Raw genomic sequence first — 576,716 nt, 5'->3', positions numbered from 1 at the left:
AGTTTACTTAGTAAAAGCAATTCTAATGGCTATGAGACAATATGAACAACAAGAAAATATTCATAATTTAAGTTGGTGGTTGACTAATAAGCAAAGGTAAATTTATTTTTATTTAATTGAAATAATTTTAAGTTCACAGTGTTGAAATGGTGAAAGGGAACTAGCTATGTTCAAAATGTTTTTAAGGAAATTTGTGTATCAAATATAGCCCAGAGGGGAAAAAAAGTGAATTATCGTAAAGCCAACATCTATGTGACTGTCATTTCAATAAGTGGATCATAAACTGCTCCTTGGTTGCCTTTCTATCTTCTCTCTGTCCTGAGTTCTACCTCATCTCCAAAGGGATCATTGTCCTGACATTTGTTTCAATCAGTCCTTGGGCATATGACATCTTTACCATCTAATCATGGCTGTTCTTTTAATTTTGTACAAACAGAAACATATGGTTTGTGTTTTATCATGCCTGACCGCTCCCATTCACATTTTACTTGTGAGATCCTTCTGCTATTTTGGGAAGATATGGCTCACACATATCAGGTACTCCATAGTAATCCATATATGAATGTGTGTAATTAAGTCATCTATTATAATAATAATGGAAGGTACATTCATGGAGGGAATACTCACTACACAGCATCCAAACTGACTGCTACTCTAATTATCATTTTAAAAGAGACTCCCATTCATGCCATTCCCCTCATTAAATATTTCATTTAATTTAGTCATAGATATGATCTTCTCTTCTGTTTTATTTGAAATAACACCTAAACTTAGTTTATGATTTTCACATTTGTATCGCCTTAATCTAGTCTTCCAACCATATGATATCCCCTCCCACTATGTGCATGTATACTCCAGTGCAGTAGCACCACATTATTGCAGTGGTTGTAGACTTTCTACTGCTCTTTGTGTTTAGCTCATGTTATTTCTCCTGCCAGAGTATATTATTTGGTGGTAGAATCCTAATCATCATTCTTAACAGCTTAATGCCAACTCTCCCGTGAGCATGGGTCCTAAGTCCATCTCAGACATGCAAACAGAATGTGCTGCAGAGCTGATCCTCCCATCCTTATGGTCCAGCATGAATCCCTGCCTTAGAAGTGTAACATGCTAACTCATTCCCCAAACGTACCTCTACCTTCATACCTTTATATTTTGGCTCATAATAAAGTCTTTACCTAAATAAAGCCAACACATGCCATAGAGATCTTTGATGATTCCTTTTCTTTTCTTTTTTTTTTTCCCCACAAGATACATGTAGATACATTACCTCCCTGTCCTCCTATTACACCAACTCAATTATGGTGGATTCCACTTGTATTTATTTTCCAAATTGTTGGTCATGTGTTTTTCTTCCTGGAGGCAGAGATCACTCTTATTTGTCCTCTGAGGCCCAGATTTTAAACAATAATTGTTGCACACAGTATGTGGCAATTAATAGGTGGTTGATAAAAGGATAAGTGAATAAATGAATGCAGAAATGCATATACAGTATCCCTGTTTCACTAGTTATGAGATAGTTTTCCACAAGTGGATTCAGAAATTCCGTTTATATAATGGACCCAAAGTTCAGATCATCACATTTTTATATTTCATGATAGTAGGGAAAAAAAAATGACAGGAATTAATAAAAGCCAGGCACTATTCCAAAAGCTCATTTAGCCAGTATTTTTCTCTGGCTTCCACCAAAGTGTGACTAACAAATAGGATGATACTTTATTCTCTTCATTTGGGTTTTGCTTATTAACCTACAGTGGAGGTTTTATTGCGCTGCGAAGTTATTGAAAGCACTCATCTCTAAACATTAGTGGACATAAGAATCAACTGAGAAAATTGTTAATATTGTAGATTTATGACCCTAAAGTATTTGGTCTACTAGGGAAGTGTTGCAGTCCAGTACTGAGCATTTCTTTAAAATCCCTTATGTAATTCTACTTCCAGGGATTCTACTATTATAATTAAAAATTATCCAGTTTCCATGTAGTTACTGGCCTAGAAATAAAGCAAACTATTATGTGCAAATGAGAAAATGAAATAATCAGTTGCTGGGTTCTGGAAAACTGAATCAAAGAGTTGTATGTGTTGTTACATGTACTTGACATGGGGAGGTGACTAAATGAAACTCTGTATTTCAATATCTGATAGCAACCAAAGGGACATAAGCACCAGGCAGCAGTGCCAGTGGAAAGAAATTTGTCAATTGCCTTAGAAACCAATTAAATATTGTTTAAGAAAAACAGCAAGTCAGAGAGTGACAAACTTAAATTAAGAACATATATTATCTTGAAAGATATTTCTCTGGGCCAAAATGTACCCCAACCCCCACAATTTCTTTAAGAATTCTTTTCTTCCTATCTGCCTTCTATTTGTCTATAAGAATAACACCTAACTAAGATCATAATCTGGCAACTATGCCATGACATATGGTGAATTTCAATTGTTTATGTGGAATCGATGGATAAAATATGGAGAGATTTTGATTGACTCATATGAATTTATTAATTTATCTCAGAAACATCGCCCAGCCAAATAAACAAATAACTTGGCACTTGAAAATGTCTTCTGATACATGTTTAGTGGGGTGTGTTCTTGTTTTTAACAGATAGCCTCTCACATTCCTGACTTTGTTGCATTCATTTGGTTGGAACAAAACACACACATAAGTTTGCAAAAATGGGGTGACTTATGCCACCCTCTCTCCTAGGAAGAGGTGCATCATGTTCTTGAAACTATAAGCATTAGTATGGAATGGAATTTTTAAAGCTTTTTATAGTGTTACATTCCAACTATACCTGCCATTTTTGTATTAAGAGCGCATGCCCTACATTTGGAAAGAGTGGCATGTTAAAGTACGGGCCCAGCCTTCATGCTGTCTATGTGAAGTTGTTAGAATATTCTGGCTCTTTGAATACACTAAGTCAGCCAGCCAAGATGGAAACATTAATTGGAATATATGGGTGCATTCTGATTTTTATGGTATATCCTTAGAGATGACATGATTGGCCAAGAAAGCATACTTAGGATTCATATGTTTTAATTAGGAAATAAGACTCTCCATGGAGCTCGTTTCTGGCTCAGTTTATTATTTGAGTTCTTGAAAACTCTAATAATTAGCATATAGAGATGCTAAGCATTTTAATCTGGGGCACTTTTGATGGACTTTCAGTGATTCATCATAAATTATATGCAAAACGACACCAAGAGATGAAAACAGGGTTTTGTGGCCAGGTTACAATTTATCAGTATAGATAGTGAAGTTCTAATATTAGTGAAAAAAATAACGTTTTTTTTCATTTCCACTATTAGTTATTAACCTGAAAGGGACATAAAGACTGGATTGTCATTCTCTTTTCTCCAAGTCAGTGTAAATATACTTACAAAAACTAAAAGATAGGGCATGTTTTTTAAATTTATTTTTTTCTTGATTTGGGGTACTAAATTATATTTTTTCAACAGCAATGGAAAACAAAAGGCTAAGAGGGCAAGAGAGACAATGTGGGACTGACTATCCAACAGAAATACTCATCTGAGAATTTTAGACAAGCACAAAATCCATGGGAATGTCATAGAATGATTTTGGTTGAACTATTACTATAATGGGTTTATTGTTCAGTTGCCAAATGTATCTATTTTAAATCTGAAATTTTTTTATTATTTATTTATTTTTTTATTGGTTGTTCAAAACATTACATAGTTCTTGATATATCATATTTCACACTTTGATTCAAGTGGGTTATTAACTCCCATTTTTTAACACCAAATTTTCACTGGTCTTAACTTAGTTATCATGTCTGTACTAGCATAGAAACAGCATGGACCCTACTTTATGGTGTAATGCTGAGTTTTTTTTTTTCTTTTTTTAAATGAGGGATATTTTGAAAGATGAGACTTATTTCTGTATTGTGTCGGTCGACTCATTTCTGTACTGAAATGCTCTTTATTCCCCTTTATGTCTCTGCCCTTCTATAGAAAAGGATTGATGTAGGTGATAAACCTGACCTACTTCCTAGATACAAAGCTATGTCTGTTGCTCGCTTGCTAAAGAGTTTGATCTCTGATGAGCTAATCAAGGCTTACACTGTCACCCCAATAGGGCATGCGTGGAGCCATAAAATTGTTCTGCCCTGTATGTGTAAATTGGAATAAAAAGTATTAGCACACTGTCAGCACAAATGCATCTAGTGCTATTTTTCTTGAAGAAACCAATCTCTTTCTAAGACATGGGACAAACATTAAGAGTGGGATACCTAAAATACCATTTTACATCCAAACTTTTTTTGTAGGAAAATATATTCAGGCATCATCAGCACCTACAAGTAATAATAACAGGAAAGCATATGTATACACACACACACACACACACACACACACACACACACATATATACATATGTAGTTTTCATAAACAGGCACCATTTAGTATACAGCCTGCAGCTTAAAGAAAGAAAAAGCAATTCTTTAATTGGCTTTTTTTTTTATAGATGGCACACATCCCCTCTTAAACAGGATGAAGCTCCCCATGCAAGTGTTTTAAAATTATTTTTCTTTCTTAGTACATGAAATACTAGTGGACTAACTGCAATGTTGGCTAGCCTGGATCCTGAACCCCAATCAAAATTAATCATGCTGTGTGGAATTTGGTGACAGGCATTTGAATGCCACATGGAAAATGGCAGCATCTGCTTAATATTGTGTGCCCGCTCAACATCCGTGTGTGAAAGCATGGAGATAGGAGCGCTTTTGGCCTGAAAGTGAATTCAGTATCTGTGTGATTAGGTACTAAGGGAAAAATATGCTTTGAAACTGAAATGGTTGGAAAATTGTTAAATTGTTATTAAATTATAAAATTGTTACAGTGAGAAATGTTGAGTGCAATCCCTAACTGTGGGTCTATTGGTTATTAATACTGAACATATATTTGTCTCATATTCTTATTTATCGTGACTTTTAGACAGTAAGCTACTGTTCATTAGGCAAGATTCAGCTAATTACTAAGGATGAGGTGCCAGACTATTAACAAGAAAATAATTAATACTAACCTATTCTACCCTTCCATCCTCTAATCTTAAATAAATAAGTGTCTGAATTGTATCCTGGTCAATGAATTAAATGTTAATGTTAAGACCAGAAACAAAAGGGGATTAGTAATCTGTCACATAAACTTAGTTAACTAAGAAATATGTACCTTCACTACTCAGAGTTTTCCTGTAATTCAGCATAGGAATTTCCAAAATTTTATTTGCTTTGCTAAAACATACAGCAAAAACCAGGAGCTTATGTGAAAAAAATGAGTTTAGGAGAATAAAAATTTTATCATTCACATTAATTTATGATTGTTATCATTGAGAGTAAAAATAGAGAATCAAGTAAAATGGTAGCACATTTCTATGCATATAAAATGGTTAAGAAATAACAACTCTTTTGTCAAGGGAAGAAATGCAAAATCTATAAACTGTTCCAGACTGGTAAAGTTGTGGTCTAACAGGACACATTTTCATAGATATGAAAAAAGGCATGGGACTTTACCTTTAAAAAGTCCTAAGTTTAACTGTGAAACTGAATTCGGCAGCTTGAGGCTTTTAATTGGTGCAAGGGAAGTTACAGATGTCAGAAGGAAATCTATAGCTCTAAATGAGCACAGGTGAGGGCCCTAAAAGGTGCAGTGGACTTTGGTAGCTCATTGATGTTGGGAAGCTGTGCGTTTTGTATATTTCCTTGCAGCTTGGGTCAGTAGAAGGTGCACTTCTCTGTGTCCACCTAGCATTTTGCTCAGATAAAATTATGGATGACTAAATATGATTTAAATCATGCCCAAATTATTCCCTAGTCCGCCAGTTGCAATGAACCATATTTGAATCATCAAATGTTACAGCATCGCTTAAAGGCCTAGATTCCTTATATCATAAACCTAGCCTATCCTGTCAAAATGCTAATATCCATAGAATAAATTCAATCAAGAACATTATTCCTTATGCTGAAAAGCTTAACTAGGCAAAGCGTTTTTTTGAATGTTCTCTTTTTGACTTTCTCATGCCCAATATTGTGGACTTTTGTGTGAAGAACAAAAATATTTGTCAAAATATTTATAAACTGACTCTCTAAAACTATACTGCTAAAAATAATCAAGTAGAATTTATAATGGAATGACTATTTTTAGTGTTTTTCAGTACATCAATGTTGTACAAAATAGGGGAGTTCATTTTGACCTAATCATACACAATCATACATGCATGGAATGTAATTTACTCTGTTTCAGATTCTGGTACTTATTTCCCTGCTCTCCCCATCCTCCCTGTTCCCCTTTCTCTACTAACAGTGGACTTCTATTTACTTATAATTGGTGCTTTATAGATATATGTAAAGGGGGCATTTTAATTATGTGGCTGCTCTGGGCCAGGAACTGAGTGTATTGTATCATCTGCTGCTCACTCTAGGCCTCGACATTTGTTCTGTTTGTATTCCCACTTTCTAGGGTTGGAAACTCTACCTTGAAGTGGGAACATAATTTCTTCAAGGTCATGTAGTTCCTACCTGGAAGCCTGATTATTTTAGTATTTAGACCCAGGTTCTTCACATCACTCATTTACGTTTACATTCTTGGCAGAGAGGTTCAAGAGTGGGCACCTCCAGCCTTGACCCATACATTTTCACAGGAGAATATCATCCTCCTTGTTGTCTGTATCTTTCTGTAGCATTTAGTTTGTCTTCTCAGAAAACTTGAGAACACATACTGAGATTCAGTTCACTCATTCCATCCATGACTTCTAAGTCAATTCCACCAATAGCAGATAGAATATATACAGAATAAACTGTGTCTTCAATGAACACATTACAGACTTGTTTCTTACCATTTTTTTTCCTAATCAACATAGTATGACAACCATTTTCATAGTACATACAGTATATCAACTATTATAAGTGATCTAGTGTTGATGTGAAGCCCACAGAAGGATGTGGATAGACTGCAGAATGTGCCAATGCTGTGCTATTTTATATAAGGGACTTGAGGATCTGCAGACTTCAGCATCTGCAGTGGGTTCCTGCATTAATCGCCCACAGATGCCAAGAAAACAACTATTCCCTATTTGTCAAGGGAAGAACTGCAAAATCTATAAACTGCTCCAGACTGGTAAAGTTGTGGTCTAACAGGACACATTTTCTTAATATCCATCCACTTAAGAAGCTGATAAAAACTATAAACTTTCTTTTCTGATGCAATAGATTCTTGATTAAAGCCACTTAAAGTGGCTTTAAGTCCACCCATTTCTTTCTTTCCTCCAACAGTGTCATCCTCAAGTGCTCTCTTGTCAAGTGTTGAAAGGTAAAAGGAAGGAGGAGAGAAAAAGCAGGGGGTGAGGAGACATTGTTCCCCTACTGGGACTTATCTGCTACCCTTGGGTGGCTCACTTCCAGCCGGTCAGTCTTTTGCTCTTCACAAAGCGTCCTTCTCCGATTGTTCCAGCCTTTGCTCTACTCCATCAAGTACCACTTAGGAAAACATAGAAGGGGCCCAGAAGCTGGGTGTAGGTCTCTATAGATGTTTATCTAGGGTTGGCAGACTTGAAAGACACAGGACATACAGTTATATCTGAATTTCATGTAAAGATAAATTTGTGAATTTGAAATTTAAGGAGTTAGGTGCCCCCTACTTTTAATTGCACCCCTTCCTTTGTAAACCATGTACTGCTAGAGGCAGGTGTTATCACGAGCCCCACTGATGGCTTTCCTTTCAGTATTATGTTTTGTGACAAGCCATTGTTGTCATTACAAAATTTACAAAAAGAATCAGTAAAATGTTTTGCTTCAGCTTCTGTCCAGGAAGGAGCCACATCCTTCAATGGATGCATCCTGAAGTGTCACCTGCTTTCTAGAGTAGAAGAAGGCCATGTGTCATAGGCTTTTATTTCCTTTTCTCCAACATAAAATAGATTCAAATCAATCTCTCTCTCTCTCTCTCTCTCTGTCTCTCTCTCTCTCTCTCTCATACACACATCACACATGAACACACACACATTTATAAACTCTCATTTACATGCACAAAGTACAATTCCATATTATTTGACTCTTCTATGTTTCCATTTTCTAAGCAGCACATTCTTTCTGGTATTTTCCTGAATAAAGGAAAAGCAAAACCTCAACATGTGGCAATCAAGATAGGTGAAAATTTTTAAATGAGCTCAGATTTAGCTAACTAAGCCTGTTTTACCTAAATATCTCTTTTTGAGACTTTTCAAACTTGGTCTTCCAAAAAATATGCATTGCATAATGAACTCTAGAGAACCAGTTCTTCCTCCTTGGCATTTATTCATGTCATAAAGCCCACAAAGCTATCTTTAATTATTACTGTATAGGATATCCCGTTATCTTTAATTATCACTACCGAATGGTTGCAAAATCAAATATTGCTGGCAATCAAGAGTCATTATACAATGGCATGATTGCATCTGTTCATATTAACAGATAAGCACAGAAAATCAAAACAGTGTCTGATTTAACCACTAAAACTGTCTGAACAAAATATTGTATCTAGCGCTCTTAATATCTTGCAGTGACTTTGATCTGATTAAAGTCCAAAGAAACATAACCACAGATGCAAATGTTCTGGTGTTTCTGAAATTAATATTGCTGAATTTCACTGGACTGAATTGCTGGAATCCTAGTGAAGCAGAAGTGATTATAGGCACAGTACAAACTTATGATAGGAGGATATCTAAATCTCTGAGGCCGCAGGTGCAGGATTATAGCAAAACCCCACTGAAACATTCACTGTTCTGTCTAAATACCCCAGTACAAAATTAATTAGGCAGTTGATCACATAATAAAGCTATGATGGATGATCTAATGGAAACTAGCATCTCAGAGTCAATAACGAACTTGATTCTCTTATTAGATACAGCTGATTTTCAGTTCTGCCATTTACAAGATTGTGTGCATAATAGAAGATGAAAAAAGAGGGGGGCTCTATTTTGAAAATGAGAACTCAGTTACAGTATTTATCTCTGTTGGAAACTATAATATGTAAGCAATGTAGAATTTGTGGATAGACATATCTGCAAGTAATTCTCTAAGATATTTGGCTGAAAGGCACATCAAAGAACAGGGAAATAATGAGACAGGCTCCAGCTGTTGGATTCCTACAGCTTTTGATTTGTGCTCTACTAGAAACTCCAGGTTTTGATCCTGTGTTGATTATTTCTATGGTACTGAAGTTGATTTGTGCATTATTTAAAAACAGACAGGAGGCAGCAAACAAAGAAGAGTTTGCAAACTACATCTTAAAGGACATATTGTTTCTGTCTTGTCATTTCTTGCATTCCATTTTGGGGCTCCCTTGATGTGCATGGGTACAGGGTGGGGCGAGACACAGATTAAGCATGGAGAAAGTACAGAACAGAGCTAATCAAGGTTTTTTTGTTTTGTTTTGTTTTGTTTTAAATCAGGGTAAAATTGTACCTAAAATGACCATGGGATCCTGGAACTAGAGAATATAAGATTGCCACATATTTCGTACTGATTTTCAATTTTGTGGAACTATGGAGAGGATGAGGACAGATGCCCACCTTGAAATAAGGAATATGTACTCAAGATAGGAACCTTATACTTAAAATTTTTAGTCCTCAACCCCCAGCATCTCTTTCTCTGACCTATGACAGTCCATTTATCAGAGATGATTACTAAATGTTTCCTTAACACATGTTGCATTTATTAAATACGAAATACTGAAAATTTGCAAATTCAGTAGTATGGCTTTCTAAGGAACTTTGTCAAAATGCTTTGTTGATGTTGTTCTGATGATTTTAGAGTAATAAAGGTCAATCAGGAGCCCATGGTTTCTGATACTTCTTGAGTTGTTGATGAAGTATTATTATCCCTCAAATGATACCAGAAAGCATTGTTTTTTTTTTGTTTTTTTTTTTTTTTTATCTAGCGTTTCTTTTGGTGGAGTCTAAAATTATGCAAGGTTTAGGGGTTTGTGGAGTCTCTGATCATGAGAAAAAAAAACAGGTGGAAAATGGATTTTTGTGCTTATTGTTTACGAACTTTCCCTGTTTTTCATTCTCTGTCTCCCTCCTCCTCGTTTTCTAATCTTGTCACTTTGTATGTCTACACAAGAACACATACACTAAGAAATGGAAACAACAATTGAAACAGCTATTTACTGGTTCAGCCAGAAAATTTATTTAAATGTTATTTTTTTTCTAGGAAACACTACTGACCAGCTTACTGACTCAGGTATCAGTGATCAATGCATGATTCTCAGAATCTCTTGGAGACCAGTTTGATACAGTATTGACCTAACCTTCTCCTTATCAGCAATGACTTTCTCCCTTTCATTTGTTCCTTGATGCTTAGGTGGTCAATATATGATAATTCCTTAGTAAAATATAATATGAGCATTATAACCAAGATTTCTATGTTCATGGTCATAAGTCATGAATATTTTAGGAGTCCCAGACATACTTGGATCTATGAAATGCTAAAACCTCTAAGACAGATTTTTTTATTTAAAATATTTCTATATGGGGGCTAGGGTTGTGGCTCAGTGGTAGCACACTTTGCCTGGCATGTGTGAGGCACGGGGTGAGATTCTCAGCTCTGCATATAAATAAAATAAAAGTCTTAAAAAATACTTCTATGTGTATAAAGACATGAATTGGTGTGGGTATACTATGTATACAAACAGATATGAAAAATTGGAGCTCTATGTATGTAGTAAGAATTGTAATGCATTCCGCTGTTACATATAAATAAAAATTAATTAAGAAATAAAAAATAAATGCTTCTATATGGAGTTATTACCAATAAAATAATGTTGTCTTTGTCTTTGGCAAAAATTTGAAATACATCATATGAATTCTGGAACATTGAAGGAGATGCTAAAGTAGTATGAGATTTAAGGGAAAAACAAGTTTCAAAAAGGTGCATTTCCAAAAGGTAGTTGTGAATGCTGATTAGTATATATTAAGATGACCTGAAAAAATAAGACAGATGAGTTGAGAAACCTATGTGAATCTAAGAAAGAGAAATACATTTGAAAATTTCACAAAAAGCAATATAGCAATTTTTCTTAATGAATGAATCTACTCTCATTAATCAGTACAACATGTATCTAGAATTTTTTTTAAATTTAAATAAATATCTAGGAAGTGTGTGTGTATGTGTGTGTGTGTGTGTATATATATATATATATATATATATATATATATATATATATATGGCATCTAAGTTCCTGCGATAAAGGAGGAAAACAACCAATGATATTTATGTACATATATGTGTGTATAATATATATTAATATTTATAAATTATATATTATGTTAGTATTATGATATATAATATATACATATATGTGTAATATGTATTATATGATATATAATATTAATATATATAATGTTAACATATAATACATATACACACATACTTCCTTGGTAATTATTTATTCACATGTATATACACATGTGTCTGTATGTATATGTATAAAATGATGTTATTCAGTGAAAAGAAAATATGCGATGATGTGAAGTGGGCCATCTCCAAGAGAGGAAACATCCAGGAACAAAATGATTTTCGAGAAAAAATTTAAAAAGCAGAATTGAAAAAGAAAACTATTCTCTGCATATTTCCTAGGATGTGTATATATTCATGTACATGCATATGTGTGTGTGTACTCACAAGCATAGGAAAGAACTATTAAGCAGGCTGGGTTATTTGCCATAATAAATCTTCAAATTTCAGGGGCTTAACATAACAAAGGTTTGTACCAGATTTGCATCATATTCTAAATGCAGGTTGGCAGGAGCTGTTTCCAATAGTCACCCAATATTTCAGTCTGTTATAATCTCCAAAAACATTTTCTAGACACATTATTTGAACACACGGCCTCCAAGTTTCCTGAAGTAAAGAAGGGGACCTATCAAGATGTTCATGAGAATCAAAATAAATTTTGAGATAACATCTTTCTAAATGCCCAGGAGAAATAAAATTAAGAAAACAAATGATTTGAAGCAATATATATTTGTCTCTGTTCCCTCCTACACACTGAGCTTTGAACAAAAATTGGATTATTATGTTTTACAGCTTTTACTTGAATTAATGAGTTATAAATATATGTTTTAAATGTGTATAGAATGTTTCATCATGTAAATATTCTATGCTTTATATAATGAGTTCCTTATTTTTTTTTGGACAGTAAAATTCCTGAGGTTAAGTGCAGCAGGAAATTAATGGTTAAGAGTGAAGCTTTTTGTGTCAGAAATATGTGACTGAACCTTTGACCTTTCTCCCTACCAGCTAAACAACTTGCAGGTAGATTTAATTGCCTATGAAACACAGCCCCTGATAGATACCTCCTTTACTACCTCAAGGACAAAATTAGATAACACAAAGTACTTAGTATGCAGCTTACTACTGAAAGTGTAAGCCCAGAATAAATGATAATATCTCTATGTGTTTGATGGTGGCTTATTTTGTAATTGTTGTCTCCTTACCTCACTATCCTCAGTCTGAAGTACCTCTTATTGAATGGGACTCCTGTATAAACAAAAGCATAGTATATGGAGGCTGAGAAATTGTCTCCTAATACAGTCCTTATGAGGCTTACAGGAAATGTGGCCATAATATAATCCTGAACATAATGGCCATTTATATCACTAATGCAGGCCAAGTAGTTTTTTGGATTAGTTCATATTTGGAAGGAACCTCAGTGGTTTCCAAAGTATGGAAACTACTATGTGCACACTGTGCTATACACCTCTCTACTGGTGGAGAACATATACTACCACCTGGAACTTTAAAAGAGACAAACTCTGAATTGCAAAGCCCTGTCTGTAAAGATGTTCCCCATAAATGTGTTTATCATATGTATCACAGTTGAAGAGGAATTAAATTTTAGAATAGCTCTAAACAGGATATGATATAGGTATTTAAAAGGAAAAGGGTGGCTTGTATCTTATCCATTGATTTGGAAAGATTTCCACAATGTGGTACATGGCCTTACATGTTTCATTTCTGTTTGGTTCCCGTTTTCTTCCTTACTGCATCCTATTTCATATTTTGAATATTGCCGATTTTATTTCCTGTATGTCCTTATCAACATTCATTATGAAATGTCTGTGCTCCTTTTAGACATTCTAATAGCTTTGTAGTTTTCTCATTGTCATTTGAATATGTATTTCCTTAATAAATAATTACATTAAACATATACTTAAATGCCTATCAGCTCACTTATTTTCCTTATTGACATGTCTGTGCAAATCTTTCCTCCCCACTATTATTAGTTTTTTTTATGGCTGAGTTTTGAAATTTCTTTATATATTTTTGATTATAAATCACTGATCAAACATACACTTGGCAAATATTTTCTCTCAGGATGAAATTTGTCTTTGCATTCTTCTAGCGGTGTCTCTTGAGAGGACATATTTGTTTGTAATTGTTGAAGTATAATTTATGTATCATTTTATGAATCACGTTTTTGATAGCATATCCAAGAGATACTTGCCCAAAGCCATAAAAAATTAGAAAATAAAAATCTCCATAAAGTTTGGGTTTTTTTGCTACAATTTTATAATTTTAGATGTAACATTTATGTCTGTGATGCTTCTGGAGTTAGTTTTTAGGTATAGTGTGAGGCGTGAATTGGAAGTTCATTTTGGTATATAGTTTGTCCATAGGGTGCCGAATCACTTGTTGGAGATTTTTCTGTCACTAAGTTGTTTTAATTCCTTTTTAAACAAGCAATTCTATTGCTTAAGAGTTAGATGTGCACCATTTATCTACATTTTTAATGCTAATTATACCTTGCCTCTGTTCTGAAGTTTTATTATTTTAAAATTCTGGATTGCTTTTATTTTTTTTTTTATTTTGGGATTTGGTTTGGTTAATGTAGACCTTTTGCCTTTTCTATGAATTTTAAAATGAGTTCTTGAGTTTTTATAAGAAAACCTCGGTGATACATTATTTGACAGGGTATTATGGACTCTATGAATGGATTCAGGAAGGATTGATGTTTTAACAATAATCAATACTCAATAGAAATGGAGAGACTGATATTCTTACTTTGTCTTATAGGCAGAGAGCAGTTTTTCATCATTATCATCATTTAACCATAGGTTTTTCATAGATACATTTTTCAAGATGAAATATTGCAGTAGTTCTAATTTGCTCTGCATTGTTATTAGGAATACACTTTTAGTACTATTTTGATGCGTCCGCGGAGATGTTCCTATGGTTTAATTATTTTCCTTTAATAATCTGAATCACATTGATTGACATAAACTGTTAAAGCAAACTTATTCATCAGTTAAATCCTACTTGGTCATGACATATATCCTTTTAATAAGAATTTGGTTTTGATTTTCTAAAGTTTCATTTAGAATTTTCACATTTATGGTTATTAATGCTGATGGTAATATTTGTTTAGTGTGGGTATAAAATAATGACGGCTTAACAAGTGAGTTTGGAAATATTTTCTCCTTCATAATTTTCTAGAAGAGTTCATGTAGAATTTGTTATTCTTTTCCTGAAATGTTTTTCATAACTAATCATTGAAGTTTTGAGGTTGGAGACACAGTGCAAAGATCTACTTTTTCCTAAGGAACCCTGATACTTTGTACCTTTCAAGCAAGCAATTTATCCTGTTGATCAAAATTTTCAAATTTATTGTCATATTCCTTTAATATTCTATAAAACTGGGAATGTGTATTGTTGTCAACTGTTTCAGTCATTATTGGTAAGTTTTTCTTTTTTATTCTGACAACTCTTCATAGCAGTTTATCAAGTTTATTGATCATATAAAAGAACCATCTTCTGTTTTCATCACTGAACTCCTCTATTACTGTTTTCCATTTCACTAGTTTTGCCTTTATATTTTATTCTTTATATTTATATTTATACATATTTATATTTATTTTTTTCTGCTCTGTTGGAGCTTAATTTTTTCTCCTTTTCCTAATTTCTTAAGTAGAAGTTGAGGTCATTTTTTGAAGACCATTCATTTCTTAAGATGTATTTATTGTTATGATTTGTAACCCAAAATTAATTTGCTTTTATTTTTATTTAACCCCAAATACTTTCAATTTCATATATATATATACATATATATATATATGTATGTATGTATATATATATATATGAAACTATGTATTTTATAAATATAAAACATATGTATATGCATATACACACACGTGTGTGTGTGTGTGTGTGTGTGTATATATATATATATATATATATGCATGCTTTGACCCATAGATGATGTAAAATATATTATTTACTTCCCAAATATTTGAAGAATACCTGAAATGTCTGTTATTTTTCCTTAGTTTCATTAGAGCATTATTTATATCATTCAAATATTTTTAAATTTAGTAAATTTAATTTATCTTGACAAATATTCCATGTATACTTGAAAATGTGTATTCCACTATAGTTGCATGGAGTATTTAAAAAATGTCTTGTTAATTGCTAGTGTTTTCAAATTTTTTTTCCTGATTTATTTTACTGAACATGAAGAGAGCCATATTGAAATCTTTGATTATAATCAAAGTTTGGATTAGTGGATTCATACTTAATGTACTCTTCATTTGTCTTCACATTTTGAAGTTTTGTTGTTAGTATGTAAAAAATTGTAATAAAGTGCTGATGATTGACAATTTATCATTTCAAGAAATAACCCATTTTCTTACCAGTAATATTCTTTGCTCTAAACTATAATATAACCATCCTTTCCTGCTTTCTTCAGACTAGCATTAACAATGTGCAACTTTACCGTCCTTAGTCTTCATATTTGTGTATTTCTGTAGCTGTATCTTTAGATATAAAGGGCTTTCCTTGTATGTGGCCTATTGCTGGGCCTTGCTATTGTTTACAATCCTGCCTTACACTCTCATCCTTCTACCTGGGGCATTAAACCTTTTACAATATGTGTATTCATTGTGATGGTCAAGGGATTAGGTTTAAGCCTATCATCAGTCAACTTACTATTTTTTCCAAACTTTATTGAGGTAAAATTGAAGTACAATAAAATGCACATATTAGAAGTATACAACTTGATCAATCAACATGAAATGGCACACTTATAAATATCTCAAAGGTCAAGGAGGAATGCCTAAGAAAAGTAAATTAAAAGTCTTTGAACTAAGTGATAATAATCTTAAAATATCAGGATCTCTGGGATGAAACAGTACTCAGATGAACATTTATAACTTAAAGTACTTGTATCAGAAAGAAGCTAGAATAACAATCAAGTTTTTTTTGAAATTACGTAGTAGGAATAAAAAAGTAAGAGTAGGAGCAGAAATATATGAAATAGAGAGGAAATAATATAGTTAAAATTTTATAAAAAGTAAGTTTAATTAAGAAAAAAGCAAGAACATAAAAATTTACATAATGGGAATGGAGCTATCAAAATAACCCTACTGATGCTAAAAATATATTAAGATAATAGTACAATTGTATGCCAACATATGTGATAGCTTACACATGGTCTGTATTACAGAAGGATCCACGTGCTGCTGAGAAGAAAGTGTATTAAGTCATTTATGGATGAAATATTCTATATATGTCTGTTAAGTCTAAATTACCAATTGTATTTTTTTTCTTCTATAGCTTCTTTATTTTGTTTGGGGGATCTATCCAGTGGCGAGAGAAGCATGTTAAAGTTACCCAGTATTATTATGTTGTGGTCTATTTGAGTCTTGAAATTAAAAAGGGTTTACTTGATGTACATAAATGCTCCATTGGCTGGGGCATAAATATTTATAATTGTTATGTCTTGTTAATGTATATTTTTCTTAAGTACTATGAAATGTTTTTTTTTTTTGTCCTTTCTGGTTAACTTTGGATTAAAATCTACTTCATCTGATAAGAGGACAGAAACCCCTGCTTTTTTTTACACAGTCCATATGATTGTGTAAAAAACTTCTTTTGCATCAAGTTACCTTCAGTCTGTAGATGTCTATTCCTATGAGGGGAGTTTCTTAGAGACAGCATATTGTTGGGTCTTGTTTTTTAATCCAGTCTTCCACTCTTGTCTTTTAATTAATGAGTTAGGCTATTAATGTTCAAGGTTATTATTCAGATATGATATGTATTCCCAGTCAAATTAAAATTAAAAGTAGTTGAAGGTTTTAATTTGAATTAGTACTCTTTAAATTGATTATTACTTTAGTTTAGTTTTGCCCTTTGCTAGTTTTTACTTTTTTTTTTTTTCCGTTTCATCTTCATGGAATATTTTGTTGAGAAAATTCTGTAGTGTAGGCTTTCTAGTTGTAAAATCTTTTAACTTTTGCTTATCATTTTCAAATCTGAAGCTTAATTTTGTTGGATACAGGATTCTTAGTTAGTATCCATTTTCTTTCAGAGCTTGCTATATGTTATTCCAGGACCTCCTGGCTTTGATGGTATGGGTTGAGAAATCAGCTGAGATCCAAATTGGTTTCCCCTTATATATAATCTGATATTTTTCCTCTCACAGCCTTTAAAATTCTACCCTTATTTTGTATGTTAGGTATTTTCATTACAATGTGCCTTGGTGTGGGTCTGTTGTAATACTGTACATTTGGGGTCTTTGAAGCCTCTCATATTTAATTTTCTATTTCATTCTTTAGGTTTGGTAAATTTTCTGATATTATGTCATTGAAAAGATTGTGCATTCCTTTGATTTGTATCTCTGTGCCTTTATCTATCCCAATAGCTCTTGGTCATTTTATCTTATCCCATAATTCTTGTACATTCTATTCATGGTTTCTTCTCCATAGGCAAATCTATTTTCAAGATAACATATTTTGTTTTCATTGCCTGAGGTTCTGTCTTCCAAGTGATCTAGTCTGTTGGTGATGCTTTCCATTGAATTTTTAATTTGGTTTATAATTTTCTTCATTTCAAAAATTTCTGCTTTTTTTCCCAGAATGTCTGCCTCTTTATTGAAGTGATCTTTCACATTCTGTATTTTGTCTCTAATTTAATTTCTTACAAATTGGATTCTATTATTAGAATATCTTGGTTTGTTTGAGGCATTTTGGTCCCTTGTTCTTTCATATTGTTTGTGTAACTACCCATCTAACAGTATGGAATCTTAGTAGAGTTTCTACCCTGTGGACTTATAATGTCCTTGAAAGTTTCCAGTAGTTCATTGTTTAGGGGAACACAAATAATAACAACAACCAATGCAAACAATATATATTATTAAAACAAATAGCTTCTACTAAGGTGTCTACAATGTTAATTATCGCAATAAACAGAAATGATAGATCAGTTATTACAAGTTTGCAAAAGGGTTTATAATTCAAATGGTTGGATAGAGAGAGAACATAGTGATAAAGGATGGGGTGTTGATGAGGGAGGAGGAGAAAAGAAGAAGTAAAGAATTAAAAGAAGAGTGAAAGAGAGAGCAATAGAGATTGGCTGTTAGCAGAAGAACCAAGAGAATCAAGGGGAACAGGTAGGAAAAATATATGTAAAGTAAAAATTTAAAAAAATAAAAGAATACAAACAAAAGTAAAATATACTAATCAAATATCCTAGTTCACAAAAACTAATCCATGAAAAAATAACTGAGTTCAAAAATGCTAGAAATGAGGAAAAAATATGAATATATGTCCATGTACCACTAAGATCACAATTAAACAGAGAAAAAGAAAACAAGAAACAAGATTTTTATGAAAAGTTAAAGAGTTCTTTCCGTTGGTGTTCAAAAGATTCTGTTTCTGTTCTCAGCAGTTCTAAATGGGGTAATCTGGAGCCTGATGCTACACGCCCTGGATTGCTAGAGTGAGAGAGGTAATCCTATAATCAGAATTCCTGGAGGCAGAGTTTAGGCTTCAGTAGGCTTCAGGATCTTTGTTGAATGCAAATTGGTTTAGAGATTTTAAACTAGCATACCCCCAATGCCCAGTATTTTCTGGTCCATGCTTGAAGACTCTACCCCAGGGATCTCTCCTGGGTTCCCCTCCTGTGTGTGGACTCAAGTTCATTCTGTAAACAATGTCTCCTGCCCCCACCCTTCCAAGTTCCCAGCTAGATGCATCTTTCTCAGCAATAAAATTGGAGGGGTGGGGTGGAGCTAGGGGAGCTTCCATAACCAGTTGTCCCCTATGTAGACCTCTCTCCATATTTGATTTTTTTTTCTGGTTACATAAGCACATTCTATATTATGCAGTATGTTTTCCTAGGCCCATATTTTGGGCCAAACTTGGTGCCAGGAATCAGAACCCTCAGCTGCGAGTCCCTGTGCAGTGGCTGCAAAGTGGTTCCTTCCTTAGCCCTCCATAAGCCACCTGAAGAGATGGCAGCTTCTTTCCCTATACTTGGTATTGTGCATCACCACTCTCAGATTTGCAGGACAATGTCCTTGATCTCTAGACACTCCATACTCAGATACACTCTGGTCCTCCCCAAAGTATTTGTTCTTTTAACTCCCTTATCCCTCCACTATACTCACGAGAGACCATTCTGACTGGTGCTTCCATCACGGCTGTGCCAGTGGCTGTGCCAATGGGGATTTTTTTCTTCTTTTATTATATCCAAACTCCTGAGTCCCTGATCAGCTTTGAATGTCCAGTGTTAAAATCCTGTAAAGTCTCCCCACATTTTTTTTTCATTCACCCACCTAGCTGAGAAGCTGCCTATCTGCTTTCTTTGTTTCACTCCACGAAGCAGCCAGGAAACCGACCTTCTCTATTCTGCCATCTTGTATTGATTCTGTATTTACTTTTTGTTTGTCTTATCTAGTTTGTGTTTTTAGTTTTTTCCTGTCCATTATTGAATTAGTTGAGTATATTTTATAATTCAAATGTATTTCCTTTGTTCTTCTAGCCACAACTCTTGTTAATTTAGTTTATATTTTATATGTGCCAAAAATAAATTATTTCAATATTAATGTCTGAAAATCTTTCTTTTGCTTTCATCTCAAATGCTATTTTCTCTAGATGTAGAATTCCAGATTATTGGGATTATTATTATTATTATTATTATTAATTTATTATTAATAAATTATTATTTTTTGAGAGTACTTGAAAAATATTGCTCCATTGCCTTTTTGTATTCACTTTTCTTCCAACAGGAAATGTGCTGTCATCCTTATTTGTGTTCCTCAATAATATGTTAAGGATTTAAGATTTTTTAAATTATTGGTTTTAATAATTTGTTTATTATGCACCTTTGCTATATTTTTCTTCATACTGCTCGTAGTTTGGTGGTTAATTTTGCTTTGTGGCCCTTAGAATTTATAGTTCTTATCAAATTTGGAAAAACTAGGGTCATTATATTTCAAATGTGGTATTTAAAATATTTTAGATGTACATGGACACAATATCTCTACTTTTATTTATTTAAATATTTATTCACTTTTATGTGGTGCTGAGGATTGAACCCAGGGCCTCATGTGTACCAGGCAAGCACTACAATCCCAGCCCTCATATACATTTTTCCTCCAGTTCCCTTTCACGTATATCAGGACACTTGGAGTTGTCTGGCAGGTTCCTTATGTTCTTCATGATTTTTAAAGAAAGTTTTTCTACTTTCCCATTTCATTTTAGTTTTCTTACTGTGTCATCAAGTTCTCCTCCATTACTTTTGTAATGCATACACTGACATGGAGCTCATCCAGTAAATATTTTACAATATGTGTTATAGTTTTCACATCTAAGATTTAAGTTGTCCCCTTTTTATATCTTCTATGTCTCCACCTGTTTTTTTAAACATATGAAACATAATCTTCATTACTGTTTCAAAACTCTTGTATGCAAAATGTAACATCGGAGTCAGTTTGAGGTCCCTTCAGTTCATTAATATAGCTCCTTTTCATGGGCAATATTAAAAAGCTTATTTTTATACTTTTTCATTTTATGTTTCTTTTTTTTTTCCATTTTCTTTTTTTCAGCAGTTTTTGTTTGGGAGGTAGATATGACATTGGCCTTGTTGCTACTAACTGTGGTTGTATTCCTGTGCAGATTATCAGGCATTGTTCTAAGAAGCAGTTATTTTTTAATCACCTAAAGATCCTTGAGGATTTTGGCATGTAGATTCACTAATTGGTCAGAGCATTGCTCAGCATTCTGGTGACTGTTCTCTGATCTTGTGGAGAGACCCTTGTTTTGTCTTCTCTTCTTCTTCATGAATAATGGAAAGATACTCCTCAAGGCCGTGGTGGTGACTGTCCAGATGATCCTTCTGCAGCCTCAGGCAGTTTCCTCACATGCATTGGCTGCTCAGCTCCCACCTAATACTCAGCAGGAACTCCTGGAAGACCTTTTGGGTTCTCTTTGTGCACAGCCCTTCACTCCTTGATTCTGTGTCCTGCAAAGTCTTATGCTGTTCTTGACTCTCCCAGAGTTTCAATCCTGTCCCTCACTTCAGAGCCTCCTTTCAGGTTTGCTTGAATTTCCTCTCCTGGTGCTCTTAGGAACTTTTCAAGGCAATCAGTGTGGGGAGTCATAAACTTGCCTCTGGTTTCCCATCTGTCAGAGACTACTAACTAAAAACTGAAAAACCAGTAGCTTAAAATTACTTTATATATTTTGTCAATTCTTTTAACTCTTTCAGCAGGAATCACAAGTCCAGTCTTTGTTACCCCATCTGACTTAGAAATGAGAGTCCAATTGATTTATTTTCCACTGTACCATGAACTATAAGAATATTCTGGCAAAAATATAATAAGGACTAATCTAGCAAAAGTTCCCCTTCAGTATCAGACTTCTCATAAATAATCATTCTTTTCTGTGTATTCCTTAAGAACATTTTCTACACGTTTTTATGTACACCTCTTTGTGTAGAATTATGGACACCGTGTGTGCATTTCTGAAACAAATGGTACCAAAAGACAAAAGATTCAAAAGAAGCGACCCTGGTGACATCTTGGTCTGGATTTTGACCTTCCAAAGAAAATGCATGTCTCTTATTTAAAACAAAAGAAGACAAACAAATAGAACATCATACTTACATATTGTTTGAAAAATATGTGTTTATTTTACCTAATGATATGAGGGACATTACTACTTCTGTAAATGAAATCATAACTCACTTTTCAGAAATTTCTTCCAACTGTCACACAACATTACTGAAACTGATTCTTTTTAGTCATTCCCACACTGATGGGGATGTGGTCGGGTTCCACTTTTCTCTCCAAAAGCAAGAATGCCATGAGCATCCTTGAACATGCATCTTGTGCCCTTATAAAACAATTTTTTTCTGACACAACATCTGCAGGTAGACTACTTAAGTTAAGGGGTGAATGCTTTTTAAAATTTGATAGAGAAGTTCAAGCTCCCAGATCCTTTTTTAAAAAAAAATAATCATATATATCTCACAGAACCTCATCTCTGTGTTGAGCTCTTGTCATCATATACTCTAGAAAATTTTAATGAGAAAAATGTAAAATATTTTCATACTACTTATTTTTTTCTATTTAATGGTGTTAAGGTCATATTTTTGTATCTCTTTCCTGTGAATCACCTCTTAATATCTATTTATTCTTTTTTTTCATAAAGCAATGTATTTCCTTATTGACTTGTGAGTGTGTGTGTGGTGTGCTGTTATAAACTTTGTCATCAGCAAGTGCCCATTTGTAGAGGGGAAAGTATCTTAAGCTGACTGATGTTCCTGTACAATCAGCCCACTCCCCACAATGGCAGGTTCCCTGGACCTCACTCACCATCTCCTAGGCAGTAGAGAGAACTGGCCATTACTTGGTTGCAGGCATATGTACACTTCAGGCTTTATTTTCTTACTTAAATCCTTATGATAAACTTGAATAAAAAAGTGGATGTGGGGTTTTTTTGCATGTATATATTAGATGAACATGAGATACTATGGCTTATCTGACGACAGAGTGAGTATAAGTGCCATTTCATGGATACTTAGTGGAGATTGGAAACGTGCTAGGGGTGACAAGTTCTAGAAATCTAATTATATATTTTTCATTTGCAAATGGCAGAGGTATAACAGTAGAGCACTGTATACAATTTGAATAGAAATATATTAATCTGAGAGATCCAACATGGCGGCGGGCGCGGAGAGATCAAGTCTCTGACCTCTTCAGCTGCTTTGGCATAGGGAGTCGTAAACCGTCTAAATGCTGTTTGCTCAGGATCACTAGGCAATGCTGAGCTAACGTGGATCTGGGGCGAACAGTCTGGGCCTCTCAGAACACACACGAGTCCGGATCAGCTGAATTCAAGCTCCCGTTCTCCTGCTTCTCGCAGACAAACTGCTATTACTCAGCACTAAACGATCCCGCGGAAACAACTGGTCGGCCCTTCTGAACCTACGGAGGTTAATGCCAACCAAGCCTTCATAGGCAGTGGCCACAGGATTGAAACGGGGCTTGGGAGAGCCAGTCAGGACCCACCCGTTGCATTGGTCACCCAGCAGAGGGAATGAACTGTCACCATTTGCATGGGATACCACCATGGCAGAGGACTGACGTCATCAGACTGCGGCGGAGGAGATAACTTCATTGAAACCAGTGGCCACAGGTGTGTAACCCCTTAGCCTTCCCTCTCCACACAGTGGGGAAACCTTAAGGGCCCCTCCCAGCTCTCCCGTGAGCTCGATAGCCAGACCGAGGGAATCAGGAGTGGTGCGGGACCCGCAGCATTTACTCCCGGCTACCGCTCCCACCTGTGCTGACAACTGAGGTCTCTTGCACCAGCTACTGGGGGCGTGGCTACTGGAGGGCAAGCAAAATGGGCTGAGGGTTCTCAGCCCCAAGCTCTACAAACTTAAGTTCTGAGGGAATGGCAGACCTGGGAGCAGCAGACCTGGCATGTAGCCAGTATTGTGGTGAGGGTCACTGGTGAGTGGGGCCTGGATTGAGGAAAAGTGGGGAAGTGACTAGACGCAAGAGAAGGCCCTAGGCACTCAGGATTGGAAACCCGCCCAGTCTGGGAGGAGGAGCTTCTGCACAATGATTGGTTCCCGCATATGGAGAGGAGAAGCTTGGCCCGGTGGAAACAGCTCCACCTACTGGAAAAGAAGTTAATCAAACTCTTTAAGACTGTATTTATTATTATTTTTTTTTAATTTGTTTTTTTTTTTTCCATTTTCATTTTTTCTGTTGTTTTTAAAATTTTTTTTTAATTTTTTATTATTTTTTAAATTATTTTTTCTTTTTTTCTTTTCTATTTTTTTCTTTTGTCTTTTTATTTCTTTTCAATTTCCTTATTCCCCCTTCCTTGAATTCTACCTGCTTACTCTCATTCTCTTTAGTGACTTTTTCCCTTCCCGTTCTAATACCTTTCCTCCCAAGCATCAAATAAATTTATAGGAGTAACAGTAACTCAGTAGTCAAACAGAACAAGAAGTAACATGAGCACCATTAAAAAGCAAGGAAGAAAAGGAGTACAAACAATGCAGGACAGCCTAAATATTCAGGAGGACCTAGAGGCATCAGAAAAATGGTCAAATAAAGAACTCAAGGAATACCTTAGACAGATGGAATGGAACCTTAAAGAGGATATGAGACAGCAAATTCAAACAGTGAAAGAACACATTGAAAATGAATTACAAAAACAGATAAAAGAAGAAGTTAAGCATCTTTATCAGGAGATAGAGATTATTAAAAAAATCAAACAATAATTCTAGAAATGAAGGAAACTATAAACCAAATAAAAATCTCAAATGAGAGTATCACTAACAGAGTGGAGCAAGTAGAAACCAGAACGTCAGATAATGAAGACAAAATATATCATCTTGAAAAGAGTCTAGCGAACTCAGAAAGGCTGGTAAAAAATCATGAGAAAAACATCCAAGAGATATGGGATAACATAAAAAAAAACTTAAGGGTCATCGGGATAGAGGAAGGTATAGAGGTTCAAACCAAGGGAATGAGCAACCTGCTGGATAAAATAATTATAGAAAACTTTCCAGAAATAAAAAAGGAAACGGATATACAAATTTTAGATGCATACAGGACACCGAGCATACAAAATCACAGTAGACCAATGCCAAGACACATTGTTATGAAGATATCCAATATACAGAACAAAGAGAAAATATTAAAAGCTACAAGAGAAAGGAGGCAGATTACATTCAGGGGTAAACCAATAAGGTTAAAAACGGATTTTTCATCACAGACTCTGAAAGCGAGAAGATCCTGGAACAACATATTCAAACACTGAAGGACAATGGATGCCAACCAAGAATTTTGTATCCAGCAAAATTAAGCTTCAGGTACGACAATGAAATAAAAATCTTTCATGATAAACAAAAGTTAAAAGAATTTGCAGCCAGAAAACCAGCATTGCAAAGCATCTTGAGCAAAACTCTACACGAGGAAGAAATGAAAAACAATAACCAAAACCATCAGTGGAAAGTGCCTCGGTAAAGACAGAGGGCGAGGGGAAAGATAATTTTGGAGAAACAAACGAAATTTAAAAAAAAGATAAATAATCAAACATGGCTGGAAGTACAAACCATATATCAATAGTAACTCTAAATGTTAATGGCTTAAACTCTCCAATAAAGCGACATAGGCTGGTAACATGGATTAAAAAAAAAACAAATCCAACAATATGCTGCCTCCAGGAGACACATCTGATTAAAGGCTGAAGGTAAAATGTTGGGAAAAAATATACTACACACACGATCCTCGTAAGCATGCAGGGTGGCCATTCTCATATCGAATAAAATCGACTTCAAGACTAAGTTAATCAATGGGATAAGGAAGGACATTATATACTGTTAAAGGGAACCATTCACCAACAAGACATAACAATTATCAATATTTATGCACCAAATAATGGTGCTGCAACGTTCATAAAACAAATTCTCCTCAAGTTCAAGAATCAAATAAACCACAACACAATAATTATGGGCGACTTCACCACACCTCTCTCACCATTGGACATATCCTCCAAACAAAAGTTGAATAAAGAAACTATAGAACTCAATATCACAATCAATAACCTAGACTTAACTGACATATATAGAATATATCAACCATCATCAAGTGGATATACTTTTTTCTCAGCAGCACATGGATCCTTCTCAAAAATAGAGCATATATTATCCCATAGGGCAACCCTCAGTAAATATAAAGGGGTGGAGATAATACCATGCATTTTATCTGATCATAATGGAATGAAACTGGAAATCAATGATAAAAGAAGGAAGGAAAAATCCTTCATCACATGGAAAATGAACAATATGTTACTGAATGATCAATGGGTTACAGAAGACATAAAGGAGGAAATCAAGAACTTCTTAGAGATAAATGAAAATACAGACACAAAATATCGAAATCTATGGGATACAATGAAAGCAGTTTTAAGAGGGAAATTCATCGCTTGGAGGTCATTCCTCAAAAAAAGAAAAAAAAAACCAAATAAATGAGCTCACACTTCATCTCAAAGCCCTAGAAAAGGAAGAGCAAAACAGCAGCAAATGTAGCAGAAGGCAAGAAATAATTATGTATTATATAATAATAATTAAAATCAGAGCGGAAATCAACGAAATTGAAACAAAAGAAACTATTGAAAAAATTAACAAAACTAAAAGTTGGTTCTTCAAAAAAATAAATAAGATCAACAGACCCTTAGCCATGGTAACGAAGAGAAGAAGAGAGAGAACTCAAATTAATAACATACGGGAGGAAAGAGGCAACATCACAACAGATACTACATAAATACAGAAGATAATTAGGAATTATTTTGAAAACCTATACTTCAATAAAATAGAATATAGTGAAGACGTCCATAAATTTCTTAAGTCATATGATTTGCCCAGACTGAGTCAGGAGGATACACACAATTTGAACAGACCAATATCAATGGATGAAATAGAAGAAGAAATCAAAAGACTACCAACCAAGAAAAGCCCAGGACCGGATGGGTATACACCGGAGTTTTACAAAACCTTTAAAGAAGAATTAATACCAATACTTTTCAAGTTATTTCAGGAAATAGAAAAAGAGGAAGCTCTTCCAAATTCATTCTATGAGGCCAACATCACCCTGATTCTGAAACCAGACATAGACACCTCAAAGAAAGAAAACTACAGACCAATATCTCTAATGAACCTAGATGCAAAAATCATCATTAAAATTCTGGCAAATCGGATACAAAAACACATCAAAAAAATTATGCACTATGATCAAGTAGGATTCATCCCTGGGCTGCAAGGATGGTTCAATATACAGAAATCAATAAATGTTATTCACCACATCAATAGACTTAAAGATAAGAACCATATGATCATCTCCATAGATGCAGAAAAAGCATTTGACAAAGTACAACATCCCTTTATGTTCAAAACATTAGAAAAACTAGGGATAACAGGAACTTACCTCAACATTGTAAAAGCTATCTATGCTAAGCCTCAGGCTAGCATCATTCTGAATGGAGAAAAATTGAAGGCATTCCCTCTAAAATCTGGAACAAGACAGGGATGCCCTCTATCACCATTTCTATTCAATATAGTTCTCGAAACACTGGCCAGAGCAATTAGACAGACCAAAGAAATTAAAGGCATAAAAATAGGAAAAGAAGAACTTAAATTATCACTATATGCGGACGACATGATTCTATACCTAGAAGACCAAAAAAGGTCTACAAAAAAACTACTAGAACTAATAAATGAATTCAGCAAAGTGGCAGGATATAAAATCAACACGCATAAATCAAAGGCATTTCTGTATATCAGCGACAAAACTTCTGAAACGGAAATGAGGAAAAACACCCCATTCACAATATCCTCAAAAAAAATAAAATACTTGGGAATCAACCTAACAAAAGAGATGAAAGATTTATACAATGAAAACTACAGAACCCTAAAGAGAGAAATAGAAGAAGATCTTAGAAGATGGAAATAATACCCTGTTCATGGATAGGTAGAACTAACATCATCAAAATGGTGATATTACCAAAAGTTCTCTATAGGTTTAATGCAATGCCAATCAAAATCCCAACAGCATTTCTTGTAGAAATAGATAAATAGATAAAGGGCCAGGAAAGCTCTGACACAGATTAGCCAGAGCGCCTCAGACCCAAACCGGAAGTTGCCCAGTCACGTGTGAGATTGGCTCTCCACAACAACTATCTTATATTTGATAAAGGGGCTAAAAGCATGCAATGGAGGAAGGATAACATCTTCAACAAATGGTGCTGGGAAAACTGGAAATGCATATGCAACAAAATGAAACTGAATCCCCTCCTCTGGCCATGCACAAAAGTTAACTCAAAATGGATCAAGGAGCTTGATATCAAATCAGAGACTCTGTGTCTGATAGAAGAAAAAGTTGGCTTCAATCTACATATTGTGGGGTCGGGCTCCAAATTCCTTAATAGGACACCCATAGAACAAGAGTTAATAACAAGAATCAACAAATGGGACTTACTTAAACTAAAAAGTTTTTTCTCAGCAAGAGAAACAATATGAGAGGTAAATAGGAAGCCTACATCATGGGAACAAATTTTTAGTCCTCACACTTCAGATAGAGCCCTAATATCCAGAGTATACAAAGAACTCAAAAAATTAGACAATAAGATAACAAATAACCCAATCAACAAATGGGCCAAGGACCTGAACAGACACTTCTCAGAGGAGCACATACAATCAATCAACAAGTACATGAAAAAATGCTCACCATCTCTAGCAGTCAGAGAAATGCAAATCAAAACCACCCTAAGATACCATCTCACTCCATTAAGATTGACAGCCACTATGAAGTCAAACAACAACAAGTGCTGGCGAGGATGTGGAGAAAAGGGTACACTTGTACATTGCTTGTGGGACTGCAAATTGGTGCGGCCAATTTGGAAAGCAGTATGGAGATTCCTGGGAAAGCTGGGAATGGAACCACCATTTGACCCAGCTATTGCCCTTCTCGGACTATTCCATGAAGACCTTAAAAGAGCATACTACAGGGATACTGCCACATGGATGTTCATAGCAGCACAATTCACAATAGCTAGACTGTGGAACCAACCCAGATGCCCTTCAATAGATGAATGGATTAAAAAATGTGGCATTTATACACAATGGAGTACTGCGCATCACTAAAAAATGACAAAATCATGGAATTTGCAGGGAAATGGATGGCTCTAGAGCAGATTATGCTAAGTGAAGCTAGCCAATCCCTAAAAAACAAATGCCAAATGTCTTCTTTGATATAATGAGAGCAACTAAGAACAGAACAGGGAGGAAGAGCTGGAGGAAAAGATTAACATTAAACAGAGACATGAGGTGGGAGGGAAAGGGAGAGAAAAGGGAAATTGCATGGAAATGAAGGGAGACCCTCATTGTTATACAAAATTACATATAAGAGGTTGTGAGGGGAATGGGAAAATAAACAAGGAGAGAAATGAATTACAGTAGATGGGGTAGAGAGAGAAGATGGGAAGGGAGTGGAGGAGGGATAGTAGAGGATAGGAAAGGCAGCAGAATACAACAGTTACTAATATGGCATTATGTAAAAATGTGGATGTGTAACTCATGTGATTCTGCAATCTGTATTTGGGGTAAAAATGGGAGTTCATAACCCACTTGAATGTAATGTATGAAATATGATTTGTAAAGAGCTTTGTAATGTTTTGAACAACCAATAAAAAAAGAAAAAGAAAAAAAAGAAATATATTAATCTGTTGTCCGTCTATGTTAATTTACCAAGGAAGTTGTACAAATATGTATGCATATTTCTTCCTTCTTAACTACAACCACCAAGAGTGAATTTACAAAGTTGTCCTCAGAAAGATTGATACAAATGTTACCATATGAGTAAAAACTTTACACTTTTGGATGGTCTCAGTGGTTGTATGGTCATAAAGGGATATTATCTTAGTAGGTTAGAATTGGTAAGGTGTATGCTATAGGGTTTATTTTAGTTTCCATTCTTAGTTGCCATATGTAGTTCTGCACGGGTCTACTTTGATGTCAAATCTGCCTTTTCCTGGGAGAGCTCAGGGTCCCTGAGGTCAAGCCTGTGCCTTGTTGATCTTTGGTTCTTTGCACTAGAACACAGTGTCTGGCACAGAGCGAGCTTTTTATAAAGTGATTAAAATAATGAAATATATGGGAGGTATGCCCACCCATTAAAAAATTTCCAGAGCAATGTCCATCACTTATATATGTATTTTGTGTCTCCCACAATGAATATTCCATAAATGTTAATTGACAATTAACTAAAGCTAATGATTTTTTTTCTTCAAAGTCATAAATGGAGGTAAATTGTATTCATCAGCTATTACTACACAATAAATGGCCCCAGAGTTCAATGATTTAAAACAACCATTTATTCTCCTTATTTGTATGTAAGAATGGATTTGGTTCAGGGTGTCTGCTGAGTTCAAATATGCCAGGACCAGAGTCTTAGATAGGACAGGTTCTTTTTAGGAAGATTGCACATATATAAGAGAGAAGTGTACACACACACACACATACACACACACACACACACACATTTCAGGCCCATTGGCCACAGCAAGTCACATGACTCAGCCCCATCTCTAGGTGAAAGTGTATAGTCTGTTGGCAGTGGGAAGGACTGCAGAGTTACTGGGAAAAGGCTGTAGGTTCTTGCAGCAGTAAATAATGAAATCAATAATTCAATTTACCATTATTCGTACTGACCAAGCAAGTAAGAGAAACTTGAGAAACACCAACAGCAAAATTTTGATTAAGTCCTTAAAGTAATGTGGTAGGAGTCTGAAGCAAAATGTAAGGCGATTTTTATTTAATCACAGCCTCCTTCCACTCTTCCCACAAATGGGGGATAATGAGTATTACAGTCATTTCTGCAGTAATCAACTGTGGTATCCCAAACAGAAGATTATAACTTCAGCTGGAATTGAGCAGCAGGACAGTTGGAGGCTTAAAAACAACAACAACAACAACAAAAAAAATGTCTCATTTAGACTCAAGTGATACTTTGCAATAAAGAGAGAGGGTAGGGGCAGGGAAATTAAGAAATTAGCCACATGAGCATAATTGTGTCACAACAGAAGACTGGACTTGTCATTAGATGAAGCACTAGAGAGAATCTGAATTTCAGAAAATGATATATGAGGTAAATATGACTGAGCCTGACCAGTAAACACTTAAAGACTCATATGGCAAAATGAGAAGGTTGTGATTCTGTGATGTTAAAATAGACAAAAATTCCTTTTTTAAATTTTTGTTTCACAGTAGGACAGTTTGGGTATGCCTTCCTTTCATTAATTTTTTAAGCCTATGGCATGAATGATGCATAAAAATGTTGAAATAATTGCTCTAGCATTTTAGTTGTTGAGAATCAGAAATGCACCATTCACGGACAGGTTCTGTGTTCCTCTTTAGGTGCGTGGATGGGTAAGTCTCATCCCCTCTTGACAGCCAAAGAGCTCTGAAGGCAGAGGCAATTGCTAGGTTTAAATGTGGATCAGAGAGCAAAGTGGGGATATAAACTCATACATAAACAGAACACTCTGTATTCTACTTAAAGGTAAAAATAATAAGGAAAAAATGCCTCATGAAGTAGCAATCCTATTGCAATTGCTGAACCTTTCTCTGCAACTTTCCTGTGTTTTTCAAGCAATTTTCTTTATTTTCCCTCATATGAAATGACACAGACCTGCAATTTCTCACCCCTTTTGTTCCAATTGTGTGTCATTTTCTAGTGGCTCAGGCATTTACTATATAAATGTGTGTATACATATGTATATCCACACATGGAGTGAAAACATGAACATTGTCTTGACAAAGTACTCTTTATAGTATCTTTCACAGAAGAGACAATAGGTATGATGTTTAAAATACAATTTTAAAGCAAGTATTAAAAACAAAGGTGTACCAAATATATATCACAAGAGAAAATATTCCTCAGTATCCCCCTCTTATCCAAAGGTAAAATGAGTACAAAAATAAAATTAAATTTGTAAAAAGCAATGAATGTGAATAGGACCACATTCTCAAATGACTCTTCCAGCTTTTCAGGTCAAGAACACATTATATGTGTTCTATTTGTAGTGGAAATCAGATGCATATCCAAGTACTGGAGACTACAGAATCTAAGCTGTAATACTTTCCTGAAAATTCTGTTCGTGACTACAAAGACCTTTGGAGTCATACTGGTGCCAGAAGGAATCCTCTGTTGACTGCTTTTCTAGTATCATGTAGACATAATTTATACACTTCTTTTCTCTGCTTATCTTTATGTATATAAACTCAGAGATTTCAATATGTGGGTGTAGATACAGATCTTTAGATTGACCCAGGAATTACTAAACTCAGCTGCAAATTACTAAATTCTGGCTAAATCATTCATGTATGCCACCAAGGGTAATCTTTGACCTTGACCTAATGAAGTTCAGCCTGCCCTTCTTACTGGTTCTTTCTGTCACTTATCTGATCATCATTCATTCAAATCTGAGTTTAGTAAATATTTAGCAGACCAGGTATTTGGAGACATGCTGGGGATTATAATGTGAGCTAAAGTTGAGAAAGTCAGTCTCAAGTAGAAAATGGTCATGTATATAGTTTATAAAATGTTAAGGAAAATACCACATGAGACATGGGAACAGGGCACTGTGGAAACAGCATAAAGCTATTAGCTTTGCCTATACTTGTTCAGAAAGATGGAAGATCCATCACTTTTGATGGGTCTTGAAAAGTAAGCAGGAATCTACCAAGTACATAGTACTCTACATACAACAGGCTTATATGTAAACTCATTCTATAAACCCAATAAATCCATTCTAAATAAAAAAAATACCCTAAATTGAAAATGCATTGCATGCACATGACTGCAGACCATTATTTCTTAGCAACCCAGTATCTTTTGGGTGCAGGTTTTTTCCTCTTCTGAATAGAAGGCTGATGGTGAGCTGTGGCTCAATGTCACTGTCTAGCACCATAAAAGAGCATTCCATGTCCTGTCATCTTGCTAGCTCAGGAAATATCAAAATTAAACGCTTTTTTTTCTGAATGAATATTGCTTTTACACTGTGGTAAAAATCGAAAAATTATATCATCAAATATTAGGGAAAGTCTGTACTGATAAGAGGAGGGGGCTAAGTTAAGAGCAGTAAACCTGTACAAAGTCTTGGGTCACTGCACCCTGTTGTCCTTTGGTGGGTGACCTGTAGCCCTGGTGTGATTTAAAACACTACCAGGGGGCAATTACTTGCATTTTACTTGGAGCAGTCTACCCGGTCCATGCCCTAGATAATGTTGTTAAATGAATTAAATAACATACAACAATCTGAACTGAAATTTTCTTTTGAGTTTTTGCTTCTCATACTATTAAGAAGACAGTTGTTATTGTTTTTAATACAGTTATTTCCATCTTTATTTTGGTCAATTTGCAATCACTTGGAAAGTTTTATAATTGATATAAGTTGTGACATCCTCAACTATCTACCAATAAACAATATTGATAAACCTGTTGATTTGGCTTTGATTGAACCCCATGTTGTTGTATAACCTGAGGAGAAGGTGGTGGAAAAGAGTAAATTCCTTCATGTTGTTAAAAAGGCAAATTTAATGAATTATTTTATTGTACCCTTTTTGGGATATGTGTGATATTTTGATACCTGCTTGCCATGGATACTAGTCAAATCAGGGTAGTTAATGTTTCTATCTCCTTATTGAAACTTTGTGTTTAGAGCCTTTTAGTTCCTCTCCTCTAGTTATTTATATTTTTTTTGAGGAAACAATGATAGAGGAGATTTCCTAATATCCTTTTAAAGTATGACTTGTCAGTTACTCAATTACTGAGGAATTCTTTTAAATCTTTTTCACTATTTCTCCTATGTTCTACATTCTATTATGTTTCCATTAAGAGTATAGAAGTAGAGAGCTATAGCTGTCATTCTTTTTTCCAGTTGTTTTGGTTGATGCTCCAAAGAAACAGGAAACTACCCATGTGCTTCTGTTGACTTTCTGGTTATTAGTAACTTCTGTGGCCCAAGAACAAAATTACCATGAAATATATCTTGAATGGGCAGAAAAATTTACCCTAAATTATACTGTGTCATTTTTGTTTGTTAATTTTGCCTTTCTGCTAAATACCATCTCCCTCCTTATACTTAGAATAGGCACCTCTTCCTGACATTTTAATCTTCCATTTCTGTAACACATACATTGCATTCATCTAATATTTTTGAGGTTCTGTCATTTTGAGTTGCAACATTTTACCTGTCTGAAACTGTGAGACCTATCTTTTAACCAGACTTCCAGTTCTGGCCTTTCTTGGCCAGTTCTGTCCATTGGATAGCAGAAATAGGTAAGAACATTGCAAATTAAAATTTATTGTATTTTGGAGTAATCTTAATTGGCACTGAGAAGCCTGATTCATTCATTGCCCCCTCTGTGACCTTAATGAAGATCATCATGGCAGAGGTCTATCATGGTGTCACCACTTCATCCTTGACATCTTTCTAATGGATCCCTTCCTACTGGAACATTTATGTTTACTCAAGCATGTATTGCTTTCCAATAGTGTACCTCAAAGCCACAGCTAAAGATCACCATCTCCTTCCCACCAGGGTGGCCTGCAAGTCCAAGTATCAACATGTCTTTTTTTCTTCCTCTTTTTCTAATTTATTTTTTGCATACCTACAATTTCCGTAGACTGTAATGTTTGCTCATGTTTAATAATTTTAAAAATTATACGTATATTCAAATTCAGATTTGAGTGTTTTCTATGGAATATTTCCTGGAATAGTTCATTGTTCCAAATTTGCTGTAGTACCTACTTCTGTCTCTCAACATGTTGTTTTCACTTTTCAGCATACCTAAGCCATGGTTGTCTCTTATGCTGACAATCTTTTTTCATTGATGGTGCCTATTTCACGCCTATGGACAATGAAGTTTGTGATCCATGTTATACATTTATTTATAGCAAAAAGAAAAATAAAATTGATTTTTATAAAACTGAGGCCAAAGAGTTCACTATTTTTTCCTAATTTCTCATTACACGATATGCAGTATTTTAATTCATTTTAGTTTCTTTCTTTTGTTATTAGAATCTCCAGAACTTAAATATGTACCACAATCAGCTAGAATTCTTTTTTTAATATTTATTTTTTAGCTGTAGTTGAACACACTATCTTTTTTATTTATTTATTTTTATGTGGTGCTGAGGATCAAACCCAGGGCCTCGCACCTGCCAGCGCGAGCTCTCTACTGCTAAGCCACATTCCCAGCCCCTCAGTAGAGTTCCCGATAGAGATTATTGAGCCTTGTCCTCAAATTTTTAATTTTCTAGTTCTGGAATGAGGCTAGAGTTTTTGGATTTCTAACAAATATACAGTTGATGCTGGTTGAGGGGCCACATTTTGAGAACCACTGTGCTGTGACATGCTTTTCAGTTTTGTCTTCTCATATTCATTGCAGTTATTTACTCTTCCTTCCCCTCAAGCTTTCTGTGAATTCCAAATAATCATGAGCTTCAAAGAATACTACAAAATAAATACAAAGTGTGTCTCCATCACTAGAACTTGAGCTCTATGAAAGTTGGGGCATGGCTGCCTTATTTAATTTTCTTATCCCTGATATAACTTCCTTCAAAACTTTTGTTGAATAAAATTATAAAAGGTAAATTGGAGGGCTTCATAAACTTAGGTGAAATGAGACAGCATGCGGAAATACAGACCTGGACTCTCACAATCAATTTTAATTCAAGAAAATAATTCCTATGGAATGTTCATGCTCTGCAGATTTATCTGGTAGCTTAGTTACATTTGTATTAAGAATGCAAAAGGAAGCAGTGCATCATTCACTGATAGTGCTTATTGTAATAGTTCCTCCTCTGGATAGAAAGAGTTTCCACACAAACATTCCAAGGAGTGTAATCACTATCCAGAGACTGAATCGTTTGCCCTGACAGTTGGAAAATGACTCTATGCGCTGACAGCCCCACAGGATGGAGACTGCAACAGCTCTGCTACCACTGTGTAATGATGCTAAGCTTAATTGACTGCACCCGTAAATAGGGGAGAAAGTGAGAGTGTGCAATCGGTACCACACTTACATTCTGACGTGGGACCAACTTCCAGGCCTCCCAGAGAATCTGTAATATAACTGATTGATTATTTGTATTTCAATTTTTTTCTTGTCCATACCAACCCAACCGAATAGTATCCCTTGCTTGCTTTGCCTTAAACCTTATATTCTGGTTGTATTTAGACACTTCCCTTTTATTTTCCTTTGTAGCTTTAAAAAGTTACCCTTTTCTCTGATTTTAATAAATTTGTATTGTTTTCAATAGATACAGAGTAAGTGTGCACTTTTATGGGACACAGTGAGGCATTTCCATATGATGCACAGTATGTAATGATCAGATGAGGGTAATTGCAAATCTATCATCTCAGATACATATTATATCTTTGTGTTTGTAAGATTCAATATCTTCCCTAGTGTCTCTTTTCAGAATTTCAATTGTTACCAACCCTAGTTAACCTTCTGTGCTGTAGAATATTGTTAAATTTGTCCCTATTCAATGACACCTCTGTACCCATTAACCATCTTCCCAGTTATTCTTATTCTTCTGTTTTCACCTCTTTGTTCAGGAGATCTTCCACAACCATGATTTTGATGTCATTCAAATAATACTATTTTCCAATTTCTATCATTCATTCATACCTTTCTTCTGAGAGAGAGGCTTGTAGATAACCTGCATCCTTGACAACTCTACTTTAAGATTTTTCAGGTATCTGAAACTTAAAGTGTTCACATTCTTTCTTTGGGTTTTCACTTCGCACTCTATTAATATCTAACATTGTTTCTACCACTTCTTATAATAATCCACAAATACATCCTGATTTTCATCTCTCAACTTTCTATTCAACCCCAGCTTCCCCACTCATCCATCAGTCTTATGCATGATCACCTCTCTTCTGGACTATCATAACATCCTCTTAATCTGTCTTTGCACTTGCCCTCTTTAGCTATTTCATGGCTTTAGCCTCAAACTCAGCCAAGTAGCTGCCATTCATGTACACATATACATACATATACATTCATCTGTATGTATTTTTTTTCTTTGCTTAAAACATTTTAGTAACTTCTCATCAAACTTGCAAGAAAATCTGAGAAAACAAAATAAAACAACCTGCACAAATTTTAATGTGATTAACAAATCCAGCTAAAGTGTCCCATCTGGCCATTATGATTCTGTGCTGTTCTTCTCCCAATTCAGGGCAATACACCATAGTGACATTTTTTAAGTCCTTCAGATTCTTTTCTATCTCTGGATATTTTCTTCTGCCCTTAGTCATCTGCTTGAAATGCTGTTCTCTCTGCTCTTCATCCTGAAAATTCCTATTCACCTGCCACTCTCAATTTAAATATCCTATCTTCAAGGAGGAGACCTTCCCTAATCCTCAATCTAAATTAAATTCTGCTGGTATACCCTCAGAGCATTTATCTGTTTCTTTGGTGCACTTACTGTGATTTGTAATCCCACTTTTATATGATCTTTATTTTATGTTGTCTCCTTATATACTATAAGCCTTATAAATGGTTCAGTCTTGATGGGTTTTCTTTCTTTTTTAAATCAATGTATTGGCAGAACATATCTCAGTACCTAATCGATGTTAAAGTTTTGGTAAATGCCTATTATGTAAAAAGCTTTGCTTTCAGTTCTTATTGTATCTTACTCCTCTTAATTCCCATCTTCCTTTTTTATTTTCCTGTCTTTCTTCTTTCCCTTCTGCCTTCCTCCCTTTTCCTTTCTGGGTTTCTTCCACATGAACATGACCTGACAAGTAAACCTCAAAATTCCCTCTACTTATTTAAAATGCAGTACTTTATCAGATGAGGAAACCCATTTAAGCTGGGTACTGTGGCATATACCTATAATCCCAGAAGCTCAGGAGGCTGAGGCAAGAGGATCAGGAATTCAGAGCCAGCCTTAGCAATTGCAAGGAGCTCGGTAACTCAGTGAGAACCTGTTTCTTAAAAACAAACAAACAAACAAACAAAAACCCACAAAATAGGGCTGGGAATATTGCTCAGTAGTTGAGTTCAATCCCCAGTATTAAAAAAAAAAAGAAAACCAATTCAATTAATTCACATGGAGGAATATATGTTCAATACCAGATTAATATGTTCCTTCATTTGACTACCCACCTTCTTTTCTTTTTAAATTTGCCTTGAGCTGTATAAATGTAGATGATTTGGAAGAGAGATTCTTCTTTAATGACCAAGAGATATAATTCTGCTTTAAAATATTCAGGGCTAACTATACTGATTCATTCTTTCATTCATTCATTTATTTGATCCATTATTTATTGAGATCCTACTGTATATTATGTACTTTTATAATTTAAATCCTTGTTCTCCCCCCACCCCCGACTTACTTGCTGAGTTATCTTAACAAATTCATACCTCAATTACCTTATCTCCTACAATCCTACAATGAATAAAAATAGTGACTAACAGATATTATGAGAAGTAAATGCATTATTCTGTGACAAGTGAGTAGCATATAACACGCTCCATCTAGGTGTTAGTTAGTGGCATGTTTAACATTACCATGGCTTAATCATCATCTTCTCAGGCATTGGGTTATGCCATGTTGTACAAATAAGGTTGATGACTCACATGGCTTATTCTCTACTCCAGGGCAAACTGTGGCTTTTTGACCAAATATGGCCTGTTGTCCACTTTTGGAATTAAAATTTACCTTTACACAGCTGGCCCGTTGCCTTGCATTTCATCTCCAACTGCTTTTGTGCTGAAAATTCATAACTGAGTGGTTACTACAGAGGCTGTATGCCCTCCCAAATGAAAAATGCTATTCTCTTCTTTTCAGAAAATGTTGTCTCATTCCAACTATCATGTAGGTGGAAACACTTTCTATAGGAGTAAGCCCAGGCTGTAGAAATACCTCTGTAGTCAGGGAAATCTGGATTGATAATTTGTCAGTTATTTTCCCTAAACATCAGTTTTCTTGATTAAAAAACCAGTTCCACATCCCAGTGTGTTCTAATAGGGTTAAATAATAAAATATATATAAAGTGCCTGAAATTCTTAGTGCACAATTTTTTTTCCTGTCCCTTTTGGAGAATAAAGGGATTATTTTATATTGATATTATAAGCATTAATATTTATTACAACTGTACAGAGACATGAAACCAGTTTAGATCAGAAGTCAGTGCAATCATGGTCTATAATGAAATAAGATTCTGTAGAAGAGAAGTACAGTTTGATTGCAGTAAATGCAAAGAGAGGATACAAGCTTAGCTTACCCACTTTTTATCATAGTGTTATTTGTATTTTACCATCTTAGTCTTGGTTTAACTTGTCATAGTTAAGCTATAGGTTTAAACCCTTTGCATGCTAATGATTTTCCACTTCTAATTAGGTTTCCAAGGTGCTTCTAGTACAAAAATCAAGCAACACTATTGTGCAAATTAAATTACTTAGAAAGGCGAGCAATCTCGCTTTTAGAAGAGGAAAATATTTTGTTGTGTTTTTATAAGGTGCCTCCTTAATAATAGCTTAAAACAATAAATCTATGAAGATTTGTTTTTTTCACAGTAGTTAACCAGTCAGTAATGTTGCCTACAAGATTCCAATTTTTAAAAAATGACCTTTTAAAGATGCCATATAAAATTAAATTTTAATGAGTGATAATAAATGGTGATACTTTTCACAGGAGGGAACACAAAGCTTGCCTAGAGCCCTTGCTTCATGCCATCCACTCTAACGTGCTATTATTGTGTCTTCCCTTTCATTATTTTCAAGGGAAGATGGTGGGAACACAGCAACTTTGAAGAACCCAAAACAGTTTTCATATTGTGCTTACTAAAGGCGATCTTCCTCACTGGATAATTAGGCAGATGGACCTCCATTGCTTTAGTGATGATTCTTTTGTAGAATGCTGCTTTGTCTCTCCACAATGACAGCTTAAGATATTAAGCACTCCTTTGATTATGTGGCTGATTGAAAAAATAAATCTTCATGATTAGGCTCAAAAAAAGTTGTTGCACCAGATGGGCACTCTACAGCAGTTCTGTAGCAAGCCTAGAAAGGTCTCCACACTGGTCAGTTTTCGGGTGGAAAACATTTGGCAACCAGTCACACTGAGCCTAGAAAGAAAAGGCACAGGGAGGAAGGAGAGAGGAATTGCATTGTATCATGTCACCTGCGGACAGATTGATGGCTTCCTCAGTGGTCACTGGAGCTACCCAGCAGATCTTTTATTAACCTTTGGGTTGCTTGGGTTCACAATTTATCAGAAATGCACAATAATCCCAGAAAGGATAATTATTAATTTGTTATTTTTAGTTGAAATTTAATATATTTTGACATTTTCTATTTTGTTAGGATGATTCCTTCCCCACCCATTTTATCCTGAGCATCCTCTGAGCAGAGCTGAGCAATTTAGCTTCATTGGAAACAAACTATACATCTGTTTATGAAATATATAAGTACTGAAAGACTGGGAGTTTTAGAAATCCGTTTGAATGTCATCACTTGATATTTTTGTCCCGGGTGCATAGGGCGTCTCGTGTCAACATAAGACAACACCTGCTAAAGATTTAGAGTTAGGTCCCTTTTGAAGATAGCTGGCCAGGGGGTGGGGTTGTGGCTCAGTGGTATAATACTCGCTTAGCATGTGCCAGGCTCTGGGTTGGGTCCTCAGCACCACATAAAAATGAACAAATAAAATAAAAAAGCTATTGTGTCCAACTACAACTAAAAAATAAATATTAAAAAAATATAGCTGGCCAGGATGGTAAGGAATGTAAAAATGGAAGCACATTCCCGTAAGGGCTGGAGGGGATGCCTGGTTTCCAGAAGCTGTTTCCAAGACAGTCAACTTGTGTCACACTGGGTGGGAGGGTGACTAAGCTCCTCACCCTCCATTTCAAAATAATTAGAAAACTGAATTTCGCAAGAAACGGGAGGTGAATTCTCACTTTCCTCACCAAGGGTCTGGGGATGAAATGACACCTTTAATTACAAAGGATTGTTGGTACCACACTGGTAACAAGCTGCTATAAATGAAAAGTCTAATTGCCTCAGAATACAGTATTTCATATAAATGTGTTTTTGTCGTGAGCACATTTGTGGATACAGCATACATCATTTTCCCTGTCAGCTCAGATAGAAGGAAGTGGATGTGACCACTTGTTTTACTGCTGTTTTATTGTCTGTTTTGCTCCATGTCTGAAGAGTTAGGTGTCTTTGCCAGCATTAACCTGCTATTCTAATAGCAGCGGGAACACCACGAGGGTGCTCAGCTCTGACTTAAATAAAATTGCAATTAGAAAAATGGTGAGCCTCCAGTTGTTAACAAGCTGCAATCTTTACTTATTTTTTCAGAGTTCTATGAAACTGCATTAGATATCAAACAATTTTTCTGATTTATAACTTTTGAAAAGTATGTCAGACAAATAGAATACATTTCTCAGACACACATGCACAGATTCTTAAAATTAACTCTCTGTGATCTGAGAACTCTCGGAGCTCTTTCTCCTGTACACCCCTCTCCTTCCCTTTATTTTGCAAGATGAGAATGTATGCTCAATGTTTGAAATCCCCAGTATCCATTTTGTGTAGTACATATTGAATTTGGCTGTCTGATTGTTTCTTCTAAATTAAGGTAGACACATTTAGAGATGAGACAATTAAGGAAAAAAGAGTAAATGGAGGAGGGGAGGATTGACCTAAGAAAAATCATAGGAAAGAGAAAATTGATTCGCCTGTTCTCCTTCCCAGTGTAGTCAAAGAATGTTTAAATTCCAAAATGAAATATAGATCCAAATACTACATTTAACTCGAAATCTAAAGACAGATGGGTTCTGAAGAAAAAGGGAGCAATCTAGGTTTCCTGAACAGATGTGTCCTGGTCTACTTTGGTCTACAACTGGTAAAGTGGATGGTTAATGATAGCAAACATTAGAACAATTTTCAACAACTTGTCAGAGATTAAGAGAAAAAAAAAAGCAAAGCTGCCATTGAACAGCTAATTTGTATCATATTCTGGATTAAATTACATAACTGGATTAAATTATATAACTCTTTTTGCCTTTTCTCTCTTTAGAAATGATGAGTGAATGAAAACAGGAGGTACCAGTAAGGAGGACAGGGTGAGTCATATCAAATTCATCTCTTACTTTTGAAGTGTTTAGAATATATTGTATGAAACCTATTCAAGAATTCTTGGGGGCTTGTGTCTCAGATAAATCAGACACATTGCATCTTTCAGGGGGAAATGGAATGTTTGCTGTAGCTGGATTGCACAGAAATAAACCACTTGTCCCTGACATTTTGAAACTCGTGTTTTCTGCATGCCAACCACCACACTGTCCTATGTTGTTGAAGTGGATCATGGCCAAAGTGGCCAGAGAGAGATGCTTGGGGTGAATTCCTGTTTGATAATTTTGACTCTCTCTTCTCTATGTACTTGTTATTATTTTAAATCCATTATGGCAAAGGTTTTACTTAAAATCACAGGGCAGTAGCTGCTAGGCATCTGAATGTGACCCATATTTAAGTTGAAGAGGGAAAGATCCTACTTTGGAGTTAATACAACGTGTGTCTCTAGTTTTAGCATTGCTTAGTTACTGCTTTTTCTGTGAAGTTTAAATGTATTTGAATTTGGGAAACAATGAAATATTTGCGCACTAGCCAATCATGTGAAATGAGAAGGCATGGTATTCTGAAAGATGATTTTGCACTTCCACAGTGAACCTCGATTCTGAGTGTGTGTAAGATTTTCACACTCACCATCTGCAAATAGCATGCGGACAAAGAGTTTCGGGAAGTTTCCTAAAGTTACTGATTATAAAAAAACCAACAGAGTCAAAATGTCTAACATTTTTATGAGTATTACAAATAACAAAGAACTCCTTTAAAAGGAAAGGGGGAGAAAAGAGAAAAAAAAAAGAAAAGAGGGGGAAAAGAAGGACAAAAGAATTAAAGGAAGCTAAGAAGAGAAGGAGGAGGGGAATGAAAGAAAGCAGGTTTCTGTAGTAAGCTCAGTTTTTTTCCTGCTTGGGTAGAATTTACATTTGTGCAGTATGTAAGTCTTTTCAGGACGCTCTCACAAAATATTAGAAACTGGGTGGTGTGGAAGCAAGAGAAAAGTGTTCCTCACAGTTCTGGGGGCTGCCAAGTTCAATCCAAGGTGCTGGCAGATTCTGTGTCTGTGAAAGTCTTTCCTCTTCACAGAGGGTGCTCCTGCTCGCTGTGTCTTTGCATGGGCCTGATGGGACAAGGAAGGACCTTGTTTATAAGGATACTAACCCCTTTCCTGAGGGCTCTGTCCTCATAACCAAATTAAACATGCCCCATCCCCACTCAGGTGCCAAGCTCTGCCTCCAGGACCATCATCACCTTGGGGATTTGGTTTCAACAAATAAATCTGAGGAAGGGGGATATAAACCTCAGCTGCAGCAGAAAGTTTAAATTCCAGTGAAGTTCAAAACAGTGTTAAATATTTGTTTTTCATAGTTTATGCCTTATTGAATCTTGCCAGTTCATTACTTATGTGAGCCCTAAAGATTTTGGACAATAGCAATTATACAAATATAAAATTCTGAACCAAACGATGGAAACTTTTTCAGCTTCAAAAAATTTAGTTACACAAGAACTTTTGGGCTTTTCTTTAAAAATCTGAAGAAAGAGAGAATAAGGGTGGCACTACAGTAGTATTTGTTACGTCTCGCTAGTGGGTAGAGGGTATCTGGTATAGCAATATTTCTGTTTTTCTGTATTTTTGGAACATTTATTAATTAAAAAATAATGTTTCAGAGTGTTTTTCTAAGGACCTCTACATATTTACAAAAGTGGGTCTGAACTTTTTGCTCTTTCGTGTCACAGCTGATTGAGAATGAGTGAAATTAATCATGCTCTGTCTACTCCATTATCTTCATTAAAATGAGGATTGTTAATAGATATGAAAATGGCAGGAGAATATCATGGTTAGTCACCCTGTAGTAGTAACAATAGAGAAATTCATCTGTGCTATAACTTCTCCGATTTCTTCTCTCTCTCCTTCAGAGTACTGCATGCTTTAGATATGCAGGTGAGCAATCAGGGGAGATGGAGGTCTCTGTTTCCAGAGCTCTTTTATAAAAAGTTGTTACCACGCAGTGGAGGTTAACTATGAGAGGGTATATTTGGAATATCAGAAAGTAGTTCATGGGAACCTACCCTAGAAGATGACTGCTTGGTGTCTTTGAGGAGAAAAGAGCACTATTCATAATGCACAGAATGTGGTTTCTGAGATTGTCAAGTTTTGCCATATATGTCCTGAAATAGGGATCTGATAAATGGATCTCACTGTTGGATTGTTGGATGAGACCACACCTGAAGAGGGGGGAATCCGAAATATTTCAGATTTGTAGTAAGAAAAAGAACTGACTTAAATACCATTTTCACTAGTTTTATAAAACAACAAAACTTTTAACTGTGGCTCAGGATGCTGAGGCAGGAGTATAGCAAGTTCAAAGCCAGGTCCTGAGAAACCTGTCTCAAAAATAAAATAAAATAAATAAAAAAGGCCTGGGACATGGCTCAGTAGTTCATAATTTCTGGATTAAATCCACAGAGCCAAAAACAATTTTAAGAAAAGGAAGAAAAGGGAAGGGGAAGGGAGGGCTGGGAAGGGAAGGGAAACCTTCAACTAATATGTATGGCAGGTTTCCTGAACTGGTAGGCCCCATATCAATCTGGTCCATCGACCTTTTTATATTGGAGAGATTTTTTTTTTTTACATAAATCCTAGAGTTGGAGCTTTTCTTGGAATAAATAGTAATTCTAACAACATTAACCACACCTTTTCTAATGGTGCCAATACCATGAAACTAAGGAGCAGCAGACGTCTTTGGAAATGGTAGGAGTCCTCAGGTTCCCCAGTGCCCATCATCTTTAATATCTTCTTCTTACCTCTTTCACTCATCTACATAAACTCCTGGGGCAGTGAGTTGTACACATCATACAGATGCCAGATGGGACTCTTTCAGATACCAGCTGTCCCCTACATTCCAGAAAACATTGATATGATCCAATCACAATTCCCTAATCTGTGAAATACCAGTTTTCAATGAGATTTCTGAAAATCCCTGATGCAATCTAGGTTTTTATGATGGTGTTTTCATGAAGTATCTGAATTTTACCCTGGTGATACAAACATGAAACTTGTCTCCTTTATGAACATTCACAAATCAGCTCACATATAAAAATGGTCATCAGAAAAGCCATGGTAGCATATTAGGCACTTCATCTCAAAAAGTGTTGCTTGTTCTTAGACTTCAGAGTATTCCCAAAACTTTATTGCTATCATCAGGAGATTCTCCCTTGTTTCCCCAACCACAGAAGTTGTACCTATCCTCTATTTCTCTCTGAGACTCACATTTTCCCCTTTTGTTCCCATGCAAAAGAAAACAGACACATGCTTTTTCTTTAGACCCTTTTTGCCCAGGTAAATATGTCTTGCCTTTCCTTGCCATCAGCCCTGGAGAGTCTCATCTGTTTCCAACCAATGTTATTCTGCTGAATTTGTTGTTGTTGTTGTTGTTGCCCTCTAACTCCATGAGTTCATTATATAATTACTGCTGGAAGCAGTTTTTAAGAGGATATGTGTATTTTTTTTCTCCTTATCACATCGATAACAAAGTCCACAGCTTGGCTTTTCTAAGTTACCAGTTACACATGTACAGTTTGTGAGTGGCCAGCATCACAGGTGATGAGATTTGCAGAAAGGTTTGAATCTCCACTGTTTTAATCAGCATTTTCATCACTGTGACCCAGAGACCTGACAAGAGCCATTAAAGTGGCACAAGTTTATTTGGCACTCATGGTTTCAAAGGTCTCAGTCCATAGATGGCCAACTTCATTGCCTTGGGCCCTAAGGTGAGGCAGAACAACCTGGCAGAAGGATGTGGAGGAGAAAAGCATGGCAAACAAGAAGTAGAGGGAGAGCTTGGTTCATCAGGGACAAAATATAAACATCAAAAGCATACTCTCAGTGACTTACCTCCTCCAGCCTCACCCTACCTACCTCAGGTTACTACCCACTTAATTGCTATCAGGGAATTAATTCACTAACTAGGTTCTGACTCTCACTATCCAATCATTTCCAGTCAGAACCTTTTGGCATGGTCTCCCAAATGAGTGTTGGGGGGATGCCTCACATCTAACCATGGCACTTGCTGAAGGGTCCTGCAGAGGGAGGAGCTGAGTTCATGCTGTAAAGCAAACCCAGCATGCAACAGGTCATGACCACATGCCGGAAGCCACCAGTGGCTCTTCTCTGCCTGTGGTGTCTGTGGAGAGGAAAATCACAGGACATCTAAGGAAGATGTAAATCTTAAGAGAATATTATACAAGAGAAATTTTTTGAAGCCTCAGGAGTTACAGAAATGGATGCTAGACCTAAATATTTTAGCTTGTGACATTTTAAAGATAGTTTCTTATTCTGTCTTTGAAGTAATGATTGAAGTTCTTAATCTCTTATGTCTAAAACTGTCCAGTTTTTCCAAGAGTAGAAGCAGACTCTGTACAGGAAGATATTTGTGCATAGCCAAGGCATTTTATATTGGTGAATTTTGGCAGAATCTTTTGTCTGATCTAGCTAAAAGCATGTGGGCTCTGTCTTTTTCAAACCTCACATGATGGGAGGCTTGCCCATTTAGACCCACTTCAATCTCCGCAGTATTCAGCTAGGAGCTAAAATAATGAAATATGTTCCATTTGCATCTCCCTATACAACAAAACAATCCAGCCAGATTGTAAATTAAGTAATATATTATAAATTATGTAGCATGGAATGCCAAAATGAGACATAGCCACCACAAGCAATTAACCTGGTATAAACAGTAACTGTGTCTACAATATTAATTCAGAAACTTTTGGGGACAGAGTGGGGAGAAAGATATATATATATATATATATATATATATATATATATATATATATATATCTTTATATATATATATAAAGATTTTATATATTAAAATATATATATTTTAAAATTTATTTTTAGTTGTAAGTGGACAAAATACCTTTATTTATTATTTTGATGTGATGCTGAGGTTGGAACCCAGTGCCTCACACATGCTAGGTGAGCACTCTACCACTGAGCTACCACCCCAGCCCAAGAGAAAGAGATTTCTAAGGGACGTTTTAATGTTAGAAATTAGTGTGACAAACCTTGTCATCCTAATGCATAAGGACATTTAAATTATACTTTGCAGGAATGGTGGTTTCCTAAAGGTTTAATACAGCTTCTGAATTAAATATCATTGTAAAATATCATACATATATATATATATATATATATATATATATATATATAATGGCTGATTTTTTTATATGCCCTCACAAATTAGCAAGTGGAAAGAGAAATCCTCCTGTAAACCTACAAATCTCCTAGAAAATTTATTAGCAATAACAAAACCATGGGGAGCTTGTAATGTTCACTGTAGCTCACGTTGATACATTCCTCCTTTTCTTCTTCCCTCCCCATTTCTTTCATCTTTATCTTCAAAATTCCCTGATTAATGTTCATTCCATCCTAAAGAAACAAACAAATATAACTTGCTGACATATACTGGTATTTTTCTGTTTTACATTTGGAGATAATCGTCATCTCCCATAGAAGTATTTTGCTTTGCTAACTTGGCATTTTGTTGGAATGTGGATACAGGAAATGTGCTGTTTTCACACTCACCTGGAATGAATGAATACATAGCTGACTTTTACAAATTGGAAGTTATTTTCGGTTATTACAATGTCTGATATGTCTAGCATAAAACATTTACCTATGAGCCTTTGCCCTGTTTTACAGTATCTTATAACAGAATATATGCAAATCTAGAGTCTAAGAAATTTTCTAATAGTTGATACTATGGATTGATTGATTAATTTCCAGATTTATTGACACAACTTTTTAATTCTGATAATTCCATGCCCAATGCAACCATCTGGTTTGATCTCTGTACGTTTTTATTATTATGCAAGTATTTCAGTAGTCTTCCCTCTCTAATTGTTGACTTTCAGATTATTCTTTTTTTTTAATTTTTTACTATTTATTTTTTAGTTTTTTTGGCGGACACAACATCTTTGTTGGTATGTGGTGCTGAGGATCGAACCCGGGCCGCACGCATGCCAGGCGAGCACGCTACCGCTTGAGCCATATCAGATTATTCTTAAGCTTGTTTTGTAGGCATAGAAAATGTATCAATGAGTGACAAGTTCTAATATATGGTCAAACTTTTTTGAACTTCTACTTCTTGTACCTATTTAAAAAGAAATAGAAACAAAGATTTAATTTCACACTAATTTTAACTTGGCTAAAGGTACTTCTTTGCACTAGATTTTTTTTTTCTCTTTAACTTTTGAGTCCAAGGGAAACAATGTTTACAACTATAACTGAAACCTGTTTTTGAGGAATTTGGAGAAAAGTAAGAGGATGAATTTATTGAAATTCCGCCTTACAGTAATTTTCCTGATACACTATCAAGAGGCATATATAATTTATATGCTGGAGCCTTGCTAATCCAGTACTCTAAGGATGCTTGCTACAAGACGGAGACATATTCAGAGGAAGCTCCTTCCAATATCTTGTATAATATACCCTATAGACGGAGCCCAACAGAGAATATCCTTCTGCTAGTTTTTCTATTTAAAAGATTTTGTAATGCAGGAACTCCAATGTAGTCCGAACTCCCCTTTTTTTTTCTATTAATAAAATATCACTGCTTTCGGCCACGGAGCTCCTAGTCATTGTTAAATCCAGCTGGTATCATGTTATGGATTGATTGATTAATTTCCAGATTTATTGACACAGCTTTTTAATTCTTAAATGTGTTTTTAAATTTTAAATTTTTTTTATTGATTATTTAAAGCATTACATAGCTCATGATATATCATCTTTCATACATTTGACTCAAATTGTGTTTTGAACTCCCATTTTCACCCCAAATACAGATTGCAGAATCACATCTGTTACATATTCACATTTTTACATAATGCCATATTAGTGACTGTTGTATTCTGCTACCTTTCCTATCCCCTACTACCCCCCCTCCCCTCCCCTCCCCTCCCATCTTCCCTCTCTACCTCCCCTGCTGTTGTTCAATTCTCTCCCTTTTTTTCCCTCCCCCTTGCCCCTCATGACCTCTTATAATTTTATGTATCATTGAAGGTCTCCTACCATTTCTGTATGCTTTCCCTTTTCTCTCCGTTTCTCTCCCCCCATTCGTCTTTGTTTACTGTAGTCTTTTCCTCATGCTCTTCCTTCCTGTTCTGTTCTTAGTTGCTCTCTTTATATCAAAGCAGATATTTGGCATTTGTTTTTTAGGGCTTGGCTAGCTTCGCTTAGCATAATCTGCTCTAATGCCATCCATTTCCCTGCAAATTCTATGATTTTATCATTTCTTAGTGCTGCCTAATACTCCATTATGTATAGATGCCACATTTTTTTTATCCATTCATCTATTGAGGGGCATCTAGGTTGGTTCCACAGTATAGCTATTGTGAATTGTGCCGCTATAATCATTGATGCAGCCGTATCCCTATAGTGCGCTCTTTTAAGGTCCTCAGGGAATAGTCCGAGAAGTGCGATAGCTGGGTCAAATGGTGGATCCATTCCCAGCTTTCCCAGGAATCTCCATACTGCTTTCCAAATTGGCCTCACCATTTTGCAGCCCCACCAGCAGTGTACAAGTGTACCCTTTTCCCCACATCCCTGTCAACACTTTTTGTTGTTTGACTTCATAATGGCTGCCAATCTTACTGGAGTGAGATGGTATCTTAGGGTGGTTTTGATTTGCATTTCTCTGATTGCTAGAGATGGTGAGCATTTTTTCATGTACTTGTTGATTGATTGTATGTGCTCCTCTGAGAAGTGTCTGTTCAGGTCCTTGGCCCATTTGTTGATTGGGTTATTTGTTATCTTATTGTTTAATTTTTTAAGTTCTTTGTACATTCTGGATATTAGGGCTCTATCTGAGGTGTGGGGGGTAAAAATTTGTTCCCAGGATGTAGGCTCTCTATTTACCTCTTTTATTGTTTCTCTTGCTGAGAAAAAACTTTTTAGTTTAAGTAAGTCCCATTTGTTTATTCTTGTTATTAACTCTTGGGCTATGGGTGTCTTATTAAGGGATTTGGAGCCCAACCCCACAATATGTAGATCGTAGCCAACTTTTTCTTCTATCAGACGCAGTGTCTCTGATTTGATATCTAGCTCCCTGATCCATTTTGAGTTAATTTTTGTGGATGGCGAGAGAAAGGGATTCAATTTCATTTTGTTGCATATGGATTTCCAATTTTCCCAGCACCATTTGTTGAAGACGCTATCCTTCCTCCATTGCATGCTTTTAGCCCCTTTATCAAATATAAGATAGTTGTAACTTTGTGGATTAGTCTCTGTGTCCTCTATTCTGTACCATTGGTCCACCTGCCTGTTTTGGTACCAGTGCCATGCTGTTTTTGTTACTATTGCTTTGTAGTACAGTTTGACCTCTGGTATCGCTATACCTCCAGATTCACACTTCCTGCTTAGAATTGCTTTTGCTATTCTGGGTCTTTTGTTTTTCCATATGAATTTCATGATTGCTTTATCTATTTCTACAAGAAATGCCGTTGGGATTTTGAATCGCATCGCATTAAACCTGTAGAGAACTTTGGGTAATATCGCCATTTTGATGATGTTAGTTCTGCCTATCCATGAACAGGGTACATTTTTCTATCTTCTGAGATCTTCTTCTATCTCTCTCTTTAGGGTTCTGTAGTTTTCATTGTATAAGTCTTTCACCTCTTTTGTTACGTTGATTCCCAAGTATCTTATTTTCTTTGAGGATATTGTGAATGGAGTGGTTTTCCTTATTTCCATTTCAGAGGTTTTGTTGCTGATATACAGGAATGCCTTTGATTTATGCGTGTTGATTTTATAACCTGCCACTTTGCTGAATTCATTTATTAACTCTAGCAGCTTCTTTGTAGACTCTTTTGGGTCTGTTAAGTACATTATCATGTCATCCGCAAATAGCGATAATTTAATTTCTTCTTTTCCTATTTTTATGCCTTTAATTTCTTTTGTCTGTCTAATTGCTCTGGCTAGTACTTCGAGAACTAACTTGAATAGAAGTGGTGATAGAGGGCATCCCTGTCTTGTTTCGGATTTTAGAGGGAATGCCTTCTGTTTTTCTCCATTTAGGATGATGCTAGCCTGAGGTTTAGCATATATAGCTTTTACAATGTTGAGGTAAGTTCCTGTTATCCCTAGTTTTTCTAGTGTTTTGAACATAAAGGGATGCTGTACTTTGTCAAATGCTTTTTCTGCATCCATCGAGATGATCATATGGTTCTTGTCTTTAAGTCTATTGATGTGGTGAATAGCATTTATTGATTTCCGTATATTGAACCAGCCTTGCATCCCAGGAATGAATCCTACTTGATCATGGTGCACAAGTTTTCTGATATGTTTTTGTATTTGATTCGCCAGAATTTTATTGAGAATTTTTGCATCCAAGTTCATTAGAGATATTGGTCTGTAGTTTTCATTCTTTGAAGTATCTTTGTCTGGTTTTGGGATCAAAGTGATGTTGGCCTTATAGAATGAATTTGGAAGAGCTCCTTCTTTTTCTATTTCTTGAAATAGCTTGAGAAGTATTGGTATTAATTCTTCTTTGAAGGTTTTGTAGAGCTCCGCTGTATACCCATCCGGTCCAGGGCTTTTCTTGGTTGGTAGTCTTTTGATGGCTTCTTCTATTTCTTCCTTTGTTATTGGTCTGTTTAAATTGTGTGTGTCTTCCTGTCTCAATCTGGGCAAATCATATGCCTTAAGAAATTTATCGATATCTTCACTATCTTCTATTTTATTGGAATATAGGGTTTCAAAATACTTTCTAATTATCTTCTGTATTTCTGTAGTGTCTGTTGTGATATTGCCTTTTTCATCCCGTATGTTAGTAATTTGAGTTCTCTCTCTTCTTCTTTTCGTTAGCATGGCTAAGGGCTTGTCTATCTTATTTATTTTTTCAAAGAACCAACTTTTAGTTTTATCAATTTTTTCAATGGTTTCTTTTGTTTCAATTTCGTTGATTTCTGCTCTAATTTTAATTATTTCTTGTCTTCTACTACATTTGCTGTTGTTTTGCTCTTCCTTTTCTAGGTTTTTGAGGTGTTGTGTGAGTTCATTTATTTGTTGTTTTTTTCTTTTTTTGAGGTAAGAACTCCAAGAAATGAATTTCCCTCTTAAAACTGCTTTCATTGTGTCCCATAGATTCCGGTATGTTGTGTCTGTATTATCATTTGACTCTAAGAATTTTTTCATCTCCTCCTTTATGTCTTCTATAACCCATTGATCATTCAATAACATATTGTTCATTTTCCATGTGATGTAGGATTTTTCCTTCCTTCTTTTATCATTGATTTCCAATTTCATTCCATTAGGATCAGATATGGTGCATGGTATTATCTCCACGCCTTTATATTTACTAAGAGTTGCCTTATGGCATAATATATGGTCTATCTTTGAGTAGGATCCATGTGCTGCTGAGAAGAACTTGTATCCACTTGATGATGGTTGATATATTCTATATATGTCGGTTAAGTCTAGGTTATTGATTGTGCTGTTGAGTTCTATAGTTTCTTTATTCAGTTTTTGTCTAGAGGATCTGTCTAATGGCGAGAGCGGTGTGTTGAAGTCACCCATAATTATTGTGTTGTGGTCTATTTGACTCTTGAACTTGAGGAGAGTTTGTTTTATGAACGTTGCAGCTCCCTTGTTTGGTGCATACAAATTGATGATTGTTATGTCTTGTTGGTGGATGGTTCCTTTTAACAGTATATAGTGTCTTTCTTTATCCTTCTTGATTAACTTAGGTTTGAAGTTGATTTTATTCGATATGAGTATGGCCACTCCTGCTTGCTTCCGAGGGCCATGTGAGTGGTATGATTTTTCCCAACCTTTTACCTTCAGCCTTTGTATGTCTTTTCCTATCATATGAGTCTCCTGAAGGCAGCATATTGTTGGATTTGTTTTTTTGATCCAGGTTACTAGCCTATGTCTCTTGATTGGTGAGTTTAGGCCATTAACATTTAAGGTTACAATTGAGATATGATTTGTACTTCCAGTCATGCTTCTTTCTTTATTTATTTTAGTTTGGCTAGTTTTACTTTTTGGTTACTTTCCTCCCCCTTTACTGAGATACCTCCTGCTGTTAGTTTTGGGCACTATTTTTCAATTCCTCTTCTTGTAATGTTTTGCTCAAAATGCTTTGCAGAGCTGGTTTTCTTGCTGTGAATTCTTTTAGCTTTTGGTTATCGTGAAAGATTTTAATTTCATTGTCAAATTTGAAGCTCAATTTTGCTGGATACAGTAGTCTTGGTTGGAATCCATTATTTTTCAGCGTTTGAAATACATTGTTCCAGGATCTTCTCGCTTTCAAAGTCTGTGATGAGAAATCATTCGTTAACCTAATTGGTTTACCCCTGAATGTAATCTGCCTCTTTTCTCTTGTAGCTTTTAATATTCTGTCCTTGTTCTGTACGTTGGCTATCTTCATAATTATATGTCTTGGAGTTGGTCTATTATGGTTTTGAATGTTTGGGGTCCTGTAGGCTTCCAGGATTTGGCAATCCATTCCATCTTTCATCTCTGGGAAGTTTTCTAGAATTATTTCATTTAATATGCTGTCCATTCCTTTGGTTTGAATCTCTGTGCCTTCTTCTATCCCTATGACTCTCAAATTTGATTTTTTTATGACATCCCATATCTCTTGAATAGATTGCTCGTGGGAATTAAGCATCTTTTCTGTGTTGACTATATTCTTTTCAAGTTGATAAACCTTGTCTTCATTATCTGATGTTCTGACTTCTACTTGATCAAGTCTATTTGTAATATTCTCGTTTGAGTGTTTAATTTGGTTTATAGTTTCCTGCAATTCTAGGATTATTGTTTGATTCTTTTTAAGATCTCTATCTCCTGGTAGAGCTCGTTCTTTGCCATTTGAATTTGTTTGTTTAATTCATTTTCAAAATATACTTTCATTTCTTGGACTTGCTGTCTCATGTCTTCTCTAATATTCCTTTCCATTCGAGTTAGGTATGCCTTGAGTTCTTTCCCTATCCCTGTTTCTGATGTTTCTATGTCCTCCTGTAGAATTGAGTTGTCTTGCATTGTTTGTAATCCTTTTTTCCCTTGTTTTCTCATGTTGTCCACGTTACTTTCCAGCTCTATTTGATTGTCGTGTTTCTGCTCTCTTCTATAGATTTGTTGTGTTTCTGTATTACTCTGATGTCTCTCCTTTGTGTTGTTAAACTATGCCTGCTAACGTGGATTCCGCTGGGAAGGAATTCCGACGTCCGAGCTCCAGTGACGACACTACTCTGCTATGACGGGCCCCAGTCTCCTTGCCGGGGTGTCCTAATGGGGGGGGGGGTGTGACTGGACTGTCTTTGTTTGGTTTCAGCTCCCGGTCGCAGCAGGCGGGCGGTCTCCAGCCGCCCAGTATCACAGGCCGCGGGCAGGTGATCAGTCGCCAGCGGGCGGGCGTTCTCCTACCACCCAGTTACGCGGGCAGTGGGTGAACTGTCGCCGGCGGGCCTGCAGTTTACAGCCGCCCAGTCGCGAGGACCTTGCCTCTAGTCCCCTGGTTTCTCCTGCTAGTCTTGGTTTCTCCTGCTAGACCAGATCTCCCCTGAGTGATGGTTCTCGGCAGTTCAAACTGTACACTGGGCCTGCCGTTTGTTGGGTGTGGAGGGTGGCTATTGGGAACCCCGGCACTCTATTGTTTTGTTTCCCTTCTGGGGGATAGAACTGTACCGCTTCCTTCCCCGTCTGAAATCCCGTACTCAGCCCGGGGGTTAGTGCGGGCTTGGCTGGCGGGATTCCACTGTGTTGCAGCCACTTATCTCCCTGCTTACTAGTTAGTCCCTTCTCTGCGGCGCCACGCCTTCTGTAGCCGCGGGGCAGGCCGCGCGAATCAGACAGCCTGGATCTCCAGGGTCACACAGTTGGCTCTTGGGTTCCCCGGCACTCTATGGTTTTGATTTTTTCTGCTTGCCCCTCCCCCAGTGCTGGGTAGACAGGTTTTGTTTTGGCTGCTGATGGGAGGGGGGGGGTTGAAGGTCAGGTGCCTCTAGTTTCCCCTTGGTCTTTATGCGGGCTCACTCTGATGCTCCCTCCCCCGGAAAGTCTAGGAGAGATTTTATGCGAAATCCCCCTATGTATGGGGGCTGAGCTGAGTGACACACACCTGTTTTGTTGTTGCAATCTGTCGAAGAGTGGTGGTGGATACTTCAGCTCTCCAAGATGGTGGCCGCTGATTGCCTTAGTGGAGTGTCCCTTGTGGGGGATGGGTCTGTACCGCTTCCTTCCCCGTCTGAAATCCCGTACTTAGCCCGGGGGTCAGTGCGGGCTTGGCTGGCGGGATTCCACCATGTTGTCGCAGCCACTTATCTCCCTGCTTACTAGTTAGTCCCTTCTCTGCGGCGCCACGCCTTCTGTAGCCGCGGGGCAGGCTGGGCGAATCAGACAGCCTGGATCTCCGGGGTCACACAGTTGGCTTTTGGGATCCCCGGCACTCTATGGTTTTGATTTTTTTTTCTGCTTGCCCCTCCCCCAGCGCTGGCTAGACAGGTTTTGTTTTGGCTGCTGATGGGGGGGGGGGGTTGAAGGTCAGGTGCCTCTAGTTTCCCCTTAGTCTTTATGCAGGCTCACTCTGATGCTCCCTCCCCCGGAAAGTCTAGGAGAGATTTTATACAAAATCCCCCTATGTATGGGGGCTGAGCTGAGTGACACACACCTGTTTTGTTGTTGCAATCTGTCGGAGAGTGGCGGTGGATACTTCAGCTCTCCAAGATGGTGGCCGCTGATTGCCTTAGTGGAGTGTCCCTTGTGGGGGATGGGACTGTACCGCTTCCTTCCCCGTCTGAAATCCTGAAAAAATTTTAAATTTTTAAATGTGATTTTATAGAAAACACATATCCAAATGCTGTACTTAATTAGAATTTATTAATTAAATAAAGTTCTCAATATTGTTTTAGTTATAAAAGGAAGAACTTAAACAATTTACTTATGTCTTTAAATCACATAAGACACACGAATATGAATTTTTCAATATAGGAAATGGTAAATAATAATTATCTATTAATTTATATAGGTCCCTTGTATTTCTTCTTAAGGTAAGTGATAAAAGTTTCTCTTCAAATTAAACATCTCTCCAAGATAGTGTTTTTGGATATAGGAAGCTCTTTAAAAATTGTAGGCATACATCTGACCTATTAAAAAAAATTGAATGTTGCACCTTTTTTCAGAAAATTGTTTCATTATTAAAGAGTTTCATGAAACATCCCTTCCAAGGCGTTCAGAATTTCACTAATAACAACGAACATCCTGAGAAGGATTACAGAGAACATTCAATGCCATTATAAATCACAATAATAGTTGCATTAAAAAATTAAGAGAACATTGTCTGGAAACGATGCACACTACAGGAATTCTTCCCTACTCAGTTTCCGAGAAGTGAATTGCCATTAGTTACTGTAGAGTTACAGGACATTAAAGACTAACAAATATGATACTGTCTTACACTATTGTAAAGGGTTACCTATGTCTTGATTTGGTAAATAATGTACAACTTTACTGAATTCTGGCCCCAATAGGATAAGAAACCTGTTTTGCAATATTTCTATCATCTTAGTTAATGATTGTTACTCAAGGGAAGTCAGCATTGAAAGATAAAACAGAACAATAAAAGATATTTGTGATTGTTTTGTTCCCATTTTGCCACCACATGGAAAATGAAATGACAGTGTTAATCCTAGGAATAACTAAGGTTCATGCTAGAAATTATGTTGTACGATAGCATTGCATTTCTTTGGTCACAGAAAGGGCCATTGTGGCTCATTGCCTTCTCATGTGATACTTTCTAGTTTTGAACTGAGATTTCTAATGCATAGAAAAGAAGGAGTGTATCAACAAATTGTCAGGACGTGACAATCAAAAACATCTCAGAATAGTTGAGATCAATAAACTATTTTATTTTTGAATCATGAAAACATGGCCATCTTTCAGGGTCCTACAATTATAAAGGTAATAGCCTATCACTTTTCTTACCAGCTGATATCAAGTTCACAGTAGATGACAAATACTCATCAATTTAAAACTAGCAGAGGAAGGAGGGTCAAATCAGGAAATTTTTTAAAAATTTCACTTGTGCGTCTTACTATAAAATTCACATTCTGTTTTTGCTTGTTTCCATCAAACTTGTCTTAAATATGTATGAAACAAAGGCAATTTAAAATTTTTACTAATGTCTTTTTGACATGCACTGAGCTATATAACATATTTTAAAGTCTTAGTAAAGTGATGTTCTAAATAAAAGTTCTATTTTTTTTCATTTTAAAAATAGTTGCCTATGGTTGAAATATCCTGGAGTTTTTCATGCAATAGTTCACACTTGAGCACAAAAGAAATCACTTTCAGAAAACAAGGTAAAAACAAGAGTTAGTATGCTTAGTGAAGGAGAAGTCAAGTGGACCTCAAGAATAGTCTCTGAATTACAATGATAGAATATAGGGAGAAGAGTACAAACCACCATCTTTATGAGACTGAATGAACTCTGTCACTCAACAAATATGAGTTTTGTACAAATTACATGCCCCAGACAGTGTAGTCTTAGCAAGATGCTTGCCATCAAAACTCATAGCAAGCAATAGCCCCGTTGTTGCAAGTAGGTTATTCTTAATATATTCGTCTCTCTATTCATGAGCACCATTAAGCAGAAAAGGGAGCTAAGCACTGATAGGTTATACTATGAATGCCCACAGGGAGTCAAGTGACAGCAAGAAGAATACTCATAAATTAGCCAGAAATTGAGATGAATGCTGAACTGTAATGTGGCCACATGGAACATGGTATGCAGCATCTTTAGCATCTTTAGGATGAAATTAATAAAGGTTTTGTATAAAGAGAATAATGTAGATAGTAGGTTATTCAACCATGTACTATGATGTCAGAACCTCCTTCTCATTTTTAAGATTGGTCTAATCTGACATAATATTTAAATTGAAACTCCACTGGTGTCTCAATATTATTCTCAGTTATTATGTAGAGACAGATAGGCTATATTGGTCTTTAAAACCACATTATACTGATGCTGATAAATGTTAAATTCTAAAGGACATTTTTGGTGATGAGGAAAAGATTTCAATCTGCTATCCAAAGTCAAGCTACCAAATTTAAATTAATCGTGGCAAGCCTAGTACATGGGGCATGTACCTCCCCTTGAACCTGAATACATATTCAAAAGTATCTGTGCAGGCGATGGGAACAGTATTTATTTAAAAAAGGAAAAAGACAGAACTAAAATATGTTGAAGTAATCAATGGCTGTAAAATAACATAAAGAAACTGAATAGATTTGTCAGCGTGTCTGTCACAAATGAATTACAATTGTGATAAAGAAATAAAGGTAAAAAGAAATTTCTCTGGGGAAAAGAACCATGCAAAATAAAAGCATTAGTGTGACATACAGTTTACAGAACCTCTCTTTGTGGAGATGAAAGTTTATGTTTGTTGACAGTACTACAGGAACATGTCACACAATGTAAAAATGATCATGCCATAACCACTTCTTTGCTGATGGCTCAATTTTACATGCAGTGATCTCCATTAGATGGAATTCAACATGCATTTCTATCTACTGACATGAGATAGAGTAGGTGCTTGCATGCATGGCTGGAATCATCTGAGAGCGATACACTTTCTACCATGAAGTATTTTAGGCCATAACACTACAAGGACCAGCTCTGTTGCTTCCTTATTAGAATGACTTCAGGAAAAAAAAAATGCACAGCAATTGAATTACTTACATTTTGTTTTAGAGATGTCATTTATATCAAGTTGTGGAGACTGACACAGACTTCCTACATTCTCAGAAAATTGAGGCCAACTGGAAAAATGTAGAATTATATTATTACTAGCAGGAATTGTGGGGGCGATGGCTGCAGCATGCATTTATAGCGTATTTATTAAGTGAGGAGTGCTTCGTGTGTTCTACTTCCTTTAATTACCTAATATTTATAGTGCATAGGTACACTTATACCTTTTATTTTGCAGATGACAAAAAGAAAGCTTCAGCTAAACATATAAATCAATCAATACCCAGTGAAAATCAGCTAAGAACTAGAGCCCAGTGTCACAGGCTGGCTGGTTGTCATGAAGGTAGCAAGTTGTCATGTGTCAATGATGTCAGACATTCAGGTGTGACTCGGGTGGTCCTTGCAAGTTTGTCACTTTTCTTAGATTTTGTATTTTACATAAATTTGCAAAGAGAGAGCAGAGAGAGCTTCAAGCCTGAAATTTATTTTATCATCACTGTGATAACAGTGATACAGATTTATTTGTTGGCGTTTTCTTTTAGGTTAGTTTCCTGATCACATACATTAATGCTGCTGGAGTATCTTGGAGGGTCAAGTTCTGGTCAATCTTAAGAAGTGGCAAAAGTTTTTTTCTACTCTGTACTCTTTTTATGTTTTTTGATTTATATCACCATCCTATTAGAGCCTGTTTCAATATATATATATAGACTCCTATTTTCAGGAATATTTACAAACCCTTAGGTAAATGTTTGGGCAGCAATATTCTGACAAATGTTTAACAACCAGGTCTTGAAAAAGAATATGCATATATATGCATACATAAGTTTTGTATGAATATTATATTGTGTGAGCCTTAAGGAACAAATAATAATAAAATATGCAATACTTCTTATTGTAAATTGCACATGGCCCATTGAATTCCTGAACATCTTCTTGATATTTGTCAAACTCTAGTATCTGTAGCCAACTTACTGGTTGCAATTGATTGATTAGAGTAGTGGTTCTGACAGACATGGATTCTGATTTTTATTTGCATTAGTAGGTTAAAAAAAGCTAACTTGTTTGCTAAATTCAATAAATAAGAAGTTATTTGATTTTTTTTACATACCAATACATTTCTTCAATTTTGCTTGTACTGTTGATAATATCAAGGCTATAGATGTGACAAGCTTTGAGAATTGTGTGCATTATTAACATTTTCTCCTTTATAAATTGTTATGGTTTGGATATAAAGTGTCCTCATAAAGCTCCTGTGTTAATACAGGAATATTCATACGTGAAATGATTGGCTTGTGAGAGTCCTAACCTAAGCAGTCCATCCTAGTTTGAATGGAATAAGTGGTGGTCACTCTAGGCAGGTGGGGCATGGCTAGAGGAGGTGGGTCAATGGGGGTGTGTTGTGGAAGGGTTCATCTTCACCAGGTCTGCTTCCTTCCCTCTGTCTACAATGTGAACACTAAGCTCAATTCAGTCAGAAGCTTTAGAAATGAAGTCCTTTCACCCATGAATATGTTGATGCGCACAATGATGATGCTTCATCTTATGGAGTGGAAAAAAGTTTGTAACTATTATATGACATTGTAAGTTAGCTTTGAGTTTTATATGAGAAGTGCCAGAAATTAAAATAATGTCCTTAGCCTCAGAGGTACACTGTCCAGCTCTCCTGACATGGATGCAAGCCTGAGGAGAAACACTTTTCAGGATTGCTAACGAGTCATATGACAGCCTGTTTCAAAGCTCTCTCATAGTCATTGCCACAAGCCCCAGGTGCCGAGGATTACCTGAAAACAACAGAACTTAGAAAAATCAAAGAATGCTTCTTCTCCTGAGCCTTTAGAGACAGTGCAGAAACAAGATGACATCAGATTTCTGAACCCCAGAATTTGTGGTAACTTTGTAGAACATTGTCCTGGTTGTGCTCAGAAAAATAAAACAGAAGTGTTGAGCTTTGAGGATTTATTACCTTTGTTTTTCATATAATTAATTTCATTGCCAGTTTACACAGTTTAATTTTTAATGATGGCTGTGTTGAACAAGTTCACAGAATTCCTAAAAATTGAACAAACCCGTGAGTCAAATAGCTCATCCCTCTTAAACTGCAAAGGCAAGGCTGTATTCTCTTCCAGTGTCAGGAAGAGAGTCTGAGACCAGGTTTCCTTTAGACTTCCAAGTTTCCAAAAAAAAAAAAAAAAAACCTGTTTTGTTAAAGAAGGATATAGCAGTAAGAAATTAATGGAGCAAACAATAGCCAGGTTTTCTGTAAAGGCTTTGTTTTAGATGTGTTTTTTTTTTTCTGAAAAGAAGTGAAAGCCTGAGTTACTGTCATAAGGGATGGGATTTGGATTGATCCCTACCTGCTCATGTTGACTGGCCTTCTCATGGAATCCTGTTTCAGTCAAGGCCAGCTCAGGTATTATGCGGGACTGAACCATAGGTGTGAATATCACATAGCCCTGTCTTGGACTCTACAGTGCAGACACCAAAGAAATGAAGTTGAATCTGGTCTTGGTGTTAATTTACAAATAAAAAAAGAGTTAGAAATTAGGAAAATTAATTATCCAATGCTTAATTATCTTGTGTATTTCCAAAGGGTAATTTAATCCCAAACTATGGGTATGTAGTAAATCTAGGTAGCATAGTTGTCTTAAATGCCTATGTAAACTTTTAGTTATGGTAGTACTTTGCATTGGAATCATTCCTTCCTCTGACAGAAGAATGCACATTGTTTGTCACTACATTCAGCATGAAGAGTGAACTGTACTCATTTAGCAATGGGAAAACTTGTTTACTAATAGATTCATGTCAACTGTAAGTGCACATTAAACATGAAGGTCCAGTGAAGAAAGATCAAAGTTCTTTCTTACTAATTAAATGAAAGATGCAAGCCCTTTCTCTACCCCTTTATCCCTTTCTATTTCGTATGGAGGGAAATTGATGTTTGCTGACAGACACTGTAAAACTGCTTGGAAGTTAGATTCTGGTTTCCTGTTGACAGACCAGTTTCTAACTCCTCAAGGGCAAGAGTGCTATTTTATATTCCGCCTGTAAGCATTGGTGGGGGGCAGGTTGATTCGTAGGTTATCTCCTTGCAGGAAAGTCCTTTGATATAGTAAGCAATTGGACCTTTGTCCCTTTTCTCCACTTTCCTGTTTAACCAATGATGTATTGAGTTCATTATCATCATCCAGGTTATTCTCCTGTCTCAGTTTGGACATTTACTAAAACACTCCTTGGGTTGCATAAACATTATCTAGAACAGAGACAGCACTGACTTCACAATGAGGAAGTCCTCCCTCCCTGACAATGGGTTTAGCATGTTATTCTTCCACTGTTCACTCATAGCAAAATCACAACCAAGAATACCAAGCCCAATTTAGTTAGAAACTTTAGAAATGAAGTCATATCACCTGTGAATATGTTCATGCCCAGAATGACGACGACACTTCATCTCACGGAGTGGAAAAAAAGTGTGTTAGTAATATCTGACATTTTAAGTTAGCTTAGTGTTGAGCATGAAAGTGCTGGAAACCAAAACAATGTCCTCAGCTTCAGAGCGTCAATCGCCTGACGTGGAGAGCAAGGCTGAAAGTGAGGCTGAGAAGGCAGTTTTCAGGATTGCTAATGAGTCATCCCATAGCCGGTCTCAAAGGTTACTAAATAAAACAAACAGAAAGCCTGCTTGAATTTTTTTTCTATTTTCTAACCCAAAATAGGAATAAGAGTGCTGGTAATGTTTTTATCATGGGTAGTTTCTGGTATTGTGTTTTATAGACTGAAATCTAATAATGGTATTCATGTAAGAGCATCAAATTGGTTCTCTTGTTTTAATTTCCATTAATCCATTAAATTCCAGAACCCTTAGGAATAAATAACGGAGAAATTATACACAGACACAAAACACACATATTTCCACCCTTGCCCAGAGATACATTTTAATCAACTATCCTCTGCTCATGTCTGGAGTGTGTTATCCATACAGTGTGCTGGGCGTGACTTCTGGCTCTTTCCTATTGTTTGCAGCCATGTGGAGTGAGCTCAGAGGAAGGAAAACAGTAACTTGGTAAAGCTTATACTGATGTTCTTTGGCAGGATAAGTCCCCCTTTAGCAGAAGAGGCCATCATCAATATAGGGTGAAGATTCTTAGAAAATAATGTATGAGTTCCTACAGCTTGAATATTGAAATAGCCATGGCCCTTGAGCAAACCACTCTTTGGTTCTATGTTCAAATTAGATTCAGGTTGCACCATGCTCACAGGTATTCATTCAAGAGAAATGAAAACACATGTCCACAAAAGCCTTGAGGAAGAATATTCATTGCAGCTTTATTCAGAAGAGCTCCTACCTGGAAACAGCCCCTATATCTTATATAACAAGAATAGGATGAATGAAATATAGTACATGTACACAGGGGAGTACCGCTTGGTATAAAAAGGAAAAAGTACATGCACCGCCATGACCAAATAATTGAGATAAACAGCAGCTCAACTTGCTTCACAGTTTCAAATGGTTTCAGAAGGCTTGAGTCTATTATCACTGTTTCTGTTGCTTTGAACCTGAGATGGACCATCATGGCAGCAGTGCATGGTGAAGAAGATCTCAGCTCACGAGACAGGAAAGTAAAAGAAACAAGAAGGGGCTTGGGTCCCCTCCAAGGCATGCCCAGATGACCTAACTTCTTAGCATTTGTCCCTGCCTCCTAAGTGTTCCACCTCCTCCAATAGCACCACAGACAGGGGCCAAACTTGCACCACTGAGTCCCTTGGGGACATTTAAGATACAAGCAATAGCACTGCATTAAAATAAAAGATATCATGTTGAGGGAAAGAATCCAAATGGGGTGGTGTATTCTGTTCATCCAGTTCTATGGAATTGAGAACAAGCAAGCAATTCAGTGGTGATGGAAATCTAAAGAGTGGTTGCTTTGAATGAAGGGAGAGAACCCCCTGTGAAGGGGTATGGCAGGCCTGTATGTTTGTGGGGAATGCTGTCTGTCTTGATAGGTGAGTAGATAACTGAGTGTGTATGTATTTGTTTAAACTGAGTCATATTCTTAAGGTCTGTGCATTCACTCTGTGTAAATCATACCTTAGTAAAAAGTGACTGGGTATGGTAGAGGAAGTAATGACTCATTAACAGACTTTGTGTACATAATAAAATCACATTCTTGAATTCTGTTAATTATTCAAAATACAATCTCTAACTACTAAGTTATTTTATTTGGTAGTTAAGACAGCATGGATGGAAGGACTATGGGAAGATGGCAGAATAGGAAAAACCAACAATCTGGCTCTCACCTATACAACTACATTGGCAGAATTTATCTGATCTAAATGTTTTGGAACTCTGAAATTTATTGAAGGCATGCAACTTCCAGGAAAAGGCTTGAATAGTGAATGGAAGTTAATGTTAGTCACTTACATCTCTTAGCACAGTCACAACTACCCAACTACCTAAAACCCCCCATCATAGCTTACACATAGCTTGCTGGGTCAGGATGGGCAAACAGGATCTGATGTTACCTGTTTTAGAAATCTGTGTCCTGTTTATCGATTACTTCTTCCATTCAAAGAAGTGTAAACATTATTGAAATCTACTTGCCCACTGATGGAAATGGGTTTTAGAGAATTGAAAGGTCCAGTGACTCTTTACCTATTTTAGAAGGCAGGAATATTTTCAAGATTAGTTACTCAAAATCAATTTTATACATGGAAAAATGAGGATGTAACTCCATACATCGGAGAAGGCACAGACTCAGTAAGTCCCTAAGAGAAATTTGAGTTCACATCTCAAAATGATGTTCAGCACATAGAAAGACTAAAAAAAAAAACACAATAAACTAAATGAAAATTAAAAGAACAGCAAACATGAGAGAAAGGGAAGAATCTATTGTCCAGTTATCACAATATTAGTTGAAAATGTCCAGTTGACAAGAAAAATATCATAAGACATCCAAAGGCACAGGATGGCATGACTGATTCAAAGGAGAAAAAGAAACCAACTGAAAGTCCTGGGAACAATGGGAGGGTGGGTCTACTACATAATGACTTAAAATCAAGGACTTAAAGGTGGTCAAAGAAGGCACGAAGAGACATGAGAAATGACGTATGAGAAAAATGGAACTATTAACAAAGGGAGAGGAAACCTGGAAATGAAAGAAAAACAAATTCTGAAGCTAAGAAATTAAAAAAATAATGAAGTTTATATAAACTAATTCAAAGTTAATTTGAGTGAGCAGGCAGAAGAATGAATAAGTGAATTTGGAGACAGGACCATGGAAATGCCAAGTCTGATAAAGAAAAAAGAAAAAAAAAAAAAACCAGACCCCAAGGGACACAAGGAACACCATCACATGTTTACGTTACACTTCCTGGAAATCCCAGAAGGAAAAGAGAAAAACGGGTTAGGAAACTACTTGTAGAAGTAATCACTGACATTTCCAAAATTTAATGAACAGCAACAATAATAACATGGATAAAGCTAACCAAACCCAAGCAGTATGAACCCACAGATTGACCACACATGATAATCTAATTATGGAAAACTAAACAGGAAGAAAGGGTTTGGAAAACAGTAATCTTAACAATAATAATTATGATGATAATAATAATATATTCATATCCAAGGAATACCTAATAAGAGTATCAGTAGATTTCTCATCAAATATATTTGAAGTGCTAAAAAAATAAAAGAATGTGAATCAAAAATTGTATATCCTGCAAAACTGTTCTTTAAATGTGAGAAAGAAATTAACACATTTCTACATAAAAAAAGAGCTGGGGGACATTTTTACCACTAGACCCTGCCCTGAATGAAATGCCATAGAAGTCCTGCTGGTTGCAATGAAAGGACACTAGATAGTAACTTGAAGCCTTAGGAAGAAATAAAGATCCAGTAAAATTAAATCCACATGCAATTGTCAAACTAGCATGATTTAGCAATGCTGTCTATTTCACCTTTTATTTTCTATGTGATTGAAAATCTATAATTTTTTTAAATGATTGGACTAAAGGCTAACACTGTGATACCTTGGTTTTTAACTCCATATTTTGTTTTCTATATAATTTAAGGGGACTGATGTATTTTAAAAAATACTTAATATATGTTTTTGGACACAGAGAATAAAGATGTAATTATGTGACACCCACAACTGAGAAGAATGGAGACAGAGATATTAAAAGACCAGAGTTTTTTATATGTTGTTTAAGTTAAGCTCTTATAAATTCAAGCTCTAGTGTTACAACTTTTGGATGTTAAATGAAATCCCCATGGTAACCACAATGACAGTAGCTAAAGAATATACACAAAAGAAAATGAGAAGGGAATTTAAATATCTCACTACAAAGAACATCATCCATACACAAAAGAAGACAGTAATGCAGGAAATCAGGAACAAAAAAGCTATAAGGCATATAGGAAAAATGTAACAAAATAACAGAAGTCTCTCCTCTTCAGTAATTACTTTAAATGTGAATGGATTAAACACTCCAATCAAAAGACAGTTTGCCAGAAAAGGTTTTTTAAAGTGATCCAACTATATGCTGTCTAGGAGAGATTCACTTTAGATTCAACCACACACATAGAATGAAACTGAAATGATAGAAAGCAATATTTGCTTTAAATAGCAACCAAAAGAGATCAGGAGTGGCTATAGTAATATCAAACAAACTACACCTTAAATCAAAAGTGATTACAAGAATCAAGGAGCATTATAACTTAATAAAATTTAAGTACAACAGGAAGATATAACAATTATACTTGTGTGCCTAATAAAATACCATCAAAATAAATAGAAGGAAACAGGGGATTTGAAGAATATAATAAACCACTAGATATAACACACACACACACACACACACACACACACACACACACACCTCTCTGCTGAAACAGACTACACACATATATATTCTTCTCAAGTGCACATGGGCATTTTCCAAGATACCTTGAACATTTGAACACAGATTAAGACTCAATAGATTTAAGAAAATTGATATCATACAAGGTACTATCTCTTCCTCCCTAGTGGGATAGAGTTAGAAATCTCTAACAGAAAGAATACTGAAAATCCTTAATGTGTGAAATTAAAAAGCATGATCCCATACAAAATTATGGGTCGAATAAAAATCACAAGGTGAATTGTAAAATATGTAAAAGTCAAATGAAAACAAAATACAACATATTAAAAATTGGGGACCCAGCAAAACAATGTACATGTAAAATTTATAGCAAGTAAATGTTCACATTAAAAAATAAGAGAGATCTAAAATCCAACAACCTAACTTTATAACTCAGGGAATTAGATTAAAAATAAATAAATAAAACCTGAACCAAAAACTAGGAGCAGTAAGAAAACAAGAGATAAACTCAATAGACAATTGAAAAATACTAGAGGAAATCCAATTTTTAAAAAGTTGGGTCTATGTACACATCAATAAAGTTGACAATTCATTAGATAGATGGACTAATTAAAAAAAAAAAAACTTAGATTATAAAAGTCTGCCACAGTCCGGCTGCAGCAAAATAACCTGGGGGTGACAAGGAACTTGTGTACATTTATACAGCAGGAGTGGGAGCCATTTATTGTAGGACAGGAGGGGTATATACACATTCCACACAGCTTATTTTAATTAACATAAACTAGATACAGCAGTCAACCAATCAGGAATCTCCACACTTAATGGCTCCCTGGCGTGGCTCCCTGGCGTTACTTCTCAAACTACTCCCTCTGGCAAAATGCCAGGCGCCATCCTGACTTGTTTACAGACCCTAACAAAAGTCAAGAATACAACAGAACATAACTACCATTTCTTCAGAAATACAAAAACTTGTAAGAACTGTGATTGACAATGAGGGATAACCTAGGTAAAGTTCATAGGGTCTTAGAAATACTAAATCCACCAACACTAGGCCATGAATACACTTACTGAAAAATGAGTAGAGAACACTGAGTTAGTAATCACAAATCTCCTGGAACTCATAGGTCCACCAATAAATTGTACCAAACATAAAGAAAAACCAAAGTACTTCTCAATTTTTTTTTTCCAAAAGCATTGAAAAGAAGGGACCAACCTAAACTCACTGCCCAGATTCCAAAGCCAGACAAAGATAAAGAAAATTAGAACACAATGTGTTTTATGAATATTGGTTCAAGGATTTTTGGACCAATGTTTATAAAAAGTTTATATACCATAATTGGCTGAATTTATCCTTAAAATACAGGGTAGAAAACATTTTTTAAAAAGGCTTATACAGAAAATGCATAGCAAGCATCATACTAATCAGGAAAAGCTGAATGCTTTTTCTCTAAGATCAGATATAAGGGAAGGATGCTCACTTAAACCACTTCTATTTAACATAATACTAGAAGTATTATCCAGAGCAATTATACAAGGGGAAAAAAGCTGCCCAAATTAGAAAAGGAATAAGTAAAATTATCTCTGTTCTCAAATATGCTTTTATATGTATGAAACCCTAAAGATTTCATAAAACAAGTATTAGAACTAACAAAAATTTAACAAATAGTGCATTTTCTGCCACTACAACAGAGCCATATGGACAGAGTGGATTATAAACTCGAGAAATACATTTGTCTCATAGTTCTAGAGACTGGGAAGTCCAACCTGGAGGGTCTGTATTAATTGAAGTCCTTCTTGCTTCATGATAACAGGATGGAAGGCATCACTTGGTGAAAGAACACTTGGAAGAGAGAAAAAGGAGCCTCACTCTTTATCCAGAGCTAAACCACTCCTGACATACCTAATTAACTATAATAGCTTTAATCTATCCATGAAGATGGATACCCCATGACCTATTCTTTTTTAAAGATACTTATTCTCAATACTATTACAGTGTAAATTAAATTTCAACATACATTTTGAAGGGTCAAACATTCAAACCATAGTAGTAGACTCTCTGAGTACAAATCAACATGCAATTATCAGTTGCATCTCTAATATGCTAAAATTCAAAAAGGAAATCAGGAAACTAACTCCATTTATAATAGCATCAAAATATTTAGAACTTATCCAAGGATTTGAAGGATTTGTATGTAAAAACCAACGCATTGCTGAAAGAAACTTTAAGAGACATAAATGCAAACATATCCCATATCTGTAGATTGAAATAGTTATATTTGTTCAGATGTTATCCAAGGAATATACAGATTAAAGCAATCTCTATAAAAATCACATTTTTTTTATAAATAGGAAAAAAAGTTCCAAAATTTACTTGGAATCTCAGAGGCTAAATAGATAAAAAATCTTGGTAAAGAAAAACAGCCAGAGGACTCATACTTCCAGATTTGAAAATTTGCTATAAGCCTACAGAAACCAGAACAGTATGATACTGACATTAAGATATACATATAGAAAGATATGGATAGAATAAAAGCACATGAAAATATGCTCAGCATCATTTATTATTAGAAAAATGGAAATTAACACTCTAATGAAATATCACTTCACACCTGTAATATGTCTACTGTTAATACACACTGAGAAAATGAGAACTATTAGGGAAGGCATGGAGAATCCAAAACTCAGGCACACTCTTACAGGAGTATAAAATCAGACAATGTGTGGAAAACACTGTCAGTTCCTGAAGAAAATTAAAAATAGAGTTACTGAGTATCCCACCAATTCTACTTTTGAGTATAGACCCCAAAGAATTGAAAGCAGAATCTTGGGTTTTTCATATATCCCTGTGGATATAAATGTTGTTCACAATAGATAAAATGTGGATGCAACATGTGTCCACCATATGATGAGTGGAGAAGCCAAATATGTTGCATCCATATTATGGATTATTACTGAATTGTAAAAGAGAAGAAAATTGTGACAGTGATGGTCATTGAGGACATTATGGCATGTGAAATGAGTCAGTCAGAAGAAGAAAATTACCCTATGAGTCCACTAATATGAGTTACTAAGAATAGTCAAAATCCTATAGACAGAAAGAGAATCATGAAGGTAGGACTGGTGAGATGCAGGAGTTGGAAGTATTGTATATAGCTGTAGAGTTTCAGTTTTGCAGTTTTGCAGACAAATGGTGGTGATGGTTGCAGCTGAATCACATACTAAAAATGGTTAAAACAGGAACTTTTATCTTTTATGTATTTTACAAAAAAAATGAAAAAAGTAGACATGGATGTTATATTTATTTACATAAAATAAAACAGGTCTTTGAGGAACCAGAGGAATTGCTATGTTATTCAGCAGAATTAGAGCTCATATTAGCATTCTTAGATCTCTGACACTCAATTTAATCTAGACTGAATCTACTAAAATGAATACATCCCAGTTACAAGCAAGAGATAGTAACCTATAATGGTTCTATTTCTTTTGACTCAAGCCATACCTTTTCTTAGTTAAAACCGTGAGAACAGATGTAGCAGTGTCTAAAAAGGTTAATTTAATTTATATTCTGCTCAAAGGGTGTACATTAATTTAATGACTGAAAAGGTTTTGTTAAGTAAAAGTATGCAAAATTCCCTGAGCTAAGCTATTGAATGATTTCACCAACAAAGTTCAGTGGATTAGTGGATTCTACCAATTTATTTCCTGCCTTTGGGGCAGAATACCATTTTTTTGATAACTTGAATCAAAATCCTACATGTATGCAGTTTTTTAAAGTTTCTTTTCTTTTTCCTTCTTTTTGTTTAATTTTAGCTTTCCATTTAAGGTCTAACACTAAGTCAGATATTTTCCTCAGTAGGAGTTGGTTCAGTGTGTGTCTATAATAAGAGAGACACACTGAAATGTAGAGCAGATCATGGTGGCACATGCCTTTAGTTCTTGGTATTTGGGGGACAAATCCAAGAAGATCACATGTTTGAGGCCAGCCTGGGCAGCAGAGCAAGAACCTGTCAGAGAGAGAGAGAGAGAGAGAGAGAGAGAGAGAGAGAGAGAGAGAGAGAAAGAGAAATAGGTAAATAATGAAATAGTGACTTTCCCATAATATGGGATGCAACCCTTTGGGGAATTCATGCAGGATCTGTCCAAGGAATGCATCCTCAAATATTTTTTTTTTAATTTTTAATTTTTTTCTGTTGTTGGTGGACCTTTATTTTACTCATTTATTTACATGTGATGCTGAGAATAGAACCCAGGGCTGTACACATGTGAGGCAAGCACTCTTAACACTGAACCACAATCCCAGCCCTCGAATGAAATTCTTAAAGATATATTCTGATAAATAGTATAGGAAGAACATAAATGTCTTATTGCACAGCAGTAAATAAGTACAAACCCTGGCCCAAGAATGAGGATATGTAAATGCAGCATTTTATTTGTATGAAAAGTTAACTTCTAGAATGTTGATCAAAGATGTTCAGCTAAAACAAAATCTCAGTAAAGAAAAAATACAACCCACTTTAACTATCTTTTTGTCACATATGCTATCATTTGAATTGCTTCTTAAAGAGCTGTTTCGTAGTTGAGATATGTTGATGGCAAACCATTCAAATGATTGTCATGTTTTCAGTATGTGATTTTCTATTTTTAAAAACAAACATGTTGAATATTTTGTATGTATTAGGGCATCTGGTAAATCCTTTTCAAAAATATTATCTCATTTTCTTCTTACAATTGCCCAACAAGTATAGTAAAGTTATTATCCCAATATCTCATATAATAATATTAAGGCTTTAAAAAAAGTGTCACTCACTGAAAGTTAAGCAGATGACAAGCTGAAGGAACAGCATTTATACCTAAGCAGTTTGATTGCAGAACATTCTTCCTGAAGTACTATTTTATACTATCCCCTGGGCAGAAACCTTATCCATAAATAGAAAAGCAGGAGACATTTCCTGGGAGATTCCCTCCTGTCACTCCTCTTTTAAAAGGAGGACAAGTCACCAGTTACCATATTTCATTCTGACTCTAAAACACACCAAGCATCATATTTTCCTGGTCAGGAGTTGTTTTGGTGTGTGTGTATAACAAGGGACAGGAACACAGGTTTCAGAGGATTGCAGCAGGACAGACACATGTACCCAGAGAAAGTGCTATGGAGAAGCATGTGGCACAACTTGGCTTACTCTTCATTGGCCATTCCAGGATAGGCAGAACCACCTCATTAAGTGATTGACAGATGAAGTGAAGGAAGTAATTAATGGCTTATATAAGAGCAACAAAGTCCAGAGGTCATGTGCGACTGGATTGATTGGCTCTCTTAAAGCTTTCTCTGTCTCCCTGAAATTCCTCTGGCAATGCCCCTTTCTGTAGGGTTATCTCTTCCAGCTGGTGGTAAGACAGCCATGGCATTTCTAAGCTTTATGGTCAGGACTCAAAGTATACAGAAGAAGGGAGAGAGGACAGTATGGGAAGTGGCCAGAGATGGAGAAGGAAAGCAAGAATCCAGAGCCACACAGTCTCTCTTGCCATTTCCTTGGGCTAAATTTGATCCTGGGATGAGCACATTGCTGCCAAAATAAGAAAATTCAGAAAGTGAATGCAGCACTTTTCCTAGATTCATCTTGGCTATGGGACGCTGTCTACCTCATCTGTCATGGTTCTAGGAGTGGGAGTGGAAGGAGGAGGTTCTAGTCACAGGCATCTTCTCCAATTCGATTCAGCTTCAGTCCAACGCACTGAGGGGACTCTTGGGTTAGATTTTTCTCTTTTATTTTTCATGATAAACTAAACATTTTGGCGATATCTGTATTTAGACATTATTGCACATCTAAAAGACCCCACATCTTCACATCAGGACATTCCAAGGGCCACAGCAGCATCCTGTTGAGATTGTGGTCTAAAATGGGGTGGGATTGGGAGTGGAGATATGGCTCAGTTGGTAGAGAGTTTGCATCGCATGCACAAGGCCCTGAGTTCAATGTATAGCACTGCAAACAAACAAACAAAAACAAATAACTAACTAAATAAATAAATAAAATTGGGTGGAATTAAACCCAGAATGACTGAGAACCATGGAACATCAGGTGTTTGGTACATGGGATTATGTGGGAGGGATTCTAAACAAAGCTAGAGATGTGAAGCAAGGGTCAATACTTGGGAAAACAGCCAGGAAAATAAAAAAAGCACAGAAGAAATGAAAACTGGTGTGAACTGATAGCATCACCAAGGATATCTCCTCAGTAGTTCCAGGATCTTTGAAAGCAGCCTACTTTTAGCCTCTCTAAAGGAATCATGCTGAACTTTATGTGCAATCTGTAAAAGTTCTGCAGAAACTGAAATAAATTTCTGTGCCTTAATCATCATCCCAAATCAGTTTAACAGTCCTCTGTTCCAGTGACCCAATCACTAACACTCTTCTTCAAACCTTCCTTCTACCAGCTATGCATCTCTTACTATCTGCCAAGCAAGGTCCTAAAATTCATGAGTGTATCTTGAGAAGAGATTAGCTTTATCATTTTACAGATGACAGCACATGAGCTCAGAAAGGCCAAGTGGGCTTCCTGTGGTCAGAGGCCTAGGAAGTGAGAGGGCCAGGCTTTCATTCCAAATCTTCTGGACTTCAAAATGCAGGTATGTCCCCCATAGTCCCAATAGGCAGTAAATGAGCACAATCCCATGCTGTCATGTGAGATGAACTCACATCAGCACATCCAAGAGGTCTACATTCTGGGGGAAGAAGAAAAAATACACACACACACACACACACACACACACAGAGCTGGGTAAACTTAATGGTTTTATTTCAGTTGAGACACCTCCTGTGCATGCATGTACACCTCACACCTTGCCCATCTTTATTCCAGCGGTATTTAACTTGGCTCTGTTTCTCTACTCCCAGGTTAATATGTTAACTATGTACTTGAGGATATTTATGGAGGGTTTGGTACTCGCTAAAACCCAGTCTTCCATTTCTTCATGTCACATATCCCTGCCCCTTGCTGCTCAGGACTTGTGGACCTCTTCCTACCTGCTGTTTTACTTCCTACATTCAATTAATCTATAAATGGGAATGTTATTAAGTATCAAGAGTCAAGAACATGATCTTAGTTGTAGGGGATTTAGAATTAATGGTGAAAAGTAAGTAAAATAGCTTGCTGGTTTGTTAGTTTTTCATTGATTCCCTTTTAGTGTGTGGTTACGATCTTGGAGCATGTTAGTGACCACCTTTCCTCTTACTGTGTACTTTCTGTGGAGAGATCAGATTTAGTGGTTTCTCCTTGCATCTCCAGCACATCTCCCTCATCTCCAGCACTCAGCATGGTATCTCACCCCTCAAAGATTCTGAACATGGACTTGGTGATGTGTTATGTTGCAGAGTATGTAGGCTGATTCTTAAAAGTTGAAAATACCAACTGTGTGATTTTGTCCTTAAGCACACACTGTATTTTGAAATCTATTCCAAGAACATACAGATTTCTTTTTTTTTTTTTTTATAATCTTTGGACTTTGTCAGGGGGTGAAATAATACCATGGAAACTCTTGCCATTTTGGTGTGGAGAAGAATGTCTCCTCCTGCTGAGACACCATCTCAGAATTTTTAGTGAGAGCACAGTACAGCACCTGAGCTGGGCTCTCAACACGTGGCTCTTGGTGACTTAGCCTCTTTCACAGTCAAGTTCAAGTCAGTCTCTGGCTTAGAAAGTAAAGCTTATCTTTTCATGAAACGGTTTATAGCTTATCTAAAAGCTGCATTAAGGTGTTTATTAAATCATGTCACATACAAACCAAAGATAAGAAAGCACAATTGTCAAAAAAATAAAATACTTCAGGAATATAAGAAACTTAAAGCCTCTTACTAGGAGATGAAGAGTCCCTATGAATTCATTAGAAAATATTTATTAATTGTCTACCAGGTTTGAAGTATTAAAGAAGTAAAGGATAAGCAAAGTCTTTTTCAAGAGTGAATGAATGCTGAACAGGGTGGCACAGCCCTATAATCCCAGAAGTTAGGGAGGCCAAGACAGAAGGATCATAAGTTCAAAGCCAGCCTCAGCAATTTAGTGAAGTCCTAAGCATAGAAAAACTCTGTCTCAAAATTTACAAAAATAAAATTAAAAGGACTGAGGATATGTCTCAGTGATTAAGCACCCCTGAGTACCAATATGCAATCCCTAGTGCCAAAACAAAAACAAAGTGTATAAGACCTGGCTGCTAGAGGATTTAGTGCAATTCTTAGTATTGACCAACTTTCATATTTTTTTTTTTTGTTTTTTAGTAAAAACTAAATCACTGCTCTCTACTAAAGGAAGTTAATTCATTTGTCTTAAATCAGAACTATTCCTTGCAGCACAAATACTATAAAATCAACTGAGAAACCTAGCTTCCAGTCTCTTTAGTGGATGGTAGTACACTCCTCACACCACTCAGCTTTTGCCGTTGACAGCACCATCTTGGCTGGAGTTCCAGAAGGCAGGTTCCAGAAGCATTGTAGAGGCCTGAGAGTGGGGTGACCCGGGAATCCACACTCCTGACATAATGACTCTACATGACGTTGATTACGTCACACATATCCTTTCTACTGAAATGGAAGGCTGTCACTCAAGTGTCCATTTTGCCCCTCGCTTGGTCTAGATGAGTCCAAGCCTGTTCCACAATTGCTCCTCCAGTTGCAAGCCAGGAGAAGATGAAGTCAGCCTTGGGGAGACTTGAGGCAGCAGGGAAAGAAAAGTCTGGCAAAGGCTGCTTCATTGAGGAGACTAATAGTGTTCAAAGAGGGTGGGGAACCCAGGAGTTGAGGTTCCCAGGGAGAAGAGGAAGTGAGCAGGATAGTGTCTTCCACCTTTTACCTTTTTCAGAGAGAATGTCCCTTGAATTTCTCCTCAGACTCAGAAATAGAGCAACTTGTTTGATTGGGGAGATATTTAGAATATTACTTGCTAGGAATGGCCGTATGTGTGTGTGTCTGTGTGTGTGTGTGTGATGTATGTAGGCTGGCGTGAGCATGCTCTCACACATGCGTGTTAAGCATTCTGAAGTGGGCCTCATGGACTACTCCAGGGAATGAGCACGGATGCCAGAATTTGTTTTGGCTTTGAAATTGAACAGAACAGACTCAGCTTATCCACCTCTTAAGCTCTGTGACTTGAGACCAGTTATCACTAGGAGTATAAGTTTCCCATCTGTATAAAACTGCAATAATAACATCAATGCTTTGGTGGTGTTACCAGTTACTACAGCACCTGGCACAAAACCAAGTTCAGTACAGAGCCGCTCCTTCCTTCTGCTTGCTTACAGTTCTGCCTCCTCTGGCCCTTTCGAGGTCAGAGTTACACCCATGGACTTAGCCCTCTGCAGACCTTCGGACTGGACTTACTGTTGGCAGATGAAGGAGCCACTGCAATATTTTGTCAGCTTGCTTATCAGTGGTGCCAATGGTACTCCTAACTCCCTCACCAGTAGCTGAGTTTATCTTCTTCCTTTACATTGTCAAACCCCAAACCTCTCCTGTCTTTTTTTTTTTCTCCATTCTTGTGTTTGTTTTGATGCTTTCCTCCAGGGCTAGTGTATTAAATAGTTAAAAAGACAATTATGAGACTTTAGAATCCCCTACACCTGAGATAAGATCCCTGAATTCTCATTTCCTTTTTTCCCAGATAGCTTATTTTTCATGCCTAGAAATTGAGAACATGGCTTTCTCTGCTTCTTGCCTAGTGCCATGAACTTCCCATGGTCGGTCACTCCCCTTTGTTGGCTGCCTTTAGGACCTGCTGAGCTACAATCTGATCCACCCTTAATTTGAACAGGGAACTTTTATACAGACTATTTGAGGAAAGGAAATCATCTATGCCTTACGAATGTTATTACACAAGGCAATTCGTGACAAGGACACGTGGTCTAACTTTAAAAGTCTTTAACTCGGCTCCGTCCCTCACCATGTGCATCCCTCTCTGCACTAAGTCGTGCTGTTTCCACATAGAAGTCTTTTAAATTCTTGGTCCTCTTTCCATTTCACTTGCTGCTTCATTTCGAGCTCTTTTTCCCTCACATCTGGACCATCACAAAACCTACTCCCTGGGCTATCTGCCGACAATCACTCTTCTTGATTTTCTACTAGATTTATCTTTCTCAAATCCAGATATGATCCTGTTATCCTCTGGCCATCTCTTGTAGAACAAAACGTTTCCATGCACAGAATTGAGGGTCCCTGAACACGTGCTTTTATCAAGGCTCTCGTTTGAGCCCCTGACTTTCTCATGTGGTCTTGTGCATTTCTCCCTCAACACACCGTACGGTATCTTTCCCTTGTGCTTTCTCCCTGCTCCGTCTGGAATGCCTTTCTCCACCATGAATGCTTAGGGAAATCCCACCCATTCTCTGTGCCACTGCACTATTTTCAAATTGCACATGTGCTTATTTTATCCCAGGGGATTAGTATCTCAGTGGCTCTATAAACCACGAAGGCTAAAGATTTATGGCCCTAAATGGGAATGACTGGGAAAGATAGCACATTACACCTTGTACTCAAAGGCTACTTTACTCTTGCCCTACCTACCTAGACCCAAGAAGCCATCCCCACTTCCATTGAAGCTCTACCTTCAATGTACCCAACACATGCAGTGATGTTTCAGACACCTTGTAAATACATGCCAGGCCCCAAAGAGATTCACTCTGGCTATCTGACAGCTCCAATTCATTCCTCAGTTCTTAGCAAGACTTGCCTTTATCTTGAGAAGCTTCTCCTAACCCTTACTGCTTTCCACCTGTTACCTTTCCCAGAGAGAATGTCCATTTAATTTCTCCTCAGACTGAGAAATGGATCCACTTGTTTGATTGGGGAGATATTTAGAATATTACTTGCCAGGAATGGCCGTGTGTGTGTGTGTGTGTGTGTGTGTGTGTGTGTGTGTGTATGCACCAACCAGGTGCCCAGTGCCCTGCTGCCCCTAATTTATATCTCTCTGTTACTGGACTTAGTTGCCTGTCAATCTCTCTTTCTTTCCTCTCTCTGTCTGTCTCTCTCATAAGATCATCTTTTTTTAAAGGGAGGTACTACATCTTGTTTGTACGTCTGCTTCTAGAGATTAGCATGGCAGCTAGATTTTAACAGGTACTTAATACATATTAGAACATAAATGGAAAATATGTTCTACGAAATCATCTTTATCTTCTTAGGTACATTTAACCGATCCATTCTTCAAGTTTCATAGCATCTAAATATCAAGGACTTCCAGTCAGCCTTCCTTAGTTCATATTACTGATCTCACACTTATAAGTGAATAGTTTGTAGTCCTCAGTTTCCTCATTCCTGAATAATCTGTATCTATGAAGTAAACAGATTATATCACACAGTGATTGGTGCATAGAAAAATGGACCCACATTGTCATCATTTAGCAAGCCTGAGGTCTTGTAAGTTCTGCTCTTGGTGAGAAACGAGTAGTACTTATTTTCTTATGAACTTGTGATTGATTTTAGATACCTGGATCTGCCAAGTTATGATGACTTATGATCTGGTACCAGTTATCTTCCCTTCTCTATTTTCAGAACCTAGAATACTGCCTGTTTACAGATTGCATACATACTGTTAAAAAAAATGAAAAACTGATACAAAAATAAAAGAGTAGCAATGAGTCTAGGTGCAATTGAATCATAAATAGTGCTGAGCACATGCTGAAGACCACTAGAAAACTGAACCTGACCTAACAGACACTACAACTTGACTCTAAGTGAAATATTGACTCTCTGTGAAGATACATAGTACAGAGGGAATGTAAGAGGTATGTAAAGAAAAGTCAGACTCTGAATTTCAGATACTTACAGTGACCAGGAGAAGGATTTCATTGTGTCGAGTTATGGTCAAGGAGTCATGAGACTGTGTCTATTGGTTTTGCAATGTGAGAACTATTATGACTTCAAACTGAGCTCTTGGATCACATGCAAAATTTATTGCTGTAAAGCTTTGACTGAGCCTGTGACTTGAAGAGTCTGTGCGGCTCTGCTTGGCGGCTCAGAAGCACTCTTGTCAGCCCTTGGGGATGAATTTGTACATCCTTAGTCAGGAGACCTATATCGTCTGCCAAAACAAGATTTCCTAGGTTTACTTCTAAATATAGCTTTAGTTTGGGTAATTTGCTATAATCAATTTTGAAGAACATTTAAACTCAATTTAATGTTTATTTTCTTTGCCAATTCTTGGAGCCTGCATATATGATGACTCTCATTCAAACTAGAAGATTATACACCTATTAAATATGTACATGCAAGTAAAATCACTGTACATCATATAAGCACAATTTTAACTCTGGAAGATGTATTGCTTTCACTGATGCATTTATTCATTTGCTGAGGGTGGTTTTTTTTTTGGAGTATGCATGTATTAAATATAACATTTAGAGAGATTCACTTTGAAAATTCCTTAATTTCCTAACAAAATAGTGCAATTATGAAAATTTCACTAATCTTATATTTACCATTGCCGGTACATTTTATACTCAGTTTTGAGATTTGCAGTAGCTTTATGAGGGCCATATTTATTTATGAAATTGTGCACCCATTGTGTGTTTACTGATATAGGACTGTAATTATTTTATGTTTGCCAATAGTCTTATATTTAGTAAATTGGACAAAGGTAACTTGCTGGGAGAAAATAGAAATACCATTTGCAAAGGACTTCTTTCTCATCAGCTATCTTTGGCAATGAGAAGATGTGATCAGGACTGCAAAGTTAAGACAGAGCCACCTCATTTAGAGCAGACAAGGTGAAGACTTGTTTTTTTTTTTAAGAGAGAGAGTGAGAGAGAGAGAGAGAGAGAGAGAGAGAGAGAGAGAGAGAGAGAGAAATTTTTTTTAATATTTATTTTTTAGTTATCGGCGGATACAACATCTTTGTTTGTGTGTGGTGCTGAGGATCGAACCTGGGCCACACGCATGCCAGGCGAGCACTCTACCACTTGAGCCACATCCCCAGCCCAAGGCGAAGACTTGTTCTAGTAGGGCTCAGAAGTGGTCAGTAGAAGACGAACGTGGAAATGGTGGAGTTAGGCTAGTCTCCAAGGTTTAAGGAACAGGATGAGTAAAAGTCATGCTTATAGGCACCTGAGTCAAATTTTGGCATCTTAAAACAAACAGGGTACAAAGAGAACAATTGGTTGGGAACACATGCTAGGACAAAGAACAAGATACAATTATAAAGTCAAGCATTATGGTTGCAAACTAGAGAGAAGGCAAGATATAGTATATTTTTGTTTGTTTATTTTAAATCAGTATTAAAAGTCAAACTATTAACAGTTATTTTTAATTAAATGTATACCACCAAATGAACATATTTGGCTTCTCTTAAATCATAAGTTCTTAAAGATACTATGTGAGCAGTTCCTGAACCTAAGCTATCAGTATTTCTAGGCATGAACATGAATTCAAGTTTGCTGGAACATCCTTTTCTTTACCAATTCATCTGACATCATTATTAACTGTATTCTTTTTGTATTTTCAAATTGTTCTGACTGGAAGAATGAATTCGTCACTGTCCTCTAAGATGAGATATACCCTATCCCATGGTGCTTCCAGTAGCCAGTAAACTTGAAATACTAGCATTAAATACTGTGTTTCTAGAAGTGTTCAAGTTCACCACTGCTTTTCTCAACCAACAACGAGAAATCATAAAGTGGAAAGAGAGCAAAAGATATAACCATTCTAATGACTGAAGAATCATAGGTCAATAGGAGCAGGTTGAGACCTAGAATGAAAAGTGCATCTCAAGCCCCAGTGGGAATTATGAGGTACACACTGCTAGAAGAACCTCAAAAGAACGCTCTAAATTGTACTATTGGGTGAGTCCCAAAAGAGAGAGAGAGGGAAGTGGGAACCACAGACCACCATTGGCTTGTACATCTTCACTTTGATTATACACTTGTCTTTAAAAATTATTTTAAGGAGGATATTATACATTTTAAAAAATGATCTCTAGCTGGTCTTGAAAAACTGGAAGATCTGGCTAATGTGGACTCATATTATCAAAATGCCAACTGAGGACAGGGCTTGCAAGGACCTGAGCCACTTTAGAGGGGCACACATTCTTCCCACTGCTGCAGTATAAATGTGATGATTCATGAATTTATTGTCCCTGCCTGGCTGCAGGGGTGCTGAGTTTTCTCTGGGTTTCTCTGAGGAGAGTCAGGCAGCAATCCAATGTATCTATTGTCCCTGTATAGACACAAATGAAATTTTTAAAACCTGATTGAGATGAAGGGTTGGGGTTGCCGGTTAAAAAAAGGTGCTTTTGAGTCCCACCCTTTTAAACCAGCTTGTGTTCCATACCATATTATTAGAAATGTACTTTGAATTGACAGATCATAATTGTGATTAATTATGGTGTACAATGTGATGCTTTGATCAATGTCCACATTAGAGGAAGATCCAATCAAGCTGATTAACATATGCATCGCCTCACTGCTTTTGGTAGTATAGGTGATACATGAGCCATAAGTGGGAGTAACAGTCATAAAATTATTTTAAAATAGCTATGGCTTTCCTATATTTGATCTGAGGAAATACTGTGACATGAAATTTCCTCTTACGTTTCTCACAGCAATGCTCAGGGGTATATTCTATGATTTCTCCTACTAGATAGAGAAGAAATTCAGGTTTAATGTTAGAACCAACTTGAAAACCCAAGCCGTTAGCCATTGTGCTTATAGGAGTTTCTGTCTGAAGTAAAACCCTGGAGTGATCCACACAGCCTGGAATCTCTTCCTTGTAGCTTTGTTTGTTTGTTTGTTTGTTTATTAAGCAGAACTTAGGTGCAATGTTTTCTCCAGTCCTCTGAACAGTTTTGGTATACTGCAGCTGTGTTTGGTAATATTCCTGGCCACAAGCAAGCTGAACCTTGAGGCTATCTGCATCTTCCTACCTAAAACACTCCAGAAATTACCCATTGTTCTTTTCTGGCAGAAGCCAATGGCAGTGGAGTGAAATTCATTAATTGCTCTTCAACTTCCAATGATTCACCTCTGTGCAGTTTGTCCTGGATCACTCCCATTTGGGGTCTCACTATGATTTCCTTTAACTTGGCATCACATCCTGTGTTAATATGTAGCCCACATTAAGCTCCATGCTTTTCTATGCACCTCATGCTCACTTTTACAAAATTAATAACATTGTTACCTGCACTCTGGGTTATAAGACCGTGATTGTGTATGTGCCCTGTAAGTAAATGTAATAGCATTTACTACCCACTTCCCTGACACTTCATGAAATTAAATGGCCCACAGCTTCTATGATACAGAAGAATTGAAACATCATATTTGTTTTTTTTTCCAGTTAATGATAATTTTCTTCAGGATATATGCAATTTGAGGAAATATTTCAGCAAGAGTTAGAGATAATACTATATTCTTTGCTCAGGGAAATGATTTAAGTTTCTAACTCATACCATTTTCTTCCATATTTGACTTCGGGGTTGTGTCCCAGATCCCCTCCCATACTGCTCTATTCAGCATTAAGCTCCACTCTTTTGGAGGCTGACTTGGACTCTAGGTAGAGCCTGACTGCAGAGTTCCACACCCCTTGTTCAGACTTTGCTTCTACAATGGACATATCATCTAAGCCTGTCTTCTCAGAGTGGTAGGGAAATTTTAGTCAATTTGGGAAATGAAATAAGTCTTTATTTTTTTTTTTTGCAAGTTGTGGTTTAAGAATATAATCTATGAAACAGGAACATTCATTGCTGATCATATAGAGAGCCATTGTGAATACATGAGTTTTTTTCATGGAGGAACACAACATTCAAAGATGAAGTGAGCATCTTGGTTGAGCCATAAGTGAAATTGTTATTGCCATTATATTACTTTTGGGTATATGATTTCATAAATTCCTTTTAAAAACTTACTGATACAGGGGATGGGGTTGTGGACCAGTGATAGAGTGCTTGCCTTGCACAGGTAAAGCACTGGGTTCCATCCTTAGCACCACATAAAAATAAACAAATAACAATAAAGGTATTGTGTACAACTACAACTAAAAGATATTTTTTAAAAAAGACCTAACTGATGCAGCTTTTGAAAGTTAAAGGAGGGGTCATTAGAGTTAATGACAATACTGGGTGGCAATGAGAGATTATAATAAGCACAAAATCAGATATAGTCCCAACAATAGTTTTTGGTTCTGTTTGCCATCCGTTTTATAATTCCAGTAAGTTCTATAATAAACTTAGTGTTTGTAGAATATTTTGGATTCCAGAATATTTCTTGTGTTCAAAGAAGAAAAATAAAATTAAGATTTCATTTGGGACTTGTAGTTTCTGAATTTTATTGTAGGAAAGAATTACTTGGCATGTTTGCTAAAAACACACATAGCTTGAATTTTTCTCAGATCTCTGAAGGAGATGTCCTGTATATCTCCAAGAGTAGAAAGTGATTCTGAGATGCATAAAAGAGAGTTCAGACAACTCTCTGCTAACCTTACTGTAACACATAAGGATTTATTTATGATACTGAATTAGAAGATTGGATTATAAGATCTTTATTAGAAGATTGGAATTCTCATTGCAGTTTGTGGTCCAGTACTACAACTTCATAATGAAGGCATTAGACAGATTTTTTCCTCTGTTGTATTCATGTAAAGAGCTAGCCAAGAAGGTGTTCAATAAATATATGTCAATTAAGCTAAGATTTTCTTCAAGTGAGGATATTCCAGCTATCACAAAATTGACCTGAGAAAAAGTGTTTACATACAAATGTTATATGAAATTCATTTGACATTGAAGAGTTCTTCAATGACATTGTAATATACCCAATTTTAATTATCTTAGTTTTTTTGTAAACAACTTCGAATTAGTCAAAACCCCTTGACAAGGAAGCATAGGAGGACTTGGAGATACAACCCAGCATATGGAAAATCAGTATTTAAGTCATGTAAAAATTTACTTTTGACTCGTTTTCTATATCTTTTTTTTTACATTTAAATAAAGACTAAACCAGTAAACCAGTTAATAATTTTCTCAAAAAAAGGAGTTTATATGTAATTATTAAAAAGATATACAGGTTGAGTATAATGGTTCACACCTGTAATGCCAGAGGCTTGGGAGGCTGAAACAGGAGAATCACAAGTTCTAAGCCCACCTCAGCAACTTAGCGGTACCTAAGAAACTTAGTGAAACCCTGTATTAAAATAAAAATTAAAAGGGGCTGGGAATGTGGCTCAGTGGTAAAGTGCCCCTGGGTGAAATCCTCAGTACCACCTCTAAAAAAAAGAACATGCAGGAGAAACTGATTCATGTTTCTGACTACAGAAAACATATTGCAACTGTATAGTTATGAACTATACAAAGTTGCCCACATTTCACATGTGCTTAAGCTATTGTGTATAAAACTCTGGCATGGTTTCCATTTATACCTATATTCAATAGGTGGAAATTAGATAATTTAAGTATCATATAGATAGATGTACTGTTCTATAGGTAAAACTTCACCTTACATACAAGGAGAGAATGAAGACTAATATTGTAGATCTGTCCCTCTCCTTAAAAATCAGAAACATTTTAACATATTCTTTATACTAAAGATATATTTAGAATAACTATTGAGAAATCATTACCTATTAAAATAAATTTTAATAGGACATTAATCACAATTATATAGTGGTCAATTTGAATACATATATACACACAAATATGTAACTACATGATACGTATGATATATGTTTGTGTCTACTCACCCTCCAAAACAAATTAGTAAATAGAAGATGAGATTTGAAAACTTCTACCAGTGTCATATATGAGAAGGTAGCAATTCATCTCCCCTCTTTATGGTGCAGAGATAAAGAAGACCTTAAATCAATCCATAAAGTGTCTGAGAAGGAGAAAATTCAGCTTTGCAAGTAATCAAGTGATTAGATTGTCTTTTCCCACTACATCATCCGTTTTGGAACAGAAATAAGGCGAGATTAACATTCCCTCTCACATACACATACATATAGCAACTGACTATGGTATATCTACTGCAATTACTATACACATTGACTTTCTAGCAAAATTTTGAAAGCAAATGGACCCAGAAAATTGTTAGAAACTTGCATCTGACTCAGAGCCATGTCTCACTTTTAAGGGACCCAAGACCCCAAACTTCTGCCTTGCATTTATGGTGGTCGTGAATTACAACTGACTTGAAATAATATTTTTCTAGGCATCTTGTAATAATATTCTGAAGGGGAAAAGATGGAATAGGTCATTATTCAGACCAATTTATTCCTAAATGATGTATCAAAAGAATTACCACTGAGCGATTACTCATTCTCAGCCAAGATGGGCAGCACTTGGAATACAGGTTGACAAGAAAGCCTGAAGTGACATTTGTGCCCTGCCAATGCCACCGTCATTGCACAGTGCTCCTTTCTCATTTTCTTACAGCAGTCATGGAGGCTGAGCAAAAAGAATAAATGACTTGAAAGAAATGAAAAAATATGTTGTCACAGTACCAATGCGGGCACAGGATGCATAAGACAAATATTAATGTATTCATCTTGTGGGTGCCGTGAAAAGGAAGCTGATTCCAAAGATTTGAGACATCGTTAGGAGATTAAAGCAAGATAAAGCCAAAATAGCTGAGAAGTATACTAGGAAAAAGGAGATAATTTTGTAAAAGGAGAGATTGTATCCAAGCTAACCTCCAGGCCCCATTGTACATGAAGAACAACTTTTGGATTCGTGATCAGCTAGAAACACAGGTTCAAATCCCAACTGGGTTGAGGCAACACTTGCTTCCTGCCAAGTCAGATAAAGTGATTTTGGCATGGTATATGGGCCTTTTGGGAAAGACCTTAAAACCCCATCTGTTCTATTTATTTTAAAGATCCCACTGCAGTTTTTAAAAGAGTAGGCATTTATTCTGAAGCAAATTTGAGGCATCATGTGAGACCTCCAGTCTGATAGCCACAGCCCTGGGGACATTCACATCATAACATTGACAAATAATATTCAATACCCTGCCACCAGCACCTCCATCACCTCAGCATGCTTGACAATTAGAAAATCATCAAAAATGAACAAATGGGAAAAGAAGAGACTAGGCCCTCTCAGATATAAGAAGATCGGATCAAAAATAAAAAGCAAACCTAAGACAACTCCTATGGTTTATGTGTCTCATTTTGTTTTATTTATAAAGCTCAACCTGTTAACCAGACTTCAATTAATGGGAAGAAAGGGAACTTTAAAAGACTAAATGTGAACACTTCTTGGGTGAGTCATCAACCGCCTCACTTCCTCTACGGAGGGAGGTAGATGGTGGTGAATACATGCTTTCATCCAAACGGAGCTTTAAGCTTCGAGGTGCAATGGCACTTATAGGACACGCTAATAATGGCTATGGCTTTTCATGACATCTCTTTGGTACGCTTCAGCATGACCTTGTCAAAGTTAAAAGCTCATAAAATTCCTATTTACTTTTTATGGCATTACAATTCTGCATAACAGTGCTTAAAACAAAAACACAGTATAATTATATTGTCAATCAAGCAGCTAAGAAAGGCATTTTCCACCAGCCTCATACCTAGCAAACTGTAAATAATTTATAAAACCAGAAGTCATGACTAAGTGGCAGTGTTTGGGGGCTAGTTAAGCACTTGTCATAGTGCTGGGGTTTAAGAGAGCTGGGCAAAAAAAAAAAAAAAAAGAGTGCTTGTTTACTTTTATCCTCTGAGTGCAAAAAAATTGTCATTTGTGCTTTTCATCTTTCCATTTGGGCCCTAATAAAAATATCAAATTGTCAATAGAAATTTGAACAGGTGTACGGTGAGAGGAATAATGATGTTTTATTCATATGCATTTCCAGCCCATTTAACTTCATCCAACAAACAACAAAAAATATTTTCTTCATTACCTCCAATTAATGTAAATGTCAAATGTGTTGAATATATTATCACACTGATAATTTGTTGTGTTGATTGATTTGTAGAATGTTTTGGATTAAAGTAACAATTTTTCTTACTTGACTCACAATTGCATGTTGTTATCTGCCACCTCTGGATTATGTAAATAACAAATTTGTTTCCATTAGATCTAACGCTAATTCTGGTAAACAAGATTTTCAAAGTGTCAGTGATTTTTAAGATTTCCAGTTCCCTCAGTATCATCAATTATTTTATTAATTGTTAACTAGAATTTATCAGCCCAGGAAAAAAAAAATGTACATCTTTGTGCGAATGACCAGATATATATTCATTGTAGGAGTCTACAATTTAAAAAGCACCAGCAGAATAAAATACAAAAGATAAAATTCTAGCTTCCACATTCCTCTTCTGTACTTCAAAGTCTATTTAAACCTCATAACATACTACTTAATGATTAATATATATGTTGGGAATCTTCTCTGAAGTTGCTTTTATTTTATTTTTTTAACTGTTCCATTCATTATTTGATATTATTAACATGTTTAGAGTAAAAAAATTTGTGGTCCATTTTCCAAAGGGAAGATCAATGATAGATTTAATTCATTTTCAGTATAATAATGGAGAAATATTTTAAGTTAAATATCAATATCTTTTATGTCCACATTTAAAGTTAAAGATAAGTGGAAAATGTGGGCAGTTTTCTTCATGACTCAGGAGGAAAATCGAGTATGTGTGTGCTTTTTAATATCTTTCCATTATCTGGCTATTCCAATTAACCTGTCTTTGTCAAGTGGGAAATAAAAGAGGACTTGAGGGTCTCTAAATAGATATGAGCAGAGCAAAGTAGTATATCTTGATTCTGTCAATCTGAGGAGAGGTTTGGCCTCTCTGTGTCTTGGTTCTCTGTTCTGTGAAATGGGGACATTATTATTTATTATGCAGCATTCATGAGAATACTAAATATTGGCCAACATTTAGCAGACTGTATTACCCACGGCACGTGGCCAACAATTTCTTTTTATATGTATCATCTGTTCCCTTCATCATGTCATCTCTCATGTGTGTATATAAAGTAAATGGCACTCTGTATATTCTACAGAAATGTGATATTTTTTAATGCATTATCAGGATGGGAATGTAGCTCAGTGGAAGAACATTGTGAGGCCATGTGTTTGATCCCTAGCATGCGCCCGCATGCGCGCACCGCCCCCTCCCCCAAAAAACAACAACAACAACAACACTGAAACACTCTGTTATATGCAGCTTATTTGTGAGTTAAATTCCCTAAATGGGTAGCCAACATCCCATTTATTTCTCAAGTGCCCAGCTTAATTTTTAATCTGAGCTCGCAGATTAAATTTGAACCCAGTGAACACTGGTTTTGCTCCACCCTCCCTCATGGTGCAGGTATGAGTTCCCAGAAGGCTGCATAGACCTTTGGGGTGACACAGGCTCGTGTGTGATGGTGGTAGGGTCACCAGTGATATAGGTAGGGTCTTCCTCCTCTGAGGACTGCTGTACGTGTGTGACTGCCCTGATCCCTGCATTGCTGTCCAGCCTGAGTCAGCTAGTGGTTCATCCCCAAGGGTTCTTCTGGATCTTAGCATGTCAGTGTGGGTCTTCATCACACCAGACAGTGGAGGACAGTGCAGCTCAATGTCTCCCTGTGTCTCAGCATTCTATGTCAGTCCTCTTGGTTGTCTACCTGTGAAGCGAGACGCAGGTTCCCTCCGATTTCAGGTCTCACAAACTGGTTACTTAGGGCATCCTCCACAGCTGAAGGCATGTTGTAGTAACAAATATATAAGCTAATCAACAAATAATAATAAAAGGTTTACTTTGGTTCAGAGTTTTGGAAGTTCAGATCCATGATCAGGCAGACCCATGGCTTCAAGTCTTCTGATGTGAGTGACAGATGGGAGTGATGGGGAGCACCTAGCAGAGCAGAACATTCAAATCAGTGGCCCAGGAACAGAAGAAAGAGGAACACCCCCTTCAAGGCAAGGCTTCCTGCTAGACTCCACCTTTGAAGGTCCCACCACTCCCCAACAGAGCCTTGTTGAAGACTAGGCCTTTAACACAGGGAGCTTTGGGGGGTACTTATTCAATCCATAATCGATCTCCTTTTCTCTGGAGTCTATATCCATTTTCTCTTAGTATCCCCCACTTTCTGCCTTTTCCCTCTAACTCTGGGATGTATCCTGACTGTGTTGTTTCTGCTCTCATTTCATCTCAGTCTCCTGAGGTCTAGGATTCTGAGAGTCCAAAGCCAGGGTTTTCCTCTCAGCTGTCCTCCACTTCCTGAAGTATACTTATGTCTCTTGAAGTAATGCCCCAAACCACCTAGCAGGTGAAAAGGGGGAATGTTCTCACTGTGTGAAGAAACAGGGGTGGGAACATACATATCAAAAGGTATCTGGCTTTGGAAATACTCCAACTGTAAAAGCGTAAGAGGCAATTGAAAGTGCACAATGAAGTCAGGAAAGGAAGAATTGGAGACTGAAAGAGGAATCCTTTCTACAGCAGTGTAGAAAAGAACAGAACCTCCTGGAGATATGATATTGCACATCACAGTGTCATGGGGTCAGGTGTGACAACAGCTGCCATTTACTTTTCATAAATACCATCCAATTTGAAGACTGGATTCTAAAAGCATAAGAAAGTTTCTAGGTTCCATTGAATAAAAATAAACACTTTTGGAAGCATATAAGTGCCCACTAGCCTTACCATTTAATATTGGCATGCATATCCTAAGTCATATCTGTGGAAGCCCTTTTACTCAAAAACTTGCAGTTCAGTGAGGCTAAAGTTTAAGAGAAGGGCTACGTAAGTGGCAAAACCCCAAAGCTGGGCTAGCAGGAAATTCCCACATCAAAGGCAGGACATTTGCTAACAGGAGTGGTAGCTCTCATGACAGGGCAGCAGCATCAGAATTTCTGTGTAAATGCCTTTTGTCATTGGTGTGACTATACAAGTCTGGTCAAATTTCATGTGTCACTGACATAGTCAATCAGGAAAGCATTGTGAACACTTAGAACCCTGACAAACAGCAATTCTTTAGCAAAATTATTCTCAGGCTTTTTAGAAACAAGGACCAAAGTCATCACACTAGTAAACAGTGTGACATTAGAATATCAGAAAATGAGATTTGTCTCTGGTCCATATCCGGAGGTAGGAGATGAATTAAGTGATTAAAGTATATGTTAAAAACAGCAACAATGAACAAACCTGTACATGTGTCCATGTGTGCACACACATACACTCAATTGTATGCAGATAATGGACATAGAGTTCATGTCTTGTGCTTCTTGAAATAGCATCTTAATAGTACTTTATGTTTTTTTCCTACATTGCAGCCTATTATCTTGTTGCTCATTAATCCAGGCAGGCATATGGAGGCATCCAAGGAAATGGATGGGCTGCCATATATAATTTCTGTCTTCTCTCTTCGGAAAATCTCGTGCACCAAAGCTCGCTTACTGCAAGAGATCTCAAAATAGTCACAGACCCTGAGAGAACAAGCAATTCCTTATAACCCTGAAATGAAAATGGCGTCAATAATCGGTAGAGTTTAAAAACAGCAACCACAAGCAATTTTGTCATGGAAAAGTAAAAAAGAATAAAAGTTGTCCCAAAAATGAAGGAGCAACAAATGTCTCCTCATCAGTGCCCAGGTTTGGGGAGGAACTAGAGGCTGAACTGGAAAAAGACTCCTTCTTCAAGTTTTCTGTGACAGCCAATCAAATGGAAATATGCAAATTCAGAGGCAGTGATATCAGTGAGATAGCCTACAGTTGAGACTTTGCATTATATAGCATTAGAGTTGAAGTGCAGTTTAAAGACATGCTGAAGAAATCAATATTATGTTCACAACTTTAAGCCAGCCCTTCAGTGGGCTCTTGATACCAACTCTAAGATTGGCAGACCCTGGAGGCTCCTCACTGGAGGGCCATTCTGCCAACTCCAGAAACATTTTAGAAAAAAATCAGGAATTTACCTTCTACCTCCAAATTAATAGTGTTAGAAATTTGGGGTAAGATAAAATGGCCTCAGAAGCTCGTACTCTACCACAACTTATTCATTAGGCCTTGGTTTAAATAATCTATTTATTACTAATTTTAGAGTAGTCAAAATTTCCACTGAAGAAAATCAGATTGATTAGGAAATTTTTGAACAGGACAGCTAAGATAAGATTTTTTAAAATGATCAGAAAGTGTATCTAATAAGAAATATGATAATAATGAGCAAGCTAGTTCTCGGCAAATTATATTTGCTCATGAAGAGATTTGGGAATTATTTTTTTAACTTGCATACCATGATAAATATTTTATGAAAAGTGATTACATGCAAGTATGAGAAGTCAACCATGTACTGAAGAGGTTCTGTAGTTTTTTAATAATGTAATACTTTGCTTAATAAAGATGATAATGTTTAATTGTATATTGATCCTTAATTTTTTTTATATTGCTCAATTTTTCCATCAGCAAAAAGACAGTAGCCACATAGTCTGTGCTTAGCACTCTGCTAGAGTTTGTAGTGAGATCCAAATTTTAAAAAAAGAAGAAGATGATTACTCCTTTTTGAGTTATTTGCAATAGAGTTTAAAAAGCAAGGATGGGAGGAAAACCATCAATCTGTATATATACAAAGTCATTGACTGTATGGTATTGCAGAGAGAACATAACTTTGAAAAGCAAAAATTCTACTGCTTAAATGCTATAATGAAAATATTTAGAAAGTTTATTCTTGAAGGAAGTTAATCAAATCTCCACAGAGGTGTAGGAACCTTTATAAAAGAAGAGATATAAAGCCCCCAAGCACTCATTAAAAATCATACTTTGTGGGATAGGGGTGTGGTTCAGGGTTAAGGCCCTTGATTTGCATGAGAGAGGCCCAAGTCCACACATACACACAAATAATATTTTGTAATACATATGATAAGGCAGCCCTAATTACTAGTTAAGCTGTCAATATGCTTCTCCACATTGTTTTGCCATGGGAAGAGGGGAGACCAATATAAAATGGCAAAATTATACACATTTACTTGGTTCAATATATAAGAAGAGAAATAATGAACATAAAGTAGAAAAATGCTAAACGTTTTCTCATAGATCTACCAACAAGATTTTGTATTGATTTATTTTAAAATGGCAAAACAAATCTAGAAACCAACAGGGCTTCCAGCATCAGGAGCTATGGGAGACAGGAAAAGAAGCATTTCCAAGAACCTGGTGTGGGTGGAGCTGGGTGCTGGTGGGGACCTTCCTAGGCAACAGGAGTGTGATCAGTGTTTGTGTCCTTTAAAATACTTTGCATCTAAATGTGTTTTAAAAAATAAAACTTAACACTTATTCAGGCCTGCTATTTTGTCTAACCCAGAGCTCTACAGGATCTACGGTTTAGTCCACATAGAGTGGGGATTGTTGTGTCTAACCGGAAACTCATGGGTAGAAGATGTAATTTTCCAGTATCTAGAGCCTTTGAACAGCAAAAGGAATAGAAACACAGAGAGTGGTATGAAGTTTGTTCTCCTGCTTGGGTCCTAAGAACAAAATAGGAACCACATTAAAAAGCAGTTTTCGTTAGACCCAGAAGGAACCATTACCCAGTAGTAGTGAGGAAACACACGATGAAGGTAATTCCACTCAAGACTCGGGTCTTTTTACAGAAACCTATAACCCAGAATGGTAGAGTGAGCATTTTGGTCCTTTTAGCTGGGCACACAAAGCTCTCTGGTCCTGTGGCAATGTAAGACACCCCTGCCATTCTCTGCTTGTCACAGCAGCATGCCTGTGGAGATGAGATGCCATCTATCATGAGAGGTACATAGGGGCAAAGGGTTCACTTGACACCTAGTGGGAGTACATCTTTAGGACTCTGAAGCACCCAGGTAAACCCAACGAGAAGAGAACTTTGCAAGAGCTGAGGACAAAGACCAAGTGACATGTCATCTACCCCTTTATTCCTAATTATTGAATACATGTGATGTTTGTGTCACTGTTTTAGGAAATACAGTAAATGTAATGAACAAGAAAGACATTATTCATTGACAGCATACTGAGGCTGCAAATGAATAAATAAATGGCAAAAATCAATTTAAATATTGCCAAAATAAGAAGTCAAGAAGAGACCCTGAATTCTCAGATATGGAGTGCAGGTGCCATGGATTCCTGTGGAAAATAATACTTAAATTGGGATCTAAAATCTGAATAGAAGTAGGTGAGTTGAAGCTAGGGAGAGGGGAGTTCCATACCAGGGGACTAGTGTAGGCAGACTCTTAAGGCTGGAACCAATGCTCCCAAGGAATCAAAAACTGAGTTAAATGGCTGGAGTTTGCGGGATCAGTAAGGGGAAGAATACAGATTGCAAAGGAATTTGAGTTTAGACTTGATCTTGAAAGCAGTGGAGAGTGGTTAAAGAGCTTCTCCTGGGCTGGGGATGTGGCTCAAGCGGTAGCCTGCTCACCTGGCATGCGTGCGGCCTGGGGTTCGATCCTCAGCACCACATACAAACAAAGATGTTGTGTCCGCCGAAAACTAAAAAATAAATATTAAAAATTCTCTCTCTCTCTCTCTCTCTCTTAAAAAATTATAAAAAAAGGGCTTCTCCTGCGTTATATTTGCCCTTTAGAGAGATCATTCTGATCATCATATGGAAAACAGATTTATGGGATAAGAGTCTCAAGGGATTTAGGCTCTGGTGAAATAGGGGGCTCTCTGATTATCCTGGACCTAGAAAGGAATCCTGAACTAGAATGACAACAGATACATAAGGAATAGGGAGTTGATATGAGAAACACTTAAAGACTCATTTAGGAAAGACAGGTGCTTGATTGAATTTGAACAATAAGAGTTCATAAACAGAACCCATATTGGCTTGGAGGGAAAAGGGTAGGTCCTATGATCCTGGACTCTGGTCCCTGGGGTGGGAAGATGAGGTCTGAGTCAGAACTGCAGATAGAGCCTCTAGGGCTATCTCTTTGCAGATTCCAGTGCTCCACCCTTGCCTGGCTTTGCTTAACAGTTTTCCCAGTGCCCTGTCATTTTTTAATGCTTTCTAATCTCTCTGATATCTACATATTGGAATGCATCAGGGAAAAGTCCAAGGGCCACTCTTCTTTTCTTTCTAAATTTATTCCCAAATAATCCATCTATTCCCAGGGCTTCAAATATCCTCTACAAAGTTGTGTATCTTGGGTACCAATCTCTGAAGTGAGCAAACTGAGGGCCTCCTTCCATCCTCACCTGTTGATTATGATCCCATTGAACCAGTTCCCCTCTGTGTGGGACAGATCTTGTCTCTGTACTTCTTCTGTGCGCTCGGGACACCAGGGTGATTTCCACACTGAATTGAGGGATCAGGTAGTCCGCAGGTTTGCAATGTGGCGGTGGCTGAACCAGGGTGGTAGAAAGGTAAATAGTGAGATGTTGTTAGGTTACGAATATAGTTTGATTTTTTTTAAATTTCTGCTTCAAAGTATTTATTTACATGGTGGTTTTGATTTAATGCTTTTGTCAGATATTTTTAGAGCCAACTACCTTATCCTCTGAGTAGGACCTGTCCATAATGTTTCATTTTACCCCAACATTTTATTTTTTTAAATGTGATTTTTAAAAATGTTTTATTTGTTCTTTTTAGATATACATGACAGGAGAATGTATTTTTACATATTATACATACAAGGAGTACAACTTAGTCTACTAGGGTCCCATACTTGTGGTTGAATATGATGTGGCAGTATAGTGGTCATGTATTCATACATAAACATATGAAAGTTATGTTCAATTCATTCCACTGTCTTTCCTATTCCCATCCCCCTCTCATTTTTCATTCTCCCTTATTTAATCCAATAAAATTATATTCTTTCTTACCCCCATTTACTGTGTGTTAACATCTGCAATATCAGAGAGATATTTGGCTTTTTTTTGGGGGGGCGATTGGTTTATATCACTTAGCATGATTTCTCCAATTCCATCCATTTCCACAAAATGCCATAATTTCATTCATCTTTATGACTGAGTAATAGTCCACTATGCATATATACCATATTTTCTTTATCCATTCAACTGTTGAAAGGCATGTAGTTACCCCAATGTTTTATATCTCCTTTACCTAATCTTTTTCTTTCTCTTATCAGTTTTTATGCTTTAACATTTTACCCATACCATGCTGGCTGTATTGTCCCTAGAGTGTGATCCTGATGAGGGGTTTTGTTTTCTCCTTTATTCCCTACTCATCCTTGTGTGTATCATAGTGCCTGGCACAAAACATAGTAATTGTTCAGTACATGTTCCTGGAATGACTGAATTACTTAATTCCAAATATTTTTAATGAAGGAATAGGTTCTAGGAAGAGTGTTATATGCATATTATCACTACCAGGAGCTCATTTCCCAAGTATGGCTGGACCATTTTGAGAAATGTACTAAGACATTTTAATACCAAGGCACTTCTAAAATGGTTCAATGAAAACTAGTAACACATAGTAATATTCGCTATTCTCAAAGGAATCTGGAATAAAAATAGTCAAAATTAAAAAGGAACCTTTCTAGGTAATTGAATTACTTTCCCCCTAACACAGATGGATTTCTGTATCTTTAGAAAATAGGTATGGAAACTCTTGTCTCAGAGCAAAATAACTGCTAAGAGAAAATAAAATATTCCCCAGTTCATGAAATGATGCTATTATTTCCCATCCACAAGACTCCATTTCTCTCTGTAGCAATTCAGCAAAGAGTGTCATGACAGAAGTACTGCCCCTGACCTGTGGTACAGAGATTTGTTGTATTCCTAGGACTTTGTTTAATGAAGCAGAGATTTTACTACTTACAAATGTCAAGAAATTAGACTTAGTCCAGAGAAAATAAAACCATTGAGGTGAAACTTCATTGACAGTCACATCAAGGAAATACTGAGAATTTGCCCTCAACTTTTTTTTTTCCCCCCCAGGGTTATCCATTGTGCTGAGAGAAATAAGAATATATGGAAAGAGCAGATTGTGTCAAAAATGTTTTATTTTCTCATTTTCAATTAATAAAACACGTGGTCATGAGGAAATACTTAATTGCAAATTAAGTACATTGGGCTTACGAAGAAAACATATTTGAGTGCTCCTTGGGTGGTTTCTATTTTCCATGTAGTGCACATATAATGAGTCTCAGTTGTTTTCTGTTACACCCTATCATTTTCCAGTGGTTCATAAATTATACAATACTCTGCTTAATCTTCTACACCTTCTCTTGCTTCTCCTCTGTTTACACATTCTGAGTATATGTCAGCCAATATCAGCATTTTGATTATAAACAGAATGAAACTTCTTCCAAAGTCGGTTAGCATATAGAGCAACATATTTTGTAATATTTTTCTCTTGGGTTTTTATTTATTTATTTATTTGTATTTGCTCTTCACAAATCCGTAAGCGGTATAACATTTCTTTCTGCTATTTCATGAACTTGGCATTTTTAACTAGCAGGGGATTAGCTTTCTGTGTGTTCATGAAGCATTAAAGCTTTGCTGAACAAAACAGCTCCTTCTGACCTCTGCTAGAAAAATGGAATATATCTTTAAGCATGCTCTTTTTATTAATGGATTTTCACATTTGTAATTCTTTCCCCAAATCTCATCTCGTGGCTCATGCTGGTGGCCTTGCCTGTATGACAGCATCTAAAAAAATAAAATAAAATCATTATTTCTGTGCTATAAATTTTAATGAAATTTGGGGTCACAATTCAATTATGCCATGCTTGGTTAATTAGTAACTAGTTAGATTTGTTAGTTTATACAATGTGAAGTCACTAGGGCCAGGCCAACTTAGAGGTAAAATGTAATAAGAATGTGTGTTTCACGTTCTTCCCTAACGATGAAGAAATATTAAGATTGCCATTTCCTACATCTAAAGCATTTTATGAGGAACCAACATAATATTTTATGAAAAACCAACATAATATTTGTTTAAGTATTTTTAAATATTTAATATTTGTGAATTAACTGAAATATTAGGATAGTTGCTTAGACTGGTGAATATATAAGTATTATATTGTGTATTCATATCATAGAAAAAGCAAAATGCTGACACATGATACCAAATGTAAGAACCTCAAAAATGTCATGGTACAGGGAAGAAGTCAGACGCAAATGGCCATATTACATGTGTCAATTGATATGAAATGATAAGAAAAGGCAAATCATTGGAACTTAGAGAAGATCAGGGGTGTGCCTCAGTATGGGAATGGAAACTAACTGTCACTAGGCTGGAGTATCTTACTGGAGTGACAAAAATATTAGAAAATTGGGTCATAGCAATGGTTACAAAAACTCAGAAGCTTACTATGAATCTTTAAATAGTACAGTTAAATGCATAGTTTTATACTTTGTAAATTATGAGTCAATGAAGTCAGAAATATAGATGCAGAGGTCTGTGTACTGTCACCTAATGCATAGTGCTTGTTTGGGTTTGGTCTCCTTTTTCCATGTCAATCACATCCTGAAATCGAATCCCCAAATATCAGATGGTAAAGGGCCTTTAAAAATATATGGAACTAATGGTAAGTGCTAGACCATTTATCCTCCCTCAAGACAGCAAAACCAAATACACAAAAGAGTGCTCACAGTTCTCCAAGATCATTTTGTTTCAAAAACCTGTTATACTGTTGCATAAATATTATTCTTGTTTTTTCCATGCCAATGAATACAAGAAATAGTCCCATTGATATATTTTCATAGTATTTCTCTAAAATCTGATTTGCAGTTACCTTCATAAAAGCACGCCAATGTCTTCATCTCTTATAAAATACCAATGAATAAATACATACACTTCATACATTCATATAAATGACACCAGTAAAATCTCCCTTGTTGTTTTATGTATATTAGTGGAATTTTATGATTTCATGAAAATGAAGAGGTTGTGGAGGCTGCATTCAAGATTTGGATAATCACATAAATATTTGAAGGATTTTGGTTTTAGCCATTCTCAAAATATGTTTCAACACTTAGTATATAGAATTGTCTTTTTATAAGTTATCTTTGCTATATCAGTAGATATTTGGAATTTTTTTCTGTGCCTATTATTGAGTATGAGTTTTATTCTTGGGTTTATTTTATTTTATTTTTTTGTACTGGGAATTGAACTAGAGGGGGGCACTCAACCCTGAGCCACATCTCCACATCCCCAGCCCTATTTTGTATTTTATTTAGAGACAGGGTCTCACTGAGTTGCTTAGCTTCTCACCATTGCTGAGGCTGGCTTTGAACTCACAATCCTCCTTCCTCAGCTTCCAGAGTCACTTAGATTACAGGCGTGAACCACTGCACCCTACTCATTGGTTTATTTTCTGTTTACTTTTTTGTGTTTATGTAAAGATCTGAATATTTATATGCATCCACAATGGGCTTCCTTTGAATACTTTATTTTAAAATTAATTTTTTGATATGAATGGTGGTTTGATGATAATACTTCTAGCCATGGATAATGAAAGCTATCTTGTGTCCAAGGTATTTATACAGGTGACATTGGCCTCTTGCACTCTAATCAATAACTTGCAGAGGTCCCCATTTCCAAAATTAAAGTGCTTGGTATCAGGGTTGGATGTGCCAAATGTAGATAGCATCTGAAAAATCTTTCAGTTTGACAAATCATTCACTAGACAAAAAAACACAAGTACTAAAACAGCTCAGTGCTCTTGAATGTCAAAGGTAGGAAATTTCTAATCTGTGAGCTGTGGTGGCCATGAATATCAAAGGCCTATAGACTCAGGTATACATTGTTAGGAGGCGGAGTCTGGAAAGCCAATAAGCCCTTTGCAGGAGGACAGCCATCACCTGGGTCTGAGCTGAGCTGTGTGGACACCATGCCCAGCATGCTATGATCTCCATTTCCCAGGGGAGCTTAGAGTTTGTGAAAATGTTACAAGTGTTAAATGTTGTCAGTGAGTTCAAGAATTTTAAAACATTGTACATGGCAAACAAAATTTGCCTGAGGACTTGGTCTTTAGTTGCCAGCCCCGTATTTCTGCCTTCAGATGACTGATCCACTTGTGTGTTGACATGAGCCTTCTCATTAGGGCACCTGCTACAGGTCTACCTCCAGCCCACATTACACCCTGGCTATTGCCTTCCCCTGACTGGTCTTTTTGCCTAAAGCAACTTCATCTCCCCGTTTCTCTTAGTTTTCTATGACATCTTGACTTTGCATTTATGGTTCTCCTCCATGATAGTGTTTTTCTCTTTATTAATGCAATTTGTGTACAATTACTTAAATGACTCTGGAAAATAATTCCTAGCTATTCCTTGAAGACAGTGTCTTCCTGTCCTCATTTTCCATTCATGACTCAGCAATTGACAGATAGATGACTCTCAGATTCTATGTGAATGAATGAGTGAATTAATGACTGTGTTTAAAAACATCAGATTTACCTCCTAATTTTGCTACTGATCTGTTAGGTGATCATAGACATGTCACTTCCAATTCTGGGGCTTCAATTTCCTCACCTGTATAATGAATACAATGCATTGGATTCCTCTTGAGATCTTTAATATTGTCGTTTGATGATAGGAAGATAGTGGATGATTAATAATAGTGCTAATAATACCAGCAGTAAATGAATAATGTCTATTCAACAATAGATGCTATGTGCAAGTGACTTCACCACAATATCTCATTTAATCTTCCCAAACTTTTGTAAGATATGCATTACTTTTGTTCCTCTGTATTAATAACACTATTATACTTATATAGGGATATTTGTTTTGCTTCAAGTCATCAAACTAGAAATGACAAAGTCACGTTACGTTATGCCGCTTATTTCTTCTCAGAGCTGTGTGAATCAGAGTAACTGAACTTAACCTGTGTTTCATCTTCAGTTACCGCAAGTGGCAGGGTAGTCATTTTCTGTTTGGTTGAACATAGCTGCATCTCTCCTACACTAAGGCAAATAGAAGCCTGGTACTTAGGGTGTCGTCCTGGGACCAGCACCATCAGTTCCACCTAGGAGCTTGTTAGAAATGCAGAGTCGTTATCCAGACTTGTGAATCAGAATCTGCATTTTAACAAATGCCCCAGGTGACACCCCTGCACACCTGGGGCATTTGTTTTTGATTTTGATTGAGAAGTAGTACTGGCATACAGGAAACTTCATTCCTGGTTCTTCCTAATCCTGTCAACAAGGAGAAAGAAGTGTCTACAGGAAAAGAAGTGCAGAATAAGAGCATATACAAAGTACTGTTAGTAGTGTGACGATAAATTCGAGAGATTATGTCTTCACAGTGTTTGAGTCCACATTTAAGAGAACCCTGCAATGCCCACCGATGCCTGTCTTAGTGGTTTGGGTGGCTATAACAAAATACCAGAAACTAGGAAACTTATAAATAGCAGAGGTTTATTTCTCATAGTTCTAGAGGGTGGAAAGTCTCTGATCAAAGAACTGGCAGATTGGGTGAGGGTTCTCTTCCTTGTATGTGGTGCCTTTTTTCTCTGTCCATACATGATAGGAGGGCAAGGCCATACTAATGAGACCCCTGCCCATATAACCCAACCTCCATTTCAGGCCCCATCTCTCATCATTGAAGGGGGTTAGGATTTCCACATATGATGTTTGGGGAGACAGAAACATACCAACCCTAATTGTGCCCATTTTGTCTTCACTTGGTACTCTATCTCTTGCTCTCTTTTTAAATTTTGTATTCATTACTTAGGTTAAATTATCTATATATTTATTTACTTTTTCTCTCCCCTCCCCTCTCTATTTTTTGGTGTTGAGGATTAAAACCAGGGCCTCAAACATGGCAGGCAAGTCCTCTACCACTGAGTTACAGTCTCAACCCTTTTTATTTTATTTTCAGGCAGGGTCTCACTAAACTGCCCAGGCTGGGCTTGAGTTTACAATCCTCCTGTCTCAGCCTCCAAAATAGGTGGTATTATAGGCATGCACTGTCCTGTTTCTTGATAAAAAATTTATTTGTCCAATTGTTGGCAATTATTTTTGAGGCTAGCATGCCTATTTTACTGAACGTTTCACTTTCACACTGAGAGAGTAACTGAAGTTGTGTTCTTTTCAGAGACTTTAATTACAGATAGCACAAAGAATCGGGCCATCTGAAAGGAAATCTTCTGGAAGTTTTGTTGTCCTTTTCTCTGTAGACACTTGTGTACCCTACACCAGTTCTAAATTACGATAACAAAAGGTCTTCAGTGGAAGTCATTGCTAATAATTGCCTCTGTCAAGCATGAGCAGAGACTTTCTTGAGTGGCAAGAGGACAGGCAGAGTTGGGACCTCACTCTGCTCCTTAAGGCAGAGCAGTGACTATAATGTGAACTCTAAGACATTATTTCTTTTCAGTGACCAGAGTCTTCCTGTTCTTGATATGAAAAAAAAATGATGTCAGGCCAGATGGATAGAACGATGGGGTGTGTATCTCCTCTGACTTACACATAGTTGAGAGGAAGGGGATCCTGCTTTAGCCTTCATCTGCTCTTGGCTAGTTCAGTGCATAGAAAGTCACTCATTATAATCACTCTTTTGTAACTGTACACCCTTTAGAAACATTTCAGTATTAGACAAGGATCTGTTTTTCCTAAGAGGGAGGGACAGTTGCTTCTCCTAAGGGAACTGATTCATTCTATGGAAGTCACAGTTTTGGAGAGAGTACAGTTGACCTCTTTTTCAACATTCATCTCATCCGAGCAGCTGAGGAGGCCAAGAGAGGAGGATTGTGAGTTCAAAGTCAGCCTCAACAAGGTGCTAAGCAGCTCAGTGAGACCCTGTCTCTAAATAAAATACAAAATAGGGCTGGGGATGTGGCTCAGTGGTTGAGTGCCCTTCATTTCAATCCTGGATACCAAAAAAAAAAAAAAGAAAGAAAAGAAAAAAGAAAAAATATATACACACACAGATCTACAATTCATTTCTCTTTTCATTTTGCCTTATCAATGAAAAATAAGAAAGGACAAATCAAAACCACATTACAACATTATGAGATTGGCTTAAAAAATAAAGCATCGATCCTGACATTGTACACACCTGTAATCTTCATTCCAGATACTCAGGAAACTGAGGCAGGAGGATGGTGAGTTCAAGCCCTGTCAACATACCAAGATCAGCTGAACAAATTTAGGCCTAAAAGCCACTACAATTTTTGTGCATTATAATCGATTAAAAACACCAGTAAGAATTTCTCCAGAGCTGACCATTGGAAGAACATAAATTATTTCTTATGTGTAGTTACTCATGCATTTTTAGAGGTAGGGAAGGTTATTAAGAATTTACATGCAGATATGTAAGACCGTAGAAAGAAGGGAAGATTCAGAGCTAAGCTCAGCTGTGCCAAGTATTGATCCTGCCATTAGATTTCCCTGTTTACAAGAGTACTTGGTATATAATAAGTCAGTACGTTTGACATTCCAACTCCCTTTTCTTCAAAGTTCTTTGTTCTTCCAAACCAGTGATAGTTTTATTGGTGAGCTCTACAAGACTCACTCATTTGTGTTTCTTGATAAAAAAATTATGTGCCCAATTGTTGGCAATTATTTTTGAGGCTAGTATGCCTATTTTACTGAACGTTTTTATTGGTGGGCTCTACAAGACTCACTGATTTCTGTTTCTTGATAAAACAGAAATTTTTCTGTTTCTACCTTGGCCATTTTCCTTCATTAGCATGGTAGCAGTTTAAGAGACACATGTTTGCAAAATGAGTGTTTTAAAGTAAGTACTTATTACACACAAAAGCCTTCTCACCCAGCATGGTCAATTCTGGATATTTGTACATTTACTGTGAGTTCCTGTCTTTTGTTGATTACTCCAAGGTGATTCTTCCTGAATAATAATATTCTTGTCTGTTCCAGAAAATAGTCCTTTTTTATCCTTGATAGAATTTTTAAGTTTTTTTTTTTTTTTTTTTTAAGTTTATACCTTTACCAGGAGCATCCCTTTGCTAAGAAAAATACAGATGTGTGGAATCTGGGTACACATCATGTAATAAACATTTTTCTTTTCTACTATGCATTCATGTACATGTACATTTTATAGGGGCATCGGAACATCTGGGCTGACATGAATTCAATGTCTGGGTCCTCATCAAATTTCTATGTTGAAACCCTAATCCCCAAGATAATGTTTTGACTTGATCTTTTTGGAAGGTGATGGAGTCCTGAAGGTAGAACCCTTATGGATGGGATTTGCCCATTATAAAAGTGGCCCAAGAGACATCCTACTTCCATTCTTCCCCATGAGGACACAGGGAGAACTTAGTGCTCTGCAAACCAGGGAAAGGAATGAGTTAGAGATGGGCCATATTGGAATCCTGATTTTGGACTGTTTACCCTCCTTGATCAATTTCTCTTCTTTGTTTTTCTAAGGTGCCACCCACTTTGTGACGTTTTGTTACATCAGCCTGAAGGAACTGAGACACACACTTACATACTTACTGTCCCTGTTGGCTGTGTCCATCTGGCCATCTCAATTTTTTCCCTAAATTTTACCCTGCCCTTCAAGTTGGTGCATACAGTAGAAACCAACCATTTAAATGAAGAAACTCTCATTCTCAAGGGTTCTATGCCTTAAAATAGGGTGTTTGTTTCTGAAATTTTCTCCTTTCATGGCATTTTAGTGGTTTGGCATCCTGTATATTGACTTTCTGTTATTTTTTATTTTTTTGTAAGTGTAGAGTGAAAAATAACTCCAATTTTTAAGAAAACTTACAAAACTCCTATAACTGCTTCAAAGGAACTGCATCTAATCAACTCCAACAATTTTGTCTTTCTCGCGTTTTTACCAATAAAACCCGACATTCAGAAATTCACAGTCATAACTGTGTTTGGGTTGCTGATGTTGATAGGTCTTGTTTAAAATAAGATTATAAAAGCAGAAAGAAGTGCAATTGCAGGGCTATTCATCCTAAGTGTCTGATGATGACCGCATTCCTATTTCTTCTCAAGGAAGATACACATCTGTCCATGTCTACCAATCTTTGGGGGAAGTCAAGGCAGGAGCTTATCTTTATCTCTCTGCTTTGCTTTCCACAAGAAGCAAATTTAATCATTCATCTGTTCATTAATATTTTTGTTGCTACTTAGTGTAAGTCTGTGTGGTAGCTTCGGGAGGAAGTCTCTAAAGATTGCCCAACCATAATAATGAAATTTGTTTCAGTTCACTATATCTGATAGTAGGCACACTTTCTGGTCACCAAACTGTGTCCTACCTCTGATATAAAACAGATGAATGTTTTATAGGAGTTTAGCACAGATATTAAAATAGAAACAACATAGAACTCAGATACCAGCAACTGAATAGAGTGCTCTGTTGGTGATAACAATTAAGCACACAGAAAAGTAGCTATTAATTCTTTCTAAACATGGAAGATAGGTGAGGACTAAGTGAGTAGGGACTCCATGGACATTTTGGGAATTCAATTGGAACTTAAAGGTAGAAGATAATGGCAATTTGGGGGGTGACATTCCAGATGGGGCAGTTTGTACTGAAGCACATAGCCGAAAGAATACAAGAGGTGTTCAGTTGAATAGTTCCAACAGGCCTTTAAGCCTAAATAAAAGGTTGAGGAAGTGGGACAGTGATACTAGGTAATTTGGAAAAAAAGCCTGGACTTTGGGTGGAATCTAATAAAGCTTTTGTCAGGTATTCTGTTGAAAGCAGGGACAAATTCAAGTCAAGACGCCTTATGATCTAACACTGACACACAACTCTAAGTGACAGAGGTAGTTCATGTAGATAGCTCTAGAAGGGAAAGAGAAGAAATTGTGACGTGGTTTTAGTGCAGAACAGATCACGGATAAAATTTTCATATTTATTCTGACATTGGTAGCTATGAATATTGAAATAATCAAATCCGTAGGCATCAATCTATAATCACATCTAAACATCACATCTCCAGTGTGACTGAAAATTTGAGGTTACCTCCGCAATCCTGCATTTAATCTACAGAGGAAGACAAGAAAGCTCTGCTGACTCTGGGTCTTATTTTCTAATATTTTCCTAAGTAGTCACCCTCAACAGCTTAGTAATACTATGCTTAGGCATTTTTCTTATGACTGAGACAGAGTAGAAAGACCTTTGTGATTTGTATGTGTGGAAATGTCTCAGGCATTCCAAATGTTTTCCTTTATCTGTCACTGGAAACAATAAACCCCTTCTCTTCATGCTAGTGTGATCATTTTTATTTACCATTGAGAGAGATATGATATGAAAAATTTTCTCATCCTTTCCCTTATTTTGGAAGAGGTGATAAGTAATAATGATTCCTGTATATTTTAAAGCTGATGCTATTTTGCTTTTATTTTGTTATTGACCCTGTCCAAAGTGCTGAATCTCATATGAAGAGGCTCATCTCTTTATTTCTTTCTTTCTTTTTTTTTTCTTTCTTTCTTTTTTTTTTTAGGTACTGGGAATTCAAGTCAGGAGCATTCAACCACTGAGTCACATCCCCAGCCCTATTTTGCATTTTATTTAGAGACAGGGTCTCACTGAGTTGCTTAGTGCCTCTTCATTGCTGAGGCTGGCTTTCAATTCACTGTCCTCCTGCCTCAGCCTCCCAAGCCGCTGGGATTACAAGTATGCACCACCACAACCAGCTGTTCCTCTCATTTTACTGATAAAATAAGGGACATTTATTGACTTTCTAACATCACACAGTGCACAAGAGGCAAATCAAGAATCAGAGAACAAATCTGTCTGATTCAACCATAGATTTAATTTTCTTGTTAAGAGAAGTGTCTGAGCCCTATCCTACATAGTTTGCTTTATCATTTAAGGCCTTCTTTATCACATGTGACATACATTTGGGAGTTAAAGGTGACTTCAGTATTTACGGCATAATTTTTAAAGGAATTTCACCATGAATCTTCATGGTTTATTTTTGTCACTCAAGTCTTTCTGCAAATAAATTTAAATAAGTTATGAAAACTATCATTCACTTTGGTATTAGCCGAGGATATTGTCATAAGAGGAAGGAGAGAGTGGCACTCTATGATGTTATATTTCAAAATGTTTTAGGAGATTAAAAGTCTTCCATCTTAATACCACTCTTCAGTTTATAGATTCACCAATCTGTAACCCTAACTCACTTGAAATTGTGCATGTGGGCTCATATATCAAAGTTTACTATTTGATGACTTTGATAAGTTATTTGACTTTCTAAATGATAATAGCCAAATGATAATAGGGAATGTTACACATATCGGTGTCTTATATTCTGATCAGTAGTAGCATTCTCTGAGGAACCTAAAGTTGGAGATGTGAAATTTTAAGAAACATGGAACCAGCTTGTTTTCTCCCTTGTGTATTTTGTGAATCTGCCAAAGACAACTGCTATCTACCAGGTGAAGTGAGCCCCATCATCCTCAGTAGGCACAGAGTCATTTAGAATAACTTTGAAATGGATGTTTAATGAAGTTCATATATCTAAGACCTATTTTATTCCATTTTTGTCATTATAACATGAATGTACTACCAATAATAATGATAAAATACTTCCAAATGGGACTATTCTAGAATGAATATAATTTTGATTTTATAAAGCTTTGGGGAGTTGTATTTTGATTATTCAAGCTTCATATTAATTACAGTCAATCTAATTTTTTTTTGTACTGTGGATTTAACTCAGGAGTACTTTACCAGTGAACTACATCCCGAGCCCTTTTTATGGTTTGAGACAGGGTCTCTATAAGTTGATTTGGGCCTTGATAAGTGGTAGAGTCTGACTTTGAACTCATAATCCTCCTGCTTCAGTCTCCCAAGTTACTGAGATTACAGGTGTGCACCAGGATGCCTGTCTAAATACAATCTTAACCATCCATTCCATGTGTACTTACTAGGTTCTCAGTACCAGGCACTGTGAAAAGTTCCATGAACAAAAAAAGTTAGAGACCTCCTCAAGTTTAGAACTTACTAGAAGCGAATGGAAAACTATACCATTTAGTAATCTGATAATGAAATATTTAAAGGGAATTCAGGATGATGAAGGAATCTACTTTACATGAGAGGATGGGAGAAAGACATTGTAAGGAAGTGACTTTGAAATTCAGAAAGGGAAAGTTTCTGAGATGTGAAGACCAAGAACACACTCAGTTTAGGTGATGTAATACTTACTCGTGGCTGTATAACAAAGTATTTCAAAGCTTTTTGGCTTGAAGCAGTATAAACCTATCACTCAAGGTTTCTGCAGGTCTTAAATCCAGGCAGTCTTGCTGGGTGCGACAGGCTCAGAGTTTCTCGGCAGGTTGCAGCTATACTGTTGGTCTGGGTTGTTGGCTGAAGGCTGACCTGGGCCCCATGATTCCTACTTACTGATATTCACGTTCATTTTTAGTTCTCTTCCCTGGAGTCCAGTCTAGAATAGTGGTATGCTTCCAATGAGTTGAGTAGTAGTGATGGGGTATCCTTTCTGTAACAGGTTATGGAAAGACTGAATGTTCTTTCTCCTAGACTCTGAGAAAGCCAGCTGCCCTGCTGTGAGCTGCCCTGAGCAGAGGGCCCCATGTCCAAGCATTGATGGGGGTCTGTGGCCAAAGGACACCCAAGCACTGAGGTCATCAGGGAGAGCTGTGGGGCTTATCACAGCCAGAAAAAAACAGGGTCCAAAGGTCTTGAGTCAGGAAGCAGCTCAGAGTGCTCTAGGGATGGTTTTAGGCCACTGTAGCTGAAAAGCAGAGAAGGGAAATGAGGATATTCAATTAGCAGTTCTTGGAAACCAAATAATTTAGGGGTCTATAGGTAATGGGAGGGAGTTGCAAGAGTTAAATGAAGAATATCTTCTAGAAAATTCTTTCTTTACATGAATGTGTTTGGGGATTTAGTTTTTTCAACATGAATAAGGGAGTGTTGAACACATCCACTCTCCTGCTCTCCATGAACTAGGCAGCCGCGTAACCCTGAGTCCCTACACACACACACACACACACACACACACACACACACACACACACATCTAGCGACGGCGAGAGGACCATGAATTATGCATGCGACATTTCTCAAATTCTCACAGTTTTCACTGGAGCCTGCATTTCAGCATTGATTGCAAACGGTCCATGAATCCATCCAAAGCCAGAAATGCTGAACAAAAGCTGCTGTTGCCTGAGACAACCCTCGCCCTTAAGCATGTTAGGATGTAAATTGTGTTTCTAGGAAATTTTACAGGGGAGTTTAAAAAAAAAAAAAAACTTGTCCTTGCAAACCAAATGTTTCACATAATTTAAAGTGTCTTGTGATTTTTTTTCCAAGAATATTGTTTGTAACACCATTGCCAAGATGAATTTTAATGTACCATTGGAGCACGCGTTCACTGGATCCTGTAATTCATGGTATTGTTCTTTGTGTTGTCAATGCTTTCTGTGAGGGAAGAAGCTTTTTAGGAAATCATTCTACTTCCCTAAATTCGGAGATGGTTGCACATAGATAAATCACCAGGTTTAGAGATTTGATAGTTGGAGATATGTTGGGGGAGAAGTGTCAGAGAAATTGGAAGAATATTCATTTGTGGGGAAATAAAGAAAAAAGCAATAACCCCTGTAACAAATATTTTGGAAGTCATCCTCCTTCTTCTTCTTCTTCTTCTTCTTCTTCTTCTTCTTCTTCTTCTTCTTCTTATTATTATTATTATTATTATTATTTTAGGGGGAGGTATACCAGGCATCATTAAACTCAGGGGCACTTTACCACTGAGCCACATCCCAAGCCCTATTATATATTTTATTTAGAGACAGGCTCTCACTGAGTTTCTTAGCACCTCAATGTTGCTGAGTCTGGCTTTGAACTGGCGATCCTCCTGCCTCAGCCTCCCAAGCCACTGAGATTACAGGCATGCACCACCATACCCAGCTGTAGTATTATTTTTTTTTGGGGGGGGTAACCTTTGATTTTATTCTATTGTCTAAGTTACAGTATTTTATTGTATAGATTGGTTGATGATAGTACTTTGCTTGGATGTCTGACCAGGCATCCATGGACAAGATGAGGGTAAGGTTATAGCAATATCATGGGCACAGGACAGTTACGACTTAGTTTTAACTAGGAACGTCATTTTGGATCATGAATCTTTATTTTGTTCAGCATTAGCGTCTCAAACACTAATTAGTTATTTTTATGTGTCATGGCAACCATTAACAAAGAGCTGATTGAAGAACAAGAAATATGTATTGAATTATTTCCCCAAATCCCCTTTTTCAGTAATTGTTTTTCCTTTAAAGAGAACATTATCGTTCTCACAGATGGTTGAAGTGATGTATTGTGGGAAGTTGAACATACTTGGCTTTTTTCCTGAATTTTCTACTTAGTAACTAAGGCCGCTCACCCCAGAAGTATTATCTAACTCTTCCCCAGACGCCCTCTTAATCAACAGCAGTAGGATTCACAGTTGGAAAACTCTTTTTTTATGGTCCCCAAACACCATTTTACTTTCTTTTTATCGGTGTTTTAAATATTTGTAACATTATAGGCAAACAGGCCATAAAGAATATTCATTTTGAAATCGGGGGTCGAATTCAGACCAGGTTCCCTGGTAATCTTCTAAACGTTTAATGCTGTGAACAGTTTGTGGGATCGTTCTTAGCTGTGGATGTGAATTGATAGAACCTTCCAGGAGCACTATCTTGCTATAAGTGTCAGCCTTTTCCATTTGTAGACTTTATCTGTTATTTCAACTCCTAATATCTAATTCTAAAAAAGATTAAAGCACAAAAATAAATATAGAAATATCTACTGTAGTGTTGTTTATATTGATGAAGAATTAAACTGTATGTTCATGTAGGACTGATAACATCCATAGTAATACAAGCAATACAAATATTATCATTAATGACATGTCACCTTTTTTGAGCTTTTACTAGTTGTCAGTAACACAGTAAGTACTTAATTTTCTCTGCAACCTAATAATATAGTTACCATAATTATCCTCATTCTTTAGACAAAGATGCTAGCTGAGCTGTAGAGGTGGAAAAATACTAGCTAGCGTTGCATAGCCAGTAAGAGGCCAATTTGAACACATATTTTGAATTCATGTTACAAAGTCATTAAGAGAAAGATAGGCTTGACATTTATGTACTAGCATGAATGATAGTTAAGGATGAAAAGCAGAGAGTAGAGCAATATGTTTAGTATTATCACATTTATGGAATAAATTTATTTGCATATGGGTCATAAACAAAAGGATATCCAACCAATCTCATGGAAGTCAGAGAGTATTTATGTATTGGTGGACTCTATCACTTATCTTTAGTGATGGCAGCCAATCACAGTCCCCAGCTGGCTGCCATATTGTACAAAGATGCAATAGAATTTAGCCACCCAGAAAGAAGCAGGATAGGTACAGAGTAAGAAGCAGGATTGGGTCCGTAGCAACACTGTGATTCCAAATTATTTTAGACCATCATATCTGCATTTTGACCAAATCTCTTTTACTATAACTCTATTATTTGGTATAGTTTTTGCTGCTCCAAAAGTCATTATTGACCTTGGGAATTCCCAGTTTTCTCCATTGTGGATGCACTTTTAGTGTATTGATCATGGTTGGTTTTTGTTTTGTTTTGTTTTGTTTTGTTTTGTGTGTGTGTGTGTGTGTTTTGCCAATGTTTTCATTTCACCTATGTGAATTTTAAAGATTTGTATTGCAATGTGAGTAAGAATAATGTGCAAGATATAATCATTATCTAAATATTCTAACTCAGTTGTCAAAAGTTAGCTGGCAAAAAATAAAAATTGGCAGAGAGAGGGGTACGATGATGCTTGTGGATGGTTTATGATGTTCTGTTCACTTGACCCATTATTGTTTCTTGACTAGTAACTGCCAATCAAAGACAAGACTCGTAGTTGTCTCATTATCCCAGTCATGATTCCTAGTGGTTGACAACAATTTTGTTGGTTTTATTTGTAAGTGATTGGTCATAGGCAGCAAGAGATCATTTAAAGTGTTTTAGTACCAAAATGTCTGACTGTACTGAATGCAATTTCTCAGACATGTATGCACACATGTACATACATGAAGTACATGTGTGCACATATAAGTGTAGACACACACAGTCCCCAAGTGATATTACTCCAAACTGAGCTAAGGATCATACCAGGAAGATAATAGGTTTCCCGGTGCTGTCTGGAATCCACTAGCTCTTATGTGAACACCCATCCCAGGGCCATTGCACATGATTTTCCATGTGGTACACTCTCCTCAGTCCTTTACCTTATTAGTATGATTAATCCTTCTGTATCAGCACCACCATTCCTTTATCAAGGAGTTCTTCTCTGGCCTGAAAATTGGATTAATATCCATTCAAAGAGTTGGATTTCCTCCTAAGTATCTGAACTAGTCCAGGCTAATAAAATCCTCAGACTATTTTCAGAAGCTCAGATTCCATTTTTTTTTTCCTTAAGATAACTTTTGGGGGGTAGCTATCAAAACGGTGAGGTTTTAACTTGTTTACTAAAACTAACGTGAAACAGGCAGCAGTATTTATCATAAAACATATGAAATTCTCCATAATTTCCAAAATCAATATCAACACAGCCTCAATGGGCACATAGAGGATCGCTGTATTCCAGTCTCCCAAGACATTTCCCTCTACTACTTTGGGTATAAATTGTCTTTTTATCAAGGAGTGAAAGAGAGAAAACAAAACAAAACAAAAACAGCAATGTCTAGGAGAAAAAGAAAGATCCATCACATTTTCTTAGTAAATTATTATTAAGGAAGATAAGTAAATATGTTTTTCAGGCCCTGCTGTAATATTTTAAATTAATCTCAGTCCTGAAGAAGGGGACAATAGCCCAATTCTTATATTTTGAAAATTATATTTAAATTTTAAATTATATTGAAATTGTATTTAAAGATACTTCTCAAGATTTCAAGACAGATTTGTTTTTGCCTCTCAGGTGGTATATATAATATCATTGCCAAAATTCCATTTGCTTTGGTTATTTCCTCAAAACAATTTACCATATTATATACTGCCCTTTAAACTGTGTGTTTTTCATTTGCTTAAATAGCATTCTTGCACTGGGCACTCTCGGTGCACACCTGTAATAATCCCAGTGATTCAGGAGGCTGAGTTAGGAGGATCACAATTTCAAAGCCAGCCTCACCAACTCAGTGAGGCCTTGTAACAAAAAAAAAAAAAAATTAAAAAGACTGGGGATATAACTTAGTGATAATGTGGTTGCCCTGGGCTCAATCCTCAAGACTCAAAAAAAAAAAATCTTAAAAGATACTTTTGATATTTCCTCACTTGACTTCAGAAAGGAAATTAGGCTGTTAGATGATTCCTGGATTCATTTGTATAATCACACATGTTTCTCATATTTCTAAATTCCTCTCTATGTCACATTGTGCTCTGCTCTTCAAGCAAAGAAGAAGTGGTACAGATAGTCAGCTGGAGAAAAAATTAAAATAATAATGAAACTAGAACTTGAAAAGAGCTGTAGTATCATAACCCTAATGCTTTGAGGATTGGAGATAAAATATATTTGACTGAGCAGCTTGGCAAAACTGACAGAAGAGGTAGCATCTAATGTGGATTGTGATGGATGAATATTTTTTCGCCCCTCTCACACTCACCACAGTGCCTTTGCACGTGCTTTTCCTGTATTACACCCTCCTCAGTCTTTTACCTTTTTAGTATGACTTGTCCTTCATGTATCAGCACCACCATTCTTTCATCAAAGAGGTCATTTCTGCTCTGCAAAATGGATTATCTTTCCATTCATTGAAAGAATTCTCCCATTTTGCAATTATACAAATGGTGTAGGATTATTTCACTAGTGCCTGTTTTATTCTACACTATGAGCTCCAGGAAAGCAGACCCTCATCTTACATATACAGCTTCTGGCAGAGACCCTAACAAATAGTAAAAGTTCAGTAAATATTAGTCAAATGACTGACTGAATGAAATTTGCTAATGCTCAGTCTCTTCGTTCACCCAATGGTTTAATATCTACCTGATCTCTGATGAATTATGAAATATGCCATTTTAAAATATTGCATTTTTTAAACATAGAGCACTGTTGTCATTACTATCTGACTAATATTAGCTCAATATTCAGCCTCATTTTGCACATCTTTGAAAATTCACCAGTGTGAAGAATCTATTTATTTTATGTTCATCTCTCTCTAGGATTAGCAAATTAAGATCACTTGCCCTCTTAGTTGTGGTTTATATCCTTAGGATTTCTTTATGATATTTTTAATAATCCTACTTCTTTATTATCATCAGAGTGCACAGAGGTAAATTATAGCTCAGGGAAATTATAGTAGGATTTCCTATAAGTATAAAAATCCACAGAATTATCAGCACTATTTTTCTCTCAAACCTCAAAATATAACATCAAGTTTGTTCTCACAAATTCATTGCAAATACATGAAACTTATAAGATATATATATATATATATATATTATTCCTGGTTATTTTCAAATGTATTGTAATATCTCTACATTTCTTCAGTAAATAATCATCGATCATGTGCCACCTACAAGAGCACATTTAAGGCATGTAGTAATTTGTACTGTACCTTATAAAACAGGTTAAAGTGACTTATAGTTCCTTATAGGAATTTCCCTTCTTTTTACATATAATGGGTAGAAAATCATTTGCCTCCTAAATGTATAATCAGTCAGGTTTATGCCATTGTGAATGCTTGATCTCACTTCCACTGTTAACCTTCGTTCAGAACCATTGTATATATAAACTTGTTCTCTCTCCTTTCAGCCCCTTTTTCCTTTTTCTTGCAATAAAAAAAAAACAAAAAAAAATGGATTTCAATTCAGACATTTCTAACTACCCTCATTTACATTTCCGAACTAGAATGTTCTCCTGCCTTCACACATTCGGGGATTTTATACCAGCCTGACAGTTTTTAATTTGATCTTGTTTTGCAGGTCATGAATTCAATTTCTAAATGCTTTACCATTTTTCGTTTTCTCAAATAGACTAATGTTCCATCCATCAAATGTTATCTCCTTATCTCCAGAGTTGTGTTTTTTTTTTTCCATTCTCCCTGATCCAAGGTCATTGTTTTGTAAAATCTGTTTTTTACTAATTAAATCTGACATCATTTGATAATATCAATGGACTTAAACAGCATATAGATTCATTGCCACCCAGAGTTGGAAGCTGTTTGATATGTTATCTACAATAACAAACAAATCATCTCTATTATTTTTAATATTTTTTAAATAAATTATTCAAACACTTAAACTGATCTCTTAGTCAAATCTGATCTCTCTGGCTCCCATCAGCGAGAATAAGACTGATCACCTCTTAAAACGGTGTGTGCAAATTTTATTAATTATACATCCTTTAGACTGGAATGTGCTGAATACAGCTTCTTAGGAACCGTCTCTGCTTTGTTACTGTGAAACCTGAGTTTTAAAGGGAAACAAAAGTAGCTTAAAAGCATGTGGATTCAACTAGCATAAATTTTATTGAAAGACCTCACCTCACTTTACAAAAAAAAAAAGCTAAATAAAAAATTCAATATTTATTGATAAAAATAGGCATAATGAGTAAATATGATCAAATAGTGAGAAAGACCTAGATGTCTCCCCACCAGGGCATCCGGGGAGGCTCATGGGGGGATTAAGGCCCATTTTCTGCTAGACATTTATGTGCTGAGAAAATTAAAAATGCAAACGGCAAGGAGATGTCCTTGACTGTGTAAAAGTTCCATCAAACATAATGAATTTGAAGATACCCAAGAATAATTATAATATTATTAATAAAGAAATAAAGCTCCATTTTTTTATTTAAATGGGAGAGTCCGATGGTAGTTATTAGAACTGATAACCAAATCTCGTAGATATTAGGAGGTACTTAATATGCATCGTCTCGTGCCACCTTCTTTCTTTCAGACGAGTCCCAACTTTATGTCCACAAGGGCATTTAATCAGATGACAATATATTACTCTTGGAACCTCATAAGTTTGCTTTATATTAAAGGCTGAGTTGTGCTATGTGTCTGTGTTCTCAGGGAAGAGCCCGTCAGCCTCCCATACTCAGAACCTATCCCCTTGGTGTGTTCTTTCTCAGGGCCTACCCAAGGGAGCTGCTACCTTTGCCATTTGCAAACTCAGATCTGCTCACTCTCCGTCTGTGGTGGAAGGGGAGAAGGCATCAGTGAGAATGTGTTGGTGAGTTTGGATGCCAGGGAGCTTGACCTCTGATACTTCTGAACCACAGCCTGGTGTTCATTCCTGCTTGTGCTTTTGATTGGGTGACAAGGAAAACTGAAACTGAGAATATCAATCAGAGACAGCTGACAATCCACTAGGGTGTGTTTGGAGAAAGCACTGATCCAAAGTCAACAGACTTTCTTTCCTATTCTGGCTCCAATACTAAGGGGCTCTGTGGCCATAAGCAAGGTACTCAACTCTTTGGAATTTCTGTTTCTTCATCTCAAAGGAAGGGTCATGAGTTTTTTTTCATGCTGTCCACAAGTGGATTGCTCTTAACAATCAAATAAAAAGCTACATTGGAGGCATCTTATTTACAATTTAATGTGCTAATCCTAATGGAATCCTGGTACATAAAGGTTATGAAAAGGAGCCACAGAAAACTGGATTTCAGTTCTCCCACAGCCCCTGGAAGGAGGCAGCTAAGACATTTCATCCTGCTGCTTGATTACTTTTCTAACTGTAACTTTAGAAGTCCTCAGATATCTGACCTATAAACTGGGGTTCTAATAACATCTGTTTATGAAGAATATTCAGCTGGTTAAGTGGCATAAGGGATGCAAACCACTTAGCAAATCGTAGGACACATCGTGCCCAATAGAGAGTTGCTGCTGATGCTTGTGCTCTTGTTATTAAATTTATTGAAGGATTTCATTTTGCTCCCTCTGAGACACATTTTTCTTATTGGCTATAAGCTTGGCACAGGACATTGCAATTTTACAACCAGCAAAGGCACATATAAGAGGTTGGAACATCTAGGGCTCAAGAAAGACTAGACCTTGACAGCATGTAGTCTCAAAAATCAATCAGTGAGAGAGAGAGAAAGCAAGATAGAGAAAGCACTGCTGTTAGCAGGGGCCCACAAATGACACCCTGTGGGCCACATCCCACCCCACCAGTTTCCCCTTCTGTAAATAAAGCTTTATTGGAGCACAACCGCAGCGCTCAGTTCTATCTTGTCCCTGGCTACCTTCATGCTAGCCTTCAGGATTTGCAACAGAGACCTTGTGTCCTGCAAAATGAAAGCATTTGTTGCCTGGCCCATAACCAAAAAAAAGTTTGCAAATCTCCAAAGCCTTGCCAGATAGAGGCAAGGAATTCCTTAAGGAGGACACAGCACCAGAAATCAAGGAATAAGTATCAGTTAAAAAGTGACACCCACATCATTCAGGAATACCTAAGTGCATTCAAGCAACAATGAGACTTTGAAATGTATTTTTAAGCAGAGAATCTCAAAAAATTTTACTAGCATGTGAGTGACCCTCTAGCAAGCCTGGCTCAGGGTACACAGATGGATAATAGAGCTGTGTGCAGTTGAAGTTTGGAAAGGAGGCTCAAAACTCAGAAAGGACATTGTGGGCTAGTACTGTCTGCCAGCCCCGGGCATCCTTGATGCCTCTTCTGAAAATGTCTAAATCTCAACCTGTGAAAGTCTAACAAGACATTCATAAATCGTAAAGGAGAGGTGTACCTTGAGAATTAAGTTTTATAATGCTTAATCATACTTCACCTTTAAAATACTCCATGATGATACCACTCAGTATTTAAAAAATGAACTTTTATTTTTTTCTCTGTTCATTTTTGTCACAAACACAGAGTTGATCTGCTTAAAGTTTCTCTTCCTGTGATATAAACCAATAACTGTCATCTTTCTCTCAATTGTACCAAATTTACATGACATATCATTTTTAAGACTCTTAAAGGCCAAACGCAATAAAGCATTCAAATGATGACACAAATATTTTTTGCACAAACACAAAAGAAGATCCTATTGAAGCTGGTTAAGGGTACACACACTCAGGGTTTGCTGCAAATATTCACTGTTAACTGATGTGTAGAAGAGCAAATCCATTGTCCATAAATATCAAGGAGTGTTCATGGATAGCAAGTGAAAGTGTTGATTTTTCTGAATTGAAATTCACTTTTTAAATTTGATGAGACCCTGTGCAAGATTTTTGCTTGTTTTCAGGTATGTGGAAGAAAGTTAAGTGCAAGTTAATACGATCTCACAGATAATTGAGCTTAACAGTACAATTGTTACATTTGGGTTAGATGCTGGGGACATTCTTGATTCTCCATGAGCAGAGAGATAAGGATAAATGTTGGACAATACATCTTTGATGCCATCTAATCTATTTTTTGTGATCCTTCAGAAATCTTCTATCTAGAGACTGTTACATGAAAACTTTAGGCTTACATTTTTATCTTTGCTTTTCTCAAATTGATTGAATTAACTATGCATTTTTTTTTTTTTTTTGCTCATCTGATTTTGGATTTTGGAGTCAAGCCTAATTGTTTTCATCCCTAATAACACATTTCTTTTAAATAGCTGTTGCTTATGAAGTTTGCTAGTTATGTTATATTGGAGAGGGGGTGAGAGGATATATTCTGTAATTTCTCTTCAGTGCTATTTGATTTGATTTCATCATCCAATCCCCAAGGCTAGTGTTTTTAAACATGCATAGACAATATATTGGCTGGATTTGTATAATCTTCTCACTTGATTGATGGCTTATATTGTCACAAATGCTGGTTTCTAGATTTCCCTTTGAGCCTGTTAAAGTCTTAGAAAGTGTTCTGGAGATCAAAGAGGAAAACATAGTTCTTAAAAAGTCTCCTGGATCCACTATCGCCAGCACTATGCATTAAGAAGGCTGCAGAGGAATGCCAAGAATCAGAGCTGCAGGGAGGATTGTGGAGTGACTCTTTCCCACCTCCAGAATCAAAGGGCACCTTGGGATCATCTCTGAACAGCAGTCTGGGCTGGTGTCCAATACTGTCGACTCCCAGTTAGACACAGCTGCAGAATCTCCTCAAATAATAAAACTTCTGTGCCAGTGTATTTTTTTTACAGAAAATAAAACAAATATGATTATATCTATTAAAAGCCATGCTTATTTTTTGAACCAATTTGATGAGAAATTCTAGCTGTGATGGCTTCAGGCAGGTGTACTCTCTCAGAAGATAGATGAGCAGGTTGAGCCGGATGTGATGCACAGAAGCTAGTCGACTGCTGAAATGTGCATTCCAGCATGGCCACCAGGAGCCACCAGCCAGGCTAAGCCTGCACAGAAGAGGAGGAGAGAGGCTAATTATGACTTGACTTTAATTAAATCTCTGGGGCCAAACCGAGTCAGAAGAGGAACAAAGAATCTTTAACAGAGGTCAAGTTGAATTTGACCTTCCTGTTAGACCCATTGCTGAACCACAATTGCCTTTGTTATCAGATGGAGAAAACCTTGGGAGCAGAAAGCCAAGGCACTGGCCCCACTCAAACAGCCAGGAAAAGGTAAATTCAGATTCTGAGCCTGGATTTGTCTGCTTCTAAAGACAACCTTGATCCACTAGACCCTCTTGGTGCTGTGAAGAAAAGAGTTAAGTGTGGCCACCTGGGTTCGAATCCTTCCTCTTTTTCACAGTCTCCCGACCCTCTGCGGGTTACTTAGCCTCATTGTACCTCAACTTTCTCTTCTGTGAAATGGGGGAAAATGATAAATCCTAGCGTTTTCTTAGGATTAGCGTGTGTGAATCACCAGGTACCTGCTGCTCAGGTGTGTGCTGTTACCTCGATAGCCAATTTCTTCACCAATTCTAATGTTCTTTTCCTCAGAAAGAAAAATATCAAAGAGGAAAATCTGCATAAATTTATGAATAATCACAATGTTCAGAGTTCTCTGGGTGTATAGTGAGAATAATGCAAACAGATATTTCTAAATACTTGTGTGTTTATATCAATTTATAAAATCAAGAATTAATTTTAGAAATAGTAATTCCACTTAGACTATGCTCCATTTTCTTTCCTCCAAATGAATGCAAAAATCTACATTAGAATGGCGTTCAGTGTTTGAAGAAATGAAACTATTCAGAAGTTTACATAGGGAAGCAATTTGCTTGGGTTGAATAAGGTAATACACAGTATGTGAAACCTTTTCTCTGTAAGTGCTGCTTTTAATTAGGAATGGAGCTCTGAAAGAAATCCTAGTTATTATATCCACAAACTGAACATGGGCAACTACTTTAATTGGAACAGAAAGAACCAAAATGCAGAAGATTTATCAAGGAAAGTTTTTTTTTAAGTATAGTTCATAGAAAACAGCATTTTGTGTTCTTTTTCTTTACCCCAGCACAGAGATTGGAGTAATCCCCTTGTCAGAGGAGATGGATGGCATACATTCAAGGTTCTGCAAGGCATTAAGTAGTTGTTGCCATATCAAACAACTATCTCTTATTATTAATATGGAATAAAATCAACATTTGCCTCCTGATTACCTTAGTTGGAAAATATATATACATATATATGTAAAAAATTTTCCATTCCTACTTCTACTTTCTTTCCTTGCACTTCTCGGTATTCCTTGCAGTTCTTGCTCTATTTGGGATTTTTTCCTCTTCTTTTCATCAATTTCTCTTAGACTTGATACATTAACCTGAGAAACCTTGACTTCTCTTTTCCTTCTTTTGGCCATTTTCTTGAGGGAAAGGACATGTTTCTGTATATATTAGTCTTTCTTCTTTGGTATAACAAAATACCTGTGGTTGGTTACTTCATAAAAGAAAGAGGTTTATTTATCTCACACTTTTGGAGATCTAAGAGCCTGTTGCTGACCTCTCCTCAACTCCAATGAGACCCTCATGGCAAATGATACCACAGTTTCAGGATCATGTCTAGAAGGGATCACATGAGGAGACTGGGAGACAGAGATCAAAAAGGGGTCAGTCTTGCGCTTTTATAACAATTTGTTCTCATGAGAATGACCAAGTCACTCAGTGAGACTAGCATCTGTCAGTTCCCCCAGTGACTATTACCTTGCACGAGGCCCCACCTATTAAAGCCCTCTCCACTTCTCAGCATCACTACATGGAAAACCAAGGCTTCAGCATGTGAACTTTGGAAAGCTAACTGCATCTAAACTATAACACTGTCATTCTACCAGAAGTGGGTTTGTTCAATAGAAGCAATTTGCATTTTTCCAAAAGCCAACATCTGGATGAAAGTCAGAGGTGATTCTGGTGAAAGACAGTCTGCAGGGGGCTGCGCTGAGCACACCCTTGCCCTCACATCAGCTAAGCTTGGCGTCCTGGGCTTTACAGGACCACAAAGCTGATCTCATCAGCATCCCTCCATCAGGCACCTCCAGGGTGTGAGTCCAAATTGGCATAAGGCAAGAACTGAGCAATAGTCTACAAGTTGAAGAATATGGTCTGATAACCATTAAGTCAACTGCCCAGGCCTGTGTCACCTAGGAAGATCCAAGGCCAGGGGAATCAAACCCTCCTTGCTGAGCCCATCTGGTAACCAGTGACATTCCCTAAAACACTCTGAAGTAGTGGAGTTGGTGATGGGAGTACAAGTACTTGCTGCGTCTATTGTGGGCGTGGAGTTCCATTGCGTACTTACCATATGCCAGGTACTCTTCTCTGAGTCCTCCACGCATCCTCATGTCTTTCTGATTGAAAGGAACCGTCACTACCTACAGTCCACAAAGAAGAAACAGATGCAAAGAGAAATGATGCGATTCTCCTGAGTTCACACAGCACTGCACATGAGTGCAGAAAATCTCATAGACTTTGTTCTTACTCCAGAAGCAAGGCTGCATCCCTGCTCCCCACTGTCCTGTGTGGTGTTTTGCAGATTTGCTCAGTGTGGGGTGAAAATGCTGGGGTGTGGAGATCTCCATCACTGCATCCCAGTGACTCCAGCCTTCACATTCTTAACTGCCCTGTCATAAATCTGTTTAGAACTGGAATGTTTTGGAGTGTTGTGGGTGGAGGCGCGATGCGCTGGGTAGGAGGGTGTCAGGACCCAGGTAGACAAAGCCTATGCTTCAGAGGACCTGAACTTCACCTGCCGGCAGCTGATAGCTTACATAGGGCTCACTTCTGTGCCCTTAGCTTTTTGTCACTTTCCATATTCACTAAGCAAATTTCTGATCTTTATTTAAGAAGGGAATTTTCTCTTGAGAAAGAATGTGCTGACCATTTACTTTGAATATTGGTCCCCATGGCCATTCAATTTCCCATTATCCATTATTTAATTGACTTGTTGGTACGGATTAATTATGTGTTTGGGGTAGCTTGAACAGTTGTTATTTTTTTTTCTTTCTGTTCCTTCCACAAAGGAAACATCTTTGGATGAAGTGATGATTAAAAGCACAGATCTGTTGAAGCAACATACACATTGCAAATATTTTTAAGTATCATATTTGTGGCCCTGCAGTTATTACCTTGCAGCTTATTAAATGCTCTCACATATGTGTCATTTATCTGGGTGATGCTCTTGTGAATATTTGTGTCAATGGAAGCTAGCAGTAGAGCACCAGGATGGACCACATCTCTTTTTATTTACCAGGAGCTCCCAAGGAGTATCTCTGGCCATGGTAAAACAGTAAGCTCTTGATAAATATTGGTTGAATAGTTGAATGCTCTTGTCTGAGTCTCACCAGAAGTCTGGGATGAAGGCAGCATTATGACTTTGGTTTTTTACAGACTTGCAAACTAGAGCAGAGTAAAGTTAGGTCACTTGACCATGATTTAGGGTAACTGACCAATTACTACTTCCATATTTCAGTTCTTAGTTATTGATTTTGCACTATAATTAAAAATCAGGAATGTTTTATGAATATTCAGTCTTATACAATTTCTTGGGTATATTCTTTGTTGTTGTTGTTGTTGTTGTTGTTGTTTTTGTGGTGCTGGGGATTAGAACCCAGGGCCTTGTGCATTCAAGGCAAGCATTCTACCAACTTAGCTATATCCACAGCCCATTTTTTAAAATATATTTTTTAGTTGTTGATGGACCTTTATTTTATTCATTTATTTGTATTCAGTGCTGAGAATCAAACCTAGTGCCTCACACTCTACCATTGAGCTGTGACCCCAGCCCTTCTGGGGTATATTCTTATAAAAATACATAAAATATGGTATTGTAAGTATTAAAGCAAGAACAGGGACTTGTAGCTGACTTGAGCCACTAAGTGGTCCTGGAACCCAACCTTCCTGGGCTTCATGTTTTACCTGCCCCTGATGGAGCTTGCTTTTCCTTTGTTAATAGTTGATGGTTAAGGTCCTGTCTGACTCTAAAAGAAATGTTAATAAATATTTTTTTAAGAACTCTTGCATGAGATCTCTTCTTGGAGTATTAAGAGTCTCCTCTATCCTAATTCCTTAACTAGAGGCAGGAAGTTGGTCACAGAATAATCATCAAACCATGATTCTCAGGGGCTGGACCTTTCAGTGGCCACTCTGCTAAGTAACTTTAGCAGGTAGTCAGGTACAGACATGTGAAAGTTGTGGACTGAAGGTAGGAAGAGCAGATCCAGGGGACAGAACCACATCAGTGCAAGTCCATGGAGGGTGTAGGATGAGGCACCTTCAGAGAACTGGGGAGGGCAGTGGAGGGGCCCGCTGCAAGCTCTTGTCATCTGAAGTGGGGAGTGAGGTGGGGGAGCCACTGGAAGAAAGGTTTGGATTCAATCTTAGATAGCCTTCAAAACTGATGAAGCCCATTTGAACTTTAGAGAGTAGGCTCTGGAAAGTAGGAGACTTTTTGTCCGGAGGCAGTATGGAAGGCAAACCTCAAGACATCTCTAAGATAGAATAACTTAGCCTGAAGGTACGATATGCTCAGGTATGAGATTGGAGAATATCTTTAAAAATAAAGAAATGAGAATATCTTGAAAAATCAAAATCCATCTTAATTGTCGACAGAGGATAATGACACTGAAATCAGGGTCAGCAAACCTTGTCCCTGTGCCTAGCACAGCTGTTGCCTCTGTGTCACCTGCAGCTCTTTTCCAGCTCCTGGCCTTTCTTTTTTTTAAATTTTTATTTTTTTTTATTGGTTGTTCACAACATTACAAAGCTCTTGACATATCATATTTCATACATTAGATTGAAGTGGGTTATGAACCCCCAATTTTACCTCAAATGCAGATTGCAGAATCACGTCGGTTACACATCCACAATTTTACATAATGCCCTATTAGTAATTGTTGTATTCTGCTACCTTTCCTATCCCCTACTATCCCCCCTCCCCTCCCCTCCCATCTTCTCTCTCTACCCCATCTACTGTAATTCATTTCTCTCCTTGTTTATTTTCCCATTCCCCTCACAACCTCTTATATGTAATTTTGTATAGCAATGAGGGTCTCCCTTCATTTCCATGCAATTTCCCTTTTCTCTCCCTTTCCCTCCCATCTCATGTCTCTGTTTAATGTTAATCTTTTCTTCCTGCTCTTCCTCCCTGCTCTGTTCATAGTTGCTCTCATTATATCAAAGACATTTGGTATTTGTTTTTTAGGGATTGGCTAGCTTCACTAAGCATAATCTGCTCTAGTGCCATCCATTTCCCTGCAAATTCTATGATTTTGTCATTTTTTATTGCTGCGTAGTACTCCATTGTGTATAGATGCCACATTTTTTTATCCATTCATCTATTGAAGGGCATCTGGGTTGGTTCCACAGTCTAGCTATTGTGAATTGTGCTGCTATGAACATCAATGTGGCAGTATCCCTTTAGCATGCTCTTTTAAGGTCTTCAGGGAATTCATCTAGTGCTTTGTGAATACCTTAAAGTGCTAGCCTGTGTCTCCATCTTTACTCTGTGTGTGGTTTCATCTGTTTTTATTCCTTTATTCCTCATTGTGCTTATGATTTTCCAAATCCACATACTAGACTTAAACTTTTCCCTAAACTTCAGACCCTGTAAATCAAGAATCTGCCTGTATGTTGAACAGGATGTTCGAATTCAGCATATCTAAATAAGGGAGCTGAACTTGTCTCCATATGCCCCCTCTGCCCTAACCTGTACCTCTCCCAGCTTTGCCTGAGAGAGAAAAAAATATATCCACATTCATTTAGTTACTCAGATCAGAAACCTAATCGTCAATATGGATTCTTCCTTTCCCCCTGCACCCGAAATTCAATTCCTCAGCAGTTTCTTAACTATAAAATATATCATGAGTTGAAAAAATAAAATAGAATTTATCATCTGAGGAATATGCAACAACAGAGGTATCAGGGTTAGGGGAGAATTTTAATCTCATGAGCTATCACATAAAAAAATAAAAAGTCAATAGAGGAAACCCCATATATGTGGACGATATTTATAATAATGTTAGGTGATGAGGAATCATTGATCTCGAAAGATGAGTACATGCATTAGGATCTTGAAATATCATTGCCCAGTAAAATAAGTCAGAGTTTCTCATAGGGTTCATTTTAGATCTGGGGCAGGAAATATATTAGCTAAGCCAGGGGTCTTTTGTGATTTCAGATACCAAGGAAGTTATCAAAGATGACTTCAGAACATTGTCACCATAGAGACACTGAAGAATACTTGCCCAAAGATGAACCCTTATTAACTACACTGGAGGAAAAATCCAAGTACATGAAAATACAACAAATCTAATATAAATCCTGGAGTGTGAAATATTTTTTTCTGATCAATTAACTCCTCTGTTTTCTCCCTGCAGAAGGAGAAGAGAAGGCAGGGAATATTCCCTGTGCATATGCTGTCCTCCCCAAAGTGGATTATTGACTCCTGCATCACCTTTCCTTTTAAACCTCCATATTTATTTATTTTAGATTTATGTGGAGGAAACCTCACATTTTTGGCCTCCACATCAGCTGACAGATATGTGGAGTCATATAAGTACTACCGTAGTCTAGACAATCAACAGTTCCATGGAGACACATAGGTTTGCTTGAGATGGCGCTCCTTGCCAGGCCTAGCTATCCCTTTCATAAAGAGTCATGTAAGCAGAATCATCTGCTAGGTAGCACTTTACGTCTGGACTGTTTCTCATAGCACAGTTCCTTTGAATTGTTCCTAGTTGTATGCATCAATCATTTCTTCTTTGTTAATGCAGAATTACATTTTGTGGATACGCCCCATTTTGCTTGTCTGATCACTAATTCTAGATTATTTGAATCATTTTTCAGTATGAGTGACTATGAGTAACTCCACTGCAGTGTCCACTCACTGATTTCATTGTAATTATCTTTTATCTCCCTTTGGCAAATATCAAGGGGAGGGATTGCTGGATCATAATATATTTAACTTTGTAAAATATTGTCAAACTTCTTTGTAAAGTGACTAAACAATGATCATATTAAAAAAAGACTATTATCTTTAGAAGGTGGTAGAGAAAAAATTGTTAGCACCAAAAAGTAGTAAAAAAATATAAAACATTCAGCTCAATTTTCCTATAGGAACAATACTATTGCCTAAATAAATACTATATGGGAAAAAGTATCTCTATATAGGACTGTTTTATGAGAAATGACAAAATTAAAATATCACCCTTTTCTAACCTCTTAATTAATTTAGCTACTAGGAAGGGGAGACAATCAGAGGTAATGTACTTCCTAACAGGAGTACAATAATACCAGTAATCTTGCTGCAGGATGAAATCCAAATCAGATAATGTTTGGGTCTAGTTACAACTTTCAGGAAAACAGAGGACAGAAAAACACAAGCTGTAGATTAAAAGAGACTTAAAAGATACATCAACTTTTAGAAGCAATGAATCTCACCTGACAAACAAGGATGCACACTAGATGATGTAATTGTAAATAATAACCACAAGAGAAACAAACACAAAGGACAGAAGTAGGACTGCTTATTTGGTTTGTTTGTTCATTTATTTATTTTGGTACCAGGAATTGAACCCAGGGGTGCTTACCCACTGAGCCTCATCCCCAGCCCTTTCTACTTTTTATTTTGAGACAGGATCTCACTAAGCTGCTTAGGGCCTTGCCAAATTGTTGAGGCTAGCTTTGAACTCAAGATCCTCCTGCCTCTGCCTCCTGGGCTCCTTAGATTACAGGTGTGCACCACCATGCCCAGCTTATTTGGAGGAGGAGAAAACAAATGCATGATATAGTGAATGTGGAGGGTTTTTGGAGTGGCTTGTCAAGTTCTCATTCTTCTTCTGGGTAGTGATTATAAGGGTATTCACCTTCTAATAACTTATGAAGCTATACAACCGTTTTGCAGGATGTTGTGTATCTATGATTTATTTTACGAAAGAATGGTTAAAACAAACCCAAAGAATACTGCCTCCAGTCCTGCTCACTCCTCGTGGTCCAGTGCCTGACTCTTTCTAGAAGCCCCACTGCAGCCTCCTGATGGTCTCCTTGCCCTTCTCTCCTCCACTGGGGTCCACTCTCCATGCTGCAGTCTGAGACTCCTCTTAAGGTTGGATCAAATGGTACAACTCTGCTTCTAAGCCCACCAGTGGTTCCCACTGAGAAGCAGCCCTGGGAGGAGAAGCTCTCAGCCCCTTCCAAAGTCCTATAATGAGACTGCAGCTGCACCTGTGTCCTGGGCCCGACTCTCCACTCATCTCCTCCTTTCCTCCTTTTTTCCCATACCTCAGGGCCTGCTCCTTGCTTTCCTACCCATCTCTCCAGATCTCTCATCGTATCTTGTTCTTCATTATTTCAATTCCCCAAGGAGGCTTTCCTAAGGACCTAGTATCCTCTCTTCTTACCCTCTCTCCCATTCTCTCATCTCCTAGTTTTGTTTTGTTTTCATGTGATTCATAGCCCTTATTAGATTCTATTTGAAATTACTTAGTGGACTTACAATCAGTATGTTCTACTATCTGTCTCTTCCTATCAGAAGATTCTTACTGGAATATAAAATTCCTAAAAGCTACCTTAATAATAAAACAGCCCAACATAAACTAGGAATCCAAATTTTTTAAAAAAAATTTGATTCTTTTAGGTTTCACATGACAATAGAATACACTGTAACATTAATTATAAAAGCTCCCTGTTCTCTTCCTCCTTCTCTACTGATCTTTCTGCTATTTACTTACAGGGTTTTTTTTAAATTAGTTTATTGTGGATGTACATGATGGTGCAATGCATTATGGTGTATTCATATATGTAAATTCAAAAGTTCGGTCAGATTCATTCCACTGTCTTTTCCCTATTCTATTCCTACCCCCTTTCCTTCATTCTCTTTTTTCTATTCCCCTGAGATTTCTTATATTCCTTTTATAACCCAACCCCCTTATTTTGGATCAGCTTCTGCAAACTAGAGACAGCATTAAAACTTTGACTTTTGGGGATTGGTTTGTTTCACTTGGCATGAGAGTCTCCAGTTCCATCCATTTACTGGAAAATGCCATCAAGTCATTCTTCCTCATGGCTAACTAACTCTACTGTGTATATATGTACCACATTTTCTTTATCCATTCCTCTGTTAAAGGGCACCTGTTAAAGAACCTCCACAGCTTGGCTGGTGTGAATTGTGCTGCTGTAAACATTGGTGGGGCTACATCATTGTAGTTTGCTGATTTTAAATCCTCTGGATATATTTCAAGGAATGGGATAACTGGGTCAAATGGTGGTTCCATTTTGAGTTTTCTGAGGAATCTCCATTCTGCCTTCCAGAATTGCACTAATTTGCAATTAATGAATATACCTTTTCAATGTGTGAGTGATCCTTTTTTCCCCAAATCCTCACCAACATTAATTGTTACTTGTATTCTTGATACTTGCCATTCTGACAGGAGTGAGATGGAATCTCAGTGCAGTTTTAATTTGCATTTTTCCAATTGCTACAGATAAGTATACTGATTAATATCCAGTCCTAGCTCCACCCTGCTACTCTCCTGCTACAACAGAACTGGCTACCCTGAACAGCTGTGCCTGTATTGCACAAGGCCCCCAACTCCCCCGTGAGGATGACAGCAGGACTTCCCAGGTGGACAAGCACATCGCCACAGCCTTCCCTCTACTAGTGTCCTTTCATTTTAGTCAACCGACACAGCTGCCCTCTTTGGGGGTTTTGGAATTGTTTGGTTTTGTAAATGAAAATTCCCCTATTTCCAATTGAAACCAAAGATACTAGAACTCAGACACTAAAATGCCTTTGGCTTGGAAAACAGGGTGGAAGCCACAGGTTGAAAGTGCACAGGAAGACCCCAACAGTGCTGGGGAATGAGAGAGTGGGATGGTTGGAGATCCCAAGCCTTTTCTGAAAATAGCCATCAGATAATGGAGCCTTCTGGATCCCTCTTGGTGAAGCAGGAGAAAAAAATAAAGAGCTGGAGAAACAATAATTAGGAATGCAGAGGAGGGGTCCTTAGAAATGCAGAGGTACTTGAAGTGAGCATGTATTTCAAGCATGTTCAGAGGTGCAGGTGCTTGGCAAGGAAGCTATTTCAAGAAGAACCCAGTTGAACTGTTCAGGTCTGCCCAGAGCCTGAGGAGGATAAAGCCTCAAAAGAACAGTTTAGCACTGAAATTTAGGAAGACCTGAGTGACCTGAGAATTCAGTTTCCAAGGCAAAGGGAAAAGGTGGCAAATTGAGAATGAAGACAAAGTGTTAGCTATTTTGTTCATAATATATCAAATGATTTTCTTCAAAAAGCCATTAAAAAAGTAAAAAGAAAAAAATTAGATGGTCAGGTACCACATCAAATAAATCATGAGTTAGTTGTTTGTGTATCAATAAATGAATAAAATAGATCAAAGAAATTGAGTAAAAGACCCCAAGAACAATAATGCTGGCTTGGATGTTGGTAGAGCAGGGTTTTCTTGGGAACCATGTGTGCTGTCCAGCTAATTATTGGCAACAAACATGTGCAAGTGATCAGTAGAGATTTGGGGAAAGACAGAAGCATTAGCTGAAACCCACATTAAAACAAATACTTTCTCAAAATTAGTTCAGAATCTACTTTGCGCATGTATTTCAAGCTCCAGCAATTAGTTGTTTTATTTGCAAATAAAGCACTTTCTACAAAGCACATTTCCATCTACATAACAAAGCTCAATAAAGTGTTTTATTCCCTGCTGGCCACTATTACAGTTCTATTTTTTAATCAGCAGATGTTCACTTATTTCTAACTAGGTATAAACATGGCATTGAATGATATCATTGTGGTTCATAGTTGTGTGCCTTGCTTATCTGAGGTTTAACACCCTTCTCTTTTCTCTTCTGAGATGTAAACAGCATGCAAAGTATTGAAGTGCAGAACATTTGGTTTAAGGTGGATACATTTGTTTGCATAATGGATTGAAACTTAGACAAGGAGAAGTGAAGCTCACAACCCCACCAAGAGAAATCTGCTCTTCATTGTGGAGACATCTCCAGGGACTTGCCATTCCTATAAACTCTTTCTTGCTCTGAAATATGAATATGGTCTAGTGCATTGAAAAGAAAATTTTCTATAATGCAGATATGAAAATCAAATGCAAAATTTAGGATAAACACATCAAAGAAAATAGATGTCTGCTTTTATCTCTTGGTATAAGAAAACACTTCAAAGAAAATCAAACTTCTCTCTTTTCATTTCATTGCATAAGGTTTCCATGGATGACTTAGACACATATTTTCAACCGTTTGCACATGATGCAAGACATTTGATGGACAATTGAGTCAGAAAACCTTCCCTTCATATGTACACATTCTGGACCTAGCTTCTTTGGATACTATTGTTTTTATTTCATCCTGCTGCCTTGTCCATGTTTCCATAAATTCCTGTACTATATGTAATGTTTGAAAATATGTCTAAGCCAATACATTCTTGGATAAAGTGATTCCTATACAAGATCAGGATCATATCCCTATCTCAAGCCTATGCTATTTTTTCTTCTTAATGTAATCATTCTTCACATATGCAGTAACAACTACCTGGTTATGTATAATGCATTATTTTTTTATAAATAATGTGTTGATTGAATAAAATGACATATTCACTATAAGAGAAAACAAACCTTTTTCCTTCTATGCTCTTAAACTCACCATTCAAATGTGTGGGGCTCTTTCCTCCATGAATCTTATAATTCAATTTAATTCTGATGCTCTCCACCTGGAGATAATGTCAGATCCCATAGGTTGAGGACTCTGTCCCACAAGATCATCCCAACTTAATCCCATAGGAGGATATCACCTTGCTTCTAACCCATTGGCTACAAACCAAGGTCCCCACAACATCCTCTTTGGGCTAGATTAATTGATAGAAGGGCACAAAAATTGGGAAAATACATTTACTGGTTTGTTTTAAAGGATGTTACCATGTATATAGATAAACAGCCAGGTGAAGAGATGCATAGGGCAAGGTGCCAGGTAGGTGGACAGAGCTTCATGTCCTCTGAGTGCTGTGCCTCCTAAACCTTGCCCAGGGTTTTCATAGAGCTTTACCTCCAGCCTGCCTGCCCCTTCCCAGAGGGTGGTAGCTGGGGCTGAAAGTACCTATCACCCATGGGAATTTGGTCTTTCTGGTGACTGGCCCAACCTAAGACTACTTGAAGTCCCATGTAAGCCATCTCGTTAGAATAATATAAAGTGTTAGGAGAGGGGAGCACCAGGAGGGACAAGTCATTTCTTCACTCAGGAAATTCCAAAGGCACTTTAAAGCTCAATGTGGGTAACCAGGAACAATGACCAAGTCTATTTCATAGTATGCCTTACTTACCAATATCTTCTTTTAGATATGGTGATATGGTGGTAATGTTTTCAAGGTGTTATCATAAGCTTTGGAGTTTCTCAAAGCTGGGTATCTATAGTTCTTATTTAGCAAACACCTTTGAAGTGCTGGACACTATTCAGAGTGCTTCACAATTAAGTAATTTAACCTCCATAGACATCTGATGAGAAAGATCCCATGAGCATCCCCTCTTCACAGGCTAGGAACAGGCAGCACAGACCTCCTAAATAATGTGTCCATAATAAATGGTTGGGCTGAGTATGGAAATCCAGGCAGTTGACTCTCTTAACTACTATGCCAGTCCTAAGAGTGCTTGGAAGCCCTTGTCTAAAGGCGCCACCTGTGATTCTGCTCTAGAACTTTTATGCCTTGCTGTACCTGTACTTATTTGACAAGAACACTCAGTATTGCTAAACTGATAGAGCTATTTTACATATTGAATTTTCAAAGGGAAATATGAGCTTAGGTAATCTTCCAGTCTTAATTCCCTGGACTCTAAATTGCATCAGACACATGCATTTATTTTACCCACAGGAGGGGTAGGAGACTTATTACATGCTTCCCTTTGGTTGAATATGAAATTCCAATGTTTTTCTTCACATAGACTGGTCCTTTATGAAAATGCAAACTCCCCTCTTAGGTGTGAAGTAACACATTATTACTGTATCATCACTGAGATTAGGGTAAGTGAAGAATTAGAAAACAAGCTTTCAGAGTAGACTTTGGATTATTGAGTGTAGGTGTAGCAAATACCTAAGAAGGTGGTGGGAGAAAAGGGGCTGCCATCAGACATGGAGCAACCAGCCTAGGAGGGTGCTGCAGATGGCTCTGGCTTCTGGTCTGGTCTGAGGTTGGCTGTGTTGCTGATGACATGGGAATGGGGTTATTTAACCCTTATTGGTAGCTTCTGGTATCATTTGCTTTTAGAATCAGTGTCTCTGAATGACATTTCCTGTTTGAGTCACTCTTTTCTAGATTTTTTTTGCTCATGAATTTTATGTCAACACTTTAGGCAAATGGGATGTAAAATAGCCCCCATTTGGAGATGTCTTACAGTATTGATCATGCTTGGGCTATGCATATGTAGTGAGGAAGTTAAAAACCTTCCCATCCTATCAAATGCTATTGACCCAGCCAGGAGAAGGGATTGAACACAGTGACTCTGACTCCAATTCTTTGCATTTAGCACTTCTATGAAATGGCAAGTGAAAGAAATGAAATCTAACTACTCAAGCATTTCTATTTGAGCAGGTTCAAAGCCAGAGTTGATTGTGAAGTTTGACAGCTATAGTGTTTCTCACCTAAAGTAATTAGCAGTAACAGTACCTAAAAGCTAAAGCTCTTGAAAAAGGAGCCGTCATGCTGCTTTGTATAGCTACCTTCAGCCAGTTTTAAACTAGTTCCATTTCAGCCTCTGTTAAATTTTTGGTGCACTGCTGTAGAAGAAAGAGTCTAATTGTTCCAGTCACTATAATTTGAAATAATCAACTCCAATGTTACATCATAGTTCTTGCAATACCAACGAGGAAGAAGGACATTTGTAACATTACAGTAAATAAAATATTGCACCACCAAATTGAAGGCGCTCTCCCCCACCCCTGGAGTATTAATGTCTGGCTCTGGTTTTGAAAGGCAATGTTACCTTGCTCCAGCATGTTTCGAAGTCTTTTTCACTGCAGCGAATAAAGAGAAGAAATTAAATAGCATTTAGTCATCCCAGAGGTCAAAAGGAATATTATAATTCCAGAAAACTTCACTTTTGCAGCTAAAACCCGTCATTGTTGGCAAAGTTGGCAGCTTTACCAGGGAGAACAATTTTTGAGACTGAATTATAGCACTGAACATGCATTAAACACAACGGGTTTGCTATTGTCAAATTATTTATGCCACTTGTGAATTTTAGCAGTTTGACCATAACGAGCAAATATCCAAGATTTTTATAAAAGAAAAGATTCAGCAATACTGAAACTATTCTCTGGCATCTTATAACTCAAACCCAAAATTTCAATGGAGTCAGAAAAAAGCATATTAATGATGGAGAATCAGAAAAACACATTGTACTTGGGGCGTTTTTCTGAATGTTAGGACAGAATGCAGAGTACCACAGTATCACGGGAAGACTATTATCTTTCTGATGGACAAAGAGCAAGGGTTAAAACCAGTGTATTATAACTGCATAATCAAATTCTCAGTCTCTCTGTGGCTCATCCATGAAATGGGGATAAAATAATTACCAGACTCATGTTTCATTACACAAATCACAGCAGGAAAGGCCCATCAAAAGTTCAGCACAGTATCAGATTCTGATATACAACATAATAAATGTCATCTATGATTGTACTGTTACTATAGTCATAATTATTACCAGAGATTTTAAGGTAATTTGGAGAATTTAGTTTTACTGGATAAATCTGATAAATTGAGCACTGTGGCTAAGAATGCAATAGAGGTTATAATTCTCTTTCAAAGTCATAGCCAGGTGCATGTCTTTAATTTGATGGAATATTACCCAATTTACTATAATGCTACAATGATGTCACCCCAAAGCCAATTCTGTTACATTATAATGACTAGGAAAATTAGACCTTTTTCAATACTGTAGTACCAGCTACAAAAGTTTGTATTTATGCATAGCCCGCAACTAGATTATAATTGGTAGCCTGTCTTGATATTAGCTGTGGCCGTTTGACTGAGTTCTGGCAAATGAAATGTGGTTGCAAGCGGCATATGCCATTTAGGCTTGATGCTAAAAAATCTCTTCTCCATCCTGAGCTCTGTCTCCTTTTCCATCTGCTAGTTGGAAGTTAACACCCATTCACATACTCAAGATAGCTCCTAGGTCCTGGGTGCTACATGAGCAGAGCTTCTCTCCTCGAGTAAACAACAAACACGTCAGCAGTTGGAATTCATGCTAGAAAGTCACGTTGCTTTATGCATAATGCCACCAAGTTTTGAGGGCTTATTTATTAGAGGAGCTAGTAGTCTGCAAACCACATGGAAACCACAATACAAGGTTGGAAGGCAGCTCAGTTGTAGAGAGCTTGTGGAGCATGTGTGAGATCCTGAATTTGATGCCCAGCTCTACAAAAAAAAAAAAAAAAAAAAAAAAAAAAAATCATAATACACAGTTTTTTTTAATTGTGTTTTTGAAAACTAGAAAGATGAAAGTGATTGATTTAGTGAATTAGAAAAAGTAAAACACTAAGGGAAAATTGTTCTTGATGTGGAATTCCTAATTATTAGGAGTGTCAATAGTAATAAGAGGAGTGTACATATTTTGAAACACACAGGGTCTTAATCTGACATCCCCAAATTTCTAAAAAAAAAAAAAACACTTCATCTATCCAGACAGGGTAGTCATCAGGAAAGAGGAACAGAGCCAATGGGAATTTTGAAAATGATATCAAAGGGAGATACCAGAGATCATTGAATGCAGTCTTGGAAATAAACCAGGCCACAGTCAAGCAAAAAGGAAATGAAGTGATGGATTGCTATAATATTTGGGTCTAAAACAGTGATAGGTACAAAGGGAGCAGGGCATGTAAAAAATGAGATGATTATTTCAATTAAAACAGAATACTGCATGAAGAAAGCACATTGTGAAATACTGCTCCATTGTGATTAGTATTTTGCATAAGAAATGTAATATAAAAAATTTTAAAATCCTGTCTTACAAAATTCTTATAGTGGTTGGGAAGAAGGGGTGTGTGTGTGTGTGTGTGTGTGTGTGTGTGTGTGTGTGTGTGGAGAGAGAGAGAGAGAGGAGAGGGAGTGAGAGCGATCATTAAAAAGGGCAGATCCTTATTTTCCAATATGGTGGGGGGTGTTTAGAAAATACCTGCAATTCAAAAATTATGGCTAAGGCCATGACAATGTATTATAGAAATGAGAAGAAGAAAATTACTTACCCCATGAGAAAATAGGTTAAGCATGGATATTGATTGTCTGTTGGAAGTAAGCATCAGAGACAGGTTAGGGTGGAAGAGAGAAGGCTTACAGAATAGGTGAACGTTTGGCATTATGTACACATAAATATCACTTAAGAATCAAATGTATTTTAAGATATGGACTGATATATCAGTGCCTCAATTAGACTGTTATTACTCTCCACTTTGCTCTGAGTACCTTAAGCTTAAGTCTCAGCTTACATTGCTTAGTCTATCCATTAGATTACTCAATAGCCAAACCACCTTTTAACCACTCCTGCACAAACAGCTGGCAGGCTCTATTTCCATCTCTCATGTACATCTGGAAAACCATTTTCCATTTCCTCTTTGATGATGGGCTTTTCCTGTGCCATCTACAGCTTCTCCAACCTGAACCACCACAATATCTGTCCATCATTCGTTCACAGCCCACCTGCCAGTCTTCCTGTCCACTCTTCTTGTTCCTTCAAATCTATTCTCCACATGTAAGCCCAGAGTGGGCTTTAAACACACAGCCACAGGTCCAGTTTGCCATATTATTAAAATATCTTATTGATTGACTTCTTTGGTCTCTTCTGGGATGACCATCACACTCTCCTTACCCTTCATTGCAGCTGCACAAATTTCTTTTACATTCTTCAAAACTGCTGTAGTCCAGCTGCAGCAAAATAACCAGGGGGTGATGAACAACTTGTGTACATTGATACAGCAGGAGTGGGAGCCGTTTATTGTAGGACAGGAGCGGTATTTATACATTCCACACAGCTTATCTAATTAACATAAACAGTCAACCAATAAGGAATCTCCACACTTAATGGCTCACTGGGGTTACTTCACAAACCACTCCCTCTGGCAAAATGCCAGGCACCATCCAGACTTGTTTACAGACTCTAACATTTACCAGATGCCATCCTGACTTATTTACAGACTCTAACACAAAACCATTTTCTTTCTTGGATGAGCCCCTTCTTTAGGGGTCAGCTTAAAATACCTCTACCTGTACTGCCCTGCAAGCAATGGCTGGAGCACCAGTCACAACCTGCAAGCTTTGGGTCATGATATTATTACAGGCTTTCCCTGGAGAATGTGAGCTCAGTGCCTCTCCTGCTCCCCTTAATCCTGATAGTGCCTAGCACTGAGCTGGCCTTTAGTAAGCAGGAAGGCATAAAGTACTTGAACTAATGCATGAATGGAAAGGCATTATTGTGTGGCTAAGATCCTTGTCAAGAAAATTTAATTAACTGTCAATAAATGGAGTAAGCAAAGACTGAAATAATAAGGTGCCTTATATTTAAATCTTTTCTCTAGATAATATTTAAAACTGAGGAAAACATAGGGACACTCTTATTTTAAAATGTTATATTTGAAATAGAGGTATTTGTTGTCCTTAACCAAACATGGATTCCAGATGCCTACTTATTTTCTAAACTTGGATTTAAACTGTGTGCCCTGGTTCAGGTCTGGTATTCAGAAGCGAAGGACTATGCCCCTTCAAGCCTCATCCTGTGTGTCTCAGACTCTTGGCATTCTTTTCCCAGCATCTGGCCTGTTTCTCTTCACCTGTGTTTTCCATCTCTCACGTCACTGAACTGGCTGTATGGTGGAGTTACCTGTGAGTCTTCCACAATGCAGATTCTCTTGTCTACTCAGAATTACAGAATTTCTTGAGAACAGGCTAGGCCATTAGTAATTTATAAAAACTCCATAGGGAACTGCAACACTTAGCCAGTTTAGGAACTATTCAACTAAATTGTGAAATAATACAACTAAGACTCGATATTTTTGTTGTTGTTGTTTTTTGTGCGTGTGACCTAGGAACTGTTCTTAGTAGGTTACATTCCTCACTAAAATACTATGAGGATGTGTTGGTCAGCTCTTCATGGCTGTGACAAAACACCTATAAAAAATAAGTTAAAGAAGAAAAGAATAATTTTGGATTATGGTTTCCAAGGTTATGGTCCAATGGTCAGCAGGTTTCATATTTTCTGGGCTGTTGGTAGCAGACGGATGTGGCAAAGCAGACCTCCTCAGTTTATGATGATCAGAAAACAGAGAGCAAGAAGGGGCCTTTCTGATTGCAGTATAGTTCCAAAGGGCATGCCCCCAAAGATTCATTCCCTTCTTCAAGATCCTACCTCCCAGAGGTACCACCACGTGCTGGTGGTTCATTCAACTTATTTATCCTTCCTTGGATTAATGCATTATGACATCAGAGTCTTCATAATCCAATCACTCCCCCAATCCTCCAACTTTGAACACTGTTGTACTGGAGACCAAGTCTTTATACATAAGCCTTTGGGGGACATTTTAAATCTAAACCGTAACAGAGAGATATCATAATATTCCTAACATATAAAATATTATGTACTATCCTGATTTACAGATGAGACTCAGAGAAGTTAAGTAAGTTATTCAAAGTCACGCAGCTTAACACTGATAACAACATGATGCAAACCCACCTTTCTGATTGCAGAGTTGAGCAGGGAGTATTGACTACTCTGTGGTGCTCTGCTCTGCTCTGCTTGTCTCACAGAGCTCTCCTCATTCCTCTTTATGTCTTCACAGTCTACTGGATCAACTAGACCTTTGTAAATGTTGACACTGATCATCATGAATTATGTTAATCAATGACTCTTCTTCTAATAGCATTTGAATTTCTAACTATAGGATGAAAGCTTATAATTTTCTATTAATAGAACTCCATACTTGATGGATATGTTGATAAATCAATGTTATATATAAAGAAGACCTTCAGGAGTCCTGCATTCATAATGTAGGAGTCATCACTTGCACCAAGGATTCCTAAATTGAGCTGATTGGAGTATTATAAAAAAAAATTAAAAAGAGACCTGATCTGCCAAGTGAAAAACTGTAAGAGCATGACTCGGCAACTAGAGTTTCACTACTTTTCTTTTTCTTTCTTTCTTTCTTTTTTTTTTTAACACACTATGTATTTGGAATGCATCCCTAGGTATTCTGATGCTAAGTTAGGTTGAGAATTGCATGATGTGTGTAGAGTGTCAGGGTGATCTTTGAGATCCCTTTGTCATGTTTCTCATTAATAGCAAGAATAGCAATCATATTCATATAACAATGATTTCTAATTACAGATCATCAATACACACTACCAAAAAGACCTGTGCCTAAGTGTGGGATTAACTAAAGCACAAGGACATGTTCAGGCTTCAAAAGGAACAAACATTATTAGAGTAAAAATTTTGCATGGAGGTGTGTCTTTCTAGAAGGATTTCTCAATGCTTTTAAAGTAATCTTGGAAATGAAGTTTTGGAGGTACTTAATAAGGAGAGAGTGCAGTAAAATTTATTTCTAATTTTGTCTCATCACACATTGGTTGCCAACTTAAAAGCTACAACCTGGAAATTTAGAATGTCATCCTGCCTTGTTTTGTTCTTTCTAGGACTGACCTTTGCTTTATTCAAATATCATTTTGTCTGTAAATATGAAAATGAGTGGCTGGCCACTCAGTGTTGTGAAATATGAGAAACACTTTCAAGGATTTCCAGGCTTTGACAGGAGCTCTTATTGTGCACAGTTAATGTCTTGAAAACATTTTGCTATCGACAGCCTTGCTTGCCATAATTAGGCAAGTAAGAGAGTCTCTCATGAAGCTGTAGCAATCAGGTATTATGCTTTCATCTCAAATAACCTCAAATATTAAATGTTCATAGAGTAGGATTTTAAAAGGGTCTCTGCATCTTAAGGTCCATTTAGGCTATCGTGGAATTACCTAAACCCAGCATGTGCCAAAATATTTTTGCATCCTTAGGTAATAAAATTGTGAACTCCTGTGGCTGCGGGGGAATCTGAGACATGATCTTGTCTCATGCTCCCTAGTCTGGCTTTTGATATGGAGGACACTTACCCCATCTCAGACATTTTGGCATTATTATCTACCTACTGTGGTACTTAACCTCTCCACCAGGAAATATTTTTACATATGTGAAATACACTGTTTTCCTTTCCCTGGATCTAGTGGGGTAAAAAAGGCTGCTTTTAAGTTTGAGGTCTCAGACAGCACAGTGGGTCTTGAGATATGTCCCTTGCTTTGGAATGTGGCTGCTGTTCCATGCTTTGACTCCTAGCAGGAAACTCAGAACCATCACACGTGGTTATCAAATTTATGCTCTGCGCAAAAAAAGCAAGTAGAAAAGTGTTCCTGGTGTGGAATTTGTGTGCACCTGGGTCTCATGACATAGGCTCAGCACCACCTTGCATGTTAAAAAAAAAAGTAGCTAGAAGTGTGACATCCTCTTGTCATAAAACCTACACAAACTTTGGAGACTTTTGCTTGTTTGAGAAATTCTAATTGCACAGATTTGGAGCCCAGGAATTTTTTTTTCCCAATAAATACTCTAGGTCACTCCCATGCAAGCAGCCCAAATTCATACATTCTGAAAATCTACATGGGTGGCTTATCTTCAGTGGACTAGGACAAGTTTTTCCCTTTAAGCTGTTTTCAGGGAGATTGGGGGCTTTGGTTTATTGTCAGAAGACAGGGGAAGTCTTGAAGTCTTCAGAGAAATTGACCAGCATCCAGCAACAATTATATAACTTTTGTCACTACATAGCTGCACTGCAAGTCCGCATATTTTAAATTTTCATATTAGGCATTCCACACATGCTTTCTTTAATTAAAAAATGCTTAGTAGGAACCCACTCTGCATAAAACATAATATATGAGAGACACAAAGATGACCCAGTCACATAAGGTCCTTAAGATATGCACACATATATCTACAAATTAAGGTATAAAATACTACATTTCATAGAATTTGCAATCCTTCAGAGATTAGAGGAGAGAAGATAATACCATTAATGTTATTGTCACATAAAACATGCTTTTATACTCTCTGTAGAAGCATAGGCAGGATTCAAAGATACTAATAACTGGACTTAAAAAACTATCTTCATTGGATAATATATTTTATCATTTCTTTGCTTTTAGTTGTTAAAACAGTCCCGAGAATTTAAGTCTATTGACCATTGCTTTTCCTGCGCACTATAGATAATTATGAATTTGAGAGTTCCATTTGAGAAATGTAGCAGATATAAATAGGAACATAGATTCAAATGAAAATTCCATACAAAGTGGGTAGGCTTGGGAACCTCTAGCTTTCAATTTAGATGTTTGTTCCAATATTGATTTTGTATTGCAATGCTAGAAATAAATTCTGATTTAGAGCTGACAGCATAATGCTTTAAATATATTAGATTGGTTTAGCCCTGACAGTTTATTTATTTTTTAGTTGTTTTAGTTGTATAACAATATTGCTTAGGGTGTAATCTTCTTAGACTACCAACATTTAAATGCAGAATGGAGAGCAGGCTGATTGTTGACCCTCAGGCACAAAGATAGGAAATCTCATCATCAGATTATTTTCTGGCTTATAACCATGTAAGAGGATACCTGAATCTCTTACCAACACAATTGTTGCTCTTGTCTCATGAGAGTATGAGTAAATTAATCCTTTCACAACTGTAGAGAGTAAATGGGGATATTTTCTTACCTAACCGCAGGATTAGACACATACATGGAAGATGAAACTGGTATGGGTAAGAATGGTATGTTTTGAGGTACCAAGAAACACACTTTTCAAATGCTGAGCTACATTTGAGTTTCTTATTCATAAAATGGAAATAGTAGCAGGGGTTTCCTGATGGATTTTTGAAAGGATAAGGAATATCTATTGCTCAGTAGAGTGCCTGTCTTGCACACAATGTGTACTTCAACTTACTACACTAGATATTTATTGAGAATACACGATGTGGCATGAATACAGTTGTAGGTTAAAGGAGAAGACAGTTTAACAAATTAGAATCCTGGATCTTCTAGTCCTTATATTATTGCAGGGAACATGAACAGGGAAATAAATTCAGAAAGTGCCCTAAACAGGTAACTTATGTTTTGTTTCAATTGGCAACTGGCAAACAAGCCTCTTTATTCTGAGTCACTACAGATTTAGAGCTCCCTTTTTATGAGACAAGATAGCATTCATTACCTGTTGTTTTTTTTTTTAAGGAAATGTTAGAATAACATTTGTTGCACTCATTCCTCTTTTCCCTTCTGTAGTCTAGCATTAACTATTTAAAAGGTATGATGTGACAGAAAAAAAGACTAACTAGAATATCATAATTACCTCTATCCATGGAGAATTAAATCGACTTAGTCGAGAAAAAAGAACATTATATTAATCTGGGGTTGGTTAGGATCACAATCTAGGAAAACACGTATTCAAGCAGTCTGGAAAATCAATCTTGCTCCAGGTATTACAAAATGTGGGCATATTCATATCTTCAAGCCTGAGAGGGGTCTGAAATTACATCACCCCTTAATCTGGAATTATGATTGGTGCAGGCAGAAGTTGAGCTGTCTTCTAAGAAAAGGATTGGATGTGGTCTCAATCTTCGGGTAGTATGGGGAAAGGAGTCCTTGTTCAGAGAGTCAGGCGAGGTTATCAGTTTTTAAAATGTCAACTAAGAATTGGAGGAGATGGGTGTGTCTACCTCAGTTCCAAAGTTCAGCCTGGGATGCGTCTGAGAACTTACTAACAGTAGATTTCAGATTCCACTTTAAGTGTCCAGAGCGAGTGCTACTCCAGTTTGATTGTTTTTTTTTTCCTTGACACCTCTAACCTCATTCTGGTCCAGATTCCATTTAAATGATACCTGGGTGAAAACACTTAGCTCCCCTAGGTTTTAGCTTCTTTGGCTTTTTTTTTTTTTTTTCATTAGAGAAGGGCTTTTATTTCTTTTTAAAAATTATCGAACAAGTATTTGTTGAATGCCTTTTCTATGTCAGACATTATTCTAGAAGGTGAGAAATCACTGGGACAATAAATAATTATTCTTTATCAGGGAGGTGGAAGAGCACCAGAGAGCAGAGCTGACTAAGCCAGGGGCAGTGAAGTGGTGATGGAGCAGGACAAGGCTACTGGACAGGGGTTGTCAGGAAAGGCTTCCTTGAGATGATGGTAGAGCAGGAGAGACTGGAAGGAAGTGAAGAAACAAGTGCTGGAAGAACTTTCCAGGCAAAGGGGCCAGATAGACAGGGAGCCTGGTTACTGTTGAAACTCTGGAGTGAGTTTCCTCTAAATAACATGGGAATAATCTGGAGATTTCAGTGGAGCAGTAAGATGAGTGTTGAGCAGCATTATTAGTGCAGGTTGGAAAGATGACCACAGAACTGGACTGGATATGTTTTTTTCCTGACCATTTATAGAGCACATGCATCTTTTTAACAATAGAAATGATACTATAAATCCTTCCTGGTAAAAGGCATACATTTCTGTACACAGAAAAGTATGTCTAGGCACAGTGTTTCAAAAACTTTCTACTTTTTTGACCACTTTTGTTAATACTTAAAAAAAATAACGGTAATAGATATTTCAGAGGAAAATACTAGAATGAGGCCGCACATTAGAACTTAATGCTTTAGACTACTTGGAAAGCTGAGGGAAAATAAACTCATAATCATTTTAAAGAAGAGTCAACCTGGCATTGCAATATAAATAGAGACCAATTTAGGCAAGAGACATAAGGAGAAATCTGGAAATCTCTTTCAAGATGTGATAATTTATCCATGTGTGAATATCATTGCATGTAAAAAGCTTCACTGGATGGAAGGCTTAATGCTGTTTGCCCAAGGTTAGAAACTATGGAATCAAATTAGATGAAGCTCCTAATGCAGCTACCCAGCAGTCCTAAATACAAATGTTATTGGCAAGAGCCTTAGCAATTTTGACTTTTAACTTGTGATCATCAGACAACATGATATTTTTACCTTGCTTTAGGATTTCAGAATTTTTAGCACTGTTATTGTTATTCTTACAGGGAGATTAAGCCTACCCAGCAGTTATGTTGTTCTGAAAATTATTCTGTCTCTTTAAAAGGATTGACATTGTGAATTGTGAAGCTCTGCTTTGTTTTCAAAAACAAATGAACACATTTCCCATTTAAATAGTGGTCTTCACTGTCTGCCCTTTGAATAAATGCTGGGAAAGTGTCTGATGTGCATGTATTTATCTTACAGCTTGACAAATGGAATTAATGCCAAAGTGTTAAGCCATTACTGTGTAGGGGAATAGAGGTCTTACAAATACATTTGCTATTTCACTTTCTCTGCATGTTCTATGCATTGAAGCCTGGGTTAATGATATCCTCAGAAATTGTGTGGTCTGTTGAATGGTAATAGTGGTAAAATATTTTGGACACAGCATCCAAAAAGTAACTCTATTTGGTGATAAATCAACCATGTCGGAAGGTAAGGATTGGAGGCAGGGATTGGTAGGGGGTGGAGACCCAAAAGAAAGAACCAATTAATACCCCTAAATTCTGGAAGCAGAGATGGAGCCTACACCCACCAGCCAGTAGAAATATCAGTTACTGTCTCAGAGGATTTCTCTTTGTGTATGCAAGTGCATAGGTGACCTTTGGTTCATGCCACCCATGGTGGCTAAGAGCCATCCCAATCTGTCCTTAGAACCACCACAGACATAGCAGAGGTGTGCCTTGTCCTCACTTAGGAAATTCAAACTTCACATTCTTGGAGGAAGAAAATGAAATGAGTAAAACATCTCCTTAGTCCTTCTCAGCCCCCTCCACTCCCTCCTCCTCATCTATTCATCTCATCTTTCCTTCCTTCCATTTCAAAATAGACTCGGGGATATGAAAACCTAAGGGCAAAACAAAATCAAAGTACTCATTAATTCTTTGCTTTTTTACCCAAAGCCCAGGTCCTCAAGATGTAAAGAAGTTTCAAGGATAATTCTGACAATCAGTGATGTTTTCCTTAACTGACCTTGTTAAACTGAGAGCTAGCGTTTGTTTGTGTTGTTGTTTTTAATCATAATATTCTGTTTCCTGAGGGCAGAGACTCCATCATGTTCATCTCTGCGTCCTCATGAGACCTAGATGAATGCTTTGGGCAAAGTCGATGTATTTTAACTGCTTCAGTTGTATTCTATCAGGCAGGTTCTCCTGTGAGCCTTTAAAGAAATTTTAGTCAGCTATGCATCTAAGACTACAGATGAAAGGCTTCCTGTATGCTTTGTATTTAAAATGACTCTTTTTTCCTTCATGAACAAAACAGAGTTATCCCTGAACTTGTTTTTAAATTGAAACACTAGAATGATTAAAGTTTGGTATTATTTACCTATCAAAAGTTATTTTCTACTGAATATCCTTCCTTAAAAATATTCAAATTTTCTAAAGCCACGGTGCTAGATAATCTAAATCCATAGGACACAAAGTAGCAATTTTATTTGATGCTGACATATTCTCTTTAGGTTTTCCTCTGAAGAAAGTCTATGAGAAATCCACTGAGCTTAAAGGAAAAAAAAAAAAGAAAGAAAGGAAGAAAAAAACCCCGTCTATTTCTCATATCTAGTGAGCCTCTCTTGGTTGGGAATTTAGCATGAACAAAGGAATTTGTGATATCTTATATGCCCCATGTACTAATCTAACATTCGTCTGTGATATCACTCATAATTACTATATATTTAAATCTCAGTTTGGAATTCAGGTGTCAGAGGAGAAATAGTACTGGGAAAGTCTTCATTAACAGTTATGAGCTGCTGTAAAACTTACAGAGTTAAAATATCCCTTGAAATAGACATTAGAGACCTGAAAAGGGGCAATGTAAAATTGATCAAAATCCTATAGTTCAAATGCAGCTTTCTCTACCATCAAAAAAAAAAGTCTTTAGATTGAAATGGTTTAGGTTTATTTTATACATGAACTCTTAAAATCAGACAGTCAGTCTGTCCTTCAGTGAAAATTTACATAGATAGATAAATACATATACAGTATACATGGAAAAATGGATTTAATAGATCAGGAAAACACTGTAGAAATAAAGTAACTCCCAGTAACCTCATCCCTTGGAGTGGGGGGCAATGATAGAGACCCATTGACAGCAAAGGTTAATCAAGATTCTGGGGGCCATCTCCTATGTAGCAGCTGACAAGCTTTCACTAGGGAAGGAGTGGGGACTTCAGGAGATTCTGAAGAACAAACCCACTAGGAGCCAGATGGCAGGGAGGAAGAGAGGCCAGAGCCCACTGGGGTGAATGAACTTCAGTATGGACAGAGGTCTGTGTCTCTTCCTGAAATGGTACCAATCTTACTCCCCCCAGAAATCTTTCTGGCCAGAACCACATAGCACTTAGCAGCGGCATTACCTATCATTGTAATTGTGAATTCCCGCACTTGAGAACTTAATAGATCATTAGTTTTCCCATCAGAAAGTCCATACTTTAAAATTCTACTTTGCCCCTGTGCATTTGTTATACATCCATACCCAAATTGTGAATAATGTATTCCAGTTATTATGTTGGCTTCAGGTATCAAAGCATTTACTCTGATAATTTTCATTATTTACAGTTTCTATCATTCCAATATCTTGGGGAATAAAAATAATACAGTATATTTATCTTAAAGGGGTTTTTGTTGTTTGGTTTTGATTGACTGTTTTTACCTATGAGACTTCAATCACTATGTTGAAGCAGATGGTCTTGTTTTTTTTTTTTCATTTATTGCTAAATAGGAACTATTTTGGAGGTAATTATTTTGGACTAATAGAAAGCTGATTTGCTTCATACAGGACCCTGCAATCACTGTGATTATGTTGATAACCATATAACCATATAGATGTTGGAGCATGCCTGAACCAGAAAGGAAAAATATCACCACTCAATACAAGAATGCATCATTATTGTAACTAAGCCGAATTAATTGGAGAAATAGAGGCATGAAAGGAGAATTTTCTAGGCACCTATTAAGAAGAAAGATTATTCTTTTTTAAAGAAAAAGAATAGAGAGAGAGAGAATTTTTTAATATTTTTTAGTTCTCGGCGGACACAACATCTTTGTCTGTATGTGGTGCTGAGGATCGAACCCGGGCCGCAAGTATGCCAGGCAAGCGCACTACCGCTTGAGCCACATCCCCAGCCCCGAAAGATTATTCTTAAAGTTTGTTTGGGGGTCTTGGGTTTGTCTGTAAAGCCCAAGAATAAAAAATTCTGATGACTTCTGCTTTGCTACTCTGTGCTGGGTTCCTCAGCTATGGTTTCTTCATTAGGTGAGGAGTGCTAACAGTAGTGCCTAGGTCTTTTTCTTCCCATTGCCTGTTTTCCCGGACTTTTCTCTGAAGATAAATGTCTAACACATCACACAGTCACCAACAAAATATCTTATTATCTGCAAAGCCAGTCTCCAAAGTAAATAAAACACCACCCAAATCCACACTGTCAGCAGCTTATCAAAAAGCATTTCCGTGTTGTTGGTCCTGTTTTCCTGTATTCCGTGTTTAGAAAGGATCGTTTTGTATTTGAAAGAGCAAATGAACACCAGGATGGCAATTGATCGTCCCCAGCACATCCCTGCTGGCTATGCATCCCCCTCATTTTCCAATAGGGCAGCAAGGGCTCTGAATTTTCGTTCTTAGCTCAGATCCCCCAGGATTGAGTATGGCAAGAAGCTGACAAACAGTTGTTACCCAGGGCTCTGGCCATCAAAGGCAGGGCTGCTGGTGGGACAGCATCTGCCTCTCTTGCTCGTTTCCTGATCCTCGGAATAAATTGATTACTTTGATCCTTAAAGCAGTAAATCTGACACTTCTCAGCAATACTAAATTCACTTCCTCTCCATTTGGAATGGAGGCATGTTTATAGCAGTTGTCAGCCTCTCAGAATAACAAATTCAACATGGATGGTGGGATTGTCACCCCTGGCTGTCCTGCCCATATCAGTGGCATGGGGACATGTGCATATTTAACAGGAGACCTTTTAGTGGTGAGAGCAGCACGTCACAGCCAAATACATTTATTATAACATTAAACGACTAAAACTGTTTATTCTGTGAACATAATGGTTTTCTGTGTCTTCAGTTCATCTTAATCTGTTTTAGTGCCCAGCTTCTCTCGAAAACCTCTTTTGAATGCAGAGTTATTCATTTCAGAGAATAGCTGTAAGAGGAAGAAGAATAAAACAAAATTAGCAGTTGATCAAGAGTACTTTAGGCTGCTACCCTTTCCATTAACGATTTGATTTGATGTGAGTGCAATGCTTTTCCTGATACATTATGATAGAATAACCCTGACAGAAAGTAAAACCAAAGAAAACTAAGACTTGATCTAAGATACAGCAGCCTGCCACCCTCTCTATTAGCATTTTAATTTGATGGGAACTGTGTGGTGTCTTAGTCTCAGTTCCCAGGAAAGGCTTTCTCATTTAAAAGTGCCTTATCCTTATCAAGTCATCCTGAGCTTTTTTAGAATTTATTTATTTATTTTTTAAAGATTACCTCCACTGCCTTCCTGGTGGCAATGGAAGGTGTTTATCAGGCGCTGCTTTGTAGCAGGGATCCATGGTCGTCTTTTGATGACAAATTCCAAGTCTTCATCAGGACTGAAGTATGCCCTTGCAAAATATGTATGTGTATTCCTCCCGTTGTACCTGTGTCGGAGTGGCCTCCTGCAAAGACAACTGAGTCAAGAGTTACAATTTTATATTTTGCATTAAATTATCTGTCTTAAAAATAAATAGAACTTTAAAAATTCAATTCTTAAGGAGACGGATTCATTCATCATTAACCTAAGGCCCCACATTAGCTGTCCATTATTGGGCTAAAAACAAATAAAAGGCACTGGATCGCTAAATTCAGGTCTGCTGCACACACCTGAGAACGAAACTGAGTCCCCCTTTTAATCCTGCCCCTGCAAGTTCATTGCTGTCCACCCCTGAGGGTCTTCCCAGAACGGCTCTGTGTGGCAAGGTATTCTCAGATGCTTGGGTTTAAGAAAGCGACTTTCATGTAATCCTTTCTGTACATGTTTTCTTTTGTTTCCTGTGCTTTTGGGGTCTTGTCCAAAAAATATAAATAAATAAATAAATAAATCCTTGTCCATTCCAGTATCCTGAAGCTTTTCTCTTTTGTTTTCTCCTGGAAGTGTGTTGTTGGAGTTTTTGTTTCTGGTCTCACATTTAAGGCTTTGATCCTTTAGGTCCATGAGAAAGCAATGGTTTTCTTCTTCTGAAATCTTACATTTTGTTCTCATGTTAAATTCATCAGTTATCAACCCAAAGCACACTATATGAGTCCCCCTCAAGCCCCTTAATGATGTCAGAATCTTCCACAAAGATCATTTCTGGAGTTTTCCTTTATTTGTACTTCTCAGAATTCATAGATAGTCCATGCATTTTCTCTACCCCAGTGTTTAGAGACAAGGAGAATTGGAAATATTGAGAACCCCAAATCAATGATATATTTTTATCACTACCCTTTTTATCCAGAGGGGTCTCTTACTTCTTTAAATTCTGGCAATTGCCACCTAATACAGGTAGGGTCCTGAGTCTATTTTTCTCCCTTTCTAAGACGTGGTGTTGAAGTTTTCTTTTCAAAATCACTCCTCATAGACATATTCCCTAAGAGTCTTTTCACATCAAAGTTACACTTTGAAGCATTCTAGCAAAGTAGCAGCTAGGCAATCTATGACAACAGCAATAATTTATTTGTGATGCTTTATCTGAGGGAAAAAAAAAAGTTTCATCCCTGTTTAAAGAGCAATTTTAAAGCCTAATTAACTAAACTGATAGCTTCATGTATGTAATTGTCATAACAGAAGTAGGGACCATGTGAGAGGAGGGGGTGAAGTAGGGAGTCTTATAGAAGACTAGCTCTTCAGTAAGCATCTGTGTTGGCTACCAGGGGGATTTCAGGTCAGTCTGTGGGGTTCTGATTTTTAAAAGGAGGATTTGTATGGAAACGATGTCTTTAAATGTTTACAGGCTAATCCACGCACATTCTTAGGAGGATGAGACCTGTTTATTATTTGAAGATGTATTACTCTAATGTCTTTAAATGTAAGGTACCCTGATGCCTTCAAGACCAGATTATAGAAAACAAAGGATATCCCCTGGTCAGCACAGAATCAATAGGTGGATGCTTAATGCTGCCAGAGTTCCTGGGCATGCTGTGTATGTATCATAAAACCCTGAGAACTGAATAGGAAGCATGGCCACATACAAATATATTTAAAGTTTTTTCACATATGTTTAAGTATCACACCATTAAATATACAATTTATGTAAGTTTTATTGAAATGTATTTTATTTCTATACAACTTATTGAATATGTACTCACTTTTTTGTAGGCTTATATTAAGAGTTTATTTATTAGATTAAACCAACTGAAGTTTCTGATATATGACCTCTAAATATTGTCCACTTTGAGGGCTTGAATGCACTGGATACAAAAGTAAATGCAATTACAGCTGATATATTATTCATTCAAAATAGAATTTGGTAGAGTTTTTCTAGTGATTCTTGGATCAGGAATTCAATGGAAATGGATTTCTCCTCAGAAAAACTCACTTTGATACAAATTTTGCCTACTGTCTGAGGGTGCTCACAGCTTTCTGAGGGACATCCCCTATTTCATGCACTGTCTTTGAAGGTCCTTTGCCTGTTTCATGAGACAGGCACCCACGGACCATGGAGAATACGCGAGGCCCCAGGGAGAACTGGTGTGAGAATGAACTGCAGGCCCAGAACCCAAGGATTTCTAAATGGCTGCTTTTAGGAGAAAAACGACAGTCCAAGGACATTAGCGTTTATTCTCTGGATAATTAATGTCCCCCCTTTGGCCTCTCCTGGCTTCTTTCTTGGAGGCTTGGGTTTTCTGCTAGTGAGGAAGGCAAGAGCGATTGCTCTTTCAGACCCCTTAACTGTGGGCCTTTGCCTGAATTCCATCTTTGTCCTAATCCTCCAATTTTTTTTCCCAGTGTGTTATTTGGTCTATGAGACCATTTCCTTGGCCATCAGAGGAAACTGTGGACATGAACCTAAATTAAAGACCCCAGGAAACACCCAGGAGACAGTGCTCAGTGCCTGAGATGAAAATCTTTGTTTTCAGGATTTACCTTGAAAGGATGCTTACTATGATGGCCCCTTTCAGATTAAGCAGCTCTGACCATCCCATCCGCATGTCTTTGTTCACCTCTCAGATATGTCTGGTGCTGCCAGGTTGGTGTTGCTGAGGTTAATGACTGACTGATTAACAACAGAGAGCACATTTGCAGGCAAATGAGCTGTAATAATTGTGGCAGGGACTTCTTTGAAGCAGTGTTTTAAATAGGTTTAGAAGGGCTCTTGAAATGGCCTTTTCCCTCTGTCTGGACAAGCCCTCCCTATTTGTTTTTACACCTTCTGTGCTCCGAGGTTGGTGGAGGAGAAAACTCCACCAAGGTTATCCGGGTCTCAAAGGTAAGAGGAGAGAAGTCTTCATTAACAAGTATTTCAGAGAGTGGTGTCCTTCAGTGGGCAGAGTTTACATTTCAGCTGCTTTGATATGTAGTCTAGGTTTGGTAACTTAAAAAACAGGAGCTAGAACTTAAAATGCAGAAAAAATAGTATAGCTTATATCCAAAGTTCCCCCAAAGACAGGTGTGTTAAAGGCTCCTTTGGCAACCTGTGGTGCATTTGAGGAGTGGTGGAACCCTTAGGGGGTAGAGCCTATTGGGATGAAGTTGGGGTGTTAGGGCGTGCTCTGAAGTCTACCCCTCTTCTCTCTCTGTTCACTGACGCTCTGCTTTGAAGTAAGCAGCCTCTTTCACCGTGCACTCCTGCCATGATGTCCAAAGCAACAGGGTCAAGTAACCATGAAATGATACCTCTGAAACAATGAGCCAAAATAAAACTTTCCTCCTTTTAAGTTTATTTTTTTCAGAAGTTTTGTCACAGTGCTAGAAAGCAGACTAACAGGAAGACTCAGAGGTGCCGGTTTTCCTGTACATTAGAAAGAGTTTTAAAAAGTGAATGTGGCGATGATGTTTCGTTTTTGTTTTGTTACTTTTGTTTTTCAGGTATCAAATGAACAGTGTTACAAAAAGAATGTCTCTCACCTTTTTACTATATTTACTATATGGAAATATCATTATGGAAATATCACAGTAAAACCCATTAATTTGTACAATGAATATATGTTTGTAAAAAAATAACTCAAACACATGTTCTATTGAGTACTAGTAGTACTTAATCCCTGAGGTCCCCAAACCCCATCAAATGAGATTGATTCTCCTCCTCCCCTTAGGAAAAACAAGTTTGATTTTGTGTAATTCCCAATTTGACATTAGCCATCAAAATTTAGAATGCATCAAAATCACCTCCAGGGTTCTAAAATTTAAAGGATTTGCAGTGTTTCCTCTCAAGAGTGTATGCTTTGGTAGGTCTGTGATGGGGCCCCACAATTTGTATTTCTAAGAATAAAAGTTAGTGTAGATTCTGCTAGTCCTGGGACCATTCTTTGAGAGCCATTGTTCCTGATATACAGTCCAAATCGTGGGCCATATTATATTACAATGACTGCTTTTGTAACCCCTATTCCTTTTGTAGGGATGGACAATATTCTACCAATTCATGAAGTGGATTGCACCCATCATCTTTGCTAGGCAGAAAAGTAAACACTCAGCTTTTTTCCTTAGCTTGTGCTCACCTATGGATGCCTCCATTATCATGGGGATAGAAATTATCATTCTGACATCAAATGAGGCTTCACTTAAGTCGGGAAAAAGAAATAACAATGAAATAATATTCTATCTCTCCACCTCTCACATTGTTGCCTATCACATTAATTCATATGTATTGGTCTAAAGTGATAATGCTATGAAAAAAAGAAAACTCTTATAGTTACACTATTTTTTTCTAATGTCTTTGTGCGTGGTCTAGGTTTATTCTTAATTTAGCAATAAAGATTGTCCCAAAGAGGAACTTAATTTACCTGAGTGACCCTTTAGATTGATGGTATAGTCACATTTAGAAACCAGTTATAATTTCCAATGGTAATTAGTTGCAATAATAATAGTATTGGTAATAAAAATAATAATGGTTTTCATTTAGTAAGACCTCATGAGTCAACACCTTTACATGAATTATCTTATTTAATCCTTACAGCTGTGAATCAAGTATTATCAGTCTCCTATGTTTACAGTTGAGAAATATGAGGCTCAGAGAATTAAAATAATTTGCCCACAATCAAGTATCTAATAACTGGCATAGCTGGGATAATACACCAGAGTTATTTTAGCTCTGTGAACTTTGGGTTCCTGAATTTCTAATCTCAAATGACCTCAAGCAAATTTTAAAAGGATGCCTCAGCCCTGGAGTCAGACATTGCTGTAGAAAATACTGGTTTTTACTGTTCGTCTGCACCTGGAAACCCAGGGCTTTGAGAGTACCACCAAACCATCTGAGGCCTTGTCCTCCTCCATTGCTGGTCACCTCTCTCACCACACACCTAGGGGTCTTCACCTTCTCTCCTAGATAAATTCCTGCTGGGGGTAGACCCTTGCTACAGTAGCTTTCCTCCATTGTTTGCAGGCAGTATTTGCATATGAGACTTTCTCTTGCATGTTCCTAGGGAAAAGGGCTCCAGGGGTCCTTAGGCAGCTGGAGGGGAAAGTCTTCTGCTTCTTCCTTCGAAGTGGCCCCCAAACTATAAACTCTCAACCTCCTATCTATCCGGTGACTCCCCAAGCACTAGAATCCTACAAAGCCCAATTTCACTTTCATTCCAATCTGTAGTAATTATATTGCTTTCTCATTTTATGATCAATTTAAAAAAAATATTGAATAAGAATGCAATGTGAGGGTAATAAATTTAAAAATAGGGACAAGTTTGGGGATGTAGTTGGATGATAGAGTGACCCTGGGTTCTCAATTTGGAGTGTGTGCATGTTTTCTGTACCATCATGTATAACTATGTGTTTTATTTTTTACAGACCATTTTCTACACACTTGCATGCACCAAGTACCAATACTACTGTATAACATTACTTTCACTTCAATTATATTATGGTGTATGCATCATCCTTTCATTCATATATATATATATATATATATATATATATATATATAATCTAGGGTGTTTTATAGAATTTCCCATCTATGTGGTGGATTTAGTTCATTCTTTTAATTGCTCTCTGACTTTCTAAAATATGGACATGCTATAATCTAGCTAATCTGGCCATTCTCCTACTAATGAAAATATGTGAGTGATTGGAGATTGTTGTTGTTGTTGTTTTCATTATAAACAACGTTGTTGTGAGCACCCTTACCCATCATATCTTCGTTTACAATGCAGGGTTTCCTCTAGGGACAATAGGGCAGAGTAGAATTCTGTATCACAGGATTCCCAGGCTGAAACTCCCAGAGTAAGTGTCGTTGCTTTCCATATTGGATATTCTAGTATACGCTATGCTCGGCACGTGAAAGATAGCCTGTTTCCATCCTCCTTCACAGCATGTGGCATTTAAAAATATCTTCTGCATTTTCATAATAGAATCATCTAAGGGGAGGGAGGCAAGGCTAGTACAAGATTTAATATCACTGGCGGCGTGGTGATTACCCATACAAGGGCTGTGAGGCAGAAAGGGTGGCCTGAATTGTAGCCCTTTTAATGTCATCACGTAGCATCTTCCAGGCTCTTCAAGGCACATGTCATTGTCTCTGCTCTCTCCAACACCAGCACCCATGGCAAAAAAGACCCCAGGCGACGGGAGGCCTGGCAATGCCATGACACGGAAACACAGAGACAGCAATCTCTATAACCAGGGGAGGCACACTGTACTTCCCTACACTGAAAAGTTTACTTTTTTTCTTTTCTTGAGAATACAATCACTTGAGCTGCTCCCCACCTCCCTGTCTCAACCCCAGGCAGCTCCTAAGGAATTAATGACCAGCTGAGGTTAATGAGTCTCCACTCAGCTCTGGGCCATCAACTCTCCCAGCTGGCCATTAATCCCATAGCAATGCCCCACGCCTTGGTAGTTACTCCTTAATTATGGAAGGCATTAAGGATCAGGAGAGAATCCTATGTGAAATGAAAAGGCCATTTTTCACTGGTGCTCAGTGTGGGACACTTCACATCCAGGTGGCACCAGGAAACACAACCACCCTGCGATTAAACCAACTGCTTCTAGGGAGGACTCATCAATCTCTATTTTCTCCTTTGATCATCCAAATTCAAGAAGGCTATTCAAGGCTACCCCAGGCCTAAGACCAAGCAAATAACTTGTGTCCAGCGAATTCTTGATTAAACTGTCTGAGGACTAATACCTTGGACTCACTCAAGCCAGGTATAACTTTATCTTTGTGTCTGTGGGGAGTAAGTGCTTGTCTATGTGGTTTGATTTTTAAGGGAGTCTAAAATTTCTCTCATTCATCTATCTATTCATCCCTATTTACCAGTGTCTAAAACTAATCTGTTAATCATTCCCTTGGGTGAGGACAGCAGATTTTTAAAAGGGTTTCTCAAACAATTAGAATTGGTTTTGTTTTTTTCTATGCATTTTTATTTTTCTCAGCTGATGGGAAAGGCCATTGTGTTAATGAAAACAGAAATATTTTCACCTGTTTTGATATGGAATTGTCAATACCTGTAAATATTAAAACTTGCTGGATGAAATTTTTCAAAGGTAATGTTAAAAGGAAGTTTTTTGAAAAGGCTGAGTAGTAAGCCTTAACATTGTGGTCTGAATTAAATTAGCCTTAACCTAGTCCAAAACGGACAATAGTTTTGTCATTTGTTTAGTTTTGATTTTTAGATGCTAGGCAAGCATCATTGTACCACTGAGACAAGCTCCAGCCCCAAGGGAAGTTTTGTGAATGAACAGCTGCAGAGACTTCCTCTTTGTCTGGAACCACATTGCAACAGACATTCATGGTCCATATTTTTAGTGAATGCATGAGAAGAGTGTTTGGGTTTGAGATGGTTCCATGAGCAGTCACTGATCCTAAGGCAATATACCAAGGGAGAAAAATAGTTGGAACAGTTGCATTAATATAGCATTAAGCAAACTTTGCTTACTTAAAAGTTTTTTCAAAGATGAGTCCTATGGAAGCAAGCTAGTTTTTATTATAAGTATTATTTGGCATGGAAGTAGCAATATACTTATATGAGGCTAATATTATATTACAATAAACCAAACTCTACCAGAAATAGAGGAATGGGATAAAGTTTACTGAGCAATGTGTGGAACTCTGGACAGAAAATTGGGGTATTCGTTATTATTTAGGCCTTTCTGATAATGACTCTGGCAGTTTGTTAAACTTCTGAGGGAAGATAATCCTTCTTCATTGCTTTTGTGAGGCTAAAGTAAAATGGCACTTATACAAATGTACAGCTGTTCCTGTTTTAGTGTTCCACATATGATATACATGTGTTATAGTATATTGAGGGGAAATAAACATCATAATAAAGGAAAAATTTAGTCATTTTTAAATTTTTATTTAATTGCCCTCTAATGTGTATATGCACATTATTGATTTGTACACTTGATTTATCCAAATAAACTTCTCAAACTCATTCCCTCTCTGCCTTCTTGACTTGCACCACTCAGCAGACTGGTCCAAGCTCTTCATGCTCATTTCTATCCTGTCACCACCCATCATTAAGTGACCTCTGGGCTTCCTCCATCTCTTGACATTAATGCTTTCTTGCAAATACAGAGATGTAGTTTTGTACCACCCTGGAAAGATTCCTGTGATGATGATGATTATGATAATGATGATGATGATGATGATGATGATGATGATGATTATCACCTTTCTAAATCCTCTACATATTGAAAGACTCCACAGTGCCCTGCTGTCATTGTCTGAAATCTCATAGCCTAAATCATTTACATCACTCATCATTCGTCTCTCATCTAGTTAGACTGTCAGTTTTCTTTGTTTGTTTTGTTTTTTGGTTAAGTTGTTACAACCCTTGCCTCTGGGTGCATTGTCCATTCCATGGCTTCTGCATATGTTTTTAGTTTGTTGACCACACTGTGCATATTTTGTTTTAGCATGTCTATTGCTTTCTAGACACATACTTGGACCCCAAATAAAATAATTGCAAAAGAATGGTGATTCTTTCATAAAAACTATAAGTAGAGGGCGAAATAGAAAGATGTCAATAAAATAATCATTTAATGCTTATATAGTGAAATTTCCAGGAAAAAAAAAGCACATAACAAAGAAATCTTATATAGGTGTAAGGATCAAAGAAAAGTCACTTAACAGAAAGGTGCATGAGTTACCGAGTTAACTGTTGGGGAGCTGGCTGTTAAGAACATTTCACGCAAAGAGGGACAATGGAAGAGGGAATCTGAATCATGGATAGAGGATTGGAGGACTAGGAAAGGCTGATGGGGACGAAGGTACCTTCCTAGGTGTCTGCTCTTTCTCTCAGAAGAGAAATGATGTACAATTATTGTTCCTCAAGGACTCCACACCTTGCAGGTACCCATTAAATATATGTTCAATGGATGTCAGAATGAAGATGTGTGCTTTCTGTTCCTCGTGGATAGCTGGAGCACGAATAGGAAATCTGTAGTGATACATTGGCAGGAGTCTCCAGGGCTTAGATTTCTGACCTAGCTTCCAAGCTTATAAAAATGCTGTTTGAATTATGTTGAAAAATAATGAAGTAAAGAGGATAAAGCCAAGGGAATGTATTCTACTCGAGAAGAATTATTGAATGTTTATTTCCAGAAATGAATGATTTAAAAGGGGAAACTTCCTTTGCTCCTATTTTTTTAAACTAAGCCAAATAAAATATCTCAAAATCTAAATAGATTCCCACTTCAACTTTAGAAATGACTTTTTACAGTGTCTCTGTAATGGTTCGACATTAATCTCCCTGACTTTACTGTGTTTTTTCTTTATTTATTTTTTATTTTTTTATTGGTTGTTCAAAACATTACATAGTTCTTGATATATCATATTTCACACTTTGATTCAAGTGGGTTATGAACTCCCATTTTTACCCCGTATACAGATTGCAGAATCACATCAGTTACACTTCCACTGATTTACATATTGACATACTCATGTCTGTTGTATTCTGCTGCCTTTCCTATCCTCTACTATCCCCCCTCCCCTCCCCTCCCCTCCCCTCTTCTCTCTCTACCCCCCTACTGTAATTCATTTCTCCACCTTGTATTATTTTTCCCTTTCCCCTCACTTACTCTTATATGTAATTTTGTATAACCCTGAGGGTCTCCTTCCATTTCCATGCAATTTCCCTTCTCTCTCCCTTTCCCTCCCACCTCTCATCCCTGTTTAATGTTAGTCTTCTTCTCATGCTCTTCTTCCCTACTCTGTTCTTAGTTACTCTCCTTATATCAAAGAAGACATTTGGCATTTGTTTTTTAGGGATTGGCTAGCTTCACTTAGCATAATCTGCTCTAATGCCATCCATTTCCCTCCAAATTCTATGATATTGTCATTTTTTAATGCAGAGTAATACTCCATTGTGTATAAATGCCACATTTTTTTTATCCATTCGTCTATTGAAGGGCATCTAGGTTGCTTCCACAGTCTTGCTATTGTGAATTGTGCTGCTATGAACATCGATGTAGCAGTGTCCCTGTAGCATGCTCTTTTTAGGTCTTTAGGGAATAGACCCAGAAGGGGAATAGCTGGGATACCTCAACATTGTAAAAGCAATCTATGCTAAGCCTCTGACTTTACTGTGTTTTATATTTGAAACTTCTCTTCCTTATTAATGGGGACAAAGATTGGTATGGCTCTGGACAAAAACTTGGGGTCAGATGACTCCATTCTTTGCAGTGGGGCCAAAGAACCTGAAGTATGTGTGTCTCCTCTTCATACAGCTTGGAGAAGAAGAAAATCTTAAGAATAATTTAACCTTTTGCTCCAAGGTAGAGGGTGATTTGTGGTTAAGTCGAAGAATATCTATGTCCCCCCACTCCTTCCCTCCCGCCCCACCCCCAGGGTGCTCTGTGAATCAAATTACTCAGAAGGGACATAGTCTTCCCCTCCTCTTCCAACATTGCTGGTCTCTGTCACAGATTAAACTTGGTTCTTTCTTCAGTCCAGGGCGACCCATATATCTAAAGCATTAATGGGTAATCAGACTCCTCAGGGAAATTTAATGTGGTTAAATAGTAATAAAGGAACTTTCCAATAGAACATAAACAATACCATAATGAAGAATATTAAATCATAAGTTTTGTCACTGAGCCCATTATAGAGCTAATTTAAAATTATAATAAATTTGCATTTGGCACTTGTTAGAGATTGGCAAATTTATTCATGTGAAAAATAGAGAATATAGATTAAATGTCTTTGGATTTCCCCATTGAGGAACTAAAAAAAATACTCCTGTACAAAGATATACATATAATATATATGCATATATACCCATATGCATTCTTAATCCATTAAATGCATCCAAGTGACTCTAAAGATATATTTTCATTGAGGTATTTTAAATGCTCAAAATTAATGAAAACAACAACAACAACAACAAATTGGTGATTTGATTTTAAATGTCTCTCCTCTTTCAGAAATTGGCTACCATTTCATTCCAACATATGATATATGATATCTGAAGGGACTAAGAAAGAAAGAATCAGCATTAGCCAGGGAGAAGGATTTGAAATTGGCTGTTGTAAAAGCCAGGCACACCCAGCCGGTCTCTGGACACCTTTCACATGGCAGGTGACCACACCCTGGCACCAGGAGCTGGCAATAGCGGAGCTGGTTTTCAGATCTTTCCTTCTGTTTCCTTCCAGGTCTCCTTACACTTTTTTTCCCCCTCAAGATAAGCAGCAATAATCTTGGACAACATGTCCCCTTGGTGTTTCATAATTTCTTTTTCTTCAAAAAAGTCATTACCAAGAGTTAATAGCTTGTTTCATCATTTACCAGTCACCTAATGATGACAAGCTAATGGCTCCAAAAGCAAAGTACAGTTTGATGTTTTGAATGAACAATATTTTCACCCAGGAATCTTATCCCATAGAATTTATTCTGATACATACAAGGATGTCTGTCAGTGTTGTCTATTACATAAAAAAGTCAGAAACAACTGAAATGCTGACAAATAGGCATTTGGTATATGATCAGTGGAAATAATATGTAGGCATGTTTATTGAAATGAAGCATAGTCCAAGTATATCATTAATGATAACAGCTGGAGATAAAGGGGTGTAAACATGTATACACACACACTTACACACTCTACAACATGTATTGCTATGCATCCATAATGGAATAATATATTCAGACAGTAAGGAATAATCTATATATACACACATACATGCATATGTACAGAACATAGACAGTCATATGTCACTCAATGATGACAGTGCATTTTGAGAAATGTGTCATTTGGCAATTACATGGTTATAAGACCATTATTGAATGTGCTTACACAAACTAAGGCAGCCATAATGCTGATAGGTGATACAATCCTATGGAAACACCATCACATAGAAAATCCATTGCCAACTGAAATGATTCCTTGTGTGTGCGGGGAGAGAGAAGTTATTTTTGTCAAGATCAGGAGCAGTTTTTAGACTTCTGTTTCAGTTCTTGCTTTTTTATATTACAATGAGCACTTATTACTGTGCAAACCTGGAGGGTGGTGGTAGTTGCATTTTCCTTTCTTCTTTAAGCAGATGTGTCTAATAGAATTTTCAGTGATCATAAAAGATCCTTTTCTTCATTCAAATGCATTAGTTAGGGTTCTGTAGAGAGACAGAATTAACAAGATGCATATTTGAAGGGATAGAGGAATGTTCGTACAAATAGATATTGACTCATTATTATGGAGACTGACAAGTCCCTAGACCCGAAGTCATTTAACTATAGACCCCAGATAGCTAATATTTTAGTTGGAGTCCAAGGTAGAAAAAATGTCCCAGCTTGAGGACAACAAGTCAAGAGGGAGTTCTCTTTATTTGAGGGAGGTTCAGTCTTTTGTGCTCTTCACATCTTTATCTAATTGGACAAGGCCCACCCACATAATGGAGAGCAATCTGGCTTAGTTGTCTTTCAGATTAAATGTTAAACTCATTTTTTTTTCCAACTGAGAATTTAACCTAATATTGTTATACCACTGATGTGCATCCCCAGAATTTTTTATTTTTCTTTTTTTTTTTTTAATTTTGAGACAAGATTTTACTAAGTTGTGTAGGGCCTTGCTGTGTTGCTGAGGCTGACCTCAAACTTGATATTCTAGTGCCTCAGCTTCAAAAGTCACTGGTAAATTTTAAAACACCTTCAGATAAACATGCAGAGCAAAATTCAACTAAATTTCTTTGTATGCTATGGCCCATTTATTCTGACACATGAAATTAACTGTTACAAAGAGAATCTGTTAGACCATATATGTGTTTTAGCACCTGAATGTTTGAGACATTGCAGATCAAAGAATGGTTCTAATTCAATAGCAGAAAATGAAGAGGAGATCCCTTTGTAAGGCAACTTTTCTATCAATTTGTTTCACTCTGCGCAAAATAAGGGTTCGACTGGTTTAATTCTGAAGAAAACTGAAGAATTAAGAAATTTTAAGAAATAATTTAATCAGTGTCCTTGGGTGAGTCCTTTCTTTTGGGATGATGGGTGATCTTCCTTACTGTGATTGACTGTTAACATAAATCCTAGGCAGCATTAAATTTTTCTGTCACCTTGATAGTTTCTGAGTAGAAAACAGTTTAAGTCTAAAAAAGCATATTGCCAAATCAGAGGTTTTATTTATTTTTGTGGAATGAGCCCATGGGCACTTTGGCTGTGACTTTGACTTTGTATTTAATTGCAACAAATTTATTACAAATGTTAATGGTGTGTTTTCTTGTACCAAATTGCATCCATTTCCTGTTGCTGATTTAGCAAATCACAGCACATTTACTGGCTCACACAATACAGATTTATTGTCTTTCAGTTCAGCAGGTCAGAAGTCAAAATGAGCCTCACTGAACTATAACCCTGGTGTTGGCAAAAGTGCATCTATTCCAGAAGCTCAAAGGGGAGAATTTGCTTCCTTGTACTTTCTAGTTTGTATGTGCTCCCCTGTCCACTGGTTCATGGCTCTGGCTGACAATTCTTTCTACCACTTTCTTACTTCCTCTTTTATTTTTTTTTTCCATACTGGGGATTGAGCCCAGGGCATCATGCAGGCTAGGCAAGCACTCTACCACTGATCAACAGGTTGTCCTTATAGGGTCTTGTTAAATTGCCCATGCTGGCCAAGAACTTAGTCTTCCTGCCTCTGCATCTAGAGCAGTTGGGATTCCAGGTGTACCTCACCTGGCTACTTTCTTCCACTCTTTTGGATGCTTCTGATTATTCTGGGACAATGGAGACATTCCAAGATCTTCTCTGTGTTTTATGATCCACTGACTTGTAGATTTTATTCCCCCTCGCCATGGAACCTTATGCATTCAGAAATTCCAGGGAGCAGAGAATGGGCAAGACTAGAGAACCAATATTCTGCTGATCATAATACTGAACTCTCTCCTAATGAACGTAGCCTCATAGGGACTTTAAACATGATGTCCAGTCCTTCCTAGCCTAAGAACTGTCATATAACCTAGTGAGACCAATTTTGCTTTATTCAACAAATTTATATCTGCACCAAATGATCCAAACACTAAGAAGACCTGAGCACATTAATTTCAGTGGTAGAACCTGAAAGAGAAGATCAGAGAGTCCCTTTTACAAAGATTCTCAAAAGTTACTGACCCTAGTTGCACCGTCATTTCTTTGCTTTATTCTTTTTTTTTCTTTTATTTCTTCCTTCCAATGAATTCTGTTTTTCTCAACCTAGCCAAGGTGAATTTCCTTTACTCACAATAAAATAACCTTGATGATACCAAGAAATCAGAGAATACAAAGGAGATTGAAGGTGATGAGAACCACTGTCCACATGAATAAATACGATTTATTCCATTGTGGTAAAATATCATAAACATCCTTGATAGTGAATGCAATTTGTGTTTTTCTAACAGTATGCAGGTGGAAGCAAGAGACGGCACTGCTGTTCTATGGACTATCACAGATGAACTCAGGGCTGCGTGGTTATTTATGTTTTATTTCTATGTGCTTAAATGAACCCATTGCCCCAAGGCCCATGGGCCTATGTACAAACAATTAAAAATCACAAAGCTAACTTCTCACAGCAGTATCTGGAAACCTCCCTGATTTTTGAGATCATCCAATGAGTATAAATAAGACAACAACTATAGAATACTAGGGTACCTGGAGGGCTTGAAATCTGTGCAAAACAGATTTTATGGAAAAAAAATAAAACTACATATTTCCTTCTTTTCCTTTTATATGTGGTATTTACTGAAAGCTATATCAAAATTTCTTTAAATGCTACACAGAAAATTCCAATGAGACCATAAGCTAAAAGGGTCGTTTTACAATGAATTTGAACGGGAGAAATAAGAGTAAGTAAATAGGAAAAATAGAAAAAAGTCTGAGAGCTTTAGAAGAACAGGAGTATCCTCTAAATCAAAAATTTTAATGACTGTGCTTATGAGTATGTAATAGTGAGTCTGACTTCACTTTTAAGACCCAAGCCACCTACCTCAGTGGTTCTCAAGCAGAAGAGAGATTGCTATCCATTGGTCATTTGGCAATATCTGGTCATCATATTGGAGTTGAGGTACTAATGGCATCTAGCAGTTGAGGTTCACCATGCTACTATCAAAGACCACCCCAAGCACAAGAAGCATGGCTAGAGTCAAACAAGTGATGTTATTGCTTGTTACAACAAGGGGACCCTGTGTGTGTGTCTATGGGAGGATCTTAGAAAGACCAATCCTATGATTTGGCTGGGTGATTCATGGAAGGTCTGAAGAAGCAGGGATTTGCTCTAGACTGGATGCTATCACAGGGTGGGTACAATTGTGATGTGTCACTCAATATACCTTACCTAGTGGAGGGGAGACCAGCAAAAGAGCAGATGTGCAATCCACATGACAGAAACCAGTGATCCATTTTGAGCAAAAGAGGGAGTGTTGGTTTATTGTAGATGGCAGAGGGATTCTGCTTTTGTCTGTACTTAAACAAAATTATAAATGGTCTTGCTTTATCTCATTTTATCTTGATCTCAGAGTAATCTGGTTTGAGGTTCTGATTCTGTGATCACTGTTTTTTGTCTAATAAAAGAAAAACATGATGTTGTTCTAAGTGTGTCAGGCCAGTCTGCTACAAAAAACCATTATCTGCTTATGAGATACTATGTCATATCTGTTAAGAGGACTGCTATAAAAGAAGGAGGAAGAATCCTCTTAGTGAGGATTGAAGAAATTAGAATGTTTGCATACCATTGGTAGGAATGTATAGAAGGTAGTAGTCTCATTTTTTTTTTTCCTCAAAGAAGCAGAAACAGAAATATTTGATCCAGAGATTCCACTTCTGGGTATATTTCCAGAAGAGTAAGGATCCCATGGAGTTTGCTACACTCCTATGCTGATTGCACCATCAGTCACAATAGGCAAGATACAGAAATATCCTAAATGTCTACCAGTAGATGAACAGATGAGGGGAACATTGCACAAGCATTCAGTGGGATATCATTTGGCCTTAAAAAAGTTTTTCCTAATGTGATAACATACATGAAGATGGTAGGCATCAGGCAAAGTGAAATAAGTCCATCATAAGAGGACAAATATTACATGATTTCACTTATATGAAGTCTCTAAAATAGTCCATCTCACAGTGGCAGAGAGTAGAGTTGCAACTGCCCAGGCCTGGGGCCAGAGGGAAATGGAGAGTTGCTGCAGTTCAATAGGTTTAAGGTTTCAGTCCCTCAATATGAAGAAGTTCTGCAGTTCTGTGGTATCATGTTGTGTCAGGAGTTAACAATACTGTATTTTACACTTATAAATTTGTTAAGGACATAGATTACATGTAAAGTGTTGCTACCATGATAAAAACAAACAAACAAAACCAGAGGGCAGGAGGAGTCTTTTAGAGATGATGGACATAGTGATTTCCTTTGTCGAGATGATGGTTTCATGATATTAAAGCTCATCAAATGTTTACATATGTGTAGTTTTCTTAAATATTTCAATTATACCTCAATAAATCTGTTAAGGGAGTAAGAACAAAACTCAAAAAACAGTGACGTGATTGAAGATGTAGCTTGGTGCAAGAGAACTTGCCTAGCATGTGAAAAGTCCTGGGTTCTATACCTAGCATCAAAAACAACAACAAAAAAAAAATGTACATACTACATTTGGCCTACAAGCTAAAAAAGAAAAAACAATTCAACCCAGACTTTCACTAGTGCTGAATTTTAAGAACACTTGCTAACTGAAAAAAAAAATAAAATAAAATAAAATCAAGAGCTCTGCAGGAATTCCTGAGCTCCCTGATCCCATGGATGTTGCTGCAAGAAGAAAACTCTTCAGATTATACTTTGGGTTATTAGAAGAAAACAATGAAAGCAATAAGCTCCTTAACTGATGCTTTTTGCTGTTTTCTTCTTGCTGTATGTGGAGAGGAACCAACATTTGTCTCTAGGTCCCACAGACAGGTTTCCAGGTATGGTGCCTGATACTTGGCACCCATAGAGGAGGAAATAGTCCACAGTGGTAGAGAAAACCCAGAAAGGTTACTCTGAAAGTATTCAAGGATGAGGAGGACTTGGTTTCCATGATGACATCAATGATCCTTGAGCTGGACACATCTGATCACACATTCCTAGCATATTAGCTCAACGGTGTTTTCCCAGGGATTCTGACTGTGCAATTACCAACTTTACAGTTTCCATGCACTTGCCTGTGTCCCCCACTAGAGCATAAACTCCATGCAGCACATCCATCAGCGATGGGTGACAATTGTAGTATGAATGATTATGAAGGAATAAAGTCTGACTCCTCCTTGCCTGTCCCTTAAGTGAAAAGCCATGAAAGGAGGAAGAGCAGGCGTCTAAGAGATTAATAAGGGGGTGAAAGAGACAATCATTCATTCTACAATTTTCACCCACAGAGTGGGAAAAAAAAAAGAAAATAAAAGCAGACAAGATCACTGAAAAAAGAAAATGTTAAATTCAGATAGGAGATGAGAGAAAGCTAATGACAGACAAATGGGTTTAAAAAACACAATGAGAAAGTCAGATGCTTCATTGTTTTTTATTTTACCTCCTACTTTAAGAATAAGTTTAACTGCAAAGATAATCAGGAGTGCTTTCTGGAAAGTCAAGATAAAATTAAAAAAAAAAAAAAAAAAAAAGAAGTCCAAAAAGGAAAGTAGTAGAAGAGGCTTCAGAAATCATTGCATATTAACATCAGCAGGGTCTGATGACATGACCTCCACATGCTTGGAGATTGGTACTCAGACTTCCAGAACTAATTGACAAAATTTATAAAAATCAGAGGAAAACTCAAAAAAAAAAAAGAGACTGAAAAATCAGGTATTCAGAAAAGCATCCAGCTACATTTTGGTCAGGTTAGGAATGACCAAGGAGACACTAGAAGAAATTATTTTTAAACATTGTGCTACAATTCCTGAGAGAGAAGAGTTCTGAGTAGCAAACAATGATTTGTGAAGAGTGAATCATGCCAGACCAACTTAATTTCCTTCTATAATAGAGTGGCAGGCCATGAGATAAAGGGGAGGTGATAGATGCTATCTGCCTCCATTTTCCCGAGGCTTCTGCTTCCTGCCCAGCATTCTCATCAGTGGCCCTGGAAGAGCCCTTCTCTGCTCACAGCTCTGAGGAAGGAGCATTAGGGCTGAAGATGGCACTAGAAGGTAGCTTTCTGCCTCAAGATAGGGCAGTGATTCCAGGGAGGGATGGGCACCGTAGCTCACAGTGGCTTAGCAATGGGGACGTGGGGTTTCTTGCCCACTTCTTCCATTCATCATAGTATCTTTGAGTCATTGGATCCATCTCTCTGTGTCAGTTTCACATTCTATAAAGTGTATAGGTTTAGAGTAGATGTTTCCTAGGTATCTTCTAGCTTTGCATAGGTTAGATCTTTGCATTATGTTAGAGACTTCTTCACAACCTATATAATATAGGATGATCCCCAGTTACTATTTGAAGTTTCACTAATTTCTTTTTACATCCATTTAAAAAAGAAAGGCTATATAGGAAATGTTACCCTTATTTATATGTGTGGAATATTCCTTATATTTATATGGTCATTCATCTGCATGGTAGATCATTTGAGCATTTTTGAATGCCTATTATATGCACACTAATATGAACTGAAGGATAAATTTGTCAAAAGCCACTCTTACTTTTTATGGCCCATACATAAAATGTATGTTAAATTTTTCTAAAATGGCACTAGTTAGAGAACAACATTAAAATGGAATTTTTGCTAAGGTAAAAATAAGGATTAATATAAAACTCTAAGTTTAAAATACTACACTTAAAGTCCTGAAAATTAATTATGTCTGCTACTAAAATTATAGCAAAATAGTTGACTGTATTACAATAAATAAAAATGCAAATGCATGAATCTTAGGCTTCACTTTCATTGACAGAAAGTGGCTTCCTCATTAAGAGTCTATGAAATCTTCTTTTTCATTAAATAGTTTATTCAGAAAGCTAACCATCCTTGATCAATCCCCAACTATTCTTAATTCCTGAGAGCTGATTCATTTCTCACAACTTTAGCTGGTTTATGTAGAAACATATCTTTAAACTTCTTATAAAAAGCACCCAGATGGAATAGCATCCTAAGGTGGTAATATGCTTATTGTTCATTACTTCACTTTTTAAGTTGGCATTTCAGATTAATTAAGCATTTGATAAAGCTCGTGTTTATGCAAGTGTTTACAAATTAGAAAAGCTCTTAGCAGCATTTAATTTGTTTGAATATATATATTTAATTCACTGCTTCTAATGGAAAGAAGCTTAAGGGAATTTAAGAGTCATAGCCTTATTGATAGACATTACGCATATGCACAGGGTAATTATTATTGCTAATATTTTACATTTGTTGTGTCAACAGTTAGGCTCAGGAAGAAACCCTTTGTAATTACACAGACAAAAACATGGGCTGTATATGCTGAGTGTTGGTATTACTGCTCTTATTTATCTCTCTGTAGGTTTTCTCCCCATCCCCTAAATAAAATGTGTTTTGCTCCCACTCATTTCCTCACACTTGTGTTGAAATGAGAACGAAATGCTTCTCTGATCCTTTGGCATGAGGTCTGTCCAATCGCACAGAAATTCTGGACACAACTCAGATCCTGTCATGACAAACACCATTCCAGCCCTCAGCCAATGGGCAGTGTATCACCAGGACTATGAGATTAAAATGAATCATTTAGAGTAAGGTCTTATCCAGCTATCTTTCTAAACACCAAGCAAAGAGTTTATGTTGATCCGAATTCCTGCTGGTGTGTCTTTGAACACACTGCTGACTCTGGATCTTGGACAAATGATGATTTCATCTTTGCTTTGGAAGCCATTTGATTTCAGGCTGCACAGAATCAGTTCTTCAGACATGGTTTAATCACCTCCCTTATGCCAGGGTTAAGCTGAGGGCCTAGAGTGAGAAGATGAATCAGAAAATGTCTCTTGGCATGATCATTTCTCAATTGGCCTACTAGAGGAAACTTCTGTCTCATTTCCTCTTTCAATCTCTTCTCCACCCAGCCATGAAAAGTGACCCATCTCAGAAATAAAGCTGACCATGCTAGACCTCATCTTAAACTCTCCTGTGACTGCACTGTTCACCAAAGAATAAAACCTGAGGTTCCAGACAAACTATCAAAGGTCCTTCATGGTTGGGCCCTTCTGCAGCCCAGCTGGTCACCCTCTCTGTTTCTTTTCTTGTTCCAGTGACCGCTGACTGCGTGCTATTCCTCTGCACAGTGTTTCTTGCCTTGTTTTTCCTGTCTCAGGCATACATTCTCTCTTTGCATGCTAACATCTATCCCTCTTCCCCCCTCAAGATTTGGTTGGACCCCTTCTACTTTTCTGACACCCTTTTCCTCTGAAAGCAGGCTTGTGTTTGTCGTGCCATCTGCTTATCTCTACAACTACACCACCACTTTGTCATCTAATCACCTGTCTATCTTTTCGGCTCCCCCACTACATTGATGTTTTTGTTTCGGTTTTTAAATCAATGACTGTGTTTTTCATTTCAGAAATACTAATTGGTTCTTTTTAAAATTCCCACCTGTTTTTATTTCCTTTTTGCATGATTTCTTAAATAATTTCTATTCTATACTTTTGGCCTCATTTCTTCATTATCTTTGGAATATCCTAAACATATTCAGTTTAAAGTGTTTTTCTTTTTCTTTTTCTTTTTTTTTTTTGTTTACAGATTGTTTCATCATTTCCATTTATATTAAGAGTAATTACTCACCTGGTTGCTGATTTTATAATCTTGCACATTGTTAAAATTCCCAATCAGTTTTAGAATTGGGCTTCATATTTTGTCTTCAGTTGAAACTTTTCTTTGACCTTTTTTAGCATTGGGTGAGCTGAAAAGTTTCTTGAGCCTCTTGGGCCAAAACCACCTTCTTACTGTCTCGTAGATATGACTGGTTTTCCTATCCTCTAGTATTTGCATCTAGTCGCCAAGTCAAAGACACCCTGGTACAGGTTAGACTTAGAGACTGTCTGTTTTTACCTTTTAAAATTTAGCTTCAGATATGTTTCTTTTGCAGGCATCATTCAGTAATGTTTTCTTTCCCACGTAGATAAGGTGTACTCCAAGGAGTAAGATCAACCTAGGTTGAGTCTCCATAAAGTTTAGGGACATTCTGACCCTTACTACATTATCAGGTGTATATTCATTGTATCTTCATTCTTTTCTAATGTGCGAAGTCCTGCAGGCAATGGGAGCTATCAGTTCCAGTTAGGACTTTTTGTGTTTTCATTTCATTTCTAGATTTCATTGCCATTAGTAGACTGATTCTCTTTAGGGGCATGATTATGTCTTTTTTAATTTTCACTTTTTAATATTTCATTTAGTGACCTCATGTTTGATAAATGGAAGGAGAGGTGTGGAATAAACAGATATGTCTACCTGCATTCTTTATTTCATACATCTGGTGAATAAGTAAAAGTGAGGCATAGAATTGAAAAGGGATGTTGAAGGACTGAGATACATAGTCAACTCGAAAACTAAAACTATGCATATTCTGTGTGTACAAAGGGCATTTTTAAAGCCCGAGTATGTGAAAAAGGTAATAAGATAGAGGCCTTGATCTTAAGAACTCTAGCATCATGTTCACTTAGTCCCCTCCACTCTCGAAACAGTAAGCATTGAGTGCTTGGCATATGGTAGGCATTGGTTAGATGAGAGGAGCACAATGGAACAGAATAGATTAGTCCATGGAGTCAATACTCATCAGAATAGATGAAATAAAAAAAGTCAAGAACTGTGACTACGGAGAAATTTGGACCACCTTGGCAAACCGCCCTATGTGAAACATTTTGTTATGAAGAAGCTCCCATGCTGAGTTGGTATTAACCTGTTCAATGAGCAAAGCCATTTCCAGAAAAGATGTAGGCCTATAGAAGTCTTGGAGGTAAAGAGACTATAGCACTGCGGACGTAAGGAACTAGTTCAGTGCAGCTGGACCACTGATGGCAACCTGAGGACACCCAGCCCTGCCACTGGGTTCAGTTCCTCCTCAAGGAGATGTGGGAGGCAGGGACTTCCTAGCTTCTCAGAGCCAGCAAGCCTGTCTCTGGAGAGCAAAGTGCTGCCTGGGTATTCACAGTGGTTTCTAGGTACCTCCCACTTTCCATCTCCTTTAGATTTTTTTTTTTTTTTGGTATTGTTCTGCCAAAAGTTAATTCTTAAAAGCTGATATGTAATTTCCCTTCAAAAGATCTCTTGTCAAGCATCTCTAAATTGTTTGGAATCCAATCGAATACATTATATGTTGTAACCATCTTCCCCCTCCCACCCTCTCACCAACTCTGAAATGATGTCTTACTCCTAAATTACTTAGCACTGTGGAAATGCCAACTAATTCTTCCTGGTTGGCCAAAAAATGAGTTACAGGATGGCAGTTCCCCCAGGAAATTTTCTCCTCTGGGAGATGAAGCTGTTAGCATAGCAAGTCAAGGACCCGTTAGACATTCTGCTGTTATCCAAATGGGACTTCCGGCAGATGCCTGGAGAGTTGAAATCCCCAGCACTACTCTGTCTTTTCCCTGCACTGCTTTTGCAATCTGTGTCTACTCACACGCCATACATTTCCTCCATGTGTCCCAGTGTGCTCTCCTAATGACAGCACTTGTGTGCTCTTCGTTTGTCCTAACCCATATGCTCTGCAGCATGTTCCTGCCCTCAGGTCTGGACATTTCCATATGAATGTGTATCTTCATGACATTCACCCTGCTCTGCCTCCTGTCTCAGCAGTCTGCTTCTTCAGGAATGGGTACCCCCTTTCATTACAATGTAACACTCTTCCACTGAATTAGAACAGGAAGGTCTAGCAGGCAGAGTCCAGGTAATAGTTACCAAGTGAGGTGCCTTGCTGGCCCACCTCTCCTGTGTGCTGTTTCCAAGGATCCTTTCTCACTTGCTTTGTAGGAAGAATTACCGGGAATTCACTGTCTGACCTTTCTCTCTTCCTTGCGACTCTGGACTAGCTGCAGGCACCTTTCCAGAGAATTTGTTAGATATGCAGAATCCCAGGTGTCCTTCCAGACTTAAAGAATGAGAATCTGCATATTACAAAAATCCCCCACGAGATATGTAAATCAAATTCACAGAGCACCTCTCTATGGGATCCCATATTTCAGCTTAGCTAAACCTTCTCACCTCTGCATGCCATAACCTCTCCCACATGGGCTTCAGTTGGCCTCTAAACACTCAGTGAAGGCAGTCAGTCTCTGTTCAAATTCAACATTACAATAGAGGAAAGCAAGGTTTCTTTTGGCATTTAAATCCTTGACTCTGTCTATATTTTGTCTTCTCCAATGTACCACATTTTTTACTTTAAGCATGGCTAAGCTCTACTACCTTCAACCTCAGAAAAGTTCCATATCAAATGTCCCACTACCTGCTCTATAATATTTAAAGGATATTCTTAAATTGACTCATTTTGGTGTTCATTATAAAAGGAAACTTTTATTCTAAGCTGTATCAGTGGATAGGAATAAAAGATAACCTCACATAGACCTGCCCTCAATAAACAAAGCAAAACAGTCTTAATATATTCTAATCAGATACAGCTATCCATTATAAATTAAAAATTAAAACTTTGAGCCTCAATAAGGCTTATTTCTTTGTTAAGCCGAGAGATTGTAGTGATGAACAGTCTTAAAGATATTCAGCGCCACAAAGTTTTTCTCTTTGATACAATAAAAGCCAGGGAAGACTAGAACATTCTACATTCTCTGTGTTTCAAATGTTATTACCAATGGAAATCAATCTTGCCATCCAGCTTTGGAAAATACTATGCTGTCCAACTAAGGCCAGAGTCTGCATTCATTTGCTGAAAGAGATAGGTCATCAGCATGAGAGAATGGTGTCTGCTTTAATTTATTGCAGAAGAGGGAGATTCTTAGCAACTTCTCAGAGATGATACTTTTTCAATATATAAGGAACAAATAAAAGTGGCAAGTAACTTCCTTTGCTATGTTGTGCCACCATAAAATACAGAGACTCCTTATCAAGAATGAGACCTCATCGTTTCAAATTCAGTGTGAAATTTTTCTTTGTGCCAGCCACCTCTTTGGAAACAACCTCTCTACTCTGCTGAGATCTCAGTGTTTGTACTGGTATATTTTCCACAGTGACAAGTAATGTACAGGGGCAGAACAAACATTATCACCACCTTGCAAAAGCTTTATAATAACAATGTATTGCTTTGAACCATTCAATCAATTGTAGACATGGTTTAAATGTACAGAAAAAAAATAAATGCACTACTATGGGAAAAAAATGAAAAACATTTTGCTGTCCAACTTCAGCATCAAGAGTTGAAGAGCATATATTTTGAGAAAAGAAAAGTTTTATCTAGACTCTCTGCATTATTACATTTCTAGTTTAGTTGCAATAGTTTCCTTTTAAAGATGCCGAGACAAGGATTTGACTCAACAAAGCAGGCTGTATGCTAATTAAAAGTGGCCAAGAAGTCATGAATTCCCTATGATCTTTATGGAGAGAAATCAATATCTGTATCTATTTCTGTAAAACTCTAGGGCTTTACTGGTAGATATTAGAATGCAGAAAGGTAGGCTTTTATGTTGTGTTTCTTGTAATAATGAGCAATCTAGGGTCAAATAGAAGTCTCATGCAGAGTAAGGAATAAAAGAGGAACTATGAACAATTGAAAAATAAATGCAGAATCAGATGTTTGTAATGCTGCTTAAAGCAAGGCTAATCTTTATTCAACATTTTTTGCTCACATATAAGACTCCCATTGTGGGGTGTCATAGCAATGGATATATTACTGAGGTTCTAAAACCTTACCATTAATGCAAAGAATTATGGTTTTATAACTCAGGGAATGCATGTATGCACGTGCATTCACATACACACACACACACACACACACACACACACACACACACAAACACACCCCACACACCCAGTGATTGCTACTGCTAGCAGCATTTATTGAATAGGAGCTCTTAAGGAGTCATGGTTTTACTGCAATTCAAAATTGTTGAAATCTGCTGCCAAGGAGTACAAGCTGGTAAATCTCTCCTCACCCAGTAATAAATGCTATGGATAGCTTTAAACAGTGCTAAGATTTCTTACTGCATAACTTTAGTGGATACCATTGAGATTGGCCACAATCATAATCCTAATTATCATTACAAAAAAACTTGAAAGTATATCTAATCATATTAGATTCTGTGTCCAATAAAATTACCACATAATAGTCTATCAGCAGCACTGAGTGATATCACAAAGGAATGAATTTTATTGCTACAGATACCTAATGTGTTTTCAGCAGATTTTTCTGAGGAGTGGGAGGAGGCAAGATTCAGTGAGTAAATGTATTCCAGGAGAGCATCCCACTTTATTTGACTATTAAGTTCACTGTTATAACTGCTGTTCTTCCTCAAACGACACCATTTTCTTCCCCAAAGTGCCAGTGTTTCAACAGCACAATGGCGGAATTATTTCATAATTCTGCTTGTGGTCACTAATGCATGGCCGATTGGCTGATTAAATTGGTGGTTGTAGAAGACTACAAGAAAGTGTCTGAAACGTGAGCTTCCAGGCAAGACAGAGGGCAATGGCAGAAATCAAACACTTTCAGAAGACTGAAAAAAATTCTGTTTTAGTTAAGTTTAGCATCCCTTTAAGGGAGTTGGCTTTGTTTGCTACAGCTAATAAACTAGCAATAGTTCATTTTAATCATAGATAAAGGTAGAGCCTGGGAATTTTTTTTTTTTTTTTTTTTTTTGTGGTTGTCATCCTAAATTAATCCAACAGAGACCATTGTTGATTTCTTAGGGACTCAGAGTGTATTCACAGTGATGGGATATCTGAAGTCTCTAGGAAAAAGAGCTTCAAAATGTACTTTTCCTGTCCCTCTCATTGAGAGTTCTTTTCTTATGAGCCAGTAGGAAGTAGCATCAACAAATCTGTGCTCTTTGATAATAGGCATATGGAGCGGCCCTGTGCATTCTGGTCCCTGCTGACTCAGGAGAAAGGAGATGACAGGAGTTGGCATCTTGGGCGGACCGCTCCTGCTCAGGCTGCTTGCTGAACACAGCTCCTGGTCGGCCATCATTTGTAGGTTTCCTTTTCATTGGAAAGTAGGCCTTCACCTTTGGCAGATGGCTCTATTATACTAAATAGCTCACAAATCCAGTGGAGAAGCGCCTCAAACTTTCTTGTGTTCCACATTCAGAGGCGGTATTCAGAAAACCTGCATGAGAGCTTCAACCATGTGCCATTTAGAAGGAGGGATGTGTCCTGAAAAGCTTGCATGGAGAGCCATGTGTGGCCCCTGAAGCCATCCGCCACAGTTGTAACAAAACACACCAGCAGTCACAATAATGAAATGCTTGGTGGATTTCTCTCCCAGCTTCCTAATTATGGAGCTTATATTTTACAACCATTTGAAGCCTCTTTCTGAAGAATCATTATTTCTCCCAGCATGAAGACATGCGATGTGAGTAGTTTGCATAGTCATGGGAGGTAAGGTTTTAGTTTTATTTTCAAGTTAGATATCATTCAAGTCTAGCTTTAGCAGCAGGCATTGGTCCAAGATGTAATAAAAGGAAGGCACCAAAATATTCTACCTCAAATGTCTCTCCCTTTCAGCATCTGAGATCCACAATTAGAGATTTTCTTTCAGTTCTCAAAGGTATTTAAATGCTCAAGATTAGTTTGCTAAAATAAAATGTTTCCAGAACTGGGTAAAGAATATTTTTTTTCTGTAGCCTTGTCATCATCATCATCATCATTATCATTATCATCATAATCATAATGCCCTGAGCACCTTAGGTACCACAGAGTCTTATGGGCCTTGGATATTCATGGATGGATGGATATTCATTTCTATGTCAAAAAGCACACACGAAGTTGACACTACATATTGGGACTAATTTGGGAACAAGGTCCCCTTGTTTGGAAAGAGGAAGGCAGATAAAAGTAATTTTATTTCCCTCACAATTTCAACAAGAAATAGACTTGGTTACATTTGGGTAAGCTATGTACTTGACAGCCACTTGTCAAAATATATCATTTGACTCTTAATATTCTTTGTGTGTATTCAGTAATAAGCTTAGGCATTAAAAAAATAACAACAAACGAATGAGAAATTCCCACTCTAAGATTATATAGCAGTTATTTAATGTTAGAGGACTGATGAGAATATATAAAATCGTTAATGTTTAAGGATGACCCTACTATCAAGCCATATTGCCTGATACCATAAACAGTTATAAATTGTCAGAGCAGCAAGAGTACACGTGACCCTGTGTTCAACTAAGCAAAATATTCACTATAGTAGTTAACCTTTGACTGTAGTAGTAAATTAATGCAGATCTTAAAAAAAAAAAAAACACTCCTATGCAAAAATCACTCCAGAAACACGATGCAGAATAATAAAATACTAACAGTTACTTGACCTCTAAAGCTTATGGCTAGGGGAGGTAAGGCTAGGGGAGGTATTGGGTAGTTTTGGATGCAGGAGGAGCATGTATTCATTATGAAGATCCTGAATAGCATTCATTTCTATTTCACAGTTAAATTCTGCACAGCCGAAGAACAGCAACTTGTGTTATAAAGACAACAATGTCAGGTGTTCCAACCAATTTTAGTAACACCCCTTTATTACTGCAAGTGCCTCTGGTAAATGCCCAAATTGCCTATTTGCACTAAATAAAATGTCACTTTGTGAATAAATTAGGCATTTTATGCTACCTTCTGTACGTCTAATGACATCCGTTGTAATATAATGTTTCCTTGTCTCCGGAGGCTGGCTCTAGAAATCAGCCTGCACCTGTGGCTTTGGGGAGATATTAAGTGAGCTTTTTTGCACTCACTTCCCCTGGTAGAATGTCAGTGATATTCAAGGGAAGACTTGAAAAATATTACCAGAGTGTTTCTGAGTACACCTCTAGGGCTTAAGTTTTGAATTTACATGGACCTTTTGACACTTCATGGCCCCCATCCAGTGGGAGTTACTAGGAGCTTGTAGTTCATACCCTTCAGCTTGATTCTGCCTATGAACAACTGAAATCAGATTAATTTTGTGTGCTTGGCATAAGTGTGAAAACTCGACTTTTTTTTTTCTCTCCTAAGGAGTCTGCCTTTCTATTTACCTAGTTTTGCTTTTACTCTTGAAATAACTGAAATTCCATTTTCCATTTGTACACACCTTGCTTCTAAACAAAAAAACAAGTTTTTGCATGATCAATAGAGCAGGAATGTGTATCAGGCATGTATGTTCATCCAAACAAGCCCTTACAATTGCAAAACTGACCTAAATCTTCTGTCACTGGCTGGTGGCTTATTGACCCTATATATGTATCAAAATCCATTTTGTGAGCTGACGTTTTGAAAAATGTTCTCTTAAAAGAATTGTCCAGAGAACATTTACACAGAAATATAAGGTGTAAATTATTTGATTTTAGTCCCTGTTTTTTGTCTCTTTTGTCAGATTTGACAAGAACTGGCAAAACTGAGGACCCAGGTGAATAATAATCTAATGACTGTTGTCATATAAAAATGAGAACAAAATTATGAAAATATTTCCCCTGGCATATCGGACTTTAAAAAACACAAATAATAATAATCACGAGCACAAACTGTGTGTCATGTGGCAATAATTATTCAAATCATTATTTATGTATTATCTGTATATTTTTTAAAAAAGAAAAAAAAACTCACAGTAATTTGTAAAGTTATTTTCCTGGTTTTGCAAATGACAGAAAAACAGGTACTGTAACAAGACAAAACAAAGCCAGGATTAACCTTCTTTCTAAGTCATACTCTTTATGTTAGAAATTCTCCCCTGCATTGAGAGGTTGTACAAAATTCTTCTTAGTTTTTAATAGAGAAAAGCTGTGGAGACAAGGAATCCTGTTTGAATATCTTTTTTGACTTTAGATCTTTAGTTGGTTTTGGGAATATTTTCTGTTTCCAGTATGAGAAAAACACAGGTTTAAGTACAATATAGAAGATACTGAATGTATTTAGAGAGAGTTTGAGGGAGAAAGAAAAGAAAAAACATTTCTCATGTAACTACAAATTCCAGAATAATGCAAGTGTCAAATACAGCTAGCTTCAAGGTTTAGACAGTGTCATCAGACCTACGTCTCTATACATGTGTTGGCTCTCCTGTCTCAGACTCAGTCTGTATTTGGCAATATTGGAGACCAGCAGTTCCAATCCTAAATGAGATAATCCTCCAACTAAATAGAAAAGCAAGTCCCCTTAGCCAAACAGTTTGATCTCAAATCTCAAGCCTGATTGATAGACCCTGAGCCAGTTACTGAAGGCCGGGGATGGAATGCCAGTATTGAATCCTTTACCTGTGTCCTTGGCTCTCCTCCACACCCCAAGACAAGCACATACAGAAAGAGTGGATCCTAAGTGTTCACCAGTGTAAAACTGGAATGCTTGTGTTCGGGTGGGGTGAGAATGGGGGAGTTCATTCTGAGCATAAGAAAAAGCAGATGTCCAGCACAACTTGGGAGAATCTCTTCACCTCTCTGAACATAACCCCTCATCAGTAAAATGGGAAGACTGATAGCTACATTTTCCAGATGTGAGAAATCAGTGAGCTCAAATATGTGAAGTGTTAAATTTGGCCTTGAATTAAAATTGGCTTCTTCTCTGCTTCTTTTTCTCTTCTTCTCCCTTGCTCATAATTTGTCTCTTCTTACCCTCTGTTTTTCTTTCCACTTTTGTCATCTTTTGTTGTCCTCATCATTATTATAGTTATCATGGTCACCACCAACATTATAAGCATAAATCGTTTTTCATGGTTTTTGACCAATGGTAAGAACTGAACAAATGCACTGACGCTTTCTTTGTTCCTATAGAAGTTGATTCCTCCAGGGGTGGAGCAAAGCAATCCTTTTAGTTCCGTGTGTATTCCTTAAAGAACAGCCTTGAAAAGAACTTCCTTGAGTCCCATTGAATTGCACTTCCCACCGGATTCTCCTACTATCTGACCTACCTGCATACTGTACCACAGGATTTAGGAACCATGTGGTCCTCTATGAAACCCAAATTTAAAGTTGATGTTTTCTCCTTCTACTTTAAGTCTCCTTATTTTTTGTAACAACTAGATAAAAAAATGCTCCATTACCCCCTACCTATCCTAGAAGAATGACCCCCCCCCATACATCTCTCTTAAGCTATCATCACACCTCAGCACACAAATTATACATTTTTGTGATTCATAATTAACCAGAGACAATCATGTTCCCTCTCTTTATTACTGATTGGATATATTACCTAAGCAACTCATCATTACCAATCCCCAAATGGTCTGATTGGATTTTAAACACTAAAATTCACGATTTTTCATCACTGACCACCAAGTATTAAATGGACAAGAACATATACTGAGTGGTTAAACCGAGTCACCATTTCTTCTAAGCATTAGAGCTTGGGATATAGTTTAGTTGAGACAAAAGAATACTATCATATCTGCTTTAACTTTCCATAATTTTCAAAATAAAGTTCTGGCATACAGATTGACATGCCCAGAATGATTCAGTTATGCCTCCCCAGGATGAATGAATGAAGTCACAGGGGGATGGCATAGATGACATTGCATAACCTGATCACCCTGGGGTAGTCAAGAGGATGGACTGAAAGCAGAAGTCTAAACAACACTAGGAGTAGACAAAGAGAACACTGTTTCAGAACAGCTGAGCTATACTTTCACTGTCCTCTCAAAACACTATTTAAGCTGTGCATAGTGGTGTATGCCTGTAATCCCAGTGGCTCAGGAGACTGAGGCAGGAGGATCATGAGTTCAAAGCCAGCTTCAGCAAAAGCAATGTTTAAACAACACAGTGAGACCCTGTCTCTAAATAATATACAAAATAGGGCTGGAGATCTGGCTCACTGGCTGAATGCCCCTGAGTTCAATCCCTGGTACCCCCCTAACAAATAACACTACTTAATCTTCATTTTGACTCCTTCATTCAGAGATGAAATTATCCTCTAGACAAAAATCAGTAGAATTTTTGAAATCCTTGGATAAAAATATCAATTGTAAAATTTTATTAGAATTTAAATAATGATGAGGAATTTGGGGGTGTGTTTTGTTTAGTAATAGGGAGTCTTGAATAAAACATGAAAAACTGCACATGTATATAATCCCATTCTTCTTTTAACCGTGAGCTTTACTTGTCCTTTTTCAACCATCTCTAGCTGGCAACTTGGAATAAAATTATTTGTATTGCTTTTCACAAGATGTTTTGAATGTCTATGTCCTACATTCCAAATTGGATTAGAAATCAAGGGAAAGCAACCTGTTCTGTGCCTCTGATTATGGTTAGAGACAAACCCAAGACCTGTGTAAACATTTTTTTTTTCTTAGCTGCAACAGTTGTTGGAAATAATAATAGTGACCATGTATTGAATTTCAGCTTCACATGGTGCACAGAGATGAGCAGTTACAGTCACTCTTAATCTAAACCTCCAGGAACATCAGTGAGGCAGTTATTATTATCTCCATTTTTAAATACAGAGAATCCAAGATTTGGAGATAGAAAGATATTCATCCAAGGTGTCAGAGAGAACTCTAGACACTTTTTTTTAATCCCAAAGTCTTTGAATACATTTCTTCATACTAAAAATACAAAAACAAACAAACAAACAAAAACATGCATTTGAAAAACATCTCCCTTGAGAAGCATGAGATTTATGCATTGAACACATTTTCAGGCACATATTGACTACTGCCTCTTTATGAACTGCTGTTAATCTTCCCAGCACATTAGTATTATTATGCTTTCTTTGTTCTCTGTTGAGTATCTGCTAGACTGTGAGCAAATAATGTGGATATGTTATGGTCGTATTTTTCCTCAGTACTTAATCCAGTGCTGGATGTATTCTAGCAGGGACTGAGTAGATTATGTTTGCATGCACAAATAATCAAACAAATCAGTCAAAAATCCATCCATCATTAAATGAATTAGTGAGTGAAAAAGTGAGATGATGCTACAGAAATTTGTCTTTAGAAGACTATCTAATCCAGCTCAGGTAAATAATTGCAAACGGTTCCTTTTCTAGGATATCACTACATTGATCCTTTGTAGGATATGATATCAAATGCTCTCAAGGGCTGATTGCCAGTACACTGCTATTACTGCTGCTCCAATGTTGCTTGAAATGTACTTCTTAAAATATTATTTCTTGTTTATTCTGTATAAAATATAGCCTAATATAAATTTATGCACCTGAATTCTGAGCTTTTATCTTAGTCTATTTTGTGTCATGCTAACCAAATACATGAGGCCTAGTGCTTTATAAAGTAAATAAGTTGAATTAACTCATAGTTCTTGAAGTTCAAGAGCATGGCACCAACCCCTGCTTAGCTCTAGAAATGGCATCACTTTGGCAGGAGCTCAGATGATTTGCTTGGCCTCATGGCAAATGGTGTCACAATGGTGGGAACATATGCAGGAGTGGCAAGCTCCACATTTGGAAGAAAGGGAGAGGTCATATGGTGACCTGAGAGCCCTGTGACTCGGGAGGGACCAAGTTCACTCTTCATAATACTCTTAGAAACTAACCCATCTTATTGGACCTGAAAGCATTGATCCCTTCCAAGGGAGGTCATCTCTGGGTACCATCTATTAAAGATCCCACTACCTACCATCACACTGGAGATGTCTCCAACACATGAACCTCTGGGGGACAAACTTCATCCATATCACAAGTTTTTCTATGAGCAATGCACATTTTCATGTGACAAACAGATGTGAGTATTTAAATAAACAATAGAAGATCCAGCAGTGGAGTTTGCCCATCATTCCTAAAACAGGGGTCAAACCACGTCTTCTGAACACTGACCCAGCAGGATCAATTCAGCCAGAGCTGTCAGAGACTTCACATGTGCCCTTAACCAGCTGGCATATGGAACTGCACATGCAGCTCACAGCCCTGCACCCTCTTAGAGTGCATCCTGAAACATGGAGATCTCTGAAGACTGCTCAAGTTCTCAACTCTGCAGTACAGAAAAGGAGAGATGTGCTCTGCTCTTGTAACTCACTGAATTATTTCTTCCAAACATTCATATTTACTTACTGTAGCTGTGAATATCTGAAATACAATAACTGAAAAATATCATTCCTGCAGTGAGCTCTTACTCACTAATCACTGTTTTTCTCAGCAATGGTAATTTTAATGTATCTGAAAAAGCACAGGGTAATTCATTTTACCCTGTCTTAGTAGATGAAAGATCCATTTATTTTTATTAGGGTATTTGTTTTTGCTTAATATGGCATTCCCTTAACCTAATCCAAAGCTCAAAAAGTTTCAGGTTGTTCAAAATTTGTTTTAAACAATTAATTAGTTGAGTTAGTAAGTTTGGCTCAGTCTTCTCATTCATTTAATAATGATGCTATTAAGTTATCCTTGACATTATATGTCTATTTTGTATAAATAGTTACAAATATTTCTGAAATAATTATTATCTGATAACACAAAATGCAAGATTTATGTCACACTGTAATTTGTCTTTACATATATGACCTCTACCTAGATAAAGGAAGATAATAGTGAGCAACAATGTAACACAAATGAATAATATAATACTAATGTGTTATCATTCTCAGCTAACAAATTTAATATTACTCCTTATCCATCATAGACTGACATGTATTCATCAACAAATAAAAAGAATGTGGCTGATAATTCTTGCTTTATCCCCACCCTTTTCCTCTCAATTTATATGTTTAATTGGCAGCTGGTGCCAACTTAAAGGAAAGTTTTAAAAATCAATGTCTTAATGAATTTTTTTAAAAAAAATGCTCCAATGCTTAATCACAATTATTTTTTAAAAGATACTGGATCCACTTGTTTGTCTTTGTTGCTATCAATTTATAATCACAGCCAGACCTTCATTAGGGAATTAGCTAAATGCTCATTAGGCTGTACTTCCTGTTCGATGAGTACAGCCGTCAGACTTTCAGGATGTGGTGATTTCCACCCTTTTGCTGATAGATATACTTACTATCCTCATAATTGGTTTATCCCCGTAGATGCTCTCCTCAGAGACCAAGCAGTCACGGAAAATATCACCCAATTTCCTTCCAAGAATTGTTGGAAGGTTTAATCAAGAAATGTTTGTGAGGTGCATTGAGGAGGGAAGCACTCTCCAGTGGCAGGGAGAAATGATTATTACTGGAATTAGACTTTTCGGAAGTCGCTAATCATCATCCAAACAAAATGAAGACATGATAGAAAAATCCTAGGCAAATTATGAAAACATAAAATTTGACCAAAATTTCCAAATATGCTTGTATTTAATTGAAGAACAGTAGTTCTGCTTCCTTTAGACGTTTGTCACCACTGGGAGGGTCAAATATATTAAACGAGTTTTTGGACCAAAACAGAGAGAGAACATTACATTTAAGGGTCTGACTTCACTCATTCTATGCTTCTACAATTCTAAATTGCCTCTAATTTCCTTCTTTGCACATGCAGTGTAGGAATGGTTGTTTTTCACAGACCTTGCTTTTTCACTAATTAGTTGCTAGAATTAAGTTTGCAATTACCCAACTGAAATATTTTAAGAAAATGTGTCATGTATCTGAAAAATAATTGAAATGAATGATTTGAAGAGAAACTTTGACCTTGCCTTGTATTTTGTAATAGCTTTTATCCTTGTTGCAACTTAAAGTGATTTGACTCAGACTGATAGAAGCAAAAGTTTAGAATTATACTTAATTATACTTACTTAGATACTTAGGTAAAGATACCTAGGGTAAAGATACTTATTCCCACTAACAGGAATATGGCAGAGTGTGAACGGTTGCCAAAACAACAAACTAAAGCATAGTTAGAATTTTTTCCCCCATATCTTGTCCCTTCTTTCTATTGGTCAGAGCAGTCCTTTCATTGTCTCTATAAAAGAACTTTGGATGATTCCCAGGTTCTTGGGAAGGAAAAATCTGGTTGCCAATAATCTGTATAAATGTAAAAGATTGAAAACCATCTTTGTTTTAGTTACAGAATTCCTAGGGAGAGAATCATTCACCATTCCATCTCTGGTTAGGTGCCCACATTTAATGGTCTACTGCAGTTAGGATATAAGCTCTAATTCTAAACTTACACTTCCCTAAATAACGGTGTATACAGGGGACAAAGGGTATTCTCCAGAAAAATCACTTGGTAAATGATAGAGGGACCCGACATATACATTTAAAAGTTATTATTTCTAAAACTTTCTAAGGATTATTTACCTGAATATAGAATAGGAAAACTTCATATGATTAAATAATTTTATATTTAACCCTAAGTTTTAGTCAGTTCTTTTGCTATTGTGACTAAAGGACCTGACCAGAGCAACTGTAGAGGAGAAAAATTATTTTAAGCCAATTAATTAGATGAGATACTAAGTTTGGTGCAGTCTTCTCATTCATTAAATAATGATGCTATTAAGTTATCCTTGACATTATATGTGTATTTTGTGTAAATAGCTACAAATATTTTTGAAATAATAATTATTGCTTGAGCAATAATTATGGAGTGCTCAGTTTCAGAGGTTGCAGTCCATAGATGGTTGGCTCCATTCCTTGGGGCTTGAGGTGAAGCGGAACAAAATATGTGGATCTAAAAGGATCCCTGAAACATCAGACTGAAAGTTAGGTAAATAATTTACTACATGGGACATTATCACACAAGGGTAATTTGCCTAAAATACTGAAACCTATTCTTGGACCATGCCATTTATACATTGAATATCGGATGTATGAAAACCTCATGCTAGGAACAATAAGCAAGACGGTCTTCTGTAACAGCCGGGGCATTAATGTATAATGTGAACTTAATGCAGAAAATGCGATGATGGAAATATCTACATGTTATCATGGGAATAGAAAGAAAGAACAAATACCTGTAGGAATTGAGGAGCAATGCTAAACAACTTCCAGGAAGAGACAAACCTCAAGCCACATCTACAAAAAGAGGTAAAGCAATAGAAAGTGAGACTCAACAGGGCAGCAGGGTTCAATGATGCAGGGATGTGAAAGAGGAACTTGACTACATTTTTTCTGAAAGTCCCTAGGAAGAGAACAGGATTCTGTTTGTCCAGAACTAGGTCTGGGTTACACTTCCCATTAATAACAGATCAGAAAGTTGGTTTCTAAATAGCTTCTCAAGTAATCAAGAAAGCTATGCTAATTTGAGGGAAAAGTCCATTTTTTCTTGTAATGCCCTAATTATACAGCATCTCTATCCCCCACCTACATGTTTCTGCAGGTGCCCAAATCATCTGCTAGTTGCAAGAAAGAGTTGTGCTGAGCACATTTAACTATTTGGGTACATTTCCCCTGTTGCTCCAAAAATGCAGAATGAAGCTCCCTTCCCCTTAATCGCTCACCCCCACCAGACCTTGGCTTTCAATTATAGTGAGGCTAAATTGCAAGATTTGCCTGCCTTTACTCATCATGAAGTCATTTGAATTTGCTCATGGGAATTTTCATGCCCAGGACCGACTCTTTATCCCTATCTGCCAGAATCTATGGTTCTCATTATTAAAAACTCAGTTTGAGGCCTTTCCTCCTGGGGCTGCTCATTACAGGAGATAGGGGAGGTGTGGGAATCTCCTTCTGTCAGTCCCAACCGTCTCTCCCATGGCACTCATGGTATGTGAATGTATTTCTGTTCCTTATATTTCTGTGTGTTCCTTCTTCCTAAAATACCCCAGCTCAAGCCTCAAAGCACTATCATATGTCCCCTAGAAAGTGTTTATTAAATTGAATGCTACTAACTTTAATCACAAGAATAACAGATGGACATGGTCTGCTTTCCTTTATGCATGTTTTATGTGAGTTCCAAAAACATTTCACACAACAAAATAACATTTTTATCTCTACCTTGTAAAATGTGATTGTGTCCTAAAACAACTTAAAATCAGAATCCCAGGAAACTCACCATTTTCCAATAATAAAATACATTAGCTGTAAGCTGTATCAAGTCAGAAGAAATTGGTCCATGAAATTAAGGTATAATAATTGAATAACATAATATAGCATTTAAATATATGTATATAATAATTATCTATTATTTGTCTTCAATGTTGATTTGCTTTAGCTAGTACCTGAGCTGGTTATGTGGCAAGGAAAGGAATAAAATGCCCATTCAAAAAGTTTTGTCATTCTCTTTTTAAATTTCAACTCTTCCATTCTCTAAAAAGGGCTCTTGTTTATATATGCTATAATTGACTGGAATTTTCCCTTATGTAATAATAAGGGCATTTAATTACTAAACCCACAACTGTTATTTAGGAAAAAAAGCACTTTCTAAATTGTAAGTCTAGGACCACTTGATGTTTTTCTCTTCCACTAGTTACAAGGAAAGTCCCACATGGGCAGACTCCATGTCCCTAGGATCTTCTGGATGCATTCAGTTCTGTAAACTCATTCCTGATTTCTTCCACTCTCTCCACTCGTAACAGTCCATGTTACCATTGTCCCAACCCTCACCTTGCTCTATTATATTATCAACTGTACGTATGCTCATATTTGTCATGCAATTATTATTTTATTTTATATAACATATTTATAATTTAATTAGAGTCTCCTCAAAACTCGGTTTTAGCCTCAAGACTTGGCTGATTGTGTAGCAATGAAGTGCATAAGGAAACCCCAGATCAGGAGTCTCCTTGCCTCTGTGCATATTTTATGAGATTTAGAAACATGTAGAAACATTTCACACAAGCAAAACATCATTACTTGTACCATCTTGTAAAATGTGATTGTGTCTTGAAACAATGTTCAAGCTACAATCCTGGGAAACTCATTTTTAAATATTTACTGTTTTTAAATCACAATTCCAGGCGCCATGTATGACACTTACAAGCTTGCAAGACATTCATCGTGTCTGGGATCATTTCTTTCCTTAGACTAGATCAGAGGATTTACAAATCTGGCTTTATTTTTTTTTCCTTGAATAGACTTTATTTTTTAGAGCAGTTCTAGGTTCATGGCAAAGTTGAGCAGAAGGTGTGAAGATTTCCCACTTACCCCTGCTCCCACACAAGCAGAGCTTCCCCTGTTATAAACATCCCCACCACAGTGGTACATTTGTTAGCACTGAGCAACTTACCCTGACACACTGTTATCACCCAGTTCCATAATTAACATTAGCATTCCTCTTGATGGTGTACATTCTGTGGGTTTAGACAAATATAGAATGGCCCGTGTCTGCTATTATAGTATCCCATGGAAAAGTTATGTTGCCCTAACAGTTATCTCTTGAAAATGCCCCTTTTCTCTTTCTTTCTTTGCTTGTTTTGAGAAAGAGTGTCACTCTTTCTTTGGGGCTTTTGCTTTCAATGAAAATTTAATTAAATCTCGATTGAAACAAAGAAAAAGATTGATGGTGATGAATGAAGAGGTCGATGCTTTTGATCCTGCCGCCTGATGCCCATCTCACCACACCATTACAACCCCTAATGTGCTGATCACAGAGAACACTATGAACTCATGGGATCATGGTCTAGTAACCACTTTGGAGCTGCTTGCTTGGTGGCTTCCATTCCTGAAGAGGGAAAGTGATCACTTGCTGAAAACAGTGTCTGTTCAATACATTCTTAGAGCAGCTGTCCAGCCATTGTTAATGGTGTGAAAGACAGTGCCACAATGCCCAGTAGACCATATGCAGGAAGCACTCGGATGTCGACAGCATTTTGATTGCTAAGTCCTCCCAGTATCAACCAAAAAGTGCTACAACTTTCCCAGTCTGGACTCTGTGCCCTGGCTCTTCCTCGAAGTCTTAGAACCTGTCCTATCATCTCTCTCTCTTTGTGTGTGTGTGTGTGTGTGTGTGTGTATAAATTTTGATTTGTTATATATGACAACAGAATGCATTATAATTCATATTACACACATGGAACATGATTTTTCATATCTCTGATTGTACACAAAGGAGAGTCACATCCTTCTTGTATTCTTACATGTACTTAGGGTAATGATTACCATAGCATTCCACCATCTTTCCTACCACCCTGCCCCCTCCCTTCCCCTCCCTCCCCTTTTCCCCTTTGCCCTATCTAGAGTTAATTTAACCCTCCCACCCATCCACCAATGGCATATTATGGATCAGCATCCTTAAATCAGAGAAATCATTCAGCATTTGGTTTTGGGGGATTGGCTAACTTCAGGTAGCATTATATTCTCCAGCTTCATCCATTTACTTGCAAATGCCATGATTTATTTCTCTTTTAATGCTGAGTAATCTTCCATTGTGTATATGTACCACATTTTCTTTATCTATTCATCTACTGAAGGGCATCTAGGTTGGTTCCACAGTTTAACTATTGTGAATTGTGCTGCTATAAATATTGATGTGGCTGTGTCCCTGTAGTATGCTGTTTTTAAGACCTTTGGGTATAGACCGAGGAGGGGGAAAGCTGGGTCAAATGGTGGTTCCATTCCAGTTTTCTAAGGATTCTCCATACTGCTTTCCATATTGGATACACCAATTTGCAGTCCCACCAGCAATGTATAAGTGTGCCTTTTCCCTGACATCCTCACCAACAATTACTGTTGTTTGTATTTTTAATATTTGACATCCTGACTGGATTGACGTGAAATCTTAGAGTAGTTTTGATTTGCATATCTCTAATTGATAGAGATATTGAACTTTTTAAAATATATTTGTTGATTAATTATACATTCTCTTCTGAGAAGTGTCTGTTTATTTCCTTGGCCCATTTATTGATTGGGTTATTTTAGAAAGATCTACCTTGTTCTTGGATAGGAAACGTTAATATTGTCAAAATGACCATACTACCAAAAGCACTAAATGGATTTAATGCAATTCCAATCAAAATCCCAATGACATTCCTTATAGAAATAAAAAAAAGCAGTTATGAAATTTATTTGGAGAAATAAGAGAACCAGAATAGCTAAAGCAACCCTTAGCAAGAAGAGTAAAGCAGGTGGCATCACTATAGCAGACCTTTAACTATACTACAGGGCAATAGTAACAAAACCAGCATTGTATTGGCACCAACATAGACTTGTATACCAATAGTACAGAATAGAGGACACAGAGACTAACCCACATAATTACAGTTATTTTATACTTGACAAAGGTGCCAAAAATTACATTGGAGAAAAGATATCCTCTTCAATAAATGGTGCTGGGAAAATTAAAAATCCATATGCAATAAAATAAAAATAAACTTCTATCTCTCAGCATGCACAAAACTCAACTCAAAGTGAATCAAAGACGTAGGAATTAAACTAGAGATACTGCATCTTTTAGAAGAAAAAGTAGGCCCAAATCTCCATCTCATGGGATTAGGCCCAGCTTTCTCAATAAGACTCTTATAGCTCAAGAATTAATATCAAGAATTATTAAATGCAATGGATTCAAACTAAAAAGAAACAATCAGTGAGGTGAATAGAGAGCTTACTAATTTAGAACAAATTCTTACCACACGCATGTCAGATAGAGCACTTATCTCTAGAATATATAAAGAACTCAAAAATCTTTTTTTTTATTGGTTGTTCACAACATTACAAAGCTCTTGACATATCATATTTCATACATTAGATTGAAGTGGGTTATGAACTCCCAATTTTACCCCAAATGCAGATTGCAGAATCACGTCGGTTACACATCCACATTTTTACATACTGCCATATTAGTGACGGTTGTATTCTGCTACCTTTCCTATCCCCTACTATCCCCCCTCCCCTTCCCTCACATCTTCTCTCTCTACCCCATCTACTGTAATTCATTTCTCTCCTTGTTAATTTTCCCATTCCCCTTACAACCTCTTATATGTAATTTTGTATAACAATGAGGGTCTCCCTTCATTTCCATGCAATTTCCCTTTTCTCTCTCTTTCCCTCCCATCTCATGTCTCTGTTTAAAGTTAATCTTTTCTTCCTGCTCTTCTTCCCTACTCTGTTCATAGTTGCTCTCATTATATCAAAGAAGACATTTGGTATTTGTTTTTTAGGGATTGGCTAGCTTCACTTAGCATAATCTGCTCTAGTGCCATCCATTTCCCTGCAAATTCTATGATTTTGTCATTTTTTATTGCTGCATAGTACTCCATTGTGTATAGATGCCACATTTATTTTTATCCATTCATCTATTGAAGGGCATCTGGGTTGGTTCCACAGTCTAGCTATTGTGAATTGTGCTGCTATGAACATCGATGTGGCAGTATCCCTGTAGCATGCTCTTTTAAGGTCTTCAGGGAATAGTCCGAGAAGGGCAATAGCAGGGTCAAATGGTGGTTCCATTCCCAGCTTTCCCAGGAATCTCCAAACTGCTTTCCAAATTGGCCACACCAATTTGCAGTCCCACCAGCAATGTACAAGTGTACCCTTTTCTCCACATCCTCGCCGGCACTTGTTGTTGTTTGACTTCATAGTGGCTGCCAATCTTACTGGAGTGAGATGGTATCTTAGGGTGGTTTCGATTTGCATTTCTCTGACTGCTAGAGATGGAGAGCATTTTTTCATGTACTTGTTGATTGATTGTATATCCTCCTCTGAGAAGTGTCTGTTCAGGTCCTTGGCCCATTTGTTAATTGGGTTATTTGTTATCTTATTGTCTAATTTTTTGAGTCTTTGTATACTCTGGATATTAGGGCTCTATCTGAAGTGTGAGGAGTAAAAATTTGTTACCAGGATGTAGGCTCCCTATTTACCTCTCTTATTGTTTCTCTTGCTGAGAAAAAAACTTTTTAGTTTAAGTAAGTCCCATTTGTTGATTCTTCTTATTAACTCTTGTGCTATGGGTGTCCTATTAAGGAATTTGGAGCCTGACCCCACAATATGTAGATCGGAGCCAACTTTTTCTTCTATCAGACGCAGAGTCTCTGATTTGATATCAAGCTCCTTGATCCATTATCTTAATACCCAAAATCAAGTAACCCAATCAATATATGCCCTATCATATCTTGGTCTTGAAGCTGGGGATTTACAGTAAGACATATGTGCTATTTTTGGACTTGACTGTACCTATATGATTTGAACCATCACATAACAGAATAGCTTGTGTCCCTCTCCAAAAATGAAAGCACTCAGGCAAGAGTGTCAAAAAAAGTAAATCTCATCATAAACAGTTACTGAGAAACCTTTGACAGTTAAAAGTCCATCAGGGGCTGGGGATATAGCTCAGTTGGTAGAGTGCTTATCTCGCATGCACAAGGCCCTGGGTTGGATCTCCAGCATTGCCCCCACTTGACTCCACTGCAAAAAAAAAAAAAAAAAAAGTACAGCAGGATTTCCCTCCTCTTATTTAATAAATATAATCTGTAATTCATTCATAAAAGCATTTGCTTAGACCCCATGGCTTTTGGAAATTTCCAACTGGATGACAGATGCTGAGTACTTATGTATTCCTTTCACAGATTTGCTAAGAAATTTGTCCTTATGATACTGTGCATTTTGATACAGTAATTAACCACACAAAAACACAGTCAGAATTTATCAGCTGTTAATATGGACATGTGGAATGAATAATGGCAAAGGTTTCATTACAATGTGTGAATCATTTTCATTTGGAGTTAGCTAACTGAATGCCTTATATATCATATTTGAGATTGGAATGATATGGCAAGCATACGTAATTTTATTGGATGTACAAGCACAGATAGGTACTGAAATTAGGAAATCCAGAAGAAAAACATTTATGTTCATGCCCCAGTATAAATTCAACATTTTTTGTGTCTTGCCCATAAAATGTATAATTAGATCTGGAGTCTAGTCTGGCTTTCCCACTATTAGTGAATGAAGAGCCACCAAGACCACCATATTTTCTTTACTTTAGTCAATCCAATTATGTCACTGTTGTTCCTGTTTTCTAAAAACCCTACAGTACTAATGGTTGATATTACACAGTTCAGTACCGAATTTCAGGATATCCTCAGAAGATTGCTAATTATTTAATATGTTATTCTTCTCTTATCATAGCCTATATCAACTACATTCTTTTTTTTTTCTTGCCCATTCTTAGAAGTATTTTGGGAGGTATCATTCAGACACAATCACTCCAGGGGCCCTTTACAACTTAGCAAGTATAATTCATGGAAGAAAATGCAAAAATAAATGAAGATACCATCCAAGAAAACAAAACAGAGATCATAGAACAATCAGTGGAAAGCATATAGTCAGAGAAGTCTCTTTTGATGGCAGGTACTGAGAGTACACAGGATTAATAAAACTCAAGCCTCCTGCATCACATCTAATAATATTTCTGTTAAAGGAAGTTGCTATGAATGCTGTTTCTGTGTTGTGTCCTTGTATTTGTTAGATAACTGATAATTTTTATTGTTGTTGAATTACTGACTACTATACACAGATTTGGAGCAATTGAAATCTTTACCTTCCATCCAGTGTCCTTTTGCCAGGCAGTCAAATGAAAGTTAAAGTTTGGTCAAAGGCAGAGTTCGTAAACAACGCATTCACTCTCCTTAGCAGGACTGACTTCAATATTTTAGTTCATTAACAAATACATGCATGACACCTGAATCCATAAAGTATATGTTTAAATTGTGTTCTCCTTCGATAAAATGCTTTAAGACAGCTCTGATGGTGAGTCTTTGCATATCTGTGTTTGCTTTCCTACTTCCTTTCTGTAGTTGTTTAAGAAATAGAGCCTACTGTGAATTCCCACGGTGGGCTTCAATTGTGATCCAAAAAGCATACTCTCTGCTATACAAATGAAATGATTGGTCTTGTATTTGTGCTGTCTCCCCTCATTGAAATGAGCAGCAACTGTGATAATTACCGAATGTCTATGTTTATATAAAACATCCCAAATATAGACATTTGCTACTATCAACATATATGCCATCTTTTATAAATGCACTTGGCATGTTTAGTAATTATCGCTGAAAGTATTTCCATGAACTTGAATGTGGATGTTGAAAATTGTATTTAACAAAATAAAAGTACCATCTTGTCATTATTAACATCTCAGAAATGTGTTTGTAATTCAATGAATTCAAAGTAAAGGTTGTTTTTTTGCCTAGAATCCTTTATTCATTGTATCTTTAATTTTTCTCTTGTTTAAATTCTTCCTTAGCCTATTTTGATTACAAAATATACTGTATTTTATTTCACTATGCTTCCTTTTTCGCTATTTAGCTCAAAATACCACTGGTTTTCTATCACCTGAACAGTTAGTATTTAGTCTCTATGCTAGGCAAGGTGGTTTGCTGTATACTGCTGTGTAAAGTGTGGGGTTCGAAAGACTTACTGTTTAAGTGGGTCCTGGTAAATATAAAAATGACATTTAGGATGACTTTTCCATGAGCCAGAGGAATTAATTATTATTGCTATTTGCTTGTCTTATAAATATGAGCTTTTTAGGGCTGATGCTACCTGTGTTTTCTTCACTCTGCTACCCCTGGCATTTGCCACAAAGCCTTGTCTCATGAGATTCGTATTTTATTGACTTCATATTGGGCCCAAACAAGCCTTCTAATGTAATAAAATTGTACTATTCCTCACATAATGAGCAACTTTTTAAATAGTATCCCATGTTTATTTTATGCTCAGTGGTATCTGATTTGCCAATACAGTTGCCAAATTTCATTTCCCCCACTTACTGGAGCCGCCCTCTGAGAGGTCCTCATCATTAATTGATATTTATTGACTGTTTTTTTTTAAGCATGTGGCTTTGCTCTGGTCCTGCTGTTTAAAATATTCCTCCTGAAATGTATGAGTCTATCATTCACATTAAACACAATACTCCATAAGATGCATAAAAGTTTCAAAAAAACTGAACTGCCTGGCCCCTAATTAATCAATCCTGTATACTTCTGCATACTGGTCTGGGATGGGTGTGCTCTCAGCCCTGACCGGAAAGCCCCGGGAGGAGTGTTCATTGTATGATGTTCTGACTACAATTGACACCCTCTTAATAGCCATCATGTGAAATTGAGGATCCTGTAGCACACTTTAGGGGAGCTTCTGCGACTTGCCAGCTCACTTTGTTTGCAGTACTTGAAAGCCCTGGAGGCATCAGCATTTAACTGTGATTGGAAATTGCTGAAATGGGCCGTTCCACCAGGCTGGGTGGCCTACGCAGCAAGTCTAATAACAGAAGGCGTCTGTTTGGGGGGAAATGGCCAGACAAGCTGTATTCAGATTATCCTCAGGGAAAAGGCAGTAATGCCTGAAGAAAACTGCTTTTCTCTCTTTCTCCCTCACCCCTCACTTCCATTCTTCCTTTTTTTAATTTTTTTTTTCCTTTGTGGACAAAACTTCAATGTAACCTGTTCTGACCTTGGGCTCAATGTTTTTATTCATGGTTTGTTGAACCCTTGGTCACATTTCCGTCAGTGTTATTAATCATTCAGATTCCAGTTGTCAAACAGACAATTGGAACCCTTCTACACAAAAGCTGAGTAAACAGGGTGCAATTGGGGGAATAGAGAGAGAGAATGAAAACAGAGGATTAAGGGAAATAAAATGGATTAATCCTTGACATGATAATTTATACGAGGACTAGGAGTCCAACAGAAGAGCTATTGTAGATTACGTGTGTGATTAATCGCTGCTATGGTTTCGTCCGTGACAAAATGATTAATAAAGTATAGGACAAAAACAAATCCTTTTGTATCTGCACCTAACTGTGAAATCTAGCCAGGGCTTCTCATCCAGGCCTTGGCTCCCCAGCAGGATGGGCAAATTCCTCAGTGGGATTTCCTGAGTCCTTTTTAAGACGAAACCACCATATTTAGGAGAGGTCTACCCTCACTTGCAAAAGAATCAGCAGGGAAGAACAGGAGCCCACTTCTGAAAAGACAGGCCAGCATGAGGTATACTTGATATCAAAAAGGACCACTGTTGCCAGCCAGAAAATTTAAGTGACGTCCCCTTTCGTCTTTCTTCACCCAAGAGAGCGGTTGTGCATTTCAATACAGAATAGGACATCAGAGAATGGCCGAGAACGTGGATAGACTAAGAAAGGATTTAAGGAATGTTGCATTGCATGTGTGGTTTTCTAATCACAGTCCATTTCAACAAAGCCTATGTCAGTCTGTAATGTGCTTGTACATACTTCATATCCTTCAACTCCTTAGGACTCTGGATAACTCAACTTCTATACAGTACTCCCTTGGGGAAATCAGTAGATATGCATGTTCCTGGGTCCCTCCCCCAGAGACTCAGGGCAGTAGATGAACAGAGGTGAAGCTGAAGAGCACTCTGTACCTTAACAAAACATCTGTAGGTGAATCAGACATAGGCAAATCTAAAAGCAGCTTTGAACAATGCTGCCATAAGATAAAGGTCCATTATGTTCATTTTATTAGTGAAGAAACTGAGGATCAGAGAGATCAACTTAAGATCATAAAGTTGGAAAATATTTACATTTTGGCACAGTCCAGATTTCATTCAGTATTGATCATTTGGGGATAGAAAGTTCCAATGGAATGACCATTGACAGCTGAAGGGGCCACTGATTTTTTTAAAGAGTACACACCTTGCTTCCTAAACCTGGCCAGCTTGACAAGACTGGTGAGCTCCAACAGTGTAGATAACTTTGTCCGCCTCTCATGTCCTGGGCTCTTATGGACCTGAGGACTCACACAGAGTGGGACATATTTTAAAGATCCTCAAGTGATCAAACAGGCAGATAAGTTTGGGGACAACTGGCATCAACCTTTGAATTAAGACAGTATATCTCAAATGGATTCAAACACGTCCCATGACATCCTCAATGACTTTTGTGGTAGAGCATCAATATAAATTTTAGCAGTTACATATGTGTTTTATAATGCATTCTAAAAAAAGTAACAATAAGCCAAACCCATTATCTAATACACATTAAGATAAAGTAAGCATTTGCATTTTTAAAAAAATTAATTAAAATTATCAAGCAGTTAATAGTTGAGCTGTGTGGAAGTGCCAAAGAATATATGGGATTAATATGTGAACGACAAAAATCTCAAGAAAACTGGTTGAGTTACCAGTCTCTACAAGATGCCTGTTTCATAGATGCAAACAGGTTATTGAGATAGTATCTTTTTCCTCCACTATTTGGTTACTGTATTAGCAAACCCACAAATTAGCATTATATTGTCAGCTAGACTAAGAGGTCAAACCAGGGAAGACAATACGAGGAGACATCTGGGGCTACAGAGGGTGGCTCAGGCATGAATGACGCTGGACCCATTGGAAAGAGTGCCGAGTTCTTGGCAAAGGTGGATCATCTGGTTCTGAATTTTGTATAAGGGGGTGAGAAAGATGGATGCAGAGAAAGCAATCTATTCCTCCAAATAGCATAGGTCTGTGAAAACAGTTGTAGCAAAATCAGTGAAGATAATTTTGGATATTACCTACACTCTAAAAGTAAAATGCTAGCAAAGTGTATCTTAAAGGGACAAATGGATGGGAAATTATCTAGCCAGATATAATATCATAAACTTATAAAAGCCACCATGATTACAATAAAAGCAATGATAATATATAGTAATGAACTCTGATATATCAGCATTCAATATATGATAAATAGTGTGCCTCAGCATACACTACTAAGAACATTGGCTCATGACAACAAAAATAATGCATTTATAGCTCAACTTTGTGCCTTACACCAAAATAACTCCAAGATGAAATAAAGATATGCATGCTAAAAATAGTAAATCTAACTGAAAAAATATAGTTTATTGTAAGTATGTCTATACTATTTAAATGGAGAAAATGTGCTTTAATGCAACAATTGGGAATATGTGGATAGGCATAACCATATGAAACTTTCATTCTTATATGACAAAATAATGTCAAATAAAAAAGAAATAATTTTTTTTAATCTATGTTACAAAATGTTACCATCCTTTATATAGAAATAAGACTTATAAATCATGAAGCAATAAACAAATATGGCAATAGATAAATGGGCAATACATATAAATATGTAATTGTCAAACATATATATGAATATTGCTTAATATTGAAAAAATACAAACAATAAAATGTAAACTATAGTAATAATAAAATAATCAATTTGGAAACAAAATTGACAAAAAGGTTATAAATGGATATAGTCCTTTTGACTGTCTATTTGACAATAATTAGCAAGAGCATAATTTTTCCAGCCCTTTCATCTAAAAGGTTCAGGCTTAAGAGTTTGTCAGAGAAAGAAAGACATACTAAAAATGTCAACATGAACAAAAATTTAGCAGTAATATTGTTTATTTTCATATTATTTGAAACATCAGAAAGGAAAGTATTCTATCTGTCCAAAAGTAGATGAGTATGTTAATAATTCATCCAAGGAACTTAATAGAACTCCATTATAAAAATCAGTGTGCAAAAAATATAAATACAGGTGACTCAGTCAAACAAAAATGGAAAAATATTGATATTGTTAAACTTGTATGGTGAGCATAATTGGATTCATTTTATTACTGTCTCTTCATTTGGAAAATTTTGTTTAAGAATTTTTACATTAAAAGAGTATTTTTTAATCAATGCAGTATATAAGACACAGTATGTGGGACAGTATATAAGACACAGAAAATATTTTCCAATATGGGTAGTTTAAAATGTAGCCTATAGAAAAATTACTTATGTTATGATCCAAAATTTTGTCATGAAAATTGTATATGTGTTTGTTGCTGATGCAGAGGGGAAAATCTTGAAGGATAAAATAATAAGATTTAAAAATTGTAGCAATAGCGGCTGGGGATGTGGCTCAAGCAGTAAAGCGCTCACCTGGCATGCTCAGGGCGCTGGGTTCGATCCTCAGCACCACATAAAAAAATAAAATAAAGATGTTATGTCCACCGAAAACTAAAAAATAAATATTAAAAAATCTCTCTCCCTGTCTCTCTCTCTAAAAAAAAAATTTGTAGCAATAATCTTCGGGTGACATATAATTTTCTTTATAATAATCCATATTTTTTCAATGAGAGTTTGTTACATTTTAATAAAAAATGTTATAAAACAATGTTTGGTATTAATTTTTCATCCTGACATTTAAAAAATACAAATCCTCTTCAAGTAGTCAATTATTTATTTGACATTTATTGAGTACCTACCTTGTGTCAGCTCTTGTGACTGGAACTGAAGATTAAATAAATAAATAAATAAATATTCAGAGAAAATGGCATAGCCCCCACTGACATGAGGCTCATCAGCCTCATGAAGAAATTAAGTATACAACTGGATAATTATGGAGCATTGCAGTAGATGCCAGCGTTGCAGGATGGGGAGAGACTTATGAGAGCCCACAGAGAAAAAGGACATTATGTATTTTCACTTCAGCTTTCATAAAAAGCAAATAACAATGTTTCAAACTACTACTAGTGAACTAAGAGATTTTTGGTTGGGAAGGGACTTGAATTTCAGCCACCCTTATTTTATAGCTCCTCTTTATGAATCAACACTTCTTTGTAAAATACTTTTAGTTCAGGACAAACCTGGCACTATTTCCTGATTCCTGAATGTGGTCCTCCAAACTTAGAGCCACACAGCACTCCTGGGCAAGTGACAATACTCCCAAGGTTATAGGGACTGATTTTAGCCTTGATGAAATCTTCATGTTAGTGGGGTATCTGCAGTGACCCTAGTTTTTCTTAGTAATTTTTTTAGAAAAATGAATGAACTGTAGTTTTAATATATGTACAGAGTACTAACTCAAGGCGTATAATACAGTAATAGATATGACTACATCCAAACTGCAATGTGCTCTAAGTGTAAAATACAGAATAGTTAATATACATATATATACGCACATATATATGTATGTACATGTATGTATGCATATATGTGTGATCTATGTAATTTTTGTATTGATTATATTTTAGCAATTTTTTAAAATTTTGAGTAAATATATATTTCATATATTATTAGAATGAAATTACCCTCTAAGACTTTTTAAATGGTGCTAGTGCCTCACATTTGTGATATGCTGCTTTTTTGGATGGTACTGGGTTGAAAACTCCAAGTAGATACTCATCAAGGTGCCACCAGATGCTGATGTTCTTTGTTTTATTCTTTCATCATGATAATTCTAATTTGTTGAGGCTGACATTTAATGAATGAGAAAATTATAATACAATGTGCATCAACTGGCTTCTGAAGTATGCTGAAAAGCATTGGATAAGTTAGTTTGTTTTCTTTGCGTGCTTGAATATTTGTCTTAGTACTTCCTTATCTACTTTAGGGAAGTGGGCAATACCTAGTACCCATTCCATTACTTGTCATGTTACTTTGTCCTTCCTGTTTCCCATGGTGACAAGGAGCATGCACATACTCAGAAAATTCATTAATTCAAATTATCAAACTCTCTCATGCATGTGTGTGCCCACTCACATACACATGCACTCACATGTGTATAGAGAATTCTTTAAATAATTCTGTCATTTAAAATACTTGTGAAAATATGGAGTATGAAATATATAGCTAAAGGGAGATTTGAAATCTAGTCCATGAACAACTTCTTCTACCCTGTTCACTGCTCCTACCTCCCTTACCATTTCTCCTTACTCAGTTCCCTACGTCCCTCACTTCTCAATTTCTTGCCTCTTCTTTGAAAGCTGTGGGACCCTTCTTATAACTAGCTTTTGGATGGATTAGATACAGTTAAAATCTGTTGTTCTGAAAGAGGTAGGGGACAAGATCTCTTGTAATCTTGCTATCTTTGTTTTCACCTTCATCTCGTGAAGCAGCATTGAGTTGCTTCAGGACCCACTGGACTAGGAAAGTGAGGCCTGGGGAAGTGAATTTCAATAACAGCACTTGGTTTTGCAGCACTGGAGAACATGTTTCATTTATGCATTTCCAAACCAATGGAAGACTTGTTTCAGAGTAGCAAGGATGTTCTTTCTTAATTCTAAGGAAAGAACCAAGTAAGAATCTCTTTTTGAGTATGTAGCCTAAGCACGTGGGGTAGCTATAGTACCTTAGAAAGAAACCAAACCAAACTAATCAAATAATAGTGCATTTGTGCACTGATTTCAGTATTTCGGAGTAATACAGTCTTGATTTATGGAATTACCTTCTGGATTTCAGTAAAGACCCACCATTTTTGTTTGAGTCATGTATTTGGGAGGAGCTAGGTAGACACTGGGCCTTGTTTTTCCTAATCTCTATGGTTTAGTAAGAAAACATACTGCCAGCTGCCTACTTCCACTGTACTCTTATGGTCTTCAAGTTTAGCATGCTCACATCTGGTAACTACAGATGGATATCACTGAAGGCTCTAAGAAAGTTCAACCTCTTCAGTTTCTGCTCCTCTGTGGATGAGCTGAGTCAGTGTTGTTGTTTTTTTTTTTTTAAATTTTTATCCTAATTCATTTTCTTCTTCTTTGGGTACAAATAAACCTGAGCCACCTGACCTTTTCATAGAACTGATTCTTGTTCCTCAGAAATCAATGATTGGGGGACATCTGGATTTCTTTCTGAATGAGTATATGTCACTCCACTCTGAAGAAAACCCAATGTTTACATTTTTATCTGTTGATATTTTAATTAACAATTTAAGTGCAATGTTTGCCCTGAGAGTTCAATGGGAAAAACTCTGCAAATAAACAGCAGTTCCCTCTTGGACAATCACTCTGTAAATTAGCTTACTTTGTCAATAAAGTGCATGCCTATCAGGCTCTTCAAAGCAGCAGGGGTAAGGATGTTCATTTACTTAAGCAGTAGGTTCTACCATTAGCGTTTGTGATTGGTGTTAATTAGAACTGTGTGTGCATGTCTCCCTGCCACAGAGCCCACATTTTCAAAATCCTAGTAACAATCAAGCTATTAATAAATTAAGTACCCATATTTGTTTGTGTTCTTCTTTAATCTAATTGAACCTTTTTGAACAGTACAATCTTGATAAACATTTGAGGACCAGTTTCTCAGTAGTAGGATGGTTTAAATCATGCTTGATGACTATTTTTCAATCAGCTTAATATCAATATTTAACACATTCATTGAGCTTTTATCAATAGGTACATTTGGAAAGCTCAAATATTTTAGTTATTTGGGGCGTTTTTTTTAATCTGTATATTTTTTTGTTTGTTAAATGGGTTTTGATATTGTAAACATCTTATTTCCCCCAAACCAAGCTTTAGACACATGTAAATTGGGTCTACTTACATCCAAAGGGCTTAAGAATATATTACAAGGTATCTAAATGTATGTTAAGGTCATTTTAAGAAAGTTGGGTAAGGAGAGCAATTATGTATATAATTGAGATGATTCAGGTGGAGACTTGAAATCCCTGTGTTTATAAGAGCTCAGCCACCCAGGGTGGAAAATGTTTCCCTTTAACCTAAAATATACAGAGTACATGGATTATTTTAGCTCTCTATCTCATTTTGCCTTGGGAGATACAACCTAAATGTTTTCACCCTGAATCTGGAGATCCAGCAAGCCAGTGTAACTAACTCAAAGGCATTTTCAATAGTGCCAGCATTTAGAAAGAGAAAAAGAATAAAACATGATTTATATATCACTGTGTCGAAGTGTTTAATATTAACATTAAGCATTGCCTTTTATCAGCAAATGCATGCTTCTTGGGAGGAATTGGGAAACATCTCAATTCAACAGAGGGCTTTGTATTTGTCTGCACCTTATAGAAATCTTTCCTAACTCAAAATTTGTTATACTCCTTGAAAAACTCTACTTAGACCGAGTAGGTAACTCGCAACTATGGTTTTGCTGTGATTTATTTTCTGCTCAATATCAGTAGTCTTCAAATGGATTATGTATTTCTTAGATTTTTCATATTAACCCTGGTGATTTGATTCATGGACATTTAAGATCATTCATGACTATGCTATCTGGGTTTATCCACCTATGTCAGTACCGTGAGCTTAGGATGAGCTAAGGATGCCTTTTTTTAATGTGTCCTATATAATACATATGTACATTATACAATGCATTATATAAGGAAAGGAAAAAAGGAATAAGGAAGGAAGGAAGGAAGGAAGGAAGGAAGGAAGGAAGAAGAGCTGAAAGAAATCTTAGACTTGGAAGCAATTATACTGCAGTATCTGATTGTCTTAAAAGAATTTCTTTGCTCCCTAGTTCCTGTTCCTTGGTATAACTCCCTGCATAGCCACCCTGGGGCATGCCACAGGAGTTAACTGTGGTAGGTGGAAGAATAATCACAAAGATAAGGACACTGTCAGGAAAGGGAAACTACAAAGTCCCGTTTGCATGAAAATCAAATTTGTTTCTAAATTATGTGCTGTGTCTGGAAGGAGCACGGATTTTTCTACAAATTAACAGATACCGTTGTATTTGTGAATTTCTCATCTGTGGCAATTCTGTATTTGAGCATGTTTTTTTTTTTTTTATTTTTTTCCTTAATTATATTGAAGTCTGTGTTTGTAGACACTTGGGGGAAAACAGCATGTTGCCTATCCCACACGACATTTCCTCCTTTTAAAGTAATATCTTATTGCAAAGGAGAAATTTCTCATACAAGCACAACACAAACTCTTCTACTTAACTGGCACAGAAATCAAGACACTGAGTAAATTAAATTCCTAATGAAAATATTCTCTGTTGTGAGGAGACAATAAGATTATTTTTGTCTAATGCTAAATGCTAGAATTTGCAGACTCTCTGATTCTTCTTTTAAAAGTAGGGTGGAGATATTAAGGGAGTGTTTTAAAAGAAAACCAGCTAATTATTTTCATATAAATGCATATAATTTTATTTGAGCAATTTTTATCACCAAGAAAACGAATGTAGCCTGTATCTCTACTTACATATGTAGAAATCATTGCTATCTTCAATGATGTTTGTGTTTCTCACATGATTTCTTTGCTTGTGTTCATTTTTAAAAACAGAATTGATATTGTGAAACTTTATAGCTTAAGTTTTACAAGCAGATATTTCTTGCACTGGACACAATGCTTCAAATAAAAGAAAAATATTTGGATCCTATCTGAAGTAGGAAAAATGGCTCAAGCAAATATCCTATTATAGGTTATTTATCAAAAGTACTTTATTCTAAATAGGATTAAAGGTCTTTCTTTCACCACTGATAAGAATTAATTTGCTGCATGCATTTTAACATTTTTTTTTTTGGCACACTATCAGGTCCAGTCTCTTAAAACTAGGATTTTCTATTCTTTAAAAGACTAGTCCTTTGTAAACTACAAGCAATTTTTTATATGGGGTATTTTTGATGACATGAAAAGAAAGGCAAAACATTAAATTTTTAAGAAATTATTTAAAGGAAATTTATTTATTTTTCTTTAAAGAGAGAGGGAGGTAAGGTGGGTATGGGGAGAAAGAGAAAATGAGGTTGCTTATGTCCATGGAGAATAGGTGCACTTTATATAATATCAGAGATTTGTGGGTTTTTCCTGGCTTGAGGCATGGGAAAGATAAAAGAATTGATTTGGTTTTAAAGGATTTTGTAAGCAAATGTATACAAAGTGTTTATAAAGGCCCTTGGAGGATGTTGGGAAAAAATACTGCAAAGATGCAGCTGAACTTATAAATGTGGCCATTAATAGTAGCCAAGATCACCAGTGTTGTTATATAATGATTAATTCTGTTTATACATTATAAAAAAGAATGTAAGCTTAGTCTCAGCGGCACTGCATGGATCTATGAGGTACTCATGTTTGGAAGCATTAGTACATATTCCTCCTCCACAGCACACTGCCACCTCCCTCAGGTGACCTTGAGAATAAAGGAGAATCTGACTTTTTTTTTTAACTTGGCAATATGCAAATATCTTTCTTTTTCTTTTTCTATTTTTTTTTGGGGGGGAGTTGTTGTTGTTGTTGTTGTTGTTCTGTCTTGAGATTAAACCCAGAGAAACTCGGCCATTGAAATACATCCCCGGCTCTTTTAATTTTTATAAAAATTCAAAACAGGGTCTTACCAACTTACCTGGACTGGCCTCAGCCTTCTGAGTAACTGGGATCACAGATGTGCACCACCACACCCACTTTATTTTCCTAACTGAGGAGAGAGTGCATTGCCTGTATCCCTGCTCCTCCCAGCATTCCATTTTGGAGAATGCCCACTGAACCTGCTGTCCTTGGCCTGAGAGATTGCACTGTATGCTGCAGTCCACCTGGGAGTGCACACAACAAACTGGAATTTGCCATGGGATTGTGCCCTGGTGCCCAGGGTGGCTGCTTGTTAATGTACACTTTATTGGCCTCCTTTCTTCTCCTTGGTGACTTCCCTGAATTCCTCCTCATGTTTGCTGTGGTCATGTGCCATTACAGTATTTGGAGATGGTTGTTGTATTTACAAAAACCCAACATAAGTCATGTATTGAATTGGCTACATATTCATATGGTTTTTAAAAAGTAGAATGGAGTAAGGAACCATTATTTTCTTTCCTACTCTTGTCCTCCAGCGGTTAAACACTTAGGTAAAGAATAAGGCAGGAAGAGTCTGTGCCTTGTTTCCATATTTTAGAGGGTTTTACTTGTCACCAACACACCAAGATGAGTATAAGTTTATTAAAAAGACAAAAGACCTTTACTTGCAGGTCTGGCATTTGACCTTGATCCAGGGTTGCTCTGTCACCCCCCATATCTCAGGGTCCAGAGAAGTGTTTCTTCCTATCTCTTGTTGCTGTCTTGAATAAAAGGCAGCTCTGCAGATGATCTGAGGGGATGTGGGCGGTGTCACAGCTGATAATGAAAATGGAGACTGCTTCAGAATCCAGAGAGGTTTTGAGTGGGGAAGCATATTCGTAAAAGACATATTAATGAGCCCAGATACACTGGTGCACGCCTGTACTCATAGCAGCTCAGGAGGCTGAGACAGGAGAATCTTGAGTTCAAAGCCAGCCTCAGCAACAGTGAAGGGCTGAGCAACTCAGTGAGAACTTGTCTATAAATAAAATACAAAATAGGGCTGGGAATGTGGCTCAGCACTCAAGTTCAATCCCCAGGACAAAAAAAAAAAAAAAAAAAAAAAGACATTAATACATGGGGACTATTCTGTCTCATAGCATAAATCAAATAGGTTTCTGAATGATGAATTATTATTTTCCAGGATTTCTAGACTACAGGTGTTCATGAACTGGCCTATTATTCACCATAGTGGTACTGAAGAATTTTGACAATGCCAAGCGATTGAAAATCTTCTCAAATTCATATATATATATATATATATATATATATATATATATATATATATATAGAGAGAGAGAGAGAGAGAGAGAGAGAGAGAGAGAGAGAGAGAGAACCCACACAAATTATAAAGTGCAAAGCAAATGTTCTGAATTTACTACTAGAGAGACAATAATTCTAGAATTAATTTTTTCAAATCTATTTTTAAAATATTGAATTTTGAAAATATACATAAATGCTCCAGTTTACTTAAATAATAATATTATAATGCTATTTTTAAATTTTAATAAATAATCATTTTAGGATAAACTAATTTTAAAAACACAATGGTTTCTAGTTTTGCATGTATTTCCTTTTGGTTTTGATAAAAATCAAATTCAGGCTTTGTAAATATTAAACTTAATGTTCTTCTTTGTATAATTAACACTGTGTATAAGTCAAAAGATTATGACAGAAATAAAAACATGTGACAAACTCAGAAAAGAAAAAAAAAGCAGAAAATCAAAGAGATAGAAAATCTTCAAAGAGGTAACTTAAATTTTTAAAATCTTGAAACTAAAAGTAGATAGACTTCTGTCAAACATGATCCAGGAATTTTTGAAAAAGGAATTATATACTCTTTGCTTAATGCATATTTAAATTCTTATCAAATCAAGAAAGATGAACAAGAAGACTTATTCTTGTCAATTCCAGAAGTTGAACAGTTCAGATAAATATCTGCATCTTCATATGTTTTAATAAGTAAAGATTTAAGTATTTATAAGTGCAATGAGAAAAAAGAACAGGAATATTCACTCCCAGTCTACACTGAAGAAGTGGTAGTGTCTTCATCACATCCTCTAGAAACTAGAAAATTATATTCACAAAGTCCTCAACTTGAACAAGAGGTACAAAATAAACCGCGGTTATACTGTGCTTATCACCCCAGTTTATTTCAAACTTCTGATTCTAGAACATAGTCACAACATTTTTCTGACAGCATAATACTGTTTCCTACTAAAAACATAATCTAATTCAAATTGCTAATTACAGTTTCCATTGGCTGAAAACAGCATTAAACTTAGTTATTTAATTTTATACCAAATTTATGTCAAGCTGATAAACAAATATAAGATATTAGCTTTTATGTCTCAATTTTAAAGACAAAATATATAGTTCTTCCTATTATATTTAGCAATTTTTAAGATCAGGTTTGACCAAAAATTATATTTATGTTCTCAATTAAAAAGGGCACAAATGTGACTTAGACACATATATATATATATCTTTCACATAAATCATTAAAACTTAAGAGGCTCAATAAATAACAAAATGAATAGGAATTAATAAAGACAAGTAAGATGTGTTTTGATATAGGACATTTCTATGGTTTCCTAATAGAACAACACGTAGCCAATATTTAGCTAAGAATAGAGTTACTTTTTTACAAAGATCACAATTGTAGTGATTTAAAATTATTGGCTTACTAGAAAAGCTTTTGAGACCAAACATGTAAGACGATTAAAAAAATGAGAATATTAATGGGTAATAAATTGAGATGATATATAATTTAAAAATATTGAAAGTAAAAGTTAAGAATTGCTTCTGAAGATTATATTAAGGAGAAAAGTGTGTTGAATATCTGGGTATTCATTGTAGATATGTATTATCTACTGAAAGAAGAAAACTAAAGGTAGAAATTAACCATCAGAAGTTTTATACCTATTCTTATAAAGAAGAGGAGGTTTCGACTTCAGTGAAGATATGAAGAGTAGTCATTTAATTTTTGGCATTGATTTAAAATACTATAACGGTGAAAACTCGAAGAATAACATGATTGACAAATTAAAAGGTATAAGCCAGAATTTTGACTGAACATATAAAGCCATTCTTTGTGTGTCTGCATAGTAGTACAGTATGAATTGGTTTCTAGGAAATATGACCTTAACCGGGAATAGTTTTTGAAGCAATTCAGATATTGAATATGACACTTTCTGGATGTGCTAAAAGATGAAATATATTTTAGTGTAGTTTATTCATTCATTTTATTAGCACATATTTATTACTCATATTTATTACATATTAATTGGGGCTTCACATAGCATTTCTATACATGCATTGATCAAATCCAAACTCCTTTTCACACCCTGCAACACACTCCCTTCACAATCTGTAGTCATCACTTTTGTAATTTCAGGTTTTTGGCTTTCACACAGGAAAGAAAAAAAATGAAATGCCTATTTTTTTTTTCTGTATCTGGCTTATTTCAATTTACTTAGTATCCTCCATTTTTATTCATTTTGCTGTCAATGACAGGATTCCATTCTTCATTATGGAGGACTAGTACTTTGTTGTATATGTATACCACACTTTCTTCATCCATTCATATATGAATGGGCATTTATGATGATTCCATATCTTAGCTACTGTGAATAATGCTATAATAAACATGGATATGCATACCTCTTTGATATGTTCATTTCCTTTGGATATATACACAGAAGTAGCATTTGGAACAAGTCATGGATCTAGCTTCAGAGTTTTAAGGAATCTCCATACTGTTCTCTATAGTGCCTGTACTGATTCACATTCCCAGCAACCATATAAAGGAGGTTTTTTTCTCCTCATCCTCACCAGCATTTGCTGCTTTCTGTTTTCATTTTTTTTAATCATAGTCATTCTAATCGAGGTGAGATGATGTCTCCTTGTGGTTTTGATTTAAATTTCCTAATAGCTAATTGCATTGAGCCTTTTTCATATGTTTGTTGCTGATTTGTATTTCTTCTTTCGAGGTGTGTCTAATCACATCATTTGCCCATTATAAACTACTCCTTTATTTCCACATCTAGTTCTAAGCAAAGAAATGTGCACTTCAGTGATGCTTTTGGTATCAAAATCTCTTTCTGGTGAATAGCAAGAGAATTTTAGTAGTGCATGGAATTTGAAACAGGATAAAATTGGACACAGCATGTGGGGACAGCTGACATCTGGATTGCATATTTGATATGCCTGTACTTGTTCCCAAATCTCTGAATTTCAGATCACTGGGGAATATGTCTTATTTTTCCCCATGGATCCAGTTCTGGAAAGGTGCTTTGGATGCAGTGAAGTAACCATGAAATATTTGGAAATCTTGGTTGAACCCACATCTAAGTTCCAAAAGGTGTGACTAGTGAAGCTGACTTTCCATATGTACTGAAGAAATAATGAAGAAATCTGTAGTTTCAGGTTGGATAATACTCAAGTACTATCTCTTCATAGTTAAAATAGAGTCACAAGTATCAGCTATTTTCTAGTTTCATGCAATGCTGAGGTTAGAAATGTCATTTTGATAAGCAGGTGTCCCTAAGCATCTAATTCCCAGGAACTGACTTACATACTGAAAAGATGCTCATTCATTTTGCAACTCCTATTCCTTTCCAATATACTAATAAGTACCACTTTGAAAGAATCACACACAATTCATTTCAGTCTTCACAATGAATTGAAACTGAGGCATTACCGAGTCCTTGCAAGGATTCCTCATTTTCAAATTTGATGCTCTCAGTCTTTAAATGGCACCTCTTGAAAAGATTCATACCTTTTTTTTCTTAAAAAAAAGACCAATTTCAGATCTGTAAAGAGAATATGGAAAAATTAATGCCTCTGAAAGAAATCTTGAAACGCAAGATTGGTTTATAGAAACAGATCGTGTAGTACGATCTTATTTCTATTCCACTAACCTTTTTTCTGTACCTTGGATTGTTTTTGATAGAACAGTCTACTGATGGAAATGCAAACATAGAAGAGAAAATAGATTTTTTTAGTGATCAGAAAAAACAGGTTTCCCATAAAAGATGGGGTTCACTGAATTTCCAGGCACATGGAATTTTTTATGATCTGTGAATATTTTATGAACCAGCATTCAGAAAAGAGGTTCCCTGGGCCTGAAGGGAATATGATATGTCAGATTATATTGAATGAGTGAGAGATAATAATGATAATAATAATAGCTGAAATTTGTCCTGGGTTTTCCCTTTTAAAAAGCTCAGAGCATTTCGCATACATAGAGATTTATGTTTTACGCTGTAGGAAGAGTATTTTCGGGAGAAGGCTGACCCATCAGGAGGCTACAGGAAAATAGTTTCATTATCCCTTGGTGCTCAACTGTGTAGGAAGAAAATTTTTCTTCCCAGGACCTGAGATGAAGTGAAACATACATAGTCATTCTGAACATATAGCCTTAGGGTCCCCGGGGCCCTATTTCAGGGTCTGTGAGGGATTGGAGTAAAAACAGTGAAAATACATAAATATGGAAATTCTGCTAAGATTTCCTCCTTCCTGGAGAATTCTCAAGGTTCACTTCTCCTAGCCCAAACCATTCATCCTTATAATGGGCTTTGAGGTGGGGGTAAGATTGAATTAAGAACATATGTGCTAGCCATTTTCCAAGAACAGCTTCATCCTGGGCCATAGGAAAAAGGCAGATTTAGAATCACAGGATCATGGTATTTAATATGGATAACAGAGTATGTCTTAAGTCATCAGCCACTAAAATGAGAAACACTCTCACCAGACCTGATTAACATCATTCAAATCTTTGTTCAATTGACAATGATTATGTGTGTCCTTCCTCAGCTCTTAAGAGTTAGAAGGAACATCACTAACTTTATCAGCTCATATTACATATCAGCCAAACCACTGATAAGGTATGTATTGCAGTCCTGTCTGTTTTACAAAGCAAAGCAGGAAGGCTTAGGGGGACTTATCATCATCCCTCAACTTGTTCACCAATTCTGCCTGTGGAGTGCTTGTGGACACACCATTCCAAAGGGCTGCTCCTTTCCTTCCCTAGGGGAGTAGTTATTAATTATATTAATTTACTTGCTGTCGTTATTTTTTGACTCTAAAGGAGTAAATGGAGAACTTGTCGTTAATAAAGAGGCAATTTGTACAAATTTAGTACTGGGATCTTTTCTCGAGTATCCCTGTCATCTATTCCCCTGCCTCTGAATTAACACCTTCAAAGATCAGCATTCACTCTACTACATCTCTAGACCATTCTTCATGTTAATCTTTAAACATTCTTCATTGTGATGAACTAATACTTTCTTACTTTGTCTCCCCTATAACCACTGGCCCTAGTTTTGCCCTTCAGGGAGACACAGGTAAAATTTGTCCCTCCTGGTGTGACTGGTTTTCATATCTTCTCTAGGATAATTCATTTCAAAGAAAAAAATATATTAAGGTGCCCCCCGCCTTTAATTCTGAATTAAAGTGAGGAAGAGTTAACTTAAGTCCTACTCATATGTCAGAGCTCTGTGAGAGAGGTGACAGTCGCCTTAGAGTCTTTCAAAACAAGGCCTAGATGAGACTTTTGCTGTCCAGATGTGGTCATTTTCTACAGATTTCTTTACATTATGAGTTTTTTTAAAATGTACTATTTGTAAATTCAGAAGTTGGATTAGATAATTACTGTGTCTCCCAGTTCTAATTCTCACATCTTCACCTTTCAGGAAACACAGTGGCAGGCTTACTGCTTTATTCCAGTTTTATTCTAGGACCTTATATTATTTTGAATTAAGAAAAATTTAACAAAATTAGTTAAAATCAAAATACGTTTAAAATCACCAATTATAGTTGCAAATCTCAGAACAGAACTCAAGTCTTCTAATGTTAACTTGCCTTTTTTTAATAGGCAGTAATATGCAGTTACCTTGAGTCTATATGTAATTAATTATGAGATTATTTCCATCAATAGATGTAAAATATTAGCATTTTAATACATATTTTTTTACTAATTAGAAAGTTACAGTTTTGAATATTTTTTCTTATGCAGGAATACAAACAGATGGACAAACTTGTGGTTCTGTCTTCTCTGAAGACATACTGAGCAACAAAGTCAAGAGAAAATAAAATATTTCTCTGGTATCTCACCAGATCTCCAGTGTCTCTTGCTAAGACTCATGTCCTGATTTTGGTGTGTGTGTGTATGTTTCTCTGCTTCTTTCCTACAGCACTGCTAATAATCTCTTGAACACTGCACAGATGTTTTCCCCATTCTGTGGCATACTTATTTTTCAAGTGGCTTCTGAGAGCAGATGTTCCCATGTGTCTTTGAAACTTCTTTTCAGTTGATGTGTTTGCAGCATTAAAAATATAGGGGTAGAGGTGGAGAGGAAGGATACTAAAAAAGACCAATTATAAAGCTGATGTTGGGTTGCAGCAGAAGGAAAAGGAAAACAAAGACCAGTGTATTTTTAACTTTTTATTGTGATTCTGTGAATGACTCTCTATTTAATTCAGTTGAATTTAATACATATTTATTGAAGACCTATGTATAAGGCTCTTGGCTAAGTTCCAGGAGGGTTCAAAGTAGATAGATGTCATATTGGCTGGAAGAAGGATACTTGGAAAATGAGATCACATTTCACAAGGCATACCTGTGAGTTGGTATCTCAGGCAGAAGGCAAGAATAAAGTACAAAAGTTGAGAATACATGCAAAGAAAAGTAAACTTATCATTAGAGTGTGATTATTTCCTCTTGTGGTGGAATAATTGAAAATCTACATTCAGAGGTGGTTTAAAGGTAGAGTACAAAGAACCATGAATCACGAACTGAGGAGTCTGTGATTAATTAGATTTGTAATGGTAGATGTTTTGGGTGGAGGAGTAACAACAGACTATGGAATTTGGAAGACTTGTGGCAGTCACATGGATGGGATTGGAGAAAACACCAGAGTATACCCAGGGTGGGGCAGGTGGCTTTGAGCTATGGACCATCATGAGTCTCTGCATAAGACTGACAATAGCAAAGAGACTGAGAAAGACTTTGGAAAGAATTGGGAACAAGGACTCTCAACTACTGTGGTGCTGGGGAGAAGCTAAAGAAAGAAAACTAGCCCGTTCAGTAGCAAGAAAAGCCTTCATAATGAAGGATGAACATGGTTCCATAAGTAGAGAAAAATCTACCTGATTCTGTATAGCAGGAAATTAGAGGAATAAGGAGAAATGAGGGATTTGGCTATTACAGGATTTTGATGAAAAATAATGGGTTAAATATTGGCTGGCATTAGAAATGAGAACCTCAATACAGGCTTTAATTACCTAATGTTTTATAGATAAAGAGGTTTCATATCTGATTTACATGAGAAAGACTGGACTTTAACTTAGCATCCAAAGTTCTAAAAATATGAACAAAGTGAAGGATAATCTATATTCATCTAATACGTATATTTCTGATTTTTCCCTAATCATGCCCATGGGAGTTTGAGAGCTTACATCTTGATGAAAGAGAGCTTGAATCCTAAACATGGTGCCCCAATTTGCATAATCTCCCACTTCCCTTTCTGCAAGATGTCCTCATTTTACACATCAAACAAACTTTCCTGTTCCTTCTTTGTGAATCTGTTTGCTGCTTGTCTATGCTAAGAAGTAAATTGTCCATTTCTACTTGATTACATGAAAGTCCTAATTTTGCCTCATAGTGATGATATATGACATTACAGGGCTTCCTAGGATTGTCTTCTAGTGATGGCTTCCCTGCATGCTGCAAATGTTTTTGGACTTATTGCTTTATAATGCATAATGCTCTTTCTCAGCAAATGGAGTTGTCCATGATATACTTGGTTCTAGTTATTGAAGATCATCATCCTATACCTCAGTGAATTCATGGTGAAAAATATGGTAAAGTCCATGTTTGTATATTTTCTAACTCTCAGAAATCTATTGCTTATATTCACACTGTTTTTCTTTTGATAACTCAAAGTTTGATCCTTTCTCACCCCTGTATAAAAAATTAAGAGACCTGAGAGAGCAGATGACCTCTGAGGAGGTCCCTTGATGTATATGATAGTTTCTTTTTCTCCTAAGGTTTATATAATTATATGTGAAAAAGGATGTAAAAGTATTTCATGAAACTGTAAAGCATTCATAAGTTCTAACTGTTAGTTATTAATTGTCAGTAGAAGAATAGGCAATTGGAGTCAACAGACATGGGATGTGCTACCTGATGGTAAAAATTACCAAATATATATTTATTATAAAAGTACAAAAGAATATTTTTGTGGTACGAGCAAGTGAAGAGGGCAATCTTTGTTAAATATATAGTGGATTAGTCAGTACCTCAGAGTACCTCAAGTGGGCAGGAATTAATTAATTAGTCTTTGTAATACCAATGTAATACAATACTAATTGTAATACAAGTGTAACATTTGTAATATTGATCCAAATTCATCAATAAAATGTTCCTTTATATGCAGTCTCTCCTATAAGAAAGCATGGAATGCTGGAATACATTCAGAGATATTTTCAACCTAAATAACTGAAGTCTTTTAAAAGAGCCTAATACTGCAAATTTCATCCTTAGTTCCTCGGAAAGCTTCTTGCGTGATGCCAATTTACTAGGAATTCGAGGTAAATTTGTCCATTCGGGATGTTCATTGGGCCTGGTGGTACCTACGTCCCTCTGCTGAAAGATTCAAAGAACAGAGAAAAACAGTTCTGTTAAACAGATAAACCTCTTTTTCAACACTATTTTTTTTTATTTCTGTAATCTTTTTCATCCATTTGGCTTATGGCTATCATCTCTGAAGTTTTCTACACTCAAATACCTTACTCTTATAAAGAACTTCAGAAATACATAGATCATTTCGTCCCTACTATTATACCCCCTAGTAAAAGGCTGAAACTATTGAAACAAACATCTCTCCTGAGTACTTGTTTGATGCTATGTATTTTAAATGGCTTAAAATAAGTAGAAAATAACTGGAGTTCTCCTTCATTGACTAAATGAGTGCATAAAAATACTGCCTTCAGGAAACAGAAAGCTTTCTAGCGGAAGAAGAAATATGTGATATAGAATAACACATACTTATTTTTCCCTATAATAATACCTATTGCAATATTATATGCCAGTTGGTGCCTGATGAATAATAGAAAGATATCTTTTAACAAGTTGTCATTCCACCTTCTTCTCAAGTGAGGCATCTTCCTTGTCTACCATAAAGAAGTTTAGCTGAGAGTTGTTTCTAAGCAGGAAGTATAAAGAGACAATTTTGTCATGTTTTAACTATTGTCTTCTTTAAAGGTAAAATGTGGTGATTTAATTACATATTGTTAAGCTTGTAAATCTTCTAGGAGGACAATTTAATTCGTTCCAAGAGAATTAACCAAGATTGCTCTATACCTGGAAAAAGGTGGTTAGGCGAAGGGCCATCTTCTATTTCCTTTGGAAGTAAAGAACAATATCCTATACAAAAAGTACACAAAAAGTAAATGTCAGCCATTAAAAAAATGTCCTCTGGCATGGAGGACACATTCAAAATTCAGAAGAATTGAGATTCAGCTTTTCTTCTTTTGATGTAGATCATGTGCTCATTATATCCTATTCCCTCTTAATAATTATTTCTTGAGAAAGATTCTGATAGTCAGGCATCTGAGGAGACTTCTCAGTACAGGGTTATTGTAGATGGAAAGATGTAAAGTTCCTTGTGCTCTTCATTAGTTCAGAAGCACAGTTAACTCTGGACGTTTTACCTCTGACAGACTTTTAAACATTTTAAACATAACTTTATGTGATCATGAAATGAAGACTTGTACAAGAACCCATAAAACACACAAGCAGAAAAGAAAAATCTTCACCCTTAGAAGACAAAGAATGTGTGTCAAAGACAAATAGAAAGTAATAGTTTGTTGTTGGACCTATGTGTGATTCTGGGGTCTACCCATTTTGTACACATCACCTACCAGGCTGTATTATTCTTACATGTTTTGATTCCAGAGACTTGGGAAGGCCTCTCCCCCAGTGGACTATAAATAAGCAGATGAGTTGCTCTCCCTAGCAAGGCCATGATATTGATTTCTTCTTCCATCTACCCACCCACCTATCTATCTACCTCTTCATCCTTTTGTTGACCCACCTATTCATCCATCCATCCATCCATCCATCCATCCATTCATCCAAGTATCCATCCATCCAAATGTAGAAACATACAGAGAGCAACCAAGCCATTTATCCATCCATCCATCCATCCATCCATTTACTGCTTCCTACATGGTAAGCTTGATATTCCCCAATTCTCACCTAGCAAAATATTTCTACAGATGTTCCTAAATATGTTATAATTACTCCACATAATTTTTTTAGAGAGAGAGGAGGGAGGGAGAGAGAGAGAGAGAGAGAATTCCAATATTTATTTTTTAGTTTTCGGCGGACACAACATCTTTGTTTGTATGTGGTGCTGAGGATCGGACCCGGGCCGCAAGCATGCCAGGTGAGCACGCTACCGCTTGAGCCACATCCCCACATCCCTCCACATAATGTTTATAATTAAAGAATTGCAGAACAGTCGAAAATGAAAAATAAAGATATTTGCTGCTGTAGTCTGGCTGGGCACAATTCAGGAGCCACTTGTCAAAAGAAACTAACTTTATTTTTAGAACTACAAACGCCAAACAAAGCAGCTCCTCAGGAAAAATCCCTCAGAGCCCAACTGCCACCACCGGCTTCCCACAAGCCTCTCACCCCCACACAAACCTCCCCCCCTCCCACAATCCTCCTGTTCTTGAGGCCGATTGGCTGGGTTGTGTGGGCGGAGCCAAAGAAGTCCCCCAATGAGCAGCTCCGTGGAGGAGCCAATCAGCTTGATGTTGCTGGGGCCGCTGTGAGCCAATCATCAGCTGGCAGTCTGAAGGGCAGGGAAACAGCCCAATGAACATCACCGCAGAGGAGCCAATCAGCTAGATGTTGCTGGGGCTGCTGTGAGCCAATCATCAGCCGGCAGCTGGAAGTTTGCTGGCAGCTGGAAGTTTGCTGGGGCCCCTTTGGCTGTGGCTCTCAACAATTTGCTGTGGATTATTTATTCTCCTCTAACCCCGCTGAATGGTTCCATAGGACCGGTTGGAAGATGAGTGATATGGCATTCAGGCTTGGTATTTATTATTATCATTTCTGTAGTATAGTATATGCCACTATTCCTCTCTTCCTGGACTCTTATGACTTATCCTGTCATCTAATCTGGGATTTTGATTCATATTTGTTATTAATCTCATCGTTAAAAGTTAAATACAATGAAAAATAGAAAAATATGTTCTATTTTATTCTCTGATGTGTCAAAGTGGTTAGAGTGTGCTTGGCAAAAAGTGAGCTTTTAATGAATATGGGTTTAGGATCCTATTGCAAGCATCTTGAACTCCTACTATGTGCTTGCTTTGGTTCTTCAGAGGGTCCCTAATGTTAATGGTAAGCCAGAGTTTCCTGGGATGTAGATAGATTCTGGGTGGTTTCCGATGGCCATGGGGAAGGAGGACATCACTGTTAGCAGAACTGCCATAAAAAGAACACAACATCACTACTGTGTTCTAGATACCATGCTAAGTGCTTTGCAAATATCATCTCATTTGGCTCACAGCACTCTCTAGGAGCTCTGTTTAGGTCTGACAGTGGTTTATCTCTTCTCATTTTTACTGAGGAAGCAAGTCCCTTGCCAAGAGTCACATAGTTCATTAGCTAAGTTGAAGCTAATCAAGATGCCTGGTATCCCCCACTCTGCCCCACTCTGGTACAGCACTTGGGTGCAATATGTTAACAAGACCTTTTCAACATTTGGAAGCCAGAGAATTGTGAAATTTCAGAGCCTCACACACTTCTAACAGCATACTGTTTGATGGAAAGGAGGTAGAGAATGGTTGAGTGTGTAGTCTGGTGAGCACTGTGTTCAGCCATCCCTGGTGAAGCCTTGGTAATACGCAGTTCATGATTCCTTCACTTATGATGGCAGTTCACAGTCCAAATGCTAAAATCAGTCAGTGCCCTCAACAACCATGTGCCTTTATCCACATGTGGTTTTTGCCACGTAACTCTCTTCCAAAAACCGTGCTCAGGATTCAGCCAAAGCTGCAACCCCTTGGATTGTTTGCATCTTGAACTGTGCAGAGACGGCCTCTGACTCTAACCCCCTCCTTACCTACCAAAAATGGATTTCCAGATCAGAAATCCACTTTTTAAGTCTTAAAAAGGAACAAGAAAGTGCTTTCATTCGCAGTCTACCTATTAGGAGGAAAAACATCCTAATGGATAAGAGGAATATCAAAGAGAAGCTTTACCCCTCCTCCTACCCTTGAAAAAAATTAATTCCATTTACATTTGGGGGATGGTGTGGCTTTGACCATGTTAATGAAGCTTAAAGCTGCTTGCAATATAAGGGGAACTTGCTTATATGACTCACTGCCAAAAATGATTAAAGTTACCTGAACAATGACAAATGCAGGGTCGAAGAGGGACAAGATGAGATTTATTATGGACAATACCACATGTGATATACATGTGTGGAAAAAACCATCAGATATTCAGTTCAGAGAGAAAGGCTGGTGCATTTCTATTCCCAAGGGTGATATGAGTGGGCATTGTTAATAGGATCTGGCTTAAAGAGACAGTCACAGAGCGTGTAGGATCTGACCAGGACTATTTAGGAGGCAAAATCTGTGACAGCAAGATGCAGGTCTTGCGTGGTCACACTGCTGCCTCCAACTTGCTGTGTAGCTTTAGGCAAACTCTTTCTCTCTCTCCTATGGTTCCAAGATTGCTAAAATAAGAGGGAAGAAGCATATTATCACTGAAATAAAGTGTGATCCTATAGCTGTTGACTTAGAAAGAGATCCATGGCTACACTGGTTCAAAATTAGGACACAATCAGAAATAGAGCCCCCGTGATCCCTCTCATGATACACACACACAAGAGGACATTGTAGTATAAAAGTGACAATTTTTAAATTTCTCCCTGCTTTTTCTTGCTCTACGACTGTTTTGTAACATATTTTTCCTTTCCATTTGATCTGTTTTTCTGAGAGAGAAAGAAAGAAACGATCTCTTAGTGCATTGAGGCCACTGTAACAAAGCAGTGCACACCACATGGTTTATAAACAACAGACATTTATTTCTCACAGTTCTGGAGACTGGAAGTCCAGAATGAAGACTTGGACAGATTCTGTGTCTGGCCAGGTTTGTTTCCTGGGTTCAGACATGTTGTCTTCTCATTCTGTTTGCCGGTAGTGTAAGAGGACAGATTGCTCCCTGCAGTCTCTTTAGTGAGGGAACTCACACTATGTGTGAGGGTTCCACCCTCGTGTCTAACCACCTCTCAAAGGACCCCCACGTCATCCCACCACTTAGAGATCAGATGTCCACTCATGGGGAGGGGGTACAATCATGCACAATGTAGGGGGAAGCAGTGGCAAAGTAAGCCATGAGGAGATTCTAAATTAGGTTTTTCTGCTCTTTCTCATTTGAATTATGATGTTTCATGTAAGAACCTTGATAAAACACAGAAGGAAGAATTTCCCACATTGCAAAGAAAACACAGATAGTAAGTGTGGGGGCAAACCTTGTCTAAAGGAGTGCATCCTATGGCACTCAGGCCATGTGACTTTCATATCAGTAACACAAGGGAAAAGCCTTTTAACTCTGGAACCAGGAGCTGTCTCCACCCAGGCCAGATGACTCTGAAAAACATCTAAGGCCCACTTTAAGGCTAAAAGAGAAAAGTTGAAACCTGAACATTCATTTTGTGTCCTTGACCTGACATCTGGAGGGTTGAAAGGCACAAAGGAACGTGTTAAATAAGTATCTATGAGTGAATGTTAAGCCATGGTTACCTTTGAGAATAATGGATCCCAAGTTGGCCCCATTTACTCTCTACTAATACTTCCTTCCCATTCAGAAGCACAAATGGCCCATCCAGTATGCTAGACAGAGCTCAGGGCAAACCTGGATATTTCAAGGGACGTGAGGTCTTTGGAGGCTGTGTTAGTCAGTTTTCTGTCACTGTGCCAACATACCCGAAAAAAATCCACTTAAAAGGAGCAAAGGTCTGTTTTGGCTCATGGTTGGAGAAATTTCAGTTCATGGTCATTTGATGCCATTGCTTTAGGCCTGCTTTGAGGCAGAGCATCATGGTGGGGAGCACATGAAAGAAGAGACCTTCTCATCTCATGGTGTCCAAGAAGCAGAGAGAGGGGAAGGGGCAGATCCCCCAATAACCTCACTTCCTCCCAATAGACCACACCCCCTAATGGTTCCTCAACCTTCCAATAAAACTCTAGGCCCAAACTACAATAGAAGTCAAAAAGAGTTTCCCCTCTCCGTTTTTACTAACCTTTCAGAAAATAGCAGAATCTTGTTGTAAAGTCAACACTGAGGTCTATGCTTCTCATTTCTTGCTTCTGCTAAAAGTCAAGTAAGACCTTGCACTAAAAATCAGTATTTGTGGGTTTTTTTTTCCACTTTTGAAGGAAAATCAAATAGTAGAGTTGATTCTCATTGGTAAGACCCATGTTGTGAAAACAGGATTCCTCTCTCATTTTTTCTTCTTTTTCTCTTTCTTTCCTTCTTTTTAATAATTAACTCCCTGTCGCCTTTAAAATTTAATTATAGAGGCTTATCTAATTTCCAGGAAGGACAGAAACCCAAGGTCCTGAAGAAAAAGCTGGAAGCTCTTGCCAGTAGTCACTCAAGCCTCAGGGAAGCGAAATCATCTCAGAGACAGTGTTGTGAGTCAACAGTCGAATGGGAGTCTATTTAGCAAAACAATAATTTAAAACAACCAAAACAAAATAGCTTCACAACGTTTCTTAAAAAAAGAAAAAAATGAGTGTAGTAGAATATGTCAGTTATGCCAGTCTTATGTCACCTGGATTCTACTGATGTGACCGAAATAAGGTAGCAGTCCTACTCCCAACAAAGAAGATGATGTGGAAAACTAAGAAATTCCCATACTTTGGGACCTTAGACAAAGGTCCCGAAGCACCTGGGACAAAGCAACATGAGCACATCCACATACAATCAAGCCTTAGGTGAAGGGATCCATGGCATTGCCATTATCCTCCTCTGACCATTTTCCCCGTGGACAGCCTCATAGCTTCTGATCAGTTTTCCCTAGAGAGAGAAGAGCACAATGCAAATGAAGAAGAATAGCCATTGTCAGTGACTGGCATTTTCTGTGGCTGCCGCATTAGGGCAATTCAAAGGTGCAGAGGAAGAATTGTACTTAGAACTGTGGGGAAGACATTTGACATGCACCAGGATTCCTCTTGGCAAATTGTGTCTAAAAAGGTACCTTAAGAAGTCACTTAAAGTAGTGGTCAAGACTTCTCCAGGAATTGGTTAGTGAGGGACAAATTAGCAAAGTACAGGTGACACTGCTCTGCTGTCTAAATGCCCAAGGAGAGGCAAGGTGGTAAAACGGGATGTCTGAGAGATACATCCAAAGACATGCTGAAAAAGTAGTGGTCTACCTCCAATTGTTGCTTTCGCTAAGATACAAACCCCTCTGCCCTTCTTCTCAATGCCTAAGTAAAGGTGCCATATGGAGAAACCTGTGTTAGGGCTGGTGTTGAGGGCACACAGGTCAGCATTGTAAAACATGGCATTGGGTTGACTCAAACTACACTTGGGGGAAGCAGGAACTGTTGAAAATCAGCAGGTTGTGAATGTGTAGATCTGTGTTGGGGCTCTCTATTCTGTTCCATTGGTCCATGCATCTGCCTTCTGATATTACTGTATTGTCTTAATGACTACAGCTTTGTAATATATCTTGAAATCAGGTGGTGTATAATGCCTTCAGCTTGTTTCTTTTTCTTTAAAATTGTTTTAGCTGTATTCGATCTTTTGTGGTTTCATAAAGGTTTTTGGATTATTTATTGTATTTTCTTTTAGTTTTATTTATTTTTCCATATTTTATTGGTGCATTATAGTTGTATATAATGGTGGGATTTGTTATTGCATTTGTGTACAGGCACACAGTATAGCAATACAATTTGGCCAATATCATGCTCCAGTAGTTACCCTCCCCTCTCTCTTCTCCTCTGTGGTCCTTTTCCTCTACTCTATTGATTTCCATTTGATGTTCATGAAATCTCCCACCACCTACCTTTCTTTTTCTTTCTCCTCTCTAGCCTCCACATATGAGAAAAAAACATATGGCCCTTGACTTTCTGAGTTTGGCATTTTTTGTTCAACATAATGTTCTCAAGTTTCATCCATTGTCCTGAAGGTGATATAGGTCCATTCTTATTTATGTCTAAATAAAATTCCTTTGTGCATATATACCACATTTTTTCTATAACTTCCATCTATTGACAGATGCCTGGGTTGGTTTCACAGTTTGGCTATTGTGACTTGTGCTGCTATAAACATGGCTATGCATGAATTGTTGTTGTATGCTGACTCCAAATCTTAAGGATAAACACTGAGGGGAGGTGCCACAGGGTTGTGTGATGGTCCCTTGCCTAGTTGTTAAGAGAACTTCTGGTTAGAATGGCAACCATCAAGAATACAAAGCATAACAAATGCTGGTGAGGATGTGGAAAAAAAAAGCAACACTCTTACACTATTGAGGGGGACTGTATATTTTGTATTTCAATAAAAAATGTCATTGGTATTTTGATAAGGATTTCATTGAATCTAAAGTATGGATAGTTTTTCAATCTATAAACCAAGGCTAGCTTTCCAACTATTTATGTTTTCAGTTTCTTTCACAAGTGTTTTATAGTTTTTATTGTAAAGCTGTTTGACCTCTTTGCTTCAGTTTGACTCTTTTTATCTTTATTTTTTTAGATATTGTATTTAGGATTATTTCCTTAATTTCTTTTCATAAGGCAATGTTCAATGTATTGGGTTGCTTCAACTTCAAATGGAAAGAACTGTTATTTTTTTTCCTTAATGATTCATTAATCACAAAGCTTGTGTTCAATTACTTAAATATATTATTGTATATTACTAGGTCCCTGTGCCCTCTTAGATGAATTTGATAAATAAAACTATCATGGATATATATGTAAAAACAGATAAAAATTCAATTTACATTGAAGAGCTTGGGGAATGAAAAAAGACAAATTCCAAAATTAAAAACCAAATAAGTAAACAAACTAAAAACATCAGCAAAGCAAGTATATGTTGGATTTTACTCCCTCAGGGGTGAAAAGTTTTTTCTCAAAACACAGTTGAATTTGAATGTCTAAGGACAGTCACAAACTCTTCAAGCTCTGTAGGGATGCACATTTGAGATAAAAATATGAGAAATGGAAACCGACAGAAGCTCTGGGTCAGAAACAAAGTTAGTGGCTTGAGCTCTGGAATGTTTTAGAGACCTTGAGACCCCTCCTCAACTCTAAAGCAGAAGAGGATGGAGGAAAAATATTTTATTCAAAAATTTAAATGAAATTGGTTTTTGTTTTTTATTTTCAATACTCTTTTTGGCCTTCTGGAATGGCAGCCAGGACCTCCAGATGCAGCCAGATGCAGAAAATGTCATACAGCAAGCATAAAGTACAACTTATGTGAGGGAAAGTAGCTATATTCTGTAAAGACAGTCATTACTAAGCGTTAACATTTTACATGCCATTTCTCTTTTAATAATCATCTTTTATGGGACCATGGATGCCTAGTGAGGACAGAAATTTCACTCAAATCTATGGGATTGAGAGAGAGTACAATAGGCCATGTCAGAATTGGGCTCACTAGACAATTTCTCCATTGTTAAGCACTTCTCCTCAAAGATTCTGAACTACACCAAGAGAAAGTGGACATTTGGCATAGAAAGGCCCCCTTTTCCTTATACTTTCTCTGAATTTGAAGACTTTAGATTACACACAGGGATAAGGTACAATGCTTTGGAACTAGATAGTTACCCATGTTTGGGTGATCTGCACTTTGGCAACTGGTGGTGGTAATAGTTAGGGATTGTGGGAACTCAGAGTTGTGAAATTACATGAAGAGTAGGCTGCTGAGAACACTTGGAGCATTGTGAAGCAGGAAGCAGAGATGCCACTCCAGGGTCTTCTCCTAAACATTCTACAGCCAGGGTTTCATAAAATACTTTAACACAGCCTTTCCCGGCTTCAGAATGTGACCCTTGTCTTTCTCTTTCCTCTGTATCTTGTGTACAGAGCAGGTAGGGAGAATAGTATTTGAAATCATTGGTTGCTAGTCTTAAGAAAACCAATTCTAAAAATAGGAATAAACATTTTTCTACTGTAAAATTTTGAAAGCCATTGTGCTTATCTCATTCTGTTTGATAAGCAATGCAAATTCAAGTGGTTCTCATTTTATCCACTTTTTTTCCTTCAATTTAGAGTCTCAATATCGAATATGTGAGAGCTGCATTGTATATTTAAGAGAATGTGATATTTAAATTGACTTGAATACATTTTTAAAAGCCATTATCATCGCTATGTATTTTAGTTTGGAATATTAAAACTATCTCCCCCCCCCTCTCTCTCTCCTGTCTCTTTAATTCTCAGTGAGATTTTTCAAGTTTCAGCCCATTCTAACAAGGGTAACACAGTCCTGTTGAGTGCCACCAAAGCTGCATATGACAAATGCCGACTACCTTGTTATCTGGATGCATGATGAAAACATATACCAAGTTCAGGCAGCAGCCCAGTATCTTTGGATGTCTTCACAGAGCCTGATCACTCCACATATAATTTGGCAATCAGATATGACATTTTGATGGAGTAATAGACCACTACAAAACAAAACTTGACACACAGAACAATAAGCCTTCTCCCTTTCCAAACTGAGTTCTTTTATTTTTTTACCTCTGTGCATATTAAAATTATGCTTGGATTATCAGGAAAATTCTCTCCATACTACTGTGCATCCTAAACCAGAGGAGCATATGAACATGTCAGAAGTTTTGAGCAAAATCACAGGATCATCAAATGCTCTGATCCCATTTTACTTGCTCCATTTGCTTGGATTTCTCTGGCACACTAAATAATTGAGATAGGTCCTGGGTCCAGGCTCCTTGATGGAATATGCATTTCCCACCTGAGGATTTGGGATTTGGCCTTTTCACCCAACTTTAAGGAAAAGTGTAAGCATTTACCAAGATGACCCTTTGAAGGGTATTTTTCCTTAGGGTGCTTTTCATATTTTAACTACATGTATTATTCTTTTCTGGTTTTCCTCACAAGGAAAAAAAAGAGTGTGTTAGCATTTTTAAAAGCCATCTCTTTGCATTTTATTGTATAAATCAGTTTTCTTGCTGAAGTCAAAGGTCACACCTTCTGCTGCATTACAATACTCTTCAGACTAATATGAAAAGCTGGCCTCATTTTACTTTGTAATATAGAGCTTCACTTTGGCATTAATATCATTCAAAAGGCAGCTGCCCACATAATAAGTTCCTTTTAAGCAAAATGGGGAAAACACACATTTATCAAATAATTTTCAGTAGTGGAGGCTGCAGTTTCGATTGCATCAAAAAACCTCAGCCAATCAGGGTATCATTCCTGAGAGATGATAGATCCTGAGCTGGACAGGATATTGAATAGCCAATGAGTTTATTTCTGCATATCATATTTATAGAATCTTTTATAATGTGGAGAAGAGGGAAAGAATGTGGCTTTTTAAGATGTTTTCGAAGTCAATATTAAAGAGACCATGTCAACATTGAGAAATGCCTTTGTAAAGAAAACAGAGCACTTTCCTGGATATTCCAACATGATGAATGGCAAAGGCAAAATTGAATTTATGTCTCCCTGTTCGTGCCACTTTCCTGTGTGGATTCTGTGTCTGTGATGACACAAGAAATGGCAGCTTCCTGTTTTTCTTTTTGTGAAATTTTGTAAAATCGTGTCACTTGTACACAGCTCAACTTCAGACCAGCCAGGACGCAAAATATGCCACCAGAGCTGACATGAGATTTCGGCATCAAAAGATAGATCTTTCCCAAGTTTTATATGCCCCTTGGTACTAAAAAGTGTTAGAGTACAGTTTGACTTACAAAGCTCTATAGAGCTTCATTTGGATATCTGTACACAGAATTGTTTTTTTCCTTTTTTTTTTTTGCATTTCCAAGGTATACACTGCATTCTCTTATCTATCATTCCAGAGAGCATCATTTCCAAATTATTTTTAAAAGTGAAAAAATAATATAGTGATAAATCTATCTACAGGCTCCCTCACAATTTCTTTTTTTCTATTGTATGTGAGGTTTAATTGTAAATACCAAGATGAAATTGACCTGGGGAAATCTTGCCAAACAAGCCAATCAACAAAAGCCATGGTCAATTCTGTCTGTCACTATGATGGATAAGGAAACCAGTGCCTTAATTTTTCAGGTGATTTTCCTCTTGTCCCGATGACCCTGCCAGTCAAGCTCAGGAGATAAGAAAGAGACGAAACACAGCAACAGGAGGAGCAGCAGGTGATGGCCTTGGCTGTTGGTGCTTTTTTCCTTTTCTTTTCTTTTCTTTTCTTTTCTTTTCTTTTCTTTTCTTTTTGTTCTTTCTTTCTTTCTTCCTTCCTTTCTTCTTTTTTGTATTTGTTTTCACACTTTCTTATTCTCCTTCCCTTCTCCTCTCTTTTCCCACATCTTTACTTCTTGTGTATTTCCAACATGTGGCAAAATGATGACAGTTGTCATTTATAAGCCACATCTTTTATATCATTAGATATCGATATGGTTCTATAACTTTCTTATATACGATCCTCTTATGCACACAAATCTTGTATGATCCATGGACTGAAGTTGCGGACCTCTGAAATCTCACTTCACCGAATGGTGCTCCAGAACCATCTGCTTTGTTAGATGTGCAGTAGAAGTGAAAAGCATGACAGGCACTTGTAGAGAACCCCATCACCCATGTTTTGTTTCTTCCTCTTAAAAAGGCATATCCATGTGTGTACACACACACACACACACACACACACACACAATTATAAATGGAATTTAAAAGACACAGCATTAGGAACAGCTCAATTCTCCAAAATTCCTAAGAGCTAGAACTGTGCCTTCCCCTACAATTCAATCAGCCTCCAATGGGGGCAGGTGAGGGGCGGGGGATAAGTGGTTGCGGTTGTCAAAGACAGCCTGATCTAATTGATCCCAGCTCCACAGGAAGGATCTGCCTCACTTAATTAAGAGCATAACCACCTGCTTGGTGTATTGGCGTGTAGCAACTCACTTGAGCAGGTCCATCTGAAGATTAGGTCACTAGCTGTTACTGATGCATGGTACTGAAACACTAGCACATTAAGCTCTAAAGCTGGTTTTAAACTGTCATAATGCGGGCTGAATTATAGCTGATTGGAATATTGAGCTTGAGAGTGCTGATTGGTTGAAAGCAAATCAAATCTGAGCCAAACCACACTGCACTAATAGAATAATAAGACCAAAGGCTTGAGAGAAATTATTTATGCATTGCTTCACAAAGGTTCTGATCATGCATTTAGTTTATGTTCTATAAGCATCTATCCCTAAGATATCTACCTAAGATATCTAATTAAAACCAACTTTATTTACTGTGAAGAGATATTTGGACACACAAGTGCAACCAAAAATTGACAACGTTTTCAGTCTTACACAACATACATGTTAATTCCCACAGATGCAGCTGTTTACGAGAGCAGGTAAAATTTGGCAGATGGAGATTTCTAGAGCTCCATAAAAGGGCCAACTTCTAACCAAATTTTAAGGATTCATTGAATGTTTGGTTCAGTTGTGTAGTATATAATTTTTAATTTCTTTTAAAAACTAAAATTTCTGTTATTACGGTGAAGTTTTGAATTCACTAGCATACTAATTATAACTGCTTTTCATATTAAGTGAGAGGGTATCTACCAACAGGTTTAAACCAATCTTGTATCTGTTTTGCATTATTTAACTATTTTTCCCCCTGCTGTTTATTTCTGTTTTGCTTTATATAGCAATGCCAGCAGGTTGTAATGCCAGCAGTTAATAGGGTTCTAGAGGTAGATTAAGATGTATGACCCTGTTTAGATATTTAAAAACATATATTTTTGATCAAATGTGTGAAGTGCACTTTAAATTCTAAAAGATAGTCTATGTAATTGCTCATTACCTCCGAAAGTGTCAAGCTCTTTCAAATTAAAGGTACTATATTCCTAGTTGCTTAATCACCCATATGTAGGTAGCAATATTAATATAGTAAATAGTTTTTAAACAGCCTTTGTCTTAAATCAAGCAGTCCAACACAAAGAAGTTCACTGATCACCTATTTTTAGATAGGGTCATTTTTTCATATATTAAATAAAAATTAATATACAAATTTTTGTAATACATTTTAAATTTCAAGAAACTTAAAAAAGGAAAAGTCCCCCTTATTCTCTAACTCAGTACTCTCCATGGAGATGATAATTTCTATCAATTTTTATAAATATCCAGAACTTTGTCTAAATTATACATGGAGAGGAGAAACAGAGAGATTGTGTTTTTGTAAAAGCTTACCATGACTAAAATTGACTTCTGGGCATTTTTCTGTAATGCATCTTTTCACAAAGTAGTATATTTGGAGATATTCAGGTCAGTGCATATAGGTGTCCCTATGTGTAAGTGTTACAGTTTTTGTAGGGTGGACAAATGAAACTGTAATTTATTTAAACACTCCCATGTTGATGAAAATTTAGATTGTTTCCAACATTCGCTCTTTTATTGCTCCAATGAAAATTAAGGCAAGTGTAGGCATTTTCCCATATGAGACACCTCAAATTAGAATAGCAGAACCAAGGGTAGCACATCTTTCATTGTTTTGAGGTGTCCATCCTGGGATGAAGCCACACATCCCTCCTTCATCATTTCCACGTCCTGGTGAACCCTGACCCCCAAATAGTTCTCAAGCTTCTTTCTCCCACCATTAAAATGTTTGAAACTTTCTCCACTAATAAGGCAATTATAATTTATATCTCCTTACCTAACCTTTATTTCTCTTAGACCTACCTGATCTATACTGTATTTTTTCTTTAATTATTCATTGTCCAGATTTATCTGTTTTGTTCCCTGCTTTAGTTTTGCTACTTAGATCAGCACCTAGTGCTTTATAATATTTGTTGTACAAGTAGCAAAAAATAAATAGATGAACTCTCACTTCACCTCTACCAACTACCGGTATTAGTATTTGGCTTTCCTTCTTTAAAGTAGAGATCTGGAAAACTAATATGTAAAAATAAAATGTCTGCTTTTAATTATGGCTAAGGTTTTCAGTAAAGTTTTTGTTAAAAAAAATTGACTTCTTGGGCAGGTGGCACAATCCTTGGAATGGTTAGTTTGAACTCTCAACTTGATTGGATTAAGAGATGCCAATGATTAAGAGGATTCTGTGTGTGTTGATGAGGGTGTGTCTAGGAATGATTGGCATGTATGATAGCCAATGAAATGGAGACACTCCGCAAGCATGGCCAACTTATGGATGGGCATCTTAGGAATGGCATGCTTAGGATGACGGCTTGGATGTAGTAAAAGTTGAAAGAACAAGGAAGTAGCAGCCGATGCAAGCTCAATTTTTCCTGAACCAATCATCTAGGGATATCCAACTTTCTCACTACTTCAGTCATCCAAAGCAAATTCTCCACAAGCCTTCATCTTAATTTGTATTCTATAAACTACAGTAGTGCCATTGATCCCTCTTGTTCTGGGGCCTCAGCCTCTGTGACTGCACAGGTACTGGTTCTTCCAGCTCTCCAGCCTGCAGACGGCCATTGTACACTATGCAGCTTGTGGTCACATAAGCCAACCTAATAAGTCCCCATTTTATAATTATACTTCCTGTGGATTCTGTTCCTCTGGAGAACCTTGACTAATATACACCTGTAATTCCAATGGCTCTGGAGGCTGAGGCAGGGGGATCGCAATTTCAAACCCAGCCTAGGCAAAAGTGAGGCACTAAGCAGCTCAGACCCTGTCTCTAAAATACAAAATAGGGATGGGGATGTGTCTCAGTGGTCGAATGCTACTGAGTTCAGTCCCTGATACCCATGCCCCTAAAAAATTGACTTCTGGGGTGGGGTTGCCTAGCGTGTGTGAGGCATTGGATTCCATCCTCAGCACCATATAAAACTAAATAAATAAAAGCATAAAAATGAAGACTCTATCTGAAATTGCCTTTTTTTTTTTTTTTTTTTTTTTGCTGGGGAGGTCAAGGAAAGCAGTAATTTATGGACCTCACCAATTGAAAAAGGAATAGGGATAGAGGTTTTGTGATCATTTGAAATATTATGCAAATTAGGCCTTGGATAATGTTAAGGAAAATTAAACATATTTATATTAAAGATCGTAATTGACTTTTAATTGTGGAATCAGTTAACAGACCCAATGAGTTGAATAGAGGAGGTTGATTTTATTTTATAGATAGAAAGGATTGAAGAAAATAAAAACAGCCCACAGAAAGATGACCATTTAGTTGCCTCATAGTTATTTTCCTTGTAAAGTTTAAATTACAGGGGACTTCCTTACCATGCTGGCTGAAACTGGCTTATGTAAGAATTTGGCTAGTATCCCTCATGCTCCTGATTTCCCAGTTGAGATCAACGACATGGTTTTGACTTGGTGATGCAGGGCTTCACAGGAGGGACTCCATTTTGTTTGATATGTTGATTCTAGCCCAGGAGAGTAGACTAAACTTCCTATTATTTAATTTAATTAATTAGTTAATTAATTAATTTAATTTTTTTGTTTGTGGTGCTGGCAATTGAACCCAAGGTCTAGTGCATGCAAGGCAAGTTCTCTACCAAACTGAGCTTTATCCCCAGACCCCTATAATTTTATTTAACAATAATTTGATACAGAATAGCTTCTTTATTTTTATTTTATTTATTTATTGCTATTTGTGCAGACTGGACTAATCCCTGAGCACCCTTCTAACTTGCTGGGGGACACCAGGATGTACTGACAATAATCAGGCTTGAGCTATCATGATCTACTTTCTAGCTCTCCCCTGGAATTTGGCCCTGAGACACTTCCTTGTAGCCAACACTATACCCCTCTTTTTGTCTTTTTCCCTTATTTTGCTGAGCCTTCAAGTAAGATGCTTACACACTCTACCATACGTTAGCCTTATGACCAAATAGATAACAGGATTTTATAACATTGTTGTCAAGCTATCCTCCCTCTTTTAATTTAATTCTATACTGTTAGTACTCCAGATCAGAAGGTTTGCAGGATTTCATTCTCTAAAGGTAATATTCTTTTTTTTTTTTGGATCATTTTTAATACCAGAATTTCACAGGTTGAACAATTAATCAACTCAAAGATGCTTCTAATAAAAGTGGTTTAGAAATTTCAATGCATTATGCAAAGGACATAAAATTAGGGAGTAAAAACTAGCTTAAGAGAAGCAAAAGCAAATCCAGGTTACATTGCTGAGATAAAATTTATTATCTTGTATCATAAACCTGCAGGACAACTTAAGTTTTCAAAAATAAATTAAAAAATAATATTCCAGTTAAATACTCCCTTGTTCATCCTCTGCATCTAATAGAAGCTGGACAAAAACCAGTGGAAACTACAGCTACAGCAGCTGATGAAAGATTAAATATTTTGTTCTTTCTTTTTTCCTCTCTAATAGAATATGACTTTCATTGGTATCCTTGTTCATAGAAAAATATAAATGAAAAACTTCAGGTAAGGATCAACATGGCCAGGGGTATTAGGGTTTAAAAAAAGCTTCAATCACCATGGTTAGAAAACATTCTAAAAAATTAAATGAGTAATAAATCATCATACCTTAGAATGCAGAAAATGCTGTGCATTCCAAATGCTTAGGTTGTCACTAGCGAGTAGAGGAAAAAACATTTTTGCCAACTTCATGAATATTAAACAGACACATGCCATGTGGCCAAAAAATTTTTTTTTAAAAAAGAAAAAAAAATGGTTGGAATGTAAAAGTAACTTTTTACAAGGCTTCTCCTGTATGTCTGCTTTTCCTTTTAATCTCTTTGGCATTTTATAGTTGGCATCACTCACTGGGCTTTAAAAAAATCAAATGCTTTCCTCTGAATAAGAATGAATCACCAACTTATTTCCATGTTTACCAAGGGTAGCTCAGAAGTTCATGTCTCTTTTCTTGGTGGCTGTAGCTTCAAGGGATGCTCTCCCATGAAAGTCATTATACTGTAATACGTGAATTAGTTAGGTTCACAGTCAAATAAGTTAATTGGTTGTTCAGTCCACTCTGGAAAAGACTCTTATCTATTTTATGACTGCTTGATTCTGTGTTTTTGAGTTAGGGAAAAAAGGAAACTTTTGTTTGAGTTCAGGGGAAAAAATGAAAAAGATCCAAGCCACAGAAACATCTTGCTAAACTCTGAATTTAAGTCACTTTTCTTGACTCTTTTGTCCAACCTATTTTGAGGATTACTTTTAAATTTGACCCTGAGACAAGTTTGCCTCTAATTGCTACATGGATAATACTAATGTGAAAACTTGCAAATCTTAAATTTCTTTTTTAAAAATTACTATTAGAATAAATTTTAAAGTTCATTTATTCACATGTGTTCATTCACATATTCAGCAGATATTTATTGAGTGCCTACGATGTGATGAGCCTTGTGCCACATCCCTAAGGACATAATAGTAAGAAATAGCAAGCAAACCACTTCTCTTGAGCCTCAAAAATCGTGTATCATTGCTCTCAGGCAAAGAGGGAATGTTTCCATGAGAAGGGTGTTTTCACATCTGCAGTCCTATAGGGAGCTATGCAACAGTCCACAGATATACTGGAAAGTTTACTACAGGAGTCATTCCTTAATTCCATCCAGGTATGCCTGAGAAGTAGAGATATCACAGTGTCCTATGTGGTGATAGGACACTGCCAGTCACTGATAAGAACAGAAGTTCAGAGTAAAGCCTGTAACACATTCCAGTTTATGAATGAGAAGCGGTAGATGTTCACAGAAGAAATTTGGCCCATTGGAACCTCAGTTTTACTACTAGAAGTTTTTGGCCAAAAGGAATGCCAGTTATTGAAAAAAAGGGGAAATATATTGAAAAGTAAGGGGGAACAAATCCCAAGGTATACTCAACATCATGGTGCCAATCCAACAACCACAAAGTGAAATCAGGTAATTCTTTTAATTATGAGAGTCTAAGAATGTTGATCTGATACTAAGAAGGGAACTTTCACATAAAGATAAAATTCCAACTCCAACAAGATTGAAAGAGAATATTATTTCAATTAAAAAAAGGATATGGATATTTGGGGTAGTAAGTATGCAATCAAGTTATTTCATAACATGCAAAATTATCTGAGATGAAACAGATCTGTGTCTTTCGTTTTCTTTTCTTTACCCTGCTCAGCTGCGTGTTTAAAGTCTAAATGAACCAAAGCATCAAAGCACCCAAATAAATTGCTGAATCCACCACATTCATCCAAGGTTACTGTTTTCTCCTTTGAGGTAGGCAGAAGTGGCCTATCCAAAGAGGGGAGAGAAATCAGGGTTGATAAAAAGGTTAGAGAGGAATTGTTTAATTCTCTCTGCATTTGGCTTTCCCGGGAACGATTATGCACTCCTTATGAATGTGACATTGAAAATCTGTACTTTTTATAGTACGCAGTGGGAAAAAATGTAAGCTGTAAAATGTTGCTTTAAAAACGTGTTTAAAAACAGTGTTCTGACACTTTATTGCACAATGAGCTCTTACATTAAGCATTTATGGCAGCTACAAATTCACAGCATGGTTTTGATGCAGTAATAAAAAGCACCAAAATGGGTCCAACTGACATTTTACAGCCAGGACAAAGGGTTGAAAGTTTACAGTTTATCTATGGCTGTTACATGTAACATATTAGCTACATTATCTATAACAAGATTACATGTTTCCCTCCCCCCAAATATTTTAACAGTAAATGATTAGTAAATTGAGTATTTCAACTCTTTTCAAGGTGAAAGAACACTAAATTATATGAGCAAACAAACTTCAAGTAATTAGGAGCGACTCCAATGTTTGGGATCCCTGAGTGCATACAGAGTTCATCCAAAATCCATCCTTGCCCAAAGGAATGGACCAGTCTCAGTTTTACTCTATCCAGGAGTTTGAGCCAATCCTTAGTCTTTATGTAACCATTAATGAGATTGAGTAAAAAAAAAAAAAATTCTGAGATGTTTTGAACATTTCTTTCTTCGATTTTGGCAAAATGTCAAGGATGTCCGTGATGTTCTCAACTAGCCAAGACAGTCACAAACATGTAGTTGGGTCCACTCTTCCCTTGCTACAATTCCCCCTGCCACACCACAACTGTGGTTGTTTATTATATCAGATTTGTGCATTGGCCAAGAGATACTTCTCCTGGAGTTGATTCAAAATACATGACAGTCTTCAAGCTGAAACTTTGTAATCTAAAGAGAGTGGGTATTTGAAAACAGGGCTTCTAAATAATTCTGGAAATTCACACAAAGGGTTTGTTAGATTATTTTAGAATTAATAAAATACAGAGTTAAACAGGTAGATAGACAGCATTTTCAAAGGTAGTGAATAATATGAATCTTAATTTTTGGTTCATGAATTTGTTGATGGAAAAGAGCTGGTATTATTTTCCTAAGCCAATATTTTACTTTTTTGTGAAATTGCCACTGCCAAAAGGCTCATGACTTGGACATAGTACAGTCCAGTTTCTCAGCATTGCAATAAAAGCCAAGGTTTGTTCTTCCCAAAGGGCTGGTTACATTTGTCTGAATGACATGTGCATCATTTTTAATGTTGGACAGATATTTGGGGATTTCAGTTGTGCAAAGATATCTACCAGCAAATCTATTCTCAATAACCCAGGCCAATCAATTGTATGCCATCAATGATCAAACTATTTAAAATGATTCAGTAATAATACTAATCAGTAAATATTTTATCAGGTTTTATTCTTTTTTATGAAATATTAGCAGACAGCATTTATTTCACTTATTCTTATCCTCTTTGATAGTACAAGTATTTAGATGTTAACATATTTCTAGAATTCCTTGGGGGAAAAGCCTTAAAATGACACAATAATGTCAGAGAGCAACTACAATTCCTGAACTTAAAATCTTGTGGGAAATTTTCAAGTTTCTTTTCTGTCTTTGTGAGCCACTTTGAATTCCTTTAATCACATATGATCTAAAACTTGAACATGTAGGGCTGGTGCTACAACTGTTGACAAGTCTGCATAGTTGGGAAACTAGAACACATAACTCTCCTGTGGCTTAAAGGTGTCTCACTGTTCTCCATTAAGCATATTATTCATTTCATGATCTCATGATGGCAAGGCATGCTACTCATCCTCATGTAGAAAGAGGAAGCGTTATATTCAGAATTAAAATGTATTTTGCAATCTTTCATTCCTTTGTATAACTGAAAAAAAATGTAGCTATGGTGTAGAAGGAATGACTTCTATTCCTTCCTTAGTAATATAATTTATCAGAGTTTTCTAAATGCAAATGTTATTCTTACTATTGCAACAAATTCGGACAATGTAAGAATATGTGTCATATATTATAAATGTCTGCCCCACTCCCCTTGTCAGGTCCTGTCCTTATTTTTTCTTCTCTCTCTCTCTCTCTCTCTCTCTCTCTCTCTCTCTCTCTCTCTCTCTCTATTTTGCAGGGGTGTTGATTAAACTAAGGGCTTTTGCATGATTTGCATGTGAGGCAAGTGTCCTACCATTGAGCTACACCATTGAGCTATACCCCAGTGAGGCCATATCTTGTTCTTAGTACTTCACCTTTGGGTTTTTTTTCCATACTCCTTCCTAATATTTCTTAAACAGTGTATACTATTGGAGATACACATAAGAGTATGCAACAGACTTTTCACAGTTACCAATATAAATTAGACCTCAGTTTTGAAAGGATCTTTCCCTGTTTTTCTCCATCTCAACAAACATTTTAAAAACTTTTCTTTTTAGTTTAGATATTTAAATCATCCGCACATTGGGACAGCTATGTTGTAATGCTATACCAAATTTATTTCTATATCGCATGTATAGCCAGCAGTCACAATGGCATATAATGGTATTATAAATTTTTAACTCTGAGCTTCAAATACTATGACAATGCCATAAGAAACACAGGTAAGTAGTATTATGAAAGGAATCTTTACCAAAAACCAATCTGAGGTGGGTTGTTTGTTTTAAACTGAAATATAATACAAGCAGTAATATACAAATGTTTACTGAAATTCTTTTTTTTTTTAAAGAGAGAGTGAGAGAGGAGAGAGAGAGAGAGAGAGAGAGAGAGAGAGAGAATTTTTTTAATATTTATTTTTTAGTTCTCGGTGGACATAACATCTTTGTTTGTATGTGGTGCTGAGGATTGAACCCGGGCTGTACGCATGCCAGACGAGCGAGCTACTGCTTGAGCCACATCCCCAGCCCCTGAAATTCTTAATGAATTTCCCAAATCCCATTTCAAAAATCTATCAAAACCCTAATCTTATCAATGTAACATGTGTCTGAGTCCAATAATGCTTTAAGAAATCAGTTATTGGGAAGAAAAACAGCATATCAGAACAGGAAACTGTAGGGATAGTAAAGAAAAATGCAAAGAGAAACCAAGATGATTTTGTGCACATTCTGACACCCAAGTCTTATTGAGATAATCACCAAAAAGAAGTATTACCCAGGTATATAATAATAGATCAAAATAGTAAATAAAGTTTGAATTATTGTGTTGTTAAATAAACTAATTCTAGTTAGATCTAAGTTTGGATATTTATTTTAAAATGCTTGCAGATGACATGGTGTTGATGATGGTAACAAGTTTTAAAAAGTCTTATCCATTTCAGAAAGTTAAAATAGCAAGATAAAAACAAATATTGACAATCTAAAATTAAATTTGGTAGTTTAGATGCAGTAAATTTTAAAAATCATAAAATTTGAATTAAAAGAGTAATAAAAATGGAAAGTAAAATCAGCACATAATCAGTTACCTGAGAGAGAAGAGAAAGGATAAGAGTTATAACCTGAGTTTGTTTGTCAAAAGAATCTGCAATATAAATCAATAATAAGAATTCCTTATATTATGGAGGTCTGGGAGTTATTAAATTAGGCTCTTTGGAAACCCTGGCTATTTTGAGGGGCCTACAAGTTCACTGAATTTACATACAAAGTTCTGTGGTTGCTTATGGTGGCCATATGAACTTGTGTGTGTTCTTCTGATGTAAATAATCCCTGGTTTTCATCACTGTCATGAGGGAACTCATGTCCCAGGGGTTAACAATCAGTGGTATAGACCTCTGAGGATACAAGGTGGTTTCACAGTTATTAACTCGTTGGTTCTTACAGTACAGTAGAAGACCTGGCACCAACCCCAGGACACTTTTGTTCCCATGTTTGTATGACCCAAAGAAAAGTTGTCTGGAAGAATTAATCATTAAAGTATGATAAAGAAATAGATAGGCCTCTATTATACTATTTGCATTTGACACTGAAGGAAAAAGATATGCAGATATAATAGATTTGGGGTATGAACAATTATTTTCCATAGAGAAGAAAGGTGGAAGCCCTTAGTTGTTTTTTTTTTTCTTACCTTGTACCAATTAGCTAAATTCATCATCAGTAAGTGAAGAATGTATATCCCTGAAGTGATGAACACTCTATTTTCATGGAGTTATTTAATTAAAAATAAAATCTATCACCATATAATGGAAACTGCGAGCATTTTTTGAAACCCAACATTTGAATACCAAGATGTTTGAGTCTAGACATGTGTTACTATGAAATTCTAGTTCAACTACTGTTTCTTCAAATTATTTATCTTTTTTATTGGATCTTTATGGTCATACACAGTAGTTGGGTTCATCTCGACAAACTCAGACATGCATGGAAGTCAATTGCAGTTCATGATTGCACATTTTTCCTCCCCCTTTTTCCTCTGGCCCTCTCCCACCCCCATCCTTTTCAAATTTGTTATTAAGTCACATAGGGAGAAAGACTCTAGATTAAAAATAAATAAAGAAAAGAAAAAAAAAAACAACACATGAAGGTGTACTTTTGTAACCATTCATTCTTACAAATGCTTTTTAATTAACTGGCACATTCAGAAGCTGGATGATTCTATAGCTAATATTGTCTGAATATTCAGCAAACTATAGCAAGATGAATAGAAGTGCATATCTCACAAATTTTATTAGGTTATCAAATATCTGAACTCATCAGACATTTATCAAATGCTCTTTAGAATCTTGACTGTATGTCTGTCCAGTTCTACTGTTTGCTAGAATCTACTAGAAGAATTTCTCCTTCATGATGCCATTTGTAACAGTATAACCTTCATTAGCCTTCTTTAGCTTTATGGAAGAGAAACCAAATCAGTTTAATAAAGGTGCACTGCTTATATCTGCTTTTATTTTTATTTTACTATAATTTGTGAATTTAAAAAAATTATAATTTATTTCATTATAATAAATTATGATTTTATAATTTTGTCATTTTTATTTTCATTTATATGTCATTATTAAAGCTTCTTTTACACAGGAAATGAATGTCATCCTATGGTATAGTAATTAAGTGAGTATACCATTGAACCAGACAGACTGATTTGATTTTCATGTCTGCCAATTAGAATGTGATTTTGCGGAAGCTGCCGAATCTTTCTGAGACTATGTTTTCTCATTTGTAAAATAGCATACTGAGTATCCCTGTAGCTGAGAATATTGGTGATGACAAATGAATTAATACACATAAAACCTTAGACCAGAGAATGGCACATACTAACTTAAAATGTATTAGCTATTTTCATTGTCATTATTATTAATATGTTTATTATATACACATATGTGGTGGCAATTCAGGAACTATTTGTAAATGGATGAATCTCAGTTTCTATATCTTATATTTCTATGTCTTATAATTATTATATATTTAAGCAAAGAAGACCTTTTACTTACTAATTGTTATGAATTGAAATTTATTGTGATTGTTGTTGTTCTATTTATTCAGTGAATATTTTAAGAACATAATTTCCCAAGTAGAAACAGAACAAAATTTTCAGAGGATCTGAGCTTTTTAATCATAAAGTATTGAAGCAGTTTAGATGAGATAATTTAGTCTCCGAAAGCATTATTCATACATAGCAATGTGTACATTTTTTAAGAAAACTAGGAACGAACTTACTTCTTTATAGAAATATCACACTCACACACACACACACACACACACACACACAAACAATGGATCTAATTTCCATTGCAGTTCCTTTTTCTTCAGAATTTAATGTTTCACTCCCTGTGTAAACGGTATAATTCTTGATGTTCTTGTTATCTATTTATTTCAGTAATCCAATCGAAATACCAAATCACTCACTCACTCTGTTTATTACCTACGCTGAACTATAAGATAGCCCTTGAATTTTTACTCTTGGCTGCCACATGAGCTTTTATGACTATATTAAGAAAACCCATTGGGAATTATATACATGGACCTATAGTTAAATCACCCTTTCTTGTGATAGGTTGCTCTGAGTCCTTACCTAAATTTTTGGACCTCTTTGAGCACTGAGAGGGCAGGTACTCAGAAATTCAACCCATAGTGCCATAACTCCCTGTTGTGTTTCCATGTTAGGAGAAGTTAGACTGACAGGATCTCAAGTTTTAAGAAAGCTAGAAAAGAATTTATTTCCTTGTAGAAATTACATATCCTCCTAAGCAAAATTTGTGCCATAGTGACTGACTTGTTGCGCATACTAGAAAAAAAATGTCAATTGTTTCTTCTTCTCTTCCTCTGTAGATTTATATTACACACACACACACACACACACACAGAGAGAGAGAGAGAGAGAGAGAGAGGAGAGAGATACAGCTAGTGAGATACTACAACTGAATATGTGATGGATAGATGGTTAGACAGACAGACAGACAGATAGGTATTGTCCATAGTTCCTTTCATTTTGAAAGTTCTGTTTTGCCAAGCCTAAGTTTTGCCAACTCCCCACTGGTTAGCTTACATTATTGTATGATATTTTTGGATTTTAAGTGGGTTACATTTTAAATTTGTCAGATTTTTAAAAAAATGAAAGATACTTTTTTTCAATGTAATTTAATTACAAGAAATGTTTTGGTTTTCTACCTCTTTTTTCAGTTGTCACAAGTTGTGTTTTTTGAGAAACTTGTCCATTTTATTAGGTTATCAAATTAATTGGCTCAAATAAATCATCCTTTTTATATCTGTAGGACATGTATGTTATTTTTTTTTAGTTCCTGATATGCTCAATTTGTGTTTTTTCCTTTTTTCTTAATCAATCTTGCTAGGTGTTATCAATTTTATTAAATATTTGAAGGAACTAAACTTTGCTTTCTTCCTTTTCTCTGATGTTAATCTGTTTTATAAAGTTGCCTCTAAAGACTGCTTTACCTCCATGCTACAGCTTTTGTTATTTGGTATTTTATTGTCAGTTTAGTTTTTGTTTAAACCATATTTTGGGATTTCTTCTTTGACTCATGGACTATTTCAAAGTATACTCTTTAATTTTCAAATTATTCTTAAGACATTATAAAATTTTTTATCATAAGTCTCTCATTTACTACAGTTGCTCTCAGCAAACTAATTCTGTAGGTTTGTGCTCCTTCAATAGATACTAACACTTGTTTTAAGGCCCAATATATAATCTATCTTCTGTAAGTTACTCAGAGGATGCATGTACTATTGATGATAGGGAGAGACAAAATGTACTAATATTTTGTTAAAATTGTATTCCTGCTGATATTTTTATCTTTTGATTCTTCATTTAGAGAGAAAATAATATTAAGTTTTGAAATCTTGAGTAGTTTTTCTTGGCCATCCTTCGGTATTATACATGTGTTTGGAAGCGGTGGCATTTGACAAACACATTCAAGATTCTCGTTGCTACCACTTAAAGTTGTTAGGTCTTCTTGGTGATGTGATTCTCATGATTTGAAATGCTGCTTATTATCTGGTAATAGTCTTCTTCCTGAAGTTGAATTTTTAATATTTCCACAACAGTTTTTTAAATAAATTTGCATGATGTAACTTTTCCCTTTCTTTAGTCTCAGCATTATCTGTATCTTTATACTCAAATTGGATTTCCTTTAAATACATACAGTTTGGACTTGCTTCTTCATCTAGTCTGGTAATATGTGTCTTTTAATTTAAGGTTTTAATCCATTCACACTGAGGTTCAGCCTATATCTTAATGTTTGATTTTTTATCCTTATGTCCCTTGTTCTTAGCTTATTTTATTGAATGAAATTTATTATCCCATTTATTTCTCCTCTTATTATTATTATTATTAATTTATTTATTTATTTTGTGTGTGTATGTGTGTGTGTGTGTGTGTGTGTGTGTATGTGGTCCTAGGGATGAAATCCAGGATTTCAACACCTAGTACTCAAGTGTTCTATCACTAAGTCACACCCCCAAGCTATTTTTCTCATTTTGAAGTATGGCCTTGATAAGTTTTCCAGATTGGTCTCAAAGTTGTGGTCCTCCTGCCTCAGCACTCCATTTAGTTGGAATATGGCTCTGTGCCACTGTAACCCACATTCTATTGATTTTTATCTATCGATTTTTAAATCATGCATCTGTGTATTATTTTTGTTGAATGTAGGCCTTTGTCATTCAGTCTAACTTCAAAATATTTACTGCTTTGCCACTGATTAATCATAATAGTATCCTTTTACTTTTCACACCCTTGCCCTTTTTGCTTTGGTTTTCAGAATTTAACATATATTGTAAATATTGCATTACATTATATTTACCTTTAAATGATCCATGTGTTTTTAAAGAGATTTAAAATGCCTGTTCTTCTGCCTATCTGGCTTTCTATCTAGCCTACTATCTATGTATAGAAAAGTTTCTTTATATTTATTAATGTAATTCCTATTATTCTTGATTCTTTTCTGCCCAATGGCATTTCTGTCTCATGATCTGATATTATATTCTATCAAACTGAAAAGTGTTTCCATTGATGTTATTTTTATAAGAATTTCTTAAAGGATAGGTCTGTTGGAGACAAATTATGCCATAGTTTGTCTGAAACACCTTTATTTTTCTTCTTCTTTGAAATACATTTTTGGTGGGGTAGGGGCTATTATATTTGCACTCTATTTCTTTCTCTTAAGATTTGCTTGTTTATTTGTGATGAGTAGCAGCTGCCAGTCTCCTCATTTTCCTATATGTATCTTCTTTCAGTTGCTTTCAGGATTTTCTATTCATGATGGTATTTAGAAATTTTACTGTGGTGCACTTGGATTTCTTTTTATTTATCTTGTTGGTATTTGATTGAGCTTCTTCAATCTGGGGTATGATTTCTTTCAAAAGTATCAGAAAGTCATAGTCATTTTTCTGAAAATTTCTTCCATGCTGCTTCCTTGCTTTTATCTGTCTATCACACAAATTGCACACATGTTAGACCATATTGTAGTGTCCTTCAGACCCTATGAAGTCTGTTCTGCTGGTCTTTTTTTATTTCTATTCATCTGTTTTCACATTTACTGAACCTAATCAATGCTTAGTTTTGTCTACTAATAAACCCATCAAATAAATTTTGTTTTATCATGATCAATTTCCTCTCTCATTTCTAGCATTGCTCTTTAGATCTAATTTGTAGTTTCTCTTTTTCTGCTGAATTTCATAACCATTCATGCATGTTGTGAACCTATCACATATTAAACATACTTAAAGAAGCCTTCTACAAATTTCAACATCTGGGCTACATCTTGACAATTTCTATTGACAATTCCCTCTTTTGTTGGAGGCTTACATGTTCTTGCTTCTTTGTATGTCTTATAATTTTTCACTGAGGGTCTAACATAAAGAATAAGGTAAATAATGTTTAGGGAGGGGGGAAGATGGCGGCGGGAAGTGAGTAAGCCGCTCTGTGCTCCGCGCCGCCGCGTCTGAAAAGATGAGGTAAAGATCATTAAAGGAGATCTGTCGACAAAAACCCAGCACTGTGTCAAGAAAGGGGCCTAGGTGGAGTGAATCCGCCACTAATCCAGCCAAGGTGGAGGGAGTCCATCACAATTTCAGCGCGAGCAGTAAGGCTGCAGCCCCAGCTGCACGGCTCTATGGGCCCCATCTCCTTCTCCTCTCCGCCTCTCCGCCTTGCTTCTCCCCAGCTGTCTCTCCTCCCAAGCTCAGTCTCTAAATCTAGATCTCAATTTCTTTCCCCCACCCCGCCTGCTCTCCCGCGTGTCCGGTACCCGGCCAGCGCGGCCCCGAGGCGCCGCCTCCCCTCCCCCAACCCGCACTCCCTCCCCGGGGGTTCCGAAGGCCGCTGCTGCCGCCTCCACTGCCGCCGCCGCCTCCCGCGGAGCACCATAGAGCAGACTCTTTACCGCGCGAATGAGCTGCCGAATTAAATGAAACAGCTGATAAGATGAGAGACAATTTAAAATCCAAGTGAACCGAGAACACGCACTGAGCCCTGATCCGCTGAATTCAAACTCCCGGTCACCTGCTTCCCGCAGACAAACAGCTATGACTCGGCATTAATTCATCTGGCTGAAACAACTGGTCAGCCCTTCTCATCATACGAAGCTTTCATAAGTAGTGGCCACAGGTTTGAAACGGGGCTTGGGAGAGAAGGACCCACCCCTTGAATTGGTCGCCCAGCAAAGGGAAACGATGTCATCAGACTGCTGCGGAGGAGATAACTTCCTTGAAACCGGCAGCTACAGGTGTGTGATCCCATAGCCTTCCCTCTCCACACATCGGGAAAACCTTAAGGGCCCTTCCCAGCTCTCCCGTAAGGGCCCCTCCCAGCTCTCCCGGGAGTGCTACAGCCAGCCCGAGGGAATCAGAGGTGGTGCGAACCCGCGGTGCCGAACTACCGCTCCCACCAGGGCTGACTGCTGAGGTCTCTTGCACCAGCTACGGGGAAGTGGATACCGGAGGGCAAGTAAAATCCGCTGAGGATTCTCAGCCCCAAGCTCTACAAACTTAGGGTCTGAGGGAATGGAAAACTGGAAGAGTGTGCCCAGTCGTTCATGAAAACAGGGCTCACGGGAGCAGCAGACCTGGCGTGTAGCCAGTATTGTGGTGAGAGGGGCCTGGCTAAAGAAAAAGTGGGAAGTGACTAGACACAAGAGGAGGCCCTAGACACTCAGGATTGGAGACTCGCCCAGTCTGGGAGGAGCTGCTGCACAGTGATTGGTTCCTGCGTATTGACAGGAGAAACTTGACCCGGTGGGCACAGCGCCATCTACTGGAAGAGAAGTTAATCAAACTCTAAGAAGGCATTTATTAGGTTTTTTTTTTTTTCTTTTTTCTTTTTTTTTGATTTGGGTTTTTCTTTCATTTTTTTCTTTCTTGTTTTATTAATTTTTTTAAAAAATATTTTTTTTAATTTTTTTTCTACTAATTTTAATTTAAATTTTTTTAATTATTATTATTATTTTATTTTATTTTTGTTTGGTTTTTTTTTTGTTTTTTTCTTGTTAATTTTTTTCTTTTTTAGTTCCTATTTTTTTCTTCTTTAGTCTTTTCATTTTTCTTATCCCCCTTTTCCTTGAATTCTACCTGCCTACTCTCATTCTCTTTAGAGACTTCTTCCCTTCCCTTCAAATATCTTTCCTCCCAAACATCAAATTAATTTACAGGAGTAAACAGTAACTCAGCAGTCAAACAGAACAAGAAGTAACATGAGCAGCTTCAAAAAACAAGGAAGAAAAGGAGTACAAACAATGCAAGACAGGCTAAATATTCAGGAGGACCTAGAGTCATCAGAAAAATGGTCATATAAAGAACTCAAGGAACACCTTAGACAGATGGAATGGAACCTTAAAGAGGATACAAGACAGCAAATCCAAGCAGTGAAAGAACACATTGAGAATGAATTTCATAAACAGATAAAAGAAGAAGTTAAGCATCTTTATCAGGAGATAGAGATTATAAAAAAATAATCAAACGATAATTCTAGAAATGAAGGAAACGATAAACCAAATTAAAAACTCAATTGTGAGTATCACTAACAGAGTGGAGCAAGTAGAAACCAGAACGTCAGATAATGAAGACAAAATATACCATCTTGAAAAGAGTTTAGCCAACTCAGAAATGCTAGTAAAAAATCACGAGAAAAACATCCAAGAGTTATGGGATAACATGAAGAAACCAAACTTACGAGTCATCGGGATAGAAGAAGGTACAGAGATTCAAACCAAGGGAATGAGTAACCTGCTGAATGAAATAATTACAGAAAACTTTCCAGAAATAAAAAAGGAAACAGATATACAAATTGAAGATGCATACAGGACACCGAGCACACAAAATCACAGTAGACCAACGCCAAGACACATTATTATGAAGATATCCAATATACAGAACAAAGAGAAAATATTAAAAGCTACAAGAGAAAGGAGACAGATTACATTTAGGGGTAAACCAATACGGTTAACAATGGATTTTTCATCACAGACACTGAAAGCAAGAAGGTCATGGAACAATGTATTTCAAACACTGAAAGACAATGGATGCCAACCAAGAATTCTGTATCCAGCAAAATTAAGCTTCAGGTATGACAACGAAATAAAAATCTTTCATGATAAACAAAAGTTAAAAGAATTTGCAGCCAGAAAACCAGCATTGCAAAGCATTTTGAGCAAAACACTACAAGAAGAAGAAATGAAAAACAATAACCAAAACCATCAGTGGGAAGTGCCTCAGTAAAGACAGAGGGCGAGGGGAAAGACAATCATGGAGAAACAAACTAAAAAAAAAAAAAAAAAAAAGATCTTAGAAGATGGAAAAATATACCCTGTTCATGGATAGGCAGAACTAACATCATCAAAATGGTGATATTACCAAAAGTTCTCTATAGATTTAATGCAATGCCAATCAAAATCCCAACGGCATTTCTTGTAGAAATAGATAAAGCAATCATGAAATTCATATGGAAAAATAAAAGACCCAGAATAGCAAAAGCAATTCTAAGCAAAAAGTGTGAATCAGGCGGTATAGCAATACCAGATTTCAAGCTATATTACAGAGCAATAGTGACAAAAACAGCATGGTACTGGTACCAAAACAGGCGGGTGGACCAATGGTATAAAATAGAGGACACAGAAACTAATCCACAAAGTTACAACTATCTTATATTTGATAAGGGGGCTATAAGCATGCAATGGAGGAAGGATAGCATCTTCAACAAATGGTGTTGGGAAAACTGGAAATCCATATGCAACAAAATGAAACTGAATCCCTTTCTCTCGCCATGCACAAAAGTTAACTCAAAATGGATCAAGGAGCTTGATATCAAATCAGAAACTCTGCGTCTGATAGAAGAAAAAGTTGGCTCTGGTCTACATATTGTGGGGTCGGGCTCCAAATTCCTTAATAGGACACCCATAGCACAAGAGTTAACAACTAGAATCAACATATGGGACTTAATTAAACTTAAAAGTTTTTTCTCAGCAAAAGAAACAATAAGAGAGGTAAATAGGGAGCCTACATCCTGGGAACAAATTTTTACTCCTCACACTTCAGATAGAGCCCTAATATCCAGAGTATACAAAGAACTCAAAAAATTAGACAATAAGATAACAAATAACCCAATCAACAAATGGGCCAAGGACCTGAACAGACACTTCTCAGAGGAGGATATACAATCAATCAACAAGTACATGAAAAAATGCTCTCCATCTCTAGCAGTCAGAGAAATGCAAATCAAAACCACCCTAAGATACCATCTCACTCCAGTAAGATTGGCAGCCACTATGAAGTCAAACAACAACAAGTGCCGGCGAGGATGTGAAGAAAAGGGTACACTTGTACATTGCTGGTGGGACTGCAAATTGGCGCGGCCAATTTGGAAAGCAGTTTGGAGATTCCTGGGAAAGCTGGGAATGGAACCACCATTTGACCCTGCTATTGCCCTTCTCGGACTATTCCCTGAAGACCTTAAAAAAGCATGCTACAGGGATACTGCCACATCGATGTTCATAGCAGCACAATTCACAATAGCTAGACTGTGGAACCAACCCAGATGCCCTTCAATAGATGAATGGATAAAAAAATGTGGCATCTATACACAATGGAGTACTATGCAGCAATAAAAAATGACAAAATCATAGAATTTGCAGGGAAATGGATGGCACTAGAGCAGATTATGCTTAGTGAAGCTAGCCAATCCCTAAAAAACAAATACCAAATGTCTTCTTTGATATAATGAGAGCAACTATGAAAAGAGCAGGGAGGAAGAGTAGGAAGAAAAGATTAACATTAAACAGAGACATGAGATGGGAGGGAAAGGGAGAGCAAAGGGAAATTGCATGGAAATGAAGGGAGACCCTCATTGCTAAACAAAATTACATATAAGAGGTTGTGAGGGGAATGGGAAAATAAACAAAGAGAGAAATGAATTACAGTAGATGGGGTAGAGAGAGAAGTTGGGAGGGGAGGGGAGGGGGGATAGTAGGGGTTAGGAAAGGTAGCAGAATACAACAATTACTAATAGGGCATTATGTAAAATTGTGGATGTGTAACCGACGTGATTCTGCAATCTGCATTTGGGGTAAAATTGGGGGTTCATAACCCACTTCAATCTAATGTATGAAATGTGATATGTCAAGAGCTTTGTAATGTTGTGAACAACCAATAAAAAAATTAAAAAAAAATAATGTTTAGGCTTTCCCTCTTCTGTCTGACCATTAATGTTTATGTTGCATCAATTTATGTCTAATCTATATTTGAAGTGAGTCTAGGATTTTTTTCTGGATTTAGTTAGATTGATTTGACCACAGCCAAAATAATTTGGCACAGAATCTGAATGTCTGCATTGTTTGCCTCTCCTCTGAGTAGTGGGGTAGGGAATTGCATACAGTGATACACAGATTTACTGTAGGATTTCTCTGGGCTTCTTGCTTCTTACTCGGCTGTGAGACTTGTTCATATGCCTGTGCCTCAGGATTATCTTTTCTTAGTTTTCTGTTCAACCTTCAGCTCCACAGCCCTGATTAGCCACTGCTTCATGTTCATTCAGTAATAGGGGTAGAGTGTCTACAAGGTTGCCTGATTCCTAAGTCTATATCATCAGGTCCTGTGAGCCTGCCATGGATGGCTGGGCAGCTAGAAGGACAGTCTCAGCTCTCCTACCCTTCCCCAGTATAGCCCGCTGCTTCCCAATGTCAGGTGCAGGTGAGATTTTTTGAAAGGTTCCTTAAGTTCCTCCTGTACCCTGAAATAGTAGGAAGCTACATATGGTACCATTGCCCCCAAAAGCAACTCATTAAGCTGTCCTGAGTTGTTGCAGTCTTTCTCAAAAACATTTATTTTTATTTTATTATTTTAACAATTTCTTTGTGACTTTTACTTTATCATGAACTTAAATGAATAATGATTGTGTGGATTATTTAGTCTAAACGTATTGTCTCAGGAGGAGTGATATTTCCTGTGACTTTCTATGTCATACATGGAAAGATGAAACCTCCATATAGGAATGTTTTAGCTACTATTTTCTTACCTAGCATGCCTCAAAAAATAGAACTAATTATAAGCAGCATATGTTTAGTAATAGTATAAATTAGCTCTTCATCTATGCCACACAGTGTCTTAAGCATGCTAAATCTACTAACTCATGCATTCTTCATGGAAACAAAATCAAATCCTAAAATTATTTTGACTCTACTGAAAGGAAACCAGTCTTCTAGAAGTTTGAGTAAATTATCCAATATTATAAACAACTCAAATTATTCAATAAGATGAGGAGAAGCAACCAAATGGAAAAATGGGGACAGTAGGACAACAAAGGAAAGAAGGACAAATGATTCTTAAAAATCTAAAGTGATATTTAATCATATTATTTATATTATATTAAAACTGTAATACTGTCATTCAAGCAAATAAGCATATGCAACTCTGAGTCACTGCAAAGTCAAGAGTTGTCTAAAATCCAGAACAATGGGTATCTTATGCAATGGTGGTTTGCATGTCTCCTGACATGACCACCTTGAAAGCTAATGTAATAGCTTCCATTAGTCAAGCTGAACATTGCTTCAGATGAGCAGTGCTCTTATTTGGTATATACTTTTGAAAAACTCAAGCTTCAGTGCCACAGAGACTTGCATAAAAAGACATTTTCAGAAGCAGGATTCAGACCTAGATACGTTGACCTTCTGGATACTTGCCCATGGTTATTACCTTATGTCAAAATCACTGAAAGTTTGGTCATTAAGTAATATTCCTCACACAAATAAGACAGCGACAACACACACAATCACAAGGATGATTTCCATGCTTAAGTCCCTGAGGGGCTTTGGGAGGACAGAATGCAGAGTACAGATGGTGGCCCTGGAGGCACTGAGGCGTCTAAGTGGACACCTGTCTCCAGGATATACGAGTCACTGCCCAGGTGGGTATGGATGTGTGAATTCCAGTGCTAGATCACTCCTGTTAAGAAATTAGTACCTGCAATGATTATGAGGATATTTATTTAAGGTTCTAATTGGAGCAAATTGCCTCCTCTTTGCATCAAGTGCTACTTTTGAATGTTAACAGAATCTTTCTTCCTTAAAGATATATGCTGCATGTAGGAATTGGAGAATAAGTTTAGCTAAAATATACACCAATGCAATTCTCGTTACTTAAGCATGGAAATCTTCCCTGTGTGCATAGACTTACAACTAGCAGTCAGTCTTAACATCTGTGGTTAATGGATTATTCAGTGAGAAATACTCTCTTACAACTTATTAAACTTGGAATATTTGAATATTCAAGCATTCCAACCAATGAACTATTCAAAATATTACCTTAAAACCATTCGATTACAATTATATTAAGCTTATTAATCAGTTCTACAACTCATTTGGGAAAGTTCTAGTAATGTTTTCTGTCAGAAGAATTCTTTAAAAAGCATTTCCCAATAATGTTCGAAGACACTAAAGTTCCCTTCAAGTATTTTATTTGATTATTGGACTACATGGCCTACAAAATAAAACAAAGAATGTTGCAATAAAATTTCAAAAATAAAGAATATGGTTTTATTTTCCTATGATGTTGATAAACTTCTCCTAAAATAAATGGCAATAAGTTAAATTTTTAACACCACAGAAAGCACTGTAAACTGAATTTTGGATAAAGAATTTGGTGATATATATACAGTCATAAATAGCATGGCACGGGCATTTATAGGAGCGAGTCATTATTTGTAACTAAGAACAGATCTAATACAGAGCTTATCTGTGTTGCAAAACTAAGTGTGTTAAAGTAAATCAGGTGACTGTGCCATGTCAGAACCCCCATCCTCAATATTAGCACTAATCATTAAACATCCTTCATTACGAACCAACTAAAGTACAGGTGGGAAAACCTTCTGTTGTGTTCTGCTCTGCTGGACCCATTCAAAATGACTTTTCTGTCTCACTTCAATGGTCTCATGGAGATGGGAATTGATCTGTGAATCTCTTGCATGAAATGTTTGAAATTTCTTCATGAATGTGAAGTGTCAGATGATGTCAAACTCTCTCATTACCAGGCAGCAGAGGGAGGCTCAGTTGACAAGGAGTTATTTTCAGACGATATGGCTCTAGTTTGATTTTTATGGACAGAATGTTCTGTGCTTGGTTGCATAGTCAAGTCAAAGAAGCCATTGTTGAGAACTTGATTTAAGTACTCTGAATACTAAATAAAAGCTAACTCTATCACGTACCAATGCTGCTAAAAGCACTCAGCTCATTGAACCTTCCTTGATTTCTTTCCTTCTTCATGTTTTTCCACTCAACCTTTCAGAATCCACTTTCCTTGGTGAAACTTAAAGGCAGCATCTATTCAATTATCTACTTAATGTGCTACATCCTTTGCTCACCACTAGCAAAGACATTCTGTTCTACTCCTACACTCAAGTCCACACTCCAAGCAGTGCTAGTCCATGTGCCAGGAGTGAAAGAAATACCCTACCAGACCTCCATGTGTGGGGATCCATTTATAAGTCTCTTTCTCTTAACTTTACCAAGGCCACCAATTACTTAGCAAGCAATAAACACGAAGTGAAATCAGACACATTGATTTTCAAGATTTTTTTTTGTATGTACCCTTGCCATTGTCACAGTCCATTTGGTGAGAGTCTCCACTAATGCTGCTAAGAGCGCGGATTTCCATATTTGTTAAGCTGGAGTTTGATGGAGACATTTTTCTATTGAAGAATCTCCTCTGCTTTGTGCTTCTCAAATGTTTTCATTGTCTGAACCTCACATCTTGTAACTATGGAAATAGAAATGCTATCTTTAGGTCAAATTACTGTGTGGTGAAGCGTGGACCAATTTTTGGTTTAATGCAAATTCTATTTTTGGGTTCTGCATGAAGTACCCATAGCTTTGAGGTGATTATTTCCATTTTATTAAAGAAATGCTGATTGTGAGTTATGACATGTTATGAAATTGAAACAGCTTTATTGAAAAGCATTTCCACTTGTATAATGATATGCTGTAGTTGGAGTTCCAATTGTGGGGTTTGATAGAGGTAATATGAAATATTCTCATATTACAACTTCCTTACCTTGTCCAACATAAAAAGTACTGAGGCTTTATGTTAAAATTATTTTAAAAATTCTATGGTATCATAATATAACTAACTACAGCATCATAAAAACATTACTCCCAAATTATCAAATTGGTTAAATAACTTCTCATGAATTCTTTGTCCCTATTATGATACTATAAATTCTGGGGATGAGAGTTTAGAAAGTATATTTTCAATGAGTCATGATTTTAATTTATCAACTTAATCAAACAATAAGTAGCTTATATTCCCTCCGTAACCTCCAAGTTCTTTTGCATTTATTATCTCCGAAGGTACTTTACCAACTTTTCTAAAGTTGATGTAGATAAACCAGACAGGTTATAATTAGAAATCTGACCCAGAGATTCATAGAGAAGCTGTCTAAACCTGTTGAATAATGTTTCCACCCACAGTAGCAAAAAAAAAAAACCAAAAAACAAAACCCATTTTGGTGTTGAGATAACCATCTTGTATTTTATTACCAATTTTCATTTTATTGCAAAGATTTTCTTTCTTTTCTGTGAAAAAATTAGAGTCCATCTTTGGGCATGTTCCCAAAGCATAAGAGTCTTTCCCTCAGTTTTGCTGTTATGTTATACACATACTGAAAGATATTTTAGGATTATTGGCCAAATTCATTTACTTAGATGCTTAGAAATTCAGAAAAAAATCTGAAAATGGTTTGGAAAAAAAAAACATTGTCTTTAACAGTAATCTTTCTATTATAATATTGGTGTGAATGAAAAGTATAAATCAAAAAGCAATGGAATGCTTGGATCATTTAAGGGAATTTTCATTTTTAAGCTCCTTAAAGCACTTCAGGAGCATCTACTTAATACAAATAATTGATGTGCTAATTACAAATTTTTCTTTCTCATTTCTTTCCTCCTTTTTCAATCCCTAAGCTTCATTAGTAAAGTTCTACCACAGATTGTGATGTTATTACAGCTTCAGAAAACCCCAACCAAATGTCATGTGTCTTTTTCAAAAGAAACACAGCATGCATCGTAGTGAATTGGACTCCTTCTGATTCCCTGTGATTTCTGTGGTGGAATTTTTATTTATGTCAAGATCAAGGTCAGCAACAAATGATTTTGCTGTATAATCACACTTGAGTGCAAAGAAAAGTTACCAGCTTATTTATGTTTGATCTGTCCTGAAAAAAAAAAAGGAACTTAAAATTATAGAAAGGTGACATTTTAGAATTGGAAAGGTCCTTAGAGATTATCAAGCCCATCTCCTCTGTTTTAACTAGATTTAATCTAGAGAAAACAGAATCTGCAGAAATTAAGTGACCTTCAGAAGCAACACATATTATTAAAGGTAGGTTACAGAGTAGGTATTGAATTTTGTATAACTATCAGTTCAGGCTTCTAGCCACCAGTATTTAAGTCTATCCCTTTTCCCTCTTCTAATTTGCTGTGATTTTATTTCTGTTAGCTTAATTTTTAAACCAAATTGTTATGCTGTCTAATAGAAGTTGCAAGTATATCTCTATGAAATGTTTGAACAATTAGGCAAAGAAAAGTACATGTTGTAACATAGGGAATCCAGGGTAAATATGTGTACGTGTGTGTGTGTAGATTTTATAAAACAGGGAACTAGGGTAAAATGCATATTCATATGTATATGTCTGAATGTTTATATTTTACCCTGGTTTTGCTATATGTATGTAACACACACACGCACACACATTATAAGATATATATATATATATGTATATATATATATATATACATATATATATATATATATATATATGTATATATATATATATATACATATATATATATATATATATATATGATAGATAGATAGACAGATAAAATGATTAACTGGACCAGGTAAAAATAGAATCAGTTAATTTTCATCAGTATTAGGAGTAGATAAATATCACCTTTTTAACTTTGTAGATACTCAGTTGCATTATAAAATTTTCTCATATTTTGCCTTAGTAACTTTTCTTTCTATTCTATTATGCAAAAATATTATTTATTTTTTATTATTCTTTAGATTTTAAAGTTGATCCCAGTCTTCTGGATTGAAAAATGCCTCATAGTTATTTTTTTTTAAGAGAGAGAGTGAGAGAGGAGAGAGAGAGAGAGAGAATTTTTTTAATATTTATTTATTTTTTTAGTTCTTGGCGGACACAACATCTTTGTTGGTATGTGGTGCTGAGGATCGAACCCGGGCCACACGCACGCCAGGCGAGCACGTTACCGCTTGAGCCAAATCCACAGCCCCTTCTCATAGTTATTTTATACCTACTACGTGTCAGACAGTTTAAGTGCTTTTCCCAAATATTCTCATTTAAAGCACTCCAGATAACAGTGAAGTAGGGTTTGCTATAGCCATTTGTCAGAAGAGAAACTTGAGACTTTGAAAAGTTAAGTACTTTATCCAAAAGATATAGCTAGTAAGAGCTAAAGCAGAGTTGCAAACTTAGGCAGTCTAGCATTAGAACCCTTGATATCATGTTTAAAATATCATCTTCTATATGAACTCAAAAGTCAATTTCTCTCTCAGGAAAGTTATTTCAGTAAATGATGCTCTCTTACATGTTCTTCCATATTCTTACATTGGAGAAGCTACCAGTAATCACCAGGTCACTGGAGGGGTTTAAAGAGAGATGAAAGTCATCATTCAAAGAGTTATGCAAGTGCTAAATATTATGGATATAGCTTCTCAGATTCTATGGATTTTAAGTTCTTTGTGAAATGAATTTCACTAGGATAGAGTGTTGAGAGTAATTCTTGTAGGGTTTTTAGTTTAACCCATGTCTACAATGCCAATAAATACAGTTTTAAAATTGTGGGGGTCTTCTTGCTTTTCAAATAGTGCTTCAGATACACATATTTCTCTTCCAATTTTTCCTTTTGTTTAGTTTTTATTGATCACTGGAGGACAAAATAGTTATAAGAGTGTTGTACTTAATAAACTGGACATCAGAACATGAAGACATTGATATGTTTTCTAAAGAAAAAACTATCAGTAATACTCTTTAGCCCCTGCCTTCCATGGCAGTAACAAGGCAGTAGTTTATATGCAGGGCTAGGGTTGTGGCTCAGTGGAAGAATGCTTGCCTATCATGTGAGACACTGGATTTGATTTTCAGCACTGCTTATAAATAAATTAAATAAAGGTCCATTGGTAACCAAAAAAAAATATTAATTTTTTTTATATGTAGAAAGGTTATTTGAAAAAAACAGAGGAATAATGGATAAGGTGGAAGAATGCAAAAGAACCAAACAAAATAAAAAATAACAACAACAAAGAGCATTATAGGGTTGGGGATATGGCTCAAGCAGTAACGCGCTCTCCTGGCATGCATGGGGTGTTGGGTTCGATTCTCAGCACCACATAAAAATAAAGGCATTGTGTCCACCGAAAACTAAAAAATAAATATTAAAAAATTCTCTAAAAAAAAAAAAAGAGCACTAGGGTGTTTGTCAAATTGACCACAGAGCTTCATGTCCATGAAGACAGAATTCCACATCCCCTCTGACTTTGTACAGAACCTTGTGAAATGCATCCCAGAATTATCAGCCTGAGATAAGATGATGGGTGCTTTTGTGTACAAGCATTTGTCTCCTCTGTGTTTTCTGATTCCACAAGACACTGAGACAGTTCCCACAGGCTCCCCACTTTGCATTCAGAGAAGCCCTCAAATGATGTGAATACCAATGTGAGCTCAAGGCCAAGTCTTCTCACACTGGACACTGGGTGCTTAGAACTAGCCACTATGGAGCCAGATGGGTCAAGAAGATACTCAGTAGAATATGTGAGAGATCCACATGGAGGACTGACTATACCTTGCAATATTATTCCTCATATTTCTGAAAAGATTGAACAGTCCATGCAACACAATAGGAAGAGACTCCACAGTGTGAGAGTAATAGTCACCCTCCAATTTAGAGAATGAATTGCTTACCTAAATTCAGAACATAGTAGTTAAATTAGGTGAAAATATCAGGGGGAAAGAAGACAGCCTTAAAGACTCATAGGATCATGAAATGTCATTGAGTCCATATGCTGCCCCAAAGCCTTAATTCACAACATATTTTATTATCTTGACATTTAAATATAGTCAGTTGGCACAATTACTTTTTAGAGCAAAGTTTTACTTACTTTCTTAGATAGGCTATCAGTTCTGGCTGCTGGAGCCATAGAATGAAATCAAAAAGTTGTTCTTATTCCTATTAAAGGTAATTTAGTAGCTCTTGGCTCACCGAGCTCTTATGAAGAATGTTACTTGTGACTAAGAACTCAAGAGAATAAGAAGCAGGGGGGAGAACAGAAATATACATGTTTTCCAGCAACAACAACAAAAAAACTATAATATTTTGTTTAAATTTGAGTTCATGGGAAAATTGGTTCTGTGAATTTTTTAAAACTCTGACCTCTAGACATAAATGAATCAAACCTCTCCACTTGTCCTTCCAGTGGGTTATGATAATTTCAGCTAAAACCTCTTCCAGAAATATGTTACTCCCTCTTCTTTGGGCTCATGTACTTAGATTTTTGTTTGCATTTCATGGGTACCAATCCAAACTATATCAAAAACAACTTGTAAACATCTCCACATATTTTTATGCATACATGAGTTTAGTTTGATGTTGGCTTCCCTAACTAGAAAAACTTGTAGGATTTCTGACTTTAGTTATGTTTAGAATGACATGTTCAAAAGATATTTTTTAGATTTCTCTCCAACTCTTAACTCTTTTTCCCCCATGGTGTTTAATTTCCAAATATGAGCATAAGAATTTCAGCTTTATATTCCATCAGCCTATCAGACTTGCTGCTCTAGCAAAAAAAAAAAAATCACAGGAAGTGCTCTGATTGGTTATTAGAATGCTTTCTAATTCTCAGGTCCATTTTGTTCTGTGACCCAAATGGCAAGGGCATATACTGACATTTGGCACAAAGATGTAGAGTAATCTCCTCCCAAACTACATACATGGACATTGGAAGAGCCAGTGAATCCTTGGAAGAAAATCCGTGCATTGTTACCAAAAAAAGAATGACAATACTACTGAAATAGCGAGTGTCTTAATGACATTTGTGTGTTCAGAAAGCATTTTCTTCATGGATCCAAAAGTTTCCCAAGGGCAGATAATGTTTCTTGTTCATTTTCTTAAAACTATTATCTATCAGAGTGCCCGACACTCAATATTGATTAAAAATTGAACTAGTCTCAGGTCTTCTCTTTAAGAATGTTAAAATAGTTTCATTCAGTTTCGTTTGTTTATAAAAACAAACCAAACACTTTTAAAATATATATGAAAAATAGGATCGTCTCATCTATATTGCACCATGGAGGATAGATATCTTCCCAGTAGAGAACAAATGCCTTGAGATAAATTGTAGTAGTATTAGTACTGAAAACTGCTTCCATTTTTAGCCTCATAGCATTTGGTTATCCATAGTAATTCTGCTGCACATTTTTGTGCATGTAAATAAAGTAAACGTGCAAATTAATAAAATTGTATTGTGGTTCATCATGAATAATGAATAGCTATGAGGTCTTCAATGGGAAAACTAGAGTTGCTGCGTTTTAAGCATTCCAACAAAAACAGAAGTGGAAATCCATTAATATGTAGTCTATGTGTTTTTCCTTTGTGTTTGATCTGTTCTAGAAAACAAACTATAATATTGTTAAATAAAATGAATGCAATTGAGAGCATGCAAGTTTGGACATTTTTTTACCATCACCTTGTATCTGTCATTCACATGGGGATAAAATAATCTTTTGCTTTAAAAGAAAAAAATTTCCAAAGTGCTGAAACAATTTTACACAATTCATGGTGAATGTAAAAATAACCTACAATAGGGTCTTGTGCCAAATTAGGCAGCACTTTAGAGAAGCAGGGAAAAAAGGCTCAAAGTGAGAGGGAGCCGGGAAAGGAGCTTTCTCCTCCTTGTCAGAATAATTGGTTCATTAAATGGAAGGAGAGAAGGGGAAGAGATAAAATGGGAGGAGAGTTCCCACTATTAAATATGTATTGCACAAGGTCTTTCTCAAGTTGCTTTGCAGCATCACGGCTGATGTACACAGACCCTAATAAGCGGCACAGTGAATAGGAAGCTGGACTCCCAATTGTTCAATTCTGTTTTTACCCCTAGTGATAAAGAGGAGGGTGCACTGGTTCCCCTAATCCCAGAGATCAGGCCCTGGAGCAAAGCAAAAGAAAGACAGGGCTGATTAAAGCCACAGCATTCAAGGCCTTTGTACAGTTTTGATATATGGGTGTGTATAGACACATGCCCGAATAAAGAGCACGTATGTGGTCAGTGGAGTGCTGCGAGCAAGGTTCTGGGATGAATAGTGCCATTATAAACATAAGTCATTATTAGCAGCCAGCATAAATAGGTTGGCCTGTCATGGGGTTAAGATCTGTGATCTGCTGGGACTTGCTACTCTTCAGAGCAAGGGGATGCAGCAGCTGTATAACAGCAAAATCTGTCTTGAGAATACATCCAAGGGCCCATGGAAAAGTGGTTGCTATAGACATGCTCTTTAATTAAAGTGGTTGTTGTAGAGAGAAGGTCATCAATCGGAGATGACCCTTGGATCGAGTTTTGATCTCCAACTAACTGTTCAGTTTTATTCAAGGGACAAAGAGTCAGGAGGAGACTAGTGGGAATAATATCAAGGCAGGAGACACATATACTTGTGATGTGCAAAACCATAAAAGGTTCAAAGTTTGGGTTTTGGTTCAAATAAAATCCTAAGAGTTCAGATGGTTTTGTAAACCTTCTGAACCTCCCGAATGTAAAGAACCTGCTAAAAGAAATATCACAAGAGCACGACGGTCCACGGAATGTTTGGCCAATTCAGTAACAAATGTCACCAGAAAAATGGCCATCAGCTATATAGACAAGTTCTATCAGTTGACAAAGAAAATGCCATGTAGACTCTGTAAGGCAGCCCCCCCCCCCACTTTTAGCTACTATTTGCCCACAGACACAAGACTAGCAACATAAATGGTGAAGATAGCATTGAAAATAGATTTGGTCAGAAAATGAAAAACAAGAAGGGCTTCTAAAGATTGGTTGAAATTAGAAACAAACCATAGAATCCCAGAATAATCACAATTCCATATAGTGACATTGTCCCCAACACCATACTTTTGATCTTTTATACGTTTCTAGACTTTTTCACTAGTATAGAAACTTGGAAAGAATGATGCTAAAAAAAACCCCATTAGAAAGGAAAGGTTGATCTACTTCCATTACAAACCTGCACCCCCTTCCCTTCTAAGTATGGCACTGGCCAAGGACAGATTTGAGAAGCCAGATTTTCTCCTCTGTTCAGTATCCTCTTCTCATGATTGACATAAGGCCCTTCTCCTCTGTGATGACGACTCAGGGCTTCTCAACTAAAGATTTCTTTCACCACGTCTGGCTTTTTTCCTTATTCCCCCATAATAGCTTCATTGTAAGTCTGATATAAATTTTAGGGGAAAACTTCATGTGTTTATGCCTCTGAGGTAAAGGCCTTTCACTGAGAATAACTTATTAATACAACAGAAGTAATATGTCAAACTGGTAAGGGGGGATCCTGAGCAATGGCATGTGCTTCAGTTCCATCATAAATACAACTGAACCAGACAATGTTGCACTCCACCTGGGATCTCTCTCCTATGCCCCAGCTGCTTGGACTGTGCATCTACTAAGGTCTCATAGCTGCAAGTCTCACTTGAAATTACCCTTGATCTTAGAGATCCCCCTCCACCCAAGAACAACTTGGGCAGTTGTTACCTAAGAATGGCAGATGAGGTATACAAAGTCCTGCTCCCTGTCCCTCCTATATACCTCAGATTATGACACCTACAAAGAGCCACCCAGCATCAGACCATCTCCCTCCTTTGTTTTAAAATCATCTGAGGATTCAGAAAGGACAACATGGTCTTGTTTGCTGCCCAACCCTGCTTTCCTTGTGGGTTTGTAAATGAAGTCCTGAGATGCTCCCCAATAGACCTTTGGCATAGAGCTCTTTGTGTACAATAAACTCAAAGTAAAAGAAGATTTCTTCCTGTACCCTGGAGGAGTCTAGTCAGCTTCTCCTAAATAATACTTTTTAGCAGGACTCCGGTACATAGAGCAGAGTAGCTGACACCTAGCACATAGAAGAGGAGGGTGTTGCAGGGGGCTGGAATTCAGAATGCAAGAGTGAATAGAGGTCAGTGGGGGCCCTGGCAATTATGGGTGCATAATAATGGGTCTTAGCATACTAGAGGAACATCCTCACCTCTGTCAGACAAGCTATCATTCCATTTTCACCTCCAACCTGCAAATTTCAAAATCGATCCTTACTTTATATATCTGCCCTTCATGTTGCAGGTACAAAAACATTTCAGAACAAATGTGATTTGATCATTTTCCTATAAATAGAGATCTTAATTATCACATTTATCCATTTTTATTTCCTTTGAAAGGTTTTTAGAGGTTATATATCAATGACATCTCTTCCGAAGGATTTGCATTTGAAAGGCTGTTGTTCAAATTTAATTCACATTTGACACAATGTTTTCTCTAGGAGAGCATTACTAGGCATCTGAAAATAAGTTTTCAGCAGTCTCTCTTCTACATCCCTCTGATCATTTCTCTTTTTATTATGGGGATATTCTAAGTGAATTTCATGTGTGTTGTGGAAATGAAAAAAAAATATATCAGAAAATGTTCATATCCTTTATTCAGTCCATTTTGATTTTTTTATTGGTTGTTCACAACATTACAAAGCTCTTGACATATCATATTTCATACATTAGAATCAAGTGGGTTATGAACTCCCATTTTTACCCCAAATACAGATTGCAGAATCACGTCGGTTACACATCACATTTTTACATACTGCCATATTAGTGACTGTTGTATTTTGCTACCTTTCCTATCCTCTACTATCCTCCCTCCCCTCCCCTCCCATCTTCTCTCTCTACCCCATCTACTGTAATTCATTTCCCTCCATGTTTGTTATCCCATTCCCCTCATAACCTCTTATATGTAATTTTGTATAACAATGAGGGTCTCCCTCCATTTCCATGTGATTTCCCTTTTTTTCTCCCTTTCCCTCCCACCTCATGTCTCTGTTTAATGTTAATCTTTTCTTCCTGCTCTTCCTCCCTGCTCTGTTCTTAGTTGCTCTCATTATATCAAAGAAGACATTTGGTATTTGTTTTTTAGGGATTGGCTAGCTTCACTAAGCATAATCTGCTCTAGTGCCATCCATTTCCCTGCAAATTCCGTGATTTTGTCATTTTTTAGTGCTGCGTAATACTCCATGGTGTATAAATGCCACATTTTTTTTATCCATTCATCTATTGAAGGGCATCTGGGTTGATTCCACAGTCTAGCAATTGTGAATTGTGCTGCTATGAACATCGATGTGGCAGTATCCCTGTAGCATGCTCTTTTAAGGTCTTCAGGAAATAGTCCGAGAAGGGCAATAGCTGGGTCAAATGGTGGTTCCATTCCCAGCTTTCCCAGGAATCTCCAAACTGCTTTCCAAATTGGCCGCACCCATTTGCAGTCCCACCAGCAGTGTACAAGAGTACCCTTTTCCCCACATCCTCGCCAGCACTCATTGTTGTTTGACTTCATCATGGCTGCCAATCTTACTGGGGTGAGGTGGTATCTTACAATGAAAACTACAGAACCCTAAAGAGAGAAATAGAAGAGGATCTTAGAAGATGGAAAAATATACCTTGTTCATGGATAGGCAGAACTAACATCATCAAAATGGTGATATTACCAAAAGTTCTCTATAGGTTTAATGCAATGCCAATCAAAATCCCAATGATTTCTTGTAGAAATAGATAAAGCAATCATGAAATTCATATGGAAAAATAAAAGACCCAGAATAGCAAAAACAATTCTAAGCAGGAAGTGTGAATCAGGCAGTATAGCAATACCAGATTTCAAACTATATTACAGAGCAATAGTGACAAAAACAGCATGGTACTGGTACCAGAACAGGCGGGTGGACCAATGGTACAGAATAGAGGACACAGAGACTAATCCACAAAGCTACAACTATCTTATATGTGATAAAGGAGCTAAAAACATGCAATGGAGAAAGGATAGCATCTTCAACAAATGGTGTTGGGAAAACTGGAAATCCATATGCAACAAAATGAAACTGAATCCCCTCCTCTCGCCATGCACAAAAGTCAACTCAAAGTGGATCAAGGAGCTTGATATCAAATCAGAGACTCTGCGTCTGATAGAAGAAAAAGTTGGCTCTGATCTACATATTGTGGGGTCAGGCTCCAAATTCCTTAATAGGACACCCATAGCACAAGAGTTAATAACAAGAATCAACAAATGGGACTTTCTTAAACTGAAAAGTTTTTTCTCAGCAAGAGAAACAATAAGAGAGGTAAATAGGGAGCCTACATCCTGGGAACAAATTTTTACTCCTCACACTTCAGATAGAGCCCTAATATCCAGAGTATACAAAGAACTCAAAAAATTAGACAATAAGATAACAAATAACCCAATCAACAAATGGGCCAAGGACCTGAACAGACACTTCTCAGAGGAGGACATACAATCAATCAACAAGTACATGAAAAAATGCTCACCATCTCTAGCAGTCAGAGAAATGCAAATCAAAACCATCCATTTTGATTTTTAAACTCACTTCCTGTATTGTCTTCCCCGTGGGGGAGTGCTGCAGACAGGAGCCTTCAGGACAGTGTCTCTTGGCTTCCTGGGGCTTCTGGGGACCAGAGCAAGCATTAACCTGAAGGGAACACAGTGCCTGGTTGATGGAGAGTCACGATTAATTTCTGTCTCTGATTCTCTGCCCTTCTCCTATGAGAGCAAGCCTGTATGAAATCACTCCACATGCCCTGATGGTTTGTTTTGCACGTGAAGCTTCAGCAGTTCTCAGTGAAAACTAAGGTTACATCCTTTAAACCCAGGCTGAGAGAAGCCTCTCTTTAAGTGTAGCAGAATGTACCGATTTGCTCCCAGCTAATCCTGTTAATTTAGGGGTGAAAAATAATAATAATAATGTTGGGTGTTGATACAAGAGGCCCCTTCTTAAGAAGGACTGTCCAGCAAAGGGATGAGAGATAGGTGGAATTGGTGGCTGCTTGTTTTGTATGCTGTTCTTATATTAGGCAATCCTTTGTCTACATAGTTAGATTTTTCACCTCTATGAGAGAAACAACCAAAATCAGATGCAAATTTGCAGGGTACAAACTAAACTGCAGAATGGTGCGCTGTCATCCTATCATCGCTCATTTTATAGGTTTTGTCAGTTTCTGAAAAACGGTGGAGGATAATTGGCCTGAGATGTAAAGCCACATTCTGCTGTTCCAAGGAACAAAGAAAGACAGCTTTAGCCCACAAGGCCATATTTTGTGAAACATACCCTTCCTTTTTAATAAGGAGCCCATACACGGTGCTTCTCCTCAGCCCTGAAAAAATATGTAGTTTTTCCCCCTGCAATGTTGTACAAGGCATTTAAACGGGTGCCATTTGTAATGCTGTGGTTGGTCTCGTTGAACAAGAGGCCGGCACTTGTTATCTGAAGGAAAAGCGCATCGCAGCTCCACTCTGGCGAGGCTGCAGGAGCCGCAATATCCTTCCAGCATATTTGACCTGCACATTGATAGCATCGCAGCAGCGATAGCACCTCATCAGAACCCAGCAGCAGCCTCCCCAGCCTTGATCCGGATCTGCTGGCCGTATTCAAAGTTTCCGGTTTACAAGTGGGCAAATATTTGTCAAGAAATATAAATATGAAAATCTGACTCAGGAATTCAGGTTGTTCAGAGAAGGCAGAACAAGTAGCCAATACTCCCCAGGGAACTTAGGAGCACCTTGTAAAGGAAACACATCCCCATTCAAACTGGGCTCTTCCAGGCTCTGGGCACTGTGGCCCTGTAGCAGCCTGAGCTCTGAGCGCTTCTTTCTTTCGTTCTTAACTGGCTTATTTTTACTGATCAGTATTTTAGCTTTTCTTTAACTCCGGCCACTACCACTTGTCATTTGCTTTGTAATTTTCGTGCCCCACCATCAGTCTGCTCTAGATACAGCACTCTTTAGATACAGACATGTTAGTGGTATTGTCTGATCCCACCGTGGCCAAGTTAGTGGTTTTATTAAGACTGCAGCATGTCTCTAGATACAGCACTGCTCTAGATAGAGGCTGATGCCTTAAAAGTAAATTTGATCATGTTATCCTTGTTAAAATACTGTGGTGCCTCTTTCAGAACTTAAAATGAAATCAAAATTTGTCACCATAACCCTGGGACTCAGCCTGATGTATGTCTGCCTCTCTGTCACAGATCTCTCCTGCTTCTCTTCCCATGGTTCTCTGTGCTCCAGGAAAATAGACTGGACTTTCTTTTCCTCCTGTATATCTACTCTTTCTGCACTGGCCCTTCCAAGAAAGCACCTCCTGACTCTTACATTAAAGGAATCTACATTGGGCTGGCTTCTTCTTTAGCACACAAGGCTCATTTTAAACGTCGCTGCCCAGTTGGAATCTTATGTAATCACAAAACCCTCTCATTGGGTTTTCCTATATCTAATCTTTGAGATTGTTTCTTAGATGCTAGGTACAATCCTTAGTAATTATTTCCTGTATTTATCTTTCTGCCTCCTTCATATTATAAGCTTTATACAGTCAAGGATACATTTTCTTCCCCATTCCCTTTTCCCATCCTGTCTTCAGAGCTGACCACAGTATCAGGAACACATCAAGAATTTAGGAAATATTTACTGGATAATAAATTAGTTTCTGGGTGGCTTTAGAATGTTAGATCTTGTTGATCTCCCCTGTCCGGCATTTGGTTCCCTAAAAAGTAAACTGGGTGAGCATCTCTTTCTAGCCTCATCTTAAGCATTTTTGTGGGTTTTTGAAGCCCCTACTCCTCCCTTTCCATTATCTTGTGCATTTCAGTAGAGAAGGGCAAACTCACAGCAATATCATTGAGCATAGGAGAGGGCACTGCAGATGGTAAGGGGAGATAGGACGAGACGGAGGGCATCGGCATGGCTCCGTGTCTTCTCAAAAGGCTCCTGGCAGAAGGAGAGCAGAAACAAGCCGAGCAGATGGTGGGAGTCATTTGCTTTTGCAGTACACTTCTTTATGTGTTTCCTGCTGTCCTGTCAATTTCAGCTCTTAAGCCCTTATAGGTAGGGTCTTGTCCCCACTTTTTACTGAGATGTCATCTAGGGACGGTTTGCTATTTTATCAACACTGACTAGTTAGTACTAAATTTCATTAGTGCCAGGACCTTCAGGAATGACATCCCATGAACTCGACTTCAACCAATGTTTCAAATTAGTTAGATGACCTTGAATAGAATTGGCCAGAGTTTCCTATGTACATTTTCTCAAACAGCTTTTTCAGTGCTAATTACCCTTGTGATATCAGGTGGACTCACCATCTGAATTTGAAAACCCAAGCCTTTTTTTTTTTTGTAGTCGAATACTAGTACATGGCAACAAGAGGCATTTTAAATATGTGATGTCCAGCCCTCCTGTGAACAAGTGTTATAGTGGACACTGCTTGTTGGTTGTGCAAAACACCAGGTGGAATTGACCTTGCTTCTCATTTTATTCTATCTAAATTAAAAAGATGAACAGAAAGGGAAAATAAAATCTACAGAGCTTCTCACTACCATAGCACAGTCATATTATTTGATCTCACCGTGGCAAAGTTAGTGGTTTTATTAAGAGGGCAGCATGTATTGTAATAGGGATTAAGCTGATGACAAAAGTGTGTTGCTCTTCCTTTTTAGCCAACAGAAGAGATTTGAATTTTACAATAGGGAGGCCAACAAATCTGGCAAGATACCATTGGTAAATCACTTGTGCCTATCTTACTGTTTGAGAGTTTTTCTGTTGCTTATTTTTTTCTTTTCTATGATAAATCTGAAAGTGTACCTTTAAAGTATAGTTTTTAATATGCTAAAGTTAAATACTTTATAAAGAAATGGGAAGAAAACCCCATGATTTACAAACGAATGTGTAAAATAGTGACCGAGACCAGAATGTGCATTGAATCATACAGATCTATCATTATAATTATCATGGAAGTTAGGTATGTTGATTTGGCAATGTATTTTTATCAATATTTGCATATTATGTTAACTATCCACATTGTGTGAATCTATGTTTAGAATCCTGTATCTGTCGAGAACCAAGAAGGAGCTGAGATTTTCCCCTACTTTCAAAGTAGCAAGGTAGCTTACCACAGTTTCATAAATGCTCACCAAGTCATGAGTCTTGGGGACGCGACTCAGGACTTCATTATTCACAGCACCAGAGGCAGCAGAACTTTCTGTTTGCATTGGTCACTATTGATCCCAAAGCCTCCTGGGGTGATAGGAATAGGGACCCAGGCAGAGGCTATGTACAGAGTAGGTCTGTACCATGCTGAGGAACAGCTACAGGAATCCCCTCTGTTAAAGAAGTTGCTAGCTAACCTACCAAATCTTTGTGCCAGGAGTACACATCATTTTTTATATTGTTCAGGAAAATTCTGTCCTTTGCCCTAGAAAGAGAACAATTTTTCTCTTATGAGGTTGTTCTGCTCAACATCCTTGAAAAGATAGTCCAGATAAAAAAGTCCCAAGACATACAGATGCTGGGAATCACAACCCTACAACCTTCAACTTTTATTTTTATTTTATTTATTTATTTTGTTTGTTTTGTTGTTGTTTTTGTTGTGTGTGTGTGGTTCTGGTATCAAACCCAAGACCTTGTGCATGCTAGGCAATTCCTCCATGCTTCAGCTACACCCCCAGTCCTATCACTTACTTTAAAATAATAATGCTAAAAGCATTTTCAATTTTAAATAAAACATTTTAAGCAATGACTACAATACAAACAGGAGTGGTTTACTTTACAATTTGAAGATTTTTTGCATGAAAAATTAATATTATTTAAACTTCAAAGATGAGAAATCACATTCTGACATTCTTTAAAAGAAGGTAATTTCAGTTTTTGTATACAAGATAGGATCATTCTTGTGCTAAAGAGAGAACTGTGATTAGAATGTTTATTTTGAAATTCTGTAATAAAATATTTAATTTCTGAGAAAGACAAAAAATGTTCCTGTCAGCAAAATGTTAAGATTTAAGAATACTGAAACTTGAGATTCTTCTTGAAATCTTGTCATGTCAGCAATTTTGTCACATTGTTTAGCAGAAATTAACTCAGACATTCCTCATGTACTGCATAGTTACGATTAATTTCAACATACAGATTCTGCCCCAAAGAAGATTCAGAACCACAAGTCCATGTGTTGTCATGGCCTATGGAGTTGCAATGTTCTGCTCAAAGTGGTGAAAGTGGAGAAAATTAAACTTTCAAACAAATTTCAGCCACTGAAAAATACCCATTGTAAAATTTCAGGTTTAATTCATCCCTGATATTTCTATCACATACCCACTCTTACAACAGCAATTAAAGGAATTGAGAAATGAGCCACATATAAGAAATTGTCGGGCTGAATTCAAGCTCCTGTTCGCCTGCTTCCCGCAGACAAACAGCTGTGACTCAGCACTAATCCATCCGGCTGAAACAACTGGTCAGCCCTTCTCATCCTACGGAGGTAAATGCCTACCGAGCCTTCATAGGTAGTGGCCACAGGTTTGAAACGGGGCTTGGGAGAGACAGTAAGGACCCACCCGTTGCATTAGTCGCCCGGCAAAGGGAAACGAACTGTCGCCATTTGCAAGAGATACCACCATGGCAGAGAACTGACGTCATCATACTGCGGCGGAGGAGATAAACAAAAGTTAAAAGAATTTGCAGCCAGAAAACCAGCATTGCAAAGAATTTTGAGCAAAACACTGCACGAGGAAGAAATGAAAAACAATAACCAAAACCATCAGTGGGGAGTGCCTCGGTAAAGACAGAGGGTGAGGGGAAAGATAATCATGGAGAAACAAACTAAATTTTTTTTAAAAAAGGATAAATAATCAAACATGGATGGAAGTACAAACCATATATCAATAGTAACTCTGAATGTTAATGGATTAAACTCTCCAATAAAGCGACATAGGCTGGTATCATGGATTAAAAAAACAAATCCAACAATATGCTGCCTCCAGGAGACACATCTGATTGGAAAAGACATACACAGGCTGAAGGTGAAAGGATGGGAAAAAATATACCACGCACACGGTCCTCGTAAGGAAGCAGGGGTGGCCATCCTCATATCGAATAAAATCAACTTCAAGACTAAGTTAATCAAAAGGGATAAAGAAGGACATTATATAATGTTAAAAGGAACCATTCACCAACAAGACATAACAATTATCAATATTTATGCACCAAATAATGGTGCTGCAACATTCATAAAACAAATTCTCCTCAAGTTCAAGAATCAAATAGACCACAACACAATAATTATGGGTGACTTCAACACACCTCTCTCACCATTGGACAGATCCTCCAAACAAAAGTTGAATAAAAAAACTATAGAACTCAATATCACAATCAATAACCTAGACTTAACTGACATATGTAGAATATATCAACCATCATCAAATGGATATACTTTTTTCTCAGCAGCACATGGATCCTTCTCAAAAGTAGACCATATATTATGCCATAGGGCAACCCTCAGTAAATATAAAGGGGTGGAGATAATACCATGCATTTTATCTGATCATAAAGGAATGAAACTGGAAATCAATGATAAAAGAAGGAAGGAAAAATCCTACATCACATGGAAAATGAACAATATGTTACTGAATGATCAATGGGTTACAGAAGACATAAAAGAGAAAATCAAAAAATTCTTAGAGATAAATGAAAATACAGACAAACATATCGGAATCTATGGGACACAATAAAAGCAGTTTTAAGAGGAAAATTCATCGCCTGGTGGTCATTCCTCAAAAAAAGAAAAAACCAACAAATAAATGAGCTCACACTTCATCTCAAAGCCCTAGAAAAGGAAGAGCAAAACAACAGCAAATGTAGCAGAAGGCAAGAAATAATTAAAATCAAAGTGGAAATCAATGAAATTGAAACAAAAGAAACTATTGAAAAAATTAACAAAACTATAAGTTGGTTCTTCGAAAAAATAAATAAGATCGACAGACCTTTAGCCATGCTAACGAAGAGAAGAAGCGAGAGAACTCAAATTTCTAACATACGGGATGAAAAAGGCAATATCACAACAGATGCTACAGAAATACAGAAGACAATTAGACATTATTTTGAAAACCTATATTCCAATAAAATAGAAGATAGTGAAGACATCGATAAATTTCTTAAGTCATATGATTTGCCCAGACTGAGTCAGGAGGATAAACACAATTTGAACACACCAATATCAATGGATGAAATTGAAGAAGCCATCAAAAGACTACCAACCAAGAAAAGCCCAGGACCGGATGGGTATACAGCGGAGTTTTACAAAACCTTTAAAGAAGAATTAATACCAATACTTTTCAAGTTATTTCAGGAAATAGAAAAAGAGGGAGCTCTTCCAAATTCATTCTATGAGGCCAACATCACCCTGATTCCAAAACCAGACAAAGACACCTCAAAGAAAGAAAACTACAGACCAATATCTCTAATGAACCTAGATGCAAAAATCCTCAATAAAATTCTGGTGAATCGAATACAAAAACACATCAAAAAAATTGTGCACCATGATCAAGTAGGATTCATCCCTGGGATGCAAGGATGGTTCAATATACGGAAATCAATAAATGTTTTTCACCACATCAATAGACTTAAAGATAAGAACCATATGATCATCTTGATACACGCAGAGGAAGCATTCGACAAAGTACAGCATCCCTTTATGTTCAAAACATTAGAAAAACTAGGGATAACAGGAACTTACCTTGACATTGTAAAAGCTATCTATGCTAAGCCTCAGGCTAGCATCATTCTGAATGGACAAATTTAAAGGCATTCCCTATAAAATCTGGAACAAGACAGGTATGCCGTCTATCACCACTTCTATTCAATATAGTTCTCGAAACACTGGCCAGAGCAATTAGACAGACCAAAGAAATTAAAGGCATAAAAATAGGAAAAGAAGAACTTAAATTATCACTATTTGCAGATGACATGATTCTATACCTAGAAGACCCAAAAGGGTCTACAAAGAAACTACTAGAACTAATAAATGAATTCAGCAAAGTGGCAGGATATAAAATCAACACGCATATATCAAATGCATTTCTGTATATCAGTGACAAAACTTCTGAAACGAAAATGAGGAAAAACACTCCATTCACAATATCCTCAAAAAAAATAAAATACTTGGGAATCAACCTAACAAAAGAGGTGAAAGATTTATACAATGAAATCTACAGAACCCTAAAGAGAGAAGTAGAAAAAGATCTTAGAAGATGGAAAAATATACCCTGTTCATGGATAGGCAGAACTAACATCATCAAAATGGCGATATTACCAAAAGTTCTCTATAGGTTTAATGCAATGCCAATCAAAATCCCAATGGCATTTCTTGTAGAAATAGATAAAGCAATCATGAAATTCATATGGAAAAATAAAAGACCCAGAATAGCAAAAGCAATTCTAAACAGGAAGTGTGAATCAGGCAGTATAGCAATACCAGATTTCAAACTATATTACAGAGCAATAGTGACAAAAACAGCATGGTGCTGGTACCAAAACAGGCAGGTGGACCAATGGTATAGAATAGAGGACACAGAGACTAATCCACAAAGTTACAACTATCTTATATTTGATAAAGGGGCTAAAAGCATGCAATGGAGGAAGGATAGCATCTTCAGCAAATGGTGTTGGGAAAACTGGAAATCCATATGCAACAAAATGAAACTGAATCCCTTTCTCTCGCCATGCACAAAAGTTAACTCAAAGTGGATGAAGGAGCTTGATATCAAATCAGAGACTCTGCGTCTGATAGAAGAAAAAGTTGGCTCCGATCTACATAATGTGGGGTTGGGCTCCAAATTCCTTAATAGGACACCCATAGCACAAGAGTTAATAACAAGAATCAACAAATGGGACTTACTTAAACTAAAAAGTTTTTTCTCAGCAATAGAAACAATAAGAGAGGTAAATAGGGAGCCTACATCCTGGGAACAAAATTTTACTCCTTACACTTCAGATAGAGCCCTAATATCCAGAGTATACAAAGAACTCAAAAAATTAGACAATAAGATAACAAATAACCCAATCAACAAATAGGCCAAGGACCTGAACAGACACTTCTCAGAGGACGATATACAATCAATCAACAAGTACATGAAAAAATGCTCACCATCTCTAGCAGTCAGGAAATGCAAATCAAAACCACCCTAAGATACCATCTCACTCCAGTAAAATTGGCAGCCACTATGAAGTCAAACAACAACAAGTGCTGGCGAGGATGTGGGGAAAAGGGTACACTTGAACATTGCTGGTGGGACTGCAAATTGGTGCGGCCAATTTGGAAAGCAGTTTGGAGATTCCTGGGAAAGCTGGGAATGGAACCACCATTTGACCCTGCTATTGCCCTTCTCGGACTATTCCCTGAAGACCTTAAAAGAGCATGCTACAGGGATACTGCCACATCGATGTTCATAGCAGCACAATTCACAATAGCTAGACTGTGGAACCAACCCAGATGCCCTTCAATAGATGAATGGATAAAAAAAAATGTGGCATCTATACACAATGGCGTACTATGCAGCAATAAAAAAATGACAAAATCATAGAATTTGCAGGGAAATGGATGGCACTAGAGCAGATTATGCTTAGTGAAGCTAGCCAATCCCTAAAAAACAAATACCAAATGTCTTCTTTGATATAATGAGAGCAACTATGAACAGAGCAGGGAGGAAGAGCAGGAAGAAAAGATTAACATTAAACTGAGACATGAGATGGGAGGGAAAGGGAGAGAAAGGGGAAATTGCATGGAAATGAAGGGAGACCCTCATTGCTATACAAAATTACATATAAGAGGTTGTGAGGAGAATGGGAAAATAAACAAGGAGAGAAATGAATTACAGTAGATGGGGTAGAGAGAGAAGATAGTAGGGGAGGAGAGGGGGGATAGTAGGGGATAGGAAAGGTAGCAGAATACAACAGTTACTAATAGGGCATTATGTAAAATTGTGGATGTGTAACCGACGTGATTCTGCAATCTGCATTTGGGGTAAAATTGGGGGTTCATAACCCACTTCAATCTAATGTATGAAATATGATATGTCAAGAGCTTTGTAATTTTGTGAACAACCAATAAAAAAAATAAAATAAATAAAAAGAAAAAAAATATTTTGTGTGGTATAGAAAAGACAAATAAAAAGAAAAAAAATTAAATACTCTGTCCTATTGTTTCCATAACTACACTAGCACTTGCTGAACTATGTTCTCATTTTTAAGTTAAGAAATAGAGCCTCTCCACTGGCATCTGGCCGTGGGTCACTGTCCTAAATCATGTGTTACTCTGACACTGAAGGAATCATTTTTTAAAATAAATATGGGACATTGCTCCAAAATGTAAATAAATTTGGTGGCATTCTATTACCACAAGCAAAAAAAAAAAAAAAAAAAAAAAAAAAAAAAACGTCCATGCCCTCTGAAAATGGACATCCTAAAAGGGAAATATAAGAAAGAGTACATTGGTTCACTTTCAATGTGCCTTTCCTAGATTGTAACAAACCAGTAGTGTATACTAAAGATTAATCAAAAGAAAGAAAAATAAAAGGATGCTCTCTGCATATAAGCAGAATTTCTTCATCCTCAGAAACACCAATGTTAAATTCCTTAATAAAAAAATTAGTGGATGAAAATGTATAAAAATCCCAATCCAGCCTTTTTGAACTTTTATCTGTGAATGTTATCAAGATATTAACCACTGTCTGCCTCATAGTTTTCATCTGAGAATAAAGATAATGACATCTTCTACCAAATAGTGTTGTCACAAAAATAAATAACAATAAAAAGGAAGATGAATAGCAAATACTTCCAACAGTACAAGGCACAAAGCCAGATTCAAGAAAATGTAGATATTATGGTTGTTGTTGTTGATATTAAGTACTAGTAATGTTACCTGGAAGTTTTGAAAATGATATATCTGACTACATTAGTGCAATTTATTTGTGGGAGTTACTTTTCATTATATATATATATATATATATATATATATATATATATATAAAACAAATAGTTTTAGTTAAATATATTCTACCCTTTTTGTCTGCTTTATTGAAATGTAATTCATATACCTTATACCCACTCATATAGTGTGAATATTGATGTAAAAGTTGTATACAAACAACTTTATGGATTTTACACAAATACATTGATTTGTATAACTATAACCACAATCAATTTTATAACATTTTATCATCCCCAAAAGAAACTCTGTGCCAATTGTCATTGACTTCCCATTTTCCCTATTTACCTTCCCACTTCTCAACAGACAGTCAAATTTTGTCTATATAAATTTGCCTGATCTGGAAATTTCCTATAAGTGGAAGCATATGATGTGGAGAGTATTGTGACTGGATTTTTACACTTAGCTACTATTTTCAAGGTTGATCTTGGTATTAGCATTCATAATGTATACCTTTTTTACTGGAAATAATAATCCATTTTATTATATACCACAGTTTTTCTGGATTCCCAAGTCTATTCCATTGATCTATATATGTCAGTTCTAACTACAATATCAGGTAATCTCGACCCCTTTATCTTTATACTGTTTTAAATTTGTAAAGTGTGAAGCCTCCTACGTTGCTCTTTTTCAGTATTGTTTCAACTTCTCTTGGTCCCTTATGTTTCAATAAGAATGCTAAGATCAGTCTCTATAGACAATACCATCTGAGATTGTGACATGGATTGTACTGAAAACGTAGATCATTTTGAAAAGTCTTCCTTGTTAAAAGTATTACGTTTTCTCATTCACAAACATGGGATATATCTTTTAATATTTTATAAATAAATATATGTATATATATATATATATATATATATATATATATATACACACACACACACACATACTCACATATGCACATATACATTCCTTGATTTCTTTACATATTATTTTGTACTTTTTGTTTATTTAGTTAAAGTTATTCTTAGTCACTTGATTATTTTTGATGCTGCTATAAATGGAATTGCTTAAACTTTGCAATCTGATTGTTCATTGTTATTGCATAAAAATAAAATAGTATTTATGCATTCATCATGTGTAATGTACCCTGGCCAAACTCATTACAGTTCTAACAACTTTTAAGGATTTCTTAGAATTTTTTATATTCAAAATGATATCACTTTCAAACGTGGATGTAATTCTCCAATTCCAATCTGAATGCAGTTTATTTCATTTTTTTTTCATTGCCTAATCGCCCTGGGTAGAACCATCAGTATAGTTTATATAGAAGTAATCTAAGTGGACATGCTTGTCTTGTTCCTAACCTTGGGGTAAGTATTAAGTCTTTGATCATTAAGTGTGATGTCAGCTTTGAAGACACTTAGTAATTTACTTTTGTCAAGTTGAGGAATCTGTACTTGTAGCTATTATTTTTATTATGAAAATATATAGGATTTTGTCAAATGATTTTTTGAATCTATTGTGATTATCATGTATTTTTTATCATTTATTATATTGATGTATTAGGTTGTATTCATTGATCTTCAGAAACCTTGAGTTCATGGAACAAATCTCACTTGACCATATCATATTGTATAATTATTTTTATATGTTGCTAAATTAACTTTGCTAGTGTTTTGTTGAAGAGTTTTGAAGCTATATTCTCATGATACTGGTCTATAGATTTTGTTGTGATGTCTGGATCATTTTGGTGAAAATAATAGTAGTCACATAGAATGAGCTGGGAGTGTTACTTGTTCTGTTTTACAGAAGCTGAAAACTCCTGGTGTCAACTTCTTGTAAGTGTTTGGTAGAATTTACCAGTGAAGACATTTAGGTCTTGGATTTTTATTTGGTGAAAAATTTTAATTACTAAACTAATGTCTTTACTTTTATTAGTTTATTTGGATTTTCTACCTTCACTTCAGCTCAATTTTAGTGCTTTTCATCTTCCTTTACGAAGGTGAACATTTTTCTAGGTTACCTGCATTAAGATTCTTTTTATTTATGAAAGTCCTGAAGTGATACCTCTCATTTTATTCTTGAATTCATTAGTTTCAGCATTCTTTTTCTTGCTTGCTTGTTTGTTTTTGTTGTTGTTGTTCATTTGTTTGAGTATACTTAAAAGTGTTTTGATTTGTTGAACTTAAAGAAAAAAATGTTTGAGGCTGGTGTTATAGCTCAGTGGTAGAACACTTGCCTGGCAAATGTGAGGCACTGGATTGAATCTTCAGCACCACATAAAAATAAATAAATAAAATAAAGATATTGTGTCCATCTTCAACAAAAACAGCAACAATAACAACACCTACAACAAATAAAACAGTTTTGTCTTGCTTGATATCTTTTTTTCCTAGTTCATTTCTTTACACTTAAATATTTTTAATTGCTTTTATTTTTTAAATGCATGACAATGCATTACAATTCTTATTACAATATAGAACACAACTTTTCATATCTCTGTTTGTATATAAATTATGTTCACACCAATTCATGTCTTCTTACATGTACTTTGGATAATGATGTCCATCACATTCTCAGCTGTCTTCTTGTTTTACTTGTAGTATGCTTGCCATTTTCCAGTGCCTTAAGGTAGAAGGTAGGCAATTGCCTTCAAATACTTCTTCTTTTATGAATATAGGTGTTCATAATTGTTCATTTCACTCTAAACACTGCTGTTCCTGCATTTTGCAAGTTTTTGCTACACTGTGTCATTTTAAGTCATCATAGAGTGTTTTCTAACTTCCTTTTTATTTTTTCTTTGACCCATTGCTTCTGTTGGTTTGTGTTGTTCAATTTCAACATATTTGTGAATTTTCCAATTTTATTCCAGTTATTGATTTCTAATTTTATTTCACATATTTCGAATTAAGTTATTTGATTTTTTTGAGATGAAGTCTTACTAAGTTGCCCAACTGATCCTCCTACCTCAGATTCCCAAGTGCTGGGATTACAGATGTGTGTCACTAAGCTGGGCTTACATTATTTTAAATATAGTGAGCCTTGTTTTATAGTGTAGCATATGGAGTATCTCAGAAAATTTTTAATGTGTGCTTGGGAGAGTATTTGCTGTGCTCTAGTTAGTAGAGTGATTTGTAGATGTTTGCAGGTATACCTGGTTTTCAGTGTTGCTTAAGCCTCTGCTCCCTTGTTATATTCTGCCCAGTTGTTCTAACCATTATGAAAATGGAGTATCAAGTATCCAGCTATTATTGTTGAATTCTCTATTTCTCCCTTCAGTTCTCTTTTTATGTAGTTGGGGACTCAGTGTGCTTCTATATCTAAGTGAGTATATGCTTATAATTATAATATAATTCTGGTTAATTGGTCCATTTACCATAATACAGTTCCCTTATTTATCTCTTAGAACTTCAAAGTTTTATTTTAAGGTGTACTTTGACAGATATTATTGCAGCCACTACACTATTCTTCTTGGTATTGTTTGCATATTCTCTTTTCTTCTTTCAACTTATTTTTTATCTTTGAAAGTACATTATAGATAACATATATTTAGATACAGCTTAACTTATGATAATATGCTTTAGATTTATACTGTTAGTTCTTATGGGATATAGAACTGCTATGTCAACATAGCCCCTCATTCCATTTTGCTATTATTATATACATATTATATCTATATATTGCAACAGCAATAGCACATTGTTGTCATTATGACTTCATATAATTATACATCTATTATAGATGCAGAGAGAAGTAAAGAGATCAATTTAATATCAATAGAGTCTGCTATGTTTATTTTTCTAATCAGCATATCTTGCTCTCTTCCTTTGTTCCCATGGACTGAAGTATTCAGCTGATGTCATTTCCTGCCTTCAATATGGCTTTCTTTCCACCTGCTTCCTCCTGTTATGGTCAAATATATTTTATACATATGTATATGTCTGTTAACACTCTAAATGCAATAATTTGCATATTCTTTTATAAAACTACTCTTTAATCTGTTAAGGAAGGAAAAGAAGTATGAACTTAAGCTTTTTAAAATAATTACATGCTAACCCTTATAAACTATCATGTAGATTTATATTACTGCCTGAATAATAGCTGAATTTCCTTTCAATCTAAATAAATTATTTTACTAATTACTGTGAATCATATGTGCAAATTATAAATTCTCTCAGTTTTTTCTTCATCAGAGAGTATCGTTATTTCACTGTCATTTAAAAAATCATTTTTATGACTGTGTAATACTTGATTGACAGTTCTTCTTTTTCAATGCTTTGAATACATCATCCCACTGCCTTTTGGTTTTCATTTCCTTTGGTGGGAAGTTGACTGTTAATCTTATTTAGGTTTCCTTATAGAGTCATTGTCCTCTTCGAGATTAAAAATTTGCTTGTGTTTTATTTTGACCATTTTTATTATAGTATATCTAGGTTTCAGTCCTTAAAAATTCTCTTATTTGGAATATTCAGAGCTTATTGGATATATGGATATATATCCTTAAATTTGGGAATTGTTCAGGTATTATTTCTTCAGCTTTTTTTCCTGCCCCGGTGTATATCTCATCTAATTTTGGTACTTTTTAAAAACATAGTTGGTGTGTTTGATAGTGCCTTAAAATTCACTGATGTTCTATTCATTCTTCTAAACTTTATTCCTCTTTAATCTTTGAGTTGCATAATCTTTGTCTCCCAGTTTACTGATCCTGTTTTCTGACAGCTCAAATATAGCATTGAGCCTTGCTAGTGATATTTTCATTTCGGTTTTTGTACTTCAAGGTTCCACAATTCTGTTTGGTTCCTTTTTTTAGAATTTCTATAACTTTATCCATATTTTCCATTAAAGGAGGTTTGCTACCTCACCTTCCTTAACTTCCATAAGACTGGCTTTTCTTAGTTATAAGTCCACAATTTGAGGCACATTAATGGCATTTCTATAGTCTGGGATTTTCATTTTGTTATTACATATGTAAATCTCACTTTCTCATTTCTTTATATTTATAATAATATTTTATTAAAAACTGTATGTTTTAGAAAATATGCTGTAGATATGACATACTGTTCTCAGTTTTGGAGTCTTGTATTTGTTGTTTATGTTTTAATTTACTTAGTGACTTGGCCAAAATATTTTTGTAAAGTGTATTTCCCCTTTGGCCTGCATCCTCTGATGACACTCCTTGGAGTGCAGTCTTATAATGGACATAGTGTCTCTAAGATGGCATTGTTTTGACCAGGACTCTTTTTGACTGATTCTTCCCCTGATCTCTCTATTAAGATTTCTGATTTTGTTGACATCACATCCAGCTGTGAACCTCTATTAATTGCCAACTGATTGTTCTAGTGTTTTCAAGGCTCCCTCATGACACAAATTGCTTCGGTGTCTAATCCAATTAAAAGAGATCACAATCTTTGGGTCAGTCTTTGAGGCTGATTTCAACTCTAGGAGGACTCTTCTTAGAAGCTTGTCCTTAGTTCTCCCTGTAAACTTCATTTGCAATTTAGGTTGTTACTATCATGGAGTTAGCAGCCTCCTACTAAATGTCTACCACCAAACTCTTCCCTAGTTTTAAGAGTGTTCTTAAATTTGAACTTCCCCTGATACTATTCCAAATAAACTAAATTTCCCTCGTGAATGCTTTGAAGCTGTCTGGTTTTGTAGCTTACTCTTTCTGCAGGCAAAATCTCAGTACCATTGTCCTGTATCAGTGGAATTAATATCTTTGTTATGCCTTGTACAAATAAGATCAATCATATATTCTTGTTGGTTTCTGGAGTTTCAGGGGGGAAAAATGAATTTTTTTTTTTCTTGAAGAGTGAAACTCAAGCATTAGGAACAGCAGTCACTGTGGTCTTCTGAGCTCACTGGTCCTGCCAAAGCACCTCTACTATGCTAGTGAGCTATCCCATAGGTACCTTGTGTCCCAGTATTCCCAATCTGCAATTTTTCAAGTAAAATATCTCTCCTATAAATGGGAACTAGATGGTGGACTTTTGAACTGCTATTGATTGAAGTAGAATTTCCACAACACAGAGCTGGGGAGGATGAAAATTGCTAGTGACGGGTTTCTCCCACAGGGAAACCGGAGTCCTAAACTGGGAGCAGGGAGTAAAGGATGTTCTGTGTTCTTGGCTGTGACTACCCCAAGTAGGGCTGGGGTGGGAGTAGAATAATTGGCTCAAATGACATAGACACTTGCTGTTTTAGCAAGATAGTGTAGATATTTAAATTTCTGTATTTTATCATTTTTTCATATACTGTTACACAGATTTTGAAGATTTCATACAGCAGTTGTTGTTTTTAATAGTTTTCACAAGTTACAGCTACTTTGCTTTGGAAAGAATCCATAGAGCTCCTTGATCTGCCATTCTTTTTTTTTTTTTTTAGAGAGAGTGAGAGAGGGGAGAGAGAGAGAGAGAGAGAGAGAGAGAGAGAGAGAGAGAGAGAGAGAGAGAGAATTTTTAATATTTATTTTCAGTTCTCGGCGGACACAACATCCCTGTTGGTATGTGGTGCTGATGATCGAACCCGGGCCGCACGCATGCCACTGCCCGAGCCACATCCCCAGCCCTGATCTGCCATTCTTGAAGTCATTCTATACTTCACACAAAATAATGGTTCAGAATAACTTTTGTGCTATACATTTTGGAAGAAATCAACGAGCTATTGTCCAATCTGCCTCTCTCACTCACAGAAAAGAATATCACTGTTATGCCTTCTACAAATAAGAGCAGTGAGATATTCTTACATTTTTTTTTGAAATTTCAGTAAAGCAGCAAGCATTTCAACTTGACTTAGAATGAACATGGGACTTTGGTGGAAACAACAGTAAGGCTTGGGTTGTTCTTTAATGTAATTTTTATAGGAGACATGTCCTTGAATGTCCTTGTAACTATTTCATAAACCCTATTTGTAGAAAAAGTTCTTTAGGTATGGGATGCCTATTCTGTCCTATCCTACAATTTCATGTTTACTTCAGTTCAATAGTAAAGGCAATCAGAAAGTGTCTTTTGTGATCCATAGAGTCAATGATATTAGAAGGCCTAGGTAGCAGGCATTCAATTTTTGAAGTCTGACCTCACATAAAATTTTGTTTTCATTTTCATCTCAGTGAGTTCCTTGCCCTGGGTTTTCAATTGAATTAGAGAAAATTACTTTGCTTTTTTTTTAAATAAGTACTGACTATTGGGCAGGTGGGTTAATTACAAAGTTTCACCATAGGCCAATGATTATTTGGTAAATCTTTAACCAAAAGTTTAAAAGAAAAAATCTAGACAAAATTGTTTAGAGCTCTGATTCTTGACTAGAGGTGATTTTTTTTTTTTTTTTTGTTTACTTTCCTCCATCACTCCACCATTTTCCACCATGGGGATATTTTGTAATTCAGGGTCACATTTACTTGCCAGAGTGGGAGGAAGGTGCTAATAAAATCTAGAAGGTAGAGACAAGAGATGCTGTTCTACAAAACACAGGAGAGCCCCTCAGTGACAACAAAAGCAAAATTAAGCAGTCCCAAATGTCAGTAACACCAAGGATAAGAAACCTTGATTTCAAGAAAATCAAGGAGTTCTCCTATCACACAACTTTGTTCTCCAATGCGAAGACCTACTAGCCAATTCTCAATTCAACTTCAATGTGCTTTGGAGATACAAATATTTTAGTTCCATTAGTTTGTTGAAATAGTTGATTTTATAACTGTCCCTTGGATGTCTTCCCTTCCGTTTTCCAAGAGATGGTACAAATTAACAACTTCACTGTGATCTAACAAGTCCTGCCAGTGACTTTCCCTGGAGAAATAGTAGTTGTCATATACACATGTTGACAAATACTCAGCAGGAAAGCGCCAATGCAAAACTCTTCTAAGCAAAGGTGATGATACTGTCAAAAGCCAGACTCTGGAGTTTCATGCCTCATTTTTTTCATTCTTTCTTACATCCAATAAATAAATGTTTTTGCTTTTTCCTCTATTGTATCAAGCCTCCTCTATGGCACCCCAATAAGTTGGCGCTCTGGTATTCACACCTCTATGTAGTCTGCTTTTGTATTGAATACAGTAGCCTCAATGACTCCTTGGATATTACAAAAATGATGGCTTGTGACTTCCAGAACAAGGTTCTCTCTCCTCTCTTGGATTACCTGCTCTAAGGAAGTAAATACACTCTACCAAAGACACGCAAATAACATACAATGGGGAACTGAGACTGCCTGCTGACAAGCAGCACCAAATTGTACCAATGAATCATTGCACAAATTCCCCAGCCCTATTTAAGCTTGAAACATCACTTTTTTATAACTTTTCATACAATAAATAACAAAATATTTTTCTCCAGGATCAATCTTCTTTTTTAAGGATAAAGAAAATGTACGATTCATGCACCTCTAACACAAAGCAATACTCTACTCTATGCTGTACTTAGGGTCATTCTATGATGGAAACTTCAGTTCTGTAGCTCTCCCCTCTTTAGGCTCTTACTTCATGTTTCTGGCAAGGATTAGAGTCTTGGACACTATCTACAATCTCTCAAAACCAAATATCTTTATATTTTGTATGTGCATAATGTATAACACACACACATATAATGTCATATATATATATATATAAAATGTCTTATGCGCACCCCCACACATATATATGTATAATGTCACATATATATATATATATATATATAAAATGTCTCACTTATATATGTATATAATATTCATAATTTAAACCAGTGATTTCTAGAAATGAATTATCTTTAAGTTCCTTCAAATAGTGATCCTGTTCTTCCTGTATTCTTAGACAGTAGAGTACCTTGCTTAGAATTAAATCTGTCGAGTGATCAATTAGCTGCCTTCTGTCAATCTATTAAAGAGTTAATTGACTAATTGTCTATTTCTCCTTCATACAAAATTGATTCTTTCAATTTCCTTCACTGTTGGGCTGACTTTCCTCTTAGAAATCTCAATATTCGCCAGATTGCCACAATTCATTTCAGGTGAACAAAGCCAGAGTTAATCTGTCAGTGAGTGCATCTTATTTTTATGGAAGAGAAAATAGAATGGCCATGTCCTAGAATAGAGAAGAAGCTGCCTGAGGAGTCCTGTGCTTTACAAGGTTGTGTACATTTTCTAAATAAATAGATGAACGAATAAACATTAAAACGATGGGCTTTTCTTTTTACAGGTTTATTCCTAGGTCTTATGATTATTTGGTGTGATGCCTTTCTCAGAAATAAAAGGTGATAGTTGGCTCATCAGAAAACATGGATTAACTTTCAATATTTTGGTCCTAAATTATCTCCTGAAGCTATAGGACCAAAGCTGACATGGTTGGGTATCATCTTCCTTCTCTGTACCTGTTGATGTGAGGGAGGCTTTGTCCAAGCAACTCAGTCTGTGTCTAGAGTTATCTACTCTGGGAACCTAGGCATGTGCCCATGTGCCTCTATTCCCTTAGCCATCAGTTTATTTATTAAACATGGATAATCACACTTAATTTACAGTTTGTATGAGTGTTAACTCTAATTTCCTTAAATAATGTATTGATATAACTGGTGGGAAGCCTACCCCATGCTGAGCATTCCCTTATTAACTCATATTTATTATTTTTTATCAATAACATGAAGTTTAAGTAATTTCACTTCATATTAATTTTAGTTAATACAGTATCTTATAATGTCTGCTGTTCTTTAATAAAAAATGGGACTCTTCACACTGTTGTTTTATTTCTCTGAATGAGTACCAATTAGGATGGATTTATGGCTGGACCAGTGTGTACAGCTGGCCTGGCTCACCTTGGCTTTGCTGATTGGCTCCACTCTGGGTTAGTGTCTCTTCTTCTGACCAGGGGAATTAGTGAAATGGATCGGTTGCCTGCTGGGTGTGGTTTGTCCTATGTCCATCAATATTGTGTTAAGGACTTTGTGTATGTTTTCCATAAAGAATGCTTTCGACTAGTAATTCAGCCAGTAGCCCTTTCTACTCTGATAGTTGCTGTTTGAGACTTAAATTACCCACATCCGAACTTTGGCTTAAGTACCACGTTCATCTAAACATCACTGCTCAGTCCCGTCTCCCTTGTGTGTTGTATGGTGCCTTTAGAAAGTTCTTCCACATCTGAGTTGCAGTTTGAAAGGTCTGAGTGAAGACTGGTCAGAACAGAAAAAAATGGGTTTTCAGGGTAGTTTACCAAATCCATGAATGAGAAGTTGATTCCTTATTCAGAAGCGTCTTCTAAATGGACTTAAGAGAATGCCAGTCTTTTTAGCCAATAGTTCAATTGAGAGTTAGTTCCTATGTCGTGTGGAAAGTCCAAAGGTCAAGAACTATCCAAGGATAGAGTTGTGAGATTCAGCAAAGTGTGAAACACCAGAAATGGGGTCTTTCAGCTACAAAGAGAAAATAACGATGCCCGCATCATAATGTTTTTGTTAGTAGGAAAATTATATATCTACATCCCTCCCTAATGTTGTCATATTTTGGTATGTGTAAGCATATAATAACATACAAATATATATGTAACTGGTGCAGGTGGCTGTGTTAGTTCCCATTCCCACATAACTTAAACCTTGGCTAGATAGGGTGATATGATTTTCTTCCTCCAATATTTAAGAGAGAGATCCTTGTATTTTAATATGTGATGTCTCTAAATCTAGATCCTTCTTTTCTCCTATGTATCCCAGAGTGAAAAGTAGAATGTCAAATTCCTCAGACTCAGGGTGAGTTGAACAGAGAAGGATGTAGGTAGAAATCCGTCTTCTCTCCCTATTGGAAGCATCATTTGGTATTTGGTGAGAGGAATATCCTTGTTAGAAAGACACTAAAAGCTTTCATTTCCCTCCTTTTCTTTAAATATTTTTGTACTGAGGATAGAACCCAGGGATACTTTACCAGTGAGTCACATCCCTAGTCCTTTTTATATGCTTTATTTTATTTTATTTCGAGACAGGGTCTTGCTCAGGGCCTTGCTAGTTTGCTGAGGCTGTCCTCAAACTTGTGGTCCTCCTGCCTCAGCCTCCCAACTCACTGGGATTACAGGCAAAAAGAATGCTTTCGACTGTGCCTGGTTCATCCCTCATTTTTATGCCTTCTCTGACAAATTTTTCCAAAGGTGTCCATTTTAGTTACTAAATACACTGGTCCTTCAGGGACAACTCCATCCCACATTTTTCTTAATATAGGTGTGTAGCTTCACCTATTTCACTCCTAAAAACACAGATGGTACTTTTCAAAGGAATAATTACTGAAGAAGTAAGGAAGGGTTTAAAAGGGTTAAAAAGTTCACCATATGCTAAAACTACTCTGTTTCCTTGGATTTGACTCCTCTCTCTATTTCTTGAAAGGTTTCTTACCAACCACTTGATTGGTGCCATTTATGATGTTTGTAAGTTTTTAATTATTCTTTATAGTTTCATCCTCATGTAAAAGGATTTGTTAAAGGATAGGAGTGGTGCCCCCTTTGAGAACTGGTTAGATTATAGATACGTTCCACAGTGACTTTCAGGAACTGTGTCTGGTCCTAGACTCTGGGTCAACTCCTCTGATCTGAGTCAGCCCACTCTTCTGACCTCTTGGTGAAGCACCTTGTCATTCTAAAAAAAAAGCATCCTGGATGGGCGCTGGCCACTGTAAGAGATTGGTTCAGCTTTTTGATTCCTGATGTTACCACCAGGCCATACATCTCTTTCCTCTAATGGATGACACTTCTGGCCAACTATGTAACAAGGAATGTCAAACATAATTACCAGTCTTCTAAAGTAAGCCCTATACTGCATTTCTTAATGAGAGCCTGCTCAGCTTGATTTCAGAGTTTTCACTATGGAGAAAAATGCATTTTTTTCAAAGAATTCCTAGTATCTACTACCCTAAAAACAATTTATCTGTTCTGATATGGTGGGCTAGGTTGCTTCTCTCTCTTTATTATACGTGGGACTATTCTCAATATTCAGAAAAAAAAACTACATGGTAAAGTTTGATCCTGAGTATTTAAATAAGAAAACTCCCACCTGAAGTGCTTGGAAAATGAAAGATTCTTCCCCACTGATGACGCTTCTTATTGTCCCCCTTTAAAGCTTGTTCTTTTGGATATCAAACAAAAAAAAATTGGTAATTTCAGAGTTTATCTCTTAGCAGTTGCTGAGAGTTACATGCAGAAATTAGAGTATCTATGCAAAACTTTAAAAGGGACACATTTGAGTGGAACCTATTAATTCCTTAAGTTGTCGCAGAAAAAAAAATCTGTCAAATTATTTTTGACATTCTATACAGTTTATTTTTATAATTAGTGCTGCTATATTCAGGTTGCCAAATTGGGTCCATTTCTGAGTATTTTATTCTTACAGAACATGAGTGATTACCAGTGGAAACCAGCTAGGATGAAGAATTATAATTGGATAAAAATTTTAAAAGAGTGAATTAATTATTGGGAACTATAATTAATCAGGGTTATTCTTTTCAAGGTTAGTACTTTAAAATGTATTTTACAGGTAATATAAAATGCCTCACTTAGTTAAAACCTTTTATAATGATGATAATACACCTTATCACAAAGGCAGAGAGAAATCCTTTACATGAAATCCCTGTTTTGCTTAATTTTGTTACCTTTGCTCTACCATCAATCCAGTGGTCAGCCAGCAGAACAGAAGGCAGGATAATTGGGTTTGGAGTATTACCACTTGCTTCTGGAAACTTGGAGAGCTGTAGTCACAAGTCACCCTGGTTTTGGCTCTGTCAAATCAATTCCTAACGGACATGTGTCTACTCTCCCAAAGCCTTTACCTTACACTGCCAGGCTGCTTGTCAAGCAGTTGTTGAAAAGAGACCCATTCTTTGGGTACTGAGTTTGTTTAAAACGAATTTACATTTCACAAACTGGAATCTCTCATTGCCTTTCTTTTCTTGAGATGGGGATCTCACTGTGATTCCCCAATGCTTCCCCTTTCCTTTCTCTTCCCTCCCCTGGTCTCCTCCCTCTATTATATAGGTCTCCCTTTTATTTTTATGAAATCTCCCCACTATATATTTTTTTAACTTTATGAATTTGGTTTATTGTGCTTAACATAATGATCTCAACTTCTATCTATTTTCCTGAAAATGACATTTTATAATTTTTTTTTGTCTCAGTAAAACTTGGCTCTCTCTATATACCACATATTTTTATCCATGCATTTGTTAATGGACATGTAGGCTAATAGCATAGTTTGGCTATTGTGAATGGTGCTGCATTATACCGATATTCATGTATCAATATAATATTTTGAATACATACCTTGGAGTCATGTAGCTGTGTATTATGACTGTTCCAATCCTAGTCCTTTGAGAAGTCTCCATGCTGATTTCCATAGTGGCTGTAGTATTTTTTAACCCCACCAGCAGTGTATCGGTGTTCCTTCTTCTCCAACATCTTGCCAGCATTTGTTATCATTTATGTTCTTGATGTTCGTCATTCTAACTAGAGTGAAAACAAATCCTGTGTGATTTTGCTTTGCGTTCCACTGAGTATTAAATATGTTAAACCTTTTTCCATATTTTTGTTGGTTGTTTGTATTTCTTCTTTTGAGAAGTATCTGTTTAGTTCATTTTTCCATTTATTGATTAGGTTATTTGCTTTTTGTTGGTAAGGCTATATATATATATATATATATATACACACACACACACACACACACACACACACACATATATATATATATATATATATATATATATATATATATATATATTCTGAATATGAATCCTCTATTAGAAAAGAAGCTGGTGAAGATTTTCTCCCATTCTGTAGGTTCTCTCTTCACATTCTTGTTTCCTTTGCTATGCAGAAGTTTATAAATTTGATGCTACATATGTATTAATTCTTGCTGTTATTTCCTGAGCTTTTAGAGTCCTATTGAGGATTTTGTTAACAGTGTCTGTAAGTTGGAATATTGTTCCTATGTTTTCTTCTGGCAATACCAAAGTTTCTGGTATAATTCTGGTCTTTGATTTATTTTAAATTGACTTTTATGCAATGTGAGATCTAGCTTCACTCTTCTATATATGGATACCCAACACAATTTCTTAAAAAGGCTTCTTTTTACTCCAATGTTTGTTGTTGTTGTTGTTTCTTTTTTCTTTTTCTTTCTTTCTTTTTTTTTTTTTGGTATCAGGAATGGAACCCAGTGGTGTTTAACCTGTGAGCCATATCCCAAGCCCCTTGTTATATTTTATTTAGAGACAGTGTCTTGCTTAGTTGCTGAGACTGGCTTTGAACTCGTGCCTGCTTTAGCCTCAAGAGCTTCTGGGATTACAGGCATGTGCCACTGCACCCAGCACTCCAGTGATTTATTTTCACATTTTCTCAAGAAACAGATGACTGTTGAAAGAACGAACAAGGCTCGTCGTTGGAGAAAATTCCCATTTATTGAGGAACAGCTCTGCATATTTATAGAGCCTTGGTGGTTTGACAGTTATGACAGTTTAATGGTGGAAGGGTTTGACAGTTGGCATGGGGTGCTTTCTGATTGGTGGGTAAGGATCATCTGAGCCACCAGAGCTAGTCTGATTGGTAGGTAAGGATCATGTGAGCCAGCAGGGCTCACCATTAGAAGGCTCTTCTCGGGGGATGGGGAAGTTAGTTTTTGGAGCCGGGGGGACTCCCAACAACTATATCTGTGTTTGTCTGTGTTTTCTATTCCATTCCTTTGGTTATGAATATGTTTTTATGCCAGCATGAAACAATTTTTGTTTCTATAGTTCTGTATAATAATTTTATGTACAGCATTGCTTTTCTGCTTAGAATTGCTTTGGCTACTCTGCGTCTACTATTCCCTACAAATTTTAAAATTTGTTTTTTAATTCTATAAAGAATGTCATTGGTGTTTTGAAGTAAATCATATTATATAGATTGCTTTTGGTAATATGGCCATTTTAATAATATTAATTCTGCATATCTATGAATATTGAAAGTCTTTTCATGTTCTAGAGTGTTCTTCAATTTATTTTTTCAATGTTCCATACTTTTAATTGTATAGGTCTTTTATTTCCTTGCCTAGATTTTTAAAAGATATTTTAAAAAATATTACTTAGACCATCTTGAATGGAATTGTTGTCCTGATTTCTTTTTCAGCAGATTCATTATTGAAGCATAGAAAGCTATTCTGTATAGGCTGTTATAATAACTCACCTATGCCTATTACACTGTGCCCAAATCATGGACCCATGTCCAGTACCCATATACTTCTTCATCTATACCTTGTTTCAGATAAGGCTGAATAATAGCAGACATGATATAATTTAGCTACTAATAATTTGAGTATGTAACTGTAAAATATAAAAGACTTTTGGTTGGCAAAACCATGTATAACATTAGCATACCTAAACATGCATAAGGCTTTCATATCAAATAGTATTATATATGCAATAGGGAACTAGAAATACTGGTATAAAGCTAATTTCCCTAATATCAAAATTTTTTAAATTAAATTTTATTTTAAATTTACTTTCTTAGTTTTATATTCAAGTAAACTTATGTGCAGTGCTTTCTGTGATAATATTTTCAAAAATTATTTAAATCTATACATTTTTTCTCTATATTGGTATCTATATGTTTCTCTTTGCCTTTCTATTTGTACAGATATATGAAAAGATGACCGAAATTGTATTTACTTAAAAGTAGTGAAAACTTTTTCTGAGTTGTGGAATTCAGGTTCCTCATTTTTCAAAAGTGTGTGTGTGTGTGTGGGGGGGGCTGGGGATGTGGCTCAAGCGGTAGTACGCTCGCCTGGCATGCGTGCAGCCCGGGTTCGATCCTCAGTACCACATACAAACAAAGATGTTGTGTCCGCCAAAAACTAAAAAATAAATAAATAAATAAATAAAAATAAAATATTAAAAATTCTTTCTCTCACCTCTCTTTAAAAAAAGTGTGTGTGTGTGTGTATATATATGTGTGTGTGTATGTGTGTGTGTATATATATATATATATATATGTGTGTGTGTGTGTATGTGTGTATACATGGTTTTGGATATTGCTTGCATTTCCTGTAATGAGTGCATACACATACATAATTTTCTTTCAAAATAAACTTATTTTAGAGAAATATAATGGGGTCATATGTCATCCATGAGCTCAAGGGTATGTAATAATTTAAAATTTAAGAGAAATATAGTCCATATGGCTAAATATACAATAAATAATTAGAGTAGTAGAGGTTATCCTATAGTGCAAATGACTCCAAAATCTCAGTATTACAGAACAGGGAATATTTGTTTCTTAATCATATTACACATTTGTTCATGGTCAGTGGAAAAACATGTCCCTTTGCTCTATAGTCCTTCAGGGATTCAATATAGCAGGGCAAACAAGATCTTGACATGTGTAAGTCACCATCCAAAAGCGGGAAGGGAGATAGTGGGGAACAGAGCAAGCATGCACTACCTTTGGAGGATCTTGCATAGGTAACTAAATGCTCACATTTATGTTAATTGCTTTTAAGAAATTGATATGCACTGATATAAATTACTTTGTACTGAGCTGCATAGAAGTAACTATTATCAGCTCCAGGGCAATATGTCTATACAGGTAAATTTTATACACCTGTGCAATATTTTTATATATTAGCATAATCAGATCATGATATACATCCTAGTATATTTATTGTATTTTAATTAAATTCAAGATACCACTTTAAAAGAATCTACCATGTCATAAATATTGTTACATGTCATATTATTACACAAATGCTTCCTAGTAGATTTAATTTAATCTTTTAATGTGTTTGGGCATTAGATTGGTCCAAACGGTGTAATATTGTAAGCGTACTTGGTCAAAACAGCACTATAAGTGCAAATAATACTCAACTTCAGTTATTTTTTTTCCTGAAAATATTCTTACACGTGAAATTGCTAAGTCAAATTATATCTATGTTATTAGATTTGAGAAGTTTTATGCTTATTTATCTTTCATGCTATATAACAGCACAGGTTCCTGCCAGAAATGTATAAGAGAACCTGCTACTACTAGAAACTTTGGTGTGTTGATTAGAGAGTAGTGTGTGTGGCTATCACACACATATTCTAATGTGTGTGGTGTGTGTTACTACCAGTGAAAGATGAAAAATTGCAGCATTTATTTCTTTTACTCATAGAAGCAAAAAATTTCATACACTGGCATGGCAGTTAGTGATACATGGCAGACCCCTTAATAGGACCTGTGATACTTATGTCTGACCACTAGGGTTTTTTGTTTTGTTTTGAATAGACCCTCTTCCTTTGATTTTTGCCTCATACACACAATATAGGTATTGTAGTGCCAGTCATCGTATCTCATCCATATCAAGGATTCTGTATGAAAGAGGGACAAAAGTGGATTTGTAAAATTATAAAAACTCGCTACTTGTGTAAGCTTTCTTAGAAACAACAACAATGGTTATTATTTATACCTTATTGGCCACCTATCTCTGTACATGAAGGTTGGAAATATAATTATTTGATATATTGCCATTTTTTATAATAAATGCACTTTCTAATAAGAAAACGTTAGAAAATAGATTTCAAGTAGGAAGTTATTAACTGCTTTTCTAATAGTGTATGTGCATATCCATAAGAATATAGAAATTCAAGTCTTTGTAAATAGGTCAAAACTATATCTTTTTTGGTTTTACTTTTTCATCAAGACTTACTAAGTAAATATTCAGTAACTTTATACAAAGATGAATTGTGAGGCCATATCTTAAAATTCAAAGGCACAGATATAGCTACATTAATTATCAAAGGAACATTTTTTCTCTCTAAAAAAATGAAGAGCCATTTGTTTACCAATCAAATATTTTTAAAAGAATTTTAAAAGTATTTTGAAAAAATCAGTGGAAGTGGAATTATATGCCCTGGTTGAAAATGATAAATGATCTTTCAAATTACTAAGTCACTAGTGGCAGGCTCCCTGATAGTTTAATCTACTCTCATAGAACCTCTCATTAGACCTTTTAATAATAAAATATCCCTGAAGGTAATTATCTCTCCCATTTGGTTTCTTAGAGCCCTGTCTCTGATCAGCTTCCTCTGCTGCATTTTTTTTACAAATAAGCCACATGTTAAATGAGGTAATGTTTCTTGAGTATTGTTAGTTTGGGAGATTTTCAGCATCAATGGGTCATTATAAAACTCCACACTGGACAACATCCTTCCTGTGAAGGCATCAGTTTAGCAAACAGTGGAACAAAACAAAATTGTACCTGAATGGAAAAGTTGTAAGGAGTAAGTGTGAGGTCAGGTTTTCTTTCTTAGACTGGAGCCATGGGTAAATTCTGAAATCCTTCTGAATCTTAGATTCTCTACAGGAAAAAAAAAGGAAGAAATATCTGATTTACAGGTTTGAGTATGAATTATGTATGATGGTAGATACAAAAGGTGCTTTATACATAATAAAACTTCATTCAAACACAAAGTGGTAAGTATATTAGCAAAGCACCTGTGAAAGGAGAGGCATTGGCCATACGGTATTTATTTTCCCGGAGGCAAAGGGCAAAGCAATATAGTTTTATCTGCCACCGAATTCAGAAGTAAATTTCTGGAGGGCCTCAAATATTATTGATTCTCCAATGAGATATTGAAATGTGGAGAAGCCGTACACCCTAAATTTCTTTCCCAGGAACTACTGGGACTTAGAGTAATCTATAGATAAGTTATAAAGTTTTTGCACAAAACTTGATGTAGTTCAAGAATTTGTAATTATTTTGTAAACAACAGTACAAAAATGCTATTTAAAAAAATTGTGAAATATAGAAATATGTAGTTAATTGAAAATTTTCACCTAATATCAATGGCCATCATCTGGACTCAGAATCGAGTAACTGTATTTAACAGTAAATTCTAAGGTTCTTGAATCAATTACAAATCAGTCCATACAGTTAATATTTTCCCTATGCTTATAGAGTTTGAAGATTTATTGAGTAATAATGTAGTCAAGTGATTGACACTTTTAGCATCCTCTAGCCATGTGTCGGTCCATCTCTAATAGGGAAATCAGCAACCATGCTAGGTATTTCCAAGAGTTAAATGTAGGAACAGGTCATGCAGGTGTTGGAGGACAAAACAGACACAAAAGGATCACTGAGGCAAACTGAAGACAGTAGCAGTAGTAGGTGGCTGCTGCCTGTTGAACTAGAGGAACCAAGCATCAGAGGACAGACAAGTGAGGACATTAGGAAAGCAAGGTTAAGAGAAAAATTTCCAGAAAAGGGGCTCACTGTGCTGACCCCCACATGCTTTCCTTTCAAAGAGGCAATTTACCTACAGCCTTGCCTGGCTCAAGTGGACAGGATATGTCACAATCCTCAGCAAATGACCTCCTATCTGCAGGAGAAATGTGGGCCCAAAGTAATGTCAATGGGAGGAACCCAGGAGACTTTTAAACCAGATCCTGAAACTCAGGGAGACAAGGATAATTCCACTAAACCATAAAATTTGTAAAAATGTATGGTTAAGAATCCAGTTACAACTAGTCAGCAGAGGTCAAAATGACCTAGAGTTGCCCTGGCAGTGAGTCATCCTGCTGTCAGTCAAAGCTCAAGAGGTAGACCTGGGTGGGACTCTCTGGAAACTTCTTTGGGATCCCCAATAAAACTGGAGTGTAGGAGAGGTATGTTGTCGCTCTCCTCTGAGATGACCCATTCTCTCTCTTGAGAGTGTCCCCTTTCCCTTTCCCTATCCCTCAATAAACTCATTCCTGTGACTCAAAGTGACATGTCTGAAATCTTTCTGATGGGATCACAAAAATCAAAGTTTGGAAGGTGGAGTCTTTACATTGCCTCAGTTTCTCAGAAGACCCCAGCTCTATAGGGATACCAGAACTGGGATGATCTCAAGCAGAGCTCTGTGGAACTGAGACTTAGGCAAGGGAGAGGGTAGAATGTCCACCTCGTGATATTTCATTGAAGGTCCTTAGAGATGACAGTCATTGTACTTTTAAGGAATGGGCTCCCCAGGTGCTGTTGGCATTTCTGAGGGGACATGGTGATGCTGGATCATGGAAGTTTGGAAGAATTTGGAAGCTGGGAACTAATTGCTGCTGCAGGACCTACAGTAACTTATTAAGAGAAGTCAGGGACGTTCTGCCTCTATTATTATTGCAGTGTAACAGGATGTATTATTGCTGATTATTAGTTGTCTTTCCCTCTGCTGTTGATTTCTCCTCTCCCCTCAAGCACAGCAAAGTGTTTCCCAGCATGACTCCAGTATCTTTTGTGACATAAAATCTGAAGAATGGGGAGATATAGGCAGGACTTCAGAAATGTGGAGAGAGAAGAAAGATGAGTCTCTCTTCCAAAAAAGAGAAGAAAGAGAGGTGGGGGAAAGAAAAAAAATCATACTAGCAGATAGAGATGAGAGAAGATGGTTTGAAATTTTAGACTTTATAGAACTTTAAAACCAGCATAGGATAAGAAAGAATTAGAAATTGTAGGGATTGTTCCTGAAAATACTGCTGGGGGACTTCAGTGTTCTCTGAGGCACAAATGAAAGTGAAAGTGGAGGTTTCTGTTTTGGGTTGTTTCTGGCTGATTCTCTGTTCCTTATAGAAATTGAGCCACATGAGTTTCAATGTTTATCCATATGCAAGAGAAACCCAGTATTCTATTAAAACTCTTTAGAAAATACCTGTATTTGTTCTTCCCCATATAACACTTTCATGATGTTTCACTTTTATATTAAATACCAAAAGAAGAGTATCTAGATGAAACCTCTCCTTCATGTTAAGGAAAGGAAGATAAAACTATGGAACAGAAAAGATGATATTCAGCAATCCTAAGTAAAACCTGATTAAAATTCCATCACAGTTGTGTCTGTATGTGTCCTTTGTTTAATAAAGTGTTAGCACAATTAAAAAGCATAATGATAATATCTGAATATGAGTAGATGTCATAATGATTAATTATGTTGATTATTTCCTACTGACATCTCAAAAAAAAATACAGTTTTCCTCCTGACATCTCAGTAAAAGAATGCATTCAACTCCATCATGTTACTTAGAAATAACAAACGCCTTAAAATCTTAGATTAAGAAAACATACAGTTAACAAGCAGCTTTCAAACTTTGGAAAAGCAATTGAATAGAAAATAGATGTTTGGGGCTAGCTTGTGTTACCACTGTAGAATCTTTTTCAACCTCCTTTTTGCTTTCGGATTGATTTTTTTTTTAAGTATACCTGTGACTGACGGGGCTTTCATCTGTGCACTCCAGCACAAATGTACATTAAGAGTAAAAGCGAACAGGCAAACAATGGTTGTAATTTACCTTCAATCAAAGAGTTTGCCTGGCTTAAAACCTTCTAGGTTTTTGGCACCTCAAATAAGATCTTCTCAGAGGAAACTTGCCATGTCTAGACAGCAAAGCATGTGACAAATTGTAGTAAATTCGGTTAAATGTTTGGATGCAGCATCAAATACAAGGTGTCACTCAGCAGCTTTAAGTGAACTTGACTTCAAAAATGACTTGGAAAGTTACTGACCGTTGCTAAGCCTCAGTTTCTCCACCCACTCATGGGTGAAAGTTATAGGGCATCTGTCATGACTTGCTAAAAGCAGAAGAAATAATGCTTATGCCTCACTGAGGCATATTCTCCTAGATTTAGCTTTGTTAGTTTTAATGTCTGGTACTTGGTATCCAGATAAGTACTGGGATTCCTGTAGATTCTTGAGTCATTTGATTATTGATTATTGTTGTTCTTAAGAATCTTTTCCACAAAGATTAGTTTATGGCAGCTATTTCTTATATATGTTTAAAGTGAGTTTAAACAAATGTGCTTTTATATTTGATGATACTTTTCAAAACCCAGTTTATCCAGCAATAATGTTAGAAAATTACTTATTTGTGTTCCAAAACAAAACTTATTGACACAACTCTTTTTATTGTTGTTATGATTGCAAGATAATCATATATCAAAACTAACATTAATTAAAGCACTATAAAAGCTAAAAGCTACTAGAGGGCTGGGGATACAGCTCAGTTGGTGGAGTGTTTGCCTCACATGCCCAAGGCCCAGCACCACCAAAGGGGGAAAAAAAAGGTATTAGATGTAAAAGTCTTATACATTCCCATTCCATAGAAGCCTCAGCTCTTATAAGGTGTTGTATCGTTTCTACTTCTTATTTTCATGCTTGCTTATGGCAAGACTTCACTCTTTTTCTCAATGAAGACAGTCACACTGTGATGATTAATCTGGATAGTCAACTTGATCAGATAGGGAATGCTTAGAATCAAGAGACTTCTGGGTATGTCTGTGAGGGTCCTCCCAGAGATGATTGGCATGTGGAACACCAAACAAAGCAGCGCCACCCTGAATGTGGGCATCACTGTCCCCAATAAAACAAAAGGTGGAAAAAGAAGGAGGCCTAGGAGGAAGGTGCAAGTTAGATTTTTCTTGAGTGGTGCATGGATTGCTTCTGTTGTCCTCCAAGGATATGAAACTCCATCTCCTTCACTATTCCAGTGTGGACTCTGGCAACTGATTCTCCAGGGAATTCCAGGACTTGAGTCTAGAATGGGAATGCATCATGGGTCCTGCTTGTTCTGAAGCTTCAGCTTTTTGGATTGAGCAGGTACTAGTTCCTCTGACTCTCTTATGTGCTGAGGGCTGTCAGGGGGCTCTTGAGCTTCTGACCCTGTAGGGCTCCCTGAAAGTCCTCTTTTGTAATATTTCACATACATATCCTTTGGTTTTTTCCTCTGGAGGATCACTATCAATACCCCACGCTCACCACTTTTTGCCTTCAGGCTTTTGCCCCTTCTTTCTGTAATACTTTGCTCATTTAAAAAGTGCATATTCACTACTTCTTTGAATTTCTTCATTTGTAAAGCACACAACACACACACACACATACACCACAAATGCACACAATTATGACCCTTTCAGCTAACCACCCATGGGTGGAAACAGAAGATACAACTGAAGAACTGAAGAGAGCCCAGTGATTATCACCATCCACTTCTTTACAAAGAAGGTGAAGAAATTGAAACTCCAAGGTGGTTATTCACCTCCTAGGTCATAGAACGGCTAGAATGAGACCCGTTTCAATGTCTTAAGTCGGTTCCATGACTATTTCCAATGTAGCCTCTCCAACATTTGCTTCATAAATGTTGACTGAGCACCTTCTATGTGCCTGGCACTACCTCAAGTCCTGGTGATATATAGCTGTGAAAAAAACGGACAAAATATTAAAAAAAGTGAAAAAACTGACAAAAATGTCCACTTTCATATTGCTTAATGGTAGAGAACAAGTAAGCAAGTAAATATTTAATGGAATGCCAAGAAAAGACAACCTCTACGAGGGGAAATAAACTATGTAAAATGATACAGAGGGTCACTTTTATACTTCTGAGCAGCTGAGCTTATTGCCTCTTATCAGAGCCCAAGTGTTTCTGCCAGTACTCATTGGTCTCAGAGCCACCAAGGATAACCCAACTGAGTCAAGCTCTGGATGGTGAAATATTCTCACATGGAGAAGGGACAGAACAGTCCCAGCTTCAGGAGTCAACCTCTGTTCCCTAGCAGCTGATAACGAGTAGTTAGTCTGTTCATTTTACATTGCACTCCCCAAAGGGGACAGATAAAGTAATAGGATAGGCAGGTACCATTGGAAACAATGCTCAATCTGAACAAAAAAAAAGTGTATGCATTGAGTCTGAGGTAGGAAAAGACCCTCACAGGCTTCACTCCAGCTTGGGCTGTGAGGACTGTCTCAGCAAGGACGTGCCCCAGGCTAAGCTCTTTCTTCTGTGGCCTAAAAGGGTTAAAAAATTATGCAAATGCTTTTCCCAGCCCATATCCCATTTCACCTGTTCTGCACAATTCTCAGGCTCTATGCTCTACAGGCATGTATTCCTTTTTCTTTTGTAAATGCAGATCAATTTATCACTACATCATTGGCCAGTCCTGAATTCCAACCACACTCCATTTTCCTGTTTAGGCTCCTTGACTTCCTTTGCTTTCCTCATTAACATAGTGTTCCCCAATCGTTAGCACTCTGGTCTTCAACCTGGGGACACAAGAAGATTGGCCAGAGGGTCCATGGACATGATAGCTTTAAAACACTTCATATCCTTAACTGTTCTCCTTTCTAAAACTGTGTCTTGAGAGCCCATCTCTGTTCTTCCAGTGACTCTGCCACCTCCCTGTACAAAGTGCTCAACTCTCTCTGTCCTAAAACAAGTAAACTCATCACGTGAAAATCTCATTACGGTATCTTGTCTCAGGTTGAAAAGACCTGAAGGGATAATATGACAATGTAGAGATTCAGGTAATGAGGCATGTTATTCCATCCTGGGTACAAATTCATTGTCTACCTATGTATTTATCTATCATCTATCATCTTTTATAAATCTACTGTTGACTAAATGCTTATGAAACACCTACAATGTGCTTACTGTTTAGAGAACATATCAATGAGGAAAAGGAAAAAAATTTTTACCCAAGCTTGTGTTCCAGTGGCAACTATTTTTCTTTTTCATTTTGACTTAAATAAGTGAAAAAGTTGTCACCAAGATGCGTGTTATTAAAAACTAAAGTTAGACTTTCTTTTCATTGAATTAACATTTGAGGCAAAGAACCAGTTTGATATGGAGCATTATCCTTGTCCATTACCTTGTTGAGTGGACACTTTCTTTAAATGGAATAAATTAAATCTGAAGCCATAAGCTGTTTAAAAGAAATTGTGTATTTAATATACATATGTAATCTACCTCCCTGCAGGAGAACACATCATTTCCAATTTTTCACACCATGATAATTCAAAATATAGACAACTTTTAAAAGACGTGTGAAGATCTAGGTGATATTTTTTTTAAATTCTTTTGAAGACTATGTCATCAAACTTTGTAAAGATCTCTCTGTCAGGGTTCTTCTACATAATTTGGTCAGTTATAGGGAGCTCATGATTCCCTGATGTTCGCTTTCTATTTACCAAGAGATCAGCACATACTCTGTGAAGTTCTTTTATAGTAGAAGAAGTAAAGGCAACTAATTAAAAGCTTTTATTGAAAATATCACAATATCTCTATTCATTACCATGTCTTCATATTCATGATATTCTTCCTCATGTACAGTAAGATTTCCAGCCTCAACACCATCAACATTTGGGATCAGAGGATTCCTTGTGGGCTGTTGTAAACTATAGCACATTCAACAATATTCCTCACTTCCACTGGATATCAACATACCCACTCTCTCCAGTTTGTGACAATGAAAAATATTACAATATTGAGGAAGGTCACTTAGAGGACACAGTTATCCCTGGTTGAGAACCTCTGTACTGTTGTAACCAAGAGTGTTGATTTTCTTCCTGATGCAGCAACCTGAAGTCCCCTTAGACTTGTTTATCCCTGAGACAAAAATCTCAGCAAACTTCTCAGTTTGCATTCAGTAAAGGAAGAAAATACACACACACACACACACACACACACACATACACACACAGCCTTTTCAGGATCTGTTCTCCTGAGGTTAGAGGCAGAGGGCCTCCATGCTGGGAGGCAACTATTTCATGGGAACTGTTCCTCTGGGAAATTTCCTTACATTCTCCAACTGGTTAGTTCATTTGTTCTTTCAGAGCTACGTGATTTTACTCAGCATGAAGCTGGAAAACAGATTAGTTGATTGAAATTTAAATCTAAACATTAAATGTATACAAGGAGGGTAAAAATAATTACTTAGTTATTCCTAAATGCTGCATGCATAATGACTATGGATTGGTTTAACTATAGAATATGATGTTTTTAAATGAGAAAATGCTATGGTACTTGGTAAAACTGCTTTGAGTGGGAGAGATTCACATCAATAGGCTGCTTAATGTGACTCTAATTTTGCCAAGCTCTGAGAAAGTAGGTACCAATTATCTAAATCCCAAAAGGAGAAGCTAGACCATACAAGCAGGACCTGCAAAGAAGTGGCTCAAAAGTAGTTTTGTTAATGATACAAGAAGTTTGAATTTGTCTGGGCTGCAGGTTGGAAACCAAAGGCTTTCTTGAAAAACTTACTCATGATGGAAGGGCGGGACTGATAGTTTCTTCTTCTCCTCATACCTAGTTAGACAGGCTGCAACAAGACCTCATGGAGATCCTAAAGATGAGTCTCCTGGGGCTGAGTAGATGTGGTGAGCTGATGTCTGATGAACTCCTGCAGAGAAGGCTACAGTAGAAGCTGCTTGAAATGTATGCTGGTATCAGAGAACAGCGATGCATGTGGAGGCCACCACACATTCTCTTTCTAAAGGCAGGAGAAAGATAACTACATTCCATCCCACATTGGGAATACTGGTGAGCTGCTTTCCTTGAGAACATCTGCCCAGGGCAAGTGACCCCTGCAGCAGAGGCTGAAGGACACAGTGAGGTATAGAACTAAGGAGGAATGATAAACAGTCAGCTGAAGGAAAGATGCCACCAATTAAGAGGAGCATCCAGGGCATCTCCCAGGAGTGAACAGGAATACATGGGACCCAAAGAATTGCCTTTCAACATCCGCCATCTTTAAACCAAGTTAACTCTCTCTAACATAAGGTCAGCCCAGAATGACCTTTTCTGCAAGCTTTCTCTCCTCTGTCTTGTTTTAGCCTTGAATGAGCCATAGGAAGACTAGGGAATGAGAAAAGAAGAGCAGAAGACAAAGTAGAAAAACAAACAAGCCAGACCCATGCACCTTTTCTGATTCAACAGTCAGAAGCAGCCCTGAGCAGGTCCAAGAGGGGCACTTGGGAGGAACTTTTAATGTTGAATGACCTTCTGCATTCTTGATCAGTACAACATGATGGACAAGATAATTACTAAAAGGAGATGATTTTCCTGCCTGAGGTTGACTGAAGTATGCTTTATTAGGTAAGGCTAAGGGGCTAAGATGTAAGAGTCTTCCCAAGATTCCTTCCAGCTATGGAGTAAGAAGTGGTTAATAACGAGAATTTACAAAAGGATGAGGTGGGGCAATAAAGTTATTTTCTTTTTTTAAATTGACATAAAATTTTGCATATTTTTGAGGTGTCTCGTATTTTTTTTCAATATGTGTATATGTTGTGTAAAGTTCTAATCTCTTTCAACACTTAATATTTCTTTGTAGTAAACACATTCAAAATGTTTATTTCTGGCTTTTTTGAATATTCAGCACATTGTTGTTGTCTATAGTCATGCTACTGTGCCGTAGAATGCCAGAACTTATTTCTTCTATCTCAGTGTAACTTAGTACCCACCCAAGGACCAAATTCCCCTATCCCTTCCAACCAACAACCTTCACCAGCCTCTGGTAACCAGTATACTACTCTCAACTTGAATGAGATCAACCTGTGAAGTCGTTTTGTAGTTGCCATCTGCATGTCCTGCTCGTCCAACAAATCAGTTATGTGCAAGTAAACTGTGAACCATTTATTCAGTGATAATCCAATTGATGGTTTTATGGTATAATACAATATCACTTTTATTTTGCTATAAATCTTATATTGTATGCTTCTTAATCACTCAGGCCAAAGTGTTCTCATTTCTCTTTAAATATAATATAGTGACTCCTGCTATAGTCCTGTACAGGATTTATCAGTCTCTAGTATAAGAGAATGGGGGGGAATGAATATGACACACTGAAATAATTCAGAAATGCTTGTTTTAATTTATAAATCTTCCCTAAATATAATAAAAATAAATGATTAAGGGAGACTTTGATGACTGGTGTTATTTCAATCTCTAGACTTTGATTATAGCATAAACCAAGTGGATTTCTTCAACAGAAATAGAGCACTCAAATCAATCTTTCCTTATTGGTATCCTTTATCCTGCATATGCAATTACGCTGCTGAGAAAAATGTCAGGCCCTAGAAGCATTAATTTTTTTTTCAGTGGATAGTGAAGTGAAACAAATTCTCTAAAGAGGAAAAGTAGAAATGAGTGCAAGTAGATCCCAACCAAGGTGGAAAAGGCCATTTGCTAAGGAGATACCTTTCTGAATTCCAGGTTCTGTAGTTAAGACTTGAAAATTTGGGTGAATTACTTATATCTTCTTGGCTGCAAAGCCTAGTTATAGGACAGGAGAGAGAAAGAAATGAAAGGGGGATATGTGAAGGGGTAGGAGGGCCAGAGAGAGAGAGAGAGAGAGAGAGAGAGAGAGAGAATATGGAATATACAGTTAGAGTATACTTTATCCAAAATGTTTGGAACCAGAAGTGTTTCAGATCTTGGAATATTTGTATATACATAGTATTTCAGAGGGGGTGGGACACAAGTCTGAACATGAAATTCATTTATATTTCTTATACACATGGCTCGAAGGTAATTTTATGTGGCATTGTGAGTGTGCTTGAGTTTTGATTGCAACCCATCACGTGAGGTTAGGTGTGGCATTTTCTGCCTGTGGCCTCATCATGTCAACATACAATTTTGGTTTTTGAAACATTTTAGAATTTGGATTTTTAGGTTTAGGTATGCTCAGCTGCTGCAGTCTTGCCTGGGCACAAAATCACGAGCCACTCACAGCTTTGTAGATTCAAGCAGTAATTCTTTATTCCCGAACTCACACCAGCCTCTACACACATGTTCTGGGGAAATCCAAGTTCTGGGCCCAAATTCATGTACTCCACCAGGCTTTTTTCCAAATACTTTCTCAATTCCACCAGAGCTCAACGGGAACTCAGGCAGCAGGATACGCCCTATTCCCAGCAGCAATAACCTTAAACCTGGAACTGCCTTAAACCCAGATTGTCTTAAACTGGGAACGCCCTAAACCCACATTGTCTTAAATGGGAATACTTCCTAAAACCTGCAGGATACACCCTAAACCTGGATCCACCCTCGTCCTTGAGCAGGGTCACCTTTCTCAAACACACATGCAATGTCACAGCGAATTTCCAAGGCAAGTCCATTTAACATGGGGTACGCTGGCAAGGAAATTTCGATGCGTCATTCCTATTTGGTAATGGCCCTCAGCAGTAGGAGCTTGAGGATCTCTGTGTCCCACACCAGCAAAGTGAACTATCACATCACTGACAGCACTGTGAGCTGACCTAATGCTGGATCTTGTGCTGACTGTAAAGAAAAATAATGCTTGCTTCTCCCCTTCTACCTTGTGAACCCTCTGTGAATTGCCTGTGTCCACCACACTTTGAACCACCCAGAAAGGGACAATTGGGGTTCGTAGTTTCAGTTTGGCTATTTCAATACAGTACAGAGCTACCGCACCAAGTAACCACTCAGAGCTCAGGTACTGAGGATCAAGAGGAAGTACAGGACTAGTGGTGTATGGCTCATATTAATAAGGATGAAGGAACCATTTGAAGAGCTCTCATCCTTTTATTTTTTATCTTTGTTTCCTTTTACATTTTGACTTTAGGATATTTAAGATTCATAGCAAAGTTTTTAAGAACTGTACAAACTATTCTATCTTCTGTCCAGATTCCTCATGATTTTGCCAAATTTGTATTTTCCCATCATAGACATACACATATATGTGTAGATGTGCATTTACATGCATAAATTTACATGCATACATATTGCATTCATGCCCACATATATATCTTTTTCCTCCTGAAATATTTAAGACCAAGTAGCACACTTAAAACTTTACTTTAATGTACTCCTGTGTTTTCCATTAAGAACAGCAGCATCTGTTTGAAAACTATACTACAATGATAACAAATAGAAAACTAGCCAGGTGCAGTGTGGCACGCCTGTAATCCTAGCAATTTGGGAGGCCGAGGCAGGAGGATTGCAAGTTCAAAGCCAGCCTCGGCAATTTAGCAAGGCCTTATGCAACTCAGTGAGATCCTGTTTCTAAATAAAATATAAAATGGTCTAAATGGTCTAGAGTTGTAGTTCAGTGATTAAGTTCCTCTGGGTTCAATCCCTGGTATGAAGGAAAAAAAAAAGAAACAAAGAAAAGAAAACACTAATTTTAATATCATACTTTTGTTTGATCTCTAAAGTTATTTAAAATATACCATATCGCCCTCCGTGACCTCCCCCACCCCTCCAAAAAAGGGTCTGGTTTGATATACCAATCCAGGGTCAAACATTGAATTTGATTATCCTCTTAGCTGTCTTCCCTAGTATAGTTTCCAGTCTGTCTTTATCTTTCATTACCTTATCTCTTCTGAAAAGTACAGCTGAACACATTTGTATTTCCTTCCTTCATTTGGGTTTGTCTGACTTTTTTCTCATAATTACACTGAAGAATTTGGCAGAAAGAGCAAGAAGTAAAGTGTTTTTTTTTTTTTCTAGTGAATCATAAGACAGCATCCATTTTCCACTCCAATTTTTAAATGGTATTCCTGTACCATGTATGTCCATGTGCTATCCTTGCAGAGAACTTGTCTTTCCTCTAGGATTGGCAAAATTGTCTGTGAAAATCCAGAGAATAAATAGTTTTGGTTTTGCCTACCGGAAGCTCTCTGTCTTATTTTCTCCACTGGCACCAGCAGTGTAAAAGCATCCATAGACAACACATTACAAATGTGTGTGACTGTTCCAGTAACACCTCTTTTCTTGACATTGAAATTTGAATTTTCTCTAATTTTCATGTGTCCTGGAATATTATTCTTTTGATTCTTTTTCAACCATTTAAAAATGCACAAAAGAATTAACTGCTCCTGAGCAGCACAAAAGCAGGTGGCAAACCAGTTATTGGATCTGGAGTTGTTGTTCACAGCTGCTGTCCTCCTGCTCTCAGTTTCCATGCCACATAGATATCTCAACTGTGAAAGCCATCTTTGAATATGCTCTTTGCCGTTGAATGGCCTGAGACATGGGGAAGAGGAGCTGAGCTATTTAACTTATATTTGTAGAGCTGATTTTTTTTAAATTTACTCCCTATTTTTTTCTCTGGTTCCCTTCTTATTATATGTGAGTATTGTACTTAAAACTAATTTTCATCTATTGCACATTATACAATACTATTAGTTTGATTAATTAATGCATAATACATCGTGGAGACTAATTTGTTTACTCCCAGTGGACTCATTAAGGCTTGCCATATGAATGTGGGATTAGGTTTAAAAAGGAATCACCTCAAAATGATTGACTCACATGCGTGAAAAGAGAAAAGAGCTGACAAATGAAAACTAAGGAATCTACATTCTCCTCTTTAACATAAAAGCAAATAAAAGGATTTCTAATGCTATATGCAACTAAGCTGACTTCCTATGGTGATATTCTAGAGTTGCATGATTTACTTTTAAGAATTGATCATAGAAAAAAGCCAATTAAAGCAGTGTACTAATATTTTCCTCCTTAGGTGAATAGAGCAATGAGTACTTGAATCTCTGCTTTAATTCTGCATGTCGGTGCATATTTTGAATTTAGTATCTTGCCACCCATGTTAACATTTTTGCCCCTCATGCAGGAATAAAGCAGATTCTAACAAACAAGACTGCTGGCAGGTGAGCCCTGGCCAGCAAACATTGTTAAGGGCAGGAGGACGCATATATTTCTTTCTTTCTTTTTTTTTTTTTTTTTTCCTCTTCTGCAGTGCTGAGGACTGAACAAGAGATTCACACAAGCTAAGCAAGGGCTCTACTACTGAGTTCTATCTTCACCCCTAGCCCAAGAACAGGTTTCTGGATGATGTATTTTTGCACTGTGATCAGCCTGCTAGGAATAGTTTATACACTTAGGGAAGATGAGATGGTGGACCTAATAAATTATAATCCTCCATTTCAGTTTCTCATGCAATGTTTCTGACTGAACATTTATGTATTCTGATACAGCCACCATTAGAACATCCAGAGATGCTTAGACTGAGGTACTTCTCCTGTGCAATGTTTCTCAAACCCTTATCTGTCACTCAATGCCTCTTCTGAGGACTTGTGCCTTGAAAAGAGCTGAAATCCAGTTATCAGTAGGAGTTTATGCTGCAGATGTGTGTGCCTGAGGGTTATTTTAGTAAGAACAGGTCTTGTAATTAGAAATATTGGTGCTGTTAGTGTACTGCAGGGCTAAATATGCAGACACTTCCCCTTTCATTGAAAAATCTCTCTGGAAGGTTTGAGGCAGATCTTCACAGCTTAATTTGCAATGAAGCAAGTGTATTGTGTTTTTATGTCTTGTGCAGTACCCAGGTCATCTCTGTGTATTGCCGTGGTGTAGTTTATAAAGAGTTATCATTATCACTGGGCTGTGGGTATTTATGCTTTCAAAAGTGTAAAGTATACAGTTTGTGATAAATTTTCCCTGGGCCAAGGTTATTGGATCTCCTTCACTGGAGGTATTTTTGTACTGGTAGAAACCCAACTGTCCTGTGCGGTTTCCATGCAATCAGGTCTGGGGTTGAAGAAGATGACCTCCATAGATAGGCTGGCCTTGGGCAAAATTGTGAAGTAGGCAGAGTTCCCAGTTCCATTTGTCATTTCACCAGAATGCCCTCAGGCTGTTCCCTGCCTCCCAGGAGTTACTCTGTGTCTCACTTCAGCTTGCTCTCTCCACTCTCCCATATCAACACTCAGAATTTACTTGGTCCTTGCCCTGTTCCCCTAGGGTCTCCAGGATCCTATGAAGTGGTTATTTAAGTAAAATAATTTAAATGACTGTATAAGTGATTGTGGTTTACTCAGCATTCCCTCACCTCCTGCTCCCTCACCTCCATTCACTGCCTCCATGTTAAGGGAAAACTCCAACAGCAGATATTGCAAAATAGTGAGAAAAATATTTTGGAGGGCTCTTCTCTCTTTTAAAATGATTTCATAAGAAAATAGCTTCTGTGAAGAGCCAATGCCTTCCCTAATAGTATGAGCCTTCTTTCCTTGGCTGAAAAGGTTAACAAGTATTAAAGCTGACTTTCAAAATAATTGGTTGGCAGGCCTTCTTGACTCTTTGCAAATCAGTGACCAGTAAAGATGGCAGGAATCGTATAAAAAAAATAAAAACTAAAGAAGCAGCTTATAACAAGACAAAGTTGGGAGGAGATAGGAGTGGCAGGAAGCAAGAAACAGAATAAAATTATAACTGGATTTCATTTGGAGAAGCTGCATTTTCCAGCCAGAAAGAAAAAGATTGGCAGATTTGGTTTTGTTGTTCTAATAATTGTTTTATGTGAAACATTTCCAATAAGCTGTAGAATAAAAAAAAAAAAAAAAAAAAAAAAAAAAAACAGTTGTACAATCGTAGAGCACTAGTGCTGGAAGGAAATCTTAGATTCAGCTTTCCCAAATCAAGTCTTTTGGAAGTGAAGAATTTGAAAAACACACCATAAAATTGATTCATTCAAACTCAAGGTAAATAAATATTGAGTATAATATAGGGAATAGTAGAATCCCCAAAACACAAAAGAATTAAGTTTTAACTTCAAACCAAATGACTGTAACGGAATGGTGCAAAGATTAGAAGCATAGCATATGTTGTAATGTACACACTGAATCATATACAGTTTTGTGACCTTGAACAAAGAATACTATTTGCTAAACCACACTTGGTACCCTAGCCTATAAAATTCAGATTAAGATGAAAAAGGACCAAATGATATATCTCTGTAAAATGCCTAATATAATGGGTGCAATCAATATACCTCTTGTTAACATGGCTATTATTTAAAGAACAATGTTTCCCTGGCCACAGGTAACAAGTCAGGTAGCTCTAAACTAAAATGAAATTATGAAAACTTGGTCAGCCTATGAAAATGCTATACTCTACTTACATGTGGCTATATTCCAAAATTTTATTGATAGTAAAGTTTTTGAATTATAAAATAACTGCATAATGAAAAGAGATTACAGGGGGAAATGTGAAAAAAGGAGAGTGCCTCTGACCAAATTACCTTTGGGTGGTTTAGGGCAACAGTCTTCAGCTGTGTATATGAATTCCCGAGTCTACATTACAGTTTTGCGAAAGACCCCAGACAGTGAACAGTTTAAAGGGATTTGATTTCCAAATCCTTGTCCGTTTCCTAAAGCCTTCCTAAAATCGATTCATACAACAGCCTTCTTATCATCATCCGGTGTCATGATAACCTTACCCTAAATTTGCAGAAGAACTGTGGGCATTGATCCAGCCCACATCCTAAAGCTTCTACTTGTATTATTCAGATGGAAACAAAAACCCTGGGGTAACAAACAAAGGACCTTTCCAAATACATCTGTATTTGATGTTGAGAAAAAAACTGACACCCCCACAGGCCATCTGCTTGAGAGATGGATTTTTAGTGAAATTTTATTATCACCGTTTTTCAGAATTCATGTGTATGTGTATCTCTTGATCAATTACATATTAATGATGATGACTGTGCTAACTGAATTACCTTAAATTTGTTAACCCTTAGAGCCTATGACCCTACCAAAAAAAATTAAGAGTATGTATTTATTTCAGGGAGAAAATAGTAAAAATGAAAAAATAGCAAAATATTACACAATAAAATTATATAAAAAGACAAGGTAATTTTAAATGGAAATAACATTTTAAATAATATTGATTGTATATATATATATATATATATATATATGTGTGTGTGTGTGTGTGTGTATAAATATATATATATATATATATACATATATATATAAATGTGAAAAATTGTGTCAAATTACTAAGGAATTTGTATTCTTTTGGATACATATACAAGAATGATGTATAAGGAAAACTATATGTTGTCTATTTTGCAACTCTTGAGATTGTAGATGTATAAGAGCTCTTTAAATTAATTCTCATATACAGATATGGTAATGAATCTATCTGGTGGATGCAGAGCCCTCTTTCCTATGCAGAAAACCTGAAGTAATCTCCATTTATACCCTCATTTCAATATTCAGTATCTATTCACTGAATTCTCCTTAAGCCAATTTTATTTTAATATTCCTAAATTTTTTCTTTGACCAGTTAACTAACGTTTGCACTACATGAGCTCATATTTACAGCTGTAAGAGAATCATGCTTTTATCTATTTTTGAAAATTATCTTTTAATAAATATAAGCATTATTTTTAAATGTTGGCTTTAACACTACAACTTGTGTTAAAAAATTTTAGATGACCACTTAAAAATATGCATGACCAAACTTAAATGACTATTACTAAGTAAAAGGAACCGTTCAAAAAGGCTATGTACAGAATGATTTCCCTGAACGGCATTTTGGAAAAGATAAAACTACAGAGTCAGTGAAGAGATTGGTTGTTGCCAGGGGCTAGAGAGAAGGTAGGGAGGTATAAGGATAGTGTAGTTACAAAGCTCTTGACATATCATATTTCATACATTAGATTGAAGTGGGTTATGAACCCCCAATTTTACCCCAAATGCAGATTGCAGAATCACGTCAGTTACACATCCACAATTTTACATAATGCCCTATTAGTAAGAGCTTTGTAATGTTGTGAACAACCAATAAAAAAAAAATAAAAAAAAGAACACTAGTTAAAAAAAAAAAAAAGGATAGTGTAGTACAGAGTGTCTTCCAGGCAGTAAAACTGTTCTGCACGATAATAAAGGTGGATACGTTTGTCAAAGCCCTTGGCATACACAACAGCAAGAGTGAACCCTTCTATAAACTACAGACTTTAAAGACTGGTGTGTTACTCCAGAATAGGAAAGAAATGCAATACCTTTTCCTTACCCATGACTGCGTTTTTCATTAAAACCCCTATAACTAAAGAAAAATTAGCAACAGAAAAGCACTCAAATACATTTATTATGAGTTTTCCATGACACAGGAGCCTTTGGAAATGAAGACCCAAAGAAACAGGGAAATATGTGCTTTAATCACAGTCGTATATAAGTTTGACTAAAGAAAAAAGAGTCCAATCTATGATAATTTGAAGCAAACTTAGCAAAGACTGTACAGATTCTTCTTGGCATATGTCAGACACTGTCTCTTTAGGGTCTTCAGGGAATAAGGGAAAGAGGAGGCCAGAGACTGACCTTGTTGGGTTTCATGACCTGCTCTGGGAAAGAAGAGGGAAGAGAAGGTAAAAGTGCTTTCCTTGCTTCTGCTGTTGTCTCAAATACCACTGGGCCATACATAGGGGGTCAAGTCTAGTAAGCTCACTGATGGTTGCCAATAGACCATTGTGGTGTGAGAGGTTTTTAACTGGGGAGGTTGGACCTCCTGGGGATATTAAATATATGGGAACTAATAGTATCTCCTACTCAATTTTTCTGTGAAACTTAAGTTGCTTTAAAAAATAAAGTTTATTAATAAAAACTCTAATTAAAAATGCATAGATTTTTCAACATGTCCATGGTGTGTATATGTAAGCTAATTTGAAAATTATTGATGAATGACTTCGGAGATTCTACCTTATCAAAGATATTTTCTCTTTGAAATTGTTTTGATTTTATTTTCAGGGGGACTTTTTCTCCTCCGAAGTCCACAGTACGGTTGTCAGTGAAGAAGGGTAAGCTGGGGCTGGGGATGTGGCTCAAGCGGTAGTGCGCTCGCCTGGCATGCGTGCGGCCCGGGTTCGATCCTCAGCACCACATACCAACAAAGATGTTGTGTCCGCCAAGAACTAAAAAATAAAAATTCTCTCTCTCTCTCTCTCTCTCTCTCTCTCTCTCTCTCTCTCTCTCTCTCTCTCTCTCTCTCCTCTCTCACTCTCTCTTTAAAAAAAAAAAAAAAAAAGAAGGGTAAGCTGCACAGCACAGAGCCAGTGGTGGGCCCAGATATCTCTGGGAATTTCAATGCTAACTGAAGCATTCAAGCAGCAGGAGCCAGTGCATTGCAAACAGTATTTCTACTTCTATGGCTGCTGAGCTTTTTCTGAGGCCCCGCTGTTGCTTTCCCCCCTCCTTTAAGTTATTCTAAAAACCTACTTCCATGAATGCAAGGCAGAAAAGCAGGTTGACTCTTGAAAGGACAGGTCTCAGTTTGGTCTCATCAGCCCTCTGGCACCTCTTGCCCTGAATGTCCATACTGTTCCATGACTTAGCAATTTATCAATGATAATGACATTTAGGAGTTTTTCTTGTCTTATTAGGGTGTTAGGAGAAAAAGTCATATCTTGAAAAGGAAGACATAACAAAGCGAAATTAAATTTTAAAAAGTCAATGTTCTACTTCTTTTGGTGTCTGTTTAGAAGGAAGTGGCATGGAATATTAACCATGTAAATGGACAATTTTTACACCACCTGTTGAAAAGATACCAAGTTCTGCCAGAGACTTATCACAACTTTATGGTATGAAAAATTTAACACAGACTGAGGACTTGAAAGGGAGGTACACTGGAAATGCTTATCTATTATAGAAAAGTGAACATGTTGTGATATTCTTTTATCTTTATATTTATTTTATTATTTTATCATTTGAAAGCAAATTTTAGACAGCATGCCACATTTACTATGAAAATCAGCATTGTGCTCCTAAGAATTAGAGGATTCTTCTGCATGACAATAATGCTTATCACAGTTATAAAATCCAGTAATATTGCCTGATTTAATTAGTGCCCCATATCCTTGGGTTCTATATCCACAGATTCCAACAAAACTTGAATTAAGCATGTTAAAATTATGTCTATTATGACCATGTACAGACATTTTTTAATCATTTTTTTCCTAAATGATACATTGTAATAGCTACTTAGAAGTGATCTAGAGATTATATAAATATATGGAAGGATACTTATACATAAACTTTGTACAAATCCTATATAATCTTATATGAGGGACTTGAGCATCTATGGGTTTTGGTGTCCACCTATGTGTTTTGATGTCCACCGTGGAGTGTAAGTTCTGGAATCAATTCTCTATTGAAGGAAAATTTTAATATCTAAACTGTAAATGAATTTATTTGTCCCTCGTCTAATAACTTCTATATTTTTTTCTTTTTTTTTTTTTTTGTCCTATGACATTAATTCTTTAGAGAGACCTGCCTAGTTGTCCTGTAGAATGTTTCATATTCTGGATTTACCTGATTGTTTCATAGGGGTCATTAACCCTGTGTCTTTGTATTTTATATAAACTGAAAGAGCTTTAAAAAAAGCATATATTCAATTTAGCTTTTTAAAAATGCTAAAGAGATAATGTAGTTGTCTTCAAATATTTAAGATCAGGAGGCACAAAATGTCAACTTGTCAATCCCAATTAGGGATGCCCACTTAGATCATTTGGTAAGGTTAGGGACCATCAGGTATTGCTCCTGCAATGTTGTGCATGGATGTATTGATATTTGGGTGCTTGTTTGTATAAATATTGAAATATGCACACATGTCCCTTTATTTTCCCTTGGTATTAGCATGGAATTTATTGAATGGATGGTATATTGGCATAATGCAAAAAGTATTATGAAGACTCAAATATTTTTGTTTGTTCATTTTTCAGTGAGCTAAAAATGTTTTGTTTTTCTTTTTAATGGCACAGTTGTTTCACATTTGGCTACCTGACCTCTCTGTCCTTTGTCTAAATTCTCATTAATTCATACTTGCTTCTCACAAATGATAGTCTAAACTCTTTTTCCTTTTCTGCTTTAGACTTGATGATCAGTCCTTTTCTCTAGAAATCTGGTTCTCTTAGTCAGAGAGGCTTGTTAAACAGTAGTTCTAGGTGTGTTCATTGCTACTAGGTTGTTATCATAGAGGTAGACAAATAGAGATACAGAAGGAATGTGTGTATACAGTTAACTAAATAGTGAGAGATGCACGTTTAACTGTATATGATATTTCCAAAACACAAGTAGCATTATAAGGTGTCTTTCTTTAATTTTTTATATATGATTCTTTTTTATTACATTGAAATACTTGGTTCCTAATAATATTACCCTATATACTTAATTGATTTATCAGACATTGAATAATTGTATCAAAAATGCTACTAAAAATAAAACATTTAGTGACATTTAAGACACTTTTATAGTTGTTTTTGTCCCAGAATATCATATAGAGAATTTTAATTAGTTTTACCTTATTTTAACCTTAGGGTTTTCTTTTCCCCTTGATTCAGTATGCTTCAATAAATAAATGATTTTCATGTTTGAAAGACAGAAATATTTTAAGTTCTTTTCAAATAAATCTTGCATTCATTCTATTTTCTCTACTATTTATGAGTAAATAATTTTATTTTATTCTTCTGGTGCCTTTTCCAGTATTTTTTATTAATAAGCAAACATATGCCTATTTTTCAACTTATTTAACCATATCATTTACTATGTCCTGGATATCATTTCCTATCAGTACATAAAATCTGATCTCTGTTCTTTTTCATAACTGCATAACACAGTCTTCAGAAGAAGTATCATCGATAGGCAAACTAGTCCCCTAACAGCAAGTGTTTGGATTGCTTCCAACATTTTGCTTTTTCCAATAATTCTGCTATGAATAACAATGACATTGATATTTCATACCTGAATGGTTTTCCTCCTTTCTTAGATGAAATCTTCATAGTGGGAATGCTGAGTCAAAAGAGGTTGATACATGAACAGCTTTGTCTGACATGGCCACAACCTCATCATAGAAACAATGGTGTTTTGCAGGCAACCCAGCAGTATGATAGAGGGCTTGTTTGTCCATAAAATTGTCAGCCAAAACATATCCTGAAACTTCGAGGTTGTCCATTTAACAGATGAGAACTAACATCTCTTTTTAGTTCACTTTGTACTGTCTTACTATGAATGAGATGAAGAATTTTTCCATACGATGAAGGATCTTTTGCTTACCTATTCATGGGACACACTTCAAATTTTTGTTCTTGTTTTTTTTAATTTAGGATTTTTGACATTTTTCTTGTAATGGTTGGGAACTTTTCCTGTGCTGGAGGATAAAAATTTGCCTACAATATAATTTACAATATTGTTTGAAATGTATTTTATTATTCTTTTCTTTTAATATTTATTATGTCTGTCATATCTGTTGTTGCTTTTGGATTTGTAATTCTAAAATGCCTGTTCATGCTCCTTGATTTTTAACGTATACCATCTGTTTTCAAATAGTATTTTTTAATCTATAAACTATTTGGTATTACTCTGGTGCAGAGTGTGAGAGCTACACATGGTTTATCCTTTTGTAAATGACTGTCATTTGTCCTAGTGTTATTGATTTAAAATTTTTACTTTCTCCAGTGATTTCAGATATCACTGAAAGCTTGTATTTCCTTATGTGTTGGGGTTGATTCTGGGCTTCTCTATTTTGTAGTATTGCTTATCTCACTATTGACATACCATTGCCTACACTAAAAGAATAGAAAAATCCTTGACCATTTCTAATATGTGTCAATTTCTGATGAGCTGATCTTGACTCTGATTTCTCGGTGTTCACACTTTTCTAGTCATCGTTCTTGTTTGATATATTTTTTAAACAAGGATATCGATACTGCCAGTATGTGCTTCCCCACATGTTGAAGTTTGAACATTAAAGAAGCAAGCCATGGCAGGCATATCAAGCAGGGTTTATTTAAAAAGGGGTAACATAGACTTATCCTGCAAGGGAGAAGGGGGCCATAGCTGGTATCCTGGTATCCCAAGAAGCCAGGTGTTCTGCCCTTTTTATGTCCTAGGATTCCTTTCTTCTCCTGCTTTGTCCCCTCATCTATCTCCTTCCTGCCTTAGTGACTAGGCCCAGGAATGCTCGTGGGAAGGCCAAAAGGAGGGGCACAGGTTGACTGGAGTGGGAAGGGCAGGATGGAATAGCCAAGGACACATTAACAACCTTAGAGCTCCTTGTAGGGAGGGGAAACTCCTGGGACAGGTTACCTTGGCAACATGTTGAAGCAGGGGCAGGTTCTTAAAACGATCCCTCAGGGGACAGTCTCCAACTTCCCAGACTCATTCAAAATTGGCCTCCTTGATCCACTGACTCTATTTACCTATCTATACTGACTACCTGCCTAATTCTGGCTTCAATATCATAATTAATTTGTCTAACTTCAGATAATAAATCATTGTATTTCTTGTGGTTATATCATATTTTACTAAGGAGATAATTTTCATTTTTATAATATTGATTTAATACATCTGAGGTTGTAGTCTGGCCTTCCATTGGTTCAAGTCTCTATTTGGTCTTCCTGGAAATTTGAAACTTTCATTTACATTTTGCTCATTTTTATAAATTTTATTCATACTCATATAATCTTTAAATTTGCTACTAGAAATGGGGTTTGAATATATGTGAAGCCTATTCATATTTTATGTTAATCACATATCCTGCTATTTTACTAACTTCTTATTCACCATAGTACTTTTTTGGGGGCTGGGGGTGCCCTATCAGAGATGGAATTCAGGGGAACTCAACCACTGAGCCACATTTCCAGCCCTTCTTTGTATTTTATTTAGAGACAGGGTCTCACTGAGTTGCTTCCTGCCTGCTTTTGCTGAGGCTGGAATTGAACTCCCAATCCCCCTGTCTCAGCTCTGCAAACTGCTGGAATTATAGGCATGTGCCACCATGCCCCGCCTCTCCTGGCTCAACATAGTATTTTCAAATCAGTTCTTTTGAATTTTTCAGGCATATTGTTTAGTTACCTATATGTGGATGTAATTTTATTTGTTTATTTCTCATTTTATGACTCTAATTGTTTCTTTTTATCCAACTATATTAGCAATATCTTTATCAAAATATTGAATAATAGTGGAGGTATTTTTCTAAATTTTTGCTATGCTCTCTCTTTGGTGGGAAATAAGCTAATGTTGCCCTGTTAATTTAGATGTTGGCTTTGGGCTGAAGTATCTATTGATGTATATATCCACATAGAGAGATAATTATTTATAAATTGATAGACAGATATGAATAGAATTACATAGATAACTATAGACATTATATAAATGAATATATATAAAAATATATTACATAAATAAATATATAAATTATATAAATGAAGCATCATCATGAGTTTTCCTATTAATTTGAGAATCTTATATTCTGACTATATGAAAATAATGCTATGATATTCCTTCTCAGATCCACTTTCACATCTGTCTATTGGATTTTGGGTACTCCAACCGCACCCTTTTGCTCACATTGATATTAGTTTGCCATGTTATCGACTGTGATAATTTCCTTTACTTTTCACTGTTCATCACCATGGTCTACTGAGGATTCTGGAGATTCAGAAATTTGGCTCTGATCTTTATCCTATGCTTCATTGGAATTCTTACTAGATTTCTTTTTGTTAAATGATATGTTCATAAATTATTTGAAGATGTAACTCTTATTTTTAAGAGAAAAGAAATTCTGAGTTCATGCTCTGTGGGTTGAAGTTATTTTCTAATTTATTTTAATTCTAATTTATTTTCTTATTTATTTCTAAGTCATTTTTTAATTTATTCTATAAGGATACTGTGATGCATTCTTCCTAGAGGTAAGAGAGTCCAGGTCTCTTTCCACTGGGGAGGCCCAGCAGCTTGCATTTGCCCTGCAAGGAGCTCTTTCCACCCCAGAATCGCTAAAGGTTTGTCAACTCAAAGTCCCAGAAGGAGCAAGCTATTGCCTCTAGGAGAAAACTTCTCTAAGCTCCTTTGTGACCATCTGTGACCATTGCCTGAGTATTTATAGTGCCTGAAACTCTTTTTTTTTTTTTTAGTTTTATTAGATAAATATCCTATCCAAAATCTATACTGAAAAAATGTCAGAAACATAAAATGAAGTTTTTTTTTGTCCTAAGTCTGTGATTAAACATTTAGAGTATGCAGATAATTATCTATATAATTATTGACCATATATTTTTAAAAAAATAGGAAACAGATGACTCTGTTTACTTTTAGAAGTATTTCACAAATAATCCTTTGGCTAAATATAAAGATGTAAAGAAAAAGATCAAAAAATTCACATGCTTCATGGAGAGAATCGTTGAAAACACACACTTATCTATTAAAATGATTGCTTCTTCAATCCATTAATTTATAATTTTAAGCCGAATAATTCCATGTCCCCATAAAAATCAATTTTTTCCTTATACAGAGAGTTCAAAATATTTAAATTTTAGCACCTCTAAATTGCATCTCTTATAAATAATTTACTACTGATTAGTATTGGAAAATTGCTGAAGAGCTACCCATATTACTGGAACATTACTTTCTTCTCACTGCTAGTAAGTTTTTTGTTTTGTTTTGTTTTTCCTTTTCTGGAAAAGGTAACTTTTTTTTTTTTAATTTAAGAAGGTAATCTCTCATGATCCAGTTTCTAAATAGCCATTGGAAAATTAACTGTGTTCAATTCCTATCTTTAAAAAAAATCTTCAAATTAATTTAAAGAAAGTTTGAAGTTTGGGAGGTTTTCATTGATAATATGAATTTGAAAATCTTCTGAGAATGAATACTCTTTTCAAGGACTAATAGAGGTCATCTATGGAGAGAAAGAAGAAGCAGGAATGAGAAGAAAGGATTACCTTTGTAGATCTGAGCCCATCTATAAACACAGCTTACTGAATTTGTTGTTTTAGCAGGTGGGTGTAGGGAGAAGAATGGGAACTCAAATTTATTGAGTATTTACATACTGAACCTTATCATATTGTCCTGCATTTGAGTACTTGTATTCATACCTTTAAAAAGGCTTCTATCTTTTTGAATTAAGAAACTGAAGAAGCACATAGGAATTACAGAAATTTTGTACAAGGTGACCCAGCTGGTTTCTTATCTCACTGCAAAATCTAAATTTGTGTGTGTATTACTGGAAAGTTTTTTGATCTTTTTTCAACTCTTGCTATTCACACAGTAGCATTCCATGTTTGGCCATTGCTATGTGCTACTTTGATTATTATTTAGCATTTTCCTCTCCTTTAAGTTGACTGAAAGTCTACTTACCCCATTAGGTTTTCTTCATCCTAAGAAGTAATAACTATATGCAGGTATGATGGACTAGTTGTGGAGGATTTTTTTCCCCATTTTGTGCTATATATTATTAAGACTGCACATTTAAAATCTTTCTTATATTTATCCATGCATCCAGTAAAATATGGTAAATGCTTTTGTGCTGATCACATTTCAGGAAACAATGTACTGGAAATAAATATGCTGTCACAAAGATGGATTTCTCTTTAAGTGCATTTGCAAGGGACTGATATTTCTTTGGTTTGGGGCCACCAGCCTCCCCAGGGCTCTTCCTTGTCTACAGAAACTATTAAGCAGGAAAAAGTAAGAGCAGGCATTTCAGTAGTTGAGGAGAACCTCAAGAGAGCAGAGTTGCAGAGGTGAAGCTTGGGAAGGTAGATAAAGCAAGCCTAAGGCCAGAGCTGACTCAACTGTGGACAGCTCCTGAGGTCCTGACAGGAGGAGAGCTGACCTGTGGCTTCCCTGAAGCCAGAGCAAACAAGTCGACGGTGCACTTCTCTCAGGTTCAAGTCAATCAGATGGTGGAGAGAACCCCAAGGCTTACTCTGGAGATCCTAAAGCAGGGTCAGCCTGGTTTTGAGCATTCCACAGATTTTAATGATCAAACCCTCCAAGGAAGAGAAATAAGAAGAAATAAATTTAAACTTAGATAGATTTAACTGTAGTCCAACCAATTTAGGCTCTGAGCATTGCAGTCCTGGGAATTGGATCCAAACAGTGCTTAAAGTTAAATGATCTTTAGATATTTAAGGTTTCCACAAAGAAAAATTCAGGAAAAGGAGATAAGTTTTCATGAAAACATTGTAATTTCCCCACATTGGTTACTACTCTGTTTCTCCATGCTGAGAAGAGTGACAAAATCTTAAAAGCAAGTAAATGTACATCGGTATTTTTCATTTAGATTGTATTGAAATAAGCTGGGTGCTTGAGAGTCTTTGGAGATGGTTGATTTAGAAATTTCCAAGATCAGGGTCCTGGAAGAGAGGTGTCAAAGGATATCTCCTTTGAAAGGAGAATAAATCTAGCCTAATGGCTGAGGATTGAGTAGCATAAGATCAGAAATCTCCTTACCTCCCAGCAGATTTTAAGATAAGGTAGATTCCTGGGATTCTAAGCAACTTTGATGTAAATCTGAGGCTGAAGAGAGTACAAAATAGATCCCAAGGACTCCTGAAGCTAAGGCAGGAGATTATCTGTTCAAAGCCAGCCTCAGCAATTTATCCAGGACCTGAGCAACTTATAGATAACAGATCCAGTGGAGCACCATGATAGAGGACCTGGACTACCACTCCAGCAAATCTGCATACTATAGTGATATGGCCAAGTCAATGTTCATATAGCGGCTCAATTCATAATAGCTAAACTATGGAACCAACCTAGATGCCCTTCAACAGGTGAATGGATAAAAGTAAATGTGGTACATATATACAATAAAATATTACTCAGCCTTAAAGAAGAATGAAATTATGTCATTTGCCAATAAATGGATGGAAGTGGAGAATATCCTGCTAAGTGAAATAAGCCAATCCCCCAAAACCAAAGGCTGAATGTTTTCTGTGATATGTGGATGCTAATTCACAATGGGTGGAGGACTCTAGGGAATAATAGAGTTACTTTAGATTAGGTAGAGGGGACTGAAGGGAGTAAAGGGGATACTGGGTAAGGAAAGATAGTAGAATGAAACAGACATTATTACCTTATGTATGTACATGACTGTATGACTGATGTGATTCTACAACATGTACAATCAGAAACTGGTAAATTATATGCCGTTTATATATGGTATTTCAAAGCACATAAATGCATTCTACTATTATGTATAACTAATTAAAGCAAGTAATTTTTTTTTAAAAAAAAGTTGCATCTGAAATCCTCATTCACTAAGTTTCTGACTTTGAAGAGTACAATCAGTCATTTTAAATTCAATTTTCTCAACCTGAAAGTGGGGAGTGTTAAAGTCCCCAAATCAGAGGCTCCTTTCCATCAAGTGAGGCAATTCATATAAAGTGTGTAGTAAAACCATTATATTTCTATAGGTGTTGAAATTTACATGGAATAACACTAGGGAGAACACTATTTGGACTGCAGAGTCAAAAGATCAGAAATAGAAGGTTGCTGGACAGGACTACATACTTGAAACCCTGCAAAAAAGAAATAAAACTATCAAGTCTCTTTGAGTTGTCAATTGTTTATAGTTATTCTAAAAGACAATAATTAATTGACACTGAAGAAGAAAATATAACTAGTTTCCAGATGGTTCTGGTTAGTTGCAAGAGCGATTGGTATTTATGAAGACACTCTCACTCACCCACTAGCAGCAGAAAGTTAGTGACTTAGTGCTTTAGGTATTGATTATGGTTTTGGATTCGGTTGTTTCCTCTTGTTTCCAAGGGCAGGCATATTCTCTGAAGTTGATCAGCATTCAATGTATAGTAAAAGGTTGGAGTCAGTCTGTTTTCTGCCATGTGCCACTTTCTGATTATCTAGGTCAAAAAGTACCAGTATGGTGCTGCTAATCCTTCTTGCTGAACAGCAAATACTGAGATCAAATAGTTATTTAATTTTTTTCACACTTGCATATGGGTTCATAAAGTATCAAGGAGTACTGTGGCTCCTTTTGCCCCGCTTTTGTTAGTGAAGAAAAATTAAGGAGAGTTATTTAAGTATTCTGGCACTGGAGACTGTAGTGGAATTAATAATGTCTCCCCCAAGTCAGAGCCACCTGCAATCTCAAAACTTGATCTTTTCTGAAACTGGGACCTTTGTAGTTATAATTAGTTAAGATGAAGGTCCTCCTGGTTTAGGTAGGGTCTTAAATCCATTCACTGGAGAAGAAGTAGAAGGCACATAGAACAATAGAGAGGCGTAGGAGTTGGAACCACAGAGAAGACCATAGAGCAAGAGATGGAAGAGGGGCACCTACAAACCAAAGAGCAAAGGTTGGTGAGGGTCTTCCAGCAGCCCATAGAGTGGCAGTGGAGGAGCCTTCCCAGAGTCATCAGAGGGAGCAGGGACTGCTGACACTTGGATGTTGGACTTCTAGCCTCTGGAAGTGTAAGAATAAATTTCTGTTTTTGTTTCTTAATCCACCATGTTTATGGTAACTTGATATGGCAGGTCTGGGAAAGAAATACAGAATTCATTGCCTCTCATTCCTGAAATTCACGGGTAAGAAATGAAAAAGAGAGAAAAGTAACATAATATGTCTTCAAACAGTGAACACAAATGCAAAGCATTTTTTGAAATCTTGGTCTTGTGACTTCATGTCTGACTTATGAATGCTCAATATATATTAAATGCATTTAACTTCCTTGAGAAGCAATGAAGTGGTTTTTTTAAAAAAATAAACATTTAGTCTCATTATAGTGAAATATGGCTCATGTCCAAATTATGGCTGTAATTTCTATATACCTAATGTTATTTTAAAAGGCTTTCAGGTCATTTGCCTATATGTGTATGCCACTCAAGTTAGTGGAAAGAAAACTTTACAATATTTGTTAACATTGACATCTTTTCTGTTTCCCCGAGCTATCTCCTGTCAACCCTGATGCTCTAATATTGTGTCATTGTGCATCTGTCACAAGGACAACTTCACAAGATAAGGAATAGTCTTGAAAGACAAGTGCTTCAATCTTAAAAGATATCTCTGCTTAAAAATTCTGTTTGATGACAAAGAGATTCTTAGAACATTATCCTTAGTAATCTCATTTTTAGAGGGCAAGGTTGGTTGTTACTGCCTTTGCAAATTAGAAATAAATTGTTTTTGATTTGCTCCACAGTTTTCTTTAAGGGACAGAACAATAAATCTTAAAGTAGTAAAGGATAAATGTTTTTTTTAAAAAAGTGCTGTCAGGATAATTGAGTTATGCTAAGCCATAAGTATGCATTTTGACAGTAATTTAGTGGTTTCCTTTCAGAGAGGCCCCAGGAATAAAAGTTCCGGGAAATGGTAACATATGTTATTTGGGTGATAGGAGCTCGCCTGAGGTAAGTCACCAGACACTCTGGTGACACTGATCAGGAAAATACAACGGCAGGCTGATTTTATGGGTAAATGTACATTGTCTTTGGGGGAAATGTTTTATATTTCCATAATCAGAGTAAGGAACAGTGCTAACTTATCCAAAGGATAACATCCATAAACCCAGTGGACTTTTTAAGGGTTTTTTTGTTGTTGTTTATATTAAGTATATTATCATCTTGACATTTGGGTTATTCATGGATTCTCTGAAGAATCTGCTAAAATAACTCCAAGAAAAAGTTTCTGAAATCTGTTAATTTTTTATATTACCTGAAATATGGTCCACAAATAGTTCTTATGTTTTTTTTTCTTTCTTTTTCTTTTTCTTTTTTTTTTTTTTTGGTACCAGGGATTGAACCCAGGAGCACTCAGCCACTGAGTCACATCCCTAGCCCTATTTTGTATTTTATTTAGAGACAGGGTCTCACTGAGTTGCTTAGTGCCTTGCCATTGCTGAGGCTGGCTTTAAACTCGAAATCCTCCTGTCTCAGCCTCCCAAGCCGCTGGGATTACAGGTGTGTGCCACTGTACCTGACCGTTTCTTAAGCATTCACTCTGACATATCTTAGCAGAGGAAAGGAAAGAGTAAATTGGCAAAAAAAAAAAAAAAAGTGAAATGCAAGAGAGGAGAGCAAACACATTTAGCTTTAACTGCCTTAACAGGCCATGTCTTCTGAATACCAATGAAATGTCTTTTTCCCAAGCTCACAAATAGATTCCCAGAAAATTCAAATTAACAGTAATTATCATGGTAGTTGCCTAGGGTTGCTATAACAAATTCCCACAAACCAGGAGACTTACAGAGAGCAGAAATGTATAGTAGTCCTTCTTTATCTGTGGGAGATGTTTGTAGACCCCGAGAGGATGCCTGAAACTTCAAATAGTACCCAACCTTAAATATAAAGACTCCCAAATCTGTACAATATTCCCTGCTTAAAGTAAATAGCTTGGTGTCATTGTTTCAAGGGTCCTTTGCTGCGCTGTTTGCATAGATGGCCTCAATACTTTTTGGTGCAACACAGTGTCATCTTTCAGAACACCCTTTCTGTTCATGTCTTCCTACCACAGGTTTAATAATTTTTGTATCTTAATTAAGAAATCAGGGGCACAAAATTTTATGGTTTGAATTGTGACAGCATTTACTTTTCTTTCTTCATAATTTCGTGGATAGAATATTCATTCTTGCCAAACATATTAACAACCTCAGCATAAAAAATTTTCCTTTTATTTCCTGAATTTTAGAAATTTTGCTTTTTCACTTATTGTATATAATTTACAGGGTTTTTTGTCATATTGGAATTGCTAGTATCATTAGTTTTGTGCTTTGGGGATATTATTGCATAAAATAATGTCTTGAATTCAAGAATTTTGATATCATGATTGTCAGTTTGCTGAAACATTAAGTGACAAATGGGCAGGTGGTATACACAGTGTGGATACACTGATAAGGTGATCATTTTTATCCTGGATGATATGGAGTAGGAGAACATAAGATTTCATCATTCATTTCATCCCAGAATTTAGAAATTAAAAATATTTTTAATTTCTGCATTATTCCATTTTTTTAAAAAAAAAATTGAAACCAACATTGACTGAAACTGCAGAAAGTAGAACTACAGAAAAGGGGAATATTGTATTCTTTCACATTTCCAAAGATGAGAATTCCAAAACCTTGGTGGTGGAAAGGTTGGTTTCTTCTTGGTACTCTAAGGGAGAATCCTTCCTATGCCTCTCTCCTAGCTTCTGAATACTTCCAGTGGTCCTGGAATTTCTTGACTTATAGATGCATGACTCCAATCTCTGCCTCCATCTTAAATGGCCTTCCTCTCTGTGTCTATGTGTGTAGAAGCTCCCTTATCAAAGCAGCAGTCATTGGGTAGAGGATGTGTCTAAGTCTAGGGTGTTCTTACTTTGCAATCCTTAATTATGTCTCCACTGACATTATTTTAAAGCAAGGTCACATTCAGAAATACTGGGAATTAGGACTCAGATATGCATCCTGAGGGTACACTATTCAAATTCACTACAATCCTTGAGATTGCAAAGCAGCCATGTGCATGTATGGTCAGATGTGTCTTACACAGCATTATTAGTTTATTCAAGGCTGTCACACACCTATGTAGCACAAGGTGCTATATTTAGTAGAACATGTAAAACAAATGAAATTCATGGTACTTTGTTTAATGTAAGGTGGTATATAATATTAAATACCAGAATATGCAACTTACTAAAGTTTTATATTAAAGTCAGGTCACCTGTCTCCATGTCTGTGTAGGACTTCTAAATTGAATATCTCTATTGCAACCTAAGAGACTCAAGAGTTGATGTAGTACCTGACATTGAAAGATTTATATGAGCTTCCAATTGAAAGTTGCCCTTCCTTCTGCCTATAGAACGCTGATAGATAATAATATTTAGAACCTCAGCTGTTTGTTCTTTTTTGCTATAAATAAATGGCTGTTGTAAAGAATATTAATTATAATAAACTTTTACATTTAATAAAACTCAACCTTTCCAAATGGGACCTTGGGTGGAATTGGAGAGCAAAGGTGAAGGGCATATCAGAGTGAGCAGCCTGTAACTCAAATACTTCATTGAGAGCAGATGGTGTTCGGAATCAGTCCACTTGCGATCACTCCATAATAAAGATTGAAGTTGCATGTTCCCTTATAGAGGTGTTCTCGGCTGGCTGCCAAGGTTCTGAAGCTAGTTCTTGGCCCACCTTGTTCTATGGGAGATTTTTTTTCCCTCTCCATTTATCTAAATCATTTCATGTTACTAATAATAAATCTGTCCATTAAATAGTTAAGAGTTAAGAAAAATCCTAGCTTTATACCATCATTTTTCTATTCTAGGAGCCCATTAACAGTGATTGGAAATTTTTTTTATTGTTCCAGATCTTAATGTTACAATAATATTTTGAGTCATACACATGTCTGAGCCATTATTTGTTTCTAAAGTATGTGAAATTGATAATTAGACAATGAATACAGGCTTTCATTCTCTTTTTCTGTGAAGCTGGCCTTGAAAGTAAATAAATGTGGGTGTTAAAACAAGGTAGCAGTTTTAACTGAAATTCTAATGTGCAGTGGGAGCAGTTTCAGGGCAGTTTCATTCTTCTCATGATTTGGCCACAAGCCTTCCTTTCCAGGGAACAAAGTAGAATATTGTTCCAACCCATGATCACTTAAGCATTTCATGGATAGCCCACGCAAGACCTTGGGATGATTATTGACACACAAGAAAACAACTAGTAGACCAATTGTTTGATGTAGTTTGTGGAAGGATCAACTCCTGAAAGCAGGCATGTGGCTATAAATTCTAAAGAATATATTTTTGAGAAATCACTTAAAACTAATGATACTGTTAACCCCAGGAGAGGCTTATTTGTTTCCCTGTTTTGGTGTATATGATGTCTCCTGTAGCTCAGTGTAATTGGCCTTTCTGAGAGGCAGATTTGCATTTACTCAACTATAACTCATTTCCTGTCTATAATCTTTTCTTATAATCTTTATTAAATATCATTTTTAAGCCTTTTTAAAAAAATCTATAATACAAATACAGAAAAGTGCATCCTATAAATTTCATAAGGGGGCAGCTGGATATATTTTGTCAAATGGATCACACGTATGCAAACCCATAGAGGTCATGAAATACTGCCAGAACCCCACAGTTCCGCATGTCTCCTGGCCACTGTCTCCTTCAAAATTAATAGCTATGCCAACTTCTAATACCATAAAATTTTGTCTACTTTTTGTCAGTAAAACCGTATAGTATATACTCTTTTGTCCTTGACATTTTTCATTTAGCATTACTCTTATTTAGGAGAGTAATCTATGTTTTCTTCTGTAGGTTTTCATTTGCTTATTCAAACTGATGTTTGGTATTCCATTGTGGGAACATAGCACATTTTACTTACCAACTTTACCAATCAGAAAATTTTAGATAGTTTTATTTTGAGCTAATTGTGAAGAGTTTCAAAGAACATTCTAGCACACAGGTTTGGTGTCTATTCATATGCAAATATGTTGGGTGTGTTTATCTAGAATTTTTGGAATACAGTTTCCTGAATTTCTGTTGAGTTTTTTAGAAACCAGGTGCAGTTTTAATAGTTTCTTCTTCTGCCCATACCTACATGGATATATGGTGCTTGTTCTTATTATTCCCTATGTTTATTTAGAGAGCTAATACTTTACATGTTGAAACTTAAAATTGTCATTCACCAGCATGATTACTCCAGTGGTTATAGAGTAGATGAATTTTGATCATTCTATTTAATATTGATTGTTGGAGTTATGATTGTTCACTCTCTCTCCTTAGAGTCTATCACATCCTGACCATCTCTGTTATCCAATGCCAGGCCTTCAGTTCAGACTCTTATCTCTTACTAACATACACATCACCTCCGTAACTGCTTGTTATGGTTTGGATATGAGGTGTGTGTCTCCCAAAAGCTCATGTGTCAGAAAATGTAAGAAATTTCAGAGGTGAATTGATTGGGTTATGAGAACCTTAATATAATCAGTGCCTTAGTCCCCTTGAGTGGATTTAACTGTGTAGTAAGTGTAGGCATATGAGTGTGGCTGAAGGAGGTAGGTTGCTGAGGATGTGACTTTGGGGTCTGTATTTTGGCCCTGTTGGAGAGAAGCATTCTCCCTGCTTCCTGGTGGCCATGTCCTGAGTTGTTTTCTTCCTTGTGCTCTTCCTCTATGATGTCTGCCTCTTCATGGACCCAGAGCCAAGGAGTCAGATGTCTGTAGAGTGATACCTTTGAAACCCAAATGAACTTCCTCCTCTATGTTTTTCTCATATGGTGTTTTTTGTCACAGTATCAGAAAAGTTAATTAACATACTGGTTCAATTGCTATTAGCCTTGAATGCATCCAACAGATGCCCATTAACATACCAATCTTGAGTTGGGTGGTCAACACCAAACAGACTGCCCCCCTTCTGTTCAGGGTTTCTCACAATCACATCACAGTGTCCTTGTGTCACTGCCAGATCCCAAGACATGCTTTCCATCCAGCTCCTCTTTTCATATGTAGTCTGTAATCTTCTTATCTCCCCTTTTCTGCAAAGTCATGCCTTCCATGGCTTTTCCCTTTGTAACTTTTTGGTTTTAACACTGTTTCTTACCCAATAGGGGTTGAGTGCAAGAGGTACTCACCAGTCCATTCATAATGATGCTTCTAAAAATGTATACATGTTCATAATATTATGTATAATATCATAAAATTGCTTTATTTTTCCTTCTAGAACAAAACATACAAGGACTATCTTCATTTAAGACCCCAAACACCTTGCATAGACTTTGACACAGGGTACATACTAATAGATAAAGCTAAAAAAGTATTGAGTGATATTTGCATTTGGGGGGTACTGCTCTTAATTACTTGAGAGGAGAGTTGATTTTTAAAATTTCTTCTTACTAGAAATGCCATGTTGACTGCACTCATTTGCTGATATTCAATGTAAAATTCTTACCGAGGATTGATTCTTCATGCTTCTATTGCTGCTATGCATTAAGTATGCTGTGCTTTTGCTCTTAAGACCAACTAAGCTGGACATGATGTCCTTACCTGGAGAATAAGGCATTAGCCAGCTTTTCAGAGGGCACAAATCTATGCTTATACAATATTCTAATCCTCCATATGTCAGAATTTAGTCAAAGTAGGAAATACCAGCTTCATATTCCTGATCAAAATCTTTGCAAAAGTGCAAGGTCTCCCTCCTACAAGCTGGTCAGTGACCTCACCTCCCTCCAGGCTTATTGCCAATGCATGGCACCTTTGCTGACGCTGCAGAAAGACCTCTAGAATGCTCATGTAACTGCAGGATAAATTATGTTTCCTTTCTAGATGTGCATTTTCAAAGTGCTTAGCATCGAGTCTTATGCCATGTTCATTTCCTTCAGCTTTCTTTTTACTTTTCAAAAACTGAACAGCACATGTATCAAATGTGTTAAATTGATGATTTCACTTGCTGTTATAAAGTACCTGTAGTGCTTATCCCATCAAGCCCGAGGGCCTGAATTTACTTCACAGGATTGTAAGTGCTAGAGGTTTAACTGGTGCATGTGCAAAGTGTTTGTCTTAAACTTGAAAAATCCTGAACTCCCATTCTTTTTTTTTTTTTTGTAGCTATCAATCTTAAATTACAACTTTGGTTTTCTGACACCAAGAAGGGGCTGTTGTAAAACACAATTGTCGTACAGGTTTTATCCTTTCTACAATGAAAAGGAAAAATGTGTGTACTAACCTTCAATAAACATTTAGAAGATTATATTGAAGGCTCTCCAGATACGAGAGAAATCTGTCAGAAGTATTGCTGAATCCACAACCTGCAGGAGAGAACCAATATGACTGGCACACTTTGTTTCTCAGTTTCTGAATTCAAGTAGAGTTTTCTTGCAAAGATAAATGCACCACTACAAATGTAAAGGAAGAACAGAACAGATATCTAACCCACAATTCAGCAACATAATTAAAGTATTACAATCACATTATGATTCAGAAAACATATATTATCTCTGCTAATGCATTTGAAGTTCAGGGTTTCACAAAAGCCTTTTGACTCTTGTTTAGGGTGCTATGAAGTTTTCACTGGCCAAGACTACAGCTCACCTGTGCTTTGTGATTTTCAGCACAAGAGCTTTTCTCATGTATTTGAAAGTCTTAAATTCTCACTTAGAACCATGAAAACAATTCCCCCTAGCAAGTAAGGAAGGAAATGGTCTAGGCCAAATTGATAACTTAACTACTAATTTTGAGTATGAATACTGCAGAAACTTACTGGTGGGCTTACTGTAGTAAATGACAAACCATGCCTTGTCCAGAACAGGACAACTACTGTTTGCTGTCCATGGTGCTGAACTATTTTGTTAAACTATGTGGCCATTTTTATTCTCTTAACTTGTGCCCATGAAAGCCATATACTAAACACCTCCAGAATCCTGAACCAAAATGACTGATAAAGTTATAGAATTAGGGAGAGGAAAAGTAAAAATAAAAGACAAACATATAGAGCCATTATAAATGCAAGTCTTCAAAAATGAGTAAAAAGCAGAACCATTCTTTGTTTGAAGTGATATTTGATTATTCAGTTCCAAGGACAAACTACCATAACTTTGGCTAAACCTAGGGGTGTCTGAAGGAAAAGATGACATGAGACACACCATTGAAAATATCATCAGGAAAGACAGTTCTGAAATGTAGTAAAGCAACGTATCTTTCTAGGTATAAAGATATCATTATTGAAGTGTCAGTTAAATACTTCTAGTCTTTTTCTCTTTTAAATATTATTGAAAACATAATTTCCATTGTCACAGTGTAGTAAAAATGATATATATTCCAAAATGGGTATAATTAATTTCATGTACCTTTTGACAGTTTTATCATAGTTCTGATTGTTACAGGTGTTCTTCTTCCTCTGCTAACTTTAAGGAGCATGCTCCCCTCTATTGACAATCTGATTATGTTTGCATTACATAAAAAAAGTGACTCAGAAGCAGAATTGTCATTACAACTCAATCAAGAAGGGATTGGTTAAAGATATTTCCTTCTGCTTTGTGACTTATCGCTTCATGAAACGATTGTAAGGAAATGAGAATAAAATGTTTGCAATTGAAATTTTATGGAGATTTTAAATAATTTGGAATATGCTTTGGATGACCAGAGGTTTGTTTCACATGTGCTCCTTATTTTTGAAGGAAGTCAATCTAACCCTTTCTCTATAAATCTAGTCTCTTGATTCCCATGTGGAGCATATTATGTGATTTAGAAATTAAAAAAAATAGAAATGTTTCACTGTTTCAGGAAAGTATTGCTGAAGGACCTGTGGCTTTGTCTGTTGAAACACAGATCTGGTGAAGGCCTTGGTTTGGGGTTGTATGTTTTAATTCATGGGTCTTACCACTTACATTTCACATATATGTCTCTCCTAGTACTTCCAAGTAGCTTGCAAGTTAATTAATAAAATTTTCTTTCCATTAACCAGATAAAGAAAATAGTATTCACAAATATCAAATGACTAGCTCATGGTCACTAAGCTGATGCTTGACAGATCTGATGTTAAAAATTAATTGGTTGAGATCAGTGTTTGTTTAATGATTCCAACAGATCTCCATGTATGGAGGTGGGCTGTACTCTTATTTCTCTTATGGTTAAAAATACCATGCCAGTTACCTGATTTTCTTGCCTGGAGATTTCAGGAAGCAATCTTCTTAGCTGTTAGAGCTGATAATATTCTGAAAATCTTCAGGAAACAAGTATATTCCTTAAAATGACTTTTGTCCTCTGATTTTTATTTTCCTTTTACATTGCCATCTTTCCACAAACAAGTAATAATGATGCTCCTTCATACTGGATAGTAATTATTTGTGTCCCAAATACTTTTATATCAAGCCACATATTTATTTGGGGGCCTTCTAGTTATGACATTAAATAACTAAAGCTATCATCATGCTCTCAGTTTTTATAGAAAAGGTCTTAGAGTCTTAAATAACTGGTATTTTTTGAAGATGTCAGAGGTTGCAAATGACTGAAACCTGGCTAAGGTCTAGGAGTCTTTTCCAGGCCAGAGCTTTACCCCTGCACTTCCATGAAGCACTGAGTCTCAAAGTGGGGAGAGGAGTCTCCCAAGAATATTTGGCAATGTCTATAGTCTTTGGTGGTAACTTGCAACTGGGACTGCAACGCCATGGGCATTATCTGTCAAAAGCCATGGATGTTAGTAAACATGCTGTAGCACATAGGATAGTCCTCTAAGGAAAAAAAAAAGATATGCACTAAAATGTTTATAGTGCTCCATTAGAAAAACCCTGCCTTCGGAAGTTATCTTTCAATATTCGTTCTCTAATTTTCTAATTTTCCTATTTAAAGAATAAAATACTGATTTAAGGATGGCATATTGAGTATTTAAACCTAATAAACTATAGAACCAAAAATAAATAAATAAATAAACCAGATAAACAAAATGAAAAACACTCAGATTTTGAAGGCAGGTAAAGCTGCTTATGAATTCTAATTCTTCTACTAAATAGTATATTCCATTCAGGTGCACTTCTCTCTGCCTTAGTTTCGTGTGATATAAAATACAGGTAATAATTTTATTTGAGAGAGCTTCTTATAGGACTTTCCTTCTCTTCTCTCCAGATTTTCATCTGACTCTCTTTTGTAGCAGAAAGTCTTTATGGTGTTTTTTTTTTTATTGGTTGTTCACAACATTACAAAGCTCTTGACATATCATATAGGTACCTCCTTCTTGCAGTCTAAGAATTTAGCCCATTCTCAATACTTGAATATCATTACCACAATCTGTCTGGTCACCTTTCACTGATAGATGCAAACACAGTAAGAGGCTGCCTCCTTCGTCAGTGTCTGATTTTTGTGTTTCACTGAGGATCCCCTTGGATGAGTGGCATAATTGACAGCAATTATGATTTATTGATTTACTTCACCCTTGTCTTCCTCATAATTAGAATGAGCACAGGCTGTAGTATTGCAGTCTCTACCAGAGCTCCAAAAGGAGAGAGCAAAAGCATATAGGAATGAAAACACATCTTTTAATTGGTTAGACTTGGGGTTCAGTCCCATTTGCATCATTTTTAGCTCTTTATTTCTATACCATACTTTCTGAGGAAACTTGCTGAGTTTCAGTTATCTTTTCCATAAAATATTGCTGTCTTAGGAATTAAAACAAACAATACATGTTAAATGTTCCCAGTTAGATTTTAAACAAATGGTAGCATTTCATTATTAGAATTTGTAAGTACATATGAGAATTATACATTCAATGACCACCCCCCATGGAAGCCTGGAACTGGGGATAGTGCTGAATTCATGAAGTACTGTTTTATCCTATACATACCTATAATAAAATTTAACATATTAGATACAGTAAGAGATAAATATCATTTCAGAATTTAACTGAATGTTTATAAACATATGCTGTGATAAAAATTCCAGCATTATTACTCTTGCATTTTAGAGCCATTTTTAAATAAAGTAAGAATTATTAGAACACAAACACTGAGATACCAGAACAGTTCATGTGATAACTGACATTCAACTGAGTGCCTAATTGGAGGGTATCATATATAGCATGGATTTATGCTGTACAAAGGTGAATTTCATATCCTGAGCAGGTTGGAAAGAATAGGCTGGGGCAGTGCAAGATTATTCCATGTTATTCAGAATAGTGTACAATTTAAAAGTTATTAATTATTTATGCATGAAATTTTTCATCTAATACTTTTGGACCACTATTGACCTTGGAAAACTAAATCACAGAAAACCAATTCTCAGGAAAGCATTATGGGCATGCATTATGCCTCAGTCATAAATTCTAACTATGCAACAACCCCTTATATTAAGGGGAAAAAAAGACTTAGAAGGGCAATTTCCACAAGATATCTTTGTGCTTAACTTTATATATACATCTTTTTCTTTGAACTTAAAAAAATCCCAAATTAACATGTTTTTCTTGTTGGATGGAGTGTTTGTTTTAAAGAAATCTTAACTTACATCTGGCTACTACAAGTTCAAGTTAAAACTAACTGTTTTACTTTGATGATGCTATTGCAACACTTTTCATTTTAGTAGTTCTAATACTCTGGGGTTTTGAAGTGGTAAACACTTAGCATATTGAATGATGTGACCATTAGAAAAAACTAGTCCCTTTCTTAAAAAAACTGGAGATACAGGAAAGAAAAAGCAATTCTTATCTCATTTTAGAGAGTTTTTCTAATTATGTCTTCTCCCAAGTTAATCAACATCTGCTTTCTTTGAGAAACTGTGAGGAAACAGCCTTATGGGTGAAAGTGGGAGAAGTAAGCTGGACTCTCCTCTGAACACATTCATTCTTTGTGAGCCTGTGCTCTTCAGTACCTTGAGTATTTATTTGAGCATCATTATAGTTGAATCTACCATGAGGAAATCTGATGGACAGGGCAATGAAACAGAATATTACATGTTTTCGAGGAAAAAAAGAAGTCAAAATATCCCAATACAAAGACATTCCAAAATAATTCAATGCAGTTCCTGAAAATAAGTAAGCACAGAAATCTAAAAGGGCCTTAGAAAAAAATATTAATTAAAACAGCTCAAATCCACACACTTGCTGTTTTTACTATAAGAACAGAAGACATTCCCAGTTCTGATTCATTATTTTAAATGACCCCAACACTTGTATCATTTGGAACACTTGAGCTCTTATCTCTCCTACTTATCAGTTCTATTCATCTGTCCATTCATCCACTGGCAGCCAATGTTTCAACAAAGATCATGTACGGATTTGGGTACAAGAATGCAATTTTCATACTGTTGTGTGGATATGAAGTTCAAAAATTAGTGCAGGAGTCATAAAAACAAATAAGTGAGCCAGCAACATGGTGCATGTGATTCTGTAATCCCAGTGACTTGGGAGAATGAGGCAGGAGAATCTCAAGTTCAAGGCCAGTCCCAGCAACTTAGGAAGGCCCTAAGCAACATATCAAGATCCTATCTCTAAATTAAAAAAAAAAAAAGACTAAATATGTGGCTCAGTGGTAAAGCATCCCTGAGTAAAATCCCCAGAACCAAAAAAATAAAAATAAAATAAAATAAATAAAACAAACAAACAAATACCAAGTAAGTGAAATAGATAATAAATGGAAATATTGGTGTGAAGGATATAAAGTATGAAATTGAATAATGCAAACATACTTTAAATGGAGAGGTTGAAGGCTCTACTGATGATCATTATGTGTGGATGTATTTTTGTGTGTCCTGTGTGTTAAGAGAAGATGAATGAAAACAAAGTGGTAGATTATTTCAAATAAAGCAATACCATTTGAAAATTTCAAGTGTTTTCCAAGGTCATACTATGCCCCAGGTCCCCTAAGTCCTACTGAAGGCCTTGAGGTCAATATAGTGACTCTGTTTCATTACATAACACATCCATGCTGCAGTTAACATAGCCAACATAAACAACCACTCCTCTAAGTTGGCACCAGAACTCAGAGTGAGTCTTTCTTCCTAATACAACTAAATTAACTCCTTCCTCTTTAAAAATATTATATGTTTCCTTTGTCTTATTTCCCTCTGGTCCCTTTTGAGTATGTTTGGTGATAGTTAATAACCATGCCAGAAAATATTATAATTTACTGACAGTGGTTTTAAAATAATGATTTTCCCCAGCCTGTGAATCTATTCTATAAGAAAAGTGTTTTTGTAAGATTTTGTGGACTAATGTTATTATTTGATGCAATGATTCTTGGGTATATGGTAGATCATTTGGCCACTGGGTGGGAAACCTTGCCTGAATCGGGTCTATATGTGTATGATGCCTCCTACTTTCCTTCAAAGAACCCTTCAGATACAGTTGCCATATGCATTTAGAGTAGCCTAAATATCTCATTTATGCAATGATAATATAATAATCACTTATAATAATAAAATAATTACTTATTTTAAACTAAATATGTAGTTAGTTTAAAATGTCCATAGTCTGACACTTTGTCTTGGCTTTAAGGAACAAAAGGACACATCTGTGGATTTCTCCCTTCCTTCTCAGTTCATCTCTTCACTAGGCACCCACTCACCTCTTCCATTCTTGTTCTTTCTACCCCTCCTCTCCTTACTTTCTACATGACTTATAAAAGAACTTCATTGGTAATGACATTGCTAGTTGTTTATCTAGACTTCAGAGTTCCTTACAAACAGTCATTGTGTCAACTGTGTATCTCCCACACCCAGCATGGTGTTCACATCAGAAAGGGGCTCCATAAATGCTTACTTGATAAATGGACACATGAGTAAAGAGTAAATGCTGAGCTAGTAGATTTTGGAAATGCTTGGAAGAAACTACTCTAAATATCTAGATCTTGAAATATTTTGTAAACCAAATCAAAGCAAATATTCATATAAAATCATGATATTTAAATTGGAACACGTACACAACAAAGCTACTTTGCTTTTTAAAAAAAAAGATAGAAAAGAGGGCAAAAATCTTTCAAACTTCAATTAAAAGTCTTGCTGTATAACTACCCTTCCAATTTTCCTAAAATCAATTAAATCTCCTATCTTTGATTTTATGTTTTGTTTCTGTGGACCCACACCTTATAATGGCAGAGGATCTCTTATTTCCTCAACTGAGAATGAACAACAGTGGAAGGAACTGAAGAGTTCAGCATAAAAATTCACTCATAAAGTGTTCCTAAAGGCAGAGAAGAATGGTAAGGAAGATAGAATGAGGACTCAGACAGGAAGAGAGAGAGAGAGAGACATAGTCTCTTTCAAATTGGGCATTTCTTTTTTTTTCATATAGACATGTTTACGTACTTCATAATGAATACTTTTTTTAAAAGAAAAAACACTTTTTTTCAAAATAAATTTCAAATTTCAAGTAAAAATTTACTTTCTAGGAATGTGCAATAGTTTTATTCCACATGTCACACACCCTCTGAAACTGAGTAAACCTCCTTTTTTACACCTTTGAGAAATGTATGCATAAGCATTCAGGCATGTGTATATGGGTTTTTTTGCTAGAAGGTAAGTATATTAGAATCTCAAAAATGTCTGTCCTAAAGATTACAGTGGGAGAGAAAAAAGATTTATATGGTAAAGGCATGAACTATTAAAAGATGCAAACATGGGGGCCAAAGAAATGAAAATAGCTATGTGTCTTTAATAGGCTTTCCCTCCTCTCTAGAAACTTCCAGGTATTTCTAGGTGTTTGCAGTTGGATGAGATATTTTTTCCAAGTGCCAGAATGTAGAAATTAAAAGTATTATCAATGAAGGCTATTTTTCATTGTTTTTGATTGCTGCAGGAAAATACACAAGCCGATAGCAGAGATTCATTGAAACACCGTTCCCTTCCTCAGGGAGCTGTTATTTCAATAAAAACAATGGAATCAGTTAGCATAGGTAATAAAATAATTATAGTAATTTATTTTGGCTATTAAATGTTGCATCCCCTTAGCTAATCATCCACTTCAAGCTATTATTCAAAGTGTTCTGCTCTTTTTGCCTTTAAGTTAAACATCATGAATTTCTATGCACTGATAAATCTAAATCTAATAAATTCCTGATGTGTTTCCTTGTGCTGTGACTACTGACAACTCTCTCTATCTTGTTAATTCAATGTTACTCAACACCAGTAAAAGATGTTTTCTTGTACAATATAAAAGCAAAGAATTACTTGTTTCCTAACTTTGCACCAAGTTACAAGTGTATTTAGCCTTCATTTCTTTATGACTACAGAACACTCTGTGTTTCTAAACAAAGGCGGTATTTAAGAAGATTTTAATCATGGGCCCTTAGAGAGCTATAGTTTCTAAAACGACCCCAATCATCTCTTGCCAACATGTAGTCCATGAAAGGACACCTTTCAGGATTCAGAAAGCCTCATGTGTGTTTCGCCATCCGTCTGAGTCAAGTTTCTAATTAATTTCAGTTCTATTCAGTTTCATATTTGTTTCATTTTGCTAAGGTCTAAACCAGGCATATCAAATCATCTGAAAGGTACAGCAGAGCTGTTTTCCTGTTCTGCAGGTGTGTTGTGTGAATTGTTCAGTGAGAAACCATACTGGATACCTGACTCATTTCAGATCCCAAATCATGAAACAAAAGAAACAGAACGAACGACATCAAATGCTTCCCATGGCTATTGTATATTCAGGGTTCAAAACTCAATACATCTTTGTTCTACTATTTGGTGTACTTTAAAGAAATTTTTACCTGTTAACTTTCTCGGCCTTCTCACTTATTGTGAACTCACCAAATAAACTAATTCAAATTTGTCTTAATTTTTTAAAAAAATAATAGTCTTTTAAAAAGACAATTGCTGGAAAACATTGTTCTTTAACCTGAGTTCTAAAAGTAATTTCCAAAATGAAAACATAATGTACCAAAGGACTTTATTTATTTGGTTTTAAGCATTGTTTTGAGTTTGTAATGAGTTTCAAGGCACCAAACACCAAATAGTATCTCAAATTCAAATAACATTATGTTCCTAAATAAGAAATTTTTGGAAATGAATGCAAAATATGTTTTTCTAATTTAAATTCAATACACATTTAGCGGTTTTGACTGCACTAAAGATCTCAGTTTCAGACCATCTACTTAATATCTGCAACCTTATTTAAGAGACCTAGAAAATTCTACCAGGAAGTCATTTTTTTTTAACAAGTTTGGCATGGCATTGTAGCCAAATGGGACTTTTCAGTGAATATATTTATATCACATACTCTCTGAAATAGATTTATTCTTCTTCCTGAGTTTTATTGGTGGTAAAGGATATCAGAATACATTGTACTTGGGATTATCTGTAATTCACTATAGCAGGAAAGAAAGTATCATTTAGGTTTTGGATAATTATACTTGTTCAAACTGGCTACAGAGTCACCTGTGAACTCCTGTACACTGTTTTCTTTACAAGAACATCATTAGTTCATGTTGATGGAAACCAGACTTTGAACAGCATTAGTTACTGGGCCTTCCAAAAGTTATCCTCATTAGGGTTTTGTTTTCAATTATATTTAATCAAATTCTTTCTTAAAAATAGAGGGCTTTAAATGGTAATTAATCGTATCTTTGTTGAAGGATAATTTGAGGATGATTTTTTTTTCAGGTTTATACCTGTGCAAGTAAAATAATTAAGCATTCATTCAGAAAGGTCACTGGCAGGAAGAATGAGGTGGGACAGGTTATTATACCAGCCATGGTGGGGGTGATGGATCTCTGGATGTAGGGCAGGAGGCCATATGTATATACAACTTCCCATTAGACATAAAACCAGTCCTCCAAACTGGCACACGAGCTCAGAGTGAGACTTTCTTCTAAACACAATTAAGTTCATGACCTTCCTTCCATAATACTTCCTTAAAAGTATTATGTCAGTTTCCTTTGTCTTCTTATCCCTCTGGTCCTTTTTGGATAGGTTTGGTGATAGTTATTAACCATATCAGAAAATATTATAATACACTGATAGTGGTTTAAAAATAATGATTTTTCTCAGCCTGTGTATCTATTCTACAAGAAAAGTCTTTTCTTAAAGTTTTATGAACTCAGTTGCAAAATTAGAATTGGTTTATTGGGAAAACCATCTAAATTAGTTTCTTTTGTTTAAAAAGTTATGTGTTGAATAGCTGGGAGTCTGGAAGTGATTTCACAAAGAAAATAAAACATATTTCGATGAATTTAAGTAGTACAAAGAATACAAAAAGCTTTGCATGTAAATTGACTTTATAAATTAGATACCATAAGCTGGTAATAGAACATAGTAATACCCATGGATAAATTCCAGTCAACATAAAATTTGAGCTCTTTGAAGATACAGCCAAATCTGTTCTCTTAGAAGTAATAGAAATTTTCTGCCAGTGATGGACTTAACACAGTGGATAACCTTTTTATTAGACAATTCTGTGTTTCAGTCCACAGGATATTCAGTATATATATTTGTTGTACTTTTTTATATGTCAGTGACCCCCATTTCATAAAATTTAAGTCATACTGAGGTTTTAAACATCCAAAGAAAACCAAAAGATGAGACATTGAAAAGTATGTAATATTTTTTTTTCTTCCTTTCAAAAAGGAACTCATTGCTCAAATCTCCACCTAAACATGAAAAAAAAAAATCATTGAAAAACCTGGGTGATAATTACCCGTGTCTTGGTTGTTTTCAATAAAGTGCTTTTGTATCTTTGTAGCATTTGAAGTTCTAATCCACTTGGTACAATACACCAGGAAATGAGACAAGGAATGTAAAACTATACTAATCCACTGAACAATGTTAAAAAAAGAAAAAAAAGGAAAAGAAAAAGGTATTACTCTAAGTTGGGCTTTATTACCATCACAATCAATAGAAACAAATTTGTAGTCACAGTTCACCTTAAGTGACACTAATTAAAAAGAAAATGGTGTGTAATTAATGTGTAATTAAATTGCAATTCCTAATTAGTTTATTTGGGCTATTAGCAACTTACTATTTAGGCTTTCAAGTGAATCTCGTAGACTTTGTGAGAGTTTGGCGTGAAATACGTTAAAATTGCATAGAGTTATTTGTTCCCTTAGAGAATAGACCCCATATTACTGAGTAAAAATGTGAAAGGATGAATTATAACTTAAACTAGAACATTAAAGAAACAGGTCCATATAAAGGTAAAATGAGAAGCTTGCTACAGATGTATGATCTCCACCCTTGTACAGAAACAAAGAGAGGTGGGAAGATTTTTATACTGACCATTTCATAAAGAGGATGTAGAATGCATATGTGGGAGTTTGAAGTAGTAGATTTTAAGGCTGCTCAAATCATAAGCTGCTCTTATTGTACGCTTCTAATGCCTATCACAGGGATACAGGTATTGGACTGAGAGCTCCCAGGAACTTCCTGAAGTTATAAATGAATATGTTTTTCTCCATCTCTAACGTAAAACAAGTGGTCTCTTTCTACTATCTTTATTGAAAAGAGAGCTAGAAAAGCAGACAGAGAAGATTTCAAATATAACCATCTTATGTGTGAAGGGTAAAAATTTGCTCCCAAGATGTAGACTCTCTATTCACCTCACAGATTGTTTCTTTTGCTGAGAGTCCATCCCATTTATTGATTCTTGGTTTTAATTCTCACGCTATAGGAGTCTTATTAAGGAAGTTGGGGCCTAATCCCACATGATGAAGATTAGGGCCTACTTTTTCTTCTATTAGACAAAGAGTCTCTGGTTTAATTGCTAGGTCCTTGATCCACTTTGAGTTGAATTTTGTGCACGGTGAGAGATAGGGGTTTAATTTCATTTTGTTGCACATGATTTTCCAGTTTTCCAGCACCACTTGTTGAAGAGGCTATCTTTTCTCCAGTGCATGTTCTTGGCACCTTTGTCTAATATAAGATAATTGTAATTTTGTGGGTTAGTCTCTGTGTCCTCTATTCTGTACCATTTTTCTACCAAGAACTCAAAAAGTTAAACACCAAACAAGCAAATGACCCAATCAATAAATGTGCCAAGAACATGAACACTTTCAGAAAAGGATATTTAATCAATTAACAAATATATGAAAAAATGTGCATCATCTCTAGCAATTAGAGAAATGCAAATCAAAACTACTCTAAGGGGCTGGGGATGTGGCTCAAGCGGTGGCGCGCTAGCCTGGCATGCGTGCGGCCTGGGTTCGATCCTCAGCACCACATACCAACAAAGATGTTGTGTCCACCGAGAACTAAAAAATAAATATTAAAAATTCTCTCTCTCTCTCTCTCTCTCTCTCTCTCTCTCTCTCTCTCTCTCTCCTCTCTCACTCTCTCTTTAAAAAAAAAAAAACTACTCTAAGATACCATATCACTCCAGCCAGAATGGCAGCTATTATGAAGACAAACAACAATAAGTGTTGGCAAGGATGTGGGGAAAAAGGCACACTGATACATTGCTGGTGGGACTGCAAATTGGTGCAGCCAATATGGAAAGCAGTATGGAGATTCCTTGGAAAACTTGGAATGGAACCACCGTTTGACCCAGCTATCCCTCTCCCCTGTCTATACCAAAAGGACTTAAAAACAGCTACTACAGAGACACAGGCACATCAATGTTTATAGCAGCACAATTCACAATAGCTAAACTGTGGAACCAACTTAAATGTCCTTCAGTAGATGAATGGATTAAAAAGTGGCATATGTACACAATGGAATATTACTCAGCAATAAAAGAGAATAAAATCATGGCATTTTCAGGTAAATGGATGCAATTGGAGAAGATAATGCTAAGTGAAGTTAGCCAATCCCAAGAAAACAAATGGCAGATGTTTTCTCTGATGTAAGGTGACTGACTCATAGTCGGGTAGGGAGAGGGAGCATGAGAAGAATAGATGAACTCTAGATAGGGCAGAGGGGTGGGAGGGGAAGAGAAGAGGCAGGGGGTTAGCAATGATTGAGGAATGTGATGGACATCATTATCCAAAGTACATGTATGAAGACATGAAAAAAATCAAATATAACCATCTGTCCTTCATTTTACAAACAGGTTCCATATTGCATTCGTATAGTTGGGAAACAGACCAGCAGATGAGCAAGGCTTTGTTCATTATAAAGGATTGCTTATGCAAGACTTTCTGAGCTGGCACAGGGTCTTGGAACAAGGTGTATCAGCTTCCCAATATGACTCTGTAGCCCTCTAATCAAAGAGAGCCCCTCAGTGTGTTAACACATTGAGGACCAGCATTTCCTTTGATTAGTTTATTGATCATGTCTGCATGGAAGATGAGATAAAGGCTCTGGGTAAGAGAAGTTAATGGAGAGGCACTAGTGGGAAAGGGCAGCAAACCCCAGGTCTCCTGGGGAAGAACAGTCCTGCAGCCTTAGGAAGGCTGACAATGACAGGCTGAAGGGATCCCGAGTGAGGGAAGTACATGTAGGACTCCCGCCTGAGTAGGTGGCACCACAGTTGCCACCATCTCCAGGACATTTCAGTTCTTCTTTACATGTGTACCTACCTTTTAAGCTTCTTTTGTTGCCAGAAAATTGAGACCAAAACATAAGAAGAAGCACTTTTTGTTTTGGTTGGGTTTTTATTTTGTTTTAGTCTTTTAGTTTTATTTTATCTGGTTGATAACACCAGGGTAGCAAAAAGGAGCTAGAAAGTGGAACCATCTAGGCGGTGGAAAAGACAGGACACTCTGCAGAATTTAGAAAGCAGGACTGAATGGATTGTTACCACAGAGCAAAGGGACCAACAGCACAGAAAGGAATCAGCTCAACCATGACCTCCCCCCATTTTTTTTTTCTTTACTCCATCTGTCCTAGAGATGCAGTATTCCTAGTCTTGGGTCCTGCATGACCTGAGCTGGGGAGGTCAGAGCCATGGTTATCACAACCCATGCTACCACCTGCAGAGGCTCTGGGGCAATTCCCTTAGAAAATATGCACATTCTTCTTAAAGAGGGGAAATGGATGTTGGGCAGGAAAAACAACTGGCATATAAACAGGAAACAAAATAAAAACAAGTACACTTGTCTACCAGTAGGAGCAGAAAAATAGGCTTTCAGCATTCATTCCACAATTATTGATTGAGTGTCTGCAGAGTGCCTCACACTCTGCTTGCATTAAACAAGCTTTTCTTCCACACAGCTGCCCATCGAGGACGAATACATTATGAAAAGAGACCCTTGGCTTTTAATGGTCATTTCACATTAAGACAAAATATCTGAATCTTTGTTCACAGTGTTACTTTCCTGCAGTTGCTTCCTTCATTTGAAAATTTTTGTTTGTTTTTCGTAAATAAGTTTTCACATTTAGATGACTGTAAATCACAGAAGGCAGAAGACTTCCATTTCAGGTTCAGCCCTCACATGTTTTCTCAGTTACCAATGTAAGATGCACAATATATTCACACACACGGATCATGATGATAGCATTAGGGCAGACACTGGAATATCCATAATCCTACGTTCTTTGCTCTTGATCACTGTTCTTCATTTGCAGTACATAAAAGGATAGGCCAGGCTATGGTTCTAGAAATAAAATTCATTCAAATTAAATGAAGCACAAACAGGGAAATTGTTGGAAGGCCACAAAGGTATCTCATGGCAACTAAGGTCAAGAGCTCAGCTGAGTCTCATGATGGACAAACAGGAGACAAGGGGAAAATGCAAATCGCCACCATCTGACATCTAAATGTGCTTCTCCCTTTGCATTCTTTGGATCTTAGATTAAATGATACCTCAGTGAGAGGGCCTCTGATTTCTCAATTAAAGCCTCTTCTTCCCCACTGTAGCTCTCCATCTTCTCTATTTTTCTTCAGAAGCCCTGAACATCTTCATCAGTCACGATGAGCTAAGTTATGCTCAGCAAGACATGAACTCAAATATCTTAATGGCTTGTAACAACAAAAGTTTGTTTCTTACACCGTACAGCTATCACAGCTCACTGTGCTTCTTTTCCATATAGATATACATATTTTGGTGTACACGTTTGTGCATGTGCACAAAATCAAATTTAAGTTGGATACAGTGGCTGGAACAGGAGAATCATGAGTTCAAAGCCAGCCTCAGCAAAAGCAAGGCTTACTAAGCAACTCAGTGAGACCCTGTCTCTAAATGAAATACAAAATAGGGCTAGGGATGTGGCTCAGGGGTCCAGTGCCCCTGAGTTCAATACCTGGTACCAAAAAAAAATCAAATTTAAGATTGCAGCTTTGGTAACTAAATGTTCCCTCGAACTCTTTCACTGATTCAGGAGTTGTGGCTCAGGAGATAATCTGAATGGAAACCAAAGATCTGTGCATTTCATATATGAAAAAGGGGCTACAGAGAAGCCTCCAAACTCTAGAGCCAGAAAACCCAGGGTTAGCCAAGCATAATTTGTCCTTCTGTCAATGGTCCCTTCTGTCCTCAGCCTTTTTCTTACCAATAGTGTTTGTAGAAAATGGGTAAAACAGAGGGATGAGAGAATCCAGATCACAGGACCGATAGAGCACAGGACAGGTGGTGAGATCTTCTCTGCTTTCCACAGGGAGTTTCATCCCTAAAAGGCCAAGTAGATATATGTTGGAGGGAAGGGAATGGCACTCTAGGTGAATTTCACTTAAAGATCCCTGCTTAAGTATTTTGCCTGCTGATCTATGTCCAAAACACTCTGAGTGGAAGAGAGAGAATGGGGAAGCCCTTTCAGGTAAGAACCTGTTGAACAGTCTACCTACTAGCTTAGCAAGATTGTAAGAGTCCAGTTGGTCAAATAGGCACCAGGGAAGTAGCAGGTTGGTTCCCCATCCTGGAGGGCTACAGCAACCCTCCTGGTGGAAGATGGAGGAGAGGAAGAGACGACTCAAGGGATCATGCTAATGGGACATCTCCCTGGGGTGAGGAATACATATGAAAATACTTTTGAGAGTTGGGTTCAGGATGCCAGCCCCACAGAGATAGCTGATAAAATGATGGGGCTTCTGTCTCAGAAATAAAGAAAAAAGTTGACTTTTCTTGTTACTCTCATCCTAAACCACTGAAAGCATTTGGACTTTTAGGAAGGAGTAGTGGACATTGAACTTTGATTCTGATTGGAGGGTAGAACTTTGAACTAGTAATTTCAAAATAGTAATTTCAAAATTTATCCAGAATGTATTCCAGATAAGACACCAGAAAGGGAGACTTGATCAGAGTTGAAATCATCAACATGCTAAAAATTAAAAGCCAAATCATTTCATTTGGCACACCTACAAATTGCATATTTGTCAATAAGTTTGGTGCCTATAAAATCAAATTATTTCCTTTGCTATAATTAAAACTTTGCCATTTTTTAATGAAAGAGTGTTTTCCTGGTTATTTTGTATAAGTGGGAAAACCATGAGAAAATGTTAAAACTTAAGTCCATACGTACTCAGCCTCAGTCCCATGCAAATGGCTTTTCAAAAGCCATGGAAAGTCCTGTAATTAAAATATCTATTAACTTTGTTAAATCCTGCCTTTCCCCAAATGACCCCATGATCTATTTTTATAACATTGGGAAAACACTTCTTCAGGAACACTAGCTATTTTAGGAAAATAATTTAGTATTTATTGCTTGGTAGATGTTTTTCCACCCCCTGGTCAGTTGCTAAGTTTGTAGCCTTATTCATATTCCCATAGCCTGCACAGACCAACTATTCATTTTTTTCTGTGGAAAAATTCTTTGTCTGTATGATTTGTTTCCATCCCCTTTACATTTCCTTCATGCATGTTACTTATTTCTATTCAAACCCTGCCTCTGTATTAGACCTATTTTCAATGCTACCTTCTAACCATAAAGACTCCACCAATCTAATTAAGACTCTCCCTTCTTTACGTGCACAGCAATTTACGATGCTTTCATTTAATCTAGTTAATGCAAACCACCTTCTGATATTATTACTGATGTTATTTCTAAAAGCATTAACACAAGTTTACACAGTGATTATTATGAACCAGAGCTTGTGCTCAGTCATTGTCAAAACAACCCTGCAAGCAAGTCATATTATTATTGCCGTCTTCCAGACAAGGAAGCTGAAACTTCAACAGAATAAAACCTCTCAAAGTGAGAACAGGGATGCTAACTCCAGCTCCTCCACAATCCAAACCCATGCTTTCATGCACAATGTGATAATTACTCTGCCACTTTGTGTGTATGGCTTTCCTCCCCACATGATCATCAGCCCTCAGAGGGCAAGGATCATTTTGAGTTCATCGTTATAGACTCCCTGTGCCTAATAAAGTATCCTCCAGATGCCCAGGAAACATGCTTAGAATGAAATCAGAACAGTTTGGCCTCAGCATCTTAAGGTAAGAGGAAGGCATCTCCATGAAAGTCATATCTTTGATTTCAAGGTGCCAGATTCTTTGCAATCTACCTGTCATTTCCTCTTTGTAAGTCATTATGATGTCACCTAAGATCCTCTTGGTTACAATGCCTAACATGACATGACTAGCGCAACATGAGCACATAAGCCCTGGAGAACTGAAGAGCAGTAGGTTGTTTTTTTCACACTGTGGCTTTAAGTGAACTTATAAAAGTATATGTTAAAGGTCAGCAGTGAGCCTTCGAGTTAAGAGCCTTGCTGTAGAAAGGTAACATCTTTCTTCACAGTGCACCAAACCACTGAATTCCCATGGAAATAAAGTTGAATAAACCATGCATGCAGCCCCGTTTATTTTTTTTCCAAGAAAATTGCCTTATTAATACACATTATGGAAATAGTGCACCATGTCAGACCTAACAAGAAGAATCTGGACTGCATGTGCACATGGAAAATTGCCTCCTGTGCTTTTCATCCCAGTGGATCTCGGAGAACTTTATGAAATGTGTTTTTAGATTCCACTTGCTTCTTCAACATTCCTCTCCTCCAAAAACAATCCCTTCTGAAATGACCTCCCTTCACCAATTCCCTAAATGTCAACCAGATGTGCCAAACAACTCAGCAGTTCAGTGACCCCCAAATAAATGTTTCATGGGGACAAGGTCCTCAGGCCAAAAATAGATCAACCTAAAATTACAGCAAAGTCAGTAGAATGTTGTTGTGTTTAGTGTGCAACATGGATTGTGGGACTCTGCAGACCTCGGCTCATATTCTGACTCTCTCCCTAAGTAACTGTTGGATGAAGATGAATACGTGTTGCATAAGCCTCACCGTGTAGATGGTATAAAAGTTAATTGTAAAATTCTTCCCCTCCTTAGAGTGATTGTGAAATTAAATGAGATAATATTTGTGAAGTGTTAGTACTCTATGTGTCTAGTGCAAAACTAGCCTCAATAAACAATAACTTGTAGATTTAGTAGTCATAATAAAATTATACACTAAAGTTTATGATACTTAATGTATCCTCTGCAGAGTATCTCCTTTAAGAAAAGAGAGAATGAGAAGTTATAAGAAGTGGAACAAATGATTCTATAATGGCAGGATTTCCTCCAGGGAGGAAAACACTTTGAGAGTTGGGTATGTTTTAACACTGGGGGAAGCAATGGTTTTACAGGTACAGAGAGCGGACAGTACGCTACCTACTGACTCATTCCACCTTTCTTTCTTGTCAGTTTCTAACATTACAGTGGTTCAGAGTCAAAGGCTGATGTGCTATTGAGAAGGGGAGACACTTCTCCAATAGAACACTGAAGTCTTTGGTTACCTTGGGGCAGGCTGGCAGAAGCACCTGTAAGTCTCAAATTCCAGTGGCTATGGATTTCTACTCACTTTCTTGGCAAATCTTCTTTGCCTGTTTCCCATAAGAAAACAAGAAAGTCATTAATCATACTTTTATTTAAAAGGCTCTATCATAAGCATCTTTCAGTATCCCTGTGGCTCAATTTTGTATGTCTGTAAACAAAGACCTCTTCCCAGTTAGTCTAGATTCTGTGCACCTCAGGTTTTTGTTGTTGTTTTTGCACTGATGTGCTGTAAAATTGTGAAACCATAATAATCTTCACATTAGTGGTAATTTATTATTCCACAAGGTCCAGCTGATATGTAAATCTTAAAGCTTTATTGTAGGAGAGATACACAGGATAAAATCAAGTAAAAATTCTTTGTGTCTTTCACCATGGGCCCTTCTCTATGTCTACCATTTTCCAATCAATTTACTGCTGGGGAAGAAAAATGAAAGACAAGAAATATCAATAAATGAAAGTAATAGGGAACAGGCAGCTGTGAGTGGTGGGAACACAGGTTAAAGGACTAATTCTATAGAATGGACTCAGTGTGCTGACCCCCACATGCTTTCTTTTCCAAGAAGCAGATTACCTGAAGCCCTGCCTTGCCTAAGTGGGCAGGCTATGTCACATTCCTCAGCAAATTACCTGCTCTCTGCAGAAAAAATGCAGGCCTGAAATAATGTCAGTAAGAGAAGCCCATGTTACCCTGCAGGGAGATACTTTGGTGACTCTTCTCACAAACCAGATTCCAGAACTCAAAGAGATGGGAATAATTTCTTCTATACCTACAATCTGTAAGAATTTGTGGTTAAGAATCCAGTTAGAGCCAGTTAGCATGGGCCAAGGTGTTCTGCAATGGTCATGGCAATGATATCCTGCTGTCAGTCAAAAGTTAAAGTTAGGACCTGGGCAAGACTCTCTGGAAACTTCTTTGGAATCCCCAGTAAAACTGTCATGAAGGAGACACTAGGTCCTCTCCTCTCTAAAAGAACTTACTCTCTTCCTTGAGAGTGTCCGCTTGCCTTTGTCCTATCTCTTTAATAAACTCAGGCCTGTTACTCTTTTAGCAACCTGTTTGAAATCTTCTGACTTGATCTCAAGAATCAGGGATTGAAGGGAGGGTCTTTGTGCTGCTTCAGTTACCCTAAATGCTCTAGCCTTGTAGCAAAAGAAAAGAGAAATGATGTATTAGGAAAAAATTAAAAATAAAAACAGAGACAAAAGCACGAGGAAAGTCAAAGATTGAAGAGAGAAGAAGAAATACACTGTACTGATGTATGCAGGACACAAAAGAGAAAAAGATATCAAGAAAAATGGGAAAAGTTAACTGTACTAAACAGATTGCCAATCAAATTTTTGGTGCCAGGGTATAGGAGGCTATCTGTATAGTTCTAGGGGCAAGTGCCCTGAGCCCCAATTCCTCAAAGATTTTGCATGTGCCTATTCAATGATCTATCAAAAAGAGGATGTTTTGAGCTATTGATTGGTGCAAATGTTACTTACTAGTAAAATCATTACTTTTTAAAATCTTAGAACCACCAAACCCCTATGATTTGCATCTGAATTCCAGGTTGTCTGATTACAGGCTGCCATGACTAATTGTTTTTAAATTTCGTGGCACATATCTAGCTCAGGGAGTTTTATTCTTCAGCAATACATTTTCTTTCTTTCTTTTTTCCTTAAGGTCTTAGTTTTTAGAACTTTATCTGCTCGGACTACTGGTCCTCTCTTTTGGGATGTCTTAATCCTGAAATAGGAAGTCAGAACTTGGTTGATTGCTTAGAAAAATGAGGTCCTTTTGACTCCTGAATGAAATATAATTCGGGTCACCATCCCCATTTGCTCAGTAGCATTAAAATGATGCATTCCTGTAGGTTTACGTGGGCTGGTATCCCTGTCTGTCCTACAGTTCTTTACTGGAATTGAGCAGAAAAGGTCAAATGGGGGGTAATATGTCAAAAGGCTGTAATTAAGATTTAGAAAGATTAATACCGATGGTATTTAATGAAATTGGCTTTTAGAGGAATGCTCATCTATTACTTTGATATTTAACATTTTTTCTTATTAAAATGTTAGTGCTGAATAGAAGCACACAATCAGTAGCAGAAATATAAGTTTATACAGATATCAATGAAGAAGTCACAACTAATAAACAATGAGAGATTTCTTCTTTTGGAACAATGGTAAGATTATTTCACTTTTCCACTTGAGATATAATTTTAGGTCTTTTTGTTCCCCCAAAGAGCTTGCAAGTTTTTGTTCTTTTTTTTTTTTCTTTCATTGCAATAAGAAGCAAACTAACAGCTGTATCACTTTATTAAACTGATGCACATTTTTTTTTCTTTTTTTCAATTAGTCCTTTCAGATGTGTTCAAAAATCTCCAATAACACATGGAAAAATCCATAAGTTTTTTACAGGGAGGGGTAAATTTTGCCTCTGAAGGGAATACCCTGGTTAAATCCAGCATATCACATTGAAAAAACACTCTGTAGTCCAAAGTAGAGGCTGATGCCTCTTGGTGTTTTGAAGAAGGAGCTGCTTCAAATTGTAAGGAAATTTCCATTTCAAAAATAGCTACTGAACTATCACAATGACTGCTTTGCATATATTTTTGGTCACAAAAATACCATTGTTATTTTTTACTATGGCTATGCAAATGAGATGTTGATAGGATTAAGTTCTGTTACCTTCTGAGACAGTCTGATGCTTGCACTATTGAAGTTTTCCTTTTCCTCCCACTGTTTCCTTTACATCTAATTAAAGCCATCAAACTCATTTGCTTTCCATTCTGCATGAAGTTTCCCTTTCTATTCTCTTTCTGGCTTTTTCCTGAGTGATTTTTTCCTGAATCCTATTCATCTTGCTTCATATTTTCTGCAGTTTGTGACTTATTTCATCCCCTGGCATCTTCTTCTATTTTCATTGAATGAAAAATATTTTCCCACCATATATTTAAAACATAAGAAAAATTCAGTAACTTATCATCATATACCCATTTTGCCTGATTAGTTTCCTATTATATTTGCCAGGTGCATTGATGTCAAGTGGGCTGCCTATGCTTATGAACTAAAATATGCATTTGGGGAAACTCCTGATGGTATTAAATGTGCATGTGTTTTTGAAAGGTAGGACTAAGAAATGTGGAGACAGTATACCAATTTGAAGAATTAATTGTTTTTCTCACACACATACATACAATAATCAATGTTTAGATTTTAAAAGTGCTGCCAATTATGTTCCATTCTTCCAAACTGGAAATACATATATATTCAAAATAAAAGCTAGAACACTCAGAAGTTTCAAAAAATGAATTAGTTAATTTTTGTTTTTGTTTTTCTAAGAAAACCAACTTGAACATGAGTGGAGTAAGATAAACTTATGAACAAACAAGTGGATAAACCATGTTCACTTTATCATGGTTCCTTATTCTGTGTACCTTATGTAGCACAGACTTTATATACATGAATACAAACATACACAAATGTATAACTGTAGTCCAATGAAGATAAATATATTTATTAGATCAATTTCATCTTTTTTGTAATTATAGCATAAACATCTCTTATAGTTGATTTTTCTTAATCCAAATTCATAGAAAAAAAATATCATCAGAGTAGTTCCTCAAATTCATATTTTATATTAATATGTTTTTTAAAATCAAATCATTAACTTTTTAAGTTTCAGTATTGCAAACTCTTGCATGCATTCCTTTTCCATATTCCTTCTTTGTAAATAGATTTAGGTAAAAATATCTAAAAAATTAATTTGTTTTGAAACATTTATTTTTTGTCCTAAACATTAAAATTTATCTATTAATTCTTTTTGGAATGAAAACATCATATGCATTATTGAAGTATCAAAATATCTGCATTTAACTAGAAGAGTGTGATCAATTGTGACAAATGTTCTTAAACCACAGAATGCAAAAAAAAAAAAAAAATATGGTAAAAACTGGCCAAATCACCCGAATATTTAATCTGGAATTTAAGAAATTGTCAGTATTCATTCTCAATTAACATTTTTTTCAAGTTTGAATATTCATGGACTGTCAGATGATCTTCTACTTATGCAAATTAGAGTTCAAATAGGTTGACAGAGGTATACTTCACACCCAGTACTTTTAGTGCCTGAGACAGAGGAAGCTTTGTATTTTGAGATCTGCAATCTTCTTGGAATTTTTTTCCTTGACTCTTCAATACCTATTTTTTCTTTTTGTACTTGTGGAGAAAACAAAAGGATTTAGTTCTCCTTGAAGGTCAATGAATTATGCTATTATGCCTTTTATGGCATAAAATGAGAGCATCATTACGCAATGTAAGACAATGATTTTAAAAATAGGAATTAGTCGGACAAGCTCTTTTTGAAGATTACTAAATTTTAGTAAAAATTTTTACAATTCACAGGGATTACCTTTTTTCCCTCCTTCTCTCCCTTCTCTCATTTCTCTTTTTCCTTTCTCCCTTTTTTCCTCCTTCTTTCCTTCACTCTCAGCTCCTGTTTCCTGTCTGAAATGTAGGTACAGTGCACAGGACGATGGTCTCATTTGGAACAAAGACAGTAGGCAATTTAAGCTGATGTAAAAATTCTGCTAATTTAAAGTTGAGCTTATGAATTATTCATTTATATATGATTATATGAAGATTAGGTCACAGAATAGTATATGTGGCATAATTACTTATTATAAAATACATATTGTTATAACTATAGTTATAGGGGACACATGTACATACATGTATGTGTGCAAATGTTTCTACAAGATTAAGAGAAATCAAGGAAAAACATGTATACAAATCTCTATGAGTAGTTATATCACTAATGATTTTCCTTCCTCTCTGTGCTCATTATTTATTTTTACTTTTTTTAATATCTTTATTTTGTTTATTTTTATTTGGTGCTGAGGATCGAACCCAGGCCCTTTCACATGCTAAGCGGGCGCTCTACTGCTGAACCACAATCCCAGCTCTGTGCTTATTATTATTATTATTATTTTCCAAGCTTCTATAATTAATTTGTGCAATTTTTGAATTAAGGGCATCAGGTAAGAAAGAGGGAAGGATCAAAGGAGAGGAAGAAAGTTTCAGAAATGTATCAGGATTTCCTTCATGAAGCTGAGTAGGTCACTGCTGACTTCCCTGCCTATAAACTGTGCTCTTCTTTATATGGATTTTGTAAACAGCTGTGTGTGAAAATCAAGACAAGCAATTGCACAGTTCTACTTAAAATAAAGAACAATTAAGTGCAAGGGTGTGGGTATTCGCATAAGGCTCCATGACATGTCTTTCTCTCAATTTGCTAAAGTCTAATATCAAGTATAGTTTGTTCTCTGAGTCACTCTGACTGGAATAAAATAAAATAGACCTGAGCACTTGGGATGACATCTGATTGTCACACCTCAACTGCAATAAGTAAATAGTTAAAACTGAAATGAAATGGTCTGAAAGAGTTTCCTGGTGAATTGATAGGTGGAGAAACCAGGTATTACTCATGATCTATGTGCCACATTTACAAAGAGTGTTTGGCACTTAAGAGACTTGCTCTGCATTGTTAATATAATTGTGTATTTTATCTAAAGGTATTATTTCTAATCTGTTAGAAACTTTCCAGTTTTTATCACATGACATTTGAATTATAAGCAGCAGAGACATTGTAAGACAACTGAAGAAAGATGCTGACTCACATTTACATAGAAAGCCATGTGTAACAGGATTTCAGAGGTGCTAAGGATAGCTTTCCTGTGACAAGTGTGTCATGTCTTTGGGTCACAATTACCCAAATAACCTGGATGGTTCACAATGATGATTCATTTTTTTTCACACTAAATTAATTTTTCTGAAAGTGGGACCTATATCTTGATTACCTGCATCAGAATTATTTTATGTGTTTATAACTGTGGATTCATAGAACTCAACCCAAGCCAATTATTTACACTGAAGTTGGAGAAAGTTGGGTAATGATATTATTCTCAAATTGAATTATGGCAAAATTTTAACATAAGAATTATATAAACAATCACCCATATCCCTAATGTTACAGTTTGGATATCAGGTGTCCCCAAAAAGCTCACGTGTAAGACAATGCAAGAAGTTTCAGAGAAGAAATAATTGGATTGTAAGAGTCTTAATCCAATCAGTGAGTTAATTCCTGTTGGGATTAACTGAGTGGTATTTAGAGGCAGGTGGGCTATGGCTGGAGGAAGTGGTTAATTAGGGGTGTGGCTATGAGGTATACATCTTGTGTCTGGAACTGGAGTCTCTCTCTGTGCTTCATGACCACCATGATATGAGCTGCTTCCCTCTGTCACGCTCTCCTGTCATGGTGTTCTGCCTCATCTTGAGCCCCTAGGAACAGAGCCAGCTTTCTCTGCACTAAGACCTCTGAACCCATGAACACACAAATAAACTTTTCCTCCCCTAGAGTTCTGCTGGTCAGATCCTTTAGTTGTAGTGAAAAGGCTGACTAAAACACCCACCCCTGTATCTCACAAAATCACTGGCCTGAGTAGGTTTGCACTCAACAATAGAAGATAGGCTGGAACAGTTAAGGGTCAATGTAGAAAAAACAAACATAAAAATAAAGTTAGAAAAGTATATTGGTCCATCAGCAAAATTACTTGGAAATTTTTTTCTCTTTTTTGTTTCTTTTTTAAGTTTCACATGCGTACAGAAAAAATACAAATCATCAGCGTACAGCTTGATTAATTTTTGCAAAGCTAACCTATTGGAATCATCAGCAATATGACCCAGTATTATGTTTCATTCATTCATGTTGTTGATAGAGTTGTTCTCTGATTTTCACTGAAGCATGCTCGCTCTTTTTGGCTTAATATGCCACAATTGATTTGCCCGTAGGTGAGTATGAATGGATATTTTAGTACTTTCACATTTTACATGATTATGAAGAATGCAACTATGGACATTCTGGGATATGTTTTTAAGTAAACATATACACATTTAGGTTGAATTATGGACCCAGGAATAGAATTCTGGGTTGCAGGGTATACATGGGATCAGCTTTGCAGGCAGTTCAACATTTTTCCAGAGTGTTTCCATCAAGTATCCCTCTACTGCTCTTTCCCCCCCCCCCCTATTCCTTGAGGAGAACACCAGGCATTTTTCTAACATCTCCCTTTGTTAGCCATCCTGGTGGGTGTATCAATATTATATGATACCCTTTATTTCTTTTTCATGTGGGAAGTTTTCATTTGCTTAGTTGTTTTATTCTTTTTTATTTTTTTTATTGTTGGTCGTTCAAAACATTACATAGTTCTTAATATATCATATTTCACAGTTTGATTCAAGTGGGTTATAAACTCCCATTTTTACCCCGTATACAGATTGCTGAATCACATCATTCACACTTCCATTGATTTACACATTGCCATTCTAGTGTCTGTTGTATTCTGCTGCCTTTCCTATCCTCTACTATCCCCCCTCCCCTCCCCTCCCCTCTTCTCTCTCTACCCCCCCTACTGTAATTCATTTCTCCCCCTTGTATTATTCTTCCCTTACCCCTCACTTCCTCTTGTATGTAATTTTGTATAACCCTGAGGATCACCTTCCATTTCCATGCAATTTCCCTTCTCTCTCCCTTTCCCTCCCACCTCTCATCCCTGTTTAATGTTAATCTTCTTCTCATGCTCTTCATCCCTACTCTGTCCTTAGTTACTCCCCTTATATCAAAGAAGACATTTGGCATTTGTTTTTTAGGGATTGGCTAGCTTCAATTAGCATAATCTGCTCTAATGCCATCCATTTCCCTCCAAATTCTATGATTTTGTCATTTTTTAATGCAGAGTAATACTCCATTGTGTATAAATGCCACATTTTTTTATCCATTCATCTATTGAAGGGCATCTAGGTTGGTTCCACAATCTTGCTATCATGAATTGTGCTGCTATGAACACCGATGTAGCAGTGTCCCTGTAGCATGCTCTTTTTAGGTCTTTAGGGAATAGACCGAGAAGGGGAATAGCTGGGTCAAATGGTGGTTCCATTCCCAGCTTTCCAAGAAATCTCCATACTGCTTTCCAAATTGGCTGCACCAATTTGCAGTCCCACCAACAATGAACAAGTGTACCCTTTTCCCCACATCCTCGCCAGCACTTCTTGTTGTTTGACTTCGTAATGGCTGCCAATCTTACTGGAGTGAGATGGTATCTTAGGGTGGTTTTGATTTGCATTTCTCTGACTGCTAGTGATGGTGAGCATCTTTTCATGTACTTGTTGATTGATTGTATGTCCTCCTCTGAGAAGTGTCTGTTCAGGTCCTTGGCCCATTTGTTGATTGGGTTATTTGTTATCTTATTGTCTAATTTTTTGAGTTCTTTGTATATTCTGGATATTAGGGCTCTATCTGAAGTGTGAGGAGTAAGATTTGTTCCCAGGATGTAGGCTCCCTATTTACCTCTCTTATTGTTTCTTTTGCTGAGAAAAAACTTTTTAGTTTGAGTAAGTCCCATTTGTTGATTCTAGTTATTAACTCTTGCGCTATGGGTGTCCTATTGAGGAATTTGGAGCCCGACCCCACAGTATGTAGATCATAGCCAACTTTTTCTTCTATCAGACACCACGTCTCTGATTTGATATCAAGCTCCTTGATCCATTTTGAGTTAACTTTTGTGCTTGGTGAGAGAAAGGGATTCAGTTTCATTTTGATGCAAATGGATATCTAGTTTTCCCAGCACCATTTGTTGAAGATGCTATCCTTCCTCCATTGCATGCTTTTAGCCCCTTTATCAAATATAAGATAGTTGTAGTTTTGTGGATTGGTTTCTGTGTCCTCTATTCTATACCATTGGTCCACCCGCCTGTTTTGGTACCAGTACCATGCTGTTTTTGTTACTATTGCTCTGTTGTATAGTTTGAAGTCTGGTATTGCTATACCACCTGATTCACACTTCCTGCTTAGCATTGTTTTTGCTATTCTGGGTCTTTTATTTTTCCATATGAATTTCATGATTGCTTTATCTATTTCTACAAGAAATGCCGTTGGGATTTTGATTGGCATTGCATTGAACTTATAGAGAACTTTTGGTAATATCGCCATTTTGATGATGTTAGTTCTGCCTATCCATGAACAGGGTATATTTTTCCATCTTCTAAGATCTTCTTCAATTTCTCTCTTTAGGGTTCTGTAGTTTTCATTGTATAAGTCTTTCACCTCTTTTGTTAGATTGATTCCCAAGTATTTTTTTTTTTTTTGAAGATATTGTGAATGGAGTAGTTGTCCTCATTTCCATTTCAGAGGATTTGTCGCTGATATACAGGAATGCCTTTGATTTATGCATGTTGATTTTATATCCTGCCACTTTGCTGAATTCATTTATTAGCTCTAATAGTTTCTTTGTAGACCCTTTTGGGTCTGCTAGGTATAGAATCATGTCATCTTCAAATAGTGATAATTTAAGTTCTTCTTTTCCTATTTTTATGCCTTTAATTTCTTTCGTCTGTCTAATTGCTCTGGCCAGTGTTTCGAGGACTATGTTGAACAGAAGTGGTGAGAGAGGGCATCCCCGTCTTGTTCTAGATTTTAGAGGGAATGCCTTCAATTTTTCTCCATTCAGAATGATGCTAGACTGAGGCTTAGCATAAATTGCTTTTACAATGTTGAGGTATGATCCTGTTATCCCTATTTTTTCTAGAGTTTTGAACATAAAGGGATGCTGTACTTTGTCGAATGCTTTTTCTGCATCTATCGAGATGATCATATGGTTCTTATCTTTAAGTCTATTGATGTGGTGAATAACATTTATTGATTTCCGTATATTGAACCAGCCTTGCATCCCAGGGATGAATCCTACTTGATCATGGTGCACAATTTTTTTGATATGTTTTTGAATCCGAGTCGCCAGAATTTTATTGAGGATTTTTGCATCATTGGTTCATTAGAGATATTGGTCTGTAGTTTTCTTTCTTTGAAGTGTCTTTGTCTGGTTTAGGCATCAGGGTGATGTTGGCCTCATAGAATGAATTTGGAAGTTCTCCCTCTTTTTCTATTTCCTGAAATAGCTTGAAAAGTATTGGTGTTAGTTCCTCTTTAAAGGTTTTGTAAAACTCTGCTGTATACCCATCCGGTCCTGGGCTTTTCTTAGTTGGTAATCTTTTGATGGTTTCTTCTAGTTCCTCAATTGTTATTGGTCTGTTTAGGCTGTCTATATCCTCCTGACTCAATCTGGGCAGATCATATGACTCAAGAAATTTATCGATGCCTTCACTATCTTCTATTTTATTGGAGTATAAGGATTCAAAATAATTTCTGATTATCTTCTGTATTTCTGAAGTGTCTGTTGTGATATTGCCTTTTTCATCCTGTATGCTAGTAATTTGTGTTCTCTCTCTTCTTCGCTTCCTTAGCATGGCTAAGGGTCTGTCTATTTTATTTATTTTTTCAGAGAACCAACTTTTAGTTTTGTCAATTTTTTCAATTGTTTCTTTTGTTTTGATTTCATTAATTTCAGCTCTGATTTTAATTATTTCTTGCCTTCTACTACTTTTGCTGTTGTTTTGCTCTTCTTTTTCTAGGATTTTGAGATGAAGTATGAGATCATTTATTTGTTGTTTTTTTCTTTTTTTAAGGAATGAACTCCAAGCAATGAATTTTCCTCTTAGAACTGCTTTCAATGTGTCCCATAGATTCCGATATGTTGTGTCTGAGGTTTCATTTAACTCTAAGAATTTTTTAATTTCCTCTTTGATGTCTTCTAGAACCCATTGATCATTCAGTAACCTATTGTTCATTCTCCAAGTGATGCATGATTTTTCCTTCCTTCTTTTATCGTTGATTTTCAGTTTCATTCCATTATGATCAGATAAGATGCATGGTATTATCTCTACTCCTTTATATTGTCTAAGAGTTGCCCTGTGACATAATATATGATCTATTTTTGAGAAGGATCCATGTGCTGCTGAGAAAAAAGTGTAACTGCTTGATGTTGGGTGGTATATTCTATATATGTCAATTAAGTCTAGGTTGTTAATTGTGTTATTGAGCTCTATAGTTTCCTTATTCAACTTTTGTTTGGAAGATCTGTCCAGTGGTGAGAGAGGTGTGTTGAAGTCTCCCATGATTATTGTATGGTGGTCTATTAGACTCTTGAACTTGAGAAGAGTTTGCTTAATGAACATAGCTGCTCCATTGTTTGGGGCATATATATTTATGATTGTTATGTCTTGTTGGTGTATGGTTCCCTTGAGAAGTATGTAGTGTCCCTCTTTATCCCTTTTGATTAACTTTGGCTTGAAATCTATTTTATTTGATATGAGTATGGACACTCCTGCTTGTTTCCGCAGTCCATATGAGTGATATGATTTTTCCCAACCTTTCACCTTCAGTCTATGTATATCTTTTCCTATCAAATGCATCTCCTGTAGGCAGCATATTGTTGGGTCTTGTTTTGTGATCCATTCAACTAGCCTGTGTCTCTTAATTGGTGAGTTTAAGCCATTAACATTTAGGGTTATTACTGAAATATGGTTTGTTCTTCCAGCCATATGTGTTTATTAATGCTACTAAACCTGATTTGTTTTCTTCTTTGATTATTTTCCCCCCTTTATTGTCCTACTTCCCACTGTTGGTTTTCATTGTTATTTTCCATTTCCTCTTCCTGTAATGTTTTGCCAAGGATTTTTTGAAGAGATGGTTTTCTAGCTGTGAATTCTTTTAACTTTTGTTTATCGTGGAAGGTTTTAATTTCATCTTCCATCCTGAAGCTTAATTTCACCGGATACACGATTCTTGGCTGGAACCCATTTTCTTTCAGTGTTTGAAATATGTTATTCCAGGATCTTCTAGCTTTCAGAGTCTGTGTTGAAAGATCAGCTGTTATCCTAATTGGTTTACCCCTAAATGTAATCTGCTTCCTTTCTCTTGTAGCTTTTAAAATTCTCTCCTTATTCTGTATGTTGGACATCTTCATTATAATGTGTCTAGGTGTGGATCTCTTATGATTTTGCACATTCGGCATCCTGTAGGCTTCTAGGATTTGGGATTCTGTCTCATTCTTCAAGTCTGGGAAGTTTTCTCGCATTATTTCATTGAATAGTTGTTTATTCCTTTGGATTGGACCTCCATGCCTTCCTGTATCCCAATGACTCTTAAGTTTGGTCTCTTTATGATATCCCACATCTCTTGGATGTTCTGCTCATGGTTTCTTAACTGTCTTGCTGAGCTGTCTATGTTCTTTTCAAGTTGAAATACTTTGTCTTCATTGTCTGATATTCTGTCTTCTAAGTGTTCTACTCTGCTGGTAGTATTCTCAATTGAGTTTTTAAGTTGGTTTATTGCTTCCTGCATTTCTAGGATTTCTATTTGTTTGTTTTTTATTACCTCTATCTCCCTGTATAATTGATCCTTTGCTTCTTGGATTTGTTTATGTAATTCCTTGTCAAAGTGATCTTTCATTGTCTGATTTTGCTGTCTCATGTCTTCCTTGAGACTCCAGATCATCTGAAGCATGTATATCCTGAATTCTTTATCTGACATTCCATCTGTTGCAGCTATTACCTCTTCTAAAGTTGAGTTGACCTGCATTGCTTGTGGTCCTTTCTTGCCTTGTCTTTTCATACTGCTCGTGTTTCTTTCTGCTTAGTAAAACTGTTGTGTTTTTGAAATTTTCCCCCTATTTATTTATATTGCTCTTGTATAGTTGAAAAATCTCCCTTGCAGAGCGGGTAGTGGCTGTGCTCCTCCTCCAATTGGGGTAATCTGTCTACCACGCTGGCGGGCCGCTAGGCCTGCTCTGCCGGTCAGTCGCAGGTCTGCCCACCCTGCGGGCGCGGGTGGCAGCTCTGCTCTGGCCCCACACCAATTGTGGTGACATGACTACCACGCCCACGGGTCGTTGGGCCTGATCTGGATGTGGGCGGCGGCTCTGCTCGGCCCCTACTCCAATTGGTGTGATGTGTCTACCACGCTGGCAGGCCTCTGGGCCTGTTCCGCCAGTGGGTTGGAGGTCTGCCTACCTTGCGGGGTCGGGCGGCAGCTCTGCTCGGCCCCCACTCCAAATGGGGCTACCTGACTGCCACTCCGGCGGGTCGCTGGGCCTTTTCCAGACATGGGCGGCGGCTCTGCTCCGCCCCCACTCCAACCAGTGTGATGTGTCTGTCTCTCCGGGCACAGGCAGTGGCCCCGTTTAGCCCCCACTCCAATCGGTGCGACGTGTCCACCACGCTGGCAGGCCACCGGGCCTGTCCTGCTGGTGGGTCGCAGGTCTGCCTACCTTGCAGGCTCGGGCGGCGGCTCTGCTCGGCCCCTACTCCAAATGGGGTGACTTGACTACCACGCCATCGGGTCGCTGGACCTGATCCAGGCGTGGGCGGCTGCTCTCTTCGGCCCCAGCTGCAGTTGGGGTGACGTGATACCACGCCGGCGGGTTGCTTGGCCTGTTCTGGGCGCAGGCGGCAGCTCCATTCTGCCCCTCTGGCCCCCACAGCACCCAGCAGGACCCGGACCGAGAAGCAGTTTCCGCGAGATCCCCAGTCCTGAGCCAAAGCAGCTCCGGGAGCCAGAACCCGGCTGCCCTGAGCTCGGTGCACGCTCTCCTGGGAGCGGTCTCCAAGAAGCAGACTCCACGGGTTCCCCCAGCCCTGGGCCAAAACAGTTCCGGGAGCCAGAACCCGGCTTCTCAGAGCTCAGTGCACGCTCTGCTAGGGGCGAGCTCCAAGAAGCCGTCTCCGCGGGTTCTCTAGCCCTGAGCCTGATCTATCTGTCTGCGAGACACAGTCAAATAACAGCCTGAAATCACCTGCTCCGTAGCTGAATGAGCTGAGATCAGTAGAAAACAGGGATGATTACGTCAGCTTTCCAAGATGGCGGCCGCTGGCCTCCTCCGTGGACCGACCAGTGTGGAGAACCGAACTGGACCACTTCCCTCCTCCGTCTCAAACACAGAACTAAGCTCTGAGCGCAGCCATTGCACCGCTGGCCGGAGCCCACAGAAACCGCAGTGCTGCACCTCCTCGCCGCCACCTCGCCGCTTCCCAGTGCGCGCCGCAGACTCCAGCCGCGGGGCAATCCGCCGAACAAGCCGTGCGACCCTCCGTGCGGAGAAATCGCCCGCAACCAAGCCCCCGCCGCCGATCCTCATGCGATGAAAATCCCTCCACTAGATTCTGGAGCACCTCAATTTCGCTGGAAATTCCCAACAAGACAGCCTTCAGCTGTTTTAACTCGTCATTCTCCTGCACAGTGACGCGGCACACGGGGGTGATGCACTCCCTTCGCCGCCATCTTCCTAATCCTTGCTTAGTTGTTTTAAATACCTTTTACCTCAGAGATTCAGATTTTACAGGATTGGAATGGGTGTTGGAACTCAATTTATTTTAATCTCTTTGTAAGTGATGTTGATGCCTTTAGGCCTTTGATCTGACGCAAGAATATAGAGTTAAGTTCCAGATAGTGACTATTAAAAGAAAAAAAAATCAACTGCATGCTCAATGCTAAAGATAAATGGCCTTGGGTCCTTCAAACTACATCCATGTTCCACGTTCAAAACATCAACAGGGGAACATCAAACATGTTCAGATAGACCTGACACAACTGGTTGCCCCAAATGACCAAGACTTTTACAATAAATGAACTTACATGCTAAAATCAAACAAATGAATGCCCAGGGGGAGTGCTCAGACAATCTGAGGCACATGTTTGACCCTGTGCCAATGAGAGATTGCCACATAGTTTATTAATATGTTAACTTCTAGTCCCCGCCCCCAACCCTGAACAATGTTTGCACGTTGTTTTAGTCAACTGACACATGTGATGAGCAATTTCAGAGCAGGAAACATTTTATTTGGTGGCTCACAGTTTCAGAGGTCTCGGTCCATAGATGGCTGATTGCAATCTTCAGGGCTAGAGGTAAGGCAAGACATCCTGGTGGAAGAGGGTATAGAAGAAAGTGACTCAGGACATGGCCCACCAAGAAGCAGATACTTCAGGAAAGGGACAAAATAGGTACCCCAAAGGCATGCCCCCCATGCCCACTTCCTCCAGCCTCACCATTCCCTCAGTTGCCATGATTATTCCATGCAAGTGGATTAATGCACTGATTAGGTTAAGGCTCTCATAACCCAACCATTTCAACTCTGAAATTTCTTTCATTGTCTTACATGAGTCTTTGGGGGTACCTCATATCTAAATCATAATGGCTATATACCTGTTAGTTTCCTTGCTATGTAGCCTGTGATTCAGCCACCTTTACTTGGTATTCTGCCTGTGGGGTAGCCATATTACTGTACAAATCAATGCAGAATTAATAACCCTTAAGAATTAATAACCCTTTCTTTGTTAGTTGTGTTTATTTCTTTCCTACATATGCGAAAATACCCACAGATTCAATGAAACAGCCATAGGCTGAAGAAACTGGATTTCAAGAAAGGGAAAGGAATAGGTTCATTAATGAATGCCTTCAAAAATATTTCCACTGGGATGTAAACATAAGCAACTTGTCTTAATGAGAGAAGATTGTTTTTACATCTGTGTCAACCATTTTAATGGTCAGAAATTTTCATACATTTTACTAAGTCATCCATCTAGAAAGGTCTGTATCCAAAATGTACATTTAAGTATTTCCAAAGTAATTAAAATGTGGTATACAGCTCTCGGTATAAAACCAAATTTCACAATTGGAAATCTCTAGACACAGTCATTATGACTTACAGAAGGTAGTTCTTCTTAGGGTTACTGTGTTCACCTATACAAAGCTGACAAAGGCAGGGGAGAGACCCACAAAATTTTGAAGAAGGGACAGTATTTATGTGTTAGTGGCAAATGAACTGGTGGGGTTAAGTGATAAGAGTCTAAGCATAAACATCAGAAACTACCTTTAAGTCCTGAATGGGTTATTACAGGTAAGTTTAGATTTTGGGTCTTGGAACTCAAGAGAGTGGTGATCACAGTACCACAAATCTTCATATGTGTCATCAGATGTGACATAATGTCTGACCAGGATTAATTTAAATTTCATCCAGATTGAAAGGCAGAGACTTGCAGGTAGTTTCCTCTGTACCAGTCCTGGATATCATGCCAAAGAATAACGGAGGCCCTTTCTGGGGATGTTTACTTTAGTGTGGGTTTATGGCATTAAATGTGTATATTTCTTCTATTAAAGCCCACCGCGCTTGCCCGAGTGTGGTAATACAGCAGGCATCGGCACCATCCATCTTCAGTTATGGATTGCTGAAGTGATGCTGGAGAGTGGGCTTCTAAGTAGTACATACTGGTGCTGCCAAATATTGACTTTACTTGCTAACTCCATCACATAAAACTTCTGACGACAACCTAAGTAAAGTTCAGTTGAAGATAAAATATTGCAAAATAAATGCCAAAAATGGAAACCATTTTTCAAAACACTAAATTAGGAAGTTAAGGAATCGGAGCAATTAATCAATATTTCAAAATGATGAATATATTTTACAAAACACCAGTTAAAAGGAAAAGCTCAAAAGGGAGGGTTTTCTGTATGCTTAAAACACAATGTTTATTTTAGGCTTCTGTGGCAGATTTCAGATGAAGCTTTAGAAAAACACTTTCCCTCAAATTTTTTTTTTTTTTGCTACAATTCATCAGATTATCTGGAAAATGTGAATTGATTAATATTCAATGCTAATAATATGCTTGTCACTTACTGAAAACCTATGTTCCAGGTGTTTTACCTACATTGATTCAGTCCTCTTCACAAGCCTATGTTGTTATCCTGATTTCAGGAAATATGCAAATGGTAAAGCAATGCTGATGTAGTCATTCCACAAATATTCTATTTGCCTTTGGAACTAAATATTTTCAGAATTTAACAGGACAGTCAAACTTCCCAGCTCCTTGTACTCCCATGCCTATAGATTAGGTGAACTGGTGAGAAAGAAATCAACAAAAAAAGAAATAAAGAAAGAATATGTATTATGATGAAGAGACTGGAGAGGAAATTTAATACCTATAAATTGTGGAGGCAGGGAAGAAAAGTAGGGTAGGGAAGGAAGAAATTACATGTAGATACACATGTGAGCAAATTTGGAATATCTAAAATGCCCAAAGGAAGCATACAGTACAAAGACAATGTGGCCAGAGTCTGATTAAAAATGAAGTTAGGGATAGAGACTAATATAAAATATTTAGAAACCATATAAGAGGTCGATATGGCCTTAAAGGTCATCTTTTACTGATGACTCTAATATTCTATCCTGTGCCCTCCACTGATCCCTCCATTTATGTAACCAAATACAATGTTAATGTGATTAGGCTCTACCTAGCATTCTCAAACTTCAACATGCTCATTGATACATCAACATCTTGCCATTTTAGTTAATATGAGTCATTTCCACTCAATTCTGATTAATTATGGCCCCACAGAGAAAACTGAATTTGCGGACTTGCTAAAGGACAAAGCTTGACCTCTAAATGTGATAATCTTAAACAATTGGTGCCAGTAGTTGTTAGGGAAGTATTTATGTAATATCCTAATTTCCTCCCTAAAACAAATCATTAGTGCCAGTCCTAAGACTGTAGTGGGGAAATAAACCAAATTCCTTTCTTCAAGGAGCTCATGCTCTTCTGTGGAGCCAGGAAGCCATTGAGAGGGGCCACAAGGAAGATAAGCCCTTTCGGGCCATGCCTCTAGTGACCTACATCCTCCAGCCATGCCCCACCTGCCCACAGTTGCCACCCAGTCAGTCCTTACAAACTACGATGGACTAATTAAGTCACAGGTATCATAGTCCAGTCATTTCATCTCTTATATTCCTGCATTAACAGAAGCTTTTGAGGTTCACTTCACACCCAAACCACGAACTGTTTCTCATGCTTGGTGCTATAGCACGCTGTTTTAACCCACCTCCATTTCTGTCATGTGGAATTTTGTGTTGCACATGAAAGTATAGCAAAGTCCTAATGCATTTGCTTTAAAATTTCATTCATCACTTTAATTGGCCAAGAGTAAAGCAGTTAAGATAACCACTAATTTAGATATTAAACTCATCATTGTCATTTCATTCTTCCCTTTCCAATAACCATCCATGTATTTTTAAATGATAATTAGCCAACTTTTATTATTTAGCAGTTTGTAATTACAAAATACCTTGCAGTCATTGTTTAGTTATTCCTATCAGCATTCCATGAAGTTATTGGAAATCTGTGCCTTGCATGCTGTCTGGGAAAATGTTACATTTTTTTCATAATCTTTTTTTTTAAGAATCTACTTAACTGTAACTCCCTTTCTTTGCTTCATTCTAAACATCTTTTTATCTGAATGTGCAAATCTTATTACTGCAAAACTACCAGTTTCAGTTTGTAGGTTGATCTCTGCTTTAGACAATGTTTTTGAATATCAAAAGAATTTAGTTTGGTACAATTCAATATTTAGAGACTAACATAATTACACATACTTATGATAAAAGATTTCAGAAAAATAAATAGTAGTTTTGTTTTCATTTCTAGTTCACCATTTCATAAGACATAATATGGTATAGCTGAAATTCTTTTACAAATCTAGTCTATAGAGTAAAATCAATGGATGCCTTTTAAGTTCATGTGTAATAATTCTAATTAACAAGTTGACTGAAATTAACTTTGAAATTAATCAAATTATTAGAGACTTATTTTATTACCCAGAATCATGTTTGGCTAAGTTCTTGTGATTTGGAATGTGCTTGTTTGAATCTCACTGTTCCCAGGTCCTGGCTGACTCAAAGGCTGGGTCCCCTCTGGGCCTCAGCCTTGAGGCTGTGGTCAGCACAGTGGAATTAAGTAGTTAATGCACAGGACTGTCAAGAAGGTGTTCATGCCCACTCAGCAATATCCTTTATGCTTTCATGAGCAAAATCTCCAGGAATAAAGAAAGGCCTTTCCCCTAATATTAGATTATATATGTAGAATATATCTTAGTAATGTGTGCTCATGATGAGCTTGCTATTTGCAGAATGAGCAGATAATACCTAGACACCATGAGGTTAGCACCCTGCGAAAGCTAGAGCTCTACCCTTAAAAGTCCACACATTTATGCGTCCTTTACTGTAGATGAAAAAAACTTCAGAGCAGAATCTACCAGTTTTTGGAACACTTAAGTCTCTATTGTATCCGGAGACCCTTAAAGCTGTCTTTGTAATCAGCCACTTCTATACCTCCACAGCCTGGTTTTGTGTTTTGGCAGCAGACCCCAAGTGAATCGGCCTATCTAGGGATGAGAAGAAAGGAAGCCACCCAAAGGCCCTTTTTTGCCTTTGCAAACTGATGGTTTCCAAGCAGTTTTCTGGTGTTTGGAAACACTGTGTAGTAACTGGGGGAAGAGGCAGCTGTGCTTTGGCCCACATGAGGTAATTTGCAGACACATTTTAATTGCCTTTTAGGGAGCATGAAGGAGTTCCAAATAGTCTAATGAGTTCCAGCAAACACCTGTGAAATGCTTTTAGACGGCCATGTAATACTGAAATTAAGAATGTAATGCAGCAATTGCAGGCATGGTTGTTTTTTTATTTTTTTTATTTTTTATTTTTTTAATTTTCCTCCACTGTAAGGGGAGGAGAGAGAGATTTTAAAGATGTCTTGTCCATATCTGGTTTTCCACTCACCGAATTAGACTTTATCTTTGACCTCTTGGCTTCATGGGGTGCATTCAGGGATGTTGGATTGAATCTTCATGTCAAAGTTTATATTTTAAAAATGGAGATTTTTGATCAGACAGTAAATTAAAATGAGAGAGATTATCAGACATATAGTCATCAATCTAAAACTGTAAATGTTTGGCCAATAAAAAATATTGAATAGATAGATCTGAAATACAAAATATATCTTAATAATAAAGTAATAGATGGAGACTGTGGAATATAACTCATTTTTTTCTCCCTTCTTCTATCCCCATCATCTTTCCTTTGGCCCCTTTTTACTGTTTCCATGTCTGCCTTCTTTCCTTGCTCTCTTCCCTCCTTTCCTCCTGTCTTCCTTCCTTCTCTCCATTGGTTCAGTGTCCATTTAAATAAAAATATTTCCTAGAGACGAATAGCATTCTTATCTTTCTAGCATGCACTTTGGAATGAATGATCTGTAACAAAAGGTGGATTAGTATAAATTTCAAATTAAAAAGTAAAAAGACAAACATGCAGAAATTATAATCTTATTCCAACTTCAGACCAGTATTAGTTTGTTTGTGCCATGTGTGGGTTCAGCATTATCTCACTGCAGCTCTCTCTCTCCTGAGACTTAGTAACTGCAATCACCATACTTTTAACAAAGTCTCAGAACACACCCCCGCACACACCTCAACAAAATTAAATGTTAGACATCAAAATCATAAGCATATTTCTTCTGTAGGACTCTTTTCTTAGCATAGTTTTAGTATTCAGCAATGATAACCCATGAGTTTTTTTTTTTTCTTTCATGGCTGTATAATATGTCATTCTAAGAAGAGTCACACTTCATTCTGTTGTAGACCTTTTGGTTGTTCTACTTTTCACTATTGTAGTCAGTGCTTATTATCATCTACACCTGTAAATACGTTTCTTTAGACTGTTTATAATGGAATTTCTGGGGGACAAATCATATGCACTTTCTACTTGACTAGATTTACATTTTTCTCCTCCAAAGTGGTTACACCAGTTGACTTTCCTCCCAGTTATTATATAAGAATTCTTACTGATGAACCTCATCACCAATTTTGGGGATTGTCAGTTATTTTCAGGTTTGTCTATTTGGCAGGTAGGAGGAAGTCTCAGTTTGATTTCCTATATTTCCTGAAGCCGGTGATTTTCTCCTTTTCTCACAAGCTTATCCATGCTTCATATGGACACTTGTATGAGCTGCCTGTCTTAATATTCTTTCTCCATTGCCTGCGGTTCTTAATTTTTTAAATGATTTTTGCAAATCTTTATCTGTTTGGGACACAAAACCATTATTAGTTAAATATATTACAAACACCATCTCCCTCTCTAGAGTTTATATTTTTCATTTTGCTTATGGTTATATTTGACACCCATGAGATTTAAAATTTAATTCTTCATGGTTTTTCTTTTGATGTCTTATTTTGGAAAACATTTTCTACTATGGGGAAACAGTAAATTTACTCTTATAGTTTCTTTTAAAAAATAATTAAGTTTTAAATTTTTGCATTTAAAAATTTATTCCACCTGCAGTTTTGGAGTGGGCACATTTTGAAGCGGGAACCATGTCTTCCCATAAGGCTAATCCACCCTGTTCATCTGTACTCAACTCTGTTAAGTATTTTCTCATATGGATGCTTCTAGAGATGAACTAATATGAGAGTACTATGTCCACTGTAGCTATTTACATTTAAATTAAATTGTAATTAAGCAAAATACAAATTCAGGGTTTTTTTAAATTTGTTCTTTTTAGGTGTACATGACAGTAGAATATATTTTGACATATTATACATTCACAGAGTATACATTCTAATCAGGATCCCATTCTTGTGGTTGTTTATGATGTGAAGTTTATTATACTGGTCGTGTATTCACATATGAACATACAAAAGTTATGTCTGATTCATTCTACTGTCTTTCCTGTTCCCATGCCCCCTCCATTTGCTTCATTCCAGTTTGTATAGTCTAATGAGCTTCTTTTCTTCTCCCCTCCCCTTACTGTGTCATCTGCATATCAGAAAGAATATTTGGCTTTTGGCTTTTTGTTTCTTAGTGATTCCATCAACATTGCACTTGCTCACTATCCAAGTCCCTCATAACTACCCCAACTCCACAGCACTGATGTACAACATTTCCTTCCTCACTGTAAGATTGGTGGTCAGCACTATTAGAGGTTTATGTTGTTACCATTATTCATCCCTTTATCTACTGCCTCACCACTGCTCTGGAGACAAAATCTTGATCAGTGTGTTGTTCAATTATCATAATATCCTATAACACAAATCAATCTTCCCCATTCTTTTTTTTTTTCCAGAAGTGTCTTCTCTATCCTTGTCTTTTTGTTCCCCAATAGACTATTTAGTATCACTGTTAGGGAATATGGTTGGAATTCCGTAACATTTACATAGAAATTTGGGGATAATTTTATGTCTGTGTTGTTGCATTTCCCATCATTGGACATTTTATTTCATTTTGTAAAATTAGATTCCTTTTTTGAGTGTTTTAAATTTTTCTCCATTAATATGTAAACTTTTAAGAGCTTTAATTACAAGCACCTTCTGATTTTTGTTGTCATTATAAGTTGTATTTTTCTTTTGTGTCACCTTTTTACTGTTGTTGTATAATAATATTTTATTTTATATATTAGTCTTACCCAGCAACTTCATTGGACTCATTACATTTCATTTTTTTAACTGTTAATCCTTTTAGTTTTTGGCTATAGAAAAATCTTAGTACTATGAATAAGGTCAGTTTTATATCTTACATTAAAAATTTTATAAAATTCCTTTTCTTTCTTACTTTTAACTTTCATAAGATTTTTAGTGCATGTGTAATAGATTATTTGGGGATGATGATTATAAATTTCAATGTAGTATGTTTTTTGTTTTTTAGGTGATAACTTTTTTTTCTATACCAAGATTTCCCTGATTCTTATATAAATTACAAATTGCTATTAAATTCTATGAAAATACATGTAGTATTTGTGTCATAATTGTTTTCTAATTATATTGATTAATATGTTGAAATATATTAATATTGTACATCCTGATATTTTATTATTTATTACATACCTAGAAAAATGCCCAATTTGATTATCAATAAAATAATAATTACTATATTGACGGATTATTTTTCCTAATACATTTTTGAAATCTTATTTCATATCCCAAAATTATGATTGTCTGATATTTGTACTTCATCAGATCATCCTTCTCTCCCTTGCCTTTAAAAATTATGATAGACTGCATACATTTACTGGAGGTGTGAGAGACTGAGAAAGCTTTGTCATATCCTCCAAGAATGTGCTTTCCAGTTATTCACTTTTCCTGGAGTATTGTTAGAACTATTGTCTGGGATTTGGTGTGTTTCCTGGATATATTTTTAATAGACAAATGAGGCCTCTTTCGTAGCTAAAGGTCTTTTGAAGTATTCCATTTCCTGGGTCACTTTTGGCAAATTAATTCACTAATAAAGAAATTTTCTTCTTGTTCGTTTTCTGAAATATTCTGTTGCTATTTTTTTTTAAATGTCTCCTATATCGACTATCTTTTCTAATAATATTTACTTTGCCCTTTTTCTTACCCCCATGACTGGTATATTTATTTGCCTTTATAACAAACCAACTTTTAGGTTAGTTGGTTATTTCTAATCTGCCAATGTTTTGTCTTTGATTTTGCATTGGCTATGCCCTTTGGTTTGTTTCCTGGTTTCTGGAGTTGGCTAAGTGCTTGGATTGTCATTTTTGCTCTTTCTTCTTCCTTGATGTAATCAGTAAGGCTCTATTTTTTTTTTTTTCATTTCTCCCTGGCTTCATCCTGTGATCATTGGCACCACTCCCCATTTCTAAGTACATTATAATTCTGTTTTGATTTCTCACACTATTAATGATGTATTTAATGTGTTGAAATTCCAAAGTGATTATGAGGACTTAGTTTTCTTTCCCATCCTTTGAGTTCAGCTGATTATTGAATGTGTTCTTGTAGTGGTGATGCTTCTAAATGAGCTAAGGTATGTTTCAAGTCTTCGAATGTATATGTTTTTCTAAATACAGATTTCACATATGCTGAATATTTGTTGTATAATTTTTGACAATATTTGATCATATACCCATTTGATTTAGCTGGGTGAATAGGCTGTTGAAATCTTACATTCTTATTAGATTTTTGGTTTTCTTTATTTTTGTTCTGTCTGATAAATAAATTAATGATAGAAATGTGTTAATATCTCTAAGTATGATTGTGAATTTTTCAAATTTTATGTGTGTGTTTTGAGTCTGTTTCACTAGATCCATATAATTTTGAATTGTTTTACCTTCTAATGAATTGGCTTTTTATCATTAGACAAAAATAGTCTTTATTTATATTATTTTCACTTTGTATTTTTGTTGCTTTGATATTAAAGTAGATAGAGAAGTTCTTTTTTTAGTATTTATATATTAAAATCTTTACTTATTTTTCTGTAATCAATCTTTTCACATTCTATTGAGCCTACCTAACTCAGATACTATGTAGAGTTCATACACATGAACTCTACATAGTTTTAGTTTTAGTTTTTTGTTTTAGTTCCTCTTGATAATCTCTGTATTTTAGCTGTTAACTTAAGTTCCATTTATAGTTATTGTGATTGTCTTTTAACCATCCCGTTGTATACTTTCCACTTTTTAATTCTCTTTTTGCTTTTTCATTGAATTAATTCATTCACACATTCATACTTTCAAAATGACTTATGTGCTGAGTGCATACCAAACACAAACTTTGGGGAGATAGCAGTGAGCCCAACACAGTCCTGCCTTTAGAGGCCCAACTGTGTAGAGGTAATGACAGGTAAAAAGCTAGTAAAGAAAGACAGAATATTATTTGTCAAAAGTAGGAGGTGCTAAAAAGACAGCAATGCACAATATGATAGGATGGCCACCTAATTCAATGCAAGAGCAAAGGGCAATGATTCTTTCCAGTGAGAATACCAAAGCTTCAGAATATGGAATGGACAGATGTGTCCTTTGATTCCACACTAATAACATGATAATGGAATGTATCTCTTTGGTCCTTTTCCTGTCTTGAACAGTTTGTATGGAGTGAAGCTGGCTGCCCTCTCTTCATGCTCTTAAGAATGACCATGGATATATTCTAGACACTACTGTGTTTCCATAATTCAGCCTCTATAATTTCAGAAGTTAAAAATTAGATTCCACAAAATATTCCCCCAATGTATGCCATGGGAAAATTATTAGTGTTAATGAGATTACACTCATAATTATGATGAATCATTTGAAATGTTTGCATTCAGTTTTTTTGACTTAAAAAATGGAAATTTCACATAACTCAACCTTACTCAAGGCCTCATAATACACTTGTGATATTTAGATTTATTGCTTTGTGTGATTATTCTACATATTGGTATTATTGAAAAAAATCTTAGCTTTATTCTTTAAAAAAAAGGCAATGCCATATGTTTTAATTTGTGTTTTGTGCCCCATTTGTACAGTGTGACTTTTCCCCTATCAAGCATGCAGAAATATTGCTTGTTGGTAGGTTAGAAAAAAATAAACATGTGCATTAACTATACAGAGAATACTATCATTTTAACAGACAGAAGTATAGGTTTGACATTTCATATTTTGTCACTTGATCTTGCCAGATTGATTTATGACAGACAATAAAGTTGTCAAAGGCCTTTTGTTGTTGGCAATGTTTTAGTTTTCAAATTATGAGAATGCAGAATTTTTCTGTACAGGGAAAAGAAAGTAGTTCTTTGACTGATATGAATGAAATGACAGTTCATCCTGAGAATAAAGCTAGGTGCTATGAAACTGGGATGTCACTCTTTCCTTAGCAATGAAAATCCCATTAAAAATCACCTCTATCACACATTTGTATAGAATGTATAGTCAGTTTGGATACCAGGGGCAAAGCTGTTTAGAAAATGGAAAAATGAGAAAAGGATTAGCTCAACATAGGTTCTGTATAACAAAAGCGATTTGCCCTTGTAAACTGAAGATTTAAAACATCATGTTTCTCAGGTCTTTATCACCTGGTAACATTGTTTTAGTATATTTCAGGTGTTCTAAACATTTAGAAACTTAATTATTTCATTTTCTGCTCTAGAAATCACTTTGTTTCTGAGCAGGGTAGACATTTTATCTTTGCCACATTCAGAAGTAAATGTTATATAAAAGAATGAGGTGGTACAACTGCCTTTAGGCAGTGATCTTTCACTAGAACCAAAATATACTAGTAGAAGAAGTGAAGATTTCTGTATAGGTGTCTAGGAGTATCAGGACATGTTACATCAGAACGATTGGATTATGACCAATTTATAAGAAGCTTCCCAATTATATAGCATAGGTAACATAAATGCTGAGAAATAAAAATAACATTCTGAATCAATGAAAAAGATCCTTTGATATTTCAGAATTAAGAAGAGGAAGCTCGAAGGCTAGCTAGTGAAAAATCTGGACAAATATAGACTGTTATTAATATGAAGGTTAGCAATATGCTAAAATATCTCTAATTTATTGCCATACAATTACTTGTCTCCCAGCCTGGATTCAAATTAGAAAATTCCTTCAACCTTACCTTCAAAACAGGGGTTTAAGGTTTAAGGAAGTGAAAAGGGAAGGTTATTTTTATGCAAAAATTATAATAAAGGGGATAATGACTATGAAGGAAAGAAATTTAGTTATTTTTCTCAATCTAGAATAAATTGGATCTTCACAACCTTCAACAGTCCCATGATACTTTCTGAAATAATCAGCATGGAGAATATCAATTCTTATATCCTCACCAATTAGTTCTCACTTTTTACATTCTGCCTTTGCAAGGTTCTCCTTAGGATTTTCAGAGTATGGTGTTTTTCTTCTTATCCATCAAGCTGTCTCCTATGTGATTTTCATCTAGAACTAGCCATAGTTTAGTAAAGTCTCAGGTACCATTTACATTTTCTCACAATCACTTTACAAATTACGTGGCAGGAATGTATACATACTGTCACCAAGACTGTATGGACATGATTGTTTCCTCTAATAGTACAGAGAGTCTCCTAACTGCCACAATAAGTTAATAATGTTGTTCCCTGACCAAGAACACAGTAGGTGCAGCTGATAACATTTGCAGCTTGCCTAGTGGCATGCCATATATATAACAATTTTCCACTACAGTTCAGCAGAGATCTACAGCCAACAGTCTGTGTCCTTAACTTATGCATTCTATGTACATATATTAGGTGTATCAAATACCCAAGACCAATTAGTTATATTTTCTCCATATGATAATCTGACTTTTTAACTCACCTATTATGCTTATTTATATTAGCACAATTATGAATATATTTGGATTTAAATCTACTATTTTACTGTTTGTTTTCTATTTTTTCCAACTTTTCCCCTCCCATCACAACTCCTTTTAGAATGAGCACATATTTTTCTTAATTCTAGAAATTATAAAAGAAGCACACATTCTTGAATTATCATTCTCTTTCCAGTATACTTTATTCAAATCTCCATTATATTTGTGCTATTTTAGTCATGTTGTTTTAATTTATATATATTTTAATCATACAAAAACTTGTTTCAAAGAATTTAATCTATCCAGTATTGTACACCTATAATACCCACTCCATGAGAGGCTGAGGCAGGAAGGTCACAAGTATAATACTATAGCTTCAGCAACTTAGACCCTATGAGGAAAGAAGGAAAAAGAAAAAGCTGAGTATGTTGCCCAGTGCTAGAATGCTTGCCTAGCAAGGTCTAGATTTGGTCCACAATATAAGCATATGCACATGCAAAATATTACAAATTCAGATTTAACCATGTACATACTTTATCAAAGTTCTTTATCTTTAATAGCCTTGTTTTTGTTCTGGGATAATGTTCCTTCTGCTAGAATAAATTAAATATATATATATATATATATATATATATATATATATAGTAAATAATATTTTTTGGTGACAAAAATTCTCATTTCTGGTGTGTAAAAGTCTTCTTACAATTACTTTTTGTTTGGCATAGAGCATTCACTTTGGCAGATAAATTCCTTTATCACTAAGTAGTCTAGCTTTCATTGCCATATAGCTTTTATAGTTTCTCTAGAAAATTTTTCTATAAGATTTATTTTTACTTTAGATGCAAGAGATCCCACCCATTCCTAACACACAGAAGCCATGGTTGCTTTAAGTATTTTTATGTGTTCAATTTCAGAATTTTTCTTTTGTTCTGCTTGGAGTTTGCTGTGTCTTCATTTTGTGGCTTAATGTATCTCTTCAATTTTGGAAAAAAAAAAATTATTAGCCAGTATCTGTAAGTCCACATTGTCTAGTAAGCAGACCATGATAGGATTTTATGGGGAAACAAAAAAAGTATTAGGAAAAACATCTGGGAGTTAAAATGGTAAGGAACCAGACAAAGGCAGAAGGGTTATCACAATGCAATTTATGACTAACAGTGAGTACAAAGGACAAGGAGAAGGAAAGGGGATTGGATATTTGGATAGTAGCATCTTAACAGCAGTCAAGCAGTGAAAAACTATTCCAAGACTATAGGATAGTCCTTTAGTCAAAGTCACATAGAGGAGATGTTTCCCCTCCTGGAAATACTTATTATTTATGCTGGACATAGTAACTGGGAGCAGGTCATAGGAACTGTGGCCTTGACACCAACAGGTCACATCTTTCATGGGTATTGTAGCCTAGCTTAGCTCATAAAGTCAGAGATCTGAGAGGCATGTTCCTATGAAAATGATGAAGTTTTTTTCAAATACTACTTGTGCTTCATTCTTCCTGCGGTGGGCAGGAAGGTGATTCCCGTAGACACCTTCCCACTGGGACTCATAATCTTATGTAAATTTCAGTTTTGAATGTGGATAGTTCATAGTGACTTACTTCTAATGATTAGAATAAGACAATAACCAAGGCAGGTCCCCTCGAGTTAGATTACAGTCTATGAGTTTGCCATTGAACTCTCTCTCTCTCTCTCTCTCTCTCTCTCTCTCTCTCTCTCTCTCTCTGTGTGTGTGTGTGTGTGTGTGTGTGTGTGGGTGGGTGTGGGTGTGGGTGTACGCTCACTGTCTACTTCTCCCCTTGTCATGTGTTTCTTAAAGAAGTTGTCGTGATATGAGCTGTTCTATTCAGAGGCCCAGGTGGCAAGGAACTGAGCAAGGCTTCCAGCCAATAATCAGGAAAGAACAGAATCTTGTAGGCCAAAGGCCCATGAGGAATGGAATGGCATCCTGCCAAGAGCCATGTAAGTGAATTGAAGCCAATCCTTCTCCAGTCAAGTTCTCAGATATGACTGCAGACCAAGCTGTCAGGGTGACTGAAAATGAATCAGATAGCTTGAATAAAGGCACTTAGCTAATCATTGCCTAGATTTCTGATTCACAGAGATGGTGAGATAATAAATAATTTTTGTATTAAGCCACTATTACAGTAATTTGTTGCATAGCAATAGGTAACTAATATACCTCTCTCCTCTTTTTATGTATAGAATAGGCGTTTAAACATGCCTTAGATATTTGTCTTTATTCCTTCATCAGCTTTGGTTTTCCTCATGTGTTTCAGTATGGATATTTTCTGTTGATCTGTACTTCAATTTACTATCATGTCTTCTGCTACTTGTAATTCAATGCTAGATATTTCATAATTGGGTTCTGAAAATTTTCATTTGACAATTTTATATTAACTTTATTTACCAAGAAAAAAAATAACCATCATTTTATCTAAATATATATATATATATATATATATATATATATATATATATATATATTAGAAATCTTGAATTGTTTGATAACTCTAATTTCTATATCACTCCTTCTTTAAAGCTTGGTTCTCTCTATTATATGCCTACTAATTTTATTGACTGCTACTCTCACATGAACAAAATGCTTTTTTATCTGTCAACATACACATTTTTAAAAAATAGCATGGGTTGAGATCCTTTGAAATTGACATTAGTCACCATTGGGTAAAAGCCTTTCTTCTTGTTCAGTATCACCAAAATCGTAATATGTCTAAATTGGCACAAGTGCATTAGTCACAGCCTAGGCCAATTGATCAGATGTCATAATTTTAACATATGATAAATAGAATATAATTGGGGTCTATGTAAATTATAATGGACAACAATGAGTTTTAATTCATAGTATAACAATAAAATGTACTGCATGTTAAACAGTAAGCAATTTAAAAAAGTCAAATTTCCCACCACAATAGAAATAATGGCAACTGCCAGAAGATGTATCTTTGGCATACATAATATTTTGCATCTTTAAACATACATACAGATTTTTTTCTTCTTTAAAATCTGTAATTGCATGAGCTCTTGCATATCTTTCATAAAGGGCAGTGTAAAAAACAGACTTTACATGAGAAAATGAGATACGAACAATGCAACAGTAGACTTCAGTCAGACTAAGAAGATAATGAAGTGGCATAGAGTTTTATATAGTCATCTTGGCACACTGATTTGATCATATACTTACATTGTACTCTTGGAAATTTATGAGATTAAGGAATGCTTGAGTGTTTGAATCTCTATAATGAAGATAACAATGATAAGTAATATATGTAAATAAAAATGCCTAAAACTTCAAATAATTCAACAATTTAAAAAATATAGCTATTATATCAACAATATAAAATCTCTATCTTTATTGTTATTGTATGTTTAAGAATTTCTTGGGCCTGAAAAATTTTGAATATACTTTGTCACTTAAAAAAAATTTCTTTAAAAAGACCTTCATGAAATGTGAGGATCTATGTAATTATACACAGATTTCATTATTCCTAAAGGGGGGGAAAAAACCCTTGAGGAAAATATAATATGAGAGCTGTGGTATATATTCTCATCATAACAGTCCTAGGTTCCTGTCTACATCTTAATCTTCCTATTGGGAGACATGTGCATGCTGTAATGGTTAACAGTAGTCTTGGGCTCCATCCCAAGAGGAGTCTGTTGGTTACTTGCTGACTTGTCCATCATATGCTCTTTCTGTTTTCAGAGTGAGATATCCACAACAGCACAGTCTCTGCCATTGATTACCTAATTACACAATCATTCCATCAGTAAATCAGAGCAACATCTGTGACCCTATATGTCACCCCCCCCCACCCCCTCTGTCTATTCCCCAGGAGCTTCACTGAGGCGGTTCTTCTGACATAATATATTCATTATCCATTAGATCTGGCACACGCTCCGCAGTGCTCAATTACGATACAATCGAGCGAAGGGTCTGGTGTCGGCCAATGTAATGACTTTCTGATTATCTGTCTTTAAATGATGAATGAAATGAAAATGTACTGCTCAAACCAAATATAAGATTGTTAGGATGCCAAATGAAAATTGTACATAGCCTCCTTTACAGCACAAAGGCAGATGCCTGCTTTTATTTAGCAATAGCGCTAAAGACAGTGCTCAAAATCATTCTTACCTTTTAGTTACAGGATTACTATGAATCCATTGAATCTAAATCCTAAATTGATATCTTGGGGTCATTGCAACATCCTCTGATGATGGGGTTAATTCACAAGGACTTCCAGATATTTTTACACTGGCTTAGTCTTTCTGCTGTACTTGGGTAAACTGACCTCCCAGTAACATATTTATTACTCATAGTTTGTCACCTGGATCAGATTATTTTTTTGAGTTGTTTTTGTCTCATGGAGAGCTGTAAAATAATTAAGCAGATTGATACATAGACAGGAATTTTAAAAAACATGCCAGGATTATAAATAAGTGGGAGACTCAAAAACATTTTGTTGTTCAAATAATTATGAAGCAGGTGTTTGATAGTACAGTCATTTCTGTTTCTGTTTACATCTTTAGTTATTATTCTGTTAATTATAATTGAAAATCCAATAAAGCTTCACATTGGAGCACTCACAAATCTGACTTAAATTACAGCTTCTCAGTTTATTCCCTTAAATAGAACACATTGGACTTCTGATTATAAAATAATTTAAAAACCCAGTCTCCTTCCCAACTCTTTAAAACTTATATAATAATTGAGCCTTTTGGAAGACACAGACAAGAAATATAGAGGTATTAATTTTCTGTGTCTCAATGAGGCTTGTGGAATGTTGTTTCACTATTTGGGATGCTTCCATAGTGCCCCCATCTTTATAAAGCTACAGAAGCTGGGGAGAAATTCCTGCCACACTCTGTGCTTCAATTATATAAACAAATCAAGGAAAAAATGATTTTTCCAAATTAAAATGTATGACTAATTTTCTTTAGTGTTTCTTTTTGAGGTGCTAATCTGAACTTACATCTTGAAATAAAAATGTAGTACATTTGGATCTCATTTAACTGGAAAAAGAGTCATTAATAACTTCAGGTGTAAGGGATTGACATGACAGCCCAATGGTCATTGAGAATAATTGGAAAGTTGGTGTCTTACATATTGTTTTTATTTGCAACAGAATTAAATCTCCCTTATGGTGAAGAAAAACAAGTGGATCTGTGAGATATTCCCATTCCTAACATTACAACTGCCTTCTTATCTTTTACTGTAAAGTATGACTGTACTATATATTGGTTAAATGCCCTGAGACCTTTTAGGTAAAGTAAAAAACAAGGAAAAATTGTCTTCAAGGGCACTGTTTAAATGAGTTCACTAATTAATTAAGTACATTGCAAACTCTAACAGGAAACTTATGAGCTTGTAGCTTATAAAACCAAGGTAGATAAGTATTTTCTTTTCATTTTTGTTTTCAAATATATTGAAAAATATTTCAGAGGTGATATATTAAAATCTCTAGAGAAATGTGAACTAATATGTAGTTCATTGACTATTTTATTTCACATTTGTTTAAAAATAAATACTAATTTGAAAGGTGCACTGATTTTTATTTTTATAACTAATGCAGTAGCAAGAAGGTTAAAATTTTCTTTTACTTTATAGAAACACAATGTTCTTGAAATATGTTTTAAAAAGAGTGTAGGTTTAAATATAGCATCCATTTCACTGCCTCTCACTCAATCTACTGTTGGCTAGGAAATAAACACAAAACATACCAAAATAAATATCTTGAATATTTCTTTTAATCAGAAAACTCCACATATTACAAGGAGGTAATTTAATATTATGAATAAAATGCCCCAGTTTCATGACTCTACCTTTCTCTCTGTAAACTAGATTGAACCCCAATTATTCCAGAAGTTTACCTGCCTACTGTCAAGAAATGTCATCTTAGTCTTTATACATTCTGGTAGAATACATGGACTCCCTGAATTAGAGAAAACTACTTTAATTTGCCATAGCAATAGCAGCAGAGTACCAGCATTACCTGTGCCACTTACTAGAGCTGCAAGTCTCACTGGGTGGTGCCAGGAAAATACTGCATGTGGGCTGTGTTACAGAAGGCAACCCTGGACTTAGGGAACCCAAATGTTTTATAATAGAATGTGTGCATGCCTATTTTTTGCTGCAAAAAGAAGCACTGTTTGTGTCTTCCAAGATTCTAAGGAAACTTCCCTTTTGCTACAAGATAAAACATTTTTCTTCATTTTAGAGTGGTTTTCTATACAAATAACCTTGAAAAGAGTCTAAAACAAAAGCATTCTCCAAGATGTGCTGAAATATGAGAAATCTATTAATAATTGTCTATTAACAACTGTTTTAATTTTGTAGAAAATAATTTAATGTTTTGGTTTAAACATTTATAGTGTATAGATCACAATCAAAATTTGTTTTTGACTTTTCAAATTAACAATAATGTAGCATGGTTTTGGGGTTCAGTATTTTTTTTATTTGTTCTAATTAGTTATACATGGCAATAGACTGCAATTTAACACATCATACATAAATGGAATGTAACTTTTCATTCTTCTGATTGTACATGATGTAGAATCTTGCCAGTTGTGTTATCATATATGTACATAGGGTAATAATCTCCAATTCATTCTACCATTCTTCCTACCCCCTTACCCCCTCCCTTTACTCCCATCTACCTAACCTATACCTCTATTTTTCCCTACCGCCCCACTTATTGTGAATTAGCATCCTCATATCAGAGAAAACATTCGACCTTCATAAAATATTTAATAGATTATGGTGATCTATCACCTGCTGTACTGTAGAACACTACAAATTTCTCTTCCTATTCAGTTGTGTTCTAGTACACATTATCTAAGTTCCTTCTTTCCCCCATTCCTTTTTGGTAATAGAATGTAAAAGAATCAGTTCAATATGTAATATTATTTGAACAATGTTTTAGAGTTGCCTAGGTTCATGTTCTGCTGCTATAACACAGACTGGGTAATTTACTATAAACAGAAATGTATGTGGCTAATGGATCAGAAGCTGAAAAGTCAAAGAGTCTCACTTGGTAAGGGTGTTATCATTACATAACATGGTGGAAGAGCTCATAGGTAAGAGAATACACAACATGTGGAGGAGAGAGGACTGAATTGCTGAAATAACTAACCTACTCTCATGATAATGGCATTAGTCTTTTTCTAAGGGCAGGACTTCATCACCCAGCACCTCTTAAAGTCCCAACTTCTCAACATTGTTCCTATCATAATTAAATTTCAGCATGGGCTGAGGAGGGGATCTTCAAACTATAGCATCAGACCCACCACAAAAGAAACAGAAAATGTCCCTCTTTGTATTTTCAAATGTGCCTGAGAATCTACTCTTGAAGAGTTTTTTAAGTATTTATTTTTTAGTTTTAGGTGGACACAATATCTTTATTTTTTATTTTTATGTAGTGTTGAGGATCGAACCCAGTGTCCCGCGCATGCCAAGCGAGCACGCTACCTCTTGAGCCACATCCCCAGGCAAAAGAAGATTTTTTTTGATTTGGGATTTTACAGAGCTCATCCACCAATACTGTCAGTTTAAAAGAAAATAAAAAGAAGAAGAAGAAAAAAAGCATCAGCACAAAAATAAGCATCAGGTTTCTAGCAGAAGCCAAAAGCAGGGGAGTTTGATTCACATGTGACTACTGGGAATGCAGGCATGGGATAATAAGTGGGTTGGGGAGAGGACTGAGAGTGTGCACATTCATGCTGCAGCGTATATCCTTTCTCAGTCAATACCTGCACGTCAGTTTCGACCTGCGTGGTCTCCACCAGAGTCTTTCACCTCTGAGAGTCAAGATAATATCTCTAAAACCAGTAAAATTATTTCACAGAATTCAAACTCTGTTAAATTTCATGTCCTTAGAGAAAATTTTGCTTTCTATTACACTATTGATATGCCTTATCTCTACCTATCTACCTATTCATCTATCTATCTATCTATTTTTAAAGATATATATTCCAAACTTCAAAATGGAAATGAGGAAAACAAAAGAGGATCTTTGATCAAGTAAATTTTGGAAAGTAAGACTTTAAAAAAATCCTGACTGTCCTCACGTGAAGATTTCTTGGCGGGTTCCATCTGTTAAGGTGAATCATGCATCTTGGAAAGAGGGCTATGGTAGGTAGCTTCCCATAGCAAATATCAAGAAGGAAGGTCTTCCAGGGAACACAAATCATTTTGCTCATAATTTCAGAGGTTCTAGTCCATGATCCTGGGTTCTCTTGCTTTGGGGCCTGTGACAAGGCTGTGCATTCTGGCACAGAGCTCATGGTGCCACAAGTCACTCACCTCACGGTGGCTTGGAAGCAAAAGGCATGCCTCTACTGGCATAAGTTCTCCCATTAGGCCTCCCTTTTCAATGGATCCACTACTTCTTAGTAGTACCATGGTGGAAAACCAAACCTTTACCACTTTAGAGAACCCACATCCAGACCACGACAACTCTGCAGAAGTTTACAAACTTATTTCACGTTGAGGTACTATTTTCAGTGACACACTTGGGAAATGAACATTTGGCATTTTATCCTTAGGTAGAATTTCTGTTTCTACACTGACCAGATCCAGTTATAATGCAAACAATTCATTTAAATATTTCAAAAGAATTTCACTTCCAGTCAAGAGTGAGTCATAATTTTGGATTAACCCTCATCATACGAATTTATTGAAAAATGGACAAAGTATATAAAATAAGTGTTTACAGGTTTACTCAATAAGAACCTAGGAGTGTAGTCACCCTTAACAGGTATATCTGTGGCTGAGTCTCAGTTCCCAAGCTTTCTGCAAAGAGTCGGTTTCCATACTACATGATGATGGTAGTTAAAGCTTTGACAGCTTCAGAGCAGGGAAAGCTCATAGCAATTTTCATGGACTTGAGGAAGTCGAGGTCTGAGTCTGGGATTGCTGAGGCGTTTGAGACAAGAGAGAAGAAAGCTGTGTAATAATGAGCAAAAAAGTATCTTCAGGCTGGAGTTGGAGGTCAGTGGTAGAAAGCTTGCCTCACATGAGTGAGGCACTGGGTTCAATCCTCAGCACCACATAAAAATAAATAAATAAATAAATAGAATAAATACAACTAAAAATATTAAGGGAAAAAAAGTATCTTCACTTGGTCCAGTTTCTGTACTTGGCTCAGTACTAAATTACGCAGACTTGAGGGAAGACCCTAAGTGATCTATCAGGCAAGAGCAACAGAAATGCTCTAAGCAGAACAAGTACTTTAGAGACTCACAGTATTTGGTGACCAATGCATTAAACCAACCTAAATGGAGAAATTTTGCTGACCAGCCTGGCCATTCAATGGAACTGCCTCAGATGTAGTTCAACTCTAGATCAAAAACTGATTATTCTGATCCTTTCCTAACCCAACATGAAACCAAAGCTCAAAATCATGAAACAGATTCATCAATAAATCAGATGGCTAACTGAATAAAACTTATTTAAAGGAATACCATCAGCCTGACACAGTGTCATACACATGTAATCCCAGTGGCTTCAGAGGCTGAGGCAGGAGTATCTCGAGTTCAGAGCCAGCCTCAGCAACTGGGAAGTGCTAAGGAACTCAGTGAGACCCATGTCTCTAACTAAAATACAAAACAGGGCTGGGGATGTGGATCAGTGGTGGAGTGCCCTGAGTTCAATACCTGGTAACCCCTCCCCCCAAAATAAGGAATACTATCAATTCAGACTCAATAATATATCATTCAATTGTGTGACATTTGATAAGGAATTAGTAGACATAGAAGACTGCAAGATGTGATTCAGGAGTGGAAGGAGCAGACGAAAGAGTTGAGAAGGAAAGACATGTCCATAAAAATGGACTCAGTAATATAAAAAATGTTGGAATTACCACACAAGAACTTTAAAATAGTTTTACAAATAGGTCAAAAGTTCAAAAAATGATGGATCCAATAGAGCAGTCTAAGCAGATGGGTAAAGAGCATTATTATTTTTTAAAAAGGAATTACATTTAAAATATAGGAATAAAGAATCCTCTAAAATAAAAATGCACTAGGTGTGTGTGTGTGTGTGTGTGTGTGTGTGTGTGTGTGTGTGTGTGATGGAGGATTGGATTTATTGGAGATCTATCACTGAGGTACAACCCATCCCTTTTTATTTCTATTTTGAGATGGGGACTTACTACATTGCCCAGGTTAGCCTTGATCTTTTGATCTTCACCATCAACCTCAGGAGAAGCTGGGATTATTAGGATTATTATGAAGCACTCAGTGCACCTGGCCAACCTGGGTAGGATTTTCAGGGATTTCGATACTGCAGAAGACATTATTAATTCAAAGACAGGGCAAAAGAAACTGTCCAACATGAAGTACAGAAACAGGAAAGGACAGGAAGAAGAGATGAATAGCAACCCAGTGAACCTCTGAGAAAACATCAAGCAATGTTACATCTGTGGAATTAGAGCACCAGAGGATAAGAAGAAATTCAGGCACTTTCAGTTCTCCTCTGCCCAAACCTGATAGACATAGTAATCCAAGATGCCATAAGTACAGGAAATACAAACTAGAATAAATGCAAAGAAAACTCACTGTGTAAACCATAGCCAAATTAATGCATACCAGTAGTAAAGAAATAATATACACAGGGAGAAAAGCCAGCCACAAGACAATGAAATGACTTTTAGAAGTGCTGCCAACCTTGAATTATATGTCTCCTTAAAAGACCCTTCAAAAATGAATGCAGAATAAAGATATTGTCAAATAAGAAAATACTAAAATTGTTTGTCACTGTCAAACTTCTCTGTAAGAAATCTTAAAAAAACCATTTAGTGGATGGAACTGAAGACTATCATGCTAAGTGAAATAAGCCAGTCACCAACACTCAAAGGACAAATGTCCTCTCTGATATGTGGATGCTAACACACAATAAGGTGGGAGTAGGGGAGGGAAGAATAGAAATTCATTGGTTTAACAAAGGCAAATGAAGGGAAGGCTTGGAGTTGGGGGCAGGAAACACAGTAGAATGAATCAGACATAACTTTCCTATGTTCATATATGAAAGAACACACAAGCAGTGTAACTCCACATCGTGGATCCTAATTAGAGTTAGTTACACTCCTTATATGTGTAATATGTAAGAATACATTCTATTGTCATGTATATCTAAAAATAACAAATTAAAAAACTATTCAGGCTGAATGAAAATGATTTATACTTAGGAACTAAGTGTGAAATAGTACATGTACGGGTACTAAAGGCTATATTTATAGCCTTTCCTCCTTATTAAGAATATGTGTAAATGAGAATTGGTTATTGTTAGAACAAAACAATAGAAATGTTTTTGTGGCTTCTTTGCAGATATAAAATGTATTACAACAATATTAGAAATGACATGACATAATTTTAAGGTTCTTGTATTGTATTGCACGTAAGTGGTGTAACATATAGTAAACTGATAAGTTGAGGATACTTACCTATACTCCCTAGAGCAACACTAACAGGTAGAACGTAGGGGTATAGCTAAAAAAGCCAATAGAAGAGATAAAAATGGATTGCTAAATTTCTTTAATGAGGCTTCCAGCTTCCTCTCTCCAGGACTAATGAATACGATTGAAGAATAGCAGTGTAGACATCTTAAAGTGCTAGTCCTGTTTTATATGTAAATTTGCTGTTGTTTCTCTTTTATTTCAGAGGCAGGGAGTGATATGAGTTTATGGGAGTTCTACTTATTTTTTTAATCTAACATTATTCTTCTTTCGTTTTCTCTGGAATACATTTTACAGAACCAATCTTATTGTAATCATGGAATCTATCCCTAGAAATGAATGAATCAGTTTTGTTGGTTATAAAGGGAAACTTTCAGAACAGATGTACAGAATTTTCCACATAGATTTCTTTCCTTCAATTCAAGATAGTATATTTCAGTCTTTAATGATCTATTGTACTACATACAACTTAATTTTTTTGTAATTTTCTTAAACAAATAACACTACCGTGTTTTCCTTCTTCAGATGATTAATGTGATGAATGTCTCAAACATTAGTTTGTCCAATTGAAGGACTGGATCTACATCATCCAAAACAAAACAAAACAAAACAAAAAAAAAAAAAAACCCAAAATGCCTGAGTCACTCATGTGTATATGTAATTGGTTCTAATTCCCCAGATCTGAAAATTGGCTATCTTTACCCTTTTGTTTACTGACTCATATATTCATTGCATGCTTTCTTTTTCTCCACAATGCTTTCATTAAAAACAAAATTTATTTAGTTTATTATTACAAATGTATACTCTTAGTAATAGTCTTGAAATAACAAGAAACAATGAAACAGCCATTATTGAAAGCAAAGAATGGCTGAGAAATTTAATAGGTATCATCTAATGATTAAGTCAGGGTCCTGTTATGATAATGGTCTGCTAATCTTTAGAGGTCCTCCAAAAAACAGGGTCCAAAAAGATTTCAGGTTTCAGAGGAGACTTGAGAAGAGAATGACCATGGGATGCTGTCTGGTTTTGGACAGAGATCTTTCTATGTTTATACAGCTAGGACCATCAGTGAAAAATTAAGGAACAAACCACTAAAACCTAAAGTTTTTCCTAATTGGGTAATCGCCCAATTTGTGCAGAGCCTGAATTACATAATTGCACACTGAGTCTTGACATTTAGAGATAGCACCTGCCATTCAAAAAGGGAAGAAGGGAGGGGACAGAGTGGTGTCAACTGGGAAACATCATAGTTTATGTCTAAACTCTGCAAACTACTAAAGCAGGAGATTAGGGATCTGCTGCTGAACACTACCAGTTTTGGTCACAGTTGCTGATTTTCCCTTTGTGGAGTTAATAGATCACAGTAGGATGTTTCTGTATTTAGTGAACTTCAGGAAAGTTAAGTTTGGATCTGAGTCTCTGGGGAATTCTGGCTCTTATGGAAAGGAACACACACACACACACACACACACACACACACACAGACATTCTGTAGATCTTCCTGCCACTATTAAACCCACTAATTGTGTCAAATATAATTGATGAGGTACTTAACACTTTTCACACTTTAGAAAATAAGCTCATTTGTGTTCTCTCCTTCCTTTTCTCTTAATTTCCTTCTCTTCTGTTTTTTTTTTTTTCTGTCTTCCTAATGGCCCTCTCTTCAGACCCTATCACACTGCCAGTAAGGTGAGATGAGCCACATAGTATGTGAATGTTTGAGATTTTAGGGTTGGATTTGTTCTTATTCAGAGTCTTTTAATTTTTTTTCATCATTTCACTCATTGTGTTTTATTTTAAACCCAGTATAAACTGTATGGTAATTATTTGACTTTCTTCCAATAAGATACTATGAATCTTGAGGGTAGAATTAGCCTATTAGTCTCCAAGACAGAATTTGGTTTTTAAAAATGATTATTTTCCTTTTTAATTTATACTGAAACATACTTCTTTCACTTTAGTCTCACTACCTCTAGAAAAAAATCCCAAACAATAACTTCAACCTGGTATTGTTGTGTAATATTTGCACAATATTTAATTCAGTGTTTTATGAGCTTGATGATTTTTAAATTCTCATACTCATATATTTATGCACAGTACATAATTAATTGAGCAAAACCTACCTATGTATACACCAAAAGCATCATACTTGTATCAAGATACTTTTGCCAACAAAAGAAAATCTCCATTGAAACGGCCTTAACCAATAAATGTCTTTATAGCTTAAAGGTGAGGATGGGAAGAGGCAGTGTTGACTCCAGGTATATTTTACTGGACTCTAAGTTCTGCTTTGCTATGATTTTCTTGACTTGTCTCCCCTCTGCAATGGGATCATGTTCAAGTCCTTAGGAAATGACTCCCTTGTGCTGAGAATCACCTGGAGATATGACAATGTGGCCAGGGGTGAGGGAGGAGTCATCTTTTTTGTCCTCTTTCTTAGTAGCAGAACACCTTTTCTAGGACCTGTTCCCATGCTTTCATGATGAAATTGTTTGTTTCATCTTCCGTTATCAGTTCACACACCATCTCTAAGCCCTTCTTTACCAAAAGGGATAGAGTTGAAGCATGCAAACTAGTCATGTTTAGGATTTATCCCTGGGGTCAAGAATAGGATCACTGTCCCCTACTCACATGAAGGAAGGCTGAATGTTTTAGAGCAGAAGAGAGAGAGAGAGAGAGAGAGAGAGAGAGAGAGAGAGAGAGAGGAGATTCATGGAAATTAACAGAGTTCTGAATATAACCAGGCGTGGAGCCAGCTTTAAAAGTGGACTTCCAGAGAAGTTAAGCAACAAATGTTCTTCTACACCTGACCCTGTTGAAGCTGTATTTGGCATTTATTACCTGCCCTCCATATACACATATAGTCTGTATAGCTAGTACACTTAAGGTTTAAAAATAAAAGAAATTATCATGTCCTTTAGACTGGATTCTAGTACCTTGACTTTAAGATTAGTCACCATGGGTTTATTTCATATTGAAGTTCAAATTTCTGCTAAGATATCAAGAGCCTTTTACAGTTCTCTAGTAGAAGTGTAGAAACTAGGTCTCTGTGCTGTTTTATGTACTGGGGGACAGGAAACAGGAAAACTTTATCCAAAGTTGAGAAACAAATGTTGAACTTTTTAAAGTCAAATGGGAAAAGCGATGATGATCCTAAGATAGGAAGCTAAATAAATGTGAGGACTTATAGGAACTATTCTCTAAATTTCACTAGTACATGATCAAAAGATATGGTTATAAATGAACCAAAAGAAGACAAACCCTGGAAGAATTCTCAGCCAGAATTCTGCTGTTGACTCAATCTGGATCCCCATGGCCATAGGTCTGAATGTGAACATGCTAAAAATATTTAAAGCATTCTAGACTAATTGAAAAAAAATGGAAAGTTTCCAATACCATTAAGGTTTGGCCTAAGAAAATTCATCTTATAAAATTATTTAAGATTAATTTCATCAGGAAGATACTACATGTAAAGAAGCAAATCAGGACATGTGCATTATCTGGCCAAGCATGAAAAATCTCACCCACATATTAAAAAGAAAGGAGAAAATTTAATAAGGATAAAATTTATAGACTTTATTGTGATGCTAACTACATAAAAATGATTTCTAGATTATTTACATTTTATTCTGGTTCTGGCAGTAACTGTGTGGACATGATCCAGAGTACATGGGCAAGAAATAGTTAACAAATATCGATTGAGCTACCATGTTTATTAATTCTTAGGTTGTTTTTGTCCCCTGCCTGCTATATTTTCCAATTTCTGAATAACTGTTAGATTTCCATTGCAGAAAATATAGCAAGTAACTCAAATATCATGGCCCAGCCTACTTCTGTGCCTAGTAGAATAGCAGAACAGTTAGAGTCATTTACTGTTTAGAGTGGCAAAAGCAACTATTCAAAAACTTTCAGTGTACTAAGAATAAGTGCTGCTAAAATAAAAACACTTAAAAGAAAAATATGTCATTAAATGAGTACATTGGCACTACCATATTAATTTACATCTGTCAAATCCATAATCAGATGTATCCCACGGAAGCCAAATATAATGAGACTCCATGGAGATTGTTATTTTTTTTTTAATATTGTTTTCTTTCTTTCTCTCTCTCTTTTTGTTCTTTCATTGTTCACGTGTGAAGTGAATAAGCTGGCAAAAAGCAACCCTTCCAAAATTAATAGAATAAAAATATGAGCTATTTGACTTTCCTTGGCTCTACTTTGCCATCTGATCTTTAGAAACTCAGATGTAGTGATAGGAAGTACCAAGGGATCTTCGGCATAAGGTGGAAAGTTTAAGAGACAATAAGGATAGAGGGTATAAGTAGATGTGATGAATGGAGCAGGGGTGTAGCTTGGTGGTGGGGAACTTGCCTAGTGAGCACAAGGCCCTGGGTTCCATCCCAGCACCACAGTTAATAAATAAAACCATAATAGTTATGGAAAAAAAACAAAGCAAAGCACTTTCAGTGTTCTACACATTACGAAGGCACTTGTGTAAAGAAACATGGTCTATTTAAATTAACTTATTAATATATCACTATTATCTCCTTCAGTTATATTTATTCCAGTGAAGTTACCTGGCTCACATAGATCAGAACTGCTTCTTTTAAAAATGCTCCCATTGCCTTTATCACACCCTTTTCAGACATGGTAAAATGAAGTAAGTTAAAGGGAAAGATTATCAGGAAGATAAAAAGCAAAACTCAACTATATGCTGTCTAAAATCCATGCATTTAAATACGAAGATATTGAAAGATTGAAAGTCAAGTGATGGAAAAATTATGCTATGCAAACCATAAGAAATATGGCACAGCTAAATTATTATTCTACAAAATGCCTTTCAAAACATAGAATATTATAAGAGATAAAGGGAGTTACTTACTAATAATAAAAAATCTCATCAAAAGAACAAACTGGTCCTTAATGTAAATGCATTCAATAAGTCAGAAAGAAAACTGAAGAGGCAGAATGATAGACAATAGGAGGAATAGAAAAATCAGCAGAGTCAGAGATTCAAGCACCTCTTTCTCATTACATGACAGACAGAAAATAAAAATGAGTGAGGTTATACAAGAAGTAAACACTGGCAACCATTGGACCTGATGTACGTTAATTGATCATGAAACTCAGAAAGTACAGAATACATTTTATTTTCAAAAGAGAGACCTTAACTGAAAACTGACCAAAATTGACAACATTCTGTGTAATGAAAAAGTTTGAAAAGATTTTAAAATAAATGAAATTTATAGACATTTTCTGACCATACCACATTTACATTTAGAAATCAAGAACTAAAAGATACCACAACAAATGAATACCACAACAATTAAATGATGTTTGAAAATTGACTCCTTTATTTTTAAACATCTTGGCGATCAAAGAAAAAGCACAAATTAGAAGACATTTTAATGGAATGATAATTAAAATCTAACATATCAAAATATGCACCACAGAAAACATAAGTTGTATTCAAAGGAAGTGTAGAACTTCAAAGGTGTCTATTAGATAAGAAGAAAAGTATAAAATCAGTGATCTCAGTTTTTGCCTTGAGAACTTGGAAAAAGATGAGTAAGCTATATCCAAAATGAGTAGAATTCAGAAAATAATAAAAGAGCAGAATTAGTGAAATGGTTTACTATTTACACATTTTAATCAAAATTCCTAATAATTTCAACATAAAACACTATAGCTTCAACTTTCAGATACTTTACAATATTCTTAACCCATTTCTCCCAGCTTTTCAATTCTGCAGATATTTCAATGAAATTGACACAAGTGCATGTAAATAGGTCAGAAATCATAATCTACAGTTTGTTACATTTTATACTAAATTAACTATTTTATACTAATTTATCATCAGATTTAGGGGACTACTGATAGAATAGTCACCAATACAAAGGGTGTGTTTATGGACTGTGGATGTGATTTTCTTTGCCATCCTAGTAATTAAAAAACATGAATGCATTCATAGGCATGCAGATTTCAATTCATCATTATCTTATTTTACAATCCTGTGTTTCCCATACTACAGTTAACTACTTGGTAGCTGTAGGAATTTGTTTGAAATGTACTTCTTCCCACACCATTATGCTGAAATTGGTCCCTCAGTGATCACTAATCAGCACCTAATTATCAAATAAAATAGAATCTGTTTAGTCTTCAGGCACAACCATATCACTCTAGCTTTCCAGCACTTTTGACCAATCATACCTTTTCAGTCTGGCTGTGTGTGTGTGTGTGTGTGTGTGTGTGTGTGTGTGTGTGTTGGGGGGCTGGTATATGTTCTGTGTACTTTTATCATAACGAAGTGTCAAAATTGGGTAGCTTAAAATAAAAGAAATTAATTGTCTCACAGCTGTGGAGGCTAGAGATGTTGGCAATGCCATGCTTTCTCTGATGGCTATGGGGAAAACCTTCTGGTACTTGCTGGCCATCATTGGAATTCTTTGCCCTGTGTATACCTCACATCTGTCACATGGCTGCCTGCTCTCTGTGAGTCTCTAGATCTTCCTTCTCTGTGCACCAATGTTCACTTTTTTATGAGAATGCCAGTCGTACTGGAATGGGGTCACCCTAATTACCTCATTTTAATCTACTTTGAACTGTGAAATCTCTACCCCCACACCCAGTTACATTGTAAGGTTTTCGGGTTAGGATTTTCACCAATTTTCTGTGGGACACAATTAAACCCATGACACCATCTGTGGTTGTGACTCCTCCATTGTCCTGTCCTCTGCTTCCTTTTTCTATGTAGTCATTCACAACAGGTTGATCCTGAGTCTCTGCTTTTGTTTTCTTTACACTTTATGGCAATAGTATGATTTCAGGTATTTCCTCTGTACTGATGGTTTCTAAATCTTCATTTCCAGACTGCATGTGGGGGTTTGTCTTATATTTTAGGTTACTTGCTAGAATACTCCATATCCAGATATTCTGGAGACATCACAGACCCAATGTATCCTAAATATCAAAATTTTTTTCTTTTATTGTTATAAGTTGGGAATCCCACCAGGTAAAATAGGAGGAATCCCTGTTTCTATTTACCCCACATCTGAAGAGTTACTCAGGACTTGAGATTTCAACTTTTACTATGAGCTTGGATTAAGGGGTCACATTATTTGGGTTCGAATATGGCTCAGCCAGTTGCTAGGTATTACCCGTGTGCCTTGTGTGTCTCAAATGCAAAACAGGGATGGTATGACATACTTTATAGGATTGCTTAGGAAAAAAACAAAATGTTGCTCTAGTGTCCGCACACTGTGCCTGCAATAGTAAATAATCGTTGTGGTTGTAATAATTGTTACTAGGGAAAAAATTACCATATGTCATAGTATCTCCATTCTTTCTCTTTTACTCTGCTGTTTTCAGATTTCATTGTTATTCACCTGAAATTTATAGGGAACTTGTCTCTTTACCTCCAGTCTCTCCACATTGTAATCCAGTCTGCAGACTTCTCCCAGATTAATCATCCTGTACCCTTGTTCTGTTCATTCTCCAGGGCACCATCCTTCACTGACTCCCCATTGTCTACAAAATAAAAGTAAAACTTCTTAGATTGAAATAAAAGGCCCTCTGGTCCCAAACCTCCTTTCCAACCTCATTTTCCACAACTCTCCTTCATATATCAAACACTTCAAGGAAATGCAGCTACTTGACATTCTTCATATGTGCTGCATATTGCAGCACCTGTGTGTTCTTGCTTATGCGGCTCCCCTGCCTCTAACCCAATCTCATTTAAATCCTGACCAGCCTTGCAGGCCCAGGTGAAATGCTGTCTGCTACAGAAAGACTTCCTAATCATCTCAGCTAGAGGAAATCTTTCTCTATTTTTAAATTGAGAAAATTGAGTGGTGTCTCTCATTCATGCATTCACCTCCCAAATACTTAACGAATGCCAATTACATCAACCAGCACTAAAGTAGGGATGGGGAGACTGTTATAGAGCAAACAGGACATGGCTCTTGTCTTTATGGCCTTGGTGATCAAAAAGACCTTTATTTATTTATTTATTTATTTATTTATTATTTTTTTAAATTGTAGATGAACACAATAGCTTTGATTAATTAATTAATTTATTTTTATATGGTGCCAGGGATTGAATCCATAGCCTCGTGCATGCAAGGCAACTGTTCTATCACTGAGCCACAATCCCAGCCCCAAAAAGACATTTGTTAATGAAAAGAATTTAATTTTAATTTGTGATTACTATGAAGTATCTTTTATAAAATAATATTTATGAATTTACATATATTTTTTGGCTACAATGCAGTGTAATTCACTTTACAACAGGTCATATATCCTGAATGTTTAGTTATAGAAAACATTTTTTATTGGGAAGTATATGCATGTATATGAAGGAAGAAATGAAATAAGTGAAGACACACAGTAACTTAATAATAGAACCATCTTCTGGTCATCTCAAGCTAATGAAATCTTCTGTTAGAATTTAAATGAAAAGTCACTATTGATATCCTAACTTTTGGTGTACTTTAGCATTGTATAAATAGAGATGAAAAACAGTGACATTGGAATTCCATAGTCAATAGGAGAATAAAGTAGGTAATTTTTTTTCTGAGTAAGTATATTTTATATAGTAAAAGAAAACAGAATTGCCAAATCAGCAAAATTTTTGTTGTGTGTTTCAGTGCTGAGGATTGAACCCCAGGGCCTCACACATAGAAAGCTAGTGCTCTGCCTTTAGACTGCATTCCCAGCCCCAATCAGCAAATTGAAAAATACATGTTTAACATCCCAGCACTATTTGTGTAACCCATGTGATATCATTTTAAACATTCATGTCAGAATTTTCTCATCTGAACTTTGAGGGTAATCACAAAAGTGGTTTATCTAATCCTACTATAAAATCTCTTCATGTGACTATTTATTTTTGCTTTGGTTTTAGAAATAATAAATTGAAAAAAGTCTCTGGAACTTATGTCATGAGCTGCTTTGACAGTTACAGCAGAGTAACTGAACTCTAAACATTTTATTACAGATAAAGAAAGAGGATCTAGCCTATAAATGACATAGCCCAGTTAAACTCCTTTAAGCAAAAAGCAAAACAAAACAAAACAAAAAAATCTTCTCAAAATAAGGAAAGAGGGCCATGAGGGCTGGCCTCTAGGTCATATCCTCTGTCATATCTTCTGCTCCAGATGGACTTCATTAATACAGAGAGAGAAATGGATGTTCTTTTCTTCAGTGTATTAAACCCCAGTGAACAGTGCCAACCAGTCAGCCATGGGTCTCATAACTAAGAGATGTGGTATGCTAGTTATCTAGGCTGAGTTTCTATGACTAGCTTTGTGTTAACAACTGTTTAAAATAAAATAATTGGATTAGGTGAGAGGTGGTTACCCAAATAGAAGCAGAGTTATTTTTCAGGATGAGGAATGGAATAGTGTGCTGTCAAAACCAACAGACATCTCCAACACCATCTACAGTTCACCTGCATGGATCAAATACTGGAACCAAACTGGGCTATTTGGCATTCTGCATACATGCTACACATTTGGCAAGCTAGTACTGTTGTATATGGTATTCCTTTCAAACAGAGCAAATTTTGCCTGCCAGTACCATATTATATCTTACCAATTAATAGGGAAAAGAGATTTCCACTTTTAGTTAGGTGTTAAAAATTTTCAAGTTATGACATGCTGGCACTAACCTGATGTCTATCCAGATCAGCTTCAAAATTATAGGATTTTAGAAGCCTATCTGAGAGTCCAGAATATATACATATATATATATGAAGCTGGAACGAACTAGAATCCAAATAGTAACAAATCATGCCCAAGATGTAAGTGCTCACAACTGAAAGCCATGGCACATGATACAGGTCTGTCGCGTCTACCCGCCGGCAGGAAAGACGACAACAGCAGGATTCTTCTTTAACACACTTTATTGGAAGCTTCCATGAGGTATAGATGAGAGAAAAAGGGCCCGGGCCCGAAAAAACCACCCCTTATATACTTCAGCTGCAGCCCTGCTCGTACACCATTGGACAAAGAGTGCATAGCAACACAGCAGCAGCCAATAGAATGATAGACCCAGCACTTGCACATAATGCAAGAGACACCCAGCTCCAGCTTGTGCAAAGCAACAAGCACTTCTTGAAAACAGTTTGTTCCAGGAGCTGGACAATTGATACATTGTATTCTAGGGAGTGGCTGAAAACAAAGAACTGGGTCTCAGCCCAAGAATTAGGCTCACGCCCACACAAGGCAGCACAGCAAAATGGCTCTCTACAGTTCCCCCCTTTTGTTTTCTAAAAACAATACAGGCAAGAGTAGAGGTGAATTGCCATTACTCATACTAAGCCTTCAACCAGGAACCTTATCAGACCCAAGCAGGTCAGGACGTTCCCGCATGACCGGTATTGGCTGAATATGAAAACAGACACCACAGATCTTACAAGGCCTTGTGAGCTGGCCTCCTTGACGTGCATAAACTTCAGGGCTGGATCCAAGCCCTGGGGGCCGGGGGGAATCCACTGCCAGCAGTGTTTTCCTTTTGTTTGTTGCACGTCAAAGGGAATCAAGTAGCCCCTGTCTTAGGTCGTTCACTGCCCTTACATTGCTTACCCGTCTTTGGGGAGGCCCCATTCCCCTGTCTTAGGTTGCAGTGCAAGCGTGAAAGTTGCCCGTCTCTGGGTACTACAAGATCAGCTCGTTGTTGCCAAGGCGTTTAATGGTATCTACTCAGCCAGTCATTATTAGGTCTCTGAGGCTGAACTGTGGCTATAAAAATACAACGACAAACAAGTTGGCAACACCCTAAAAGAAAGGCACGGGTCCTAAAGCGATAGAAAAGCACTAGTGTGGAAACCCATCTGCGTGCAATGGCAGTAAAGCCGGCAGAGTGCAAGGGCTTTCCAACACTAAGAAAATAGCAAGAAGAGACATGTCGTTCCCAGTGCAATGTCCGTAAACTTGGGGTGCAACGACCATGTCAAAGATTCACTGTTTAATTTGCGCAAGCCAAACTTGAGGTGAGTTGCCATTTTCTAAAGCTGCAAGAGCTTGTGTGAGCATAGCCTTATCATGAGCACTGCGGGCCTTAAGGCGACAGAGAAACCACAAGCAGAGAACCATACCGAAGCAACACATTGCACCAAAAATGCCTACCCCCACCCACTCTTTAAAAAAGGAAAAAGCTGAAGATATCCAATCGGTGAATTGACCCAAAGTTATGGGATCGACGTGGGTACTATTCAAGACAGCTATCTGGGTTAGTTGAGACTGGATCAGGTCTTCCGCTGCCATGGACCAATTTCCAGCCAAGTATTCGCCGATGATACGGGAGGCATTCCTGGAATCATTAAATCATGAACCGGCATCGGCATTGGCCAAGCCCGTGCCACTGCCCACCACTGCATTGGTGTCGTCTGCGTCATCGGCATCAGCACCAGAGCCAGGGCACTCAGCAGAATGAAGATCCTCATCGCGGGATTGCCGTGGTAATTCTTGTTGCTGAGTAGCTGGCGCCAAGACTCTTCTCGTCAGGCGTTCCGGGACCCACAACGGTTCCGTGCGATCCTGGGGAAAAACACATACGGATCCTCGTGCCCATGTCAGCACGGGGTCAGGGCCGTTCCATTGGCCCGTAAGAACATCTTTCCACTTAACATAGCCAATCACAGAGGGCTGAGGGGACACATGCCTATCGGCCGCAGAGCGACCATGAATATCCAAATTCAAAAAATTAATGGTAAAGAGAGCTAAGGACAGGCGTTCTTTAGGAGTATGTTCAGCTCCTATTCCCCCCTTTTGTTTTTGTAAAGTTTCTTTTAAGGTGCGATGAGCACGTTCAACAATGCCTTGTCCTTGAGGATTGTAAGGCAAACCATGAGTAAGTTGTACTCCCATAGCAGAACAAAAGGATGTAAATTGTCTGCCAGTATAAGCAGGTCCATTATCAGTCTTAAGGGACGTGGGCGCACCCCACGCCGCCCAGGCTTCCAGGCAATGGGTAATGACATTACGTGCCTTTTCTCCTGATAAAGCAGAAGCATGAATAATTCCAGAGCACGTATCAACAGAAACATGGACATACTTGAGGTTACCAAAGTCAGGTATGTGTGTCACATCCATTTGCCATACAACCAATGGCTTCAATCCCCGTGGGTTTACTCCATAAGTAGGGGGATGAAGAAATGTGACACAATGGGGACAGTGTAATACTATCTGCCGAGCATCCGCTCTTGAAATGGAAAAACGCCTGCGCAGCGTTAAAGCATTAACATGGAAATTTCGGTGAAACAATTTAGCCCCCTCTAAGGAGGAAGCCAAACAGATCAACTGACTTCTAGTGGCTAAGTCTGCACAGGCATTACCCTGCGATAACGGGCCAGGAAGAGAGGTATGGGCCCGGATATGTACTGGATAAAAAGGAGCAGTGCGGCTACAGATAAGCTGTTGAAGCTGATTAAAATAAGCAGATACATTACGTGCATCATTAATAGCTCCCACAACCTCCAAGATTTTTAGTGCTTGCACCACATAGATGGAGTCCGAAATGAGATTAAAGGGAAAAGGACACTGTTTAAAGACTTCAATAACAATTTGCAGTTCTACCCATTGTGGATTTCCAGGAGCAAATTGATGCTGAACAGGGGGAGAATCATTAATTACATAAGCTCCCATTCCAGACTTGGAACCATCAGTAAAAATGTTAACAGCCCCCGGAATTGGAGTGGATGAAGTTACCTTAGGGAAAATGATAGGATGTTCTTTAACAAAATGGAGCAACGGGTGAGAAGGGTAATGATTATCAATATTCCCTTGAAACGAGCAACATAGAATAGCCCAGTTATCTAGAGTAACACACAAATAAGGCCAGTGGAAGGGCCACTGTAAGGAGGTCCAGTAGAATTGACATTTTTGGGACACTCACGTCTGACGTGACCGGGTTGACCACACTGGAAGCATGTCCTGGCGGCAGGACCGCCCCCTTTTGCAACCCGGAGGACAGCAGCTGCAAGACCTGCATTAGTTAAAGGTCCTCCAATCTCTCTACACACTTTCATCCATGCTTCTATGCCTTTGTTCTTATAAGGAGCGATTGCTGCTTTACATTCCTTGGTGCATTGCTCAAAGACCAATTGCTTGACAAGGGGCATGGCTCTATCAGGATCCCCAAAAATCTTTCCAGCAGCATCCACCATCCTTGCTACAAAATCTGAAAAGGGTTCTGTAGGGCCTTGTAAAATCTTGGTCAAATTACCAGATACCTCTCCTCTATTTGGAAGTGACTTCCATGCCCGAATGCAAATGTTATTAATTTGATTATATACCTCAGGAGGGAATCCTGTCTGTTGATTAGCAAATCTACCTTGGCCCAAAAGCATTTCCTTATCCCAATGCGGATGTCCTGCTGCATGGTTTTGGGCGGCTTGTTCTATAGCGCCCTCTAGCACAAATGCTCTCCAGTCCAAATATTTACCGGGGGAAACACAAGCCCGAACAAGGCTAGCCCAATCAGAGGGAGTCATACAGTATCTAGACAGACTCTCCACCTGAGTTAGTGTGAAGGCGGCATCCACTCCATAAGTGCGCACAGACTCTGCCAGGGTCTTCACAATTTTGAAATCTAAAGGCTCCGAAAATCTTCCCCTATTATCATCCTGAAAAACTGGATAAGCAAGACCCATCTCAGCATTAACAGCCTTCCATGTTTGAGCATGGAAAGCTCTCCCCGAAACACTTCCACCATACGGCGGTGGATCCGGTGGATCACATTTCTTGAGCCCCGATCTATCTTTGTTCCCTTCTCCGACAGCTAAACTCCCTAGCTGGCGAGACAGCCTTCCAAGCTCCTCCTCCTCATCCTCCTCGTCCTCTGACCCACTTTCGCATGGAGGCGTGCGCAGCGCACTGAGATCTGGATACAATCGTTTCCTCCCCTGTGTCTCGCTCCGCACACTTCCATCCTCCCGAGATACCTCACCTTTTGCCGGAGGCAATCGTCTCCTCCCCTGTTTCACGCTCCGCACGCTCCCATCCTCCTGAGATGCCTCACTTCCTGCCGTCTCTGATTTCTCCTCATGTAACTGTTCTAGAACTTCCTGTCCTAGAGCAAGTGCGTCATGACACCTGCCATCTGTGAGGCAACTACGGACTATCTTCCAAAGGGGTATCACTCCGCCCTCTAATATGCCCTGCTCAGAAGCAAAGTCGAGATCTTTGCCTAACTTATCCCAACTAGGTATAGTAAGACTGCCCGAATATGCAAACCACGGTGCAGCAACATCTACCTTCTGTAAAAATCTCTGTAAAGTGCTATGCTTCACTTTCAGGCCCTTGGAGCGTAACAGACCATCTAGGGCCGAGAAAAGCGGACTTGAAGGTGCGGCACCCCTGACACAACAACAAGAAAAACACAGAAAACAAAAGACACAGACGACAAAAAGAACACAGAAAACAAAAGTAAAAGCACACATTGCAGCTGCAATAAAATATGAGGCCTATGGGGTCCCGCTCACGGGGACGAGGGGTCCCACTCACGGGGACGAGGGGTCCCACTCACGGGGACGAGGGGTCCACTCACCGGGACGAGGGGTCCGCTCACCGGGACGAGGGGTCCGCTCACCGGGACGAGGGGTCCGCTCACCGGGACGAGGGGTCCGCTCACCGGGACGATCGGTGCACCACTCCTGACGACTGAAAGTTCTGATTCTCCCGGGTTTCGGCACCACTTGTCGCGTCTACCCGCCGGCAGGAAAGACGACAACAGCAGGATTCTTCTTTAACACACTTTATTGGAAGCTTCCATGAGGTATAGATGAGAGAAAAAAGGCGCCCCGGCCCGAAAAAACCACCCCTTATATACTTCAGCTGCAGCCCTGCTCGTACACCATTGGACAAAGAGTGCATAGCAACACAGCAGCAGCCAATAGAATGATAGACCCAGCACTTGCACATAATGCAAGAGACACCCAGCTCCAGCTTGTGCAAAGCAACAAGCACTTCTTGAAAACAGTTTGTTCCAGGAGCTGGACAATTGATACATTGTATTCTAGGGAGTGGCTGAAAACAAAGAACTGGGTCTCAGCCCAAGAATTAGGCTCACGCCCACACAAGGCAGCACAGCAAAATGGCTCTCTACACAGGTCCTCCTGGAGCATGGACAGGGACCAGTTGAAAGTTTAGGCAAGGCATGAGATCCGAGGAGAAATTTCATAATACCTCTGGGTTCACACTAAGTGTGATCCAGTGCTTCCCAAGACCAGACACAGATACTTGAATGGAGAAGAAAACTCACCTAGGTACCCCAAGTCTTCATCAAGGGTATTGCAAAAGTCCTCCAAAAGCATATATTAGGAAGCAGGGAGAAGAGAGCAGAAAATTGAATATGGGACTGAAAAAAAGAAAGAAAAAGAAAACCAACTGCTCATGAAACTCAAAACATTTGAGAATGGACTGAACTCTATTTAAAGCAGCAACAAAAGCCTAGACTCACTTAAACTTAATTTCGATGTATTCAGCCCCCACATTGTGACCTAACACAAATAGCATTAACAGTTCTAGGGGGAAATATCAATTTTAGTATTCTCTACTCTCCATGTATACAAAATGAATAGCGAACTAAAAATGATGAGACAGGTAAAGAAGAAAGGCAATGGGATTGCAATGTTGTTAAAAGAGGGAACAGTCAATAGAAGCAGACCCAGAAATATCCCACAAGGATTTTACGGTATCACACAAGGATTTTAATACTAAAATATAAGATTTAACGGATCCACTAAATATGTGAAACATTTTAGTGGACAAGAAGCAACTAGGGAATTTCAGCAAGCAGAACACAATTATAATGAAGAAAAAAATGGAAATGGTAGAAATAAGAAGTGGAATATAAGAAGGGAAGATCTTTTAATGTACTTAAACCAAAGACATTACACAGGAAAAAAAAAAGATTCAGTGAACATGAAGGGAGATCAATATAAATCATGCAAAACTGAAAACACTCAGATAAAGTATATTAGTTTGCTAGAACTAACATAAGAAAATACCACAGATTAGTTGGCTTACTCTTCAGAAATACACTGTCTGCAGGCTGTAGTGTGAGCTTCAGGTATCATCAGAGTTTGTTTCTTCTGGGACTACTCTTTCCTTGTGTTATAGATGGCCACTTGGTTCCAGTGTTGTCATCTGGTCTTCCTTCTATACATGTCTACCTTTAGAATTATTTTTCTAATAAGAAACCAATCATAGTGAATTAGGGATTACCATAAATACCTCATTTTAATAAGTATCTCTTTTAAGTCTTTATCTTCCAATGCACCCACATTCTGAGGTACTAGAAGTTATAGCTTCAACATAAGAATTTTTGTGAAGTATAGTTCACTTTGTAATAGACACATTGGAAAATCTTCAAATGGCCTAATATACATGGAATTTGGATTCTCATGAGTGGAGACACAGAAAATCTGTAGCAGATTATGGGAGAATTTTTTTTCTACAATTAATTAAGACATCTTCATAAAGATACCATTGTAGAGAATCCCCAAGGCAGATTAATACACCTAGACACATCATAGCCAAACCATTAAAAGTAAAAGACAAGGAAATCTTTTTGAAATCACTTATAAGGCGTCCATGGGGGAGATGTGTATCTTATAAAAAAGAACATGGAAAGAAGTGACAGAGGGTATCTTACTTGCAAAAGTGGAAATAAGGGGACAGAGAGACAATATCACCAAAGGCCAAAAGTGAGGAAGAATCCCACAGTCAACCAAGAATCCCATAGTCAGGAAAATTATCCTTCAAAAATGAAGATGAAATGGAACATTTTCAGACACATGAGAGGTGAGTAATTTCTCTCCGGAAATCTACACTATCAAGACACATTAGAAAACCCTTCAGGTCAAAGTGAAGTGATAGCAAATGAAGCTGCAAGAGTAAATGAATATCACCCCAAGATGAAAGGATATTTAAAGCAAAAGTACACATGTATTTTGGAGTTTGCAGGATATAGAAATAAACAAAAAGCAAGGGATCTGATCTCAAGGGGGTTAAGGTCTTCAAACTCTAACTATCTTAGTTTCCATCTTGCAAACTGTCATGCCGTAGTGAGCATTTATCCAGATATGATTTCCTCTTCCACTTTAGATAGGAAGACAAGAGACATCCAACTATCACTTTTTAAAATTTTCTTTCTTTTTTAAAAAAAATATCTCCTGTTTTCGATCTTATGCTGTATTATTATATATTATATACAACTACATAGATTATGTATTAGAATGTGCGTATATGTACGTGTATATGTGTATACGTATACACACACACACACACACACACACACACACACACATATATGTGTTAGAATGTACACAACAAATATGATACTTAATTCACCATTCAAAAGGAATTTGAGAAAATGTGTGGAAGCAATGTCAACACTAGCTAGAGATCACACATAAATTGCTGCAGAAAGCATCTGAGGAAGCACTAAATTTCTCTGGATCAATTATCTTTCCCTGAGCCATGGGCTTTGCCTTGCCTGGGTGTGCAACAGAGGCCTCGTCAGCCTTCCTCTTACACTGGGCACTGATTATCAAACATCCTCTCTTGTGCTGCTTCAACTACCATCCGATTCCCCTGCAGTCAATCTCAAGTAAAACTGAAAGGCTATGTTAAAAGAGCACCAACCTTCAAAGTTGCATGTGGAAAATATTCATTTTCGCACTCTGTGATTGAAGTCAGAGATGTCTTACTGTCAGAATTCTCAAATGTCACTCCTTCTATGGGAGAGTAGAGGCCATAGGAAGCCTGTGAAACTTTCCTTTTAAAAGAACTCCACGTGAATACTTAGTGGCAAGAGAAGGTGCCAGGTTGAAAAATGAAAGCAAGAAGGCCTTGTGCACACACAGAGCTCCAGGATCTAGACTGGGTTGGCTCTCATAATGATTATATCACTGCATAATGTGGCATTAATTTCCTGGTTCCCCTTTCTAAATTGGAGGTTGAAATGATGACCTGGTTTCGAGGTCAAGTGTTGAAAGAGTTGATCGGTTAAGCACTCTGAATTAGAGATGACACCGGCGAGGTACCCGGGGAATTGCTCCCTGTCTCCATTCTTTTGTGAATTGCCTCTGTGCCTGTAGGTATTTTACATGTCTGAGGTTCCATTTCTTCATCTCTGAATGAATGAAGGGATGGGAATGGATAAGTTCTGAGATTCTTTTCAAGACTGAAATTCTATAAGTGAATGTTCTGAATTCTATTTAAGCAGAGTTACTTTAACATGGGGAGTTGTTATTGCCAAAATTAACTTAGAAAATTCCAGATAGGATATTAATTTATCATCTATCATGTTTATGTGATTTAAACACAGCTAAGTTTCTCTTCATTGTCTAGGAAAGCCCAAGTTGGGGTATTTTGCTTGTGTTTAAGAACTTCATTGGGGCTGGGGATGTGGCTCAAGTGGTAGCGCGCTCGCCTGGCATGCGTGCGGCCTGGGTTCGATCCTCAGCACCACATACCAACAAAGATGTTGTGTCCGCCGAGAACTAAAAAAAAAAAAATAAATATTAAAAATTCTCTCTCTCTCACTCTCTCTCCTCTCTCACTCTCTCTTTAAAAAAAAAAAAAAGAACTTCATTGTATGGAAAATACTAATCTTTATACATTAGGCCTTAAAAAATATCTTTTTAAAATCTATTCTGCAGATGTGTAATACAAAAAAATTATTTTTAGGAGCTGGCATTATTTGAATTAATATTCAATAAACTAACAACAAATTAAGAAACCTATTTCTCCCTTCAGTTTTTCAATTCAGCACATAAATGTTATTATTCTTACAGGTATAACAAATTTTAGTGATCACCTTTAAGGAAGCCTTTGATTAATGTTTGATCCTATTTACACATTTAGTTAATTAAACAACTTCAACTTTTAAATTGCATGTTTAAATTTAATGTTTGATTTCTTTTTAATTACTTCAATAGTATAAGCCTTAGCAAGAAGTTAAGTAGTGCTTATATGTTTTATAAGCAAGTTACAAACATTGTTTTGTTTGTGTTGTATGTTCCACAATAGAATGGTGACATTTAAGCCCAGAATGCACTTATGAATTAATTCTCCAATCTGATATTTTAAACTAGGATTATAAGACAACCTAGTTACATTATTAGGTCAAAATCTTGCATATGTTATACATGAAGAACCAAATCTAGTTTCTTTAACACAAATATATTAATGACATGATTTTATTCTTTTAAATATTTTCCCACATTTCCTTGTTAATGAATATGCCCAGGGTTAAAAATAATATCCAGGGACTGCGGTTGTGGCTCAGCAGTAGAACACTTGCCTAGCATGCATGAATTCTATCCCCAGAATCACATAAAAAACTAAATGAACCAAATAAAGGTTTTGTGTCCATTTACAGCTAAAATTATTTAAAATAATAATAATATTTAGCAAGGATATGATTATGTTGCCTGATGTAATTTGGGGCATTTCATCTTAGCCAGTTGAAATCAAATAGGGAAAAGAATATTAAGCAAGAAAGATATTTACGTGAGCTGATGGACATCCAGATGCGCAGACCTCCAGCTAGTGTGCAGATGTCCAGATGTGTAGTTCATTTCTTGCCTTAACTGCAAGGCTGGGTCCCTTTTCTACAATCACTTTACTTTCAATTCTATCACTGAGGAAAGAAGATGGTCACAGATCTACTTTCTCTAGTTTCAGATACATTAGTTTGGGTCATCCTCCTTGCCATTCAATTTACTCCACTTTATTATCCCCATTAACATCAGGAAATCTCTTTCAGAGATGTCATTGCCCACAAAAATCTCCTTCAACTGCCACAAGACTTTCCAGAATTCTAATTTTCATGTCATGCAGACCTTCTTAATATCTTGTTGAATGAAGAATAGTCTGGACCCCTTGGGGAAGTCGGTAGTAGGTAATAAACATACCATTGCATGCCTATATTCTCCATCTTTGGATTCCTTCCCCCAAATTATTCCAGCTGGGTGTAGTGGCCCATGCCTGTAATTCTAGTGGTTTGTGAGACTAAGGAAGGAGGATCACAAGTTCAAAGCCAGCCTCAGTAACTTAGTGAGGCCCTGAGCAAATTTGTCAGACCCTGTCTCAAGATAAAAAAATAAGAAGGGAATGTTGCTTAGTAGTTGAGTGCTCCTGAGTTCAATCCGTGGTACAAAAATAAAAAAGAAAAGAAAAGAAAAGAAATCCATGGAATTTTTGCCTTTACAAATATATTAAATATCTATGAATATTTCAATTGCCCAACCAAACAAACCATTTGCGTTACTTACCACTAATCAACCTAACACATTGAATCTTCTCTATGAATTCTAATGGATTACATAATGAATTCCAGATTTATTTGTTTATGACAACCTGAGAGTACTTCTCTACACATACTTTCCAGGGTCCTACCAATATAAATTCTGTGATTGTTACAATTCCTTCAGTATATAAGCCTTTTTCTTTGTTAAACTTTGTTCCCATCCTACTGGACCTGCCTATGTTCATGGGTATTAAGGGAATGAGCTGGGTTGAAAATATGCCATGAAAGGAATTGGCATCTTCTTTCAAAGTAACTGCTTTGGTCAGTTAAGGTATTCATAGGTTCTTAGATCAAGGGAAGGTTTCCTCTCATAAAGTAGGCTCAGAGGGATTTGGAGTTTCAAAGCTTTCATATTAATTTCTATCCACTCAGACATCCTCATTCCAATTTTAGGAGTTTTTCTATTCCTTGTTAACCAATGTGCTGATGTTTGTAGAAGAGACATACAGAGGAGAAGAATAAAGGGGTATAGGAGGAAAGAGGTAGATTGTGATTAGTTGACATTCCAGGAGCTTCTCCATCATGTGGTGGAGCCCCGGAGCCTGCTATTGATGCTAATGTAAAAGAGGTACTGCTGAGTCTACTTCTGGAATCTCATCATTGGTACTCAGGGGGTCTGTGCACCATGATGCTGCTGAATACCCCACATATACTGTTGCCTCTGTCCACACTGCTCAGTGCTTCTGTTGTTGCTAACAGAGGTACTAAAATGAGCAGGGGGAAAAGGACTTCTCTTGCTTTGGTCCTTGAATCTCCAACTGAAACTGCATATTGGTAGATCCTAACAAGAAACCCATACTGGTAAGGAAATGTTTAAACAGTTTCTAGGCTTCTAGAACTAGGGATTTAAGGGTATGTATGAAGAAAAGGATAGAAAAAAATATCTAGAGTAACAAGGAATCTTTATAAGTTGTATGAACTGTGTCTGGCTTTTTCAGATGCTTGAACAGCATATGCATGAATAACTGTTGCTGAATTCACTTGTCCCAACATTTTTGCTTTCCACATGATATTACCAGTGAGTTTTGTTTTATGTGTGGGAAATAAACCTTTTGGTATTTCGTTTTTGTGGTAACTGAAGCAATGAATTCATTATATATCCTCTAGTTGGCTTTGTGGAATTCATTTTCCTATTGTAGCCAATCACTACAAATCTTCAAATGACAGACTCTTTCACCATTTCAATCCCCTGAGTCATTTATTATGGCTGCAAATGAATAAATTGCTTGGGGCCCAATTCTGCTGGTGATATGTGAAAGAGTTAGACTAGTGAATGTAAATCCCCTTGCATATTGACTTAAAAAAAAAGAAAGAAATGGATCCTGTTTTCCTTTAGCTCTTTGCACTATTAATCAAAGCTAATTAAAATGCAGTGGATTAAAAAATAACACCAAGCTTGTCTACTGTAATAGAGAGTATGTAACTGCCTAGAGAGGATTTAAATGTGTGTGGCCCCCAAATCTAATGTTGTTTCAGTCTAATGTTCTCACATAACTCTGAATTAATTAGGTGCCTACTGTGTGCAAGGAAACTCCCTCTTTTCTAGAGAATTTTAAGAACTATAGAGCATCTGGCCCTGCAAGTATATAGTTTGGGACAGCAAATGTATAACAAGAGAAGTAATAATAATAGAGTACAAAATAGGTGCTATTTCATAATAGATGTATGAAACATCAGGGTGTTATCATCATTCACCATTTGATCTTTCACCAAACTCCACAGACCTTCAAAGACCTTAAATAATATTGTGCAGAGAGAAACTCATGCTGTATATGAAATCTTAGGATATGTTAATAAGCACATGGTATTCTTCCCCTAGACCTTACTCAAAAAAATTAATCTCCCAGTAAATTTATATGAGGTGACTTTTCCCCCCAAGATTATTATGTTTTTGGGGTTTCTTTTAGTTGTTGTTGTTTTTTTTTTCCTAAACTCTCTTCTTCAATTCAGTCTCCTCCATCATCTTAGTACCCCACTAAATTACTTTGTTTGGAGAAATGTTAACAGAGAAGCAACAACCAAGTGGCTTTCAGTAATAGACATTTGCTCCCTTAGGGATGTGGAAGCTGGAAAGGGAAATCAAGGTGCTACCAGGGACAAATTCTCTCTGATGGTTCTAGGGGGCAATACTTCCTCTCTCTGCTAGTCTCTGTTCTTTGCCCACCATCCTTGACATTTCTTTGCTTTAAGAGTATCACCTCCATTGCTGACATTCTCAGAGAGAATATTCAAATTTTTTCTTTTGCATTCCTGCCCCTGCCCCATTTTTAGGACATCTGTTCTATTGGATTAGGCTGTCCTTCATGTTCTAACTTTGACTTGATTGCCACTGGAGAGATCCTACATCCAAATAAAGTCACATTTTGAAGTGCTGGGAGTGAGGACTTCAAAATATCATTTTGGGGAGGATAAAATCAATTCAAAACATCCACCTTCTAAAACAAATATCCAAAGCTATAACTTCCTTGTGGTTTTTGTCATATTGATTTATTGCATTGCTAGTTAAGCAGAGAGCATTCTAGATTTCTTTAAGTGGTATTTTCTTGGCCTTTTTTATGGCACTTAATCTCAGAGTGTCTTTGCCCCAGAACCAAAATACATTCACAAAAAGATGAAGTTGTATGGATCTTATGTAACAAATAAGAGGTAAAAGTAAGGTATTATTTCTGTTATGTGTCTTCATCATAACATAGTTTGTAAAACTCTAAGGAAAAAAAGTCCAAAGGCTAAACAGTCTTTTTGAGGCAATGTTCGTCATGAACTTAGGATAACAAGGAAGTAAGAGAACTGTTACACACAAGACATCGCTGATCATGGAGGACTGTTGCTAGAATACAATGAACAATCTAGGCAAATACAATTATTTTTCTGTTGTTTTAGATACTCAGCAAAGGTGACCCAAATCCTGATCATGACCTTTGTAAGCATCTTCATCTACCAAGTTGTTGCTATTGATGTTAAAGTAGGAGAATTGGGCTGGGGATATAGCTCAGTTAGTAGAGTACTTGCTTTATATGCACAAGGCTCTGGGTTCAATCCCCAGCACCACCACCAAAAAAAAAAAAAAAAAAAAAAAAAGAGTAGGAGAGTCAATAGAAGCAAGCCCTCCCTCCCTTATCAAGTCTACCTTCTCCAGCTGCCTTGGTTACCAGCATCAACTCCAGATTATGAAAGTATGGGGAAGAGCTCCACTAACATTCAGCGCCCAACCTTTCCTGTACACAAGGTCAAGTAGGAAAGGTGACTTAAATGGAGTACAAATGGGAAGGTAATTAGTTCATTGGATTTATAGGATACAATCATAGCAACCTAGAATCTCAGTTTTCATTTAGATTTGTTCAATGGGTTTACTTCTTCCCTAGGTCTTTATGAAAACTTAAGTAAGCACCATGACACCATGACTTTTCTGCTTATTCTTGGTCAATAAAACATGCTGTGGTCTCTTAAAGTCACCAGACAGTCTTCATTTAGTAATTAGAAAGTGTACTCTATTATAATAACAAAAAATGTTTCATAAGTTAAATCTTCTCTCTCATACTCCATTTGAGTGGCAAGACCTTTCTTAAGGAGTCTTAGGATGGAGATGGAGAAGGAAGGAAGATAAAGGCAAGAAAATTCTTATTTTAATGATGAATATTTGAGTAGCTTCATATTACCTGGTTCAGGTAGAAATTTAATAATGTCCTTTTTCTCTCATAAGCTGTTCTTATGGGCTCTTAATAGAAAACCTCATTTTACACCATTACTTGCCTCTTTAACCTAAAGGTCACTTGTTGCTAGAAATACTCTCTTGATGCTAGAAATCCAACCTGCCCTCTTTCTCAGCTTCAGGACTTTGTGACTCCTACAGTTTCTATTGATTGAGCAACTGTTCCTCTCCTGATGGCCCCTGGTAAGTTTTGTTCAGCTCAGCATGCCTGTTCGTTCACACATAGGGGTCATCTATGTGAGCGACAGGACAGATCATTCTTCCTTTATTCCAACAGACTGAGGGCTGTTTTGTGCCATCATCTGTTTGACCCATCACTTAGCCCCAGCCATTTCCATTTCTCAGCCTTTAGATCTCCTTTTTATCTTTTTCATTTATTTTGAGACAGGGTCCGGCTAAATTGCAGAGTCTGGCTTTGAACTTGTGATCTTCCTGCTTACCTTAGCTGCTCAAGTAGCAGGGGTTACAGGTGCACACCACAGTGTCTGGCTCAATATTTAGGTTTCTCATGAACAAGTAGAGCCCCAGACCTCATGATCTCCAAGCATGGGATGGGAGGGGCTTCTATCAAATTCCCTGAAATGGTCTTACTGAAGCATCTCTTCACTAATCTTGACATGAGAGTCACTTCACCAGGTTTTTCTCATTGACCTAAGTGGGACTCAACAAAGACTAACCACTCTCCAAAATCTCAAGTCAGAAATGCTTCTCATGTTTTCAGATCCTTTGACCTAACACAACTAATCTCATAGATTCACAAAAGTGTATTTTGGAAAATACTTATCTTTATTTAGCATCTTACTATGGAGTCTTCTATTGATTTCTTACTGTCTGGTTTGGTATTTCCATATAACTGTCCTCCCAAACTCTTATATACTGGCCATGGTTTAAATAGGAGGTATGCACCAAAAGTTCATTTGTGAGACAAGGCAAGAATATTCAGAGGTGAAATTATTTGATTATAAGGGTTGGAATTTAATCATTGGCTTAACCAATGATAGGGATTAACTAGCTGGTAACCATGGAGTATAGCTGGAGAAAATAGTTCACTAGGGACATAACTTTTGGGTTTTTAATGTTTTCTTTGGTGAGCAGAGCTCTCTCTGATTCTTGACTTCCTATTGCCATTTCCTTAGCTGCTTTCCTAACACTGTGCTTTCCGCCATGATGTTCTGCCTCACATTGGGCCCAGAGAAATGGAGTTGGCTATCTATGGACTGAGATCTCTAAAACCATGAGCACCAAAAAATCTTTTCCTCCTCTAAAACTGTCCTTGTCAGGTCTGGTCACATCAATGAAGAAGCCAACTAAAACAATGATATAGTACAGAGATTATGCCATGGAACTTTTCACTACAGAAACTGAGCCAGTAAGGAAAGAGCATGAAGAAATAGTGGCCAAATTGTTCTCAAGCTTCTAAGCCCAGCATTTCCATTTTCCTTGTGTGATTTCATGCTTTGCTGCCAACTCACATGCCTCCCAAACTGTATCCCTTCTCTACCATAAGAAGCAGGTCACCAAAGTGTGTGGCTCTTCACATCTGGTTACTAGCCATACACACACACACACACACACACACACATACACACACTTTGTTATTTGAAACATATATATGTACACACACATACATACATATTTTTATGTTATTTAATATATATATATATATATATATATATATATATATATATATATATATATATATATATATATATATATAATGTATTTATATACATATGTCTATTTGAAATACCTATGCCTTTTAATTGCCTTTTAACATGGAGAAGGAATCATTTTGTAGAATCAGGGAGGGCTTCCTCTTCTTTTGTTTGAGACCTTTACCACCCTGTCCTGGGCTGACTTTATTTCCATGATCATATGTATGTAGATTATTTACCCTTTCTTTTTCATACATTGTCTGTGACAGTTGACCAAGTCAAGGCAATGGGTATGATGAGTGGACTATGGGCCTTACCTTCCCCAGGTGTAGGCAGTAAGGGAGTAACTTTGTTGTAAGGAATTTATAAAGTAGAACAACCAACTCTAGGGAACTTATAAAGTAGTACAATCAACCAAAATTAATCTGCTATTTATTATTATGTCTTAGCAATTCAAAACAATGTTGTATGGATAAATTTGTGTTTCCCCAAAAGGTACATTGAAGTTTAAACCCTATTTACCTGAGAATGTGACCTGATGTGGAAACAGGACTCTGACAGGTATGAATAGTTAAGATGAGATACTAAGGTAGGTAAAGAGGTGAAGATGGAGGCCAAGGCTGGAGTTGGGAGTATAGAATCAAGAATGTTGAGAACATCTGGTGCTTTTAAGAACCTGGGAGAGAGAGATGTGAGACAAATTCTCCCTGACAGCCCTCAGGAAGAGCTCCTAGGAAGAGCTAGCCCTGCAGCGAAGCCTTGACTTCACACCTGTGACCTTCAGAGCTAGGAGAGAATTAATTTCTGTTATTCTAAGCCACCCTAGAAAACAAACACAAGCACCAATGATAAAATCCTCTACACTACCCTACTCTATAAAGCACCAATTTAGCTACTAATAATCCACTTGAATCAAATGTATGGAAGATGATATATCATGAGCTTTGTAATGTTTTGAACAACCAACAAAAAAATTTAAAAAAAATAATAATAAATTAAGCTCTCTAGCCAAATACTTTTTATTCCTGAATCTGATAGATTTCCCTTCTGATTGAAACTTGACCTTGACTTTATATAGGAAGACTAAAGATATGGACTTTGTGGGACATTTCAGATGCAAACACAGCAGTTTTCCACTTTGGCCCTCTACCCTCCAACCTGAGATCCTCACTTGAACTTCTAGAGAAAACCACATTTTTGCTTTAAGTTATGACCTTCTTGTCCGAGTCTGTGGTCAGCGTGAAACTCCATAGAAGGATGTCAGCAAGACACAAAGTGTCCCATAAAATCTTCTGCTGCCAGAGACCATGACTTCCCACATGAGTTACCAACTTTATAGAAGGCTATGAAGTGCAAAATTAAATGAATGAACAAAGAGAATTTATAAAAAGGAAGGAATTGTAAATAACCAGTTTTTCTACATTTTGGATGTTCTCTTTATTCTCGTGGTCAGTGTTGACCTGCAGACACTATTTGCCCCATCATTTCCCCCCACATTTAAAATACCTAAGATGGATATTATGCATTCCCAGCCTGTCAGCTTTGGCTGAATTACAGAGTGCTCAATTATGTGCTAATCGAATAGCTGCCCAATGCAGGCCACGTAATGACTTCCTGATTATCTGCCTTTAAATGATGAATGAAATGAATATGTAACATTCTGTTCAAATATAGCATACTTAGCATGCCAAATGAAAACTGATTTTGTGCTCCTCTCTCTGAAAAACGTATATTTTATTGTAATTCACTTCAATGGTTGTGTGGTTGCTTGTTTTCTAGTCATCAAGATAAACATTGAATGAGCTATCTAGGAGAACATTCGTCTTCATTTTTGCTTTCCAACAGATGCTAAAGGTGTTAAATATTGTTTAGATTATTTGGGTTCTTCTCTTTATATCACCTTATTGGGGAAAAATGAGGAAGGTCACGTTTTACAAATAGTTCTTGTTGCCAATGTTCTAATACATTAAGAAATCAAAAAACAAAACAAAACAACAACAAAACAACAGGCTGATGAATGTGCTGCAGGGGAAACTACATTGAAATATGAATGTATTATTTATTGTCAAAGTTACTTTTTATGAAGCAGCAATTTATGATATCAGCACCAAAACTGAGTAAATGATTTGAAAATTGGTTGTATCTTTGGTATGTAATAATATACCTGACAATAATACTTCATTGCATTATCATTTTGCCTAATTAACCCTCCATATATTAATTTCAAAAAGAAAAAACTCAAGAGTTTGTAGGCGAAAATTAATTGAATGTAATATTTACTTTTAAGAAACAAATTTTGCCAGTCCCCAGGAAAAGAAAGAGGAGGGGCAGGCAAGTAAGAGGAAAGGCAATGGGAGCATAGAAACAGGGGAGGAGAGAGGGAACTTTTGGAATTTTCCAGAAATTTTACTTTTATAAGGAAAATATAATTAATTAAAATAGATATATATTAAAATTACATATGGTGATCTTCCAGGATGTTAAAATATGTGTTTTAACATTGTCCTCAGAATATAAATTTTTCTCCTTTATCTTTTTTTTTTTTGGTATTGGGGGTTGAACCAGGAAGTGCCTATCCACTGAAACACATCCCAGCAATTTCTATCATTTATTTTGAGACAGAGTCTTGGTAAGTTGTTTAGGGCCTTGCTATGTCCCTAAGGATGGCCTTGAACTTGAGATCCTCTTGCCTTAGACTCACTAGCCGCTGGGATTACAGTCCTGCACCTCCACACCCAGTTTCCTTTTTCTACCTTAGTCCACTCTTTCTTTCTCTCTCCTTCCTTCCTGCTGTCCTCATTTCCTTTCCCCTGTTTTACTTCTTTCTCTTGCCCCATTCCCTGATTCTCCTCCTCCTTTCCTTCTTTTCATGATCTTTTTCCTATATGTCTCCTTTTATTTGTTGCTATAAAAAAATGAACCATCAGTCCCATAGACACACACACACACACACACACACACACACACACACTCATAGTTTAGACGTAGAATCACTGAATATGAAGTTTTAGTGCATTTGGTATTCACTCATAAACAGTTTTAAAATGCACCCCCTCCTGAGAATTTTCAAGTACAACAGCAAAACCTTTCATATAATTGGTGGGTTAGATTAAAAAATCTTTGTTATTGAGAAATGATCCGATGTTTCATTTCTTTTATTTGGATCTATCTATCTATCTATCTATCTATCTCTGTAGATATATATATAGTATGTTATTTCATTGCTATGGCAGTCATGAAACCAAAATTAGAATTTAAATAAACTTTTAAGTGTTGTGTTATAGTTTCATAATGTTGCACTATGAAAATACAAATTTTGATAGCTGTAAACTATACTCAATTGTATTTTTCCCTTAAAATTTTTACTGCATTTTGTTGGTTATAAGACATGTGTTTTAACATGCCTGAAATTAGATATGTACCACCCTAATTTGGAGTGACAGCATATTTCCTTTCTTATTATTAGCATGTTTATACTTAATAGAATATGGTGCTAATGATGTAACTATAATGTCTTTAAAAAGAACAAGTCTGTACAGTTAAAAATTATATAATTTATAATTTTTTTTAGTGAGAGAGGGGGAGAGAGAGAGAGAGAGAGAGAGAGAGAGAATTTTTTAATATTTATTTTTCTTTTTAGTTTTCAGCGGACACAACATCTTTGTTTGTATGTGGTGCTGAGGATCAAACCCGGGCCGCATGCATGCCAGGCGAGCGCGCCACCGCTTGAGCCACATCCCCAGCCCCTATAAAATATTTTAATTTCACCTTTTTCTGACAGTACAATCTGTATGTAGACTTTATAATGTGTAAAATATATTGACTGATAATAAATGCATGTAATTATGAAGCAACTATTTATGTGATAAATGTATATTATAACCATATTTTAGGATGGGGCACATGATCAGAAAAACTGGGGCCAAAACTTCAGCTTGTATGGGGCATTACCTAAATCTGTTTCCCTTTTATCAATTTAGTTGATCTAGAAAAACGTAAGGAAAGAAAAGGCTAAATCCTTGGAGAAGGGTATCAACGGCAATTTATGGGCTGTACCTGCCTTTGCAGAAGATAACTCTATAGATAAGAGTAATGCTCTACTTCTTAGGACACATGAGTACTCATTTTATTACTATTAAAGCCATGTGCATGTATTAAATATACCCTTTATGTACAATGTTTTAAAATACATATTTACTAATACATTCTTTGTAGAATACATGTTAGTAAACTTTTTACTGAAGTATGGAAAAGCATCTTAAAATTATTACTTCACATTTTGTTTCTTGTTTAACAGTGCCAAACACTGTCGTATGGTGCTAGAAATTTAAGAATAGAAACCCCATACTCTTCTTGTCTAAGACATTTCATTCTGGTGAGAGAGACAGGAAATTAGCAAATAAGCAACGTATTTTCATAATTGATAGAAGTTATAAACAAACTAGAATCAGGTAATGCAATTGAGTTGAGAGAAGTTTATGCTAGAACACCTAATGCTGGAGAGATTTCTAAACAAGACTGATGCGTTATCAGAAATACATCCCAAATATAGCCACTCCTGTTCCTCTCACGGGTGAGATGATCTCCTGACTTGGAGCTTAGACACATCCTGCTGGCCGACATTCCTGCTACCAATGAGTTTATATCAGGAATCCTTCCTCCACAAGACCCTCTGAATCAGGAGACTAGGATTTCATGAGAACTTTCCCTCTGAATCTGATTCTCCAGATGTGTGTCTTAGGATTCACTGCCACCTGGCATCTCTGCGGTCCTTGGGGAGGTTCAGGTGTAACAGGTGCTTTTCATTCAAAAGCCTTGCATATGTGCATTCTGATTATACAGAACAGTAAATGACAGCAGGGAACTAGAAGTTCTGTTCAGGAGATCTGCTTCCTTCTGAGGCATGCTTGACTCATTCATTGTGCCCTGGGATGTTTAATCTAGATTGTACCTTTTGAGTGTTCTAATGCAACAATCCCAGTATTCTGTAATAGGAATGAGAAAATCATACGTTGCTCTGGTATGTAAGCCTTAGCCATGTTATATATTTTCTGAATAGATTGCTAATGAAGAATATAGATGTATAATTTGTAATCAACCAGGTTTCCTTGACGTCCTGCCTTATATTGGGAGACAGCCTTGTAAATGGTGATGGATTTGCTCCAACCTATTATGGGAAGGAGAGAGCAAGTTGAAATTGCTTAGCAGTAATGTTTTCTGTTTCAAACCGTGTGTGTGTGTGCGCGCGCGCGCATGTGCACTCACACACATGTTTTAACATCTCAGTGCTCCTTGTTTCAATGGATAGAAATCACACCTTCGGACTATAAACTTCCCATGCATAGAAGAGTCATCATCTTCTGTTTAGTTAGCAAAACTAAGTGGAGAAAAGTGGAGGGAGAACATCCCTGAGTGGAATTTAGCTGTACACTCAGTTAAAATCTGAAACTCCTATAGTAGAAAAATATTACCCGTAGGCTGAGGTATTGGTGTTGTGCAAATACTGACAGTGTCTAGGGGGACCTCGTTTCTATGTTTCATCTCACAAACCCCTGAGGAATTTGTTGGTTCCAGCCAAGAGGTCTGTCTGGCTCAGGTCCTCTGAGTGTAGTCTCCTTCCCATTTTGCTCTGGAGTAGAGGTTTGCCAGGGGTGGGAGTGGGTGCCTCTTCTGTCACCAGGACAGGTCCCACCTCAGGAAGCACCTCAGCTTTTCATGTGTGTTGTTATGAAAAAGTCAGAGCCTCTTGATTTCCCTCCACTCTCTGTTCCAAGCACCTGGACGACATTCTGTTTATATAAGTATTAATGAATTCATGGGGACTTCCAAAGTCCAAAACCTAGTTATGCCTTTTAGGAAGATTGGTGATGATGGTAATTGACTCACATGTTTCTTCTCTTTACATCAATTAAATGGTGTCTGTAAAAAGATAAACTGTAAGGGAAGATGATCCAAACAAGAAATTTGTAAAACTTTCACTTATGTTAAAAGAGCATTTATAATTTACCTTAATGATATCCACTCTTCCTTGAGTTTCCACAGCTGGATGACTTGCTAAGTGCTTTAGATGTTTAATTTAATGCATATGCTATCATGTGAATATGTTTGTATGATAATGTACTGCATTCAGTTACATATATGCATGTAAATATGATATGTATACTTAATTAGTATTTTATTATCAGGATTTTTCTTTTCATTAAAATAAGAACAGCACATATTAACCCAGGACTATGTTCAAATTCCTGAGATAATGCTTTTTCAAAGTATCTGGCACTTAGGCATTACTGGAAAACAGATGTTTTGACCATGATTTTGTTTGAAGGGTTCTTTTGTATAATTCTTACATAATATATGACAAACCTAAGTTTCACAGGCTCTGACTTGCTTGAAAAGATCTTCTAAGATGACAGGAGTCAGGTTTGAATGATGAACTAAAATCCTAGTTTGTATAACGACAGTATTTAGATTGTTTTGCATCATTGAGTCGTGTTCCTTCTTGATTGCTTTCTTTATGCATGTGTCTTTATGTCTTTTATTCCTCATCCCACTTGTTTCTTTCCTAATACAATTTCTGTAATTTCCCACTGGCCATGATCCTCCTCCTAGGCTTGGGGTGGATGAGATCAGGGAATACCTAAGGAGACCTTAGGAATACATTTCGAACACACACCTCATTTCACTTTATTTCTTACCTCTTCTATCTTAAGAATTTGCATTTACTTTTTCTTAAGTTAAAATACACAGTCTTATGTAAGTTGCAATTGTGGCAAACATACAGCCTTATAATTTTATCAAACACATGAGAAAATATAGAGACATATGCATATAGTTTGGGGAACTGGGAATTAAAACAAGGGGCACTTTACCACTGAGCCCTTTATATTTTGTTTGAGATATGGTCTCACTAAATTGGTGAGACTGGCCTTGAACTTGCCATTCTCCTGCCTCAGCCTCTTGAGTGGCTAGTATTACAGATGTGCATCACAGCACCTGACATGAAAAAAAAAAAAAAAAATATATATATATATATATATATATATATTTATTCACCAAGAAAAAACTTTGAAATTAAATACTATTACTACAAGTGCCAGAGAACTGAAGGCCAGGACAGGACCTGAGGGAAGTACATGAGGTGCCTGGGTTGCAAAATTGAAAGAGGCCCTTTTGTGCACTTGTTGCAGGTGCAGGGAAAACACCTGTAATTGTGTCTCCTTAAATTTCACATAACTGAAGATACTTTTGCCTCTTGCTGGCCCAGTGATGTTTCTCCTAGAATCAAAAGTTTGTTCAATCATTCCTAGACTCAGAGGGAGGTTGCTTTGTTACTCTGGCTCCCATAATAGGGCTTAACTGGTAGATCTCTTGGAATTTGCTGAAGCATGATAAAAGTTTAAAATCAGACAATGTTCTGGTAAAGGCCAGGTGTTGGAAGTATAATAAACAGCTCCCTAAAGATTAGAAAATGAATATTTAACTAGATGACTACATTTGATTTCCTTCATTTATTTTTTATTATTTCAGTGAAAACCTTCTTGATGGAAATCACATTGACAGGGTTTTAATATTTTCAGGTAAATGAAAGCTGTCATTCTAATGGGATTGGTATTTCTTTACAGGGCTGTTTAATAAATTCTGGTGACCACAAATTTTCTTAATAGTTAAGACTTAGAAAAATCTGTGTAGATTGTGCATCAAGAGAACAAAATTTGGGGGTGGGGATGTGGCTCAAGCGGTAGCGTGCTCGCCTGGCACGCATGCGGCCCAGGTTAGATTCTCAGCACCACATACAAACAAAGATGTTGTGTCCACCAAAAACTACAAAATAAATATTAAAAATTCTCTCTCACTCTCTTTCTCTCTGTCTCTCACTCTCTCTTAAAAAAAAAAAGAGAACAAAATTTGTCCTAAGAGGTTGATAATTATAACAAAACTAGTTATATTAATTAGGTTCTGTTTACAAAAAAACCTGATAGTATTTTTTAAGAAAAGGAAATATTAGTCTCATCTGTAGACACTTTAAGTGCTTAATTATTGTTATTTTCCTTTCAGAGGCAAAGGAAACCATCATGCCCATCAAAACAGAATTCCATGCAGAGTTTTAGGTCCCTTCTTGAAAAGTTAGGTCCAAGAATCAAGGTTCTCTAGAGCTGACAATTATTAAAAATTAACAGTACAGTTTCCTTGGAGAAAGAGACCAAAACATCTGCCTTTATGTTTCTATGGCATTTATCTTGTGATAATAGTTCCAGAAACTGATGCTGGTAGAAGGAGAAACATTTTAGAGCTTCGACATGAAATTTTGCTAAGTACGTAGTTCAACATTTATCACAATGCACAGTTTTCATTTGATCGCCTTTTCAAACTTAAAGTCCCAAAGCAGTGCAGGACCCTTGTAAATTCTTTGTTTCTTTACACTCATGCATATTCCCAGATATTACCCTGCCACCTTTATTCTGGAGAATAAAGTCTGGAGAAGGCCCATTTGCAATTCTCCTGTTGCTTTTAACTTGTGCTGCCACCACCAAAGGCAGTTCACAAGTGTGTTGTTCTGTATTGTAAATTCTCCAGGATTCTCATGAAGGTTGGACCAAGAGAAAGACATGCTTTTTGGAGTACAAGGTGCCTTATTTTGCAGCCTGATGATACTTGCCCATTCTATTCCTTTGTACTGAATTGAATTATGTCCAAACCTAAGGCAAACAATGACTTCTGTTTCTCTCTCTGTAAAAGATGAAATGAAGTAAATGCATCTTCCCCACAGAGATACACATAAATAACTGTGTGACACTGGGGGGAAAAAGCAAAACTTACTCAAAGCAGAAGGTGACATTTTTTGAGTTTGCTTTTCTAAACCATTTGATCTAGACTTCCATATCATGCTTGTTAATGGATATAGTGACAAGCTCTGCATTTCCAAATCTACTCAATCCTCATGGAAGCAGAGACTGTGACTGAAGAAAAACTGGCTCTATCAGGTTAATCTCGGATTTCCAAACTGGGTTTAGATCAAAAAAGAAACCCAAGGTTTCCCAGTGAATGGGGATCTTGTTTTATTCTCACAAAGCTTTTCCGTCACCCACTCCAGCATGATGCTTCTGAAATTCAGAAACCTGTCATTTCTGAGATAAACCACTAATCCACCTCTGTCCTTGGCATTCTCTGTGTTCTGTGGGCAGATCTTTTTGGTGTGGATATTTCCTATCACTTATGCCCAGCGCTACCTTTGTGTTATAAGCTGATAGCTTTACCCGGTGCTTTTCCTGTCTTCCAGATTCAGCTGAGACGTCCAGACGGCTCTGTGTGGTATTTGGAGAGTTGCCCTCAGTTGAAGCGCTTCTGCAGGTAATCCCCAGAAATGACAACATGTGCATCATAAACCTGGAGAGTCGCTACCCAATCAAAGCATCTTTGACTTCTTGTTAGAGTATATATGCAAATCAACCGTAGCCGCCTCTGGTACTTATCTTGTCCTTAGGCAGGATTCTAACCTTTCTGGATGCTCACATTTATGGGGGAAAAAAAAAAGAATGTATTCATTCAAAAACAAACAGCAACTCCTTCCTTCTTCTGGTTTAGGTTAGTTACCTGGATCTGTTAGTGCACTGTCATTTTAAAACTAATCATGACTTTCCTTAGTCTCCAATTTCATGTCTAAGCCAGGAGCCACTTGCTGATAAAGCTGGTATCTCATTCTCATATTCATTTTATAACCCCCCCCCATGCCTGACATGGACTTGCTTGAGGAAAGTTGTTTGATTGAATGAATCGTAGCAGAAAAACAAAGAAAATTTATATTGCTATTCATAAATAGACCTGGTGTAAAATCTACCACCTATGACTCCATCAAGTTTCTCATTTACATGTTCACATTTGCTACCAGGGTAGTCTTTTTCTTTGAATGTCACTGTAAGCAATCATCCTGGCTTGGGCATTGGATTAGTTGAGCACAAGATGATATCTATCCCCTTTCCCTTTTTGTATACATTGTACAATATATTCAAAAAAGTATACATTTTTGCACATTCTAATGGAAGAAAGTCCAATTTGAAGGGAAACCCTCTGTGTTCTAATGAGGTTGATTGTCTCAGAGCTGGTGGCTTTCACCCTGAGAGTTCTTCCTGGCACCCAGCATGTTTTAGCCTAAGTGTTAGCCAGTTGGTGAATGAGATTTTGGAGTAGTTCCAAGCCATAGTTAATTATGTGCTTCTTCAGAATTCAACTGTCTCTGCCATCATCAGGGAGGCCTTTTCCTTGTTTAGTAAATTGTTTCTTTTTCTTTTCTTTTAATTTCTTTTTTTGTTTGCATATATCTAACCTTATTTACAGTTTTCCCTCCATAAAAAGGAAACATGACACAGTACCAAGGCAAATTGCACACTGCATCAATTTGTTCAGAAGGCAATGAAATAACACGGTACAACACTTAGAAAACTGTAAAGAATCCTATACTAAAAGGAATTTATCAATTTTTACTATCACTCCATTTCCTTTCTAGCAAACACTTGGATATGTCTAATCTTTCAACCTGTGACATAAAATGTTTCTGTGTTTTTGTGATGTCTTGATGGCCTTTTATCATTATTCTTTTCCATTTAATACAAAATAGATTGCTGTGTGGAAGTGTGTTTTCTACATATTTACAGTCTTAATGTGTGTGGGTTTTCTTTCTTTTTTTTTTTAATTGTTTTGTTTTAGTTTTCTTTGGTTGTCCAGTTCTACCTTTTCATTTTGCCTTTGTGCATTGGTGCCTACAGAGAATAAACTTTATGATAATTCTGATACTTCAACTTTAAAAATGACAAGTCTGTGGGATTTGCGGGGCAGCAGCCGATGGACAGGAAAAAAGAACAAGCTGAAGAAAAATTAAATAATTCCCAAGGAGAGTTTTACTTACTGAACTATAATCCCAAAGAAATCACTCTTGTGTAAAAGATTTGCAGTAACTTATGGTGTTAGATGCATATGAGCTATGGTTTGAGAACATGAGAACTAGAAGGGTTGCAGGTATCGGCTGCTGTGTTTGAAGACAGTTCATGAGTGAGTTCAGAAATGGAGCCCTCTGTTGAATAGATACTTCGGCTGCCTCAGGATTATTGATCTAATGGAGACAAAGAGGAAAGCACTTTGATGGGTATGCTAAGCAGCACTCCCTTCCTGGAGAAGGCAGGCTCATGCTTCCTGAGATTTCACTGCAATCTTGAAGCCCACCTAGGAAGACAGAAGTTTTGAATTATTAAAGAAACCAGGTTTTCTAGCCTTGAAGCAGAATTTTCAATATTCTGCAAATTTTACAACAACTTATTTAGAAATACATGTTTTTTTTTTCCCCTCCTGTTTTGGAACAGAATGAAAGATGATTCATTCAGGAGTGAATAAAAGTTAGCCGGGACCCTGGTTCCATGGACTGTGCTAAGAGTGGGTGTCAGCATTGAAACGGCTGGTGGTTTTTGATATTTTGTCAATAACAAAGGAATCTGTGGAGAAAACTAATTTTGTTGTTAATATTTTAAAGCTTTTAGTCAAGATAGGCTGCTACAATGGTATTTAAGTTTTTGATCCATACCTGAAGCCTTTTAACTTAAAGCATCCTATTTTCTTTTTGTGACACACATTGAGTCTCTTTTAGGTGTAAGAATAAAGCATAGGCTATAGCAATGAGGAAGATGTGTCCCACTTTTGTAGTAGATACTCTAGCTAGTAGCTAAAGGTATGGGTTTTAGAACTATACAGGCCTGAGATGAATCCTGACTTTACTATTTTTCTCCTTATACAAACTTGGCAAGCTGTACAACATCTTCAAATTATAGTCTCTCAACCTGCAAAATGGGAATAAAAATAGAACCCATATGGTGACTTTTCTATAAACATTAAATCAGAAAATGTGGAAAACACATTGCAGTGTCTGAAATACAATATATACTCCAAATATGCCACATATGTTTGTGGTTCTAGTACTCTATAGAGGAGCAGTAACAAAGTTGGAATCGAATATTGTGCAGCCTTACCTAGTTAATAAGAGGTATCCTAAGTAGAATCTTTTATTTCTTTGCTGGCAGGGTCTGCAAATATATTTTGATCCCACTTTTCTTTGGGTTGGAAGTCAGGCAGGCCTGGCTGCAAATAAATTTCAAGAAATATAGAGGTGGAAAGATCTTCTTTCTATGTTATCTGAAGCCCTCATTAGTGCCCGCTAATGAGAAATCTTATATCAGAAGACAAAGATAGTGCAAGCTCAGAAGAGAAATAGGATAGGTCAAAAGGCCAAGGTTAAAACCCAGGGATCCAGGTCAAATCATAACCATGAATAATCCAGTGATGAGCATCAAGGAGAAGGCACTCCTTCATGGAGAAGAGAAATGAGTACAAAATGTCACACCTGGAATAAATTAGAGCCGTGGTTTCCTTGACATCAGTCCGAATATCATTAGAAGGGCTTCCTTTGGCACTTAAGAAGAAATTATTCTGAGGCAGAAAAATTTTTGATGACAATAATAGAAAAATCCAAAACAGTATGATCACATAATGTTAAAATAGTTGTCTGAACCTGGGTGCAGTATCACAGGCCCTGTAATTCTAGTGACTCAGGAGGGGAGGCAGGAGGATCACAAGTTCAAAGCCAGCCTTAGCAAATGAGCTAAGCTCTGAGAATCTCAGTAAGACCCTGTCTCAAAATAATAATAATAATAATAATAATAATAATAATAATAAAAATTTTAAAAAAGTAAAAAGGGTTGGGGGTATGGCTCAGTGGCTCAGTGCTCCTGCTTTAATCTCTAGTACCAAAAAAAAAAAAGTTGTCAGAAAGTAGAAGTAGAATCAAAGGATCCTGTTTGAATGTGGGTATTCTTTGGTCTTCTGATGAATGCTTATAGATCTTATACAAACTGAAGTTTTAGTCCATATTTGGGGATTGATTTATTCACTGATTCATTATTTTTTTGTTTCTATTAGATAGTATCATTCCATTTTCTGTCAACCATTTCATCTTCACCTCTGTGTGCTAACATATTTGTGCTACTTTTCATGCTATCTGTGGTAGTCAAGACAGAGAAATGCTTTGTTGATTTATAATCCATATGGTCTTCAGCACTAAGTGTATCTTCCTGTTGCCATTCTGGCCCTCAGAAATCCAGTTCTGCACTAAACCTTCAGCAAAGTTTTTGTAATACATTTAACCAGTAGTACCTTTTACTCACCAGCTTAACCCCAATCCGTCACTCTCTATTGATCTGGAACTCTTCCCCTTGGGGTGGCCAGTCCTGCGTGACCTTCAGCTCAGGGGCACATTCTTTCTTGCTTGCTCACTACTCTCAAGCCAGTCTGAGCACTAAGGTCCTTTCCCTTCCTATAATAGTCCATCCCTTCCTTAATCTGTGATTTGCCTCTGGCTCTCCTTCACCTGTTTCCCAATGTGGACTTTTCTCCTCTATCAGTTACATCTCAGCCCAGATACCACCTAATTAATGATGACTTTCTTGACTACCATGCGCTTCTGTCATTGCTCCATTTATGGCCTTTATAATAGCATTTATCATAACATTTTATTTTCATTTATTAACATAATAACTTCATCATGTCCTCTTTGGATCCTGCTAGTGTGTAAACTTCATGAAAGGAAGGATTTCTTCTGTTTTGATCATGACTATTTCTAGAAATCAGAAGAAGATTTAGCTATTGGAAGGTGCTCCATAATCTCTCTTTAAATAAATGAGTGAATTATATCTTTGCTATGGCTGTCATCTTCTTTTATGCTCTGAGTTGCTCTGTATTAATTGAAGACCTATCACGTGAAGGAATGTAGACCCCTGGGGAAGTCCAGATGAAGAGACACTTGGTCCCTTCCCCCTTGGCAGGTTTAACAGATCTGTGGCTGCTCTGCTGGGAGAGTTCCATTGGTTCTATGGATAGGAGGATTCTGGGGCTGTCTCTACTCATAAAAGGATGCCCACAGCCTGGAAGAGGGAAGACGAAGTTTTCATGTCATAGGCATGTCATTCCTGTCTACTGACCTAACAAAACAGACGTATGTTCAGAATGCCTTTCTGGGAGATTTTTTTAAGCCTCTTATATGTCATGCCACTTTAGCCATAGAAGTTTTTTTTTACAGAGACAAAAATCACTTTGCTCCCTCTCACTCTCACACACCATTTCCCCTTCCACCTCCTCCACATGGCTCCATTGGCTTGGCACCATCCTTCATCTTTCAGCTAATGGTCTTTGCTTGAGGTCTTTCTCCATGGCTCTCTACCACTTTCTGGACTTCCCCTTCCTAGCAATTTCACATTATTGCCACTGTACAGGTACTACGTTGTTACTTGATTGGCATCTGTCTCTCCAGCTGGACTGGAAACTCCCTGAAGATGAATCTGTCTTTGTTTTGCTCCCTAGTCCCAGCCCCAACTATCTGAGATCATGCTGTTTTTCCCTGGAAGATTCCCTGTCCATGTCATGTTATCTCACCCTGAAACACCAGATGTAATACCAGATATAATTCTTAAACATTGCTATAATGATTTTGACAGTCTGATTTCTTAGATTTGTTTTTAGCTAGAGATGATGATTTTATTAAGTAAACAATTTTTAATCTAAAATGATAAATGAATATGAAATAGGGAGAAAAATATTATGATGGATAGATATTTGTACCACATACCAACAGTTGAAATTTGGTAAATCCTGGAAAGTTTCTATTTGTTGCTAGAAACTGTTGGAAGTATCATCTAAATACTTGGCTTTCATTATTCACTACAAAGTTACTTTGCATGTTATATCATGGAAATTTGCAATTAAAACTTTCCCTATTCTGATAGAAAGTACATTATAAATAGCTGTTTTTTTTTTTTCTTATGGTGACTTATGTCTTCCTCCTCTAAGATATTTTAGGCACAGAAATACTTTCATATAGATCGAGTGATTTATTTCACTTAGCTAATTTTTCTCAGATAATATATTTTTAATTTTAAGTGGACTCCAAAAGCCTCTTCACACTTTTCAATAAGTGAATATGTAGATATGAGAAAGCTACTTGTACTTTCAGAGCCAGCTACTTATATTTATAACCTTGAGGTTGCCTTTGATCCTAAATCAGCTTTTAATTACCATTGTAGTTACATTGGGTGAAAAAAATGATTCTATTATTTCCAGAACACAGCAAGGATATGACCAATACTATCTCCTGAGTACAGTTATTTTAAGGCTTTTATTACTAATTATAGTTGGTTTATTATAATTCATTGTTCACTGGCCTTCTAGGCTATTTACTTAAGGTTCTATTCAGCATTACAACTGCTTTTGCAGCTACTGTTCCTCTGAGATTCTATGACTGCACAAGAGTAGCAGGGGTCCTATTTGGAAGAGAGTGTAATTGGGCTCAAGACAGACACTTGACTTGGTGTCCCCTGGAATGAGCTAAAAGAAGGTGCATTATTCCCAACTCTTAAGAAGTGGATAAGAATGTAAAGAGAATGGTAGGTGAGCCTTTTAACCATTATGAACAGACATAAAACCAATGAAACCATTTGCTTATCTGCCTACTTATGCATTTAGCTAGCTCTCCATTTCCAGTTTTTCTTTTATATTAAACTTCAACTTTATAAATAAATTTTCCCAATTGCTCAGTTCCAAGTTGGGCTTCACTTCTTGTTCTGCCAGTGAGAAGTAGTCAGTGGTTAAGGTTTCTGTTCAGTTTGTTTATTTCACAAGCATTACTGAGCACCTAGTATGTGTCTGGAACAAAATTTTCAACTCAAGCAAACATATTTTATCAAGGAGACCCCACAAAATTATTCAACCCCTCTCTGAAGGCTCCGGGAATTCTCACTATCTAGCTGCAAGGTGGTTTGACAAGTGGGGGCAAGAAAATTTGCAGCAGCATTCTGATAGCAGAAGTAAGTGTTTTTCTGATTGAATCAGGTAGCAGAATCCTGCATTAACTTTGTGACATGGGGCTGGAAAGGTGGACAGCAGTGATTGCAGCATGCGATGAACCAAAGTTATTTCTCCAAGTGCTGTAGGATGTGAGGGAGGTCAGATTTGCTATTTTACCCTGTTTGCTCAAGGACTGACCATTTAGCCCCCGCTTAAATTCTAAACTTCACTCTTTCCACAAATAAAAAAAAAAACATTATTTCACATGCATTATCCTAGTTAATAACCCCTGCAGGGAAGACTTAGGCATATTTAAAATCTTTAATTTAAACATCCGTCCATCTTTTACTGAAACCTTCAGAATGCAGTTGGACTGTTCATTTATGATTAGACTAGATAAAGTGCAAAGCAACTTTTTGAGTACACAGACCTTCATGTCCTAGCATTTATACTGAAGTACTTTAAGGTAAATCACAAGCACCATTCAATGGGAGCTGCTTCTCACTTCCTGGATACTTGCTGAGTTACGGAATCGCTCATCTTGCCACAGGGCTACAGAGAGCAAAGAAAAGTTAGTGATGGAGATCAGGGGAAAGCATGCCATGCATGGAAACCACTTATCAGCAGAGGCCACCAGCAGCAGTCAGGCCAGACCCAGCCAGAGGAGACAGGAAATAGAATAAACTTAACAGAATAAACTGAATCATTCCATTAAATGAGCCTTGATATCGCCCTCACCCTTTCTTGTAGACTTAAACCCTTAGAAACCTAGAATTAGATAGTACAGGAGACACAGGATAAAAGTAATCGAGCACAACAACAAACACCCTGCTTTCTTCATTTCTCCAGTCCCCTATTTAGGATGCAAGTTTTGAGAGTTGCTTAATGGCAGAGAGAAGTGTAGTAAGTAAAATATGTTCTTACAGCTTAGATATGGAATGTTTCCCAAAAGCTCCTGTGTTGACGGTTTGGTCTCCAGTGTAGCAATGTTACAGAGGTGGGGCTTTGGGAAGTGATTACATCACAAGATCTCTGACCTAATCAGTGGATTCATCCAGTGAAAGTTGAATGTACTCCTGAAAGGAAGTGGAAATTGTAAGTAGATGATTCATGGTTGGAGGAAGTTGGTCAATGGGGACATACCCTGTGGAGGTGGGAAGGGGGGGCTCTATCTTACCCCCAGCCCCTTTCTCTCTCTCCCTCTCTCTGTTTTCTGGGCTGAGCAACTTTCCTTTGCCACACCTTTTAGCCATACTGTTCTGTCTCACTTCAAGCCCAGAAAAATGGTTCCAGCCAACCATGAACTGAACCTCCCCAAATAAACCTTTTCCTATATTTGTTATTTTCTCAGGCATTTGTTAACAGTGATAAAAAAAAAACGAGTAACATACGTATGTAACATACATATGCTACATGACATTTACTGTGTTTAAGCATGCGGCTAGTTCAGTAGCAGAAAGTACACTCATGTCATTATCCAATCATTGCCACCTATATCTTCAGAATTTTTTCATCTACACAAACTAACATTTCATACCCATTAAATCTCAAGTTCCATACCCCAGTCCTTAACAACCACCATCTACTTTCTCTTTAGGATTCTGACGACTCTGATTGCTTCATGTATGTAGAATTATACTGTATTTGACCCTTTGTGGCTGATTAATTTCACTTAGCAAATTGTCCTTAAGCTTCTTTCCTGCCACAGCATGTGTCAGAATTTCCTTTCTTGTAAGGGATGAGTCGTATTTCCTGGTGTGTCTGTGTCATGTTTTGTTCAACTGCTCCTCTGTTAATGGATACTTGGATCATTTCTGTTTGGGATATTGAATAATGAATGGTACTATAAGCACCATTATGTGTTGATTTCCTACTTTCGAATTTTCAAATACCCAAAAGTGGAATTACTGGATTATGTAATAATTTCTTATGTTCAATCTTTAAAGAATCATCATAGCATTTTACATTGCCACTAGCAAAGCACAAGGGTTTCAGTTTCTCCATATCCTCCTCAACATGATATGCCTGCTTGCCTCCATCCCTATCTTTCTTCCACCTTCCTTTGTCTCTACCTGCCTGTCTGCCACTCTCACGTATTTAATGTGGTATCTCACTGTGGTTTGGATTTGTACTTTCCAAATGCTTAGTGATGTTGAACATATTTTCTTGTTTTCTTTTGGTCATTCCTAAATCTTCTTTTGAGAAATGTCTATTCAAACATTTTCAGTATTTTTTAAAAAATGTTGTTACTGTTGAGTTTTAAGGATCCTTTATATAATCTGAATATTAGTCCTTTATACATGCTTTGTCAATGTTTTCCCCCATTCTGTGGGTTGTTTTATTTGTCTCTTGACAGTATCCTTTGATGGGCAAAATAATTTAATTTTGATGCAGTCCAGTTTATCCATTTTTTTCTTTCATTACCTATTCTTTTATTGTCATATACAAAAAATTATTGCCAAATCCAATGTCATGAGTCTTTCCCTTTATATTTTCTTCTAAAAATTCTACAGTTTTTAGCTCTTATATTAAGGTTTTTCACCTATTTCAAGTTAATTTTTATATGTGGTATAAATGGAGAGTTCAACTTTATTCTTTGTAGGTGGCTTTCCAGTTTTCCCACACCATTTATTGAAAAGACTGTCCTTTTCCTATTCAGCAGTCTTGGCATACTTGTTGAAAATCATTTGAACAAATATGCGAGTTTATTTCTAATATCCCTATTCTGTTCCATTGATCCATAAGCCAGCACCACACTGTTCTGGGGTTGGTCTATTTTTAAAATATGACTAAAGAGAATAATTGCAGAGTTTGTCCATGATGTCTGTTATATAATGGAATAATGGAAAGAAGACCTTAAGCAGTATTGTTACAGTCAGTGATTTGATGAAATCAAGTTTCTTCTTAAATAAAAAAGTTAATTTTAATACTGCAATAAGTTAGGACCATTTGTATAGTCGCATCTTATACACCTAAACTGAAAGTCAGTCACACATCTTAGTGGCAGTGGTGTTAAGCATTTAATTGGCACAGAACTCTGCTGGCTGATGCAACATTGGCTTATTCTGTGCTAACATGGGCTGTTTTAGCTACTGTGACTGCTACATGTGTCACTCACTCTTCTCCCAAGACCAGAAGCTAAGCAAGATCTTCTCAAAAGATAGCAGAACCTGAAGAGATCAGAAGAAACAAAGGGTTTTTTTAGGGTTTGGGCTTAGAATTATCATGCTGCCATTTGTGCCTCAGTCTCTTGACCAGAGAAAATCTCACAGTGGTACCATTGTTACTAGTGAAAAAAAAAATTGTCTTCTGTCTCTGTAATAAAGAATGGGAAGTTACATGACAAAGGGAGTGAATGTAAGTCACCTAGACAAAGGTCTTTGGTAGTCTCAAAGTCAAAATTAACTTCTCTTGTTATTCTTCTCTACTTCCCATGTGACTTTCCTTTGTGAGAGAGTAGAGACTGGAATCTAATTTAAGGTGGAAGAGAAAGTGGTGGGACATCTTTAAAGATGTGATGCGTCTTTCTCTTTTGGTATATGTTTGGATTCGTTTTAATTAAAAGTATAAATGGTGCTACTTCACTGTGTACATGCCAGATTCTCTTAGAAACTATTAATTACTACAGAAAATATACCATGCTTTATAAAAAAAAAAACTACCACTAATAATGAATGTTGATAAACCATGGTATATTTTCTGTAATCAAAACTACCACTAATAATGAATGATATATATATAGTACTTACCATGTGCCAGATCCTATGTGGCACAAATGTTACTTCCTTTTAATTCTCCAAACAACAACTTGAAATAGGTAAAAAAAAAAAAAAAAAAAATCTTCATTTCTCATTCTTAGTTGAGAAGCAGAGAAGTTTAATCACTGCACAAAGACACATAGTGTCTCTTCCTGGAAGCTCTAAGTAGCAGATTCCTAGTGTAGAGTTGATCTATAAGTGTGTAGTAACCACGCTTCAGGAGCATGGGATACTATTTCTGCCAACTGTCCCAAAATAAATATTCTAAAGAGGAAAAAGATTACATTTTTCAGAAATACTGTAGAGCAAAAGAGTACATCAAAGCAATCAGAAAGTGAAATAAGTAATCAGTTCTCTTTGATCCTCAACATTGTAAGAAATCCACAAAGTCCCCTTTGGTATAAACATAAAATAAAGATAGATTATATACGTACTTTTGGAAAAAGACCTACCCTTATCATAGATACCAGTAAACTCCTTACTTATCAGAATTTGTTTAATTACATTTTCTTGTTATTTTTTAACCAAAGCTTTGAGTGCTTAGTAAATTTTCAGTGAATGAATAAATGTAATATGTAATTTAGATAATTGAATATAAAACATCTATAATGAGTTAAATTCCTCACGTTTTTTCTTTCTTTGAAACAAATATACAATAGGTTTACAATGAGTTAAAATTGAACCTTTGAATACAGCTGTATTGTGTTTTGCCTTGGTCTATAACCTTATGTTAAAGACTTCATGTGAAAAGATGGTCCTCTGACCATTTTTATATAGTCTACATTTATTTGGATTCTGAATAAAATATGAGAGTTTTAACATTTATTATGAAAATAATAAGAAATAGAGAGAGATGATCTAAATGATTAATTTCATATGACCAGAACACTGTGCAAATTTAAATGATATTAATGCTTTCATTTTTTCAAAGTCAATATTTGCATTTCTTAATAGTGAAAATCTGCCAAAAAAATCAAATGAATCATGATCCTGAGGCCATGAGTAACTGAGGATTTATTATAAAAGACAATTTCAGGCTTAGCTACACATCTCTTGGTATAGGTCAAAATTCTGCACATTGGGATGTGAGAGGTCTAATTCAGCTGTCCATGCTTTCTAACATGTTTGGATGTTAGCAATCATCATACTCAAAACCAATAAGTATCTAGAGCTCTTCTTTATTTAGAATCACCTTTGGTCTGCTCAGGAGAAACAGCAGCCTCTGTTAAGCTTTTAACAGTATTTTCTTTAAGATGTGAATTATTTACATAGTGATATTTTCTGAATTGATATTCTACCTACTCCAAAAAAGTGTCTTTTTTCAGAAATGAACTAATCACCTAGAAATACAAAATTTTCAAAACACTATTAAATCTTATATAAAAGCCATTTAGACACTGAATACTATGGTTTTGGTATGTGGCTAATGATTATAAAATTCTATAAAGGATCCTTTTTTTTTTCTGTTGTGAAAGAGCACAGGACCACCAGCATATTGGTACCCTGAGTATAGATTTTAATGCAAAACAACTGGTAATGTTTTCCAATATACTGAAAATAAATCACTAAATTCATGCCAAAAGAGACATTGATTTTTTTAAGAACTTTTTTTTTTCCTGGACCATAGATAAAACAAATTCCTTTTCCTCCATCAGATCCTTTATTTTTTCTTAGAGAAGAAGTGCAAAGCCTTTGACAAATGACAGCAGGCACTGCTTCACAGGTACAATGTGGTGCTTCTAACCTTTCATAGGTTAGAAAAGCCATCAAAAAAAAAAACTTTATTAAAACAAGGTGGGACCTAAGAAACAGGCTCTTCTAAGTCAATTGCATAAACTGTGTGATATTTATTTCTGTCTTTTTTCTGGAGTTACTATTTCTTTACCACCATTTGCTATGTCAAAAGAGCAGAGCCCAGGGGGGAAGAGTTTTGTTGTTTTAACAGTAACAGAACCATACAAACTAGACTCTGGAGCAGCGTGTGTTATAAAGTTGATTTTCAAGGGCTGATTCATGACAATGTTTTTGAAAAATGTAGAAAGCTTAGTTCAAACTCCTTCTAACCAGGTATTTACTGTCATTTCATTCCATTTGGCAACCTAAAGTTTCCCACTTTAGTCCTAACTTAGAAAAATAACCAAAAAACCTCAGGACTAATTCTCAGTTTCTTCCTACCTCTACCCATGCAGAACTTAACTGTCTCGTAAATAACCTACAGAATATTCTGTCAGTGCTTGTAGGGCCAGTTTCACATAATTGAATTTATATACCAAGGCTATTATTTTAATCACACTCCCTCTTTAAAAACAAATGCTTATGGTAATCACCATATCCCCTGAGACCATGTTCCTTACTAAAATCTTCTAGAAAAAGGTCACAAATCTCCTGGAAAGTTTTGTTTAATCCCTGAAATAGTTTGCTGATCCCTTTCACCCACAGATTCCACATAAAAATGTCAACTCTTCTCAGAAACCCTCCCTGGATTCAGTAGGTAGGTTCAATCGCTGCTGATGCTGGGATCTTAAATGTTCTTCCCAAGCTCATGTGTTGAAGGTTTCTTCCTTAGGTAACGGTGCTATTGGGAGGTGGTGGAAATTCTGAGAGGTGGGGTCTATTTAGAGGAAGTAGATCATTGGGGGCCAGCCCTTGAAGGGTATATGAGGACCTCAACCACTTCCTCCCTCTCTACCATCTTTGTTTCCCTGTGGCCATGAGGTGAGCAACTTTGCTTTAGCTCATGCTCCCTGCCATTCTGCCTGGCATAGACCTAAAGCTATAGGAGAAAGCAACCATAAACTAGAGCCTCTGAAACTGGTAGCCAAAGTAAATATTTCCTTTTTTCAAAAGTGGATTATCCCAGATATTTTATCACAGCAGTGGAAATCTGGCTAACACAATCACTCTCCACTATCTTTTGCTGTGGTATCACTGAGTACTCACTTAAAATAGAATACTCATTTATTTTTCAAATTGTATTTTGCCAATAAAATATGGGCTACATAATATTCATATTTATTTCTATCATGATTAACCAATAAAATTTTTAAAATGTCCAATAATTGAAATAGTTTTTAGTAATTATTTATTGAATTATCATCATTAGATTTACTTCTTTTTCCCCTTTGTCTTTCTTAAACCCTCACACTGAAGTTTTCTAAGGGAAGGGAATCCATATATATTTTGCTCATCAATGCTATCCATGTCTAGTACAATGCCTAGTAGTAGATAGCTGTTTTGTAAGGAATCTTTAGAAAATGAATAAACAAATTGATAACAGATTATATGAATGGATGATAATGGCTTCTAACCTTTAAGAGAGTTTCTGAACATAAATTACTTCAACTCAGGAGAATGAAATTCTGTCAATAAATATTTTGGCAACTTTGAAAAGATGACTTAAAGATATAACTGTGATTACTGAAATGTAAGTTGTTTGATATACTGTCAATATTGTTGACTGTGACCAGCAATTTAAAAACAGAAAAATAACAGTTGATTGTACTATTTTTCTACTGCTGTGTAACAAATAATCATAAATTTAGCAGTTTTAGCATAATTTAATATCTCACAACTTCTGTGGGTCATGTCTAGAGACACAGGTTAGCTGGGTCCTCTGCTCAGGATCTGATAGTGATGCAATTAAGATGTTGACTTGGGCTGGGTTTTACCTCTTATCCTAGTCTTGGAGTCTTCCTCCAAGCTCATGTGGTTGGGGTTAAATTTATTTCCTTGTAGAACTGGAGATATCCACTTTCTTCAAAGCTTACAGGAGTCTGCTACTTCTTCCTGTCTTTTCTTTCTAGACCTACTTTTGATTAACTGAAGTTCAAGTGGTTAGGGTCTAGGGACATTAATCCCATTTGAAGAATTACTTCTCATTTCCACATAATATAAACTAATCCAGGATATGACTATATCATTTCCACAGTTGTTGCGCCAGAGATTGCATGGGCATGACTCAATGGGAGGCATTTCAGCAATTTGTCATAAGGGTTAGTACTGTTCATGAGCCTTTTGTTGGAATAACATGTATCTGTAAGTGTTCAGGCCATGCATTTATATATGAATGTCTATATGTAAGGAGTGAAACACAAGGCAAAATATCTTTTAAATTTATTATTAATATTTTAAAAACATTTGAAAATCACTGGGCTCACTCAAAATAAACTTACAATGCTTCTCATGTTTTTAGTAAGAATTAAGGAAATGTCTGCTGCAACTTAAGACAATGCTCAACGGCTTTATAAATTAATTTTCCAATATCCATTATTACCTAAGGAATTTTTACATTCATTCCTTCAGTTAATGATTACTGAGCCTGTGTGCAAGGCTTTGCATTCAACAGCAAAGATAATTTCCTTCTTCAAGTTATCAGTAATTATGGAAGTTACTATATGTACCTTAAATAAATGGCCAGTAGAATACCAGCTAGAAAACAGAGAGGGAAAAAAAAAAAACAGGTAAGTTTGAAGAGAAAACAAATTAAGTGTTCTTCATTTGTTGAGGTTTTATTATTCATACACATTACTGTTACCTGATAAAGGACCACATGTTCTTCCAGTTTTCCAAAATGTTCATGAGACTTTTGTTGAAATAACATGTATCTGTAAGTGTTCAAAAATAATAGAAGAAATAAGATAAGTAATTAAAAAGGAAAGATTAAAGAAGAATTTATAAGGAAGCCAGAATTTACAAGGAAGCTAGAATATACTTCTTATACACTTTAAAGAAATAAATTCACTCTTCCCAGCAACTAAAAGAGAAAAAGCACATTTCAAATATGTCTTTCATTTTGTATAGTTTTGTTACTTACCTCAAGTCACTTCAAGTCTCAGAGATGGGGGCAATGACCCACTCAAGTTATTATCAATAAGGCCTAAGAGTCATTGCATTTTCTGAGCTGGCAATTGGTTTGAAACAAGCTGTGAAAAAACCCTAAATCAAGCACAGATCCGGCTCTCATCTGTCACTGCCACCAAGCAGAAGCCAGTGGCCATGAGGAGATCATACACATTATACTTTGATTGTTATTTGTACATGCAGATTGCTCAAAAATGAATGTCAGTTTCCTTAAACCAAAGCATATTTTGATCAGCAAATTTTATTGTGATACATGATTCATTCTTAATGAGCTAGAATTCCATTGTACTTCAAAGTTTAGGTTAAAATTTTAATGCATTTGATTTCTTCCCCTAATGTGCTCAGTGTCATCTTTGGAAAAATCCTGCTCTGTCTTTGACATTGAGGCATTGTGTGCAGATAAACATTTTTTTCTTCTTTCCTTGAGACTTTCTCTCTCCAAATGAGATCAGATTCAAGGTTAACTAACACTCAAGAGTAATTTTGTGCACAGTTAGGTGAGGATATGGTCAGCTTAATATTTGTGAACCAATTGTCAGAGGACTGACCATCCTCAATTATCACAAAGTACCATTTATTTCATTATTGCTTTAAAATTTCTATCAGAGTCTTTGTCTTCCATGATACAGTGATATTTCTCCCATCACATCAATAGTATTTTTTAAGGATCTCAAAGAACATAATAAATCTCTCTTCATTTTTATTTTATTAATATTGTGGGTTATGGATTTATGGATTCATAATTTGGGTTCATGAAAGGTTTGCTCCCATTGAGACAGAAAGCCCGTGAGATTAATTAAACCCCCTATCTTCACTCTTTCTTCATATTCCACCTCTATTAGGGAAAACAAGCACAGAATGCAAAACAAAAGAATGAATTACAGTTCTTACTAATTGATTGTTTTTCAGCAATCATATGCAGCATATAATTATCCAAAATTATGTTAAAATCCATAATTTTACATGAAATGAAAAAGAAAGTAGAAATTCCATCTCAAAGACAATCTAAATATGATAAACTCTATTAACTATAGCAGAATTTCTAGGTTGACAACCTTGAAAAACTTGAGTCAAACCCTTTATCTCCTGCCCCTGAGTTCTGTAAAGATAGCTAAAAATAAATTGTTTACTCATTTTCCTGTAATAGAGATTTCAGTTCCCTATTTGTACAGCTTTTCTTACAGACATTGCGGCTCTTCCACTTCTCTGTGTATTAATGCAGGAAGAGTTCAAGGGTAGACGTCCTTCAGATAATTCAAAATACATGTTAGAGTTGCAAAAGTTCAGTTTCAAATGAATAACCTGCTCTTAGTACACAGTGACATTTAATTTAGATGTTCAGTAGTATAGATTATTGGTTCTGGGGGTTATACCTTGGCCAATAATGAGTGCAAAAGTGACATATGACTGATGTTATTGTTTGCAAATTATTATACTGCCAGTGAAGGTAACTATTAAAGACAATCAAATATAGCCTAGCTGTATAGTGAAATCATTACTTTCTGCAAATATCTTGTGATTTATTCAAAAAGCTTTTGCATTATAGGGGGCCAAAGAATCTGAGAGATTACCCACTATAATCCAAGGGGTTGTGACCTCATAGATTAAATGGAATGTTGAGTTTCTGTTGTCACAATGACACTGCCTTGAAGACACAGACTTGGCAGTCCAAGGTCAGCTTGATAGGGCTGAAGCAGTGACTAAATTTACATAACGCTTGAAACACTGGCATATGATCTTCTTGGTCAAATAGAATATTGACTTATTGCAGATTGATTTGCTGTTGAAAATATCCCTTTCTAATGTAAGATCAAAATCTGAAAAACATTTGTCTTATTAATGCCTCTTATTCTCCAAATATTTTTTTAGGGCAGACTTTGTTAGGTCTCTATTTCCATCTATATTTAGGTTTGTAGTGTATTCAGATCCTTACCATGATGATATCTCTTTCCACTTCCCTCTTTTCTTCCCCTGACCCACTGTGTTCCAAAGAACAAGGGAACAAGGAGGCTGATGGGCAACATTTAAAGTGATGTTAGGTTTCCAGACATCCATGATGGTATAATTGAGCTCTTATCCAAGGCTCATCAAGGCTGAGTAGCTTGACTCATCAAGAGAGTAAATAAATAAATAAATACCTGTAATTCCCCAGTCCACCATTTCACCAGAAGGATTAATGGCATATTTAAATTTTGTTTTCCAGCCGTGCTCTTTCATTGTTCCCCATCCTACCACAGTGCTGAGTTTGTATTTAAATGTTTCATTTTGTGCATTTCAAACTGTCAGGCTGAAGAAATACCAATAAGTGTGTTAGGTTTAGATAATCGAAAATTCCCTTTACTCAGCTTCTCTGTCTATATTTATCTGTCTGGCTGTGAAATCTATTCCAAGAGTATTCATCTACCACCCAGATCTATTCACCAAGCATCAAGACTCATCAGTGAGATGGAATAATGCCATTTAATTAGTCTTTGATATACAGCTTAATTAGGTCTTAATAAGGGGTAGTGCATCCTAAAATCAATTATCTTGCTCTTTTTAATAAGAGCAACTAATTAGTAGGAAAATCACCACAGTTCTCTTTTTATCCTGAAGCTCTCCATGGTGCTAGGAAGAAGGTTATGAAGAAGAAAAAAATATCCTCCAAAATATTTGGAAGAAATGTCAAATTGAACCTAAAAGCATATATTCAAAATAATTGTAATAGGTTAGAAATATTTTACAGAAAATGCAATGTTACCAATGCAGCATCCTCGAATATCTTGCATTTTTTTTTTTTTTAAGTTCAGGACATAGAGAAATCTCAGGAGCTATTCTTTCTCTGTGTAGCTCTTCCCTATGCACTTCTGATAAGTATTTTAGATAAAGGTCTACAAGGTCTACCGTGTCTATGTGTACAGTGGCCAGGGGCCACATTTATGAGTTCTCTTTGCTTATAGGTACATCTTTGCTCTTGCCTAATAAGTGCCCCCATGAGCTGCTGAAGAGTCATCACCTGATGGACTAGTGTTCTAGATCTTGGGAGGTTGCTGTTTTGGTTTTGTTTCCTCTAAAACAATAGATTTTACTTGGCTGTAGAGTCATAGTATTTGTAAACTCATTTAACATGTAATATTTCTACTACTACTACAAACTAGGCTTAGCTTACTTTACTGTGATTTAGATACGTTTAAAACAGGCAAGGTCTAGTTCTTCCAGAGCTTGTATTTCAGTGAAAAAAAAATATAAAAACAATCAACCCCAAAACATATAAGGCAGTTTCAGAGAGTGGTATGTTTTCTAAGTGCAGTCAAGTATGGTATTATGTTGAGAGTGATTGAGGGCTGAAGATATATTTCTGATGGGAAGGTCAGGTAAAGGGTCTCTGAGGACACAGGTCATGGGAAGGTCCCAGAAAAGCCAAAATAAAGGCTGTGGGTCAGGGCAGACTTTGTGTATTTGAAGAATCTGAGAATGGAAATTTGGCTGGATACCAGTAAGAAAAAGTTAGAAATGAAGTTGTATTGTAGCTAGAAACTAAACCAAATGAGCATGGTAGATTACAGGAATTTGGGTGTTATTCATAATGCAATAAGAATGTTTTCACTGGGAGAATGGTGCAATTGATTTAATTGGCAAATTTTAAAAATCAATATCAATATTAAGATCCCTGTGTTGGTATACAGTATTTATACACGAATGTTTAAGTTGTTCTATATGTAATTTTCAAAATGATGAGTGGAAATCAATATCTATGAAGTGGCAGCAGTAGGGATTGGTCACAGCATAGATGATGGTAGTTTTAAGTTAGGATTTTAGTGGGAGAAAAGAGAGAGGCTCCCTTTTCCCAAATTAAAAGGTTATATTAAAAATGGAAGTCATATGTTTCTCTTTTGGAAAATTCTCTATGGACTGGCTTAAGCAGAAAGTCAAAGTTCTTTCTATGGTCTGGGGTCACCAAGTGAAAGATAAACACATTCACGGTAAAAGACAGCTGTTTCATGAAGTTTGTCAAGAGTTGGATGTGTACTTTGTGGGAGTAAGACTGCATCTGTAGAGTATATTATGTTCCTTTACTTATGAAATGAAGCAGCAATGTACCATCTTTCCAGCTGTATGTGGCCCATTTTAATTCAGGCATGCTTAAGAAAACAGTGAAGAGTGGGGAATTAGTTAAGAAATAGACTTAGTTAAGATCCTACTGGGAAAGTTCCTCATCTCAGTTGGTGACCAGTTTCTAGGAAAATGCTTCAAAGGGTGAATTATTAACAGCTGCTTGATTCTTACTATTGTCTGGAAGCACACATTTCATAGAAGAGATAATAAATCAGGAACTTTTTTGAAGAGCTTAATAGTCATGCTTAAGAAGGTAGAGGTCGGGCTGGGGATGTGGCTCAAGCGGTAGCGCGCTCGCCTGGCATGCGTGCGGCCTGGGTTCGATCCTCAGCACCACGTACCAACAAAGATGTTGTGTCCGCCGAGAACTAAAAAATAAATATTAAAAATTCTCTCTCTCTCTCCTCTCTCACTCTCTCTTTAAAAAAAAAAAAAAAAGAAGGTAGAGGTCATGTATTGTGTGCTTAGCCACAGACACAGCCATGTATAATTGGTACTTAGTAAAATCAACTCTGTGATGAGAAGGGCATCTCTTCCAGGTAGAGCAAAAACATTAAAATGTTCTTTGAGACTAAAAACTATAAGCTCCATCTCTCTAACTTCCCTTCAATATGCCATCAAAAGAGACACTAATACAGACACCACATGGGAAGTGCCACATTTGAGGAGTCCTTAACCAGTTAAACCTTTTAATGAATTTCACCTGTGTTGCTACTGTGAACCATTTACGAAAACATAGTGAGTTCCCTTATGAACTCACTAGATCTTGCCTGGAGAACTAAGAAAGGAAAAAGCCAAAATGTCGCCTGTGAAACTATAAAGGAAATAACTGTGGTATTAGTTTTGTTCTCAGAGTTTGAGAGACTATATGATAAAAATGAAGTGTGTTCCTACTTTAGCCTCCAACTCTTGGTACTATGTCTTTTGGTCATGCCTTCCCATAGTGACTACAGATGGTAACATCAGTAGAACATCACTGCTGGTTAACATCTCACTGCCATCAACAATCTAAGGTGTTCTGTGTCTCCTTGTCACATCTCTTGAATGTTTTAGTCATGCTTCTTCAAGGGAAGAATTATACTGAAAGCCATTCTTTCTTCTGAGCCCTAGTAAATGGTTGCCTTCCTTTGATAGCTAATGCTGTTTCAGCTGTTGATCCTGGTAGTTCAAGTCATAGCTTAACACTCTGTGACTAGTAGCTGTTGAGTGGGAAAAGCAATAGAACTACTGTGAAGCAATCTACTTTGGAGGTGTCACTGAAGAGAAGGTCAGATGTTCTGGCCTCCTTTAAGCCAAACAGTGAATTCGGGGGAGGGGCAGAAAAGGAGGCTTAGGAGGGAGGAGAGGATAATCTATTACCAAAAGAAATGGATAAACAACTCCTGGTCTTTCTAAGTTAAATGATTGTGTTGACATGGAGTTTACACTTTAAGAAAGAGCTAGACATTAAACCTAAACAAAAGGATTTAGGGTAGAAGCTGTTTAAATATTAGAAAATTGTCAGAATGAGTCTTACAACCAGCAAGCCTAGGTTTATTAATATCCTATCAAGGAATACACACAAATCATGCTGAAGTTTAGGGTCTGAATACAGAGCTCAGGTCCAGGAAGGACTAGCAAATTGGATGGATGCATGCATGGAAAAATGAATAGATGAATTGATAACTACACAAGTAAAGAGGAACTTTTGGGACAGAGTAAGTGAATACAATTTTGAACCCTAAAATAACACTGCTGGTACATTTCTGAGAAGAAAGTCAGAATTCAACTTCATTTTTGTGGCCATATGTAGGAAACAAAGATGTGTGCCCAAAGTCTCCAACTTCATCTCTTTACAGGCGACTTGGTGAAATGTCACATTTGCTTTGTTCAGAATAATCCAAGAACTGCTAATACTGGAAACTGGATAATCAACACTTATCAGCTGCCTAGAGGTCTGGGCTCCACTGGAAAGCCGGCAAAGACCTTCAGTTGACTCAGGCCTTAACTGTTAGAACTGTTCCCTGTGTTTCCAGTCTAACCACACTCACCCTCCACAAGGCCTCAGTAATTGCCTGTTACTTAGCCATTATGACTTTATTCTAAGATTTCATACTCTCTGGGTATTTTTATATCTCTGTCTCTTATCTTTGATAACAGGCAGATAGAGACTGCAGTTCACCACAAAGAATCACCTGCAAGGTTTTCTCTTCTACATTTTCATTTTCCTTTCTTTGTGACCTTGACTGAAGAAGTTGAGTTCTCCAGCCTCAGTTTCCTCATGGATTGTGCTGAAGAACAAAACAATGTCGATAAAACTCTTAGAGTAAAGCTTGGTGATAGCGAGCCTTCAAATGGGTGTTATTGTCCTTATTTTTAAGATGTTAAAGAATAGTTTCCCTTTCTTTTGTACTACTATATTCTATAACTGATCATAGTGTTAAGGATTTAGATACTACGGCTCTTTTTGTATTTCTTGTAAAAAGCACTTCTTCTTCTTCTTCCTATTATCTTCCTTTATAAATTGGATTCTTTTGATATAATTTTTTCAATGCCCACATATAAACCTTGAAAGTTAATACATAGCAGTATTTTCACTGTAACCTTCCCTTCCCACCCCCATACCCTGTTGTTACGACTGAATGATTTGGTATTGTGTTTCCCTACAATTCCATAAGTTAACATACCTCAATAGCATTCAGGTTTAAGGAACTTTGCTGTTACGACCAATAACTAAAGAGCTGTAGGTATCTGTGTTGGCCTCTGTGGATTCACAAATAACATTATTTGATGCAAGAGTAAAATAGGTATTGATTACAATGATGATGGAAAGCTCAACATCATCTCTGCTGTGGGTTTATTCCCTTCTTAGTAGAGATCCATGAGGATGGGAAGCAAAGGGACACCGTTTCCTAATATGACTCTGTTCTATGTAGCCGATGTAGCTGTTCGTGCCTTCTTCCACTATTCTCTTTAATTGATTCCTATTCAGCAAGTAGAACCAAGATACAATTAACCTTGTGAATAGTTCTTCAGGGGGGACATATTTAGATTTGATTGGGTCTCAATTGGGTCACTCTCATTGACCTGCAGTTCAAAAACAGAGCCTGCTAGCTGCTTTTGGGTAAGTAATATTGAATTAAATCTCTTAAGAGACTAGTTTAAAGCCTGGAAATTCTTCTGGCTTAAACGGTAAAAGATAATTGGAGTGTCTTGTGGTATCAAGTGCTTGAGTGCAAATTAATATTTTGGTGTGATTGCTCACTGTATGTTTTTAAAGGATTCCCATTGAAAGTCTGTTTGGTTTGCACACAAGGCCCCCCAGTTATCTATTGAGAAGAGCTGCAAGTAGCATTTCAGCAATAACTATCAGATGACTATTCTTTCAAAATGCAGAAGTCAGGTTATGTTTTTGTAATGCTTTAAACAATTATCCCATGTAGCAGTTTGTTCTGAATATTAAGTGCCTTTTGAAGACATATATTTGATTGAGATTCCAGGGTGCAATATTTCCACTTTTCTCTTAATATGAGATAAAGATTTTTTCTTCTGTCCCTGAACAATGAGTCACGAAACTTGGAGATTAAAGATCAGAAAAGTGAAGAACAGGAGGGACCCTTGTATTAACTGAGCGAGAAGTTGTCTGAAACCATCCCAGATTGGAATGCCCTGTTCTGAAGCTTTTAGCCACAATAAGTTTCCCACTTTTTCTTTTCTGTGCTCTGGGTCCTAATTTGATTGGTGGTTTCAACTTTTTAAAAATTGAGAAAGTTTTATTGGCCTCCAAAATATTATTTTATCTTTAAACTATTTCTGGTCAAGGTAATACTCACGGCACAAGAAGAACCCTCTATAAGCCCATCTATTTCCTTCATCCTATAATAAAATGTGGAGACTCATTTTACATAGATTTAGATGATCTTCAGTTATGTCTTGTCCATAAAGTACTATAGGCTGGTGCTTTGGGCCAATGACCTTATTATCAACTGACTCAAAATTGCCTGAGACAAGAAAAGAAAAAGTACTGTCTCAAAAACATAAAAAACAAATAAATGTGACATCAATGTATGGATAATGTGTATACATAGCATATCAATTCTATAAATTCTGTATAGTTTATCAAAATTTCATCATATGAAAACAACTTGCAGTTAAGTAGCCTTCATTTATAGAATATATGAAAATGTGCAATGAGTTTTGAAGAATCTCAGCCTGTCTTCTTTTTTTAAACCGGGGATTGAACTCAGGAGCACTCTACCACTGAGATACTTCCCCAGCCCTGTTTTGTATTTTATTTAGAGACAAGCTCTCACTGAGCTGATAAGAACCTTACTGTTGCAGAGGCTGGCTTTGAACTCCTGATCCTCCTGCCTCAGCATCCCAAGCTACTAGGATTATAGGTGTGTGCCACTGTGCCCAGCTCAGCCTGTCTTAATATATTAATATGTAAAAAAAAAAATAATAAGTTCAAAGGCAAAATTACACACCAGAATTCTTCCTCTGTTAATAATCACTTAAATGGGAAACATGAATGCATGTTAATATTTTTAAGGGGGGGTCAGATACTGCCTCTAAAAGCAGGAGCACAAGAATCAGTAAGGGAGATTGAATGTGGCTTTCTTGATCCCCAGCATGGGGATATGATTTCTACTTACCACTTAATATAAAATGTTTCTGTTAAGAATTGGAAGCAGGGGCTAGGGATGTGGCTCAAGCGGTAGCGCGTTTGCCTCACATGCGTGCGGCCCGGGTTCGATCCTCAGCACCACATACCAACAAAGATGTTGTGTCCGCCGAGAACTAAAAAAAATAAATATTAAAAAATTCTCTCTCTCTCTCTCTTTCTCTCTCTCTCTCTCCCCTCTCTCACTCTCTCTTTAAAAAAAAAAAAAAAAGAATTGGAAGCAGGATCTTGAAAAGATATTTGCACAGTAATTTTATGGTAGCATTATACACCAGAGCCCCAAAGTGGAAACAATCTAAGTATCTGTTGGTAGGTTGGTTGATAAACATAGGGTCCAATGTCACATGTGCAAGATGGATGAGTCTTGAGGACATTAAGCCAAGTGAAACAAGCCAGTCAAACAAGTACAAATATTGCACTATTTCACTCATTGGAGCAGTCTAAAATAGTGGGATTCACAGAAACAAAGTGGAGTGATGGTAGCTAGGGCTTGGGTTCAGAGGAAGTAGAAAGTTATTATAAATAATTACACAGTTTCAGTTTTATAAAATGTTAAGGAGATATGTTTGACAACAAACTTGATATTCCCAGCTATATACTTAAAAATGGTTAAGGGATAGAAAATTACAAACCATTACTGCAATTTGAAAACAAATATCTGTATTATAATTAGTTATTGAGTCCTTATTTTATTTCCAGGATTATGTTATATACAAGAATATTTTAATGAACAGACCAGGTTCTCATTTGTATCACTTTTCCCAACCCAGCAGAAAAGAAAATCACAAAAAAATGTGTTGTTTGTCAAACTTGAATGTTTTAAAACCCATTTTAAATTAAAAAAAATCATTTAAAAATATGACACCAATTTGTCTTGTTATGTGGTTATGCAAATGTATTCATCAATCAAATAGCAAATAGTGTTTAACTTTAGGACAATTATGAACAAACAAAAGCTTACACATAACCATTCTCCCACAATTTTTTGTTTCCTTGAAGTGCATGAAGTTTTCTTTGTGTGGCGTTGTGGTATGTGTTAGGTCTACGTTTGGAAAAAACGTGTCCATGTTATTTTCTCATTAACACACAACAGGGAAGAGTATGACTCATCTCCAACATTATTAAAAATGTAAAGCACGGCAGCATTTAACTAGTGCCATGGTACTTGTAAATGCTCCACCAGATGATCCACAACGTGCTTAAACTTATTGTTTTAGATTATTATTGAAATAAAAACACAAACTATTTTTGAAAAAAATTCTGAGACACACTCTGAGAATACAAACACACTGGGAGAAGAATTATAATAGTGATATATACATACATTCCAATATAAGATGACAGAGATGCCACAGTGTTGCTGGGATATAAGGTGATTTGTGCTGATAAAGGGGATAAAGAAAGACTTCAGAGCTAAATGCAACTTAGGCAGGAGGATCTCGAGTTCAAAGCCAGCCTCTGCAACAGTAAGGCACTAAGCAACTCATTAAGACACTGTCTCTAAATAAAATACAAAATAGAGCTGGGGATGTGGCTCAGTGGTCCAGGCCCCTGAGTTCAATCCTTGGTATCCCCTCTTCCCTCCCCCAAAAAAGAAAGACTTCAGAGAGAAATGCCAATTAACATTTAAATTGGAGGGGCTGGGGTTGTAGTTCAGCAGTAGAGTGCTCGCCTAGTACATGCAAGGCCCTGGATTTGATCCTCAACACACCAAAATTACACACCAGATAAAGAAAAATAAAATAAAGATATTGTGTCCATCTACAACTAAAAAATAAATATTTAAAAAACATTAAATTGGGCTTTGTTAGCTATGTACATAATTCCCATGGGATAAATATTTGTGTACTATCTGCATGGGAAATTCCAACAGAGGGAGCAACTTAGCAAACTCCAAGACAGGAGAAAGTGGGGGGCACATCTGGCACATCTTCTATTCAGTAGAAAATTTGGGGAAGTAACTAGAAAGGTACAAGGTGCCAATGTATGAAGCATCTTGTCACCATACCTAAGAATTTCAAGCTTTATTTTATAGCATTGTGGCGCCATGCAATATTATTAAATCTCAGAGAAAAGCTTGACCATATTTGAGTTTTAGAGGTGTACTGAAAATGAACTACAGAAGGACAAACACTGTAGCAAAGAAAACAACTGTCATCAGTGGTTACAAATAAACCTCAAGGCTTTGTCAGAACTGAAGATAAATAAACTTGAAGGCAGTTACTTTGCTTAAGGTAGAGGAAGTGGGAAAAGTCTTGTAAAAAAATGTGAATTGTTGCATTTTTTAAATAGAGTAAGTGCCCCATAAGAACTTCTTTAAATCAATAACCTGGGGTTTCAAATTAAGGCTCAGAGGAAGTCTTCTTATATCTGTAAACCCATGTCAGGGGAAGTGGGTTACTGGAGCGCAGACTCAGGGAGATGAGGAACCCCACATTTGAAGACTCCATGAGCTGCAATTTTCCCACTGAGTATGATTCATGCTTCTCCAAGGAGAGAGGTGAGAATATCTTTCTGTGATAAAGCAGTTGGAAGAAGTTTAGGTGTGGGAATTTAGGTGGGGTTTTAATGGACTTTGGTTACACCTTGAATTGGAAGAAGATAGATGAAAGGAAAATTCTCACTCATTCTTCACTGTGATAAGCTTTCACTTAAGAGAAGCAGAAGCAGTCATTAAAAATATGTAGCGAATCTCATCTCCAGGATATTCACAGTTTCAAGAACTGAACTCATAAAAGTCACCTCTCAGACATTGTTTCTCCTTCTACATTTTCTTAATTGTAAAAGGAAATCCTGTTTCCCATCAGCACTTTCTTCCATTTCCTCAAGCTATAACCTTGGGATTCATCCTGAAATCTTTTATCTCCCAAATTGTTTTTGTTGCATATTTATAGAATTCATCCTTTCTGGGCCATATACATTGCAAACAACCTCCTCTATCTAATTCTGTACCAACTCCAGTCTCCGTTCATATAATGTTCTAGTCTCCAGTCTTTTCTGCTTCTGAATTCATGCTTCCTGAAATTACATTAAGTATATCTCTACTTAAAATGTAAGCCCTCATTCATAGTACATTGGTGCAATTCAGGTGCAGTCTCCTGAAGTCATACAATGGTTCCAAACATCAAACATAGTACTTATTGACTGAGGGTTATGAGACAATATTATTGAGCCTCTGAGTCTCAGTGTCCCTCATAATAGAGTTGCAAAGATAAATTGATACAAAAATGCATATTGCATAGTAAATGCTCAATAATATTGTCATTATCGCCACTAATTTTCTTTGGAATCTCTATCTCAAGAAAATTCAACCTGGTAGTCAAGGACTGTGACATCAGGACACATTTTCCCCCTCATAGCTCAGCTTTCTCCTAACACATTAGGAAACACAGACTCAGAACATGGAAGATCTCCTAGTACTTGAGAGTATCGAACTTATTCCTGCTCCAGGCCTATTGCACACTGTTTTCTCTGAGTCAAATGCTTTACCCTGTCAAAATAATTTAGTTTTAAATTTCTCTTTTTGTGCATATGAAGGATACACTCACAAAGCAGCATGTTAAGTCCTGTCAAAGCATAGTTATCTTAAGGCATATTCCTACCATGTCCCATGCACTCCTCCAGCATGCAGTTATGACATACTTACTTTCTCATTGTCCCACCAAACCTGGCTGCTGAACTCCCTAAGTCCAGGATTTGAGCCTCATTCACTTCTAAAACCTCAGTACATCAGCCAAATAGATCTCAAATACAAGTGACATGGATTAAATCAATAGCAATCCAAATTTTGAGGAGATTCCCAGAAGTGTCTCTGTGGAGAACAAACTCTTTCAATGATACACTGTTATTCATTTACACAATTGGAATTGCAAATCAATAAACACAAATGAGTTGCTGAAAATTAACTGCATTGTGTTCATATTTTACCTGTTTTTCAATGTAAGACTGAATTGCATCCTGTGTGAAGTTGCTGGTTTGAACTAGTTAAGTGTAATTGACAAAGTACATAGTGATAGAATGAGAGGGAAAGGAGCATATATTCCAAAAGGATAAGGCCACAGAATATTTGAACACAAATGAAATTTGGATCAGAAGTCTCTTGGAGGCCAGTTGAAGAATCCAAAACACTCTGGTAACTGGAACAATTGAGATTAGGTAAACTAATTCCACAGCCCTTCTTTTTTGAAATGGTCTATTACTGCTTTGGTTCAGTTTGCAAAATAATTTTTTAGTTTCCAAGAAAGCATTGTATTGATATTGGCAGGAAAACAGTTGGGAATCATAATTAGATTGTAGAAAAGAAATTACTATGATGATGCATCTCCTCTAACCCAGTGTATTCGATTTCTATTTTCCCTTTTTTTTTTCATTTTAGGTTTATCATTTTTTTCCTAGCTCCTTTTTCCCTGTTTTGTTTAACACTAGAGGGATCACAGGAAACCCCAAAATAGTCTAGTCCCAGAGGAACCTATTTCTTCTGAAAGAAAAGGTCCTCAATTAAAATTGGGACACTGCCATTGCTTCATAGTTTCAAGCTAATCCAATGATAATTCCCATGCTATAAATCATCCCTGACCTCCAACAGAGTAGACACTATGAAAGGTGAACCCAATATTTTCTTTATGAAAAAAGTCAGCACAGAAATCCCTACACTTACTGTCCTAAAATTTGCACTCTTGCATCATTTGCTTTTCGTCTCTCTTTGTAGGTACATGTGCATGCACACCCAGACACACATATTTACACATATGCACATGAATAGATGTGCATGCGTGTTTCCCTAGTCATCACATACCCACTTCTCTTGTCAGTGTCTCACTATTTCTGTCTGGAAGACCTCTCTCTCCAAAGGGTCCACTTGGTGTGAATAAATCCCTCTATCATTGCAGGGCTAGGCAGGTCATTCAATGCTGGTCATGAAAAGTCAGCAAGTTCTTGCTGGGACATTTTGTTAACCATTTCTCTCAGTGGGAGAGCATGAATACTCTGGAGAAGAGGCAGCCAACTTATTTCCAGTCTGACTGCAAAGAGAACCAGTTTAGTGTGAGAAGACTGAGACATGGCCAGGAGCCAGAATCTATTCCCATTACCTCCTTCTGCAGTCACAAGAACAATGCTTATCATTTCAATATTATCACCAAGAGATGTTGAATTTTCTGTTGCTTACAATAAGAGGAAGTCACCCTCAAATGTGAGTTTTAGATAATCATGGATTCTAAAATTTTCAAAAATATTAAGCAGCATTAGGAACTTGTTTAATAGATTCTTAGTCGCTAACCAGAGGTACTTTGATCCATTGAGGAGTGGGGAGACACAGGGAGAGAAACTCTAAATTCTATACTTCTAAGAAGCATTCTCAATTATTCTAATGATAGTATTCTGGACATTTCATATTGGGAAAAATTAAGGTATCAATGAACTACCTCCTTTTCCAGAATTAACCAAAATTTCTGCTGATGGAATGCTTTAATAATATTAAAACCAAATGAAAAGCTCTTTGAATTTGTGTCCCTTATTTGCTTTCTTCTTGAACTGCTATTCTTTCAATTGGTCTCATCCTGTCTTCCAAAATGACTTGGGAAATTTGAAATGTTATCAGATGTATGAAAAATAAGAAATATCATCTGTACTCATAATTTAATTGAAAATTATCTAAAATTGAAGCATGATATTTTGAGCAATTTTGGAAAAGAATTTGTCAATGTACCATAGGAGGTCAAACTGTAATAGAACTACTGTTTGAGGGGCAGCTGACTCTCAGACTCCCTCTTCAAGTTGCTCAAGTAGAAAAACTTATTTATAATCTATTCAAAGAAAAAAAAAGGAAGGAAAGTGGTGTAGAAAAAATGAATCTTGGAAGAATAAGGAAAACCGTTGAGTTTTATTACATAAACTATTGAAACTACTGAGAAAGATAGCAAACTATTTTTGTAGCAATTCAATTCCACTAACTTTGTATTATTAATTTGCTTATGTCCTTAATCAGTATGTATAGAGTGTTAGTTATGTTCCAGGAGTTAAACTAAGAGTAAAAATCTGAATATACACACAACTCACTAACAAACTAGTAGAAAAGTCTAGAACTAACTAGCACACATGCATTCAACACTGTGCTAGATATTTTTGAATTATAAAGTGGTACTTTGCATTTGTAGGAAAAATGCACATCTTCTTATGCAGACATTTGAAGAAATACTAAGTAAATGATTCAAATGTGATTGGCAAAGCAAACCTCAGAAGACTAAGGAGAAATTTTGTGAAAGTATAGATAAATACATAAATTTCCAAATCATCTCCACCACTGCAGTTAGTCCCCCCAAAATGATCATTTTAAAGGAAAACAGTATAGAAAGCCATTCTCTTCAATGGTTTCCTAAAGCAAGGCATCTTGAAGCATGTTTTACATAATCCATTGGCCCGTTTATCCTACAGTTTCTATGTTGTGGACAAGCCCTCTGAGTTCTAATAGTATCTCTGCTGTTTCCTAGTGGTTTGACACTGAATAAATCCCTGAACCTCTCTAAATGAGAGTTTCCTCATTTATAAAAGAAATGTTGGAGTTTATTGCATAAGGTATTTAAACATTTTTAAAAATTGTTTTGATTAGTTATACATGACAGTAGAATGCACTTTGATACATCACATATAATGGAGTATAATTTCTTATTCTTCTGTTTATACATGATGTAGAATCCCACTTGTCATATAATTATATATGCACATAGGGTAATAATGTCTGATTCATTCTACTATCCTTCCTACACCCAGACCGCCTCCCCTGCATAAGGTATTTTAAATGCTCTTTAATTCTCCATGTTGATCCATATTTCCATCTGATATTGCTTTCCTTTAACGTTTCTGTAATGTGGATTTTCAGGTGATGAACAGTATTGATAATATAAAATTAAGTCTGCATTTCATGCCTGTGTTTGGGGTAACATATATTTGCTGGGTCTAGAATTCTAGGCTGATTTTTTTTTTCAGTGTTTTGAAGACACTGCTTCACTCTCTTCTTGCTTGTGTTGTTTCCAACAAGAAATATGCTATCTACCTTGTCTTTTTACTTCAGTTGTCTTTTTGTGTGTGTGTGACTTTCAGAATTACTTTTTACCACTGAATGTTAGAAATTTATCATTTTTTATGATGTGCTTTGATATAATTGGATATTTCTTATATTTGGAATTAATTCAGGTTCTTGGGTCTGTGGGATTATGGTTTTCATTACATTTAGACTTTTTTAAATGATTTTTTTTCTTCAAATATTTTCCTGCCCGGTATCTTGTACTCCAACTGCACCTATTTTAGTCCATTCAAACTCATCACAAATTCATAAATTTATTCTTCACCTTTCAAAATTAGTTTTATTCCCTGTAGTTTTCTTGTGGTTGTATTGCTTCATTTTGAAGTTCACTAATAATTTCTTTATTAATATTTAATTTGCATTCAGCACAATCCACTGTACTTTTAGATTTCAGACAAAAGTAGCTTTGGCGCTCAAATTTTCATGTAGGTCTTCTTTTCTTCTTTGTTTTCATGTATCTATTTACCTTTTTGAGCATATAATGCATAAAACTATTTTTCTTTCACTAGGGATTGAACCCAGGGATGCTCTATCACTCATAAAAACTATTTTTAATTTCATGTTCTGCCACTTAACATCTGCACAATTCTGGAGCAATTTTGGTTGGCTGATTTTTCTCCTCATCATGGGTTACATGTTTTGTTTATTTTTTACTTCTGATAATACCTAATAATTTTTTATTGGCTGTCAAATTTTAGAATTATGTCAGCTGATGAATATTTTTTCCTATAAACATTCTTGAGCTTTGTTCTGAGATACCAACAAGATACTCAAGAATTATTTGGTCCTTTCATATCTTTACAAAATGATTTGTTATGCAAACCAACAAGATTATATGTCCTTGTTCATCTATGGCTAATTATTCTGCACTGTAGAAGTGGATTTTTGAGTACTACATAATTCCCTATGAGTTTCAATTTTTTTTTCCTTTTTTTTTCCAACTACCTGGTGAGAACAGGCACTTTTCTATCCCTGAGTGAGCACTGGGTATTGTTTCCTCTAATCTTTTAGGTAGTTCTTTTTTTTTTTTTTTTTACCCCCCTTCCCAGCTAGTCTTTTAGCATTTACACATGGATCAGTGCTCTGCCAAACACTTTAGGGGCACCTGCTGCAGATTCATGTTTTTTTTTTTTTTTTTTTTTTTTTTTTTTTTTTTTTTCTGAATAGCTCTCTTCTCCACAGGGCTCTAAGTTGCCAATTCTGTCTTCCTTAGTCTCCCTGTACTGTCCAATCTCCATAACTCAGGGATATATTTGGGTTTTACCTTTGTTTTGTCCTTTTAGAATATAGCTGGGAAACTTTCTGAAAGCAGTTAATTTGGGCAGTTGTCCAGCTCATCATACTTTCAGGAATTACAGTCCTTCATTATTATCTAGCTAGTACCATAGAAACCATTCTTCTGTATATGATGTTTATTTCTTTGATATTTCTAGAGGAAGGGTAAATCTGGTCTCTATTATTCCATCTTGGCTAGAAGCAGATGTTCCCTAGTGATGATTTTTAAATGCTAAAAGAGGGCTGGGGGTGTGGCTCAAGCAGTAGTGTGCTCAGCCTGGCATGCTTGAGGCCTTGGTTCATCCTTAGCACCGCATACAAACAAAGATGTTGTGTCCACCAAGAACTAAAAAAATAAAATAAAATAAATATTTAAAAAAATTCTCCTCTCTCTCTCTCTCTCTCTCTCTCTCTCTCTCTTTCTTTAATAAAATAAAAAATAAATGCTAAAAGATGTTTATTATCAGAGCATAATCTCGAGCTGTACTTCATATTCCTAGGAGGGCTGAGAGTATGCTCCTTAGGATCTTTGGGAAGGTACCCTTACCAAGGAAGATCTCATTATCTAGAGAGACTTCAGAGGACAGAGAAGAAGCACAGTATTTTGGTGACTTGGGTGAGGTTACATCTTAAAAAATAGAGCACAGATTTGGGGAATCCAAGTCAAAGCTTTAGTGCTGTTTTACTTGGTACCCCGCTGATACTGGAAGTGGTTGGCTTATGTTCTAGCCTCACAGATAATTCATTCACAAGACATCTTAGGAGTATAACATCACACTTTTAGGTACTCACAGACAACTGAAAGAACAAAAACATCATCTCTTTCACCAGGAGGTGAAAGTCTGGTATAAAATAGGATATATTTCACTGAAGGAGTACAGAAAAGTTAGAAAATAGTTATATTAAAATAAATCAGAAAATTCATTTTTAATATTTTTATAGGATGTTTTGCTTTTACTAATGACTACTTTAAACATGTAGGCTTATGCTGATAGAATTTAGGGTTACATTAAACATAATCTTATTTTTATACATAAATCTTATTTTATCTGATATTATTTTTAATAAGCCAGAAATATATGTGTATATATTTTAAGGTGTTAGGTTTCTCCATGCTTGTATTTTTTCATCGCCCCTTAGCATTGTTTAGTCAATTTATTTCACAGTACCCTTTTTGATGACATTGCATGTCTCCAATTTTTCTTTTCTACAATTCATACTTTGGCATATATCCTTGTGTATATGTCTTTACAAAACTGTGTAGTTATTTCTACTGAATATTTCCATGAATTAGAGTTTTAGAGGACATAGATGTATACAGTTTTGCAGTGGTCATAACTGCCAGATTGGCTTCCCCAAATAATTGTGTCTTGAATTACTGTTTATATTATAATATATGCAAAATAATGATGATGATAATAATAATAAACACTTGTTGCTTTGATCTGTCAGAACTGGAATGAAAATATTTACTTGAGATATGGTCAAACTGTACAACATAATCTACTATAAGTTTTAGTTGTTATTATCAATAATAAATACATAAGGATAAATTGTCAATTACTAATTTAGAAATACTCAACTAAATTGGCAGTTTAAATAATAACTACCCATCAAGAATCCATAATTATATACAATTAACCTACTGTAAGCAGATATATGAATCTTCCATGTCAGCTTCTTAAGAGACCAAATGAGATTATTTATCTTCATAGATTTTTGTGCCAATGATGTGGGTAAATACTACTTACACCCCATCTTGTGTTGAAAGCTGATGTCGTACACAGTTCTCTCCCTTTGAGCTATCAGGCCTCTGAATTTCTACATATAGCCCTCTTCATATTTGTAGTTGTCAGGGGAAATCTTCAGAATTAGATAAAATTATATTGTGAATGCTCAAGGAAGGAAGCCTATAGGAATTACAGTTTATATTATAATGTATGTAAAATGGTGATAATAATAAACACTTATTAGAATGATCAGGGTAATGTAAAAGAAGTGGAGTTTGGGCTGGGGATGTGGATCAAGTGGTAGCGCGCTCGCCTGGCATGCGTGTGGCCTGGGTTCCATCCTCAGCACCACATACCAACAAAGATGTTGTGTCCGCTGAATAAATATTAAAATTCTCTCTCTCTCTCTCTCTCTCTCTCTCTCTCTCTCTCTCTCTCTCTCTCTCTTAAAAAAAAAGAAGTGGAGTTTTCTGAATTGTCCTTGGAATATTTGAGAGAAATCAAATATTTGAGAGAAATCAAGTCCATACGTCTTTATAGGTAGATGGTAGAGAACAATTCATTACTGACCATGGCATAGACAAAATATGGCCAGAAGAATGTGCAATATTCCTGCACATCCTTCTAAGGTTGTTACCCAGGAAGACTTTTTATTAGTATCACTAAATTGTCTTAATGATTGGGTGGGCAACACCTTTATTTGCATATGTTACTCTGATTACTGAACATGACAACAGGAAATGGAAAGAGATGAGAAGACACCCAGTCTCTCTCTGTCTTTCAATGTATTACCTGTAGTAATACAGATAATAATCTGAGGAAGTTGTACTTTATTGGTCATGTTTCCATAATGCTTTCCATTGGTACTGAGTGAAATAACTCAACCGCCTGCCTGTAAAAACTCAAATTTTTCTAGTAATGGCAGAGGTGAGTAAATAGCTCATCTCTGCTTACTGAGGACATATTCAACTTTAGTTCTTCCTTCTGATCTGTACACATTCAAGTGCTACTTAGAAGGGGCTAGCTGTGAAATCAGCAGAAAGATCTTTTTTTGGGAGGCTGATGGGAGATTTACAAACCTTTGAGCTGCAGAATTGGAATGAAAATATTAGGAAACATCCTGTGTATTTTAAAACCTATCACCCTTGAAGAATTGGTTATATTGGGACTGAGTTAAAAGGTTACCTAAAATGTTACCATTACTACTTTTCCTATCTGAATAGATCAGGTGCTTATAGTATTCTATCCAAATTTCAACAAGGCAAGAATTTCACTAAAGCTGAATCCCCACTAGGAAATATTCCGAAACTGTTATTGTGTATGTGTGTGTGTGTGCGTGTGTGAATGTGATAGTCAGTTTCACCTTATTTTTCAAGTTCTATAATATAATAAACATTTTTATTTAACTGAAAGCAAACAAAAGACATGAACGGTGTACTCTCTTAAAGTGAAATCACCTGTGCTACTCAAAAAATTGTATATCTGGATTATTAATGCAAAACGTTTTTTGAAATCCAATTTTGTGCATACTTTCCAATCATCTTAGGGGAAACTTGTTATGACAGTAGAATTTTGAAGCAAAAATCAATCATAAGCAGCTACCATTGTGTTTTTATTTATTTGGGGTACTAGAAAGAAGACTACCACTTCTAATTCATTCAGGAAAAAAAAGTCTATAAATGATCAAGCATACTCACACTTCTACTAGTTACTGATATAAAATAATCTCTGCCCACTCATTTGAATAAGCTTAAGAAGAAAATAAACTTAACAACTAAGATGCACACATCACCCTGGAATGCCAGAGAATTTACAGACACCAGTAAATTCAACTAAATGAAAACTTTTAGAGGCAGGTTTAGGTGGGTCTATTCCACTGAGTAATAAGAAGCCAACAATTTTTACTCAGCAATAACTAAGGTATACACCACATCTTTGCTTTCCAAGACCCTCTTTGGATTTCTGCATCCACACTATTATATTAGTATACCATATTGCATGCATAGACCCCCCCCCCAACAATTTCAGACTAAAATGCTATAAGGGAAGAAGAAATTAAAGGGAAAGATTGGATTGCAGGGTACAAACTCTTAAAGCCTGGATTACAAGTGTTTTTATAATCATTTATTTCTTTATTTATTTTTACCATTGAAAACAAATATACATTTTCTCACCAATTTTTAGTTAATGGTAATTTTTTATTAAAAGTCTAGCTTTTCATGTTCTTAAATATATACTTAGAATAGGCAGGAGGAAAATAATCACATTTTCCCAAACATTCATCACTACTCATCAAGAAAACTTGATCTATGGTGTCCAGGTACAGTTTACTTTGGTAGTAAGTAAGTTTCAGCCTAAGAATTGAAAGCAAATCTATAAAAAGTTATGGAAAATTTAATAGGCAAATTGAATAAAAACAAGTTTTTAAATTATTTTTGATTGCGAAGGGATAAAAACGATTTTAGAAACAGGACAAACTCTGTCATCAGCAAATCACTGCCGGAATACTGATGTCAAAACCAAAACAAGCTCCTGGCTCCTCCAATTCAGTTTTGTTGGAAAGAATGGAACTCAGCATCTATTTAAGACAAAATAAATAGGATTTTAGAGGAATGGGATGCTTTATTTTCATAAACTACTTTAATTAAATTCTGTGGTCTGTTATCTTCCAAAGAATACCAAGAAAAAAAAGTTGACAGTCCTTATATGGAGCTTCGCATATAAGAATTTGCTGTTAGAAATATAATCAGATTTATAAATCCTATGGAGGGTACTGAAAATTTGGTTTCATAGTTCAGGAAAAGTTTAAGGAAAACCTTACTTAGGCTAGAGTAAGCTTGTTGTTGACTTAAAATTAAATTTTGTCTGATTGGGTTGATAGTATTTATGTTTCGGTGAATTAATTGTAGGAGGATTGCTGGGTCAGAGCATGAGGGGTCTATATTATTATACAGAGATAAAGGGGTAGAGCTTGATAAAAACTCAAAGCAATCTTTAAACAGTATTTTGGGGGCTATTGATTGCTCGTGTCTTGTGCAAACATCTTCCACAGAATCGGTCTTCCTATTTTTTTTTTTATATTTGTGTGAATGGACAATAAATACAAAAAGAAACATGAACTTTGCACATTTGGAGGACACTCTTTCTTAATCAGGAGCCATTTCCTTTTCTTTCAATGAAAGATTCTGTTTTCCCTAATTGTCATTTGTGATGGTAAGTAGATATCCAGAATAATTTTTGACCTACCAAGACATGTCTCTGCAATATGCTGATGTTTCTATGAATATAAAAAGACATTCTCCTGCAGGCGCTTATATTGGCTTTAGAGTGCTAGAACTATCCATTTCGAATGTAATTATGCAAAATAAATGAAAGAAGTCTACCCTGCTGATATTTATGTAACAACTTCCAGAATAAATCTTCTGATTTACAAATATACTGGGACCATTAGCTAGGAGCCACACCACATCATTATTTCACAGAACTTTAGGCGATTGTGATGACTTTTCTCAAATCAGCATTATTTTGTAAAGTAAAATAAAACAGAGAAAACCAATTGACTTTCTCCCCAGCATTTTTGAAGAAGAAATAAAGCTACTTAAAAATCAATGAAGGCTGTACTTTCAGAAATATTTTTAGGTGTGCATTTTTTTTTTTGAAACTATGGTTCTTTTTGCACAATTCATCTTGCTTTTTTGGAGCCACTTAATATTTTTGAACCATATTTAACTCTCCTGGGAAACTATAAAGAGTGGGTTGAAATCCATAATTGTATTAAAGTGGTGGTCCCGATAACAATAGCTATTCCACAGGTGCTGGCAGAGGCCTTGTCATATGAATATAAAAGCAAAGAAAAGAGAGAGGTTCCTCAAACCCCGCTTTCTTTTAAGTAGTACTGAACCTGAAAGGGAGGTTGAAGGATTTCAGGAAAGATATTGAAGGAAAGGAAGTGTTCTGTCCAGGGAAATATTCTCAGGAGGCAGTTTATCCAGGACCACAAGCACCCAATAGGCACCTACTGAATACCTCAGCACACCAAGGAGGTTTCCCTCTACCCTGCCCAAGATTGGTGTACATGGCAACCCTGGTCAGGTGCCCTATATTAAGTCCTTTAAAATGTTAATTCAGTGCTAGGGAATCAGTCTTTTATTTAACCCAATACTTATTAACTATAGTGTTGTTGTTAATGAGTAGATGACATACTAGCCTTTTCATGGAACTTCCTAGAAGTAATGTCTTAATACACGTGTGTGCAGCAGCACAATTCTGACCTGCAAATTTAAAAATAAAGACTTCTGAACAGGTAGGGCATTTATTAGCACTCCATTTTCCCCACAGACCATGAATAGACTCTTCATACCATGAACAAGAATAGACAACCAATGGGAATGATAGGTACTTTTACAGTGTACACCTTTACAATGTACACCTTTACAGGTACCTTAGAATGTACCTGTAAAGCAAAAATTGGACTTGTGTAGTGGTTACCTTTTGTTCTTCAGGCTCTATGTACAATAAGAAATCTATTGGAAGTTTGTAATAAAAAAATTCTATTCCTTAAAAAATGTATATAAAATTACAGTTTGGTGGATAGATGATAGATGGAAATAGATAAATGCATACATACATACATACATACATACATACATACATACATAAACGTATGGATAGATGACCCAGAGTTTCAAAATCCCCCAACAAATAAGAGTATCTAATATACAGAGGATATTTGTTGAGGCTACAGGTTTCTTTAGTCATAAGAAAGAAAAGGTAGACACAATAGTGCTCTCTAATGAAAAGTAAGGCAACAAGAGCAGGTTGTTCGGAAATGGAAAACGTACTACTTTAAATCGCTATATAGAGCTTAAACAGGCTTCCTACACATGTGCCCATTTCTAGTTTGAACACAGAAACAATTTTATTTATTTCTTAAAATAACCCTCAGAGCAACCTTCATGATAATGCTGACATTGGTACTCTTTATGTTCTGTTCTTACAAATGAACTGGGGTACAGAGAGGTGAAGTAATTTGGCCAAGGTCCACAGCTCAAAAGTGGTGAAGCCAGGATTCAGGGCAGGCCGTCTGGCTACAAAGGTCTTGCTTTTCACCACCACAAATGCACCATCTCAGGAATTGTTTCTCATACTTCAATGTGCACAAGTATGGTCTCGGAGCTTATTGAAATGTGGGTTCCCTGGATCTTGCAGTTCAGTCGGTTTGGCTGGGCAAAAGGATGTATGTCCTGACAAGCTTCCAAGTGATACAGATGCTGCCCATCTGCAGACGAACCACAGTTTGGGTGGCACTAACCTGTGGACCTATGCAAATAAGCAAGATAGAGTAGCCTTGCTAGTTAGGTAAAAGAATCTGGACTCAAATTCTTGTATAAAAAGCTTTGGCTTTAGCTGTGAAATAATACCATGGTCCCATTTTTTTTACAGCCTGGAAATTGTTGTATGAGTGTTTATCGCCTAATTTCTGGCCTCTCCTGCCACCTCCAATCCCTATCTCAAATCTTAGCTAGAACTAAATGTTTTATAGAGTAAATGTGCACAAGTGCTCACAAGTTCCTGCACAGAATTCGTCTCAGCCTGCCTTTCTGCTACTAGATGCCTGGGCCTCTTGATAAGAGCTTTGCTTTCCTGGACACAGCTGCTCCTGAAGGAGCCACTGCCTCCCAGGCCCAAAGGATGCAGCTCTGCTCTTTCTTGTCTTTGCTCTGCTTCGGTGCTCAGTCCTTTTAAGTACTACACAAGCACTTAAACACAAATTCGCAGACCCCTTGCTGACTAGTTTTTCCATGACCAGCAACATTTTCTAGATCACTGGGATACTCTGGACCCCATCTTAGCCAGCTGGATTTCCTCCTACCATTGTTTAATGTCTGAAATCTTTTCTTGGTTTGAGTTTGTGGATTAGCACTTTTCCCAAGGTGACTGATGGTAGGAAATCCTTTCCATTCAGGGAGGAAAAAAAAAAAAATCCTTCCTCTCATCCTCAACAGTTGATGTGACCCTTTGGCCTTAACAAGGCAATCTTAAAACACGCTAACATTTATACATCTCTAACTTGACCTACTTAGCCGTGTCCACAATATCCTTGTTAAAAAGAAAATTTTGCCCCAGCCTATAAGCCAAGTTTCTCTCTCAGCCATGTGTAGCAGAATTTTCTGAGAATTTGCTGTGATTTTTTTAATCTCTCAACTGTAGAATTCCTCAACCAGTTTGGGAATAGTGAATGGGATCTTTTATTTATATATATATATATATATATATATATATATATATATATATATATATATATATATATATAAAATTAGAAAATGTACTCTCTGAAGTGAAGAAAGTGATTTCTTGAGAGCAAATAGTAAAGATACAAAATACTACAATTTATCTCATTTAACATTATTGAAAAGATATACAGGTATTATTGTTTAAAACAACTGAAAAATCATACTTCAAATCTTTGAAGGAACCGGCTTATTGAACATCTAGATCAATTTGTAGATTCTATGTCAGGGAGAATTTATTAATTTTATGTGTTTGACTTTTGATAGACAATTGTCATAAGCCAGGCATTTTATTAGACTATTAAAATATTGAAGTGTCTTAGTACCTATTCATGGAGCATTAGATGGAACCATGTTGATATCTAATTCATCTGCCTACTGATTAATCACACAAATATATGAAATATATGAGTATCATTTTCTCCTGAAAGATTAAAAAAGAAAAAAAAACTTAGTCCAAAATTAATAACTTTTTTTGCATTTATATAATCAATAGTATTTAAGGAAAATGCTTTTGCAAGTGTTATAGTGTTAGATTAAAGAAAACAACAGCTAATCCCCCTTCCAATGCAAAGAAAATGTGCTCTTGAAGATGCCTGTGGTTCGTATTAACATAACATTTACCTAAATTGTTTTTTCCCATTTTTTTAATATTATGTATCCTATGCAACCAAATCAGAATACATAATGAATCACTTTTGTGAAATGTTTTTTATAACTCCTGTATAAAATCCCTAGTTTTCCTTCTCTAAGACTAGTGAATAATGTCGGCTTTGGTCAATGGCACAGGGTTAAGCAATTTGATTTCCTTATAGTGAAGATGGTTGCTAGAATATTAGCATCAGAACAGTCTCCTTCTCTGGGTAATGTCATATCACTGTAAGATTCAAGTGAACTATCTCTAAAAATGCTACCTAGTGTTAAAACAAAGAAGGGATAAAATGCCTTAGTTCTTTCCTTTCTTTAGGTGCACATTGGAATTTGACATTTTGGAAGTCATGACTGGGCCTTCTATTCATTCTTCCACTCATATGATAAGTATTGAGAGTCTACTGTGCTTTATCTTACCAGTTATTAGTCACAAGCAAAACCGTAAGGAAAGCCAGGGTGCACATTTCTCATTTTGTCTACATTCTAGTTGCATGACTTATTATCTGAATCTTAAAACATCACCTTCCCTTCTCTGCCCTAATCCAAACACATTGTTAACCTATTTAGTTAGTGACACAACTATTCTGTTGGAGTACACAGGTTGTTGACCTACAACCATCCTTTATAATTTCTAAGTACAGTGCATCATCTAAAGATAAAGCCTGCATTCAAATTAGGGGAAAATACTAATATAGAATTTTTATCTTAGGGAAGTCTCCCAAACCTCTCTGTGATCATTTAGTTCTCTAAAAATCCTCCCAGTGTTCAGAGAGAAAATTTGGGAATCTCTTCCTAGCTATGTTCTATAGGATTTTTGTAAAATTTATTAACATGGAGCAAGTCTTTCTTTTTTTAAATTGGAAGCTACATTCTGTGTTAACTGATTAAGTTAGTTTTTCTTTCATTTTGTATCCCTCTTCTTCTAGTAGGCAGAAGGGAGGGAAAAAATTATATAAAACAAACTCAATATACAAGTACTAATGGACTCAGTAACATTTAGTACTGGCAAATTGCTGAAAATTTGTCAGGTAATGTGATTTTGTTTTCAATTTATGCCACTGAAAAGTAATGTAATGTCTAATGCCAAGAAAAAAAAAAACCTACACTCCATAAAACTATATTACTGTATATGGGTTTGGCATTTGAGAAGCAAATGAGAACAAGTTGCCCTTTTCTGTATTTCTTAAACAGTGTGTAAAGTTGTTAGATTATACTGTAACATTTTCAGAAATCCTTTGTGCTATAAGAGAATTGCCTTCAAGCACATGGTGATATGTACCAAATGTGAAGTTTGTGAGTGAGAACTCAGAAGGCAAAGTGGGAAGGAAAGACCACTGCTAAGTGGAGAGACCATAGGCAGCTATTGTCCATAATCACACCCACCAGGTATCTTAGTGTTTTGATCAAGGAAGGAAAAATCATAGAATTCCAGAAACATCAATAAAATCCTTAGTAATGCATCAAGTACTTACTTAGGGCAATTCTATATTCTTTTAAAATATTGCCAATTAAATACCCTGTACTGAGGTGTTAATCACTCTGCTTTTGGAGATAGTGATGGGTAAATGGTGGGACTCCATTATTTGGAGTGTGTGTGTGTGTGTGTGGAAGTACTGGAGAAAAAAATCATGTCTTAATCTTTACTGTCATGACTTGATTAATTTGAGTAGCTTTCTTGCCTTCCTGAACTGTTTCCTTTTTGGAAATATTAAGATGATAAGAATAGGATCCTCTCTACATATCTTACAGGATTTTTGCAAGGGTCCTATTAAATCGACATGCCAGTGCTTCAAAGTGAGTTGTTAAAGTCACGTGTTCCTGAAATCTTGTTTCCTGGTACATACAGTTGTCTAGACTGAGGGCTCAGGGGAGGCGCTTCATAGTCGTTGCTGGCTTACAGCTGTTAAAGCAAAATGAGGCAAGAAATCAGAGTCAAGCCACTGGGGACCTGGTCCAGCTTTATCCCACGTTCATGGTACCTGAATGGCCTCACAGAAGTGGAAAAGAACAGATTAAATAGTGATGAAAATGAGATCCGACCCCACCCTTCATCCTCTGTTGAAAGAAAACTGGGTCCCCTGAAGGATATTATTGCACGTGATTTCATATTATTTCATATCTCAAATATTTCATATTCTTATATTCTATTATAATAGATTTATAACAATGCAAAAATTAAAGGCTTTAAAATCCTTTTGAGATTTCTATTTGTCCCAAATTGTGCTACAGGATAATATTTCAGCAATCCCTACATGGAGAATTTCAGTATGTAGATTCTAAACTGAGAAGGTAGATAACCAACATTCTATAGGTCTGTAGAAAAAGAAAGCTTGTTCAAAGCTTATGAAATTACAGATGAGTTTTCACACCACTTTAAGCAAAAGTAGTGACCTCAGGGCATTGATGATCCCACCAATGCCCTTCCCACTCAGTAAAAAATGATGTACTAGAGGGTATTTAGAATACAGCCCTGTCTCAGGCCCCCTTTCCCATTACCAGCCTTTCTTATTATAAAACTAATGTATGGCATTTCTCTTATAATAGAGTTATGACAATATAGGGATTTTAAAGTCCTTCTTTAAAGTCCTTTTAAGATTTCTACTTGTCCCAATTTGTGCTACATAATAATATTTCAGCAATCCTTTCATGGAGAGTTTCAGAATGAAGATTCTAAATGGATAATGTGGATGGTACATCCCACAGGTCTGAAGGAAGAGCATGTGATCCTCTGATTTTGTTTATTGCTCATGTGAAATAACACCCTTAAACTTTTAAATCACGTTTTACGATGCTTCCAATCGAGCCACATTCTCTGCACTGACATCTCATAGCAACTGACTTCAGAAAGCAGATAAACGCTTGCGAAAGCTGCCCTGGCAGTACCTTCTCTTAGTCTGGTTTTTCCCCCCGGTTCCTTCCAGCTCTCCTTTGGCCTTTTATCTTTTCAAAAGCATTTCTGCAATTTCTCTATTGCTCTTTGACCTACCATTAAAGCAAGCTTTTGCTTCCATGTGCTTCTTTTTGGTATTTGAGTGAGATGTTTATCTCACCTTATTCAGCTTTAAAAAAAAAAATCTTCCTGAAGCTTCTCATTATTCATCTTCTTTATAGAGTTCAGTGGTTTGTTCTCATTTATGTTCCAGCCGATAACGATGCATTGTTAATTCTTCAGAATCGCCCAGAATCTTTTCATCTTTGCCTTGTTTTTTAACCATTTTGGGGGCTTCACACTTTTGTCATTTGCCTTTTCAAAATTTCATATTATCCTTTTGCCATGTTTCAATTTCATGCTACACTGAAGTTGTGACTCCTCTCAAGTCCCCTTTTCTTTTTGTCATTATTTACTTTCCTTTATCTATTCCTGTTCTATTTTCAGCTTTTCATCTTATGCCATTCCAAAACTACATGGACATTTTCACTATTCTATGAGTTTTGTCAACCCTTTCACCTCCTGCTTCCTTTGTTCCTGATATAAGTTGAACTGCCACTCTACTTACCACAATTATAATTCAACATTTCTATGGAATTATACTTAACTTCCTACTTACCAGTTACAACTTCACTTTTCTGCACTTTAATTTCCCACTTACATCTTAAAATCAAAATTTCTTTCTCCCTATGTTTTATTTCTATTCTAATTTACCATTTCATATTCTTTTTATATTTTTTCTAAGACTATTTTAAACTATTTTCCTGTCCTGAAAATTTCCATTTCATTATCATTTCTTTTTTTTTAAATATAGAGCATTGAGTCCCAATCTCAAACTTATTCCAAATCTTTCTGCTTTTATTCCATCTAGTCACATAAGACAGGATACTAATAAAAATAAGCATATTTTAGGTTTAAATCTGCCTATACCATTTATATCTACAGTATAGAACAATAAAGACAAACCCATTTCTACTGAATGTCCTTAAAAATGTTTTAGAAAGAGAACTCCTGTTGATTATACCCTTATGGATGGGTGGATAAATAGATAGGCGTACTTAAAACAATAATTCTACTTAACTCCTTGGTATTCTATATCACTCCAATAAAACAATCCTGTTCAGAAAGAACTAATTTTTTGTAGCCCTGATTCAAACTTTTCTTATAAAAAGTATTGTTAAAATGCAGGTTTTAAAAGGGAGACTCTCATTTTCCTAGGTTTTTAAGACAAAGTAAAATTCAAAACTATTTTACTTAATGCATATTTCACATCAAAGCAGTGATTTCATTACAGAAGAGGAAACAAAGCCTTAAGAAGAAATTCAGTTTGTTCCACATTAGCATCTCAAGTCTTGATTGTGTGGCTGTTTTCCTGGTGAGTGCCTCTCCTTCTCCTGAGGTTTAAAGACTATCTTCAATTTTGGAAAAAATCTACATTTTCACTAATAATCTTTCCTACTTGTCTCTAAATTACTTATTTTTTGGTTTTGTTTATCATGAATTTTACAAAATATGAATCATATATACAATATATATATAACATTTTATATAATATTATTTTATGCCTTCTTTCTCTGCTGTATGCCCAACTTTTTTTCCATCTTCATTCATATAGCAATAACTGATTGGTTTTCCCTGGTATATAGTATTCCATTGAATGAACATACACATGTGTCTGAATACTGACTTCTTTCTGTAGAATACTTTCATAAATGTAAGATTATTAATTCCACCCTGATTTCTTTTAAAAGATTGCAGTATTATAGAAGGTTTGTTTTCCAAATATTATACTCTAGTTTAAGACATTTCCATCTATTTTGAGAATACCCTTTTCTCTCCTGTCTTACCAGTACAGTGATTTTCCATTCTTTCTCATTTATTTTATGCTAACTTCAAAAGCTATTCCCCTAAGAACTAGTTCTTTATAAGAGAGATGAAATATCCCTGAAGAAATTGGGCACTTAGGCATGAAAATGTGATGCTGTGGTTGCTGAATAATTTCTGCATGTGGGGCAGTTTGGTTAGAAGTGTCCAGTGAATCCACAACATCTTGGACACCATCATTAACAGGAGCATCACAGACCTTGGGCTTTTATTGGAAGGAAATGATTTCCACACATTTATTTTTGAGAGACCCCAATATGGTTCAGTTTTAAATCTATGTGTATGAAACTCAATGCATTGTATGATTGGCATCTGTTTTCTGACAGGATCTGCCTCTGCTTTCCCTTATGGTACTCTGACCCTCATTAAGTGGAGTCTTTCCAAAGACATTGAATGAATGAATCAAAAAGCTGTTTTGCAATCAGAATCATTCAAAATAAAATCAGACCACTCCTGTTGCAAGCAAGCACAGAAAGAAAGTTTTTAAAAAACTGTTAATGACTAACTAGTTATTTGGGGGCATCAATGAAAATTTTTTTGAAACTTCTTTTTTGTGATATATCACCAAAACTTATATTCAAAGTCTAAAATGTGGATCTTCTTCATTTCTCCTTCCTGCATGTAAGATTTAATTATATACTAAATTTTTCATTTACTAATCCTTTCCTTATAACTTTGAGTTGGATTTTCAAAAGACAGTCCAGATAATAAATTCTCTGAGGGAAGAGAATATGAGGAGTTGAAAAGACATTGATTTTTTTTCCTTGCTCTCCTTAAACATCTTAGGCAAAAAGCAAGAAAGAGAGCATGGCTGCAGCAATCAGCTTGGAACTTGCCTCAGTGAAGGCTCACAATGCAGTTCAGACCTTGATCTTCTGCTTTAACTATTTGATTAAAAACTCCCTTAATCTATGTTGCTGTGATTCAGACTCCCTTTCATGGATAACTCTGTCATATTAGACATCCATTTTGGACAAATAGCAATAGGATTCAAGAATCATATGCACATTTTAAAATACTTTGTTATTGTTTTAACTTCTGGTGCTATGTATTTAATGTGTGGAGAAATCTATAGCAACACTGAGTTGATCAGATTCATGTTAGAATGTAATTATTCTTTTTCTTTTCTTCTTCTTTTTAAATAATTCCCATGAGTAACTAGAACACAGCATGATACACGAATGAAATACAATAGAAGTTCAAGTTAAGTTACATCCTTGCATTTGGGCAATTACCACAGTTGCTCTAATGAATATTCTCCCTTAAACCTTTAGTTGTTTAAAGCAGACTTAATTAAACTACAGAGGACTACAAAATACTAAACATTAGTTTGCACTGACCTTTGGATTCAATGAGCCAATGAGCCAGGTTTAGGATTTTTTTAAAATTGTAATTGTGTGTGTATGTGTGTGTGTGTGTGTGTGTGTGTGTGAGAGAGAGAGAGAGAGAGAGAGAGAGAGAGAGAGAGAGAGAGAGAGACCAATGCCACTGTAAACTTTGACACTTTTTTTTTTTTTTATTTTGACCTTTCCATCTGCAAACTGTAAAACTGACTGGAGCATATATGAGTTCACAAACTTTTGACTGCAGCTAAAAGCATGCTCCAAGTAGTAAAAGAGAAAAGAAGCATGTTGGTTAAGTACATTACAGGTCAAGGTTCATTCAGTAATGTAACAATATCAATTAAAATTAAAGTTTCTTGCAGTTTTTTCTCTATACCTCTGCTCTATCTTCCACAGTATTAGCATTCCAAAAATGGACTTTGTCAAAAAACAGGAGGAACCAAGTTTCATGACTTGTCATTTGTCATTCCTCAAGAGAGGGAGTGATTCTCTTAATCATATGGTCAAACAAAGCTATTTACATGACTGGTGTTCAGCCAGTCATGTTCATCCTTGAAACCACACCAATGGCCAGGGAATTCTATTTCTATTACGCAGACTTGAATGATCTTCTCATTCTTAAAGCAAAGGTATGTGAAGATGGTAGATTTTCTAAGCTCCTCCCTGTAGTCCTGGGTACAGGTAAGGCCGCTATACTTGAGAATGTAAACTGATATGGGATTGAGCAATCTTCTGTGTCCTCTACATGCCTGGATGTTCTTAGAGACTATGTTAAGAATTCCCTGAAAATGGAAAAAGAAAGAAACATTTCATGAGAACATTTTATCCAAGGCTACCTATATCTCCTTTGTAGTGGGCATAGGGCAGAGCTGTACATGGATGAGCTACTATACCTACAGCGCAGGAGACCACATTCACACGTTAGTCATGTGATTCAAACTTCACTTTGTGAAGTGATATTAAGTCCAAAGTACAGTTCAACTCTTGACAAGATTAGGAATTTTTCCCCCTAACATTTCTGGAAATAATAATGAACATTTATTGCTACGTTCCAGATACTAAATGCTGAACCTAGATGATATCCTCTAATTTTCTCAACAGCTTAGGAGGTTGGTTTTTTCCCTCATTTTGAAAACAAGGATAAATTGAACCATGAACTTGGCCTATTTACTTTTGAAGGCCCATACAGAAAAATGAAGAGTGTGTCTATAATTTGCATGAAACTTTCAAAAGTATGGGTGAGTGCTGGTTAATTAGATAAGCTCTCAGCACAGAGTCATTTCCAATATTTTCTCCCAACATTTAAAAATAAAATGATTTGGGTTGATGAAGTACTAGGGGAGGCATCCTTGGAACAGCATTACAAGACAGAAGAAAAGTTTTCCCTTTATTAGTTCTTGAGTTTTTTAAGGTATCCAAGGGGAGTTAGCAAGTAACATTGGCACACTCTGCTCAAATATTTTGGTTGGTGGACACTTAGGAATTCTGAAAAAAATTCTAAGTGCAAGGTAAGCATTTTTAGAGAATTGTGTTATATATGAACCCTAACTTAGAGTAATGAAACTAAGGGATATTTGCAAAATTAATCTTGAAACCCATCAGTGCTGGGGTGGGCTCTGATTAGGAAAGCTCCTCTAAGGGAAAATATTTAGGAGCTGTCTTATTTGGGGATTTTTTGACTTCATGCCCAGGGCATATTATTGCTTAAAGTGAGAAATAAGCTGAAGGTATATTTAAAAAGGCAAATAATATACTTAAAACATTATAAATTAATAACTTGATTGAAGAGTGAAAGAGGACACTATCTGTATCAGGGCATCCCATTCTGGTCATGTACCTTACAGTTACCTAGGATACATATGTCATTTTTATTTTTTTTAAATTTTTTTATTGATTATTTAAAGCATTACATAGCTCATGATATATCATCTTTCATACATTTGACTCAAATTGTGTTTTGAACTCCCATTTTCACCCCAAATACAGATTGCAGAATCACATCTGTTACATATTCACATTTTTACATAATGCCATATTAGTGACTGTTGTATTCTGCTACCTTTCCTATCCCCTACTATCCCCCCTCCCCTCCCCTCCCCTCCCATCTTCCTTCTCTACCTCCCCTGCTGTTGTTCAATTCTCTCCCTTTTTTCCCCTCCCCCTTGCCCCTCATAACCTCTTATAATTTTATGTATCATTGAAGGTCTCCTACTATTTCCATGTGCTTTCCTTTCTCTCTCCGTTTCTCTCCCCCCATTCGTCTTTGTTTACTGTAGTCTTTTCCTCATGCTCTTCCTTCCTGTTCTGTTCTTAGTTGTTCTCTTTATATCAAAGCAGACATTTGGCATTTGTTTTTTAGGGCTTGGCTAGCTTCGCTTAGCATAATCTGCTCTAATGCCATCCATTTCCCTGCAAATTCTATGATTTTGTCATTTCTTAGTGCTGCATAATACTCCATTGTGTATAGATGCCACAAAGTTACAACTATCTTATATTTGATAAAGGGGCTAAAAGCATGCAATGGAGGAAGGATAGCATCTTCAACAAATGGTGCTGGGAAAATTGGAAATCCATATGCAACAAAATGAAATTGAATCCCTTTCTCTCGCCATCCACAAAAATTAACTCAAAATGGATCAGGGAGCTAGATATCAAATCAGAGACACTGCGTCTGATAGAAGAAAAAGTTGGCTACGATCTACATATTGTGGGGTCGGGCTCCAAATTCCTTAATAGGACACCCATAGCCCAAGAGTTAATAACAAGAATAAACAAATGGGACTTACTTAAACTAAAAAGTTTTTTTCTCAGAAAGAGAAACAATAAAAGAGGTAAATAGAGAGCCTACATCCTGGGAACAAATTTTTACCCCCCACACCTCGGATAGAGCCCTAATATCCAGAATGTACAAAGAACTCAAAAAATTAAACAATAAGATAACAAATAACCCAATTAACAAATGGGCCAATTACCTGAACAGACACTTCTCAGAGGAGGACATACAATCAATCAACAAGTACATGAAAAAATGCTCACCATCTCTAGCAATCAGAGAAATGCAGATCAAAACCACCCTAAGATACCATCTCACTCCAGTAAGATTGGCAGCCATTAGGAAGTCAAACAACAATAAGTGTTGGCGGGGATGTGGGGAAAAGGGTACACTTGTACACTGCTGGTGGGGCTGCAAAATGGTGAGGCCAATTTGGAAAGCAGTATGGAGATTCCTGGGAAAGCTGGGAATGGATCCACCATTTGACCCAGCTATTGCACTTCTCGGACTACTCCCTGAGGACCTTAAAAAAGCGCTCTATAGGGATATGGCTGCATCAAAGATTATAGCGGCACAATTCACAATAGCTAGACTGTGGAACCAATCTAGATGCCCCTCAATAGATGAATGGATAAAAAAATGTGGCATATGTCATTTTTATAAGTGCCTAATCTCATAGAGTAAAGAAAAACTTTGGAATTTGCCTCTGGTATTTAAACGTGGAAGGTATAATACACTGGTCATATTCCCTTATCCTTTAATAAGAGAGTGTTATTTCAAACAAAAGATTCAGATGCTTACATTAAAAAGGAGGAGGAGGAAGAGGAGGAGGAGGAAGAGGAGGAGGAGGAAGAGGAGGAGGAGGAGGAGGAAGAGGAGGAGGAGGAGGAGGAGGAGGAGGAAGAGGAGGAGGAGGAGGAGGAGGAGGAAGAGGAGGAGGAGGAGAAAGAGGAGGAGGAGGAGGAGGAGGAAGCGGAGGAGGAGGAGGAGGAGGAGGAGATGATGATGAATATTTCCTGAAGCTTTGATTTCTTTTGTCAGAAATTCAAAGTTTTCTCATAGAAAAGCCCCATTAGTGTTCAACTATCTGCATTGTTCAGGCCGTAAATACTTTGAGAGTGATTTCCCTTATTTTGTAAAATGTAAACTTTAATAGGACTTCTTAAAAAATTATTCTGGGCTGATTTCTTCTTCTTGTGAAATATATAAATTGTTTTTAATATTTAAGATATTTTAGTCACTATTCATCTCAGCAATTTCAGCTTGTTATATTCCTCAAATTTTAATGTGTCTATAAACAGGCTTCAGTTCAATTGACCATTATCCAACTTAGCATTGAATTGAACAAGATTTCAAGAGTCACATGTAGGTTAAAATAATTGAATTTAGCTTTTTGCCATTTCTGGGTCTCAGATTTGTGTCTATGTGGTGTGCAAAATGGTAAAACCTTAGCTGCCATGAGTGAAGCTTTTTTTCCATGCAACATTCAGATCATTGAGAGAATTTTTCTCTGACTTCTCTACTTGGTATTGAGTACCCATACTTTTCTCATCTATATAAATGATATAATTTCAACCATTATCACCACAAGGATCAATATGGAGAGTTTTTAATGAATAATAAATTGCGATGGTTAGAGGTCAGTATGGTAAAATATGTTGCTTTATTTTCAATAAAGTTCTAACTCTAAGACCACTGTTCAGACTAGACGTCATGTAAGTCTCTGTAATCCTAAGAGTAATGGAGCCTTAGTTTATTGTTGATCACAAACCTAGCATCTTGTTTATGTCCTTGCTTACACATATAGCTGCTATGGCAACAAGAAACTAAAAATATCCAACTCTGTAATGGACCTATATTATAGAGTTGGATTTTTTTTTTTCCAATTGAGTTTTTTCCAACTTGTTAATGGATTCTGTCATAGACGAAAATACTGGGGTCTACTGGCAATAATCACAAATGTATCTTGGAGACAGAGACTATAATATTTATGAGCCCACTGACTTATGAATAAACTACCTTGGCCATCTACCCATTTCCTGGGTTTTTAGCCGTAAAATGAGCCAAAGGACAAAGAAATCTGGTGTGCATGCCCACAGCAGAGACAAAGCAGGTTTTCCCCTTATATATTAATTTCCCTTAGGGTAAAGGTCATACCCCAGTAGCAATAAGAATATAACAACAACCAACAAAAAATTAAAAAAAAACAGAGATTTATAAATTGTTAAACTCCTCTTTTGGTTATTTTCTTTCAGTGGAAAAATGAAAACCTGCACAGCATAGTAGCTGAGAGTCTTTGTGTGCTTTATAACCTAAAGATTGTCACTTGGTCTCTCTGTACCTGTTCCTTCCATTGAAAAATTAGCACATTGCCAGTGCATAATACACTTGTGTGTTAGTATAATATGTAAAATGTGTAAAGTGTCTTAATAAATATGATTAGTAGGTTGTGTTACTTAGATATTATTAGAAGGATGTCTTACTTAGACCCATAGCAGGCCTGCAACTCAATCTAGGCCTAAGCGAACTTGTTGCTTGTATATGACATAAAAGCAAAAACTAGAAAACAAGAACCCGCCAGCACTCTTCCTAAATGGGCTTTTAGGTGATTAGTGGAGGAAAAAAAAAAAAATTGGTTACTCACTTAGTTATTCTGTTTTATTTTCTGTAAACAAACATATATAAATGTATTCTAAAGGAAAAAATTAATAGTTCTATAAAGTATTTATACTATGCCAGGCATTTTTCTAAAAGCTTTATATGGATTAAAATTATTGAATCCTTATCCCACCAAATAGTAGGGTAAATTTCCCAAAATTACACAAAAAAGAAAGGGACAGAAATTTCACTTGTCACCACTGCACTTTAAATAAATGAAGAGACCTCATTATGTCCTTGGACATTAAGACTCAATAATAATAGGGATCTACATATTGGATGTGAATCCAATCAATATCTGAACTGTAGAGATAGTTCAAGAGAATTTGAAAAGATTATTTTAGAATTTCTCAAACCCCAAAATATTTAAGAATAGAAAGCATTTTAAAAAGAACATGGTGAAGCTTGTCACAAAAGAGAGTGAAACATACTATGAAAGTGATAATAATTAAAATAGTGCAGGATTAACCTGAAAACAGGTCCATAGAGAACAATGGCAAAGTGTTCAGAAATAAATTTGTATAATATGAAAATTAAAATATGTTCCAGCTAGCAATGTAAACTATTTCAATTTGCAAGAAGAGAGAATAGCAAACTCTTCAATAAATAGCATTGGTTAAACAGCTATAATATTGAAAAAAAAAAGTTTGCTCATTTGCATCATTAAAAGCTTCATTCCTGACAGAGTAATAAATCTAAACATAAAAATACAAATGCACGAACTTACTAAATGAAATGTCAGGATAATATTTTCAAGGTTTTGAAAAAAGAAAGGTTCTATTACACAAACAGAGAAGCTATAAAATAAAACATAAATTTAGGGATAGCATTCTTTTCATGTGTATCTTATTATTTTTAAGAAAGTGTATATTTGCAGTGCTTATATTGGATTCAGCTTAATGATTTTAGCCATCTCCTATGGAGACTGCTCTTCTATTTATCCAGTTTATTCTATTGCAAGTATATACATGGTAATAAACAAGAGAATCATACCTAATAATTTTGAAATGTAGAAGTTTGTACTTTTCATTGTAAGCTCATATAAATTGTAAAATGAATTGAAATCCCTCCACCACAATGTTCCTGGACTTAAACTTGGGAAATCATTTAGAAACATAATATGTAATATATATTCATGATCATCTAATCTGGTAATGTTTCCAAAAAGCTTAGGTTTTTTCTTTATATGGTTTCATAAGACTGCTTAGTATCCTTTCATTTCAGTTGGAAGAAATCTCTTTAGCATTTCATAGAGGGCAAGTCTACTAGTAATGATACTCCCTCAGCTTTTTTTGTTGTTGTTGCTCTTATTTCTTAACTTAAAATGTATTAATTTCTCTCTCATTTTATGAAAGATAGTTCTGCTGGGTATAAAATTATCAGCTGGAGATTTTTTTTTAAATCATTTTAAAACATCTTTCCATTCCCTTTTGGTCTCGACTGTTTTAGAGGAAATATGCACTGTCAATCTTGTTGAGGACTGTTTGCACATGATGAATCACTTCTTTAGTGAAGATTATTTACCTTTGTTTTTTGACAATTTGATTGTGTACAACCTGTTTGGATATGTATCTTTTAGCATTTTTCCATCTTGGAGTTCACTGAGCTTTTTAAATGTTTAGATTATCTTTTTTTTTAAATCAAATTTGAGTAGTTTATTATCATAATTTCATAACATACTCTATTTATCTTTCTTTTTTCCGTATGGAATTCACATTATGAATATTTGTGTATAACGGTGTCTCATCAGTCCCGTAGGCTCTGTTCATTTATTTTTCTGTTTGTAAGACAATAACTTCAGTTGATCTTCAGCTCCACAGATTCTGACTAGTCAAATCTACTATTAAAATTCTCAAGTTGATTTTCAGTTTAGTTTGTATTAACTTTACCTCTAAATTTCTTTTTAAATAAAGTATTATTTTTTATTATTTTATTTTAGTTTTACAGGGCATGTGTGACTCATATATGTTATCATGGTTTGATATAATATTTCAACACATGTATACAATGTGCACTAAGCAAACCCAACCTCTCTTTGTATAACCCCATCTCCCACACACATGCTTCCTAGCATCTAGTAATCCCTATTCTACATTCAGGTTGACTTTTTAGCTTGCACATATGAGAGAGAATGTGTGTAACATTTCAGAGTCTGGCTTATTTCACTTAACATAATGTTTTTCAGTTCCTCCAATCTGCTACAAATGACGGAAACTCATTTTTTCCCTTTATGGCTAAATAAACATTCCCTTCTTTATATCTACCACATTTTCTTTATTTGCTTATCTGTTGATTGGCCCCTTACTTCATATCTCTGCTACTGTAAATACTGCTGCAAAAAACGTGGGTATGCAATAATCTCTTTTATACACTGATTTTATTTTCTTTTTAATATTAACCCAGAAGTGGGATAGCTGGATCATGTACTAGATCTGTTTTTACTTGTATGAGGAACCTCCATACTGTTCTCACTACTAGAAACAAATAGTTTATCTTTTGTCACATGAGCTGTGTTCAAATATTTTCTCCAATTTTATGGCATATATTGTCTTTTCACCCTGATGATTATCTCTGTTGCTATGGAGAACCATTTTCAGTTTGACATAAGGTCATTTGTCTTTTACTTTTGCTTCCTCTTCTTTTGGTGTTTTGTCAAAAACATTATTGCCTATACGAATATCTTGAGGTGTTTCCCCAAAGTAATTCAAGAGTATCAGGTCTTACATTTAGTTTTTTGAACAATATTGAGTGATTTTTTTCAGAGAGTAAGAGGTAGGGGGCATATTTCAATCTTCTACATATGGCTATCCAGTTTTTTCACCCTCATGTATTAAAGAGGCAGTCCTTTCTCCAGTGTGTCTTTGTCACCTTTGTTGAGAATCAGTTATCTGTACATGAATGGGTTTACTTCTGGGTTCTCTATTCTGCTCCTTTGGTCTGTGTTTCTGTTTTTATGCCAGTACATTATTGCCTTGGTTCCTTTCAGACCCAGAATTCCTGTTTGGTTCCAAGTAATAAAATTTAGCTCTTCTTTGGTTTCTCATTGGCATTTTTTCTTGTTCATATGGCATTCTCCTGGTTTGTGTCTTCTTTCTGTCCATGGATTTCTTGATTCAATTGAGTATACTTATCATACTTGATTTAAAATATTTATTTATAAAATCTAATTTCTGGGGTTTCTTAGAGACAGTTTTTATCAATTTCCTCTGTGAATCAGTCCCACTTTTTTGAAAAGTAGACATTTTGGATATTATAATGTGTTAACTCTGGAAATTTTACCTTTCCCCTACTCAGGGTTGATTTTCTTTCTACAGCTGTGTGCTGTATCTTTTTGTGTGTTTAATGCCTTTTTCTAAAATATTTTGAAAAATCTATATTTGGGGTCTGAAATCTTTGTTTCTTTAGCTTGTTGTCAGTTACCTTTTACCCAGAGGACTAAGACTTGCCAGTTGAAGAAAAACAATTTTAATTTTCTTTTTTACAAAAAAAAGAGAGAGAGATGACATTAACATATTATTTGTGATAAAAATTCTAAGAACTACACTGAAACATTAAAAGTAAAAATATGATTCACTGTCCTACTGTTTCAACCATCTATTTTCAGAGCTTTATATCCTTTTCACTCTATATGATTAACCAATACTGTATAATTATAATTATACAGGGTTTTTTGCCTGTTATGAATATTTCTATGTTGTCCATTATTTATAACTATAGCTTTCATGTCTGCCTAGTCTCAAACATATTTCGATCTAGGTTAAGAATATATGATAACAATTATATCTGAACAATTGTTTACTGACTCCGACTGTGGTTCTTTATAAACTTAGTCTTGGGCATGTGGACATCTGGTCCAGTCTTTCATTTTTCACATAATAGAACTGGGATGCAAGCAAGTTATTTCCTAGTAAGTGTACTACTCACTTTGGGTATTTCCAAACTGCGGCCAGGGTTCACATCTATTGATGTCCTCAGAGTTTGTCATTAGTCAAATCTTAAGAAAATAGAGATGCTAGAGAAAGGTACCATCTACAAAGTTCAAGGCTAGTGGAAAAAATATGATTCTGGCTTTCATAGGTAAAAAAGAACTTTTTCATAGTAGCTACACATCACTAGGCATGAGGTCCAAAGTTCTAGAAAAACCCTTTGAGCACTTGGAGAAAGTTATTAGCATAACTTGAGCTCAGCAGTGCTCCACTATGAGCTTATTAAACCAACTTCTTTCTTAGAAAAAGTAGAAATGGAAGATAGAATTAATTCCCTTCAGGATTCTTGAAGGCTACATAAAGGAATAAATATTTACCAGAAGGAGAGTTGTATAATAAATGTGCACAAAAGTCAATCTTTGGGACACAGTGGAAGGGGAGAGAAGGGTATGTGATTCTGCCACATGCACATTGGCTTGGGACATATTCTTAGAAGAAGCAATAGGCAATTATAACAAGGAGTGGTAACAAAGAAGGTCAAGTATAGGTAAGATATCCAGCAAAAGCCTTTGGGATACTTCAGTGGAACCCCACAAGGTTCTATAGACCATATAGATCTCACTCGGAGCTGTTAGAGAAAGGGAATTGTTCTGTACCCCTGGACCAGTCAGTCTTTGGTTGAACCACAGTGTGGTTGAAAGGAGAGCCCAGGATACAACTTCTCAGATATTTTCTGTAAGACATATAGGAATTGGCTCTGAGGAGTAAATGCACAACCGGACTGCCTGTGAAGGAACCTGGTAAAGATAAGAGACATGGGCAGAGAATAAACAGGCTCTGTGACACCATTCTAGCTTCCTTGTATCTCAGGAAGAAAATGTTAACTGGCTTCAATGAAACATAGAATATCTAAAAAAACTATGAAATTAGCTGTGTAAATTGTAGTCAGTTACGTGTTTGCTTTTCAGCAATACAAAAGTTGTTTAAAAAATTAGAAATAAAATAAAAATAAAGCATGCTAGGAATCCCTCTCAGACAAGAATCTGGTATACCATGCTTAAGTTATCTTACACCCACAGGGAAGAACTGACTCATCTGAGATGCTCATTAGTTGTTTGTTGAACTGAAATGGAACATTGTATATCATAACTATCTGATTATATTATTTAATGAGATAAAATTGACAAAGGTAAATACAATCCTTGGATTCTTGGATTACATATCTTCCCTCACAATTGCCCAAGTGTAAGACTTCAGAAGAGGTTGAGATTCTCATATTGCAATATCATGGAGCATACATTTGTCTTCCTTTAACTCATTAGGTTAAACTTGGGCATCATGTCCAGTTCTAAATACGGCCATTAAAAAGGAACATAAACTAACAAAAATTCAGTGTGAGTATGATAGTTAGGTTGGTGCCATGGCTTTGATAACTGACAGTTATTTATCTGATATGAATGAGCACCTGTGATGGTATGTTACCTTGGAAATCTATCAAGGTTCAAAGAGAAAAAGATGCCAAGCTGTTTCCAATACATCTCTTTTTAAAACCTCCCTTTAACTTCTGCAATAGACAATACTTAAACATCAAAACCTGTGCTATGGCTGCAAGACCTTCCAGGATCATCTCACTTGTGACGGCTCTCTGACCTAGGACTGCCCTCCTCCTTTCCCTTCTGACCTAGGACTGCCCTCCTCCTTTCCCTTTTGCTACAGTCACATAGGGTTCCTCCAGTTCCCACAGAATGCTGAGTGTCTTTACATTTCTTTTTTTTTCTACTTGGGATTATCTTGCTCTATGTATCCAGAGTTTGTTCTTCTTCTTACCTTCAGGTTGCTGTTCAAATCACAGCATCAGAAGAGCCTTTCCGTGATCATGGTATATAAAAGGACCACACTCCACCTACACCATTATGTGCATGCCCTAATCATTACCATGTTCTGTTTTCCTGGCAGAGGCTCTGCACCATTCAAACTACTGTGCATTTACAAGCATGATTTTCTGCGATGTGTCTTGCACTAGGGTATATGCTTGTTGAGGAGAGGGATTTTATCTACCTTGTTATCTTCTGTATCCCCAGCATGTACCAATTGTCCCTGGCATGCTGTAGAAAAAGTACTCTGTAAGTGCTTCTCAATAGCTGTGTAAATGAATATATCTAAATATGCATAAGACATACACTTTCTAAAAAGTAAGATGGATAGAGTATATAGCAGTGAACAAACATAACACTGTATAAACACATGGTAAGAACTCCATAGAGCCATACAGAAGGAATGATGCAGAGGACAGGGACACACAGGAAGCTTTACTTGAAGGGCAAGTCCTGAGGAGTCATTATGGTGTCTTTTGTGGGAGATGTGAGAACTCTAGAAGTGGGAAATCAGCATGATGAAAAAGCATTCACAGAAATAACAGGCACATGTGCAAAGGCCCTAAAATATGAATCATCTAGTGATTATTCAACATGACCATGGGAGTTATAAGAGAGGATGGAAAATGTTAACCCTGAGCAGATTAGAGTCTTTTGATAGTCATGCTTAGAAGTTTATAATCATTGTGTCCCAGAGGCCATAAAGATATCCAAAGGAATCTCAAACAATGAAGTGATATGCTCACTATTCTGCATTATGAATTGGAACATGAAATATATTAGGCTTGCAATATGGGAAATTCATAATGGCTACCTGTGTACTTGGGCAAGATAGACGAAACATTTTTGAAAGAAAATTTGGATGAAAATGATGAACAAGCTATTTAATTCTCATCTTGTGGGTTAGAGGTGGTTTTAGACATTCAGGGAAAGATGATAGAGGTAATTAGAAATGCAGGCATACTCCTTGGGGACATCACTATAATAATGGCTGAAGGCTCGACCCAGAGAGAAGAGGTTGAGTGAGAACAAACACAGAGCAGAGTGAGAACCAAACTACTCAAAGGAGTCAGAATCTTTTACCTAGAGAAAATGTGAAACAGAAAGATTTGCTATCTATCATCTGGAATTTTCTATCATTTGAAAAGGGGATTTCATTTATTTCTCCAAGTCTTCAATGGTTCTGCTAAAAATAACATAAAAGACTTTCATGCAATCTATATTAACCATTTACATATTACATATAAAATACCTAAATAAAAACATTAACCCCAGCCGAACAGCCTGGAAAAAACAACATGCATATATTATCTTGTAGTACACGGGGCTCAAGGATTCATTTGCATCTTAGTGAGTAGTTCCAGCTTGATGTTTATCACAAAGCTGCAGAAAAGTTTTGGCCAAGGTTGTAGTCATCTGAGGACTTGTCCAGGACAGGCCAGTCTATTCCCAAAGTGTCCACCTGACATGGCTTGTATGCAGCTGCTGGTTGCTGGGAAGACTTCATTGTCTCTTCATGTGTGACTTCCCACAGATTTTCACAGGGTTGTTGGAGAGTCCTCACACAAAAATTTGACTTCCCTAAGAACTTTTGATCCAGAAGAGAACAATTCAAAACTCTCATAGTTTTCTTAACACAGTCTCAGCAGAACCCCACAAGGGTTCCACCATTCTTCAATAGCCCCTTCATTACATTGATAAGCTCTATCAAGGTCACGAGGTAGAATCTTCCATGGAAGATCATAAATACCAGGTAGAGAGAGGGTCAGTGGGACCATTCTGGAGGTCAGCCACCATAGTAGGATTGTCTAATGACAGAAAAAGCTGCTTTATGAGATTCTACGTGTCTGGTCATTGGAAGTGTGCAAACAAAGCCAGGATTGAAATTGAACAAAGGAGGAAGGGGAGATTCTAGAACATGAAATGATGAAACTAGACAAGCTACCGACCTTTAGCATTTAGAAGGATTTTAAAATGACTTTGAAAAAACAAAAGAGATAAAGAGAAATAAAGTGACTTGAAAACACCAAAACAGTTTTTGTTTTTGTAGTAAAAATATTTGATAAGCTGTTGGAGGGTTACATTTATTAATTGAGCCTGGAGGTGAGGGCAAACCAGAGCAATCCCCCAAGATAAGATGATTGGCAGTATACCCTGGAGAAAGGAGCAAGAATTTAAACACTGAGAATTGTTTAATTAGCCTAACTTCATTCAAGACCTCTCAGCCTAATTTTCATTGTTTGTATTACATACCATAACATCTTTCAGTATCAGCCCATCTCTTTGCAGTATCAAGCCCCAAGACTCCAAAACAGTGTTTTAAGATAACCTACTAGGCATTTCATTCTCTAAAGAAACCAATTATATATGAAATTAATAATTAAAAATTATAAATAGAAAGAACAAGAAAACATGCATACTCCATGTCCTGCGGGTAGATTTTTGCATGGTGTGTAGGGAATTAGGTGCAAAAAAATCCATTTATGTTAATGGGCATTGCATGTCTAATTTCTCATGCACCACACCACTGATTTCCCCCTTGTGTCTTTGTCAATAGCAGGACTGTTGGAGGGGGAAAGAAAAGTGAATGATTTATTTGATGGTCTGTCAATCATAATTGCAACCAGAGAAATTCCAAAGCTGTTTTTAACCTCTATAGAAACAGTTAGTTAGACCATATGCTTTTTTCTTCCTGCCAGATGCTGTCATTCATCAATTTCCTATTAAGAAAATGGGATTCTGCAAAAACCACTGAGGTTTTTTCTCATTTGTAACAGATAGTCCACAAAATCAGATTGCAAACATATTCTGCAGCTCCTGCAAAATAACTTCTGACACTTGGTAATCTCCATATTAATTTTGAGTGACCTTTAATGATATTTCCTATGTGCTGTCAGTATATCATTCAAAAATATTATCCTAAAATTGCCTTTACCCCAAATTTAAGCCTAGAGTTTAAATAGATTTGTTGTGATGTTCTAATATATATATATTAAAAAAGTAGAAATTAAATGGCTGCTTAAAAATATCAGGAACCCAGTGAAATACATTTTTGTGAGTAAAGAGAGATAATAAGATGTTTAAGAATTGAAGTAAGCAGCATGAGCTGAACATTGATTACCCAAAGATGTCAAAGAATAAACTATGTATATATTTTCCCCTTCACCAAGTAGAAAGATCATTTTGATCAGAGCAGAAGGAATATTTAATTGCTATAAAATCCTGGGTGGATTTGTTCATTTCCTTGTTTGTTTGTTGTCAGGGATGAAGATACCTAGAAAACTTACAGGCTCCTTTTTTTAGGGACAATAAAATCCTTTCGTCTGATACATAACAGCAGTTTGTCTTCAGGATTCGGCTCACTGCTCTAACAACAATGATATTTTGGTTTTTAAATTTGAATGCTCTAGGTAGTTGGAATATATTGACACTTGCTGTCATTTCTAACACAGACTTTCTTGAAATATGCTGGTGATAATACCAGTGGCTTCAAACTTTATTTGCTTATAGGGCTGTATTCACTCAGCAAACCAACTAACATGCAAGTTTAAGGGAAATAAAAATACCATTGCATAAGGTTGGGTCTGAAGAGCTTTGTATTGCCTCATTAATAGGAACCGACTCTGAAAAACCCTGCAAATAGCTTATAGAGGAGAGGAACGCTCTGAAATTCAAGGCAAATTTCTGCCAATAGTTAAAACCGATCAAAATTCTGAATTTTCTTTGGCTCTCAGCCAGCAAGAAACACGAAGGGTCTGCTTGTTGTTTCAGATTTTGGTAGAAAGCCGCTCAGAAATATAAATAAATGAATGAATCCATAACTTTGCAGCTGTCAGACTTGGTGGTATGCATTCCAGTCTAACGTTCTAAAGCCTAATTTTTTCTTAAAGGTCACCAACGAGCTATAATATAGTTTTTAACATTTTAATTTTCCCTTTTCTTCCCTGGCTTGCTGTTTTGTTCCCCTACTGGGACAAGTCCACTCATGAAGGTCAGGAGAAAGATAATGCTGAGGTAGCTGTGTCTTTTTATTCCTGGGCCAGGTAGAGAGTGCCCATGGCCTTGAGCGTGGGCCTCCATCCCACAGCGTTGCCATTGACCCTTGCCCTGAGTGGAGCATTGGCTCCCTCCTGGGATGACAAATGATTCACTTTGCAGGTAGGCAGAGGCCTGGAGCTAGCTTTGCCAGACTCTGCCAACTTTTCTGAATGATCTCCAGTGATTGGTTTTCTCCCCTAGAATAGACTGGTTGTGAGGACACTACTGAACTCTGTTTATTCGGGAATTTATCTTTGACAAAAACAGCCGTCCTAGAGTTGAGATGATTAGGGCTTTATCTGCTAATGCAGGTTTCCATTAGACTGTTGGCAAAGAACACATTTTCATCCTGGGAAAATACTGCTGTCACTTTTTGGCACCAAAACAAATTTTTGGTGTTTGATCAATTTGAGCCACTAAAAAAAACAAAACAAAACAAAACAAAACAAAGAACAAAACAAATCAACCCAATATCCTTATTTAAGGTCACTGTGGATTGACCTCTAACTGTTCAATGAAATGCCAGTACTCTGAGGGGACCCAGAAGGTAGAAGCTGGTTCTGGGCATGTGGATAGAAGCTAAGTTTCCCCCTGTTTCTAATCCAGTCTCATTTGGAGAGTGGTTAAAATCAGAGTAGAAGTGAGTGTAGGAGATCCAGCATCCTAATTCTGACCTGCTACTGACGTAGGGAGATAAGTAGGCAGATGGCCCTGGTGGTGGAACAGGATAAGATGGTGGACCTGGAGCCAGGATTATTTAACCTGGAGCTAACTCTCTTTAAAGCTTCACATTTACAAGTATGAGGTTATCTCCAAGTGAAGTTGTACAAATTTCCTTAATTGTATTCAATATTAAAATCTACTACTACCTTTAAAAATATTATTTTCCTGTCTTTTTTTTTTTTTACATATAATTGTATACTTTAAAAATGGTGTCTGCCTGAGCCCTCTGAAAGACCATTACTATTTCTGGGATCTAGATTGTCCCCCAATGGCTCATTTGTGAAAGGCTTAGTCTCCAGGTTGGCACTATTAGGAAGTGAGGGAGCTTTAGGAGGTGGGCCATTGGGGTTGTGATTTTGAAGGGATCTCAGGACCCTGGTACCTTCTTTTTCTCTGTCTCATAATTGGCCATGAGGTGAATGGGCTTCCTCCCCTTGATGTGCCACAACAGATCCAAAGCAATGGAACCAATCAGTCATAAACAAAAACCTCCAAAACTGTGAGTCAAAATAAATCTTTCCTCTTTATGATTTTACTATTTCGTGTATTTTGTTACAATAACAGAAAAATGACTAACGCCACTTTGGTCTTTAAATTCAGTTTTAAACGAAGCTAAAATAATTGACAAAGACTATACCTTTCAAGGCTGCACATGAACCTCAAAGTTCAGAATGAGCTGGTCACCCCTGTTCTACAAAAACTATATCTGAATTCTTTTCCAGAGATGAAGACCCCAAACCTTTAAAGTGACTTTTATCATTTGAAACTCAAGAATTCTCCAGCCTGGTCCCTGTTCACTAAGCTTTGTTCTCCCTTATTTTCATGAATGTAATCTTTTCTGTATTTTGTTTAATTAAAAATACATCTGGTGCTACTTATAATTGACCCCTCTATATCTATTTCTGCCATTGTGTCAAAGCTCCCTGTCTCACGCCTGTGACACCTTTAGTAAAAACTGTAATGTTTCTTGCAAGTATCCAGGTGAATCCCTCTTTGCTCCCACCTGTATTGGTTTCCCAGGGCTGCTGTCCCAAGGGGAACGTGTGCCCTCATGGGTTCTGGAGGCTGGAAGTCTGAAAGCATGAGAAGCTCAGGGCCAAGGCCAGGCTCCCCTTGATTAACAGGGACAGGCCTGGCTTCCTTGTCCTGCCTGGGAGTCTCTCAGCAGTCGTTGGCATTCTCTGTCTGTGGACGAATCACTCCCAACTTCACCTCCATCATCCTCTATGCTTCTTACTGCCTCTGTCTAGTACGTGTCTGTGCTTCGTTTTGCCTTCTTTTAGAAGGACACAAGTCATTGGGTTTAGGGCCCCTTCTCATCCAGGATGCCTTCATGGTAATTTATTAGACCTGCAGTGATCCTGTTTCACATACAAAGGCCACCTTCTGAGGTTCTTCCGTAGACTTGAATTTTGAGGAAGCGCGTCACCTCTTACATCATCTAAATATTCTTTACCCCAAATGACCAACTGTGACAACTGCTATAATGAGAAGGCAGGGGATCAGTGGTGTACCCATTTTATTCAAAGTATTTTGATGAGTGTGATTTGTAGCCACTGTAAATACAGGACATATCATTTTGGAGTTGTCAGTTGTATTCAATTATAAGTTCTTGAAAATAATATTTTAGCTTACAACAGACATTTAAACATTCTTTTTAATTTTAATTTTTCAACTCCCAGGATCTCACAATTCATAGATCATGCCTACTTACTCTCTTTTGGCATGAGGATGATTTCACTGGGAGAAGTTTCTATCCATTCTCTATGACCACAATCAGATTAATCTCAACATGCTTGCCATGAAGTAAAACTTCAATAAAGATTTGTCAGATTAATAAACCACTCTAAGAAATTGCTCTGATTCTGCCAGTCTTTAACCAGGAAACTGTTCTAGAGCTTCTCATTTTTTATAGATGCCCACGTCCCTTTTCTAACATCTAAATCTCTTTGCAAGCTCATCTCCCCAGCAATTCCCCTGAGTTCTGAACCATTATCCTGCTGCTCATACCGAGCCAGAATGAGATGCTTTTTGCTTGCAGGAAATCCTTTTTCCCCCAAACTTAAACACACTACATAAAAGAAAGACTGATGGTAGCAGTTACCTTACAGAGCTACAAGGTAAGAATTGGTTTATCATTTACTGTTTGGTCCATTATCTGATGGTTCCCCCAGTGTAAGCTTTGATTATAAACAAAAGAAGTTGCACACAGTGATATTCTAAATAAATCTCCCATGCTGCCTCTACCCCTCCTCTTGCTTTTCCTCTTTTTCTTCTCTATTCACTCTCTTGCTGTCTCTTCTTTCATAAATAAAAGTCCATGTGTATCCCCATCCACTTCCTTTACCTTATTTAATCACTTTTGTTGAATTTATATCTTATCCTGAGTAGTGCTGAATTTTGGCATCAAATTGCCCTGCTTATCCCTTCCTCTTACCCAAATGTAAAGCAGTGAGGATTAGCTGAGAGCTTTCTCCCTGCATCCTTTTATTGTTTAAGTCTCCATGAACCTGAGGTTCACAAATGCCACATCACTAACATTATAGAAGTCTTACTTATGACCTGTAGCCATGTGGAAACAGGTAATTCAGGAAGTTTCCCTTTGGCAAGATTATTCATTTGGGGACCTAGCTTACTCCTTTGTGATAACTCCACCACCTCTTTTTCTTCTTTTCTGTTTTGTTGAACCACTTCATTAGCACCATGTCCACATTTCAGTCTTTTAGTTGGAGAAAAAGAGATGGCAGAGGGAAAATAATTTCCTTTTAACACTTGATCTAGAAGTTGCATGCTAAAGTCCTAAGCAAACAAAACATAGTTGCATGTCATGTCTTTAAGGGAAGTAGCACCTCTGTTATTTCTGTTTCTAAATAGAAAAGGGGGATATTTGGATCCAGAAAGCACTCATCAGGGTCTGCCTGTACCTCACCCTCTCGAACAGTCCCAAAGTGATCTCAGCTCTATCAAGAGATCTCTCTGATGGCTTCAGTAATTGCTTGCACCTTCATTTAGCACTTACTACGTAACATATTTAATTGCCGATTAAAATGTATTTCTCAATTCCTAACTATAAAGGAGATGTTTTAAAAATAAAACAGGTATTGTTACTCATTTTATATACTTGTCATAGATATTAACACACAGGAGGCACTCAATGAATACTTCCTGGTCCAAACAATGTATTGGGATAGAATTAGGATATTATACATTGTTGATTGCTTTCTACAATACTTACCCTAATGTGTTTCAAACTTGAGCTTCTTCATTAATATTCAAGACAGAAAACTATTATCTTAAAGCAAACTAAACTTTGCTAGCTTCAAAAGAAGAGATAATAAACTACAGAGCCCACTAAGGGCGAGTGTCTTTGAAGTGAGTATGTAGGAAAGGGGAATTAATCACTAGCATTAACTGTTTCTTGGAGGCTTAGAGTAAGTGCTGTATTTTCAGAAAAGAATCATTTATTTAGAGGAATGATAGAGGGATTGGATAAGAGAACCATAGAGGTCAGTGGCTCACACAGCTGGCTCCGGATGCCAGGGTTTAAGAGGGTATGACCCAGAAGACCTGGAGGTAGGAAACTGAAGGACCACTGCCCAGGGAGTGAAAGATATGGGTCTGGAGGTTATCAGGTTTCATCAGTGTGAATAATGACAGCTGGGTCATGTGGTGGGAGCTAGTTCTTTCAGAGTCAGTTCATTTTTTCTCTACATGCTCTAGACTTTCAGAATGGGCTTTATTCACCTTGTTCTAAGGTTGTGCGGATGTAGGTGAGCAGTACCCTGCTTTCTTGTCATCCAGATGGTTGATAGAACAGAACGAGCATGGATGCTGACCTAAAAGATCAGGCCACACTTTATCTCCGATAAAGGGAAGCTTCTGGAAAACAGGAATACATCAAACATGATCTCTGTGCAATTGAAATTGGTTTTGGTTTAGTCATTAACCAATAATGGGGACAGTGTTCCAGTAGTAATTCTAGCATCTATCACATTGACCTGGTAGATGCTAAGATTCCTGCCATGGACACACCGCCCATGGTGTGATTTGATAGGGTTCTCAACCAAAAAGGGAATTTAAGAAGCAAAAGTGACTTTCTCTCTGCTCCTCATAGTGAAGACAGCAGGTAAGAATTGGGGTTCTGCAAATTTTTACCACAGGCGTGTCAGATAGAGTACTAATCTCTAGAAAATATAACAAAGTCAAAAATCTTAACATAAAAAAAAAACCCAATCAACAAATGGGCCAAGGAACTGAACAGATAATTCTCAGAAGAGGATATACAATCAATCAACAAATATATGAAAAAATGTTCAATATCTTTAGCAATTTGAGAAATACAAATCAAAACTACTCTAAGATTTCATCTCACACCAGTCAGAATGGCAGCTATTAAGAATATAAACATCAATAAGCATTGGCAAGGATGTGGGGGAAAAGGCACACTCATACATTGTTGATGGGATTTCAAATTGTCCTTTTCCACCATTTGACCCAGCTATCCCACTCCTTGGTCTATACCCAAAGGACTTAAAAACAACATACTAGAGGGACACGGCCATATCAATGTTTATAGCAGCACAATTCACAATAGCTAAACTGTGGAAACAACCTAGATACCTTTCCATGGATGAACAGATAAAGAAAATGTGGTTGGTATATCTACACAATGGAATGTTACTTAGCAGTAAAAGAATAAAATCATGGTATTTGCAGGAAAATGGATAAAGCTGAAGAATATAATGCTAAGTGAAACTGTCCAATTCCAAAATCAAATGCTGAATGATTAAAGGATGCTGGAGGGGGGATGATTAAATGAACTCTAGATAGGGAAAAGGGGAAAAGGGGAGGGAGATGAAGAGAGGGGGAAAAGGGGTATAGAAGACAGTGGAATGCGATGGTCATCGTTAGTCTAAGTACATGTAAGAAGACCCAAAGAATGTGACTCTACTTTGTGTACAACCATGTGACTCTACTTTGCGTACATCAAGAGATATGAAAAATTGTGCTCTATATGTGTAATATGAATTATAATGCATTCTGTTTCATATATAACAACTCAAAATTAAAAAAAAAAAAAAGAATTGGTGTTCTGGAGTCAGACTGAGGAGTCTCTGATCACTGTGCCCCAGCTGCAGAGCTGAGAGACTTTGAGCTAATTTCTTCCTCTGTAAAGTGTCAATATTGATGTTACCTCCCTTCAAGGCATTGCCCTGAAAGAGGTCATCAAGATCTCCAGGGAATGTGTGCCTTTGACCTCCCTTCCCAGCTGCCATTTCTGCCCTCCCCCTGCCTCTTCCCTGTTCCACAGCACGGTGCCTGTCAAGAAGCCACAGCGCTCCTCTGAAGTGGTAGATTAGGCCATGTACCTCACCTCCACAAGATTCCTGGATGAGTTCCCATTTACTCCTCCTCATAAACCCTAAGTCCCTATCCAGGTCTGTAAGGCTGAGAAGGAGCCAACCCTGGTGGCCCTCTCTGCCAGACCCATCTCCACCTGCACTGACTGACCTACTTTCCAAATTCATCCTCTCCATGTGGCTTTCAGCCTGACCTGCCCCCTCTCTTCTTCCTGTGGCTGTGGCTGGCTTCTTAGAGCTTTCTGATCCCAGTGTAAGATGCTGACATGAAAACGTCTTTTTCCAGATCATTCTTCCTAACAGTTCCCTCACAGCTGCTCTTGGCACGTCACATTTTAAAATTTCTCTCCGAGCTGGTGTCACTTTCTTAAATTCTTACACACTTATTCGTTCACCTGTTTCCTGTCTCCTTCACCTGGACGGAAAGCAAAGCCCTTTTGCCGTCTCTTCACTTCTGACCCCTGACACTTGGAGAAGTGCTTAGAAGATAAGAGGTGCTCAGAATATCCTCAGGGAAGGAAGGATAGGCATCTCATATGTTTCCACTAGAAATTAATTGCAAGATTAATTGATTAGTTAATTGTAGAAAGCACTAATAGTGATGTCAGACACATGGGTAGTGCCCATGATGTGCCTGGGACGTTTGTCATTATGAACCTTCTGTACCTCCTGCCCACCACCCAGCACCTAGCACCTGCCCTCAGCTACACAGTTCCTTGCAGTCCTTCTAACAGCTGTCTTTCCTTGGTCCTAAGTCTTTACATAGTAAAGCTGTTTAGAGTTTTCTGATGTGTTGGGATATAACAGCAATGATACTCATCACTGTTTACTAAATCAGCTGTGTGGGGCTTTTGTTTGTTTTTCTTAGCTGCAGAAGTAACTGCTGTGGGGACAGTGGTGAAGTAGAGAGACACAGAGCTCAGGAATAATTTAGACACAGGTTCTAATCCCAGTTGTTTCTATGCTGGTATTTAGTTATTGATTACCTGTGTGAGCTACAGAAACAGCTTCTCCAGTCTTCATAATGTTCCCTCTTGGGCATGTTTTAAAGGATTAAATTAAAAGAGCTATTGTATACAGAGTGTCAGCGGCACAGGATAGAAGTCCAATTCCTGGGGATATTTTTAGTACTGAATAATAATAATCATGTATGTGTTCAATCAAACTTCCAAACTTCCAGGAATGGACATTATTCCATGTACTCTATCAGCTAATAGCAATAAAGGTCACTCTTCCTAGAATATGTGCTGGGAGGAGTTAAGAGCAGATGGAGAGTCCCCTGCTCACTACCTCCACAATCAAAGGATAATACTCACCTTAGACACCATCAGTGACTGTGAGTCCAAACTACCAAGCTGGTAAAAAATCAGATTTTTCCTCCTGAGAATCAATGCAATCCTACATTATAGTTGACTAGGTTTCTAAAATAATGGGAAATAAAAACATTGCCATTTTAGTTCAGATAACTCTACCCCTGAGTGTGCAGAGAGGAAAGTAATTGAACACGTGCATACAATGAAATAATCACTCCTTAAGTCTACTTCATACACAATTGACTACAGGCTTAGTTAGGCTTCACTCAATGGTGTGAAATGTGCTGAAAGGGAATTAGAGGCTGAGGTCCCCGGAGACCATCTAGTGGACGGTGTGGACTGGCTTTTTTTTTTTATTAGTTGTTCAAAACATTACATAGCTCTTGACATATCATATTTCATACATTTGATTCAAGTGGGTTATGAACTCCCATTTTTATGGATAGGAAAAGCAGCAGAATACAACATACACTAGTATGGCAGTATGGACTGGCTTTCAAGAATGCTTCAGACTATGCTCATGAGACCTGGGAATATTTGAAGACGTTATCTACATGAGCAAGCAAATGCTAAGATCTGGGAAGAATTTACACTGTTCAGCATTAATAATAATAATTTCTACTCTTGAGAAGTGGTTGAAAATTTTCATTCACCCTGTTTAAGGATCTCTGTGAACATTTAGTCTATGGGCAGAACATAGGAATATCCATCTATCACATATTTCCTAGTAATGAGTGTAGGCCAGGATAAAGGATAAATAAGACATGGAGAACGTCATCAACAAACAGTGGTAATGGTAACTGAGAAAAAGAAAATTAAAAGTAAAATAAAGGGCTGCCTTAGCATGCCCAAGGCCCTGGGTTAAAAATATGTGTGTGTGTGTGTGTGTGTGTGTGTGTGTGTGTGTGTATTTATAAACCCAGGCATATACAATACAAACACATATATATGCATACATACACACATATTATATATTTACATTTATATATTTCAATTAAAAACAGGAGAGGAGAAAGCAAATATTTTGTAAACATTCATTATGATTACTCAGATAAATTATTGACCTGTGGGATTCTCTGCCTCTCCTCCTGGGTATTGATGAAAATAGAGACACTAAAGTATGAGCACATAGGCAAAAAAAAAAAAAAAAGATATAATAGGTGATGACCTAGCTCAAACAGGAAAACCTATTTTCTATACAATTCCTTTAGCTGTACTCTTTTGCATAAGAAAGGCATAATTTACCCAATATTAGTGTTTTTCGTCTAGTTGCTAAAAATTGCCAAGACAGTTTTTCTCTCACTTAAATAAAATTTAAAAATCTCATGGTTAATTCAATGAAACACTTTCATATTTTTAAAAACATATTTCTACTGCTGGGTGTGGTGGCACACGCCTGTGATCTCAGTGGCTCAGGAGGCTGAGGCAGGAGGGTCACATTTTCAAAGGCAGCCTCAGCAAAAGTGAGGTGCTAAGCAACTCCTTGAGACCCTGTCTCTAAATAAAATACAAAATGGGTCTGGGGATGTGGTTCAGTGGTCAAGTGTCCCTAAGTTTAATCCACAGTATCAAAAAAAAAAAAAAGAAAAGGCATTTATACTACCTAAGTATCTAAGTATTCTCTGGCTATTCAATTTTAAATTTATCATTTCTTTTTTCATTCAAATTTTTTATTAGATAAGCAATTAAGGAATGGTGCAGAAGTGGCATATGAAACCCACAGTACCTTTTTCAAACTAGAATTCATTGTTCCCTCTGTTAATGTGTTTAAATTTAATGAATTTAAATTTTAAAAGATGGACTTGCTGGTTTTACAAGACACCAAGCCCAGGCAGAAGCTGAAATCCTGAAGGTAGCACAACATGTTATCAAACCCTTTTTTCCCTTCTGGGTAGTATTACTTACATTGTGCAAATATGTTATGCAAAATAATCTTAAAACTGATTCTGCATCTTCGCCTCAGATTCATACAATATTCATTGAAAGTTTTACAAAAAAAGAAATTAATTTGGTATAAAAATCAAGCATTTTGAAATGCTCTTGTATATCTGTGCAACCACATTCCAAGTGGAGGCTCAGAAAAATCAAGGAAGAGCTCAGATCAGAAATTCATGTGTGTGTGTATGTTTCTCATATTCAGAGGCAACAGAAAAACCTGCATGTGAACAATTCTGGCTCTTTCCAGTTTCATGTCCTGGGAGAAATTGCTGTGGTCTACGTAGTTCATTTTTCTTAGTTATATAAATGGTGCTGCTAATGTTAATGCCAGCTATTTCATGAGACTTTAATTTTAAAGATGAAATAAAATTGTATTAAATGATAAAAGTGGGGCTGGGGATGTGGCTCAAGCGGTAGCGCGCTCGCCTGGCATGCGTGCGGCCCGGGTTCGATCCTCAGCACCACATACCAACAAAGATGTTGTGTCCACCAAGAACTAAAAAATAAATATTAAAAAAAAATTCTCTCTCTCTCTCTCTCTCTCTCTCTCTCTCTCTCTCTCTCTCTCTCTCTCTCTCTCTCCTCTCTCACTCTCTCTTAAAAAAAATAAATAAAAATAAATGATAAAAGTGCTTTGAAAAGTAAGAGATTGGTATTTATATTTAACTCATTAAATTTATCATGAGTCAACTTCTCTGACTTATAGATGGAGGCTTGAAAAATTAGGTAAGACTATGTATATCATATCTGAAGGGAATAACAAGTCGTGGGGAATTTTGTACCCTCTCTATATGGACAGAGTATGATTTTTGTCATGGGATTGGAACAGTGATGAGATGAATTAGCATTTCGTTTGCACACCATAAAGGACATTTGTTAAAATTTCTTCAACTTTAGAAGTACTTCTATAATGCATTTGACAAGTATACAGGAGACCCCTGAATCTTTCATAATTTTAATATTCCAGATTTGTAAGCTTTGTATTTCTGATGCTACAATTATATAGATTGGAAAATATTGCGTGATTGTGAATCATCTTATGTAAGCAAATTTTTCGATGAATTTTCATTGTGTATTTTATCTTATAATCCTGAGATACAAAATTACATCAGCTGCCTCATCTTTGGAGAGAGTATTTTTTTTATTATTAATCCCTCATGTAAATTATAAAATGAACCTTTTTTCATTTTCTATTAAAGCTGCTTTTCTCGTTGACTTTTGTACTTTGCAAGTTAGTTTCTGCACAGTTCTGTTTTTAATCAGTTAGTGAATGCACATTCTTTGTCCAGAGTATCACTGAGTGTCATTAAATGATCACTCCACTGGGAAGTCTTGTAGGCCCCATAGATTCTTTCTTATGACCTGATTTCATGCTAATGGATTATTCTGGCCTTTGGCAATTAGAAATATTTGGGGCTGAAAGCAAACTTGTCACTAAGTAAGTAAACATTACTAATAAACTACCATTTATATCAACATTTCTTTGTGACAGCTGATGGTTTTGCTAATACAAGCAATTCACATTATGTTTCTTATTGCTTGCCTATATTTACAACAGAATAAATCAAATTTAATTTTTGATGAGGATAGAGGCATGAATTGCATGGAGAAATTAAATATTTTGATTTTTCATAAGAATGATAGAATTTAAACTTAAAAAATGAGTCCATATAATTTTGTTTCTTGAAGACCCTACTTTTGTATTTGTTTATATCATGAACTCACTCACATGCACATGATTCAACAGTTGTACGATTCATTGGCAAAAGGAAATGCAGTAATCCTTATGCCCCAGGTACCAGAGTACCTAATTGAAATGCACTACAAGGAAAAGTCAAGTTTATTACCCTTGCCTACAACTTGCAGTGTGACATTTTGCTTTATAGCATTTGGAATCTTTCACCTCCCAAGAACAATGAACTTCAAAAACATAATACAAGTGGGAAAATTGCCGTAAAATGTAATTTTAGAAATGATTCTTTGAAAACACTGTTAAATGAGAAAGTTTGGTGAAGAGATGAAACTAATATTCCATTCATCTTCTATTGATTCATATGTAAGCCCAATGTAAAGTTCAGATGTTTAGGGGAAAGAGAAAATATAAATTGATTGAAAGAAATAAGTCAGAATAACTCCTCAAAGTTTAACTCAGATATTGTCATTTAGGAATCTGTGGTGTGTAGCTTATGATGTTTTTTTTTTTCTTTTATTCACTATTTATTGTTATTGTTTCTATCTCCTGGGAATAAAACATGTTTTTAAGTAAAATAGCGAAGAGCGAATCCATAATTTCAACTGATTCCACTTTCTTTTAACATGGGGGCTTTTTATCCAAGTACAAACAGTGATTGAATTCATTCGCTTGTAAAGAAGGGCTAATTTAATTGAGCAAGTGAGCTTTAACCACCCTGAGCATCACTGTGCTGGTTGCAGTTGGGTCTTTCACAACATCACCATATAACATCATTCAGGTAATAATAGCCTGGTGACATATTAGGTATTTTACACATCTTATGTCATTCCATCCTCCAGTTAACATTGAGAGGTGGATATATTGATTACCCCCACTTTGCATGCAATTAAATTGATGTTTTTCCTGTGACCCTGCTCAGGCTTTAGCATAAATGTCTTCCAGCAAGATCCATCAAACCACACCTCAAAGAAGCTTAGAACAAACCCTCTCAAATAAACATACAATCCAAGTAAAAACAGCTTGTTCTCTATGCAGACACTATTTTAATACTACCACACTACCTGTGGCTCCCACCTACCCCCTCCTCCAACTTCCAATCAACTCTGTCCTAAATCCTTTCCCATGTTCATACTGTGGAGCCCGAGCTAAAGATATGCCAGCTACTGCTAGTCATTTCCAAGGCAACCTACTAGCTCCACATCTTCCACAGGGTCAGCTTCCAAGTTTTTTCCTGTAACCACTGGGAATATTTTACTTTCTTTTTTTTCCCCCCTCTTCTACTGAGAACACAAGAGAGAGATCAAAATTCTGATTCATCTCTTAACACGGCAACAAAGATTGACCCGAGTCCTGGCATCAGGATGGAATTCTCAAGAGCACAGAGGTTAAGAAATTGTTACTCTGTGACTTTAAAACTCATGCTGATTTCCATATATCGATCACTTATAAACAAAAACAACTAAGTCAGGGAACTTGTCAGATTGTTTCAACTGCATTAACAGTGTTCTATCTTCTTCCATTATTTTATTTTAGTATGTCAAATTGAAAAACAAACTGAATTCTGGAAATGCCCATGGGCAAAGTTTTAAAATGGAACCGATACCCAGGGATCACCCTCTATATTCCTACTAGGAAAAGACATTGCTAATTGATGACACTACTTCAGAGGAGCCTCCTAAAAGTTTCATGAGATCAAAGACCAAATAAATGTTATAAATAAATCAAAGAACAAGACTGAATAATTACACCATTTTCATTATTTAGAACCTCAAAAATAAAAAGTGTAAAGTAATTATCAATCTCATAAAGCCACTTATGAATTATAGGGAAGTCATCTAGAATTTGAATTCTACTGTTAGTCCAGTAACCCAGGAGAGAGAAATGTCTATGATTAGCTGATAATTAAATGATATTCATCACTTCTCTAAAGACTGCAGGTACCAAGCTCTGTAACTTTAAGTTAAATGCTATTTATGTATCTCCAATCAAGCATTTTATCTATGCATCATACAAAACCCACATATATCTCTGCAATATACAGGGTATACCTGGAGAGCATTTTTAGGGAAAAGATAAATCAGGTTTTACCTGAATTATATTTCAAAGAAAATGTTTTCTGTAGTTAAGACTGAACACACATGAATCTACAGGTACATTTCATCTGAAAATAAACATCCTTCTCCGCAGGTCGCATTATACTTGTAGAAGCTTGGTTACCAATTCTAATGCTTTTTTCTTAGGCAAGATGTACTCAAGTGGTCAGCAGAGAGTCTTAGAAAGTTGGAAAAGCTAGAGAATTTTTTTTTCATGGGCACCATAAAAATACACTCAGATGCAGGCGTTCATCTCTATAAAGAAATGGACTGTGCAAATATCGTGGCTCAATGCAAGCCTACTGCTTAAAGCACCAGATGCCACAATGCAAACAGAATGAAAATCACCCAGAGAGTCAGATGCCTGACCCAACTTGAACAACATAAGCTGCAGCCAAGTATCCATGCTGGTGAAGAGTATGGGGTCCTAAAATAGTAGGTGCCCTCTATATAATTGGTATATATCAACCACTTCCCAGGAACAGGATTAGACTCTGGGGACCTAATGGTCTTTGGTGTCACTAAGTTTACACAATATGGAGGAGAAAAACAATAAGGAAATAATAGTTCAGATAGGAAATATTATGGGGAAATTCAAATAAGGCATAGTTTCTGAGGAGCAACGTGAGAAAACTGATAACTTTTGGAGGGAGATTTGAGCTAAGACATGAGTGACAGGAAATGAGGCATGGAAAGATTTGGGGAAGAACATGTCAGGCAGAAGAACCTACAGTCGCAAATTCACACAGGCACATTCATTTAGAGATGGGGATATGGCCGCTTCTTTTCCTGCCGCCCCCATCTCTGACTAACACTTAAATAGGTTCATATTTGGGGATAATATGATAAGAAAAATCAGCTCCCAATTTATCCAGGAAGGGTTTGCTCTCATTCCCTTTGAAAACGTGGGTTAACAATGATAATGCCCTCCTCAACTTTCTCGGGAGCGTTGCTAGGGTGACACTGTAATTCAAAGGACAGAATATCAATAAAGCCAGGATGTACAGGAATGTAAACAAGCTTTAAAAAAATAGTCCAAGTGTTTGTTAAATAGACCACAACGGGACAGGTCCATTATCATTGCAGAAAGCTCTGTACTTAGTATGTCCAATTATCTAAATAGCTCAAAAACATAATCAATCCATCAGTAGTATTCAGCTTTCTAGCTCTGATATCTGATTGTGAATTCTCTGTGTTTATTCATATTTCTGCCAAATGTCGATCCAGAAATGTATTAGCATCTGCCAGTGATGAATAAACATAAGATTGTGCTCCTCCTGCGATTCTCAGCCGGGCTCGTGGAACAAGGGCTAGTCCAATCCATACCCCGTGGATGTTTCTTTCCATCACAGAACTGTGTTCCTCTCTAATAGAGTCAGCATAGTCAAGAATGGCGCTAACCTTGAGTCCTTGGCGTTTAGTGCCACCTCCACTCTTATTTTTTTTTTTCCCTCTCAGAGTTATGCATTTTAAAAGATCAGCTCTGGTTGCTTTCTTGTCCTTCAGTTTTCTTAGCAGGAAAATACTTTTGAGATTCCAAAGAGAGTGGTTCTGCAAACCTCTGGAGGCTGAGAGCATCCTGCAGTGCCTGGGCAAAGAGACACACGAAGGGCAAGGCCACCAGGCTGCCCAGGACCCCAGGCTTCTGCTGGGAACATGATCCACAGCTCTGAGAGGGCTTTCTTTGCTTGTGTGACATGCAGTGTGATGTGCTGAATGGCTGTTAATTAATCCCTTCTGTACTTATGCTGTGTCTTCCAATTGTTCTTGTGTAATAAGAGGAAGGCAACTTTGGTAGAAATAAATGTGTCGCACGTGGTGCTGTGCAGACATAATGGTGTCATTCATTTTCTTGAAGCTGTTTGCATGGCGAGTATCAGCAACTTTTCACAGATTCCCCCAGCTCATGCCATTTGCTCTGCTAATGGGAGCCATGTCCCCTCCTTGTTATCAGTGCTATCATTTTTGTAGCACAGGTAGTGTGCTCCAGATGAAAATATAGCAGAGGAGAATTGAACCAAAGTTCCATCTCTCATCCTGTCTTTTGAGCAGTCAAAGAGTCTTTCAAAATATGTGTCAAAACTGCTGCTCGGGGTGCTGACTCAACATCAAGGCTACATAGGAAGACCTAGTAGAGTGATGCAGCTTATTTGAGAAAAGGGTACTCTTGGTAGTGTTTGTTTATCCTTAAGGACAGGGGAAGGAGATATATGTATGTGTGTTGTGTGTTAAGGAGGAGGAGTCTGTACTTCGCCATTGCTGTTTGCTACCTAGTAATGTCTGTTAAACTGAGCTACTCCTGTCTGTTAAAGGGGTGTTTGAGCCAGGCATGTTGGCATCCACCTAGATTACCAGCAGCTTGGGAGGAAGAGGCAGGAGGATCACAAGTTCAAAGCCAGCCACAGCAACTTAGGGAGGTCCTAAACAGCTTAGTGAGATACTGTCTCAAAATAAAAAAAAAAAAAAAGGGCTGGGGATGTAGCTCAGTGGTTAAGTGCCTCTGGGTTCAATACCCAGTGCCTAAGTAAATAAATAGTGTTTGAATACTTGTCACAGTACTGACCTGGTTCCTTTGGCCATAGGAAACTTATCATTTCTCAGATCTTTCACAGCTCTACCTACCATTTGTCTCTTTTCCAAACATTCTTTTGTACTTTTCTTTGTATTTTAAGGCCAAATCAAATATCATGCTTTTATAAAAGCCTTCCAGATCTCCAAAGATGGCCACCCTTTCTTCAGAGACTCTGACAGTATTTGTATATCATTAGCAAAGCATTTAACATTGAACTTCATAATTGTTTGCATAACTACCTTATTTGTAGACTGTGAGCTCCAAATTCAGCTATCAGGCAAGTTACTAAGAGGATTAGGTAGTAACTTTCTGAAGTTTGGTGTCATTTACTCAGAAAAATTTATAAAGAAATGGAAAATATCTTCTGGCTACAGTGTCTTCCACTGGAGACTTTTCAGTGCCAGGAAATCACTCTACCACTCAGCCACATTCCCAGCCCTGATGTTTCTTAATCACAGAATATCTCAGATGTAGAAATATATGTGAACAGTTTGCTTCCTCTGCTAAACCAGTGTTCTCAACCAGGAGTGATGTCCCCCACCTAGGGGAAATTTGACAATACCTATGTGGATGGTAGGATTGTATGTGTGGCAGACATTGGGGACTGTGGTCATCAAGTGAGGGCAGGGATGCTGCTAAACATCCTCCAATGGGAATGACCCCTCAAAACTAATGATCCCCTCAGCATAATGTCAATTGTGCTGAGGTTGAAAAATGCCGTCCTACTGTATGAACTCTTTGAAGGCAGGAACAGTTTCAAATCACTGCTAGATTTCTGAATTTCCAGTTTAACACAAGGTTTGTTTCATCTCTATCCTCAGATAATGCTTAATAAATGGATAATTGAATGAATGAAAGAACTGGCAGATGGATGGATGGACATAAATTTGGATAAATGGATGGATGGATAGATCATTCGAAGGCCACTTTCTAGCCCTTTCAATTCCTGGCAGCATTTCCTTCCCAAGTCAGAATTGCTATTTATTATCAGAATTACAGTCTAATCAAGCCACCAACCAAGACGTTGACCTGAGAAGCTCTCATTTTAAGCATGTGCTTGACCAGAGATCTTAAGACATCATTCTTAGCAAATATTACCAGCCTTTTCTGGTTGTTTGGTAATGGGGTTATTTATATTCTATCCCAGTGTGCTGAGCATGTGTTTCCCTTATTTTATCATCTATCTATCTGGATGCTGGGTGCTTCTTAGAATGGCATTATTCTCTGAGGCTGTTGACGAACCTGATGCGACTCTCACTTTCAAAGCCCTCTGGAGGGTCTGCTCTCCAGATTCTTCCTAGGCAATAGGACTTGATCACAAACCCTGAAGTAGAAAGCAAATGCATTTTCTTTCGGACATCCTCACCAACTTATCTTTCAATCAACTGCCTTGTATCTATTTTGGTTTGCCATTTTGAAAATAATCAAGTATATCTGGACAAGAGAAAAGGTTGCTCATTCATTCCAAGGTGATCCCTGGGACGCAAGCTAGGCACATGCAATGATGTCTTTATACCTTTTTCATTCTTGTTGTTTTTGCCTTTGGTACCTGCAAGTGCCTTGTGGATTTTAGGTGAAGGAATATGTGAGTTGCATGTGATTTGCTGTCAGGCTTCTGAAACACTTCTCATCTGTGCACATCCTTGCTGCATTATGAGAAGGGTCTGGCCAGTGAATACAGCAGCATCATCCACTACTTGAATTGCTACCCTTTATTTTCAGGCTGGCTCTACTATTTAAAGCAACAAAAAGGATTTTTTAAAAAATGTAAAGTAAACACATACACACACACACACACACACACACACAGAGCAACTTTTCTCTGAAATTAAGTCACTGGGAATAATTCAAATTTCTTGAAATGTGCAATATTCATTTCAAATGCTGGGGGAAAATTCCAAGGGACCAACTGTCTAGATTGACAGAACATGAACTAATTTGATGGAAGATGAACTTTAAAAAAACAGTATAAAGGAAATATTGGGGATCACATATCATGAAAGATAGATACATTGTTAGCATAGTGTGATTTTCCCCAACATTTTTCCTTGTAGGTTATGGTATACTTGAATTTTTACATGAAAATATATGTGCATTACTTACAGGACAAAATGGTTTGATAATCCCATACCCATCACAAGACTAAGAAATCAGACATTACCCCATATGAAAAAACGTCATATGCTTTCTTGAATTCACCTCTTTCTTCTCTCTGTTTCCCCTACTAACAACAAGCCTGCATTTTCAGTTAGTTATTTCTTAGCTTTTATTTGTAATATTTACAGCATGTGTACTGTCCTAAAGACTATGTTATTAATTTTACTTTTAAAAGTATATGGGCAGGGCATGGTGGTACATGTCTATAATCCCAGTGGTTCAGGAAGCTGAGGCAAGAGGATTACAAATTCAAAGCCAGCTTCAGCAACTTAGTGAGGCCCTAAGCAATTTAGTGACACCTTATCTCAAAATAAGTAAATAAATAAATAAATAAATAAATAAATAAATAAATAAATAAATAAAATACTGGAGGGGTGGGCTGGGGATGTGGCTCAGTGTTTAAGCAGCCTGAGTTCAATCCTTAGGAACCCCTCCCCAAAAGTATATGGGACCACACACTGTGTTTTCTTCTTTGCCTTAGTTTTTTGACTCCATATTATATCATCTTTGAGACTTGAATTGTTGATATGTGCATCTGTAGGTCATTTATCTTATTGTGTGAATATAATAGAACTTAATTATTGATTTTACTCTTGATGGAAATATGGGTTCTTTCACTCCACCCTCCCATTTTTTTTTCTTTTGATAACAAGTGCCTCTAAAGCATTATGAAAAATACACCCTGGATCACATTTGCAAGTTTCTCTAGGATACCTGTTGATAACAGAACTCTTGGGTTCTGTACTCATGCATACTTGTCAGAAGATGCTGGAGATATCATTCAATGTAAAAACAACAGTGAATCGCCTGCACCAAAACAGGTTTACTTCACACCTTTGACATGTGTTTCATGGGTGGGTTCAGGATCTGCCCTCCATTTTCACTCTAGGACTTATTTTGAACAGAAGCCCCACATTGCCAAGAGTGTACCAAGGGAAAAGGTCACTTTTGCCACTTTTTCTAATAATTATCTTTTCTTCTTTTCATACCTGGAAATTCTTAAAGTGTGCAGTCCATTTAATTTGGAGATTGGCCCCTAGTTTAAAATCTTACATTTTCTTCTGATTCCAGCTTTTCGATAGGAATTCCACAGAAGTCATACTGTGCTGTTATTGCATCAGATCAGAAGGCTGACAACAGTGATCTGTTCCATTCCTAGGGATATTAAATTTTATCAGTTGTTTGGGATGATAAATGGTGAGACCCGCCATCTAAAATTAATTAGAGTGTTGTACTTAAATGGTATTACTCTTATGAGGTGACCCTTTGAGATACACACACACACACACACACACACACACACACACTCACACACATATCATGTAATTATGCCCAGTTGCTCATTAATAGACTATACTTAGCATTCATCAACATTGTCTGATTCAATTGTGACTGTGATGCTTGCCAAATGGTGATTTTCTAATTTCACCTAGATTTACTAGTTGGCATTCTGTCATAAGGTAAAGCTTTCCCCTCCCTTCATTTAACTAATTAATTAATCTGTTTACTTATACTAGTATGTGCTTGTGGATTTTTATTTGACTCCAATGTTTACAGTCTTTTCCTATTGTTATTTCTTTTCATGGTCACATTATCCAAGATGAGGCCAACAGATCTTTCAAAGTGTCTTCTATAAATTTTGACATGTGGCTTTTCTTATTTTGTGGGTACTTCCTTTTTTCTTATTGATCTAGTTTTTGTAGGTTCATCTCTTTTTCCCTTTTACGGCAGCTATTTCTCTGGAAAATCTGAGTTAAGTTGAAAAGGGAAACTGGTATTTAGAAACCAAGATCTGAATACTTAGCAGTATTGCTGCTACTAGAATTTATTGTGTCTGGACACCCCCCCCCCCCCCGCGCGCGCACAAGCACAGGTAAGAAATACAAGTTCATGTGTGTATGCATGAACAGATACATCTAGATGTTTCTGCACCTAAATAGATGCATTAGAAGCTACTAGTGTATACTTATACTATCAGATGCCAATCAAACACTATAGAGTTTATTCTAGTCTTCCTTACTCCACATTCACAACTCCTTTCTCCAATAGTGAGAAACCTTAGGTCCATTGGTCTGTTTGCTGAGTAGATTGACTTTGCCTGTTGATAGCCCAGTACCTGAAAGTCAGCCCAGTGGCCACCCTGAGACAGGGACTACCCTCCCTGGCTCCACTTCTTTCAGGCACAGGCAAGAGCTGCAGGAAGAAGAGAAGATCAAGAGGAAAGACCTGCTGTAAAGCTCAGCCATGGGCATAAGTGCTGTCATGTGAGGCCCAGTCCAGGGCAAGCCTTCTCGAATCCATGGGCACAGTCAAAATCTAATGGTCAGGGCTGGGGTTGTGGCTCAGTGGTAGAATCCTTGCCTAGTATATGTGATGCACTTGGTTTGATCCTCAGCACCACATAAAAATAAATAAGGTTTTAAAAAAATAAATCTTAGGGCTGGGGATATAGCTCAGTTGGTAAAGTGCTTGCCTTGCATGAACAAGGCCCTGGGTTTGATACCCAGCGCCCCCCCATCCCCCCCAAAATAAGATGTGTTTAACTTCAAAATTGGTGAGTTGATCAGACTTTAGCTTTATGGTTTCTGCTTTCTGCTTTTGATATCTTGTTTAGGAAATCTTCTCTACTCCTGAGAACATGAGCATTTTCTCACATATTGTTTTCTAAAGTTTACATATTTTTCTCTTTCGTGTGTAGGTCTTTTACTGTCCCTAGAATTGATTTTGTCCTGTAGAATGAATTCAGGTTCCCAATTATTTCTTTTTCTTTTTCCATATGGATTGCCAGCTGTTTCTGCAACAGTTCTTGAAATGTCCATCATTTCCCAAAGATCTGAAATACGATCTGTCATAGACCTTTAAACGTTGTGTATCTTTCTATAAGCCCATTGTCATTTCCTGTGGTATTGCCATACTGCTCTTCTGATTAGAGCCAGAAAGTCTGTATAGATGGCAGCACACTGTGTGAAATTAAAATGCCCAGGCCCTTTCACAGTGTCCACAGATGACTAGACCAAGCACTCACTCCATGTGGTTTCTCAGGACACTCGTTTATGGTGCCACTCCTTAGGAGAGTTTTCTAATGTGTCTGTTAGGAAATAATCCAATCAGGGTGTCTGCCTGTCTTCTTCCAACTCAGAAATTTCTTCTTTTTGTAGGAATCCACTAGAGATCAAATATGCATATTTCACTCCCTAAAATACATTTACCTCTTATATTTTTTATTTCCTATGATATCTGAAACAAAGTATCAGAAACTCAGTGGCTTACAACAAAAAGCATATCATATAGCCCTGAAGTCCTAACTCTTCATACTGCTCTGTGTTTCTGGGTATTCAACTTTCTTTTTAAGATTCCATATATTAGTGATATCAAGTATTATTTTTCTTTCTGCATCTCTTTTTCATTTAGTGGAATGCCTTTTACAATGGAGATACTGGTTGTAACACACACACACACACACACACACACACACACACACATGCAATACAGTTCTAATCAATCATTAAAAAAATGTAATTATGGTATTTGCTGGTAAATGGATGGAAATGGAGAATATCATGGTATATAAAATTAGCCAAATTCAGAAACTCAAAGTTTGAATATTGTATCCCATATGCAGAAGCTAGTGTAAAATAAAGGAAAGGGGGAGGGAATGATAAGATTATACAAAAAAAACCATCAAGTACAAATGAAGAGATGAATAAAAGAAAATCCAGTAGAGTGAAGGGAGGAGAATAGGAGAGAGAAGAGAGGACAGAGGGAAGAGAGAAGAAATAGGAAGTGGGGGATGAGGGCTCATAAACTGAAATCAATTTCCATGCATGTGTGAGTTTATTGGGTGAACCCAACTACTATGTATAACCATAAATCTCTTTAAAAACAAAACAAAACCCTGGACAAAAAGTTACACATGTCTCAATAATTTATCATGACCAATAAATGGAGGACACTTGTAGTGAGAACCCCACTTGTGACATAAATTAAGAAAATATGATTATTAAAAATAAAAACAAATTTTCCTTCTTTTTTTTCTTTTTTTATTGCTTGTTCAAAACATTACATAGTTCTTGATATATCATATTTCACACTTTGATTCATGTGGGTTATGAACTCCCATTTTTACCCCGTATACAGATTGCAGAATCACATCAGTTACACTTCCATTGATTTACATATTGACATACTCATGTCTGTTGTATTCTGCTGCCTTTCCTATCCTATACTGTACCCCCTCCCCTCCCCTCCCCTCTTCTCTTCTCTCTCTACCCCCTCTACTGTAATTCATTTCTCACCCTTGTATTATTTTTCCCTTTCCCCTCACTTCCTCTTGTATGTAATTTTGTATAACCCTGAGGGTCTCCTTCCATTTCCATGCAATTTCCCTTCTCTCTCCCTTTCCCTCCCACCTCTCATCCCTGTTTAATGTTAGTCTTCTTCTCATGCTCTTCTTCCCTACTCTGTTCTTAGTTACTCTCCTTATATCAAAGAAGACATTTGGCATTTGTTTTTTAGGGATTGGCTAGCTTCACTTAGCATAATCTGCTCTAATGCCATCCATTTCCCTCCAAATTCTATGATTTTGTCATTTTTTAATGCAGAGTAATACTCCATTGTGTATAAATGCCACATTTTTTTTTTATCCATTCGTCTATTGAAGGGCATCTAGGTTGCTTCCACAGTCTTGCTATTGTGAATTGTGCTGCTATGAACATCGATATAGCAGTGTCCCTGTAGCATGCTCTTTTTAGGTCTTTAGGGAATAGACCGAGAAGGGGAATAGCTGGGTCAAACGGTGGTTCCATTCCCAGCTTTCCAAGAAATCTCCATACTGCTTTCCAAATTGGCTGCACCAATTTGCAGTCCCACCAACAATGTACAAGTGTACCCTTTTCCCCACATCCTCGCCAGCACTTGTTGTTGTTTGACTTCATAATGGCTGCCAATCTTACTGGAGTGAGATGGTATCTTAGGGTGGTTTTGATTTGCATTTCTCTAACTGGTAGAGATGGTGAGCATTTTTTCATGTATTTGTCTATTACACACATATCTCCATATAATATATAATGATAATGCACTAGGCAAATAATAAATAGTAGTAGTAGTAGTAGTAGTAATAATAATAATAATAATAATAATGACACATTAGAGTAGAGCAAGTAGCTCAGGTGAGGCAGGAGGAAAGGGAAAAGAAGGATAGGGGAAGGAGAATGAGCAAATTTTGTATATGTATGGATATAGCATATTGAATCCCACTATTATGTTTAATTATAATGCACCAATGGAAATAAATTTAAAAGCTTTAGAAAACATAAATTTAAAAAAATAAGAGACACTGTCATTTGAAGCACCATGGATAGACCTGAAGAACATTATGTTGTGTGTGTTTTTTCTTAAAAAGATCCAACTTGTGTAAATCCAGGCCCTCTACCCAAAGATCCTGGAATAATAGTCATCACATCCTCTCCATCCTCAAAGAAAGAAATCGGTGGATATATTGACAGATTTGTGACCCAACAGAATAACGCCTTACCTGTTAGTTCTTCACTAGTTTTTAATTTCCCTTTTCTATACATCGTATAATTAGTGTGTGTCATTTTTAGAATTACCTTCAGTCTTTTGTGGAATGATGCAGATAATACTGACTTTTAAGTGTCCCTCTTAAAAGGACAAAAGTAAATCTAGTGGTATGGTTTAGTTGCCACACCCACCTGCCAATCTACAAGTTGCCTTTGAGAAGACAAATTATGTAATGGTTATTATTTCAGTCTCCAAAGTTACATTATGTAGGTTGATACACTTTTTCAGTGATATGCCTGCCTTAGATATCAGTTTCCCTAAGTTTAAAATGAGAATAAAACTCATGTTGATTTTGAGTGCCTGCTACATATTACTCAAGAATGTTGGCTTTCAATAGTTGTATGTACTTGCTGTACTTAACAACAGTGGAGACATAAATTTAGAAAATATTAGCCATAATCTCTGCCCTGAGTGAATTTAAAAAATTATTAATTTATTCACCAACTTTTGATTTAATGCCTAAGGAGTCAGAGTTATTTTCCTGGATACAGCCATGTGTCAATTAATCATGGAAAAGTATCCAGCACATAATAGGTGCTTAGTTAAAAGAGAATTAATGAGGACAAAGTTCTGACTCTCACAGAGTTTATAATCCAGTTGGAGAAAAGAGGCATTGAATAAATACATAATGTCAAGTGCTGTTGAGTGCAATGGAGAAAAAGAAAGTGAGGTAAGGAAAGACTGATGTGGTGGGGATAAGAAGCAATTTTAGAGAGCACACTCCGAGGATGCACTGCTGAAGAGGGCATATTTAAGGGGAGACCTGAATGACCTAATTGCCTTCCAAGCAGAGGAAATAAAATGCAAAAGCTCCAAGGTGGGAATGTGCTCTGCATGTTTGGGGAAATAGCAAGAGGCCATTAAGTTAGTAAGACAGAGAGTCCTTTCCACTTGAGATATCTACTAATGCTAAATGCTATTATCTACCCTACATGTAAAGGGAGCCCAGTTTGCAGTGTGAGGCCTAAGAGGGGAGAAAGAGTTTGTTATGTCTGGAATGGTTAGGGCAAAGCTTGCAAAGGAGGAAGGCTTAAGGGCGGAAGACTCCCACCCATCTTCCAAAATGTGCTCAGGAAATTGCAGCATCAGCATCCCTTGGGCCCTTGATGGAAATGTAGTCTATGAGGCCCCACGTGGCCTGCTTTCTGTAGGGTATCACAGAGACAGTAACTCTTGGGGTGACTTTGAGACATGCAAAGTTGACAAGTGTGCTCCAGCCTTGCTTTCTGATCTTTAACATTCCCTGGGGATTAGTTAAAATGTAGGTTCTTATTCAGTAGATCCTGGGTGGGGCCTGAGATTCTGCAGTTCTCCCAGGTGAGACAGAAACTGCCATTAGCAGACCACACACAGGACTCTCAGAGTCTAGGTCAGCCAACTTTTGCTCTAAAGGGTCACATGGTAAATATTTTAGGCTTTGCAGGCCTTGTGGGTTTTGCCACAATATTGTAATATAAAGGGAGCCCTGGGCAATAAAGAAATGAACGAGTACATTCCTGTAAAACTTTACTTTTGGATACTGAAATTAGAGTTTCATAAAATTTTTATGTATGTTGAAATATTATTCTTCTTTTGATGTTTTTCAACCTTTTAAAAATGTAAAAGCTATTCTCAATTCTATGTTCACAGTTTAAGGAATCTTGGCCTAGAATAAAGTTGTATAGAACAGAGCATTTCCATGTTCTTGTGACCCATTTGTATATTTAGTGGCCAGCATTTATACATAAGGAAGTTTGAATAGATAAGTTTTTTCAAGAAAAGCAAAAAAAAAAAAATGTCTCCAGATTAAAAAAAAATTCCCATTGTTAAGAACATGTAAAAATTGAGTACATGTAATTACTTATTAAAATGCAATATGGTCTTCACATTTACACATAAGATATAATACACATCATATATTTATATGTAGGATAAATGGTTGAAGAAGTGGAAAAGGAATTAATAGAAATAACAGAAGAATGTTAGCTAGTTTCAAACGCCTTAAAGGCTGACTTGCAGGAGAAGAAGGCTACTTCATCTGCTTTTCTGCATACGGCAAAACTAGGTTCAGGTATAAACTATGGAGAAGCAGATTCCAGTTCTACCTGAGAAAGGACTTTACTAATAATTGGAGTTGTACAATCACACAGCTGGCTTCTCCAGGAGACAATGTTTCCCTGTCCCTAGAGGTGTATTAGAGAGACTCCACCTGTCTTATGAGCATTATAAAAAAATTAAATCCTATGTCAGATTTAAGGCCAACATGTTTTTCAGCCATATATATATATATATATATATATATATAATTTACATTCTCTGCAATAGCATCTTTGTTAAGATTTCAGTCCACTCTGTTTAATGTTTTAAGAGCTTCAACTAAACTTTTTACCCCAGTCTTCCTAACTTACTCCAACCCAGCAGTCAAGAGTCAAAGAAATCTGAAATCCTAGCTCTGATGATGTCGTGTTCTATCCCCCAAACTTTCCATGGTTCAGGTGAACTATTCAGGGAGTTTCATGTTCCAGTACTCAGCCTAGCCTCCTTTGTAGCCTTTGAAGCCTTGTAGTCCCCAGCTCTTGCTCCTGCGGGTTAGCTTGTGCTCCTGGTGTCACAGAGCGCTGCACACAAACCCACCTAATTCCCTGCACAGGCTGCTCCCACCTGTTCCTATGCCCTTCCAGCCACTCTCACTGCGAAATTCCCCCTGTCTAAATCCTACCTGTCTTTCAGAGCCCGTCTCCCTTATTACCTCTTCTAGGAAGGTAAGTACTCACACCCACTCCCGCACCTTTCCCCCCCCATAGCATTTTGAACTATCTTTGCAGTTTTTAACCACCTTCAGTCTCTGAGCTATTTTTCTGGTAACTTGCCTGGCTTCTGCACATCTCCACAGTTTTCTCTCTCACAAGTCCCCCCTCTTCTATTATGTTCCTTTCATTCTGGCCTCTGTTGGTTCCACACATGCCCTCAGTTCCTTCCCATCTCAGGCCCTTGAAGTTTTCTCTGTCTCTAATGCCCTTCCACGAGTCTAGACCTTTCTGTGACTGACGATTTTCATCCCTCAAATCTTGGTTCAGATGTCACCTCCTGTGAATTTCCCATGCACTCTCTATACCATTGTTCTGTTTTGATTTTTGTAGGAGCACACATTACTCTCTGACATTATCTGATTTTTTTATTTGTTTATGATCACCTCTCTGCAGAACTATTGGAAAGTGAGGCCCATAAAAGCAGATACTGTAGAGCAGTACTACACACAAGGTAGGCACTAAATGAATGAAAATTGAAGGAATCAACTCTTAAATTATCTGTGTTTTATGATCACACACATGATCAGGTTCACCCTTTCATTCTTATTCGGTCATTACTAGTTGAGGGAGCTCTAAAATAGCCAACTGAACATCATAAATAATATTTGCTTTATGACATTGACATTAGCATCCGATTAGCCAAGGAATATCTATGAAATGGACTGAAAAACTATTGAAGTAAGAGATAGTTAATAATTACTAACAAAAACACATGAGCCACTCAAGCAAGCTTCAGAAGCACATATCATATGATACCTTTTTTCTTTTCTTTCTTTTTTTTTTTTTTGGTACAGTAATCAGTAACTAGGATTTCAGGTCCAAAGAAGAACATGGAAGGCTATAGGTCAGGTTGCTTTTTTTTTATTTTTTTAAAAAATATTTATTTCTTAGTTGTAATTGGGGACAATACCTTTATTTTATTTGTTTTTTTTTTACTTTTTATTTTTATTTCTTTTATTGGTTGTTCACAACATTACAAAGCTCTTGACATATGATATTTCATACATTAGATTGAAGTGGGTTATGAACTCCCAATTTTACCCCAAATGCAGATTGCAGAATCACGTCGGTTACACATCCACAATTTTACATAATGCCCTATTAGTAATTGTTGTATTCAGCTACCTTTCCTATCCCCTACTATCTCCCCTCCCCTTACCTCACATCTTCTCTCTCTACCCCATCTACTGTAATTCATTTCTCTCCTTGTTTATTTTCCCATTCCCCTCACAACCTCTTATATGTAATGTTGTATAGCAATGAGGGTCTCCCTTCATTTCCATGCAATTTCCCTTTTCTCTCCCTTTCCCTCCCATCTCATGTCTCTGTTTAATGTTACTCTTTTCTTCCTGCTCTTCCTCCCTGCTCTGTTCATAGTTGCTCTCATTATATCAAAGAAGACATTTGGTATTTGTTTTTTAGGGATTGGCTAGCTTCACTTAGCATAATCTGCTCTAGTGCCATCCATTTCCCTGCAAATTCCATGATTTTGTCATTTTTTAGTGTTGCGTAATATTCCATGGTGTATAAATGCCACATTTTTTTATCCATTCATCTATTGAAGGGCATCTGGGTTGGTTCCACAGTCTAGCTATTGTGAATTGTGCTGCTATGAACATCGATGTGGCAGTATCCCTGTAGCATGCTCTTTTAAGGTCTTCAGGGAATAGTCCGAGAAGGGCAATAGCTGGGTCAAATGGTGGTTCCATTCCCAGCTTTCCCAGGAATCTCCATACTGCTTTCCAAATTGGCTGCACCAATTTGCAGTCCCACCAGCAATGTACAAGTGTACCCTTTTCTCCACATCCTCGCCAGCACTTGTTGTTGTTTGAGTTCATAGTGGCTGCCAATCTTACTGGAGTGAGATGGTATCTTAGGGTGGTTTTGATTTGCATTTCTCTGACTGCTAGAGATGGTGAGCATTTTTTCATGTACTTATTGATTGATTGTATATTCTCCTCTGAGAAGTGTCTGTTCAGGTCCTTGGCCCATTTGTTGATTGGGTTATTTGTTATCTTATTGTCTAATTTTTTGAGTTCTTTGTATACTCTGGATATTAGGGCTCTATCTGAAGTGTGAGGAGTAAAAATTTGTTCTCAGGATGTAGGCTCCCTATTTACTTCTCTTATTGTTTCTCTTGCTGAGAAAAAACTTTTAAGTTTAAGAAAGTCCCATTTATTGATTCTTGTTATTAACTCTTGTGCTATGGGTGTCCTATTAAGGAATTTGGAGCCCGACCCCACAATATGTAGATCGGAGCCAACTTTTTCTTCTATTAGATGCAGAGTCTCTGATTTGATATCAAGCTCCTTGATCCATTTTGAGTTAACTTTTGTGCATGGCGAGAGAAAGGGATTCAGTTTTATGTTGTTGCATATGGATTTCCAGTTTTCCCAACACCATTTGTTGAAGATGCTATCCTTCCTCTATTATATGCTTTTAGCCCCTTTATCAAATATAAGAGAGGTCAGGTTGCTTTGTTAGAGACTGTGGATTGTGGGTGGCTTGAGCAAGAGAAGACAAAGGGGAAATTGAAACAGTTGAAATAAAAACAGAACATAAAACTACAAAGCAACATTGAATAGCACACGTGAATAAAGGAGATTTTTTTTCCATAATACAAGGGCAAATTTGAAGAACATGAAGGACTGAAAATAAATCTTACCTCAATAGAACCGATCAGGCAGACAGGTTGTGGGAATAGCCTTTAGTTTTTCCAGTACTCATCTGATTTGATGTTTCCTCAATAATATATCAGTGATACTTGGGCAGAAATTACACGGCTGGACATCTGCTTCTGCCGAGCTTAAAAACCTTGGCAGGGAGATGGGCTCTCTCCATGTGCCTTCTGAAAAGTTATGATGAAAGTCATAGCAAGGGAATAAATACAGAAAGCTAGTCAGCCACAGCTCCAAGAGTCACTTCCCTGATTACTATGGCAATTTTAAGTAGAGGGAAGAAGTCCAAGAAAAGGAGGAAATACTGTCAGAAGCAAAACACTGTATTTAAAATATAATAGAGACTCCTCCTTATACATCTCCATTACAAGTCATCTGAGGGCTGTGCCACTGCCAAAACCATAAGGGCTCTCCAACACGAGAGGCAAATGAACCGTCCACATCGATTCCTGTGGCACACGCATCAAGCACTCTCCGCAAGTGCCCAGTGGATGGCACACGCCCCGAAAACAAGGAGCTATCCACATTATCTCTAATTGCATACCATGTGCTTTGAAAACCACCCACAAAAATATCACACTGGAATTACCAAGGAACAATCCTCATTATCCTTATTATCCTCCGCTTATGGAATTAAAGAAATAACAGTGTGCACCGTAATTTACAATTTTTCTTAGCATTACAAATACATCAAAAACAAGCTCTGTTGAATCAAGGCAAGTTCAGAAAACAAATGCAACACACAAATTCTCAGGTAGTCATGTTTTAACTCCGCCTTAACATAGCACCATGGTTAAAAGTGTGTCCTTTGAACCTAAGTTTGGATACGTGTTGGATGTTGGGAAGGTACATCAACCTTTAAGTCTCAGATGACTCACTGGGAAAAATGCACAATGGCAGCAACAACATCAATGAATGGTCGGTAGGAAGGAAGTGAGAGTGGGTGCAAACTCCTAACATATGCTGAGCATGTGATAAGCAGTAGATGTCATTCGTTGGCATTGTTTTCTCATTGTACAGCATAGCACTCGAGCACATCTTTGTTGATCTGGTGTGGTAGTCCATGCATTTCAGGATGCATGAAATGTGGATGCAAAGGAGTCTTATTTTATGCCAAAGGTATGTTCTTGAAAAAGCTCTCATTAATTCAAAACTGACATAATTCAAGATTAATTTTGCCATCGTAACAAACAGCAAGTGATTGGAGTGAATTCCCAAGGTGCTTAAAACTGTAATAGTTGTAGCTTGGAGGTTGAGTCTGTGGTCAGGTCATCACAGTTTTTTTTTTCCTCCATTTACTTTACCTTGCTATAGAAGATAATTTTGTAAATTTGCAGTGTAACCAGATTACAGATATTTAGTGGTTTTTGTTTTGCTTCTCAGTATCATCTCTAATAATTTGTAGAGCACCCTGTCTTTGATTGATAGCCCTAGGTATCTTGGTAGTATTTTGGCCTTCATAGTACTCATTAAGCCTAAACTCCTTCCAAATTTACTATTTTTTTTTTCACCTGGAACAGTACCATTGCTAGAAAATGAGCACTTCCTTGACATTATTAGAACAGAATCAAAGTTACAATGGGAGTGAATGCTGAAATAATAGCACAGTAGTCTGCCAGCTCATTCGCAAGTCCAGATTCTTATAAACAACAGCTTGAGTCATCTAATGTTGACAGAGGAGACTACAAATTTCTCTTCACTGGTCTAAATGGAACCAGCACACATTGACAGCAATATAATTTATAACCCACTCAGAATAAAGTTTTAAATACTGTAATGATTCACAATATTTTAAAACTTGGTTGAAATATTAACTTATTTCAAATTTTATATGTATAATGTGATTGGTTGAAAATACACAATTCAATTTTTTATAAAAAGTGGCTGTATCTGTCAGCATGTTGTTACTATAATGAAATACCTGAGGCATTTAAGTGAGAGAAAGGTTTATGAAGATACTGGTTCTGGAGGTTCCTGTTCATGATCAGGTGGTCCCATTGTTTAGGCCTTAGATGAGGAATCCAGAATACAGTGGCTGAAAACTTATCTCAGAGCAGAGTGCTCATGTCACAAGTCAGGAAGTAGAGAGAAAACTAGCTGGGTTGCCACAGTTCCCCTTGTAGACACCCCCCAATAACCTCAGGACCTCCCTGGGGACCCTGTCTCTTAGAGGTCCACCTCAATACTGCCTCTTTGGGATCCAGACTTAACATGTAGACCTCTAATGGACAGTAATCAAAATCATAGCAGTGACCAAACTCTGAGCTCCATGAGCTCAGTTAGCAGCCATGACTAGAGACATCTGTCACATAAATGTAGAACTATAGTCTTGGTTGCCTGTAACTGACTCTGGTAAAATCCCCAAACACAACCTTACCATAATGTTAATGTGCCAGGGACTCCCAGGACTTAATTGTTTTATAACATTTATAAATGTGGCTGCTGTCTTAGCTATGTACAAAAAAAGAGGTTTCACAGCATGAAATTCATGAGCCTATGAATCTTCATGAGCTAGAGTTGAAATACTTCTCTACCAATGACATGCAAGTGTGTCCATGAACTTTCCTTCTTTCAACTGAATTCTATAGCTATCCAAACAAAAGCACCAGGGCACACATTTTTTTTTTCTAAATGTTCTTTCCACCCCCTCAGATATTGATGTAACATCTCTTGACATAAAATTCCTCTTGTTTCATCCTGTTAGCTAAGAGTCTTATAACACTGTAGGATGTCTGTCTGCTGAGAATCACTGGACATAGTGGTTTTGAAATGAGGTAGGATTTCACACAACTAATGACATTTTTAGTAGACTTCTAAGGCAGTAATTGGAAGGCTACAATTTGACAAATAATCTTCTAGAAACTTTTCACTTTATTAGTAAATCTCTGTTTCAAATTGTAGTGTTGAAAGTTTAAAATTGTGCTGTAATCCCAGCAGCTGGGGAGGCTGAGGCAGGAGGATTGTGAATTCAAAGTCACCTTCAGTAATGGAAAGGTGCTAAGCAACTCAGTGAGAACCTGTCTCTAAATAAAATACAAAATAGGGATGGGGATGTGGCTTAGTGGTCTAGTGCTCCTGAGTTCAATCCCGGGTACTCAAAAAAATTAAAATTAAAATTGGGCAAATTATAGACTTCACTGAGCAGCAGGTTTCTGCCTTGTCCCTCTTTCTCCTATTTTGTGTCTAAGTTCCTTAGCGGCTGAGATCTCCCTCATGGAAGCCTCACCTGCCTGCACAGAGCTCCATGATTCGACCCTCACTCCGAATGAATCATTTTACAATGTTCTTTGCTCTACCTGAAGCTTAATACTGTCACTGGTTTGTAAAGTAATCATTCATATAAAGCAACATTGCTCAAAATATATTTCCGCAGAACACAAATTCTAAGAGCACCCAAAAAAGAAAAGAAAAAAAAATCTCTTATTGTTCCATAACCACAGGGGAGCCCCACGCTGCCTCCTCTCTGAGATTGATGTTTTCAAATTAAAAGTTTTGAACATTACGAAAGCCACCTTATCTTTGCTTAACTGAATATTTCCCAGAATTTCGCCTTGTCTCCAACAATCACAACCACCTTTTAAAGAAAAATATAAGGTCTTCAGATACAGTAAGATAAAGTCATCCCTGCTGAAACCTTGGACAGTAGTACCCAGGAAGTTGGACTGTTCAATGTGGTACTTGTACATAATGGGTAACTCATAACTGTCATTATCTTCACTCCCAAATTAGCAATTATCAGATAAACTCTTGAGTGTGAGTGTCGATGTCTAGGCATATGTATTTATCTGAGACAGGTGCCTCACATTCTGTACACACAGGTTTTATCATTTTAACTGCCTGGTCAATGTCGAAGCACCATCTCCGTAGCTGCTAAATTGCAAGTGTTTGTCTTTATTTTTCACCTTTCATATTATGCCTCTTATTTTATTTTTGTTATCTTAATTTTCTAAAGACTTCTTTGTGGTTTTATGGCTGGCTGCCAGCACTCTGGGAAGTACGTATTTTTTTTTTTAAATCCATACACATAAAATGCTCACAGTAAGAAAAGATATCTCCAAAGTTGGCACTGTTTCACTTTTCAAGAACAAGTTCAAGTTGAAAGAAGAAGCACTATTTATTCCTCATGGGCCTGTCCTTTGGCTCACTCTCTGGGAAAATCCTCAACTCTTAGATCAAAACAGCAAACCGCCTCCCCGTGCATTAGAATACAATCCACATTTGCCCACAGTATCACACAGTGATTTCAGAAATCTGGGCTTCTACACATCTGGGGAATGATGGCAGGATGCCCCCAGTTAAAATGGCTTTCAGAATCTACGTGGGGATTTTAATTCCTTGTGCCTCATTTTCTATTTTTTCTCGTTTGTTCTTCACTCCTGCAGAAATCTTTCCCCTGCCCAGCCCTTTCACATTTCACACACACACACACACACACACACACACACACACACACTCCCAGCCAAGTCACACAAAGGCCAGGGGGGGAAAAGTGAAAGGTCACCTTCACAATGGGTTTTCCAGGATTATTTAGATGTAATGAATAAAATTGCAAATTCTATTGAGGCTTTTAGAACTAATGAAAATTATCAATGTGTTACACAGCTGCATTTCAGTTTTGTTTGTCTGAGCCTGGAACAGAATAGATTTTATAAATAGAACTTAAATGTGACCACAGAGCATGCATACTAATCAGTTCATTTTAAGATATTGTTTTGCAATACTTTTAAGATGCACACATGCTGGGAAAAATTACTTGTCAGAGGAACAATGTGCAGCAATTTCTTACCAAAGTTGCTAATGGAACTACTTTTTTCTTTCTTTCTTTCTTTCCTTTTTTTTTTTTCTTTTCTGTTTTCCTTTTAACACGAAGTATCTATCATTATCCATCTTTTCTTTTAGGTAAGTGTTAAAATGGGAAATATTGAGAGAGAAGGGAGCCACTGCTCTAGGAATTTCTATAGGAAATGTGGTTCCTATGTGGGAAAAGTATCCATTAATAGGGGGAGGTTAAAATAAAGGTAATCAAAATATCTGGGCTGCCCCATGCTGAGCTGTATCATCTATTACACACTTTTCCCACTCACCTAAATGTGGTGGGGCTTTTTCTTTCCCTGGCTCTAAAGAGATTGGAAGCTTGTGTGATGGAGTGTTAAGTGGTCCCCCACTGAAAGTGTTCTCTATCAGCCACTGATTTTCTCTAACTAAGTAGGCAACCCTATCTGAATAGTTCTGATATCTGGATGAGTTCCCTCCCCTTTGACAGCAAGCCCCCCTGCCGAATGCATTTGTTTCACTTGTTTGAAGGTAGAAATCCCAGGAGTGGGTTTTGATGTGGGATGAAGCGCTAAGCCCAGAGCTTCCCTTAAAGGTGAAATCCTGACGCTCTTTTAGAAGAGGAAAGGTGGCTAAAAGGGAAGCTTCACTTCCCCCCTCATTAGCAGGGATGAATGTGAAATCGAAATCCTTAACACTCAAATGCATTTTAAAAGCCAAAGGTGTGTCTCCTCCATTTCCCACTGGACCTCCTGAAGGCCTTCTGAAGATCCAGGCACCAATGGCAGCAGTGAGCCACAAAGAGTTTTGAGAAATCTGTCACACTGGGAGGAGGAGGACCTGAAATGAACTAGAAATTTAAAACCCCTAGAAATCCAAAGCCATCAAAATGCTAGCCAGTCTGCACCACCCAAGCTCTCACTAAGCTGTAAACCAAGCGAAGAAAATAAACTTATAATACAATTTATCTCCAAATCAAACTAGCAAATTTTTTTTTATTGCTTGCCCACAAAATAGTAGTATGCATAAACTAAGATACTTTTACAAGCTCTGCTGGACAAGCCCCCACTGTTTCAGGATTTTGCAGTGAAGGCCCATGGGTCAAATGGAGTCCATGGGCTATTAAGGGTTTTTCTTTTTTCTTTCTCTTTTTTAATTTAAATTGACACTTAAAAAGCTTTGAAGGAGGAAGGGAAAGGAGGAGAAAGACAGAAATGAGGGAGAGGAAGAAGATGAGAAAGAAAGAAGAGAAAGAACAGAGACAGTGCACAGCCTTCAATATTTAAAATATTTACCCTCTAGCCCTTAATCAAAATATGCTGCCCTATGCTCTTCACTATTGATTAGTTAGGGAAATAGAATAGAAAATAGACTGTCCTTAATAACACTACCTGCAAAATCTAGAAAATAGAATAGTATATAGCAAGAAGACGCACCAGAGCAGGCCATGTTTCTGTTTTTCTTTGCTTTTGTTTTGTTTCCTGTTTTGAGATTTGATTTTGGAATTGAAAGGAATTTGGAGGTCATGTAAGCTGCAGCTCCCAGGTGAGAGTGTGTAAGGCAGATGGTGACATGGGTACCTGAAAGAACAGGTTTTTACTTTAGTTCACCCAGCCTACCAAACACATGAGCTCCCAGATTTTATTACTTGGAATGAGGCTAAAGTATTAAGTACACAATCACGCAAATGGTAGTAGATATATTAAATTACATTATTAAGGTGAATTGTGAATAAGCACAGTCTACCAAACACAGAATCTAGATCAATCCCTTCCTTTTAATTGTTCATTTGGGAGAAATTTGTGAAGAGCATACCTACATCCTAAGACGACACTAAAGAGACACACTGTGACAACCCCTGATTATAAAGCAATGCATGTTCTCTATTTTTAAAATCAGAATTTGTTAAAAATACATAAACTAGGAAATGAAAGTTTCCAATAATCCCCTTGCCAGAATTATTCACTGTTAATCATTTGATATGCATCTCTCTGGATCAACTTCCCTAAGCATGTAATAATATATTTAGAATCTACTATGTTTACAATGTGATTTTTTTTGTTGTTTTAGTTTCAGATATTTCTGACCTACAAGTTATTATTTTTGGCCACGGAAGCATGTTTAGATTTTTTTGGATGGAAACTAAAAAGGGACATTACCTGGCATATTGGTTGCAATCCAAGGGACTGCATAGTGCGGAACAGGGTGCACATGGGGAAGGCTTTTATCCATTAAATCCAGACACAAAAAAGGTTGGGAAGCTAAATGAGTGATAGTGAGCATATCGTGCTGTTCTTCCCTACATTCTTTATTTCTGCCTAGGCCGCAAGTTAACCTGTGAGGTTAATATAATTGCCGACAGCTTGCAGGCCCCAGGTGATGATGAAATATACCACCTCTTCCAAAAGATTTCTGCTTTGCTTTCAGCCTTCCTCACTTAGCATTTGCACTAGTGGTTCTCAAACTTTCTTGATCATAGCCCATTTTAAGACCAGGCAATACTTCTCCTCTGTGCCATTCATTGGCCACGCAGGGTACTTTTCAGTGGCAAATGTGTTGATGAACAATTAATTCAAGGCAACAAATAAGCCCTGGCAATACAGTTTTTGTTTTATTTTTAAGTAGCATATATGAATTGGGTATGATTCTGGTTTTCAAAACATCACAGGCCAAAAACATTGCTAATGTAAATATGGAGCTATATACTTTCAAGTTAACTAATCACAGACTACATCAATGATGATTAACAATAATTTCTAATTAGAAAGAGCAACAGCAACTGAAAACCACGACCAATCAAGTCAGCTCTGATAATGGATTTCAAAGAAAAGGTCCTGCCTAAATAGTCTTTCTGTAATCATGTCGTTGTGTTCTGTGTGTCCTTTTCAACATCATCAAGGCCATGTAGCAGTCCAACTTAATACCAGTCTTCCAGTGCAATGAAATAGATAGAATATATAACCTGCTAATTCTAACTGACCCTTAACAAGATTCTGTAACCTTTAGGCATTCATTATGCAAATTACAATTGGCTTCTCTTTCCCTTTCCATTGCCTCCCTCTTCACCAGGGATTGGTAAGAAATACAATGCAATATTGGCGGGGGGGGGGGGGGGGGGGGTCTTTTATTTAAAGCTCTGAGCCTTGGGAGGGTCTTCTGATCTTGACTCTGCAGTGGTGGTTGCTGAAACTCTCATACTCCTGACTACCTTGGCGCTGTTCTAAAGAGGGAAGCTCAGCCATTTCTACAGGCCCCAGGTAGCCCCAAGTTCTTTGCTAGGGATACCAAGTTTGGAGGGATTATTTTTCAGGGCCTATATATCTATTGCACCTTGAAGACTTAGCTCCAGTGCCACTCTGGAAACAACGCACAAGCTCCGTGGTATCTGACTGCTCTCCAGAAACCAGGATTCATCTCTTTTGAACATAATCTAAATTTTATTTTCCCTTCTAAAGATTAGGCTTAAAAAAATAAAAGAAAAAAATAGGAAATATAGGCTTCTTATTTTTCTTATAGAAATATGAGATCCTCAGCACCACATAAAATAAAATAAAGATGATGTGTCCACTGAAAACTGAAAAATAAATATTAAAAAATTCTCACTCTCTCTTCTCTCTCTCTCTCTCTTGAAAAAAATATGAGAACTAAACTTTCAGTAATCCAAACTGAGGCTTTCCTGGGCAGAATGGGAGGAGGGGGATTTCATTCCTTTGTAGTGAATATATAACAGAAAAAAGATGGACAGTGTTAATTTCTTCTCCTGTATTTCCTGTGCTATTAACAAATGCCCTTCGTTCTACACAGAAAGCCATGAACATAAAAGCCAATTTACAGTCCCAAGACTGGATTACTTCACCAAGAGCAGAGTGTGTGTTTAAGGTCTTCAGTGAACACAGAGGGGCTTTGTGACCTTAACTATTTCAAAGGTTGGCCACTAGCTCTCCCTTCCCTATCTTTGTCCCTTCCATCTGTCCAAATCTAATTGTCACTCTTCAGATTGGAAATATACAATCCAGCATTCCCCTCTGCCTTCACAATATAGGATTAATTCCTCTGAGGGATAAATGAGGCCCAACTTTATTAATACATGAGAATATTTCTCTCAATTGTCATCTTCAGAATGACTTGATTAGACTAATTATCTTGAGCTCCCGGGGCTAGCATGAAAGACTCTTTTCCTCACCTCCACTCCACAGTCTGGAGCTTGGTTCAATGGGCTAATGCCTACTTACCTTGAAGACTTAGCTCCAGTGCTTTATTTTCTTAGAGCATTGAACTGATCCCACTGCTGCTGATTTCTCCTTCTCTGTGTTTCCATAATGTACCAGGCAAACCTCACTTAGGGCACTTGTCAGAGTGTATTTTAATTTGGGGGTTTACTTGTCTGCCTTTATCACAGGACCCTGAGCTCTTAAGTGTAACAACTACATCTCCTTCATTGCTGTATTGCTCAAATTTAGCACAGCCCTGGCACCTCACAGATTAGCAATAACTGCTGGGTTTAATAAATTATTCCCTTCAGCAAAGCAGTTTAAAGAAATAGTAGTACTGGAAGTTGGAGATGCAGCAATCGAAATTCTACTTTTATTAAGCTGTTACAAATACTGTCTCAGTTAAATCTTACAACCACCTTTAAAATGCTAATGCTACTTGGAGGTGAAATGATTAGTCCAAGTTCACAGAGCAGCATAAAACAGAGCTGGGATTTTATCCTTGGTTCATCTGACTCATAAGCTAAGTTTCTCACTACTACACTGCTTTAGGAAAATACTGTAAGCTACTCTTTCTATGCAAATCATTGAACCCAAGAGTTATTGCTATGGTTTAAATATGCACCTTCAAAATTCAGATATTGCTAATATGATAGCATTAATAGATGAGGCATTTTAAGATATTATTGAGCCATGAGAGCTCCCCACTTGTGAATGAGATTGAGGACTTTATAAATGAGGCTTCACATAGCTTTCAATCTACTTGCACTCCCACTTTTCACCACACGAGGCAGAGTTTTTTCTCTTCCATCAGAAGCAGCCCTTGCCCATTAAACCTGCTGGCACCATGATGTCGGACCTCCCAGATTCGTGGACTTTGAGAAATAAATTATTTTTTAAAATAAATAACCCATTCTTCAGTATTCTATTATAGAAACACAAAGCAAACTAAGACAGCTACTGAGTTTTAACACCTTGCAAACAAATCTATAGTATTTTGTGATATAGGAATTATAAGCAAAATGAGAGAATTAACACCTAACTTCTCTTCAAGAATTCCCTGAATGGGCAGTTCTTTTGCTGAGGCCCAGTGTACTATTTATATCTCAGCTCAGCAATCCCCTAAATACTTGCTGACTTCCATTCAGAAGAGAGTCAAATGATTGTACAGGTATATCAAAGTATGCAATCATTTGACTTTCCTCTGAGTATTCTTCATGGCTGTATTCACCAGCATTTTGTTACTACAACAAAATACCTAAGTTAACTAACTTAAAAACAGAAAAGTTTTATTTAGTTCATAATTTTGGAAAATCAAGGGAATGATACTGACATCAGCTAATTCCCAACTACATCACAAAATGGCAGATGGCAATGGTGGAAGTGTGTGCAGAGCAAAGGGTTATGTTTCCAAAAAGGGGCAAAGAGGACTTTGTGTAGCCAAACTTGGGCTTTTATACCAACCCTGTCTGGAGAACTACCTTCCAAAGTCATGCCAAGTGACCTCAGGCTCTCCCATGGGTCCCATTCCCATGGTTTCCATAGCACTTCCCAGTCCCACTACTCTTGGGACCAGTACTTTAATCACAATGAAATTAAAGGGCAATCAAACTGTAGCACTCATCAAATGCTCACTGAAAACACAAGTTTTCCAGAAATATTATTCCCACTTCAAAGATTAAGACTTTGAATTTAGATCAGGCAAGTGTGTCATTGTATATCACTTGAATCTGGACCCATCCTTTGACTGTGAAAAGCAGTGACTTAACCCTTCAGCTTCTGTTTTTAAACAGAAGATTCATAAATAAAATAGAAATTCTATTTAGCTGCTGGTTTCCTCAGAATCTACTCCTCAGAACTAATTTATGGGGTATCATGTTAAACAATTTTTTCCCGAATTCTGTTTTGCTTGCTCTTAAATTTTCTATAAAGGAGATGTTCCATGATAAAATCCAATTTGGAAACTCTAGGTTAAATTGTTAAGCAGTTCTATTTTTTTTTTTGAAAATTTTCTAGATATCTTCATTATGCTATGCTTTGTAATTGCTAAGATGAAATAATTTGGGAAAACATTAATCTCACTATCAATTTTATGTTTGGTTGCTTAGATATTTTACTAAATTTCCAGTACCCATATAAAAGTGGCACATACTCAAATATTAAGTATATGGGTTAAATATTTTAGCTAACTAACTCCCACTTTACTTCTTTATTTCTGTTGCATATCTTGATATATCATATGAAGATGGTGTGGGGTTGGTTGAAATGTGATCCAGGGTCAACTCTGTCAGACCTTCCTACATGATCATTTCTATTTTCTCCTCTGTTGAGGAGATCTGCATACCCATAATTTATACAACTCAATGCTATTCATATAATGGCTTATAAGTATTATTTAAGGGTTGAGAGAAAAGAATGATCTCTCTGAATGAAGTTGGTCAGAGGAATTTATCACAGAAGAATTAGGATCTGAGTTTAGCCCAAAGGTTAAATGGGCTATACAAATAATGAGGAGAAGGTATCCTCTGGAAGGAGCTCAGCTTGCAAAAATACTACAGCAGGTGTGCATTGGGTCCAGGTAGAGAAAGATCCATAGTCTGAAGTGAAAAAAAGTATTGATCTGGGATTCAAAGACAAAGAAGATAGGAGAAGGGGATCAAAGCTAAGCTGAACAGCATTTGAACATTTCGAAGTGGTAGGCATATTCTTGAAAATTACTTAGATATTTTACTAAATGTCTGGTAGCCATATAAAAATGACTCAATTTTCATAGATACTGAAAAATAAAGACCCCCAAAGAGTGGTTTGAAGAAAAGCTCATTTTCCTCCCAAGTCCCTCAAATATGGGTCTCCAGACCAAGAATCAAAAGATATAGGTATAGGACAGAAAGGAGGAAGCAAATGAGATCAAAATGTGAGGACAGATTGGCTCCTGAGGTAGATCCTAACAGTTTGGTGCCCCGTGTTGCCTTCAGACTTCCTGAAATGGAGGCTGAGAGGCCCGGTCTAAAGGAGCTGTGGATAGTTCTAGCCTCCTAGAGTCACTGGGGCCGGTACCTTTCTTGGGGCTTAATCCTTTCACAAGAGGCTTTTCCTTTAATAGTGTGGTGGTTAAGATGAGTATGGGGTTTGGCTGGTTAGATTTGGATCCTGGCCTTTCTAATTCCAGTTCCACAACATTGGGCAAGTTATTTGATCTCTTTCAGCCTCGAATCCCTCTTTTGGAGAATGGGCACATGGTAGCATCTCTCTGACAGTTCCGTTGCTGGGGGGACTGGTGAAACTCTTAGCAGAGCTCTTTGCATCAAGCACTGCTCTATAACTAGAAACTGTTATTTTGTTGCCATGGCCCCTGAGTGCATGAAGGAATGCAAAAACCTTCACCCTCCTTCTAAAACCCACAAAGGAATCAAATGGAAGTATGAAAAATGAATTGAATGGAATTGTTTTATCTCTGCAAAATTAATGGAGTTTTTAAATACTTTGCCATGACCAGAAACCTTACAAAACAGTCACAGCATCTGCCCCTTTGAGTTCAGTAAAAGTTATTATTTCCTTTCAATCTCATGTTGCACCAATCCTGCTAGTAGCCAGCATGTATTTAACACATTCAAACAAAATGTGATTCATAAGTATATTAATATATGTTAGAACAATTTTTAGAATCTGAGCACAAAAGTGACAGTTGGTGTAGATTTTTACTTATTATCAATTTATCTGTTTCTCTATTTCTGCTATATGACCATAATAGCTATTAATCTCAATATTTCTAATGTTTTTTTTATTCTTGGCTACTTTTCTGACATATTAGTTCTTAGCAAGAAAAAATGACTCAGTAATAGTAGACATGAATTCCACTATCTCTTCACAGCTCACTGGGTTCAGTAATAGATAATGGCATAATTACTTTTTGAGTTTAAAAAAATCCAATTGGAATGCCTGCAGGTATATGTACATTTATTTGGTTTGGAACTTATTTTTTTAGCATAATTCACTTACTATATTTGGTTTGACGGGTCCAAATGAAACCAAGCATCCCCAGGAAATTATTTTTTAATACAGACTCATAACCTAGGTATTAAGAATATTTCTTTTTTTCTCACCCAAAGGCAGTAAGGTAGTTTTTCTTCTAAAATCCATTACCATCAACCATAAGGAATATTTATTCTCTTTCTTCTGAGATTTACTCAGTCTGTGGTGGTGCTGTGTATTGAAGGAAAGTGAAGGAAAGCTCTCTGTGCTGATCATTGATTTATTCAGTGAAAATGCACTGAGTACTTACTTTGTATCAGGCACTGTTCTAAACTCTGGGGATACAGCCAGAAATATGAAACATAAAATTCCCCACATGAGATTGTCATTCGTGTAGCATAACATTGCCCCCATAGGATGGATAAGAAAGAACCCACCTTGTCCGTATTTTTCTCACACCTGAGCTTACAGCTGAAGATATAGTGCATCACATCTTTGGCTAGATCTTTTCTGACCCTCAGTATAAAGTGAGCTAAATTATATTTTATGTGCATCATCAGTAGATGTGAAGTATTGGAAGCACCAGGAGACTTCTTGGTCAGAGACAAAGACTGTTTATTTTTCCCAACAAAATTAGCATTAAGAGGAAGTCATAATCCCCTGGGGCCATACAATGAGGCAAAGGTGGCACCTATGTAGGCAGTGGCATGTGTTACATGAGATTACATGAATTTAGGAACTTTTAATTTTATATAAGATTACTTGTAAACCTATCCATTCTTTTTCTCTGAGAGAGAATTGATTGTATTACTCAGGAATGTGTTACCCCTGCTCTCACTAAACAAATGGATGAGACAATTAATTTATAAGAAGAAGAGGTTAGTTTGGCTTATGTTTTGAGAGGTTTCAGTTCATGTTGAGTTCAGTTCCGTGTGAGCAGGGCTGATGTTCCATTCCACATACCTGTAATGCCACGGGGCACATGGTAGCAAGTATTTGTTGAATGAATGGTTGGGATTTGTTTTGAAGATGATACTGATGATTATAGTCTTGATTTTTCCCCTATATTATCAAAAGATCAGTCCTTTTGAGGCTTATGGTATGCCACTCCAAAGAAAGAACAAATGGAATTAAATGCATATCTATTCATCCCATTTACCCAAAAATATTTCTGAGTAGAATAAATTTTATTTTCTGTACATCAAAGAAATGGTGTTAACAAATTTACAGGATTTTTTTAAGTATTGTTTTTTGGTTTTATTTGTTTTTTAAATGATTAACATTAAAACTATAACACACTCAAGCTAAGTGCAATAATCGAATCAAAATGTTATGGTTTGCATATAAGGCATCTCCCCCAAAGCTCATGTGATAGACAATACAGAAAAATTCAGAGATAAAGTGATTAAATTATGAGAGCTGTAACATAATCAGTGAACAAATCCATTTGATGGATTAACACTTTGAATGGACTACTGAGTAGTAACTGTAGGCAGGTGGAGTATGGAGAGAGGAAGTAGGTTACTAGGTGCATGGCCTTGGGGAATATATGTCTTGTCCGTGGCTCTTTATTTCTCTGCTTTCTTGCTGTCATGAGATGAGCATCTTTCTTTTGCTAAGCCCCTCCACTATGGATAGGGCTTACTTTGGTCCCAGAACAATAGAGCTGAATGATCACAGAATAAACCTCTGAAACTGTGAGCCAAATGAAGTTTTCCTCCTTGAAATTATTCTTCTCAGGTACTTCTGTCAGTGTCAAAAAGCTGAGTAACAGGAATTGGTACCAGGGTTGTAAGTGTAGTCTTCGTTGTGCGTATGCCTGACCATGTTTTCAGAAGACTTTGGAACTGTTTGCAGGAGTTTGGAAAAGATTGAGGATTCAGACTGGAGAAGCCTAAGAATGTTGTAATAAGAGCCTAATGGGCTGTTCTGGTGTGAGCTCAGAAGATCAGAATATTGAGAGGACTGTAACCAGTAAAGACTTTGCTTATGACATTTCAAACAGAAATGGGCATTATTATATTGGGAGTTGGATTAGAGACCATTCATGATACATTCTGGAAAATAACTTGTCTGAAGTTTTCCTATGGCCTGAGACTTTGCGTGAGACTGAATTTCAAGGTGATGGTCTAATCTGGCAGAGGAAATTATAAGGCAGCACAGCATTCAGGAAATAGCATGAGTATTGCGACTATTAGCCAAGTTTATTGTGGTAATCAGAAGCAGAAAGCAGAGATGAACAATTTGTAAAACTTGCTGTTTGTCCAGAAAAGTGTATGTAAATTGGGGCCAAGAAAGTTGTGGTTAGTGAAGAGAGTACCACTACTAAAGAGAATTTAAACTGGGTTCAGGCATATGGCTGGAATATCAGCAGCTAGAGAGGCTGAAGAGGGAGGATCACAAGTTCAAGGCCAGCCTCAGCAACTTACTGAGGCCCTAAGCAACTTTGACCTTGACTCAAAATATAAATGGCTGAAGATTTGAGTCTGTGGTTAAATGCCCTTGAGCTCATTTCTGGTACTAAGTAAATAAATAAATAAGAAAGAGAGAGAAAGATATAGAGAATTTAAGTATTTTGCACAGAGACTCTATGAAAGATGTCTTGAGGGCATCTCAATAATAATGAAGATCACACCCCTGTCATACTCAAGGGTGGAAAAGTTACAATGCATTTAAGAGACCCTGGGGGCACACCACTCCTACAGGGGCCTAGGAAGCAGTTTCTCTAAGATTTGTTTCATCATATTCAAAGGGCCCAGGCATTCAGGGGCTGCTGCAGTCATGGTCCAGGGGATCAGCTGGTGGCGGACCTCAGTGTCTTTCACCTTTCATCAACTTGGTGCTATTTCTGCAGAAATGCAAGAAGTTGTAGTTAGGGGATTATGTAGGCTTCCACCAAGATTTCAGAGAAGGCCTGAGGGGCTAGGCAATGTATGGAAGGTGGGACTCCCTTTGTGCTGCCTCTGAGAAGACAATGCCTAAAGCTATGAGAAGGAAGCTGAAACCAGAAAGACCCCCCAGGAATAAAAGATGCCTGTCATGGGGCACATCTTCAGAAGAAAGGTGATGACTACAAACAGATCCAGTTTGGAGAACAGGGCTGCAATCAACAAGGCCATAGGGGCAGGGTGACCCAAGCCTGTTGGAGATCATGTCACGTGATGGTGTGCCCCAGATGCTAGATGTAGTAGTTACAAACCCAGTGTTTGCCTGGATGGGTTTCAGTCTTGTTTTGGTCCCATGCCTTATTTCCATGGTCCTGTTCTCCCTTTTATAATAGAAATGTTTACCTGTATTCCATTGTATATCAGATATGCATAATTTAGTTTTGATTTTTACAGGCACTTACAACCAAAAGTTTGCCTTGAGTCTCAAATGAAACTTTGGACATGGATTTTTTTAATAGCTCTGAAATCCTTAAGATGATGGGCTTCCTTGAAAATGGACTAAATACATTTTGCATTGTGAGATGCATATGAACTTTGGAGAGTTAGAGGCAGAATATTAATGGTTTGGGTATGAGGCGTTTCTAAATAAGCTCCTGTGTTAGAAAATACAAGAAGGTTCAGAGGTGAAATTATTAGATTTCAAGAGCTGTAACCTAATCAGTGGTCTAATTCATTTGACATATGAACATTGTGAATGGATTCCTGAGTATTAACTATAGGCAGGTGGAGTGTGGCTGGAAGAATTAGTCACTGGAGGCATGGCCTTGGGGACCAAAAGCTGACTAACACAGAGAATAATTATAAAATAACTGCTATCCCTTTACTTGGTTAAGTGCAATGTACATCTACATCTTTAAAACTCTAAGATTTCTGCAAATAACCAATAAAACTAGCAATAATAACAAATAAGTAAAAACAAATGACCAGTTAAAGTTTGTTTAATCTATGTTTTCCAAATATACCTCTTTTAATTTTTTTAAAATCTAATAATATATCTAGTATTTTTGTAACAGAATGCCTGTTGAGAAACACAATTACCTTTTAGATTCCCATAAACCTATAGTGTAATATATTCATTAGATTTCTAGAGTCACCTATGAATCTTGGTTCTAGAGTACCGAGCTACTCAGGATTTCTCAAATCAGGAAATATTTTTGCTGTAGTATTATGTATGCAATGTAGAAAGTCAAAATGGGCATGAGTAAGTTTCAACAAAGCTGTGACTGGTGACCTATTCAGGTACATAGTCTTGGAAGACAATTAGAGAATTTTGCCACATTTGTAAGCTTCCACAGCCCAGGGACAATAGTGGCATGGTCACAGCTTCTCCTTTTCCCAGTTCTTTTGTCCTTCTTGCAAGACTTCTGTGCAGTCATGCAGCATTTGCAGTTGACAAGGTGAGTTGTAAGGAGCACATTTCTCTTAAAGCATCTCTTTTTATGATCAGGAATGATGTTTTCTAAAAAGTCTTGAGAAGATACCCTATTTCACTTCATCATGCACACACATCAAAAAAAAATTTAAAGAAAGAAAGAAAGAAAGAAAAAATAATTGAAGATCTGGCCTCCCTAATGATCAAGAATATAGCAGGTTCAATCAGCACAGAAAGAAGACAGAGATGATTATTGGTTGGGAGATTGTGGAAGAATACATGAGTCATGCCCTGAAAAAGGTGGTTGGGATTTATGTTGGCCTAAAAGTCTCAACCTGCAAAAACAGAAACCATATCTGAAAACCTAATATTTTATCTAATGTCTGAAAGGGAGGTTAAACGAATATATTTACTGACATTTCATATGTGAGCAGAGTGAGGCACCCATTACAATAGTTGGCTCCAATTACCCATGCAGCTGATAGTATAGAATTACGAAAACCTAGATGCCATCACTTCTAGAAACGCCCTTGGTCCCCATAACACCATGGACTCTTCTGTGCTATTTGGAGCCCTGGGTATCTATTGGATGAAGAGTACAGGGGTGGAGGTAGAGTGGATTTTCAACCCTTTAAACAGAAATCACATTTATAAATAGCCACCTGCATTTGCTCATAAAATTACCCAAGGGTTTCAGCCAAGGAGCCCAAGTTGATGGCAGCCTGTGCTAGCAGGGTGAGCACCTGGACTCGTGCCAGCCCCTCCAGCTAGCGAGCCAGTGTGAAATGAAAGCAACTCATGTTGACAGCTTTGACAGAAGGTGCCACGTGCAAATTAGAGTTAGTTCAAAAATTAGCTGCCAGATTATTAATTTGAAGGAAATGTTCACAGCATAGTTTCCCCCTTCTATGTCTGGCTGAGCTTTCTTATCTGTTGATACCGCTCTCCCTGCTTCCTCCAGCTCTCTAGTACAACACCGGAGGCAATGGAGGGCTTTGCCAGGAGAGACTCAGACACAGCCAGGCAGGCTATTGCTCTTTTGAAGTTTCTAGTGGGCCTTGGCTATTTCTATGGCTTCCTGAAAACTTAACTCACTTGTGGATTTCAGGCCAGTCATTCCCTGGACTGTAAAAAAGATGATTTTTAAAAAATAATTTTAAAAATAAATGAAAAAAAAAAATAAAAGAAGAAATAGGTTAAGACTGGTAATCTCTCAGGAACCTTTTATAAATCTTTTTATCCTGTTAAAATAATACATTTTTCAAATATTTTTTTTTAAAAAAAACAAAGCATGTGTGTTGTAGTCAGCTTTTTCGCTTCTGTGACTAAAGGATCAGACCAGAATAATTTTAGAAGAGTAAAAGTTTATTTGAGAGCTCATGGTTTTAGAGGTCTTAGACCATACAAGACTAAGTCGTCCATACAAGGCCAGCTCCATTCCTCAGGACTTGAGGTAAAGATGAACATCATGGCAGGCGAGGGAAACAGTTCACATCACTGTGATCAGGAAACAGAGAGAGAGACTCCATTCTCCAGATATAAAATCTATAACCAAAGCCACACCCCCCAATGAACCACTTCCTCCAGCCACACTCTACCTGCCTCCAGTTACCTCTCAGTTAATCCCATTTGGGATTAATTCACTGACTGGGTTAAGACTCTCATAACCCAGTCATTTCTCCTCTGAACCTTCTTGCATTGTCTCACACGTGAGCTTTTGGGGTTCACCTCACATTCAAGCCATATCAATATGAATTTGAATATAAACATTTCCTATAACTAGACCTTTCTCTTCATTCTTTGAGATTTAACTTCCTTTTAATACACTACTATTTTTTTAAAGAGAGAGAGAGAGAGAAAATTTTTTTAATATTTATTTTTTAGTTTTCGGTGGACACAACATCTTTATTTTACTTTTATGCAGTGCTGAGGATCGAACCCAGCACCCCATACATGCCAGGCGAGCACGGTACCGCTTGAGCCACATCCCCAGCCCCAATACACTACTATTTTTATAAGTCAAGGTCTATAAATACTATTCAGAGATTGGCTTTTTAGCTTAACAATTAGATAGGCTTTTGTGTTAATAATCTAGATTTCTTTCTTTATAATGGCTGCATAGTATTCTACTATGTGCCTATTTTTTAAATTTATCCATTCATTCTCTGATATACAGTGGTGTGGTTTCCAGTTATTCACCATTAAAAATAAAGCTGCAGTGAACACCCTTGCAGTTACATCTTTGGATGCTCATCTGTGTATTTTTGCAGGATAAATTCTTTGAAAAGGAATTGCTGAACCCAGGGCCCAAGATTCTTTTCAATGACTACTTAAGATGCAGGGTCACCAAGGCAACAACCTCCAACCAGCCTTGTCTTGGAGTGAGAATTTCTTCTCTGTGTGATGGCCTGAAAATTAGCAAATTTCCAGAACTGCACCTCTGATGGGTCTTTTCACTTCTTATCCAACAGGCAGCCCTCAAATGATTCCTTTCTTGCTCATTTTTATGGGTGATAATGCGTTCCTCCCACCCGGCACTTCTTTTTATTTCACTACAGCTATAACAAGCACTTATAAGAACAGCAATCTAGGTTACCTGAAAACCTTTTCCTTGTTAACTTGGCTCAAAAAACTAAGACTAGAGACAGAATTGGAAGACAGGAACTCAGTCATGGTAATGGAAAGCTGCTCTTGGCTTATCATTAGCTTTTAGGTTTATCTATTTAAAAATAGGGATACAATTCAGGTTAGGCTTTGTGGACGACTCACAGGCCATGTTAGAATGTGCAGCTTTATCATTCTCTCCTCACACAAACGTAAAGCATTTTTGCTTTAGAAAAATGTGAAGTGAATGAGATGCTTAAAAATAGTAAATAAGTCTCTTAATACTCTGTGATTAGCACTCAGTAATGACCAATGTTTAGACCTCCTGCTTCTGTTGAAAACCCATTTCATCAGACACAGAAATGGTCTAAATTATTTGATATGCATTAGCTATGAAAAAAGACCTTGTGCAGTACTAGATATTCAAGTCTGTGACCCTTGTAAGCTGGGGCAGCAATTAGATGGGCTATCTGTTCCATTCAAACCCAAAAAGGAAAGGATTCAATGCCAGCAACATGAGGCACAGCAGCTCCAATTCAAGATTTTCTCATTTCAGGATGGACTCACATGCCCTTCTCACCACCCGGTCCCCCAGATGCTTTTACTAACCTCCAATCAGCTAGTGTTTCTCAAAGTCAGGAAGGGACCATGTGCAGAACAGCCACCTGCTAGTTACATGGAGACTCTGGCATGTTTTTATAACCCCTGAGAACTCTGAGACACTTTATTGTTTGAGGACCTTTACCCTCCTAGGCCATGCATTGAAGTATCTCCAGGCATACAAGGCCAGGGTAGTTTTATAAGCTTTACCTCTGATTCAGAAGGTCTAGGGTAGACCCTGGAATTCTGCATTCCTAGTAAAATCCCAGCACACCCAGAGGCTGATGCTGCCTGTCCACTGGACACCCTTTGAGCAGTGATACTTTACTGTGGAACACCTTTACTGTTGTACTCTCTTGCACTTGTATAACCCCAGTATTGTATAGGACTCGAATCCAGAGCATGTTTCTTTGAACAAATGAATTCATATCAAATCTGGCAGAGTGACAACATGAGAAATGTTGTCTAATCTGTAACTAGCATTGAAATTACTTCTGTTACAGATGATGTGCTGTGTATGCTTGTGTTCCTTTACCACAGGTACAGGTGGTGCAGAGCTGTCTTAATTAGGTATACACAGTGCACATGTAAGGCCACTGTGCAGAGGCAGCTGCTACAGGATCTTCTGCTACCTTTACAAACAATATCGCAGCCATGTTATGTAGAAGGCAACAAACTGAATGTCACTGGGAAATATGTGATGTTCAGGATATGTACACTGGTAAAATATTATAGAGACACTGGTCTTTCTGAAAAACAAACAAAAAAAGAATTGAGAGAAAACATTAGACTAGATTCCCGGTTATTAGTCAATTATTTGGGTCTTCTAACTGTGGTTAGTCAAATTCTTCTAAAAGCACCCACCTAAACCACACAGCATAGGGGAGACTCTTGGTGCATTCCCAAGGGTGGAGGCCTGGCACTGGGATGGGTGACAGTGGGGTACCTGTATGCTATTATTGCATGTGTGTGGTCCTGAATTTTCTCTGACACTTGTTTTCTTTCTGACCTATTGTTGAATGTGTAAGAAGCATGCCTGTACCTCACATATAAATCTAACAAACACAACTGACCAAATTGGCTCATGTGGACATGCCATAGAAAATAGCTGGGTTCAGGTTCACTGCCACCTGTATGTTTGATTTGTCCATACACATTTAAAATGATTAAAGTGATTCATATAGAGTTATATAACCTGCATTGGCAGTGTCAATTTAAATGTACGTTCATGTAAAGGCCTTTCTCTTTTTTAGCCAATCCTTGACAGAAAAAAATAAATAAATAAATGATTTGTAAAACCTAAAGTTACCATTTAGAATATCTTCTGGGGGCATTTCAGATGGGCAGGCAGAAGCCAGGAAACTCTCTGGCCAAGAACTGACTCTGGCCAAATTATTCTAGTTATGCATCCTCTTTGAGTTGGAGATTTATTTATGGGGCCAGCAATCATGGTCCTTACCCCAGTTCCCTTAAATTAAGGAAAAGATAAAAGGCAGTGAGTTCAGGTAGAGGAAGTGAGTTTGGCACCATCTTGGTTTGCTCTTTCCAACCAATTGAAAAATAGCCAATGACTTTTGTGCTGAAAACTTTTTATCTGGGAAAGAACATAGTAGAAATCTCTCTGTTTTCAGTACCCATATTATTCGAAGCCAAAGAATGGTAGTAGTAATTATAATAATGATAGTAACTTCAGTAATAAAATATAAAATGAAATGCTACTAAAAAGTTTTATTAAATATTAGATATTACAGATGCACTTTTCTGATTGAACCCTGACTGATAAATGAGGTAACTTTTGGGATGATGCACACAAAGGTATTAAAATGTGAACTGATTTTCAGTTATGTTTAGGGTATAAATATCTAATCTATCAGTTCGATGTGGGAAGGTTTTTGCCTAGTGAGATACACAAGACACTCCGAATGACGTCTCAGGGTATAAAAGTCTGATTTAATCAGAGGTTGAAAGAAGACCCTGCAGAATTTTTCCTTCCCTCTGGGGATACAAAAGACCTGTGGGCTCATGTAAGAAGGCAGAGCAGGAAGAGGGCAGACCAGGGGGTTTCAGGTTCATAAAATAAGATGCACGGATTCTTTCCCAGAGTTTATTCAGTTACAGTGGAAATGAAGATGGAGAAGGAGACTGTGCTTTGATCATCAAGGTACAGGTTACCCTTTGGTTCCATTCAAATATTGTCTTAAATGTCCTTCAAAGGCAGGCTTGGGCCAGCAAGGACATCCACCATTTGGTATTTTTGCATCTCTTGAAAGGAGTTTGCAATCCTCTCCTCAGTTAAATCCTGGCCTTGTGCAATTGAAGTCATTCTTGCAGATGTAATAAGCCTAGGGAGGTCAGCAGTGGTACCAGATATAGTCAAGCATACAGTGGCTTTAAGGACCCGGGCCCAAGGGCCATGACAGGAATGGGAAGATTGTTCTGTAAATGACCAGGTATCTGTGGACCACCTGGTCTCTGTCACAGGTGCTCAGCTGTACTGCTACAGCATAAAAGCAATGTCAGACACTATGTCTACAAATTCACATGACTGAGTGTCAATTAAATGTTATTTACGAAAACAAGGTAGACAACCATAGTGCCCTGCTCTCTGCCAGTGAACTGCCCCCTTGTCCCTTGTCAGTTTCTTGTGGGTTAAACAAACCTCTTTCAAAGTAGACCTGTCTCTACACATTCTTTATTATGAGTTTAACAAATATTTTTTTTTTTTATTACCAAGTATGTGAACTGCACTATATAAGGCCCTAGGGATGAGGTGGTGCTTTGAGATGGAAAAGTTGGAAAGATGCATCATTTGAAGGTCCCCCCCCCCCCGGAGTGGCTTAAATCCCCATAATGAGTAATGACATGCAATGACATGTGGGCAAAGGCAAGAAGTAAAAGAGGTGAAGTTAGTTGATAATAGAAAAAGTCAAGTGCAGGTTACAAGCTGTATGTATCTCTTGGTGTTTTCCATCATCCTAAATTGTTTGTGGATAGTACATGTAGAATTCTCCCAAAGCCCAAGGGGCTAAGTATTGACTGGAGATATTAAGTATTCATCCGTGAAATTCATCCCTTTGGGGGTTAGACATGATCTACCTCAACCCTTCTTCGTATGGGCAATCAGGATTCCCAGTGCGTGGATCCAAGCATGTGGGGGCTTTTGCCTCTCTGGTGTATCACTGTCTTGAAACTTTAATGATTTTAAGAATCATCACCAGGGGATGTTGTGCAAATTCAGATTCTGGTTCAGTAGGACTGAGGAGAGGCCTGTGATTCTGCATTTTCCAGAGTCACTGCTGGTCTGCAAGACATGCTCTGAGTAGAAAGGACTAAGGACCCCCTCCCCACCACCCTGCCCCCACAACAAACATAGAATCAACATTTTCACCAAGTACCAGGTATCTCAAATATAAAGTATTTTCTCCCGGAGGAATTTCAAAGTGCTCAAGAGCTAAAGAGCCTACTTCTTTTAAAAATTCCTCCCAAGTATCTTCCCCAATAGTAAATAATCTAAATCCTCCCCTTATTTTTGACTTGTGTTTAGAATGTGAAGGCTGCTGTAATAACACATGTTGGATTGTCTGTGTTAGGTAATCCTTAACTATTACCCTTCAGGTAGAAATGACTTCTTGGATCAGAATGTGCCCCAGCAGGACAAGGAGAAAATGGGATAAAGGAACGAAAAGTTTGCTGAGAAGATAAAGGGTCATACAAGTTTCTGTCCAGGAAGCTGCATGAGGCAGCTGAAGGCTGAGTTAAAACTGGAATAGCTTTGGATACATGAAAGGACTCCAAACCCAGGTGGGAAAAATGCAAGAAGGAAAGAAAGGGCCCAGGGGAAGCATAGGAGAAAGAGTCCCTGGGGAAGTATGGGTCAGGAAAGATGCTGGAATTGGATCCACTGCACAGCAGAATGGGATCTGGGAATGAGTCCCTTCTTTCCACCCTACTCCCATGCTCCTAAGGCATATCACCCACTGTTAACAGGGCCCCACAAAAGGGCCTCTCTGAACCCCAGGACATTAAATCAAGTTTTCTGCCTCTCACTGCACCAACCCCTGTAGCAGGCTTATCAGAAACTTGGGAGAAGTAGGGAATTCTTCTGTTTTGAGACTCCATGAAGCTTACTAATTTTATAGATGAGCAGGGTCTCAGAGTGATTGACCTGTCCATACTTAGCGAAGAGCAATTCTCTGTAGTTGGTCTTCAAACACACGTTCTCCTGAAACCCAGGATAATATCCCTCCTCTGTAACCTCTACTTCAGGTAATGGAGTGTTTTGTTAGAATTCCTTGGCATTCTGTGGACTTTGTATCCATTTTTTTAATAAGCTCATTTTATCCCAATATTACACAGTTATTCCTCACAACTTTGGGGGGAGATAAAGAACAAGCAAGAGCTGTGTTTTTAAATTATAAGATACCCTCTCACCCCAGAAGAGCACCTGAAATATTGAATTTATGATCTGATGAAAAATTTGATGACTTAATTGTGACTATCTTGCTCACTTAATAGCAAAATTAATTTATTAAAAGATGAATACTTGACAAAAAGAATGTGCATAAAAACATGAGAGGCATGGTGGAAATAATATATATATATATATATATATATATATATATATATATATATATACACACACCTTATCCTTAAAACACTTGTATTTTTAGTGGTGAAGCAAATATATATTCATGAAAATCCTTTAAGAAATATAGAGTGATATGCAAATTAGAATTTTCTGAAAAGTCCTTTTAGAAAATATAACATGTGCACTCTATTAGAAGAGTTTCTTAAGCTATTTCCCCAAAAAAATCATTTAAAATATAATATATGCACTCTATTAGAATAATTTATCATACTGAATTTTAATTGTCTGCTCCCTGCATCTTTTAGTTAAAAAAAAAGTAAGAAACTCACTGCCTAGCATGATGACTATATATATTAGGCACCAAACAATTATTTGGTGTTTGAATATGCATGAATACAGAATCACATGTGTTTTGCACATGATACGTTTTCTTTGTTATATATAAAAACACGTGATCTAAGTATATATTTTTTGGGCTGGGGAGGTTGGTAGCTTAGTGATAGGGCTTTTGCCTAACACATGGAAGCCCTGGGTTCAATCACCAGTACTGCAACCTAACAACAACAACAGTAGCAGCAATAATAATAATAATAATAATAATAATAATATATTTAGTATATGTATGCAGTGTATACCTTATATATAAGGTCAATCTTATTAGGAATGATGAAGTTCACTAAGTAGAAAAAAATAATTTACTAGAATGGTTATTTTTACTTCACAACTATATAAATGTTTCTCAAACTTTAATGTATAAAATTGTGCTATCAAAATCTGAAAACTAATGGTAAATACCAAATATTTTGCGTATATGAATGCCTATTTATTTGTCCAACAAAGGGATAAGTATTGTATATAAATTATTTCTTTTTGTCCTCTGAACTACCTTATGAGATAGTCATGGTCATTGCCTTCATTTTACAAATGAGAAAACTTAGTTTAACTTTGTTGTTAAATGGTAAAATCATTAAAAATAAAAAATAAAAAAATTAGAGTAGCCAGAATCTAGAACCTGTTCTTCTAACCACAATGGTACAGTGCAGGGCTCAGAAAGCTATGTCCACACCAGGCCAAATTCGGTAGCCACTTGTTTGTTGATAAAGTTTTATTGGAACAAAGTCATAGCAGTCTAGTTAAATATTGTCTATGACTGCTTTAGATCTGCAGCCACAGACTTGAATAGTTGTGTCAGAGACCACAAGATCTTCTGAACCTAAAATATTTACCACCATCCTTTACAGAAAAGAAAGTGTAAATTGATGTGCTATAGTATATCAATTACATGATTCAATTTTGAGAATTAAATGATTAATTGTGTTCTATAATTTTAAAATGTATCTTTACATAATATAGGATATGAAATACAGCTGCATAGCCCAGTATTTTTCCAGTATATGGGTAAAACTCACCATTATTCTGTTTTGTTTCATTTTGATAAGTAACTTCTGAGACCCAGTGATAACCATCTTGCATTAGATACTATAGATATTCCATATTGGGTTTGAGGTATATTAGAAATGTATGCTTATTAGAATTAGTATTCTAAGTTATATTCTTAAAGAGGTTGCAAAATATTTATAGTTTTGAAATGTAATGAAGGTTTGGCTGTATTCTTTTGGGGTAATAACTTCAAAATATATTTGTTTTTAATTATATTTTCTTATGAAGTTCCATTTTAAAAGCAACAGAAAAACATACATTGTAAAATTGCTAATAAATTGTAGAGGGGCTGTGCAGCATATTTTTCTTACTAATTTTAAGGAGGAGTTTTTCAACATTATTGTGAATCATAATTATGTCATTATATGTTATAAATATATTACATGTATTTACACTACATAATTAGACCTAATTCTAATTATGTAGATTCATGGTAATCAGCTAAAATTTGCTTTAAAAAACTAAGATAATTCCTCTAACAGATGCTACCTTAATAGAATATTAAGTTTGAGAAAATCTCATGAAAATAAGAAAATTAATAAGTAATGATTAAACCTTAACATGCAAGCAGAATAGTGTATCATATCACCATTCTCCCAAAGCTTCATAATAAGAAAAAGTGTTTGTTCTGAGATACACTTGAAAATTTTGTAAATAGTGTTTTGGAGAAAATACCTCTTAAATTGAAGGAGAAAGCAATCCAATAAAAAGACCTCAAAGTTTTAAAGATTTGTTTTGGTTATAACATAAATACTCTCTTTTCAAAGCTCTTATATAAAAACCTTTTTAAAAGAAATGTTCTAGTAACAAAGAAGTAAATAAAAACACTATTTCCCACTGGAATCTTGCTCTCTAGATGTTAAATCTAGCATCATTGCTGTAAATTGCTAGTTGTAGTCTTTGATTGACATGTTTACCCAGATAATGTAACAGTTTTTGTGAAAGAAATCTACTTAGTGTCTGGATGACATGAAACATGTTTCTTGTGGAAGGAAAAGCCCCAAAGTGTTCTTTCAAATGGGAGTCTTTTCTCTCCACATCTTTAGAGCTGATAACGAATTGTGTAATTTGTTTTACTCCTTCATTTACCCAACATTAGTAGCTCAATTGCAACGTGCAACTAAACATACTTTTGCAATCCCCTTGGTCTCTGTCCTTGACTTATTTCAGATTTATTTTCTCCTTGGAATTGCAGAGAAGCCCATTCTACCCCACTAGTTGTTCCACTAGGGAATGTATTTGGTTGGTTGTCTGTAGCACTCTCTCTTTCTTATTGGGATTAAACCCCAGCTCTGTTTTGTCAATACCCAAACACCATGCCACAAATGCTTTGATTAAAGGAAAGAATTCCTTACTTCAAATGCTTTTTCCACTAAGTGTAAAGGACATCTCTCTAAAATACATTCTCCTGTTGAAGCTGCCACAGATGTCAAATTAACATGGGGATGATGAAAGATATTTCCAAAGCACCTTGAACTTGTGTAGTTGAACTTAATCTGTTCATGGCCCTGAACCGTGAAAGTTTAAATAGAAAGTAGCCCAGTACAACGAATAGAGCTGGAAAAACTGTTTCTCAGAAAATTGGTCAGAGTAGGTAAATGCCATTCAAATGGCGAACTTCTGACTATTAGGTAACTGGTTTGCATGGATATCCTCTGAATCTAGTTAATCTTGAAGTGATAACAATACCACCCTTAAACTGGTCAATCCCACTTCTGGCTGAGCTGTGGCATGTTCTTTAGAAAATGAGGCTGTTCTTGTCTTTTCATATCAACATGCTAGCCAATTCCCAAGGCTTTAATCCTCTCTGAGTTAATTTATCTAGGAGGATCTGAAAACCACAATCCACGAATCCTTATCCCTGCACTGGAATAGGTTTCCCTCGCCTTGAGAGAGTAACAGCACATTTAACTACTGCAGTCACTTTGTCTCAGTCTTTATTTTACTTTAATCAGATAAATTAAATCAGTCCTGAAACAAAGAAAGTAAATCAACATGTTTTATGTCAACCTTATCTACAGAAGAACTTTAGCTTTTGAGGATTCAACATGGGTGATTTCAATTATTCACATGTCATTTGTAAGATTCCTGCTAAAATGAAAATTTGGACTGAACCCTTCTAGGCTTGCTTGTCTTACAGTCATTTGGGTGGTGTGGGAGACTGGAACTTCTATTTCAGAAGAGATTTTGCTGATTCTCTTTCTATGTGCAGAAATTGAGGCAAAGCTTAACTTCTTTCTGAACCCCACAGTCTAGATGGCAGGCTAAATTAGCCTGTTGATTCTTGGAACCTCAGAGACTAAGAATACTAGGTGACACTGAATGAAAATATTTATACCTATTTTAAAAGAAACTATACAGTTCTGGGAAGTCAAGGTATTGATTGTTTTTGTATTTCATATACGAGTGGCTTTTTTCGTTTGCATTGGAAGCCAGAGCACTATAACACTAACATTTTGATCCAAAACACCGCTTTTTTTTTTTTTTTTTAGCTCAGTAGCATGTTCAAAGAGGCTAAAATAGAAGATGCTTAGTTCATATTTTAAAAGGACTTTGTTGCAATTTCTTTTTCTACATATTTATTGACTCAACACCAAAACATCATACCACAGTCTCAACAGGTGCTTAAAATAATATGGAGAACAAATCAGTTGAAAAGATGAAGAAAGAATGGGTCACTGTGTGAAATATGGCCCATGACTTTCCTTTGTCTGGTCCAAGGTAGACATGGCTAATCCATCACAGCCGGCTTTCCTGCTGGGCCTGGTTGCAAATCAGAATCTTCCTCAATGCAAGACTTCCATCAGTCACTACCAGTCAGCTGGAGTTGGCAACTATTTACCAATCATTTGCCATTGTTGGATTAGACTGCAGTTTCCTAGAACCTTAAGCAGAAGGCGGCACCATATAATCTTGAGACTTACTTGCCTTTTCAAACGACCACTGTGATTATTTTTTACTACCTGTTTCATGTAGTCAATTGATCTCATGAATTTCAAATGCTGACCTAGATAGAGGTATTTTTGTGGATGCAGTATATTCAAAGAGCAACTTCTCAGACTTCAGAATCATAATGCAGATTTCATTATTTTGTTGCTCCCTGTTAGACTGAAATGTAAATTTTCTAGATAATTATTTGAGGTGCATCATTATCAAGAGAACTAAAGAATCCCCTGTACTAGGGCAGCAATTCACAATCAGGGGCGACTCTAACAGCCATGGGATATTTAGCAATGTCTGAAGATGATTTTGGTTGTCATAAGAGTGTGTGGAAGAAAATGCCCACAACAATACTAATCACCCTAAAATATGCAGGACAGACCCCAAAAGCAAAGAATGATCTAGCTCAACAATCTCAATGCTGTTTATGCAGACACACCCTGCTCTAAGTGTTACAACATTAATTCTGTGTACATATTGAAGAAGATGATTTTGCAACTGAAATATTTGTGCTATTGATTTGATTTATAAGTCAAACTAAATAGTCTTTCCCAGAAAGTATAATCATGCTCATATTTAAGATATGCCTTGGGTCCAGAGTTTCAATATGATGAATAAGACATGCTCCCAAACCAAACACTGTCTGTGGGTACCACAGGGCCTGCCTAGAGCTAGCAATTGAAACTCGACCTTGTACTTCTTTTTTATCATCAGTGAATGACCAAAGTGTGAGCTCTTCAGTGTTTCACACTATATTGAATCTCACACTGAGAAACTGCTATTGTAATACAAGATGGATTTCAAGTGTTCTCCATATTTTTTTAAGTGTTAAGTTTAGTCTCGCAATAAATTTTTTTTCCCTACAAAAACTTGGTTCTGTCTATCCAACAGAGCAGTTGCTCATTTATAAAATATTTCCATTACCAGTTGTGGGGAGATTTTGCTTAAGTGACAGGAATAAAGCTCTTTTTTGAGGCTTAAACTTAAACTGTTCCCCCACCCAGAGCCAACCAGAGATAGAAAGTGCCTTTTAGACTGAAGGATTCTCAAGACACACTGGCTGAGAACATTTCATATTAACTCAGATATATAAGCCTTAATAAGCCAATTTCCCATTCAGTTTAATCTATTTTCAGCAGATCAAAATAATTAAAAATGCTAACAGTTATGGTAATTTTCAATACACTGTGAGAGAAGCAATTTAGATAGCACCTTCCCGACGAATCTATATTTGTAGAAATGCTGATCAGGAATATTTGTTCAATTTTATACAAATCAAACATGAATAATTTCTTCCATATTACCCCTTCCATTGTTGTGTTTTCCCTCTATCTAGTTATCCATTTGCCGTTGGCATGCTGCTCTAGGAAGATTTGATTAAAATCAATAAGTTATTGGGAAGATGGCAATTAGCAGTCTTTCACCTATAATAGCACTGTCTGTTAAGCTTCCTTTGTGTTAATCACAATATTTTAGCATGACTTTCCTATCCAGCCATGCAATTTAATGAAATGGAAGGTTTAAAAAGCATCCTTAATTTGGGGCACTGGAAATACGCTTCAGTTTTTCAGTGTTTTGATAGGAAAACCTAGCATTTTTGCAGAACAACAGAATCCTCAGTTCCTTTGAGAATTTCCCAATTTCGAGATCTCAGAAATATCTGCACAGAAGTTTGTACTGCAAAAACTTCAAGTTAGTTCAATGCTGCATAAAAAGATACCAGCAGCTATCAATGTATAGATTTCTTTAACTATTTCAAAGTGACTTGAGAGTTTATTGTATTAAGTAATTGACATGGAGAAGTTCTTTGCTTTGGCCGTATGATATTGAGTGGTAAATGCCTGGGCTAAAGACTGAACCTTGACTAATGCCTCTCGACAGTAAGTAATGATTGTCAAAGTCATTAATTAGAATGAGGTCATGGTACCCTTCTTTTTACATTTGTTATCATTTGTTTCTTTGTACTGAAGACTCCTTCATTCATTGAAGCCACTCTTCCCTTAGAGGAAGCACACGCACAGGCTAGCTGCTGATGTGCTTGTTATTAAGTGATGTATTAGGAGGGCCACTTTTATCCAAAATTTTTACATAATGACAATTGCTATGAAAACAGGCACTTAAGCTAGTAAGTTAATAATGTTCATTTTAGACCTGTAATGAAGATCCTAATTCATAAATTGACTAATAATTCTCTACTTAGAGAATTAGCATAAAAAGGCATTAAAATGGAAATACTCAGATAATTAGTGGAGATTTGGAAACACTTGAATTTCTTGGGATATTGCCTGTTGATTGCCTAATTCTATAACACTTGGTGCATCTGTCAGTTATTCCACTAAAGATGCAAGTCCCAGACTAGGCAATGCAGAACTAATGCCAAAGTAATAAAGAAATGGGTATTACCCTCAAGGAATTATTGGTTCAAAGAGTCAAAAGAAGCAGAGAGGTTATGCAAGTATGAGGTTCATTCAGAGACACTCATTTTTGCAGGAAAAAAAAGACATAATATCAGCTACTCAAATTATTTTCCAATCTCTAATACTTACCCTCTTTAACTATAAAGGGCTCCATTGCAGTGGCCCTATAGACACAGCCTAAAATAAATGAAGTGATTTTTAGATATTCGCACTCTTAGCTCTTTATGTCTTTTATATAATAATTTTATCTCCACACCAGGAAGATGTCTGGTACTCGGTGTCATTTTTATGCCTCTAATAAGTTTAGATGACTATTTTTAATAATAATGGGTCTCTTATTAGACTCAAAAGAAAGTTGGAAGATTTTTTTCCAGCTAACATCTGCAGTTCTTATTGTAAAATCTTTTTTACAGAATTCTCATATTGTAATAAATGTTACTTAGATGTCAACATCACCTGAAAGATAACACACAGATTATTTTAATGAAAGTAATGAATTCATTTTTCCCTCTTAAGAATCTGAAATACATAACTTCTCTAAAATATATATTATGGAAATATTCTGGCAAGTGTCAAAATCATAAGTCTTTTAATAGATAGCTTACTGTTAATTTACATCTTGAATATATAGTAGTTTTCAGGATGACTTCAAAGAACAGTCTATTTTTTAATGGCAGTGAGAAAAACAGCAGAACGGTCTATGATGTCCCTCCCACCCATCACATTCAGATTGTTTTCTTTGTTCTTGTAGAGCTAGTCTTTTCTCTTTTTTCTATTGTTTGGCCCTCAAATTCTTCTGATTTTATAAATCAAAGATGTAGAAACAATTACACATTTTAGCCAATTAAACATTTTATCCTTTATAATTTATTGAGTACATTGAAACAGTTATCCAAAATGTGTCCAAGCAGTGGTAGAGTTACACAAGGGTTTGTTACTGAAGAAATACAGAGTGTTGGAAATGCAGGTTTGGGTGTCTCTTGTGGGACCCCTCAGGGAAGGGATCAGACAGCTGTGGACACTGAATGGAAAGAGGACAACCATTGGGTACCAGTGAGAAGTGACAGGCCACCAAATGGAATGTGGCTCCAGTTAGCATTTAGCCATTTTTGCATGTATTGCTTTGAAGTATATGTGTGTGTGTGTGTGTGTGTTGGGCATGGGGGAGCAGCCAGGATTCTTCATTCCCAACTCTAGGAATACTGATAAAGAATTGTGGTAGTAGGAGCAAATGTGACTCCATTTTGTTTTATGACTTCATCCTGTAAAACAACCATGCCAAGTAGAAGAGTCATGACTGGGGCAAGATGTTCTTTTCCTTTTGCTATAGAAACCTTTAAGAACAAAACTACCTAATGGGGTATTGTTTCTGTAACTAGGGTAACAGGGGTCTGTTTCTGTAACTGGGGTGACTGGGCTAACTGTGATTGGTTAGGCTTCCCTCCGCTTGACTGCACTGTCCTGCTTCTGTAACCTGGCTTGCTTGCAATGGCTAGACCCCCGAACATCCCTTTTGTGGTTTTCAGGCTTATTAGGAGTGCCTTTGCAATTGTTCGGGCTGATCAGGGGAACAGCTTTATGTTCTGGTCAGCCGCCAGTGGTGTGCTTCAATAAAGGCTTGATTCAATTCTACGTGAGTGGTCTGGAAGTCAGTTTATGAAACCCTGGGACGAAGCTTTAACTATAACAGTATCTTGTCAGTGGGGCCTAGAAAACAGTATTTTACAAAGCATCTCTGTTGATTCAGATGCAGTTGGTCCCAAATCTACAACTTGAGAAATACTGACCATTTTAATTAGCTTTTTTGTTGCTGTGACCAAAAGATTTGACAAGAACAACTTATAGGAAGAAAAGTTTATTTTGGTCACAGTTTCAGAGGTTCCGTCCATTGTCAGCCTCCTCATAGCTCTGGACCCAAGGTGAAGTGGAGTAGGAGGGTGTGGCAGAGGAAAGTTGCTCAAAATATAGCAACTAGAAAGCAGAGTGAGTTCTCCACATACCACCAGGAACATATGAACCCCAAGTCACATCCCCTGTGACCTACTTCTTCCTGCCATACCCTACTTCCGCATAATCAATCACCACTGGGTTAATCCATTCAGTGGTTTAATCCACTGATTGGATAAAAGCTCTCATGATCTGATCTTTTCACCTCTGAATGTTCTTATATTGTCCCACACATGAGCTTTTGGGGTACACCTCATATCTAAACCATAACAGTGGTTTAGGGACAAATGAAAATTCACCCCCTCTGTGGTAGTTACAGCCTTGTCACAGTTAACCACCACACAATCAATACAGTTGCAACTGAATCAAATACAATGGAAAGATTTGCTCAGTGTAATTTTTCACATCAGAGGCCTCATGAGAAGTCCTACAAGTCTTGTTTGGTTCCTCACAATTCTTGAACTCAAGTAGTAGGATGCTTTTGATGAAAATCTCTTTTTTAAAAAATTGAGGACGATATCAGAGCAAGAGTGAAGTCATGGAACAGGCTATATGAGCAGGTCACAACTCTATAAGGACACTAAGATATTACTGAAGGACTATGAGATTGAGGATATTTTATTTTGCAGAACTTCTCTCTGAAATAAATAATTCAATTACTTGCTTGGGGCTAGGGTGTAGAGCAATCCAGATCTGCAAAGTAAATGCCAAAGGTTCAATGGCAGAGTGCTCAGTGCCATCCCAAGAAAGGGGGGCCTGGTGAGCCGAAGAGGCTTTATTTTTATTGAGTTTGTCATGAGATTGTGGGACAAAGCTAAGCCTTTTGGTAGCATAGATCATTTCCTATACAAACTCTGCCTTGAGTTTCTGTGGAAGCAAAACATATATAACTACTTTTGCTAATTCATCAAATATATTTCAACCATCTCTGACGTGTTGAAGAATCCAAAAGAATTTAAAAGATAGTTTATTGCTCTGAAGTATTTAAAGATTATTAAAAAAAAAAAACAGGTATAAAAACAATAACATATTGTGGGAGGAATCTTGTTCTAAAGGTACTGGAGACTGGGAAGGCCAGGGCTGTATACCCTGGGCCACTGCAGGAGGCTTTAGACAGTAATACATGAAATGAGAAGACACAGGTAATCTGATAAAGGAATACAAGGCATTCTGAGAAGTAGGAACAGCAAAGGAAAAGGCAAAGTGGGATGGAAAAGAATCCCGGAGAAAAGCAGTTTTCAGAGAATGGACGAAGAGTTAGAGCAAGTCTGTGGCTCTATGAAGTCCTCATCTTCATGCTGAGAAATGGAGTCCTATCCTCTAGTCCTAAAGAAGACCAAGGAAGTTTTACATGCAAATTTTACTAAAATGGAAATACATAGATGCTCAGTGCTTAGAAGCCCTTCAGCTGTCTTAGCTGGATACTTGCATGGCCATATTGGCATGCAAGTTCCTCCTGGGACAGAGTGGAAGACGAAATTAAAATAGAAAGGCTGTAGGGAGAAGAATTAAAACAATTGCCACAGTCCAGGCAGGCGATGATGTGGTGGTTAACTAGGCCAGTAGTAAAGAGAATTGAAAGAAAACAGTGAAGAAAGAATAGACGGAAGAGAAAGAAGAAAACTATTTTAAACAACCCTGGCAACCCATGTGATGTGAGGGAGCACAAGTTAACACCTACATCACAGAGCGTGTCACCAGGATTCACTTAGTGAGTTAAGAGAAGGGCTTTCTTTTTGAGTGACAGCCAAGCTTTGGAGAAGATAAAGATAACACGGTTACTTTCAATAATGTGGAATAAAATAAACACTCCTAAAATTGATGATACCTCCCTGAAAGCATTAAACATATATTTAATAACTTATGAATGTTAAATTCTGATCATAGAATCAAATAATGTTATATTTTAGACTAATGGGTCTTGTAGATTGCTTCAGATTCTCTCTCTAGGGATGAAGCACAGATTTATAGCCCGAGAGAAGTGTTCTAAAGGAGATTTGTTATTCCCTAAAACAGTAGCACCCTGAAGCAAGGGTATGATTATGAAGGAGGGAAAACGGGATCCCACAGGGCCTGCGTGGATTGGAACAAAATCTCTGCCCCATAATCCTTCTGAACCGTTCTCTGAAAGACACCTGATTAGAAGTCTCCTGTCTCTCTGGCTGGCAGCATGAGTCCAAACCCCACAGAGATGAGCTGAAACCCATGTTCATTCTTGTTTCCACTGACATTGTGTATGTGGATGTCCTACAGAAACCAAGTTCCCTTTTCCTGGAGCTAAGTTCATATCCCTGGCCTGTGAGGCAAAGAACCTTGAGGAAGCTCCAGAGAAAGGGAAGGCCCATGAATGGGGGAGGAAGGTAGCAGAGCATTAACACTGTACATGAGCCCCAGTGTGGTTGCTCCATCACTTCCATCCTGTAACCCAGTGTACCCAGAGATGTGGAGGAAAGGGATTCCTGGGGAACAGACTTCAGCCCCACTAAGTCCATCCACTACAAAACCACCACGATAGGTAGATATTCAGCACCTTCAGATGCCTACCACATAAGAAGCACTCAATTATCTCTGACTGAATGGATTAAAAAATGAATTAAGTACCCATGTTAGGCTGAGAGTTCACCAAAGGTGAGTCCAAAGAGCAAAGATGAGATCCTTATGTAATTAACCCTTTGTCTCACAGAATGGAATCCATGGCCAAAGGAGAAAACACAACTCTGCCTCTCTGGGTTTCTATGTCTTTCTCTTACACACACACACACACACACACACACACACACACACACATATACACACACACATTTTCCTTTTTAAAATGTGTAAAGAGTAGGTAATGAATTAGTTGAAACAGCACTGTCCTAGTTTCCAGGCTATAAACTCATCACTGTAATAACTACAAAGCCTTTACAGTAATGGCATATGAGTAGGAATTTGTGAGATGAAATTTTTGGCAGTTCATTAGTAAATTTGGGTTTTGCCTCAGCCGTAGGGAACAGAAGGGATCCCAGAAGGTATAGCAATCAGCAGATGAACTAACCCTCCCCTCAATAATGTGAAATGCTATTTTAAAAGAATTAAACAATGAGAAATAAAGCTTGGGAAATGAAATAATAGCTCATTAAAAATAATCTTTTTGAGTTATGTGGGATGGGAGAGAATACATTCTAATCGTTGCCATAATTCAGATAAGTAATATTGCTGTTTCAGAGGAATTTTATTGTGCATTCCCCCAGAAGTCCTTTGACACCGGTTAGCTAAATGCTTCAAAATCTGTGTCATGCTTCAATTCGTCTTGTGCCCCTGGCACTTGTGAAAGTACCAGCATATCTTAATGCCTGGTAATATTTGTTGGAAGAATAAATGAGGGAATGAAATAAGAGCTTTTAGTAGGCGACACGGGCGACATTTATTCCACCTGTTTGACCTGGCGTGAGAGATGGAGGTTAGTTATTGACAGAGCTTGGGTGTGGGTAGAACACAACCTGGAATGTGACCTAAGAGGTGCTTTCGAGATGACAGACTGGACTGGGGTGCTGATTCCTCCTCAGAAGTAAACCCTAACCTTGTCAAATCCAGGGGAGAACCATGGCTTTAAAGATGGAAAAAAGAAAAAATGGAGGATGATATTTGTCTGAGGAACCTAAGGTCTGCTTTGCCTATTGGAAGTTTTGGATGCATAATATTTAAGATGCGAAGAACAGAACAACAGGAAAGCAGCTGTGAGGGAGACACAAGGTTGCAGGATGCTCTGCTCCTCTGATTTTTATTATGGAAGTTGGGTGCAAATTTTTAGGTCTCTAGTATTGGAAACAAACAGGGGTGAGAAATGGGGCTATGTGGCAGCCACATGGGTGTAAGTGGATAAAACCCCCCTGTAGGCTGGCCAGCGTTGCTCAGCCCTCCAGAACTCCATTCCTACAACTCCCTGCTATGAAGTATTAGGATCTGGAGCCACACTTCTGCTCAGCACTGGTGACTCATGAGGCTTGAAAGGTAAAAACAACAGCAAGAAGAGTTGCCTGGTAGGATGAAAATAAATAGAAGTGCTGAATCATCTTTTTGTTGTTTCTCCCATCCATGTCCAGTATCTTTGTCTCTTCTAACTCATCTCCTTCACCTAAGGCTTAGCAATCAGGACCTTCATTTCTCCTAGTACAAATTCCATGCAGAGTAGCAAGAACTCAGGACATGAATCCTCAGGTTAAAATATTAGACACAGCCAAGAAAGGGCATTTGAGTAACCACAAACACCCTCTGATGCAGAATAATAGAGACACAGAGAAAAAGAATTTGAATCAACCTGAATACTGTACAAACAAAGATATGTTATCCTTCTTCACTTGAAGAAAGAGATGAAGAAACATGAAGAAAGAACAAAAGAAATCATAAAAAGCAACAGTTTGAAACAGCAATGAAAAATGACAGAAATAAGGGACCTTGGAGTTAGAATGAACAGTAAGAACCAAAGAGATAAAGAGTGGATAAGATAAAGAGTCCTACGGGTGAGCACTGGCAGAAAACAGCAAGAAAACACAGACATGGAAAATAAAAAAACTTCAGAGGATACAGCTATGAAGCAATAGAAATACTAACATCTGAGTACTAGAAGCCTCAAAAAGAGGGAGGGAGAAAATAGATAACAGAAAATGGCAGATAGCCAAGAAAATAATTAAGATAATTTTTCTAGAGTTACCCCTCCAAAAAAAATGTTGAAAGTTGTCAAATTAGAGGGGCTCAAACTGGGAAAGATAAGGCAATGAAAAAGAACAAAGGACAACGTCACAGTTAGATGTAGTGAAATGGAAGAACCAAAATGGTAAAAAATAAAACTTTCAGAAAGAAAGGACAAACCACCTACAAAGAAGTGAGAATGATTGACAGTGCCCCTTTTAACAGTGGATTCAAGAGGTTGAAGTCAAGTTTCTAAACCTGTGAAAGAAAATAACCTGAAGGTGCGTGTCTAGCAAAGTCATCATCTAAGTGTGAGGACTTAAGGCAAAGCACTCTGAGTCATACAGGCCCTAGAAGTTTCCCACACGAAGACACACTCTAGAGATACACTTGAAAACGTACTCTCAGACAACAGGAAAGGATTTCAGGAGGATTGATTCTGCAAGTGATGTGAGAAGGGGGAAAAAAAAAAAAACTTGATCAGGTTAATGTTTTCTTCCAAACAAACTTGAGTGCACATGGAAAAAAAGTATATTCATAACAACTGAGAACATTCTAGAACTAAAAATACAGAGAAATCAAGGAGATGTACATATATTGATGCATTTAAGAAATTATTAAGAAGATATTAGCTTTGATTATAAGATAGAAAATATGAATACAAATGTGAAATGTTTATCGTAATTTTCATATCTGAAGAAAAAGTATTATTTTATAGTGGAAAGTAAGATAGGAGAAGATGAAGAGAAGTAAAGCATAGAAAATGAAAAATATAAAACAGAGCTGCAGAAATGTTCTATCTAAAAGAATATTTGACATGATCACGAGAAATACCAAGAATCTCAGACTGTATTTTTAACGATAGCAGAAATGATTCAGATAGATGCTATTTACAAAAAAAAGATAAACTTACTATAAAAATATGCATAAATATTTTTTTTAAAAAATAGGTAGAAAATAAAGGCCACAAAAAATATGAGCCCAAACCAAAATGGAATAGAACTCTTACTGTCAAAATGTAATGCAAATAAAACATGGTATAATAGTAACCAGATTTGTTCAAGATCTTCCTTTGGGTAACCTAGTAAAGAGCCAGCTAGATTTAGATTTAGCCCATAGCCTTTTTTTTTTCTCCCAGAAGAGACTCCATGTGAACTCTGCTTTCCACAGGACCAGAGCCCCTTCTCTTCAGCTGAACAGGATATGATTACAGACATCTCCTGGAAGGAGCTGTCATCCACATCAGCGTGTTCTGCAGCCCTGGACTGTGTGTCTCCCTTTTTATTGATGAATCCATACTCACCATTTCCTTGTAAAAAGAGCTCATTCAGGGATTCAGTCCAGGTTCCTGGGGAATAACTCACTATCAGGGCTATGGTCCTGTTATGCTTCTTGATAAGGTGATGGTGGGGTGCCCTTTCTTTTCTTATTGGCTCTTGGTTCCAAGGGAGGCCACTTTCTCTTTACTGTGTATGGGATAGTGTAGAAGAATCGGTTCTGAGTATCGTCCTGCCATAGAGGTGCAGCCATTAAGGAATCTAACCTGCCCACAAACATTGAGTACTATCAGGGGCCAAGAAGGGGCATTTTATACTTGAAGAAAGAGCACTAGATAAAAATAATGCTATAAGACGAAAGAAAGAAAAGAAAAATTTGTTCCTTAGAAATAATTTCAGCAGGCATGATGGTGCATGACTATAATCCCAATGGCTCCAGAGGCTGAGGCAACAGAATCACAAGTTCAAAGCCAGCCTCAGCAACAGAGAGACACTAAGCAACTCAGTGAGACCTTGTCTCTAAATAAAATACAAAAAAAAAGAAATATTTTCAGACTTTTTGCCAGATCACCTTAGGAGAAGGAATGTGGGAGATTTTGTAGACAATCTACAAACATTATGAAGAGGAGAAATACTTAGAGTCAAAACACATTTTTTTAAAAAATTTAGATTATTATAAACAACTCTAACATGTATAAAAACATGGATAAACACTGACATTATAAACTCTAACATGTATAAAAACATGGATAAAATGTATAAATTATCAGAAGTAGCTAAAATATAAAAATCGATGAAAGATGAAAGGAACCAAGGAATATCAAATTTCAATTTGGAATGGTAATCATAGACCTCTGTCCATAAAAAATCCTTCCCATATGACTTTAGAGATAAGTTGTAGGTAACTTGTATGAAATAACTGTGACTCCACAGTATTTATTATCCCAAATAGAAGAAGTCCCCAAATCACCCAACTTAATTTATGTGACTAAATACAATGTTGTTTCTAAATACAGAAGAAAATAAATGTATACATCTTCTATTAATTAGAAATGTAAATGTTGTAATTCTGAATAAATGGTAGCTGACAAAGTATCTGAAACATTAATAAATTGTTATGGAAAAATTCAAGAACATCAACATCAGATTGCTCCTATAGGAAGAAAGACCCACACTGTCAAATCAAATGTAGCTCCAGACTCTGTTGGAGGACACAGATGGCTGGTCCCTCTTCCTTGAGGTTCTGACTTTGTATGTCAAGTATAGAACCTGAGGATTTTCATTTCATTTCATTCCCAGGAAATGTTGCCCATCCTGTCCTTCTGGGGACCACACTCAGGACAATTAATATTGAGATGTTGTGTCCCATTTCCACTGTGTGCCAGATGCTGTGCCCATCACTCCACAGGCAACATCTCCCTTCACCTATCCCTCACAACAACGCTCTTTACGTATTTATGGACAGATTGAAACTTAGAAGTGTTAAATGACTTGTGGAGACACACAGCTTTTCAGTAGTGTGGCTGGGATTCCAGAGTTGGTCCTTCTAATTGAAAAGCCCATGCTGCTTGCACCATACCATCTTACTGCTGCCAGGTACAGGAGGGAGAAAGGGTGGATCATTCTGATCCTACCCATTTAGCATTAAATTATAGGGATGGTGAGAAGACTTGTTTTCATGCTCTTCTTCTAGAAAATTTTAATCCCAATGATCTTTCCTTCCAGAGCTTTCCCAGATCAAGCCCCATGTGCCTCACTCCCTGCCTCCCAGTGTAGCTTGCAGCCCTTAGGACAACAGTGATGTCATGATGTGACTCTGTGTTTAAATAGCTGTTATCCCATTATAAAACCTCTAATCCAGAATCAGATGATTTTCTCACTTGAGCAGAAAATAAAAGCATTTCACTGATTTAATAAGAAACACAGAACACAAGGACCTCTAGAAAATGTCCGTATCCTGCTAGAAGTTATGCATTAGTACAACATATAGTTTATTTAATAGTAAAATTTTAAATGATTGCTCTTTAAAATTGAAAGAAGAGAAACATGCCTAGATTCTAATTTAACATGACATGGGAGGACTTGGCCAGTGCTATAAGAAAAACTCCTAAAAAATTAAAGATTCAGAACAAAGGATTTTATTATTTTCAGTTTATATTATCAACCAGCAGGTGAAATGCTAAAATTAATAAGAACATGCCAGGCGCTGTGGTTCATGCCTGTAATCCCAGCTGCTTGGGAAGCTGAGGCAGAAGGATTGGGAATTTAAAGCCAGACTCATCAGAAAGCTAGGTGGTAAGCAACACAGTGAGATCCTGTCTCTAAATAAAATATAAAAATACTGTTGGTGATGTGGCTCAGTGGTTGAGTGCCCCTGAGTTCAATCCCCAGTAATAAGAGGAGGGGGGGGGAGGGGGAGGGGAGGAGGAGGAGGAGGAGGAGGAGGAGGAGGAGGAGATGATTCCGTAAGTTTTCTAGATTTAAAAACGTAGGCCTTTTTTTAACCAACATTCTGTGAGCAGTAAAGAGAGGTAGATCTGAATGGGTTTTGGTCCCCTTCTACAATTGCTGCTCAGAGAAAATGCCTTGGGCCAAGGTAAACCAGACTCTTGAACCATGCAGCACTGAATCCAACACAAAGCCCCATGACTTATCAGCAAAGTCAACCTGAACCATCTCTCCTGTCCACAAACAGTTTCTTCAGGCACAACATGACAAAACACTAATATCAGTACCTTACAAATTCTAAACAATGTGCAAATCAAAATGTTGGATTAATAAACTCTTACAAGCTGCCAAATTCAAATGAGTTCATTCACAGAGATATCCAAATGAACAAATCAGAGAATTCTTGGCTGGGTGTTCCTTTGCATCAATTAAACAGTAACTGTAGGCTGGGAAAGTGGCTCAGTGGTAGGGTATTTGCTTAGCCTACCAAAGGCCCTCAGTTCAATTCCCAGTACCATAAAATCCAAAAACAACCTCGTCTCGAAATCTTTTGCTCATTTGTAACAAATTGAGATGATGGTATCCGCTAGAAATGATAGAAAAATCTATAGTCCTAAAATCCCACTCCCATAAACCCACATGCTCATTCTCAGGAATCACCAATGACCTCTTCATAGTTATTTATTTCTTCTCACTTTTCTTTGTCATACTGATTGCCCTTAAATTTATGTCCCATAGTCCTCCTAAATCACATCAGCCAAGCTAGGCACAAGGTTCTTTCCTGCTTTAGGGTACAGTTCTATTTACCCTTGTTCCCACCTCTTGGAAAATCCATTTCTAGAACTCAAGGTCTTCCCTGATTTGTACTCCTGAATTTATCACTGAAGTGCTTGCCCAAGTAGGTGACACAAGCCAGTAGCATTATTGTGAGAGGGAAAAAAAGGAGCTCTTTGAGTCAATTTTATATTTCCATAATTAGCAGTTAAATGACCCTTTGTGATCTGTGTCATTATCATCCACCTTTTCGAATTTACTGACTATAGCACAGGAATTGAAGTTGTTATACCAAATGCTTTGAAATTCCAGCTCTGATGGTCAGAGTCTGTGTAAGTGCAGCATGTTTTTGTAATGTTTCTAAACTGAATCTTCTAAAGTACCAACTAGAAACAATCTTTGTTTCTTAACATTAACAAAGGGTTGACCACTGGCACTTCTTCTTTAACTGTTCCCTTACATTTCTTTCAAGAACAAGCATAGCGACAAGCTCATTTCAAGCAGAAAATATTTGACATTTATTTTTCTTAAATTAGCTCATCATCTCGGGCTATTTATTTTCTGTATTGTGTGCCTTCAGTAACCAGAATGGTGTTTTTCCCTTTTGGAAGCTACATTCCAGTGTGGCTAGACAGACAATAGGTTGATAGAAAAAATAAATAAATAAATAAACAAGACAAGTATCAGCAAATAGACATATTTGGGAAACATTTTTATGATTAAATATAATATGCATGAAGAAAGAGTTGGCTGGTTTATTTTTTAGTTCCTTTCATCATACATTTATATGTTATAGAAATGATGTGCTCACTGTCCTAGATTCTCTGCTAGATAGTCCAAGAGTTGGAAAACTTCTGGAAATGGCCAGATAGTAAATATTTAAGGCTCTGTAGGCCACAGGATCTCTGCTGTGCTACTCGGCTCAGCTCTGCTTTTGCTGCATTAGAGCAGCCATAGATAATACATAAGCAAATAGGCATGAGCATGTTCTATTAAAACTTTATTGTGGACATTGAACTTTGATTTTCATAGAATTTTCATGTGTCACTAAATATTAATACTCATTTTGTTTTCCAGCATTTAAAAATGTAAAAACAACCCTTAGTGGGCATGCCATCCAAAATAGGCAGCTGGTAGTATTTGGCCCACAAGCCTGAGAGCTGTGGTCTGCCACTCCCTGACCCGCACCATGTCATCAAGTTTAGGATGTAAACAAATGTGTAGATATCCTATGAAACTGTAGATTCTAAATTAATAGGTCTGAAATGAGACCTCAGGTTCTACATACTGATACCATAGTTCTGCAGTAACCAAAATACAGATATTATCATTGTGAACACACACACAAAAAAGTCCACCAGGATGCAGATAAACATGCCCTAGAGTAGGTTACTAGAAAGCAGAGCAGGACGATGTGTAATAAAATTTCACGGTTATAGTAGAAGCTGCATTATTTCTCTTTAAACTTCTGTTTTGCTTAAATTTTTAAAACTGAGATTTTATTTCTGGAATAATTTTTTTTAAATCACAGAATTTGGGGTAGATAAAAACAAATTTGGCAGAATCATAGGATGAAATTTTATGAAGCTTATAGCTCATGTTTTCTGTGAAAAGTAGCAGGCCTGGCAGATACATTTAAAATCATGTCAAGAAAAAAATAGTAATCTATGCAGCACACTTCTACCATACCTACACACAAGTGCATTCTGCAAAGAAGTTGCTAGTAATTGTATTTGAGGAAGCAGCATGAGAGGGATTTTTTACTTTTTCATTATATTTTCTAAATTTTCAATTTTAAGAATGCATTGTAAAATCAGAAAAAAAAATGAAATCCTTTTTTATAGAATTTTAAGAAAGTTTTATAAATTAAAAATTAGGACATACTGTAAGTTCATTCTCACTGAGGTCTGTGACCTTGTTGGGGGAAGTTTTTTTTTGTTACAGATGTCTAGAAATTTCAAGTCCAAAGTCTGGGAGGGAGGAATATTTTTCATCTAAGACCTAGGTAACTAGGCTTAACTAAATATAGGCTTAATTGTTCTTTTCAGAATGGAAACCCATCCTGTTTTTGTTCAATCTGATGGCCATAAAAGGAAGTAAACATTAATGATGTAAACTTCAGAATATAAATCATGTGGCTGTAGATCAATTATTACATCTCCATGAGTAGGACATACTTTTCATTCAGTGCTATCCACTGTACTAAGTCTTCACTATGCTGCTATTGGAGAACTTGTGCCCTCTGACCTTTCTTGTTCTCCCTGTGACTATTGGTAAAGGTGAGGAGAGTCACAAGACTCAGAGAGGGACCTGGGGCCCCACCCTCTTGCTTAGAAAGCTAATGTCATGATTTGGCCCTGTTAATTACTGAACATTTGAGTACAACTCTATTATTATCACAAGTTTTCAGTACCCTTGTGTCATTTCATCTGAAAAATATCTGATGTGAACTGAACAATGTCCCTTAAGAGACAATTCAGAATGGTTTCATGGTTTGCCCAAGGACACACAGCACCTAGATAATACAGCTAGCAATTGAAGCTAAAGGCTTTCTTGTTCCAATTCTCTTTCCACTAAACCTTCCTGTTGATTTTACAAAGGGGATAAACACAGAGCCATTTGACAGAGAACTAGATTTGTTAGGACATTTCACTTTGTTTCAAGTTAAAAATTTCTGTAGTTGTTTGGATCCAACATTGAATCCAGTATAAATGGAGCAGGAACTGAAGTAAACTGGGGCACATTTAGCCCTGATGTTATGTGTCAAAATACCATTTGGCTCTGTCTATTTAAATCTGTGTTACAGGACTTCTCACAACAAAGAATAAATAAATACATGCATTCTTGAGCACAATGCTTCATGAATTTGGGAGTTTGATTTTTGCAATTTTGTTTTTGTATTCTGATTACTATTCCAAGCTTATCTTTTGATCTTCGAAGATAAATGCGATTTTTTAAAAAAGAAATTGCTGTTGAAGTTGCTACCCTACTTTGACTTTGATATGTTATTTTATTCACATTTTCTCTTCTCTTTAAACTATATATCACATTGCAGGGTCTTTGTGAAACAACCTTGGCATTTGCAAAATCCCAATTACAGATTTTTAATAAAAAGGGGTGTGGTCAGACTTATTTGTTATTGTACATTGAGTAAAAATCCATTAGTAAATTAAACTGAAATTACTTCTCTCACAAAGGAAAAGAGTTATAAATCAAGAAACCCAAGGTTACCATAGCAATCTGTGTCATCTAAAGATTAGAAACAGAGAACTATATCTACTTCCTAGAAAACACTTCATTAGAGCAAAGATATATGGTATGTCTTCAGGGTAGAATATGACAATAAAAGTAGCTCATCCCCAAACAGAAATACTCCCATTTCTCCCCCAACTAAAAATAATGCAAAGTAATTTAGAGAATTTTTATCATAAACATGCATAGGACGCCTATCTCTGCCACTGTTTGATATTTATTCGATAAGAGGAATTGGGAAAGATTGTGTTCTCCTCTAACAGATTGAAAAATACCCTATCTGTAGCAAAAACATGGTGGAAGAACTGGGCAAAAAGAAAACAAAGTCTAGAAGGAAAGATTTTTTTTTTTTTAAAGTAAGAAGAGAATCAAAGGAGAAAAAAAAAGTGAGTCAAATCAGGTGGACTTAGTGTAGGAATCAGCACAAAAATTGTGTCCGTGTGTGAGTGTTGCTGTGTGTGTCTTTGCATGATTTCTCATCTTTTGGCTCATCAAAAATACACCACATAGACCTGCTGCAGTGGACATCTGTTGTTTTTGCCTGCCCAGCATCCATTCCCCCTTCTTTTGGTGACAGCATTTTAAATTTCCTTTGAAAAAAATTACACTTTGCCCAACGTGTATAATCTTTGTGTGATAGTCACTCAAGACACCCTGTTCTTCTCTGCACAAAGGGTAGGCACATGACCCAAACAGGCCAGCTGGACTATCCCCTGAGCATCTGAATCTTTCATGAATTTTGGGAAGGTAGGAAATGGTTGGCTGGGATCCACTACAACAGTAGCACCATGAAGAAACAGTCCTCTGTGTCCTGTGATTTTGATACTCATAGCAGCTCAGGTACCATCTTCTCAGAGGCCACATTGTTCTAGTTTTTCTTCTATTCAGAGTCACTTATTTGTTTATTTATTTATTTTAATGAGCTTGAGTAAGCCACAATTAATTTCTGTTACTTATAACCAATCCTAATTGACATTCATGCCAAATGGGGCATGAGACACTTCAAATTGCTTAGAGTGTGCATTTTACAATTTTCCATCTTATAATCAATTATCTCCTGGGAAACATTATGATCCCAACATCAATGTTTTCTAGAGATGGGGTTGTGTGCTTTCCACTGGGATCTTCATCCTCAGTGAGGACAGTATCCTTTTAAGTCATTAAATTTGAGATTCAGATACATGGAGGAAGGTAAGTGTGGTGAACTTTATGAGTGAGTAGTAGTATAACTTGACTAATCCAATAAATGGGCAAAGCACAGAGTCAAAACCTGCCAATGCTCCGGATTCTAATGTACCCACAGGTAGAGGAACTTTGTGTACCCAAAAGACAGCGATGGATTTGAACCACAGACTAAGTCTGATTCAGAGGAAAGGGGAAACCTTATTGAAAAATTCAAGGAGGTTATATAAATAAGAACTTTTATAAAGGTAGTTTAAAAAGAGCTCCATGGGCAGAGTGACATCAAACACAATCGCTAAAATGTGGGAGCCACTTGTGTTCCTTCATGGGTGACTAGATAAGAAAAATATGGAATACACATCCAGTGGGATGTTAGCATGAAAGGAACAGAAATTCAGACAAAGCTACACCATGGATGGCCCTGGAGGACGTTCCATTAAGTGAAGTAAGCCAATTGCAAAAAGACAAACCTGTCTGATCCTATGTACAGGCACTTAGAGCAGTCATTATCATGGAGACAGCAATACGGGTTGCCAGGGGCTGAGAGCTGGGAGTGGAAAGTGGGAGCTTAATGAGCAGCCGTTTCAGTTCTGCAAGATGAAAAAAGTTCTGGGGTTGGACAGTGGCGAGGGTTGCATAACATTACGAGTGTATTTAATACTACTGAACTGTACATTTAAAAATAACTCAGATGGAAAATTTTGTCATATGTATTTTACCAAAACAAAAACAAGTGAAGAGAAAAGAGCTTAATGGGAAAAAAAAATAAACAGCTTTCTGTAAAGAACTTAGGGCAAGGGCTGTTGCTATGATTTTAATATGGCATACAATACTGTGAGAACCATGCTTTTTAATTTTTATTGTAATTTTTTTTTCAGAATGTATCTCTGGGATTCCTTAATAAGTTAGAAAGATAACATAAGCCTGTTTGTCAGATGATAAAATGTAGTGATGGTGGTAAATACCTTATTCTAAATTTAAAAAATATATATAAGTAGATAAACTTGTGGAATCTTTGCTTTTAACAATTGGAATTTAATATGTTTCATAATTTAAAATAAATTCCATTTCAGTAAATTTTATGGATTATACAATGTTTTATACGTATGATACTGTATATATGGTAATGGTGTATGGGGATTTCTGTCAATGTCCAACATTGTTTATTTCAGTCTCAGAAAGATTGCTGATATTTCTCAGAATACCAGATGTCCTTTACTTCTTTACTTCTCTTAGAAATTGTAATCAATTGTCATGCTGATAATAATAATGGCTAGACATTGTAGATCCCTTGTTATTTCTCAGACTCTTACAAAGTAGACATCATAAGTATCATACCTGGGTACCATGGTGCGTGCCTGTAATCCCAGTGGCTTGGAGGCTAAGGCAAGAAGATAGCAAGTTCAAAGCCAGCCTCATCAAAAATGAGACACTAAGCAACTCAGTGAGAGCCTGTCTCTAAACAAAATACAAAATAGGGCTGGGGATGTGTCTCAGTGGTCGAGTGACCCTGAGTTCAATCCCTGCTAGCAATAAATAAATAAATAAATATCATGTTTATGTTTGTTTCATTGATAAAGAAACTTAAATTCAGAGAAGCAGAACAGACTTGCGGAGCATGAGCTTCCTAGTTCCTAAAAAGTGGAGATAGGATGGGAGAACAGGAACTTTGACTCCAAAGCCTACCACTTCTAATATCACTTCCCAGCTTTCAAACTTGAAGTTGATTTTGGCTGAATGGGCTGCATTATTGGATTATTCCTTAAAGAGGGGTTATGAAAGTTATTCAGAGCAATTATACTTACTACTTTTGTAGCAATAGAGAGTGAGTTAAGTTGAAGTCTTGAGAAGCAGGGGACTGTTCCTTGCAATGTGAATTAGAAATAGTACTACTTCAAAGGTACTATGGCAAACCTCCTTCCCACCCAATCCCCAGGATGATTAGCCCTACTCCTGTTTGTTCTGAAACACAACTAGAATCCTTCCTCAATTAACCTTCCTGGGAAATAGGTATTTCTCCCTCTGTTCTCCTGTGGAACAAATGGTTATAATGGAATCATGTGCATATACAAATAATGTAATTATATGCACACTGTGAATATTGTAGCATGGGTTATACAATTCTCTTCCTCATTAGTCTGTGAATTGCGTGAGTTTGGAACTCAGGTTATTTGTCATTTTATGCAGAGTTCAACACCATCCCTATACTTGGTAGCACTTAATATAAGTGTTGACGAATACATGATCCCCCAGTCTTTATTTGAAATCTAAATTACCCTCTTGCTCTTGCTCTAAGGTCACACCACCCTGAATGCACCTGATCTCATTTAAATTGGTGTCCTCTACTAATACATTTTTTTTTTTTACAAACAGTGCTACACATACTTATTGTCCTCCCCTCCCCTTGATTTCAATTATTTACATTAGAATTACTTAATCATGTGGCAGATAATTAAGGAATACATTATTTATGCTAAATAAATGAATCTGCCCTCCCTTCTCCTGCCCTTCCCCTTGGCTATGGAGTCTGGGTTTGGGGCATCTCAGAACCAGCCTGGGCAACTTCTCTGCCCAGATGATAGGAGTGTCATGGTGGCTCACTTTGCCAGAAGGCTTGATAAGTTTTCTCTTGGGAAGGACATGTGTTGCTAACCTTTGTTCTCGATCCTGTTACTGCTACACCTCAGTTTTTCAGTCTTGGTACCTACATAACTATGCAAGGTTCTCATCTTTGATGGGTCTCAGTTTCCTCCTTTGTTAATGGGCCACAGGGTTGTGGCACAGATTTAATGAAGAAATTCCTTGGATTCCTTAGAAATAAAATACCAGCTTAACCATTTCTACCCTCAAATACTTAAGTATCCTATTACATGTCTGCAAGATATATCTGTATTTATTAGCAGCAAATCAGAATTATGTAACTGTGGAATGCTAAAGCTGGACATATTTTGTCATAATAATCTATTCCAATATCTCTTTTGCCAAAAAGGAAATAGACTCGGAAAGCATAAGTCATTTTCCCAAGCATACTAAACTATTAATAGTAATGATGAACATTTATTAATAATAACTGACATTTAATGAGTCTTAGTACCAGGCATAGTACTAAAGGCTTAATGTACTGCATTTCATTAAATGATCAGAGTATCTTGCTAAAAGTGTTACCATAACCCCATTTAACTGATAGAGAAACTGAGGCAAAGGGTATAATTATGTACCCAGGGTATAGCAGTACTCAGAATCAATGTCAGGGCTTAAGCTCATCTTAGATCAAGAGCCTAGATTCTTGCTCATTATGCTAAATTACTTTCCAGGATATAATACCAGAGCAGACATTAGAAAGCTGGCCTCTTGCTTGCAAGTGTGTGAATGATTGTGATGCTGTCTCCTAGCCTATTGAACACCCTCCTGCATACGAGTGTAGAGCCCATCTCAGAAAGAATGTCTTCCAATTGCAGACAGTCGCCCAGGTCCCTGATGACCTCTTAATAGGGCTTTATGGCCGGGCTCTCTGCCTGTCAGCATCCATGCATCTATTTAGATATCTTCTTTATGTCAGCATTTGTACTTGTGGAGTTTTAACATTGGGAAGAGTGCTCTCCTTTGCCACACAATGGTAAATGCTCTTTGAAATATCTGTAGGATTTTCACACCTAATGGATCCATCTGAGCACACTGGTTAATGACATACATTTAATCTATAGACAATGGCTATTTCCTGTGATTTAGATGGGCACTTACTTGCATGGTGTATGACACTCGAGTGTTATATCAGCCCCAACACAGAGCTTTTTTATTTCAGATGTTGAATATAACTGTTGATTCATGCTCAGCAGTGTTCTCTTTTCTGTCCAGTCCTTATGTGGAAGCAGTTAAAGGCTTCAGGGAATTTATGTAGCATGTCAGTATTTCAGTTCACATGAGAGAAAATTCTGTGCTCATATTTGCTGCATGGACTATGTGTTTTATGGAATCTGCAAGGATGGTTGGACATGTAGTGTCACAAAGGAGACAGTGTTTTCCCTAGAGAAGAGATCCCGAGTCCAATTGATAGGGCAGGTGCTTGCAAGGTCAAGGTTGCTTAGTGGTATTGGCCATCTGTTATCTTGGCAAGTATTTGACTGGAGGGCATTAATATATTTGCAGTTTCCCACTTGATCTGAGAAGAGGGTTTAAAAGACATTATGACTACAGGACATGATAAGCAGATCTGCACTAGCTGTCAACCTCCTGGATTCCTGCTCAGAATGGCCTGGGCTCTACTCAACTTTATTTTGGGGTCCCCTCCCTGAAAAGTCATTGAGAGGGCAGCCCATTTTTTTCATGTTGCTTGTACAGAAAAACAGAAAGCAGCTTCCCATCAGCAGAATTATAATACATAGTTTTACACCACACTGAAAGGTCTTGATTATTATAAACCTTTCTAGAGAAAAAGAGCCAACTCTTCAGTTTTGCTAGAAAGCAATAAAATCTCAATATTACTCAGGTTTTCATTTCTTATTGCCTCATCTAGCTGAGAAGACTTTCTTGAAGCAAAGGGTCCTGATCAAGTACTTAATATGCAAGAAGACATTTGCCTGTTGTTAATATGCAAGGAGACCATGAGACTCTTGTAGGGCTGAGAACAGACATTACAGCTCTGGAGCTTTTGGAAAAATGCTCATTTCCTTCTATCTCCATCAATGCAAAATCCTCAATGAGGAAAATATTTCAGAGGAAGATAAGCTATAAAATGTGCTCACAGCCAACTGAAAGCACAAAAGAGCCATACTGACTAACAGGAAATAAGATTTCAGCATTGTAATGAATACATTGGTGTATCCTGCTACCTATTGATCTACTGAGTTAGGCAGCTCTTCCTTTTTCCACTAAAACACGGAATAAAAGCAGATGGAGAAGCAATTCTTACTCAGACTATAAGTGAATCCAGAAAAATAGCATATTTTCAGATTGAGAGTGTTTAAAAAAAAAAAAGTTATCCAACAGAGAGAAGGATGTATCAAGGAGACTCTTGGCTGAAGTGTTCTTTTTTTTTTTTTTTTTTTTTTTGGGAACTTCAGTTAAATGTTAGTTTAGCGGAGGACCAATTTGTGTATGTTAAACTTTGGGAAGATATCTAAAACTTGAACATGTTATAAAGATAAATCTAGCTCTCTCCTTCCTCAGGTTTTTTTTTTTTTTCCATCTCTACCCAAAATATGGCTGAAGACCCTCAAGTAAATGGATAGTCCTTGAAACTTGCAGTATCACAGCAAAAGATTGCTTTTGGTGTACCTTAAAGTTGATTCTCTGGATTGTCTGATCTCTGAGAGATGACAGGACTTGGGGACTCTGGTAGGAATTGGAGTGGGGTAATCTAACTTTTATTCTTTTTAACTACTATGATAAGCCTGGTTTAATTTTGATATAGAGAAAATCATTCCCCCAAGGTCTTGTTTTGCTTGTATTTCCTAAAATATATTTAGGTCCTTTCGGAGGGTACTTACTCAGAGACTCTCCTCTAAGTTTTTGTTGCTGTTGCTTTTTTAATAAAAGACCTAACCTGAATACTATATGGAAAAGGCCATTCACTTTATACTTTCCATATAGGAAGAAAGGGCTGCGGTCATGAAGTGATATAAAAGTTACACTTAAGGAAAATACTCCTTGTCACCATAACAAATCAGACTAATGTTTACTGAGCCCTAATGAATCTTTATACACTTTTGTTACAGACCAGTTGAAAAGCAGCTTGGAGTCAGGGTTAGAGAATCAGCAAGTGATAAAAAAATAAGTTGTTTTCCCATCTGAGTGTATTAGTTTAATTTCAGCACAGATTTTTTGGCACTGACTTAATTCAGCTTTCCTTCATCCAAATTCATTTTTTTGTTTCAATTATTTTTATTCTATTTTGCTCTTCATTTCTCAAGGATATGTTCACCAGACATCAAATTCTCTTACTGTGAGAGAGGTTTAAACTTCCTTCTGGCCTTCATGGTTTCTGAAAAGAAATCTGCAGTCCTACAAATCATTATTTTTCTACAGGGAACATATTATTTTTCAAAACCTTTTTTCTTTGTCTTTACTTTTCGGCAGTTAATTATGATATTTGTGGGCCTGGGTTTATTGGAATTCTTTCATCAAATAATGGAATTTTTTTAGCTATTATTATTTCCAAAAATTTTAATACTCCAAATTTCCCGTCTTTGTTGGAGATCATCATAGCTATATAGCTATTTTTCCACAGAGACTGCTCACTTATTTCACATTTTTTCTCTTTGTGTTTGAGATTGATAATTTCTATTGTTCTATTTTAAAATTTACTGTTTACTCTTCAACTGCATTCTGCCATCGGGGAGATTTGAATTTCATTTAGCACATTTTTTTTCAATTCATTATTCCCATTAATTCTTCTTTGTTTCATCCTTTACCTTTGATACTTTCTATTTTTTCCACTTGTTTCCAGTGTTTTTGCAATTTCTTTTTGAAGCATTTTTATGCTTTAAGTGCTTTATCAATTAATTCTAGCATGTCTGGGCATCTTAATTATCTTTTGCTATGGAAGTAGAGACTTTCCTGGTTCTTTTATATCTGACATATTGGATTAAGCACTGGGCATTTGCATCTTATTAAGTCCTATGAAAAACATATCTTTGAGCGAGCTAGGTTCAAGCTTCTAGTTACAGTCAACCCTCCAGGGACCTTGCCTTCATTGCTACTTCAGTGCTCTAACCCTTTGTGGGAATATTCAGATCTGTTTCACCTGTATACTATTTGGTGACTACCCTGGGACACGAGCAGTCATCTATTTGTTCAACTATCTAATTAGCATGCTTTTTAGAATCTGATTCACAAATGCTCAGTTAGGAGTAGGGTCCAGAAGCTTATAAAAGCACTCACAATCTTCCAGAACTTTCCATTCCTTGGAGACCCCTTTCTAGTTCTCCATCCAGAATGCTGGGACTTGGGCACCCCTGCGGTGCTGTGTACTTCCCTCACTGTGACTATAAGCAGCACCAAGTTGCAGGGGACAGAAAGGCATGCCTTGGCCAGAATGAGAAGGGGCTGTCTCTGTCTATTTTCAAGGCCCATTTTTGAGTTTCAGATTACAGTGAGATCTGCTTGAGGGAAGCCAGAAGAAAAAATAATAAAAATAAATGAGAATGATGCCCTCGCAGCCAGTCCACTGGTAGTCTGAACACTTGTCTTCTTCCCCAATTGGCTTCCAGGGTACTACTTACATTTTAGAGTTTCTCAAACAGCTGCTGCATGTGCTCTTTCCAGGTTGTATAGCTGTTTTCAGTGTGAGAGACAGGGTAGAAATTCCCTACTTCATCTTATATGGTGCGACAGACAGTTTGCTTAATCAAAAATTATTAGTAACAATAGAGTCAGGTCTCTATAGAGCTTTTGAAATACTTAACTCAGTTCCTGAAATTTACAATGTTAGTGCCACTAATTCACCTTTACCATTCCTACCAATGAGAAAGGCTGCAACTGTGCATTGGTGGATTTTAGAAATTAGTGTCATTTTGAATGCTGGGTGTTGAGGCACCAGATTTAGCTCTCAACAGTTAGTCTGTCTCTTCTTTAATCCTGCAACGTGTCTTCAGTGAAACTTCATAGCTGAATAGTAAGGACTTTGAAGAGTGCACGGTACTATGTGATTATAACTAATCATTTCTGTGCTAAACTGACCAATATTCCTTTTAAACAAATGTTTAAAACACTATCCACCTGTTTTGTTTTAAGACAAAAGAGAATATTATTCATCAAAATACAGGCTCTTTATCATTGAAACTGATCTACAGAAATGCATATCTAATTAAAAAATGAAACTGTTCTATCCCAGGGAATGCACAATGCCTGTGGATCTCTGGGAACCATGGTCCATTTAAACATGATTTAGGTATGATATCTTCTCAAGAAGAAACTAATGCTAAAGATTTTAAGGGTACAGGACATCGGGTATTACTGGCAGTCTTTCTATTTTTTTTTCTCAAACAGAAACATTGGGCACAATTGAAAATATGTTCCTCTGGAACTTAACTTGCCTTTTTTGGTGTCTCTCTGCTTTTCTTTCCCAATTTTATAAGGTCATGTTGTCTTTTTCCAAGCCAACAGCATGATAAGTGATCTCTTATTAAAGTTTTAGCTGAAAACTCTATTACATCTCTCATAGATGGTGAAAAATGGAAAAGCTGGATTATGGTAGAATTTTAGGCAGGGTGGCTGGCAGGGAAAAACAATCTGGGTATGCAGCATCACTATATGAAAGAGAAATTCAATTAACCACTCATTAATATATCTGTAGCACAGGAGCACAGTTCTTTGAGAGACTCAATTGTATCTGTGTGTGTGTGTGTGTGTGTGTGTGTGTGTGTGTGAGAGAGAGAGTTTACCCCAGTCACTGTGTACGTTTTCTTCAGAGATGGCATCTACTTCCAAAGAGGTTGACTCAGTATATGATGCACGGTTTTCTTACCTGCAAAATCAGATTAATACTCAAAAGAATGGGTATCTTCACTTAGAGGTTTGCAATCACTCAGGTTTCCAAGTGATGAAAAATGCACTGTGTTATTTGTGAAAATAATAATACCAACTACTAAAGTTCACCAAGTCCCCGTTAAAGCCAGGCTAAGTACTGTACTTACATTCACTCATCACACAGTTGCCACGTAACCTTTGTGGGGTGTAACTGCTTTTATTCATAGCTTAAAGATGCACCAACTGAGTGTCAGAGAGGTGAAGGGTATTTCTCAGGGTAGTTCAGGAGGTCGGTGTCTGAGCTGGGTTGTAAATCCACATATGTCTAACATCAAGGCCAGTGACTTAACCAGCCTCGTGTGAATAAATAGGAAATAGCTATGGCTCTTAACCTTTGACTTTAACTTTTTATGTTTTCTTTTCATCTCTATCCACTTTTACAACCTATGAGACTTCCTTTGTCCCACACCAAAGCTATGGAATGGGATTTAGATATCTGCAGGCTTGTCCTCTAGGGCTCCTAAAAGAGGACTTGTATCAGTGACATGGCACCCAGATCTCACCCTCCTTTCCATGGAGCCACAAGCGGGTCTGGGCTGCCTTAACAGCAGTGACCCTTTCTGTCCTCGCTGAATTCTGCCCTGGTCTCCTGAATGTTCCCTTGTTCTAATGCCTTACTACCCCAAAAGTTCAATCCTTAGAGAGACTGGAATTGGTTGTGTTAGCTATTGTTGGAGTCCTGTTCTTCTCACTCTTAACTGGGCTACCATCTTATCTTGTAAATCTCTTCCGATCAGCCTTGTAAACCATGCCATCTAGGTTATATCCCCTCTTCTACCTATGTTCATTTTCCATCATGGTACTGTGTATTTGGTGCTGTCATAACAAAATATCACAGATTGGATAATTTACAAAAAGAAATAACGATGTTTTTTTTTTAATTGTACTGGAGTCTAAGATTAAGGCTCCAGCTTCTAGTAAGGCCTGTGGTCTGCTTCCAACATGGTACCTTGAAGGATTTGCTTGGCAGAAGAGAGAGAATCTGTGTTCTCACTCTGCAAAAGGCAGAGAGACATAAAGGAATGAACTCCTTCTGCCAAGCCCCTCTATAGGGCACCTAAGCTCATATACAAGGGAGATGCCTGTGACCAAACAAATATATGTGGGCCTTACCTGCTAATAGGACATTAGCCATTAAGTTTCTACACATGAAATTCGGAGTGGACACTTTCTAGCCATAGCAAATACAAATCACAATAAATATATGTGAATTTTTAAATGTTTTTATTAATGCATAATAATTGTACATACTTACAGGAGACATTGTGATTCATCTATACATTAGCTAGTGAATAAATCAGGGTAATGAGAATATCTATCACCTTAAACTTTTATCATTTCTTTATGGTGAGTACATTCAAAAACCCCTCTCACAGCTAATTTGAGACATACAATGCATTATTTTTGGCTGCATTCACCAACTATGCCCTAGAATAATAAAACTTACTTCCTTTTATGTAATTTTAAAACTTTACTCATTGGCCAGCCTCTTCTTTCTGCTCCCTACTCTCTCTAGACTCTGGTAACCACTATTCTATTCTCAATTTCTATTAAATAAGCTTTTTCTTCAGATTCCACATGTGAGACAAGCCATATGGTATTTGTCTTTCTGTGTATGGCTTCTTTCATTTAACATAATATCCACCTGGTCTATCTACATTGTAACCAATGACAGGATTTTATCCCGTTCATGGCTGCATAATAGTCCATTGTATACGTGCACTACATTTTCTTTATGCCTTTCTGTACTCATGAGCATGTGCATGGATTTCACATCCTGGCTATTCTGAATAGTGCTATAATAAACATGGAGTGCAAGTTCCTCTTGATAGAATGATTTCATTTCTTTTGGGCATGTACCACATAACAGAATTGCTGGATAATATGATAGTTCTGTTTTTTTTTTTTTCATTTTTTGAGGAACATCTATACTGTTTCCCTTAACATCTGTTTGAATCTGCACTTCCACCAACAGTGTTTTAGAGTTCTCCTCACATCCTCACTGTCATTTTTTTTTTTTTATTTCTGAGGCAAAGTGATATTGCCTTGTGGTTGTGATTTTTGTTTTCCTGATGATTAGTGATTTTTGAATCCTGATAATTAGTCAGGATTATATATGTGTGTGTATGAGTGTGTGTGTGTGTGTGTGTGTGTGTGTGTGCGTGTGTGTGTGTATATATATAAAATTTGTTATTTGTATGTCTTCTTTTGAAGATTGTCTACTCAGAGGCTTAGCCCCTTTTTGAATTGGATTATATGTGGATTTTTTTTCTGATATTTGCATTACCTATAAATTCTGGAGATGAACCTTCTGTCAGATGTGTAATTTGCAAATATTTCCTCCCAATCTGTAGGTTGCTTCTTAGATCTGTTGATTTTTTCTGTTGCTGTGCAGGGCATTTGACTTTGATGTAACCCCATTGCTCAATTTTGCTTTTGTTGCCTGTGCTTCTGGGCAGTAATAATAATGATAATAATAGTAATAATCTAAAAAAATCTTTAGCAGTAATATGTGAAGTTATGAAAACATTTTAAAATAAAATAATATAAGCAGAAGAAAGAAATGCTCTAAGACACTGGCCTGAGCAATATATGTATGCTGATGTTTGACTTATTATTTATCCTTTTCACCACGAAGTTGTTCAATTCCATGAAAATGGATCCCTTTTTTATGCCTCATAATTTCCCTAATGAGTAGCATTATGACAGTTATGTGGTGAATACTAATTAAGCATTTGTTGAATGTGAGCATGACCTTCATCCTGGTTTTGAGCCCCTTAAACTAGGTATAGAACTTCATATCATCAATATGTAAAGACAGCCTCAAATACCCCAAATTACTGGTAAAAAGTACTAGAAGGTAAATTTACTATTTATATAAATATAGAGCATAGAATTCACTAACATTTTATGTGGAGATTGAGTTGAGCTTTCTTTGGAGAAGGATGAGAATTCCATATGAACATGAGTTAGCAAAGTTCCACACTCTGATGTCTACATTTAGCATATTGAGGTATATTGCAATTGCATATGTTGGCCAAATGAATTTGAAAATATATTATCAAGTTTTACTTAAATTTAAAAAAATGGGCAAATAGGCTTCTTAAAAAAGCAAAAGAAACCCCTGCAGATTGAAGATGAAAATATACTAATAATGAAGCACAAATCAATAATTGAAAATTGAACTAAAACTTCTAGTGGTCAGATAAAATCCTCAAAAACTAAACACCAGATAAAAAAACAAACACAATTATGTCATCAGATTTGGCTGATGGGAAAATCCATGCTCACAAACCTAATTTGCAAAGAACATCTGATATAAAGATTTATATTTACCATTGTCAAGGATCATCTTTGCATAAAGTATGTTTTGTGCCTTGAGATATCAGCTAATGTTGGTAGAATTAAGCCATCAGAATTAGTGAGACATTTAAAAATTAACCATGCAGAACTTGAAGGCAAACCCCAGAGTTGTTTCAGCGATATTGTAAGGTTTACCATGCTCATTCAGCACCTTACAAATTTATTACACTTAACAATTAAATTAAAATGTTATTTTGAGGTTTTTGTAACAGTAAGAAATAAAAAAAAATTCTTCCTGCTATTCCAAGAATAGCTAAAATAAGAAAGAATACATTTGTCAATTAATAGTATAAAATGATACATAGAAAACATAGACAAAATTTTGAAAAAAACAACTATCTTTGTGAATTATGACATGAAATTATCTGTGCAGTTTAATAATTGTGCAGGTATAATAATCTGTTCCAACTTCTGGTATTTTATAAACTGAATAATGTATTCAGAAAGAATTTTTATATTTTTATTCACTAAAGGAAAGATGTTTCAAAGAAATTATATTTTCACTGTTGTATAGTTTCTTCACTACAAACTACATTCTTTGAAAGCACATGGAATTCCTCTGGTAAATGGAATTATATATGATGGAGTTTTGTGAATGGAAGAGGGAAGGATTCCAGTGTGAAGGTATGGAAGAGACATCAGATGCACATTTCGTTCAACATGTCATTCAGAAGCAAATAAGAAATACATGCACTTATACACATTACCAGCAATATAGCTAACTTTACAAAAGCAAGAGTCTTGAAATACAGAGGAGACTTTGTATAATATATAATGAAATGAGAATTGATTAAAAAGATTTTTTGTTCCTCATAGAGATTATTAGATTTTTCTCTTGACAAAATTCTTAGAAGAGTTCTTGTGTTCAATAATGTTATGTTTGTGTTATCTGGAAGATACACAATTTCAAAAATTCAAAAAGTCATACTGAAACATTGTCCCTGAAATAAAAGTGTTATTTTCACAATGAATGTGAAATAAGTATGTATTTTTTAAAACCTCTTGCTCAGTGAACGCATTTTGAAATATGATGTTTGGAAAAGTATATATGGATGGGCAGTTCTGTTTCTGAAAACAGTGTTTATCATGTTTAAAAAAAAAAAAACAAAACTCATGCCTGAACCCTTAAGTTTCCAAATGGTGTTTTCAAACCTCTCTTAAAATTTTCCAAATAATAGTTCTAAATAAAGTTTTGGATAACTTTTTACAAATGTAATAATATAACCTAGTAATAATCATCTTTAAAAAAATAGCTCAATGACAGAAATCTATGAGGTTAAGTTAGGCAAAAAAATACCTTTACATAATTAGTGGATGATATTGAAAACTAAATATTTTGATCTAGTAAGCACAGTCAATAATTTGTGAGATTTCCTTTTTGTCAATAATAAAGATTAAGAACACCTGTTTAAAAAAAAAGAAAAGCAGAAAACTCAACTTGTAACTAGACTGTGAAGCACTGTAACACCAAGTAGTATTTAATGATTTTACCTCCACTAAAAATATATATTAGTGATGATGATTATGATGATGATGGCATTCTTTACCTGAAGAAACAAGACACAGAATAAATACAGAATGAATTATTCCACAAAAGGTGCTTTTGTTCTTCTTGTATCTGAATATCATCATTTCCTCATTCTTAAACTTCTAATCAACCTCAAAAGCAATAAAAGCTCTCTTTGGCCACTTGTACTACTTTTCTGAAAAATAAAGAGCAATACAGGAAATAATAACTATGGATAATACGTCTTAGAGCATGGTGTTTTACACCATTAATGAGCTGAATAAAAGAAAATCACATTTCGTATTTACCTCATCCTTTTAAATTTGTTTTTTCTTTCAAAAATTAATTCATGTGAATTAATCTCCATAGTGTTAAGTATTTAAAAATGTGTATTTAAATAAAAATTTGTTGGGCTCATGTTCAACAAATTTATTTCAGGAAGAGTGCTCAATTTTAAAAGGTGGGAGGCCTGTGGAGTGTTTCCTGTCCACTGGGCCAAGTAGACGGTGGTGGTGGTACAGGACACAGCTTTTGGGGATAGCCAAATCTGAATTGGAAGGTCAAGACTGCTCTAGAGTTACAAAGGAATTAAATTCTATGAATCCCAGTTTCCTTTCTATACAATGAAAATAAAATTGCCTATTTTAAACTAATCTTCAGATTATCACATTGAGAATTATTACTAGACTGTAACTAATCTTCTGACTCTGACAATGAGAAACACATTATGTAAAACATAGATCATAGTGGTAGTGCCTAAAAAGAGTACAGTAAATTTTAACATTTTTTTTTAAAGTGGTAACTTCATAGGTTGTTTTCAAATATGTGAGGAGGTGAGAACATATACGTAGGACATATTTGTCTCAAACAGATAAGAATTTGTCTATTACATGAATAAGAATGATAAATCGAGCTTTGCTTATAATTGTACCAAAAATGGAAACTGGGACTTAGTTGAAAAGAGTGTATAATTAAATTGTGTTCTATTTCTTCAAGTCGACAGAATACAAAATGAAAACTAATGTACTAACATGGACTTACAATGTACTAACATCTCAAAAATGCAATTTTTAGTTTTTTTTTTTTTAAAGCAGATTATGGAATTTAAAAAGGCAAGTTCCACAGTACAACACTTGTAGAAATTGCAGAAACACGTAAACAGTATAGTGTTTAGAGATGCATGCTTCCATGGTGAAGGTATAAAGAGAAGCTTGGGAATAGTATGCACATAACTCAGGGTAATGGTTACTTTGAAGCCTACTGAAAAGGAAGTGGCTGGGGGTGAGGGGGCGGGATGAAAACGTGCCCTTCAGGAGGAATTGTCATTTTATTCCTGATCCTGAATAATAGAAACATGAAAGTTCACTTTATTTTTTCCTTTTCCTTTTGTATCATTGCATTTTTCATGATTTCTTAATTGTGCAAAGAAAAGAAAAATATTTCTCTCTGCAAGTGGTAGTGAAGGGCTGGCCATTTGAGACCGCTGTCCATGAAGGGAGGGAGGGTGGGCCAAAACAGGGGAAAGAAAAGACATTTTCAATAAAAGCAATTTTCTTGGCATTTTCCTTCAAAAGGCATTTTGGACAAGCAAGCCCCTCCTCACACCAAAAAAAAAAAAAAAAAAAAAAGATGTTGGGGGCAGCAAGGGCACATCTGGTTAATGGGCTGGCATCAAATACTTAATTATTCCACTTTGACACATGGACATGTTTTAATATCTTGAGTATCCAGGTAGCTTTCCTTGTTTGAAGACTGAGTGAGAAAAGGAAATGCGTTGTTAGTCTCTATACCTTTCTGCTTTTTATTTTAATAAGAAATGGTATCATTGTAGGCCGACAATTTGATGTCATATTTTCCTATGATATTTTCACAGTGCTCAGCAGGGTGTCTGTACTCTGCAGCGATATGACATGCAGGATTTTTTTTTTCCCTTTTCTTCACATCAGAGCCTCAAAAACAAGCTTCACAGCATCAGGCACAAAGACTATCAATAAACATTCCTTCTTTTCATTTCCTCCTTTGTTAGCTAATAAAGAAAAGGCAGAGCTGTGGTTTATTTCTTTTCTTTGTTTGTTTCTTTCTTTCTTTTTTTTTTTTTTTTTTACTATTAGACTGCAAATATTTTGGAAATAATTTCTCTGCACTGGGTCTTTGATGACCAAGAGCACTCCCAACCTCCAGCCTTTCTGCTCTGCTGCCAGGGGAGGAGCGGAGAGCCCCAGCAGGGATGGCAAAGGACAAACTTGCTGAGCACAGTCATTGGATTTCCCCAGGATCAGATGGAAGGGGCTTGCAGGAGTGTCTGTGGACCTGGCACCTGAGTTTCCCCTCCCTGGCTTCATCTGTTCCTGTCTTCCTTCCCTCCTAGTCCTTGCTGTCCGGGGAGTGGTCTGCCAATATACCTGGCAGAACACAGACCACTCATGTGACCATCCCAGCCCTGCAGCCCGGGTTGCTAGGGAGCTGCCCTCTGAGCATCCCTTGATCTATTTTTAAATTTCCACGCTTGTTTCCTCTCTGAAAAGCAGCAAAGAATAATACCGCTTGGCTTTCTCCTCTTTTAAGAAACAAAGTAACCAACAAGGCTAAGACCTGTTGTGAAGTTAAAAAGCATTTGCTAATTAAGCTTCAGAATGTTATGGTATTTGTGCCCATCTACTTTCTGCTTAATTAATTTCCAGATAAGGCTGTGTCTCAGAAGAGGTAGAAGGGAATGCCTATAAGGAGTGTAGGTGAAATTTGCCGGTCCTTTTTTGTTTTTTGTTTTTCTTTTATTTTTAAAATTCATTATGAAGCTCTTGAGTCACTACCCTTCCAAGCATTTAATAATAACCCAGTGTGAGGCCCCCAGGATCCCCCACCATGGGGAATAAATGAGAGATTTGGAGGGCTATTGAACAGTGAGTTTTCACAGCTGATACACAGAGAGCTATTTAACACAGGTGTTTCGGTAACTGTGAAATGCTGAGGAAATTCAGTCTTCTCTGCCGCCTAGATTCACTGTCTTGTGTGGGATGGAGTCTTATGGAACTTGTAAAATATCTGCAATATAAATAAAAGAAGAAGAAGAACAAAATTAGCTTTTCACAGAACTCCAGAAATTGTTCCTTGTATGGAAGAGTCTTCCTTTTTGGCCACTGGTAACTAGCAGTTTTCATGGTATTTTTTTTCCAAGTTAAAATGAATTCAATTTCAAATGTTGTTAGTGAATTTTTAAAATGATGTGTTATATGCATGCAGGTGTGAAGAAATCTGGTGGAATAACAAGTGTGCTAGTCTCCATGTGTCATGATATTTTTTTTTTCCCTGAGCCCTTAAAAAAGAAAGATTTTTCTCCCTTTCTATAGGCGTCTTCCAACCATCCACATCATCTGATCAACACGATTAGCAGCTGTTCGTTCTCCAAATTCAATGCTAGAACTAAGTTACAGTCTCTAGAATCCAGAGGATTATTTCAGGATCACTGTTGGGGAAGTCAGGAGCTGGGATGTCACAATGTCTCTGTACCTCCACATAGGGTTCAGGACAGTAGGTGAAGTTTGAGGGAAATGTCCATCTACATTTATTTTCATACATCCCTTGCTTTAAAAAAAAATCTTCAGTCTATCAAATTCTGACTGGAAGAGATATTCTGAAAACCATAAATTAATAGCAGTGTTGATGCAGAAACTACTAGAACTATAATTCTTCATTAAAACCTGGAGTTTCCCAGCTGCTCCAGAGGCTGAGCCAGGAGGATCACAGTTCAAAGCCAGCCTCAGCAAAAGCAAGGTGCTAAGCAACTGAGTGAGTTATTTATTCTCTAAATACAAAATAGGGCTGGAATGGGGCTCAGTGGTTGAGTGCCCCTGAGTGCAATCCCTGGTACCCCTCCCCCCAAAAAAATCAAAAGCAAACAAACAAAAAACCCTGAAGTTTGGTTTCTAGGTCCTATTAATTAAATACCAGAGTCAATCATTTTTGTGAACCCTTCCTTGTCTGTAATAGTCACATAAAACCTAGATGGGGCATACTGTTATTTTTCTTATTTGAATGGCTGGAACAATTCTGATTTCTTGAGATGAAGTTATTTGCTGTTAAGTCCATCTGTTCCAGGGCATTGAGATCCTAGAAACTGTACACTTAATTACTATTTTACATAATGTCCCTTCTGTGGTTTACTGTGTTATACAGATATCCGTCACTGTGACAAAATATCTGAGCTATCCAATAAGGAAGAACTATTTATTTTACCTCACAGTTTCAGAGCTTTCGCTCCCTGGTCACTGGACCCCATTCCCTTTGAGCCTGTAGGGAGGGAGCACATCATGACACAGGGCATGTGGTAGAGGAAGCCCATTCCCCTCACAGCCTGGAGTGAAAGAGAGACAAGAGAGTCCTGTGTCGCAGACTCCTCTTGGGGGGCCTCTATTGCCTCAAAACCCTCCCATTAGCCCCACCTCTTAAAGAGTTCCATCACCTTCTAAAAGCACTAAGCTGAACACAAAACTTTTGCTACCAAGATTCTGGGGGGATGTCCCCAACCCAGAGTATAGCAAAACATAGAAGAAGTCACTGATGTTGAATTTGGAGGCAGTTTCTTATCTAATCAATTCAAGGCATTTACCATCTTGGAATTGCCCCAAACTAGATATGGCAACACTCACTCTTAGGACACAAACCTGGGAGACATAAAATAGCGCTTGGCTTTGGAGGTTAGAAAGAAACATGTATTTTAATCCTGACCCTTTTACTGACTAAATTAATTTGGGGAAGTTAACAAAACTCCGTTTCCTGTGTGTAAAATGGAGATATTCCCTTCCTCACTTGGCGGTTGTTTGAATTAAATGGGACGTTATTCATAAAATACCCAGCACCTAGCAACACTCAGTACATGGTAGCTAAAACTTGAGACTTCTAATGTCAAAGTATATTTTTGGAATACAGCTCAGGTTTACTCATCCAGGTTCAAGGACAACTGCTCACTGTTAAGCTCTAAGCATGAGAGCTCAATTTCATATTTGCAGTAACATGTAGAAGGGTGTAACAGCAGTCTTAGAAGGAAGAAACCAGAAGAGCAGATACCCAGCCAACATAAAGTGTCAGGAGCACCCTGAGGTGTGCCCTTCCATCTCTTCCTGTTTGTTGGGTAATGATGCTCTTATAGAGATAAAAATGATTTCTTCCTTGCCTTCTGTTTATGACTGAGAAATCTTTTGGTTTCATAAAATGAAATATGAATGGTGAAAAATTGGTTCTTATTTTTTAAAAATATTCTGGCATAGCTTGGAAGCCAGCAACTGATAGTCAGAAACACCGTACTGATTACTTTGATTTGTGGAAGTGGCACATGGAAAACACTGAGTCCCATTATGAAATGGGATAACCTTGCTCTATACCTATCAATATTATACCTTATAATGAGATAGATGTGTTTATGCTAGTGCTAAAATGACAAATGAAGACAGTGATGAAGAGAATTTCTCCAATTTAAGCTTGTTCTTTCATTTATTGAGAACCTAGTACATGCTCATTACATAATACTGAATGTATAATGCTATGTACTATCTACCAGGTACAACTAGTTAGCAAGAATATGGGCACCAATAGGTTGTGCCCAAACAGCAAGAGAACATAGATAAGTAAGCAGGAAAATGAGAGTTCAAAGAGCTCTGTAGGAGTATTGTTAAGAGGATAGGGAGAAGGAGGATGAATGTTTCAAACATAGTGGTTTTTTTTTTTTTTAACTTCTTTCTTCACTTTGGCTTCCACTCTGATTGAAACATAAGTGTTATGGTTTAGATAGGAGGTGTTCCCCAAAAGCTCATGTGTGAGACAGTGCAAGAATACTGTGCCCCAGATGGGAGAGTAATGTCATTTGGAAAGGTGCAGGAGAAACCGCATTGAAGTCACAAAGAAGTCAAAAGAAACCTTATTGTAGGTCAAGAAGCAAATGTGTTTACACAGGGAAACATCTCCTCTCCTTTCCGTGCTCCTTGGAGCTAAGTCATGAACATTGAAGATATGTCTATGCAAGAAGAAAGGAAAGGGTTTCTAGATGAACAACATGGGCAAAGGCAGAGATGCATAGCAGGGCCCTGCCTGAGATCCAGGTAAGGAAAGGGAAGAAAGTGATTTCCTTCAGGACTTAGGTTTGTACCTCCAAATGTGCTCTATTATCAATGACACCATTTTGATCTTCATAATCTTACTGAAAAATCAAATTGTGATAGCAGTTGGTACTCCTGTTTTATGTGGTAATTGTAACTGAAGGAGCTACATTGTATACATGCTTCACACAAAGTCTAGCATGTCATTAACAAATATTAGCTGTATTGTTATCAATATAATTATGGTTACTATTATTGTTGTTTATTGCTATTTTTTCTGCCAAGTTTCCATATTGAGGAAGTGAGATAACTAGTCAGTCTCATTGTTAGTGAAGAAAAAGTTAGTGTGTGATGTCCTAAGTCCCATAACAAATAAGTGACACTGTAATCTCAGTAGCTTGGGAGGCTGAATGAAGTAGGAGGATCACAAATTTGAGTCCAGTATATGCAACTTTGTGAAACCCTGATTCAAAGTAAAAGTGAAAAGGTTTGAGCACAGTGTAATCAAGTGATAGAACACTCCTGGGTTCAATTCCTCATTTCTCCTCTTTCTCCCCCTGCTTCCTCCCTGCCCCCCTCTCTGTCTCTCTCTCACACACACATACACACACACACACACACACACACACACACACAAACACAAATAGGTGGAAGAACTGAGACTCATTGACATAGTGTATAGAAACTTGAGAAGCATTCTCAAGAATTGTAAGGTTTGGGGCCTTGGTTGTGGCCCAGCGGTAGAGCGCTTGTTTAATACATGTGAGGAGCTGGGTTCAATACTCAGAACTACATAAAAATAAAATAAATTAAAAACAAAAAAGGAATTGTAACTTACCTCCTTATATTAGTAATTCAGCCAGTGCCTGTTGGGTGGGCTCCATCACACCAGATTCCTGAGTAAAAAGTAACATTGCTATCCAGTAGTAAGCACAAGGCCCACGTTCCATTGCTTTTTCTCAGCCCCAGGTCCCACAGGGGCCATGTGGAGTAACCTAAGTGGATGCAGCACACATGGTGGGTTCGAATCACACCAGAGAGATCAGAGGCTTACAAAACCCCCCGAGTTACGGAGTTGCACCCTCCCCAAGTTTGCCTGGAGGGAGATATTACCTTTATTATCCTGATCAGGAAATAAATCTGCTCTGTACCCCAGAGGTGGACAGGATCTCTTTCTTCTGAGGCAGTGGCTGCACAGACATCTTTGAAAAAGAGGTTCTGCAGCAAAATCTGATGTAAAAGGTACATAAAGAGAATTGCTCTCAACAAGCACATTGACTGAAAGCCCCTCACGAGAATCTTTTGTTTTGTCTTTTCTTCAGGCCACTGTGCTCATCTAAGGGCACTCAGAGAAAGCTACGTTGATGCAAGTAACAGAGGGTTCTTCTATAAGCTTGGTAAACAGGTTCCAATCCCCTTTGTTAACAGCCCTTCCTCTAACGTAATGACAGAGCAGAAAGGAAATTGCTAAGGGAGAAAAATCCTGCAAAGGCTTAGTCTCCCAGATCACATCTTGCTCAAACGCCCAGCCACACCAGTATTTCCAGTGTTCAGAAGGAGGTCAGGTCCTCCGGAACACCATAATGCCCAAACATTGAGACAGGACAGAGAGGTTGGTATTACGAGATGGAGACATGGCCTAGAGAAGAACCTATCACTGGGTCTAGGGTGGCAGAAATGGAGGGCTGCCTTTTCCCTGATAGGAGCAAAACTACAAACTCTGAATTCCCTCTTTCTTCCCTGGAGATATGCAGATATATATTTTAATGCAATATTTAACTTTTAGAAATATATATTTCTGGCTCCCACCCCTGGAGTTTCTTGCTCAATCTGGTCTGAGGAATCCCTCTTTTGAAAAACCTTCCCAGGTGGCTAATGTATAGCAGACACTGGGAACTGCTGTTTGAGGACACATTTTAATATTTGGTTTCATATGTGAGTAAGATAAGTAACTTGTAAACAACTATTACTGCAGCTTACTGTTCAAATCTTGAGAAAACTCCTCCCCAACAAAGTGAGGAGAATTAAGTAGTGATCTTCTAAATCCTATCTTATATGTGGAATTAAGATGTGTTGTTTCATTAAGTGTCTCCTGTTGGAAAATGTAATGCTTCTTCCTATAAGATATCAAAGGTAAAGAAGCAATGCTAGGTAGTAAATTAGGGTTTATTTTTCAGCTTCAGAAATATTAGGCCTTCCTAATATACTGCAAAAGGAAAATTCTTGTTAGCTTTGCTCATCTGTGGTGACACTCAGGCCCAACTTCATAATTCATCTCAAGTCAGCCAATTCCACCATCTAATCTCTAATCAAAAATAGGTGCTAGGTTACCCCGGTTGATTGTCAGCATAATCACATGCTAATTCTGAACGTCTGTTTCTCCTGACACCATCATACAATGTCAAGACTCTTCATAACTCTCTTCCACCATTCAGTTTTTCCCATGAGCAGGCCTATCAGCAGGCTGCCCTAACTTTGTCTTCAAGTTCTCCATGCTTGCACACTCAATGCAACCACAATAGCACCAACACAGCGAGCTTTGAATGGCCACTTGCAGTTGCACACAGGGGGTTTCTTTCTTTGCTAAATATAAATGCTAATATTAAATGTGCAGGGAGAGCAACATATAACCCCATAAAGAAGTGGTCAGAGACACAGTTTGGGACCCTATGGAAGAAAACTTTTTGTTTTGTTTTGTTTTGTAATTAAATTGGCATTGATTATTTTCTTTTTTTAATTTTTTAATTTTTTATTTTTTTATTGGTTGTTCACAACATTACAAAGCTCTTGACATATGATATTTCATACATTAGATTGAAGTGGGTTATGAACTCCCAATTTTACCCCAAATGCAGATTGCAGAATCATGTCGGTTACACATCCACAATTTTACATAATGCCCTATTAGTAACTGTTGTATTCTGCTACCTTTCCTATCCCCTACTATTCCCCCTCCCCTTTCCTACCATCTTCTCTCTCTACCCGATCTACTGTAATTCATTTCTCTCCTTGTTTATTTTCCCATTCCCCTCACAACCTCTTATATGTAATTTTGTATAGCAATGAGGGTCTCCCTTCATTTCCAGGCAATTTCCCTTTTCTTTCTCTTTCCCTCCCATCTCATGTCTCTGTTTAAAGTTAATCTTTTCTTCCTGCTCTTCCTCCCTACTCTGTTCATAGTTGCTCTCATTATATCAAAGAAGACATTTGGTATTTGTTTTTTAGGGATTGGCTAGCTTCACTAAGCATAATCTGCTCTAGTGCCATCCATTTCCCTGCAAATTCCATGATTTTGTCATTTTTTAGTGTTGCGTAATATTCCATGGTGTATAAATGCCACATTTTTTTTATCCATTCATCTATTGAAGGGCATCTGGGTTGGTTCCACAGTCTAGCTATTGTGAATTGTGCTGCTATGAACATCGATGTGGCAGTATCCCTGTAGCATGCTCTTTTAAGGTCTTCAGGGAATAGTCCGAGAAGGGCAATAGCAGGGTCAAATGGTACCAAAACAGGCGGGTGGACCAATGGTATAGAATAGAGGACACAGAGACTAATCCACAAAGTTACAACTATCTTATATTTGATAAAGGGGCTAAAAGCATGCAATGGAGGAAGGATAGCATCTTCAACAAATGGTGTTGGGAAAACTGGAAATCCATATGCAACAAAATGAAACTGAATCCCTTTCTCTCGCCATGCACAAAAGTTAACTCAAAATGGATCAAGGAGCTTGATATCAAATCAGAGACTCTACGTCTGATAGAAGAAAAGGTTGGCTCTGATCTACATATTGTGGGGTTGGGCTCCAAATTCCTTAATAGGACACCCATAGCACAAGAGTTAATAACAAGAATCAACAAATGGGACTTACTTAAACTAAAAAGTTTTTTTCTCAGCAAGAGAAACAATAAGAGAGGTAAATAGGGAGCCTACATCCTGGGAACAAATTTTTACTCCTCACACTTCAGATACAGCCCTAATATTCAGAGTATACAAAGAACTCAAAAAATTAGACAATAAGATAACAAATAACCCAATCAACAAATGGGCCAAGGACCTGAACAGACACTTCTCAGAGGAGGATATACAATCAATCAACAAGAACATGAAAAAATGCTCACCATCTCTAGCAGTCAGAGAAATGCAAATCAAAACCACCCTAAGATACCACCTCATTCCAGTAAGATTGGCAGCCACTATGAAGTCAAACAACAACAGGTGCTGGCGAGGATGTGGAGAAAAGGGTACACTTGTACATTGCTGTTGGGACTGCAAATTGG

The sequence above is a fragment of the Spermophilus citellus genome, assembly GCF_964194105.1.
Source record: "Spermophilus citellus genome assembly, chromosome: 1".
Lineage (NCBI taxonomy): Eukaryota > Metazoa > Chordata > Mammalia > Rodentia > Sciuridae > Spermophilus > Spermophilus citellus.
Note: the sequence above shows the minus strand (reverse complement) of the source record.